Here is a 576,716-nt window from a genome sequence, read left to right as displayed (position 1 = left end):
GAGACCTGGGTCTAAAAGACCCAAAAAAATTTCCTAAATCCCAGTTTAGGTGAACTTCATAGTTTTAAATCATAATCATCCAGGTGATCTGCTCTAACCCCTTTGGGGAACCACCACCAAACCATGACGCTACCCAGAAGGATGTTATGCTGTGGGCAGAGACCCTGATGTTCATTTGGGGAGTGAGGATGGAGGTTTATCACTGCATCTTAGATGTGCTCACAAATCATGCCATCTGAATATGGCATCTAACTGCAGTGCAAATCCAGACTGGGCTGGCTGTTACCATTACGGAGCAGTGGCTTTCATGAAATAAGTTGTGGTGATGTGAGAGCCCCTGGCTCAGTTTTCACCTACATGCATGGCCGCAGCTGGTGGTAGGCAGCATTCCTGCAGACAATTGCAGCAGAAAAGGCTGGGTAGACATGAAGGATTAACTGTTCTCACTCAGCCTTTGACAAGTTCCCTCTGGATCACAGCTTTTGGCACATCTGTGCTTCTACAAGCAGTGGTGAAAGTATTCCTGTAATGTGATATCCATCAGGAGCTGTGCCTGTGATCACACACACACAAACATGTGCACACTCTCCATTTCAAGGTAATCTTCCCTGTAGACAGCAGAACATTTCCAGTAGGGTCTAAAGGGCCACTTGCTCCTACCACATTGTCACTACTGGGGAAATCCTTGCTACTACCCACTGGCTGAAGCATTATGTCACCAGTGTTTCAATGACTGGACACTGTTTACACACAAGGACTCAAACTTTAATATTTTTCAATATTCCTGAGCTAGAGATTCTTTCCTACATAAAGGAGTTTTTGCTCCAGTATCCACTGCATTTCTGAGACTAAAACTAATAATGGTTCAGTTCAGTCTAGGAATATAAGTAATAAAAATTTCAAATTCTCATTACTGAGTTATTTTTTTCTCATTTTGGTTCTGCTGTTCCACTTCTTATTGCCCTTTTCACTTTTTAAAATTTATATTTGAAAAAGGGAAAATATGCTGCTGTGAGCCTATGTTAGTTTCAGAGTCGTACAGATCTCTACTGTAGATATCCACCAGCTTAGTGACCTGACTCAATGGAACTGATGTGAATCTGCAAGAGTGATGTTAAGACAGCATGATTCCTGGTAGTGAAGGCAAGGAAAGACACCACTCTTTCCCTCTTAGCTCAAAAAGAAAATGAAAGATGGAAGTGACAAGTCTAGAAAACATCCTGCTTACCCAGGAAAGAGAGAAGCAGACAGTGGCAGTGGTTTGGGTGGTGACCTGGCCAGACAGGGATAGGAAGAGAAGGAAATTATTCCAGTAGTTCTTGATGTTCTTGGAAAATGAGCGTCTTGGTAAACTGTGGGGTTGAGGTCTCCACTACAGGAAGCATTGCTTCTTGCCTCAAGAGGAAGGTCAGTCAATCATTCTGGAATAGCATAAGTTTGCCCTGAAATCTGCCGGATTATTTTTTTTCATCAACTATTTCATTGGATATGATGTGCATATGAGGAAAAAAAAGGGGGACATCACATAATCAATGTTAGGCCTGACATCACTAAGTGACCTTTAGCAGTCTGGAACAGAAAAGATCTCATATCTTTGCAAACCATTCTAGTCTACAAGAAAACCTTACAGAGATAGGGGGATACAGACTAAATGTCTGGCTCACTGGCCTCCAGAATCTGATAGCAGACAAATGTGTCTGGTATTTCCAGGAAGCTAGACTAGATCCTGGAGGTGTAATCGCTCTATCAGGCACCTTGGCTGTAGGAAAGCTCTGTTCTGCGTATGGCAAAAATGGAAGAGTCACAGCAAGAGTCATCTAGGCACAGGGTCCACATACAATGTCCACTCATGAACCCAACCCAAACAGGAGAAGAGGGAGTGTGTAGCAAGGCCCAGCTGTAGTTGTGTGTAAAGTAGATGTGCTTGCCAGCTTCAAGGAGCACAGAAGAGGGACAACTGGCTCTCTGAGTTGACTGATAAGGGGCCTAGTGAGCTAATTTAGGTTATACAGTGACTGTCTGACAGCTAAAGCTGCATAAATGGGATCCCTCTCAATGCCTACATGGTTAAGGAAAATATGAAAATGGACTCTTTAACATAGCAGATAATGATATAATGAGATCCAGTGGCTGACAGCAGAAACCAGGCAAATTCAGACTAGAAGTGAGGAACATTTTTTAACCACAGAGATAATTAACCATCGGAAACATCTATCCAGGGTTGTGGTTGATTCTTCCATCACTGACAATTTCCAAATCAAGATTAGATTGCTTTTCAGAAAGAGATGCTCTTTGCTTCAAGCAAAAACGGATGAAGGAAGTTCTCTTGCATATCCCTGATACAGTTTAGCCAGAAGTTACAGCGCAGTAGTTAGGACAGGCCTAGAGGCTCAAATAGAATAAGTATTTGTGTTACAGAGATATTCTTATTCTGCATATGCTATGGGAATAGGGAAGATACAATGCCTGGAATCAGCTCTATTGTACATCCCAGCATATAGATCCAGGCACAACTCACTAAGGGCAATTTCCTTCAGAGCTCTTGTCAGAACATCACTGAAATATGATATTAGCTTGAGTTTCTGTTTCTAATGGCAGCTTAAATACTCCCAAACACCAGCTTAGTTTCACTTTAATTGTATAATGATGATCTCCTTATGAACATGCCTTGCAATCATTTTCTTGCATAACAGAGGAACATAATAAAGTCTGATGGTACAGACTGAGTGTCTTCTTTGTTTTCCCATATTGCAGCAGGAATCTAGGGGGACCTGCAGATGGGAATGGATTCAGAACTGTTCTGCTTCCTCTATGCACCTATACTTTAGTGTTTCCTTGTAGCTCATTAACAATATCAAAGAATTTTTCAGGACAAAGTCAGCAAAATGTAATATCTTCCCCTTCTCCCTGTTGTTTTTTAACCCCATGACTTCCAGATGTGTGCTGAAATGCATTGCAAAGAAATAAGCAATGATCAATGTGAGAATTGTTTTAGATGCTATTTTTAAGGGAGGAGGATCAAAAACCTTAGAGCATAAGAGCAAAACAGCCCACAGATAAGGCTGAAATCTTTTTAGTTACTCATTGAAAGGTAGTTCCTAACAGTTGCAGTTAATCATACAGCTAAATCAGTAACTGCTGTTACTGATAGGCTTTAGTTCATTATGAGACTTTCACTATGTTAGCTAACAATCAACTCACTCCAGGATCTGCTTCCCAGTTCAAGATTTAAATTGGCACCAGAGTTAATAATGCAAAATAAAGTTTATTAGTAGAGTTAGTATAGCTGTGATGATCTGAATACACAGACCAAAAATATTTATAGAAAGTGATCACAGTTTTTGTTAAGCCATTTATTTTTTGAAAGATTTCTTTGGCTTAAAATTTTATATTTTGGTCTGAAATGGAGTGAGGTTTAGCTACCTTTAGGGCACTCAGCTTGTGCACTGTAACAGCTTAATTTGGCTCATACTTTATTGAACACATCACCTACAAACACAAGAAAACAAGAGTCATGTTTATGCATTTTTCACTACTGCCACAGTTCTGGAAGTATCAGTCAACAAACCTTCATACTATAAAATAGGAACTGGTGAGCCTACAAACACCTCACATATTCTGCTGTTATTTGTATGGCAAAGAGTCCCTGGTAGGTGAGTCAAAGCTCAGAGCCCATTTATCTGGGAACTGCAAATTACCATACGCTGTACTGAGCAGAGAGCTGTTATTCTAAGAAGAGTCTGAAAAATCCCCAGTTCTTAAAGTAAATAAATCAAAACAGCTATATCAATAAGTGGGGTTAATTATTAAAGCCAAATAACACCATTAAAGAATGACAGATTCCCCAGAAGGAGAGGCTTTGCCTTGCTTGAATGGACACAGTCTATAAACAGCATGACACCCAAGAGTGGATTCGTGCTAAGCTTCAGTCACTCCCCATTATCTCTGGGCTTCTTCACAAAGTTCATTGTTCATATCACTCTGCATAACAGCAAAGTCACCTGAGCATTTCCAGTATCACAACTAAGATCTAGCTCCTGAAAACAGCTAAACCTGTGGGGCACCTTATGCTGCAAGACTCACTGACCTGGATCGGCAGAACGAGAGGACACAACTGATCCATTATGTCAGAAACTGTGCTACGTCTTGTCAGCATACACAGGCTATTGTTGTTTGTAGCAAATTTAAACAACCTCCTACTTTTTCCCCTTGTGTTTCTATTCCCGTGTCACAACACATTTAGCTAAGTCTTTGTTCACTTGGGGGAATTATTCCACAGACAACATTTCTCTTCTCCTGCTGGGAATGGTGCCCGAGAACAAAGCAATCGGAAAGGCTGAAACCTCAGGCACGGAGAGATTAGTCAAGGATTGGTGCCACAGCCAGGACAAGTGTTTAGTCATCCCGACACAGCCCACTGAGCCCTTGACCAATAAGTTCCAGCCTTGCTTGTTGTCCTCACTGAGGAGTACAAAAATATATGAGAAATTCAAGCTCTGTGGTAGACGTCTGAGTCAAGCACTTGCCACATGGCTGTCACACCCACTGGTGTTTGGTTTACTCAAACTTAATAACTCTTCAGCGTATTACGTGGATTACGGAAATGCTGTAACTTTAGACGGGCTGGCAAAGCGATGTATTGCTGTAAAGTACTGTACTGTAATCCCTCCAGCGGACACGGTGGTCTCTTGATCTATCCCTTCATACTGTAGGTTTGTGGGTCTCTGCCCACAGAAGTATTTCTGACGGAATATGTGATGGTGCCCGGCCAGGTCTATATAATAATTTCCTTTCCCATCAGAAAGATTGACTAGTAAGGGATTTACTTTCTATGTGAAATAACCATTCTGGTTTCACTCTTTTTCCTAAGCTTGGAAAAAATCTGTCAGGTTTTTATAGCATGTGTTTAGAGAAAATTACCCTATTTACCAATTTGCCAAGCCTTTTTTATCTGAAAACTTTGACACTTAAAGGGCGTGAAGATGCATCCTTTTAGAAGATCATAAAAGAAGACTTCGTTTTGTTTGGATTTTCAGCAACATGCAATTTCATCCCACCCCTTTCCACGTGAACCAGCATTAATGGATGATGTTGTAACAACCCATGCAGATATTGTTTACAGGAAGAATGGAAAGTCCCCAAGCTTCTCATCTGTTTCATGATCGTTGTTTTGTGAAGGCTACACATTCAGGAGACTGCTTTAGTAATTTAATTTAACAAAAGGTTAGAAGTCATCAGGGTACCTCTAACAGGAATAATTCAAGCAAAAATAAGAACCTGTATTTTGCCTACTATCCTTCACACTGTGTATGTATGTAACTATCTATCTATCTTTATGGTATCATATATATCCCATAATACTGTACCACCATATATTTATTTATTATATTAAGATAACACTGAGTAGTAAACAGATTCTCTGCAGAAAGTACAACCTAATAAAGGCAGGAAAGATAAAGGAGAAGAAAGCATTGTTATGTCTACTGAAATGAAGCATAAAAACATTGACCACTTTTTTCCAAGCCATCTACGAGAACTGCCTGACTTAGATGCCTCAGTGATTGCAATGCTTAAGCTCAAAAGAGGAACGTGTTTCTCAGCAAGCAGGGAGCCAGCTCCCAACTTGTTATGCTGCCAGTGAAGACAGGTAGTAGGGGATCTGAGCAAAGGGTAACATCACTTGCCAAAACAAGAATAAAGAAATGAACACTGATTTCTGTGTCTTCACCGAAAAACTAACTTCATACCTTGGAGGTTATGTTTCTGTGACTGCTGAGCCTGTGAGCTTGGCAGAAAAAAGAAAACAAAGAGCAAGTCGAGTGATCCGTCTCTGGCATGCTGTCAGGAAAGCGTCATGTGCGTGGACTGGGAGCTCTTTCAAACAGATATCAACATATGAGCAATTTTAGCTGGGCTCCTCCAGCCTGACAGAGCGGTTATGGCAAAACAGGAGCTGATCAGAAGGCTGCTACAGCGAGCTCTGAAATGCCATTCACCAGCTGCCTTGTTAGCAATGATGGACAATGAAGATGATGAAGGGACTGGAACATGTCTCATAAAAAGAGTGGCTGAGCTGGGACTGCTCAGCCTGGAGAAGAGAAGGCCCAAGGGGATCTTATCCATGTGGACAAATAGCTGATGGGAGGGAGTAAAGAAGAAGGAGACAAGCTGTTTTCAGAAGTGCCCAGTGACAGGACATGAGATGATGGATACAAACTGAAATACAAGAAATTCCTGTAGATATAATATATATACATATGCATATATGTGTATATATATATGTATATATATATAATCTAAAGGCCCCAGGACAAAGTGAGAAGTGCAGCAGCAATGTCATAACTTCACTCCTGCTTACAGCATTGCCACTGTTGCCTTTTATTTGCTCCCCTGAAATGCGAACAATGTAAATAAGGTGGAAACAAGAAGGGTCAGCACCCTTGGTCAGCTAAATAATGATGTTTTGAATGCAGCGAAGACATCAAAAAGCTGTGGGAGCATGGGAGGAAGGAAGTGGCCTTCCAGAAACTTTACAAACAGCCCTACATGCATACAAATATCCATGTGCTTTAGACTGGTAGAAAACAATTTGTTAGAAACAACTGCTCATCAACAGGGGCATGATGCAAAAAGCGTCTTGCTCATGTTTCCTAAAATGCTGCTTCGATGTAATTTGCTGGCTTTCCTGCTTTGCAGTTTTCCATCCTGCATCTTGTTTAGCTAAGGGGGATTAATGAGAACAGCCTGTAGTCAGCTAAACTACTGCCTTTCTGGCAGTGTCTCGTGAGGAAGCTGTAGAAATCAGTAAACAGAGCTGAAAGTATGGGTGGCCATGAGCTGCCTTTTTTCCCTTTTTTTTTTTTTTTTTGTCTGCTTGTGTAAAGGAAGTAAGAAGTGCAGCAGTCAGCCCCGTCAGACAGGGGAGATATTTCACAGGAAATAACAGATGGTTTCAGGCTCATATTTCTCCTGCAGAAAGCAGTGCCCAGGTATCTTGAAAAATGGATGCTTCAAGCTAATTTGTCTCTCTTTTTGGTACACTGAGGTAAAGTGTAAAGCACAGAGAAAAAAAAAAAAAAAAAAAAGGCCTAGTCCTTGCTTGTTTGTGTTATTACACATGACCTTTATTTTGGAGGACAGTGGATGACAAAGTTTGAGGTCTCTGAAAGAACAGGTATGGGATTAATTTTTGGCCGTAATCACCAAATCCAGGCTGAAGTGGTCCCTGTCTGTATGTTCATCTGGAAGAATACAAAGCAGTAGAGTCCCTAAGGGACTGCCTTGCTGGTGTGTTATCTTTCACTACCAGAGAAGTTGCCTGCCTAGCTTCATTTTCACATTCCTCCCCCCTGTGCACCTCCTTTTGCCCCCTCAGCTCCCACAACCCAGGGCTCAGGCATACCTCCTGCTATGGCCAACCAGAAGAGCTTCCATGGAGGGATGACGTGGTAGCTAAACCGTCACCACTGGCAACTGGGTAGAGCTGTCAATCTGGGCGAAATGAGTGGGAAGAGAGCGTTATCACAGCTTGCCTACTTTGTATGGCTGCAAGCTTCCCAGGAGGCTGGCAGCGCCTGCTGACCAAGGAGGACATGCTCCTTGCCTCAAAGGAGGGTGGCTCTGGTGTCTCAGGAGCTGACCGAGGCCCAAACGCAGCTCCAGAGACAACCATGTAGTTAGAAAGGAATTTCTATTTTGGGTGATGTGTGTCAGAACACGGCCCATGTGAATGGTGAGCAAGAGGAGCTCAGCATGTGAATTGCCATCAGTGGCAGTGGCACGGGGCCAAGCCCAAGGGGCCGAGGTCCGTCCTCGCTGACTTATCGCACATTTTGGGACAGTCAGGAGCAGGTGCAGGTCACTGGTGGCACTGGGATGGTCATTTCCCCACCCATGACCTTAATGCCTGCCTGGTGACCTGTCATTATGCCCTCCCGGTGACAGAGGTGGTGACAAACCCCAGGAAGGCCTGGTGGTGGTCCAGGCCTGCCTGCCCTCCGGCTCCTCCACCCACATGGGGCAGCTCTTGCCACCTCAGAAATAGCTCATACCATGTGATGGGGACAAGGCAGGATGTCCGGGCTGCCACATGGCTTAGGTGTTCAAACCCAAGGAGCTGACAGCCTCTGCTGGGAAAGGGGCAGGAGGGGAGGACAGCCCGTGAGACAGACACACCACCCTATCTCTTGATTGATTGTCTTCCGTGGGGCTTTGCTCACTGATACCAATTTAAAAGCCCTGCTTTCACACTTGGCAGGTTGCAGAGATGCAGCAGCAAGGAAAAAAGCAGCCCTCCAGCATGTCCTGCTGACAGCTGCTATCAGATGACTTTCAGTCATTCCCTCTCCTGCTCGCAGCTCCGCTGGGTGCTTACTCATACAGTGCTGCCTGCTCCCTGCACTTGTCCCATGGACATAACTGGAGAGGTTTGCAGGTGGAGGCACTGGGGAACACCACAGCCCAGTGCTGCATGAACCTCTTCCCCAGCACTATTACTCTTCCCAGATTTCTGCTGTGGTGGTGGCTTTGCTGATGGGCCCATCACTGCCTGTCTGCCCATTCCTAGGAGTAGTTTTCCTTTTCATTGGTCTGACAGGCAACACATATAAATTGTATAGCTTGTTGATAGTTGTATTTATTTATTATTATTATTATTATTATTATTATTATTATTATTATTATTATTATTTGATTCACTGATTTTGTCAAATGCTTTGGGAACCCATCAGTTCAATTTGGATTCCCCTGGGTTTCATGCTGCTTCTTTTAGCCCTTTTACTCAGTCCTGTCTCTTACCTTATGGCCAAAAGCAATAGTACGATGTTACAGTCTATTTCCCTACCTGTTTACATCTACCACACCACCTCCACCCAGTCTAAGAGGTTTTTCACTCTAACTGACTTATTCCCATTTTCTTTTTTGTTCTCTATCTCTTCTGACCTCTCCCAGGATGAAGTTATCCCTAGATCCATGTTAAAATGGGTGGATTCAATAGGACTTTGCAAGGTTCTGTCCTGAATCACATCTACTCAGTACCTTTTTAAATAAAATAGATGAGGGACTAGAAGGGCCATATATTAAATTTGGAGATTGAAGTGAGGGCAAATATTTTTAAAGATAACAAAATTAAAAAAAAAAAAAGAGTTAAAATTTAAAATGACCTTAAAGACTGGTCTGAAGGGAGAAATCCAAATGGCATTCAACAATTGCAGAAGGTACTGCATTCAGGCTAGAATAATCAAGTATGTGACTACATGGCTATATATTTCCCTTGGCTATACAGTGGAAATCTGATCAGTAGCAGTTCTGAAGAGGAAGATATGAGGGTAACGGTGGATCACAAGCTGACCCTCAGTCAAGAATGTTATGTTGCTGCAAAAAAGGTTGGCATCATACTGAGAGGAATGTAGCTTGCAAGGTGCATTAAATAATCCTTTTGAAGCTCATTGGTAAAACATCAGCTGAAATATTTGGACATTATATTTTAAGAAATCCTGGAGAAAAACCAAGGGGAATAGACTAAGTAGTCTTCAAACACTTCTGAGAAGAAGATATAATCAGTATGTTCTTCTCATGCACTTGGGAAAGAAATGGGATGTTCAACACTAGCTCTGAGAGAAATATGATGAACCTCTGAGTGGGAGGTCTACGAAGGTCCAGGAGCATCTGCTGCTGGAGATCTATAAGAACAGGTCAGACATATATCTGTGAGAAATGACCCTGACAGGGAGTGTCCTGCTGCAGGGTGAAGAGTAAGCTTCTTCTTTTCTCAAGGCCCTTTCCATCTCTAAAGTCTGCTTCCTGCCCAGACATGAACCTGCATCCTCTGTCATTACCCCTATCCTGCTTGCCCGCCACTGCCTGACCTCACCCATCCGTTTGCAGGAACACGTTTGCCAGCTTCCAGCAGGTCACTGACATCCAATTTCACTTTTCTGCATCTTATTTTTCTCATTCCCCATTTTTCCCCTTTCCCTGATGCCTTTTCCCCTTGCTTTCCCTCAGCTCTTTCCTTCTTCCTGCCCACATAGATCCTCTGCCATGCTCCAGCACCTGACTCCTTGTCCCTCTCTTCAGAGAGATGAGACAGGAGATGATGAAGGTCACTTTTCATGGTAGTTCTCATGACAAGGAGATGGATGAGAAATCTTCACTCTCAGGTCTCTTTGTTGTTGCTCCAGAGTGTCTGCAGACTTGGGTATTTACCACTGCTTTGGTTATGCTTGGTTAAGACTTGGTAGCTCTTTTTCCAATCTCCTGAGGACATTTCTTTGCTTGCTTTTGAAGAGGGCTTTGCTTCTGCAGCCTTTAAGCTTGATGACTAGGACTGATGGGCTGAATGATTTAACCCAATCTCCACTCTATTTGTCTCATCTTTTATTTTTTTTTCCTGTGCTTTTATTTTTTATTTTTTCTTAAGCTTTCCACATGTGCCTCCAACCCAGCCCAAACCCAGAAGACTTCAATTCTGAGAAGTGTTTTTGAGCACACAATGCTTAAGGACTGGGTTTAAAATTAAGCCAGATGAGCAAACATGCCCATAAAAGGAGTGCTCGGTGGGCCAAGACCATGTGTAGAATTGCAAATCCGCCCTGGGATTTTGATTCCAGTAACAAACCCATCTGAGATTTGCTCTTGCAGTTTACACTCTCCTCCAAAAACAAGCCTATGGAGAGCGTGATGCAGCAGTTACCATAGCAGCCGGTACAAGAAGAGTCCATTAAGTGATCGCAGTCCCGTCTCAAAGTGAATTAACAGGCTGCAGGTGAACTTTTGCACCTCCAAAAATGTCTCTTGGGGCAAATACGTTGTTGTGTGTGGTGGAACAAGAAAATGCCGATGGGTTGCACTGATTTGCTGCTGCATTGTTATCTTTAATTGTGCCTGTGTGCTGATTTTTAAAAAGTACTGCACACGCTTTTCCTTTTTCCTGTCAGGTGGTTTTTCTGTGTGTATGTGTTGTGGTTTTTTATTTTTTTTTTTTAAAGGACGAGACAAAGTACCCCAGTCAATAACTAATGAAATGCGTTTCAGGCCTCCCTGCATTCTGCCACAATTACATTGTCAGCCATCCCAGGAGAGATGCTATTATCTGTGTGGGTGTGGAAAATGATCTATCACTATTAATCATTCCTATTATAGTAGCAGGTAGCGCTCCAAACATATCAACACCTCATTATGATGGCTGTTTTTCACAGATGGGAAGTTGAAGGTCCACTCGTATACTCAGGACATAAGGAATACATAAACAGACCTGGGAGGTAGAAAGAGGATGATTACCTTGAAAGATTTTAAAACACAACATTAGAGATTTATAAATAGAGATTTATAAACATTAGAGATTTATAAATAGAGATTTGAAATCAGTTTTGGTTTCCTCAGCACCCCTTTGCTCCTTCTCTCACAAATTTATACAGAAAAAAATAAAGAACAAAAAAAAAAGTCAACAACAACAACAAAAAAGAAGGTTAAAAGTAAGCTGTGTTACCCAAATAGCAGTGGTGATGGAAAGTGAGGCTCCCTGTTGCACCTGAGTGCTGTCTCATTCTGCTCCCTACCCCAACACTGGAGTACCAGAATTCCTCCATCAGCACTTTGCAAGGAGTACTTAGTGGTTGTGGGAAGCCAGATAAGATTTTCCCAGCCTCCCCACTCCTCCATTACAACCCTGGTGTTGTTTCCATTACTCTGAGTGCTCCTCTTCAGTTCAGCCCTGTGGGGGAGACGAAAGGTGCAGTGACAATGCTGGTGCTGCCTCCTCAGCTGGTGGGGCCGAGGTCGGTTTGGAAGCAAGGATATCCTTCTGTGCCCTGCTGCTGATCGTGTGTGACCTTGGGAACATCCATCCACATCTTGGATCCTACTTCAGATTCCAAAAACAGTGTGCATGATAATATTGATTTATATCCACTGCTATTGGGGAGAGCACGGTGGGACCCTAAGAGCACAGAAAAATAATCTCCTTTCTCAGTGTCCCCTCACCAGTGCAGCTCCTTAGGCATCCAGAGACATGGCAGTAGTCCCTGAATGTGGGAGGGAGGAGCTGGTTCCTGCACACAAGCTCCTGATGCAGACCTTGTGTGATTTCTTCTATTTGTCTCTGTACCATAGAGTTCTGTCCTTTTTATTACTGCAACTTCTGACAAGCGTGAAAGCATCTTTCTCAAAGGCAAGGTACAGCCACGGATATTGATGTCTTGACCCACAAAGGATGAATTTGGGTCAGAAGACCCAGGCTAAAATAGCAGAATGGTTATTTAATCCCATCTTGATGGTCTTCCAGAAAGTCACTTAAAGCCTTTGAATCCCTCCACAATGACAAGCATAAGAGCCACAAGAAGAGCTACTAAAAACTTCCTGTGAAGGAAGCTAATGAAAAAACTATAATGTCTGGGAAAAATAAAGCAAACAAACAAATAAAAAATCTCCCGCCTTCCAGAGAGAGTTCAAATTGAGCTTGACCTCTGCAAGGTATCATTTGGTTCCTGTTTGCTGCCAAAGTACAATGAGGTTTATATTTGGGCCCCACCTTTCAGTGTCTGGGTCTAAAAATATAACAATGAACTTGTGACACAAAGGCCCTGTCTCACGGAGAAGCAGAATTTAGATTTAGCTGCAAAGCACAAATTCTCCGCTGTTTGAGGCAGAACTAATTTTGAGTAGGTGGACGGCCTTTTTTTTTTTTTTTTTTTTTTTTTTTTTTTTTTTTTTTTTTTTTGCCTTTCTATTTTTAGGTTGCCAGACTTGGGAGGATTACATTAGGATTAGGCCAGACTTACGCAGCTGTTTGTTTTAAATGATCATGACTACAACCATTTTAAGGCCCTTGTCACCATGGTTACCTCGATGCTGTTCTCCAAGGTGTCTGAGCCAAGACACGGCTGGGAGGGAGCGTGGGGCTACCCGGGTGGGAACGTGCATGGATGTCTAATCCATAAATCTTTCCCCTTCCTTGAAAGTGCTGAGTCTCAGCTCTGTGGATAGGAAAAGTATGTGAAGGCTTACATTTAGCCCATGCTCAAACACCACCAAATTGACTGCTTAATGATCCTTAGCCAGCTCTTGCTTTCAAATAAGAAAAAAAAAAAACAACTTAGATGGCAGTGGGGAATATGGAGAGGAAGGGCAAAATGACATTTCGAAAGACGATTCAAGGCCTTCCTTTTAATGCCATTTGAAAATTTATTCTTAAACCTAATGCCATTTCTCACCGCACTGTAATTCCTTCTGTGAAACCCACCACCCATGCCTAGTGGGAGTTAGACCAGACGTATTCTCAGTTTCTCAGCAACACACTGACTAATGCTGAGGTCTGCATGACTCTGGCTCACTTGTTTCATCCTCTCTTTCCAGAGTTCACTGCTTTGTTCTCTTCCTGTTTTTTTTTTTTTTTTTTTTTTTTCTTGGAAGCATTTCTGTTTCCCCTTCTCCTTATTTAATTTTTTTTCTTCTATTCCTAATGCATTTATATTCTTAGTGATTTTCTTAAGAGTTGGATATGATCTTGCTGATTCAGTGGAGCCCCTCAGAAAAGGGGAGGAGTAGGCTGGATGTTTTCTTATTACCTTTATCCAAGAACTTGAGTCTCTTTCAAACTCCATCTCACTCCGTGGACCCCATGGAAGATGCCTGAGCACGGATTCTCTTTTTGTGTGCAAAGGAACAGCTCTACATCAGTCGGCTCTTCTAAAAAGATGCCTTGGATGATTTCCCCAGACCACTGCACAGGAGGCTGTGGGAGACAGAGCATTTCCAGCAGGGAGACACGAGGGCTGCTGCATGAAGGAGGGATCACTGGAGTGATGCTGCAAAAAGGTCACACCATGGAAACCTATCTGTGAAATGACACAGCCTCTGATCCACTCTGTCCCTTTCCATCCAGCAGATCCATACAAATCCTGTGGTACTCCTGCGACTTGGTCATCTGAGCTAGCTACCACCAACCTGGCAGTACCTTCTGTTTCCCACTGGCAAAGCTAAGGGTGAGGACCCCATCAAAGACAAGCCCTGGCCCCTCTCACCTTCCCCAAATTACTGGTCACACATGGCAGAAGAGAGCTGACTGGAGAAGGGGAAACTTGGCACTGGGACACGTTGCTGCTGCTTTCTGGGCTTGGTGCCATGAGAGCTGATGGGGAGCACCGGGCAGGCACTGAGGGTGAAGGTGGCCTTTGGTGTGGTTAGGCTGGGGACAGAAAACAGTGGTGCTGCACTAACACAGCTCTCAAATATTTTCACGCATACAAATTTGGAATTATTTCTCTGCTCTGAAGAGCTTTGCACCCTCCACAGTAGTTTTCTTGTGTACCTTTACAAAGCTTTACAATGCTCACTACAAGATCTGTAACGTTGAGCACTGGCACATATATTATGCTCTTATCTGTTTCACTCTTGCCATTCTCCCTCACAGAAACCCCAAGGCTGTTTGAAACAAAAAATGTAGCTGTCTGTAAAATGCAGTATGTGAAGGCAGTGTGAGGGCAACAGGATTTGCTTGTAAATAAAATCCCAATCCAAAAATTCAGTAGATGTTGTATTTTTGTGTAGAGAAGTCCTGCAGCATGTTTGGACAGCTGTTGCTATTAAAACTTTTGCCAAGTAAGTTTAAAAAAGCCACCTTCTGACTGTCATTTTCCCAGCTATATAGGAAAACTTACACATACTTCAACACCAAACTGAAATCTTCTTGGAGCTACCTTTAGAGTTACTTTCAAAATATTCTAAACCTTTGAGTAGCATTTGCAGTCATTTCACTTTACCTTTCCTGTTCATTCTTACTGTATTTATTTACCATAAAGTTATACAGATTGTTAATATATTAGTAATATACAGTCTACATTTCTGTGTATATCCATGTGTGTATCTTGTTTCATTTATTTTTCCTTCCCCATGAAGCTGATATAAAAATCTCACATTTTAGATTTTTGTTTTAAAAGTATTTATTATAAAATTATAAACCTCAGAATTACAAAGGAAAATAAAGAATATTTGCTGCCAAACTGGTCACAGGGTGAGCTTCATTCCCTGTACCTGAACAACAACAGATAGACTGGGTACGTATTCATGGTTAAGAAAGATCTAATCATCAGTATCTTACCAAGGCATGCCCTGATTGTGCAACAGGCAATGCAGGCTTAATTCCATTGGAGACCCAGGGATCTTTGCACTGGTAATGGAGGCAGAGGGTGCAGGAAGACATGTCCCCAGGCTTTTTTCCACTGTGTCACTCAAGTCATTCCCTCAGGGAGCAAAGTTTATTCTTACATTTTCCGAATGCTAATAATATTGCTCTTTCTGTTTTCCTTCAGACTCTTCCATCACTAGTTGCAGTGCAAGAATACAGGGCAGGGACCCAGAGGGAGGAGGTGAGACTGCAGCTGAAGGCATCTGAAAGCATATTGCATTAACTCTTCACATGCTGAATAAGTTAAAAAAAAACTCAGTTTGACTCTAAATTACAATGGCAAAGGCTGCCTGTCTTCATAATGTAAGGTCTTTTCTCTTGGCTCCATCCTGAATATTTATTTCCAGTAAACACTTTTTTTTTTTTTTTTTCCCCACATATCCCTACAGTGTAACTATTCCTTCACAGAGAAAAATAATACAAAATCTCCAGAAGAAACCCCCAAATATCCCATACTGTAATAGAATGCCAGACATAGCAAGATTATTATTATTATTATTTTCTTTTTTTTCCTGTGTTTGAGCTTTGGAGACCATCATTTTGTATTATGTATTTGCTGCTAAAGAGAGTGGAGTACAGGTCAGGTAGCACCCAGCCATACTGGGGCCCTCTCTGGGCTCTGGCAATCATCTTCTATATTTGCTTTGAACAATTTCTTTGCACAGTCTCCCCCAGTTTCCCCAGATGTGGAATTGCATTCATAGTGTGCGCAAACTTCTATCGGTCCTCCATGGAGGGACTGAGATGTTTTGCTCACCCTCCTATGTGGAAAACAGTACGAGCAGGAGGATAAAGGGTTGGAAGGCTTTTCTGAAAGCATATAATCAGTGTAGTTTAGATCTGAATCTGGGGAGAAACTCCTTTTGGCAGCAAATATTCTACTTAATGTATAAATAGCTATTTAGATTGCAAAATATTCTTCATAAGTTATACCCCTGATTTGGCCTGAGTGAGAAACAAAACGTGGTCTTCAGAGTGGAAGAGAAGCACATAAAATGTTCCCTTGATGGAGCTGACATGACCTTGGCCCCAGAGAGGGTTTTCTGCTTTATGACCCACCAAACTAGCTTACCATGTGGTCAAGATTACGCTAAAGATTTCTGCAGTCCTTGTGTGTACAGTAAGACGTTCTTCTTCCAAGGGAAGTAACTCATCCCTCGGAGGTGTTTGTGTTACCATCACCATGGCAGCTAAAAAAGATGAAAGTGTGACACCCCCCAACTCCGTCCCCCACCCCACCCCCAAAAAAACTGTTAGCTGAGGTATGGATGGGCAGTCAGATTGTAAAACCATGCATGGACTGTTAAAGGAAATGACTGTTCTGTATTAAACAAACCTACCAGAACTCCTAGTGCTGTAGCCTAAAAATAGCAGCCCCAACGTCATTAAGTGCAATTTTTATAACCCCTGTTAAGGCATATATCAGGAATAAGGGATCCTCCCTTTGCCTGAGATGAGGATTCACCGTTCTGCTTTCAGAGGATTGTGTCCTGCAGCACAGGCTGTGTCCAAGCAAGGCTATTTGTAGGAAGCTGGTGGCCTCCTCTCCAGCTTTTGACATGGGTTTGATGAAACTTGGCAATGAACAGCTGTGACACTCATCCTGCCTGAGCAGGGCTGTAAAAGTGAGGCTTCAAATGGACCAAAAATCTGAGCCTATGTAAGTTTTCAGACCTGGAGACAGCATTTTGGATCCTATTCCAGTAGACTTGGTTAAGTTCTTTTTTTCTAACTTGGTTTGGAAGAAACGCCTTGGTCTGCCAGGATTATCGTGTCATCCCACATGGGCAGTATCGTTGCTGTGCTGCCTAAAGCGGGAGAGCAAACTAGCAGAATTCCACAGAAATTGCTTTCAGTAGAAGGTATAAGTCTGTATTTTCCATGGATTAGGACAGAAGCCTGATTATTAGCTAGAAAAGCTACAAATTTCCCACACAAATATTCCATTAAGGCATGGTTTGTCCTTAGATTTGAGCTATGAGTCCCCGTCTAAAATTAAATTAACTCTGGCTCAAAATGGTGTGTCCCCTCTTGTTCCCAGCTTTGGCCATAAATGAGTCTGGCAGAAGCAGTAATGTGAAGACAGTTCTCAAATCCAGTTGCAGACCTCAGGACAGACAAATTTTACCTCTTTTGCCATCACGTTTGAGGCAAGAGGATTTGCTTAAATCACTGTGAAATATTGCTTCATCTCATAAATGGAAAGCTGTGTAGAACAGGCTCCTGTATTATTAAGCAGAATAAATATGGCAAGACTCTTCCAGGTCTTCCTCTTTACTTATTTATCATAGGCTAATAGACAGCATTCTATTTCCCTTGGTGAATTTAGGGATTAAACAAATAAAGCTCAACACCACAGAGTCAGATGAGGACTCGCATGTTAAACATTAACAAGCACCCAGCCTTTTCAAGTGTCTGCTCATCGATATCTCTGTGGCAGGCTTCAGGGCTTGCTTTTGCACGTTTTTAGCACACTACATTGAGCAAACACGGCTGTAACTGATTACCAGGATAAGATTCCTCTGGCTTTGTGGGAGCCAACCTTTCTCTCTAGCAAAGGCAGACTGCTGGTTTCATGTCTCGCCATATCTTACAGCCTTCCTGGTACTTTGCCTCCATGTGCTTATAGCCTCTGTTCACCTCAGCTGATCATTTGTGCTTTAAAACTCCAAAGTGCAATTTATCTCTCATTTTCTGTTTGCAGACGACAGTGCAGGACAGCTTTTTAATGAAAATGGAGTAAAGGCAGCAAGGAGCCCAGCTAAATCTGAGGTTCATTAGGGAACCCTGTAGAGGGGAAATAGAAACCCAGTGCTCCTGTGGCTGCAGCTGCCTCCAAATCACTAATATTTTCCTGTCTATGTGATGTAAGGAAAAATGGAAGGAAGAACAGAAAGATCCAAGGAACAGACAAAGCATGGACAAGTGAAGATGGTGACTTGCTCACTCTACTCAATCTGGCCAGTACAAGTCTGCTTCAGGGTGGTGGACAGATACATACACATTAATGTGATAGTAAGATCATGAGGCCCACTATTCCATCCATTTTGGTTTAAGGGAAGAGGAAATGTTCAAAAATCTGCACCATTTTTGTTGACATAACTTGCGACAGTACCCATCCTTAAAGACCTTTTGTCCACAATATGTATTCTTCACATACCTTGGTACCTATGCTGAGTAGAAGCTTCAGTCTTCTTACACAATCCATAAAAAAGACACAGTAAAAAAGAAACAAATTATGTCAGAATAACTGAAAGCTTAATGGGAGCACAAATGAGGCAAAAGTCACTATATTTGCATTTATTTTCACTGGTTCTCAGATTTACAGGAGATCCAGCAATATGTAATTTGATAGTAAGCCCAGCTAGTTACAGTATCCAAGGAGAGTGAAAATCCCCTCAAATTGGATGAAACTTGATGCTGCCAGCATACTGCTGAATCCCCTCCAGTGCATTTCCAAATCACATTCCTCCTTTGGTCTGCTGAGTGCTGCCCAAAGAATCAACAGTAAATCAAGCAACCTGCAATATACTACTTTTTTTTTTATAATGCATCTATAAATTTCATGGAACTATGGATTTCTTTTTATGAAATTTAATTTGAGTCACTTGGGGAAACATTTCCATATCGAAGGGAACTCCTGGCTTTCATTGTACTTATCCGTTGCTTTTACTGAATTGCAAATGCTTTGATTTAAAGGGGCATGGCCGAGGGAAAGCCTGCCTGCTAACAAAAGCTTTAGGATCCATTTCCACTTGGCATGATAACACAGGGCAGCTGCTGAGCTGAGCCATCTCACGTCCACCAGCCACTTAAGGATGGGAATGGTGAACACAGGCTCATGACTGGTGATGCCTTTTCCACCTCCTGGTTTGCTGTGTCATCAAGAGGACAAGGCAAGAGACTGGCCATCATTTCCAGCATGACCGAGTGAGGGACAGAGCTACTGCCAACACCCCTTAAGGTGCACATCTACCCGGTGCCAGCACCAACTTCTGCATTCCCATCCTGGGGTTTCTGTGAACAGGGCTTTTCAAGAGCTTGTGGGTCTAAGCGAAATAATTGGTGGACAGTTTAAAGTGGGCCACACCTTCATGACACCAAAACTGATTGGAAATGACATTAAAAAAGTAAGACTGTTCTGTATGCTTCTTGGATGCCTTGGGCAATTTTGTGAAAAGCTCTGCTCCCATGGTGTTTTGTAACACAATCTGAGGTGCAAATGGGTCACATTTTGCTCTTGGTAAAACAGAGAGAAGAGGCCAGTGCAGCAGCTCATGGCTCATAAACTAATACTAAATGGTCTGTGAAAGGTAGTTAGGAAATGCAGCTGCACTACCAGCAGTCTTCAGATCAGTAAGCATAGATGCAACAGAAAACATTAAGAGGGCAAAAAATAAGAAATGGCTGAAAATATCCAGGTTAGAGAATGAAAAGGGAGTACAAACGAATAAATCAGGCTGAGGCTTACAATTAAAAGCCACCAAAAGAAAATAAATTCAGAAAACAAACAAAAAACTCAGTAGTTAGGCCTAGGTATCAACGTAGTCTTCTTCAAAAGAAAAAAAAAAAAAAAAGAAGGTAGAATTAGATGCTTAAATTATATATACATAGGTTGTGGTTAAAAATAATAAAAAGGGCATCAGAAGTTTGTAAATGCAAAGCAAATAGAATAAAGAAGAGACAGTTGTTAGAAAACATTTGTGTCTGGTTTGAGCAATTGGCTGTGTCTGTTTTCATGGTGACTGGTCCTGTCCTTGTGCATGGATGTGTAGCATATCTCACGGCTGATCATGCTTCCTTCACAGGTAGGACCAGTTCACAGAGCCACCCTTTCCAGTGACAGCACCTAAGTACCATTATCCCATGTGGAAATTGAGGGACCTGTGGAGAACACACTGACATGGGCTGGTTTCCCAGCCTCGAGAAGTTGGCATTGAAGCTGCAGACGTGACTAAAGCAGAGCCCACAGGAGCAGGGGGCAAAGATAAGGCAGATCATGGGAGAGCTGTGACAGGGATGGACTGGAGAACAGCTTTTCTTCCATTGCACAGAGGCCAAACCCACCACACGCAGTTGCTCGCTGGTACATCAGCAGAGCAGGAAAATCAATGCAATCTGGTCAGGCTCTTAAAGGAGAAACCAGTCTGAATGCCCTGTGTCACTCTTTTCTACCTTGAGCTCTAAGCAAGAGGATATCAAACGGAAATATGTTCAAAAGAGAAAGGCTATAGTAATACAGACATCTCCTTCAGTGGGTTTAGCTGGCATCGCAACAATGTCATGAGCAAGAAGAGAGTTGCCTCTGGCTTTTTCTCCCCCTCTTATCACTTACAGTCATCCACTCAATTAAGTTTCCAATGCTATGCTTTCTAGTTTCCCATTATCCTCCCACACTCCCAGCATCTTTAATATCACACATTTATTTCCACGCTACCTAGTGGTTTGTTACAACCACCTACCTGGATGGCCTTATCCCAAGAAATGGGTAAGATGCCCTCATGACCATCCTAGAAACAGTTTGTCTGTTATCGATGACAAATGTCCCATTGTCCAGGAACACTCAGCCCAGAAAACATCTCGAGATCCCTTCCAGTGCTGCATATCCTGGTTTTCATGAAATAATAGCATGTATCCACAGACCTGAAAGTATGTCCAACTACCTATATGGGCTTTTTATTTCCAAGAAAGGCCTGAATATTTTTATTCTACACACTGTTTGCATTTCCAATAGTTTATTATTACTTTTAAAGAATCTAGTTAAAAAGGAGAAATATGGTTCCTATGAAGCAGATACGGAATTGCCAGAACAGCCTCAGTTTGGCGCAGTTTTGGAAATCTGGAATTATTTGCTAAGTAAAAGGGTTTTGCTGTTATATGATACATTAAATATTCCCCTAAGAAATCCTTTAATCAAGGAAATGTTTTGTTTCAGGGTGGAATTGGACTGTGGGCTAAATCATCATTCATGTTAACTAGAGTTTAAAGTGTCAAAGGTCTGAAACACATAGGGCATCATTTACAACTGGTAAAGATGGCTTATAGCTTGCTCTAGGTCATAAATTATCTGTCTGCCCACCTACCATCTGCACATTTATTGCTTGTATGCCATTTAAATGTTTTTTTAAAGTATTTCAGCTTAAATAAAATTAGCAATGGGCAAAAAGAGATGAATTTAAATTGGCTGCTCAATTCCAAACCTTAACAGGAATTTAAAAGGGCTTTGGAAATGGCTCGATACAGCCTTGTTTCTCAGTCTCCTACTGAATGCTGTGTTTTCTCACTGGGGCGGGAGCCACAGGTCATCCTCAAATGACGGAAACCACTTAGCTAATTTGGTGCCTTTCTGACTTAGTACTTACGCCATCAGCAGAACAGGTGATTGAGAACTGCCTCAGTGTTGAATGTGTTAATTAATGCAGCCGTAGGCTGCTGGGCCCTGACAAAGGAGATGGCTCCTTCTGCAAGTTACTGCTGAAGTCCCTGGGAAGCCGGAGGTATAAGGAGGTCAGGAACAAACCCTGAACTCCACAGCAGTTTTCTTTATCTCACAGGAAGCCTGCTTCTAAGCTGTAGGAGAGCAAACCTGAGGCTATTTGTTTCCAGTGCTTTCCCTTCCCCAGAGTGAGTGGCTTCTGCAGGTTTGTTTCTGCTGGCTTTGGAAGCACAGTGATTCCAAGTGCAGCAGTTCCCTCAGCCACTTTTAATTGCTTTGTAGCATGAGTACCACAGCTCACAGTGCCCTCTCAGATTTTTGGCTTGCAGTAAAATCCACACGTAGGTGACTCCAGAGAAGTCCTGCATGTCTTCCCATGGTACAGCAATCTCATGGCTGCAATGGAGGCAGCTCTCCCAGTGCTCAAAGACCTGACCAGAACAAGACACCAGGCAAGATTTCTAGCAGGCTGACAATACTGCCTTCCCCCAAACCAGTTTTTAGGCAGCTGTACCTCTGCCTGTGCTTTCTGTGTGCAAAAAACTGCACGCACATTTTAGGTTAAACCCATAGCTGGATTGCAGATGATTCGTGAAGTGGCTGCTTCACCGTGGGAAGGCTGGTTAGTGGCTCAGGGCTTCCCCTCACAGCATGCGAATCATCCTCTCACGGAAGGATCCCAGTTGGAAGGGATCTCGGGAGATCCTCAAAGCTGGGTCAGCACAGAGTTTAGTCCAGAAATGACATGATGCGATTCTTCTGCCAGTCATGGTGGGAGCAAAACCCTTTTGGCGCTTCCTGCCAAGGAGGTGTGTGGGTGCCTGTGAGAAAGAAGAGGAGGGGAGGAGATATGGTCTGTTTTAGGAACCGAGATAAGAAACTTTACTGGCAGTTGAGCCCAAAAGGCTGTAGGGAAGGAAGGAAGGGAACAGAGAAATTAATCTTGGGTGTTTGAGATAAGAGTCATGGTTTCAGAAAACATATTTTTTTTATTTATTCTTCAGAACCTTGAGGACAGGGAGCAAATTATGATATATGGTCTAACTCCTCTGATCTTTTATGTCATGCAGGCATTTGCACTTAGGGCAAGTGACTGAAGAAAAGCTGTGCTGCTGCTTGTGCTACCTCTGCCCAGGATAAGGACAAATGGAATCACATCAGGTACAAGAAAAAGGAGGAGTCAGCGCATGCTTTATCAGTTCTACATAATGCAAGCTGGTCCTGAGGGAAATCTCTCCCTGTCGTGAGACAGAGTAAACCTGGCAAAGGATAAAATACATCTTTAGCCACTACCCAAAAAAGACTGCATCTTTTCCATGGGCACCTTTCTTCAATCAGAAATTTCTGACTTTTTGGTTCAACCTCCACTGACAGTGGCTTCTTACTGTAGTCAAGCCTGATCTGCCAGGATGCCAACTTCATATTCTCAGGATAATCACAGATTACAAATATATTTGTTTTAGATGTCCGTGGCACTCACAGAAATACAGCTTGCAACTTGTACCTGCCCAGATCCAGTTTAGGGACATCTCTAAAATAGTTGCATCCGCTTTAAGACAGTTTTTCATTCAACAGCATGAGCATATAATATCTTCAAGGTTTGGTTTCCAATGCAATTGTCATAATGATTTGCAACTGGTAGTGCCCCAGTTTGATGTCCCTGTGCTTTTTTGAGTCAGACAGTAAAGATGAGGAACTGGCACCAGAGGTTCACCTCATCACCTTACCAACTCCCATGTAGTCCAATTTCAGTGGGAGTTGTATGTGTCTAAGGACTTCCATGTCCAATGGAATGTCCAAGGACATTCAAGGTCAGGTTTTCAAAGCTCTCTGGCACGTGCAGGGCTCCTTGGGATGCTCATGTTTCTACACTGGTGAAGAACCTCTAAGAGATGCAAAGTGGGATTTGGGTATCTCTAGGAATCCCCTCTGTCTCCTGCATCCCTATAAAGTTTGCTGTAGGGCAGACTCGAAACAGCAAAGGTCCTTGAACTACACCCACTCCCATCAATTCTATAACAAGAAGTTCCTTTTTCCTTCCTGTTGTTTACAACCCCATATGGTTTGCTGTGGTAATTCTCCTGTAACCAAGTTAGGTGGGTGACCAGCAGTACATGCAAAAGATGACGCATATTCAAAATGCAGAAACTTTTGTTTCAGAGGAAGAAAAATCCACTGTTGATGTCACAAACTTTACCCCAGCATAGTGAATAATTTTTGTCCATCTTCATAATTGTAGGCTTTGTGCCACCAGCAAAGAACTATCTGTTCTGCACAATTAAGTTCTTTACTTTATAGAGACTGACAAGGAGCTTTGTGAAGTGCCAGAATAATAACTCCTGGGAGAATCAAAACAGGGGCATGGAAACACTTGTACAGCTTTTGAGAAGTCTCTCGCTGTGAGTTACTTTTGGGTGGATGAATGGGTAGATAAATCAATAGGCACATAAACAACAACAGACGGAGAAGATACACAGTTCACTGAAGTTTATAGTTCTCTGGAAAGGTAAATCTTGCATAGCAGCTCTGGGTTTGCACACAGCAGCATACTGCATTGTTATTTCCTAGGTGTTGTGGCAGGCATATCAATCCTGAACACAGCAGAGCCTCATAGCATGCAATGGAGCCACAAACTCAGAGTCTGCTGTGCTACCCGTACAGGAGCTTCCACAGACCTGTGAAGGTCTAACTGCAAGACAACAGCCTCCCAAGGGATGGCAACTTTTGCAAAAGGCCAAATCTAATTCTGTGATCCTCCTACTGTTGTATGGTGCTGTATTTTCTAATGTTCATTCTATGTGAAACAAGTTTACCAAATAGGTAAAAGTTATCCCTATCAGTTTACATAAAATAGACCAGCTACAAAGAATCCAGTAATGCTACAAGGTCACTCAGAAAGCTTTTTACTTAGCCAGAAGGAAAACCTTGATTTCTTGGTCTGTGTTTACGTTGACCAGTAGGGTGGTGTGTGGTATACGCAGGGATCTTATTCCATTGAAAGTGCAGATGAGGCACTTTTTCAGAATATGCCAGGGCTTCTGTCCAGCTCACATGCCCTCTGGGGACACCAGACCCTGGAGGGGGCAGGTGGCACATGCCTGTGTCTCATTTCAGCACAGCGTGGGAGCACACACCTCAGCACCAGCATAGGCATAGTTTAAACTCCTTTCCAACATTGTTCTTCTTCTCGTTTCTGTCATAAGTGCCATCCCAAAGAGGACGGGAGTATAATTCTTGTTCTGATTCGATTTTCTATTAAACAAAAGAAACGCTGTGGTGCTTGTCCTATTCCTGCAGCTACAGATCCATGGGTTAATATATAACCAGTATATTCCTGAAGCATTTAAGTTGCTATTTCCCCTCACTTTGCCAAGGTAATGAGGTGTTTGATGAAGGGAGTTCAGCTGCAGACCTGCAAATGTACATTCTGTAGGCTAGAGAGAAACCACAACAGGCTCTTGCGTTTAATATTCTGATAAATTGGGCACTTCTGCACCTTACATCAGGCAGTGACACAATGCAGCCTTGTTAATCCAAATAGAAACTGTTCCTTCAGTAATGGAGTCTAGGTCTGTTTCAGCAAAATTAGATTTGCATCGCTAATTCAAAACACCATAAAAATCCAAAGGATGCTCTGGAAGTGGAGGTTATCCACTCATCTGTTCAGATAAGTGAAGCATAAAGCCTCAACCATGTGAGGAGGTAATGGAACAAGTTGATGTCAACATACAGCATTGGTTAGTTAGATTAAAAGAGCATATCTGGTGATGATTGTTTTCTGAGAAACACATCAAGAAGTGTATTAAAACAGCTCAGAATCACTGATGGGTTTTGTTATCTACTGCCCAGTTTTATATTGCTGATAACTCCAAGGCCATCCTTCTTTTTCAAGACTTTGAACAATGTAATTGAGGTTTCTTGGAAATAAATCAATACTTGATACCACTTCTGAATAACGTGCTCACCAGACAATCTGCCTTCCTTATTGAGACACAGCTAGGAGTCACCGGTGTCAGGGTTTAAGCTCTCACCTTTTTGCTTGTGTGTTTATTTTGTCAGGGAGGTTTTCTGGTGGCAGTTAAAGCCTCAGCCCTTTCTTTTCCAAGCCACAGCTGCTGTGCTGCAGCACGCAGGCGCTCCACGCCAGAGGACAACCGTGATCGACTCTTGTTTCATTAACCCCCTCTGCAAATGCGGGTGGAAGGCAGACAGTGGTTGATTGACTGCAGTTTTCAGCTGTCATCTGCAAGAGCAGTTCATCACGCTCTGCCTTTCATTCATCCTCTGCTCCTCGGTAGTGTACACAGAAAATGAGAAAGCAATAGACTCTAAACAGCATTACTCAGTGGGGAGGAGAAAGGTGCTCTGTGGGGTACTGTCCTAAAACAACTGTGCCCCTGCTTTTAGCTGCACATGGTAGCACCTCTCTTGGAGGCACCAGGATGGGAAGTCATTTTAGTAAAAAAAATTATTTACCTTTTTTAAACATGATTAATTCAGGACCTGGCAAAGTTTAGGTAAATTCTCTGGAGTCTTGAAACTGTTTAGTCTAAATTTTAAGGGAAACGAAATTGCACTTTTGAGTGGTTAGGTCATAGGTAAGCCCTAAGACTCTTACTTTTGCTTTGAAATGAAGCTGAAATAGGAGGATTTAGTAAAGCCTCTGAAGGCTGGAGGTTGTGTTAAAAAAAAAAAAAAAAAAAAAAAAAAAAAAACATAAAAAAAAGAAACACGCACGCAAAAAAAAAAAAAAAAAAAAAAAAAAAAAGCCAACCAACCAAAACAAGCACAGAGGTCTTGATATTGAGTTAATACATTTATGATGCCTGACCCTTTCCTCTGCAGTGTGGGACAAAAAGGACCAAAAACATGTTTTCCCTTTGAAGTTTCCTTAGAAAGAGCCCCCAGTAAAGACCATCCACCAGAGAGATGGTGGAGATGGTGTCATTTTGCCATATGTGCAGGCAGAGCCCAGCTCCAAACTAGCTTCATCCATAACAGAGACATAACAGAGGAAAACCAGGGTAAGCAAGACTGGATGGTAATTGCTGATAGACAGAGGTTATCTGTAATCTCTTTTGGTCACATTCACCAGAGTGCTGCAGAGAATCAAGTTCCTGTTCTTTGTACAACCATCTAACAGGGCTAAAGCATCTAGACATTTAGGATTGATCAGTCTGTCTTCTCATATGGATTATCCTAAAATGCTCTCCAAAGAAGCAATTGCTAAGGAATTTTGGTGCAATTTATGGTGTGGAGATGCACTGGGAGCCTAATGCTGTCTCTCTCCATACCCTTGGATGAACCTTACATCTGACACCCAGACAAATTGCCTAAATTTGGCATGCCATTTAAGAGTAAAGTGGCCTAAACTCTCTACAGTGGTTGTGGTGAGAGAGACATCTCCAGATGACATTCTCCTTTGTCATCTCCCACCACTGACCATGGCAAGGGCTGCATGCCACTTGCCACTCCCACTGCAGAATAAGGCTTGAATGGAGAAATCTGCACCTGCATCTCTCCTCATCCTCATCATTTCCATGAAATGAGATGCAGCACATATGTACTACAGTAGATAGAAGTACCTAAAGCAGACAGAAGGGCCTAAATCAGGTTTCAAATCGCTGACTGTGAAAGATGCTATGTGCTCTTGCTGCAGTAGCACCTAACAGAGAATGTAAGAGCCCAACACAGAGGTCTCTCATCCTCCTGAGAAACGCATCTTCCCTCCTGTGGCAAAGGACATTTGAAGAGCTGGTGAGCATGAACTGGAATTTTCTGTCAAAATACAGCATGAAAGCCTTTCTTTAAGAAGCTAAATGGATAAAAACAGTGCATGAAATTGAAGTTGATAATTAGCAAGTCAGTCCCAGTGAGGAGATCACAACTGCTTTGACCTTAGGGCTTTGTGCAAGGGCTGAGAGGCGAAGCACATCTCTGCAGCACAGCAGAGCCCACAAGGTTTTACCTGAGGAAATGGCAATGCAGTGAGTTAAGCCTCACAAAATAAATAAAATAAAGTATAATAAATCATAGATCAAAGGTAATGTAAAGAAGAAATTGGTCCTAAGCTGCCTGCCAGAAAATTAACCTGAAGAGCTAATTCTCCCAGAGCTGCTCACAGTTTTGTCAGCAGTCCCAGCATGCCACCCATCTGTCTGTAATAGATGGGATGTGGTTTTCCAACTCCTTCTTGGTTGGAAAGATAGTATGGACCTGCCTTTCACTTTCTAAATTTCACAGCCATACAATCACAGACACTTTTCAGGCCATTACTGTTTAATACTTCTCTAAGTAGTATTCCCTCTGCATATCACTACAATGCTGTGGCCCTGGCCCACAGCCACTGCTGTCAGTGGAAAGCCTCCCCAGGGACTTTTGCTCTGTCTCCTGGTGAGGGACAGGAACCCTGAATGGAGAAAGATCTTTGCAGCACAACTCAAAGATTCACAGGATTTAGGATCCAGAAGAACTATCAGACCACACAGTCTGTCCACCTCTGCACCACACACACTGGATCACCCATTTACTCTGGCTCCGGGGGCAGGGACCTGCACTTCTCTCAGGCATCAGTTCCAACCTTGTGTCACAGCTAGACAGAAGCACCTCTCACACTCTGGGCTTTTTCCCTCCATGCAATTGCATATTCTAATACACTCATTTCCTAGTCCTTTCTTTGCTAAACTAACCAAACGTGAGCTCTTTCAGACTTTCATTTGCAGGCATTTTTCCCATCCCTTGAGTCACCTTTTATTGCTTTATCATCTCCTCCCTTATGACATCTACTCTGAAATTGTGACTACCGGCACTAGATATACTTTCACAGTGGGAAATCATGTCCCTTACTCATCACTCACCATGCAAGCTAGAATTATGTTTTCAGCTCTCCTTACCACGTACTGGGCAATTGGAGCTCATCAAGGCTTCCAAGAGACAGCTCTCCACCTCTTAGCAGGGGCCTGTGTTCCTTGTAGCTAGACTTTGCCAAGTTTTGCTCTTGGCTTCTATTCTAATGCTTTTTGTTTTGGGAAGCCTGGTGTACCAGGAATCCAGAACTGTGTAGATAAACCTTCTGTGATTCACCTCTACCCAAAACTTTGTGCCTGCCATTAGTTGGTAGCAAAGACTTTAGGATGGTTTTGTGATGATATATCATTACGTCAAACAGACAAGGTGGATTTTTTTTTTTTCCCTGCAGTGTCATATCAGGGTATGATGGGTGAGCAAGAGAAAAAGAGAAGGGCAAAATCCTGAAGAGACAGACAAGCCCAGAGCTGCTAGCGTGCCTCAGTTGTACTGTAATCTGCACTCCCACCCTTGTACTGCAATGAATAAGGGAGGCAGGGACACTTTTAAAATAACTTTCACTGCAGTCACGGTTATGATGTGTACTTGTAGAATCACTCCACAGCTATGATTTGCCATTACACAGTCAGGTCACACTTGGTAAGCAGGATATAAAACTATGCACAATTCACAGGTGGGGCAAAGGTGACCGGCTCTCACAAGGTGGTGCTGGTAGGGAACGTGTGTGCAAAGGGGTGAATTTGAGTCACGTGAAGAAAATTGAGGTGAGTGACACCACCTTTGATTGAGCAAACAAGTTTAATGTTCTCTAAGGCAGCCTGGTAATACTACACTTAAAATTTCACTGATATCTTTTATAATGGCATAATTTCTTTTCTTTTTTTTTTTTTTTTTTTTTTTTTTTTTGACATACCTTTCCAATATTTTTAAGATCACATTTGCCTTTCCATGGCTTCTTCATTTCAGTGGCTTTTAGTCACCTGGTCTATTTCTCAGCCATTCACTTCAGAAAAGCTCTAATCTGATGGCTGAAACCCTTGTTATTAGATCCTAAGTATTCTTGAATTTCATTCCATTTCATTAAGGTATTCTGAGTCCTCTCTGTATTGGCAAAAATTATTTAAATCACCAGCCAAATCAGAGAGAATTTCTTTCTTATAATGCCTCTATTTTCAATATTAACTCCATTTTCATCTTATCTTTAGCCAGTTCTGTATAACTTTTCTTCTGCTCATCCCCTTCTCCAACTCACCTAATAATTGTCCACGTAGCCCTCTCTCAAATACTCCACTAAGTTTATATAGTTATAATTTACTTAATTTCCTTTGTCTCAGAAAATGAATTATCCTGTCAAGGAAAGGTCAGTTTAGTCTGGTAAGATGCATTTCTGTCATTTACATGTTATCCACGTCCTTTTATTGCATTCTAAGACCTGAGGTGTATCAAGATCAAGTTAACAAGCCTATGGCTTCCCATATCACGTTTTTCACATTTCTAAAACATGGGTATTACCTTTGCTATTCTCCATTTCTGTAATATCACCTCTAACTCAAGAATTTTATTGAAAAACTTTACTAACAATCCTGGTGTCATTTGAGAGTTCTTTTAAAGTCCTGTGATGGAGGTTATCTGTTCATCATTTCATACATGTAAGCACCTGGGCTCCATGTAGACGCTCGTTTTCATTAACCATTGCCTTTCTCCCTAAGTTCTTGAAAACAGAGGCAACACATTCACTTAGGTTTTGGAAAGAAAGTTATTTTAATAGCTCTAATGTCCACCCCCGAATGCTCAACTTCCTTATGTTTTCATTTTGACATACCCAGTGAAGCTTTCATCCTTTTCTAACAATCTTTGAAGATTGTTTGAATCTTTTTTTTTGTTTGTTTCTATTTTTCCATTTTTCTTTCTTTGTTCCCTGCTTCTTCTTAGGATCCTTTACCCTTGCATTATTCATGCCTTTATGTTTGTAGTCCTATTCTACCTGTTTTTCTCTCTTCTTTCTTGAAATAGATGTCTAAGATACTTTCCACACCTTTGGTTAAAATTCACCACCAAATCCTGAGATCAGCTGTCTTTGCTAATTACATGTATTTCATACACTTCATCAGTTTCCTCTATTGATTTTTTTGTTTAAATCTTACTTATTAGCTTACCTTTGCCTACACTGTCTTTTAATTGAAACGGATCTGACTTGTAATACATCACCCTCAAATATTTGTCATGACCAGCTGTTTCACAATAACCCAAGGCCCTGTACAACAGTTCCATTCCTGCTTTCTTCTCTGTCTTCCTCCTCTTCCCTTTTACTCCCCCATAGAAATATCATCTCACTGGAGGCATCTGATTTCAGCAGCAGAGATTCCTTACCCACTTAATGGGTGCTCTGAACCACCCCCTCAAAATCCTTTGTCCTAAGCTAAGCACGTACACTGACACTCAGCTCCAGGCACAGGTTATTTAGGTGCCTAAAATATGCACACGTACATGGGAGCTGAATGCTAGAGCTCCTGCTGTCATCAGCGTAACAGTTCCTCTCGCTCATTAAAACGGTGGAGCCTGTGGAGCTGTTCAGAGGCCAGGTGTAGGTGCATTGTGTAAATCACCTGAACATTTCTGAGCTCTCAGTTAAGAAGCTTGAGTTCAGAAGATGTTGTAACTCCCCACTGGATCAAAACAAGTCAAATAGGAACTTTGCTAGATGATATAAAGCAGGGATTTCAAGTACAAAGGATAATAATTTCCAGCAAAAACACACATATATTTACTTGCCAAGCAATCTGGATTCATAGAGTCATTGAATCACTGAAGGGTTTGTATTGGAAGGGATCTTTAAAGGCCATCTAGTCCACCTATCTGCCATGGACAGGGACATCTCTCACTAGATCACAAACAAAGAGATCACCTGGTTCTTTGTCTCTCCTGTCCTGAGTCTAAGGCAAGAAATTTATCAGGAGGGGAGTTCTGGGTGAATCCATTAGCAGAGTATTAACAGCACATTACCAGCTAGGAATGAAAAACTGACTTAAATTCACAGTGGTATAAAAGGATGTGCTGGCCTGTATGGGATCAGCTGTGTGTTGACATTTTAGAAGACATATGGAAAGATCATCTGAGACCTAATGATGCACTTTAATGCAAGCCCCAGGCGTGCTGGCCTCACCCGATGGTAGGACATTTTGTGCTGCATTCATGTAATACTACAGCATTTAGCTAATCTTGCATTGTCTCCAGCCAGCCCTAATATGATGTTCTCAGTCTACACAAGGGCAAGAGGTCCCTTCACATATTCTGACACAGAAAAAGCATAGGAATAAGGTGGTGACCTTTTTCCCCACTCCCTCACAAGCTTTCATCATTGAATTTAGTCAAAGATATTTGATAAAGCTAACAAGTGAGATGAGTGTTTAAATTGTTTTATCTTGTGGTAGAGCTTGTATGAAACTACATGTTAGGCCAACTCATGAGGCTGAGCATCCTTCTTGCCTGGAGATTTAGGGCTGTCATAGTTCAGCCACAGTAAAGAAGAGCTCAAACATCCTCGAGGACCCTGTAGTGGAATTCCTCTGGTGTGCACAGAAAGAGGGAAAAGGAAGCTGAAGAACCGGTGGCTCAAAAAAGCTTGTTCCCTGAAACAGGTCTAGGTTGTACCTAGAAAGTGGTCTTTTCTGCATAAGAAACTTTCTTTCACTCACATTCAGCTGTTTTTGTTTGTTTGTTTTCTGGTAAGAGCTTTAAGCTAAGAAATGAAGGAGCAAGACTGGAAGTGTTTTTCCTACATGCAATTATGAGCAGATTGCAAGAAGAAAGCAAGGCAAAGGAAGATGCATCAGTGGAAAAAACAATGTCAGTGTTAGGAAGAATACCCAGCCAAGAGATGAAGAGTACAAGTATTATGAGAACGGTGGGTAAGGCACTTAGTGAAATGAATCTGCTGAATCCTGCTAGGGAGCTGGGCATGGTGATGAGACATTCTTTTATAAGAAGGGACTAGGAGACCTTGGATTGTTCAATAATAAGTCTTGAAAGGTTACATATCTGATGTACATGCATTTCAAGCCTGTGAGGAGGAGGGGGCAAAAAAGAGGTGGGGGGGGAAGAAGGGAGGGAGGAAAGGAAGAATTAATATAGAGAATCCTGGCACAAGAACAAGTAGGTCAATAAAATGCAGACTGGAAATTAAAGAGATGTCCTTGCTCATTACAGCTGTGAGGTCTCCAGATGAGAACGGTAAACTCCAGAAAAGCCTACTGACTTTGCAAAACAGAACCTGACCAGCTTAGGAAAGGTAATGTAGGATGTGATGACTCGTCTTTGACAACTATTAATTTATACTAGGGTGCGTTTTAAGCCCTCTCATCTGTCCCTACACGGGCAGCATGGAGGTGGAATGAAACTCTTTTCTCATGCCTGCTTTGTACAGAAATGCAGCACAGAGTCTGGCTGGGATGGCAACTAGCACCTTCCCTCTCACTGACAGAGCAAAAAAAAAAAAAAAAAAATCATGAACAGCATCACTGACAACACATCAGGCCATGGACTAATGTTTATTTGCTTTTTCCATTTGTAGTACTCAATAAGGAATGTTAATGGAAAGTTGTTTAAGCTCAACAGGCAAAAGCTAAACTCATGAATAAGAGGTCTTGGAACATTTTTGTTTGAAATTTCCTTCGTGTTCCTCTCACCCCCTCCACCCCTCCCCTTCTTTCCTATTAAACTGAAGTCAATTTCCCTAATAAAGTCCAAGGCTTTTAAATCCAGACTAATGTTCATGATTGCTATCTTTCCCTGAATAAACAAAATATTTTATACCTCCTGCTGGAGGCACAGACTTCTCTTATTTGCAGGGGAGAGTAGGAGCAATATTTTAAACACTGCTTCATGCACAAAGGCAGATGAAAGTTGAAAACTGTGAGAACTGGGCTGCTCGATCCTCATTCTTTACCAGGAACCAGGGTGATACTGAAACCTGACATATCGCACTGCCTTCCTTGATCAGCTCCTGATTTCAGAGCTGCACAAAGAGGAACCCAACAAAGGGGAAACAGGACCTGTCCATAAACCCAGGGACTGATCACGCAAAACCTCAGGCATGTAAAGAGCCTGCAACACCTGTGAGAACTCAGCTACCTCCCGGGGACTTTCTACAGGATCAGACCCTAAGCGCTACTTCCAGTAAGAGATATCCCACTCAGATAGATAGCTGGGAGCCCTGGCCAATGCAGTGAAATTGTCCCATGGGTAGCAATGGGAACGTGACTCTGACAGATGAAATATCCACATGCTGCTGCTAAGAAAGACTGCTGTTTCTCATCATGCATTGCCCTGATGCTAAATGTTCCCCTAAGGATGAACCCCATATTCATGAGCCACCGGAAAATGTTCCTCCCCTGTTCTGAGGCACTGTGTACCTAAGGAAGAGTGCAAGTACTAGAGTGAGAGGATGTCACCCTGGGTTGCAATTTATGGGTGACTTAGCTAGAGCAAAATTTTTCCTTGGACCCATAGCAGCCCAGGCTTGCTCCCTCCCTAATACAAAAGCCTACAGCCTCTTGAAGAACACAGGAAACTCTGAGAGAGCCACAGCTCCTCATTGAAATGTCTCCTATGGCCTATTAAATCAAAACAAAACAAAGCAAAAGAAACTCACACTGAAACGCAGAGGTTTAATGTGCCTTTCTAGCCACACATGTTTCCAATGTGTTTTATAACAGCCACAACAAAATGCAATTACTTGGTGTAGGCAGGCATGCTTCTGGACAGTTCAATAAAAGCCCAGACTTGCCAGGGCTGCACAGACCAAGGCTGAAGCCAGGACCTCCCTCCCCTTCCCATTTGCATGGCCACTCACCACATGTTGTTACTGAGATGGAACCAGACAAAGAAGGCAAGGATCAAAGGTGATGGAGTGGGGACCATCTAGCAGCTCACTTTCCCATCTGGTGCCCTCACTGCAGCACAGATTGGACTTCAGTCCCTTGTGAATCAGAAACTGCTCTGACATAACCTCACCTTGATTTTCCAGTAAACCAGGACCATGGGTCTATACAGGTCTTGACCGCTGCAGTTAAAGCAATGCATTTGTCCAGAGGACTGGAAAAAATGATGGGTTTGAAAAGGAGTTCAGGGAGTACCTGTGAAATCCCCCACCTGTAGCTGAAGAAAGAAAAGGATTTTCCTTTCCCTTTCCCCCACATGTTGTTATCAAATCCTGTTTTCTGGAAAAATCAGAAGCTACCCAGATCGTGCTGACTCTCCAAGTGCTCATGAGTACTAAGAAGTGATGATGTGCAATCATGAATAACAACCCACTTAGAGCTCTCATAAAAACCCAACCCTTCAATGACCCAAAGATCAAAAGCCCCCGTGCCACAGCTAAAAGTTGAATTCAGACAATATCCATGTAGGCAGTCATTTATACTGGTTTCCAAGGCCTCCTTGTTGGAATAAGGCTTATAAGACAGGACCTCCCCAGGATGTGGCTTATTTCCTTGTCTGTACTTGAGGACTTGGGCACTGCCCTTTATTTCAATATGTAAGTACTGCTTTAACCACCCTACTTCCTGAGAAATTCACTAGTCAATAAAATCTCTCACATTTTTTTCTGCTAACTAGGTGCTGAAAAAACATTTGCAGTCATACGTTCCCCCCTGATGAGAGTTGTGCTTTCAAGTGTAAGAGTGTTACGCAGCCGCCGTGCACCTCCGTCTTTTTAAAAATTAATTTGGCCACATCATTTAGCATCCAAATTCTAGTCAGTTCTGGGTAATGATAATCATTCATTTCATCGATTTCTACTGCATTCCACCCAGGGTAAATAATAAGGCAGCTCTGTGCCATGGATTCAGGCTGAGACTCCAGCCCTAACAATGACTGAATGTCCCCATGGGGGTGTATGGTAGTCAGAGACAACAACACACCAATTATGAAGCCCTGCACTTCATCCACGGCTGGCAAAAGAAAAGGTTAATTATCTAAAAATAAAATAACTGTGTTCTAGTGCAGGAGGGCGAGCTGTGAAGCAAGCAAGATAAGGCTGCGAAGTACAATGTTAGAAGGCTGAATGAGGAACCATCTGGTATAATCTGTTACCCACAGGCAAATCAAATTGCACGGCTGAAAACTCTTGACCAAAATAAACGGGCTACGTCACGTCTCTTAATAAGCCTTTTCTGGTTCTGACATTGAAACCAACAGGTGCCCAGGAGCCGCAGACGCTCTCACACCCACTTAGTTACTCCAAGACTGTACGTGTTCAGATGACTTACCACACCATAGAGAGCCTGAGATGTGAGGGCTGAAGTTGGATCTGAACTTCCACAGTATTTCTGTTACCTTTTAAGAAGACAAGGCCAGTTACTCCTTGCAGATGTGGATTTGAAACCTTCTCTCCAAAGTGCTGCCGTGGTTAAGTGCAGGGTTTGAGTCTCCGTGAGCATCCATGAATTGCAACAGGTCTAGGGAGCTGGGGAAGCATCCAAAGGTTTAGGGGGTGAAGTTCACCCCCGCAGACGCATGGGCAGGCAGCTGGCATCTTTCAGCATTTGTGAGGACCACTGTACTGGAGAAAAACTCATTAACCCTCAGTGGTTCTGCTGTAGGAATACAAGCAGGCAAGAGTACATGAGAAGAGCAAGGAAAAAATTACACTTCTCCAGTTTGCCCTCCTTGTTTTGAAGGCCTGTCAAGCACTCAAGGACCTCACTAGCAGGCTCCAGCTACATATTTAAGGAAGAGAGGAATGAGCACCGATTCCTCCAGCCCAGGTTAATGACTAAAGGTGTACAAGGATTATGGAGTCAACCCCACTCAGTGAAAAGAAAAATAACCAATAAGAACTTCACAGAGGCTTTAATATATACTTAAGCATAGCTTAGAGCCTGGAACATGGACTCTAAAGCTTCATTTGTTCCATTGCCTCAAAGTTTCAGAGGTTCATTAATACTTTGAGTTTTATAGCGGCTGAAATCATCAAAGGGCATTGCAGGTGTTCCCTGTATTCTGCACAACCCCCTCTGAGATAGGAAGGGGAAAATACCTCAGAATAAACAAAGTACCTGAGGCACTGAGATGTTAAAATTACTCAGTTAATTGCACATCACCCATCTATAGGAAGGCAGGCAAATTTCTCATCTCCTGTCTCCAAGGTAGGCTTAATCACATAACAATTCAGCTTCTGGGTTAAAGAAGCTGCATTATAAGCAGAAAAAAAAAATAAAATCCAAACCAACCCAGAATGTACTGACAAATGGGGATTAGATTTTCAGGTCACTGTACTAAATATTGACACTAAAATTATTAGATTTACATAGCTTGGGTTGCACTGAGCTAAGAATGGATCCCCTTAAGTTATTCATATTTTTGGTGAGGGTAAATTTCATGAGAACTGTGGCATAGATAGGTGCACAAGAATTCTCATAGGGTCACAAGAAAAGGTCTGTGGGTGGGCATGGCTCTCCCTCATATCGCTTCTCCAGCTGCCTTTTTAGCACCATGAGGAGGAGAAATCAGCGGGTAATACAGTCAGGTGTCACTTTGCTGCAATCATATTTATTAGTAGAGGAGATACAGGAAGTCTTGCTCCATAGAACATACAATGGCACTTCTCTCTCTTTTGTTTTATTTTTTTAAAGAACTGAAATTCAGCTTACTGAACAAGGACTGTTCCCAATCTTTCATCTGGGAACATGATGAACAGAGCACTTGTTCATCCTTCACTACATGTACCAAAGCCAGGATGGGGCAACTGTGTTTTCATGGGTTACATCATGTGGAATAGCTTCAACTGACATGTTTTGATGTGTCCCTGCCAAAAGGTGGAAAGAAACTAGGACTGGGTTAAAGTTTTAGCTGTCTGGGATCACGATGTCAATGTGATACCTTGCCTGTGCACAATACAAGATGACGATACAAGTATGAACAGTTGGATTTTTCATGGACATTTTCCGTGTGAGTTGTATGCATTCCTCATGTCTGCAAATAAGAGTATTTTTATTTAGATACATTCTTACAGACTTAGGAAGTCACGGCTACCTTAAAGATGTTGTCATACACTTGGTGAGCCAACGTGTGGCATCATGCAGAGTTGTTGTCTGTAAAATTGCTATACAGAGAGGAAATCAGCCAATCTTCCACTTTTACATGATTACTCATTTTGTTGGAGTCTTGTTACTTGAGATGTAATATGTTATTTGCTAACATGTGACTATTTTTATGTCCCTGGGGTGGGGGTTTGGACAGCCTCTCTCGTGTCTTGCTGGAGAGCTATTCACTTTCCTGGCCAATTCAGGTCACTGGAAAATTTTCCTTCCAAACAGATCCTCCTCCTTCTCATTCCTAAAGCAGCCTCTGCAGGGAATCCCTCTTTTTCCTTCCAAATGCCCAGAGAAGTGACTTCAGCACACAGCTGTGGCACCAGTGTTTAAGGTTGAGGATTGCAGCAGCTGTGCCTGATGTCTGCCAGGTACCTCAGACATATTCTCATCATCCTTAACAACAGTCTAACACATAATGAGATACTTGTGCTTATTTACAGAACCTAAATAATAATAACAATAACAATAATGATAACAATAATAATAATAAAAACACTGAAGTTACTTAGAAATAGGGGATGAAGACAAAAAACACAAGCACTTGTTTACTTATCTTGCAGTTAGCTCCAGCAAGACTTCTGTCACTCTCACCATTGCCTAATGAGCTGATCAACCATACCTAAGGACCCACTCCTAACCTAAGCTTCATTTTCTTGATGTTCTTTCTTTGAGTCCCCCGGGCTTCTCTTCAAGTTCAAGACACTCTTCACTCCCGGGATTATTGGTATTAATTTATTCAGGAAATATTTTCCACGCTCCTGCCCCAAGGCTAGTGTCTGCCTTTAGCTCTCTAGAGATGCTAAAGGCTTTTTTTTTTTGGTGGTCAGGGACCATTCTCTCCCATCCTGGTAGCAAGCAGATATTGCTGATAATGACTTGGCTGAGCAAGTCATTAGCCTTCATTAGGGTAAAATGCTTTCCCACCTGGTCAAGTCATACTTTAATCTCATTGTGAAGCTATTCTGTTCAATAAATTAGGCATTTCCTACAAAACACATGCTGACAATCATACTTCACACAGAAAATATGAACTACTTCAATGGATGCATTAATAGTGCATTACTAATGTTGCATTACTAGTCCCAAACATGACAATAACAGCTATTTTGGGGTGCTAAAGATGATATCAATCTCTTCCATGATGTGACTGATCTCATCTAGGTCAGGAAATTTAGGAGATTTTTGAATTTGTCCCATCTCACTGCTGGAAGTCATCAACATCTGTTTATGTACTGTCTGGGTATGCTGACACTGGAGTTGATTGTTCCTAGAAGAGTTTCTTTTTCTTTAGAGAAACCATTTTATAAACCGTGGGCAACAGATCAGGAGCTTACCGAGCAATGGGTAACCTTTGTTTATGAGGCATGGGGCTGGTTTCATACTCTGTAGCTGAAGCTGAGAGTAAATCTGAGGCCTCCTGGGTCCATGTAGTTCTGAGACTTGTATGTGGCAGTATCTGTGGTGTTTGCAGTGGTGTTAGAGATGGGCGGTGACATGAGCAAAAAGATCCCGTTTTTGCTCAGTATATTTTAACTAGACTTGCCTTCTTTTATATACGGAGACTACTTAAGTTATAAACACAATGGTACATATGCTTCAGTCCTGTGAGCTAAATTGTTATATAGATGGAGTGTGGGTTCATCTCACCTGAATGTGGACCTCTAAAGTCAGGTGTTTGCCTCTTCCATGTCAGCATCCAAGTCAGCCTTGTAGGGGGTGACCTAGCCTACTCCTAGATACAATTCAAGATGGGGTGAACTGCCTCCAGGAGATCCCCGCAGGAGGTAGAAGCATCCTCATGTGCAAGGTTAGAGAGAGAAATACTCAGAGGCATGTACCTTTTGTCCCCTTTGTGGTGTGTCTCCAGGAGGGATCACAACCCAATATGCCATGCCTGTTAAGGCAGCCAGGAATATTTTATAGACTATTTCATCAACTTTATCCCTTCATTTCTATTATGACTGTTTGGCTGTTGCTTTTGTTTGTTTGTTTTATTTGCTTTTCTTTGTTTGTTTAGTAAGTTCTGAGAGCAGTGGCTTTCACTGTGGTTTTGCCAGGAAAATATCAGGTCCCTGGTACAGCATCTCCACTGCGTGACAAAGCATTTGCAAAGAGAAATGCTCCATAGGCATGCACTGTCCCAGCTGTTCTGGTGCTCATCGGTGACGCTAGCTGCTCAGGTTTACGTGCTGAAGTTACTGAGAGAAGCAAGGCAGGGATTTTCCAAAGAGAGACCAGGGAATTAAATGTCTGGATTCCTTTTGCATTCCACAAGCACTCGACACTGAGTTGTGCCCCCAGGTTCATTTTCCAGTTCAGCTCTGGTACTAGAATATATGCCCACTTGCCAGCTAGCCAGACGCTGCCAAGAGCAACATGAGCAGGGTTTATCGGACAGGAGGCCAGGGCATTAGCACAGAACTATCTCAGGAATCTCAGCATTGTTACCACAATCCTATCTTGAGCCTTGATTTTGAAAACTTGTTTCTTCTTACTCAGGAGAAACATCAGACAAATTATGCAGTCCTGCCTCTCCCAGGAGAGAGCCAACAGCTACAACAGCTAAAAAGTACCTCTTGGCCATATTCTTCACATTTCAGCATGATAATAGCTTAGCTGTGGAATTCAAAGTTGAAAGGAGTTGGGGCATAAAGAAAAAATGCCTCCTGATGGTCTCTCAGGTTAAAAGCCCTATCATTATCATGGTTAAGTAAAGAAAACAGTGGCATCAGGGATTGTGCGTTACACTTTTGTACCTGGAGGCACTTTTGAGAGGCTTCTAAAGCACCATGTTCTCATTTCATGTCTCACCTAGCTTGGTGGGTTAGCATCCAGCAGCAAGCACTAAGCTTAGTGTGCTTGTGGGCTGTTATCCTGCCTGATGCATAAGAGATTGAATCAGATACATAAAAAGACCTTAAATAATATAAAACATCATAGTTTGAGGTATCATCCAAGGCTCTGTAGCTGGGGCTGTACAACCCAACTCTGCTGTTGTGGGGAGGGGTATGTAGTATCCACAATGCCAGGTTTTGCATTTGTTATTCCAGGAAAAAATGCACTGAGAGCAGGGGGATGCAAATGCAAGTGGTGAAGGAGATTGACAACAAGAAGAAAAAAAATAAAAATAATTCAGTTTGTAGAGTGACTGATATAGGGATATGCAAACATTTGGGGGTTGGCATCCCCTCTGGTGTGCTGGTGTTCAAATTCATGCCTCAAGCAAACAAAATCAGAACATTTTAACTGTTTTGCCATTTCCATTAGCTCTCCTTACGGTATTAACAGACACATTTCTTCCTCATACCTCGGTTTAGTGCAAGATCACCAGCACTGCAAAGTTTTTAGAAGTATGTTTTCAGAGGAAGGGAGTGAATTAACATCAGCAGTTTCAATCATAACTGGAATCTACAGTATGCAGGTACACTTGAGATCGTCAGACTTCCTGCATGGTCAGCTGAGAGAAATCAGTCAACCCTGCAGTCCATCTGATGTGCCTTACATCTCCAGGCAAGGATAAGACAAAGTATGACTTTCTCCATCATCTCTAAGAAAACTTCCTGGTGATCCTGAAAATAAATACTTGTATTGCAGACATCAGAAATCAGGTGCAAGAAGTCTCACCCTAGCTATTTGTGGGGAATATTGCATATAGCCAAAAGTCAGCTTGAAGTTTGCCACTGAAAACTGAAGATACAAAATCAATTGCAAGCCAGGAATAAAGAGGAGTCAAATCCCTGGCACTTGATTGAATGTAGGTTTTTTGATATGATTTTACCAAAGTGTTTCTAAGTTTACTGTGTGTATATACAGTCTGCATCTATGTGAATAGAGGCTAAACTCTGCGATTTATATTAGATCTTTTTCCTCCTGAGGGGGGAAGCCTTTTGTATTAGAGAACTGCCATTTCAGAAGGGAGATAAGAAACAAGCATAATCTTTGTGTGTCGGAGTTTAATGTGCTTCAGGGTTGATAATCAACCACAAATATAGAAAAAATAATAATCAATTTAATGAGTGGTGAACTCACCATGTTTTCTAATAGTCGTGTAAATACAATAACCACTACCATCAAATATTTGTTCAAATTTTACCATACCTTTAGTTCATACTCTGTTCTATTTACCATTTCCATGCTCTTCCCTCCTAAAAGCTATGGACCTTCTGTATAATATATATATATATATACATATATATAATTTTTTTTCCTTAGAATTTACCTGAAAAGACTAGGATAAAAATGGCCTAGGAACTTATGACTCTATCTAAGCCATGCAGGTAATGATAGCAAGCAAATATTCAGAAATCGGAAACAGCTGTTACCAGATACACTCACATTATTCATATTCAGGCCCCCAACTCTTATTGTAATTAAATAACAATTTAAACCCCCAAAGAGATTGTGCTCAAAGCTCTTATTTCCCTGAGTATTCAATTAATTGCTTCTTTGCAAATTAACGAGACATTAAAATCTAGAATGTAAAGATTTTTATTCAATCATAATTATTAACCACTCTGAAGATTTCATAATGTTTTGACTTTTATAGAGTAAGGTGTTTGGTGTTTTCTAGACAAGCAGTAGTTTTTCATTCAAGAAGTTAAAAAATTAGAAGTCATGCTAAAACCTCATGAAATAATCCAGAATTAAGTAACTAATGGTAAAATAAAATGAATTTCACTATGAAATCAAGTGAATTGATTAGGGAATTTTTAAATACATTTCAAAGTTTTCCTAAACTATATATTTCTCCAACCAGTGAGAGGGATTTCTTTACTGGAATTTTCTTTTTGTAAGTTTTTTCAAAGAAAGCTGTCTCCAGATCAGAACAAAAATACTGGAACTTTGGAAACTCCCTCAGATTAGAAGTCCTAGAAGGTACACTGAAAAATACTTTGTATGGTTTTAAGTAATATTGTATTATTGAGAGACTATCTTCTATGAAAACTAGTATCTGCTCGCATTTGCCTTTGTTTTGCACTGTGTGTGGTGCACACCTATGTACCTCTACTATTTAGTCTGTAGAAATGCAGATGCAAGCAAGGTCCATGCATCAACTCTGCAGACTCTATATCCTGCTAGTAAATAGCATTCAATCCAACCTCATTTCATTTCCGGAGGGAAAAAAAAAATAAAAAATAAAAATCAGTCTGGCAACTTGATTTGCCTCGAATCAACCATAAAGCATTAAAAAGCACAAGCCTCTTAATTTACACAGTCTCAAAACTGCAGGCATTTCTAATATCATTTCTACCCTTCATTCAGTGGTGACAAGTCCTGAGGGGGTAAAGGAACTGGACGAAGCAGTGACTGTTGGCACATTCTCTAGCCTAATTGTCACTTAATCAACCCTAGTAGTGTCAAAAAAGAAACAGAGAAATGTCAATCCATTTTCAACTCTTTTCTCCCTCATCTCCCAGAAGGTGTCCTTATTTCAAGCATTTTAAAAACAAGTTGTGGGACTCTTGAGCTTTTTCTTCTTATTTTCTTCTTGTACTCCTCCTACTCGTTTTTGCCTTTCAAAACTTCTTGTTCATGGTCCCAGGGAGCATCATGTTAAAGCCTGGTGTAGCTTTTAAGACACTCCACCATGTTTACCTCCTGGCTGGAGCAAATAGGGAAGCCTGAGCACTTTAAGCATTGAATGTAATTGAGCAAAGCAAGCAGGTATTTATTTATATGTCTTTTGAGAGAAACTGAGGAGAATTTGGATCTACTGGATCATGAGAGTGATGAAGAAAACAGAAAGCCATGCTTATCCCAGAGGTGGAGCTCCACCACACGCCCATATCCTCTGGCTTTGAGGCCGTATTTGCTGATGAATCTTGCTTTTATCCTTGACAGCATCAGAAGCTTTTGACTACCTGCCCGACTTTTCCAGGATGCCTCTCCCTGTTCCTAGTGCTCACACTTGTGGCTTTGAGCCATCAACTACCAAACATATAGTGATTTATGGCTCCCTTGCTATAGCTGTGCAGAGGGAAGTCTCAGCAAGAGCAACTGAGTGCAGAGGAAGCTACACCAGTGTTATCTCTTCAACAGTACAGACAGAAATAGAAGGGCAGGAGAGAAACAACTTTTTTTTTTTTTTTTTTAAAATCTTGGATGGAGAACAGGAGTACTAACCCTGATTTGGGTCAAACACCTAAAGGACACCTGGAAGAAAAAGTCTATATGCAGAGGCTGCGAAGGGCAGAAGCCAGGCTAGTGGCTGGCAAGGCATAGCAGAGTTTCCTGGTTGAAAATACAACATTAATACTTCAAACAAAACAAAAAAAGCAGATTTTTTTTTTTTTTTTTGGAATGTGTAACACAAGAAAAGTAATTTGCCTTTCTCAAAAAAAAACCAAAAAACAAAAAACAAAAAAAAACAACAATTTTTGGGTTATCTTCAGACACCTTGAAGTGCAAGAAAACCCACAATTATAATTTTTTTTGCTAGTCATCTCTCACACATACAAGAAGCACACTGCTTTTGTGAAATACACACATGAAGCCTGGAACTTAGTTCTTGGAAAAGCACTAAGTTAGTTCAGTAATTTAACAGGATCAAAAACAGTGGTTTATTGGGAAGACTGGTAGACTTGGCAGATATGAATGTGTTTACTCTTAAGGGCCCTCTGCATGTGGATTCAGGTGATCTTGCCAGGATTCCAAAGCTCCTGCAACGGCAACTTGGTTTTGAGGAATAAATGGGGACTTAGTTTGCTGCTGGGTTCACTGAATGATATTTGTTTGTATTTGTGATTTCAAGATATTCCCCCAACACCACGCTAAGCATCGTGGTTGTTTTTGCTTATAAAAAGTCCTCTTTTCCAGGAAAACCTGCGGTTCTGATTAACTAATCTCTGTTTAGATGGGAAATACAAACTGTTTACTTCAAAATCCTTGGATGGTGGGGCAATTTTGTTTTCCAACTAGCAGTTCTTATTTCTTGAATAAGTAGCACCAAGTTTTTCCACTTCCTAGCTCATCATTCAGAGGAGGGAGACACTTCTGGAGAAAAAGATACATCTATTCTTAAGATTTATAGAAATAAGTTTTAAGATGGTCTTTGGTCACCACTAACTGCAACACTTATTAGCATCTTCTCTCTGTTATCATTTTTCTTCATTGCACAAACATCTCCCAGAACACAGTGATTTCTGGTTTATGAGACTTTCAGAAAGCCCAGCTTCATATAAGAACTGCTCAGGGTCAACTTTAAAATAAGGACACAGATTTTTAAAGTTGGGAAGTTTGTTTCCCTTAAGGTCAAGCAAACAGCTTCAAAAGGATAAAAAAAAACCTACTGATGTTAACAGAATATTTCTGCATTGTCAGATTAAGGAGATCCCCTGTTACATGCTAGGCTTCCATGCTATTTTGCACACAATCTGCTTTCTAAAGAGAACTAAAAATTACACTGTGGTGTGAATCAGTTGTGATCTAACAGAATGGCTACATCATGGTGTGAATTCTGTACAGCAGACGTGAGCAGTGCCAGAGGGAGCTTCTTCAGCTTCTCATCATCCTCCATCGCTGCTCTCCCAGCATCCAGGGTCTTTCACAGCCTCATGCCAAGCCCCCATACATGCAGGTATGCTATGCAAACATTAATGTGAAAGGTTAAAGGGTTATCTAGCCTCGACACAAGATCTTGTTGATGTTTGTTAGGGTAAGGCCAACCGGTCTGGCTGCTACTACCAGGAGACCCCTGGAAGCAACAACAAAAAGACTCAAACGAGGAGTCCATCATCTGTCTGGGATGGAACAGCTCTGGGTAGGTGATGGAGGCAGACCCTCACATGTCAGGCACATCCACAAATATAAGACTTCTTCTCCTTTGTGAGCAGAGCATTCCCCGGTAGGGCATCAGTTCTGGCATGTGCCTGAGGAGCTACACAGCCTGTGTACATCACCAGTGATTTCTAATGCCTACTCCAGCACCTGACACGTCAGCTGTTACTCAGAGCTGGCACTGAGGCACAGGAAGGAAACATCACTGTCATGATGTACCTCCTGCCGCAGAGACGGGTTCTGCCCCTTGGCTGTGTGCGTAGGACCCTCCCCTCCATGTAAGTGCTAAGGTGTGTCATGAACTGACGTGTCATGAACTGGAAAGTCGTAACTTTTGGTGCCTTAGCCTCTGTAGGCATTGCAAACAAGGGTAACTCAAATCCACTGGCTCCCTCCAAACTGCTTTCTCCAGGGCCTGCTGAAGCTGCTGGCTGAAGGGCTGCAGGTGAGCTCATGGATAGGATGTGGAAAGAAGCTTCTCTTAACAAAACTGAACAAAGCGCTACTTTTCCAGCATCTCTGGAGACTGATGTTTTGGAATTGACTGTGCCCTACTCCTTGGGTGGAGTGGAAATGGAAACACTTGTCCAGATGGGTAGGATACAGAGACCTTCAGTGCATCGACTCCAGGCCATCAGATCGGCCTGCTTGAGAAAATGTCTTTCTGCAGATAGTTTCAGTTAGATAGGTACAATTTGGCTTTTCATTGTTTAAGAAAATTGAGAAGTCAAACGGGGGCTGATATGAGGGGGGCATTTCTGGTTTCTATAGGAGTGTCTCTAGGGATGCCTCCATGTGCTACAGAGGCCTGTTGTTGGGGAACCAACAAGATATATCTCGAGGTTATGGTGTGCTCCTGACACTGTGTGATGTAGATGACACCTGTTCTCTCCAGAAAATCTGACTCTTCTTCTGCAAGTTATGGTAGATGGGCATATAGGGAATGCCAGCATGACTGCCTCAGACATGATTATGGAGTTGTAGCAATGTATTTTGCATCTAACACTCACCTGCAACACTGCCCCCAGTGCAGGACATGCATAGCAATGGGCCCTGTAGTTTAAGAGGCTATGAAGATCTTTCCAGCCATAGAAAACAACAGACAAACATGCAATACTGTTAACATATGGTATGGTGCAAGGGTAAATCCAGTGCTGCTAAATGCTTTTTGTTTGTTTGTTTGTTGGAAGCTGACGTCAAATAACACCTTCCAGAGCCTTTGAGTACCAGGAAACGCTGGATTATAACCCCAGAAAGCCTCACATGTGTGCTGCATTGGTCTGCTGCCAGCTCCACAACTGGAACGCAGAATTCACCTTCTTTCTACGAGCATTTGAGTCCCAGACATCCCCAAAAGAGCTGGGAGAACTGAATTTTGCTCTGCCTTCAACTGTTGGGATTGCTGCAGGCTTGAGAAGCGCAGTTGATGTGGGATTTGTGTGTTTGATGTGAGAATTAACAACACCTTCAAGTATTACCCATACAGGAGTCTCCCATTTCCAGGACGTGGGAGTGCTTTCCTTCCACGTCTGCTGCTGAAGCTTAAACACACAGCCATCACTTTAAATCACTAAACAGAAACCTTTGCTCATTGCAGGGTATCTCGCTGCTTGGGACAACATGAAAAAAAAAAAAAAAATTCACTGACACCTTCTATTGTGTCTCTGTGTAACAATTTGCCATGATCTCTTCTGACTGGAATGAAGTAAAGAAGACTGTGAGGACAGATCTCCTTAGATCTTATGAATATGGCAGACTTTTTTCTAGTTCAGACAGATATTGCCATATTTCCAGTGACGTTTTCCACTCTATATACACCGCCTATCTGCACATCTCCATTGCCTGAGTGTGCCAGTGAAATGGCAGCTGTTGCCCAGCCCAAATAAATCTTCATCATCAAGTTCCTTAGAGCCTTAACATCAAGGCACTGTAATTGTGCCTGCACAGGAGAGGGGTGTGGAGAGGGGGGATGATGTGTTGTAACTTGTTTCAGTGGCTGGCAATCACCTCTCTGGAAGTTAATTTCCCTTGATACAATCTCCAATCTCTGCCAGGCAAGATAGACCCGAGGAAAAGAGTTTATTTTTCAGAATTTAATTTGTTTCTTTACAACCGTTAATTGCAACTCTCTGGAGAATTTGCATGGAGGGTGTTGAAACCAGTATTGCAAGGCAGGAAGTTAATGTCACTGTCTTGCACTTTTAAGATGAACTCTCTAACTAAGTGGCATAACCTGGCACGCTGAAAAGTCAAAATGAAGTATGGTCTCTGGCCAGGCACTGGCTTCCCACCCCGGGACATGCATACAGCTGGCCAGGTCTCCTACAAAGCATGGGAGTGGAAGAAGGGACCTTCATGCCTTGCTTTAATCCCGATGTGTCACAAAGAAGCAGTAGAACAGTGGTTGTTGACCCTCTCCAACCTCATTAGGTGCTGAACCAAACACTCCTGAAAACCAATTCGCATGAATAGATGATTAATACGGATTTCAAATAGTAAATACCCAAAAAAAAGGGCAATCGGAGCTTTAGTGAGGTTATTGAAGAGTTAAAGACATGGTCAAATAGAAATAGAAAAACTGTAAAATGAGATGGTAAATCAGAACATAAAACTTACTTTTCACAAAACTCTTTACTGAGCCTGTTCAGTTACTTTCTAGATCTGTCCCAAGAGTATTTGGGTGACCAGAATAGCACCCACCAGGACTATTAATTGCATCAAATCCAGGTGCTTGCTGGAAGCCAACATTTAACCATGCAAATGAACATTTTTGTGTTCAAGGTAAATTCCAGCAGCTACTCACGTGTACCAGCAACTGCTCAGTGTCTGCACCCACTCTTTGCTTTCACCAAAACAAGTTTTCGCATGTGCGTCCATTGTGCGTGTTTATGAAATTTTCATTTGTAAATATTTACTTTATATTTTAATGACTTCTATTAACACACCTTAAGAAGATGCTGCTCTTGCAGCAACTTTCTTAACACCAGCAAAGACTTTGGTCAAGATTTAACAAATATTTCTCTGCAGCGAATGCCAACTTAAACTATTCTTACCCCCTATTTCTTCTTGAAGTAACCGTGTTAATACTATCATCATTTCCTTTTCATCTGCAGCCAAGTAAATATCTTCAATTAGACTCAAATAATGCGGATGGTGCCCTACATGGACGCCTGAAATTGGATCACATCTCAACTACTTCAATTTTCATTTCACTGTATCATAATTATCACTAATTCCCGGATGTGGAAATGGGTGCAGCTAGAGCTTAGCTGACTTCTCAGACTCATGCAGCAAGGTAGCAGCAAAGATAATAAAATCCTTTGTTCCTTCAGACATTTCAAAAGAGAAACCTTTATAAAATTACCTCCAAGGGTAATGGTCTTAGCAGTCAATCCAATGACCCAGAGGCTGTTTTGTTGTACCTGTAGCCAACAAGCCCACAGCTTGTTGATTCATCTTTCCTGATGGATCAAGAAAATACAGAGGGCTCCACATTTTCCTGAGGTTTCCTTTGGAGTAGCGAATGGCTAATACCAACCCCACCTATGCCAGATGGTGATGTACATAGATGTTCATACACTGCTGGTTATCAGCAGGTACCCTGCTGCCCAACACATGTCTGAAGCAGTTACATGTTGATAGTTCATTTGTTGAGAAATGCAACCAGGCATAGCTTTGCCCCACAGGCTAGTGTTTCACTCAGCATTCAGGTGGGAACCATCCGAAGTACTCAGTACTTAATCTGTAGCCATGAAAGACAATGTCAGATGGACTCTGGGTGTGTGCATGCGGGGTTCATATTCATTAGTTAGGGAGAAGTCAGACATTATTGCTCTTCTTCCATAAGAAACTTTGGGTCAAGACTTGCGTGTTTCCCATGAGTTGTCAGTGGTGTTTTGTTAGAGCCGTTGTACTTGGCACATCAACTTGATATGGCCTGCCTTTCAATGGCACGAAAACCTTGGTTAGCAAAGCAGCAGAGGTGGGAAACGTGCACATGCTGTGTAGTTTTATATATTACATCGATACCAACTCCTGTTTGGAGTCCCATCCCATGTGGACGAGTGGGATGATTCATTTCTGTTTGCTGCCCAAAGGTGCATGCAGAAGCTCCTGGGACACAACCCACTGTCATCTCCTCAGAAGCCGACTTGCCCACCACCTTGCTGTGGGTCAAAGGCTTCCCAAATAGATTAATTTCTAGCCTTGGGATACTGTCTCAGCAAGCTCTCCGCAGTGTAGTGGGCACTTTCATCAAATGCTTTTACTGCTGGAAGTAATCAGAGCTTATTGCTTTGGGGGGCATTTTGTGAGGGTGGCTGTCTGCTGAAACAGGCTGATGGATGAGGGTGAAGGTTATTTGCAAGGCTTGAGGTTTACTGTGGTGCTGTTTTTCAGAGGGATGATATCCCTGAAAGTCTGCTCCTGGCTGTGGTTTCATTGTTCTGCTATTTTAAGTAATGCCAACAGCTCCCAGGAGAGAGGATGGACTTAGTTTTCCCTGTTATTCATTGCCGCTAATAAATACCAAATGGCAAATAGCAACAAGACTGGAGGATACCCTGCCCTCCTCCAGACTGCAAGATCCCCCAGAGGGCATCGCCACTGGCCATTAAAGAGGAAATATCAATCATTGCCCAAAAGAGTTTGCTCCAGCCACCCTGGGCTTCCTTGTGTGAATGCAGAGCAGTCGGACAAGCAGCAGTGAGCTGGGGAGGGAGCACAGCCCTGCAAGGAGCTCTGGGATGGCTGATGGAGTGACAGCTACATCGCAGAGCACCAGCTCTGTGTTACGGTTTCACAGCAGGAAGGGAGTGCAGGGATGGGTAAATAGAAATGAGCTGAAACACATGACCATACAGCATGTTTGGTGAGTTGGAGTAATTCCTAGAAGGAAAAAAAAAAAAAAAAGAAAAAAAAAAAAAGGTAAAAATCTACTGAGATAGCTCCTTAATTGGGCTGCTTTTGGTTTCCTCACGCAGAAGGCAATTAAGCCAGCTCTGGGAAAGGCTGTTCTGGCATCTCCAAGAAATCAGAGTGAACAAAGGAAAGCTGCTCTCTCCCCCGTCCCTCTGCAGAGCCTCAGCATCGCTCCCCTGATGTCAGAAATAAAAACAACACTTGCAGGAGCTGAGCTGCCTGGAGACGCCACCGACTCAGCTCGATTTGTTTGCTGGCTCACATGCAATCTGGCACAGCCCATCCACCTGATGTGCTCTGGGGGCTCGGCGTGAGATGTTGCACTGTGGTACCTGCCAGCATCTCCTCCCACTGCCCTGGCAGGACAGATGTCCACAAGGGGTGTGCTCCAGCATGGCCAGGAGCGTGGCTTATCTCTAATGTCCCACTGGTAATCACAAGGCTGGACACTGCCTGACTTGTGAATGGGGAAATAAAAGGACAGGAGGCAGGATCCCTGCCTCACGCTTCCTACCAACCCCCTCTCCATCCTCCCTGTCTCCAGGGCTGGGAACAAGGAGATAACGTCACTCTGGGAGCTGCTGCTCCTGTTGACAGGAGATGACCAGGGGCAGGCGTGCTGGCCCCCGTGCACGTGCCTGGGTTCGTGCTGGCTCTCTGTGCTCCAGGCTCAAGTGTCAAACGTGACAGCTCCAGCTGAGCCTGTGGGAGTCCCCCAGGTGGCTGCTGTGACTTGGAGCATAAAAACATCCAGATCAAATGGTTAATAGAAATATTCTTTCCCCTATTTCAATACATGCTCCCAACCTAACATGTTATACTGAAGGAGCAGCCTCAGTTATATTGCAGCTGCAGCCTGGTTTACCAGTGAAACCAGTGTCCTATGTGGTTTGAGATTTCAGCTCACAGGCCACCAGCCAGTTGCTCTTCCTTGGTGACAAGGGAGGAAGGACAGAAAGAAAACCTCAGGGTGAAAAGGGGGGAAGGACGGAAATTTGATGAAACCTCAGGGATTTCAAACCAAACCAAATTGGATTGATGACTGCCTCAGTCCTCGGGCTCCTCTGCAGAAAAACATCACCTGGAAATCTGACACTGGGGCTACCCGAGCAAAACATTGTGTGCCATGGGATTGATAAGGGATTTGAAGTACTTCAGGGTATTACCTTGGCCTCAGAAAGGCAGGATGTGAAGTTCTGTAGCCTCTTGATAGGAGCTGCAAAATATTTGAGATATTTGAAAGCAGTATAAAACTCACCAGATTTCAGACCAACTGGCAATTCAGGAACTTAATGTTTCTGGCCATACTGCCTCTAGATGGTGGCTCCAGAAGCACAGATTCCTCCTGACCCCCTTGCCATGGTGCAGCTTTGGGGAAGCTGGCTCCCATCTCTCTCTACCCCTCTCCCTATAGCCACATTTTGTCTCATCTCCATTGTCTCTGGGTTGTCCTGAGCAGAGGCCATCTCTTACCCATCTTAATCCAGCCTCCAAAACAGTGCTGACAGCAGCTTTTTGGTGCTACTTATTATAAGTAATAATAATTATGACTCAGAGAAAATAGGGCTAGACAAGACCTTGAGAGGTCACCTGGTCCACCTGCCTGTTCCACAGTCCCTCAGCAGAGTCAGGTACTGATCTAATCTGCTCTGGACCTCTGCCATCTCCTGCTCTGATACTGTGATGGAGGCTATGCAATTCTTTCTGATAGCTTATTTCATGGCTACACCATCTTTACCATAACAAAGCTTCCCACTTAATGAAATTATGATTTCAGCACCTCTTTTGATGATTTAAGCCCTTTCCATCTTCTGTTATCCTCTAAGGTCACGGAAAGCATGTTCTTCATCAGTGTAGCAATCTATTCTGTTTGAAAACTGGTACTACAAGCCCCTTACCCCAACCTCACCACCACCTTGGTCTTTTCTTCCATAAGCTACAAACACAGAAACTTCAGTCCTTCCTCACAGGTATCAGTGCCAAAAGCAGCAAAGTCTTGACAATAATTTTAGTTATACTAAAGCAGGGCCTGGGAACATGTGAATATCTATATGAGTGAACTATCCAACAGTGAAACACCCAAACTGGCAAGCAGAAGTGACCAAAGACACGACTTCCCCATGCTTGCTGATACCCACCGCTGTCTGGCTCCACACACACCTGAAACCCCAAGTGAAACTCCGCCACTCAGACCTCACAGAGAGCTTGCACAGATGTATGCAAATCCGCTGGCTTTGCACTGCTTTGCTTAGCGGCAGTGGGATGTGGGCGTGATGGCTGGCGAGGAAAGACGGGGGAAGAGGGAAGAGCAGAGGCTCTGCACCTGGACGGGGAGAGGCTGTCTGTCCTTGCTGAGCCTGTCCCTGCAGTCACCTGGGGCCAGCTGGCAGGGCTGGGGGGCAAGCTGGCCTGAAGGGCAACAGAGCAGCAAGACAAGGAAGAAAATGCAGCTGGGAAGCAGTGGGAAGAGCCACAAAATGTTTTTGCAGGGCATTAGGCTGTGAAAGGCACTGAGGACTGGTTTCCTAACACAGTTTTATTGCTTGGTAGGATGCAGGGTCCCTCTTTGCTCCATCTCTCAGAGTGCTTGCTGCCCATGCTGCCTTTTTGCTCCTGCTCTGAAGCAGCGATGGAGCCATAGTGCTCCAGGGACTATGACAACTCTCAGTGACTTCCTTCTCCTGCCTTCCTTGACAGCACAGACTCAGTGTCTGCTGCGGACTTGTCTGCTGAGATTGGGAGAAATTAGGAGTGAGGCAACACAGTCCTGCTGCCAAGTCAGGGGAAGCAAAGCCAAAGACCGAGGTAGCACTCAAAGAGTTCATAAATGGCATCGTTAAGATGCCCTTCTTTACCTCATCCCAAGATGGAGGAGCTGCAAGACACTGTGTGGAATTTGAGAAAAGCACCTTCTAAGCAAAAGTGGAAGAGCTTAATAGTCAGCATATTAATTCACAGGTACAGGTAGGCATCAGACCCCATACACAGTGAGCTTTGGAAGGACCCTGTCGTCTCCTGAACACCTACAGCATCCAAAGGGATGCTGGGGCTCCAGACATGCTCCAAACATCGGTAGGAGTGTCTCCCCCTCTCTTAGATGGCTTCAGGATGGTGTCCTTAGCCACTGACCAGTGGTACATAAAACCAAAATGTTCTGAGCTGATGTGCAAAGCACACTCCTTTTAACTGGCATTTACCCTGTCTTGAATACACCAAGTAAGGTCTGAGTTACCCTCAGTGTATCTGCGACAAGTTCAAATAGAAAGTCATTTTACTGCCTGTATTTTGTAAGCCTTATCTAAGCATTATATCTAACACAGCGAGGGCAAAACTGCAAAATCACATGTTAAGCAAAAGCCCTTTTCGATGAGCAGCATAAGAGGGTCTCTGATTCTTCTCAGACCCATGATCATTTCTGACCTTTCCTCCGTGTGACTCCAGCTTACACGGGATTCTCAGGTCAAAAAATCTGTGCTATCAGAGAAACTCCAGATGGAAGGCTGTTTGTTTTCACCTTCCTCCGAATGTCCTGTCAAGCGGTTTGCTGCTACTCAGAACCCAGACAAACAAGATAACCACACGCGCAAATCCTGTTTGTGCTGTTGGGCTTCTTCACTCTAAATATAGCTGGGTGGAGGAGCCCTGGCCGATAACGCAGTGGAGTCCTCTGCTTATCTGCACTGTGGCCTTGGCCCCTGCGGGGGCAATAAGCCATTTTCTTTGAGTTGTTCCACCAGACTTGGATTTTAGGGGTATAAAAGCCGAGCAAACATCTGAAGCTGTTGCTTGTGCTTCCCTCGTGGCCAGCTGAAAGAGGGAGGGACACCACAAGGGTGATTCATCCCACCTCTCCTGGGCACCTTTTGAGGATGGGCTGACTCACTCTTGGAGGTGCTTTCCCTGTTGGTGACGTAGCTGGTGGCTCCTCTAGGGCATGGGCATTTTCCGTCGCTCCTGCTGGCCACCAGCCTGCAAATCTATGGTATTTCACTGCAAATTCTCATCTCACTCACTCCATCTTCAGCCTGGAACTACTCCATGAAAATCAAAGCCTCGTTTTCACCAGGGTGTTCCAGATACTTCACACAAGCCTTCTGTCAACTGGCTGGTGATGCTGGGTTCATAACAACCTGCCTCCAGCCAACAGACCATTCAGTTTGACCCAATAACATGATTCACACTCGTGTAGTTTTGAGCAAATGGGACATATTTTCCATGACATTTTATATTTCATAGCTTTTCTTACATATCATAAAGTGTTCTCAGGAGAAGTTCATTATTCCAGCTTCTCAAGCAGCCTGGCCATGAGTATGTGTTGGCTTGGAAATCTCTCAGGTACTCATCTCCCCAGTAGAGATCAATAGTAAGATATTATTATTATTATTATTATTATTAATTTGTTAAATTGCATTTGCCCTGTATATTATGATTCTGTCCCAGCAAGGGGAAAGACAGCTAGAGGTGGCTGAATTATTGTGTCTCTCTAGGTCTTCTCCAAAGAATATTTCCATGTACGCACAATAGACCAACTGTGCAAGGATCCTGTTTAGGGCTCCAACTAAGCTCTTTCTGTAATGTCCTTTCTGGGAGATTTCAGAGGAGATTGTTACAATGGCCAGATTTTTGTCTTTTGACAAACATGCCATATCTTGGCTCCATTTCCTCCCTTGCTTATCATTATTTTGTTAGCTTGAAGATAACTTCCAGGAGATCTGCTCTCACCTTAAAGACTGATCAAAGCAAATTCCCTGTTTTTAAAGAACTAATGGGGGAAAAGGGTGGGTGTCTTTTTAGTCTGGTAACAGTTTATTTTAATCTGAATGTTTTCTCCTTTTGTAATCCATAAGCTCTCATGTTTTTAGAAGGCTTGCCAGTTATGATAGGTTTCCTTGACGTTGCTGTAACAGACAAGGCTAAACACAGCTGTCTGGTGCCTGCAATCCTTAGGAGTCCTGCAGGACCCAAGTAAGTAAAAATAAACTGAACTTTAGACATACTTAAGGCAAGGACTTCTTCAGCCAAGTCCTTTGTATATAGGCAAAAAGTCAAATTAGATAGAGGGGGGTAAATTAATGTCTGGTCACTCCAGTAGCTTGCTCAGCATTCATTTGCTGTAGTTTGTCCTCTGAAGAAATCCTTGTTGTAGGAATAGGCAAGAAACTAAGTCAGAAGCTAAGGCTCAGCTTCTCTACTTTTATGTTGATGAAAATGAATTGGGAAGAGCTACTAATGGAGATAGCATGCATCTAAGTGTCAATATATTATTGCATTTGATGTGTTTTCATTAACTCCCAGAGCTAAAACAAACATTTTGGGATAATACGTGCCAAAAAACTTTGAAATATTCAGAAAGCATATGAAGATGAATGCTTGTGAGAAAGGGATAGACACCATCCTGCATCTTTGATTTTCAGTCCACATTTTGATTGCTCATCCAATTTTCAGAGTAGGAGGATTCAGCACAGCTGAGTCATAAGCTGGAAGGGCATCCCAGACATTGATTATTATCCCAGCACGACACCAATGGAAAGCACAGCCAAAACTCCAGCAAGTCAAAGTGCCCTACTTCTCTTTATAGCTGGGTTATGGAGGGTTATTATTGTTTATCTCCAGTTTTTAAGCTTTATCTGCAGCGCAGAAGCGGGAGAGACTTTCCTCCAGATGGTAGTCAAAAAAAAAGGAGCTTAACTTAGACTCTCTACAGTTGTGTCTATATTACTGTACCTGGGCACACTTCCAAGTTCTTCATCTGGATGCAAACTCCAGACGTGTCCTAGTCCAGGTGCTCCCCAAACTCTGTGCTTTTCTATCACCCAGCTTTCCACAGAAATGCAACCCAAACCAGATGGTAGCAACAGCGTGCTGTGAAGGGGCCTCGAACGAGGGAAGTGGGTGGATCTGATCAGGGCAGAGCATCCCACACCCCATGGGCATGTCTGGCCTCTGGGCTGGTCTCTAGAAAAACCTCTCCTCCTCTTCTAGCAGGGAAGAGGATTATGAGGACACCATGTCAGGTACTGTGAATACCCACCCAGCGCAGCACCTTGGCACAAGTGTAGATGGCCATCTGAGACCCTGCGAGGGGCCTCAGAACAATCCCAACAAATGTGTCACTTCAGCCCTGCATGAAGGTGGGAGTGACAGCTGCAGAAAAGCATTGCAACAGCATGACATATCGGGGAATGAAGTCAGAGACATTAAAGAAGGACAAATGATGGATTGGGAAAGCTTTAGGAACTCTTCCAAGCACCAAGCTCTTGTTTTATTTTCAAATGTACCACATCATAGAAAAGAAGCATGGTTCTGTAATGTTTCTCCTGGAGGAACTGGAATTAAATGTTATTCTTAGGAATAGCATATGCAGGTGTTCACCAGATATTAACAAATGTTTCACTATTAATTGCATGAGTGGTAGTTTCTATAGCAAGCACTTCATCTTCTGATTCATACAGCGCCTCTCCTGTTGCCTCTCCACCATTTAAAAAATGAATTTGTCGGTAATGCAAAAACCACACTATTCAAAACTTTTACAAATGGATATTCTCCCAAAATAGCAGCATGCATTGTATGTGCATTTCTGAAAGCTCCCCAGTGCCCTGGGGGAATCCCCATCAGGGAGTAGAAATAAAACTACATGATTTAGGTGATTGGTACCGGACCTGATTTGTAAATCACTGAACACTCAGCACAATAATTGCAGCAAAAGCTAGGAGAAATCTGCGGGATGAATTATGTTCCCACACACCAGTCAGTGAGTCACCCTGAACTGCACAAAGAGGGCTGGTTAAATTCATCAGAGAAACTGGTCCCCGTGTACAGCTCTCAGCAACATCTCAGCACAAACAGCAGGACAGGGTGACGCCAGTCACATACATGCACAAAAACACACAGTCGCCCATACACTCCCTTCTCACGAATGGAAGTCACATTCCTCATAAATACTGGAGCTGGGGGGGGCAATGTATACCTGCTTGCATTGCTGTTATGTTACTTTTTAGGGTCAGATGAATCCTGCAGAAAGTACCATGGCAATATTCTGAAGGGCCACACTGTGTTTCTAAAAAGTGTTTCTTCATTAAAAATGTATTACAGAACTCTGAAGTCTGAAGAACATATCAATATTATAGTAGGCACTTGAGGTTTGCTTTCCTAAGATTGATCTTGCTCCTGTGTAAAGTCTGCCTCAGTAAGTGCCAGCTTTTTTTTTTTTTTTTAATTGCTGTGCCCACGTTGAAATAATCTACTTAAGAGTATTGCACTGTAAGCAGTGCTCTTCTTCTGTAGGAACAGATCTATTTTATACTGCAGGGAAAAAAAATCAAAGCTTGACATTATCCTTCCATGTTCAAAGACATATCTTTAATCAGTAGATTTATCTGATTCACTGCTAGTTTGAAAACACTGAATCTAGAGGAGTTGCACCTTCTTGGGTCTGAGTTGAATTTGTTCCTACATATATATGAGTAAATAGAGCATCTGAAACTACTCCAGATACACTGAAATGACAGGGGCTATCAATCCTCACGCTTCAGGGTACATAATCTGATAACCAGCTGAGGTCAGGGAGAAATATCCCCCATCGGTATAATATTGACTAATTGGATTCATTATGAACCTTTTATGTATTTCTCTAAAAGAAATGGGTGTTAGCCACTAGATGGACCAGTGGCCTGTTCTGGCATGGCAATTCCTGTGTATGTAATCCACAAAACAGTTGGTGATGGGTGGTGCAGTGCCTTATAAGTGCCATTGAACCAGCAGCATGCCAGCTGGAAGGGACTCTGCCTCTATCCCCATGGTGGCACCGAACACCCCAGATGAGCCCTTTGTCAGGAGGCAGGGAAGAAGAGACCTACAGATTAAGTGATTTGTGGAGTCCAAAATGGAAGTGCTTGTCATCTGACCTGACATCCTGGCAAGGGTGAGAAAATGAATAGAGTAGGGTAGAGTAGAGTAGAGTAGAGTAGAGTAGAGTAGAGTAGAGTAGAGTAGAGTAGAGTAGAGTAGAGTAGAGTAGAGCAATGTAACATAGCAAAACACAGTGTAACATCAAACAGATCTGAAGACTATGTACAGGAACAAGCATCCTGAGACTGGAGTTAAGTCAGTTCTGGTCGGAGAAGTGCTGGCTCATCAGTTGTTAGCCTACCCCCCTTATTTCTACCTTTGAGGAGAACAGATGGGTGGGTTGGAGTGAAATAAAAAACACAAGCAGACGTCCTTACACAAAGAAAAATAAAAACCCTCATCATATTACAGAAAGCCAAAGTGCCTTAGTACTTCTCAAACGGTGCTTCACACAGAATCAAAAGCTGTATTTGTTTGTTAGCCACAAGGTGGTTGTGTGACTATCAGCGAAAGGGAGCAGAGGGCCCTATGTGATGCAGTTAGGAAGGCTGCTCAGAGAACAATTTCACTGGTGAGATGAGGTCCATGCTATTAGAGGTTCTCATAGACTATAAAAACGAGAAAGGAAAGCGAGACAGTTCTGCTCCCCAGCTTGCTGAGTCACTGTTCAAGGTATATTTTCCATCCAAGGCTGTTCTTGCTAATATGTCACACTTCAATGACACTTGAGGCTCAAAACGGAGCAATCTTGTGTGTCTGGCTGCTTGCCAGGGTAGCTGGATACTTCTGGGCTGCTTGCTGACAACGGTTCACTCGATTAAAAGAAATTGTACTCTCATCCTGTCCCTGTGAGGAGAGAAGGTTGTGAAGCTGCATTGTCACGTCCCTTTATGTGGAAAACACAAGTACTCAGACAGGAATAAAAATAGTGCGCTTGGTTTCCCTTTACCCTTATCGTCCCCAGTGAACGTATTGACTGGAACAAATGTTTTAGCTACTTGAAGTTCCCAGTAGATAAACACATCTGTCATGAATCATATACACAGACTGCCCCAAAACCACCGAAATAAACACTGTTGCCTCAGTTTATCTCTGAGGAGCAACCCTCTTGACAATTACCTCGCCATTGCAATGCATGGCAATGATCAGGTAGTTGAGCTAGCCCCAGGCAGTTGGAGTCCGAGCACATAGTCCTTTCCTCTTTTGAGGTATTTCCTCATGTTTGGGGAGTGCTCAGGGAAGTTTTGGGAAAAGTCTTCTAAAGAAAATTGGACTCTGTTCTTGCTTATGCCAAAGCCCATTTCTCATGTGCCAGAAGATGGCCAACAGGTGAGGGTAACTCTGACAAGCAGGCTCAGACTCCTTCCCAAGCTGCGTGTCCTTTACATAAGAAGTCCCTCCCTGGCTTTCCTGTTGGCCCCCTTTAGGCACTGTAAGGCCACTGTAAGGTCTCCCTGGAGCCTTCTTTTCACCACGCTGAACAAACCCAACTCCCTCAGCCTGTCTTTACAGGAGAGGTGCTCCAGTCCTCTGATCATCCTCATGGCCCTCCTCTGGACTTGTTCTTATATGTCCATGAAATTATTTTTATGTTCATATTCTAATAAAGTGAGGCATCTTGAACAAACAGATTGGGATAAACTGGCATCTGTATATCTGGGACTCACACACTAAGCAGTACTCTTTTTGCTGGCATGGGCTGTGAGCATCAGAAGAGAATCAGAGGGAAAGGAACTGGCCTTCACTCACAACATGCCTCTTGAAATCACCTTTGCAATCTGCTTTCCTTCAGGCCTGCCTCAAGATAACACTAGTGACCCCTGAGCCAACATGCAGTGGGCAAAAGAGACAGCCACGACATTCATCCCCAGAAAAAAAACATGCAGGTAGGTTTTAGAGCATGCATGATGGTAGTAGCCACCAACAACAGAAGTGAACAGGCTGCTCAGCAGGTCTGTAGCCCTACAAAAGGTTCCCCAACCCATGACCTAGGGGCAAAGGAGGTGGCACAGAGTCTGCACCATACATATGGCTAATGTTGATTGGGATGAGTAATTACTGACTCACCAACTGTCATTGCTTTTCAGCTTGTTTCAGGGAGGGAGTTTTACTGACACTCTTAGAGCGTGGCAGATCCAAACCCAGCCTTTCTCCAGAGGGACTGGAAGCCAGCAAGGTGTTGGCTCATTTGGTTTCGCTCCTGAGCTCCTCCACCCGGGCTGCAAGGGACCACCAGGAGAGGGGTAGAGTTCACAGTTGCCATGGTGTCAAAGCCTGCACTGCTGCATTTCACCCAGTTTCTGATTTGAAGGGGGATTCTGTTTCAAAAACCTTGATCCTTAGGCACAGGAAAGTGACATTTGGGACTTTTAAAAAATGTATATGTAGTGAAAATGATGCTGGTGCAATCCAACTCTTAACCCTGGAGAGGACATGGAAGAGGGGGAGGAAGGGAGAGGACAATGAATTTATAATCTAGCCTTTGGTGAGGTGTAAATTTACCACCCAGACTCCCCCCCCATTACACCACAGACAGGAAACCAGCTGGTTGAGGGGGCAGCGAGTTTGTTGTTCCTCCTTGCACAATGACTGTGTGTGTTATTTATTTCACAGGCCTAACCATGACTGGTAGAATTTTTAAATCTGCCTCTTGCCTTTTTTATGTTTTCAGATCAGCTACACATTTCATCAGCCTCCTGCCCACCAGCGATCATAAAATATGAGCCTTTGTGGGAAAGCAGAGACGTAGAAAGAGTTTCTTATGAAACCGTGGCTGGGATTGTTCCAGACACCTCAGGCCAGCTGCTCTCCAGGCAGCAGCTTTGTGATACAAGGGACAGTAAACATCAGCTTCGGAAAGTCAGGCGGTTGGGCCTTTTGGCTCCGGGCCCACTGAACAAGTTCTCCTGACTATTGAGGCATGGCTAGGAAAATAAAAGGGCTCTTTAGTGCTGATATCTTTGGACGCTGCTGTGCAATATGGCTGGAATAGGTCCAGGATATTCCTACCTGCTTTGCATCTCAGGCTATAAAGCAAATCCAAACACATCAGTCCTTTCCTGGTGTTCAGTTTTCATTTAAATATCTGCTGTTATTAATTCTGTCCTGTCCAACCTTGAACAATGCAATGTCACTGGGCTGCTGCATTGCCTGTGGTGACTAGAAATAGCTGATATCACTGGTGAAGTGGCAGAGATGGCAAAATTATCTTTTTTTCCAGTCCGCAATGCAGAATCTGTATGCATTTGCATAAATTGTGCCTACAGAAATTCTGCATCTTGCACTTTCCTTCTGACTGCCTGTAGTCAGAGTGACTGCCCAATGTCACTTGGGTCAGAAGAAGGCAACACTCATGTGCAAGGTGCTTTATATAGGTGAGGCAGGACTTGGTTTTACTCCTGAAGACGTTTCACTCAAGCCACAAAGAAAGTGTAGCTGAAGATGAGGAAGGCGATCATCTTCCGTTTACAGAGAGACTAATGGACCGGGATTCTTCAGTCTGGGAGAGAAAACGAGGTGAAATATAAAATTATGCAGCTTTCCAAAGAGATCAAAAAGTATGTAAATGCCCACTACAGGGGAGTAGCAGGGGACAGAGAATTAAATGATCAGACAGAACAGTTCAAGCAAACTAAGGGGAGCACTCTTTCACACAACACATAACTCAGTGAGGAGAGTAAGTACCATAATTTTTCACTGGTGTAAATTCACTGCCATAAGCTTTTGGAACACCGAAAGTACAAACAGGTTGACAAACTAGACTGAACATTGGTCCTTAAAGGATAAGGAGGACACACCTTGGAGGATATGCTGGGCACTATGGCCAGCTCCATAGTCCCTGAAATACAGATTTTATTAGGGTATTAGGTAGGTTCCCCCTCCTTGTCCCTTTTTTTTTTTTTTTTTTAATTATTAATTCTTTTGTTTATTTATTCAGCAGCTGCTACTGATAACTGTCAAAGACAGGATACTGTCTTGATGGGCTTTTGATTTGACCCAGTGCAGCCATTCTCATGTGATTTACTGGACTGGCTCCTCCTTGGAATGAGTCCAATGTCTTCAATGAATTTGAAGCAGAAATGATTTCCTACATGTTTGACAATTCCTGCTTTGTTTCCATTTCAGCATTTCCTATGGCTTAAAAGCTGCTCTTAGCCTCTGAACTTTCCCTCTGAGTTCATGTCTTGGTTCTCTCAGTTGTGCTTTACATTACATTGAGACAAGCAGGAAAAAAAAACCTCTCTTGCAGTGTTTTATTAAATTGCTATGAAAATAGTGCTAAATTGGGGACAGAGACTCTCAGATATCCTGATGGTGGGAGAAAGGTAAACTACATGGTTATGAGCATTTTTTGGTAACTAGCCAGAGGGGTCAGAAGAGCTGTAAAGGACACATCCCTGCAGCAGGTATGGAAAACCAAGGAAATACCATTAAAAAGCCTGGGTACCACCAAGCATCCCTAAACAGCTGGGTCAGGTCCTTGACCCCAGAGGCTTCCTGTGGGGCAGCTCCCTCAGCCTCTGGATATTTCTATAGAAGAAGGGGGACCTAGGAGTGCTTTTGGCACCCCCTAGCCCACACTGCTTCCAGAAGAGGCACAGGTCTCCTTCTCCATCTCCCCACTCCCCTGTGCAAGTTTCCAGTGAAAGGAAACTTGAGCATGAGTGTCCCACCAGAAGGTTGTGCCTCTGTTCTCCAGGAGCAGGACAGCATGCTTTCTTCCATCCAGCCTCTAACCGTCACAAACACTATAAACTCTTCAGGGCAGGTTCTGTCTTGTCCCTCTGCTCTGATACTGCTTAGCCTACAGGGGCTCAGATTTAATTTGGGTGTCTTATCCAACCTAAAGAACAATAAGCTCCTATCTATATCAAAAATGCCTCCACCCTCTATTATGAGAAGAGATATTATCGTCCTCCATAACCACAAGGAGAAACCATCTGGCTTAGGATGGGGGTGAAATGTGTGCTGCAGACCAGCTCTGGCCCTTGCTGCATGCATCATGCTGAAGGCTGTGCACTCTTGGAGGACTGAGCATTGGTGTGCACAGCAGCATCGGGACCTTCCCGATGGTCAGGGTCCCACTGCCAGCTCTCCCAAGTTTCTGCCCCTCCCGAGGAAGTGATCTAGCAAAACAGAGCAGGGATGCTAAGTACTGTATTATCAGCTGCTGGAAGGAACGATCTGTCAAGGCTAATGCAGTCCACAAACCTGGTGTTAAGCAGTATCCTGTATAATTTATCAGGACTATATTATGAGCCCAGTCCTCCATCTGTTTCCTGAAAATGGGCTGGAGAGTTCTTCCTCTCTGCTACTGTCCTGCTTTAAAAACAAATCTTGCAGTCATTAAGAAGAGTCTTTGCAATGCTGGAGCAGCAATTAAGTCACAGCGCCTGATCTCACCTTGACTTGTTCTTTCACAATAGTCCTTTCTTATAATATTTGGCACTGGGAAAAAGAACTATTTAGTGAGAGCTGCTAATGTGCTGCTCAAAAGAGATGTCATTTTTTTTTTCCTCTTTTTATTTATTTATTTATTTTTTTTCTTTTCCCAAAAGCAGGGCTGTCAAAAGGGCAAAGCAGGTTGATGGAATAATTTGAAATGAAGATGTCAACCAGGGCTGATCTTTTACTGCAAAGGAACTGTGACTGCTCCTTCTCACTTCTGCCCATCCTTAGTCCCATGATAATGGAGCAGCTTGTTGCACAGCTCCAAACCCCAGGATGGAGCTGCATTCATCCGCTAGCATCCACAGAGCTGACCACCTGGGTTATGTGTTAGAAAGCAGCTGTAAGACTGTCCTGTCTTCCATGTAGTTTCATCTTCCTTGGAAACTTGTGAGACATGACTAAATACACCACTGGGATTCTCTCTTCAAAGGACATTTGATGAAATGCAACTCATTTTAAATGGGAGGTAGACCCACTGCAAAGAATAACACTTCTTTTTAGAGAGAAATAATTCTTAGTGTATCTAATTACACATACCTAATTACATCAGTGTAGGTGACTGTACTATCTCTCTACTACTAGTGAAGGCTTGAAGTTTAATTCTTGTCCACATGTAATAATGGCAAGCATGTTCTGAGGCTCATTGTGTCAATAGAAAGCTTTCCATTGAGGTCAATGGACTTTGTCCCATTGTTAAGTAAGGGAGAAAGAGATCATTCCAGATTGCAGCCTTCCAACTCCTATCTACACAGTTACCATAATGACCATCCATCACAGATTCTAGGTCTGTCAATATTTCCTCTCACCTTCTGAGGCTTTCTTTGATTTCTACTCTATAGTTTGAGACTTCTACTGGCTGGCAGTTTTCCTCCAGCTCTAGTCTTTTAAACACACTATTTAGCTTATCCTGCAGCCTAGTTTGTCATGAGAGAAAATCCTCTTTTATTGAATTATTATATCAACCAGACATTCCTACCAATATGTCAATGCTAGCCCAGAATCTGAATGGATCTGAGCCAAGCTGAACGATTCCAAAAGTGAGAGTTCACCCTTACAAGGCAACTCCAGCTGAGAGATTAAATATTAGATAGTTGCTTACAGCTGGGTGATTAATGGCCATGCTTCAAAATGGGTGGCCCTTTTGCCCATCCTGTTCCCACTATAATGTCAGAAAGTACACCACACACCATCAGTAGCTATCAGTAAGAATTTCTGTCACTCCTGCAAGGCCACTTTCAAATGAAAAATACTGCTGTTGTTATCTCCTGTAGTTGCACGGGGAATTTGAGGCTGTTTGTAAGCACCTGTTAATCCTTTGATAGCTCCTGGTTGCATATATGCTCTTGCTGTGTATCCAGTAAAGTGTTGTGACAAAAGGCAAGTTGCTGTTTTAGAGAAGAACTCCCTCAGTTCCTGAAATTCTGTACACTCGGGTGTAAACCATTGCCTGACTACATGTTCTGAAACTCACTGGTAATTTTGCTATCAGCTTCTGATCCAGGTCTGTCCTGTACAATTGAGTAGGCCTCAACACATCTTGACTAATGAGCATGAAGATGGGGCTGTACTTGTAGACCCACTTTCTGATCTTTCTGGACCTCCTCACCCCACATGAGGGAGGACAATGTGAAGAACAGTGAATTTGAGATGTGTTTGAGTCTTTAGAAGGGAGGGAAGTCCCCCAGGCAAGACTGAGATGGCACGGCCAATTGCCTAAAGGTGGCAATACTGAAGGGAGCAGCATTTCTCTTAATGTGGCTTTTGCTTGGCTCTCCCAGCTGTACAGGCACGGTAGAGGACAGACAAAGCACTATGTCTGCTCTGAGTTCCCCACAATTGGTGGTGTAATAGATAGATTTATTGGATGGTACTTTGCTATGCTTTTTGTTTTATGAAAGTGGACGGTTTTAGTATGTGAGTGCATGACTAAGAATGGTGTTACCTTTGCACATTAATTACTGCATACATCAATATTCAAAGTGCTGTTTTGGTAAATACACCATGGTATTTGTCACAGAGTACCAGAGCCAGCATCAGGCCATTGCTCCTGCTTCCAAGCGGGGAGGATCCACCCTTATCTTTTTAATTAACACTGTGTCCTGGAAAATAAGAAAATAGAAAAGCCAACATGGAGAGTAAGAGGAGCTATGTGATTATATACTTGGATTTCATCTACAAGTATGTGCACACACAGTTTTATTTTACTTGATTTAAATTTATAAACATACATGTCAGGACGTACTTGAATCATGTACATTTATGCCTCATGCATATCTTTTCTCTCTCATACACATAGGTATGTCTATGTGTGTAAACGTGTATAAATATGTGCTTATATACATGCATATACACAGTCTCCCAGATAGTATCATGGTTCTGTCCAGATCTGTTACAAAGCAGACAGAGGCAATGTTTCTAATCTTAAACAGTTGCAGATAGATGGCACATCCTACTGTGGAACTAATTATTTCTAAATTGTTCTGTTTTAGCTGTGGGGTGGCTCCGTTTTAGGATTTTAGCTAAAGTAAATTCAACTTTTTATTTTATTTATTTATTTTTTTTTATTTTTTTTATGCCTGTTTTCCTTCTTTTCTCTTTTAATTTCAGACCTTCAGAATATGTTCACCACCTCCTGGGCTCCTGTTGCGGGATGTCAGTTCTGCAATTTGTCTAGGTTACAAATCAGTTTGCTTTGCAGGTTTGTAGCTTGAACCAGAACTGCTAGTGGGAAACTCGAATGAATAAAATGAAAGAGACCCTCCAGGTACCATACAAATTTATTGCACAGATTGCCAGTGCCACCTAGAAAACAGAATGAGATCAAACACTAATCCATCTATGTCTGCAGGATGCTATGAAATCCAGCATGGCCAAAAATGGACACATCAGCCTTTTTTTAAATATGAGTTACAGCTCTCATGCATCAACAGAACAGAAGGATACAGACTGTGGCTGTCTCAAGGCATTGTGAGACTTGCATCTATGCTTCCATATATTTTCTGCATATATGTATATCTTCAGTTAATTTTCTGTAGCCGTATTTTTTCTTAATGCAAGCTGCTTTAAAATGCACTAAGGCTACATTTAATAACACATATTCTTGTACAATGCAATTCTGTGTGTAAGAGCCATTGGTGGCCTTCCTGTGCAAACCAAGATGCAATAAGTGTGGTGAAAGCTGCATGCTTATCTGTAGACCCAGTCAGTAGATTTATGATTTAATAAACAGCACGGGAAAAAAAAAAATCAGCTAAAAAAACCCTCCAGCCCTGCCACTCTGCTGAGAGCACCTAATTGCTCTGGAGCTCAATAAAAAGTCACAGTTTAATAAACTCCACCTCGTACTGCCTCACCAATGCCACTTTGCACATCCCTATTGCTCAGGGTGTATGAGGTTGATTTTATTGTTCAGTCTTTTGATTATGCTCAAACTAAAATGAGGGATTGCAAATTCTAATTTGTGGTGACCCGGTTTTGTGAAAGGGCCTGGGGATGAGCAAAAATAGAAATGAAGCTCATGTTCCTGTGTTTTAAATCATTTAATGTCACTACAGCATATAGTCTATATTCTGCAAAGCTTCTTTACTCGTATATTCAAGTTTAAATGTACCTTTAAGGCTGTTTACTTTGTCCCATGTATTTAAACCTATATCTGCACAGGAGAGTTTGACTAAATGAAGCCATAAAACAATACGAGATAACTGGGTTTTCATAGCAAGTCAAAATGAAGCTGTAACGGTTCTAAACAATATGCACACTCTACCATATGTTACAGCTAATGTTATGGGAGAGAGGAACGTTTCTGGCATGGGGGAAAGATGGAGACTGATAGTTAAAAGAGGGAAAAACACAAAACTCCTAAATCACACCAACAACATGCACACAAAAATTGAAGCTGTCACCCTCCTAAGAGCTCTTGAAAAGAAAACACAGAACTCGCTGTCCAGATAGCTAACACCAGAAAAAGTGTGAAACCAAGGAGGAGGATAAATTCATTCCAATTGCTCACAGATGCCTCATGTAGCAAGCAGGAGATAAAATCAGCTGCACTGGAAGAGAGGGAAGCCAATGCTTCCAAAGTGGGGCAGGACAAAAATAAAACCAAGCCCACTTCAGCGGTACTGAAAAATGGGCAGTCTTTTCTAAAGAGGATCTGAGTGCAAATAGTACAAGTTAGATTTGGTTTAAGAGAAGGAAAAAAAGCCTCATGGATATACCACAGGAACAAGAAGCCCAATTTAATTTTAACAAACAACAAATGCAATGGCAGGAAGGTCTGAGTGGATAAGTTAGAGTAGTCTCCACAAAAAAGAAAAAAAACAACAAAACAAAACAGCCTGAAAAGCCATTTCATGACACCTACCAGAGTTCCTGTGGCTTGCTGAGCCATTTGTGCTCTCCTCTTTGAGTTTCATACTTAGACTAGTTTGATGTTAAGTTATGTGTGCTTAAATGTTACAGGATCTGAAAAGATAAAACTAGGAGCAATGCGACAGAAATCATCGTTTGCTTCTTCAGCCAAACATCTCCCCCAGAAGTGCTGGGTTTTCTATTGTTTCCAATGTTTACTACACCGGACACGGCACAGACAGCTGTGTATGAGCTTGCCCTGGCACAGGAGCAGAGCGGGTAACCTCATCTACCCTCTCAGTCTCTAAGCTTTGATGATTCACATTTTACAAGAGCAGCTTTGCTTATAAATAAGAGCAGGTTTAGCAAGTGAAACCAGTTGGCCTTTAAACACAAACTAAACGCATGCCTCCTAACAAAAGGAAGAGCTTGAAGCCAGAGAGCAAACCCCTCGTGCTGCGAAACGCTTTCCAGAGTTTAATTTCACATGTAGGACCAGTAGCGCTCACAGCAGGAAGGTAGAATGACTCATGTGGGGATGTCGGGAATTGGGATGAGAAAGCATTACAAAAGTACTCATAACATAAATTGCTTATCATCCTGTCCTTTGTTCTTCAAACAGAGATGACTTTGGCACTGTATCCTGTTCCAAGGAAAGAGGAAAATCAGGAGGGTGCTAAACTCAACACTGATCCCACCGGTGTAATACCAGCCAAAAGGCAGCACAATTGTCTTACATGCAACATTGTAATGCAAGATAAAGGAGATAAAATAGTATTTGGGGGAAAGTGGGACTGTTTTGTTGCCCTATCTCTGTGTGGACTTATTTATTTCAGCAAAAGAGGTAAAAAACAAAAACGACCAACCAACCAAACAAACAATTATTCTGGTTTGATAGAGTTCCTACCTGTTTTCAGTCCTTTGCACCATTTGGCATGACAAAGCACAAGACAAAAGATGTTCAAGCCTCTTGATAGTGACAGAAACTAAAACCAACCCCCTGTACTTTATCTCCATCTTGGTCCTGCCTTATCATCCATACATACCACTGCCAGTCCAGCTGAGAGAAAGGGGGTGGCTGAGGAAGAAGGGGTTTTGCCCAACTCGAAGTCAGGGTAAGAGTACAGTCCTCAATACAATCTACATGGGTTCTCATTTCCTAGTTTGTATGTTTGTTGTTGTTGTTGTTGTTGTTGTTTGGTTTGGTTTGGTTTGTTCTTTTTCCATGCACACCACCTGTACATATGAGGCCACTTCACTTACCTCTTGGAGAAAAAGCCTGTAACTACCGCCAGCATGTTTCTCCGGATTGGATTGGATGGCTTGGGCAATAGTTGTATGGTCACAGTTAGGGAAAGTTAGGGAATACGTATGAGGACCAACTCCAGGTGTTGTTGTTCCTAAGGACAAATATTGTCTAATTTTTTTTTTTCTTTCCCCTTCACTCCTACTCATTGATGGGAGTTTCTTGCTGTGTTCAGTAACTCATCTTGCTGTGAATAAGTTAAATCAGGGCAAAGACTATCTATACAAGCATTGGTTAACCTCCTTCAGTTACATGTACTTCTCGTCTGCCTTTTTTTTTTTTTTTTTCCCTTTTCTTTTCACCAGAATCTTCCCTGATTCAGACCAAACAGCCTCCTGCCAAGCTTTGGGAAACACAGAAATGTCTCATCATGGTGGAGGTCAGTGGGTTCATTTTGTCAATATGAGCACAGCCTGGTGTTCTGTTCCTCTGGCAGAGCAGGCTCCACCACAGGAGCAGTGCAGAAGCCCATGGGAACCCCTTCCCTCCCCACCCCATGGCAGCTGGTGAAAAGTGGGGGTGAAATGCGCCCCCATGGATCCCCAGCATGCCCTGGTGTGAATGGGCTGATCTCTCAAGGGCTCGAGAACAGCAGCAACAAGGAACACAACGCAAATGTGGTTTAACAGTCAGTGTCCTGGCTCTCACGTATACAAAGAGCACGACATGTCAGGCACTTGGGCTTTTTTGTTTAGTTTGTGTCTCTTGGAAATGGGTGTCATGAACTCACTTTCCTTGATGCCTTCCCTGACATGGTGAGGAGTAACCTGGTGGCATTTTCCTTTGCTTTTGTGTGTCCACAGCAAGTTCCTGAGGAAAGGAGCAAAGCAAAGGTCCTTCACTTTGTTGGCTTGGGGCCGAGAGAATCACCTGTACAAGAAAATGAATCTACATTTGTAGAGATACCCCACAACACAAGGGGTATCATTTCACTCAGCAGTGGGAGACATGGGAACATGCATATCATAGATTTGAATTTGGTTATTGTACTTTTAGTGTGGGATTCATCTCATTTAACTTCTGACATATCCACGTGAGCTGGTCAGACTAAGCTTAAAGAAGCCAATGGAACTAAATGAGCACTTCCAAGCCATCATTCACTTTACCTATTTTAAAAGATTTCTGCAGACAGAGACAAATGAAGCTTTTAGTGCCTTTCACCTGGGATGATCGTTTTTAGCTTTCATGTGGTAGAACATTTGGTAGACCTACAGTGAATTTCCAATAAACGCAATCTCCTATAAAGTACCCCTGTGAAGATCAGGAGGTTTTCACTTTATAAGTTTCTTTCACTAAGCAACATTTTTTAGATAATCTCTTGAATGTTACCTATCCCACACCACGATTTAGCACTAGAAGAGCCTGCTGGCAGGGTCATGTTTCGATAAATGGGATCTACGCTTGGATGTTGTGTACAAATCTCCATCCACATTGCAGTCGGTGGCCAGAAGCACTGCAAGGGCAAAAAATTCTGCCTGCCAAAGTGGCTGGCTGACTCTGCTTGCCTGCCAGCCCACCATCCCCTCCCACCTTGAAATCTGACTTGTCACATATCCAAATTTCAGAAAGCTGAGATGGCTTTGTAGCCAGTCTCATCTGCCACGCTGCTGGCACACCGGGTCACAGGGCGGTGAGGACCTCCTGATGCTCCTGGTGGATCATCTCCACCCTAAGAGGGCTCCATTGGCAAGGGTGCAGCCGGGACAGCAAAGGAACACCCGGGTGACCTGACTTACCCACCCCAGCTGTCAGAGATCAGATGATCCTTCAACCAGCTATACCTGCAGAGCACATCACAGGGTGTGAAAGGCACCACAGCTCTGCATTGTAAATGCATTAAGCAGAAGTGGAGAGGGAGGGAGCCAGGTGGGATCCTCACGCTCGAACACACAGGACCCAGCAGGTCTGAGGACTGCAGCTGATGGTTTCAGGGAGGAGTCGTGTTTAACGTATCTGAGCTGGAAGGACAGGTTAGTCATGCATATGGCCTAAAGCAAGGAAGAAGCATAAATGAAAGATGGGGAATCCCAAAGAGAAAAGAGACACAGATGTACACACACCCCAATAAAGAAAACCCCATTCTTCAGTTTGGGAAGGGCAGGTTGTTCTGGCGTAAGAAGTACACAAACAACTGAATGTCCAGGGAACTCCATATTCACCTTTTCTTGCTCCTATCAACAATGCACACGTTTTTATCTCCCACTTAACCAGGGGAGCGAGTGCTCAGATCTGATATAGCCTAATGCAGGTGTGAGCATGGCTGTGGTAAAGGAGCCTTCTTCCCTCTATTATCCTCTCTGCTTTTGTACCTGCACATATGCGTTCAGGGCACATCCCACAGATTTTTGTCCTGAAAGGTTAGGGATGCTGGCTCACAAACTGAGCAGGTGGATCATCGCCCATAAGGCATATAAACAATCTGCTGAATGGTGTTCAGCAGTAAGTATGATTGAATTAGTATTATTGAGCAGTAGGTACTATTAATTTTCCTAGTGGATGGACCACAGGCCCATGGCAAGTGTGGAGGCTACTGGTGATCTGCTGGCCCAAATATCTGGAAACCAGGAGTCCTCTCCAGGCAGCTGTGGGAGAAATTGTGTGTTCTTTGTGGGAGAGAGCAAGCAGGGTTAACCATCAACTGGGTGATCTGAAAAGGAGGTGACTTAACTAAGTCAGAGCTCTGGCTCAAACCCATGCCTAGTCACGTAGGTTACTCTTCCACTGCAGACATACAGGCAAGGGGATGGGCACTGTGGTACTTGTCTGGACCCTTTCTCTTACCCTGCACTAAGACTCTCTGAGATTGTGAAATTGCTGAATTTGCCTTGGAGTAAGAGTCTGGCACAGGGTAGTAACTATTAACCAGCTCATATGCAATAATACATCATTTAGGAAAAGCTTATTTGTCAGCCTGTATCGCTGAAGGATCTCCATGCTCCTAGCAAAGTTCTGTTTTTTCTACGTGCCAGGCAGACAGGCGAGCTAAGAAGAGACTGGAAGTCTGGGCTGGTCCTGCAGTGAAGACCTGTGCTGCTCACGCAGAAACATTACTCCAGTCACAGGGGATCAGGGAAACCAGCTACGGGCTCTCTGAATTTCTGTGTGAAGCAATTGCAGTTACACAACACATAATGGAGTTTACTGCGTTTAACTCTCTGTTCTTTATTACAGTGTTGAGTAATGAGGCCTTACTTTAAAATAGAACCCCACTTCTGGTAACATTTGGGTGTTAACATAATTATTCATTGTCTGTGTGTTGTGCTTGTGCCAATGCTAAAGAGCAGATGTTAATAGTGAAATCTGAAGAGTTTATTATACACAAAAATAATTAGCTTCCTGTTCTGTAGGAACAAGTCTGTTGTCCACCAGACTAATTAGAACATCAGTCAGTCTTGTGTTATGCTGTAACCAGATGTCTGAAATGTTATTTTTTAAGGTTTGAAGGCCTGACAATGAGGCAACTCATCTGGATATCATGCAAAAAGCCTGACTTTGCTTTAGTTTATCTCTGTACCACCTTACTCACTGAAGGGCCATTATACAGATAAGATGCTACTATAATTATTTCTTGTTCTTGTTGCTGTCATATGTTATGATTGTAATCATATTTTATTTTTATTTCTGTAGGATCTACAAGCTCCTGTGCACATAGACAGGGTCAAAAAAAGATAGTTTCAATTTAAGGGAAACTTGCAGCTTAAGTCAAAAGCAACAAGCAGATAGAGACCACTTTAGAAAAGGTAGAAGAAATCAATTGTAGAGACAACAAGGAGAACAAGGAGAGTGACCAGGCATCTGAGAAAGGACAAGCTAACTGCTTTAAAGCATATAGAAGATTGCTGAAAATAAAAAGGAATAAATCTTCCTTCCTATATTTGTGCCAGATAGGACCAGACATAAACGGCAGCATTGGAGATGTCATTGAAACATGAGGAGAAAAAACTTTCTAATTGCACAGACAGTGAAGCACTAGAATAGACTTTCCAGGCAGACTGCAGATTTATTTTTTCTTGGCAAGGTAGACATCTGCTGTCACTGTGGATGCTGCCATGGGATAAGAGTGCATAGCCCCTGAAGTTTCCTTCTGCTTTGTGATTGTATGGGATAGCCAGGCAGGCCATCAAGGCAATGAAACAATGAGACAAACCTAAGAGCCAAAACTTATAGAGATGAACAGACAGGACCATATTTTAGAAAAACTATATAAAAAAAAAAAAAAGTGATTTGTTCTATGTGTGAAGACTTAGACACATGTAGATATGATGGGTGAGGCTGAGAAAGGCACTAGAAACATTGAGGATCATTGGGACAGGATCCAACAGGAGGGTCGGTCTAGCCATGACATGTCAGGAAAGCTTAGGTTATTGTTAATACTACAGGACCCGATTTGGGATTTGTGGCAAGGGTGTTCTAAAGTGCAGTTTTAAAGAGTCTGTGTTGTAAAAGAATTTGAGTCCACAGGCTATGTTTAAAACTTAGGTCTTCATCTGACTAGGGGGCCATGCAAACACTCAGAAAGAATCTAGTCTCTACCAGAGATGGGTCCAAATTTCTTCAGTACCAGACTGTTCAAAGCTAATTACTCTCATGCAAATCTTTATCTGGAAAGTGCAATGGCTAATGGATAGTGGTGACTTATTTTTCCAAGCATCAAACTGCTCACACAGGAATTTTTGTTATTGGTATGTAAAATGTCCACCTAAAATACCAAGGCTAGGCTCAAAATATGTCATATGAAGTACGCAGGGGAAGAGTAGAATCAGGCACCCAGATATTTTGACCTGTGCTCCACTCTTCCACAGAACTGCCAGCTTCTTGTCTGAGACATTGCCAAATCTTTTACTACATCTGCTCAAAAAGTCAGGCCAAAAGAGCAGCAACCAGTTCGTACAAATCTCTCCTTGGGTCTGTGTTGTGCAATGCTGGTTTCTGTTTCTCTTCTTGCAACAATAAGCTACAACGGCAGCTGGAGGGATTCTATAAAGGGTGCAGTTTATGTAATATCCATTTAGAAATGACAAAGCTTTCCTTTCTGGGCCTTTCATGTAGTAGTCCACCCACATGCAGGCGGTGCACGCAAATGACGTATCATCCAGAGGCTGAGACTTGCTGCAGAAATTGATAGTAAGCCGTTGTTATTCTAATTATGTGGCCGTCTTCCTTAATTAAAGCTATGCCACAGGTCATTTACCCTGATGCAGAGTCCATGAACATTAATCCAGGCAGTGTCTTGGAATCAGGGAGTTCTCATTAGCATAGGATTGGCTGTGAGGGAAGTATAATCATCTGAAACCCTTTACAAAGGGATGTAAATTAGCATCCATGCTTCCCATGTACTATTGACATAGTGAATTATTTTACTGAGTGGAAATAAAAATGAGCACAGAGAAACAACATTCATATTTGCAGCTCAGGCTATATACTCTGTTTGCTGTGGGGATTTGTGTGTGTGTTTCTATACTCAGCCAGAAACTCCAATTACCATCTCTGATGGCTCACCAGCTCTTGAAGCTCATGCTCCTCCCTATGCAAAGTACTGCAATCTGTTTACACTGAAGTAATGACAGAATAAAAAAAATAGCCTTTATAATGCCTTATTAATCTTTGTGTGCTTCACTCAGAAGCGCAGAGCCCCATATTAGGAGCAGATTTAGGTTTGAGAGTGGCTCCTGAATCCCCTTCTAATAACAGGATTTTACTCTTCAGCTTTAATGTAGCAATGTTAGAACTTTGTTCAGTCACAACCTGACTTAAGGCTGCACTTCAAAACACATATTTGTTTTTGCAGAGGTTGAAACAGGCCTCAAGAAGAGGAAAAATGGCCGATTTTTATCAAGTACTCAGCACTGATTCTACACATTATCCACAGCTCATCTAAAAACATCCCTCCCAGGAGACAAGCTAGCAGTTATCCCCTGTGTTAGAGCTGAAGAAAGGGACACCACACCCAGGAAGAGAAACCAGATGTTCAGACCACTGGTCGCCTATTCTATCTATTCCACACCATCGCGTTTGCATAATGCGAATATGGGGACATGGAAAATGTAGATGAAATTTTACAATAGGAATTGTTCTTTTAAACATTTGAGTTCTCTTTAGTTGGAACAATTAGGCCCCTGGCATAGCTCCCATCCTGTTTGAAAGCCAAGTAATGGTCACAGCTAATAACTAATCATGGCCAACAGTACCCTGGCTATCATCTTGGAAACTCAATTTCAGAACAAAGTCTTATGCTTGTGATAGTAACATGCAGTCAGGGCATTGAGCAGTAATATAAATTATCACAATATTTTGCTGTCATGCATCAAAAGTAGTATTATAGTGGATATAGTCAGAGTACTTCTTCATTACAGTAGAAAAAGTCAGGGAGTGGCAGGATAAATCCTGTTTTCCTCAAACTTAAAGAAGTGTGACCCTTCTGACAATCTTTATTGTAAGAAGGTAAAAACAACTAAAGAATAGGAACTTGTACATTAAAAAAATAAGTAAAAATAGCTATTGATTGTAAGGATCAAATTTAGACTAAGATAAAGTAGTCTGCAGCAAAGCAATTCTAGTTCTATTTAATTTATATTAAGGTATTGATAGGATCACCAGTAACACAGTATCCAAGTAGCTCATGACACAGGGGTTATATTGCCAACATCATCATTTTACAGATGAAGAAACGAAGGTTCAAATTCTCAAGGCTATTAAAATTCATAGATAAAGTATTTCGGCTAAGTGACTTGCACTGTATTTGGTCAGGAAATCAGTAAGGTTTCTCACTCTCAGCAGCACTCAGATAACTGATCCAACATCTCCTTTCAGCGGGATGGTTTTGCTTTTGTTATAGTATAAAATATTTTTAACCAAGCACATATGGTTACCGAGTCCTATCCTGCATGGGTTCAAAAACTGTTCAGTCTCACTTCCACCCTCAGGAAAGTAACGTGTATTCTTTGAACATTCAGAGTGATCTCATGTGTGGTTTGCTAACAGCTTACAATAGATTTGGTTTCCCGAGTATATCTCTGCTTTTAGCAGCCATTTTCTCCCAATCTCATCCCTTCTGTGATTTAAAAACAGTATCTTGGCCTCAGAATTACGTGATCTTCAGGGTGAGAGGAGAATGAAGATTGCAACCATTTCCAAGAACAACTGACCTGACAGAAAACCTGGAGCTGACAATGAGGCTCCTTATTCTGCCAGGGTTTCAATGTCTTTTGCATCCCATGGGCTTATGGGACTTATCTTGTTTTCTGTTTTTGTTGTTGTTTGTTTGTTTCTTTTGGTTTATTTGCACGCTTGTTTGTTTGTTTTCAAAAAAAAAAAAATAAATTGAGACATTAGTTAGCAGAAAAGGAAAGACTGGGTCACAAAGTAGTTTTGGAAGGCAAAAATTCCCATTGTTGTTTATAACGAAACTTTCACTCCTGGTCAGACAAGAGACAAACAAGCAGGGAACAAGGTTTTGTTCAAAGTCCAAACAATGTGAAAACAAAAGCAAGATTCTCATTGATTTTAATGGGCAGCTTGCCAGTTTGGCTGTGGGTTGTGTAGTCAGGAGTTACTGGTTTTAGGCTTGTGGGGTAACAACTAAAGGTGACAAAGGTGTGACAGCGAAGCCTGCAGCAAGGGGGACAGCCTAAGTCAATTGGACATGCACAAGTCCATGAGACAGATGGGCTTCATCACATGGTGCTGAGAGAGCTGCGAGGACACTGTTGGGAAGTCCTGGCAACCAGCAGAGGTTTCTGGTGATGGAGAAAAGGCAAATGTCAGAGTGTTCTTGAGGAAAGGCAAGAAGGAGGATCCAGAGAATTACAAGCTTCTCAGTCTCAACTTTCAGTCCCTGGAAAGGTTATGGAGCAGATCCTCTGGGAAGATGTTTCCAGGCACACAAAGGACAACAGAGTGATTTGGAACTGACAGCAGATATTTACCAAGGTCAAACCATGCTCTACCCACCTGTTTTTCTTCTATGATGCGATGATTGTCTCAGTGGACAAGGGCAGAGCAGCAGGTGTTGACTTCAGGAAGACTTTTGACACAGTGTCCTTACGACCAAATGGGTCAGATATTGACTGCAGAAGTGGACAGTAAGGTGGGCTAAAGTCTGGCTGGACCTTTGGGTTCAAAGGTTTGTGAAAAGCAGTACAAATGGTGTCCCTCTGGGCTAGACACCTGGGAGAGCATTGCTAAATGTCAGTGACCTGAGTAGTAGGACAAAGCGCACTCTCAGCAAGTTCATGGATGGTACCAAGTCAGAGAGAGCAGTTGATAAGCTAGAGGGCAGGACTGCTGTTCAGAAGGAAAACAGCAGGCTGAAGGAATGAGCTGACAAGAACCACAAAGTTCAGCAAAGACAAGAGCGATATCCTGCACCTGGGACAGGAGAATTACTCCCCGCACAAGTATAAGCTGCAGGTTTATTTTATAGAAAGCAACTTTGGGAAAAATGTAAGGGTGATTTGTTGGAGAGTAGGCTGAATATGAGCAACGTGCACTTTCTGCAGGATGGACAGCCAGACACTGGGCTCTATTAGCAGTACAGGAGATGGCAAGTCGAGGGTAGAGTTCACAGCCTGGTGAGACCTGGCAGTCTTCTTTTTTTTTTTTTTTTTTTTTTCTCAGAAAAAGTAAAGAAAAGTAAATAAAAAGAAAAGATGTGACATCAGTTAGCAAAAAAAGATAAAATTCTCACAAGTGTGAGCCCAGAGGAGGACCATCACGATGGTCAACGTGCTAAAGCACATGGCATGTGAGAAGACGCTGGGGTTTGTTGAGGGGAAGTGACTGTTCTGTTGACCCCAGCTACCTAAGGGGAAGGTACAGAGAAGACATCCTTACAGAGCTTCACAAACATAGAAAAGCTGTGGTATTTCCATCTTTGGAGACACTCAGTGCTTCAGTGGACACAGCTCTGAGCAGCCTGACGTATCTGGTGCTGCTTGGAGCAGCAAGTTGGACTAGATGACCTGGTGAGGTCACTTTCAACCTAAATTATCCCATGATTGTGCAATTCCAAATGAGCTGAATGACTTGCATTGGACCAAGGAAGGTCTCTTGAGAAGATAGCTAGTCCTAATCTGAAAATTTAAGAAGACAGAAAATCTATTTCTACTGCTACTATGTGGTTTCAGCCAGCAGTATTAGAAGTGAATTCTTCCTCCCCTCTCAAATTGCCTTCTCAGCTGTGATATGTGAAAAAAACAATGACTGTGCAGAAATCAGAGATAACCAATTTAATTTTATTTACAGTAACCCCCAGCCAAAAAGCAGATGTTCATTTTAGTGTGTTTTATTAGACACTCTCCCTATTCTCTCAACAACTTCCACCGCTTGTCATTGCTTCCTGGGAGGGTCCTCAGGACACGTCCACCTTTTTAAGTGCTGGTACAACTCCTAACACAGCTTCAGCTGGGATCTTCAGTCATGCTAGCAACACAAATACACACACACACACACAAAAAAGTAAAATCCAAAGAAAAATACACACAAAGAGCTTTTCCTCCCCCTGTAATTTTGGGCAGACAGATAGGTCATTCCCTAAGCCTCTATTTTCAGCTAGGAGGAAGTCCCTGAGATGCAGGACATGAGGGCAGAAGGGGCAAATGTGTCATGGACATTGCCAGCGAACTGCTCGGGTGTGGGAGGTGACTCCACACGTTCCCCATGGTGAGCAGGAGTGTGAGGAGGGCAGGGGACACAGCTGGCTGTCACTTCCCAGTGCTTGCACTGGGATCCCCATGCAAGTGAGGCTTTTGCAAGCAATTACTGCTTTTATACCACCACCATGGCATGGAAGCACTTTGGTCCTTGCTTACATGTTGCTCAGACCACACAGGAAAAAAAGAAGGCAGCTGTTTTCCTAAACAAAGCACTATGAGGCTGCAGCTATGCTGTTCATCGAGGCTTTGTGACCTTTCTTCCCCTCCCTGCAAGCCGTGAGAGTGCAGGGGTGCCCATAGGCACAGTGCATTTTGGAGATGGTGTGGTGTGGCACTAGGAAAGTGTCCTAGTTGGGTAGTCACCTCGAGGCTGGTCAACACTTTGGAAGACGTTTTGGTTTGCTTTTCTGACAGTGAAGGAGAAGGAGAGGAGCTGCTGGGTCTTCTTCTGCCACTGAAAGGGGGGGGTGGGGGGCAGGATGCAGAGACCCACAATGGGCTCTGCAGCCTTGGCAAAGTGGTGATGGGCCATTTCGCAGCTCTATCTACTCAGCAGCTGCCTAATTTGCCTGTGCCCTACAATGACTGCAGAAGAAAATGCCCGGGACCGACAGGGAAATCATCCAAACCCGAGCTGACACAGCTCATTTAGGCTTGGCAGGACTACTGTCAAGGAGCAGCTTTTCTGTATTCAATGCCAGTGAAAGGATGGGACTGGCAAAAGGACTCTCTGTTGCCTGTATTTCTTTCAGAAAAAAAAATAATAAATTGTTTGTTGTGCCACCAGTCTTTGAGTAAGGGCTTTTGTGGGAGGAAGGGTAGTGCTATGAGAATTTCACTCTGGTCTGAGGAGGAAAGGAAAAACTTTTTCTTCTTCTTCCTCTTCTTCTTCTTTTTCTTTTTTTTTTTTGTTCTTTTTTTTTTCTTTCTTTCTTTTTCTTTTTTTCTTTTTCTTTTTTTCTTTTTTTTTTTCTTTTTCTTTTTTTTCTTTTTTCTTTTTTCTTTTTCTTAAAACATGTAAGACAGAGAAAACAACACACATTGTTACGCAGCCGCGATATGCAGCCATGGACTGTGGGTGTGGGTTTTCCAACTGGTTGCTGACCTCTTGGGATAGCCTTGCCTGGTCCAGCTTTAGCTTGCTGAAAGAAAAAGCACCAACAATTAAGACATTGCAGCTGATCTTCATGCAAGGTCCCCACTGATTATGTCGGCGTACTGACTCCAGTGAGGTTTAGGTACCCTGAATAGCTTTGGGAAGCTGGGCTTGCGGGTCGCCACAGATGCTGCAGCTCTGGGTGTCTCCTCCAAGCACTGACTTAAGGCTGCTGATTACTGGTGTGCGTGGTGTCATCTGTCAAGTCATCTGGCAACAACAAATACACATTCCTCAGGCTTTCAGCTCTGACTGTCAACCCCTGAACTGTCCTCTTTAAAAATACATAAACTAACCCCATTCTATTACACGAGGAACTGGCGAACTGTCCCCCGTGTTGCTTGAAGATCTTGCAGTCCTTTGTTTAAAAATGCCCCGGCAGTGTGTTGGACTGCAGGAGCAAGTCTGCTCTCCAGCATGGCCAAGCGTCACGCCTGGCTGGCTTCTCCAAAACACACACGGGAATAAGGACAGAAATTGCAGTTCTGGGCCGGGAAAGGTGGAGGGGGGAAGTGGCTCCGCCAGGCAAAGCAGACACAGGGGCCACAGGGAAAGTGGCAAGCCTGGGAGACTTCCAGTTTCTGAAGCCAAACACACACGTCAGGACCAGGGCGGGATGGAGGTGCACCCCCGCAGTCATTCCCTTCCCTGTGGTTTCCTCTGGAAAGGTTTTTACCAGACAGGAGCTGTGCTGTCCTGCTGGCCTGCATGGTGTGGGGACGAGGACACCAGTGTGTGTTCCTCCACAGCCCCACGTGGTCCTGCACCAGCCATGGCCATGAGTCCTCAGACCAGGGCTTTGAGGACATCAGGCACGGTGTGCTGTCAGAAACTGAAGGAACTGGGCTAATGGAAAGTGCAGATCCTGTTTCTGTTTGACAGGACTTGAAACGTTCCCCTTTTTACTTTTAAAGTAAAAGTTTACTTTTGTGTCTTCACTAAGCTTATCAAACCAGGTTAATAAACAAGCTTCCAGATTTCCAGGTCAAAAAACAGTCATAATTGTCAGAAAGTGAAAGTAGACACGAATTAGATATTGACTTACGTGAGGCCATTTACTGGAAATATCATTCACAGCACAGCAAACACCAAAGACTGAGTTATTTTAAAGTCGAAAACTTTTGCTTCTAAGTTTCATCTCAAAAAAGGAAAGAAAATAAAATCTCTGAAAAGACAGTGCTGTGAAGAACATTTTAATCTCAGATCATTTGAACAGCTGGAGGCAATGAATGCAAATTCAAAAAACAAAGACGAGAAAGTAGAGAGGGGGGAACATATATAAATAAATACGAATGCTTCCTACCAAGTCCAAACGCTGGAAATCACAAAAGGTGCTTTGCATTGGGATGCAACGTGGGTGTCGTACGGGTGGTTGGGGTTATCAGCCTAGCTTTCCCCAACCCCTGGCGTTTTATAGGTTCACCCCTCGGCTTTTGGGGGTGCTGCTGAGGCCCCCCCAGGGGTGAGGTGTCCCGGGGGCCACCTGCTCGGGGAGCAGTGCGGGTGCCCTGCAGGACGAGGTGCCTGGATGGACGGTGCCGCTCAGCGGCGCGGCTCCGGCACTGCACGCTCCGGGGGGAGAAACCAGCCCCTCGCCGGCTCCAGACAAAGGGAAACGAGAGCTTGGAACAAGGGTTGGAAGATGAAATGACCCACACGGCTCCGGACAAGAGGGTGTAGCACTGCCAAGATCAAGCTGCAGCCCTGGGGGGGTGGCCAAGGATGCTGCGGGTCTTGTTTTTTAGGTCTCATTTCTCGGGTCTCAGTTCTTCCAACAGCAATCGCAGCACAGTCAGGCCTGAGACTGCAACATCTGAAAATCCAGGCCTCCCCAGGAATCAACCCTAAAAAAACAACCTCCCAGTCAGGGAGGATCCCATGGTACAGAGAATCCCAGTGGGATAAGAACCAGGTGAAATGTAAATTTTATTATTATTATTATTTATTTTTTTTTTTCCCAGATGACGCAAGGCTTCCGAAAGAGGATGTTTATACGAACCCTTGTTTTGTAAATCAGGGACTAGCAGCCCCCTGTGTTACACTGCAGCTGCTATTTACAGCGGATATTTAAGGAGGCATTTCAGTAAGGGATCAATCACGGCCGAGGAGAGACGTGGCGACACAGTTCAAGCTTTCCTACAGGATCTGGGCAGAGCAGCCCCCCCGTCCTGCCCCAGGTGTCCCTTACCTGTCCCTGCTGCTGCTGGCACGCTGGAGCAGTGCTGGGCACGGGGGCCATGCCCCCAGCCCCTGCCATGGCACAGATAAGAGCAGCGATAAGCTAACAGATGGCAGGTCCAAAGGGGAGCCGCTGCCACCGATGCAGGCTGGCGGACAAACATTCCTGCTCTGGCAGCTGGAACAACGGTAGCGCCAATGAAACATGAACAATTTCCTCCCCGCCAGCAAAGAAAATAGCTCTGGGGAGAAGCCAGGGAGGATAATTGTCAGCCTCCTCTAGGTATCATGGGAACAGGGGGCCGTTCAGTGAGCCCGGCGTAAACAACAGCTCCTTATTTTTGATACGGAATGAAGAAAAAAGCTGAATTCAGAGCAATTGCTGAATCAGCTGCCCTGGTGCCCACCTCCTGCCGACCTCTCCTGGGAAATGACTGCAGCGAGGCACGCGGGAGCTTCGCTGCCACCAAAACAGGCTCGTAGCAGAGGGCGACTCTCTCGTCACAGTACGTTGCAGATAGGACAGATGCTTCGCATTCTTGCTGCTCTCTTCTCTGCAGAAGATGCTGATCATTGCTGCAGTGAAATTCCTCCCAGCTCCAGCCCCTCTCCCGGGACTCAGCCAGGTCTCTCCTTCTGTCTTCAGATGGCTCTTTTTTTTTTTTTTTTTTTTCTTTTAGCCATAGTCAAAATCCTCTGCAGCATTACAATGTGTGCCACAGGCCTGGGAGTGTGTCCCCAAAAGCTCTGGTAGCAGCAAGCAGGGCAGACCCTGGCTCTCACAACAATGCACCGGGCATCTCTACTGATGCCCAAAAAGCTAGACCAAAGCAGAAGCCCTGCAAACTTTGGTAAGTCAAAATCCTGTAAGCACTTGGATGCAGTCATGATATAACACATCCAAGAACGGTGCTGTTCAGGTTAGTGTGACTACTCCTCGTGGAGGAACAGTGTCAGGCTGCCAGAGTAGCTGCACTCTGCTAGGGCAGGCCTGTTGCACCCGGGCTTTCCAGCAGCAGCTAATTATGGATGCTAAGGGAATAATAAAAGAATAGGGCAGACATGCCCCCTGATACATTTTCCCAGTTTCCAGTAACATCCTAGTATAGTGCCTTGTTTTTTGGCTTCTGGTATAGGGAAGGTCCTTTTACCTCCAGAGGAATTCAGTGGATGCTCCTGTCCTCGTCCCAGCAGGTACCAAGGCCCTCTCCAATCAGGGACTCGAGCTTTGCTGTGATCGTTTTAAGCCTCATCCTCTACCTTACCCAAACTTGCGGATCAGCCTAGCTAAGAGGTTTCTCTGAAACTAAGGGTTTATGTATGGATGGTATGGATGGTGCAGTAAATACATAGCTACTGGCTTCTCCTATCTGCAGTAACCCACTGGATCTGGTGTAAGAAAATGGATGAATACAAAGCTGACATGAAAACACACATTGTAAAGAGAACAGACGCTGTAAAAAGAAAAAAAAATAAATAATAAAATAAAATAAAATAAAATAAAATAAAATAAAATAAAATAATACATAATGTTTACCTACCCAGGACTCAGAGAGCAATTTCCTTTCATATTCCACTGCCTGGAACATGCACAGCCCAAGAGAAGTTCATAAGAGGCCTGCTTGGCCCTTATCACCCTTGTTTCTTCTCCTTTCTCTTCCTCAGTCCTGCTCACTCCCCCTCAGCCTCTGCTCTCATTTCCTCCATCGCAGACACAGCAGAAACAACACTGATAGGAAGCATGTTTTCCTCCGCCGGGTTGCTCATGCAGCTCCAAAACGAATTCTCTTAGCCATCATCTCTCTTCAAACCTCAGCTGTGGGAAAAGCCCCGTGGGGAGAAAGGAAAGCCAGGTGATCCCTCTAAACCTGTTTTTTTTTCCCCTCATCTGATTCAGGAGGGAGGGGAGGGGGGGAAATATGCACATTCCTGTAACAGTAAACAATAACTGAATGTCTCTGGCATTTCTCAGGGAAAGACCTGAACATATATTGCCAGGGAGGTCGTTTGAATGCTACTGCAGGCCTGTCAGTCTTCATTTCTGTACATAAGGCCTCAAAACCATGCAGGCCTTGAGTGGAGCAGAGGTGGGAAGCGGGGCTGTGGTGCGCCTGGGGATGGGTTTGGTTTCTGCAGCAGCCATGGCACGATCTTTTTCCCCCTCCTCAGAGCCCATATTCCACGACTGCATAGTGCAGTGCTATCCCCTGTGCCCCAAGGCTTCCTTTCATTTTCCCCATGCAGAATTTTGCTGTGCTTGAGCGGCTCTGCCTATTTTGCTCTCCCCAGGAGCTGGTCTGGGAAGCGAGAGGAGCCTGGGGATGCCTCCCTCTCCTGCCTCTCCCTCTCCCACCGCTCCACAAAAGCCGCAGTGTTCCCTGTCCCCAGCTGACTCGTCCTCGCCCAGGTCCCCCCTTTTCCTCGCCTGTCTCCAGCGATCAGCTCACGCATGCCTGGCTTTGCACAACAGAGCTGGGCTGTGTGCGAGCGCCAGGCGCCCGCACAAAGCAGGAGCGCTGCCCGCGGAGGAAATGTCAATACGGGAACACCAGGCTATTTACAAAACCTGTCTTCATCCTGCTCGGGGTCCGTGAAAACAGCCGTACCTGCTTCTCCTCCTGGAGAGTTCTCCTCTTGGTTTTATCTGAACGCGGGGAGTCTCATGTTTCTGTTGTTGCAGAAACCCTTTTTTCTTTCTTTCTCCTTTTTGCCAGCACAAAAGAGAGCACAACATGTTCAGAAATAGTGCGCTGCAGCCACACCAACTATTCTGGGGACTTGTAGGAGGATGTGGAAAGCAAAGCTAATTCATTCTTTCACAGCTGATCAGTCACCAGCGCTCCTTCGGTTTTAGCCATTTGACATTTGTCTGCTTCAGAACCACCGGGTCCGGCTCTGTCCTCATCAATACCATAAAGTGTTTTCTCCCTCAGTGTGGAGTCCACCACAGCAAAGAGGCCAAATCCTCCCTGACACACTGATTTTGGCATGTTTCCCAAAATACGTACGCACAGCACGTTGCATTTGCGCACCAGTGATCCTGGGGACCCCAAAAAACACATCTGGGGCAGATGCACATTTTGGTGCAGGCTAAGTGCGGAGGGAGCAAAGGGTGCAGGGCTCAGCATTTTGCCTCGGCCTCTCCCAGGGGTCTCAGCCCGTCTGCTGGTGGGAAAAGCAAGGTTTGGCATCTGCCCACACCCAAAAACGTGGCAAGAGTATTGTCACTGCTCCTCCCAACTTATTCCATCACTGTGGGCAACTTCTCTTTGCCTAAGAGGCTTCACGTTTTGGCATCAAGATGTTTTTAACCATTCGGAGGTGTTGTTTACAGTCACTGATGTTTCTAAGCACTTTGAGAGAAGCGGTTTTGTCTTTACTTTTAGTAACATTATTGGACTGATGTGGTGGAAGAGCCCCAAAGACTGCTCTTCGTGGCAAGCGATGCTGAGATAAATTTGACCACAAAAATCCCATTAATTTCCACATGTCACTGAGTTCTCAAGTCATCTTGGAAGAGTCTTTCACTGGAGCACAACATCTGTTCTGGCTCGGAAAGATGGCAGTAAACATCACATCTTAATTAAAGCTGTGTATGCAGTCGTGGGAGAGATACCTAGAGAAAGATCTCAGTGGCTCTGCTCCCCGGGGCTGGCACAAAATGCCCCTTACTCTCTCCTTGTCTTGGTGAACGCTGAGCCCGTCACGGGCAAAACAGAGCTGAGAGGACATGCAGTAAAAAGACACTGCCCCCTCTTGGCAGAGTGTCCTTTTGCTGCAGAAAATAGCAATGCCTTCCACCAACAGCTCGGCAAAGCCCCCCTGGACATCACTTCAGGGGTAACAGGTGTGAGTTGCACCTTCAGAATGGTTTCTGTTGTGTGGAGGGATGTGCATTTGACTCTTCTTTTCACTGCAGTGGAAACTTCTCTTTAAATATAATGACTTTTTCCAGCCATGCACAAATCAGAGCAATCGTACATTAACTACTGTCTTCTCAGTCAGGCTCACAAAATTTTCTCCTGTTTCCCTTTCTTTCAGATCTTGCAGGAGAACTAACATAGTGATTATCTCACTTGAATATGAATACAACAGGTTCAAGAAACTGCTTTCATCATTCAACCCTCGATTTGGGTGCTGTTGAATTTCCCCAAAAGTGTAGTACCACGAGAACTCTGTTTTAAAACTTTTTTCATTTGAGTGAGGATGAAACCAAATGGGAAATTCCTCAGAGGATGCAGCAGCTTACCTAAACTGTTAAAACATCAGATTTAGTTGAATTAATTCAGGAAAAGGACCTTTGTAGAGTCCCTCAGGTTCTATCATGACACATATACAAAAAAAAGAACATTCTGATTATTTAAGAGAGCATATGAGTTTCTCTGAGCATCTGCTGAAGGCTCCCATGGTTCCCATGTCCCACCAAGTTCCTCTGAGGCCACACTGCCTGTAAGATCCTCATTGCCAAGACATCTTTTCAGGAGGTAGACTATTATTCTTCTTCTCTAAATGCATTTTTCTGGTGGTTAGATATTCACACCTGAGCCAGACTTAAACTCTGGCTTAGACTCCTTTTGTAGCCTTCCTTTTGTGGGAAGACATAAGCCCTCCTCTGTGCAATTCATCAGACCTCAACAGTTTAGGCTGAAATGAGTGATACCTGCCTTCTCTCCACTGATTAAAAAGGAGGTTGTGTTTGACTAATCAACGAAAATATCAGTATTTCATCTGCCTGAAGTCAAGGAATCGTGGAATAATTTAAGCTAGAAGGTAATTCTGGAGCTTATCTGGTCCAACGTCCCAAAGATGGATCGGGTTGTTCAGACGCTTATCCAGTTGAGTGTTGAAATATCCACTGTTGGACATTTCACTACCCCTTCTAGGCAGCACGTTCACTGGGGAAAAAAAATCTACGTGTACTTGCATGCAATCAGATTTTCACATAATAGAACTGCTCCCTTCTGTCTCTTTTCTCTTTCTGGCGTAGTATGAGATCCTTTCACTCTGGGTTACCCTGGCTGTCTTTATAGTCCTCCTTTAGGAAAGTCTGTAAAGGCAGGAGCAAATCCCATTCTTGGTTCCTTGGTCACATCTTTGTATTGTTTGGAACCTCAGCAGACCCCAAGATGTTTCAGATTAAGTATTCTATAATCAGATGCTGAGATATTCCAGGGAAGCTTTCTTTTCCATCAGAAATTTTATATCCAGCACTAAGGTTGAAGTGGGAAGATTTAGCCTAGGTTACTAATTTATTTTCTATTTTGGGTTCATCCTTCCTTTGGTAGCTGAGCTGGATTTACACCTCTTGGTATAATCTGATGCTGGTACAAGCATGTGTTTTGCTATTGGAGGCATAACAAAAAGCTTGTCCCACAATCCAGGACATAGCTCATTCCTTGTAGAACTTTCAGTCTATATAAAGCCCAGTACAACTGAGTGCAAAACAGATAGAAAGAGCACATAGGTCACAACTGCAAGGCTAAGTGACAATACAATGGACCCTGTGAATGTACTCATTGGTTTTAAGTTACCAATTGTTTTGTTTAGTTCCATTTCTATTTTTCTTTTAGCATATTTGTGATCTGCTTGCTGCTTTAAAGAAAATTAAAAACAAATAAAAACAATGCAAAACTCATCCTGCTTCATTCCTGTTTCTCACAGATAACTTAGAATGAAAGTGTAATAAGTCAGCACTACAAGATAAATATGAAAAAGCAGATGTTCAATCAATTCATTTTGTTATGGACAGTGTTGACATGAATGCTAAGCATAATTAAGAGTTCATTCTGGAGCCATGGTGTTTTTGCTGATGGCAAATGAATGATGGCATAGTAACACACTCAGGAAAGTCCAGAATTGCAAAAATGAAGTGGGTAGAATTAATCAAAAATTCAAAAGCTTGGTGATTTGTGTCCTTGTGAAAGCCTAGGCAGATAATTTCATAAGACTTTATTTTAGAAAGAAAATAGGAGCTGCATAAATATGTAAATGAGACATACAAGAACAAGCACGCAAGAGAAATATTATTGCTATTCCTCTGGCTGGCCTGACATATATATATATATATATATATATATGTATGTATATTAATAAAAACAAGCTTGAAGTTGTACATGGCTCGTGCATTTTTACACACAGATGCATAGCTGCAAGTGTGTGCCTATGCATGTAAATAAGTGATAAAAATATAGATGGAAGCATATGCATTCAAATTAGTTGGCACATCTATTCAAAGAGCAGAGAAATCTGTGTTTTCTGTGATTTTTATTTAAATTGGAAGAAACTTTCTTCTTGGACTTGTCTGCATATTCTTAAGCACAAAACAAATTTTCAACTTCGTTGCTATGTTTCACATTTTCTGCCAATAATTTTATTCTCCCTCTCAAAATATTTCCCATGTGAGACTCTCATATACTGATCTTACCAACATGTTCTTTCCCAACAGTATTAATGCCTGTTTTCATTCAGGATTCATTTATTGTATCAATAAACTATGTTATTCAGTATGTGGTAGAGTTGGGCCTCTTGAAGATGTCCCCTAGCAAACTGATGGAATTCCAGGTTTTCCAGGTCTTGCTCACAACACCTTCAAAATCTGGGTCTCGTTCCCAGTGTCATGGCTTGAATTGCACCATGTACCTGTACCATCTCTGTTTATAACAGGTATGCTGAAAAAATTAGAAAATAATATTAGGTAATAGAGAATGAAGACTGCAATGCACATCATTAAAAAAAAAGAAATAATGAGAGTCTATGGGAGAATTCTTTATGATCACTTCCAGGAAAAAAATTAGAACTTTGAGAATGTTAAGGAACTGGAGTGGGGCGATGTGCTACAGTTTCTGGTAAGAAAAGGTCAGGATCACTGGCAATACTCTATTGTAATTTAAATATAGCAATTGTTACTGGCAATTCTGCTGGCTGAAATGTGAAAACAGGCATTTACAGCGACTTTGAAGGATTCATTGGTCTAATTTGTCTTAACAGATATGACCACCAAGGGCATTGTAAAACTGAAATGGAAGAAACATGAAGTGTACTTTAGTTTCAAGCAAAGAAATACACTGAAGTAGAAGCTGAATATTGATCTAGATGTGCAGGTGATAGGAAAAAAATAATTAATCTCCTTTCATTAAATTAACAGTATGAAACCATTTCCCAGGTATTTCCTACAGCAGTCCTGGACACCCTACAATACAACTGATAAATCAGGGTAAGCGTTCATCAGACATTCATCAGTCTCAGTCTGTGAATCCACCTGGATTACATCTGAAGGCAAAAAGTAGCATTTAAAAGTGATCTTATTTTGCAGGTTTCTAAGTCCTCTCCTTCTCCCACAGGTCACTAACTCATGAGGATAGTATCCAGAAGCTGGCTTTTGTCTTTTAATCCACACTTCATTTTGCAGCTTGCCCTCCTCTCCTCCTTTTACAGGTCTCTAATGGCCATCAATCTAATTAGATTTCCCAAGGGCAGTAATGAAGTCCAATCTTCAACCAATGCACCACAGAACTTCAAAGTATATGTCCTGTATGATAGCTGCAGGACCAGAACCTGGTTGATTTAATTATAAGGCTTTGCAGTCAAGACGAACTGCCAGCTTTTGATCCAGTATAATTCAATTTTCTTAGTTTAGTAGAACTAATGCCATGTTTGTACCATCTACCACAGGCACCTATGGAAAAGATCTCACTGAATCTCTCTTTCTTGTGGAAAGAGGTGGGTTTGAGTGAGATTGGCTGCCTTAACAGAGTGTGTGCTGCCCTCTAAGTTTGAACAGGATACTTTTTGCCCACTACTCTTTTTGGATCAATTGTGGTACCAGTGGTCTCTTATACTTCTTGCATTAAGATGAAGACCCACAGGGAGGGAGAAAGGAAATGGCCTTTTGCATCCCATGGCCTTTGTGGTTTTTGCAAACTTATGGAGAAACAAGGCACAGCATTGCCCTTCTTCTGTGAGGCCCTTATACCACCATTAGGGTTTTGGCCAACAGTACTCCATTCTTCTCCTCTTTTTATGGGAGGTGTTGCACTTTCTAAAACAAAGTGAAGTTTCCTCTCCAAATTATCTGGGATTATTTTTTCACTTTGATTTTTTAAACACACGCACTTTGGTAATGCTTCTGCTCTTTATATTCATGTTTTCACAAGCTTTATTCATTTTTTTCTTGGCATTTTTTCTCTTAAGAGAATTTTGAACTCGTGTCCATAACCACACTTTCGGTTCCCAAGCAGCTATACATGGAGAAAGGTAGTTCATACTCCTCCAGACAAAGAACTAATGTGATCAACCACAGCTGCTCAGTAAATTCAAAACATAAACAATGACCTTCATGAAACATTTGCTTGTGAGCCATCCTTAAGGCTGAAAAGTTTAAACAGTGCCCAGCACTTCTGTGAAAATTGCAATATGCAAACAGAAGAAAAAAACACTACAGCAATTTATAATTGTTCTCCCTATTCACTTGATAAATAAATAAGAATAAAAAATGTTGCTTCCCACAGTGGATAAGGCAGGAAGTAGGAAAGAGTCCAAAATTTCCTGAGATGGTCTGTAGAAACTGCATACTCAGACAGAATTTGAGAATGAAACGGTCAAAGTTGTTTTTGCTTTGTTCGTTAAACCAGATGATTTGTGAAAACAGTAACGCAGAATGTAATTACTGCATTACTGCAACAACACTGATTTTCACTGAAACAAAGGGCCTCACCTGTGGCTGGAAATTTTGACTACTTGGATAGTAAATTTTTATAGCATGCTTTTTGCTAGAACAAAAATGTGTCCTGACATTCCTATCCCTTAAAAAAAAGCATGTACTTCACACAGCGAGCCTTTTAACAGCAGCCAGAACCAGTCTAAAAGCATGAAAGACCATTGTAGTGTCCAGGGGTAGACAGGTATGGCTTTTGAGAGATATGAGGTTCACAAGCTTTTGCACCACAGATCCCAAACCAATTTTGTGTCCCAGAACTCATTGCAAAAGGTTAGTTTGGTTGGTTTCAGTGTTTTTTGTTTTGTTTTTATTTCGATTGCAGGTGTTGCACTGTTGGGGTGCCCTATGGCAGATGCAACTGTAAACTCACCAGCAATGCCAGCCAAACACATCTTATGCAGAGACATGGGATTTCCGTATTTTGGGTGTCTCTTGGAAATTTCCCCCTCTCTTTTTTTCAGCTTTGTGGGTAGTTAGGGTCTGGCGGCCGGAAGATGCCGTGCTGTACGGAAAGGTGGAGCCCCTCCCTTGATGGACAGTCGCGTGTGGCCTGTGATGTAAGCAAGCGGAAGTGACGCTATGGGCCTCAAGTATATAAGCCCATGTGACTCGACAATAAACGCCATTTGCCATCCACCACATTGGTGTCTGTGAGCTGATGGACCGAGCGGCCTGGGGTTGGTCGCCGTGCCGTTCCTGAACCAGGTCGCCACTGCCCCCTGAAGGCAACACAGCTTTGAGCTTTGAAAGCATCTGGAATGTGTCTTAGAGCTCTGAAATGTTGGGATGGGCCTGGAAGTTTGGCACAACCCTACAGGTGTCTTGGTCTGTAAGTCTTACATATCTAGAAGTGAATACGGGAGGAATCCCTCACATCTTTTTGCTGTATCCGAAGAGTTTCCAATCTTCTGAGTTATGCTAATGGCATTACTGCCTCTATTAGCAGCACTGCCCACACAGAAGAATAAAAGCACAGCAAATGTACAGAAGTCAGAAGTTTCTCCATCATGCTTTCTTGAGAGAAGTGGGATAAGAATATATTCAACTGACCACCCTGAATCTTAAAGATCCAGCAGTATCAAAATATTTGAACCTCTCCCCAAAAGAGGTTCAGACAAGAGGTTCCCAGAAGACACAAGACACAATTTCTGTTGCTCCAAAAGAAGTAGAGGTCAAGGTGCTGTGTAACTTTCCATTAATCAAACTAGAACAAAATATACAGCAGGAATTATGAAAACAATCTACTTTGACCTACTGGTTTCTAGCAGAACCTGAGAGAAATGATACATTCCTCTTTATGTTCTGCATCCTCTCAGCACTGCAGCCTTGCCCACAGTCTTAGGCGGCTACCGTGCAATTAAGGAATAAATTCACTATATTTAGCACCCTTCTCCCCTTTGACCAGGTCCTGACTCTACCCTGCCCACTGTAAACCGATTTCTGCCGTAGACACATTAGTTCAGTTGAGAGTAGAAATGTTAACAGTAAGTATTCACAGAGGAGAGCACTTCTCCCTTTTAGTCAAGATGTTCAGATGGGGCCCCATAGCAGCAGGGAGCCTGGACTTCTAAGCAAGAAATTTGGGATTTGCTCCATGACAAACAAGAAAAGATTCTTCAAAAATCTTAAACTCTCAGCTCTTGAGCCAAACATACCTCACGCCATTTATTCTCACAGCTAGCTTCAGAGAAATATTATGATAGAAAATCTTCCAAGTCTGCAGAATTGGGCTGTTAGCCAAGCTGAATGAAATTTCAAAAAGCAGCTTCTCTTTCATATCTTCAGTCCAGAAAGACAGCTGCAGTGGGTGAGGACAGATCTGCCCACCATTGCAATCATTCTGGATCTAGCAAGGTCCCAGAGCCCTGCACACAGATAGTACATGCAGTGGTCATTCTCTGCTTCTCACAATCAGCTGTGGTCCTCCCCCTGCTTGTATACATTGGAAGCTTGTGAGTGCGTGGTATGCCTGTGTAAGGTTTAAATTAGGGGGAAGAGAGAAGAGAACGGGGACTGCCCATAGGCACTGAACAGTCCAACCTTGCCATGTTTGGGGGAAAAATCCTGGCTACAGAAAGATGCCTTGAAAGCTTTAGTACTGTGGCAAATAGTTATGCATAGGAAGAAGCTTGGCAGCACTACTCTCTGCTTATGGTGCTGGTGGGGGCACGCTTCCACATGGATGAACTCTTCTAATGTGCAGGCATAGAAATGTCTTCATGGTCATGATGCTGTCTTTTTCTTCCTCTTCTGTCCAACAGTGTTGCACCATGGACCTCAGTTTCAGGCTAGCTGTATCCCAGGGCAGATTTTTGTTCCCTGCTTCTGTTTGTTTATAACAGCCTCCAAGACTGCTGCAGAGCCAAGGAATGACTGGCTGTTTTCTCAATCTCAAATATTGGCTTGGAAGAAATGGGTTCATCATTAGCTCGAGCACTCTTTAACTCGCTAAAAGGAATGCTGTCCCTGCTCTCTGCTATCAATTGTAATAGCAGGCACAGAATGTCACCCTTTTCTTCCAGCCTTATCCAGCTAGCTGAGGATAAACAAAGGCATCCAGTCCTGATACAAATATAATTCAAGGGATGAGTATTGACTCACACTCTGTTCAGATTTTTTTTTTTTTTCCACTGTAGAAACTGGGAAATTATTTCCGTATCTTAGTTTCTTTGTGTCAGCTTTCCAACATAAGGTTTTAAAAAAGTTTTTCCTAAAGTTAAAAATGTTCTCCTACTATAAATCCTATGTCAGCCTCAAAAACACCAACTATTTTTCACTTGCTGAGTTGAGCCTCCTTCATGAAGATCACTTCTGGAACAATGTGACGGATTATGAGTTATAGCAAGGAAGCCTAAAATAAATTCTAATTAAAGTGCAAGAGGCTATGACTCTTTTGAATAAAAAGGAATAAAGGAGGCTAAGGTTACTTAATTAATGCTACATCAGGCTTTTATTGTACTGAGAAGCACAACTTTGCAAGCCTAAAAGAAAAAGAAAAAGAGAAAAAGAGAAAAAGGAAAAGAAAAAACAAAACAAAACAAAACAAAAAACCTAGTCCCTCGGCAAAGTTCAAATGTCATTCTCCTTCTAAAAGAAAATGCAAGTGAAAACTGATTATCAGTGAGCTGACATTAATAGGGCAGAATTTAGAGAATTAAGAGCTGGAAGGATCATCTTATGAAAGACTAATGGAGTTAAATATCATAGCTAAACATTTACCAAAGGGAACATAACAGTCTGCAATCTACGAAGGAAATGTTTACTGAAGAAATAAGAGGATTGGCTCATACACATAGATCCATATAAATAGTAAGGCAAGCTCTGTTGAAAGCAGCCTCTCTCTGTTCAGCATGAACTGAGATCTCAACATTTGTTTTAATTTGCAATGGCACATCTTCAGCTTTAAATGTTTTATTTCAGCCTGCTCTTAATATTCAAAACAGGAAACGAAGAGTGGTTCTGAAAGACGGATGGAAATGTGTCATTCTGAAGATGATGAAACTGGCCATCGGCTCTGTTTCAACCTTTACCCTTTGTCCTACAAGAGTATTTTAGCCAGAGCAGTGTGACCTTCCCATTTTGTAGGGCCTGCATTTTTTCCTAGAAGGCTTTCATGCTAAATATTAATATTAACTAATGAAAGGACTTCAGCTAAATGTTGCAGTTACTGGCCTATGTACATGTATATGCAGTCAGTCTTCTCTTAGGAAGCCATTCATAAGGGAAATTATAGAAATCCAAATCCTATTTTTAGAATATAATTGTTCACTGGACAAGACACTAAAACCCAAAGGATGTTGCTCTGATGTAGACAAGTACTAGATAAGGAGAGTGCAAAGCTGTCTTTAGCTTTCACAGTCTCACAAAGAACCAAAAGTTGCTACTGATTATAGTCCCTTAAATCTCAACTAAATGTCGGGCTTTTCAGGAGATTTTTCAGGAATATCTCACCATTGTGGCATAACATTTTAATCACTATGTTGTTTATGGTGTCATCATGAAAATCTGAAGAAATTCTACAACATAAATGTCATTATCAAGCCTATGCCTGTGTTCCAGCTGTTGCTAGCACAAGGGTACGTGAGCCAGGATGTTTCAGTGATGGGAGAACTTAATCAAGTCTAATTAAGAGAACTGAGGAAGGTCTAAGCATCAAATATGGCAGGAAACGTCCACATACCTAGAGGAGCCTCTCTAACTCACTCTGTGCTCTGCTCACCTTTCATGTTCTGAAAGCTTTCTTAAGGCAATGATATAAAACAGAAAGCAGAGATCCAGAATAAAATTCTCTGCATAACCCTGTCTTATTTAAATACCAATTTTATGAAGCACGTATTAAAAGGACTGATTAAGACATACTAAAGAGGTCTGAGCCACCTGTCACAATTTTATTTTTATAACTGATTTTTCTGTGATTCATTCTTGTGCAGGAAAATCAAGCTCACAGCTTTCAAACAAAGAAAACCAAAATAGTACAGATACGTTTTGCTTTAGCAGTGACATGCACTTGGATATTCCTTTAGGACAGAGCTCAGTGCTTCAAAGAGAAAGGCAAAGATACTTACATCAGATAGGTATGGCTTTCCTTAGCTGCCATTGATAAAATCACTTTAAACTGAAACATCTGACCAAAACTATGAATCACTGTCCAAAACATTCCATCACATGAGAAAAAGTGAAGTTACACATGTTGAAATGCAAACATTGCTCTTAGCGGCCTTTATAAAATGTTTGTTCAGTTCTATGGTAGGCACCCCACAAATTTTTCTGTTACAGCCAATCTCAGATGTTTAGGTGAAAAGGTGACACCAGAAAAACAAATACAGTTAGAAGTAGTGAAACACATTTACGCAAGAACAGAGGAGATGATCCCTTAGATAAAATTAATTGGGAAAATGAACTCTCATAGTTTAGTGGCACATTGATTTTGTCTCAGATCTCTTTGCTGTTGCAGGAATCAAATGGAAATCCATGCCATGTCCTTGCTCCCATGACTGTCAGAATCCAGGTTGCCCTGGAGACATGATGTCGCATTTGCAGAAGGGGAGCAGAGGGACCTCGGCCCCGCTGTCCTCCAGGGACGGCGCTGCTGAAATTCTTCCACGGGCCTCCTTTGACCCCCGAGAGCTCGCAGACAAAGAGACGCAGGGAAGTATTTGCAACATGAGATGCTACCGTAAATTAAACACTTACTAATGAAAGATCAGAGGGATGACAAAAAAAATAATCTAACTTCCTCTTTCTCCATGTGCCTTTGGGAAACACATAATAATGCTTTTTAGCAGAATGGCCGCAAGGACTGGGTATTTAAAGCAAGCAGATCAGCAAAATCCCTTGGTTTTATGAAAAGGTGAGATACTAAGTGGTGATTACTAGCATCCTGGGCACAAGTGCATACCCAACTAAGACAGTTCTCAAATCCACGTACATTTCTAACAACCATTCATCTGGAAACACTGGCTAGTATCTGCTGGAAATGGAGAGTAGAACAAGTCAGGCTCACAGGCTGAGCTTGCAGTCCGTCCGCGGAGCTATGTAAATCCCTCAGCGGGTCAATACATTATTTCCTCCGTCACATATAGGATTTACTGCTCCCGTCACCGCACTGTCCTGTTAAATTATCGCACAGGAGGTTGGAGTTCAGAGAGGACTTTGGTACTCCGAGAACAAAAGCCTGGCACGCATGACATCAGCTTGCACACACGCACACACACACGCTGAGCCTCGGGACAAACGAGTGCAGCTCATCTCCCTCTTTGCATCGCCCGGCAGCAAATTGAGCATGCAGTGGAAACGAGGACAGCAAAGAGAGAATCTAGGAATACTGACTTCTTCACCACATAGGCTGGAAATTGGGAGATCTTGCGGAAAGATGGAAAATGGGAATGAGTTAGAAAGATGCTGTGCAGAGGAAAAAAGTTTTACACTGCTGTTAAAAGAAAAAAAAAAAAGGCACATGCATCTGAAAGAAAGCAACAATTGTACTGCTCTGCACAACATGGATTCTGCTTCCTCCAGCACGCTGTGGCTAGACCCAGAGATCTCACAGGGCAATTGTGAGTGGTGCTGGGTGTAAAGCAATAGACAAGAAGTAAGCATGAGGAAAACAAGGAGGAAGGTAAAAAAGATGACTTTGCAAACTATGTCATTGCTGGGGAAAGGATAAACCTTCCTTTAATTAAATGCTTGCAATTTGCATATATTCTTCTTTTTTTGATACATTTTTTTCTGAGTTGAGATGTGCCCAGATATTCTGCTGGAAGCCCAGTCCCGTGGCTTTGGAGTTGGCTGCTGCTCACAAGCAAAGCCATCAAACGCAGAACCCAGAGCAAGCAGCTGTCCTTCCCCCTAGCCCATCTCCATGGAGCATCAGTAGGAAGAGACAAGCTGTCACCGATGGACCTAACCCCTATAAATTTATTACAGCCATTTTTAATCTAACTCCCTTGATATTTTTTGCCTTTGCCACACCTGTGGCAGTAAATTCTGCCATTTGGGGAAGCATTTTGCTAATTATCTCAGGCACAGATCTGAGCCTCTGAAGTTGCACGCTGCTTCCCCAGGCACTGGAACCAGAGCTGCGGTGTTGCTGCAACTGTTGTAATGGAACAGAGTTAAAAGCCTGTCTCAAACATAGTTTATACACCTCATTTTGATATATAAATGCAACTGAAGAGACCCATATTCCGAATCGACAATGGCAACAAATGTTAATTGCACAATAATATCTATCAAAACCAATATTCAGTGTGATCGCGTACTTGTGCTCTCCTCAGGGCAAACCACAATCATAATTAATAATGTTATTAAATAACTTAATAATGGGACAGAGGCAGCTCATAAATTCTCGGGTGAGGTTAATGAATGGGATCTGGTCATTAGGTAGGCAGAGCTGAACAATTTATGAAGCATTTTAAGAGCTTCCCCAGAGGTGGTGAATCAGGGCTGATCTGCTCAGGTCCTTTAGTGAGCAGCAGTAATAACAAACGAGTAAATAAAATCTCCACAAAACAGATGCAAAACAGCCTTTTCTCCTTTTTATCATGACCTTCCTCTAAGCTTTTTTTTTTTTTTATACCAGAACTAAAATGTTTTTCTGGCAGTGACTTGTGAAACTCCCTGTATGATACAGAGCCTAACCAGATGGGAACTCAATATTATTATTTTCTTGTTGGTCGTGGAGTTCTCCACCTCAGTAGCCCATATACAAAAGCCTGCTTCTTGTCTTGACAGGTTTACAGTCTAGGTAATTCAGTGTAAAAGAACTAATGAACAATGATTGAGGTAGCAATTTGTCTTCCAAAAGGTAGTGCCTGTGGTGTTTCTGCTCATTCCCACACGCTCTCCAGCTTGCCTAGTCCTACCATGACCTGTAAATAGTATTTTTCTAAACAGAAAAAGTCTGCTGTCGTTCCTGAGCAGGTAGGAACAAGCCAGGTCTCACTATCAGTATCAGGTTACTGTGACGTACTATTACACCGTTTGAGCATTTGGACTGTGGTAAACAGCATGGCTGCAAGGTCTTTTCACTCGCTGCAACGCAAAATGCATTATTTTAAAACCACCTCGGAGGTGAGCTGGGCTGTCAGCAGGCACGTGGGCACCTGTGATGCCTCAGCTGTCAAGCAGTACCTCGCAAAGCCGAGCGACTCAGCTGCTTTTGATGGCACGCTCTTAATCCACCAGGGAAGAGGGTTAAGCGAAGGGCACTCACAAGCTGTGTCAGAGCTTTTGGTGCAGGGACTGAAGGCTGCGTGGTGCTACTGCCCCCACGCCAGCAGCAGCAGAAGGGAAGATGCCTTAGTCACTCCACAGCTACGTCAGTCTGTGTCCATAAGGCGGATCACATGAAGAAACCAGGCAAAGGGACAGAACTGAGAGGGGAAAGTCGGTTGTTATTCTCTGAGCCAGCAAGGCAAGCCTTTCAGTGCCCATATAATTACATTATCCTATATTTGGAACGAGTTGTTAATCCACATGCATATAGACACATTACACATACACACCCTAAGCTACCGTGAAGGAACGTGCTTGGCAGCAGAAAGTTGCAGTGCGTTTCCCCTGTTGGACCTTGAACCTTCAGTCTGAGCCCGGCCATGGGTTTAATCACCACATCACCGCACTGCTGACCCCAAGAATGATGAAAGCAATGGTGAGGTTTTAAAAAGGTAACTGAAAGTGTAAGAATTGTTTTTCTGAAGGACTGTGGGGCTACAGCAGAAGAGGAATGACATTTCTAAAGAAGAAGTAGGAAAGTTGGAAGAAATAGTTTTGGTAGGTGGTTACAGTCTGGGGTAACAGTCGAACCAGGGTCTCCTCTGACAAATACCATTCACAGGTAAAAGGAAGGTTTTAAAAAGTCTGTTCTCCTGGAGGACTTGGAAAGTTTTAGTTTGGTCGCCTCTGAATCACAACCCAACAGAATGAAACATCGATTACTTTTCAAGCACAGGTAGCAGACTAACTTGGCAGAAGGGCTGTGCTGTGCAGTGCTTTGCAGCGTTGTTTGAAAACCCAGACACACAGCGCAGCCAGAGGTGGGTGAGCACCGTGAGCCAGCACTGACCTCTAGTGGACAAAAACAGCCTAGAATCGGTAAAACCCGTTTAAATCAAAATAGAAAATAACGTCTGCAGTCAGTTCTTCCAGGACTCGTGCTTGGGAACTGTGCAAGCTACAGCCAGCACGCTATTAGACTTGGAAACAAAGGACTTAACTATCAGGAAGGTCTGACTGAGTGTCAGCAACTATCATACAGAATGACAGAACCAGAGAATCACAGAATTATTTGGGTTGGAAGGGTTAAAGACCATGGTTCAAGACCATCTAGTCCCAACTCCCCTGCCATGGGCAGGGACACCTTCTGCTGCATGAGGGCAGTCAGAGACCCATCCAGCCTGGCCTTGCAACATCTAGCACAACATCTAGAGGCAAATATCTGTGGCAATAAGAAAGCAGTGCACACTTTGAATTTACTAGCGATACAAACATGTCAGCAATTGGTCAGTAACATTAACTGAGGATAAATTCACTCTCCTTTTCAGGTACTTATTAAATAACTGAGCACTGTGGAAACTGTCTCAATGGACATTAGTACAGCACAAATGACAAAGAAAAAATCCTAGGGAAACATGACCCTACAAACCAAATTATATTCAGTCTTAGTTTTATTTTTTTTACAATCAAAAAATGCTTAAGTTAACATTCAAATGTTTACAATGTCTGCCCCAAAGGACCTTGCTTGCTTCTCACTTTCAAGTTATTTTTGTAAGTGCTTTGAAGTTCTTTTTCAAGCTAATCTAAACAAAAACAATCTGAGGCACATCATTTTTTTTAAGGCTAACCTTCAGCTGAAACATACACTGATGGGCGTACCCAACCTCTTAAAAAAACAGGTTTCCTTTCCTTTATCAGTAGGGTCAGCCTTAACTTCATTCAGAAGACTCATCCAGAAGATAATGAAGGCTTTGGTTTTGTTGTTGTTGTTTGTTTGTTTGTTTGTTTGCTTGCTTTTAGTGTGTGTGTGTGTTTTACTGTTACTGTTGGGAGCTGTCCTTTTTTCCTTTGGAACGTGGCTCACACAAGAATTATTGGATCCATATCTTAGACATCTCTTCTTGCTTCAGAATGACAGGGAATGGAAGAAGCAGAAGAATCTTAAGGCCTGTTTACTCTTTCCATCACAAGTCCATGAAAGAAACAAGGAAAAAAATCTACCAGGAGAGCAGGATAACAGGCAACACACCAGACTTGTTGTCTAAATACTACTCCAGCGTAAGAGATATTATCTCACTCTTTGATTGATATGAAGCCAATCTGTGTGCCGAAGTTAGTGCCATCACGAAAGTGAGAATAAAATTTATCAGGGTGGCATGCAGTACAGAATGTGATATTTTGGTTCTGGTCTGTGACAGAATCATCTTGGATGTTCTCAGGAAGAATCCCACCACTCTCAAGAAGAATCCTTTAAGAAAGACAAACAGAAAACAGGAATTGTTGTACATCTTTACATTCCTATCATTCAGACAGCACCTCAAGTACCAATTGAAGGTTGGTCAAGTGCCAATATTGTAGTTGGGACTTTTTTTTCCCCCAATATTAGATTTAAAAATTGTTTTTCTGCAACCATTAAAATACATAATTTGAGCATTTTTTTATATTTCAGAAACCAGTATAACAATAAAAATAATATCTGAAACCCAGCTCTGCACATTACTTAGAGAGCACTTTAAGATGGTGAGGACCCTCACCATAGTACTGCTGGGTAATACTCTATTTTGATAATTAATGTGGAATTAACACTACAAGTTCTTTTGCTGTCATCTCTAGTGCAACACAAAAACAGTGTATGTCATGGAAACGTGCTCAGTAGACTTACCGTGTGGCTCTTCTAATATCAATATAGGGAGTTGCAGAGTCAAAGTGTCTCACACACTTTGGATCAATTCTGTGAAACTCTTTAGCTGATTCGTGAGGTAGTTTATAGCAGCAAGGCCCTACAGAAGGGCCCAGGACCACGAGGATGTCTTTCACGTTACAGCCATATTCTGATACCATCGCATTTACCGTGGCCATTGAAACTCCTAACAACGTGCCTTTCCATCCTGTGAGAAGTAAGAGGTTGAAAAAAATGTGTAAGTTTTCTCTTGAATTTTATAATAACTAAAAGCATGTTATTATTCAGAGTATAAATGAATAGATACAGCAATTCTCTATATTAAAAAATAACACATCAACAACCGTCATGATTTTATATGGTGATATGATAGGATAATGTGATATGATTATGCTGTCATCATTTTGTAGTTGTAGAGAGGAGAGTTTGGATCAGGATTCCTGAATTCCTTCTTTCATGTGTCTCATTTTTGGCAGCTAGAACATATATTACAGCTCATCTGATCCTGGAACACTTCAGTGAGAATACATCATAATAGAAATATGTTACAGTGAAAAACACATTTTTATAACATGGTAAAAATATTTTTACTGTTATTATACAAAAAAAAGGAGGCTTAAGTCTCTAGCTTTAGACTTCACACTTTGTCACTGTTCAGAACAAGTAGAAGAAAGTTGAGCTTTGAGTTCTTACGTCTCATTTTGAGTCCTAGGAGGTCTTTGCATTGCACAGGGAATGTCTCATTCTGATGGATAGGATATCCTAATAACTTTTATTCTGTTTTTCAACATCCAAAGACTGACTTGACCTTATACCTAATTGTCTGGATTTGTATGCAGAGCAACACGTGTTCAAGTTAAACATGATTTAAGCAGGGCTGGCCAGGAAGAAAAGGATTTAGGCAAGAAAAACTATAAGATAACTGAGAACCTTGGAAGGAATGTGATGTGGGAATGAGGGCCATAACTTGGGAGATGGAATGTGGGAGTTCAGACTGGAGATGGGAGGTATGCTTAGAGAAGGCAGCAGTGTGGGCTGGAAGAACAGCGTGGTGAGTCAGGGAAGGCAGGACGAGATAAATGAAGAGGCAGCAACTACAGAATGAAATATTTGACAGCTATGAGGTTTAATGCACAACAGTGTAAAACTTCAAACCCTTAAAACTTTCAAGAGTGGATAGAATTATTTCCATCCCTTCTCCCCATTAAAAACCACAACATTCCCCTCCCTCCCGGACAGCCATGGTAGAATTCTTGTTCCGTTTAATTTCTCTAACCTAAGTTTACTAGGTTAGAGAAAACTAGAGAGAAAACAACTTTACTGAAGAAAAAATAAAAGTTTTTATCCCCTTATGAAAATTCACAAATATAAAAGTGTGTATATGAAGGTGCGTACTAGCATCAAAGCCATACATTCCCTCTGACCTCATAAATACATCTTTTTTCTTTTAATAAAACAGCCCCAAAACTTAAATTTCACTATAATGTACACATTCTAGCCTAACAGCTTGGGCATAATCTGAAGTCAGGTATTTCCCCAGGTTGTCCTAATCATCCCTAATTCAGTTGTTTTTTCATTGTTTGGGTCAACCAAATATTTCTCCTGATTCAAAATGACTTGGGGGGAGGGCTCTGGTTTTGAGGACATTCTTTACATATGAAGTTTGATGGGGCAAAGAAAGGATTTATTTGGTTTTGGCTACCAGCTCAGAAAAATAAATGTATAAAGACATAAATAATTATTATTATAGCTATAAAATCAAATAATTTCATAGCTTGGGAAACAAATTATTCCCAAGGCTAGTTGCACCTTCAGTTGCTAATTTTTAATTCTTTGTCCCTTAACAGGGGTCTTCTAGTTATTTTTATTTCTGTGATTTAAAATTCCTACCAGAATGAGCAGCACCGCAGGCTTTTCTGACAGGATCAGCAAACAGCACAGGTATGCAATCGGCTCCTGGAGCTGCTATTGTAACACCTTTCTGATCCGTAACTATTCCATCATAGCTGTCAGGCTCTGTCTTCCCCATAATACACACAGCATTAGCGTGATCAGTCTGTCAAAACAAAAACAGAATGTGCACAGTGATGAGACAGTAAAAAACATTCTGACTAATGTAATTTTTTTTCCATAAAACACTCTATTCTGCACCAACTGCTCTGCATGGAAATCAGGCATTCCCTTTTTTAAATGACATGCAGATATATCTGTAGAAAGACACCAAAGAAGTGTTGTTGTTTGTTTCCTTTTAAGAGAAACTGCGCTGATCATTTATCTGACTGTTCCACCCTGTGGTAAGTCAAATGTTAGAATATACTTGGAAGAAACAGTGCTGCTTCTCCATATTGCACCAAATGGCTGATAGCTGGGATGGCTGTTCCCACAGATAAACTGCCAGAGTAAATGTTCTAATTGGCCTGCCTTTCACAAGTTCTTGATGAGAAAGATAAGAATAATGCCTACAGTTTTAGCCAGTGATGCATGAAGGAAGATTTGATCAGTTTATGTAAATCTAGTGTTTGATAAGGTACCTTGACTCTGTGAAAAGTCTCTGGGTTAAATCCTGCAGCATTAGCCAGCCTGCGGAGATTTTCTTTAACAACAACTTGTGGGTCCCTCCTCTTAGAACTGCTGAAGAGATTGCAGGAGCTTAGAGCTGGTATGTAGGAGATCCCACCTGTCCTTGTGGTGAATCCATGGAGGAAGATATCATCTGACAAGGCAAAAAGACAACAAACAATTGCTTTTAACAAAAGACCAGTCCAAATATTATGTGGCTTTATATTGAAGATAATTGGAATTGGTCAAACCAGTTGAATGCTGCTTTACCTCCTATTTAACTCTGACATTTAAACTGAAGGATTTTAAGTTTCCTTCTTGCTCATAATCACAATCCTCTGCAGTCTAGATAGAGGGGTATGAGTGAGATGGAGTTCTGGCAGTTATTGCCTGGCTTTTCATAGAGTTGTAGTGCAAATCCTGGAGAAGAGGCAACTCACAGAGGACAAGGAGAATCTATTTCTAAAGCAACATTCCAAGGTGGCATCTCCCAAGCTTTTGTGGCAAATTAAATATTAGTTCTCAAGACTTCACACAATCTCAAACATCTTTTTGAAGTACACTGAGAGGATCAAGAACTAGTGTTTTTGAAAAATCTTCTGTGTTTACAGTGTAGAGACTTTATTGTGGTCTCGTGCACCAAACAGAATCTCTGTGGGTTGGTTTGTTGTTTTTTTTTTGGTAGGGGGAGGGTCCTGCATGGCAAAGCTGAACAAAGAGACTCTTAGAACTGCTTTTTGCTATCTTAATAGCTGACATGCTCCGTGACATAATCAGAGTTGAGATTCAGAATGTCTTTTATGGAGTGTGATCAAAAGTCACAGATAAAAACTTGAAGGACAATGAAGGTAGACGGCTTTACGTAACTAGAGTGCCTTTCAGGTTCTGGTCATTTCAGACCTGTTTTTAGGGAAAAACAGTTCCAAATTTTTGCAGTAGGAAACCCCTCAGCTTCCCTCTGAATCAGAAGACCCCATAATTAACACTAATTGAGAGACATACTGCAGTAAACTGGGTCATGCCACGGCACGGACTCTGAGACATGAGTCTGATTAACCAGGAGCACATAAGGCTGAAGACCGGGCCAAGCTCTCATCCTGTCTTTCCAGAGATGGTAACTCCCAAAGTGTGTAATCCCCAGACAGAGTGGAACTGATTTTACTGCCTGCAATAATGCTAAACCTAGGCTTCTCTGTCCACTGATCATGCCCCAGGTCTGGAACAGACTTTTGCTCTATCTCCTTTGACGCCTTCCCTCTTACAGACATTATTACAGGACCATATAGAGATATTTGCTGCCTAAAGACATTTCCAGATCTTACCCATTTTGAAATTCCCTTGAAGAAACATGCTTGCGAACAGTCTACATAGAATCTATTAGCTGCTGTCCACTTTACCTGGGATCAGGGAAGATTTGAGGATGGTGAGCTCCCCCTTCAGACTCGGCAGGCTTTCCAGGTATGTCTGAATCTCACTTTGGATGAGCGCCACGTCCTGTGTGGAAAGCGTTTGCTCTTCACTCTGAGGTTCAGTTATCTGTAGGTTATTACAATCTGATGCCACCTGTAAATCCTCAAATTCAAACTGGTAAACTGGAGTAAAGAGATGGTCTATGTATACTTTCATTAATGCTTTCCTTAAGGTAGGGAGAATAATTTTAATGCTGCTTATGTCCTTTTCATCAAGTCTTTGTTTGATGGTGTACAACGCAGCGGCTGTAGTCAGAGCACGTACCACCTCAAGTCTTTTCTTCAGACTCTGGAAGTCTCTCAGAGCTGGAAGCAAGGAATCTTGCTCACCCTTCCCTTCACTGCCCTGCACCTGGTAGCACATGACATAAATAAATGGAGCAGGGATGGAAGAGCACTTCTCAATAGTTTCCAGCGTCCTACATAGCAGTCCTTGGATGTTGTTCTGCAACACGGCTGGGAGGCTGAACAGATCAATCAGTATTGCTTCCACCATAGTCCAGGCAATTTAAAGATTCCTACAAATAGCAAAAAAAAAAAAAAAAAGCCAAGATGACACAGAATCACAACACATAGAGTTGTTATTAAAGCATTTAATAAAGTATTTAGTGATGTTGTGTAGATAAGGTGACATAGCTATAATTATCGTCTTAGGATTTCCTCCACTGCCTTAAAAGAAAACACAGAAAAAGTACTGCAGCAAAAGAAAATTACAGAAAATGCGAAATATTTTACATTTATTTAAATTTCCCTACCAACACACTTACCTCAGTTTTATCCCAGATCAGAAATGAGAAAAGGCTCGTCCCAAATACTAGATTTTTTGATTCAATTACCCCACATTAACATAACGATCTTCTTGACCTCTGAGTGCTCGGACCTCCTGTAAGGCTAATCAGACAGGGAGGTTTTCATGCCATCAGCTTGCGGGGACTGGAAGATTTTCTAGAACATTTTTTTTGAAGTGTTTCACACACGTACTGCTGAGGTGGAGCTCATTTCTGATACCCTTCCTGGCAGTATGGCTGTGGGGCTCAGAGCACAGCCACAACTTTCCCGCTGACCTCTGCAAGATTTTTTACACTTCTCCCTTTTGCATAACCAAAAATATCAATTTGCTCATTTCTGGCTTCTACATCGAGGGGTATGTGTTAGGCACAGTTCTTCTTCTCGGGACACACAGGAACTCAGCACAGGATACTGAAACTTTACCTAGTAACGTAAGAAATGCACACAACCAAATGAAAACAATAAAACACCATGCACAGCCTCTGGTTTCAGTTTCTTCGCTATGCTAGCTGCAGTCTTTGCTCTGAAATCAAGATGCATTGAGATTATTCAAAACCATCCTGTCTTCATGGCTTGTCTTGTGCCTCATGGTGTACTTTCATTTTTCTGTGTTGTTTTTTTCCCCCCTTCTCTTCTGGACTTCCTTCCTGTCTGCTTTGGAAACCTGCCTATCTCTTTCTTCCTTTTTCTGCTATGAGAGCATATTTTACATATTCCCTTAGAAGCATCTAATTTTATTTTCTCTGTGTTTGATGATTTTTCACTGTTCCCAGTGAAAACTTCTAGAGGTCTGGCTCATAAGACTGGATCCCTTTTCTTTGGGAACCTGAGCAGATGGCAATTTCATGACTCAGCACTGTGCCTTATCTGGGACGAATGTGACTCAGCTTTATCACCAGTGGGAAGACTCCATAATTATTTAGATTATTCCTTAATGTTGCCATTTCTCTGCACAGGAATGAATTGTGCATGAACACAAATTCATATCTGATCATAGACCCTTGTTTTATTGGACTGTTTATTCAGAGGAGGTTTTACAGAATGCATTCTTTATTTTCTTCATTGTTCTTTCCTCCAGACTGGAAGAAAAACAATCCTGACTGAAAATGATGTTTTCCTTTCTGCGACTTGAACACTTACAAAGATTAATTAGCAACTATCAAAACAGGTGAACGGAAAGCATCAAAATGGGACAGCAGATAATAGCATCTGCCAAGGAATTTACGACTCTCGATTTTGCTCAGGGTGTTATTTGCACACAACTGATAACAGATTTTAGAGAAGACATCTTGCAAAGGAAACAGTGTTGAAACATACTCATATCAAAGATCATGACTTGGGAAATCCAGAGATTTCTTTCCTTACCCTGACTCTGTGGGAGGTCAGTAAGAATATGACAAGTCCCAACCTAACTATAGCTAAAAGCCTCAGCAAAGGTAGTACAACAGAGGGGTGTAGTGGAAAAACAGATTATTGCTCCACTTCAGATACGTCAACAGAGGAAAGTAAGTGGAGTTCATTGTTGTCCTCACATTTCCCCGTGAGAATACCACCAAAGAAAGGGTGGAAGGAAAGTGTTTGCTGAGGGAGAGGTAGCTGCCTGCATTGCTAATAAGCTGTCTATGCATTGCAAAAAGTCCACAGAAGCAATTATTGAGATGTACACACAGGGAACAATGGGGCTGAGTCACCCTCGTATCCTTCCAGTTTTGCATCACAGTGTTCTACTGAGGTCACTGGTGTCAGAAGTAAATTTGCTCAGACTCGTAATAGAAATTCATGACTGCTTTCTAAGTCCCCCAAACAAAACCCTTCTCAAAATATGGGCTTGCCAAGCAAAGCAACGCTTTGACTTATTAGAAATGCACGCATGGTTATTCAGGTTTTAAGCAACACGCTCTAGGTTCCGTGTTAAATGGAAATTCACGCTGCACATAACTGCATCAGAGAGCATTAAGTGCTCTTATAAAGGAGTTGTGCGTTTCAGTACACAGTGTAAGGCAAATACTTGCACAAACTTGAAGCCAAGGCCACCTGTCAGCCGTCCCACTCACTCCCTGAAACTGCACAAAAATGTGGAGAGTACTAAGATTCTCTAGCACAGGCTTCAAGAAAATAAAATCAAAGAAAATGACAGATGATGAGAAGCGAGGAGAGGTAAGGAGGGGATCAAGAGTGAAAACAAGAAATGCAAAGTGAAAATAAACTATGAAGGATGTCAAACCAGGTGGTAGAGAAGAGACAGCCCAGAAAGACATCTAAAAAGTAACTTTCAGAAAACCCAGATTCAGTTCTGAAAATTCTCTGTTGGTCTAGACGAGATTGCTGGCAATTTCCTGTATCTGTGAGTCCTACAGATCTTCTTATCGTACAGAAACTCAGAGAACTGACATTGTTCTGGGAAATAGAAAAGGAAAGAAATATTTAACATCATGCCAGAGAGAGATGCCCAGAGAAAACATTAAAGCAGTCCAAATCAACGGGCATACGAGCACACTTGCAATAAAATTTCGACAACAAAGCAAAACAAACAAACAAACAAAAACTTTAAAAACCTCTTAACTTGGATTAAAATAAAACATTCTTCCTCTCTTAATTTAAGGGTACTTAGGAAAGGTGGAAGAAACAGAAATCAGCACTTAAAATTAAAAAATTGAAGTACACACAGCTTTTATAAGTCAAGAGTTTCAAACACAGAAATTACTTACAACAGGCAGTCAATCCTTTTAACTTCTTGCAAGATATCATCTGTTACAAACACACATTGCCAGCTTTATATATGTATCTCACTTCGCACTGTCAGCCTTGCAGCTGACTTGTACAAGATGGAAATTCCGATTCTAGGTAAGATTGGAGTGGGAACCTGTATTTCTTCTTCATGATGAGACCCTGCTTTGTTGCTGTCACTGTCCCCAGGAAATAACAAACTGTACCGAAGGCATCACCGTGATTAAGGACTAAACCCGGAAGCAGCATTAACCCTGCCATGTAGCTTACTGCTGTCATCACGCGTGCCAGTGCATTCATTTTGCACAATTGCAGATTCAGAGACGTATGGCACGCCAAAGCAGAACAAGAAGACAGAGAAGTTAAGGGAACACCTGTGCAGACCAGAAGTTTCCTTTTCTGGGGGATCTGTAAGGCAAGACACGCGTGCTGGCACGTTCCAGTGAAGGATTTAGCAGTCAAGCACGAAAAAGCACATTCAGAAGGGCTCCGATAGGGGTTAAGAGATGCCAGTCTTCACTGCCACTGCCTGAAATGGGGAAGGAAACTTCTCTTTGGAGCAGCGAGAAATTTTGCAGCGCTTGGTGAAAAAAGCCAGTGTTTTGACAGGGCAATTCAACAGTCAGAAGGCAAGTAGGGGAACAAGGCATTTGTATCAGGGTTTGTCCATGAATCCTATGATAATAAATACATTTTCTCAACTGTGTTAAAATCATTGTCATAGCAATGATAAGTATATGACAACTGAAGAAACAGACACTAAAAATTAAAATATTTTTTTCCATGAACAGAGGAATTTATAAAGTCAGATTTCTTAGAAATTGTTCTTCTATGACTCTTATCCCTTCCTATCCTTCCTATCCTTTCCCTTCAAACACCTTCGTTTCTGCCAGGCCCAGGACATACCTCTGGAGTCCTTCTTGTTTTTTCTTCCAGCATACACTGGGCAAAGGGTATCTCATTCTCTCATTCAGTCCCAAAGGGAACTGATGTGGCTATCTTGTCCTTCCTCCTCTGCCCAGTGGAGGAAGTTTACATGAAGTACATTTCTAATTTTCATGAGGTTTGCAGAAAGCAGTTATCTTTGAGGCTTTCAGCCCACTGTCAAATGTGGCTGAACTAGGGCATGACATTAAAAATTAACAGCAGGGGCTCGGCAAAGAGAGACCAACAAAGCAGCTTTCCTTTAATCAGACTAAAGAGAAAATAAATAAATAAATAAATAAAAGACCTACAGGGATTATTTTCAGTACAGAGTGCTGTAGAAGGATACAGAAAAGGTCTGAAAATTGTCAGGATACAAAACAATACTGAAAATGACAAATTGGGATTACTTCTCCAGCTGGTGTATTATACTGAGCTTCTGCCATCTCATAAAAGGGATGAAGTAAATGCACCATATGCATAGCTGAGCTGTTAAATTATAAAAATAGTGTAATTTAATGTTAAAATTATTTAGCCTGGAATTGTGAGGAATATCTGTGTAGGCAAGATGGGTCCACAACTGCGCATTAGGACTAGAGGGAATGGCCTCAAGTTGTGCCAGGGGAGGTTCAGGTTGGCAATGAGGAGACATTTCTGCTCAGAAAGAGCAGTCAGGCACTGGGACGGGTTGCCCAGGGAGGTGGGGGAGTCACTGTCCCTGGGGGTGTTCAGGGAAAGGTTGGATGTGGTGCCTGGGGACATGGCTTAGTGGGTGATAGTGGTGGTAGGGGGATGGTTGGACCAGATGATAGTGAAGGGCTTTTCCAACATTTATGATTTTTGTTTTTCTTGGAACTCAACGGCACTCAGAAAAGCTTAGGTCCTCTGCAGTGCACACAGAATACTAACAAATTATGACATAAAACACAGTTTAATACAATGCCGCTCACTAACTCTAGGGACATAAAAGCGCCAAAGAGCTACATAAATCTGCCCCAACCTCGGGGCAAGCCAGCCCACCCTTCCCCTCTGAGCCCCACGGCGCAGCCTCTACTCCGTTTCTGACAGGGCTACATCGTTCCCTCAGCTTCAGCTCCGTCTCCTGCCAGGCACGGCCGCCCTCCCCCGACCCCCTCAGCGCCCTTTGCTCCCCGGCAATGGCTGCCCCCCCTCACACCGCCTTCTTCCCCACCGCCCCATGCCCGGCGGTTTGGGCGGGAAGGCGCGGGGGCGGCCATTACAGCCGCCCTGAGGGGGCGGGAGCGTGTGGGGCGGCCGCCTGGCTCTGCTCATCTCACAGAATCACAGAATCACAGAATTTCTAGGTTGGAAGAGACCTCAAGATCATCGAGTCCAACCTCTGACCTAACTCTCTGCGATTTTTGGTGTTTGGGGCTCTGTGCTACAAGAGGAAGGGTTTCTCCGTGCTGAGGGTGCTGGGGGAACACGGTAGAGGGAAGAAATGAGGGATGGCCGCACGGCAGTAGCGACAGCCCTAAATACGAAATGATAAAGGTGGTTTCCTGGCCAAGCCTACCACCTCGCAGTTCATCTGTGTGCCACCTAACATACCGAAGGTGCACTTTTGTGCCAAGTCACATTTGCATGGTTTCAACACAGTTTAGTTTCACTTTCTATTACAATACAGATTATCTTCATTAATTTATGCTATCTGAAGTGATACCAGGATAGTACTAAATGTTACCTAGTCATCGGGGATTTCTTTGTAGTGAAACTGGTTTGTGGCTTCCAGTGTGACAGCTTTCTCCCTTTGCTTTCTGTCATAAATTAAGGATAGTTTAATAGTTAATACACAGCTGAAGTGTGGTATATTTAATACACAGCTGCAGTATGGTAACTGCAATAATATAAATATTCAGGCTAAGTATGAAGATGTGCTCTAAATTGCATTTAAGATGACTACATTAGCATGCACTATGTGACCCTGCTCGAGTTGAACTAGAGAGCTCTGGAGGTCCCTTCCAGCCTCAACCATTCTGTGATTCCATGTTTCTGTGATTAAAAAAAATAAGGGTCTGTTCTTTGGAGAAGCCAGAAGAACATTCTAGTATTTTATGTTATAGAACTCTGGAAAATATAGCTCTACTTCTCAGTCATTATCTTTGAGCATCTACCCATTGGTATCCTCTTCTTGGTAATAAAAAATGAACCAAACCGAATTGTGTGTATATGATTATGTATATATAGCTGAGCAAAATTTAACATAGGAAGTCCTTAGTATTGTACTCTTATGTTAATGGTTAGCAATTAAATAAAATGTTGATAACACAATTCGCTTCTCTTTCATGTCTTTGTAGGTCAGCTCTTGTATAAAATGGCCAAGCAGAATTATCAGTCACTAACTGAAGTGGTAAAACAAGTTGCAGAGCAGCAGCATTTACAGTCATCAGAGATAGAAAAAAACAAAGCAGTTCTTTTCCAATTACAGGTAATAAGCTTTCTTTAGAAGAGTTTAATTAATTTAATTTATTAATTATTTGAGGAAGTATTCCTGGGAACAAGATAAGGTGATTGTACAATTCTTTTCTGACTGTTTGCATTTAAGTAAGCGTAAGGCAGCTATTCTATTCCTCTGTGTGTTATTTAAGCCTTGCTGAAACTGCATATGCATCATTATTTGGAAGGTTACTCCTTAGCTAAGTCTTCATTAGAGTGTTTTAGCAGAAGTTTTTATTTATTATTATTTTGAGAAAAAATTCTGAAACAGCCAAAACATTAAATAATCAATATAAAGTTAGAGCTTTTTGTATTTTTCATGCTGATTAGCTAAGAAATTAATGAAAAAAAAAAAAAAAGAAAAAAAAAGAAAGCATCCTTTTTGTCAGGTTTTCCAAAACTATCATTTTTTCTTAGTGTAAAGACTACTTTTTTTTTTCTTTGTGCAGAGTATTTTTTCTCTGCATGTTTAGTGCATTTTTATTTTAATTATTTTTATTTTTTAATTATTTTGTTAAACATTAGATTTGTGTAGTATTCCTGAAGACTAAATAATCACTTCTGTTACAATCTCACAGAATTTGCTAAGCCTTCAATTGTCATTTAAACTCTGGGACCAAATGTCTGTCAAGATACATATATTTAAGTATGAGGAAAACCACAATAGTGTTAAGATGATTTTGAGCATGAGAGAATGCAAAAGAAAATCTTATTATAACATCTGCAAATAGCTCTACAACTGAAACAACCGATAACTGAAATAACTGATATTTGAAATTTTGCACAAAGATAACTTCTCTGAAGGAGCAGTGAAGACTTTTATTGGTTAGGAAGGTCTAATAACTGGCCACACCTTGCAAGAAGATTTCTTCTAATAATATACTGTAATATATATATCTAATAATATTATGTAACATAATATGACAATGTTGTAACAATTAACTTGTGATAAAGCAACTAAAACAAGAGTTTCAGTTTTCAAAAACCCACAGAACTTTAGAGTCCTAGATAATTCATGTATTCATATCTTCCTCTCCAACATCTTTCTTTTTCTTAAAGAAAACAGACAAACAACAAAACACAAACATTAGGAAATTCCATACAAACATTATTGTTAGCAGAACAACTAAATAAAACAGTTGGGAACTGAATACAGAACTGCTTGCTCATCTTCCAGTCTATTCCCGTGTGTATGTGTCACAGTAGATATGTAAAACGTAATTTCCAAAATTGAAGGTCTTTTCCCCAGTGAATTGTGGCAGTGATACTGATTCTGCTAAAACTGTAACCCAGGATTTCCAAATTAAAAGTTACGCAGAAACATTTTGTTCTTAACAGTTGATAATGCCTTACTCTGTTCAAAGCATTGAATCGGATACTTCATGGCACACATAATGCTTCCATTAGAGAAAATATAATAGGCAGCATAAGTCACAGTGCACATTCTCTCACTTCATACACAATAGTTGGATGTTAGGGTGGGATTCACCACAGCAAACTTGCATCACCTACAAATCAGATGTTAAACCCATATTAGTCATCTAGGCTACCTCTGTAGTCAACAGAGAGACAAACATTTCTGAGGCAGCAATTCAACCCTCCCGTCTTATGACAGCATGAAGTACTGCTTCCTGGAGCTGTGGGTTTGGTACCATGTGGTTTTAGTCTGATTCAGGCTAAAAGAGATTCTGTTAAACAAACTTTAAGATTGGGTTTGGTCTGTCAAGTACTATGTATCTTGTAAATATGGGGAAATCAAAGTAATTTGAATACTTCATTTCATATTTTAGACTCAGTCTAAGGCGAGAAGTCCAAGATATTCGTCCATTATGTCTCTAAGGTGATGATTTTAGGAAATAATAACTTTAATTCAAACCCCATTAAGAAAGTGAAGATAAGTTTCTGTTAAAGAAATACAAATTACAATGCTTAACTAGATACCTGTCTTCCTCACAAATAAAAATACTCTTAAGTGAATGCTGCAATATTTTACAGGCTAAGTTTCAGGAACTAGAAAAAGAAATGAATTCTATCCTGTTAGAAACAAAAACAACAGAAAGGGAAATACATCTGCAAGACGATGCCATAGAAGTGACAAAGTATCACTGCGAAAACCTGGAGGCCCAAGTCAGAGCCCTATATTTTGAAAATATGAAGCTGAGGTTTGATGCAGAAACAATACAGGAAGAGTATGAGATGATATTTGCAAGAAATACTGAATATCGGGAAAAAATAAAGGCTCATAAAAATCTCTTTTGGGAGATGGAAAGTAAAATGCCAGTTATGATTGAGCTTGCTAACAAGAAAGCCATCGTCACTGAGCTGAAGACAAAGAAAGAGGAGTTAATGAATGATCTCCAGAATCCAGAAGGCTCTCTTATAAAACAAGTGCAGGTACTATATTTCCTCTTTGATTGATTTCATTTTGATTGATTTAATTTTGGCATAGTTTAGTATGATTATTTTGTCTAATAAGTTTACATCCACGATGGATTGACTAGGGGAATAGAGAATCATTTAAAAGGATAAATTAATTGAAGAAATTAAGACATCAGTCTGCAGTAAAAAAATCATCAGCACCAGTTACGTGTATATTATTTTAAAGTCTTCATTCTATGAGATTGAATGAACTCAGCTAAGAAAAAAATTACAGGGTTGTAAATTAAAGTTTATCATTGCCAAGTGATTTGTGGGATTATGTTGGTTGTCGGATAAAGTTACGTGTACACTTTTCAGCATTCACTTTTCAGCAATGGAATATAGCCACGTTTTTATACTTCTTATCTAAGAGCGTAGTACTCGTTTAACTTTGTTGTCAGGTAATGAAATACAGTTGAGCTGTTTGCCTACAGGAGGTAGGTTTGATAAGAAGATTATAAAAAGGAGGAGGCAGAAAGCATTCATTTGTTTTGGTGTTTCAGTCTAACATGGCTGTTCTTATTAGAGCCTAATTGCAAGACTTATTAAATGCTAAAATGTTGGAAGTCCCCACCACAAAATTTTGCCAATCTGTGAGCAAGCACGTATGAATTTGAAATGAAGTCACAAATTGCCACCATGATGCAACTTGTGTTATTGAAAACGTGGTGTTACTTTATTCAAGTATAATGATGAAAACAACTTCAAACTGATAAAAACAACTTTCAACTGATGAAAGCAACTTTTAAAATCTCAATACATGAAGACTATAAACATGGTATTTGCCTGTGAGAAAGAAAACTATCTCAAATATTACAGGAAATATTCACTGATTTTGCAGTAAATTAAATTTAAAACAAAAGTATAAGCACACAAATGAATTCAGATTCCTGTGTTGTTACAGTTGTTTGTATATTTTGGAGCACGAGAGTATCTTTTAAAGTACATAAAACCATATTATTAAGTATTTTAATAATCAATTTTAATTATGATTCTTAAATTATTAATTTAATTCCTAACGATTATTTTAATGTGCAATTGTGTAATAAAGATATTTATCTCACCTTTATTAATGAAGTGAGACTGTTAAAAGGTGACAGTTGTAATAAGATGAGTAGATGTATTTTGCAACCTTTTAAACAAGGGGATTTCTCTATTTTAAACCTGCAGGAAGAAATTACACTTTTAAAAAATGAGATCACATCGGTGAAAGAGTTCATCAATAAAAAAACAGATTTGCTGGAAGAAGAAAAAAAAATGCATGCTAAGCTTAAAAAAGAAATCGAGGTGAGTCATTTCAATAAAATATAATTGCAGTTCTCTGATAAAAGGTGGATAGTGCAGATCAAATTTGGTGTACTTTATACAGGGTTGCTGGCCATACATTATTCAAGTACACATAGTAACTGTGCTTTCTTAAGTTCTTGGTATTGCTAGTCTTTCTGAAGCTCAGAATTTAATTGTTATTGTGAGATAAAATAAAGCTACAGACATTTTTTGTAAAGTCTCCCAAGAAGGAGTTCAGCTTTTAACTTATGGAATGAAGTTCTGAAAAGAAAGGTGTCACTGAATGGTAGTAAAGTAAGATGTCTGTTTTGTTATTTCTGTAATAGTTTTGAAATATTTTAAATCTCACTACTGACTTGATTATTCATGACTTGTCTCATGGTTCCTGATACCACATTAATGGGAGAATCAATTGCACCAAGAAAATGGTTTTCCAATGAATCTCTCTAATTTGAGTTGACATTAAATTAAGGATAACAGAGCAGCTAATATGTAGCTGACAAGATAAAATTCTGATAAATAGTTAAACGCTTCTCTTTTTAGGTAATTGAACTGTATTTTATGTTTTGTTCTATACTAAAATACTTCGCATGTCTGCATGGGTTTTAGTTTGGAAGTTTCACATCATTTATCTTGTTAATTCAAATAAATTCCACAAAATGTAATGATAAAAGCTTGATAATATAAAGATTAACAGAACTGGGGTTAGCTCTATTGCCATTGTAAAATGCAGGAGAAAAAAAGAATTATCATTTGTGTTACGGGAAATGGCAGAGAATTTTTAAACTGAAGAGCAAAGCACAGCCACTTTAGTCTCTGCTATTCAGCGTCTGAAAAAATAATTTATTACCAAGGCAACAGCTTCCTAATAAAGTTCTCTAAATCCATGCTGAAATTAGGCAGCCTAAAAATAATGTTCTGTTCTGTTATCAGAACCAATTAAGTAGTGAAGGTTAATGTATTTTTTCAGTTGTTTGGATTATAAGATCTTTCTGCCTCAGAAGGAAGCAGGATTAAAAATCAAATGTTTCAGGGTATTATTTTCTATTAAGAGTTCTCTAGAAAATAGTCCAACTTTTAATGTATAAACTAACAATGGACAAGCAGAAACATTAATACCCAGCAGCCCTCAGCACAAGCCAGGAAAGAATACTTAGTGCAAGCATGCGAATAAAGGGAGGTATTGGAGATGTGGATGAAGATCCGCTGAGCTGCAAGGTTGGGATTTGGCTCAGGACACCTAAAAGTGGTTGGCTCAGTGTAAGTGGCTGCACAAGTCAGTTCCCATTACAATCAATGGAGGTGTAGTCAGTCCAATTAATAAAGTCAAGAGATCAGTTGGCCAAATGTAGGTGCTCATGGCACCTACAGGTGAGCCACATAATCTAGTCTTTCTGGACTTCTATAGTATGTATAATACTATAGGTCTCTAATGATCAAAACATGATCGTAGACATGTAGGGTAGGTCACACCTCAAAAGCCAGGTATCAATCTACAAACTGACCCCACCTCAAGGCTTCAGAATTTGTCATAGGACTTTTACATCTTGCATGGATTTTCAGCTTCTTGCAGTGCTTGGGCCAGGAGTAACTGGCCTCCCCTCATTAATTTGCAGAGAAGATGTGAGCTTCCAGGTTTCTGAGCCTTCAGATAAAGGAAATCATTATGCCTGGTTAAGAAGTTTGTTGTTGCTGTAATGTTTCTTGGAGCCTTGATTCAGCAATGATTTTAAGCACTCGTCAAAGTTTGCCCCTATACAGCCCTATACTTCAATGCCTACAGAATTCCTGTTGAAGCAATGGTGAGAGGCAGTACTCAAGCTGCATGGACTGAATTCCCGCTTTACCTAAGTGTTATCTCAGGTTTCCCGCAAAGATTTCTCTAGATAAACACATTGTCCAGGAATGTGATTTGGAATGCCTTTCTAAAGCAGATGTTCTGAATCATTTAAAAGGTGAATTTTGGAAATTAAAAAGAAAATCTTTTTTGGAAATTAAAAAGAAACATCTTTCTGCAAGGAAATTTGTCCCTTAAGGTTCCTTTCTTCCAAGGAAACTCTGTGCTCTGATATGTCTAATTCGTATGCCATACACTTAATTTATAACAGGGATGCTTCCCCTATTCATGACAGGGGTAGCAGTGGATGTCTAATTAGCCTGTAGGCCATGTCTCATTCTCTCCTGAATGACAGCCCCAATACCTATCTCTTAAAAAGCCTCGCCAATTCCTAGGTTTGGATAGGGAAAGGTCAATAGATGAGGGTGATTACTTCTGTAGAGATGAGGATTCAGTCATAGTAACTACTACAAGACAACCACAAATAATAGAAAATAGGTTGTTATATTAATTAATTAGAAAAGAAAAGCTCTGAAGAATGTCTATTCTCCTGCTGCTCTCTTTTCCCCACATCATTGTGCACCTTTATTATTCTTGACAGGCGTTTGTCCATCCTATGCTTAAAGGACTCCAGTGGTGGAGATTCCACAAGTGCCCAGACAATGTATTTTCTAATGATTAACTTACACGTACACGATGCCTAATAAAAGAGCAAAGTCCCCTTCTCTGGTTTTCAGTAAGCATGTGAATGCTCCTTGTCTTAGTGGATGTTCCAGACAGTTCCCAGCAAAGAAGCTAGAGACACATTTCTAAGAAGCGTGGATAATATTGGTCATAAATGTTTCAAAGCTGTGTGACGTAGTCCTTGGTAATGTTCAGATCTGGCAAGCACTCATTTGGATGACTGAATCTTACTGCATCCCTAGAAAAATAGTGAAGGATTATAGTGGAGAGCCAGGAAACCCATCAGGGCAAAACAGGGCAGGTAAAAAATCAGGTAAAACAGGGCAGTGTAATTAATGAAACAAAAGTGAAGAAGTTAGTGTGAAATTTAAGCAGTGACTCACAGAAGTCGCTGGCAGTGTAATTCCGTTGCAACTGTATGCCATCATGTGTGGAATTAATAAACCATAATGTTTCAACAAACAGACACAAGAAGAGTTAAATACTACCACTCAAATGTCATTCAAATTAGAGTGAGGTCAGTTTTTCCTTAAGTGAATAGACAATATTTACATTTTATTACAATAAATATCTCACATTTTTACACTTCAGAATGCAAATCTCTACAGGGTTGCCTGTGGGAGCAATACTTCTCAAAATAATGCAGCATTGAGGGCAAAATTGATACGGTACTGCATTGTTAGAGTTTTGCCTTACTAAGCAAAAAATACCTTTCTGAGTGCATTGCAACAGTGAAGGTGCTACTACGTTTAGGTTACCTCGTTTGTATTCCAACTTATATACAAGCACAGCTGTCAAAGAATGAAAATTTCATCCTTTCTCACCTCTTACTCTGGAACCTGAAGTGGTCCATGTACAAAGTCTTGCCACAGCTGTAAGATGCTCACTTACGAATCTTTGGGTGGGATTTATTTTGTTAAACATCTACAAACCAGGTCTCCACACTGAACTCGTCACCTAAGCTCGTAGTGGGAAACAGCCTTTTTTTTTCTTTTCTTTTTATCTATCTATCTATCTATTTATTTATTTATTTCTGGGAGAAAGAGACATGACTGATACTGCTCTAAAGCAGATGACTGATACTATCCTAAAGCAGATAACTGCAATAAATCAGGTGAGTGGCTTCTTAGATGTTTCTGTGTTTCTTCAGTATCTATAAAGTCATCATGAAATGACACAGTCAAATGTCAGAATCTACGCTTACACGGTTAGGTGAGGTGAACCCACCTCTGTAAATACACTTTTACTTGAAAAAACATTTGATGTGTATTTTATTCTATTTTATCAGGTACAGAATAAGAGATATGATGCTATTCTAAAACGTTTGCATTGCCAACTGAACAAACTCCATTCAAATAAAAGACAATGGCACTGGAACATTCAGCAGATGGAGAAAAAGGCAGCAGAACTAAGAAAGTGTCTTGGAGTAGTGGAGTTATAGAGTAACCATAATCATAACATAATGAAGCTACAGTGGGGTACAATAATGTGGGTAATACTTTCCAGACAGATTAGGTTGTTTTTTTTTGTTTTCTTTTCTTTTGGGAATGCTACAACAGTGAAGTAGTCCAATAGCTATCTATTTTTTTTTATTTAAGCTTTTCTCACTTTAACTGTGTGGCCCAGACTAAGCAGAGCTCAATCTGTAATGCTTTGGAATATTTGGAATAACTTATTATTATTTTTTGTTTGTAACTGTGGCCAGAGGCCAGAAGAAGAATATAAATATTATCAATATTATCTTATCAATAATTATATGTTATCAATATTGTCAGGTGTTTACAAAACATGTGCCAATTTTATTTTAAAAATCATTTAAAGTCAAACAAATAACATTTGAAGAGCTCCTTTTTATTTGATTAGATCTCTGAAGATTGAGATCTACTTTTATTTTCCTACAGAAAAAAAAACAGTATCAGCATATATTTGCCTTCTTGGGATATCAAAGCTCTGATGGCCTATATTTTGCTGAGCAGGAAATTCATATAGATGATATTACAGCCCGTTTGCCCTGTGTCTGCCAGAATGTCCTTGTGTGGGGGACAAGGTGGACATAGGCTTTCCTGCTATAAAAGGCTTGGCAACAAGTGTATTCAGATGTGGGGTACAAACAGGCTGATTTCAACTGACAAACATATGTCTCCCAAGTAGTTAGTAAAGAGGAATGAATACATGAGGAGCTTTTAAAAGCTCCAGACAGCTTTTAAAATGGAATTTGCCATCTAGAGACAGTAATGCATTGCAGATCAATGATTTTAGAGGAACTGACAGAGCAGAGGATCTGAACTAATACCAGTCATCTAACACCTAAGTGCTGAATATTAGGTGAGATTATTCTCAACATAAATGACCACATATTAAAAGCTCTTGTTAAAATAGTGAGTAGTGGATATTTTTCTTTGCCTTGTTTTTATTATGTGCTTGGCATTTGAGGAATTTACAGTATTTTGTCTGTTCTTACACTTACGGTAATAGTTCTGTCTGGTTGTAACCTGTAACATTTATCTGTTCTGTGAATGTAGTTAGCTTTTTATTTGAGGTATTGTCTTTAAATTTGTCTTTACACCTGAATAGAAAATGAAGATTTTAGCGAACTGTTTACTATTAAAACTGTTAAACTGCCTATATGTTGTCAGTGTAGGAAAGCAAACATTAAAATGCAATGCTAATATTAATTTCCTTTGGATACTCATATATTCATGTATATTTATATTTTCCTGTGTATTTTACTTAATATAAAGTGATTTGAAGCAACATACTGATTCATGAAGGCTGTCTCTCAACTTTAGTTGTTAGACTCAGGTTAGTTTGGCATAGTCATTTTCCCTCATGACTTTATCAGCCAAATTACTATTGCCATCCTGATAGTCTCTCTGGAGAGGTTTGCTGCCTACCTGGGGCCTGCATTCGTGATATTACAAAGAGGCTTCCAGGCTTGGTGAGGCCAGAATTCTACCACCCATTGCTACACTTACATGTAAAGTCAAATGAGGCTGCAACAAAGGCTCCAAAATACCAGAAGGGACTTTATGTCCCTCAGAAAGATGTTGAAAGGATTGGGAGTGCAAGTTCATGTTCACCTCTGTCTTCCCAGTTGGAAACTGGGACCCAAGAGGAAGGAGACAAATGGATCAAGTGAATTATTGGCTGCGTGGCTGGTGCCATGCTCAGAGTCTTGGGTTCTGTCATCTCAGACACTCTTCAGAGAGACCAGGCTTGCTGACACTGGATGGGGCACACTTAACCAGGTAGGACAAGAGTGTTCTGGGCAGCAAGGTGGCTGAGTGTATTAGCAGGGCTTCAAACTAGATGTGGTGGGGGAAGAGGATGTACTTCTGAGTGATGGAAGTGAACCTGAGAGCATTGTCACTTTAGGAAACAACAGGGAAACACTTGGGAACTGTCCCAAAGCAATTAGCAAGGGTTCCTCTGAAAAGGTGATGCGGCTGATAGCCCAGCTGAAGTGCCTCCACACCAACGCACACAGAATGGGACACAAACAGGAGGAGTTGGAAACCACGGCGCTGTCAAGATGACACAATTAGAAAGCTATGACCTGATTGCTATCACGGAAATACGGTGGGATGAATCACACCACAGGAACAGTGGAATAGAGGGCTATAAGCTTTTCAGAAGAGATTGGCAGGGAAGGAGGGGCAGGGGTGTAGCCTTCTGTGTTAGGGAATGGATTGATTGCAAAGAGATGCCTCTGAGAAGCAGCCACAGATAGGTTGAGAACTTGTGGGTAAAAGTTAAGGACTGGACCAATAAAGGACACCTTGTGGCTGGGGTCTACCACAGGCTGCCTGAGCTGTTGATGAGGCCTTCTAGCTTCAGCTACAAGAAGCATCATGCTCGCATGCTCTCACCCTGACGGGGGACTTCAACTACCTGGCTGTGAGCTGGGGAAGCCCCACAGCAGGCTGTGAGCAATCCAGGAGACTCCCAGAGTGTGTTGAGGATAACTTCATGGTCCAGGTATGAGACAACCCAACTGGAGGAGAAGTGTCACTGGGCCTGGTGCTCACCAGTGCAGATGAGCTCATTAAAGAGGTTAAGACTGGAGGTTAAGACTAAAGAGGTTAAGAATGGATGGAACTGAGCTTAGCAAGGAATGCAAAGAATGACAGGAAGGGATTCTCTTGGTACGTAGGCCAGAAAAGAAGGGACAAGGAGAGTGTGCCCCCTCTGATGGGTGAGAGGGGACAAAAGGTAACAACAGACATGGAGAAAGCTGAGGTATTCAGCAACCTCTTGGCCTCAGTCTGCACTGCCAGTCAGGCTTCCAGCATCTTGAATCACAGAACCTCTGGGCAAGGTTTGGTTGGGGCATCAAAGTCCCTCCCACTGCAAGCAAAGAGCAGCTTTGAGACCACCTGGTGGAACTGAACAGGTACAAGTTTGTGGGGCCTGATGCCCTGCATGGGCTGATGGAGTTGACCTCTTTCCATCTTATTTGAAAAGTCCTGGCAGTCAGGAGAAGTTCCTGGTGACTGGAAAAAAGGAAACATCACTCCCATTTTTAAATCAGGGTCAAAAGGAAGTCCCAGACCTGTGACCTCGGTGCCTGGGAAGATCATGGAACATTTCCTCCTGGAAGCAATGTTAAGGCAGGTGCAGGACAAGGAGGGAATACGAGACAGCCAGCATGGCCTCATCAAGGACAAATCATGTCTGACTGATCTGATGGCCTTCTATGGTGGAGTGACTTCATCATTTGACAAGAGAAGACGAACCAATGTCACCTACCTGGACTTCTGTAAGGCCTTTGACACAGTCCCACATGACATCCTGATCTCCTGAGTGGAGAGAGAAGGATTTAAAGGGTGGACCATTCAGTGGGTAAGGAATTGGCTTGAAGGCTGCACCCAAAGAGTGGTGGCCAATGGCTATATGTCCAGGTGGAGACCAGTGACAAGGTGTTGAAGACCCTGGGTAACCTGGCAGGGGGGCTGGAAGGAACTAGGTAACGTTTAAGGTCCCTTCCAACCCAAGCCATTCTATGATTTTATGGAACAGGCTACTTTCCTTAACACAATACTGGAGAAATAAAACCCTCAATATCCTATGCTATAGTAACTGTAATGTGATAGGAATAATTTGATTGGTTAAAACTTTTAAATCTGATTTATTTTAAACAAAGACAGAGACATCTGAAAATTTACCCCTAATCTTAGTTACCTTTCTGTTCTGATGTGACTCATTCATTCATTGCTTGTAAGTCCATCCAGAAAGCACCAACAGAACTTTATCTGGTCATTTATGCTGCATATTACTGAAACAATAACAACTGTCTTCCCTACACACAGCTAAACAGCTAACATTTGATTCATACATATCTTCCAGAAAGGGCTCTAGAGAATTTGAGAATTTACTGCCTGTTTGTTAGTTTCAGTTATTAACTGTTCTTTTTGTTTATTTGTTTAGCATCATTTCAAATTTGAATTTATTCAGCCATGCAGTCAAGCAAGTGTACTTTATAGCAGGTAGTTTCTCTCCATTAAATTATTAAAGAATAAATAAATCACTGTCTGCTTACTGAATTAAATTGATCAAGCCTGTCAAAGTTACTGACTGTCAAAACTGAATGAAAGCTTTATCTTAATGTATCTCCCCCAAAAAGGTACAATATCCAAAATTCTCACCCAGGGTATTAAGGTGACATTGTCCTGCTGGTATTAAGGTGACATTACATTGTCCTGCTTTCACAGTCAGTTTCTAATGATTTCTGTACCAGAACAACCAGTGCATGAAGATACATTTCTTAGCAGCTACACAAAGTAAATTAACAGAAATTACTTTGATGCTTACTATTGTGTTAACATGGTTATAATGTCACAGTTTGACAGTGTGCTTTACTACCAGTTTAAAACTACTCTAAACAACAATCCAAACCTTCTAACTTAATGAAAATTTCACACCTTATTTTTCTTTTTGACCAAGAAAAATTTTCATTATTATTTCTCTGGGTAATAAGCAATTTCTCTGTATCAACACACTTCCAAGACATTTCATTAATATCAAAATAAATAACTTAGTAAATAACTTAGGCCTACATTTTACCTGTTTGTTGTTGTTGTGTTATTTTTATAACCTGTTCTCAGTAAATTTCAGTATCTCATTGAAACTTCCATGCTTATTTGCACATCTTTTTAACTGGTTTAGAATCATTTAACAAAGGTGAACACGTGAAGTGTATATAATACTCCTGTTAGCTCTATGCAGAGGAAAGGTTTCCTTCTCCTACATAGACTTTCCTATCATCCAAAGCCTAAACGTTATTATACTCCTTTTGACTCTGTTCTTCCCAAGAAAGCTCATGCTCTTGTTTACTGGGGTCCTTAATATTTTTAAGGTATCTCAGCTATCAAATGTGTTTCTCAGCTTTCTTGCCACAAAATATAGATAAAATTCAACCATTTTATTTTGCTGTGTATGTCTATGCTATTTACAACCGTTCTCTCATTTTTGTGTCATTAACAAATTATATTGGAACTAAGTTTATCTTATATTCCGTATCAAATAAAAATACTAGTATTGGTCCTAATGAATATATCTGCAGAGTCCTAGTGTGAATACCCCCTTATATATTGGACCTTCTTTGACAATTGTTTGTGGGAATGTGTTAGTCAGTCCTTAATCCATTTTACTTTTGCCTTTCCAACCATATAGAGTATGAACTCTTACATACAAGTGTTGTGTAGTATGAAGGCCACCGTGTTGCAAAAAATCTGTTCCCTCCCTGAAATAACTTGTTAGAGGATATAAGCTCCAACTGCTAATGTCATCCTGCATCACCATCCCAGTTAAATGCCAGCTGAGGGCTCTTATCCCACATAAACATACTATTTGTGTGTTTAATTCAACTACCTGGACACCTAAGCAAATTTCATTTCTCATCTTTGAGGCTTTGTTGTCTATCTTCACTGAATTTGTAGTTTAGTCACTGAGTACAGCTGAAACGTACATTTGGTTGTTTAGTGTGCTAAGAATAAGTTTTTACAGGATGAAATGCATTTGGCACACTTCTGATTAAACAGAACTTTGTATCGCACAGCATTTACAGATTTTCCCATGTGCAGCATTCCAAATTTAGAATTGTAATATTTAACAGATAGATAATAAAAATAAGAAAGGCACAAACATTTTACTAGTGAATTCTGCTTCACCAGGAGAAAACTCATCAGGGAAAAAATCAACAGAAACAGGGAAATAGAAATTACTGTCTTCTCTAAACTATTAGCATTCTATCCAAGATATGAAAAAGGAAATATATGCAGCTTTCTATAAAAGTGTCTAGTTCCAGCAAATCCTGGAAGCCTGTTGAGGCGGATTTTTCTTGGTACAGTGATGTTGAACAGTAGTAGCTTGATCTCAGGGCATTTTTTCCCCTTAACGAGCAAACACAGACAGTAGGAGAATGATTCATGATTTTCGGGGAATAGCTCAGTGAATGCACTTTGTGCTCTTTACATAAGGCTCTCCCAGCTCCCAGCACAGAAGCATGCTGCCAACCCCATATCAATCATTTCCGAGGATGGGTGTGGGGCTAAGACGGGAACTTTGGGCTTTGGTGCTCTGCAGGCAGAAGGAAGAGGAGTGACTGCCCACTCTGAAGAGCAAAACAAACAGCAAGCAGCAACAAGCATGTTAAGAAGAGTGTGAGAAAACTTACCAACCGGTGAGTCCTACCTGCCACTTAGCAAAAGTTTGAGGAAACTGGTGATCGATTCCAACGATATAATGTAAACGAGTAGGAAAATACCACCGAAACTCCACACAACAGGGAAATAATACAGCCTTCTTTTTTTTTTTGATCATGTCACATGATGCAGGAATGTGTATGGATGGGTGCTAAAGGGAAGGATTTCCCCATGCTGTAAGCTGACACCCCACATGAAACCCTTTCACGTGACCCAGCAACAACCTCTGGTGCTGAAGCAGAGGAAGTGTATTAGAAAATATGAAAAATACCTGCTAAGATCATCGAGTTCCCATCAAGGCTACATTCAGTAAACAACAGAAAAGGGAAGGTGGGCTGGAGACGGTCACCGATGTTATGTTGCTTTGCCTCTGGTGCAGAATTTACTTTGGTCATCAAAACAGAGGACACTTTTTCAGAGAGCCATGTGCGTGAGGCTGTGACAGTATGCAGTGCCTGCTCTTCTGCTGTGGTTCATACGTGAAGCTTCGGGGGAAGAATTGTGGCTGCACCATGCATCAATGTAAGGCTGAAAAAAATCTTTCAGAATTAACCAGTTTTCTAAAATTCACGGATATATCTTTATCAAAGTAATTATTTGATCCTTCATTAAAAGGATCATATTTGCAGCTGCAGCGTGTAGCTTTGAGTCATGTCGAGGCAGTTCAGGGAATTCTTGAGGAATTCCAAGCAGTGCTGAAATAGTTGTCTTTTAATTGTCTGCTTTGCAGGAGGCAGAAAGGTTTTCAGAGGCAGTGCAACACACTTCCCCGGAAATGTGGATGTAGCAAAAACAGTTCACAGCCCACTTAAAAGTGCTAAGCTCAATTCTTTCGCTTTGCTTTTTCTAGCATTTAGAGGAAGCAACGTGTAGCAACCTATCAAAATGAAAACAAGCAAGCAAACAAACAAAACCCACAAACCACAATCTACAAAGGACAAAGCAAGATCAACAAGCAAAATCCCTACTCTCTCTAGCCCTCCAAAGAAGGATACTCCCATTGCGCATTCCACAATCTGGAGGAAAGAAAGAAATAACAGAGGAGACAGTTTTATTGTGTCACTAAATACACTTCTAGTTGAAAATGGGTTTCCAAAATAATGAGCAGAGGACAGTGCTCTGTGTTGAACAGAGGGGTTACCCATGTTAGGAAATGACCTCAGTGCTTCTACATTCTGTAGTATCTTCTCATTGAACATGGTCTGGCTTTACGTATTTCAGTAATATCTCTAAATCTTTCCAAGAGAAACAAGCTTCTCAATCTCTCTTTTTATTTAGATATCATACACCACATATTCAGTGCTTATTGACTAAATGCCACTCAAAAGCTTTTTTGGTTTGCAATCATCTGCACATTACAGTGTATCAACGTAATAAATCACAGCGTTTTCAGTGAAGTTACCAACACTTCTTTGTGGTGGAACCAGCACCATCAATTTGAAATGCAGCCTTTCCCCTCAGCAATCAGGTCTAATAGTTCCCTCTAGTGGAGAAATGTATTTTTACACAGTAAAGGCACCTTTCGTGCTTGTGATTTGAAGATAAATATTTAACGCGGAAGTAAATATTTCTACAGAGCATTATAAATACTCCTAAATGCTATTCTATTTCTCAAAAAATAGGATGAAAGGGAGATGGTGAGTATTCTAACTTGTACTACTGAAAACAACAGACAAAGGATTGGATTTATACTTAATTATTGGTCTGGTTATAAAAGAAGAATTGGCCAAATTTTCCTAGACATTCTGTTCTAATCTGAGTTAAAATGCAAAATACAATAGAAAAAAATGCACTTCATTTTTTTTTCCCCTTAAAAGACATTAATATGTTTTTGTGTGTGTGTGTGTGCTAAAAGCGATCCTCTAAAAACTTTTCCCTAGGTCACTTTTTTTCTTAAAACTGTTCTGTTTGAGGCCATTGGCTCCCTGCTGTTTCTTGAAAAATGCATTTCAAAAAGATTAGGTGCCCTAAAAAAATTTTACAGCTGACTAAAACTGCCTATGGCTGGTAGTTACGGATTTACAACATATTATAAACCCATGTTTCCAGGCTTCTTAAATAACCCTGCCTAATCTTTTGGGCTGAATCTTTTGGCCTGAAACTGCATTTCTGTCTCAAGGTCAGTGTTCTGGAAAGCTTAAACATGAGGTATGAATGTCATCGCTTGAGGCTCCCCATATACTTGACAAGAGAAAGGCATCCCACAGCTGATTCAGTTCTTGTGTGCCCTGTGGCAGGGTCTGGCTTCATTCACTACAAAAGGATGGAGTGCAACTACCCTTAATTTAAAAGATTCAATTAAATGCCTATCTTTTGTGAGATAAGCCCAGAACCAGCACAGGCATTCTGTTGCTTACCCCTATTAAAATGTTTTTATTTTATGGCTATGTGCTTTGGGGCAAAGGATTGAACTTTGGCAGAGGCTTTTTGGTGGGTAGTTTCTTTCAGGCTAACCAGCATCTAGTTATCCATTTTAATCACTTTTCTCTTTTTTAATATTGACACAGAATTCTAATCTATTGAATCCTAACATTGTAGCATTAATACAAAATTTACATCAATAGGCCAGTAGCCACCTCGGTCAACTTGGATAAAAGTTATCTACAATTAACATTTTACCCTCAGGTTTTGTCATATCTGTCACAACTAGTAAAGGATCAGAACATCATGCTCTGGTGAAGTGCAAATACACTACCTACCTTTTGTGCATCTCTACTAAAAATATTACCGTCTCTATCAAATTATGAGTTCATGCCATTGCTTAGACTTCTTTAATTGTTAATGCATCTGTGTTAGGTTAATTAATATATATGGAAAGCCAGGCAATCATTTCAGTGGAGAAGAGCTTGGGTATCTCAAGTTTTTTCTCAATTGTATCTGTTGGTTCTTCCTTTATAGTCACAGAGGGAATAAAAAGCACTTCTAAGAGGGGGTTTCATCTGAAGTGTTTTACATGATTGGATTAGGATGACAAGAATCATGCCACCAAAATTTTAATTTCTTCCAGCTGAGTGTAAAGGGAGTGAAGGGTCACTAGTTCAGATGTAAATAAATAACTATATTCTTTTGATGTCTAAAGTTAGGTAAGATGTATCCAAGCTCCTTAAGCCAATAACAACATTATTAGTAAGTGCTCAATTTTTCTTCTTTTTGCCCTTTGTTGTCTTACTGCTGGCCATATATTTTATTTTGTATTACTCTAGCTTTCCCTATTGATTTCCCGGGCTTTAAGCTTCTCATTTATTTATTGCGTTTGATGGACCTCTTCCATATGTTACGCTGGGGAGCAGTGGGTGGCTGGTTCTAACATCTATTTCCATTTGCCAGTGAACCAGAGTAGGCTTTTAGCTCAAGATTTCATCCTTCTTGGTGGAGTGCTCTTTGCTTTTTCAGCGCCTTTTTAGTTTGTGTTATAGACCTCTCATTTTTCATTTGCCTTTTTCTATCTGCTTTTCCCCAGTCAACTTCTCTCACAATTTTCATCAGCCAAGGGAATTTAGCCATTTTGCAGCATCAATTACCGTAGAGGGGATTCACCTTGCCTCTTTTATACATCTATTGAAGTGTAATAACTCACATTCTGGTGGTGCCTTGCCCCTTGCATTGACTGTGAAGGGAATTTGTATGGGAAGAGATCTAACTTTTGGATAACTAACATGAGATGAGATGAGATGAAACAGCCTCAGGCTCTAAGATAGGTGTCATGACTTGCCTTCTAGCACTGCCTATTTCCCTCTGTTGCCTGCAGAAGGAGTCCAGGGCAACTAGATCTAAACCCCTGGTAGATAATTAAAATTACATGACATAAATCCCATCTATCATCTCCAGTTATCCCTCACCGACTCAAGGCCAGGAATTAATACAGCTCTATCCATCGCAGTGAGACCCATAATTGAGTTACCCTGTATTGAGAGCAGTAATACTTTCTGTGTTAAAGGATCACAAGGCATAATTTTAGAAACTTTAATAAGTTGTGTGACCTCCACGCTACATTTCTGAGATTGAATTCTCCCATGGCAAGACAATCGCTTCCTGCATTCTGCCTCCTACCACAGACAAGCCATAAGAAGTAATTCTGATATGGTTTATAAAGACTCTTCCTTTTTCACTTCTGCTGTAGTCTCTTCTTGTCTTTTGTTTTTTAGCACATTATTAATTAGTTTCTGAATTATTAGGATATACACACCAGGTAGGAGTGTCTTCGTAGTGCTATCGCCGCATCATTCACAACTGTCACCTCTTCCCAAAAGAAATTTTAACTAAATTTCTTTAGCATCCCAGTCGCGTGAGCCATCTCAGCTGCCAATAATACTTGCATCAGAGATAATTTCAAATCTAGTTCTTTTTTTAACTAGACTTTTAAAATTAGTACCTAATGACCAGAAATAAGGTGAGTGGTTCCTCAAAATGAGGATGAAATTGGAAATGTAAGTAAAAAACACAGTTTGCAATGAGTGGAAGTGAAAGAAATTGGGGAAGGGAGAACAGTTAGTACATCGGCCTGTGTTCATTTTATACTACAGAGCCCGTAGTGGAATGTGAGGTTCCTGTCTGAATAAACCTCCACTTTCTGCAGATAATCTCATCTTGCTCCAGGCACTGGGGAATTACAGACAACTGTCACTGTCAGTGTCTTATTACTTGAAGCAATGAGATAAGAGATAAGAGATCTGTGCAAAAGAACTCAAGTATCAATCCTGTTGCTGACCCTATGGATATTAGCAGAATCTCACTAGATAAGTTTTTTGTTTAATTATTTTTTTTTCTTTTTTCTTTTAAATTGTTTTATTTTTTTTTTTTTTTAAACCAAGCTGTGAGATTTATTTGGCTTACATGTTCAATTTCCCATGGAACTTCTCTCTTGTCCTCATGGCACCTGTAATGCTTCTTCACAGCGTGCAGTAGCTGCTTTTTAATGTAATGAGTATGGTAGTTATGGAGGTAGCACCTAGATCCTATTGCAGCTCAACGCTGCAGGTACTCCTTCGTTGTGTGACCTAATGGCATAAGTGTATTCAGCCATCACGGGACTCAACATTTTGCCATCTTCTGCACCAGAAAAGAAATTGCTTGAAAGTCCAAAATGGAAGAGAGTTTCTCATTTACATTACAAGTTTATTCTGCTCTTCAGTGGTGTTCAGACCCTGCTGTTCTTCAGTTCCTACACCCCTAACACACTTGAGATCTCTTTTTTACAGACAGGGAACAGAATTTGAGTTCTGGTGAGTTATCTGTAATAGTAGAGGAATTGTGTAGCAGGACTTTTGAATAATATCAGGATTCTTACAGTAGTATGTGGAGAAGAAAGTCAGCCCTGTGCAATTGTTGTCGTTTCCTCTCCTACCTCTGAGAAAAGCCGAGTGCACAAAAGATTTGATCTAGGTAGGAAGAGAATTTTTTTCAACAGATTGTTTGCATGGCTGTACACACACCCTCACTGAATTGCTGGAAAATCTCATTGCTATAGCCAAACCCATTTTAATGAACTACTCCTTTGTAATTATTCAAGTATCCATCCTGCTGCTAAAAAAAAAAAAAAAAAAACACACAGCATAGCAATGATTTAACACAGCTCTGCAGCAATTAGCACTCATAAAACAACAAAGGAACACCTCACAATTCACAGAGGAATCAAAGTATGACATCAAAAGTAACTCATTACAATCACCATAACACACCTCAGTTTTTATAGTAGCAATCACAATGTTTTGGTGGGTTCAACTCCTTCTGTTCTTAAGAATTATACCTAAAAAGCAGCTACAGAACATACTTATTGCATTTTCAAAAGCATATTAATTATTTCAAAGCTTTTTTTCTTCTTTTATTGATTTATTTGGGGGGGAGGGGAGGAATGTTGAAAAGTGGGACCTAATAGTTCAGTTGCTTATTTGCTGCAGATTTTATTTAGTCTAACTCCACTCACTTTAATAAGCATGAAGTTGAAATAGGAACCATACACTCCCAGTTACACCTGTGGCTAGTTTAGTCATCACTTTTAAAACAGAATCAAACTCACTTTGCCTTCCTCTTGCCCAGACATCTGTAAATAGCTTGTTTTCCATTTGAGTGGCTTTGTGACGTTTGCTTTTTTTCCCCTCAATGCTTACTTTTTTTTTTTTTTTTTTTTTTTTTCTTTCTTGGCGTTATATTATATTAGTAGCGGATGGCACAGGGGACTTTGACTACTTTTCAGGTTATTGCCATCAGAGACATTCTTAACCATGCTTATTAGACCATCAAGAGTGCTAATTTTCTTGTACAAAGGCAGTTTTGAACTTTCATTAGTGTATTTCCCAGATGCTTTAATTTTCTGATACCATTTAGTATAATAATGTTTGCTTTTAATACGTAAGTATGGAAAATAATGTACATTGGGACATGGACAACACAAAAGCTGTCAGAAAAGCATAAAAGAGCAGCAGATAAGAAAAACAGCATTGCAACATTGTTTTTAGAAGCAATGGAATGCATGAAGAGCAGACATATTGTGATGCTAACAACTTTAATTAATGATGTATAAAAGGTTAAGTATAAATGAGAAAGAGAAGATCTGTTAACAGAAAACATGTGCTAGTATACTAAAATTAGAGTTTAGAAATGTGCAATACAAAAGCAGAGAATTCTGATGATATGTTTGATTGGAAATACACTTGTTGAGATTTTTTTTTTCTCTCCTGAATGGAAAATGAAGCATACTTGCTAGAGGTAACAAAAGTGAAATTTTGGCTATTAAGTCCAAATGGTTAGCATGAAATGCGTACTCCCTTTATCTCTTCCTCCCCCATGTATGACAGTCATCTCTAGGACGGAGTTCAGGACATGTTTGTTTAACCTAACAATTAGGCTGAATCAATAGCCAAGTGGGAGCACTTTTTCAGTGGGGTTTTAGTGGTCATGAAAGTGAATGGTCTGTTTCATGGCTGTTAATTCTCTTCCTTTTGCAGATGTGCCTAATAAACACCAACTGGGAATGATGTTCCTTAGTAGATACACTCACGCAGTTCTTCAGTGGTGGAGTTCCAAGTAATTTGTCTGCAAACCATCTCCCTCCACAGCCTGCATTTGGATGTTGTATTAGCTGATCAGTTCCCCTCACCAGAATGGAAAAGAGACTTTTAGTAGAGGAATGCACAGCAAGGCAGGGGACCACTTGCAGAGAAGCTTGCTAAATCGCTGTGTGACTCTTCTTGCCTAACCTTAACCATACCAAACATCTAAACAAGTAGCACAGATTTTCTGTGCAAAAGACAAGTACCTTAAAAAGATGATTTATCCTCTCCACAAATAAGGTTTTGATGAAATGCTCTAGGAAAACAGAATTGTCCCACAGTGATGTCTCTCTGCAGAGATGCTCCAGTTGACTGTGTTGGAATTTGTCTTGTCTAATAATTAACATCTAAATATTAGATGATGTAAGCTAATCATCTAGGCTTCTTGGACTGAGGAAAAAATACTAGTCATGTGCATACTGATACTGATGATGGTCCCAGGTAGCATGAATCACCCTGGGGATGTGACTCATTCTTTTTCCATGCACTGTAGAGGGAACCAACTAATCTACGTTCAGTTGGACTAATGAAATCTAATGAGACTCTTTCAACTAACATAGGGCATGTATGCAAATTCCTAATTTCTAGCCATGTGTGTCTGGTGTAAATAAGACCACTATTTTCACTCAGTATATCTTAGCCACTTATTTTTGGTAACTAAAAGCCACATGGAGGTGGTTGTCTCTTTCCCTCTGTAATGGAGGCCTAAACATTAAATAGGTAAGCTCTGTTGAGCATGTTAATATGTTCAGGGCTTAGAAATTGCATTGATGGTGCAAATTGGATGAGCTGTTGAGGAAGATGTGAAGCTATTAGAGAGGGCCACAGAAAGACTACTTTAGCCAGTGATCTGGAGAAAGTAAAACAAGAAAGTTCTATGGATGCTACAAGGTTCTTGTTTTGGTCTCCTCAGGGTGCTTGTATTTACTCAAAGCTTAGCCTGATGTTAGAGGGTGGAGATGGGTCTTTTGCTTTTAGGCTTTTAGTATTTACTTTTTCTATGTGTATCTGCAAAGAATTCGTCTTAAGTAGGTGGAAAATGCATACAGGAAAGCAATCCATGGAGCAGGTGGCACATGAGAAAGTTTCTGAAAGCTACACCTGCATCTCCTTGTGTTGTTGCTTGTATCTTGTACAGAATACTGAGAACAAATCTCAGGTCACTGTATTTATATTAGGTGGCAGATGTGAACCCGCCCCTCCAAATGTTATCTTATAATGGTGCCATCCTTGAGCATTATAGTGGCAGTGAAGGAATATGTGCAATAGCACCACATTAGTAATAATACCATAGACTGGTCCTTGATGTTTATTTATTTATTATGGATTATATATGATATATTTATTTATTATGGATTTATTTATTATTATGTTTATTTATTTATTTGTTTTATTGAATCTTCTGGTCACTTCAATCACCAGATAGGTGTCTGGTTACCCCTATCTGTCTGGTCACTTGCTATCAAAAATACCACGGAGAGCAGACTTTCTTCAATGTGTTTGTCAGGAATAAAGGTGGTGACATTCAGAAAAGCTAGGGCAAAACAGTTGCTCTTAAATTTTAAATTACCTTTTGTGTTGAGGTACTCTACTGAATTGGCTTCATGACCTCCTGTATGTAGAAATATATGGATCCACCAACAATGACAAATTGGCCTCATGACCTCCCGTACATAGAAATATATGGATCCACCAACAATGACAGACTGAAACTTGGCCCTCTAGAGGGTGACATTTTTCCAATTGAGGTAATTAAACAGATCCAAATAGAGAGCTTTTTAGACACTGGTCACAGAAGACATTTTATGTCCCTTCCATTCAAAATCATTTTGGTTATTTTACTGTATTGTAAATGGATGGCCTGTAGACAGTGTTGCAGTTTAATTTCCTTTAATTTTTATTTAAAATTAAGAAAAAATAAAATCCTTAAAAGACAGAAAACTTAGCAACTATGCTCAAAAGCGAGAGGGACACAGAATCTGTGATACATTTCCTCGCCCAGAACAATATAATAGCTGTCATTTACTGTCCTAGAGCATGTAAAATATGGCAAGAACATTGCAGAAGACAAAGCCACAACTGTTACCACAAAAATACTAAGATTTATAGCCAGTAATCTCTGGAGAAGTGTTAGAGTAGCACTTCTACATAACAAAGGTTGTAATCTGATGCCACTATTTAAACTGGAACAGTTTAATGGAACAGTTCCCAAACTTCTTCACTGGTTCCAATGTGTTCCTGAATTCCCTTCCAGTTGCAACTACAGCCTTTTGTTCCTGCTTCTGGTTGTGAATCCTACTTTTTCAATAAAACTTTTGTCACACGCACAAATACTGATCCCTTGTTTAAGAACCGCTGCTCTCGTATTAGTTTCCCCCCAGTGTATTTCTCCCATGTGCTGTAAGCCATTCTAGTTTTGTTTTGTAATGCTCACCAGGCTTTTGAAGAAAGCAGCAAAAATGCATCAGAAGTGACGGCACTCATGTAACAACAACTTTACCACCTGACACTGTAAGAAGGATGAATCACTTGCATGCATCTGTGAGTTCAAGCTGCCTCGCAAAGTTCTGCAATTAATTTGTTTGGCACGGTGGAGGATAAATGATTGTCTGCTCTGAAGTGATTGCTGTTCTCATTTTCTTTGTTATCATTTCCGTATCTGTAGCTCTTTGACATGGCAAATCATGGCTAAGAGAGAAGTGTGAGGTGTCTGTTAGCGGATGGCCCAGCATCAAAAGAGACCAATTAGCAATGTCCCCATCTGCTGCCTAGACTCGTGCTTGCTTCCTGCCTGTTCCTGGAGCCAAGAATTGAACTGGAAGCCTTGGATTTCATGCACAGCAGCTGCAGTCAATTTCTCCAATGTCACACATTGTCCTGAGAACTTGTTATAAGAGCTGAAGAACGGAAGTCTTGTCAGTGCCTTTCTTATTGAGGCTGGCCCTCTTCTCTTAATACTGTTCAAGAGACCACCACAGACTAGTTGAGATCTATTTAAGATCTTTTAGAGGTGGTGCCAAAAAGAGAGCTCTTACTCTTTCACACCCACACTGTGTCAGAAACAGCCCTGCATGGTTGGAGGGACCAGATGATGATATCATCTTCATTAGGTAAGAATCATTAAGTCTTGAACTGAGACTGGTGAAAGTCTGCTACAAAACTGACCCTTTATCCAGTGGGTTACTAAATCTATAGAACTTCATCTTTGCGCTATCAGCCCACTAACTACTGGGTAAACTAAATGAAACAAGAAGAAAATGTGCACATACACTTCTCCTATCAATATGGAAACAGCCTGTTAGATTGGGTCTGCATGCACAAAGTAAATGCCATTTATTATTGACATAACCTTCTTTGTGGCCCTGTTACATCCTTTTGAAAGCTCTGACTACTTGCGTGGCAATAGAGTTTTCATCTTGTCTTTCACAGGTTCTTGGGGGCCCATGGATCGCTTCTAAAGGATCTATGAAGGTTGCTGAGAAAAGGAAATATCTGCTCTGTTAGCCTAAAAGATCCTCAGATTTGAAAGGACTGAAGGCCATTTCACTGGAGAGAAGTTCTGTACAGCTAAATGAAAAATATCCCAGAAGCTTGGGGAATACAGGGACCCATGGGACCTATTCTGAAAGAATCTTTGTGAAAAACATGTGGCAGAATAAAAATGTAATTTATTCCCCCTTCGAAGCATAATGATTTTACTTTCCAGCTCATTTAAAGGGCTTTCCACAGCAACTCTAGAGCTCCCAGTCTTTTCCAGCACAACTCCAACACTTAACTTAGGTTCTAGGGTTGGAGATGGGCTAGGAGAGCTGCTGACTCTCTTTGCACTTCTCATTCAGGAATGGAGAAATCTACAGGGCATGCTGTCCATGATCTTTCGTACTTTTAAAGACTAAAAGCACTCCACAAGACACAGATAAGTAGGGTCTCCATTAACAGGAGATGAAACTGAAGCCCCAAAAGCTGCAACTTGTTCTGATGTGGGTTACATTTGCAACAATGAAAGCCCTGATAATCTACACTTCCTTCCAGTCCTGCTTATCTGCTTCTTAGCAGGTGAAGACTGTCATGACATGCAAGTATTTTATGAGGAGCTGAACTGAAGGAGAATACTTTCTGTGGATTTGCATCTGGCAGGGTTGTCTGATGCCTGAAAAGAGCTTCCCCTTGTGCTTTTCCCTAAAGTACTAAAAGCCACTATGCTTTTCATGAAGCACTTGACAAAATTGTGCATTTTTGATACTGCTTCCCCTTTGCCAGATGCTGTGATTGCACTAGTCTCTTTTTTTCTTAGGAAATAGGACTAAAATAGCTCTACAGCTGATTTTGCTTTTTTCAAGCAAATTACCTAGATAAATTAAAAGTAACAACAAATAAAGAGTATTCTGTACCAGTTCCCTTACTCAGTGATACCTGTTTAGCCCTGTAAGTGGTGCCAAGATCACTTAGTTTAAGAGTAGAATCATGGAATCACAGAGTGGTTGGGGTTGGAAGGGACCTTAAAGATCACCTAATTCCACCCCCCTGCCATGGGCAGGGACACCTCCCACCAGCCCAGGTTGCCCAAAGCCCCATCCAGCCTGGCCTTGAGCACCTCCGGAGATGGGGCATCCACAGCTTCTCTGGGCAACCTGTGCCAGTGCCTCACCACCCTCTGAGTGAAGAATTTCTTCCTTACATCCAATCTAAACCTACCCTTTTTTAGTTAAAAAGATGACAATGTATGACAGTGTTCATATATCTCTCTGAGGCATAAGTCAGAGAGTCAATTCTCATTCCTGGTGTAAATAGGGAAAAATATTGAGCTCCGAGAAAGAAATTGACCTATAACTTCTATGTCTATGTGTATATTTCTTCTGTCAGGGCTGGTTACATTTTCTTCTTCGCTTAATAGTAGAAACTGGAGTGGGTGGAAGGAAAAAAACAACGTGATCAGCTGTTCTTTTTCCGAAAGAAAATTAATTGGGAGGGATTGGAGAAGCTCTCCTCCTGTCTCTGAGGAGTGTCCTCACTGATTTGTCCAATGGGATGCCTGTGTCTGGTTCAGTTTAGCTCACTCTCAGCTAAATCTGTCTTCAATATCGACCCTTCATCCAGTTTCACGTCTGCTGGAATGCTGCCTTCTCTCCCTTGCTTGCATCTTGTCATTTTTCTTTCTCCTACTGCTCTTATTTCATTTTGGACTTGTTTGCTTTACGGAAACCCCTGTAAATCATTCCAAGATCCATTATCGGGAAGTATGCTAGCTACAGTGATGTTGGCTTGATTTCTTTGGTGTTTTAATGCTACTTGCAGTAGCTGTACCGTACGATCAAACCCTGATACTGATCAAAAGCAAAAGAGAACCAGTAGATGGCACCATTTATTATATTATAGAAGATTCATAACCAAAGCCTGGAGGGTTTTTCCCCCTTAAACCTGGTTGACAGTAAAAGATAAAGCAACCCTCCATTTTTAGAGATGTTACTTAGAAGCTTAGTAGAGACCTCACTTTATATCCTTTCCCAGGCCTTCCTGGGAAGGATGCAGTGGCAATGCCTTAAATGGAAAAACATTTTAGAAACAATAACGGAACCAGAGGTCAATAGGATACAGCCCAAGGGAGCTTTCTTCTGCTTTCCTCTTAAAAATACCGCGATGTTTCTTTACTTTCTCTATTCTGTTAAATAACAGATTTGCTTTGAGGCGTATCTCCAAACCCAATGACTTCGGAAAAGATTCAGGCAATGGTCAATTACGTACATGGTGTAGCTCTTCTGTTGAATATGAATAGTACTGTTTTCTTACAACGTATAGCAGCTGTTATCTAGGGCTCTCAGAGTGCTTCCGAACACTAATGAAGCATGCCTCACAACACCTCTGTCAGATAGGGAATATTAATTCCCCAGGAGTCACACTGACCTCAGTGGGTGTTTGTGTGGTTTGACTTGTCAGAGAAATAGATACTCAGGTGAGTAAAGACTGCAGAACCAGGATTAAACAGGGTAATATATTTTATGCCATTTCAAGCTTTTTTTTTTTTTTTTTTTTTTTTCCTGGAAGACAAAGAAAAAAAAAGAAAGTGGTTTTGCTTTACCGGAGTTAACCTCTGCAACATTTTTGATAGGGGATCAGTCTGCTTGCTTGTCAGTTAGCCACAAGTTTCCAATTGGTAGTATGTGCAGAGTGTGTGCTCCAAAGACAGATTTAGTGGCTTCAGCATCATTTACTATTAAAGGTTAAAAGCAGTTGCTCTTTCTAATCTCCTGCTGCACAGCCAATGTAATTTTAATACTGTGTGCAGTAGAAAAGGAAAGAAATGCAATGCTGAAACATTTAACAGGATATATTTTTCCATCTTTATTTTAAGTTATGAAAACTGTCTGCTAAAAGCTGGTAAGTGTTTCCAGTCAATGATAGTTTCCTGGCATCAAAAGATTAAGAAAATGAAATGAAATATCCAGTGGAAAATACATCAAGAGAAGACAAAGAAAAAGAGAACAATTTGGATTTTCTATATTTATCTACGTGTTATGTGTATCTGCTTCACTGGTCTGTCAATTTTAATTGGTCTGCAACCTACTGTAGTTGGGTTCACACTGGTTCAATTAAAAAATCCTGTTGTTACTTTTTTTTTTTTTTTCCATATTGCCCATAAATAGGAGTATTGTAGGAGTAATAATGTTAACCCCAGTGTCCTGGCAAGATGCCAATTCAGGTAATTATATTCTGCCTATGTAAATTTCAGTTGCCGTTTCAGCTGAATACATTAGTCTTTATTTTCCATTCCCGATCATCATGTTGTATAGCACCATTGGGTATTGTTGAAGAGCCACCCAGATGTGGCTGCATTTTAGTGATCGCTAAACTAAGTAGGACAAAATCAGGATCTCTTCTCCTTCTGGACTATTTACCACACATAATTTCAATGTTGGGGGTAAGAGTTGCTTACTTTAAGGGTTGTTTGATGAAGGTTTGCAGCCTTTTTGGATAGACTGTATCAATAGTCAGTGGCTTGTGGAAACTTTACGTAGTGATATGGTTATGACAAAGAACAGCAGAGGGATTTGCTCGTCTCCCTCAGGAAGGTCTTTACAAACAAGTTAGATCAGATTGCGTCTTTAACTTAAAAAATGGTATAGCTTGGGATAAATATTTATTTAGCAGCCTATCCACTCTCCCTGCACAATGACTACCTAAGGCAAAAAGAAGAGGTGGTTTTGCTGAAACAATGGTAATATTGCCCTCAGAGAAGAGTGTTTGGAAAAGGCAACATCATTTTCTGAGTAGCTGTTGGTTCTGACTGATTACAAAAAATGTCACTCCCCCCACCAAAATAAATAAATAAATAAATAAATAAATGAAATGCACACAGAACACATTAAGACCAGCCTACTGGACTGGGCTCTTTCAGAATACATACCTTTGGCTGTTTTCAAAATTGTATATAGTTGTTGCTGAAAAATCAGACACTTGTATATAAAATGATCATTGGCAGCTTAACTCATCATTTATTGATGTTTACATGGGAAAGGTTGAGCAGCTTGGTGATTTCAGTGCTGTAACCCTCCTCCCCCCCACCAGCAATAATGTCTAGATAGCCCCTGCAAGGGTTAATAACAAAGATTACGTCTGCTTTGGGTGCCTAATCAATGAAGGCCCATGTTACAAAACGAGCACAACAGTGCTGAAGTGTAATGGGTGTTCAGGAAACCAGCAGAAAAGAGACAGTATGATGGCCAGAACACCAATCTTCTCTTTCAGGAGGTCTCTGAAGTGAGGGAGGTGTGCACTGACGACAATGGTGGAGATGTATCTAGTCCTCACAGGCAAATGACAATTTGGCACCTACCTGTCAGTTGTGCCTCGAGGACATCTCCGACTTACAGGTAGTATTAACTTTTGCTTCATTAAGGTGGAAACTGAAATTGCATTTTGGAATTTGTCAAGCTGCTGTTTAGCTTCTGTTATCCACTCTGTCTCTCTAACAGTGTTTAGCGAGCAAAGATAGTGTTGCCTTGTAAATTGCCCTCATATTTTCCCCTTTGGGATTATAAAGGCCTTGTTCAGCAGACTTTCCTCATCTAAGTAACTCTTGTGATAAAGAATTTTAATTCTTTTATTCTTTTGATTATTCTTTTGATGAGCCTCCTTGAGTTAACTGGAGTTTCAGCAGGATTGGGCACGTGGTGGAGAACTCCCTACGTGACCGCGGATGAGAGGGTAGGCCTATATCTGCTGTTTCTGGGTGGGTGGTTGTTTTAAATTTCCCCAAATTAAATTTTCCAGATTATTATTGCTGTTTTCACTTAGTGATGGCGATCGGAAGATGAAAGACAAGCTGGTGACGGTGCCTAACAGGTCTCAGAGCTGACAGCATCCAATCATACAGTAACGATGCAATCCGTTAGCGTACAGTACGTGGGGAACTGTCAGGTCTGTAGCAATCCAATTAAGTTACATGGTTTCTAAAGCTAGATGATTTGAGGAAGCTTAAAAGAGAGTTAACACTGTGCTGGCTCAACGGCTGTGTCAATTATCTGGTTGGATGTGTTTGTAGCTCTGCCCGCTGAAGCATGTGGACCCTTTTTTTTTTTTTCCCCTAGAGCAATACCAGGGAGAGCACAATTAAGAGTTAATTACTAACTAGCTTTATTATTATTTATTAAATGAGGATCCTAATATATATTGGAAAGAAATGGTCATACCACTTGGGAAAGAAAAAAAAAAAAAAAACACTCAGAAAAATAAAAAAAATAATAACAACAAAACACTCAGAAAAATAAATGAATTGCGTTTTACATTTTTCAGGCTTTCTACTGAAACTGAAATATTAAAGTTCCTTTACTGTAGCTGAAGTGCTATTAATTTGTCTGAAGCTTATTGTTTGACCTTTGCAGCTGGAAGCTCAGGCAGAGCCTATGTGGTTCTTGTCAAAACCTTTTCCTTCTAACCTTTAGTTTCAGATACCTGCCTCCATTTCTGCTTATGCTATTCCCATTATCTCTGCATCTGAAATACGTGAGACAGAAAAGGAAAACAGCTCCATGGCATAGAATCATAGAATTATAGAATATCCGAGTTGGAATCGAGTCCAACTCCTGGGTCCTTAATGGACCACACACACACAGAAAAATGAAAAAGAAAAACCAGACCATGTGTCTGAGAGTGTTGTCCAAATGCTACTTGAACTGCAGCAGGCTTGCTATCTATCTTTATATATATGTATACACAACTCCTATTTTCATGGCAAATTAATCAAAAGCCCTGTGGGAAGTCTCCTCTGAGCTGAGCCCGCAGCCCTTTCCCCTTGGCAAAACGCCTGAGGAAAGAGGAGGGTCACGCATTGTACACTAGCAGTAGCTGGCCTTCTGTCTCCTATCTGGAAATTAGAATCAGTGTCCAGTCCTCCAAAAATACTTTGCTGCCAGTCCTGCGAAGCAAAATCAGGGCTGTTACAAAATCAATGACAAAATTTGTTTGGATTTCACTGTGACCGTGATTTCAGTGCAGATACAGAGGTCTGAGAAATTAATAGGTTGATCTCATCTGTCACTTCAGGGAAGGAAGGGGGAGAGCTGGACGCATCTGTACCGCACTGAAGACAATGCAGCCTGTCAGGTGCTATGTGTCAGGAGAGGTGGATTGCAAGAATGAGGGAAGATCTACAAAACAAAAGCAAAGAGGGAGGAACAGTGTGGCTGCAAGTCGGCTTTGGAGATCCCCAAGCCCAATCCCTCTCTGTAAATTCTCAGAATTTACACTACCAGCATCAATGGAAGTGTTTAATTTCTATACTGTATAACAGAGAACAGATCTCACTCTTGTATGCCATACTGGGATATATGCCATATTTTCTGATGGAAAATGAAATGCTGATCTTGACAGTTTGGTTGGCGTGAGTGTTCCTATCAGCTCCTTGTCTTGTAGAAAAGGTTCTTGGTGAAAGGTTTGTGGTTGGCCAAGTCTGGCCTTTTGTGTAACATATGTCTATACAGGTGCTGATACTGGTGGTTGCTTTTTTTGGAATGGATTTTAAAGAGTTGAACTGTAGATTGCCTCTCATTCAATTGCCTCCTCCACCTTTTCAATACCAAGATACACGCCAATGCATAGTGATGTATTTCTTCCTAACATTCTGTGGGCAGGCCAGCAAAGCTGGCCCATGAAGGCAGACACATGAATATCTTCTAGTGCAAAAATTACATTTTTGGTACAAATTAAAGTCTGTTGCTGTGAACCCAAGCACACCCTCATCTGTAAGAGGGAAAAGTTGAAAAAAAAAAAGAACAAAAATGGCCTATCTATAGTAACTGACAAAAGTCCCAAGAGAAAGCTAGAAAGAAGAAAGAGAATCAGGAGTATTTTTAAATGCACAACTCCCCCTTTTATCATGTTTCTAATCCCATTTTCTTTGCTTCTTTTTGTCTTGCTTTGTTGTTGTTTGTCTCTAGCATGTACATTCTCGAGGCTTTATAATGCTTCATCTTAAGGGGGAACCTGGAGAGTGTATTTTGTCTGCCAACTAATAACCTGAATTTTTTCATCACAGAAGCCAATCAGCGGAGGGAGATTACAGTAGACGGAGCAGTGAGATTTGCATATTAACAGCGTCGTTATTGAAGAATAGCTGGCTCGTATTTAGACCAAACGGTGCTCTCCCATTAGCCAATAACAGCTGCCAGCCAATGCAGATGAGGGATTCAAAGGTTGTACGTTGTGTAGTTATTCATTTATTTTTTGCATTTTTTTCTCTCTCTTTTTTCTTTTTTTCTTTTTTTTCTTCGTCTTTAGAGTGCTGATATAAATCAGATACCGAACCCAGCGAGCAGGCTCTGCTCACCCGTTTGGCTATGGCTCTGTAACGGCACGGCAGCACAGCCCTCCCATTGGCTCGGGCTAGTCTATCCCTGCGTAATGGATCATATTGTGTATATTAATGTTTCGGCTTTACAGTTCTATTTCCATTAGGGGAAGATTGCCTGTGAGCCTCTTAGTGGTTAAATAGGAATTTACAGCTTTCAGAAATTCTCTTAAAGCTTGCAGTATCCACAGAAGAAGGAATTACACATGACTATTTTTTGAAGCTTTAAAAGGTCCAGAGGGCCTAATTGTGCTCTCAGATACGTCTGTGCAGCTCCTATTGAAGCCTTTGGTTATAATGCATGCTTACGAGGCAGCTAAAATGTGTCTTTTTAAAATAATAATAATAAAAATCCTTCAGTTATTAAAAAATTAGACTGTAAAGTCTCCAGGGTCAAGCCAGCAACTTCCTGAGAGCTATTGAGAACCAAACACAGTGAAATCTTGGCTGGGACCTGGCAGTGTACTGACCTACAAATAGCAAATACATGAGGCAAGGAGCCTGTGTTGGTAAAAATCGCACAGAGCAGACACCACCTGGCTCTGCAGATTTGTGCATGCACACACACGGGTGGGCGCGTGAGTGTTTGGGTGCCTGCGCTCATCCAGACAGTTCTTGGGGACAGGAGAAGAGAACAAGCCTAAATTGCCTTAATGAAATGACTTTATCAAGTTTTGACACTTCAGTCACGTACATTAAACAGGGCCGCTATTGGCAGAGATATTTTTTACCTCTATTTCAATATCAGCCAAGGCTTACACAATGGTTAAGAGGAGTATACTTAAAATGCTTTATTTTTTTTTCTTTCCATAGTTGTACATGTGTGTGTTTCCAAGTACAACTGCATTCAGTGTTAGAAAGAAGCAAATTCAATGCAGGTAAATGCAACAAACTTAAGAAATATATTCAGACACTGGAAGTGATGTGATTTATTAACTAGTCCTTCATTTCCCAAACCAATTTATGCTAAAAGTGTAAATTGTGTGGGTAAATTGTGCATAAATATGAATTGTGCATGAACTTCTCCAGGAGTTTTCCACAGGCTTTTTAAAAGTACATGGTTGCTTAAGAATGAACAGGATTAATGTCTGTGCTTTAAAGTACTAAATAGATGTGTTTTACTGTAAATAGTATAGAATAGGATGCCCAAGTTATAATTACGTCTGACTTTTGTCAGGGCTACATCTAACAGAAATGCCTCCAGCAATTTTTCCTTTATATAGCTATCTGTATCACAACTGAAAAGCAAAACAAAACAAAACAAAAATCATGAAGAAATAAGTAATCCACATCTTCACAGCTGGGCAAAGAGTGGCTCCTGCTCCTCAGCAGAGGTAGTTAACACTTACCTAAGGTAGTGCATTAGTTCCCATTTTTTGTCCTCTACGTGTATGCCCTTGCATTGCTTGGTATAATTTGTGTCAGTATTATTTGTTGTCACTTCTCAAACTGAAGCTGTGACACTAACCCTGCCAGCCAGGGGAAAAAAGCTACTCATGGAGGCAACACAAGCCAGTGTCATTTAAATCAGATGAGCCCAGTGGTGTGGAAATTGCTTCTGTTGCATAAGCGTGTTTGCTGGTAAACCCAAAATGATGGGCTGGCGAGCATACACAATTAGCCCAATACCTGTGGATGTAATTCAGTGCCACTTTGGTGGAAGAAGTACTGTGAAAAAAGGAGAGGCTGGAGATTTTTCTATCAGATTTTCTTCCTACTACTAGAAATCATAGCTGCCGCGTGCAATATTTAATATCTGATGCTAGTTTCCACCTTTCAGCCACAGCCACTTTTCACTTACCAACTAATCGTCACCCAGAAGTGTGCTGAAACCTGTTATAAATGGGCATACAAAGGCTTTCTCCAGCACTAAATCACGGCCATCTCTCCAGCGCAAAGGGGCCGCTTCCAGCAGCCTCCCATGGCAGCTCAGGCCAGGAGAGGAACAAGCTTTTCCCAAGCAGCACGAAGAGTTCAGACTCACCAACACCCCTTGTCAGGGCTGAAATTCATCCCCAAAGACCTTGGCTAGGTCTTTTCTCCACCGAGGTGTTAGGCGGCACCTCTAGGAGCAGCTCGGATTTTGGGAACTGCTTATTGCCACCAGTGCCCTGAGCAGGGATGCTCTGTCCTCGGCCAGCTGCCCCTTTCCTGAAGGAAAGCTGAGCCCAAGCCCCCTTCCCACCCTGTCCCCATCCCCGTGTCCGACTCCCGGACTTCTCGCAGGGGGCGCACCGGGAGCCCACGGGGTGGGATGCAGCTCCCTAAGCCGCGGCTGGGGCAGTTTGAGCAGAGGCTTGGGGGACAACTTGGGGGACCTCCCCCTGTTGCCCTGGGCTCCCCGGTGCCGCTTCTTCTTCTTCTTCCTCCTCCTCATCCTCCTCCTCATCCTCCTCCCCCTCCTCCTCCTCGGGGCCGCTCCAGCCGCCGGGCTCCGTGCTCCCCGCCCTCCTCACCGCCCACCCCCGGCCGCCTCCCCCCACTCCTTCTCCTCCTCCTCCTTCTTCTTTTTCTTCCTCCTCCTCCTCCTCCTCATCCTCCGGGAGCCTTGCCTCCCCTGCACACCTGCCTTGCCATTTGTCGGCGGCTTCGCTGGGAGGGGAGAATTTTCCCTCGCTCCCTTGCAGCATCCCTCCCCGCCGCTCTCACACACACCACACACACACCCGCACCCAGACAAACAGACAGACAGACAGACAGACACACGGACACACCGCTCGCTCCCTTCCTTCCTTCCCCTGTGCATCGGCAGCGGCCGCCGCCTCCTCCTCCTCCTCCTCCCCGGCCCCCCGCTCCCCGCCGCCGCGGGGCGTCCTCCGCCCGCTGCAGCGCCGCCGGGGAGGGGAAGGGAGAGGAAAAAGGAAAGGAAAAAGGGAAAAAGGGGAGGGGAGGAAAGGAGAGGGGGCGGGCGGCGGCTCCCGCTGCTCCGCGGCCCCGCACCGGCAGCCGGTAGGTACGGGGAGGGCAGGGGGAGGGAGGGAAGGAGGGCGAGGGGAGCGGGGCGAGCCGCGCTGTCCCCCTCCTTCATCCCGGTCCCGATCCCGATCCCGGTCCCGGTCCCGGCTCCGCTTCCCGGGGGCCGTGCACAGCCCCCCCCCCCCCCCGGCACCGGCTCTCCCCGGTGAGTCGGAAAGTTTGCTCTCCTGGGCGCCCGGCTTCGGCTCTTGTTTGGGGGCCGGCTGCTTTTGGGGTGTTCACCCTACCCATACCCCCCCCCCACTCCCCGCGCTCCGCTAGCGGGCCATTTATTTATATTTATATATTTATTTATTTACCCTTTTCTTGCTTGTTTATTTTTTTGTAAATTGCAGTTGCCGCCGCCCCCCCACCGGGCTGGGCTGGGAACCCCCTTTTGTGCCCCCCCCCAAAAAAAAAAAAAAAAAGGGAGCACCCTCCGGGTCCCCCAGCTCTGTCCAGCAGGGACCGGGGACCCTACAAAACCCGTGTCCCCCCTGGCAGAGCCCTGCTGGTGGCTGCGGGGAGCCAGGCGCCCCCAGCTGCGGCAAGGCAGCCCCCCCTGCAGCTCCCGGAGCGGTGGCGGCTCCGGGGGTGGCTGTCCCGTCGCTCTCCTCCTCTGTCCCCCCCCCCGGTGCCCGAGCGAGCGCTTGGGAGGAGGTGTCGGGGTGATGCTGCACGCCCCAGCATCCCGGGGTGGCGGTGGGGTTACCCTAGGAGCTTCCCAGCCGGGGAAAAGCCGTATCCTACCCGGGATTGGCTGCGGGTCGTGTCCATCTCCCGGTGCTTTGATCTAATCTTGCTGTTGTCTGGGCTGCAAAAGAAGCTGCCTTGCCTTTTCCTCTCGCTCTTTCATCCCCAGGGTGGTTTTGGAGAGGGCTGGTGGCCGTGAGGAAGGTTGGGGTCTGAGGGAATCCATCCCTGGGCAGGGGAGGCGAGAAGCCCGGGTGTATTTTCTGTCTTGCCTGTTGTTACTTTTCTCTTTTTATCGCTGGAAGTTCTGCTGTAGCGTGTCAAGAGCTTTGATGCCTTTTGCAACATGCCTCATTCATTATTATTATTATTATTTTCTTTTCCGGAATTTAAAACGGAATGATAAAATGCGTTGACATTAATAAATAAGTTGAAAGGACTTTGAAATAGCGCGTGTTGTGCGTGGTGCGAAACCGTAGATATGCATAAAAGAGTAATAACTACTCTGCAGGTTTTATTTGAAACCTCTTTCTGTAACGCATTGTACAGAAGTCTCTCCATCTCCTTCTCAGCTTTTTAAGAGTGATTGTGTATTTTTTTTGGTGTTGAGGTCTCCGTGTGTGCTGTGGGGATGCTTCATAGAACTAAACAAACGTGGGTGCCTAATAGTGCTTTAATCTCTCCCTTCACAAAGATGCCTTGCTGTAAAAAAGAGGTGAAATGTGCTTTTGTGGCTTTCAATTCTAGATCTCTTTTCCTGATGCTTTCATTTATTTATTTATTTGCATTACAGCCAAGGGGAGGGCGAGGGGGGAATTGTCTTAGACCTCTCTCAGTCCAAATGTGCAAAACCGATTACATAAAGAAATTAAGGCACCAAAACAACCCTCAGCTGAAATCTGGAAAAAATGACTCCAGTGTGTTTGCTCGGCGGCACCAGGCGTTCTGCAGCATGTGGTATTTACAGAACTTGCAGCGTACAGTAGCTCTCCAGTAGTAAGGGAACGTTTTGTGTCCTCGGAGGCAAGAGAGTCTCCGACAAGTCCACAAAACTATAGGTACAGTAAGGGAGCGGTGATGCACGTGCCAGTGTGTATGTACATAAATAGCACCAGGCTACCAGAGCTCATTTTTCCAGGATACTTTGTCTTCTTTCCCCTGAATTTTGAGGCTTTTCTTTTTTTTTTTTTTACCATTCCTCTCATTTCATGCATGTGTTTTAATGTTAGTCTTAATCTCCATGCAATGTAAAATAATCCGGTGATAGCTTCAGAAGACGCTCACGCCAGGCAAACCAGGCAATAGATCATGAAATCAGACAATAGTATTTTGTTTCCTAGCAACCCCCTACTGTGAACAGAAAACAAAACGGTGGTGGATGCTTCCACATCATGAGAGCTGCGTGTCAAAACCCCAAAGTGGGCACAGAACTGCCAGCCGTGTAGTGAGATCCGCTCCTGTGCGTTTCAGCTGCTTTGTTAGGGTTTTCCTTTTGTGAGAAAGGGACTTGCCAGGCTAAATGCAGTTAAATGGTTAAAATTTCACGCTGCTTTCTTAGCTGTGTTAGAATGAGGAGGGCACAAAGTGAGTAGTATTTGTAGATTCTGTTGCCAATGAGAGTGATTTGAAATGCCCTTTTTTATTGCTGGAATATTTCTAAATCTATACTGTCACCAACCCCAGAGAACCAGTTTAATGATCTGCTGTGTCCGGTATGCCGGATCTCATACTTTGTCTTCCTAATCATCTTTTAGCTTTGTGCTTTAAAACCACGTTTGTTAGAATGCATTAAAAAAAAATAAATAAACATCCCCTTTGCCACTCACAGGAATGGGAAATAAAATCCAAAGCGCTGCTTTGCCACTTTTATGTTCTTGGCACCTAGCTCACCCCTTCAAAAGAGCTAAAGATATCCCAGTGCAGCAGGACAGGGTCTGAAGCCATGATCTTTCTAAAAGCGCTTTTGATAATGCGGTAATTCCCTTAGTTAGTGTCTGAGCATTGAAATGGATTCTCGACCCTGGACCAGTCTCAGATGCACTTTGTGCACTGCCATCTATCCGAAAAAATCCATTAGTGCAGGCTGTGGATCTAACCCTGTATCTGTACTTACTGCCTATCGGGTTTCAGCTTTCCAGCAGGTGTTAGTGCTTAGAACCGCAGTGGGAAAAGGAGATGAGCAGTCACAGATGAGTAGTTGTACGCACAGCGGCACAGAGGAGTTTCTACACTTCTGCCTCCTCGCCTCCTGCCCTTCCTTTGTAGTAGAAAGTGGCCAAAAGTTGTTCAGAGTTTTACCTACGGGTCTTGGGTATCCAGCAGCATTTACAGTGGTTGTGCTGTAAATGAACATGGGTGGTTTTCCTATTGGTTGCACCACTGAATCTGTGAAAGCAAAGGTGTCATTTCCATCTTAGAAACCCTAAAATCACAAGATGTATTTGCTGTGGGGAAAACAGCAAACGTAATCCTTTAGTAATCATTAGTAGACAATGCTATTTGTGCTAGGGGTGGGAACTGCATCTCTGAGTGGCTTTTGGGGTTTGTAGTGCTATTTAAGAGGTACGACAGGTGTGATTATATATATTGTCTATAGGATTTTTAGGGCTCATCGTAACTACTGAGGGACAAAAGTGTTACAACAAATGCCGCTTCAGTAACAATGGTGGAAATGCAATGGTCAGGGGATATTAAAATTCTGATAAATATCAATGAGCAGCTACTTTCTTGTATACATTTGAAATTAAGCATTTTATTGCCATAGCATGTGTTGACAGTTTAGTTTAGAACACGTTAATTGAATTTTGGAAGGCTTCATGGTTGGAGAGGAAGTAATAATTTTCCTTTTTTTTCCTTCATCATTTCTTTCTCAAACGGCACTGCTCCCAAAACCAGATCCTTACAGTTAGGTGGTACGCAGAGCACACTTGGTATGGCTGCCTAACTCCATTCCATGTAGCCCCTACCTGTAGTTACCAGGCAGCAGAATGAGGGAAAGCAGAGAAAACAAAAAAGCGCAAATAAAGCAAAACAAAACAAAACAATTAAGAGAAAGGTCATGGAGTAGTCTGCATGTAAACAATGGAAGACATTTGGAAGTGATTTTAAACACTCTCAGTGAAATTCCTGTTATTCCAACTGCATTTGTTGTTTATCGACGTAAAATCATACATCTGCTGTCATGTGGGTTGGAGACCTGTAGAAGTAGTCAACCCATGACCAAAACCAAAGACTGCTATCTTCTTGCCACTTCTCCCCCCTAAATCTTTCTTGGAGCAATGAGTTAAATCCATTTTATTTAAATGTGTTTAGTTAGAAAAGAATTAAGAAATTGACAGCTTTGTTCTCACCATTTAACTATGCAGTGATGGCAGTGGCTAACGAGCTAGCAGGGAACATGCTGCTTATCTTACTGAGATGCACGTGCGGCAAGTCTTTTTTAAACATTTTCACAGGGCTTTTTAATTTTATTTTATCTTTTTCAGAGGGTACTGCAGTAACGAGAATGTAGAGTTACTGTGTGTTTAAATCCTAGAGGCTTAATGATTGTTGTACTGTTGAATATTTGCTTAAGTATTTATTTCCCTTTCTTATTTTAAGAAAGGAACAAAAGCATGATGTCAGTTTTGGACTCTTGTGAAGCCTCATTTTTAAATCCTGTAACATGAAAGCATTGAGCTGTCAATTCTTGCCAAATATGGAAAATAAATCATCCATGTGATTACAAAAACTGAGGATTTTGTTCAGCAAAGCATTGACTTGCATGCCTAACTTTTTTTTTTTTTTTTCTTTTTTAACATATGCTTAAGCTCATCTCTGCTTGCTGAGATCAATTGGATTTAAGCATGTGGTTAAAGTTAGGCATGTAATTAAATGCTTTGTTGAATAGGGGCCTCAAGCAAAACCTGTAACCTTTGAAACTAACAATATCTTTACTTTGGAGTAAACTGAACTTAAGTAGAATTGTTACAGGATAGTAGAGCAAAGGGAACAAAGTTCATGAAAAGGCAGGCTCGTAGGAGAGGAGGTCTCAAATTGGGAATTTACTGATGGATAATAGCAATGCTTGAAGTAATCTAGAATTAAGACCCAGCAGGAAGCAATACACAGGTTCGCAGTGTGACTTGATTACAGAACAGCACAGCTTGTAGTTGAGCTGACAACAAAAAGGTGCTATGCCAGTGAACAAAGAAGTGAGATTCCTCAAATGCGTTGAGCGCTGCCCTGAGGAGAAGGACCTGGAGGTGTTGGCTCACGAGAAGCTCACCATGAGCCAGCAATGTGTGCTTGCAACCCAGAAAAAACCCATATCCTGGGCTGCATCAAAACAGGTGTGGCCAGCAGGGTGAGGGAGGTGATTGTCCCCCTCTGCTCTGCCCTCATGAGGCCCCACCTGGAGCGTTCAGCTCTGGGGCCCTCAGCACAAAGATGTGGGGCTGTTAGAATGGAGGAGGGCCATGAAGATGGTCAAGGGGCTGGAGCACGTCTCCTGTGCAGACAGGCTGAGGGAGTTGGGGTTGTACAGCTTGGAGAAGAGAAGGCTCTAGGGAGACCTTACAGTGGCTTTCCAGTGCCTACAGGAAAGCTGGGGAGGGACTCTTTGTCAGGGGGTAGAGTGATAGGATGAGATGGAATGGTTTAATACTGCAAGAGGGGAGATTTAGATCAGAGGTTTGGAAGGGACCTTAAAGGTTAGAAGTTAGGAGGAAATTCTTCCCTCAGAGGGTGGTGAGGCACCAGCACAGGCTGCCCAGAGAAGCTGTGGATGCCCCATCCCTGGAGGTGTTCAAGGCCAGGCTGGATGGGGCTTTGGGCAACCTGGGCTGGTGGGAGGTGCCTCCGCCCATGGCAGGAGGGTTAGAGTTAGATGATCTTTAAGGTCTCTTCCAAACCAAACCATTCTATGATTCATTTTTGTACACGTCCGCCTCAAACACATCTGAAAACTGAATACCATATCAACAGGATGTTAAAGGCTATTTCAGTAGAGCTCAAAGAAGAGCAACAAAATGCTCAGATGTCCAAAGGAACTAGCTTGAGGGGAAACATTCAGAAATATATATATATTTAGCCTGGCATCAAATGTGAGTAGATTATTAAAATATATTGCGATTTCTGAAATATATTACAGTTGAAGCAATCTAGTTTTATCAGTGCATTATGTGGGAGAAGAGAATCATAGAATGGTTTGGTCACCTAATCCCACCCTGCTAATGTGGTCAGGGGTGTCATCCATTAGACCAGGTTGCTGAAAGCCCCGTACATCCCAACTTTGAAAACTTCCAGTGGTGGCTCATCCACAGCTTTTCCGGGCAACCTGTTCCACTGTCCTGTCATCCTCATCATGAAATAATGGAAGAAAAAGCTTAAGATGAACTCTGGGCTTAATGACAGGAATATGTATTAGGACTTATATTAGCCTAGGTGTAGTGAGAACCTCCCTTTCAAATGTTTAAAATAAGAGTTTTAGGCAAGTCCTTTCTGTAGGCAAGTCACTAAAAATGTACTGGAAGAAGAGATTCTGCATTTTAAAGGTCTAGGAGTACAAGATCTAACAGCTCTTTTTTGTGTCTGTGGCTTGCTCTAGTTTGAGCTGAAGGTTACAGGAGAAACTAGGTCAGATCCTGGGCCAGCCATCCTTGACTTGATTTTTCTCAAGCTGGAGTGTTTGTACCTTGGCAAAGCAATTTCCAGTGCCAAGACAGTTGGGTTTTATGGTTTTAAAAAAGCATCACTCAGAGCAGGGTCATCATATGGGCTCAGGTTGATCTGATGCTGGGATGATGGATATGCAAGGATTAGCTACAGAAGATTTTATAGTAAACAACTCTTTTTTTTTTTTTCTCTCTTTTTTTTTTTTTCTCCCTTTTGAAGACAGTGAGCATCTCAGTGTGGTATAGGGGGCACAGGGGTGACAGCTTCTGCAGTATTTTGCTTCTTCAAATAATGAAGCTCACTGCCATCAGGTATGAATGATGAAGCAGTAGAACTTGCTAATTATCCCTTCGTGTCCCTCCCTGCTTCTGTACCCATTATGATCTCTCACCGGTTGTCTGCTGCGATCTGGTTAGTGCAGTGCAAGTCCAGATGAGTACTGTCAGTGACTTGTTTTCTGGAAGAGGCCGTGAGAGGAGGACAGAAGCATGAATAATGTTTCTCAGGGTGTACTGCTTCAAATAGCTCCCTCATCCACTCAGTCTGGGTGAAAACAGCCAGGCAAGATGCAGGTTCATGGTATACTGGGTGTTTTCTTGAGGAACCCTTGCCTGGAATGATGCTATTACAATGGTTTCTTGTAATTTATTTTACTCTGAAGCAAGAATTCAGGAGAAAAACAAACAAGAAAAACAAACAAACAAACAAACAACAAACATAGTGCAGTCTGGTATCATAGGGGAAAGTTTTCCAAAAGCCATACAAATTGCAGGGGAGGAGGTGGATTTCCCTCTGTCATGTGGTGTGGATACCTGGCAGCCAACTAATTAAACAAGGTCTATTTTAGTAATCATAAGGTAAAAACAGGTGATTTGGAATAACATTTCCATGCTGGACGATGATTAAAACAGCAATTTTGCATGAGTGCCAAACTCAAGTGAAAGCTGTTCTGTGGCAGAGCTGTTTGGTGAGACTGGCTTTTGGTTTAAATAAGTTTTGGTGCGAGAAAGGCATGTGATGAAGTTATAGAAGCCGGGTTTAGGCTTCCTCTAGATTTCCTGTGTGCAGCATAATATGGGGGAAAAAAATTGGTCTGTAAACAATGCACTCCTGGTACACCCCAGGTAACTTTAAAAATAAATCCTTTGTGTAAACGAGGTTCAGCCCTTGCTGGACCTTGTCTCTGGGGGCTGGTTGGTCGCGTTGTTGATGGAGGTCTGAGAAGAGGTTGAATGAAAGTGGAAGAAGGGTTTTTAGCGCAGAGCCTAAGGATTGGGACTGAAGTTGTTGCCTATGCGTTGCTGGTATTAGAAGGGCAGGTTTTTTGATGGATGGATAATTTTTTTGATGGATGGATAAGGTAGACAAAAATAACCCGTACAATTGAGTGGCAAAGCTAGGTAGTTGATGATAGTGAAATTAGGTAGGTTAGTTTACTTAGGATTACTCCTGTATGTTAAGTGCTTTAAGTGCTCTTTGTAAGTGTGTGCAAGCTCAGGCTTGTTGGATGGAATCCTTTCGGATGAAAGATGCTGTCAAAGTGCAAGGTTATTATTCTGTCTGTTGTCCTTGCACAGAGGAGCTAGGTCAACAACTGTCTTAATTACAATTTGTTTACGTTAATAGATCTTTATTTTTGGAAATAATTTAAATGAGACTTTAAAGGCTTTTTTTTTTTTTTTTTTTCCTCTCCCTTCCCCCATAGGTATATTTAAGATGGTATTACTGTTCAGGATGTGACCATTGGTATGCTAGATCTCATCAACAGAACAGTTCCTCTGTGACCAGAGTGGATAACACACAATTATTTTGGTATGACAGGTTGGCTTTATGTGGATTTTAAAGGAGTTTGTGCCCTATACACAGTGTAAAAAAGTTTCAGGACACAACAGGTGTGTCTGGGGTAGAATACAGTGATAGTTTAACACTGTTTTTTACAACTCTGTTTAGACTTATCCATACCTGTTAGCAAGCATTTTGACAGGGAGACAAAGAAATGAAATAGAAGTAGCTGATAAAGGCATGGGGTGCACTTAGGGAGGTGGAATGCAATAACTGGAGTGAGAGCACACTCTTAGAAGAGGTGCTGATACTTGTGCCCTTGTAAGAAGAGTCAAGAGGATTTTCAGTGATGACAAATAAGTTTGTTTCATCTGAAAGTAGCAGATTGCTTCCTAGTGTTTTGCTGGTCTGACATTCTGTGAAATTGTGTTATACCCTAATTTGGTGTCTCCTGTGCATATAGAATAAGAGCTTGCTGTTGCTACCAAGTGAAACAAACAGTTCCCTCACATTCTGCAGTGGTAGAGGCTTAGAGTTTGGTGGCAAAGATCCATGGATTAATCTCTTCTGATGACTTGCGGTGGATGTTGGCATTACTTCAGCACCAGCTCAGAAGAAAGAGCATTTACTGCGTAAGTGATCCACTTAGTCACTTAGCTTATTGAGAATTTTCCATGGAGTTATGACCCTTGCTTAGCAGTGAAGTTTGATGAGATCACAGCTCGGGGTAGTATGGTAATAGATGCACCAAAAAAGTGTATGTTTATGGTCCTCTGCTGGCAGATAAGGATGGCAGGCACCTGGACGTGAACAAGCACTTTGTGCGGATTTACTGGCTGTAAAGGGGTGGTGCCTCATGCCTCCTCTGTGTGCAGGTATCTGGCTTCCACAGTCTTTAAGCAGAGTATAAACAGAGGTATTTCTGGCAGGCTGCTATGTATGAAAACTTAAAGGACTTGGAAAATAAGTTTGATTTCAAATCTTCATTATGTTGCCTTTCTGTCAGTTGGCCCCAAATGAGCATCTCTTAGGTCAATATCATTTTAACAAATGAAAGGGCCCTTGGTCAGTTTTTGGTTCAAGGTTACTCACATCTTAACGCTGAGAGAAAATGCTGTTTATGCTGATGGCTCTTCTTCTGCAGTGTAATCTCCAATTTTGTATGAAGCGGATAGCAATTACCATTTTATTTCACTGACAGCCTGTAAGAGAGCACATGTTTTCAGTTCCTAGAGGGAGCTGGGCTAAACTTGAGCTGATACACTCCAGGTGAAAGGCTCCGTGTACTGTTGCCAATCTACTTAGCTATCCAGCTGCTTGCCAATTCTGTTAAAAGGTTAATGCTATTATAGAAAACATGTGAAACCAGGTGCAGTATGTGTGTCATTAGTTGGGTTTTGCAGTTTTGTTTTCCATGTTGCATTTGTTAAACTTATGTATCATTTTGCAGAACATATGTAATGGGTAGTTAATATTGTTTTCTTTGCAAAATACAAGGCAGCTGCAATTTCTGTTTGAGAAGGAAACTATTAACATTATTTTATTCTTTTTTTTAAGTGAAAGGTTGAAATTTGGAATTTCGTTTTATGTTTCTTGGGAAATACTAAGAGAGATTATGTAACTACATAAAGTCTCTGGGGATAGGGAAAGAGAAGTCTCACTGATAATGAGAACGGAGTAGCTGCTTAGTGTAATCCACTCTCCATGGATAGTGGTGAGAAGGAAGCCAATGGAGTACTGCACAGTCAGAGTGGGTTTCATTAATTAGAATCTGGAAGTAGGCAGCACATCTGACAGTGCAGCTGTTTATAAGATTGCCAGTCTCTCATCTAGGTTTACCTTTTCCATCATAACAAAGTCGATTCTCTTTGGTGCTATATTCTACAGGGAAAATAGAATTGATAAAAGTAATATATATATATATATATATTTTATTTTTTTTTCAGGCTTGTATTGTCCAAGAATATAGGGAGCAGTATGAAGTGGTCAAACAACACTATAATCAAACAATTCTTCTATATCTAAGGTATAAGAGCCGTGAGAGTAGCTAGATGGAAAAGACTAGTGGCCATCTTGAAATCATGCAGAAAATCTATTTCTTTTGGTTCTTCAATGTCAAATGGGTTGCCAGATGGAACTGAAAATTGAATCAAAAGCAGAACATTGAGTTTGATAATCCTGGAGATGAGATGCTCTGACACCCCTGTCGTCACTGAAATATAGCTGTGATGAGCACTGAAGTCACTGCTCTGGCTGTTTCAGTGGCTCTTCAACGTCACTTTGTTCTAGAGGAATCAGTTTGTCTTTGTTACCAGGGAGGACAAAGAGCAATAGCCACTCATGTCTTAAACACTAGGAAAATGAAGACTTAAAACTTGATGAGAAACTTTCTTTTGTGGTAACATTGCTGTCAGCGTAACACAAAATGAGCAATATAGGGTGAGATATAAGCCTCTGAGTATTGCCCGTTTAAAGAGATTTAAATTCACTCGTTCACCGTTCAATGGATAAAGGAAAAAGGAAATGCAGAACTGAAAACCAAAGCCTAAAATAAACAGCACTTACATTAATGCAAGATGGTTCACTGCATATGAGAAATGTTCAGAGAGTAGCTATAAGCATCCATGCAAGGAAAGATGCAGGCCTTTGTAGCGCTATCAGTCATGTCTCTAAGGGATCCCATGGAATGACTGTATGACAAGGTGTTCTCTAAGTGCCTGAGGAGCAAGCATAGCAGCCGCAGAAACAAAATGAAATGAGAACTTCAGAAGTAGGTTTGTCCTAATGCTGAGTTCATTCTCGGTGAGAAAGAACAGTCACCAGAACTAAGAGTTGGCTGGAGAAACGGGTATTTATGCTCTCTTTCTTCACTTTCCCTTGGTTGTTCTCTGAGGAGAAAGATCTTGTCTTTATTTTTGCCTCCACTCTGTGGTCCTCAATAATGCACGTGTATTTAGAATGAAATTGAATATGTTTTTTGTATAAACTTTACAGAGCAAGATAATCCGTAAGGAACCCATGATTTTAGGAGCGCAACTAATGATGGTTTCAGAAGGATTTTGACCAACTGCAGCCTGATGACACTTCAGTTCAAGTGGAAATTTTCTTCCTTCAGCTTGCAAATAAATAACAGTCAATATTTGAGGGAAAAAAAAAATCAGTCCTCATCAGCTGTAGAAACTAGTTGATGAGATTAATGCTTTGAACAACGATGGAGACCAGGATGAAGTCTGACATACAAGAGGGGGAAAAAAGTCTGTTTACAAACCCCACAATAAGTAGACTAAGAGTAATAGGCTGACTATGTTGCAAGAAAGAATGAGTTTATGAAAAATGTTCTAGTGGTAGGATGCCGAGGGGTACTGGAGTAGATTGTGTGAACATTGTGGGGCCTGTATCTGTTGAAGTCTCTTAAGTGTGTTTTAGATGTAACTGTGTTATCTTTGAAGGAGATAACTGACCCTGTCATGTAGCTGTTTCCAGCTCTATTTGTCTGTGATTCTTGCCAAGCCCTAGAGTGAATGGGATAAAAGGAAATGGGACAGTCAGAAGAGGTGTGGTTTACAGCTTAAACTGTAATCCAGATGGTCAGTCTGTTATCCCTCTTTGTGTCAGAATAATAGATAATGTAGCAGGCATGTTATAGGAGATGCTGGAGGTTTAACATGGATATATTTCAGATCTGAAAGCGCTTTCTTTCCTGCCAAGCCCAATGCTGAACATTTTGCCATCCTGCATTCTTAGGCTTGAAACATTATGCTAAGTTCACTTTTTCATGATCCCTTGCTAACACAACTTGAGGTTCAGCCCTGGCTGGTATGGAAGTATCAGGAAGCTTAGGCAGAGAGAAAACTAACCTGTCTTCAAAAGGCTTATGTAGACATATCCCAGATTGCTAAAGCACAACTAAAAATAGACCGAGAGAGTGTTAGGCCAGACTATTTAGAGACTAGTGACTCAGTTACTACATTTTGGTGTATTTTCAGCATTGCACGGTCTCAGTTTTGGACCAATGTGAAGGAATAACCTTGTTACAAAATGAATTGAGTAATGTGTGGCTTGTGTTTTACCTAGTAAAATCTTTATGGACTTCTTGGAGTATTTCCAACAGCTGTCTTTAGTTGGAGGAAGAAAGTTGCCTGAGTTCTGGGAAATGTGTGGGGAAAAGGCTGAGTAATGGAACCCAGTTTCAGCCTTTCTTCCGACTTCCACTCCATACTTAAAAGCAAAAGTAGCATACAGACCAATAAAAATAATAGAAGATGGTAGGACTACCAGAATAAGTAGATTATTTTTTTTTTCCAGAGAATTTTGAACTCTCCTAGGAAGTAAATGGTTTCCTGTGCATTATGTGTTGATGGAAATTACATCCTTTTTATGTGAGTAATAAGTCAAATGTTCTGTTAAGATCGATGGGGGCCAGATTCAAATCTCTGGGGATTTAAATCTCAAGCAATTCAAACTGGAGATATTCATGATTTACACTACAATAACAGATTACAATCTGGTTCTTATTCCTCAGGATTTTAATATGGTTATAAAAGGGCTATTCATCTTCATTTTCTAAATGTCTAGCAAGTTACCTAATTAATCCAATATTGTCTTAATTCTGGAGGAGGTTGTTTAACTTGAATTTTGTTGTCAAATACCATACAGACAAGCTCATGTGGTGGTAACATTAACTAATGACAGAGTTATCCACATATACCGTTCTATCATTATCTTGAATTACAGTGTAACTCTAGTTGTTTTCAGTAGAGAAAAAACACATTGCTGAACGGAAGAAAGCATGCTACTCTGCAGTCGCTATGCAATTAACTCATATAACCTCTGTGCTCGTCATGCTTTGTGTAAGATCCAGGGTGACCAGCTGTAGGTCAGTTGTATGAGAACAAAGACCCTGGGGCTTAGAAACAGTTTATTAGGATAATACTGTGGTGTGAAGATCAACTGTCACAGTAGCTGCTAATGACAGTGTGTCTCTATTTACTGTACACGGGCAGTAAATAAGAGTTGCTAGAATTGGGATGTTTTGAATTCTGAAGGACGGGAAAGCATAACCAGATAAGTGGTGGTGGTGTTAGCTTGGGCCAACCCTACCTAGTTTTCTGCGGGTTCTTCTTCAGCGGTGATTCCTCTGTGCATTTTCTGATAGAAAACTGAGTACCTACCCTTCAAACCTTGGGACATTAGCTATTTTTACCCCTCTGTTCAGCCACTTATTTTCAGAAAAATGAAGGGACTCTGCCCTCTTTCAGTTTTCGTTGATGTCTACCAATGACACCCAAAGTTACTGAGGAAAGGAGAAATAGATTAAGATGCGGGGAAAGATAAAGCCATCCTTTAAGCTTTGTTCTCAGGAAGTAGGGCTAAAAAGATCTTTTTCCTAGGCATTTCTCTTTTGAAATAGAAAAAAATAGAAGAGTTGAACTGAATTCTTTCATCCATGTCAAGGAGTACAAAGTATGTTGTCACTTGCTGGTGTCTCTGTGTATTTGTCACTGGGAAGCCCACAGCTATGTGCTTTCCAAATGGTCTATGAAAAATGTGCATATAATCTGTTTAAAACAAAATATATTTCTTGCTTTTAACCATCAAAGCAAAATACAGCTGCTATGTTTTCTAGACCACTTGTTGCCCTTTGATTACACAATAATGGCAAGTCTGGTGTATTACTACTGGCCATAGCAAAAGAAGTAAGCTCTTCCTCACAGTGACTCTAACTGTTTTCTAGGATTTTTTTTTTCTCCCCCAAAAAACGTAGATAATGCATAAGTAAGATAGAAAGAGTGTCCTATTTCAGCTTTACAAGAACATCACTTTTTTTTTTTCTTTCTCAAAAGCACAAAGAAAACTTCATGCTTAAGATTCAGTTTTGCAAACCCTTCCCCCTTCTTCAAACATTCATATGGAAATACACCATTAACTGTGAAATTCCCTAGCAACCTTAACAGCCTAGAAGAAGGGATCCAAAACCCAGCAATAGTCAATTCTCAAGAGAATTTGTACTATGTATTGTTAATATTCATTATATTATAATAAGTGATTTGAGAAATTCTTTTCAGGGTCTCTCCTTTCTTTTTCTACACTGCAATGGTTGTTCTGCTGGAAAAGCACAAAATTCATTGCTGAAAAGTGGGACCCAAAGCCCAAGCTTCTTTCTCATTAAATCTCTTGAAAATCTTCAGAAACATCGCTTAAAATTTTTCATTTGCTAATTGCTTTAACAGCCTTTAATTTTTTCCTGATAAATTAGTCATTGACAGCTGATAGAATTCTTACTTTGTAACATAAATGGTTTGATAACTTTGCTTAATGAGGGAATTCGTAATTTCGGATACAAACTCATAATTTCAGATAGATGGTGGCAGTAGTATGTGCTGCTATGTATGGAAAGTATTATGACAGTTTTTGCACCTCTTAATCCTCTTACTTAGCAAAAACTAGTCATCCTAAAAAATCCAGAGCTGATGTTGTGTTATGCAGTGTCTCAGGTGTTAAAGCATTGAAAATCATCCAGGCATTGCTTCAGCTCAACCTTACTCCCAAGGGGACAAGAGAAGTTCTGGCCAAAAGTCCTGCTGCTTGACAGAGACAGGACTGCTCCTGGGGCTGTCAGCACTGAAGGGAGCTTCATTAGCTACTGAAATGGTTTGCACTTGCTTTTCTTCCAGCTCTGGCTTCCAGTGTAAATTTATTTTATTTATTTATTTATTTATTTATTTTTGGGGGGAAGGAAGAAGGAATTTAGAGCTGCAGTGTGGTTTCTTTGATTATTTTTTTTCTTTAAGCTGCCCCTTCCATGTCTTCCATGTCTTCCTATCCCTTGCCTTCTCTCCTTTTATGTTTAATCCTTCTTTTTCCTCTTTTTCTGTGTCCCATGTATTTCATTCATTTATTTATTAATTTATTAACTGTGGCCTTCATTTCTTTTATATTTCAAACTTGCTATTTTCTTTTCAGACTACCATCCATTTATTACTTCCCTATTATTTGCTCCCTTCACCCTAATTTTTCCCCACTTTCCTGTTTTACAAGGCTCTGTCAAAAAGATCCTAATCATTTTTTATTTTTTATTTTTTATTTTATTTTATTTTATTGTCCTTCAGGGATAAGATTATAGATCTTATTATTATCAATTTTCACTCCAACTTTTTTTTTTTTTCTTTTCTTTTTTTTTAGTATTCAATGTATGCACTTAATTTCTTGTTAGTCTGAGGCTTAGAAACTTGAGTCTTTCCTTCAGGCTTAGAAGTTGTACTGTCTTGTTACCTGAGTTCCTTGCTCTCAAAAACTTTTTTTTTAAGTACTAATCTTTGTTTTACTCCTTTCATTATATGAGATCAGTAGTATAACAGGCTGCCTGCATCTATTATAATAATTTTGTACAGTTATCAGAATTTTCATGCATTTGCTCAAAGAAAGGTGCTGATTTTTATGCAGGGATCCTTTCTTTGAGGCAGTTGTTCCAAAGAAAGAAATATTTGTACCGTACGGTATCTTTATGTAGCTTATATGTGGGTCAGTCACGTTGAGAAATGCAGTTATGTCATTAAGATCCATAATCTTAAATGTTCAAAAAACATTCTTGCAAGTCTTTAGATTCAGAATTTGAGTGTGAAATAGGTAGTACTATTGGCAAGCTAAATGAGTGGTGAGTCAAAGTAATTAAGGGAAAGTAAATAATCTCTAAGGTTCTCATTCCCCATGAAACTAATTTCGTATCTTAGCCTTCATGTATTTAAAAATAGTTCCCTGCTAATTCAAGATGCTTGTGTACTATGTGTGTGAAGAGCACTTCAGTTCTATTGAAAGGATGGCAGATTAGGGAGTTATTTTCAATGGGCTATTTTATTATTTTTTATTTTTTTAAGAGACCTTTATTTTGGCAGAGCAAGCGAGCAAATCTTGCTGTAACAACAGCTTGATGTGCATGCAAGACAGCAGGTGATCAGCCAATAATCTTCTGATCATTTATGACTGGAAAACCTTTGCTTTCGTCTTTAATGGCATACGGACAGCAGTACTTTCTCTTCAAAGGTGTTTTTTTTCCCCAGTCTAGCAAGCCATTCACTGTTTGGCCATATACGCTTTCCTGTTTTACCTCTAAGAAATCTCAGTGACTCTACTGTTTGGAATACAGCTTATTATTATTATTATTATTTTCTTAAGCTAATAAAACAGACCTTGTAAGATGGATGAAATGTGCTAGAGAAGCTAAACTGCTCTGGAGCTGCTGTCTGCCCCGAATACGACTAGCACGGGTCTGATGGGAGCCTGACAAGATTGCACTGTCAACTCCATCAATATCTCGAGTAGTTATCTTAAGAGGGCTAATAAATGTTCGTGACATGTCTCCAGGTTTACATGCTGAAGAAAATAAATCTCACATTTCTTTATTTCTATGTACATCCTGCCCTTTAACACTTGAGGCTTTTTGCTGCCCTGAAAGGATTATGGCTATATTGCATTTGCAGATTTCTTTCTCTTAGTCAGGTGATGAAATGAGGCAGTAGGGCTGAAACACCAAAGGGACTTAGTTTCATATGCACAGTGTGCATGAAGCATGGTGCTGTGCTGAAATTTGTTGAGGGACTGGTCAGACTCTGAACATGCAACACAGGTGTGCTAATTATGAACTAGCACAGTGTGTGCCATCAGTGCAGCCCCTTGGGCTCTGAATTGCCTGCTCCAGGTGTCTGAATCTCTCCACTGAGTGTACAGCAACTCTACAATTGCAAGTTTAAGTCTCAGCAAAGTTAGACGTGGAAAGTAGACAGCCTGGATGTATCCCCTGTGCATCAGTTGAGGATACCATGTGATGCTCATTAAATAGGGATACTGTTTGATAGTGAGTTTAGAGGAGCTGAAGATGGGGCTTTTTTTTTCCCCGGATCTATGGACTTTCAAGACAAGCTGGGAAAGCTGCTTCTGATGCAAGTTAAGGCTTTCTGTTTATTAATTCATAAACCTGACCCTCATGCTAGTTTAGGAGGATTGAAAATTAGTGCTCATGTCCTGCTGTCATCCTCGTGCTCTCTGAAATCAATGAGGAGTTCTCTGCAGATAAGTACAATGCTTTGCCAGAACCCTACAGACCGGGTAAAAGAAACCAACCACAACTAAACAACAACAACAACAACAACAAATCAGTTAGAGCAGTGTAAGCCTGTTCAATGTTAAAGGGAATTTTGTAACCTGCTATCTGCAGCAGAAAAGCTGCTTTTTATTAATCGATCAAATAAAATGTTGAAAATAATTTGAAAAATGACTTGAGGGAGGGAAAACCAGAATTAGGGAATATTAGTAGGAGGCTTATACTGTTTGTGAAATCAGACTAGTTTTAAAGCTTTCATACGCTGTATATAGTGTATGGAAAAATAACGTTCCTTTTTTATCCAGAGAGAAGCTGTGATTTTTATCTCAGTAATTGAAAATAATCTCTGAAGTTGCTTCTTAACTAAACTTGCATGAACTCCTTTTAAATCAGTTGTTATCTTTCAGTGAATTTCTCAATAAATGTTGCTGCCTGTACTTGGATGGCATGATCGTATATAGCAAATAAGGCTGAGCACATTCTATTCATGACTCAAAATGCAGAGCATTTCTAGCTTAACTGTGGTGGCATTTGTCAGTGGTGCTGTCATTAAAGATGGTGGTTTGTATTTGTTATAAATTGTATGTACTTGAATGGCTTAATTCTTGCCATGCAGAAGTCTGACTAGCTATCTACTCAGGATTTCTTTCCCCTTTATTAATCTTTTTTAAGATAAAAAAAAAAAAAAAAAAGCACAACACTTCTGAGTTCTGAATTTCTTTGTTGATATCTGTTTGTCTATCAGCCTTTTTCTAAGATAAAGGCTGTGCTTTTCCTTCATTTCCAAACTTTTTGTTGTGCAACTTGTGATTACTCTTCAGTGGCTTGCATCATTCCCAGTACTTCGGGTTCCTTAAATAAAGCCATGCCTGTGAAAAGGGGGAAAGGAAACACAAAGACATATGGAATTATCTACATTGAGCAATCTGTGTGCAATGCTGTTTGTGAGCAAAGATGAATTTCAGCTGTCTCAGTAAATGCAACTGGGCAAAATTATTTTACGGACTTCTCACTTACCAGGGTTGTTGCCAGTTGAACTCCTCAGTTTCATGAACACTGAGCAATCCCTACAGATGTAACTAATTGGTGATATCTGTCATACGTGTGTTAACATAGACACAAACTTTTCTTTCATTTCCCACTGCATCATGACAAGAGCTAAGTCCAGGTGTACTTATTCCAAATTTTTAGAAGAGATGAAGAAAAACAAATGGATACAACTGGACTGTGCTGTTGAAAATGCTACTAATCAGTTCTCTCAAAAAATGTACAGTGAGTATTTTTATGGAAATACTGATAGAAATGGATTTTTTTTAAGCATCTCCTATGAAGAATTCTCTTTCTCTCTCTCTCTCTCTCTCTCTCTCTTTTATTTTTATTTATTTATTTATTGGCAAAAGGCCTCATTTGATGTCTTTTGAACATAATGAGAGTTTTCCAAGTGACCTTCCAACGTCTGTTTTAAGGCTGCAGAGGCCTACGAAGTGGTAATGCTGAGAGATGTAATTAGCCCTATAAATCTCAGTGGGTCATTAATTCTAAATTCCAGTAATGGAAAGACCAGGATGCATGTAACTGAAACAGAGTGACAAGCATAGTAGGAATATTTATGCAAGCATTGTCTTGTTTTGGTTTGCGTGGTAGTAGAAATTATTTGTAGTTTTGGCTTGGAAACTTGCTGTCTACCTTAACATCAATTCACATGCATCAATGGTGTGTTTCTAGAAGGTTATACATACTTTTTTTTTTGAGGTGGCTGTGTTTTTATTTTATTTTTATTTTATTTTATTATTATTATTTTTTAATCAGGAGGTAATGTAACATGACTTGGAAAATCTCTCTAATACAAATATAAAAGCTTCATCTTCCATCAGTTATCTGTAGTAAAACATATTTCAGAACATCATTGTACCCAACACTGTTGCACTTAATAAAGACGGCAAACGTGTAAATTTTTGTTTGGTCTGGGCAGACTGGATCCCAAAGTGTGCTGGGTTTGTAGCTCTCACACAGGTACACCCCAAATGGGGATGCGTGCTTTGGGGAATGCTATGAAACCACCACCTCTACATGTACTCGGTGAGGATTGCTGTCTAGTGTAAGCCTTGCCATTACTTGCTGTGAATAGAAAGGCTTTTCAGTGCATTCTCTTGAGAGGAGAAATAAAAATATTACTTGACTTTGGCTTAGTGTGAACTTGAGTCTTGTTTCCCTCAGTCAGAAATTATTGTATATATATATATATATATACATATATATATATATATATATATATATATATATTATTTCATGGTTTGAGGTGGAAGTGGTTGTCAAAAAATGACCCCATGGAATGGCATAGCTTTTTACCGTATGTTATTTGGTTGCCTGTTGTATGTCTGGTCTATCCTTTTGCACTTTCTCATGGTATGAATTTTACCCATCTTTGCTTCAGTCCCCTGCTAGGGATTGTTCAGACAAATGATCTTTGCACTGTAACCCCAAGGCCAAAACTATGAATGTATTGCACCGTAGACAGAACACTGGGAGGAAATAGTTAAGATCTCAAGGGGGGAAGAAACACAAAACCACACAAAATCAGACTTAAAAATGAAACAGGCCATTTATGTGGGAAATCTTGAGTATTGGTATTCTCATGTAATCTGAAGTAGAAAGGGAAATGTTTGGTATCCCATAGTATTGTGCTGTAACAACACATTCAGCTTTCTGAAACATGTATTTGTCATCATATCTGCCTCCACTTGTAACTGAAAAGATAGATTTTAAAAGCTTATTGCTTGGTCTCTGCCCTTTCTTTGCAAAAGTGCATACCGCCTTACTAATTCCGAGAGAATTGTTAGGGACTATCCCGGTTAATGTTTGTTGGGCACTTAGCAGCAACGGGGGCTCAGGTGGAAGGAAGAGAAAAGGCAGATTTTGTGTGTGTGTTTTCCTCCATTCCTTAGGCAAAGAATTCAATTTCAGTGTAATCTGTAATTCTCCAGCAAAGCAATGACTTTAACTGCAACAGTATCTGAGGTTTTTTATTTTATTTATTTATTTATTTATTTTGACCAGTGGATGCCATCAGCCTTCTACTGTATGCGAAATAGTTGTGTTTTTTTTTCTTTTTCTAATCTAACTGTAATCTTGTATTGGGGTCTATAACAAACATCAGTGTTAATGAACAAAATAATAAGTGATTTACACAAATTGCATAAGTTACAGCATGGCCCAAGGGTGGTATAAAGGGATCTGAAGTAGGTTAACTGACCACTTGTGAATTTATGCTGTAGGGAGCTGTATATGTGCTTTGATTACCTTCTGAAAGAAGAAAAAATATGTCAGGACCTGGGCCAGAGAGAATAAAAGTATTGGGATCTTCTCTGTATTAAGTGAACCATCATGCCGTTCTTTGCAAAGAGTGATCAAATTCAGAATAACAGGGGACAACTCCGGTGTGATTGCAAAACAGATTGATCTTTGAGGAGCTCAAAGGAACTCCCAGCTGCTCTGAGAGTTCCACCAAATATTTCTGAATAAAAGGTCTTAAGACATTTGCTCTATGTATCTAACTGGAACAGATTTGTAGTTTGTAGGTAGTACTTAATTTCACATGGTGCCATTTTTTTGTTTGTTTTTGTTTTTGTTTTTGTTTTGTGCAAGTTTGGCTGCTGTCTCAGAATCTAGAATAAATAGGATTTTCCCTGAAAAGAAGCTTGTTTGGGGATAGCGAAGCTGTCTTTGTTTAGCTTTGTTTTTCTGCAACAGGATATGCCACAGAACTCTTTTATTTTTTTCATCTTTGAAAGGTATGGTAGCATGGGAGTTACTGTTGGAAAATATTCTTTATTTTTCTACATTTGAGCTTCCATTTCAGGAAGAACATGATCAGGACAAGAACATTTGCAGTATCACCACACTCCCTTGGGTTGTCGTTACAGTGACAGGAAGGAGATGTATAGTGAAACTTCACTTCAACACGCCGTATGTAGTATCATTCCCTTAAATGATATGAATTGGGGAATTATCCCAGTGGATATCTGTTATGATCCTTTTCTCTGGAAAGGTCATTCTTAATTGCTGTTTATTGTTTTGGTGAGGATTTGTTCAAATATATCATGAGTATTCATTTTCCTCAGCCTTGTGTCTAGGGGGCTTGGGCTTAAAAGTAACGACAAAAAGAGTGCACAGTAGAAAAGAACTGTTTGCACCATGACAATTTTCAGTATTTCAAGCAAAGGAGGGAAAGAAGTCAATTTTCATATTCTTTTTCCCAACTTCAGCTCTTTAATTCATGCTTCAAAATCTCTATTTCCTCCCTTCTATTTGCCCTGTGGAGGTTATGGACAAGAGGAACTTCCACTTAGTGAAAGCTGAGGAAATCTTGATATCATCCATAAGAACTTTGCAGTCCAAATGCTTCCCTCTGTTCTTTTGTTCTGTTTAAAATTTTTGTTGTCAGTTTGTTTGAGTGTTTTGACTGAATCTTCAATGTTCTTTACATCAAAAACGATGGTGTTCCTTTCTGCAAGCTCTTAGAAAAAACATTGGAGGGGACTAAAAAAATACGTTGATGGTATTTTAACACTGCTGCGATGTTGTCATAAGAGTATCATTCTGACTAGGTTTTGATTTCCAATCTCATTTGGTTTCCTGTACAAAGTGGTATGTCATATACATATCACAGACGATTATTGCGCCTCAATGCAGGGAAATTTCATTTCAGAAAGAAGGGTGGCTCTTGCTGTGTCATCTGATAGGAATTTTAGGCCAATTTAAAGTAAGGCGTAAGAAATTCCCTCATAAAGAACAACATACTTGGCTTAATTTTATGTCACAATACTTCAGTGTAATGACATGGGAATTGTATGGAAAATTGAAATTGGCACTAGGTCTCCTTATCTGGGGAGGTTAAGTAAGAACTGAAAGGAAGACATGCCCTGGTTGTATTCGATTTCCAGGTTGGATTAGAACTACTGAATGATGAGTTAGGCAAAATCTTTTTCTGTGTAGAGAAGCTGGAGATCTGTTGATGAAATTACTAGTTCACTCCTGATGTTTCACCAAGTTTCTGTATTTATTTGGCCATTAACTGTTCAATGCATCATCTTTGATGGAAATATCCAAGAATGAATTTTATGTTACAAGAAATGGAGTGGTTGTGCTGGTAGATCACTTTCCTGTTGATATAATCACATGCCAAGAACACAAGCCTTTTTCATTTCAGAGTTGCTGATGTCTGGATTCACTGATGGACTCATTTGATTTTCAAAAGCTCCTTGAGCAAGGAGTCAGAGTTGGTTTGGAAATTGTTGTATTTATGGAATCTCAGTGTGCAGTTTATGAATTCTGGCTCAGTTGCTTTCTCACAGGATGCCTCGGGCGATAACGCTGTTGGGGCTCAGAGCAAGAGTGATAGATGACCATTAGCCTCGATGGCACCCGCTGAAGTGGGAATAACTGGCACTGAAGTCTTAGGAAAAGAGGCTTCAGCCAAGTTACTCTGCAGGGAAAGCAGTGGAAACATTCACTATTTTTCCAGAAGCAGAACAAAGGAAGTTTATAAATGAGACCCTGGGGAGCTTGCTGAGCTTCAGAAGCTTGGCTGACTTTTGTAGGGAATAATGCTTTGCTTGACTGTCTGGCCTAAGAGGAAGGAAGTACTCTAAGTGGGTGATAAGGCAACAGCACGTGATTCAGTAGAGGAGTCCTGTTGGGAGAAAAGGAACCCGTATTCCTGTTAGTGTTCTGGCTTTAGTTGAAACATACTGTAGGAAAAGGAAGCACAGAAGTATAAAGTCTAGGTAAGGTAAAACTGATTGAGTTGGCTCTAGGCTATAAATCATGAGTGCCTGCAGAAGTGTGACCCTGGGAAAGACTGATTTAACTGTCATGGGATCTTTAGTATCCACTTGCATCTGTGATTCATATTTCTTTGAAGAGGTAAAGGAGAGGAGGACTGTCCCAAAACCATGTGCCACACAAACCAGGTGAAGAGCTAACACTGCCTACCAAAGGGTGCTTAGGGACATCCTCACTGAATGTGTTGAGACCTGAGTGCACTCAGTTCCTGACTGTCTAGCTGCGAAACTGCATGAGCTTATTGAAAATGTATGAAAAAAAAATGTGTTGTCCAATTCAGATCAATTCCAATAAGCAAAGGTAGGGAATTTTACTGTAAATTTTGTCTTTAATGACACAGATTGAGAATCAATGCTCGTATTACCTAGTTCTGAATACCTGCTTCACCAAGAATGAGAATAAGCACTTTATGGCTAACCCGAGGATATTTGAACCTCCAAAAATATTTGTGTTTGTCATATACTAAATGTAAATCTCAAACAAGTGGTCTACAGACCCTGTTAGTTTCTGCTGTGGCTTGGAGATCTGTAATCCTTTTTTAAGTGTGCATTTGTCAACAAGTAAGGCTTCCTGTACTGTAGAATCCATCAGTCATCCACTTGTCTATCTGTAGTGTTCAGCAGAGCCAACAGGGCATGAAAACTAGGCTGCCATTTCTTGGAACTAGTGGAGATAGCAAAAGAGACAGTGTATTTACTGAGCCTCTGTATGTGTGTGAGGATGTCATCCTTTCTTCTTTTTATTTTTTTAAAGCTGTCTTGTGTGCCAGTTTCTAAGATGTCTAGTAAACTACATGACCAAAACAGTTATGCGTCCTAGATAATGTTCATCTCTTTGATGTTGCTGAGAAAATAAGGAGGTAGTTTGGATCTTCTGGAAGCATAACCTGAATTCATCCCAGCTAACACGTGAAGTGTTTAAGAAAGATGCATTTTTTTTAGAAGTCACCCTAGTTTCCTTTGTATGGAGAGAGACAGATTCCTTTCTAGGTCTATATCTATAGGCATAGATTTCAATCTTAGCGTGGGTGACATCTTGACTACACAAACAGTCTGGGATAGTTATGTACTCAATTCGTGTCCTTTAGCTGAGATCAACAATTTAAGTGGAATATCTTTTTGATACTGTGAGAATGGCGAACAGCACCTTCTTTTCAGCCTTTCATCACCAACTGTATGCCGTTGTGGAATAATTTGAAAATAGGTGGCATACTTGGACAAATGAGGTAGCAAATGATCAGCATCTAGGAGGTTCAGCTATCTTAACTTAGAGTGCAGAACATTGCCTCTGGGATACATCTTATGTGGATGTTTAGGATTGAATTTGAAGGCAATTTTCACAGAGTCAGAAGTGAGTGAGTGCTCTTTCTACCATGTACTTTGATAGCAGTTTCTGCTGTCCTACTTGCAAGTAGAGGAGAACATTTCTGGAAATGGGGCTCATCTCTTCCATTGATCTGGGAAGAGTGTAGAAATCTGAAAGGGACATTTCAGAGCTGGTGCTGGCAACCTGTCCTGGACTCAGCTCACTCAGGTAAGGTCCAGGCCCCAGGAAGGATGGACTGGGACACCAGTTTTCTCTGGGATCAGAGAGTAACCAGGATCAGGCTTGGATTGTGCCTGAAGGTGGGCGCTAAAGGAGCTTCCTCTTAACTCCAAGAAGGCAGATTATTCCTTAATTGCTTTATCTGTGTAATTTTTTGTTTTGTTTGTTTGTTTCTGTCAGTGGGATATTGGTCTAGTCCCAGACAGCAATTCTCATGAATTTGAAAATCTCTTTAGGAATCAGTATTAAGAAATGAAATGTTAAGCTCTATTCCAAAGTAAAATGATTGCTAGAAAGCTTTTTCTGTTTTCCCCTCCCATAAATCTCACTGTAAAGAAGTCACTATTTTTTAATGGTTGGGGCTTATAATTTTGTTTGATCCACTGTAGATAGCAGGATGATGTCTGGCAGGGATGAGCATCCCAAGATGCTGACACACTGTATTTCCTTGCTGGTTCAGCCCCAGCAAGAGTAGTTGCTGCCTTTAGGTAGGTTCAAGGGGAGCTATTTATATCATTAAGCCCTTTCTATAGGAAATTTAACAGGAACGGTATGAGTCAAAACTAGCATAATACCTTCATAATTCCATAATGGCACTAAGAGGTATATGCATTAGTAGTGTTCTTGCTAGCTCACCTTATTTTCAATGTCTTTATTAGGTCTGAAAACTTTAATGTGTGCTTGTTCCAGTCTGTGTTCTGAGCCCCCCACATCTATCATGTTCCGTGGAGGCTGTTAAAGCTTTACTTAGTTCCCAATATCATTCTCCATGTTATAATAACTTACTTTTTTGGCTGAGGGCACTTCTGAGAACTAATCTGTGATGCGTTTACTTTGGCTAAAGGAGTTGAAATGCTTTAAAGAAAAAAAATTAAAAGCTCCCCAAACATTTCTGCATTTTTCTTTCCTGCTCATATTATGCTAATCTGATTGTTTTTAATGTGAGGGCTTCTTTTGCCCTGGGTCCTATGTAATCTGCAGTGTCATAAAAGGTATAGCACTTTACAGCTAAGTAATGTAGACTGCCTCGTAACTTAGAAAATCTGAGGTTCTCAGTTGGAGTACTGTACTGCATATTCATATAAACATTTTTTCTCTTTCTTGAAATGTAAAAAGTCACCGTATTTGATGTGTAGGAGCTCCTACCAAGATGTCTAACTAAGAGGGTGTTTAAGCAAGCAGAAGCTCAAGAAGCACTACAAAATCTATTTGCATATCCGAAATTTCTTATGTTGGTTACTACCTTCAGGTAAACTAGCTATGTACCATTAGAATTAATTGTCCCATCTCTGCTTTCTCTTTCTGGGACAAATTGATTAAGAAGTGGCAGTGAGATACTGTCAGTATTGGGGAAGATTCATTTCTTTGTTCTGTGTTAGTTGAGTTCACGTGTGTGTGCAGTGCAAGAGTAGATACTGTTCCAGCCTATTTGTGGACTTCTCTTAGAAAAGATGTTCACACTAATTCAAGGCGTGATACAGATCTGGCATTGAATGTGTTTGAAAAATTCCTGCATGGGTACCTGGAACTATATTTAAGTAGCCCTATTTCTCTCTGCTCCCGGGTTCCTTCAGAGGAAATCCTGGTGAGTGAGGCCAGTAATAATACCTTCAGGCTTTGTAGTGAGCAGTTGCCCACGTGCATTTTGTGTGTAGACAAAGGTGGTGAAGGAGAGCACAGCTTGGGATTCATTGATGCTGTGGTGCTGATGATATGCAGGCCTGCTGCCTTAGTGTTGGACCCAGCTGGTAATTTCCTAATGTTTGGCTGCGGCCTGGTCTTGGATGAAAGGGAGCTGGCTGTAGCTCTGGCCAGATAATTTGGAGATGCTAATGGCTCGTTTGTTAAAACAAGTAGAGGGCTTGGCAGAGAGAGAGGGAGTTTCTTTCTATCTCATCTCACCCCCCCTCCAGTTCCCAACTTTGGCACTGATCAGCAAGAGGGCGACCAGTTTAGGGGTGCTTGCTCTGTGGAGTCCTCAAGGACACCACTTGTGAATGCCTGTTTCTGTCAGTGTTTTGCATGACTACAACTGTTTATTGTGGACAAGGATCTTACTACAGTTGTACACATTTCTATTTGTTACAGCCTGGCTTGTTGCAGCGGCTTGCCCACAAGTATATCTTTGCAAACCACTTAAGAAAAGGGAGAGAAATAAATGTCAGCTGTTGTAGGCTGCTGACTGCCAGTTCCTGATTTGGACTGGCTGGCATGTCTGCGATTAAAGGCGAACTCTAGATTTCTCTTCTCTGCTGGCCTAGATTCAAGGGACTTTACATAGACTAGTGTAGCTTTGCACGTGGTTTATGGCCAGAACTCAGGCTACTGCTTCTTTATGTGCATTTGCAACGCTTGAGGTCTGTCTGTATGTTTATCTTTAGCATGTTAGTCTAGACAGCATGCACACCAGTCTCTGCTTTAGAGCCCTTCTCTCTGCACTCCCTGTGCAGAAACCATTGTCCACTCATCCATTGTTTCCTTGCTCAGAGGTCAGCTGGGCAAGGAAGTGAACTTTCTAATTAAGGGATTGTGGCTTCAGGTATGGCAAGGCCTTTGCAAAATCCTGCATTTCCTCTTAAAGAAGGGAATGTTACACTCAGAGTTTCTGGCTGTCTTCAGTAGAAGTGCCACAGTCCAACAGCTTGAGGTTAGGTATTGTAGGCTGTTTTATTAGCCACTTTTTATCGGTTTTAATCGACATTGCTTTTAGTGCTGTGTGAAGACAATTTCTTAGAGGATAGTCAGACCTGAGCTCACTATAGTTATGGAAGAATTTTAAAGCATGCAACACAAATGTGACTTTTTAATATTATATATATATTACCCACTCCATATCCACTAGTTCCCATTTGGAGACATATGGCTGCATGTTTTATGAGCTGTACCTTCCATTGTCAGAGGCAAGTAGGAAACATTACAGCAGTTCAGTGGAGAAGTGACAGTGGAATGGATCTCTGTGATCACACCTGCGTCTGAGTGAAGTAGGTGAAATGCTGCCAGGTAGTAATGACGAAAAGATATTTTTGGCCACCATTCACAAGTGAAGTGTCAAAGAGTAGAAATATGAATTTGAACATGCACTGAGAGGCACAGGAATTCATTTAAAGTGCTGCAAACTTAGGTAAAGTGTGCCCATTGACAGCTCTTGCTGTCTTGGATTCAGCCTGGAATGAACACTTCTGACTGCTAGAAAATATATAGGAAATGGACCTTGAGGAGGTCTTTCATGTTTGTGTACGGAATATACTTACATGGTATTTAATTAGTTTTAGGAGAAGATTATATGATACTCATTGTACTTGATATTTCAAAAGATTCTCTAGTGAAATGCAATTAGATGATGATGATTATTATTATTTTAATGAACGTTTTCTTTTGAATTAACAAAGTGCTGTCTTATAAGCATCATGTGGGTTTGGTCACTTAGTAGGGATGGTAAAATCCTTTGATATATCTTTTAGCTGGCAATTTGCAAGTTTTTTCATTTACAATATATATGCATCATAAAGGGATCAAAATAAACTGTAACTGAAATAATTTTGTTTCCAGAGGGATTCTTTCCTCATTTATTTTTATGCATTTACTATTTCATATGCCCTTAACTAAACTGTTTCATTGTTATAGTTTGTGTGCCTTTTTAGTGGTGCATTTGTTCTTGTTGCTGTTTGGGCTTTGTCATTTCACTTAACACTTTTTCCTGAGATGTCAAAACATTGAATAAATATAGAAGAGATTTGCTGTACATCAATTTTGATTATCCTGAGAATACTACACAGTTTAAGTCTATAAACACATGCATGGATATTTTAAGCACAGAAGCAGTTCAGCTGAACTTGATGAGTCTGTTTTCAAAGTTAGGGGAATGATTCCATCTAGAGCATGGCTTACTAAGGTAGGAGTGTATGTGTATTTTCTTTTAATCAATCTGTGAGGAAAAAAGTCAGAAGGAAGCAAGGTTTTCTTGTGGCATGAAATTGACAGCTTGCTGCGTTGTCCATTTTACAGCAGATGCCCCTTTTATCCATGCATTTTAGCTGATGGAGCAGCAGGACAGCAACAAAATCTTGCTGCTTAAAATTTGATTGCTCATCTTTAGCAATCAACTCTTTTGGTTAGTAAATCACAGTAGCTAATAAGAAGTTTTAATATATGATACTATATTTTAATAGCTCTCTGATATAACTATTAAATTATAATATCGCTCATTAAACTTACTTACTAATTGCTGCAATTTTTTTTTTTTTTGAAACGGTGATTCACCACCTTTGTCCCTAGAGAAGCTTTATTAATTTCAATAGAGAATTGTTAAGTGAAGTTGCTTCCATTTTACAAATGGGTTGGAGATCTTTTTAGTAGGGGTCCTTTTTATTTCTGGAAGCAATGGCATTAAAGAATAGTTGGGTTGATCGTGGAAGGAGGAGAAGAAACAAAATAGTAATGCTGAAAATCAAAGTGAATATGATAGAGGTCAGGGAATTAAAATGTCTATATGTGAGGGGGGGGGTAAGGGAGGGGAAGGCGGGAACACCATGATGAAGAAGGAAGAGAAATAAAATAAAATAAACCAAGCCACTTTGTTTTGTCCTTGTATTTATCCCAAGTCCTAAGTAATGTCTGAAAAAACAATGTTTCCCACTTGCTGGAATTTGGGACACTTTTGTTTTTAAGTCTGATTTTTCTCCCAATTAAAAAACAGACAAACAAACAAAACAACAACAACAACAGTTTATCAAGGATTTTTTTTTCTTCTACAGTATTTCCACTCCTGAACTGCATGCTCATTCAGGGGAAGATCTGTTTCTTGAAATACAATAAGTATCTCTTGCTGGAAAAGTGAAAATGATGCACCTGGCATTATGGATTTAAACTGAGATTAGCCACATTGAGCTGAGCAGAGGTTTTGTACCCCGTTAAAACCCCAAGCACTTACCTTGTTTAGGGGAGATGACAAGCGTTTTAATTAAGGAGGCACTAGTAAAAATCAGTATGTTTTTAGCACTATAAAAGTGCTAAAGATGTTATAGCCTCCAAGCAACATCAACCAGATGAGAAGATCTTCGTGTCTTGGTAAGGCAGAGTTCCTCTGGTTCTGCTTCGAGGAACAGAGTGATCCTGATAGCCAGCAGGAACACAATAAAAAGAGGCACTTCTGAAGTAAGCTTCATGCATGATAATGCATTATGACTATATGGAGAAGACTAACAACATCTAGTTTCATATACACAGTGATAGTGGTTTTTTTGCATGGATAGAAACTACAACACTTCTAATTGTTGTTTCAGTTGGCTTTGTTTCTGGGTCCTTGCTGCTCTTCCCACCCTCTAGGTCCTCAAAGTGACACATCCATGCAAGGTAATTTCAGCATAGTGGCATTTGTTGACTTGCCAGTTTCAGATCCTCTCCATGAAAGAACCATGGTGGCTTTATCTTTTAATCTCATTTTGCATCCCATCCTCTACCTGCTGAGAGACCTGTCCCTCCTATTTTACAAGGTCAGGCTAGTGGTAACACAGTTGCATAATTTCCCTTCAAATTAAACGGAGCGTGATAAAAACATAATTTTGAATCATCAAGTAAGGGGAAAAAGCAGAGCAAATTTGATCATCAGACTTAATATTTTGTGGGGGACATTTTCCAGAATTAGATGTTTAAAAAAATTGCCTTGAGATAATAAGGCATATTGCTAACTAGCAGTAATTATACTTCTGGCATAAATCCAGCACGAATGTAGCAAGGTACAGGAACTTTCTCTAAGAAACCTGCATTCAGCTATAATGCTTTCATAATCTCTGAGGAAGTAAATTGATAGGTACATAACCTGGTCTGTTTGGTAACTTCCTTGAATCAGTTTGTTGTTTCCTCATAGAATGTACTGCCTGAGGACTGTCTTAAAAGTATGCAAGCTATTACCTACCTGTCACTAACAACCTAGTATTAAAATGGACTGTATGCAGCAGAAATGTAGGGTGGGCCATGTGTTAGGATCTCCATGTGTATCCTAACATGGAGACACTGAAAAGTCTTCCAGCGCTGTTTAGAAAAGCAGTGCTTTATCAGTGTTGCCACAAAGCCTGGAATCAGTACAGCAGCTATTTGCCCTTTTCCTCAGCCTTTACACTAAACATCCTGTGTACACAGGGGAAAGAACATTATCAACTGTAAAATGTGTGACATATCTCTGGGACAAGTAGAGAAGCTCCAAAGATTAAATGTTTAGTGGCCTCTTGGTGGCATTACAGGGGGACGATGAAGACAGAGGAAAGGAAAGAAATCCTTCCACGAAGAGGCAGAAGGACAGAGAAGGTGCCCTTGCGGAGACAGCAAATAACAGAGTCAACAAGGAACAGTAACTAAAAGGCAGCAGCGTACAGAATCAGATTTTGGAGTTGTGCAGAGAAGTACTAGTGGTGAGTACATGAGTGCAATGCAGCACCAGGATAATCAAGTCCTGTAGTCTTCACAAAGCAATTTTTATAACAAGTCAATCACTGCTAAGGTTTTCAGCAGATGTGCGCCACTTTCAACATTTGATGCCCTGAGCTGGTAATGATCGTAAATTCAAAGACTTAAACTTCTGCAATTAATAATGATGGCTCCTGACAGTACAGTTCATCACCCGAAGGAAAAGACAGCAATCAAAAATCTCACACTCACAGATACTTGTGATCAAACAGCACAAACATGAGCAACATTTTAAAATGTGGTACTGTATATACGTGGAATAAAGTTTGAACTATTCTGTGATGTGGTTAGTTACTGCAGGAAAAATCTGCACTTATTTACTTGTGTGGTAAGTGGCTCTATTACTCATGCTGTTTCTTCAGTGAGTGTTTCTTCAGTGAGTTATTTTTGACTAAAGTGTCACAGTTTCACAAAATGACCCATCAACTTATAATAAAATGCCCTTTTAGTAAGTTACTGCTGAAAGCATACGGAGAGAAAGTAATGAAAACCCAACAGGCTTCATATTACAAGTTTTCATTTCCATTCTTTCAGTCTGTTGCAAAGTTTATAGACAGCATCCATAATGCTGTGGCCCTGATGATTTGCTTAGGAAGGTGCCTTTGCTGTACTTAACATTTTAATGCAGTATCTTGGATTTCTATATCCTACTTCATTAATAAGCTTGAAAAATACCGCTATTGTAAATTAGTTATGGGTCAGCAGCTGCTAATTTTACAAAGCTGCACCATTTCCTTCTCAGCTTTGCAGACATGCTCATACATCATTCTGTAGCTGCCCAGGATAGATGTAAATATCAGCTAGAATCCTGAACGTTTATTTTCTTGTATCCAGAAGCCTAGTCAATGGTTCCACTAAAAATTGGGAGGATAATTTAAGTATTCTAAAATTGAGGGGTTGTATGTATGTAGTGTGTGCATTGCATGTATTACTCATCTCCATTGTTTACCTCTCAGCCTTCTGCATACCGTCTCCATGTACAGATGCTGAGGGGGAAATGAAATGCAAACTTTATTGTTTTCAACCATCAGCTTTGGTTTCCTCAACCTGCAAACAGCAGCTTCCTGAAAGAGGCTGTGCCAAGGAAAGTTCATCTAGTCCTCTTCTTGTGCTCTTTTGCCTGGAGGAGCTAAAAAACCTTGTGGCTTTTGCCACACTGGTTACAAATGGAATAGGTTAGTGAATTCTGGAGGAGATGAACATAGTATTTCCCATGTGCTAGTTGGGTTAGGTTGGGAAATGTCATTGTGATCCACAAAGAGAAAGAAAAGCTTTCCATGAACAGTTAGGAAAGAATCTGGGGAATTATCTAGTTTGGCCACTATGGGTTCAGTGTGATGTGTGAATCCAGCTACTTAGAAATGGTTCTTCTACCCCAGCTAGAGCATGAGAAGGAAGGATAAGGGGAGAGCAAGCCTAGCTGACCTTGCTAGGTCAGGACCTTGCCTTCTGAATCTGAGATTCCTGAGGCTTACCTGCATGTTGCTTTACTAAAGATATCTCATGCTCTTGCATGTCCTTGTAATGTAGGTAAGGATTTTTTTTTTTTCTTCTGCTATTTTCTGGGAAGATCTGCTTTTATGGGAAGCTAAAGGAATTAATAAGATCATGTTTCTTTTTTATTTATGGGCTTGGTATGACTTGGAGCTCATTTCAGCAAACACATAGGCATATTGCTGGATCTAGACACTCTCAATGAGATACATCAGGCTTCGAAGTACCTCAAGTGTATTTGCCAAGATTCTATTAGAGATTTTAGCCCATTTTTAAACACATAACCTTTTGGTGTGAATGAATTTCACATGCAACTGCACGTTAGCAAATTTCTCAGCCAAGGGCTGACTATTTTCATGATGTCTCAGAAGCGTGGGTTTACTAAAGGCCTTGAGTAGAACAACCTGATGCTTGCGTAGTTTGGCTGGCAGGAGGCACAGACAGTGTTGCTTCCACAAACATTTCTTCCTTCTTATAATGATGATATCTCCAGTCCTCATTGGTAGGCTTTCCGTCCCTTTTTTAGATAATGGTTATTCTGTACAGGAACAGTCCTGTCCTTAAAATGGAGAATAAGGAGTCTTGAGAGTACCAAAACTGAATTGTTGGGTCCCAGAAAAAAGTAACTAGCACTGTAGCTTTGACTAAATTCAGAAAAGGAAAGCAAAGAGTTAAAGTTGAAAACTGGGTCTTATAATTAGCTATTCAGATCATTTTGTTGTTGTCTATTACATTAGTGTCCAAAAATACATGTGATTGTATATATTATGCATGCTATAGTCCTTAGGCACAATAGGGTTAGTTGAGGACAGTGTCAGATGTACTATTTGTCAGTACCTTTGATTTGCCTGGTTGCATGCTGCTGTGAATTTGTGTTGAACTATTAATACTTGAATGTAGATTTTTCTCTGACTCAATTACTTCTTTAAAAAATAGAAATCTTGGCATGCTTTATTTTCCTGTCATTTTCAATAGCTAAAATGTCTGCTGTTAAATGCAGTTTGTCTCCTCTGGTTTTGATTCTTCTTTAAAGAAAACAGTTAGCATGTTGAAATGAATGGTCTAAATTCAAGTATTTGCTACTTTTTTGAAAATGCTGGTAATGTGTGTTATTAATTACATTGCTATTGTATGTTAAATATATATATATATATATATATATATATTTCTGTTCAGTAGCTCTACCTTCTGTTGTGTAGCTGTTTCATAAAGGTCATCTCTTTACCAGACAATAATCTTAAATGTCATGCTTTCCAATATGTTTAACCACTTCATATCTTGATATATACTTGGTGGAGCAGAGCACTTTGCTAAATGAGTTTCGGAGATTGGCAAAGTAATTTAATTCAAAATAAATTGAACTTCAATATTCCTCTTCTTGTGCCTGCACCTTGCTACTTTGATATCATCAACCAATTTTGAGAAGACACATAGTTGATCTCTATTTGTTTTCTGTTTATAAATGTGGCTGGTGTACTTTATACCAAAACTGTGCTTAACACGATGACAATGATTTAACAAAAAGAAACACTTCATGCCTGAAAGCCATTTGCCTTCTGGCATTCTCTTGGGATTAAGCAAGTGAAAAAACTACCTGCATGTTTTTGTGGGTCTGTAAATGCTGAGGATTCACCTATCTGACCAGCGGCACTTATTTGTGGTGGTTGTGTGTTTTTGGAGCAGTATTTTGAATATTTCATTGTAGTTCATTTCAGCATGCACGTGTTATGTGTAGGCATGCAGCACACACCATGACAGAATGTCAGAATGTGGCTTGTAACCTCTACAACATTAAAGGCTTTTAGTGCAAGATTTAGTCTAGCATTTCTAATATTCATGTTTTGCGCTGGATTTTCTCAAGGGAAAACAGAAAACTGCAAGCATTTTGTTCCTATTCTCACTTTTTTTCACTTCCATTATTGTTCCACACTATTTGCATTTCCCTTGGATGTTTGCCATTTTGCAGCCTTCTTCTCCCTTCTCAGAACGTATAGAATAGGGGCTTAGAAGGAACAAGGAGAGATGGGAAACCTTCCTAGTATGCTGTAGAGGGAGAATTTGGTTCATGAAGCAGAGAGTTACACTGTCTTACACAACCAATTAAGTGTATGCTGTCTTTTACTTTGCATGCATGCCCTTGCAGTTCAGTGTAATTTATGTTGGTAGTGTATGCAGTTCTTGCTTAGTGACCTGGGCTCAAACTGTGACACGTTCAGTGCAGCCTGACAGTGAGAGAACATCCACCTATATCCACATGTGTGTAAGACAGGATTGTTAAAATGGAGATGGTAAGGTGAAGTTAAAGATCATATTGTCTGATCATCATTTGTAGGCAGGTAAAAAAATCAGGTCTGGTTATTCTTGCAAGGTCCTTGACCAGTCATTAAACTACTTGCCTTAAAAAAGACCTGCCAAGCTAGCAGCTAACATAATCTGGCTAAGAATGTTTTAAAAGTAATTGTGTATGAAATTGTGATATAAATTTTTTTTTGCCTCCCTGCAATTTCTGTTGGTTCATGAGTGGTGAATCACTGCTAGTCTATCCTTTAGCTGGAACTGAGCTTGTCTGAAATGATACTAAAAGTAGAGATGATTTTGCACTTTCTGAAATTTGAAAAGGTGTTGCCATCTTTGAAAGATATATACTGAAATGTAAAGCAAGAGTATATTTTAAATATATTAGGTTTTGTTTTTCTGACTGAATATATGTGTATAGCCACAAAAATTTATGTATATAAGCGAACATGTGTATACAAGTATATGTATTTTATAAGCAGTATAGCTAATATGAATCTTCCTTGTTCTGGTCTGAATTTCCCAGATGTATTTCTTCTCACATCACCAAGAAGGCTGTTTAGTTGACTTTGAGATTAGGATCAACAAAAACAGCCTCATCTTTTGACACCATTATCATCTTGTTGTTTCTAGGTGTCTCAGACATAGTAATCCTAATTTGTTTATGCACATGCATGAAATCTCACAGACTATTGATAGTATCTATTGGTCTTAGTACCCAGGAACCCAAATCATGAATGAGGGTCCTCTCTGTAACAGTATGTAGATACAAAACAAAGATGTATGTAAGCTGGTTTGGAAAGCAACCAAAGGAATATGAGGTAAGAGGTAACAGATGGCTATAGACAGATGGGGGAGTACAAGGGAATGATGAGACAGTATTGACCAGCATGATAAACAATAGTTTTCAACATGTTGGGAAAAAAAAAAAAGTATTTTGGAGGCATCTCAGCAAAACATTTTTCATGGATTCTGCTTGAAATGTTAAGCTAGTAGACAGTGGAAGCTGGCAATACTGGAAGAGCTGACATCACCGTAAAGAGTGAGAAAATACATTGGGTGTGTGATGGGCATAAAGAGTCTTAAAAGTGAGAACAAATTATGCTGGATGTGCCAAAGGCAGGGATGCAAAGAGGAGATACATGGTTAAAGTGAATGATAAAGGAAAACAACCTTTGCAACACGGTATGATATAGGCAAGATTGTGCGTGTCAAGTACAGTGAGGATGCCTGTGCTGATGGATCTGATGAGAGCTTTGGTCAGGAACATGAGCTGTGTGAATGGTTAGGAAAGGCTCTATCATAGAGAGGTTATGTAGAACTGACACAGAACTGGGATTTGAGAGACTGTCAGAGTTGAAAATGTTATCCTTGTTGTAGGTTGCGTGACAGGCAAGGCAGTGATATTGTCCAGAGTGATTAGAGGAGGATATGGAGAGCTGAGATAGGAGAAGTTATTTGCTTTATTTTACTGGTCTGTATTTGTTCTGGTCTTGAGCAAGACATCTTATGTAGGGGAGGGAGAAGGAATAGAAGAGGGATGTTAGCATTACAGGAAGAGGGTTTAATGGAAACAGTAGAAGGGAGGCCAAGAGCAGAGACAGTAGATTTATGTGTTATCCCCTAGGAATTTTGGTTTGCTGATGCTGTACTGTGATAAGGTATGAATGGAGAATAGGAGATTAAGGACGGAGATGCTTTGAGTTCCCCAGAAGAAGCTGCTGGGGAATGAGGAGGCCACTTGAAATTTGGCATCTGTTTGATTAAGAGAGACTTTCAGCACAAAATGTACATTAAACCTTTGTGTATATTTTATCACGTATCTAGAGTGGAATGTAGGACTGGGGCAATGTTCCTGAAAAAAAGTGATTTGGAGTAGCACGTGTGTTAGGGAACAGCAATGACTGTCAGAAGACTACAAATTTGTTGGGGCACTGTATTTTAGATGAGAATATACACTAACTTTCTGAAGACATCATGAAAACAATAACAACAAAGTTATCTCCAGACCACATTGCAAATAACAATAGATGAGAACTTTTGCATATGTCATACTGACGGTTAAGTAAATATATATATATATATACATATTTTTTATAGAGGTGACAAACACTTCTTTCTTCTCTAGAATGATGATTTCTGTAAGGCAAACTTCAAAGAGTAGTGAAGAAAACACAGCCTCTGTGGGGATTACAGTGGTATTCAGAAAGACAAGGAATTCCCTTTTTTTCAGTCATTTCTAGGATCTAGATCATCAGTTTATATAAACTGGCACAAAGCTGTTGAAATGAAGAGTAGAGAAGAACTGACAATGCACACTATAGAGTGTGTTTGGAGCAGATTTTATTTTAAAAACCAAACCAATTACTGTTTCAGTTGCTGAGAGATTTTCTTGTACTATGTGAGACTAAAATCCAACAGATTCTTTTCTTTGTTGAAGGTCCCAAGTGGCATCTGAAAACAAATACACAAATAATAACTTGGGTCATAAGATCAGCCATTTGCTGTAGTCCTAAACTCTTATGGATAGACTAAGGAAGTAAATTCTATTTGGTACTATAATTTGTAAAATGGCAGCTCAGCATGTTAAGAAATCCTGAGCAATGTCTCTAATGACACTTTAAAAAGAATTTTTGACAATAAAGAAGAATAAAGGCATAAAATACATGGGAAAAAGAAGCATCAGAATTTATGCTAGATCTTAGTAATTTGTGGAAGATAAGTTAACTTTATGAGTTAGCGAGCAGAAAAAAAAAACACGTCTTTGGTCCAGAATAATGGGTTCTGTATTCTTTATGCAGCTATTCATGTATTTGTTTTGATAAGTTCTGTTTTAATAGTGTACTGGTGAATGTATTACCATTTTTTAATTAAAGAAATTAAACAAAGCTGAATAACTGGAGTCTTTCAGGTATTAGTGTCTTACAACATTCAGAAGGGTTATGCGCAGAGATTTATTTTATTGTATGTACTTGCTCCATGTCTCATTTTTAGTGCCTAATATATTATTACCAGGGATTTGGAATTAGCAGTGACTGCTGTGAGGGTTAAGGGCCAGACCCTGGGCAGTACTGCAGAACAGTATGAAAGGACCTTTTGAATATGGTCTGAAAGGGTAGCTGAAAACTTGCGTGCTGCAGGGGAGCATCAGTGGGATAAAGCTGGCATTTTTGGCTTGCTGCCAGACCTTTCCTTCTCTGTGAGTAACCTCGGAGTTGGATAAGTAGGGCTCACCATGTGGCTTGGCCTCCTGTTTTCACTTCTCTCTGCTCAACTGACTGAACTCACCTGCAGTACAGCCAAAATGATTTAATCCTACTCTCAGAGGTTGGGCGACAAATAAAAATAAGGAAACAAAGAACCAACAAACAAAAAGAGAGGAGGAAAGATTAAAATCCATGGATTTTGCTGGCAAAATCAACAGACTGTGAGTTTCCCCATAGCTTCATAGTAATGTTAGCTATAGGGGACCTCTGGAGGTTTCTAGTCCAATTTCCTGTTCAAAGCAGGACTGTTACCAGCACTGCTTCGGGTCTGTCAACTTTCATTGATGGACACTGTCCTGGGTAGCCTGTTGCAGTCCTCCACTACCTTCCTAGTGAGGAATTTTTTTCAAATGAACTCTACGGACCTCAAAACCTGCTATTTGTGGCCTTTGACTCTTATTTTCCCTGCCTTTTCCTACATAACAAAGATGATTTATTCCTAAGTTTTCCATACATTTTCATTTACACATCAACCAGATATCTTGGGCACCTCTCCATCTCATGCCACCCAGGTGACTTCACCAATACTTCCTTACCACCTGCCTCCTGATTAGGTCCCAAGTCCTGACTACAGCTTCCCAGTCTTATTCTGCATCCTGAACTTTCTCACCTTGGCTGAAGCCCAAGCTGCCATCTAAGACCACATTTGCTACCAAATCTTTCCTGTTTGTGAGCAGCAGGTCATGTAAAGCATTATCCCTCACCAGATCTACTAGCATTTGCATTAGGAAGTAGTTATCAACACAGTCTTGAAACTGCCTGGAAAACCTGCATGGTGCTGTTTTCCTCCCAGCAGATGCCTGAAGGAGCTGAAATCCTCCATGAAGAAGAGGGTCTAAAAGCAGAAAACTTCTACAAGTTGCTCACAGGAAAACTTTCCTATTTCATCTCATTGATCATGTGGTCTAAAACAGAAACTCTGCTCTTCACCCAGAGGTTCCTGACAGACACATCTCTAGTTTCATATGCTGGAGCACTGTGCAGTCAAGGAGCTTTTTTAACAGAAAACACAGCACCCTATTCTTTCCCTCTCTGCCTTTTCTTCTCAAACAACCTGCATTTGTGGCAATACTCTGATCACATATGCTGTTCCAGAGCTGTGATTCTGGTGATACTGGAGCCTTGCTTCCACACAGGCTTACAGTTCTTGTTTGTTGGTCAGGCTCTGTGCATTGGGGTACAGATGCTTGAGAAATCTCTGAATGCCCTCTGATTTTTGACCTATTCCAATATGTATTTCCTCTCTATCTGGATTGCTTCTTTGCTTACTTCTGTATTTAGCTTACCATCTGCTCATGAACGTGCTCTAAAACTTTCTTCTCTTGGTAGCAAGCCTTTTTGCAAAGATGTTTTTCCTCTTCCTCTTCATCATGTGAAGCTTGTCTTTTCCTCCTTATTCTCAGGCATTTTATCATTTACCAGGACATTTTTCTGAGATCATCCAACATTCCAAGATCTCTTGTGGAAGAATGGGACTGGGGAAGCAAGAAGAAACTACACAGGATAGTTTCCTGAGATTGAAATGCAACTTCTCATTTGCACAGCCAAACCTTATCGTTACTATAAGGCGACGAAATTTACCTGAACAAAGTGACCTCCTGCTGTGTCCTTAGTGCATGAGTTTCAGGAAACTGGCTAAAAAGGGCCTTTTGCAGCTTGCAGGGGCTTGTGTGAGCTGTTCAGAAGTTAATGAACTGAATTAATTCTAAGAAAACTGAAAATAAAGTCTCAACTATAGATAGATAGATAGATAGAGATATGTATATAGCTGTTGGAGAGAACATTCCTGGGGAGGAAAAAGAGTTAATGAGGCATTTCAATGTCTTTATATGGAGCTGTATAAATTTCAGCCACTTAACTTTAGCAAGAATATCCTGGAGTGTTTGAAGTATGGTGAATAATTTAAAATAAATAAAGATAATGAAAAAGACCTTGCTTACCAGTTTGAAATGTAAATTCTGAAGACCCTTTAAAGTTTTTGCTCCCACAGAAATAAGCAAAGAGCTAGGTTTTGCATTTTATAAACAGTTGGGTGGAGGACAAGTTCAATTATCTCAACAATCTGTTTGATCTAGCATGCATGTGGTCATCTGTCTTTATTGTGTGAAATTTTAACTGATTGCCTTTTTCAAGTGATCGTGAAAGTGCATCCAAGAGGGCTTCTGAGGACCAGATGAGATTTGTTAATGATGGTTTCTTCAGAAGCAGATACAGAATCTCTGGCTAATGGGACTCAGTTCTGAAATCTTAAATGCCCATGCAGACACACTGTGGTCACCTTCACTAAAATTTAAAGTAAATGAAGTGGATACCATAAGAAAGTTTGTTTTACAATACTTGGTGGCATATTTTTTCTATGTAATTATAAAAACACTTAGACAAACTTTGACTTTTCACAGCTTTTGTTTGTCAGAAGGCCTTATTCTTATAGAACTCTGTAAGGGTTTTCTCATTTCTCAGTTTCTCATTTCTCAGTTTTCTCATATATATCACCTGACTTCAGTAGACAAATATGTTTGTGAAAATCATTGAAAAGTGCAGTGCAAGGTACATTGGTGCAAAGCTTGAGTTGGATTTGCTTTTTTGCATATCTCTAGTGAAAGATTTCTCAGAGGTAACCACTGTACTAATAGCAGTGTCTGTCTTAATAAATAAATAAATAAATAAATAAATAAATAAATAAATAAATAAATAAATAAATAAATAAGGGGAAGCTATATTATTTAAGCAGAGGAGCTTTAGTGAATGAGGTGCACCAGCAAAGTATTTGTGCTCTCACAATTTAATAGTTATGGTCTCACTTCAGAGTCATTCGCAAGCAAGACGAAAGGACCTGCAATGTGGCTATGGTTTTGATCAGCTCTCATTTCATTTCTTAAACCTTTGCAAGAAGGCATAAGGAGCTCAGTGGAGCTCCATCTTCTTTGCTGTTGCTAATGGTTCTGGAGGTCTGTACTGGGACACCAAGAGGACATGCTATGTGGAGATGCGAGTGTGTCTGTGTGCCTGCCACAAGTTCTAACCCTTAGGAATTGCTGTGAAAAAAAATCAATCTGACAGATGTTTCTCTATGAACTGGCCCTGAGAATTACTGCATGTCGCTGGCACACATGAATGTGCATCTGACCTAGGACAATTGGATGTCTTACTGAAGGTCAGATGCAGTCTTTTTAGATTCTCCAAACACCAATGACTGTATCGACTAGTTCTCTGTTAACTGTAAACATAATTTGTCTGCAATTTGCACCTGAATCCAATTCCATTTCTCCAATTCACCCATAATATTTTGAATTCTAATCCTGCCCTCCAAGACACTTGAAGTCTCTTGGAGCTCAGTGTCATCAATGAATTTCATAAACATACTTTCTATTCCACTCTTTCAGCTATCGATATAAATATTGAATAGCATTGGATGTGAAGCACAGGCCGGTGGAGTCCTGCTCAATATGCTGCTCTTTTGTGATTGCAGCAATTGTTTTCTGAGTGTTTTTCCAACTAGACAGCACCCACGTTAGTGTTTTAATCATTTATTACGGGCTGCTGTTGAAAAGTACTTCTGGTTTTGCATCTTCAGGATCATGAGCTCAGTTACTTTATGGTGATGTTAGAAGAGCTGTCCTATTCCCCTCTGTCCTTTACTAGCTTCTCTCTTTAGCTTCTGTATCAAAAGCTGACTTTAGTTTATTCTGTCTTTTTTTTTTTTTTTTTTTTTTTCTGAACAAAATGTTCTGATATGTTTCTTTCTCAACTACTCCCAGATGTGAGAGTAGCTAACATACACGTTATCCCAGTCCTGTACTATGGATGATTCTGCCAGTTGTTTCAAAAATTCATTTTTTCCCTAATTTCCCTGCCTTGGTGGTTTGCAATAGATACCCACCATGAGAGTGTTTCTGGTTTTTAATTCTCTAACCCACTTTGTAATCAGTGCATTGAGGTTTCCTCAAGATCCAGATTTTTTTACAGCCTGGAACTCAATCAATTGTATATGTTCTTGATGTACAATGCAGTACCCTTTTTCCACTGCCAGGCCTTTAAAATGAACAGTACCTCGTTATATTTATGTTTTAGATACATGGATTATTATATCTCTCTGATACTTGAGTTTAATACTATTTTATTTAGATATCTGACTCCTTCAGTTTATTTCCAATATTTTATTGTGGACACACAGAACTTCCAGTAGACACATTTGCTATTCTTGCTTGATGCTCTTCTTAATTAGTTTTATGGTAGCTTTTAGACCCTTCTCAATATCATTCTTCTTTGTACATCCCCACAAAAAAATCGTTATTTCTCTATTCTGACTGAAATTATTTTTTCAGTTAATGTAATAAATCAGCGTGTAAAGAGATACGTTCCCCTTTTTCCCTCCACTCCAGTCCATTCAATTGCATGATGCTGCCCACTTGATAAGGAAAACAAATTCCTTGGTGTCTTTAAGATCCAAAATAGAAAAATGTTTAATCACAAATGGGAAGAGTTAAAAGATTTTTTTTATAGATTTAGCAAATAATTTTTCTATTTGCTGCAGCGACAGTGGTGGTTATAATGGTGTGTTGGCATCAGCCACTGTGTTTCTGTTCCTCAGCACTTCTCAGTTGAAGCCTGTGTTGAAGATGAGACTTTCCCAGTCACTTTTGTCTATTGTATAGGACTGGAATGCTCTCTGTCAGATTTCATTATAAGACTTACTACTATGATCTTTCAGTTCCATTTCAGCCACACACAATTTCACTCATGACAGAGCAAATAAGAGCCCTACAGCTCTTAACCCAAACTCCTTGTGCTCGTACTGGTTTCCTCATCAAGGGTTTAGAAATCAGCCACACTTTGATGTAGCAGACTGAGAATTGTGGCTTATTTCAGAATTTTATGATATCATGAGTTTCATAAATATGAGATGTGGCAGCTTAGGATGCTTGATCTCTAAGTACTTATTTTCCATTTGAATAAATTGATTTTACATTGTATTGATGAGGTCACAGTGCCAGACTTGAGATTTTCTTGATCTTAGAAGAAGAGGGTGTTATGCTAAACAAATTCCACTGCACTGGGGTGGTTTGAACCTTGCAAGTTTTGGCAACTATGACTTTTGGCTTCTCAGCAGGCATATGGGAAATGCCACAATGTCTATTGTGAACAGCAGTAAAATAGTTAATGCTGACACTTAAACCAGCTGGAGTTACTTCTCTGATGTTACCTTCAAAAAAGGGGAATAGGGCTTTGAGCATGGACCTCCATAGTGGAAACACGGGACCACAGCCAGACTCAAGGACTTTCATGTCCTTTGTATGTTGCCAAGTTCCTGTATGTGGAGGATGTTTTATCAAAGCCGGATAAAGCAGAATTGAAATTGTAAACTCTGGGTGAATACATACTCCTTGTCCTCCTCTGGACCTGAATCACCAATCACTGTAATCCTTTTTTATCTCCCACCTTATGTGTATGAATTCCTGTCCCTTACACTCGTACCATAACACTCTGTGCTTGTAGCTCCAGAGGCTCCATCTCAGTCTTGAGTGTTGGCATTTGGTTGAGAGTCTCAAGTTGTGAAACTGTGCCATTTTTCTCTTTGAACTGCTTCACTCATCAGTGCTAGGAAAAGATGTGCAAAGTGTGACCTTTCCCTTTTCAAGGCTCAGAGGGCCAGTGTATGCCTGTAACACGTCTAATCAAATGGAATTAGTGGGAGGATGCATACTGCGGCTTCGATTCCTATTAAAAACAGCCCAAAGGATGGCTTTTCTGCATGATCTCTGGTGTTCACTGTGTTATTTAAAGACCTAATGTTCTGTCACGTATGATTTATGCAATAGAAGTGCATTTCTATTACAGTAGATGCAGAAGGATATTAGCAGCAGTACATTGCTGTATTTTACATTAGAATTTTTCCAGTGATAAAAGGAAATATCACAAAAGATCAGGTTTTGCTATTTGAATAGTCTTTATTATTTTTTTTTTCTACAAGTTTATTATTATTATTATTATTTTTTCTGTGCAAAGAATGATAGAGTCAGAACAATTTAGGCTGCAGAGGTTGTCTGGAGGCCATCTAGTCCTACCCCTGCTCGAAGCAAGACCAACTAGATAAAGTTGTTCAGGGAGTTGTTCATTGTCCAGCTGGAGTTTGAGCATTTCCAAGGATGCTGATCCCACAGCTTTAGTGGGCATGCATTCCACTGTCTGACCATCCTTATGCTTGGGATTTGCTTTTTTCCTTACATTTAATCAGAGTGCCCCTTACTGCAAATTGTGTTTTTTTACCTTTTGTGTTATCACTGTACATCTTTGGGAAGAGTTTGGCTTTGTCTTCTCTATACTCTCCTGTTAGGTAGGCATAGATAGCAGTAAAATCTTTCCTTAACATGCTTTTTTTAAAGATGAAAAAAAAAAAGAATTTCTCAGTTTCATATTGTATGCCATTTTCTCCAGAAATTCACTGAAAAAAAAAAAAGAAAAGTATAATATAGTGCTACTTTTAGAATACTTTTTATTAAAAAAAATCAAAAGAAATCCTCAAATATAATTTAATTTGTGGGATAGCCCTTTGTGAAATGGTATGCTTGGGAATTGTAGATTGTTGCTCTGTGTGTTTGTTTTTTATCTAGTACATATATGTTATTCTGTGTTTTTGAAGTTTATCTCTGGATTTCTATACATAGAACTTCAATGCTGCAGATTTTTTTTTAATCTTGTTTTTGTAAATAAACATGAAAATAATGTTAAATAGAAATCCACAGCAATGTGTTATATCCATCTGTCTATATATCTACAACAGTAAGACATGAGAGAGGGAAAAAGAGAGCCCTGTCCTTGAAGTTTTATCTCAAAAAAAAAAGAGTACAGCATTGCCTGTTGATTATTTCTTCTGTTCAGCTTGGAGGACATGATCTTTAGCTAGATTCCTCTGAGAGCTAATCAGTGTCACTGCTACTGTTGGGATTAGTGAAGAGAAATTGCTGTGTGCTTCTTGGCAACTCTTGTGCAACCCTGGAACATTTGTTGTCAACAGAAAGACTGAGTTCTGTCTCCTCCACCAAACCTGGTGTTGAGCTGGAGCCAATTCAACTAGAGGATCATGAAGCTCTACTAGAGCAGGTCAAAGAAATGCTGGCTGAAGTGCATGTTCGAGGAATGTGGAAATCCTGCTGACCAAACTATGTCCCTTTGACACCAAGTTTGCATATTTAAATTAAAAAAATAGTAAGGTCTTGGAATTTTACCTTAAGCACAGATGCCATTGTGCCAGTGATGGCTCCATCACATGCCAGTGATGGAGTTGCAGGCACCTAGAATCTGTAGGGTGCTTTGTGAGAGGTCCTGATAATGGCACGTCATAGAAGAAAATAATTGATGCTGTGCTTGAACCTGCTGCAAGCCCTTAGTTTTGGCACAGAGCTCATTACTCAAATATGGAAAAAGCCAGGAATTAATACACACAGTCACATTTCCCTAATCTTAGCAGATGGCCAACTCCAGAGATCTTTCCTGCCTGCTCTTTGTGAATTCCTGGCAAAGGATATTTCCCTTATTTTTTTTCCTGGTCTTTGCCTTGTCTGTGTTTCCTCTGAGCCCCTAAGTAAGGTCTAGAATACACGTGTTTCCTAAGAAAGATGAATTGGTAGATTGTATCCATACTGTGGGATACCCTCTATATACACACAGCCATGGGACCAGGTACTAGTGCATCAGCCCAGGTTTGGTGTCCTTCATTGGTCACAGACATTTCAGAGATGCCTGACTAGTAACCAAGTTGTACCTTTCTTAGCAAGGAAGTATCTCAGTATCTAGTCTGTCTATTTATTTATTTATTTCAGGAAGACTCCTCATTTACAGATTTTTTTTTCCCTACTTTGAAGAAATTTTGAGCATACTGGATACTCTGTATTCTAATTCCCATAGAAAAAGTACTTCTAATCCTCTCTTGGGTTCTTTTTCTCTTTGGTTCTGAGGGCATACCCTGTCAATGGTATCCAAATGTGAATTCCTTCAATGGGAAGATTTAGGATCCTTTTACTTTTGACACCAAGATTTAAACACAATTCTGGTTAGATGTCTGTTTCCTACATATCATGCCAAACAATCTGTGTTTTTTATGGCAAGTATTATCCTTTAAGTAATTTGAAACTAATTTTTAAAGATAATTTTTATTTTTGGATTCATGTTATTCAAAATATACAGGAATACATCTACAAACGTGTGACCATCTTTCTCTGCTCACTTTCCCTCTTTGCTTGCTGTAGCCAGTAAATTTAGTAAAAACTTTAATGTAGTTTCCTTTCATGTTTCTAACACTGCATGCTGCAAAAAACACACATTTAAAAAAGAACAGCTCCATAAATACCCATCTCCCAGAGCCTTTATTTGCCTTTGCTGTTCTCCTTTTCCTTGGCAATGAACCATCTTCCTCAGTGTCAAACTAGTACTTTTATAATGCTGCCTAGTTCTACCAGGAGCTCATCTACATTTTCCCTTTGATGAGAGTCACAGCACAGGCTCTCTGCAGTTCGCTTGGTGAGTGGGATCCACTCTTCACTTTGTACTGTGAAGGACAGGCACATTGAAAATCTGGCAGCCTTTGAAAGGAGAAGGTGAAAACACCTAGCAGAGAAAAGAAGGCAGCGACACAGCCATAAAGAAAGGCTCACCGTGTGTCATGGGGCCGTGTTGGCCATGGGAAGCATAGTGAAGAGCAGAGCAAAGAGTCGAGCTATCGGAGGAGAGGGACTTTTGAAGTGGCCTCTTTGCTTACTGAAGAGCCCTGTCGTGATGCCCTGCCTGAGTGTAGCAGGGAGGAGACAAGCTGAAGCTGCAGTTGCTTATCTCTGAACTCTTCTCAGTTGCTCTGTTTTTCATGCCTCAAGCCCAGCTGTAAAGCAATAATTAACCTGAACCTTTTAATTTCTCCCAGTTGGCTATAAATTAACTCTGTCATCATGTTGTGTGGAGTAATCCTTCAAGCTTCTGTGGGGTACACTACAATTTAAATGGTTTATGAGTGTATAGGTGTTGACTGTTTGGTCAGTATTTGTAATGGAAATTATTATAATAGTTAATTTTTTTTGGATTTCTCTTTATGGGGGAGCTATAATAATGGGACTTACTGTCTTAGACACTGCACACGCACAGAATAAAAAAGCAAAGCCCCTGCTCTGTTAGTGCTGCAGGCAACTCCAAAGCTCTTTAACAGTACTTATGGCAAAATCTGCTAATCTTAAAATGTGACAAATTAGTTTGGGGAATTTTTGCATCACAATCATGTTATTAATAGAGCTTTGCTTCACAAATAGACTGTTGATGTTAAAATGTATTGAAATGGTATTGTCTCCAGTTGTTTCAGGTGCAATCAGCTCTTCAAGACAGGAACATTTGAGATTTCCTGCAAATGACAATCTTGAAATAGTTTGGATTTAGGAAAGAGTCAAGGATAAGACAGGATCTTTATGTTGGCCAGTTAAATCCTGCATGTAGGGACTCATAAATCTCACAATAGTATCAAAACAGTGAGACAAGTGTTGTTTTTTATCACAGGTTTCTTTGTGCTCTATTTAATCAAAAGCCTAAAACTGCCATTTTATTAGTTGTGCAGTAATATGGTCCATAACTATAGAGCCTATTAAACACTTCATAAAGCCTTCAGGGAAACTTCTTTCAAATGTTACACTATGTTTTTATAAGTTATAACCCTCTGGAAATTGCCTTATTATCAATTTTCCATCAAAATAAAGTGTTCCAGGAGAACGGCGGATGACCTAATGTGATCTAGATGGAAAGCATGAGTGACATTTCATGATTATCAAGTATTCTGGTATTGCATATGTTCACAGTGGATTCTTGTCAAAACACGTGTTGATAGATGCTAGGCAAGCCAGAAAGACATACCTAGAAATTAAGGTTGCTGCTTGCATTACTGTAATAATAATAATTTCAAAAGCAAAGATATAAGTGAAGGTATAAGCCTCTTATTTATTTGTGAATTGAGTGGCAGAAAATCCAGCACAGGACAAGATAATACAGATACATCGAACTTTAAATATTCAGAACATGAACTTGCTTCTTTGCATTTGTAAAATGATGGTATGAAAATCTAGTAGCGTACAAAAACTAATCTAGCAATGTGCCAAAGTAATTAAAGCAAAGTAAATAATCTCCAGTGTTCTTATTCCCCACAGAAATTGTTTAATATCTTATCTTTCCAAACTAGTTTTCTGCTAATTCATGATGTCTTTGTAAGACTCTCCTTATTCAGCTGATGCTGTTGTTTTTCATGGCGAGGAAATATCTCTGTTCTTGTTAAAGGGTGACATGTATTGGCTACTGTCCGTGTTCCCCCCAAAAATAAAAAATAATAATAATACAATTATTTGTTACAGTGGAAATGCCAAGCATAAAGCAAAGAGCTTCAGTCCTCTTTGGTCAGTTATTTACACAGAGGAAGGATTTTACTTGGCTCCGGTGCATGTGGCATGGGATTCTAACTTTCTTTTGGTGCTGTGGGACATTTTGCTGCTGTAAACCAGGGATCTGATGTTGGTCTTGTTTGAGTACAAATCAAAGCTAGCTCTGTTGAAGTAAGGGAAGCATAAAGCTGTTGTGAAGTAGATCAGATTATCTGGCTTTGAGTTGTCCACAAACAGTGACCTGTGGCTCCCAGTTGCTGCAGACAGGAGGCAGGATATTACCCTTGGGGTCAGCTCCAGCCTCTACTTTGAACAGCCCTTGGAGTACTTCATCTCTCTAAACTTGAGGTGCCTCTGGATAGATTTCACAGTAATCCCCAGTCTGCAGTGTTTGTGTATGTATGCCAAGCAATAAGCTGTAAGATTTTGAATGTGAACCTTAGATATTGTCCTCGGGGCTGCTAAGGGGAACTTGCTGGACACTGTCTTCATGCCCAGAAATCTCTTAAATCTCTTATCCTCTTATGCTCTTATGATATTAATATTGCTGATATTGCTGTTTGTTGTTGTCTTGTTTTTGGTTGCCTTTTTTTTTTTTTTTTTTCCCCAGGCATAGGTCTGTCCTATAGAGATTAGTAGTGCAGCACAGGGCAAGGGAATGGTGAGTTTCTTCCAGCACAGGGGCTTGCTCACTCACCCATAATGTGGGAAATGAACCCAACCTGACCTCTGGACAGGTCCCGATATAATCCCTGCCTCTCTAAGGAGAAGGGCCAGACTTCAAGTACAAGCTTGACTGTACAGGGCTGCCACACTACTTCTCTTGAAACTGTTAGGCTGAGCAGAAGTCAAAATTTACTGGACCAGAAGAGAAAACAAGAACGAATGTGGCTTTTTAATATAGTGATTAAGATAGTCAAGATGACAGAGAGAGATGTCCCTAGTATGTGGTCTCTTTTCCAAGGATTACAGTAGTCTTACACAGAAGAGCATATTCCCTTATATATATGCATATCAGGAAGCATAGTTTTAACTGAGCAAAATAACAAAAGTACAAACTGGTGATGTGGTGCACTGGTATGACCAGAAACTTTTCCTTTCCTTTCCTTTTTTGGTGCCGATTAGAAGAATGCACTGTTGTGTGTAGATGAAGTAAATAACACAAGATCACAAGAGCAGACACTAGGCAATTAGCATCCTTTTTTGAAAAGAAAAAAAAAAATCATTCAACTGTTGTAAACAAAAGATCCTTTGGAGATGACTGTGCTGATCCTGCAGTCTGGTCTTTCTGTCTACACCACAGATACTGAGAGAGGATCATGACCACGGCAGTTGGCTGTGAGTTGCCAGTACTGATCACACCGCTTTGTTTCCAACTAAATACTAGTTTGTCCATGATGGATAACACCTCCCTTGAGAACCTGCAGATGCTATGGTGAGGCTGAATCCAGCAGCCCAGCCAAGACAAGGCTACCACAGCCCCACGCCTCCAGGTCTGACCAGCAGTGAGGCTGGGCTGTATTCCTGCAGTACTGTGCCAGTAAGCACACACACAGGCACACATACGCAACGTGTATACACATATTGTATACGTGGTCAGCAACACAGATCAACATGTACAGACCTACTTGGCAAACACAAGCAGCAATGAGCTCATCCTGCTCCCCTCTTGTAGTTTAAAACCATTCTGCCTCGACCTGTCATTGTCTGTCCGAGCAAGAAGTTGCTCTCCATCTTTTCTACAAGCCCCCTTTAAGTATTGATAGGCTGCCATGTGGTCTCCCTGGAACCTTCTGTTCCCCAGGCTGCACACCCCCAGCCCCCTCAGCCTTCCCAGGAGAGCTGCTCCAGCCCCTGCCCACCCTCATGGCCCTCCTCTGGCCCCGCTCTCCCAGCCCCACACCCTCCCTGGACGCAGCACTCCAGGTGGGGCCTCACGAGGGCAGAGCAGAGGGGCACAATCCCCTCTCTGCCCTGCTGCCCACACTGCTGGCTGCTGCCTGGCTTTTTGGCCACCACAACCCCAAGTCCTTCTCCTCACGGCTGCTCTCAGTGAGCTCTTCTCCCAGTCTGTGCTTGTGTCTGGGTTTACCCCAACCCAGGTGCAGCACCTTGCACTTGGCCTTGTTGAGCCTCACTGGGTTCATGTGGGCCCACATACCTAGCTTGCCCAGGTCCCTGAAGGAAGCAGGACAGACTGAGCTGTTCAGGGCAGGGCATGGCCAGACAACAATACTGATCACAGCACCACAGCACAGCTGAAGCTGTCAGGGAGCTCTGGAGGCCCCCATCCCCAAGCCCTGCTCCAGCAGGGCCCCCAGTGCAGGGTGCCCAGGGCCCCGTGCAGGCGCCTTGTGCCGCTCTGCCAGGAGGAGCCCCCCCAGCCTCTCTGGGCAGCCTGGGCCAGTGCTCAGCCGCCCGCCCAGCACAGAAGTGCTGCCTGGTGCTCAGAGGGAGCCTCCTGCCTGCCCCTTGGTGCCCACTGCCCCTGGCCTGGCAGGGGTGCTGGGCACCCCTGAAAAGAGCCTGGCTTCAGCATCTGATCAGCCACTTGTTTATAAACAATCAGACACTTTTGTCCCCGTATCCCTCCGTTTCCCATGGCTGTTTCTCCCTAACAGTGGCTTTGGGCTGCCTGTGGGCATAGAGACGCCCCTTTGATGGGCCATGGGCTGATAGAACCCTTAATGGGTTTAATGGGAGTGGGGCAGATGGTGATTTAGGTTTCCTCTGCCTTGGAATCCCTGCGTTTGTTCCTTTGGGCATGTAGTGCAGAGTGGCATTTTGTCACCAGCTAGCACTGGGATGCTAGCTAGATGGAGCAACTTCAGTAGAGCAGCTTCTTTCTAATGTTTCTTGACATTAACAGCTCCATTTCTCAGTTAGAATGGAAAATAAAGTTGATTATGCGTGTCCACAGGGTGACACTGTACTTTTGATCAGTAACTGTAAAGTAAACTAGAAAGGTCACTGTAAATAGTCTTCTAGTTTAATTATTCCTAGAAGAGTAGTGTGACTCACTGAAAGGTTTTTTGTTGTTGTCATTCCCACATCTAGCAAACAACATTTAGAAGACTTATTCTATATGTTTATAAAGGGGCAGGTTTTGATGCCATGACTCTGTTTGTTTTTTTTCCGGTGACACTTCCTGTAAACATAGAAAAGTTGCACGTTTCTTTAATGGCATTTCCATATGCATAACTCAGAGTGCTTTCTTGTTTTTGTTTGCCGTAAATATTACATGCTTAAGCCTGCCTGCACACAATCTCTGGTGGAAACTGCATTCTGAGATCTACAGATGATATTTGAAGAAAATTGTGGATTTATTTAGATAATATTGACGCTTTTATAGGGTCATTAATATAGATCTGCCAGAGCTAGCAAAAAACTGCCTAGAGGGTATGAAGCAGCAGTCTTTAGAGTGAAGTTTGGTTTTATTTTCACTAGTTAGGCCACGTTAATTTCCTCCAAGGAAAAAAAGGACAGATTATTTGTGCTAATTAGAAATACATCACTGGTCTGAATCACATCTGTAATTAGTAGCAAGATTTTAAGTAGATGTCAGAGATTTTTCTGAGTATGATTTGCATTGTTAATTTGCTATACACACATACGTATGTGTATCTACAGATTTAAGGAACAAAAGGAACAGCTGGTTCATTTTCGAAGCAATCAGTTCAAGGTGTTGCACGGTCTGATATTGCTATTCCTCCTGCTTGTGGCTGAACTGTGGTGAATTTGCTGCTCCTAGACACCTCTAGTTTGTCACAGGAAAGTAAATGGAGTTGGGAAACCAGAAAATAAACCTATGCTTGCTCCTGTCATCCACTCAGCCTGGTAACTCACTCCACAGAAGCGCTGGTGAAAATAGCAGTCCTTAGGTTTGCTCTGTTGGTTTCTGAGACAAATTGAGAAAAATGCTTAAGGGAGGAAATGGTTTGAGGGAAGGCAAGCGACGAGCCAGCCTGGAACATGGAAGAACTGGATTGCAGTGTGGCATGTGTTCCCTGCTGTGTCCAAAATGAACTACTGAATAGGTGCAAATGTAGATGGCAGGATAAAAATGGAAACTATTCAAACCAAAAGCAATTAACTTGTATACAGATGGCTTTCTGGCATTCACAGCTGCATAGATTTTGGTTGTGTAATTTTTTAGATGTGCTGTGGAAGGTTAGAACCTCTATACGTCCATTTCCAGCTGTTCATGCACATAAAATAGATAAGGAAACGAAGCCAAGTGAGCATTGTGTACAACATCAGACTTGCTTGCAGAGATAGCCATCTAAAACATTAGTGCAACATCCTGTTCTGTCAAATGGCCCTTGTATCAGTCTTTTATGAGAAGAAATTACATATTTTACATCAAAAGAGTCTCTTCAATTTCATAAAAATGAAATATGGAGAACTGCTAAGTATACGTCATATCTCTAGGATAAAGCCTAGGGGCTGAGAATCCCAAAGAGAAGCGGATTGCTGAAAGTGTAAAACATGAGTTCTTTACCCAGCCTAGTATATTCTAGAGACTCTGTCTTTGTAAACATTAGGATTTAAGCTGTTTCACATACAAAAAAGTATGCTGTTCATGTGCTCTGATCATTTATAGAAGAATGCAAACAATTAACTTTCCCAAAAAATTGTTAAGCCATGCTTTAAAAATAAAATAAAATAAAATAAAATAAAATAAAATAAAATAAAATAAAATAAAATAAAATAAAATAAAATCATTGGGTTAACATGGAATCTACACTGCATTTTCATGGAGAACATAAAAAATACTTGCTTGGGTCAGTGAAAATCTGCACTTTTGTCTTGCATTTCTTCACTCTTCTAAAAAATCCATTAAGAAAAGTGTTTGAAATGTCTTGGTAAAATGGTCAAAATATTTGGACTGGACTTGGTGGTGGTGTAGGTACCTCTTTGAATATTTAAAGCTGGTACAAGACCACCATTCGAATGGCCAGCTATCACCACCATGTGCATGTGTTGGCTGAGGGTTATCAGTGCTAGAGGAGAAACAGCTCAAGAGGAACAGTTGCAGCCCTGGTGTGCGTATCTGTATATGGATTGCTCTTCATCTCTCCCTGCTCCTGCTGTGTTTGCACAGCAGTGACGCTGCAGTTGTAGGAGCTGTGTGCTTTCCTTTTCTCCTTATTTCTGACAGAGTTCCCTCTCAGCAAGTAGATACCTGGGAAGAGATGTAAGAGTCCATCACTTGTTTTGTTGTGGAAGATGAGATCTAGTCTTTCAGAAAGGAATTCTCTATGGGAAATGAAGGAGCCCATCCTGTTGCTTCTAGAGGAATGTTGCACCTGTTTACTTGTCACTAATAAGACTTCTCTATTTAATGTTCTCTGGGGTATGTGTCTCTCCCTTGATCCACTTGAAGCGCTTTCTCATGGTTAATGATCTGAATTTACCAAGCACACTGACTCATTTCAGTGCTGTTTTTCATTATGTAAGCTATTAACAGGTCACTGCTCAGATGCTGGAAAATCTGTTTCAGGCTAATAGCAAGGTGCACAAGTACCTCTCCGTGGTACATTTGCTACCTGTGCACACGTGTTCTGGCTTGATAGTTGGTAGAAAATCCCACGGCAATACGCGATGAAGCGTCTATGACATTAGCAGTCAATTCCTAATCAGCCTTTCATTAACACATACAGCTCTTCACCTTTTCGAGGATTTTTGCACTGTGTGGCTGAAGGAGGGTGAGAGGAAACACATTGCCATACAGAGGAAGGTGTTGATAAGTAAGGAAGTCAAATCCTTCCCAGGAGAAACAAAGTTCTTGTGCTGGAGGAGGTAATAATGCAGGATAAAAATCAGTGTTGGAGATTGTTTCAAGTGGCTGCATATAAAAAATCTGGCTTTCTGGCATGGAGTATTTGCTCTGAAAGTCAGTAACAAGGCTGTTGAGGGTTGAGAATTTGTGAAGACAATTGAAAAGAGAAGTAGTTGGACACAGGAAAACCTTGAAGGAAACATGGAGAAGGTTATTTTAGGTCCCAAGTTTTGACAACTGACAGTTATGCTGTTAACAGCAGACAGTAATTATTACAGGAGCAGATCCTCCCATTGCTTCTTCTTGGATAATGTCCTTTTGCTTACAGATGGTTGTCTTCACATGCACGCAGTTTTCTATTTTTTTCTTCTGTGTGCAGACAAACTGTTTGAGAATTAATGAATGAAAATTAGAGATGGGTCCAAGCCCGAATTTTATTTCTGAACATCACCCATTTTCCAGGAGGAGAAGAGAAGACTGAGGCAGAACTTCTCGCAGAAAACAGTCCAAAGTTATTTTCTTCTTATTCATAGTTTCTGTGGTTAGAGGCCACTAGTAGGGTGACCTTTTAGTTTCCTGGATTATTTTTTTTTCTGTTTCCCTAAATGTTATGCAAAAATCCTATTGGGAACAAGGCAGGAGAGCAAAGAAATTTAAAACAAAGCAGCAGCAACAACAAAACACCATTCACATGTCATTTGTTTTGGAGGAAAGTCTAAGTTAGACTTCTCTTGACTAGGACAAACCTAGGATGAGAGGAGGAGCTTTCATGCATGCAGAGATTCACAGCCCAGTGGGTAGAGGTGAAGATCTTGAATGTCAATGCCCTTCGTCACCGAGGAGAAAATGAAGAAGACCATCCTTGCATGAGCTTGCACAGGAAGGAAATACTACAGTTAATGCATGTGCTGAGGTCTGAAAAATCTTTTCAGTATAAAGCAGTGCAGAGACAGGTTCTATACAAGGAAAAAGGGACACTAAAGGATTTATTGTGTTGCAGTATTTATTATGTAAGAGGTATTTGCATGGTAAAGAGAGAATGCAGATTTTACTCAGAATAAAGAGGACAGGATGAATGATGTTAATGAAAAGATGATTGATGGAAGCAGGAGTTTGTCTACCATACCACTCTCATATTTTCTGAACCCCTGCAATAATTTTAAGGACATCTGAGTTAAATGATGGGTAGATTAATCCTTTGGCATGCTAAATTTGCATAAAGAGTCTGCTGTGCCAAGATAGAGGTGGGATGAATCCAGATCTGATCCTACAGATGTTAGTTAGGTGCCTATTCTCCCCATGCAGCTGAGAGAACAGCTTCAGGGAGTGATTCAGCCCAGCTATGTTTTGCATTGCCTCTCTCCCCCCACGCTGTACAGAAATGCAATGCAGCAACAGCTTGGATTTGCTCCACTCGTCCTTAACAGGCCACCTCAGTCAGGAGTCCAGTTGTCTTAGGCTCCTTGTTTTGCTCCACTGAATATAGGAGGACCCAAACTAGGTAGCCTTAGATGCCTTTCTGTTTTTCTCCAGATGCAGGAAACCTGGTGATTAATTGGTGGTATCCTGACAGCCGAGATTGTTCTGTTTACGTGTATTTTAGTTCCTGTACTGAGATTAAGACTGCTTGAATGGCTGTGTTAATAAATATGATCCCAAGTAGAGGCATGTTTTACAGGCCTTTTTTTGTTTTTGTTTTTGTTTTTGTTTTTGTTGTTTTTATCTGATCCAGCTTCTCCACATCCTGCTTTTGTGACTAAGTAGAACCCCCAGTCTGCCAAGCGTGTGCCGTGATAAGAACCTACCAGCCAGACATGGTGCCCTTAATCATTTCCATATTTAGTTTATTTCAGCTAATGTTCCTAAACATCATGTAGCAGGTTGTCACAGGAGCTTCTCAGGTGGGTTCAGTGTACTGATTTCTTTTTGACATTTACTGGTGCTGTGTTGGTGACCACAATTTGGTAGGATGCAGCATCTCAGGACATCCTCTGTGCCATTGCTACAACTTGAGATTATTTTGAGCTCTTTTTGTAGCAGATACAAATTTCTTGTAAGATTTTAACTTTGCGTGGATCTGGGGCTTTTAAGCCACGCACTCAGAATGATACCTTGAACTCAGGGACAGAGAAAAGACAAGATAACGTGCCCTCACTTGAAGCCTAGAAATCCAGATGACAGAGGAGATCTTGCCTCATTATTATCGGTGTTATCAATTAACCACCTGTCAGGGGGTTCCAGTGATTCAGAAAGGTTATGGCTGGCTGGCTTCTGCTTTCTAGGTAGTCCCTTGTAATATGGTCCTGTGTCCCTTTGTCTTACGTAGAATTTAATCCTTGACATTGCAAACGATTTGTGTTCATTCTCATTACGTGATGCGTGTCTGTGAGATGAGTCAGCTGCACAACTCATCATGACCAGGACAGTTGAAATTATGCCATACCACGGATAGACCGATTTAGTCACTATTATTGTTTTCTCTAATATATGGGAAGTCAACCATATGTTAATTATTTTTCTTTAGAGCAGCCCCATTAAAAAATAAACTGGTATTATTAGTGCCTAGAAAATATCTGTGAGGAGCATGAAAATGCTGTGTAACCAGTAGATCTCATGATCCTGTGCTTGGCATGGAAACACTTTGAAAGCTGGTTTGCCAGTGCGCCTTTCTTTTCTGAATGAAAGGTGGGACATGCTGCTTTTCAGAAAATCAATCGATTTAGTGAGCATAAGGTTAAAAAAGGTTACTGTAATTAACAGTAATACCAGGATATTTGATAACATATTTGGGTTGCACTTAGTACACGGAGTGTACTCTTTAGTCCTCCATATTTATATATTAGCCTTGATTAGTGAAATGTATTTTAAATTTCTAGTCCAGGGGGACCATAATGTGGTATTCTAAGATTGCAGTGGGAGTGGTGGTTAAAGAACCTGGGCCTTTGGTCTCAAAAAAATTGGGGTTTTGAAGCACAGATTATCAAGTTGTGAGATCTGTGCTTCTAAACCCCAATTTTTTTGATGTATGAAATCTGCACAGTGCTTTCAATATTTACTCCTCTGTGTTTTAGGGAGGCTTATGCTTAAGAATCCAAGCCACCTGGGATATAAAAGGAAGCTGGAAAGATATTTTTTTTTTCTTTTAAATGCTGGATGGCTTCATGCACAGAAAGGGAGTATCATCTAACTGATAGGGATCGTTTTAAAACATGATATGTCTGCACTGCATGAGTAAACTTGACAATTTGGGGCTTAATTAGGTAATGCAATTGCACTCACAGACACTTCAACGTTGTGGCAACAATTAATGCATGTAAACTTGCTGTGTTTTTTTTGTGGGCAGTTAGAGTACGTTTAATTTTTAATGTATTAGGCTCCTTTTCTTCTACTTCAGCATGACAAGCAATTTTTGACATCTTTCTGTAAGTGTTTATAGTTTTAAGAAGCCCTTTAATTTTGATAGTTGCTCAGTGCAGTGTTATGCAGTGATAGAGGACCCTAGGAGCTTTTTAGCTTGTGCAAGAATCAGAGGGTGTCACCCAATAGATGCAGAAAGCCTTACTCCCTAAAAACTCTTAGGACACAATGGAACAATGTACCAATACTTTCTAAAGGTGATCATCTCCTTGTGCTCCCTCCCATCTCCCCGGCCCACAAAACCCTAAACTGTCCAAACAAAACCTTGCAAGTCCTCAGGAGAAATGTGCATATTAAAGCAAAATGACAGAGGTGCCATTGTTAGCAATCTAAGTTTAAAAATCAAGACTCAACCCCCCAAATTACGTGATTTTAAGAATAAAGGAAGCTTTTTTTCCCAAGTCTTCATGCATTTTAATTTCTCACGACTTCTCTCAGTATGTATGTGAGGGGGTGGACAATAATTTGACGTTGAAAAGTGCACCTTTAATTCACAGCCCTCTCTGCTTTCTCAACCTGAACTAGTTTGCTTCTGGTCACCCTGAAACAAGGATGGCTGCTCTGTCACTGTCCTGCTTCTTCATTCCTATTTCACCACCTGAAAATCCCTGCTGAAGTAGGACTATTCAGTGCTAATGTATGAAATCACAAACCCCAAAACACTTTCTTTAACTTTGAGACAATCTATTTCCTTTGGACAAAATCTATTAATTTTGCAGATTCTTTTCATTTTCCATTATCTTTTTAATGATAATCTGAGCTTATGGCAGAATTTCACATCAGGCAGTTTTGGTTTCCCATTTTCCATTATCTTTTCAATGATAATCTGAGTTTATGGCAGAATTTCACATCAGGAAGTTTTGGTTTCCTAAAAATGAGTAAACTGCACCAACGACCACCAAGACTTCTTATTCCTAACTCTGGGTGTTACGGTGCATGATATTAAACTAAAGACAAATTCCTCTTAAGAGAGAAAACTGTGACCTGCTTGAAAGACAGCTGGAAATAATGAGACTGAAAATGGATCTGCCATCTTCAGAGTGAACCCTTGGGATAGAAAGCAGGGTGTTTTCTTTTGGTCATTCTTTCCAGCCTGCAGCTCTCAGGATTAAACACGGATCCTATGAAAGATTTCCATGAGCAAAGCACCTTTCCTTCTGCCACCTCTTGTAGCCTGGCTGTGAGTTTGCTCCCCACTTTTCAGTGCAGGGATGGTCGTCTCTCTCTTCCCTATCACTTTCCTACCCATCCTCAAGAAACCTCCTGTGGCTGAACACACTCAGTCATTAAATCATCCCTCTCTCCAGATATTTCCATATAAGTGCAGAAGCCTGTAGGAGGAAATTATGTAGCTTTCATGCCTGCTGCCTGGCCACAGTTCTTCTGACAGAGCAAAACATGCAGTAAACTGGACAAAGAAATCAAGTATTTACTCTGCTGTGAAGCTGTGAAGGTATTTTCATGTCATAGCATCTTTGCTATGTTGACAGTCCTTACTGCTGGAAAAAGCCATCCTTCATGCTGAGCTTTATGTAGCCTTTATATATGATTATTTTTATGTGGTTGATTCTCACCCATTTAAACGAGAAATATATTTCCTCTCTCTCTCTCTCTCTTTTTTTTTTTTTTTTTTTGGTGTAATTATTTCAACATTGTAAATCAGCGAAAAATTACAGCAAGGTTAGCTTTAGATTAAAATATCACCACTAGAATTAGCTGTCTGAGTTAAAAATTATACAGCTGATTTCCTAGTAATAAATCCTAAAAAATAATTAAAAAATATATATTCTTTCTACTACTTCCTTGATCTTACCCTCTCTGTGGGACTTGGACAGTGCTTTAGTCAGCCTTTCCATTCCTATGGCTCATCATATCCTAGTTTGGGGATGTGACTCTTGTTTTTCCTCTTAGCTAAGGTTTCAAGCAGAAAAGAAACCCAAAGGCAGCAGCAGAGACTTTGTTGCTGGGTTGGGATATGGAGCTCTGCCCAGGTTTCCCAGAACACTGCAGGGTAAGAGGAGTTTAGGACTTTCCTCTAGGCAAAGTCTTCTGCCTCATAGTCCTTTTGGAGGTGCTAGGATGTTGCTTCATCTGGGCCCCTTTCCTATCCTTTGAGACAGCCTTTTCCTCATTTTTCTGCCTCTTGGCCCTGCAGCCTGTGGGTCCCACATGGAGCAGATCTCCATGCTGCAGCCCCCCTATGGGTGGAGGAGCCCCCGGTGGAGCAGGTGGATGTGGCCTGGAGGAGGCTGCGGCCCATGGAGAGCCCCCGCAGGAGCAGGCCCCAGGCCAGAGCTGCAGCCCGTGGAGAGGAGCCCACGCAGGAGCAGGGGGCTGGGGGTGCCAGAATCCCTTGGGAGGGACCCCACGGGGAGCAGGGGCAGAGAGGGACCGTGAAGGAGCAGTGGAGACGAAGCGTCAGGGACTGACTGCAGCCCCCATTCCCTGTTCCTCTGTGCTGCTCAGGGGGAGGACATAGAAGAGGGTGGATGAGGGGAAGGTGTTTTTAGTTTGTTTTCTTAATTTCTGACTGCTACCTTGTTAGTAATAGGCAATAAATTTTACTAATCTCCCCACTCTGAGTCTGTTTTGCCCATCACGATAATTGTTGAGTGATCTCCCTGTCCTTATCTCAACCCTTGAGCTCTTTCCATAACATTTTCTCCCCCTTTTTTTTGAGGAGGGGGAGTAAGAGAGTGGTTGTGGTGGAGTTCAGCTGTGTAGCAGGGTAAAACCACCACAGATGGCATCTCTGACTGCTCTTTGAACACCATCCCGCAGCAGTATATATCCAAACCCTTTGAACTATGATGTGGCAGTCAGTTTTTCTCTTGGCATATTTTCAGACCAATTAAAAGCGGTGAGTCACTTTTACTAAGGCAAGCTCAGTTTCACGTGCAGGTAGACTGCAGGGACACAGCTGCCATTTTATTGCCTCAGCTCTATTGCCAGTAATGGGAATTAGCAGCTGTATCAGTTAAGGGTAATTCATGTTTTATGTCTCTTATTATCTTAGGACAAGAGAGAAGGAAAAATCTCAGATGTATAAGCAATTAAAAGAATGACGTACAGTAAAATTCTAACACTGTATTTCTTTTAACTTCTTTGACAATGGAAAGAAAGTAGGAAAGAAGATGGGTTCTGATTAGGAAAGTTAATTGGAGAGGGGAAAAAATCAGGGAGAAATTAGGTGAATAATTCAGAACCAGGGGTATTAGCTATGAGCTGTTGATCACTGTTGGCTTTTGTGAACAATTTTCAATTAATATTCTTTCTTTAGGAAAACAGAAATCCTGTCTGTGCTGTTGTATGCTTAATTGAGCACTTCAGGGAAAACAAAAAATAAACTAAATGAAAAAAAACAAACAAACAAACAAGAAAAAACAAACAAACAAACAAGCAACAAGCTATGTCATGCAGATCTCTTCTTCAGAGGATGTTCTTTTAAAATCCTTTTTAGAAAAGACATTCATAGCTACACATCCTATAAATGTGCCCTGAAATCTCAGGCCACTCCATGAAGTGGGTAGAAGAGATTTGGTCTGCATTACAGAGTGCGACTGCTGTGGGAAAAGTGGAATTGCAATGGATTGTAGAAAGCTAGTGTTACACTTGAAAGCACTTCAGAAAATATTTTTTATATGTATTGTTAAGACTGTCTAATGTTCCCCAATGAGGAAAACCAAATTCGCAATTGAATTGAATAGTCATTCTTTAGGAAGACTTCTGTTATTTGCTCCTGCAGTGTAACAGACAACAAAGGGTATATTAACACAGACGCTCAGCAAGATTTTTTAGCTATAAATGTCAAAACCTCTTCAAAACTAGAGTAAACTATTGGACGGCCATAAAAATGAGTATCAAAAGTTCATGAAAACACTGTTACCCTACTCCTTGTAGATCAACATGTGGCAAAATTATTTTGTTGGAAATATGTGTCTACAGGCTATTTATTTTTTGTGTTTTGTTTAACAGCAATTGGCATTTGAGATCAAGAAGGCTTAAACAAATTATGAGTAACTCGTGCAGCAAAAATCATGACTGATGCATTTACAACACAGGGTCGATTTTCCTCATTTTATTAGGGAGTGGAACAAGAAAGAAAAGAGGACAGGAAGCATAAGACTTTGTAACACCAAATTAACACGGTACTCTGACCACGTACAGACGTTCTTTTCCTCTTGCAAGGCACACTGATTGCACTATACAGACCTTGGAGAAGAGACAGCTGTGCAGTTGTTGCTAAGCCTATTTCCCTCTCACTTTGGCTTATTGGATTATTTTGTACAGTGGAATGATAGGAATTTAAAAATGAAAAAGTGCTGTTGAGTCATCTAGTCCATCTTGCAGCTAATGCAGGATTGTTCTCTGTGGATCTCTGTCCAGTTGGCTTTAGATGTGATTGGACTTCAGCCAATTTCCTTTGGAAGATTATTCTACAATAGAATACACTTCATTATTAGGATTTTTTTTTTTCCTGTCAGCCTAAATGTTACTTTGCTCAGTATAATCACATTACTCTTAGCTATAGTTTCCTGAAAATCCCTATTTAAAAAATCCTTAGTGTGTGCATCGTTCCAGAGCTTGTAGATAATTATCATATTTCTCTTTCAATCGTGGCTTTAGTCAAGCTATACATATTTAGTTATTTTAATATTTTCTAATAAATCAGTCTTCCTAGATTAATGATGACTTTTATTGCTGCTATCATTGAGCCAAATCTCAAATTATTCTATTTAAAATTCAACAAGAAAAGGCTGGGCTGAATAAAGACTTACAGATTAGATCATGGTGTTATTGAAAACCCATCCTTTGAACCCCTGTTTGTGACTTCAGATCAGTGATTTGTCTGAATGCCAGCTCTCCTGATGCAGGCTTCAGCAGTAAGATTCATCCAAACTACCTTGAGTTATCTAGTGTGAGTGCCTACATCAAAGCTGCTCTCCCTAGATTCCTTTTAAAACCATCGGACCCTATAGTTGGGTGTAATTCATCTGAGCTATTTTAGTTATCCATGTTATGATGAGAAGAATTGAGCCCTTGAGGTACCTATTTCTCTCTTTCAATTAAGGGTAGCCCAAGGTGATGAGCTCATATATTGACATCTGCAGTCAGTGAGACAAATTTCCCCCCTTGGTGCTGACGTTGTGGAGATCAATACAGGATAACTGTGCTGGAGGGCCACCTGACTTGCATTGATCAGTCCCTCTGTCCTGGACCACAGACCTCCTTGGGTATTTAAAGGTTGTGTCCCTGCATGTTCAGACATCGTGCTTTAAGAGAGAAGTCCTGGTGCTCTCCGTGGCAGTGCCACCGTGGCTTGGAGACTGCAGTGGGGTGCTTTAGTACTCAGTGAGGCCTGATGGGTGTGCTGAGGCCATTCCTGAGACATTTGAATGACATTGAAGTCAACAGGGAAGTATGGTGGTTACATTGAGAAACTGGGGGGCAGATGAAACTGCCTTTTGCATAGACATGAAGTAGTTGCAGCATTAACCTAGAGAGTAGGACGCCTGGGTGCCAGATTCTTTGGTTTTCAAGTCTGTCTGGACTGGAGGAAAGCCATGGTCAGTATCTTCCACTTTCCATGTCCTCTAGTAAGATGGTAGATGTATGACAGATGCCTACTGTTCTCCCCTCCCCTATTATGTATTTGTCCTCCGCTGACAGCTCAGTGCTAGTGCTCGGAACCCTAAATGCATTTAAAGTGCAGCCCCCAGCAGCTGACTGCTCAGATGCAGTTCTTGCCTTTTGGCTAGCCATAGGTTATAGCTTGCTCTCCATGCAGGTATAATCATTCCTAGCTTGTAATGGAGCTCATAGAAAAAGAAATCAGCATCTTGTGTTTTGTTCATTAGGTAAAAAATAAATTAAATATGGTTTCCCAGTGGATGGTTCCCTTCTGTCAGACTTTATGGCAAAATATGCTAAGCCTCCATTCGCTGTAATTTGTGTATAATATCCAGGAGGAAACTTTTTTTCTAAATACATTTGGAGGGCAAACACCAGAGAGGGAGGAGAGCTGTTGAAATTGAAGGATAATATCAGCAGAAGTTAATATGTTTATTAATTAGTCCTGAATGAATTTAGACTGAAAATTAAAAGAAATTTTTCAAACATCCCAAGAGGTGAAGTACTGGAATCAACTCCAGACACAGTATTTGAGTAAAAAAAAAACAAAAAACAAAATAATTTGCTAACAGTAAAGTAGAAAAACAGAATACTTGGCTAACAGATGCCAGGAAGACCCATTTTAAGAGGTTAGTGTGCAAAACTCCTTGCTGTTGCCAGACCGTTGGAGTCAGGGATATCAGTTGCTCCCCACCAACACACACACATACAAAAAAAAAAAAAAAAAAAAAAAAAAAAAAGGGAGCTGTTGTTCTTGGTCTTTTCTTATTGGTATTAGGAAGAGATTTTGTGGTTTGTGTGTGTCTCTGTAGAACAGATGCTGTGTGGCCCTCCTGGACAAAACTAGATCAGGAAATGAGACAAGACCCCTTTTTGTCCCCCTGATTTGTGTATTCCTTCAGTACTGCAGCCCAAGCACCATACCCAGACTTTTCCCAGCTGAAGGCCGTGATGAAAACCTGCCAGGCAGCAGGGTTCTGCTCTTAATTCACAGTAACTGGAACAAAATGCAGCTATCTTCATCATTCATACAGACATGCAACCCTCAGAGACTACAAGCCTACCACAGCACACCATGCTTCATCTTGATGCTAGCAGACACAGTACGGAATTGTCTGCTGGGACATTTAACTTTGAAACATCACGACACTGAAGATAAGAAGGTCTTGGAGGAGTGTGTGTTGGGCAGGGGTAGTATTTTTAGCTACCTTTGCTTAGAATTGCTCTGCTATCCTAATACTGTCGTATCATCACTGTAGTGAACTCATTCTGCCACTAGCCTGTCTGCTGATAACCCTTATGAGCTATTCCTCATTATTTCTGATTTTTCAGAGGATAACATGTTGGTACCTGTCCTCCACTTTCAGCAAAATGCATAACTTACTGTTTAGAAAGGTTTCTTAGACTCCTCTCTAGTTTCTTGATCCTGCTCCCCTTCACAGCTCCAGATTTTGTGCTTGCGTCTGAGACCAGAGGGAAAGTTGGCCTTTCTTTTCTGGAACACTAAAAATAATGTGAGCAAACACCTTTGAATTGTAGCTGACTGCTGTTACAATGGCTTTCTATATCAAGGAGGACAGGATGGTCCTCCTTTCAAAGAGGACACAATGTTTCTCCTATGGATTTGTTGATCCACTTTTGATTTCTGAGGCACGACTTCACTAGTGGCTAGTACTGAATGGTTCCTCCTTTTATACAGGTATCTGGTATCATAATCTTCAGATATCGTGAAGCTGACTGTTATTTAAGGGATTTCCAAGGTAACTGAATGTCATGGACATACAAAACTTACCCATGTTGTCCTTCTAGGCCCTAGTCCTGAAAAATGTGATCTCTATTTAACTTCCTGGACCCCCCATTTTACATGTATTGCGATTATTTGAGCAGGGCTTCCTCAATACTTGTCACTGTAGTTAAAGATGGGTCGGGTTAGAGATTTATTTCATCTAAAGCATTGAATTGCTTACCAAGTCTTTCACTAGGCTGAAATCGTGCAGCTTAGTGCATCTGCCTTACTCTTAAAAGAGAAACAAACAAACAAACCAAAACCCCAGTGTATTTCCATAGCAAGTTTCTATTCCAAGCTCTGGACCACTGTGATGGCAGCACGTCTGCTTATCTCAGGCCCTCTACAGGGATGCAGTAGGGGAGCTTAGGCCTTGCACTGCCCAACCCAAAGCAGTGGGCACATTGCCTGCCTGTTGTGCCTGCTTCCCTTTAGAAGGGCCTCCTAAAGTAAAGTTCCTCAGCAATTTTTTTTTTTTTTTTTTTTTCCACCAAAATATTTCATATTGGGAATCTGAGCACCTTGGATGCTGCTTCTGAGACAGACTAGTGCAGCTTTCTCGCTTTTCTCACACAGGTCACTTGGAGAACCCATTCATGCAAAAAGGACATTCTCAGCCCTCTGAAATTAGTTCTCTGAGCTGAGAAAGATCTGCATTCTTTTTAAACTCCTCATTTTTCTTTTTCAACAAGGAACATTGGTTTGTCCTAGCTTGCCAGGGAGATAATCAAAGAAAGGATTTCACTTTCTACTAATCTACTTCACTGTCAGTGTAGGATAGTCCCAGAACCATTTGCTGCTATTGATGAAGCTGCTGTCCAGTACAGTTACCTTGTCCGTAACAGCGATGGGTGAATACCTTCGTTGTGATGGGTGGCAGGAGTCTGTTAATGGCTAGGGATGTAGGACTGGGTGGACACTGACTGACTTCACTTCCCACCTATTCTGTTAGAGCAGGGAACTCAGACTTTAAACACTGATGTTGCCAGTGGATAAAAAGCCTGAAGTAATGGGTGAAAAAAAAATGTTTTATTGCATTATCGTGTAGCACACTCCATTGCACACGGTGTGACTGTAATTTTGTCAATGATGGTGCACAGGTTAATATACTTTATTGAAGCAGTTTTATTAGTCTGAAACAGAAGTCTGTACAGGAGGCTCTTCTCCCCTCCCCACCCCCCCAAGTCTATTAGATGTTGCATCTTAGGGGAGTTGTAAGAAGATCGACTCGCAAGAATAATCTTTTCCTCCTCTTCCAGGGAAAAGTTAAAATGTTTAATTTTACTTAGGATAATTAGTAGAATTTCATATGGGTTCAAGAGATGAGAGAGGAGATGTGAGATAGAGCTTCCTTAATTTCCCTTTATTAACTATACCAACTGTGAACCTGCTGGCCTCAATGTACTGTCAAAAGAGGAGACATTTTTCTGTACGTGTAGATCTATGTTAAAAAGAACGAATTTAAAATGGGGATGGTAATGATGGAATCTGAAAGAGTAATTTTAAAAAATGAGGTATAATAAAGGAAGGCTTGGCATGTCCATTTATTCCCAGATTACAGTCTTTGGTTGAATGTGAAGGGAAACCAGAGAACCCACCACCCACCATCTTGCAAATTTTAATACCAAAAGAAAAAAAAAAAAAAAAAGACAACAGTCTGCTATGTTAAATGTTGCTACCTGGCATCTGAAAGTGATAGAAATTGTTAAGGATATCACCCCTTAATTGTCAGATACAAACCAAATTCTTAAAAAAGTATTACACATAGTCGCTCTAGTATATACATTTTTGCAAGCCTTTTCCATAGTGTCTGATATATACTGAATATTCAGTGTAACAAACTGGAAGGGATTTTACAAGTTAATGCCTCTAAAAGGAGATCACAACACATTTCTGGCATTGTGTTTCAACCTGGACTCTAAGTTACAGCTTGCTTAATTCTTAATGCAGTAACTGCTGTTCTGTGATTCAGAGATTTAAAAATCCTGCACAGAGTGCTGTCCAATTTAGTCATTTTGCCTCAGGCAGTGAGCAAAACTTGAGTCTCTCTTCAATAGTAATAGTAATTATACAGTAATGTGATAGACATAATGAATGATGTAAGAGTTGAAACTGTTTATTTATTGGACAGTTGTTTTGGGCAGGGGAAAAGTCTCCTTGTAAGATAACTAGGGAACATTCTCACCATACTCACATCGTGGACTTTTGTCCTAGCGTAAATTAACAAAGAATCACCCAGTGAAGTGTTACTTAGAGAGTGTTTGTTTGTTTTCGTTTTGCAGTCCCAGCACTAGAGTTCCTTTTATTTCCTATGAAAACTTGAATTCCATAGAATGTGATGGACACCTTCCAGCTGGAAAAAATTTGGGTCTAATAAATAGCATGTAAAAGAACTGGCAAACTGCATCCTGGACCTTTTCCATCACAGGCTCCAGAGAAATGAGACTGAAAGGAAGATGAAGAGGCCAGATAATTTGTGTTCTGTATTTGTAGCCTTTGGATGACTGGGGCTTCTGAAAGTGTAAAAAGGTGGTCAAAAATTAAAAATTAAAGAAAAATAACGAAAAAATCACCCTTTCATCCTCCTCTTTGCCTCCCAGCTCACCTATATAAACTCATTTAGATGCAAATAAGTAGACAGACCATCTGGGATAAAATAATAAACATTCATAGTTTTGTTTAATTTTCATTTGGCTCTGAAGTGGAATCAGTTTTATGTTAGTACACATGATGCTCTGAGTACTTTTTGCAAAGGGTGAATAGTGCCTCTACAAAGAAAAAAGGAGTGCAAAACCCATGATGTAGTCCATTGCAGCCCCAAGGCACCATTACCTGTACCTAAGCTCCTTCTGACAGATGTTTTCGGAGAAAAAAAAAAGGTCTTTAAAGGAGAATCTCACAGTAGATCACAGTGCCATGTGATGCACCATCTCTTCCACACCTTCCTAGGCCTAAATAGTAAAATCAAGATCTAGAAATTCTGATTCTGCATGGTTTTTGATGAGATCACTGTGCCATGTTCTTTTCCACGTATTTTCTTTAATGTAAATATTTAGAGAAGTTCTATTCATTTCTTCTTAAGTTCATAAAGGGTGGGTTTTATTGTGGTTTCCGGCTTCTTTGAAAAAACACCAAAAATGTCTTTTTTGAAAAAGTAACTTGGTAAAAAGAACTTTTAGTTTTCAGGGGAAAAAAAGACTTCTTTTTTTTTTTTTCTCCAACAAAAACCATTTTAGCTCAGAAGCCATTTTTCCCTATCTTGATGAAAAGAAAATTATCTGATCTTGAGATCAATAATGTTGAAAACAGCAACAGCAGTGATCATCCTGTACAGACGTTGTTTTCTGATGTTCTCTCAGATCTGAAAAGTTTTGCATACTGTAAATTTTGGCCTGGCTTAGCTCAGGCTTCAAACTTTCATCAAGCAACTCCAAAAAATAGGGGTTGTTTAAATGCAGCAAGGCAAACTGGAAATGACAGTTTTTTAGATATTCCAGTGTGTTAAAACATCAAAGGAAAATATTGAAGTGTACCAGTGTGCTTCTAGTTTGTCTGGGGCTTTTTCTATGGAATAGTCACATTTTCTAGGGTCTAAAGCGGTGGTGGATCATTGTATGTAACGTATTGTCATGCCACAAGACATTCAAAAAAGGAGATTGAAATTATCTTGAGAAAACCAAATCACTTTATTTCAAAGACAAATTAGATTGATCTATCTTACCATTCTCTATAGATTTCATAAGCACATTACTTGTTGAAGTGGTAGCAGACATTTTATATATTACAGCAATTTGCATACGTTCATTAAGCTGTACTTTGTAAGGCTTTCTGACAGGGGCATTTGATGAATCCTTTTGTGAACTGCATTGTTTCTTTGCACAGAACAATCTGTTAAATCATGCCTTTGTCCTTCAGTTTGTCAGTATCAGTAAATGAAGCAGATGTTAATAACTGTGGGAGGGTTTGGGGCTTTTTTGGTGTTTGCAGAATATGGGATAACTGTGGAGGGCACGATGTGTTTGCAAAAGTGACAGCTGGTGTTATTAAAGATAGAAAGTATGCTAGAAGCAAAAAGTTTCCTTGGCATCTTTTAGCAACCCTCTGAGATTTTTTGGAACAGTCAAATGGGTGGTCACTTCTAAAATAAAAGCTGCTAATGTTATGCACAGCAATTTGCGTGCGTATACTCACATGTAACGATGGTTGCAACAGACCTGTCTCAGCCATGCAATAATTCATACTGCTCGTCTATAAATATGGTACAAGAAATTCTTAGGTCAACAATCCCTTGAGACCTGTCTTTGAATAATATTGTTTCATCCTTTACCACGTTAGGAGACTTTTACATGTGATTCGTGTTTTGAAGGTTACCTTTACAAGAAAAGTTGGGTTGGTCTTCATAGTTCAGCCCTTGAAATCTACTGCCTGCCATGAAGATTACTCAGCCTAAGATGTTTGCAGCCTGGAATCTGTGCATTTAGGTGCCTAATGATGAGTGGTAACTCCTGTTCAGGTGTGGTAGCTTGAGTGCTTACAGTCAACCGCAGAGCATTGCAAGCAAGGATAAATCATGCAGCCATAAAAGTGGGTAAGAGATGAGAGGGATAAATAAGAGGGGAAAACATAGTGTAGGGAATAAATTTATGTGAGAAAAATGCTACAAGGCTAATTGATGGAGAAGGAAATGCAGAAAAGCAGCAGATGTTACTGTAGAGAATAAAGGGTAAACTTTGGCTAGTCTCTGATCTAGCAGTTGTTTCTTGTTGGTATTACCTAGTAAATAGCTCACACTGCTTTTGGAGGTGATATTTGGCTGATTTACACATTAACTATAACAACATTCACTTTCTGATTCCTCTGCTGAGGAAAATCTCTTTGGGGGAATTGAACAGAAATTGCAAAGGGCAGAGAAGTAGTGGCATTACTCGTGCCTCCTTGTGATGGGGCCTGAGCTTCTGTGCCTGGCTTCTCCACAGCTGACATCAACAGCAGGAATGGCAATGTAGCATATAGAATAAATAACCCTCGCTATTGTCATGTTTATAGAGATTGCCTGAAAATATGTAGAGAAGACCAATGAAGGATTTCTGTAGTTGTTGTTCTTACACATGAAAGTAGGCAGCAGCTACAAATCAGTGAACTTTGTAAGAAGAATTGGCAGAATCCAGAATTTCATGCTGGATGAAAATTTCTACTGCTTCTGCTTCTCAGAGACAGCCTTATCTTTATGTCTGATTATCTTGCAAAAAAATGAGCAGCGAAATAATTATCCATGCTGATATTTACATTTTGTCTCTCTGCTTGAAAATTACCAGCTCACAGAAGGGAACAGAGGGAGTCTAAGACTCCTTTGGTGGGTTGAACCTTTGGAGAAGAAAATGCCTGCTGTGCAGCTGGAGCAGATAGGTGCTCCCAGCCAGGTGACCATTGATGCATAGTGGGTATAGGCTGGTCTGTTACTGATTCATCTAACTCTGCTGGGGTGATTCACTTTGCCTACGCTGGGAATCATGTGGTGGGTACCAGTGGTGCAGCTGCAGGCTAAAGCTCAGGAAAAATCGTGGGGAAAGGAAAGACGCAATACTTTTTCTAATGTGCAATCTAATTTCTTTAAGGACGTGGCTGTTTGGCAGCACTGTGTGAAAGAGTTTTTCCTGCTGCAGAATTCAAAGATACTAAAGGAGCAGTAGAAATACTCAGTGCACCATCTACTCATGGTGTTGAAGCTGATGTTGTCATCTCAGAAATCACTGTCTAGAACAAAGATCAGACCAAGTGTATTTGGACACATGAAATTCTTTTCCTCCTATTTTTTTTTTCCACTCCTCTGCATCTTTTCTTGGACTGCTGAGCCTGTTTCTTTCTTCCAGTGCATCTTCTTCAGCTTTTTTATTTTTTTATTACTTTTTTTTTTTTTTTTTGCACATTAGTCTTATCAAACACATTATGCTCTATGTCAACGTGCAAGAATCACTAGGATAAATTACAGATACTCTAGGACTAATTGCAACTAGGTGTTACATATACGCTTACAAAAATGTGCATCTAGAATTTCACATTTGTAGCAGAACTGCCCTATTCAGCATTTTTGGATAGAGACATAATGCATATAATTATGTCCTTGATTTTTTTTTTTTTTTCGCGTGGTTTCCCTGTTCAAGCCACAGTCTTGCTACAAATTAAAGGTAGAATATTGCGTAAATGTACATAGGCATGCTTGTGGTTTCCTAATGTATTTTTATTTTCTGCTATGCTACTGCATTTTTACATATTGAGTATATTGGTTTTGTTCTTTCATTACAGACAGTTGTAGCAAAAGTGCTATTTGGAAATTTGATGTGTTTTCAGAGGTTTATACTAATTTTGAACTCACATGCAGAAGTTGCCTAAGAATCTATGTACTACTATATATGTTAAATTGAATAACCTTTAAATTATCATACTGTCAATTTTATCACCCAGAATGGCTCCTGTGATGCACTACTGTAGAAGAATTGTCTCATTTCCAAATACAATAATATTTTTTTCTTTCTTTGGTAGCCTTAAGCTGTATACATTTAGTGACTTGTATATATTATTTCCTTTTCAGATCTTGGATTCTGAACTTGAAGCAATTCTTGATTATATGCTTCTTGAAAGTTGGAGAATACCTGCAATAAATTGGTATGTGTAATGGATACATTCATATTTTGTGTTGGATGATTTGGAATATGTGTGAGTTTTGTTGACAGTTTAATGCTGAACTTCTTAAAGCTCTTGATAAATCTCAGCTGCCATGAATGGGAGAATATGATGGATCTTTGGAGGCTGAATTTTCAACAGCACGTGGTATTTGTATGGCAGAAACTGGGAAGTGTTTGATGCTCACAGTTACTCAGGGCGAAATGTGTACCCAAACTTACAAATTTAACTTCTAACTGAAGGAAAAAGTGAGTCTCTATGAGCAACTAACAAGTTCTGAACATAAAGCAAGGGAGTTGGAAGAAGAGCTCTACTCTTGATCATCCTGTACTTAAGATTGTGCTATAACTGGCTTTTCGTCTGTGTTTCCTTTGATTTTCCTTGCAACTGCTTAAGGTAGTTAAGGTATGAATGTGAAGAAATGCCTGAAGAAAAGGTCTATAAAGGTAAAAAACTCAGGCATGCTGGAGTTCCTGAAAATTTTCTCAAGTATTTCAGCAAAGCTAGTATCTGACTTGGAACATTTACAGAAAATATTCAGGCAATTTCAGAACTACATTCTTGCATATAACGAAGCAATTTTTAGGTGATTTCTTTTTTAAAACTCAGGTCACACTTTATGATGCTTGAAATGCTGCTAAACTCCTAGTAATGGAGAGGGGGAAACAAGAGAAGATGTAGAAGGTTTTATTCTTTCTAAAGAATTTACAAAACCAGACATTTTTTTCATCTCAGCTCTAAAGAGGAAAAAGGTTCTCAAATGTATGGGTGTAACAACTGAACTGAATTTGATCTGTATGAGAAAATTTTAAGAGATTTATAATGGGGGAGAGGTTGAATTGTTCTTATAGAATAAAATTCATAATTAGATTTTTGTGTAGAGGACCCAAAAGATTGGTTTTCAGAAGAAATTGCATGTTCTCTAAGAACTGGAATGCAAAGTATTTTCATTGAGTGTGTCATTTGTAAGTCCCAGGATGCCTGACGGAAGCTGGAGAACCACTGTCTCCATTTTATGCATAGGGTCAGGCATTTGCCTGAATCACTTAAAGAATAATTGTCCTGCTACTGGATCTCCTGGATGTTCACGCCTGTGTTCAGGCATGTTAGAGGATTCTATGTCTAACAGTGTTTTCAGCTTGTGTGCAGATCTTGCCACTATTTCCTTAATATTTCTCAAATCTAGCAATGTGCCTTTATTTCTCTCTTTTTCCTCTATGCCCTCTTTGTGATAGATTTGTCTCATTTGTTCTGCTTTGTTTTCTCTTTTGCTTCTTTATTTTGCTTTCCCGTGGTTTTTGCTTTTTCCTCCTCTTTCTAATTCATTTTCAGTCTCTGGAGATTGGCAGCAGTGGGATCTTACACAAGGAGGAGCTTAAGAAAAAATGATAGCAGAATGAGCTTCCTTTTTACTGCCTCTCTAGAGAGCCTGCTGTAAAAGGAAACTTGCTGTCATTCCTGTAAATTTTCTTTTGCAGCCAGCTCTGCTGGGTGTCCCCTTTGTGCCCTGCGAACATCTGTGTTGCAGCTTATGTCTGAACCCAAGTGGAGAACAAATGCGTGAACTTGCTCCTTATTTTGAGCAGGAAGCTGCTGCTATTAGTAGGGCAGGTGGCCTTGGTTCACCTGCGACTTCTAATCCCTGTCTGGGAGCGAAGCAGCCACCTCTCCTCTCCCCTCCCTCCACCGGTGCCCTTGTCCATGGGGACACACATTTCCCTGCTTTCCTCAAGACACTGCCCGATGCCTGTCAGTTGTCAGCATTCATTTTCTCCCTCAAGTTTTCCCAAGACGTCATGCGCAAGGAAGAAATCAGTAAGCACTGTGCGACTTCTGTGGCATAGTTTACTTTCTGTTGCTCCTGGAAACTTCTGCCTGTGTCCACACAGGCATTCAGGCACCACCCAATGACCCCACCCTACTGAATCTGTAAGCCCTGAAGTATTCAAGCTCAGGAGATGTTGGGGCAGAAGAAAAGCCTCATTCCCAGGGCTGTGCACATGATTCCAGTGACAACTTTTTTTCTTTTTTTTTTTTTTTTCTGTGCAGCTTTTGGACACAGCATAAGACAGTTCACAGAGCATGAATTGTGAACTTAACTTCAAACAGACTTACATTAGCCATATTTTTTCTCTTTTTAAGTTATAAAAGAAACATCAGTGCTGTCCTGTTTGCAAGTGCTATCCCACTCGAGCGTGCTCAGCAACATTTGTGAAGCGTAGGTGATGAACTGCAATCTTTGTGACATATGTGTGCCTCGGAGAGAAAAACCGAATCTGTTGTGTCAAGTTGGCTTCAGCTTATGCTCGCAGGGCTGTTGTGATGAGCCTGAAGGTTGTGAAAACTTTTGTGGAGGATCAGGTACGATGGCAGAGACCAACTGTATCTGCTGCAGAAGGAAGCTGGAGAATATGAGGTCAGTCTAAATCATCAGCTGGGAAAGGAGTACAGATGATTTAGCAAGACTTCTCACAACAACTTCCCGCAGATATTTCAGTTGGAAAGACTCGGAAATAGCAAATCTTCCTGTCTGATGCTAGCTGAAATGGCTACTAAGCAACTTTGTTTTCCTTCCCTTTCAGTTTCCTTTCCCTTTTGGCAGACAGTTACATTAATTTTAGAGCTTTCCAAGCCAGGTTAGAAGTTGTTGACCCCTTTCCTTCCAAAACTAACTGTCAAGGCAGTCCCAGTGCTCTGCAGATGTCTTTCTGTGTGTGAATCCTGCACAGACAATGGTATCTCGTGTTCATTCATGTATGTGCTTTTTATGGAGGGAAGGATTGGTCTGGCTGATTGTGCGACTGGGAGTGCTAAACAGTGAAAAACTCTAAACAAAAAAATCTGGTCCTCTTTAAACGTTGGCGGACAGATATCTGTCTTCCATCTGTGGCAGCCTATGCAAAACAACAGAAGAGCTGCAAAGTTTGTGTTCTGAAACCTTGGAGAAATAACTGGCACGCTCCGACTTCTTTTTTAACTACACATAAATCTGAAACATTAAACACGGGAACTAATGTTAAAATGTGGCAAACAGGCAAGAAGCGGGGAAGATCAGCCAGAAGGCTTGTGACCCATCCCTTCAGGTGGCAGGGCACGGAGCACGAGGAGCTGTGGCCCTTTGGCACTGCTGCTCAGGCACTGCTGTCACTTAACAGGGGCAGTGGTCACCTACCAGACTGTATCTTACCTCCCCTCATTGTACCTACATCCACTGGCTCCTGGGATGTCCCCTGCAGGTCCCTGACCCTCCACCTGGGTCACACCTTCCTTGACCAGGTGCTGCATGGCCTCATGGCTGGAAGAAGGTGGCTGATAGTCTTGCAGATGTGTATCACCCATGGGGACCCTCTGAAGGTCTGGAGTGACCTTGCTCTTCCCTTTTGCTTTTCTAATCAGAAAGTTTGTAAGCCTCAGCAGACAGTGCCAGATTTGAAGGACTGTTTCCTCAAACAGCTCTGTGCTGGAGCATTTGAGCAAGGAAGCACAGTTCAGAGGAGGGATGGGAATATGGATAAAACATCAGGCTGTAACCAGTGTGTTAAATCCAGGCATGCAAGGGGGAGAGTTAGAGCAGCATGGAGGTTGCTCCATCAAAAACCTGGGGTTGTAACAGCCCCCAGCCAGCCCTAAGCCAGAGGAGATACATACAGATGTTTTGTTCATTCTTGTTCTTACTTGAGGCTTCATTGACTTCAGTGGGCTTTGGATCAGCTTCATGGAGCAGCTGGGAAACAAAGCAAGACTGCATCAGCCAGTATCCCTGGGCAGCAGCAATTTGGTTTGGTTAGAGAAGGTGTCAGCTTTTAGCAGATCCGTGTTCATTTTTAATTTGCCCTGTGCTTCCCCATCTAGGCACTGCCCTGTATTTAGCACCAAGTGTCTCTGCTACATTGTACCTTCTGTTTATCAAAGTTATGCAAAGAAGATTCACGTTAAAACACTTACCTTTTCTGAATTGCCTTGGCATTGCAACTGTTTGTCTCCCTTTGCAGCGCTGGAAAATGTGTGTTTACAATAGGTGATTACACGCACGACACTTTGGTACATGGGAATCTGGAAGCAAAGTCGTCTTTGGATTCGCTGGAACAATTGGGGCTGAGTCACGTTGCTAAACATGCCATATGTTACCAAGTAACACGCCGTGTTATTAATTGAGGATGTCACTAACGTGTTACACAACTGTCAGACTTAAAAATTAAAGCAGTAATAAGGAGCTTTGAAATTGTCTTGTTTCATCTTGGCTACCATTTATAATACCAGTACTTCTAAACATGGATTTTAATACCAAATGCAAGAAAATGAAGGAAAATGAAGGCAAGTCTTTCTGCTTATGTGGCTTAATGACTTTGGGTGTTCTGCTTAGGATGTAAGTGCCCACCTAGGTGGCAGTCACCTATAGGAACTGCTTCTTTAGACCTCCGTTACAGAGATGCTGCATGTTACTACATGCCATGCAGGTGTGAAGATGGTAAATACCCAAGTGAAAGATTTTTTTATTATTTTTTTTTTAACACAAACGCTCAAGAAACCAATGCAATAAAGTGCATACGATCTGCTATTGATTCTGTTATGCCTCTTTTACTGTGCTTGCTTGAAGAAAATGTTTCAGAGTCGTGGAGAGAGGCGTGCACTCGTGTGTTGTGCTTCCTGTATGGATGCTCATCACGCATCCTGCTTCGTGTCCCCGTGTATCCCAGTGATGTGCATCGCTCTTCATTATGCAATGATTGGGTCTGTAATCGTACACATACATAAAGTGCATGGTAGCCAAATGTAGCAACATAGGAGCTAAGTAACGTGGTTTTGTAAAGACAAGATACCCAGCACAGAGTATCATAAATTGATCCCAGGAGGACAGACCTAGAATATAAACTGTAGTGCTTTGAATATATGCATGTTATAATTGTATTAAACGCTTTGCAGCAATTTGTATTGTATTACAGCTGACAAAGTATTTTACCTCCTAGTAACTAAATAATGTAAATAGTGTTGATATTTTTCTTTTCCATATTTATAATTACATTAATTGCTTTGCTTATTAATAACAGACAGTTAAGTGTCAGCGCCCAAGCTGTAGCTGCCAGTAATCCACAAGCGATTTGTTTTCATATTCAAAATATGAATCTGAAGAGTAATTACCCTTTTTGCAAGCACATATCTTCACAGTGTAAATTTTACATAGAAAAGCTTACTGTTTTACCTAAATGCTGTCATTTTCAATATCAAATCTAGTGCTAATAGAATGTGTTTTAGAAATGAAAAGAAACTTTGGGCTAAGAGGTCAGAAGGCATCCAATGAAAAATAAATGAATAGCTCATTCATTTTAGCTAGGAATTGTGACTTGATTCCAAATAAAGCAAAACTTTGAGAAAGGTGTTTCCAGCCTGTGAAAACAGCCTTTTTTTTTTTTTTTTTTCAGAGGCCAAGGTTGGAAGATCCTCATGTAGTGTAATTTTTGCTTTTCTAATGTGGTTTTGTTGGGCTAACAGAGTGTCAGTGGAAAGAAGCATTGTAGAGTTGACCGAAATTTTCAAACAGGAGCTGTGTTTTTTTTTTTTTTTGAAAGTTTCTAGAGACATATTCTTTCTACATTGGTATGTAGGAGACTTGAGTTATTTTTGTTCTTTTGAAATTAAAAGCAACTTGAGATCTTGACATAAACCTTGCTAAAACTTCAGTTAAAGAAAGATTTTTCCTCATTTTTTTTTTTCTTTTCATTTTTTCATTTCTTGTTTTCTTTGTAATTGTGATGCTTTATTATGTTGAACTCCTTGCCTGAGGCCAGCATTTAAAGCAGGTGATGATTCTGAAAGTTTGCGGACCATTGGTATTTGTCAGAGGTGCACAGTGAAGAGTAAGCTCCGAGTTAATATTGCAGATGTATGCTGAACTATCTGGGGAAGAGCAAAGGTTGATTAAATTCACAAAATAAGGTGATTCATAGTTTTCTAAATATGTCACTCAACCTAAAATTAACTCAATTATTTACCAGTCACACACATGCTAATGAATCCTGACAATCTCAATCGACCTGCTGCGAAGAACTTCACTATCACCTAATAGTATTTCCTCTGCGTTTTCCCTAAAAGGAAAGAATGATTGTAGCATTTATCCCATGTAAAGCAAAAACGCTTGAGGACTTTATTTATTTTTTTAATACCTGCCATTTCTGGGCACTAGTAAATTAATTACATTTAATTAGTAAAGCTATAAAAGAGGCGCTTCATTTTTGTGAGAGTGTCTCCTAAAGTTTAATCCCCCAGAGATTTCATGTATGATAGTGATGGAAATGGCAGCTCCTAAATCAGCATCAATTATATTATTTAAGAAATAAATTTGAGGTTATTTTTCATGTAAAATGTGACAAAATTATAAAGCTTTAAGACACTTTTATGTTAAATGTGATTTGTTATTATTTCTATAGTTAGAATCATCTTATGAAGGCATTTTAGGTGTGTGTTACCAGTAGCTATAAGAAGTATGTAAGAAATTTGAAAATTAGCCAGAATCTTGAATGGGTTTATCTACATTCTTGCTAAATACTAAAGTATATTATTTAAATAGCAATGAGGCTATCCTGCATTTATATTTGACTTATTGGTAAATCTCCAAAAGTCTGCCCTGGATTATGGCATAGCATCTGTCTTTCCTTTTCTAAGGTTTTTCCCCCAAAGCTTTACAGAAACCTGGATGAAAATCAACATTGACCCATAAAATAGACATCACTGTAGCATCGACATGGGTAGGGAGAAACAGCTGAAGAGATTTCAGGCCTAAGGTTATTTCTGTCAGGAAAATGGAGCTCGATAAAGATATATATATAATATTTAAAGCTGCTGGGCAATGGCAGGCTATTTGCAGACAGCTGCATGTTCAGCCTTTTTGGATGGAATGGTTAAGTGGCTAATTAAGTGGACAAGGCAGATCTCTGTATGCCCTTAGGGAAAAGTCTGCTGTGCCTCAGCTTCCCATGAAAATTTTGGCAGGGATGTTGGAGCTACAACAATCTCATTGTGAGATGCAGCTCTGGTTATGATATGGGCTTGCTAGAACCCGTTTTACTGGATTTTACTCAGTCACTGCCACCCACAGAGAAACATAAAAAGTTTTCTTTCAAAAAAAGCTGCAATTTTGAAAACTGAAATTAAGTCATCACATTCAATTGAATTTCTTTCCTGGTTGTTCCAAATTATTACTGCATTTGTTTAGAAGTTTTTTCTCTTTCTTTTCTTTTAATGATTTTCATGATTTTCTTATTTGATTTGTTCAGTGACATCAGCTGTACTGACCGAACAGTTGTTTCCGTGGTGACAAATTGCAGTGTTACAAGCATCCTTGAATGAATCAAGTAAAAGAAACAGGTCAACTAAAAATGAAGAAAGTTTACCTACAAAAAATAAGCCAGAAATGTTGGGTAAAAGTTTGCAGGAAAATGGCTTGGGAATCTAAAAATTATTGTAATGTAGTCGAGTCTTCCATACAACCAGAGACATCAGTATGGCTATTGTGACCGTGAAGCACAAAGGAATTTATCTGTCCACAACTGGTAACACCAAACAGCTGGAGAACACTTCAGGTAGGTAGCTAGTTCTATAATAAGACTGACTGAATGAAAAACAAAACAAAACACAAACAAAAAACAAACCAAACCAAAACCCAAACCTCTCCTTACTCATCTTTTAAATTGATAATAAATATTAAAGTTCATTGTGATTAGGGTCTTTCTCCTTAATAAATTCCATCTTAAAAGGTTTTCAGTACTTGCCATATCACAGATTCAATTCTGATGCTGTATTGGCAAGACCCATGAACTTGTCCACTGGAAATGATGGAGTTGCATCAGCCTTATATAAATGCAGGTGAAATCTGACTTTTGTTCAGTATATGTAGCAGAGAATGTAGGTCAAAATTTAGCAGGCCCCACATGGTACTGTTATATGGTATGCTGTATCATCATGGAATTAGTTATTATTTGGGGTGCATGCTAATAAAGGCGAAAGGACCCTCCATGTATACAGCAACAAGAGTTAATTCCATTCCTGTCATGACAGCTCTCAGTGGGAATATTGTGCCTTGCCTTGGCTCAGACGTTATTTCCAATAAATATGGAAATAATGGCTCACAGTGCTGCAAACTGTTAGGAGATCTCATGGGAAATCTCATCAGATTATGTGATAGGTTTGAAATTAATCCATGTCCCCACTGTATTTACACAATATACAATTGTCTCTCAGATGGCTTATAAGGAAAGGTAAACACTACCATCCTAAATCACCAAGGGATGTGCTGCAATACATTCTCTTGGAAGAGACTACATTTCTTTGTATTGATACAAGCAATAGACAAAATGATTGTATAACTTTCTTACACTGCAAACAAACCGCTGTCTGGTTTGTAACCTCAGTATAGAAAATTATCATCTTTCTTGTGAATCTTCTTGCCTCTACTTCAGCAGACATTACTTTTTAAGTTATTCTTTTGAAAATCTGAAAAGGGAAAAAAACGTTGAGAATGTCTTGCTTCTAGTTGGGATATTACCCATGTGGATCCATCCATCCATCTATCTGTCATACTTAGATTGCTCTTTGGTAGAGGCCTCTTTACAGCAGTGCTGTAGCCTCTTCACAGACTGTGTCGTGTGTAGAACTGTGTCATGTTAGGCCAAAAAATGACTTCCTACTGTCTTTCCACAAGGTGCAGGAGGTTATTGCCCATGCAAGTATGTACACTTCACCGTGCTTGTAGGTAGTGTCTATTCAAAGAAACTTATGAGAAACTCTTCAGCCCATGGGTTGAGTTTCCTAAATCCTGAATGTTCTGGAGGGCATGAACTAAAAGCTCAATTATGAATCCTTATAAGATTTTAAACATGCAGGACAGATGTTCACTGGTCAAGAAGTCTTATCTGCATTTCTATATTTCTGCAGCTTCTCTTTCCTCTCAGTGATTTAACTTATTTTGTATCTGGTTTCCCCATTTACCTCATGGACTTCTGTGAAACTTCCTTCCTGTTGTAAAATCTGTCCTTTCTCAAAAAGCATTTTTTTTTGCTCTTCATCCTCAAAGATTCAACAAACAGTGAAGAAACTCTAGGAGTCTTTCGGATGGCTTTTTTCCTTCCCCCAAACCATGTTCTGGTTCTTCTTCTTTGTTGTCTGTGCTTGTCTTTACTCTTAAGAGTTAAGAGCCTCTCCCTTCCAATAGCCAGTAGTTCTTGCAGGCAAAGGATTGATATGCAATCCCCTTTCTACCTTTCTGCCAATTTGGAAGGTTCACACAAGCATTTGGTACAGTGGTTTTGATTTCCTATAAACTGTAGTTCTACTTAGAGCTTCTTTTTTTCCTCTCCATTTTGATAGACTGCTGTATCAGTGTATCAGCAGTCACATCTGACACTAGTGTTAAAATACACTAGATACATGGCTCCCTTTAATTAATCACATAGAAAAGAAAATGAGAGAAAACCCACATAATCATTAATTTCTTCTCATACTAGTGCTTCCTGGATTCCAATCGCCTTTATCAGCTTTTAAAAAATATCTGTGAGTGCAATTTAGAATCTTCGTACATTCTATCTGATGGGTACAAATGCAACCACCTTCTTTCTACTTCTTTTTATTCATGGTAGATGGATTTTATATGTCATTTGTAATTGTATTTTTTCCCTCATGTGGAGTGAGGGAAGAGAAAGCTCTATTAAGCTCTTTATTCTTGTTTACCTTGTTGAGCCAAAGCAGTTTGAATGAGGCATGTACCTTCCAAAGAGCCATACACTAAATTCTGATCAATTAATGACCAAGATTAATCACCAGGAAGAAATTATTCATTGTAAGGGTAGTGAGGCACTGGCACAGGTTGCCTAGAGAAGCTGCCCCAGCTTCTGCCCCATCCCTGCTGCTCCATCCCTGGAGGTGTTCAAGGCCAGGCTGGATGGGGCCTTGGCCAACCTGATCTAGTGGGTGACATCCCTGCCCATGGCAGGAGGTAGGAACCAGATAATCATTAAGGTCTCTTCTAACTCAAACCATTCTATGATTCTATTATAAGATGACCAAAAAGAAAGCATAAATTGGTGATACAGCTGCTGCTGACAGCAGATATACTGCACGGTGAGGTTGCAGCAGGAGGATCTGAAGAATCATTATTTCTGGTAACGATAAGTATCCAGTATTACCACTGATGAATACCATTATTACTGGTATGAGATGGAAATAAACCAGGTTTTATCAGAATCAAGACTGGCTTTGTAAATGGCAGTCGAGGGAAAAAACAATTCTTACTATTTATCAGATGAACTGTTTTTCAAATGGATTGCTTAGGCTTTTTTAACCTTATATCCTGAGAAATTAATAATTTAAGTACATCTCTTCATGCTTTCTGAAGCTTCGAAAAATACAAACCTGAACAGCATATGGTACTTAAAACTGTGTTTAGCATAGAAATATTTATCTATTTGTCATGTGGAAGGAAAATTAATAATATTCTTTGTGCATCAAAACTCCTATGCTGAATGTTTTCAGAAATTTCATTATGTAGAAGTCTTATAGAAGCTGTGCTGTTCAAAACATTTTTGTTTTCATGTACTATAATGTGTATTTGTTCAAACAAAGAAATGCTTATCTGTTGAAAAGATAGCAGTGATAAATTACTTTAGCTTTCGTGCTTACCTACTGTTTTCCATTTGGCATTAAATTTCTGGTTGAATCCAAGAGGTAAATAGATCTGGATTCAAGAAGTTGCCTTGATGCCTTTTTCAGCCAACCTCTGTGACCTGTTGATAAAAAGGAAATTTAGTCATCTAAAGGACCATCCTTCTTATACAGTTTAAACTCCACTAGATAACTGAAAGGATTGCAATTTTTACCATTGTCTTTGAGCTGTATTAATTTTCAGAATATGTTCAAGACCTCTACCTTTAGAGAAACAACACAGCACTTAGGATACTAACAGTGTAACTATCTGTTGAATCTAAACAGCATGCAAATTGTACTTCCCGTACTCATCCTATCTCATTATGGGTAATGCTATATATGCTCTGTTAATCCTTTTGAAAAAATTATTGACTCCCGAATAACTTTCTTTTACTACAATAACTCATACCTTCATGTGTGTGTGCATGGTGATTTTTTTTTTCCCTGTTGTTGACTTTAAAGTTCAAGGGCCTGTTTTATTCCTCATCAGAAAACAGATTTCTCTCTATGCTTAAAATGAGGTATTCTGGGCTTGTGTCTTCCATGTTAATGGCGATTCATCAGACTCCTCTGCTTTCTTCTCACTGAATAAATGATGCTTATGCAATGTGCAGGATGGGAGCATACATAAACAGAAGAGTAACAAAACAGTTTAAAAAAATAAAAGTCCACATTAGCAGTTAGCAGTATTAGCATATATGAATGTGTAAGAAAAAGTAATTAGGAATTCTTCTCTTGCTTGCCAATCTTTACCATGCATCAGTAGAATAATTAATTATTATATAATTATAGAATATATATCTATAAATAAGTATTTACAAAATTAATTATTAATTCATAATTATTTACAAAAAAGGATTATTGACCTTCAGAAAGAAGATGCTGTATATTCTGGTGGTGTCTTGAGGCCTGTATCTTCATCTTTATTTCATCTAGTCCATCTTGGCTGCCCAATGAAGGATTGTAGACATCTGATTGTGAAGGAGATGAAGGATCTCGCAATACTTTAGGAGAAGTATTTGTTGTCTTGGGATGAATAAATATGTGCACTTGACTAAACGCTCAACATCAACATGTGTTTGTTTCTCTCTGATGAGTGTGAAAGGACTCCTGAGCAATCTGGACAGTGATATTTTATCTGATTAACAAAACCCAGCATGTCCAGAGATTCTTGCCTGCTATTTTTTTTTTTTTAAGTAAGTCAAGATCTCTGCAGAACAATTTTGTGTCACACTTTCTGTCACTGCTCTTTACTTTGTAATGCCTTCTGATATGAATTGCAACTTTTGACTCTCATTCAAAGCGTTAGGAGTCCTTTTTTCTGGGTATAAGTGCACGCTGGTCTACTGACCAAAGCACAGAGTTCAAATGTTTGGGCAGTCCTTACTGACCAAATGTTTGGGCAGTTGTAGCTACCACCAGCTCATGCTGTGACTTTCCACTGGATGATGATGGTATTGGCCTGTGCTTCTCATTTTCTCCTCCCTTAATGGGAATGCTGATAATGGTTGCTTATTTTTTGATGTTCTATGCTATATAAGCTGAGATACAGGACATCTTTTTATGTATGGTAAAATTATTCTTAGCTCAATAAACTACTGATTATTAGAATTGTTATTAATATCATTACTATTATTATTTCTAGTTCTGTGCACTCTTAAAGGGATTATTATTTTTTTTTTCCTAGTGTAAAATCCTACCAGGAACAGCGTACCTTACTTAGAGTAATGAAAGTCAAGGACATTGAGTACCTTGCAAGGCTGGCTCTACAACAAAGGCAGTATTACGGTTACTTAAGTTCCGTCAGAATTCAATCCCTGCCTGTGTAGAAAAGGTGTCTGACGAAATGATTTTGAAAATGCCACTTCACATTAAAAGTAGCATGAGAAAATTGTCCCCAGGATGGTATTATCTGTATGTAGCAAGTAGTTTTGCAAGGAGCTCTTCCAGATATACTTCTAGTCTTTTGAAGAAATCTGTATTTTGGAGTACATTAGCTTGCAGAAAGGAAGAAGCAGGGACGGTCTTAATAGATTTTTCCATTTAGACACAAATGCTTTCTCCTATCTCTAACTAATAATAGAGGTAGTTCTTTTTTGGCAAGCAAATGAATGTTAAGGGCACTTTGCTGGACGTGTTTGTGCTATTCTGTAATCTTGCTGTCCATTTATTGGTGGCCTGCACAGATGGGCACAATCCCCAGAAAAATAACAGCAGTAATAAGTTAATTACAGAATCACAGAATCGTCTAGGTTGGAAGAGACCTCAAGATCATCGAGTCCAACCTCTGACCTAACACTAACAAGTCCTCCACTAAACCATATCGCTAAGTTCAACATCTAAATGTCTTTTAAAGACCCCCAGGGATGGTGACTCCACCACTTTCCTGGGCAGCCCATTCCAATGCCTAACAACCCTCTCAGTAAAGAAGTTCTTCCTAATATCCAACCTAAAACTCCCCTGGCGCAACTTTAGCCTGTTCCCCCTTGTCCTGTCACCAGGCACATTGGAGAATAGAGCAACCCTCACCTCACTACAGCCTCCTTTAATGTACTTATAAAGAGCAATAAGGTTGCCCCTGAGCCTCCTTTTCTCCAGGCTGAACAAGCCCAGCTCCCTCAGCTGCTCCTCGTAAGACTTGTTCTTCAGACACCTCACCAGCTTCGTTGCCCTTTTCTGGACTTGCTCAAGTACCTCGACTTCCTTCTTGTAGCAAGGGGCTCAAAACTGAACACAGTACTCGAGGTGTGGCCTCACCAGAGCCGAGTACAGGGGGACAATCACTTCTCTAGAATTAAACAAAATAATATAACAAAATAAACAAAATAATTAAGCAAAAGAACCACAGCTGTGTGTTGGTGGATGAGTAGAGTGAGCAGCTCACCTCCTGCTGATGTTGTGCTTGACTTATTGTGTGAATTGTTTCTGAACCCTATAGTCTTTAGGTGGGGGCAGGTGGTAGGTAGGATTAGGGGGATTTTGCCAGGAAATACCCACCCAGTTGACAGAGCCAGGCTGCTCTGCTTTTTCATGAGGGAAAAAAGAATATATTTGATTTTATTGATAGTGTTTAGACTGGTAATTTGAACTCAAAGCAGAGCAGGCAAGCTATATTTTGTGGAGTCTAAGAGCGTCCTCTTTCTGGAAAATCTTTCTGAAATTATCTCATGGTGAGTAGAATTTGATCCATTCTATAGATAAAAGAGGCTGCTGTTTACAAATATTATGATGAAGCATAGACATTGTCATGTCTAGATGGTATGATAGATTTCATTATATCCTGAATGTAATCCAAGCCTGTTAGAGACAAGTAAATAACCTCAGATTTTTTTTATTTTTTATTTTTTTTTCTGCTTGCCTCTCCTTTTCTTCTTTCTTTCATACAGCCTGAATTTTAACAATGTTTTTTTACAGAAATCTTCAGTGACCCTTCACACGTAACACCGCTCTGTGTGAAATTTTATTACAATGAAATCATCAGGGGAAAACAAGAAATCAATCTAGCCAGATAGCTATTACCGTGTTTTAGAAAGGTAAAAACCTTTGGAGAATAAAGTTGCAGTGGATTGATAATGTGTCACAACAGAGCTGTCTTTTCTCTGTGCCAGTCCTTTTCTAAGATGGTCATGAAGAGATGAAATACTCTGGCACCAGGCTCTTGCCCTCCTCTCCCCCTGCCTCTAATAGTAGTACGATGTTTACTGTTGTCGGTAGCCACCTGCTTCCCTTCAAATCCTCCTCATGCAAAACACGGCCGTTTCAGAACAGTCATTATACGTTTGGAAACAGCAGAGCAATTCTCCAAGTCCCACTGATTATGTTGTATAGCAACCCTACTGTATGCTGTTTCTGCTGCTTGGAAGGCTGGTAGCTGCTTGGCAAGCTAAAGAAGAAGCTTCTTTCCAATAACTGTGTTTTTCTTTTATCCCAGACTGTGGTATTATTTTTCTAGTGGTGTGATTAGAAAAGAAAATATATACAAAGCTAAGGAAATATTCCAACATATTTATAATATAATATTATGATGGGCATTAAATAAAGTCATTCAAGTGCCTGAGTTCATTCAAATATATTTTTGGCTTTTTAAAAGAAATAATTTTTGCACAGAAAGTCTTGCCTGAATAGCAATTATTTGATTAAAAGAATACTGGCCCAGGTCTTGCGCTTGGCTTTCTATAAGCTTAAGCATGCAATCATTTTTTATTGCCATTGTTGAACGCAGATGGATTTAAATAGGGGTTCTCCCACATAGGTTCTTTAATGATACATTTAAGGAAGAGAGTGCCAGTGGAGTGAAATGAAATCCAGAACCCATGGCTCCAGAAGAGTGTAGGATGGGGTCTGAAAGGAGCCCTGGAGCCATCGGGAATGGCAGGAGCAGCATTACACAGCAAGGAGACCAGAGCTGGAATATTCGTGAGGATGGAAAAATATCATTCTTTCTTCTGAGAGCCCTTTGTTTTGGTTGGATATGGGCCCTGTTCTCTCTTAACCTATTGCTGCCTGTAACAATACTTCTAAATGCAATTGGCACCCATTCCATCTGCCTGCATTCATTTATAGAAAGCAAACAGGGTTTCCAGGGTTCCTTAGACCCACCCTACCCAAGAAACAATTTCTTCAAGGTAAATGAGGAGAATAAAAAATAAAAATTAAAAAAATAAATAATAAAAAAACCCACCAACATATGAAATTTGTGCTAAAATCTTTGTAGAACTTCAAACAACCTGCATTCTGTCTATTGCAATCTGAAGTAATGAACTGGAAAAACATACTACATTTCTGCAGATCTCGACAAGGAGTAGATAACTGCCAGAGGTTGAGCTTCTGGAACTCTGGGCAAAGTTTCATGCTGCTGGAAATAGTTTTGTTTTGCAAAGTGAATAGTAGCTGATTGTTAAAGCATGGTCTGTGCTGATGGCAGGAGTGTAGAAAATGGCTAAGACTCTCAAATGAAATATAGCTTAAAATACGTTTTAAAGGGCAAGAACCCTGTGTGCAAAAGCATAAGTGCTGTGAAACTTCTTTTGCCAAGAATGTAACAAGCAGGGACTTGACAGATAAAGAACAAGCAACAAACAAACCCAGCTTTTCCGGAGGTGATGGAAATGTGCTCAGAGCAATGATGCAAGCCCTTGGTGATTCTGGGTGTGTCACCTACATCTTTCCCTTCCAAAGAAGTCCAGAAATACTTGGTGTGTCCTCATAGTCTGGAGAGACTTGGCAGGAGATGTCACCAAGTGTTTATTTGAAATGTAGTTCCAGGGAAGTATGAGACATACGATCTCAAGATTACAAGAAGATTTGAAAATAAAAAAGCAGAAGTGAAATTATTTACCTTAAGGCATCTATTTTTTTTTTCAAGGGTTTATGTAGAAAGTATTATATTTATCAGCAAATAAATATCTTTAAATGGTGCCTAAAGGCCAGCAGACTCTTTAACAGCATTTTAGAGAGCCACCTCAATGATCTGCTCCTGTTAATGTGACTGATATATTCTGAGAAGATCCTACTGTAACTCTCTGTTATAAGAGTCCTGGCAAATATAGGTACTGGGTCACTACTGTATTCTGCATGTGCTAAAGAGATGTTGCAGTGTTTTAGGCCTGAAAAAGAAATGCGTGATTTTTTTTTTTTTTCTCGGTAGCATTGTAGAAAAGAAGGTATATTGTGTGGATCAGAGAAAGAAATAATCGAATCATCATTTTGAGTTTATTCCTTGTGCTTGGAGCTTTGAGGTGGAATGAACAGACATGAAGAAATTCAGTTCTCCAGGAGCATGTCTGTAGATACTGTAAAAGGACATGTTCTTTTTGTTCTACTTTCCAAAACAGACAAAAGTCCGGAGTTAGTCTCCTTTATTGTAATAAACATATATTTCAGAAAAAAAGTAAAGTAAAAATGTGATGGACCATGCATGACTGTTGCCAATGGACTCTTCCAGAAACAGGAAAAAATATAAAAGAAAAGCTAGCATTGAGTAGCATAGCTTCTATAGGAATTTCACTACCATGGGTCTGCATAAAATCAATACGCTTAAGTAATTCAGCTTCAGATGTTCAGGGTTTTATTGAGTCCATTCACTTTGTAGATCTTCTGGGTTAGTATAAACTGTTTCTGTTATACACCTTGCGGGAGCCCAGGAGGTTCAACATCCCTGGAGAAGATGTTGAACAAAGATAGTTTCCAGTAGAGAATCCCTGCTGCTCATCTGTTTTGAACATCAAACAAAAAAGGACTTGGTCATCTTAGATTTCCCATGTTCAGAGTATTAAACAAGGTTAAAATGTGAGTTATTTTTTCATCCAGATGTTGTGACTCAGTGGGAGATGTGTGTGTCTATTTCAGGACACAATCTGACCTAAATTTGCATCTTGGTCAGATTTGCATCCTGACTTCTTATTTTTGGGAACTAGGAATTATCTCTGTACCATGGTCTGAACAAAAATTGCTGACAAATCAGTGCTAGTGATTTGTATTTAAGTTCACCATGTTTCTTAGCTGATCTGTTTTGTTTGTACGTGCCTGTAAGTGGGTTCCCCGGTGATGACTGGTGTCTCAGGAATTTGAGGCTGTTTCTGGAAGGACTCATTATCTGAAGGGAGCAAGCGCTAGGGGCAGGAATAGAGAGGCTGGACCCTATCTTTGTAGACAGTTAAGAAGGGAATCATTTTGCAAATAACTTTCAGATGCAGCAGTTGTTTCATCTTCATCGTCATCATTCTTTGAGTGAAGACTCACAGAAAGGAAAGGAAGGGCAAAATGTCCCTCAAAGGGAAAAAGAAACAGAGGAAAAAGGTAAAAAAACATAAAATGGAGAGAAGTAAAGAGGAAGTGGAAAAAGTCTGCTGAGGGATGGAGAAAAAAGCTGGAGTAAATATGGTAAAGCCCCTGTCAGGCACTGTGCAAGTCTTCCCTGCACTTAGGGATGAGCTTGCTCCATACTAGCAATTACATCTAGCTGGTTTGGGGAGCTCTGGGTAGCAATGAAGATGTAATGGCATAGACTTCAGCCTAGCTGGCCAGGGATCCTAAAAATGTATTTTGGCTGCTGTCACACTGCTATTTGTTTTAAGAATGGTTACCAGCTAGGAAAGATGGATTAAAGTAGCAGCAATGTCTCCAGGCTGCAAGCATACCTTTGTTGCTTCCTTCCTTTCCCTCTTTCCTTTCCCTCACCCAAGGGCTTTTCTCCTTGTTTTTTCCTACTAGATAAGTGTCCCTGACTAAATACGTAGCAAGCAAGACTCGCTGAAGCAAATTCTTGACCTGACTTCAATCCAACTTCAAATTTGTGTATGAAAATGTAATAGGGTAATTTATCACCTTTATTCAGGTAAACAGATAACATTTCGGGCAGCTAACAACCTTCATTTGTATGCAGGAAGTTAAAGGGAAGTTAGGCTTTTAGATAACAGGGCCTTTCCCTGCCTGATGAGGATTACTCAGAAGGGAATAATCATCATTCACAGTTTTCCACTGTCAACTTTACCTGATAATGGCAGGTAAATCATAGAGCAGAGCATGGTGCTGTCCTCTATCTTTGATACTTGTAAATGTAGCAGTTCTTCAGCAAGCACCCAGTTAACCCATACAGGATTTTCTTTCAGTATGGCTTTTAAAATTAAATAAGGAGTTTGAAATAACCATGCTCTATATAAGAGCAAACAATAAAGCACATGTGGAGGAAGCTTCATTAAGATCGCTTGACCTATGAGCAAAATGAAAAGGAGGACAAGACAGGCTTTCCTAGTGATTTACTTTCTATGCCCACGAATCATGTTTTCTTCCTCTGTTATTGTGATTGCATTTTTTTTTTTTTCCTCAGCACTGCTTGCCCTATCATTATGGGTAGAAAAAGTAAAGGGATTGTGATATTTTCTCAGCAGTGATGAAAGGAACAGGACATTTCAAGGACATGCTATAAAAGTTGTTAGGACTGCAAGATGCTGTAGCTTCGTCAAGAGGAGACTACAGTGTATGGTCTGTACTGAATTAAGCAACATGTTGAAGGATGCTAGCTACACCATAAGTGATATTGACCTTGCACATTTACTTTTAAACTTACCAATTTTATTAACTCTACTGTTTTCTTCACCATTTGTGGATGTGTAGACTTTTAAGGCTGTAAGCCCCATGGGAAGGAGCTCTGGGCAGTTCACATTGCTGAAGAACCTGGCAAAAGACACTGTTTAAATATTTACTACCAACAACAGAGGGTTGTTTTAAAAATAACTGTGTGTTTCTGTGTGTTGTCTTCAAGGGCCTTATTGGAAAAAAATAAAATAAAAAATGAGGGAACAAAAATTTGAAAATTTAAAAGAGCTTTCAAAATGTTAAGGAGTATTTTAAGGCGTATATTAAGGAATAGTTTAAGGAGTATATTTTAATATGAATTGATGTGGGTTGTGTTTTTCCATATTTTTGGTAGAGAGGAAGGGAAGAGAAAGCAGGAGGGGCCACAGTCGACTAGAAGCCTTGGGAATGTAAACCACAAAATACGAATAGCAGATGAGAAACAGTGGCTTCTGACTTCCTTCATATGAGCAGAAATGCATCAACTTAATAACATTATTTATAACTCCTCTTTTGGGGCCATGGAAGAAAAGAGCATGGAAGTAATTATTACTAGTGAATAACAAAAAAATCCACAGGACGACATTTGTCCTTGGTAAAACGTTTCTCCATATTGCTTTGTGGTTTCTATTTATCCAGACAAATTATTCCCTAGACATAAAGCAGCACTTCTGACATCATGTGAGATTACTATGCAAGACTGTAATATGGATGTGGTTTTGTCATGAAAGAACAGTGTTCCTCTGACCATGCAGCAGAGCTGTTTGATGGCCAAAGGGAAGGATGTTATTCCCTCACAATATTCCAAACTTCAAGCTGTAGCTCCCTTCAAAAATAATAATGATTAGGAATTTTAATCCAATTATACTAGCAGGTTGGAGAATCGCTGGGCTTTCACTGTGTGAAATATTAGTTGAGCTATGCAGTTGTGAATAACTACAGAGGATTTAATTATGACAGTTACTGATGTTTTTCAGAACATCAAAGACCTAGCTAACAGATTATGCAGCAGATGTATTACATGAAGTAGAAGTTGATGACGATTTTCTGGATATTTGTTTTGTGTACCAAATAAGAGCACAATTACTGAATAAGCTATATTACAGTTTGTACAGCTTTTTCTTTTTTTTATTTGCTTTTTTATTTTTCCCAGTGGTTACATTTATCTGGTAGGAGATGAATTTACCCTGAACAGAAACTGTGGAAAAGGAGCATTGGCCTCTAATTAGCTCAGTACACTGAACATCATACTAGCAAGCATGTAGTTTGCTATGCACCAAGGCTAAAGATAGGTTGGTTTGTCTTAAAGTTAATGTTTTTTTTACTCATGCAACCTCAGTAGTATTTTTCTTCAAAAAGAGTTTAGTCAGTAAGTGTAGTACAAATCTTCTCAAGCTCTGCAGAAATGGCAGGAGACATAGACTGTTATCAGCAGAGTAAACACAGGTCATTCATAGGTGGGCTGAAGGATCTTTTTTTTCAATTTTGTTGTCAAAATATCCACAGGCAGCAAGAAGGCAATCTAATTTTTGTGGGGCTGTTTTATTAACTGGAAGAAGGTTGTGAAATTTTTACATATGAGCTATACTGTGAGGTCTTAGCTCTTCCAAAGAGAGCAGCCACAGTGAATCAAGTTTGTGAGAGGTCGAGGCAAACATTATAGTACTCTTGCCACACGTACCGCATCTGCTGCTTTTCCACAATGTGCAAAGGGTCAATATTATAAAAACTGATCTCATCCTAAACTGGATAAACTCTTGTGCTGGAGCGTGGACGCAGCAGACCAACAAAATGATGACAGTGCAGTTGTTTTGTGCCTCTGCCACATGCCAGGCTCTCTTCTGCTGTGAGAGAGTGAAACCCCACTGATACCACTGGGATCACTCCAGTTTTTACCGGCAGCAGTGTTAGTCCTCTTGGCATTCAAGTGAAACATGACTTGAGAAGACTTGGGGCTGTCATAGTTCCCAGAGAGTCTCTAGCTGAGGGGAGTCTTGTTTATGATGTCCCAAGGAAAAAATAATAAAAAAAAAAATATACAAAAACAAAAGGCATGATCTGAGAGAAAAAGCTTGCTATGTTCAGAGCAGTGTATTTCCTCATGATAGCACTGTGTATGGTAACAGATATTCCTTCTGTTATCTGCCACAGATAGCTTAGATTAAAAGTAGTATTTGAGTGTGAAAACATCCCTTTTTATGGTAGCAGTGTTGGAAGAATTTCTTCTGGGAAGAGTGCTGAACTGGTAGATAATTGCTGGGGTCCTTCTGGCCTAGCAGGCCTTTTCCAATTCTGCAAAGCTGACAACAGTTAAGGGAAAAGATGAACAGCCTTTGCTGGGACATGACATCAATTGTCTGAGAAGTGGAAGCGGGTCATTCTGGACATAAAATTTAATGGAAACATGTTTTATCAACATCAAGACATTTGAGGACCCATCTGCTGAGGGTGTGTCCACTTCTTCTGCCATGACATCTGTTTAGAGGCAGGAGTAAAATTTCCCTCGTGAATCACGCCAGCACTGCAGAGCTGGGAAAATGCTGTTCCTTCTCTTTCTCCCATTATATTTGGTGTCTCACCCTTGAATGGGAAGTACAGGAGTTTAGTAAGGGTCTCAATGGGAAAAAAGGTCTTAAAAAACATTGTGAGGAAACAAATGGTAAATTCTCATATCATAGACACTGAGAAATTTATCTCTCATTGCGGTACTGCCAAAGTAGCTGAAAACTGCTTATTTCCTAAAACACAATAGAAGAGATTTTTGTGAGGAATCCTTTCCAAGAGGGAATAATGAGTAAAAAAAAAGTGGAAGGCAAAACGAAGGATTTTGTTTCCGAATCATAGATACAGTGCATTACACAGATTAGAATGGAAAAACTGTTATTTAAAAATGATGTTCAAAATATGATGGTTGGGGCTAGTTCATTTTCTCTTCTGCTCAGATTTGAACATTTCATGTCCCTTGGAAATTAGATATTGAAACTAATGTTCCCAGTAATAATGCATTAAGCTGGAAAGTGCTGGATCTCAAGCATATTAAGCAGTAAATACTCTGCATTTTTATTGTTGCCACATACCTTTTGATAGTCAGTCCCATAATGATACAATATTATGCCTAGAACTGATGTGTTTATTGTTCTGAAAAGATGAATAGGCAGATGTTGACCCTGGCTGTCAGATAGAAGGGAAGATTTCCAAAGTATTAAATGTGATATTGAAATCGCTGCATTAAATGGTTTATCTTTACTTTGGCTACTTTTTTTATCTGCTAATTGTGATCTGTAAGTCCAGTTACAAATATATTTTTAAAATGCTGTCAGAAAATCAAATTCTCTATCTACATTCATACTGGACAAAGAATCAGCTCAGTGTCTTGTCTTATCATGACATCCTTAGTACTTTAAATTTGCTTCTACATCTGTGCATTTTGAGGTGAATACTGCTGTAAAATCCAGATCACTTTAGCTGCACTAAAGCTGAAACACAGTCTTGGAGGTTTTTGGTAATATATATAACCTCTGAGTTACAAAAATCACTTTCCTGAAGGCAGGCTTTCTTAGCATGGGCACAGTCTTACAGGAAGATATCGAACTGTTCTTTTTTATGGAGTGGAGCTGTCTCAGTCTCACACTTTGCAGCTCAGATAATAGGCAGATGAAGCACAGGACTACTGCTGAGGGCATAAGCATATCCTTAAAGGGATCTATTTTGTGGAATTAGAGAAAATAGAGTCTGTTTGGAATAATCTAACTAAACTATCAAATATTCAAGTTACATTTATTTTCAGTTGACTGTGGAGGTAAGGAGATTAGTGCTTGCCTACAGAGGAATCACATTCTTCCTTTCAAGTTGTTACAGTATGTACAGTTGAGTAGGCACATCTGTACAGCTGAAATGAGAGAACTGTCTCTCGTTTGTTTTCTCCAGCCAAGCATAGATCTCTAATTTTAAGAGCATTCTACTCTTGATTTAGATTTGTTTATTTTAGTTTTATAGGCCCCATTTTAAATCCATTTTAATGAGCTGTTTATGCAGGGATAGTATTTTTAATATATGTTTAGGTTCTGTGCAATGCTAAGTCAGGCAATGATGCATGGAGAGGGCATGAATTAATAATATGGCAAAGGCAACTGAAATATCTATCTCCGATACACCAGCCAAACAAGGTTTTGACGTGGGTGCCTGTCTGACAGTTTGCTTTCCCCTGCCTGAGCCTGACAGCCCTAGCTGCTGCTCTTTCCCTCAGGGGTGGCTGATTTTGCCAGCATCGCTGCGTCCTGGAGCTAGTTAGGACTCCCAGCCTGGTTCATGAATGGTCTCGACGACACCGTGGCTGTGAGCGTGGGATGAACATCAGGGAGCGGAGGAGTGCCAGGAACCAGCATTTCAGCCCGTATGCCATCTGCAGGACAGGCTTTCTGCACTTAGCTCACTCTGTATGGGTGAAGTGAAGTAGAATAGTAGTAAGACTCAAGCCAGCATGTCTAATTAGCACAGTAATCAGCTTCACTCAAGGCCGTAGTTGGCCAGCTTGAGAACCTCTGCAAGTATTTGAGGAGTGTTGCTAGCAAACTTCCCAGACGCAGCTCTGATAGGGAGCACGGCATGTGGATATTAGCTGGGCAGACTTTTTGGCTGCTTGGTTTGCCTGCAGCTTTTCCAAACACGGCAGATCTGCATGGGCCAGTTCGGCAGCCTGACCCAGAACACAGGGTATGACAAGGCCTTTTCGATGGCCTTTTTGTGTGCCCGCTTCCTGACCACTCAGAAGGAGTTTCATAACACGTCTCCAGACATATCTTGAATATAATAACAAGAATAATTAAAACTCAAATACCAATTTGGTGCTTTGACCATCTGGGATCCAGGCTGAGAGATGAGATACAGTACAGACCATAAAGCTGTTAGTAAGGTAAGCTTTCTTACTCCTTTTTGTAATTAATTTAAATGGTTCTTAAATGATTTTTTAAATGAGTTCATGCTCACAACAGCTTTGAAAGTCTGTGTCTTTCCAGTGGGATCTGGCTGCTGCTTCTATTGCTGTGTCTCGGTCTGGTTTGCAGCTGGAAGAACTGAACCTCTGTATCAGCTGAGTGAAACCTCAGCACAGTGATAAAGGAAAGCAAACAGAAAGGAGTCGGAAGCTTTTCTGAACACCATTTAGAGAATCCCTGTTCTAATATATGGACCTCAGAGAGAAAAATAAGATAAAATAGACAGGTAGGAAGAGGATATTATATGTGCTTTATTAGCATAAACGTGATGGCTAAGGTACTTGCTAGTAAAGAGGCTGCTGAGTATGACGAAGTGTATGAAGAAGTTAAAGCTAATGAAAGTGTAATCCACAGCAGTGTTTCATGGAATGTCACATTTTAATAGTGTTTTCTTTTCCCCGGTAGAATATCCCAGAAGGGTTTTTACCTACTAAGGCAGGAGAATACATAAGGGAAGAACTGAAAGAGTGGCAGAGCCAGAAGAGTTAACTGTGGGCTCACCTTTGGACTTGTTCATCCCAAGTATTGCACCAGAGTAAAGGGAAGTAGCAACCAAACCATTTATTCTCCAACCTATGGCAGGGTACCATTCCCAGACCCGTTAGATTCATTGAAAGTCAGAGCTAATGACGTCAGGTGCAGCACTACACCGATGCAACTGAACAACTTTCAGTGCCAGGTTAAGGCAGGGCTGCACTGCTCCCTGTGGCTGTGGTAGCTTTGTTGGGTTTAGGAGGGCTTATGCTGAGGTTGTGTGTCAAGCACTGAAGTGCTTGATAAATCTTATGCCTCCTTAGCTGGGAAAAGCCTCTGGTGGGTGTGGTGGAGTCAGACTTCCAAAAACCTGTACAGAAGGACCAACTAGAATGAATCCCAGATAGGAGCAAAGGGAAGAGGGAATCGGTCCCTCCAGATGCCAGTCTGGGTTCAGCAGGAAAGGTAAGGAAAAAATGCTGGCTGTTTCCCTAGACTTTATTCAAGTTACAGGTAAAGCTGGGGTAGGTGAGAAACTATCTTATTTAAGCACAGGCACAGGGTTTTGTCCAGATGGGTAGTCTATTAAGGACTGTACTATTGTTGTTTCCTGACAAAAGTTGGGTTTCTGCCTCTGTCTTTGTTATGAGAAAGATCATGACAGCAGTCAACCTAATAGCTGCACCACAGAGGACAAAATCAGTTCTTGGCAGCCCTGCTATTAGCAACTTTGCCCCATGCTTTGCCGTAGAAGTGACTGCAGCAGCAGCAGTCTGAGGAGCTGACGCTGCCCCAGGTTGCCAGCCGAGCCCTGATACTGAGTTCTGGCTGCATCTTTTAGAGGGCAGCCAGATGATGTCTCTAAAGTGCCATCAGCTTCAAGGCTGTTGGTCACACGGCTAGAGCTTTTAATCTAAAGAAACAGAAGTCACAGTGAAAAGACGTGTTTTTTTTTTAGGGCCTCCAAAAGATGCATTGTTCTACTGGGGGACCCCAGTTTTTTATTTATTTATTTATTTATCATGTTTGCTGTTGCTCTATGCCTGATGGACACTTGATATCCCCACTTGAAGATCTGCTGCTCGGAGGGAGGTTTGGAGTTAACCTGCGCAAATCTGCCAGCTGTCTTTCAGGCCCGGGTTTACCAGCCTGGTCTCAGCTGGCAGCATTCACAGCCCATGCCGCTGAGAATTACCATCCCCAAGAACAAGCAGCGTCATCAGAAAGTTAGTTCAGCAGTTTGGTTTTCAGTCTGGCCTTTGTAGCTGCCTCTTGGATTGGATATGGACCCTTAAGGAACCATATGAGGTACCCTGGGAAGCTCTGTCGGAGGAAGAATACCAGGTTGCCAGTGGGAATTGCTGTTGAGGCTTTCCACACCAGCTTCCCAGCCCTTTTAAGCTCACTGCCAGGCTGTGAGCCAGGAAAGTTCCTACTCAGTTCAAGCATACCAGAGTGTGATTCCCTGATACGTTAGATGTGTCTGGGGGATGCCTCATGGTAAGAGGATGACTGTACAACTGTGTACAGCTGAGAAGAGTGCAAGGAGAAGGAGGGAATAGGGGCTGGCATGACTAGATGGTTTAGTTGTGAGACACTGGCATCCCTTCCCTTTTCTTTCCCTCACCTGGGGAGCCAGACAGCCCTTCAGATAGTAACTGAGGAGCTTCTCTTCAGCAGCTTTTCAGAGTCCCAACAGGAGAAACTAATACATTTCTTCAGGAGAAATGAATAAATGAATAAATATATAAACTAGCAAATGAAACAAACCAAAGTCACCAGCATAAAAATCAAACCATTGGTGGAGAAGCAGGAGAGCTTGGTTGTAAGTGGGTCACATCTAGGACAGACTGAATATTTCTTGGTCTATAACAGATCATTTCAGCCCTTAGGTGCTGTTCACTACCGAGGAATTGCATTGCATTTGTGCTTAAACAAGAGGAGAGGGTAACATCCTACAAGAGTCTTCCACTACCTGTGAGGGACCTTGGCAGTCACCCCGCTGAGAATTTCAGAGTATCTTCTTTTGATGCGTAGGACCAACTGGCTTGAAGCCTTTGAAAAGCCAAGAACAGGAATGGTTCAGTCCAAATTGTCTTGCAGATATGTGAAAAGGAGGACAACCCATTTGGAGATTACACAGACTGGCAATTTCGTTCACCAAAAATAAAAAGTTACCCTCCAGGAAGGTTCCCGTGTAGGCTTACTTCCTTGCCCCAGTCCAGAAGTCTTTTGGATGGTTAAGGATATTCCCTTGGGATGAGAGGAAGGAAGAAATCTGTTTCCCAAGAGTACCAGCTTGTTGTAGCTGTGGTGTATGTGTGCTGCCCGACCAGGGGGATTGAGCACTGGAGGGATGAGTGTTGCTGGGGGAAAGTCCAGCCCCTCAGCCCTGCAGCATGACGTCTCAGTCCTCTACTCCTGCACTTGCAAATCTTCATTTCTTCCTGCTTTTTATTCCTCTCTGCATCACTCCATTTTTCACTTAATCTGAACTTGGCTTCAGTTGCATCAAAACCCATCACCTGCTGCCCTTCCGCCCATCTCTTTGGTCCCACTTTCCTTAATCTATTCTTACTCCCTACCTTTCTCATATGCTCCCAGGGGAACACAAATTGCTGCTAAATGCTGAAAAACACCCAAACTCCCAAGATAAAACAAAACAAAAAAAAAAGTAACAGTAGTGTGTGAATGCAATGAATGTAATTAGCCACCCAGTCTCATTAGTCTTGTCCTCTCTTCCCCTTCATTCTCCCTTTCACTTTGCTGTTCTCTCTCATTGTTTCACTTCTGAAATAGGAATAAATGCCTCATGGCGGAGGACTGTCTTTTGCTTGTTTAATTTAAGTGTAGAATGCTGAAACACTTATTCACGCTGGTGAAACAGCAGATCATTGTGAGAGGAAATGAAATGACTAATAGCAACTGGCCAGCCCTGCTCTTTTGACAGGCCAACTTGTTGAGACTGGTTTGGTGGCTGATAAGATAACAGAGTGGAAAAGAGACACCGAGAGACCGTTTCATTGAAACTTAAAAAAAAAATCTCATACACTGTAGATTGGTTGATGTTCCACCCTAATATTTCAATTTTATTATTAAACAGAAAAAAATAAAAATAAAATAAAATCAGAGTTCCCAAGGCACAGAAAATGAAATTAAAGTTTCCAAAGCACAACAAAACAAAACAGCCTAAATAAAAATATGCTTGAAGACATGCATAATGTATTAACTGTATTTTGCTTCATTTGTTAAGAGCAAAAGAGAACAAATAACCAGCATTTTGGCCCCTTATGGGCCTTTGTCAGGGACACACTTCTCTGAGCTGTTCAATGGGGGGAAAAAAATTAAAAACATTTTTTCATAAGAGATTTCAAGCTGTCCTACAAATATATATCAACTATTACACATTCTTCTATTCTATTTGGAGTAGAACATTTCCAGCTCTCTGGTTAGCTGGATAAAATTTATGCCACAAATAAAGTAACTGGTTTAAATCTGCAAGCTTGTCTCTAGCAACATATCCTTTGTTCATGAAAGTGAGTGCTACTGAACTGTGCAGTCCAATTTGCGTGCATATGGGCTGTCAGGATAGGGCCTTTAAAGCATAGCTTCTATGATATCAGCCTCAAAATTGCTGGTGAGAATTTAGAAGCTTTTTTCCCCATCTTAGTAAGAAATCCTCTTACAGTAAGACCCTGAGAAAAATAGATTTAAAGACTGCATTTTAAAATAATTTTGTTGTTATTGTTGTTTTTGTAGTTCTGTTTTTCTTCCTTGGGGGGATTGCCCTGAAGATGTGTTAGAAATTAGAGCCTTATTTCCAGTGCACAAACAACCATTCTAGCTTCAGTGTTGTCCTTAACCTGACTCCTGTTCACACACTGTCTAGTCAACATGCAAATGTCTGGTGTTTTGTGCCAGAGCTTGCCAGCCCAGCCATCACTGGAAGTTTGTAGGAAACATCATCAAAATATGTCCTCAATGGAGCAGTGTGGGTTTTCTGAGGGACTTTATATCCTCTTCTGTATTTAAAACACTATAAATATATGCTATAGTGCTGTTGACAGATGGAAACTAGTGTTTTTAACAAGTTGATTGTAAAGGTGGCAGATTCCAGGAAAACAAAACAAAACAGATTTTCTTCTAATTCTAATTCATGTTGGATATACATCTGTATACTTAAAGAAATGGTAGGAATTTCAAACTTTTATCCGAAGTGACATTTGCAGAAATCTGCGTATTTGTCTTTGCAACTGGAGAGCATGTAGAAACATGGAAGTTTATATATCAGAGAAGTGCTCCACTTGTCCATTTGCTTGTATCTGTGGGGTGCAAAAGACATCATATGCTGCCAGACATGCAGACTGTCACTGTTTTGGAAATACTCTATAAGGCATTTATTCTCTCACTAATTTTTTGCTTTTATTATCTTTAACATGTTGTGTGCTTGCAGACACAACAGTTCAGCAGCACAAATGTCTGCTACTCATTGAAAATATAGCTCTTAAGACTAAGCTACAGGAGGCCCTTTCTCTATACTCTCCAGAGGTGACCTCTGTTTGTACTTACACAGCCTTCACTACAAGGCTTGCCTGTGCTTGCAGCTTTGCCACTATTCCATCATTATTTCCATTGTTAGCTCATGGCACAGAAGCCTTAGTGATGGGCACATTACGAATGCACATGCAAGTCACTTGCAGGCACAAGAAAAATCTGTTTTGTACAAAACGTGACCTTAATTTGCGTGACTGTGGTCGCTGGAGTGCAAACATTTTGCAATGCTACTGTATGAGCAGGAACAAGTACTTCAAGGATTACTTCCAAGACAGAATTCTTGCTGCTGTTTTGCGTTCAGTGCATGCAGGCTGGCTTTGCAGAAACTTTGCACGTGCAAGGCTATAGAGATGTGAAAAAATGCCTTTGAGATTTTCCCTCTAAGATACACCCTGATATATGGTTGTTGTGTTTTAGGTGTTTTGGTTGGTTTGTTTTTATTTAATTCAAGCTTTTCTTTGCTGAAAGATTTTTGCCACTAGTTGCAGGCTTCAGAGTCAGTGGTAACATTGCAAAAGCACATCCGAAATGTAACTGTGAATGTTTTAGGATCCTAATTATACTTTTGTTTCTTAAAGTCTCTGTCAGGCTGATTTCTGCCTAAAGAGCAGCTTGTTAAACTGGCAGTGAGCAGGCTGGTGATGTGGGTAGGGAAACCGTTCTGAAAAATAATGACCTTTCCTTCCACCAAGGACATCTGCCCGCTCATTACTGTGATGGTGTGAAGTTGCAGAATCCCTCAGGTGTCCTTGCTCAGTCTTGCTGATAGATAACCAGAAAGCCTCATCTCAAGCAGAACCTCGTATGTGAATGTTGGCACAGTGAGTCACGCATGTATCCCCTCCAGGCTTAATTACACAGCACACAACAACTGGGAGTAAAAGTGAAGGCCTAGTAAGATATAGGCTCTGGGAGCCCTCACAGGCACTGCTCATTCCTCCAGCCCATAGTCCAAAAAAAAGAAAAAAGAAAGAAAGAAAGAAAAAAAAAGTACTTCCTAATCCTGGCTTTGCTCTTCTCTGCTCTGAAATAGTTCAGGACAAGGGTTCTCAACATTGTACTGTTAACCTCCTCCAACCACAAAGACCACTTTGTGGCCCCATTGAAACATTATTTTGAGCAAACACAAACATGGCAACTGCTTATACCCCTGCTGGAAGCATTTTTCAGCTGTGTTTAGGGTCATTGACCTTGGTTTGAGAAAAGGAAGTTCAGTCCAAAAGACCACTCCCCTCTGCATAGAAGTATTGCACTGATAATATCAGTGCATTAATTTTGCTCGGTCAAGGGCAAGACTTCATCTCAAGCAGAGCTCTATAAGAAACCAGTATAAAAAATAAAAATAAAAATCAGAATAAGCATTTTGCAAGGGAGAGTAAAGTTAAATTAAAAAAAAAAAAAAAAACAAAAACAAAAACAAGAGTAAGTTTGTACTAACTCATTGACTTTTCAGTCATTAAACTAACTCATTACATTTCAGTGCCTTCTCTCCAGGAAAATGGAAGAAGTGGAGGTTTTTTCTGATCTAGAAGGGAGTTGTTGGAAGTCTTGTCCGTATAGTAAATCCATGTTGGCAGAAGTTTATTCGTGACAGCGAGTTACTCATCTGAATAATATCTTAATTAAACAGAGTTCATATTTCATGTGCAGATTTCCCAAATAATTGCACTGACCAGGAATCTTTTCCAGATCTTGCAGTGCTTGAAGCACTTTTCCTGACATAAGAGCCTCCTTCATTCTCATGCTTGTCCTACAGTAACAAAGAAGAAATGCAAGTTTAGTTTTCCATTGCTCCTTATGATCAACTCTGGGTACTGACTCAATTTGTGCCTCTGTTCCCACCATAAAAAAACATGATAACGCAAAGTAGCTTTTTGTTAATAGAGCCAGTACTTGCCGTCCTGATAAAAGCATTCTCCTCCAGGCTGTTGTTTTCTCTAGACTTACTGCTGCTACTGTGTCTCAGGCAGGCTTCATGGTCTTAATACTAAAATGGGTTTTTGCTGAGGGAGTTATTCATAAAGGTGGTAGATTCAACGCTAGTTTTCCTCCCACGTGCACGTGTGCATCGTTTCTGGTATCTCTTAGAAATTCTTTCCTCCTGTTACCAGAGGTCTCATTTCCAGGTATATGGAGGATGCAATATTGTGTATTTGAGATGTAATTTGGCAGAACAATGAATGATTTTATTTGCAGGATACTGTTGGTCTGGATAGAAGATGAAAATATGTCATCTCTTGACAAACATTGACTGGATCACAGTCTTTTTTTTTTTTTTTTTGATATTGGGTTACAGAAATGGCTTTGAAGTCAATTGATTTATATCACTTCTGTCCCATTTTATGATCTGTTCATGCTGGTGCACTGCAGCATTTAGCCAGGCTACACCGACATTAAAAAAATCTGTGTTTGTGTGATACAGTGCCTTATTACATTATAATGGGCAAATTACTGCTGTTTTTATTCCTGTTAGGATCAGCAGTAATTTAAGCTCAGTTGTAGCTGCTTCATACTAATATTCAAGTGGTTATGTGCTCTGAAATATTATGGTGTTCCCCACCTGTCTTCCCTCATTTCTGTGCAGTCACTCTCCGCTGTCTTACCTGGGTGCCTGCTAGTGTTTTGGGTTCAGGTGGCCAGCTCTCATCTTGTTTCAGTGCTAGTCCACTCATAGCAAAAATCTTATGTTTAGTTCACATTTGAGCATGCATTTCTGGAGCATTTTTTTTCCAGCTCTGTGCTCTGCAGCCTCCTGGATGCTTTCAGCTGGGCCTAACTTAGCAAGAAGTGATTATTTGCCTCTACTCAGCAGTTGTAAAATGACATCTGAAGGGCTCCCCAAAAGGCAGGGACATACTGAAGAGTATCCCAGAAATATCCCAGAGAGTGCCAACAATATACACAGAGGGCTGGAGCAGAGGATGTATGAGAAGGAGCAGAAGGGCTGTTGAAATGAAGAAAAAGTGGTTGGGGGATCTTGCTGCTGTCTACAGTTAACTAATGGGAGGGGGCAGAGAAGTCAAAGCCAAGCTCTTTTCAAAGGTGCACAGTGAGAGTTCAAGAAGCAGCAGACACAGATTGGAACAAATGAAATTGTGATTATCTATAACTGGGGAAAAAAAAAACACACCATGTGTGTGATCAAACACTGACACAAATTGCCCAGAGTGGCTGTGGCATCTCCATCCTCAAAGATACTCAAAACTTGATTGGAAAAGGACCTGAGCAGGTCCTCTTGAGCAGCAGATTGGACTAGGTGTTCTTAGCAGTCCCTTCTAATGTCAGTTATTAACCTTATTAAATTAACTGTAGCTTTTATGAGCAACTTTGGAGGTCTGGATGGGAATCTTTGAGATTCGGTCTTCAGTGAAATAGGATTTGGGAGGATAGCTAAATGACTGAATTAAATTCCCCTCCAGAGTTTCATATGCAGTGGCACCAAAAGAGAGAAGAAACAGATGATGGCTTACAAGACAGCAGAGAACAGAAACCAGAACCGTAGCCCAGGTTCTGTTTTTAGAGGACTTGGACAGGAATTGGGCACCACATGCCACTGCTGGACCTGCAGTTTGTTTAGGACTCAGCTAAAAGATGAAGAATGCAGAGCCCTGGTAGACTCTTGTCCCCTTCCATGGGTGCGGTGAGCTGGATCCTGAACAAGGTGCTCATGGCTAGGCAGGCTTGCCTGATGTGCTTTGGTCTCTGTCCGCCTGCCTTCAGTCTCAGGGAACCCCCTGGCTGCTGGCAGCACAACAGGGAGGCTGCTGAATATCACCGCATTCACCTGCATTACAGCCTGCTGGCATCATGTGCTGTGGCATGTACCAGCTATTTATTACTTCTTCCCCAAGCTGCATGTTACTGTCTTGGGTGGATGTGAGCCAGATTCCAAATCCTGCCCTTCCTTCTTCCCTTCTGCTTGTTCAAAATCCAGCTGTACCCAGCACATATAGCAGGGCTGACCTACAGAGCCCGTAACAGCCAGCTGCACTCCCTAGCCCCTTTCTTTCCCGTTTCCCTCACTCATTTTTCATCTGAAGCAGTTGTTTCTGGTGCTCAGTATGGGAACCGTGCTCCTCCCGTCCCAGTGTGGAAACTTTCTGCCCTCTGCCATCAGTCATGCAAGGAGTTCATGTGCCAGCTGCACCAGATTAGGAAAAGAATGACTTGGACCATAAGTGTGTGCAGTGAGAGCCAGCTACTCCGTAATTCAGTTTTCAAGTCTCTAACACGTTTTGATCAAACAAGTAATTAATTCAGTTCAACGTTTCAAGTTTGTTATGAGCAGCAGTCTCAGTAAGGCTCTGTTCAGCAATAAAAATCCTAGGAAGTCCTTATTTTTCAGTATATTTATATATATAGTGCAGCATCTTCTGATTGGTAAAACATTTTGTTTTATTTTTGCTTTCTGGTCAGGTGTCCTCTGTGTCACAGCTGCCTGGGGAAGGGCAAACAAAAGCATTAGGCTGCCTTTGTGAATATTCACTTCCCTTCTCCATACAGCAAAGTTTCCCCAAATTACTGTCTGTGGATATCTTTGCCCCATGGCCCCTTTGCTGCATCTGGTCCCTGGATCAAGGAGTCACTGTGGAATCAGCCATACAGAGGAACCACGGTCCAGGCACTGTAGGAGCTGTAGAAGAGCTACAAAGTCCCAAACTTTGTGCTCTGAAGGTCAGGAAGAAAACAAGAGCTAAAAAAACCCACAACCCTATGACATGCAGAAGTGTCCAAAAGTGGAAGTAGAGTGCAGAGTTGTGATATTTTCTGCTATGAAAAGCTGAACAGTGAACAGCATCTGCATTTTCCTTGTCTTTTGGCTAAGATATGTGAAGGGACCCTTCAGTACACCACTGTTTTTGCAGGATTCGGCAAAGCTGTGTGAAGAAGTTTTGACCTTCTGGGAGTCTCTGGAAATTGAGGGAGGCATGAAAATATTTTTCTCTGGGACTCTTTTTCCAGGAAAATAAAAATGACACTAAGGGGACATTCCCTTTATTGTCAGGATAGACTTGGACTAAGAGTCTGGACACAAAACGATTTGCTGTGATGGAGTGTAAGCTTGATGTGTGAATTAAAGGTAGGGAGCAAAGAGCTATGCACAAGAGAGCAGCTCTCTTCCATCAGGCTTCGGGGAATAGCGGTCTGTGGAGTCAAGTGTCCCTGTGTGCCCCAAGCCAAGTGTTGGCTCACTGGGGGCCCAGGAATTGCAGGGGTGGAAAGAACAGGCTGCCAAGCCGGCCACGCTGATTGAGGCAATTTTTGCAACACACCAGGAGTTAAACCTCGTGAACTTCTGTCAGACAATAAACCTTTTGTAGTTGGTGTGGGTTTTATGCATTTGCACCATTAAAAAAAATAATGTATTGTTCTGAAAGCTTTTTAATTTCCCCCCTTTAAGTTCTGTTCCTGCATTATAAAAAGGCATCATCTTCTGGTTTTAAAATGTACTGTAAGCAGTAGGACTTGCATAACAAATGCTACGTTAAGATAATCAGCCTCTTCAGACCAGGAGGTCATGGCACTGAAACTGCCTGTTCATGAATGCAAAAGTTCCCCAGCTTCAGAAATCCTTGAAAGTACACAAATCACTCTAAACAAACCCAGGGAGAAATAATCTCCCCTTCCCCACTGCTCCCCTGCAGTGGGAAAGGCCTTTTGCTATCACTGATTTTCCCCCAGAGTGAAATCACATTCACCATTCAATACAAAATTAATAAAGGTATATAGAGCATGTTGAGCAAACACTGACATATCCCCAATGGTGAATTTACATCCCCCCATTCTGTTTAAAATTAATAAAGGAAGACAGAGCACACAAAAGCAACACCAGAGAGTATAAAAGCCCCACACGTAGAGCCCATCATAGCCTGCCACTTGGAAGGAGTTGCCATACCGCTGGAAGCCACTCCACATGTGAGGCAAAACATGCGTTGAAAATCCTGTTTCCTTTTCTCAGACGGGTTCGGGAGGGCTCCTGATAACGTGCCCTGTGGATTTGTCACTTGGGAGGGGGCATCTCGTGGGTTATTCATTGTGTTCGCAATGTTCCCGCGCCATTAAGTTCCCCTTCCCTTGTTCCTGCAGGTGATGCGCAGGATAAAACATACTGCTGTAATCTGAGGCTTGCTCGGCTGCATCCTGCCTTCCTCTTACCTTCTGCCCTTCGGTCTCCCAAAGGCGCACTCCGCTGTCATTTGCCTGTGTTTATGAGACTGTAAAATTTTCCTGTGATCTGAATAGCCAGCAAAAGGCTTCATCAGCCATGGTAATAGACCATAGACTGCCAGAACAAGAGAATGCAGACACTATTAATGTCCGCCACGCTGGTCCCCTCCAGCGAATTGCCCTATTTTCGTTCAGGAAATAGATGGGAATTTCTGAATGCAAAATGAGAATTTCTACCTGGGTGGTTACCCAGCCCTCAGCAGGTAGGTTCCTCCTTATGCACTGGGAGGCCACGCATGGAGACCGAATACCAGGAGGATGGGGCTGTAGTAGTCACCCAGCAGCAAACGAGGGATAATCCTTTATACTCAAAGCGATCAATAGCCTCTTCTTGACTGGCCACTGTTAGAGCTGTACCCTTGAGAGCTGTGCAGACCTCCTTGGCGAGTACCAGCCATTGATCTGGCTGCAGGCAGCATCCACAACTGATCGGGTGCAGTTGGGAGCTGTCAGTTTTCAAAATGGTTATGGCCACACATTTCTGAAGAGAGGGGAGAGTTGTCTTGTATTGCATGCTGGCTTCAGGTTAAGCTTTTCTTTATCGCTCTGATGTTCTGCAGACACCACCCGTTACCCCCAGGTTCGCAGCGCCAGCTTCTCCCACCAGTTAATGCTTATTTTATGAGCCTAGAAATGATGCTGCACAGAGTGGAGCTGTGCCAAGAAGAGTTGTTCCTGCTTGTCTTCATCCTTGTCTTTTTTTTTTTTTTTTTTTTTTTTTTTTCTGTGCTTGCTGTGGCTGAAGGGGGGGAGCGCTGTAGCTGTGGCAAGGAAAAGCAGCCCAAGCTGCTTTGTAGCATGATGGCTGGCTGGCTGGCATGCAGATTTACAACTGCCTGCAAGAATGTGTCAGTGAGAATGTGTATCTCAGGCTCTTCTCATACCAACTCTTCTCGTTGCTGCTAAGAGAAACAGTGCAGCAGTCTGCGCCGCTCTGGCAGAGGTCTGGAAATGGCACTGAGTGCCCCAGAAGTGGGAAAGTGGGATCCATTTTGGGAATTGGTCACATTCCCAAACATCCTGGAGATGTTTCAAATACGATCTACCCATAGCACGAGGCAGTGTCCCCAGATCTGTCAAGATGCATCCCATTGTCCCCTGTGGGGCAGACCCACAGCGTCCATGGTCTGGCAGCAGCTCAGTGGGCCCTGGGCATATTGCCAGGCTGCTAAGCCATGAATTTCAGAACTGTATTTCATAAGCAATGCCTTGGAGCTAACTTAAAGGTGAGCTGTTTGTTTGGGTGAGGTGCCTGTGCATTAGGTAGGATGAAGCTGTTGCAACAAAACATCTCCCTTCCAAGAAAATCCCTTCCTGTAGGCTAGTCTTTAGTCATCTTTGTAACCTTTGTCATCCTCCCCTCCCTGGGGAGTCTTCTGTGTGACCTTTGCTATTCTACCAAGGCGTGTCATAAATTATAATTCTTTTAAATGGCACTTAGGCTGTCGTAGCGGCTGCTAGCCTTGAAGATTTGCAGTCTACCCTGTAATTTTGAGAGAAAAAAAATGGCTAAGTGACAGAAGAAATATTGTACTTCACGATAAAACTACTTTTGTGTTTGGTTTTCTGCTCAAGTCATTCATATCGCTGTCACTAACCTCATTCAGGTCAAGGGCTTGAGGCAGAGAACGGGCGTAATATTTTTGGTCAGACCGATGCATCTGAATATTACAAACATCTGTAATTTTGAAATTGAAATGAGTGTTGTGTTAACTCCTCAGGCAAATAATATTAAGGCATAATAGATTACTGAAGTTTGCATTTCTTTTGGCAATTTGAAGCAAGGCTCTCTTGGCTCGTTATTCCAGACATTAATGAACCCGCTAACAAAAAGGGAGCTGCTCCTTATGGCTGCAGATTGGATCCCAGATCCTGCAAACTTCATAGGAAATTCTCTGGGCCAAGGAGTTGAACCAATAAAGGAAAAATTAATCAGGCACACATTAAATGTGAAGTGTGGAACAAAACATCTGCAGCACTCAGTGGATGTCTGGGCAACATACTTGCAGTGCTGCTTTGCCAGCTTACATCTGGAGTGGTTCATCAGAACAGAACAGATGCTAGTGTGAAATAGGTCATCATAGCAGCAGGGCATTAGAACAGAGACATTTCTTTCTTTCGTGCAGTAACAGCTATTCCTTTTTATTCACACCAATTACGAAAATGTTAGCCAAGTCTGAAATATGAATGCATGTATTGTGACAAGCCAATGCTCTTAAAAGGCGTCAAGGTAAAAACCAACCTAACAAGGAAGCTTCAGAGAAGCGTGCCTTTCACAGTATGGACTGACTATCCTTTAACAGGCATAGTTACTGGTCTTTGTTGAGCTTATGATTTGTTTTTCTTGCCTCATTTTTGTGTTTCAGTAGAGATGTTGCTGAATGCCTTCTTGGTGGCAAATGCCCAGAAGCAGAGATGCTAATTCACAGGAGTTTCATCAGTCATTTCAAAGGAGAGGTCACACAGATAAGAAAAATGAACAGTACGCAGTATGTGAAGCAGTGACATTCAATGAGTCCTTGTCACTAGCAGCCATTAGCATGCAAGCCTGCTGTTATGTTTCAGTGCTTTATGTGCTTTTCTTGACCAGGCAGGGAGCCTTCGGAGCACTGTAGCAGTTAATACCATACAAGTTATTGTTTCTTTCTTGAATGCCTTATATTTTTAGTACCATTTAGATGCTTCTCAGTCCCCTTGTGCATCTAAAATTTTAAAGAGAATCAAAGAATGCATAATTTATATCTGTCCCAGAGGTAATGGAGTGACTCAATGATATCTGTGAAGGGGATGATTTTAAATTTCATGTCTTATGCAAGAGGTGGTTTTTGTATGAAAACTGCAAAAATTGGCCTCGGGGATACCCAGATAATTATCCTTCTAACAACGGGCGTGGATTCCAGGGGGATTATAGCTGAAAGCTGTTGTGTATTGGATTTACCCTTGTGTATCATAGCTGTCATAATCGAAAACATAGCAACTGATAGATCTTGGGGAACATAACTTGTATTTTGACTTTGAGTAGCACATGCAGGAGGTGTGAAACGACTGGTTTGCCTTGACTCTGTTGAAGAACTCATGCAAGACGTAAGGTATTTGTTTACTGCTGAAATCATTTCCTTCGCTTAAAAGAAAAACAATTGTTTACTGATGTTGGGCAGAACCCATCAGTACATGCTTTATCACACAGCACAGTTCCACTAGACTATTTCTGGTTTCATTTACCAAAAGTCTAGAAGTGCCATGGCTAGAAATAAATGTCTGCTTCTTTGATATGCTATATGTTTGAAAATGCACTTTAAGGTCTGCATTACAGACAGTTCAAAGGGAATATAAATTGGTGCAGTATTCTCTCTTTTTTCTTTTATTTCCAATCTAGTCCCATATATTCATTGCATTTTTATCAGGACTGTTTTCAATAACATGTCTTTAAAAAGAACTTAGCATTTTATATTTTATTTAACTTGGGCTTTGTTATATTTAAATAATTGTTATGATCTTGCTGCTTCCGTAGTTTAAAGTGTTTAACATCCTCTAAACCAATTCTACACTGGCTTTTAGCATTGCGTATCCAAGGAGACAGCTGATCTTATTTTCTTTTCCTTTAGAAACTCTCTAGGTTTAACTATTCTTTCTACTTCTTGCAGGATTGGCCATGAGAATTTGTAACATTTCTTTGGAAATACAGTGATGGGGCCGCTGAGAAGTCACCTGTTTTTGTACAGGTCTGTAACCCCTATTGCATTCTGACTATTTCACCATGTGGATTCCTGTGCTGATTTGTTATCTTTTTTTTCATCTCGAATGCATGCAAGTGAAATGAAAATCTAATTTTAATCTGGAGCAAGTGTTACAAAGAATGATTTTAGTTTCTTGAGAAATGTTTAGGATATAACTCTATTCTGTTACCGTTGTATAAATGTAGAGTAACCCATTCATCTTTCCTTTGAAGTGAATTATTACAGCTTATAGAGTTGAACTGCAGAAAGGAATTGGGCCTGTAAGTCATTTTCACCTCACCACTATGTCTTTCTATGTGTGTTGAAGCTGCAGTACCCTAAAAGGCCCTGCAATCGATGGCTCCCACCCAGGTTGCTAATATGTGAGTAGTTGTCCCACAGCTATTGCTGTGGATATTTCTGGAGGCACAGTCAGCAAAGGGTTAGCAGAATTGCTGGAGCTTTCAGATCAGGAGGAGAGGGTCAGGGAAAGTTTAAGAAAATATATATTAAAAAAAAAAAAAAAGTTGATATTTAAGAAGCTGTAAAAAGAGCATAGTAATAATAGCTTGACTCCTGTAGTGTCAACATGAGAAGGGATGCTGAAGAGGCTCCAGCTAATGTCCTTGTCAGCCAGAATGATAGTGTTATAAGCATAGTGGGCCACGATCACAATGATTTAGAGGGTAGAAAGCACTCCCCTGCATTTCAATATGTTTTTCTATGCAGGTATGTAAGAGAAAAATTTGATTTCTTACTGCTTTCAAAGGTAGTACGGAACAGCATTTTTATAGAAATTTGGTCAGAGAAACCAATGGGAAAAAAACTTCCATCTAGGTAGAAAAGTTGCTATCAGAGCACTCTAATGGCTTATGAGAGTTGTACCTGGCTCTAAATAATCTTCAAAAATGGTCTTGCTTGAGTATGCTCTATTTCGTTCACTTCGTTTACCTAACAGCATTGTGGGTATAATTGCTTTTCTTGTTGCCTCTGCTCAGTCACTTAGCGTTCCATTAGTGTGTATGAATTCTGTAGGGGAAGTGGCTTGTAAATCTTAAACAAAAACAAACTCAGGTGGATTTAGGGTAAGACAGGTATCCAAAATTACTCTTAATTTATTATCAGAAATTATTATCAGTTGGTAATACACTTTAATGCAACGCCAGCTCCAAAATGCTTTACAAACTATTTGAACCTAGATGTAAACCTCACACATGGCTACAGCTTCTGTAATGAGCAAAAGCCCTAGATCAGGCTAGTTGAGACGCTGCAGATACAGATCAGATCGTGATGCCTCAGGCCTCTGTTGAGTGAAAGCTCTGTGCTCAAAAATAAGTAGCTTTTCAGAGTAATTGCACAGCCGTTGAATGATCTGTGTCCTTCTAAAGCTTTATGAATGCACTGTTTCTTTCTTTAATGATGTTGTCCCTTAGGGCAAAATTTGTGTTTTTCTTTGGGGACGGAGGGAGAAAAAAGTACAAGCACTGAAAGGCACTTAGGATAAAGGGAGAAAACTTGTTGCTCATGTTGGCATTTGGGTTGTAAATCCTTTACTAGCAGCAACAGCTTTATAAAATCTTCCTTTCCAGGCTTGTCTATAAGTGCTGTTTGAATCACGGCTCACCAAAAACTTCCAAGAGCTCCTGCTAAGTTTGCCAAAGTAAAGTGTGTTTGGACCTGATGAATTTGATACAAATGCAGTCAACAGCTGCTCTGCAAAGATGGTTTAGGCAAGTTTGTCTAAAACACATTTTAGAAGTTTCCTTATTCACAAGTCTGATTCCTGAAAAATGATGGCTTTGAGATATACATACAAATTGCCATTGTGTCATTTAGAAAGAGGAAAAATAAGTTATTAATTTGATATATGTACATATTAGATTATATATGTACTACATGGCATGAAACATGGTATACTACCATGCTATACCTTTATTATAATTCAGAAGCAAAGGAAAAACCAATTAAATTGAAAGGCAAGACATTGCTACTGAAAAGGAGATACAATGTGTAATTTCTCCCTGGAAACTATTGCCCTGAGATATTATCAAAAGCTGTTGCATTTAACCTGTGCAACAAATAGATATTTACATCAGTAAGATTTCCATTGCAAATACATTTTTCATATTGCACCGTCAGAGAGCAATTACATGGCAGTTGCCTGGCTGAAGGGTGAGCTCACCTGTCCTCCCCCTGGGGTCTGAGTGAAGCTGCTTCTGCAGCTGTGTAGCTATCTATTGTACCACTTCTCTGTAGCATCTGGTCTTGCCATTGAAGGAAAACAGGATACCGGTCTAGCCAAATAATTTCTTTAATCCTGGTCAGCTTTTTCCACTTACCCCGTGTCATCCGCTGCAAACTTTATGTATTTTTTTTCCTCATAAGTATCTTATCTTCTTGTACAGTTCTTGTTTTCTTAAACTTTCTTTTATTTCCTGCCTATGATCCCTCATACATTCTCCAGAGAAGCCTCCTTTTCCCCTACATCGTTGTTACTTATCCTTGCTTTGTTGGAATTTCATTCATTTATTGCTGGAGTTTCTTAGATTTACTTGCTGGGGTCCCTAAATGATACATTTCTCCCAAAGCCTCTCAGGGTCTCCTCAAATCTTTGCCCTTGACACCCCAGTGATGTAAAACGTGTCTTGGTTTTAGGGGAAAGAGAGAAAAACAAAGATAATGAAAACAGTTCAGAGCACGGAAAGGAAATGGGCTGCCATGTGGGATGGAAAATCCCCATCTCCTGGGCTGTGCTCCTTGGCTCTGTCCTCGTGTCACAGTCCCCTGTAGCTGTGGTCAGCTGGGGCTGACTCTCGATGGGGTATGGGTGCACCGAGTGCCACACCATTGTTTTGCTGCTTCTTCAGGTTATTTTCACAACTATGAGAATAGCGAGCTGGCAAATGTCATGGTGGGGGCGGGGAGAAAGGAGGGAAAGAGCCGAGGGAGAGCACTTTTCCATGCGAGCATGTAAGCATGGCAACCATACCTTTGATCTCCCTACCAGCGCTGCACGTGCACCTGAAGAGCCCTGCTGCCACTGTATGAGATATTCATGCCTGCCTTAAAGCCGTGCTGCCAGGGAGGCCAAGCCTTCGATGCCACCAGGCTTTGCTCAAGGGTCATCTCTTCCACCCGAGGCTGCAAGAGCAATGGTGTGGAGGTCTGCAGGGAGGGAGCAGGAGAGGCTGATGCACAAGGCAGAACCACGGAGGGAAGCAGGCATGTGTTATCTCTGTACAACTTATGTGAGAATTGCCTGGCTATGAAAAGGGAGAAAGAAAAGGGGATGTTGCTACCTGTAAATATGCCATATGTGCATTTGATGCATGCATTTGAATTATTGAACAGGTGGAAGCCAAGTAGCCTGTTAGCTGGAGAAAATCTATAAGCTAGATGCTCAGAGAAAATGTGGCAGAATAAAATGAAGAGGATGGGGAAAGTAAATCTCTCAAAGCTGTCATGAAGGGACAGCTGAATTTTATTAGAACAGAAATTAAAACAAGACTGTGAGTTTATAAAGATTAATGTGTTCAAATCTTGGGGTGTATGTACAAGCTGATTTAAATGCAATTATATACTTTGCTTTTTGAATGATGATTCAGAGAGTCTGTGACTATCCAACTTTGTTCTTTTTTGTTGCCTATAGCAAGATAAGGAGCAAGTGACAGTTAGAAAAAAATAAAATGACAATTTGTTCACCTGAGTAAGAGCTGTGGCCAGAGCAGGCTTTCTGCATTTCATATGGATGCCTGGAAAACAAACTAACCAACCTAGAGAACAAATAGATCTTCCACTTTTTTTTTTTTTTTTTTTTTTAATATGTATTTCAAGTTGCTTCCAATGAGTTTTTAGGAATGGTGGCAAGTGCTTCCTCTGTTAGAGGAACAGCCCAGAAGCATCCTGAAATACCTCCCTGTTGTTTAATCACAGCTACATCCCAGAAGGACAGTAAATGGTGGAGAGATTCCTACAAAGTACCCTAAAGAGTAAGTCTCATTACATGTCACACCCCCATGCCCATCATCTTGTTTCCAAGTGGCAATTTGGTAATGATCGTTGCTGATCTTAACTCCTGTAGCATGATGTAAAAAGAAGGGTGATCTTTTATGCTAGCAGTCAAGGATGTCCTATGGACATTGAAAATCATTTGGCTCATTTGCCTGGCTTGCCAGCAAGATGTCTAGATAACCTGAGAGATGTTTGCCTAACCTACATGTATTCTTTAAAAATATGAAAATCTTCCCATCAAGAAAATTTCAGTGCCACCCTATGAAATCTCCGCCAGAACTACACTACACTTAGAGGGCATTCCTAAAATCCAAATTATGATTTCTTTACTCCACTGTAACCCATTTGGTGTTCTATTTCTTGTGAAGAGAGGGAAAAGTTGAACACTTTCTTTATAGTAAGTAGTCTGCTGAGTACTGAGAGAATGCCTGTATATTGGAGTTAATTTTTCTGTTTGTTTTTCAGAATAAGCAATTGCAGAACCTATAGGTCCCAATTCAAAAACTTTTTAAGAATTTATTTCTTCCTCCTGTGTGTGTCTGCAACCCTCTGGGTACTGCAACTTCTTGACTCAGGCACCAATGTTAAGATGAATATTGTCAGTATGACTGCTAAATGGATACAGATTATGTAAAATAAGCTCAACATTTAGAAGCTTGATAACTAATGATGGAGATGTACCCTAAGCTAAAATGACTCCAATCCGTATTTTACCTCAGCTTTGTCTAGGTGGAATCCCTGCCAATGTCTTCTCTCTTTTCTCAGTATGATGCTAGGTAATGAATGACGTTGTTTGAGAGACAATAAGCGTGGAACTGATAGCTCTCAGCATATGGATAACTACACAACTTGCACCTTTTCATTGCCCACATTTTGGCTGCACAGAGATATTTGAACAATAGATGAGGCAAAATGGTGGCCATAGCACATTTCAGAAACAGTAATTGTCCATTCAGGTCCCTTTAAAAGACAGAAGGCAAAGAAATGCTAAGTTTTCTATCACTAGTGTCCTCAGAAGAATCAATCACACGTCATGAATAATAATAATAGAAGAGGGAGGACAGCTGCTCAGCCAAACATCATCAGTATTGACACCTTCCAGGAGGAGTAATCACTAATCCCCTTGACCAAAGCAGGTGTCACAGCAAGATAAAAGTCATAAGCTCCAACTCCAGTGAGAGTCTGTTACCTTAGACGGAAAGATATGAATTGGTTTCACTTCTGAAAGGAAGTTAAAACATCTTCTCCAGTTGAGAGAAGAAAAAATCCACTGTCACTGCTACAGTCCAAGTCTCCAGAAACAGCAGTGTGACCTGCAGAGCTTGTTATATATATATACATGCAATTTTATATATATATAAAAGTGTTAAGGTGGCCAAATGAACAGTTAAAATTGTTAAGGTGGCCGGCTGAAATGAACAGTTACATTTTTTTTTTTTAATTTTTATTATATTTTTTTCCCACCACAGCCCAACCCAATGCTAGCATTTTTATGTCCTTTCCCTCTTGCTTTTTAGCTAAAATATGTGGAAAGGCTACCTGTTCAAACAGTAAACATTACAAGTATTTTTTTTGGATTTGTGCACATGAGGGAGAATGTTGGTGAGCTTGATCTTGCAATTAATATATTTGCAATACTATTGTCATTAGAAGCTGCCTGTGATGATTATTCATCTCCTTCTTTCCAGCCTCATAAAAACTCTGACATCAGGTTAATTCAGGAAAAATTTCTGTTTATCTTCAGAACTCAAAATCCAGCAAAGTTCAATCAATATCATAAATAACAGTAAGGCAAAGCCTTGAATTTGATAAGAAAGTTTCAGCTTTCTTTTTAGGCTAATGCATATCATACACAACACTTTGGGTCTGAAAGTCCTAAGATATAATGCTCCAGATGGACTCAGATTTCTAGAGTCAACCATTGCATCAGAGAAGAGGGAATGCGGAGAAATGGATTATTAGATGCCACAAGTGAAAAACAAGAAGCAAAACTTAAAGCAATCCACACCAGCATTAATATGAGTTGGTTGACTCTATAGAAGAAATGATCCAATAATGGCTGTAGGCAACCGCTCAGGAAATAATGTGTTCCTACTTAATGTCATCGATCCCACATTTCAGAAACAAAAAGACCACTGAATATTGTGTTCAAGAGGCTTTATAAGAATCAGAGGAAAGCAATACCAGGCAGTTTGCTCAAACAGCAAAAATGAAAGTAAAAAGATGAAAGAAAATCTTGGGTCAAAGCACTCTTTAACTTTGAGCTTTCAGAACATTATTAAAAATTAACCAAGAAAAGGGTAAAGCATTCTAGTTCCGCATATATCTTAAAACTTAAAAAAAAAATAATAATAAAAAAAAAATCTCCAGCTAACTAGACACAGTTTTTCCTCAAACTGTAGAAAATTAGCAAATAGCTTGAGGATCCTACAACTACATCAGCTGTACTGATGCTCTTCCCAGCAGAGCTATGGATTCTTTTGAGCTATGGCTATGGGCTGTTTCTCAGGGCCTCCACTGATGGCCAGCATTGTACCTCCACTCTGGACAAGTCATTCCAAGGTCTAATTTTTCTTACCATTAGGAAACTGTTTTTCTTATTTCTTATTTCTTATTTTTCTTATATTTTCTTTTTATATGTTCTTATTTCTTTTCTTATTTCTTAAACAAGAAATGTTTATTCCCATTATTATCTTTTCTTTGTAGCCACCTTGACTATTTTCAGTCTTTTGTTATGTTTCCTACAGGTCTTGTCTTCTTTATATTAAACAGCATTTTGCTCCTTCAATTTTTGTCATGTTTTGTGGAGTAACTCAGTGTCAATTGGTCATGTCCTACTTAAAATGTGGCTTCCAACCCGGGACCTAAGGTTGTGATTGAAGTCTTTTTAAAGTGAAGTAATAAAGCAGAATTCCCCCATGTGTCTTGTAGATAACACTCTTCTCTGTATTTCTAATCTGACATTCATAAATACATGACAGTGACTCTGGTTAAGCCTGAGATCCACTGGATAACCTCAGATCCTTCTTAGCAAGACTAAACCTGTTTGGTTATTTCCCATTTGGTGTTTGCTGAGTTGGCTGTTTCCTCCCCTCTCAGAGATAGTTGTCAACCGTTCTAGATTTCCTCAGCCAGTTATATACATATTCTCATGTGAAATTCTTAAGGCCCAGGCAATCTGAAAAGTTTTAATGTATTTCGGTGCTCTCTAATCTTCTTTTCCCTACTATAACCTGAATTTCTACTCTTTTGTCTCCAGTGTTAACTGTGCTGTCTTTCTGATCACAGCTGATTTTTCAAATAGCGCTTCCTCCCATTGATAAGCAAACCAACTCTTTCTTCTTGCTATTGCTAATAGTGGTATTCTTACTATAGCACTTAATATTTTTCTTATGAAGGTTTTCCACTTTTACCTCTCCCTACCAAAAGTACACTGCAATGTTACACAGACTAGAGAAAGGACTTTGAAAGACAGCATACAATTTTCATAGTATGGGATTCCACAGAAGCACTAGATTTACAAGAGCAATTGAAGACAGTTATGGCAGTACTTGTCAGATAACACAGATGTCACTATTCTTACATTCTCAGTGGAAAATTGAGTTGATCTAATTAATAACTAGGAACTAGCACCAACGAGAATAAAGAAAAAAAAATTCAGAGGGACCAGAGATCTTGAAAGGAAAGGTTATATGCTAAATCCAGGAGAGGGCTGAATCTGAAACATGGCAACTTGTTCATAAAATTGACAAGTCATGTGGTTTTCTCAAAGGAAACTTAATTTCTTCAAAATGTACTTCTTTTAATGTTTCAAGGCCACCAATTCACTTATGTAGTTAATCACATTTTTCTCAGTTTCTTTCACTCCACTGAAAACATCCAAAGTGCCCTTATATTTCATTCTTCCCACTTCATGCAGCCTTTAGGGCTGCTAAAGAAAAAAGGGGAGAAGACAAAGAAGATGATTATAGAGAACCAGGTTAAAGACAAAGCATCTTGAGCCTTGAAGTCTGGAATCACTGTCAAATATATATAAGTATATATATTTCCTGTTTAGCACTCTCAGAAATCCTGGCCAAAGTTCCACAGACCAGTTGCTGTCAGGTTCTCCTGTCAGTCACATCTGAGTGAAATCAATCACATGCACTATCTGAGCCCAATGAACTCTACATTCACAGTTGTCTGAGCATTCTGAACCTCTGAGCTTTCTATAACGCCACTAGGAGCATATCCCTTCACTGCTAGAGACCTTTGCCTCCAGATTTTCTAATGGTCAGTCTTCTAATCCTTCCTTCCTCTGTTAATGCATCTTTGATTTTGCCACCTCTGTTTTTCATTGTAGTTTCTTTCTGTAGGTTCAAATGCATTTATATTTCAGTTGGAAAGTGCCTTTTGAGAGCCATACAGCCAACAGAAAGCTTGCAGTGCCATCAGGCAGGCCTTTGGAAAAAGTCAGTGTTTGATTGCCCAATGCAACATGCTATTTTAAGGTCCTTAAGTTATAACAGAAAAACTTAGTCTATGCGAGTGTGTTTTTTGGCAGTATTTTGTTTGCTTCTATGAAGATATTTCACTGTATGTGCTGACCATTCACTGGACTGCTGACAGTCTAACTACTGAATGAGTAGTAATGATCTTCAGACTATGGAGTCTAAACAAAAACAAATTTTTGATCTGCAATCTCAGGCCTTCCATGCATATGCTCAGACTACAAAGTTTTTGCCTGGCACTCCCAGGAGGGAGCTGTAACTCAGCAGTCTATGGCCTGGGTCCAGAGTCCATTCCTTTCTCCTCTAGTCCTCCTTCTGTATTTCTTTCTGCAAAATTTCCCTCAAAGTTTGAAATGATTGGCTTATACTCAGTTCACTAGGACTCAAGCTGTCAATGAGAGTCCATAGACCTTCAGATAAGGGTTACGTCTACATGGCTCTCTACTCGTAGATAGGAGTTATCTTGGCCCAATTTCCAAGCCAACTAGAAGCTGTGTACCACAGCTAGCATGATGTTGAATACAAACCAATAGATTGCCATGATTGGCAGTGTTTATTAGCTCTGACTCAGTGCAGTTAACTTGGCCTCAGCACCGATAGAAAATATATGTGGCTTCCAGTTGTCTCCAACCTTAAGCAAAAAAATCCTGCATTTGCTCAGGAAAAGCACAGTCATGCACAACAGACCCCTAGAAACAAACAGCTCTGTAAGCAGTGGAGAAGACTCTTTTAATGGATTAATGCCCCATGTCCCTTAAAACTCTCACCTCACTTTCCTAGCTCCTTCTTATATCCCATGTGTTTTCACATGTTGAAAGTGGGTTCAAATTTTTAAACATCCCCTGCTACTGCCCCAGCTCTGCCACCAGAGGTTTAATAGATAGACAGAAACAGATTCAGTTGAAAATAACTACTAAGAATGAAAATCATACCTGCTTTTTGCTCTTAGACTGCATTTTGATACTCCTTTGAGTATCAAAATTTTGACACTCCTTCGAATATCAAAATCCTATACATATCTGATCTCAGAGCATATTGCCTTCAAGCTCTCATTTTCACACTCACCACCAGAGATTACCCTTCCTTCAGCTGTGCTTAGTAGTCTAACAGATTCCTTCTAAATTGGATCCAAGTCTTTTTCTTTTTTTTCAATTTAATTTTATTTATTTATTAAATTACCCCATTTTGGAGCATGGCCAGGCACATGCTTGAACAGAGGCAGCTGAGGGGAAGTGGTAGAAGGGGGAATATGTCAGAAACAAGTCCCTGGTCTGCCCAGCAACATCAAAGGCCTTGTATCCCTCAATGCAGTGCTGTTAGCGAGGCAAATTCCTGCTCCCTACTCCCCTTATTTCTACATGTTTTATCTCATTTTCTAGCTTATAGACCCTGTCCCAAGAGAGAAACTGTACTGTCAGCACAAAGCCGAACAAAAAGAAAGTAAATGTGTAAACTGTGAGAAATAATTTTACTTAAAAATCAAGACTTTTGCATGTTCCTAATGTCACTCTCTATTTGTGGCAGTATGGTTTTCATGGTTGTGTGATCTCCCAAGCACTTTGGTGTTCAGATTCCTTAGTCAGTAAGGGAAATGGCCAAATACTGCCCTTCAGCATTTTCAAGTGTGGGGAAAGGAGCAAAACCATTTGATCCCAGTAAGGTCTAAATGTGCTTTGATCTGTAGCTCAGTCAATGACTTAAGTATCAATAGCACAAGAAAATCTTCAAGGGCATTTAGATATGTCTGTAGGAAATGACCAATACAACAAAGAGCACAAGTCCCCTTACCTTCATGTTTATTTTGTTTTTCTTGGTGGAGGGAGGTGACAAATGTGTCTACAGCTTTTTGTACCTGGGTTTGTTATTAGCTTCCTAATCAAGGAAATCTGAGTAATTTGGCTATACTGCCATGCTCTAGATCTTCCCCGCTACCCCTTCCAACTGAGACACAGTATAGATAGAGCAATGTTTGGAATGACTGATCTTCAAAGCATGGTTTTGTGAGGAAGCAAAGAGCAGTCACTGCTTTAAGAGAATCTGTCACCTTGTCCTCTAGAAGAAAGGCAACAACAATCTTTTCCAATAATGGGCCTGTTATCTCTCTCCTGGAATTTATCAGGCAAGAAACATATTGATCCAATTTGCAGGTTGCAGCCTGTAGTTCTCTAAACATGTCGAAAACCTTAGCACATGATGCCCAGAACTTCTGCATTTAGTTTGCAGGCATGTGCCTCCCCCTCCCATCTCCCTTGTGGGCTGCTGTTCTCTTTATGATCCAAGCAACCTGAAGTGGATGAAAAATTCCTCTGTTTCAAGTAATTCATTTTAACTCTCTTCGTTGGGAAATTCTTTTATGATGTTTTTCCTCCTTCATGTCTCACCAGCTGTGAATTCTGAGCAAAAATACACTGCGTGGAAGTATGTATATCCTAGCAAAATTGGATTAATTGGAGTAAAAAAATATCTTGAACCTCTTTAATATGTATTATTTATTGATTGTTGTCATTTTTTAAAATTCCTTTTGGAGCCAGTATTTTTGTTTGCATACAAGTGGCCCTTCCCTTTTAATCCCTGGGTCTGCTTTTTAAGATGTCTATGGTTTTAAACTGACACTTTATCCTTCTCAGAAGGCCCTATTGTAATGATTCACTATGCTTTACTGTCATAGTGAAACAAAAATGAATGTGAAATCATTTGTTTTTGATCGATTGAGTGTAAGAAAGATAAATCTTCCTTGTTTGTTAGAAACCATTTAAAGAGGCTACTATGGCAACCAAAATTAATGACAAACAAGGAGGCTGTTAATTAATCGTTCAGGCTGACTAGAATAAGAAAATCCTGAGTCTTTGCTGAATCTATTTACTAGCATCCCAATAGCTCTTGGTTATTTGTTTGAAGAGTCAGTGCATCTTTTTACCGCACTGAAATAAAAGATGTTTATGATAATAGAATTGAAAGGGCGCACTTCCTCTATTAGCCTTCCCCCTGTGATCACGCTGAACATGATCACTAAAGTTTGGGTCATGCTCACAATGATCCCATCTGCTGCTTATAATTTGACTAATAAAGTCGATAATGCCTTTAGGCCATTAAACACATAAACAAATAGGAGTAGTCCCTGTCCCAACTGGTTTACAGTCTACAAAGCTGATATATGCCAAGCAAAAGTAATACTTTGGGATTCAGGCAAAAAAGGGTATTTCCAACTGCTTTTTAAACTAGATCGGGGATAGTAGCAGAGATATGTTGATATGTGCTAGTGGGTATCAGATGAGGGGAAGAATGCATAATCTCTACAGGAAAATAGGAAGAACCCTTGGGAGGCCTACAGGCAGTTAAGTATATAAACTACAGGTTTCTTTATTGCTGAAGTTGGCATGTTATGCTCTGTAAAGCAGGATTGATGTGTTTTCTACAACAGAAGGACCAGCCAACAAACTGATTCAAGGCGTAACTTATGGAGAGGCTGATCTGCTTTACTTTTTGGAATAAATTACAGTTTGAGAAAATAAATACATCCATATAGAGAGTTCAGAGCATGAAACATTTGGACATTGTTCATTTCTGTGTATGCATTTAATTCAAAGATGCAGACATATGGTGGAAACGCATATGGCCAGCACCTCTTAAGGTCAATTGCCATATGGCCAAAATTCTGCCTTAGCAGGGAATTTTGACAGGCGAGTAGCATCTCTGCTGTCTGAGAGTGGGGAGAAAAGCTATCACATAGCAACAGGATGCTCCTTCTTCCCTCCTTTGCAGGCATTGTTTACTTTCTCGAGGTGTCAGCTTTCCAGCCAGATGACAGTTGACCTTCTAAAGTGTCAGCTGTATGAAATTAGGAGTGTATGAAATATGAACTAAAGAACCACAGAGTACCCACTTTGACATCCAGAAAGAAATTTTTGCCTCTGAATAAATTAGGAACAAGCTTCCAAGGCTGTGACAGAGATCACGAGTAGTGACTAAATAACCAAGAAGCATGTGCTTTTCTATAATAACTCTACAGTAAAGAGCTAAATCCATAGTAGTCACACAAAAGAATAAACCAGAATACTGGTTGCAACAATAGATTACATTTTGCCCTTAGTGTGAACTCGTCAAGTTATTACTCTAGTGACTCTGTCCCTCATAGGTTTCATCAGTTCTCGATTAGATTGAGAGGTAACACAATAAATCAAAAATGCTGTGAGTAGGTATTTCTGAAAATGGTAGCGGAACGCTACTATGCTCCATAGCAACAAGTAGGTTGGCTACACCAGATGAAGTCATTTGCCATCCCTTATCTTCTTCTCACAGCCATATATGTACCCTGGGCGGGTTACCTACTGTGTAGGACATGTACACGGTCATGGTCTCTCCTTACTTGGACAGAACTCCAATTAGATCCACTTAGAGTTTCTTTCTCTGTCTGTGGCCAAGAGAACCTTATAGCTATGTGTGATTACAGATGTATTGAGTAAGCAGTGATATGCAGTGTCTGCTGAGAATATGTTTCCCTGCTTCAAAACAGCCTGTAGAATATTTCCCTTCCCTCATTCTTATTTTTACAAATATTAGCTTATTCTTATAACCCTACAGCTAACTAAAGAGAAGAGGAGGAAGAAACCTCATTGCAAATAACAGCAATTGGATTCTTTTCAGTACGATAGTAAAGGTACCAAAGGCCATCCTATATTCCAGGTGCTCCTCTGGTTCAGCCACCTGTGATATCTACACCAAATGTGGTGTCATCAGTCAGTTACAGTGTGGTGGGCTCATGCATATTTACAATTTGCAAATTATGCCTGTGTAGCTCTTAGTGTAGCTGTTTCTTTGTCTTTCTCCTTTTCTTCCTTCACTAATGATTCAAAACGCTTACATGCCTAGCATCACAGGGCTGTATTCTATGCTTGCCATTTGCCTTTGTACACCAATTAGGTCTTTGTAATTTAAATGATGTTTTATTTGCTGATTTGGAAGCATCCTCGTTGGTAGAATGAGGTTTTCTTCATCCTGCAACTGTTCTTTGATATAATGATTTATTAAGGTACTAGGAGAAATATTGATCCTGCTAATAGCTTCTGCCTTGCCACATAATGCCTTACATTTTACTTACTGAAAGGGCCATATTCCTTTTCTCATCATCTGATTGACCATAAATGTTTTGGCCTTTCCCCAGCAATTATCACACTTACCAAAGCAGTGGGTAAACGTCAAGTATTTATAGACTAATTAGAGAAGTCAACATGTCCAAATCACGTGCTTTACATAATACAAAGAGCCATTGGACAGCACTTGGAAATTAGGGAGTGGTTCTATACGGGTCAAAAACAAATTAGCAAATTTGGAGGAGTTATGTATGTATTATTGATTAGGACTGTCTTTTGGGGAATTAGTATGTAGAGTTATATGCTGTACCTGTGATTTATTAGTGGCATTTATGTTTACATTTTATCGGTAATTTCCACTGTGTTCTTTGTCTATCCTAACCCCTTCTTTCTTGGGAAAGCTTTCTGATGTTAATGCCTATAAGGTGGTGGTGAAAGCATCAATTTCATAACTCATCTGGAGCTGGTTCCTTTCGTAGTTTTTATTATCCACCTTAAAAAGTGCATTATTCCTATGGTAGCCACAAAAGCTGAAAGGGAATAAAGGACAGCTGCATGAAAAATACAGGACAAGACTTTTAAGGAACACAGTTTAGTTCACCAAACTGCAGCCAAAAGTGAGTGGGGATCCCTGACCAACTGCAGACTAGAACACCTGTATCTCCTAAGGGCTACTTAAGGTTATGGATGCGGCACTAAAGAAAACAGTGTCCCTTACTTCATCCTGTCTTTATTTCCCTTCTTCTAATTCAGTACAGTTTCTCACAATGGGGTATGGCAAACCTAAATCATTTATTTAATGTTAATTTAAAGGAAATTCTCCTTAAGACTGGGGACCTCCATGCCTCAAAGTGTTGCTTAGTCAGTCCCTTAATTATTTAGATTCAAATAAGGTTGAGGTTTCCACACAGCACTGTTCCAGCTTTATAATAGTTAATAAAAACAACTTAGTAGAGTAATATTAAGCTTTATGCTTTATGGTTTCAGCAAATTTGCTTAAATTTAAAAATACAAATTATTTAGGGGTCAGGAAGTCTGCATGAAGATTATCAATAATCATGGATATTTATTTATTTATTTATTTATTTATTTATTTATTGGGGAGGGCAGAGGAATTCCTCTGAAAAACTTCCTCTAGTGAAGATTGTTGAAGACAAGATACGGAGCAAGTTTGGGTTCTGTCTAGAAATGTCTATGCTCATGTGTAACAACATGAGCTCCCAAAACTGTCCAGAAAGTAAAGAGGAAGAAAGTAAGAATTCTGACCTTTATTAAGATATTTATCTCTAATTTTGCAAGTATTAGTTTGTTCAAAATTTATTTGTAGTTAACACTTGGTACTTGTGCTTTATTTTGCTCAGAGTAATCACTGTTGCTAATGAAACTGTCACAATAGTGAGATGACTTTTGTCAACCACATGAGAGCTAGTCATCCTGCAAGGAGAGAAACAGGCTTTTCTAGGGCAGGAATCATCTCAGCTCTGAACAGACATGCAAAATAAATCAGATTGTACCCCAAAAGTGTTTCTCACTGTTAACACTGAAAGGTGCTAGGAATGACCAGCTCAGAGGGGGGTGTCCACATTTCAGTCAAAGGAACCCATGATGATGTGTTACAGGAGAAGAAGCACCCTCTGGAAGAACCCAAAGGGGAAAAGAGGCTGCTGAGGAAGCCTGGATAATGTGCTTAGATTGGATCCCATTTTTTTTAGAGTATCTAAGGGAGCTGGGCAGAGGTCCATGAGTGTACGAGATGGGCCCTCACAGATGTAAATCTGTATGGCTCCATTAATGCCAGCAGAGCTCCGCTAACTACAAAAGCACAGGATCTGGTGGACAGAAAAGTAAATTTCTACCTGAATGGCAGTAGCAGTTAGGTGATGAGATAATATCTTCCTTTAAGCAGGCCTATGTGATGCATGGGCTTGCCTTGTTCCAGCTATCTACCAGGGACCTGTGGGAAGAAGGGATCAGAGCAACCTTTGAAAAGGGAGAAAGAAGACCAATGTGAATGTGGTGGAAAAAAATGAAAATGGTTGGGTTGTGTGGCACATGCTACCCAGGGCAAAACTCTTCCTGGGGTGTTGGGTTTCTATCATGGAGGCCAACAGAGAACAAACAGAAGGAGCCTACTCTATGGTCAGTGTTGTCAATAGATGCCCTAAAATGATTCCTGTAAGGCAAGATCTTCATCTTCGAATGTTAATTAATAATTGATCTTGTTATGTATGTAGAGAACTCTCTATAATTCAATTCTCTGTATTTATGTCTCATAAATGACTCTGCCTTGTCAGATTTTATGGTGAAATAGTAGATCCAAAATTAACATAATGTAACAACCAAATCGTATATATAGCCTTGATCTGCAAACACTTTTGCCCATGAATAATTTGAGTTATTACTACTGAACTCCCTGGGACTCACATATGCTTTTGCAGAATGAGAGCCGCAGCGTTTATTGAATTACTTTCTTTCATACACTACATGTGTTCAAATGAAACTAATTTATCTGCCACGTATCTAGGCATCTCTCAGCATATATTATGTAATTAATTTTTTTTTAAGTGTGGTTCTAATGAATCAGAAGCCTAGACAATGTTTCCAACAGATAGTTAGATAAAACTGAACGTGTTAATGTTATGAGATAGAATCTTACTTTATGTGTGTTAATAGATGTATTGTAGTATTTAGCACGTAGTGTTATTATGTGTTAGCAAAAATGGGTATCTATCCATATAGAGACATATACAGATAGATATGCAGGCATGTAAGATTTCTATCTCTATACATTGCATATACACACATCCTATGCATATGAAAAGACAGACAGCACTTATGTTACTAAATAGAGTAAACCAGCAGTGGTTTGACCAGACATTTCTACCCTGAGAGGCAGTTCTGCTTCCCTGCTCATGCTGGCTGGGGGGTCTGCATGAGCCTGCTGCATCTCCCTGCTGACTGCCCGTGTTGCTCCCCACGAGCCCAAGCCCAGCTGTGAAGAGTTGTGTGCAGGCAAGTGTGGGAAGATGGATAGCTGGTGGGCATCCCCAAGTGAGCCCGACGTGCCGTCATGCTGTGGCCAGCCTCCCTCAGGTGCACCTGTACCAGTTTAACTCCGACCCATCTATCTTTGCTTCCATATAAACAATCGGATTCTATTTCTGGAGTTTAAAGGAGATAATTCAACTCATGGGGACCAGCGCACTGTGTGGCTCTGTGAAGAAGGAAGATTGTAAGATTCTGTTTTAATGCTCGTCCAGTGTCTCAGTGAGGGTGGATGTCACCTGCCTTGTGTCGGGCGGTGTGAATCTGAAGAAACGTTGCACTTGGTAATGACACTGTGCTTACATATTGCTTAGCTGAAAAGAGGGAACGAAGGGAAAGGAAGAACCTGTCAATATCCTGTGAACTGGAAAATACGAAATAAAAAGTCATCTGATATTCTTGTATTTAAATGAAACAATAAGGAAATATACTGAGCTTGCTCTGAGGATTTTGCTTAATGATATACAAATAATCACTGAGATTGCAGTGTTCGAAATGAGTGTGGTTTATGATCTAATGTCTAAAGATCATTAACCAACATCTGCTATTTTCTGGAAACAGTGCTGAAAAAAGCCCCAAATATAAATTCATTCAGTTAAATTGCCCTTTTTATATGCTGTAAGTAATGGGGAGAGAACTACGGGGAAGTCTGGAGGTGCTGCTTGCGTTCAGGTAAGATGAGATTGTTCTCAGTCATTCAGAATTGACCTGGAGAGATTACTTGCTTTCCCTTGTAAAGGAAAAAGTGCTTGTTATGCTTACTTCTTTTATTTTAAATGGTCTTAGGCAGCCATGAAGGCTTTTAGGCAGGACATAGTACATTTGGCCGGAGGGCTGCCGGTGCAGGCTTTAATGCATTACTCGCTGGCCCTAATCTCTGACATGGTGGCTCTCAGGAAGGATGCTTAGTGCTCCCAGGTGGAGCTGATTGCTGATAGCCTTGCTCGGGTGGTGCTGTGCCTTCATTCACAAGCTGTCCTGTTCACATCACAGGGTGGTTCCTCGTGCAAGTCCCAGCTAGCTGTGAGGCAAGCTGTCCAGACTAGGCCTTAGCAGGAGAAAATCTGAGATAAACCGGTGTGTCAGTATCGCTCCCCTCACTTATCTGGTTGTGTTATTTGGCTAGTATTAGTGTAGGAGCTGAGGTAAATCAGATGTCTACTGCTGTGCTTACAGACCAAGCTCATAATATATAAATGCCCTATCTTCCAGCCTCTGCTCATAAGATATCTTTATATTCATGGGCTTTTCCAATGAACTAGTCAGGATGCTTGTAAGAGGAGGGTTTTTTAAGATTGAATCCCTTAAAAAAGATGACTGTAGATAAAAGTGCATCAATGCACATTAGGGATGAAATTTTCAAAGCAAGGACATCCTGTTGAGCTCTGTTTTGCCATTGTTGGCTTATATGTTCTTTCCTTTTTGTGAAATGCAGTACAAACATCTCTGTCAGACGCCTTTTATTTTGGGGTTGATCTGAATTTAAGGTCAATAGCTTAAAAATGGGATTGAATTAAGCTGATAAAATTATGCTAAGGGAGCTGTTTCAATGATTTTTTTTTTTATTATTATTATTTAATATATATATATATTTAAAGAAACAACCTACAGGACTGCATTTACATTGGTATAGTGGCAAACAGTTACTATTGCTGAACATATTTCTACAAACATGTTTAAAGGGTAGGATACGACATGTGTATCTTTACCCCCCATAAATGAAATGAGTTCATGTAAAACTCTGTAAAGTAATATGGGGTAGCTGATTCCTCAGTGAAACAGTGAAATATTTTAGTTTATTTTTGCTCTGGAGCAAGAACACAAAATGGGCTGGTACCATGGCCACCAATGCACAACTAATTCTTACCTTAACTTTTTCTAGTGAGGTCTATATATGTCTCCTCTCCCTGCATGATCACCAATCATTTAAGATTATCATCTAGGAGTAGGTGTTTTTAACACTTTTGTGGAGATAGTGATAACATGTAAGCATGAGTTGGTGGAGCTCAGCAGCATTTAGTTGCATTTTTCAGTTTGTGGTTTTGACATGTTTCCTTGCAAGCAGCATAACATTTCAGTGTATTTCAGTTCTGTAAAATGAGGTAAAATTATTATTGTCCACCATACAAACTAAATGCAGGCATGAGTCTGTTGGTTTTAAGAAGCTCCTGAAGCTCCTGACAATGACGCCGTAGATGGGGAGAACTATTTATTACTAATATTTATTAAAGAGAATCCTTTTAAAGGGAATAATTTTCTAAGCCTCCCTTCCTCCATTCCTTCCTTTTCCTTCCTTTTTCTTCCTTCCTTTCCTGAAATTTAAGAAGAAGAATATAGGTAAAAACCAATGCTTTAATTTTATTAAGACAAACTTGTAATTTATCAGCCCTTGGAACCAAATGCTTCCCTTCAGATATAGTAGATGTCCCTGCATACATCAGGCTGGCCTCAGGTGTCATTTTCTTATAGGCAATTGAGAAATCTGCCTTCTTTTCCCTGTGATTCAGGATCCTGCAATCTAAAGAGAAAAAGGGTTTTCAGAAAGAGAAATGACAGTTCCTGTAAGTTTATGTTAACATTATCACAATGACTGAAAAGGTCAGGAAATCTGAGATTGTCTGTAGTTGTACAGGCTGTAATGTTGGCTGAGGTAAGTTAACAGGCCTATGAAAGGCATTGGATTTGTGCTGAGTTAGCACATACAGCCCTGGAGCTATATATTTAGCCATTCTTAGTTAATTAATACACTAAAAATTTCATTTTTATGTATCTGCACATATACTGCTGGGAAAATAACAACTGTCTTAGATGGACAGAAAGGGTCAGCTGGATGTGCCCAGACTGCATACCCAGACCATCCTTTTTCTCCATAAATCTTTTGTCCTTCCCAAAGAGTAGCTTCTTTAATTGGCCATTGTCCTTCTAGCTGAGCAGGGCTAGATGAATTTCTCCATTAGAGGACTACAGAGCTATGCATTATGAGCTGGAATTTCAAAAACTTGGTGTGCAGGAACAGGAAAAAGTGCTACAATAAATGTGCTTTTAACCTATTTAAATAACTTCTGTTGCTAGTTACTGCACCATAGCATGAATCAAAATTGTTTTTTACTAACAAGCATTTGGACAAACAGTTTCAAATTTGTAGATTACATTGGAAACCACTCCTTGATTAATTTTTTTTCCTGAATTGTTTTTTGAATCCACCTATAAGTCACTGATGCCATAAGCAAAATGTTTTGTTATTGTATTAACAGGAGAAAAGTGCCCTTGGCCCGTGGTCACATTGGCCAAGATTTTATGGCAGAATTTTAAATCCCCTAACCACAGGAATTTATAAATTGAAATATAGATGCAACCTTGAAATGTACAGTTTCAGCATTGTTGGCTGTGATAAATATGAGCCATAAAGTAAACCTGTGCTCTGAACCAGATTGGATCAAGCATCATCGCTGAAGCTCCTTTGCCATTTTCCTGCATTTCTCTTCTCAGTATCTGGTTCTGCAGATCACTTTTCCCCATTTCAAGGTTGTATTTTTTTCTATGCCTGGGGTAAAGGAATTGTCACATCCCAAGGGGGATCTTTGTTTTATTTTTTAATCTATCTTGCTGTAGCTTTATTTCTCCAGCAAGTGGTTTCAGTAATCCATACTGATGAGTTGTCTGCTCTCCAGGTAGGGTTGACAGGTAGATTTATGAACCAAGAGAAGATAATCTGCTTCCACAAGGGGTCACTGGTACCAGCGCACATAGCAACTAGTTTCTGCCATGCTTCTGTAAAGGGCAGGTTTAGACAAGCCTCTCGTCAAAAGGAGGAAAAAAAAAAAAAAAAAAAAAGAATTCTTACTCGTTAAGATACCTGCAAAGAAAAGGAGCAAAGAAGATAAATGAGAATACTTTTCAGAACTTCTTTCCTTTCAGTAGTCAGGTAGTCAGGTGTCAGAAGTCCTTTGTGCCATCCCTGCCTGAGATGAGGCTTTGTCATTCTCTGCTGACATGGGATGTTCGGGTGACGTTTTGTGTCTGTGTTTTAAAGGCCATGAGGATTGCTAGAGCTATGGAAAACATAAAAGGGAAACATTAATTCATCTGTAAAGCAGAATATGTACAAGTAATTAATATAATTTCTCCTGAAATCTGTATGCCTGCCTGCTTATTGTTACAAGAGGTTGCTACCAGTTGTAATTTTAGGATGCTTCTCTCCTGCTTTTTGTGTGTGCAGGCAGCCAAAGGTTTCTGGTGTCAGGGGACAAATCTCCCCTTTAATTTGTCAGTCTGCCCGAAAATCACCTTTGGAGAGAGGCGACTCCATTAACATGAATTAATGGAGCCCTTTCTGTAGGCAGGGCTCTGCAGAGAGTGCTGGTGTTTGTAATAATCAGTACATTTCACGAGCGTGTTACTCCTGTATTCCTAGAGCTTTATTTCAGAGCTGATCATCTCAGGGTGTATGTAGCTCCCCAGCACACTTAAAAATACCTCCAGGTTTTTGTCTTGTTTTGGCATCCTGTCTGTGTGCAGCTCATCGTCCCCCAGGAAAAACAGAGGAAAGCTTTTCTCTGCTATCTGGTGATAATTTTCTAAAGGTCAATGTTGTCATCCCTTTTACAGAAAATCTTACCTGTCAACTGCTGCCCAAAATGGCTAGAAGATATTTCTTTGTATTTCACTTTTCATGTGCAGCTTGGTCTGAGCTGTTTTGCATTCACACGTGCTTCATGCTAATGTTTTTAAAAAATGTACTGCCTTTAAAATAATTTTCAATCTCACTCCTTCCCTGTTCATTCGCACCAATTCCAAAATCCCAGGAATGTGTGGCACAAATTCCTGACAAGATACTTTAAATTACTTACATAGATATTTTTTTTTTTGAATCTTTTTTGTTCTTTTTCCTGCAAGAAGAACAAATTTAAGATTCATGTGAGGTGAAGAGACTGTAGCTCCCAAAGACATTGTTTCATCTCTTAGCATTTAGAGGTCACTGTTAGAACTGGCCAGTGTGCGGGAATGAGTTTCTCATCAGAGAAAATCCTCATTGTCTTCAGTTGTAACATAGATACACTAGACTCCAGAAGGACACTGTCTCTGCATCCCAATCAGTGCTGTCCAGTGAAGGGAAAGGTTTTGAACTGTGCCACATAATCAGAGCTGCCTGGTCCTCTTGGCCAGCATGGAGCTGCATTCACCTCTGCATTTGGTAGAAAAGGATGTTCACCTCAGAGACAAAGAAAAGGGCATGGAAAAACATAGCAGTTGCCATGCAATTTCTACCAGGAAAAGATCTGTCTAATCCAGGATGGACTTTTCTGCTCACAACCTGCAATTAAATGCCTGTACCGGGAACCCTGGCTGATTTGTGCTGAGGTGCTCACTGGATATATGTGATGGCAAATGGCAGGTTGCAGACTTCAGCGCTTATTTTGCCATGTTTTCCCTTGAGTTCCCAAAGCTTGAGACTACCTGCTGTTATTGTGGCAGGGGTAGTTGTTACTGCTTCCTCACAAAAGTCTTCAACAACTGAAATCAGTAATTTCACCCCACTACAGTTTCTTTTGGTTCTCTTTTAATTAGCATTTGTGGGATACGAATACAGCTTCTTGTTCAGCTTTAATCACGTGCCATTGTTTGGGCTGGAAGAAGGAACAAAATTAAAAAAAAAAAAAAAAAAAGGAACATTTTAATTTGGATTAAACAAACATTTATCTCCTTGAACTGGTCAGAGAGAAATTAATTGTTTTATTCTTCTGATCTACTAATTACATGTACAGGGAAGCCCATGTAAGCTTTTTCCGCATGCTCTATCATTAAAGAATGGATTACGTCTGAATTAAATTACTGTATTTCCATCAAAGGTCTCTATGGGTCAGGATAGTTGGCAAGATTTATAGGCTAAAAGGAAGGAGGTCAATGGATGTCAGTGGTTAAGAAATATATTGTTCTGCTGAGGGAGTTATCCTTTCCTGAGAGTCTGAATTGCTCTTTTTCTCATTCTTAGCATCTCTCCACACCCTGGAACTGCGTGGACATTAATTCTAAACTACTGTAGTTCCTTGTCAGTCCTTACCCTTTCAACCACCAAGAAACATTGTGTCAAGAGCATGCTTTCCAAGTCCCTCACTCAGACAAGGAAGCATAAGAGACCATGATGGCAATGCTTAATTTTCCAGGACAAGATCTGTTCTTAATCCTGCTTTGTTGAGTGTGGTGGGGCTTTGTGTTTGCTCCCAGTGACTACAGACACAATTGCTTTCTCACTGCAATAACTGTAATAACTGTCTTCTGTCTCCTCCTCTGGCTATGTCGAAAAGTAGATGAGAGTGGAAAAGTGAGAAAAAAATTGACAAAAAAATTGTTTCTTGAAGGTGAGGTTCATGGGCAGGAAAGACAGTAGATGTCACCTTTGGGTCAACAGCACAGAATAGTGATTTAGGACGGAGGGAACAACTCTATTATTGTTTCTAAGAGTGACAGAAAGACAACTTAGGACATCCAGTTGTTTTTCTACCCTATCATAAGAGGCCTTCTTCCAAATTTTGATTTCATAATTAGAAAATATGTATAATTATGACACAATCTGAAAAGCTGCAGTAAACACAGAAAATTGCAGGTGTCAAATTACCTTATTCCCCTTTTCCAGGTAGAGAAAATTGATCTGTGCAAGAGAGAAAAAATTGCAGACACATGAAATGTAAATGGCCACTTAACAAAAATTAAATACATAAATACCTAAATTTCTGCTGATTTCTAATCAACTGCTTGTTTAGGCAGCATACAAAGGAAAAGCAGGAAATCGTAAGCACCATTTGAGACTTGCTTCTCTAAGCCATATTAGTTGCATTATTACCATAATTAACACATTCTCTAATACAAGCAAATACACCAGAGATTGCCCAAGGCTCTGGGCTTTGGGACAAATGACTGCTCTGTCTGAGAGCAGCAAACAGGCACAGGTTTCTCTCGCCGCCTCTGGGGCGCCAGCATTCCCAGGGATTGGGAGAGATGCTCTGGCAGGTCTGGAGTGGAGCCAAGGTTTGGGGAGAGAAAGCCACACATCCTTCCTGCTGTGCAGCCCTGACCTCTCGTCAGTCCTGGAGATGCAGAACTGGTCTCTGTGTCAGCAACACAGACAAACCAGTCACCTAAAGGGACATAATAATAATAGCGAATAATAATAACGTACATCAAGCAAGCAGACAAATTTGACTTGACCGAAACAGCACTTCTTCAGGAGGACCCACCAGTCTCTCCTCTCCCCACCTACACATGCAGTTTGCCCTTGAGACTCACCGATTTTCCAGCCTGGCGGTTGCATGGAGGAAATCACAGGGAGGCTTTGGTGCCTCGCACGGTTCTATCAGATTTTATTGAATAGTTATTTACAGAGAGAGTGAATGAGTGAGTAGCTGCCAGACAATTTGTAATGTGTGTTGCTGTAAAGCAGAAGATAAGCCAGCATTTCCTATCATAATCTACTCACTCAGGCATGTGCAATCTTGCCCTGATTTTTCCTGGTGCATGAAGCACTTTGTGGGAGAGGATGGAGAGGTGGCTACGAACACTCTCCTGACCTTGAATTTGCAGCTATATGTTTACTTAAACTTACATTCCTCTCCAAAGGCTGTTTTTCTGTGTGAGCACTTGCTGCAGCAGCGAGGGGGAGGCAGGAAGCTACGTGACTGTGAAGGGAAGAAGTGGACCGTGAAAGTTTTTCTGTTATTATGTTGTCCACATCTCTGGGAATCCTGCTGATGGGAAATCTCTCTGGAGCCCAGATGTCAGCCTTCCCAGGCTCAGCCTCACTCTACTTTCTGGAGAAGGGGAAAAATGAAGGAATTTTTGTAGGATCACAGGAACTGACACATAATTTGGGGGTGCATTAGTTCTCTCTTGACCATAAAAGTGTCTGGGAAAGGGGGTGAAGTAAGTCAGAAAAGAACTAAGAAATTTCCTGTAAGAGTTCATAGAGTTCATGCTAGACACAGGAAACATGAGGTCTTATATATTCCTATTTCAAAATTTGTTATAAACATAGAATCTTCACAGTCATGTTGTCTAATATATAAAAATCACAGGAAGGTTGAAGGTAAACACCTCTGGAGACATCGGGTCCAGCCCTTCTCCTCAAAGCAGAGTTAACCAGAAAAGGTTGTTCAGGGCTGTGTCCCATCAGGTTTTGAATATCTCCAAGGATGGAGATGCCACAGCTTCTCTAGGCAACCATGTCAGTGTTCAACGACCCTAACAGTAAAAAAGTGTGGGCTTGTTGTTTTTTGTTTGTTTTTATGTTGAGATAGAATTCCCTGCATTTCAGGCTGTGCTCACTGCCTCTTGTCCTGTTCCTGGGTATCACTGAGAAGAGCCTGGCTCCATTTTCTTTACCTGCCTCAGGTATTTATCCACATGGATAAGATACCCTGAGCTTTCTCCTGTCCAGGTAGAAAAGTCCCACCTCTTTCACCCTCTCCTCATACCAAAGATGCTCCAGTCCCTTAATCATCTTTGTGGCCCCTTGGACTTCCTCCAGTAAGACGTATCTATCTAAAGCTTTTTTGAATCTTTTAATCTTAATTCTGAGAGACCAGAGGTTCATATCGATTTGTCTGTAGAAGTTTTCCAAGTTCAAAAACTCATGGAATAATTGATGTGGAAAGGCTAGTATCTAATTTAGTTGAGGCCCCCAAGGCCTTTGTCCCACTGAGTTTTGAAACTTTATAAGTATGGCAATACTGCAGCCTCTCTGGGCCCTTGTGCCACTGCTGCATCACTCTCATTAGAAAGAAATCATTTTGTGTGTTCAGTTGGAATTTCCAGTGGCAAATCTTGTGATTGATGACTCTTTCACCACACACCCCAAGAAGAGAGTCTGGCTTCACTCTTGCTCCAGTCCATCTCCTTCAACCACTTGTGTGCCATGTTTACTGGGTAATGGTCTCCACTGGGCTCACTCCAGTTTCCAATTGTCTTTCTTGTACTGGGAGGCAAAAAGCTGTCCACGTCATTCTAAACATGGTCTCATGAGGGCTGTATGGAGGGGAAAAATCACCTTGGTCTGAAAACTGAGCCACTTAATGCTGAGCCATATATGCCAATGTATGCTGGCACTTCCACCGTGTCCTCCAGTATGTATTACTTGGCATTTACTAGCATTGACATTTCTGTTTTTATTGTGTTACCTTAGTTTAGGTCTCTCTTAAGCTCTTCACAAGCTTCTCAGATGATAAATGTAAGTTATGTGCCACTTTCATTATCTTACAGTCCTCATCTTACACATGCTTTCCTGTTCTGTAATATATTTTTGGAATGCTATAAGAGAAGAGGAAATCTCAAAGAACTGTAAACTGTTTTTGTTCAAAGATGGAAACTAATGATTAAACAAGGTTCCTGTATCCTGTCTCCTGCCCATTTTTCATCTATGACACTATGCTTCACTCAGCTATGGCTGATTAGTTTCTTTATTAGATTTTTTTTGTGTGTGTATGGCAACTCATCAGAGACCCGTTGGGGGTTTTCTGCTGCATTATTGTAGGGTGTCAGTCAGAGACAAGGAAACGATGTAGGTAGGTGCTGCACAGAGAAGGGAAAGTGGGTATCCACCTGAAAGACCTTACAAGGAGCTCATATTAGACTAAAATTTGTGGGATGGAATACCTCAACTTGTTCTTGGTTGCTTTAGGCAGAGGCTTCGATTGGTGTTTCTGGAAGTTTCTGATGTCATGGCATCTCCTTCTTTATACAATTACCCTTAGCAGAAAGATCCCACAAACAGCCACTGGAGCCCACCTGCAGCATAACCATTGGCAAGACTTTTATTTGATGAATAGGTACTTCTGAAGAGAGTGTTGAGGGGCTGCAAAAAAGCGGTATTGCAATTTTGCAGAGGCTTTCTCACAAATGTGGCGATGAGGCTCAGAAACACTACACAGACACCTCATTGAAAAGCTGGCAAGCGATCAGTGGCAGCAGGGACTATGGCCTATCTGGGTGTGCGAGTTGACCTTTTGATCTGAATGAAATGAGCAGTAAGGTGGAAGAGTCCTTGAAAGTGAAGACCGGTTGCTTGTTTGGTGTAACAGGGAAAAGGAGCTTGAAGATGAACAAAAAGACAGCAGAGTGTGAGACGAGGGAATGATGCCTGCAGCAGCATTGTGGATCAATACACCATCAGGACAAGACTGAGTTTGTCAGTGGCCAGGAAAAGGATGTCGCAGTAATTGAGACATGAGGTGATGAGAGCCCAGATAAGAATTTAAAAGCGTGCCTGAGAGTGAGAGGTGCTCCTGAGAGATGATAATTGGAAGGAATCTGCAAAATCCTGGTTATGTCCACAGGGCAGGCAGGGCTTGGAGTGTATCTCGGGTGGGTCAGCCTGAAGTAGGCTCACTCCAGACAGCTCAGCCATCAGAAGCAGCAAAGCACAGCTTTGATGTGGGCTAGATATGCTCAAATGGGCTATTAGAGTTCAGATACTGACACCTCTGGATTTCACTTTTTCACTTCCTTGCTTGTGCTCTCTAGCTCTAACTCTTTGAGGGGAGGAGATTCTTAAGCTCTGGGAAATTGTTCCTTTCTATTTTATTTTATTTTATTTTATTTTATTTTATTTTATTTTATTTTATTTTATTTATTTTATTTTATTTTATTTTTTTATTATTTGGGCCCTTTGGCCTATGTGCACGTGGATAGTTTGCTTCCAATGCCTATGGTTTGGCAGTTACTCACATCTCATTCAGTTTGCTGCACCTTCCTTTTCTCTCTCTTGTTACTGAAGTCACTGGCATGGCATTTGTAAATACTGAAGAAAACTGAAAGAAATGAGGGATGTTCTCAAATCCTAGAATAAAACAGAATTTGGCTTGTTGACCTGTTGGCCTGTTGACCAATTTGGCCTGTTTGGCCTGTTGAACTGCGTGCAGGAATTTAAGAAGCAAAACCCAAACAACCTCATCTCCCCAAGGCAAACAATAAAATCAACTAAAATCCTTGCCAAAGGTGGAAAAACTGATCACAGTGCTACAGGACATGAATCTGGGAGGTGGGGGGAAGCTGTACAGTATAACACAGCCACTCTTTCCGAGTAGATGCTCACTCTAATTGAGCTCCAAGTATTCTTTCCAAGTCACTTATCTCATTAAAATTTGTCACACACCCTTGCCTGAGGCCCACTCCTTGCTTTTTTGTATGAGTGGCACAGCGCTTTGTGGGGAGGCACAAACCTGCTCGCATGTGACGAGGAAGTTCTGCAAGTGTCTTGAAATCAAGTGACTTCAAGGTGCGCAGGGCTGAGCTTTAACCACCATGCCAGCTGAAAAAGCAGAGATTTGTGATCCCTCCTCTAAGAGGGAAAAAGCTGCACCTGTTAAGGAGCAAGTGCTACCTTGCAGCATAAATACAGCCACGGGGTTAATACTTGTTTTTATTTGCAGCAGAATAGGAATGAGTCTGGTTTACATTCTTTTGCACATACGTGACACACTTGCTGAACATGAGGACTTTTATGAAGGTAGAATCTTTAGAAATGTAAAACAGTGGATTACTCAGAGGAAAAAATCACCAGCCTGCTTGTTTAGAAATTCATAATTACATCTGCCATGAATTATTTTTCACAGAAGTCTGAAAACTCTGATTTAACCTTGCTACTTTAAGTACAGTTTCTATGGAGCCTTAATAAACTTGTGCTCTAATACCTTTCAAAGTGAGCAAGTAGACAAAATCAGTGGGAGCGGAGGGATGCAGCAGTGTGAGAAATGTTGCCCTTGACATTTAAACTTGAATTAATCTGATGTGACACTGGTAACATTTGTTGGTGACTTAGGGAGAAGATGTTTGCAGTGGTGGGTGTGATCGCAGATGTCATCTGGTTTTAAGGCTAGTGCCTTGGATGAACCAGTTTCCCTGATTTCATGTTGCTGACAGATAAGTCCTGGTAACGGAGAGTTTGTTAGGCTGTGTTTCAGTTCACTGCAGGTGATGCAGCATGTGTTTTGTGTTACCGCTCAGCAACATGTTAAAATATTGTGTAGGGCCATTCTGTGTGATAGGAGAGGGTAACTGCATCCCTTGGCTGTTCACTTCTTTAGCCATGATATGTTTCTGTGATACAGGTACGTGTCAGTAAAAAAAAACAGATAGAGGCCACCAAATAGGCATCAAATAGATTTTTTCATTAATATTTACAAGAGTGTTTGTCCTGTAAGAAATACACCATTAAAACTATTTCTAATCCTTGACCTGTTCAGTTTTAAGTGGTAATATACATGTATTATAACGAGATTCCCATGTAGCCAATGCAGGGCTTTCTGCTTTGATAGCAAGGAGACACCCTACTCCAACCCACCCCCAGCTCTTCAGGTGTAGTCTTTCAGGGGGGAGGTGCCAGGGGCTTCTACTTCAAGATATTGTTTCTACATTTCTTTTTACATTTCTTCTTTACCCTGCAGCTCTGAAACCTTTGCAATAGACTTGGACTTCACTTCCAACCTTGACATTTTCATTTTTTAAAGCTAAGACTCAGCAGCATTTGGTTTTGCCCTAAGTCTTAACAGGGAAAAAAAATCCCAAACCAAATGCAGGACGAAGTCTGATGAATTCTTTGCTATATATCGTTCCAAATATGAGAGTCAGATGTCACCAACTGGGATTATTTGTCTTGAAAACACTGGCAGTTTTACATGTCAGGGAAAAATTAAATTTCATTCTGTTAGCCTTGTCCTGTGCCATTCCATTTAGCTTCAAGTTTGAGCAACCTAGAATCATTCTTTGATTCTGTGAAAAGCAAGTGTATGTACTTGGCCTGCACATGCACTCGTTTGGGTGACTGGAATAAGTTATTTATTTGTTCTGCTACTCGGCAAAATGAATGTTTATTGTATTGATTTTGATATTTTTATTTTATTTTATTTTATTTTATTTTATTTTATTTTATTTTATTTTATTTTATTTTATTTTTAACAGGAAAGGATGGAAATAGAGTGTGAAGCTTTTAGGTAGAGTATATCATTCTCAGTCCATTTGGGAGCCTATGCACTGCCTCAGTTCTGAGTTGTTCTAGGAGATGAAGTGGTGTTTCCTGTAACAAAGCCCTGAAATGTCTTTAAAATTGCACCAGTGCATTACCTGTCCTCTGGCAGGGCTTGGCATGGTCGGTCTGTCCATCTTCACCTCGAACACCAACACTGTGTGAGTCCTCTCCATAGCTTCCTTCAGGGCAGCCCTGTGCCTACTCCCTGCTGCATTACCCTGGCACCTTTAGTTAGTGTAGAGAAGTCAGAGATGGAGTAGGAATAAGATGTGGATCCCCTCCGAGAAACAGAAATAGTTTTTCACACCTCTTCCTCCTTTCTCCTACCTCTCTTTCAGGTATCACTCTAAGGGCAGAAATCTGACTTCTCGGAAAAGCCAGCCTCTTTAGAAAAAACGAGCCCACTGCAGACACTCTGAATAAAGCTGACAGTGTGTCCCTAGCTGAGGGCCATTTTCCAGACTGAAGGAAAAAAGTATAAGTATTAAAATCCAAGTGTCATGAAAAAAACCTGCAAACCTCAGAAAACTGCCAGAATCCAAAGAGTCCTTATCTCTTGTGCGCACTCTCATGATCCAGCAAAATACAATAAATTATACTGAATGTTATAGAGCTCAGAAACTTCTCATTAATAATGAAACTGGGTTTTTAGGTATTTATTTAGATCTTGTAGGATATGTAGAAGCATCACAGATCTCTTAAATATCTGGGGATCTCTGGTCTTCAGCTGGTTCAGTACACAAAGCCTGTACTCCTTACTTTCCAAACAGAATTGAAATTAAGGAGTAAAAGTGTAGCTATGTTAACAAGGGCCCTCTAGTCCCATGTAGGCATGTTAAAATCTTTCCATGCAGGGAGTAAGGCTGGCAGAGTGGGACCCTTCCTGTGTATTCAGAAATCTGTAACACTTTGATGCTATTTTTTGAATGAATGAAAAGGTCAATGATAATTGCTGCAGAAAAAGCCATTTATCATCATGGCTGGGCAATACAGGGGGTGTCCTAAGAGTCCAGATTTGCAGCTCCTATACACCAGGCACATTCAAGGCTCACTGCTTGCTTGGAGCCAGGACACACTGCTGTGCTCTGGTTCTTGTAGTGGTTTTAACAAATCACATACAGCAAGCTCTGCTCCCCACTGCTGTCCCCTCTTCCCAGCAAAATCCTGGAGGTTTGGACCCGGATAATACCTCAATCAGTGAGACTTTCAAAGCAGGGAATGGCCATTATACAGCTGATTGCGTAAAGCCTGAAAGTGAAGGCAGGCACAGACCCTGCTGACAGGCTTCAATAATAGGAGGTAACACTTAGCAAAGCCTGTAACCGCGTGGATAAAAAACTGACCAGTTTTTCCACTAAATGCTGAGAGCAGGTGTGTGATTGAGGGTACACAACCAGAGCTAGTGAATACAGAGCTCCCAGTCTCCAAAATAGACTCATGGCTGCGGAGAAAAACCAGTGCTATCTGGTCAATGGAGGGCTGCATTTACCTCCATGGCAGAACATGGCAGGAAAGCAGGTGAATTTGACTCAATTACAAAGAGCAAACCATTATCCCTGCCCAAAAGCACCCCATTCTGCACAAAATGTGCTTCCCCCTCCAGCACATAAGGACGGAGGCTGCTTTTGCTGAACAGCTGGTGTAAGGCAGAGGAGGGCAAGAGAGCAAATGTAACATCTCTCCTGCTTCTGCTGCTCTTCCTCAATGGGGTTTCATCTGTGTTTTCATCTGAGGAGCTGCCCACAAAGCCCCAGCTCTGCTTGTGGTCTTGCATCTTCTAGGAATACAACCACCATCCCCAAGAAATTGTTCTGGATGAAAAAGGTGGCACAGTTTGTCCCCCTTGCAGGCAGTTTGTATTTTAGAAGAATCCTTTTCTTCTTCTTTTATTTTTCTTTTTTTTGTTTTTCTTTCCATTTATTTTTCACTCTCTTCTGTCTCCCTCCTTCCTGCCTAAGCTGAAAGAAGCCAAATTACATCTGACTTCTACTCTGCAAAGCATGGTTTTGAAATTAGCAACGTTAAGTTAGTCCATTCCCAGTTTATTAAAAAAATGTTTTTCTGGGACTGATAAGGAAACCAATTAAAAGGCATGAAGTCTATTTTAATAATAATACTAAATGGGGCACTTCATAAATTGAAGATTTGCCATGCAAAGAAAAAGTGATTTATTGTAGTTTGTTAAAACGAGTCCAGGATCCTTTAAAGAACAGAGTACTTTTATTTTTTTTTCCAGTTGTTTTGAAATTTGTTCTTAATTCTTGCTCCTCATTCAAAGAAACTTCCTGCAAACAGCCAGGAGGCAGTTCAACAGCTGTTCCATGGACTGAAAGCAATGGGATATTCGCTTGAGGACATGGTAGAATAGGGTGAATTATATGCAGTGAACAAATAATTTATTAGGCTGGCCCCATTTCTTTGTCATTTATCTGTGAACAGATCACGATTTCTGCAGTGCTGTTTGTTTTTCAGACTTTGACATGTGAAAGCATAAATAAACAAATGTGACTGCTGAATTTCTTATGGACTTTAATCACATACATCTAGATACTCAAAGCATGTTGGACTTGCTCTTTTAATTGGACATGTGGTACTGGCTTCAGTCTCCTTGCTGAATGGGATTTGGCGACCTCTGGGGTAAATTAATTTACAAAAATCAAAATGTATTTTCTATGAGACTTCTGAGGAGTCCTTTTAGAATGTGCTATTTCAAAAAAACAGCTCCAGCCACAGGATTATTTTTTTGAAGATCTGGGGAATGGGAAGCAGACTGCAAAATATTAGCAAGCCAGTCAAAACAAATGCATTTCTCTTCTTTTGGACAAATGTGTGGAGGAAGTTGGTTATTCTGACAGTTTCTATTAGGGGTGTAGCCATCCTAGTCAGCGCATATGCTCACAAGTGATCATGCTTTGCAGCAGTTGTAAAGGTAAAAGCATGAGAGCTTTATTGATACCATCCGTAAACAGCGTTATACTTTTCACTCATGTCTAAATGTCATGTGCATATTAAGTGCCTATTCTCCTGGCACTAAATATGGCTTAGTAAAATTTATATTTTGATTTGCATGGAAGTCAATCAGTAGAAGATTGGATGATCTGAAATGTGTAAACTTTTCTAGCTGAAGGAACTAAATTACTGAAATGCAAAACTAGTTACCTGCTTCATTAAGAAGCATGAGCACAGACGATTTTTATGAAAAAAATTATGGGAAGCAATTGGCTAGAGAGTGATTGCAGGAGATAGTCTGTGTACTAATTGGCTTGTTCAGGATGTACACAAAATCTGATTTACCATTCATTTGTAGTTTTTGTAAATGATAATATTATGGCAATTAAAACATGAATCATTTTTTCCACAATGTTGCGATATTAACTTGAAGTGATCATCTGGGTTTAATTCAGATCTAAGAAGAAACGATTTATTTTAAAATGTTACCTTTCAAGTCTCATTTCTTCCTCTGCTCTCTGAGCATCTACTCTTTTGTCTGTTGTGTATTAGGAGTTCTCATACTCTGACTAAGGGTGTTCATATAAACAAATGTTCCTCATATCCTGTTTGTTTGTTTGTTTGTTTTCCTTTTCCTCATAGTGGTCGTAATTCCTCTGTAGGTAGTGCTGTAGACATTTTCATGGTTGGAAGCCGCAGGGTCTTTTGTAAACACTGTTTCCCATGATGGACCAAAGACCATGTGCGTCCCACAGTGATGTATGTTTGAGACAGGCTGGGCAGCAAGGGGAGGAAATGAATATTTGAGTTGCTGAGGTGTTGCTGGATGTGGTTAACTTTAGGGGGAAACCAACTAAAAGGTAAAAAGAAACTTATTAAGAAATATTTTACCCTGGAGGTTGGAGAGAAAAGTGGAATTCTCATCTTTAAAGTTTTTTTTTTTTCTTTTTTCCCCTGTGCTTCATCTATTTCACTTTCAATTTGCTGAGATTTCCTCTGCATACACAGCAATTATTTCTCTCATGTCTACATGAGAGGAGGGGTTGTCTAAAAAGGGATCTTCTCCTTGGCTTCAGGCCCTGAGGGTCTGCCATGCAGGCTAGCACTGAAAAACTCTGTAGTTAGCTGGGGGAAGAAGAGGACTGCAAACTTCAAATCATGAGACCACTTATATTAAATAGGAATCACAGAAATTTATCCCTGGAAATGGGCTAAGGACTAATGGATTTTTGATATTATTTTTCTTTATTCTTGGTGCAGGTGGAGGAATGATAGATTTTGTTTTAATCCAGACCTGTAGGATGAGAGAGAATGAAGTTATGTTGAAATGGTTGCAGGAAAAAAAAAAAAAAAGTCTCTGAGTTTGCTACAAATACATAAAATGTTTCTCACAGTTTGTAGAATTTGCAGTGAAAAATGAGCTGAGACATGGAGACTGCTTGACTTTTGTTTATAAATATTTGTATTTCATGCTGAGATTTCTTTCAGCTGTGTACACACATTTAAAAATATTTGAAGATTTAAAAAAATATCTCACTTCAACAAAGTAAATTCAATGGATTAAATGTTAACAGAATTTAATTCCTATTGATGCAGGACAGAGTGGACGTGCCTGCTGGTTCATACACTGCCTCCGTTATTCCTGAGCTGGTCCTGTGCTCACAAGTTGACATTGAATTTTGCTGCAGTCTGAGCAAGTGTTTTTATTAGCCTACTTATTTTAGTAATTCAGGGTTCTTAAATAGAAAAAAAAAATAACACAATGCAATTTTTCTGAATTATTGACCAAACTTTTGTGTTGGTTGTCAGTCATGTGTCTGATGGTGTCTTTGTTACATTTAACAACTTTTCATGCATACTCTCTTTTCTTCCTCCTCATCTCCTTTCCCTGCCAAGCCACCATCAGACATGAAATGTATTCTGCTCCAGCAAGCCCCCAGCGCAGGGTGCGCAGGGCTCCGTGCAGGCGCCTTGTGCCGCTCTGCCAGGAGGAGCCCCCCCAGCCTCTCTGGGCAGCCTGGGCCAGTGCTCAGCTGCCCGCCCAGCACAGAAGTGCTGCCTGGTGCTCAGAGGGAGCCTCCTGCCTGCCCCTTGGTGCCCACTGCCCCTGGCCTGGCGCTGGGCACCCCTGAACAGAGCCTGGCTGCGGCCTCTTTGCGCCCTCCCTACAGGGATTTGTAGAGCTTGGTAAAATCCCCTTAAGTCTTCTCTATAACATATCTAATGCTTTACACTAGATGTCAAAAATGGTTGCAGCTAAGGGTTAAAATACCACAGTTATCTGCTAAAACCAAACTCTTTGGAAAGCAGAATTTATTTCTTTTCATCCCAAACAATCATTACTTTCTGTATCTTACCTCCACTGAAATAGATGGCCGTGCTTTCACTAGCTTCAGCGGGGAGATATCTGATTACCTGACTGTTTTCAAATATGCCTGGAGGTCACAGCAGGAGCCATTTTTCAGAAAGGTTTGGATTCCACCCTGAGCTCTGAGTGCGCACCCAGGGGTTTCAAAAGGATGCGGCAGAGAAGGTTAAGCTATCCAGAAATCCTCTCTATAAATATTGATGAGGAAGCTGTGGGGAGTGCCACGGTGTTGAAAGATGCTACTTTCATTTGAAAAATGCAACAAGGAAGGAACTGAACTCTTTTGAAAACCCAGTCATGTTTGGGGGTGCCAAACACCTGAGGACGTGATGCAGAGTAGTGAAACACTTTATCGATACTGAGACTGCTATGAAACCTTTGTGGAAGGATGTAAGTCTACAGCAGAGGTACATTTGTACCTATATGGCTTAGTTTGGAGCATTTCCAGTAATTCTAACAAGCTCGCCGCTTCCTGGCATCTCTCAGTGCACACTGACAATCTCCTTGCTTTGGCAGGATCAGGCTGTTGGGTCTATAGTTGATCGCTGTTGTAGGCAATGCTTGGTGCAATGCAGTGGGAACCTGGTAAGCATCACTTGCAGTTGTCTCAAGGCAGAGGGAGTTCAGGATCCACAAGGAGCATCATCTGCCGTTGAATATTAAAATGTTTGTGTCTCTGAGAGAGTTTATCTTAACACTGTTGAATTATATCTTCAGCCTGAACTAGAAACATCTACTGCACTGAATATAAGGCTCTTCACTGTGTTGAGCAGCTTATCTGTATTTGTTCTCTTGGAAACATTTTGTCAGACGAGTCACTTATTTCTCAGGGCTGAGCAATACTTGGCAAACTAGCTGGTCTGCACAATTCTGGAGGGATAGTAATCCTCATTCGTACTTCTTATACCTAAAGGGTTTGGTGATTGCTAGCAAATTTGACCAACAGGCTTCCAGAATAGGCATGTGCTGTTGTTCTGGTATCTTGAATGAAGAGGTAGAGAAGCTGGAAATGTCAGTAACTTTCTAAGGCATTGCCTTGGAAATCCAGGGGCACTATTTCATGTGTCATGTTCAGATTTGCATGCCAAATCTGAAGGAGCAACCAAGACCTTCCAGAGCTGAGAAAGTTATATAGATTCATAATACAGAATCATAGAATCATTAAGGTTGGAAAAGACCTCCCAGATCATCTAGTCCAATGCTTGGCTTAAGATTAACATGTAAAAACACAGTATGTATTCCTATTATTTGATACAAAGGAGATGTCATGTGGGGGAAATAAATCTCTGGCAAATTTATACTTTTTCCTTCCATTTTGGATTTTTATTACAACAGACACCTTTCCTTTAATGTTGTAATAAAAATTGTATTTTTGATGTATCATTGGGTTCAACCCAAATTGGTGTTCTCACATTTTTCGATACTTCCAAAGTGAAACTGACTTTTCTGTTTTCTTCATTTTAGATGGAAAATGGAAAAAAAAAATCCTACATAAATAAATATCAAAAATTACACTCTTTTGAAAGACTTTCAGTAATCTGCAGATTTGTGTCACACAATGGCTGTGAAAGTATGCATTCAAAACATTTCTCCAGAGAACCCTCTTAGGTTGTGATACGGTTAAATGCTAAATAAAAATTAGGAACATTTTGAATATCTGCTTCAGAAATTTAATTATATCATGATTCAAAATTCGTAGCCTTCTGTATCTATAAGAATCCTACTTAATTTCCTGCAAATGCTATTGGACTTATGCTCCAATCAGCTGGAATATTTTATGCATAATCATGGGGTGTTCAGTGTCCATAATTAACAATTGTATGTCAATTTGTCAAGCACCATAAAAAAATGGGAACACAAACCATACTTTCATTTTTCTATGGGTCAGCAGATATTTTTCATTACAAATCCCATTTTCCAGCAGAGTTCCTGAAATTACTTTGATATTTCAGTCGTTTAAAAACAAACAGTAGCCAGTATGCAATTACATTTGATCCTGACTGGAAACTCTTCAGGATACAGTATTTTAGTTTAACTTATGGTTTATAAATAAGGGAGAGCAGTATTTTTTATACACTCTCTCTGAAATAGCTGTCGGGTGGCTAAATAGTTCTTTTCATTTGTGTTTAGATCCTGATCTGACAAGCTGGATCAGGACCTGCTCTGTTTATCTCATTGCAACTGCCCAGTCCTCTCTTTTCTCTTTTGTTCCTCAATTCATTCCCAGTGCTGACAACTATATAAGCAAGGGTAGCACATGATCATCCCATTAATTTCTGAGTACTTTGACGTTAAATCACAATCAGGCATCCGAAGGAGGATAATTAAAACAAACAAACAAACAAACAAAATCAATCGATGGCCCCAGCAATCAGTTGTGCATCCCCTGCTATTGGAGTAGGGCTGTTGTAATTACATCAATTTCCTTTTACGAGATGAAAAATCCTTCCTAACCCAGTTCTGTGAAGCAAGGAAACAAATTTCAACAGAGGCAAGTATTGAAATGGTTAAGACATTTAGTATAACGTGCTTCACTGGACTGTCTATGTAAATAAAATTCATATAATATATGAAGGCTCTACAGACTGCTGGGTTTCTATCCTGCCTGCCGAATCTGTCCATCTCAATATAGATCTGTGGCTTCTGTAGGGAGCAGGTTTGTAAGCAGAGTTTAGGAACTTGCTGCATTCATTTTGTACACCCATCATCTTTTTCAGTCAGAAATCCCAGCACGGCACTGCTGCTTTAGAAGCAAGTGTTAGTTTTTCCTTATTTATAGTGAGTAATGCTCGTATTGGACCTATACACAGAACAAATGTAAACAAACAAAAAAATATCTCTTGAAAGCTGTGAAACTGGAATAGCTTGTGCATTTTCTTCTTCTTTTTTTTTTTATTTATTATTTTATTTGTTGGAAAAACAAATCATGCTCATCACTGTTATTCCATTAAACTTCCAGTTACAGCTGTTGAAATTTCTGGACACCAGGCACAGTGTCAGGAGGCAGAGAGACTCACAGATCTGGTTTCCCAGAGGAGGCTAGTATCTTGCTTATCCCAGCTGGTGGCTGCTTTTATATGCCTGTAGACCAAAGAAAATATGGAAGAACCTATTTTGGCTGGGAAAAAAATGTGGAAATTTTTTTGGCTACACTACTGACTTTAAAGTGGGATGATTGAACAGAATTTAACTCATAACAACTGAAAAGCAAGGGATCTGTGTGGCTAGGCTGGGAAGCTCAAGTTTGTTCATGGAGCTTCTGTATCACATTTAAATTTGATGTAAAATTTGTAGCCACCCACTGAACCAGAAAGCAAATGCAACTGAAGAGGGGTGGGGGCAAATTATTCCTTTCTGTGAAATGGTGCACCTCAACCTTGTTTTGAAAGAAAACATTTGCTGAGGTTGGAGAAGCTGCAGTTGCAAGACTGAATGAGTATACGAGCCTTTTGATAATGCTGTCACATAAATGCCACATATTGGCTCATTCTGCGGATTCTTTTCTCACAGGGAACTGTACTAAAACTTCTAAGAGGTTTATGAAACTTCTATTAGACAGAAATACTTTTTCTTTTCTTTCTTTCTTTCTTTTTTTTTTTTTTTTTAATTGGATTAAGTCCAAGTTTCAGTCCTGAAAGAATCCCTACATTCTCAAACTATCACAGTCCTTTTCCTGTGTGTCTATACACATGCTATATTAAATTATTAAATATACGTTAATATATATTACTATAGTTAAATATATGTAAATTCACGTTATATTAAATTATTAGTGAAAACTTTTCTTTTTGATCTTTCTGGTGTATTTTGCCCTTCTAGTCCAAATATCTTTGACTTCTCTTTCTCATGAAGAAGTTAAGTACACAAGAAGACTATTCCAACAGAGCACAGCAAAACTGTATTTTAATGCCATGATATATGCCTGTGCATTTGACCCAATATTCAAAATAAATCCTTGTTTTTTTGTTGGATGACTTGTATCAGGAAAGAACATTTTGTGATGAGCACAGGTTTTGTGTAAAAATTAAATGTCACTTCTGTATTCTAGATATCAGTTGTGTATTTATGACAAAACATTGACCACAATATTATTCAACAGACAAGCTTGTCAGTGCAGTACTACAGTTCAGTTTTAATAAATTTCTTCTTGAAAACTGCATTTGGAGCATCATCCACTGCTGTTGCAATCACCTATCTCTTTTTATGCTTCTGGTGATGGATCCACGTATCTGAAGTGGATTTTAGGAGAACTGTGCTGTTGCAGATATTAAAAATAAGTTTTAGGGCCTACTGGTTCAAACTCAGGTCACGATGGTAACCATGAAATACCATAGCCATCTTAAAACAGGTGAGATTACCACTCAGAGGTCTTCCTCAAGGTCATACTTAAAGTGGACTTTATCATATTAAACATAAATAAGAAACAGTTAACAAAATTCTCTGCTTTCCTCCCTGCATTTAGAAAAGGAAACATTCTGGCATCTTCTTTGCCCCAGATTTGGGAAAGGATGTTAAAAACTAGGGCTTAGCATCTCACCTTAACAGGGAGATCAGATTTGGGAAAAAAGACTTTAATCAACTCTTGGTGTATGGAGTTCAGGAAAATATAGTCTCTTCATACAGGCTTCATCTTAGAAATGTTTGAGGCCTTTTTCTTCCACTTTTCCCATTGGAAAGCTGTTTCCAAACCCAATTAATGGTTAAGAACTTTATTTGCGTTCCTAGCCTAAATATATTCATGAACAACCTTTATCCATTTGTTTTGTGACACCATTACCTTTTATCTTGAATAGTTCTTTATTAATAATTAATAGAGTATTAATTAATAATTAATAGAGAGCAAACATATCCTGCCTTACCTTCCTGCTCAGCTGTTCCTCTCATTTTGCTAGACTAAACAATCTAAGCCCCTCTAATCTCCCTTCGAGAAAAAAAAAAAAAAAAAAAAAAAAGCTCTCTCCAACCTGATTTTTGCAGCCCTTTTCTACACCTGGTCCATTTTCATTTTATGATGACAATGGCCAAACTCCAGCTTGCAAAATGCATGTGGCTCATAAGCTTTTGCAATGTGACTCTCTTGCTGGTTATCCAGTGTTAGTGCTATTGCCCAAAATGCAAGAGAAACATCTTGCTGGCACTACAAAGTAAGAAAATAAAATAAATAGGCACAGGATCAATGTGTGATGCTCTGACATGTGCGGTGCTTCTGACTTGAAGTAGCAGCTTAAAGCTCTGCTGTGTATTCCACAGTGCCTGCAGGAGCTCTGGGCTGAGGACGCAGGAGCAAGGTAGGATATGGTATTTCAGAGGGGAGATGTGCAATAGGAGGAAAGGAGGGAAGCTGATGAGGCTGAAGCACTGTTTTGGGAAGGCTCTAAGTGAAGAGGTGAGGGAGATGCAGCCTTTGGGCTGTGAACATTTTGCAGCGGGCTTGTAGACTGTTGCTTAGATGAAATGTTAATAAACACAGTCTGGAGCTCAGCTGTCCTGCTAGCTTTCGCACCCTAGGATTTGCCTATACGGCAGACTGCAGTAACACCTGAGCAGTGTGAACACATGAGTCTTGGTGCTATGAGGCTGTCTGTTGTAGTGTGATATTCCACCTGGGCTGATTAGCCTTTCTCACATAGCAGGGCTGCTCCCAGTGCCAAGGCTAGCTGCCATGGTCAGCGTGACCTTGGATACGCCAGCCAAGGCTTAGATGATGGGCATATAAACAGCGAAATCTCCCATAGTCTTGAATGTTTGTCAGGTACGTAAATATCTCAGATTATTTTCCTTAAATTATCCCTATGGGGATCATTTATGCAGCAGTTTTATAACTAGTTTCTGCATAAAATATAGTCCTGGTACTCAGGTTATCTTTTATGTAGTCAAACATTTTCTTGTTTGCATGCTAATCTAAACTCTCCATCACTGAATAACTTCAGCAGCCAGAGTGTGGTTTTCTTATGGTGCTTTGCTTGGAAAAGAAAATGAATGTGTCTGCTTTTCCTAATCATAAATTCAGTCTCCTGTTTCTTTGTTATAACTCTTTTGATGTGAACAAAACTCCAAATCCTTTTTTTGTGAAATTTAAATAGCAAGTATATTTAAGAACTCATGTGTATTAACAGTAAATTCGCTGCAACTGGATGGTTAGTAAAAGCTGGGGCAACGTCTGTGTTCAAAGAGTTCTTTCATTTTTCATGCTTCACTTTTGACTGTGCCTGAGATATTGTTTCCAGCCTCAAAATAAGTACAGGATTTGCTATTCCAAAGTGGTGAATTAAGACTTCTAGTTTACTTTCTTCAGGGGCCTCTTTTTGTTGTCTCATAGAAAAGTGTAATCCTGGTAAAGGAGCATGGATGATACAGGATTTCCAGTTTGATGGAATATGTCATGTTTTTTGCAAAGATTAGGGTGTAAGTCCATCTCTCTGAAGAGTACATCAGGTCATGGCAATGAGGAGTAACACTTCTGTATAAGTGTTATACACGTGAGGGCTGTATGTGTGCTGTAATGTGAGGGTGACTGACATGGCGTCATTGCTAGCATTTCTTTAGACCCTGATTGTCTTTCTTTTCACCTAGTCAACGGTAGGAGGAATGCTGAAGGTAAAATAGTAGTAATTTTCTTATGCAGGCAACAATGAAAAGAGAAGGTGCATTCTCCTACTGTGTCTGTGCCAAGGAGTGTCTCAAAGAGTAAGGAAAGGACATCATTGGGGGCAAGGCATCTTTGGGTCCCCAAATGGCTGCTGCAACAGCATTTGTATCCCAGTAGTACTCTCGAAAGTCAAGGGTGGTCAGGGTGTCAACTGAGTGAGGGATTTTGGTATCACAGCACCACAGCACAGCTGAGGCTGGCAGGGAGTTCTGGAGGCCCCCATCCCCAAGCCCTGCTCCAGCAGGGCCCCCAGCGCAGGGTGCCCAGGGCCCCGTGCAGGCGCCTTGTGCCGCTCTGCCAGGAGGAGCCCCCCCAGCCTCTCTGGGCAGCCTGGGCCAGTGCTCAGCCGCCCACCCAGCACAGAAGTGCTGCCTGGTGCTCAGAGGGAGCCTCCTGCCTGCCCCTTGGTGCCCACTGCCCCTGGCCTGGCGCTGGGCATCCCTGGTCTCCCCAAGGTAGGTATAAAACCTGTCTGTCCTCAGGAGCTGGCAAGGCTGAGTGTAGCAATGAGCTGAACTTGGTCTTGTGTGTATTTATCATTAAGCAAGATGTGAGCTCAACTAATTGTTAATTTCACCTGTTTGATGGTATGAATATTTTGCATAGCAGACAATGCTGCTGAGGCCTAGTGTTGCGTGGCAGCCATAATGCTACTTTATGTTCACGTATGTAACTTCTCATAATCCAACACCCCTGTAATTTGTTTTTCCTTTCTTTTCTTTTTTTTATTCATTTATTTTTTATGCAAAGCTTTAATTTCCAGATCTGGGAAAAGAAAAAATGTATATAAATTATCTGTTGTAGCAATATATGGAATAATTGGATCAAATGAATAATGCGCATTTATACTCACAGTCTAAAGAGTCCTAGTTGATATGATGGATTAATCACCTTTTCCTTGTCAGTTATGTCATCACTTCCAAATAATGGCTTAGTTTACATGGAACTGATGAAGCCATAGACAGCTGCCTTATTAACTGCTTGTTCATAACAACTCTATGAAATAAGAATTTTAGCCAGTAGTAATGGTTAAAGTGCAAAAAAAAACAAGAGACCCTGCTGTACTAGAAATGACCACTTTCATCCAGACACTCTGATCATTTTTAAATTATGTTTTCCTTCTTTTTGTATGGGACTTGTTGAATGAAGTAATTATGCTCACAGTTAATCAGGACGTATATGATCAAATTTAGGGAAGCCAAATAGTGGCAGATGCAGATCTTATTTCAGCTGTGTCCTGTATTTAAAGAAAAAAACAGCTGGGAGCAATAGTTATTATCATTAGTGACACCCAGCCAACATATGCTGTCTTTTTGACTCCATTACAAATTCGAAAAAATCGCAGTTTGCAAAATACAGGGACCAAATGTTTTTTATAATAACTCATCCCTGGCACCAAATATCAATATTTTATCTGAAACTCTAAATTAGCACATTATAAAACTGGGTAATTTTAAATTAGGGTAATTACTGTGTGGCTTTCAAAGAATGAGGGAAAAGTGAGACTTCTGCAAACTGTACCCAAAAATCACCTCTGAAAGGAAAAGTGAATAGGGGAAGACTCCAAAAAGGGAAGCCTTCCCAACTCTTCCCAAAAGGCTTTGTAAAGGAAAAAAAAAAAAAAAAAAAAAAAAAAAAGAGTAAATACTATTAAATTACTGCTTTTGTGAAAGTATTTGTTGGTGCTCTCTAAGGTATAATAAATATTGTCCAAAAGGCAAAGTGTGCAATTCTATAAGACAGGCTCAAAACACTACAATCAAATCCTCCAGCCTACTGAGAGCATTCAGTTTACCATAATGTAGAGTGTGTCATTAATAACTGACATGCTTTACTGACATATTTCTTTTTCCATCATGTATAAGAAATTTTAATCAAATTGATCTTAGCATTCTAAATGCATGATCATTTGCTAGGAAATTCATTTGAAAGGAATAAATACATAGAGAAAATGCAATTCTGAATGCTGAAAGACAGCTTTAGACTTCCAAAAGTGTATATTCTGTGACATTTACAGTTCTCCATCATGTTCATGTAGGACTGTGACATGTGAACTCTTTTCCCAACACAAATTTGGGTTATAACTTTAAGTGTCCAATATCATGTTCTGGAGTAAATAAAAAGCAAATTTCTGTTGAGTCAAACTCTTTTTTTTTTTTTTTTTTTTTTTTCTGTTCCAGAGCCAACTTCAAATTTTTATTTAGGAGGCTAGTCTTATTGACTAATATAAGAGAAGCCATGCTGAGTCAGAACAAAAGGCAGTCTAACCCAATAGTCTGTCTTCAGCTCTGAAATTAATGCCTAGGAAAGAGCAGGAAGGTGTGGTTACTTTCCAAAAAACACTTGTTGCAGCAATTCCTTGCTCAAAGGCTAGCTGAGCCAGAGGTGATAACCCTTGACAGGTTATCATTCTTATGAAGTGGTGCAGTCAGCTTTTCAGCATATGTAAACTTTTAGTAGTTACAGCTTCCTGTGGCAAGAACTTACAATTTAACTACGTGTTGTATGAAGAAGCTCATCTTCTTCCTAGCTCTGAATCTACCACATGCTGTTTTCATGTGGTATGCCCCAGTTCTCCATCTGAGAGATACACTGAACAGTTAGTTGTTCTCTTCCAGCTTCTCCATTCCCCTAACAATTAGGCAAATGTCTCTCACATCCCATCCTCAGTTACTTCCCAGGCTGAAAAGCCCACTCCGCATGGTCATATTTTGCCTTGAAGCTGCTCCATGCCTTTTATGGTTACTTGCCACCCTCCTCTCGTTTTATTCAATTTTACCTTGTGGATGGTAAAATCTGCATGGTAAAATCCTTTTAGGGTGGAGAAAGCAACAGATATGTTTTTTTTTTTTACAGTGAGAGAATGATATTTCTATTTGTTTTCTTTTCCTTTCCTGGTAATTTAATTTACTTTCATAAGCACTGAGCTGAGCTGTTCATAGAACTGACTATTGTGACTCAGATTTCATTTGTAACTGATAATTTGAAGTCTGATAGAATGAAGTCTACCCAGACTTCACCACCTTTTGTGTAAAGTCATGATTGTTGGCTTTTTCCACATGTCCAGCAATCTAAATTTATCTATTTTCATTTTCACCTGCTATTCTATTGCTTGGCCCTTGAGCCTCATGAGTGCTCCTATATCAGGAGTGTGGGAGCAAGAGAGTGCTTTTGAAGCAAATCTCCTGGTCATCTCCACTTACTGTGCATTTGTTCACATTGAAGAGGTTCTGAGAGCCCACAGACTGGACTGCTTTCAGACAAAATTGAACCAAAAGATAAGCTCCAGAAATGCAATTTCAGTGCCCTGTACACAGACAGGCATTCAATCCATGGAAGCAGACTAAAACTAGTTGAAGTTTAATAATAATAATAATAATAAAACCAGTGCTGAAGTGTAGGTCATATGTGATCTTCAGCAACAACTGCTTCAGTGTACAGATCTGTTCCTGCTGGTCTTTGTTTCTTCCTGGTCTTGACATAGAGTCACGTCCTGTTGCAGTACTTCTCCAGTTGCCTTCATTTTTACTATCTGGAGCAAATTAGTGTCATCATCAGGTTTATTATCATACTGGTAACTACTGCCTTTCAGCTTCACTACTGTGTTCAACATGTGGGGTCCCTATAACACTCCCCTCTAAATACTATTAGTGACCTGTGTTAGTGACCCTGAAAACTGATATATACCTTCTCTTTCCTATCTTTAAATCAAATTTGTATACATTTGAGGACTTACCTCTTATCCTATGGGTGTTTAGATTTTATTGAATGAGAGATTTTGCTGAAAATCCTGATTATATTAGCCAAATTTGCCTTATCTGTATGCATATTAGGTCTTTCAAGGACTGCCAGTGTGACTTGGTCTTTACAGAAACTGTATTGACTCTGTTCATGTGCCCACTAAGTCAATTCTTTATAATAGTCATTATTATTTGTCACCTTTGGACATTGAGATCTCTGGTACATTGTTCCCAAGATTCTTTGTCAAACAGTTTTTTAAAAATTGGCCTTATGTTTTACACAGCTCAGTCCTCTGGTAACAGAGCTGTCTTTAGCTAAGACTTAACATGCTGCAATTAATAGTTGTGCTACATTACCTTTCATTGCCTTTTGAACTCATGGTTGAATACCACCTTACATTTACTGATCTTTCAGCCTATTTGCTTTATAATACCTTTTAATGGCATATCATTTATAAGCAGATCCTTTGTGTGTGGCAGTTGAAAATTTCCACCATGAGAACTTCCCTAAACCCTCCCAAAGTGAGTGTAGATGAATAAAATATGTATTAGTTATAAATGCCTGTTATGGCATTATCTTTTCTGAATGTTCCTCTTACAGCCTATTTGTCCATTGGCCCATCATCAGGGAATTACTTTATTTTCATACATTTCCAGTTCTCTGGCAATTAAACCAATAAATTTTAATTCCATTATCAGAGCATATGGCAGAAGACCTTCAGTTGTTAATTTCTGAGAGATACCTTCAACAGCTTGGATGTGATCCTCAGAGCACAGCACGGAAGAGGATATCAGATAGCAAAGTGTGGTTTTGGTTCCCTATGTCCTATTGTGTGACAGCGTTCATCTTTTGGCTCACGTTAGACCAACATGAGAGTTATTATGGTTTGTGCTAAACATCAGTGGACCCCATGAGCCTTTGAAGCAGCTAAGCAGCTGAGAATACAAGGTACACAAGGAAATTCCTCCTTCCTACCTCCTTCCCCTAAACAGGTTAGTAACTAACAGTAGGAACAAGGATGTTAAAAAAGCCACGTTTTAACGGCACATATTTTGCAGTTTTGACATCAAGATATCAGACCAATGTCAGAGTAGGGATGTATTTTCCTTGTACCTCTTCTTGTTTGCGCCATTTCTTACCACCCCTCTTCTACTATGTGATTGATACTTCGAGTCTTTCTTTAAACAAAGAAAAACAATAAAAATACAATGGCTGTTTCCTGTTGTTCTTCTATAAATTTTAATACACATGAAGAAGTTCACAGAAGAGGGAAGTTTCAGTATCTGCTTTGTATTATTCTTTTTCAATGAAAGAGAAGTTGCCAGAAGTAAGGAGGCACATAAGTTTGAGAGAATGGTATATCCTTGAAAACTGCTATAGTCAATAACTGTTTTTTGACTTTTGATTTAGTGGAAAAGAAAAGCAGGGGTTGGTCTTGAATGAATACAGTGTTGAGGAGTGATGAACAAGTTGATGTAGTTAATGTAAATTATCTTGTTAACCTTTTAGTGATAGCAGTGATTATGATATAAAATCTTTCCACTGTGCAGGATTATCACATTTCTCAGTTGTCTGTTTTTATGTTTCAATACGCAAAATTTCTCTTATTGAAACATTTGATTGGGGATCTGAAGAAACCAATTTTCAAGTCTTTTTGAGATGGAAACTAATCTTGGTGGACTTTTATTTAAGAACTCTTGACAATGCTTGTATTTTATTTTAGGAAATTGTTTTCATTACTTCAGTCTTCTCAACCAAAAATCTTCAAGCTCTTTATTCAACCTTAGACACTCAGAGTACGATAAATACATATTGATGGTATATAATGTTTTATTATTAGTTTAACCTTTTTTTGTTTTGAAACCTAGTTTTTCATATCTATCACAATTAGAATAGAAATAGCCACAGTGAAGGAATAAAAATAAAAAAATAATTAAAAAAAAATGGAAAATAAAGTGCCCAAGTCATCATGCTATCTAACTGGGGTCTGAAAACTCCTCCCTCTTTCATAAAACTGATTACTGTGAAGCAAAAGCACTCATAGTCCTCACTCTTAGTGTGCAGGAACAGTTCATTCTACCCATTTATCCAGTTACCAACAATGCTGTTCATTCCCATTTTAATCTCTAACCTCCTAGACAGTTCTAAAATTTTCTTCTTTCCTGTATCTGTCCTAATGAATATAGCAGGGTCTATGATACACTGCACCTTGATGTCTGGTCTTTTAAAATCTTTTAACTAATGACTTGAAATCTACCTTGAGATTAGAGATAAACATTCTAATATGGAGGATATTTCAGACATTTTTTTTTTTTTAATACTTAAAATGAAACTAGTATTGTTTCTGTATTGAGTAACAGTCTCTCTTTTGTCAAATAACCTACGTGCTTCACAACCGCAATCTTCTTTGCAGTCATTCTGCCAAAACTGCTAATAAGTTAAATCCGTATTGTTAGGCTTATTTATGACACATTTTGCTTCGTTCCTTGAGCTACGTGCCATTTTTTAACAGAGTTACAAAATTAACATACGTCTGTTACATATTTATAAATCCTAAATGCTATTAGCTTTGAATCACAGAATTAGGAGCTAATTCTGATTATTATTTTATTGTGAGAATGGAATAAGCATTTGTGCATTTCGTTTGCAAGATAACATCTGGTGCAGAGGGTGCCAAACAGCCAGCTATTCTGCAAATTGAGTGCCAGAAGATGACTTTTAAACCAAAGTCTGTGCTCTAAAGACAATGCAGCAATGCTTGGACAGAATTCAGGGGATGTGCGCTGCAACAGGAACACAGCCATGCTGTCAGTGGGCACGAGACATAATCTCCCCAAATCTCTCTGGCTGTACAAACAGTCCCCCACTATGCTTATCATGTAGATAATAATGGAGTTGTTGAGACTTCAAGCACACCGTCCCTATTGCCTGCTAGTGTGGGGCAGGATTTGTGCACTGCTTTCGTGGTTCCTGGCACAGAGGTGCAGGAGCAGTCTGGAGAGAATTGGGCTTCCAAACCCATTTGCAGATTGGCTGTTTCTGCTAGCCTCTAGGAGCCCACAGTGCCTTCTGAGCAAGCAGTGTTCAGAACACAAGCATTATTCAGCAGCTCTCCCAAGATTAAATATCAGCATTTTTCCTGTTTTTTTAAGAAGACAGGTCCAGAGGAGTGTTACTCAACCTGAAAGCAACTGCTGCTGGTTTTCTGCAGCAATGAACCTAGAAAGACAAAGACTCTTGGCTGGACACTACCCAATGTTTTAGAGAAGAGACAGGCTAAGAACCAACAAATCAGTAAAACCTCAGATGTGAATTTGAGGTTTTGGAGATACAAAAGTCTCTAAATGAATTTGTGTTTTTAGACTTTAGTGACTTTCCTTTCTTTCCAAGAAAGCTTATACTTCAGCTCCTAGATTCCCTTGGTACACCAGTTGATGTTTTCTGTCATCAAACTGAATCTGAAGTTTGTCTTTTTAGCAATACAAAAGGATTGGAGTGTATCCTATCTGAACAGTTCTAGTATCATAAAGCAGCATACATCATTTAAATGTACTTCTGTAATTATTAAAAAAGAATTTGCATGAAGAAATAGCAAAACTGTATCATCTGCTGAGAAGCAGTTTGCTTATAGTTGTGTGTATACAGCGTACTGAAAAATGTGTAAGAATTGAAGCAATGGTAAATTAAGTAGCGTTTACATGCAATTAGACAAGGGGCCAGTTAAAAGCCTACAGAAAATGAAACAATATTATACTAGACACTCTGGATGGGACATAGTGAAGACTTGCTCTTAGCAATATCATAGCCCCATCAATACTAATATCAAATTTAATATACTCTTTTTTTAATCAAATTGTTTAAAAGATATTTTTTTTCTTTCCACATACTTTCCCCTTTCTCCTGCTGCATCCTTTCTCTTTCCTTACCTAGTTATGCTTTTCAGGAAAGACAGATTTTTATTTCTTTTAATGATCTGGATCAGAATTCCTGAGTTCATACTGTTCGTTCTTCAAGCACTTCGTTCTGGCCCAGGGAGGATTAGTATAATTCATGTTACCACAGTGTTGGAAAATATTTTTGGGAAGGGAAAGAGAAATTTCAGCTGAAGAACGTTGTAACATTGCCTTCACACCACATCTTTGTGGAAATAATATATTTCAAACTACTCTGCACAGAATCTCAGCTGCAGTTGACTGTATAGCACAGTATGTACCTCATGTTAGATCTAAATTTAACCTGACTGTAGTCAACCAGAAGCAGATGCAACATTAGACATATAAGTGGGATATAAATAATAAAGGCAGTCACTTTGCTGGGACAATCTTTAACAAAACACTTCTTTCCTATTCAATTTTCAGATTGTTATGTTGTTCAAAGGGACTGATGGCAAATGATAGGACATTTTGATGAGAGTTTCTGATTGACATCAGATTTCGTTAGAGACATTCGTATTGAAGGGAAAAGGCACAGATTGGTCATGGTTCATTCCACCTGCCTATCTCACTCAGCAACAACCAGGAAATGTCCAGTAATTTTCTGTTTTTATGCTCCTTTTAACGTTTTAATATTTCAGATGGGTAAAGTGCAAGTTAATCATGTTTATGCATTAATAAAAGGTACATAAAACGTTTCAGTTATTCGGTTGAATGAAATGATTTCAGAGATGTGGTAATAACCTTAAGTGATGTTTTGAATACACTTCATATAAATTAGATCCATTAAACGGGACAAAAGTGATGTTTTGTAGGCATCCACTACTAATTGGTGTGTTCACCAGTTCCTGCAGCAACTCTGAGCACTAGCTAGTAGCTCTTGTTCATTTTCCAAACCATGGACCTTGTATGACGAATAGCACACACCTACCCAAATTCTTCCTTCCAAGGCAAAAGCTTCCATATATTGGAAAACTGCTTTCAAAACCCTAAGGCTTACTGAGCTGCTTTCTGAGGACTTATTTTTTATTTTTTATTGCTTCCGTGAATGGGCTGCCAGGGAAGTGGTGGAGTACCCATTCCTGGAAGTACATAAGTGATGCTTGTACATGGCAAGATGGGTCATCATTTAGAATCACAGAATCATTTATGTTGAAAAGACCTTCCCACCAACCTGACCTTCCAAGTCCCATCACTAAACCATGTTCCTAAATGATTCTGTGATTCTATGGATTTCTAACCAGACCTCTTCAGGTTTCCAGAGATAAAAGTGCACCGTTCCCATTGCAGTTCCTGGTTGATCTATCTCAATGTAGAGCAGTTTTCAGGTTCACAGGCAGTGGGGGGAATGATCTGAATATTGTGATTCTGCCCTTTTGGCATGCCTCTTCTGATAACACAGGAGAAAGAATTTATTAAACTGACATATGGGTCAGAATGACACAAGTTGGACGGTGGACCACTCACTCAAAAATTTTACCCACAAATAAAACAGGCAGAAGAACAAAAATAAAAGAGCTGACTCAGAGGAAGAGCTGTTTAATTTTGTGGTATCCTTCGAAATACACCTTTGTGGAACAGTAGGGCATGACCAGTTCAAATAATATAAACTGATCTTTATCTGATTTAGTAGCCTTCCCCAAAATTAGTGCTAAACCACATCTATAGTAAGTAATACTACACTTTGTTGTAAATATTTGAACTTTTCTTATTCATCTTCTTCTATTTCTTCCTCAATAAAAGATGATTGCATTAAGTAAATATTTAGCAATTAGATAACCATATCAGTTTTTGCATTTCTCTTTTCCACTTGTGGCTTTAGGCACACTACAAAAAAGACTCAAAGCTGTATTTGGCTCTCCCATGCTTTCCACATTTTTCTATGCAAATATGCAGTTGAAATTTCCTGTTGTATACTTCTGAATTTGGCAGTGAAAAGGCAATTTTAGAGTCAGTCTGTGCAGCTTACCAGAGGATAAAGGAAATGAGGAACAAGAGCAGCCTATAGCTCTAGTATAGATGTGGTTACACAGCAAAACAGGATATTACACTTTGCAAGTCAGATTTTCAGCAAACCAAGGGGGAAAAGAAAAATTCTGGTGATTGGAGATCTTAATATGCTGGAATTTTAGATGGTCATTAAAGGCTTCAGCATCTGTTTTAAGAGGTGAGAACTGCCCCAGCTCTCATTGATTAAATCCTTTGGTGCAGAACTCCTTGCAGAATTGAACACAGAAATAACATTCCGTTTGGCATATACATCTTCAGCTTGCCTACTATTGTAGGCAGAAAAAAAAAATAATAACAACAAAAAACACCTTCCTGCATTTTATAACTTTCAGGCATAAGGGGAAATAAATATGTACTTGAATGCACAGTACAAAAGATCAGAAATTCAGTTTTAAATGTAAAAAAAAAAAAAAAAAGATATTCCCTTTTGTCAGCTGAAGGTAACAAAGCTTACATGCATAGTCATTGTTTTCTCTAATTCTAGACTAGCAGCAGCACTGTACTATTTTAGCCTCCACCCTCAACAATATATCTTGTTCTCTAAAAGGTATTTTCTCTCTCTAGTGAGAACTCTTTTTGTTCCTAAACAAAACCCTGAAAAGGTCACATTGGAAATTTGAGTTCCAGGTAATTCAAATGTAAGCCTAAGTTAAAAAATGATGTGTCTGCAGCTTGCCAAGTGCTATTAGAATCCACAGTGTTAATTTAGATTCAAGTCAAATAGAGTGGTATCCATTGGGAAATTATGCTTTCCTGAGAAGCATGTATGGATTTTTTCTTCCTGTATACCTTTCCAATAAATATTATGATAGCAAGATTCTGTTTCCCATGAATTCTTTATTTAGGTTAAGTATTATGTGTGAACTCTGATTTCATGGTTTAATCCTGATGAAAGTAGTTGATTTTTTAGTTTGTAAGTTACTGGTAGAAATTGCATTAAAACGTGCAGAAGAATCACATACCAATCCCAGTAATGGTGTGTAATAGCACAAGTCCAGTTACACGGTAAGGAATAAACATGAAAATATTTGAAAGTGAAGTGTAGGAAAATTTTTGTTTTTACTATTTAGAGCCGTGGTGATTTCTGCCAGACTCTGAACACAGAAAAAGGCTTTCATTTGTTCTACCTCCCTGATTCCTTTTCAGTATGCACCTAATCTCTGATGCTAACATTCAGCACCTACTTTTAAATCAGAAGAATTGTAGGTGAAAATAGGGTGTGATCAGAGTTTTGGCCATTCACACCCCATAATAGAGCTCCAGAATAAGAAGCAGTGGCTCAAAGTTTATTTTATCTACTAACAGTTCTATTTTATTTTATGCTAAGACTATATTTTGAAGTGCAGAGCTCTCTCCATTTTTAAGGACAAGTGCATTAGCTGAATATGGTTGTATTTTTTCAAGATTAATCCTCATATTCCTTTTTGGGTTACTGAAATCCAGTGAGTACAAATTCAGTCCTAAGAGGTTTTGATCAGCTCAATGTTCTACTTCTGTGGGATATGTGGATGTAGAACATCTCATAAACTATAGCTTTAACTATAAACTATAAAGCCTGGTCTTTGAAAGCTGGTTGCCAATCCTGCTGTCCTACAGCCATATATTTCTCAATAAAGCGTAAACTAACTGTACTGAAATGCACATCCATGTAAAGATGGCTGACAACTGTGGGGTAGGGAAGCCTTGTTTTTTTTTTTTTTTGTTGGTTGTGGGGAGATCCAGACAGACTTTGAATGTAACATCAGAATTACAGAAGGGCTCTCTGTGCCTAGTGCTATCCGAACATGCCGGCATTCCAACTATGAATGTTTTTTTTTTTTTCTCCCGTGTATTTTGCACTCAAAACGAAAGGTAAACATGAAAAGTGTTAAAACTAATAGACAGAATAGAATGGAGGATGCGTGTTGCTAAGCATCACTTAAAATGCCATTCTTCTCTGAAAAGTGTTGGTAAATACAGCACTATTTGACTCGGGAGATCTAATCCCAGAGTGTATTCAGTACGCTATCTTCAAATGCTAGCGATAAAAGTAAAGCTTTTTTTTTTTTCTTTTTTTTTTCCCCTTGTATTTTATTTGTGTTAGCACAGCAGAGTCAACATAGCTAAATGCAAGCTCTCTATTCCTTTTCACCTGTCAATAGAGTAGTTGTGCATGTTCTGTTTACAAAGCCAAAATCATTCTCAGCAGTGTATGCCAGTGCATTGGCCATTGCACAACCAAGACGGGTTGAAGTAACAGCTGAAAAGAACATGAGCAGGAATATCAGTATCACACGATTACTATCTAATACCAGAAACAGGCAGAAGTTTTTCAGCAGATGTGGAAAATGCCAGTGTGACGAACTGGAAATATTTCACCTGGAATGTGTGGGATTTGATTAGCTATAAGAACAAGGGGAAGCAATGATCTCGGTCTGCTGAGAACATCAGTTCTCTTGTGGCTTCTGGCTATGGTGCCATCAGCTATTGCAGGATTTCAAGGTTTACTGGCCAAGAAGTGGAGAATCAAAGAATTTGGAAATATGGCACGGTTTCTGACTCCATTATAGAGACATGGGGACCAAGCAAACCTCATCTTGTTGCAGAGCTGTTGAGCTCAACTTTGAATCTGCATGGATCTGGAGTCAAGTATATGTATCAAGTCATGCAGTGAATGTGTCTGAGAACAACTAATGGGTATCATCCACTAAATTAAGCATAATTCCAGAGATTTTATTAATCCCTTTGCCTTGGACTTAGCTGGGAGACAAATAATGAAGATGCAGAACTTGGTGTGCTGAATATGAAGCCTCCTATCCCTGAGAAATGGGAAAATAAGGAAGGCTTATTGACATTTCCCAAGTTGTAGAATAAATGTTCAGTTGAAACCAACAAAAGATAATGACATTAACGCTGTTTAAATTATGTTTTCTTGTTATGAGATAAGGGAACAAAATAAAAGAATGTACAGAACCCATTTGTGCTGCTTCTCCCTCACCTGATAAGGCTAGAGTCAATCATACCCATCCCAGACACTTGAAGAAGCTTTCTAGGACCAGGCAAGGAGAGAAATCCTTTTTCAAGACACAACTATAAAAATTCTTGGATCATCCTGGGATGGTGACCTAGCAAAAGCATGGTACATGCTACCACCCCTACAAGAGACACAGAAGTTTTTAAACCCAGAATGCTTTAATGGGGTAGAATGAGGGCATTCTTCAAGAAGAAGAGAGATCAATAGATCAATAGAAAAGGTAAAAAGACTTGAGACCAAAAACTGGAGACCATTAGGAGGGTAAAACAATTGCAGTAGAATCTGTAAATAAAGATATTTAATCAGCCTTACTGGTGAAACACAATTTTATTAATTGAGACTCCCTGTCAGAACCCACTGAAAAATTGCCAAAGGACTGAGGGAAGAGCTCATGCCCATTGTTGCCAAGGGTCACTTTGTAGCAAGAACATCCCCATGGGCATCCTGGAATGCAGGAGCACAGCCCCCAGGCCTGAGTGCCATCCGTTGCAAAGAACAGATCACAGAAAGGTTGAGGTTGGAAGGGACCTCTGGAGGTCACCTAGTCCAAACTCCGTGCCAAGTAAGGTCACCTAGAGCACATTGCACAGGATCACATCCAGGTGGGTTTTGAATATTCCTCTATTCTCCATGACCTTTCAAAGGTGATTGAGAGTGGCCTAGCGAGATTGTCTTGGCTTTACTCCTCTGAAATGCCTAAAGACGTTTTAGGCAACTTTAGGCCTTCCAGACTGTTCAGTGGTAGGCTGGAGAGTTACTGAAATGCAGCTCACATATCTTGGTGCAGCTTTCATGGTTATGAGGATGTATATGCCTGCTCTCTTACACAAACATTATACACCAGAGCCTCATCAAGGGCAAAAACTTCACTATCATTTTTACAAGGCAGCAACCCTGATGTTGTCATCTGTCCCCTATGGCTTCAGAGCATAAGATTTGATGGCTCACCTAAATGCAAAGATGAGTTATGACATTTTATATTTATCCTTTTCCAAACCTGTATTGCTCTTTTTCTCCTTATGTCAAGTCTTTCATGAAAATATGTCTGTTATGATGTGCAGTTGATTTCTGTTCTTAGGCTTTCCAGCCACCTGGATGTTTTGCAATGTCCCAAACCTCCATTAATACATGGGTAAATATTCAACTGGAAACATATACAAGGAGGCTTTCTTAGTGATTCCAAGTGTGCTATGAGTGGGCTGGTAAGATCCCAGCATCAAGAAGAAAGTTTGATAAGGATCCAGGCTGCTTGAGTAGCCTCTCCCAGAAACGTGCTTCTCAGCAACAAATGTGTTGAAGTAGATTTGCTCCATTTACCTATTACTATGTTATTGCATCAAAGAGAGAAGTGAATTGGGGCACAATTGCAGTGCACACACCATTTAAAGAGTGTTTTTAGCAAGGATTTACTGCTGGGAAGTTAGAAGCTCTCATGTATCTGTATCTGCGTGGGTATATACACACAGACATGCAGAGGACTGGCTTGTTTGCAAAGCAGATGAAGTTCTTTGACCACTCTAGGCATATACAGCTTCCGTGGCCTCTTAGCCCAATCCTGCACTTCAATGGAGCTGGATGACATTAAGACTTTGCGTAGATAGGTTTGTTGGTCCAGCATTGAGCACAAGCTGTTTAGAAACATGAGAGCAGTAAGGACACCATTGCAGTGGTCAGTGCTCATCCCAGGCTTCGTACTGAGAGCTTCAGCACAGCAACCCAGGAGTTCACAAAGCAGTTCTTTAGAAACTGCAGCCACTGCACAAATAGCTATCTTTCACTATCAGCTGTGTTATGGAAATTAATTTCCTCATATTTTAATTCTTGCCTCCCAGCTTTTCCACTGCTCTTTCGAAGAACTGCAGTCCTCTTCAATTGTTGTAGCTTGTCCAGGTATCTGTTAGCAGAAGGACAACTACTGAACAAATTTCTAGGATGAGTTTTATGCTTCAGCTATTTTTCAGAAAGAACCTGTAAACCAGATAAATTTAGTCTGCAAACAAAGAAACTATAAAACAGCCACAGACGTTTCTTTTTAAGCACAGTGTAAATAAGAGTATTCATAAAACTTTTGTGTACTGTCTGCTATGTACCTTTTTTTTTTTTTTCTGCAACCTTACAGAAAAGAAATTAATAACCTCTTTCCATTATTGAATAAAATACAAGATTTTGCCCTACTTTCATGGTGAAAGAAATGAATTCCAGGTGTTTCTCTCATGTTCCCTTATACGTGCATCAGTATACAACTCCTGGAAACCTGTAAAAATAAATGTGACTTTTGCATCATATGTGATTGTTTAGACTAGTCTCACATAAAATATGAAAACCTTAACCACACAGTTGCATCCCACGTATGGCTGCCTTTCCCTGTCCCTGAAATTGCATTCAGGGATAACAGAAGATTCTCCCTTTGAGCATCTTTTATGTATGTGCATCATGTTTGCATAGTCATAAATTAGCACAATGAAGCCTTATGGTACTGAGTAAGATTTATTTTTTTTTTACCCAGGGGACTAACATTTTTACATTTTTGAAGGATTTCAGCTTTCATTACAAAATATTTTACAGATTCTCACTCAGTCTTTTGTAGTTAAGACATTGACAGTGGTTAGATTAGAAAACCAACATCTGCAAATTTGTAACAATTTATATACATGTAATAGCATATCAGTTACTTGAAATTACTGCTTCAAATATGCGTGTCTTGCACAGAAGTAAGAGTGAATGTAAGTTAAATACTTCTCTCAGAATTTAAAAAAAAAAAAAGAAAAAAAAAGCAAACTGGAGAAAGCTGTTTTCTGCAGCCTGTTGGGGTTTCCTTTAGAAAATTAAGACCCTCAGTATTCACTAGTGATTGATGAGCATGAAATTGTCTTTAGTACCTGATTCATCTGCTGAGTAGCAGATCTGCTGTGGACTAAAATGGAAGATACAGTATCAGAAAGTTTAGAGCAGTTCTACTGCTGGAGAAGCTATCAGGATGCTGTTCAGCAGAAACAAAGGAACATCTCTTCTTTGTTTTGAATTGTATGGTATTTTCTGTTTGAAATTATAACGCTCAGTAAAAAGTAAAAGGCATGAAATGGTATATGAAGAAATGCTTTGTAAGTTTGGCCTGAAGAAGCTCACCTGCTTGCTCTCTCAACAGATAACTGGTGACTGAACAAAGAAGTGAGAGACCTTTCTCATACAGAAGGTAAAGTGAAATTCTGGGAGTATTGAGTGTTTTTGTGTCCTTGGATATTTTATTAAACTTTATTAAATTGCATTACTGCAAAATCAGAACTCTTGGTTCTTACTAAAAATCAGAATTCTTGGTTCTTACTAAAGGAAAACAATATTTTTCTTTTCAAGCTCTGTCTCATGAGTAGGCTTTTATAAAATACAGTCATGAATTTGTTTTGTTTTCTTTGTTAAAAACTCAAGTGATTAAAAAAAAAGGCTTAATTGCCTTTTCTGAGTACTGAAAATACATAGTTTCTTTAAAGATGTTACTTAAAATCTCCTCAAGATAATCTCTCTGAATACGTGAAAGGTCCCCAGTTTGTGGCACTGAAGGACATGGTTTAGTGATGGGACTCAGTAGGTCAGGTTGAAAGTTGGACTTGAAGATCTTGAAGGTCTTTTCTAATGTAAATGATTCTACGATTATATGATTCTAATAATTTCAGTGACAGTTCAATTACTCAATTAGAAAACTGGAGAGAAAAAATTAAATATTTCTTAACATTTCATTCTCTAGGTTACATAATCCTTTTCATGATATACAAAAAAAAATAATAATAATAATGAAAAGTTCAAGGGATTGCATTTAAGAAGAAAAATGAGAAAAAAAAAAAGAAAAAAGAAATTAGAGTAGAAAAAGAAAATACAATTATAGAAATTATAGGTGTGTATTAATAATAATTACACTGGGAATTTTGTGGCCATACTCCCATGCTTTATTTCTTACTTTTGGCATTAAATTAATGTTGAGCTTTTGTATTTATATCCCCTTTCTTTCTTCCTTTCTTCCTTTCTTCCTTCTTACCCCTTACCTCATAAGAAGTAGAAAAAATAATAAATACTTTAATGATGCCTTTGTGGTAGTAAACCACTTCTGAAGCACCTTTAAAGCCATTCCTAAATACCTCAACCTTGCTAAATCTCTTTAACAGTACATTCTTATCTATGTATCTGTCAAAGCAGGTAGTCATGGAGGCTTATCTGTGCATGTTCAATATCCTAAATCTGTCTAAGATAAGGACAACAGGGCAAAAGGAGTAGAACATTTTAAGGTGTATGAAAATGTTAAAAATCCTGAGATAAATTTACCGCTGTGTAAAACTATTTCATTGCAATGAATCTGGTCTCTCTATTTATAAGGGCAAGCAACCGATGGGTTTCATTTTGCCCACATTTGGACCTCTCCAATGCAGATGTCTGTGATGGATGTACTTGCCCAAAGTCCTCTGCATAGCTAGAGGAGAGAAATAGGCACGTCTCAGATGCTGTTTGTCTCATATCACGAGAGCTATCTAAAATAGGTCAGATGAATTGACTGCCAAAACCCACTTATTTCTCTCGTCTCTGTAAAAAGAGCCTCAGACAAGTGCCTTAAATGTAAATATCTGCTTTGCAAATGTCCATCGTTCAGCAAGATGAACCACACTTATACTGCCTTACAGATATTGATTAGCAAAGCATATTAAGCAATAAGAGAGGTGTTAAGTGCTGCTCAGATACAAAGTTCCTGGTTAAAAATAAATAAATAAATAAATAAATAAAATCAGTCAGATCAGACAAAGCAGAAAAAGAGTGGAACAAAGACAAGATTTTATCTGTCTTATGCAGATGGGAAATAGAAGCTTGCTTAACAGAGGTTAAACCAGTTTCAGTCATCTGGAAATCAACCACCTCTGAGGTTAACAGGAGGGCTGAAACACTGAAATTCCCAGCACACATCTCTCCCAGTTGAGCTTTACCAAATACATTGACCTACTTTTGGTGTCCAGGCTGGGATATTGATTTTTCAAGATATTTTTGGTACTTCAGAGTACAGCACATTCTCATAGCATTTTGTATGTTCAAAACACAATATGTGATTATTTCAGTCTACAGCTATGCTCCTGCCATATCACCCCAAACTCAAAATGACCTCATGCAACACCCAAGAGAGAACTTCTAATTGCCAAATGTAGAAAAAAATGTCTCTCCCTCACTGCCTTCATATAAATTCTTTTTGCTGTGGTTCAACCCCTTATTCCTGAAATAATTTTGGTCTTCTTCAAGTAAGTAGCTTTGGGTCCTGCTGGAAATAAGTCATCTTCACTTTGCAGAGTAAACCTAGTCAATAAAAGCAACCTGTATTGGACTGCTGAATGCAGCAGACATTAACATACAATCCCATGGATAATCTATATCATAACTATAGAAGATCTAGAAAAAATGCCTATACCGGGATATGGCTTACATCCTGGGGGGAGCTTGACTTAAGATTCTTTAAAGGTATCTTCTTTTCACATACAAACTAAGAAAAGGTGTTTTACAAACTGCCCTCACAGGCTAACCATAGACTGAAATGTCTGATTCACAGTTCATATCTCTTCCATTTGAGTTAGTCAAGAAGCTGATGGTAATAATAAGCTGTCTGCCCTTCATGGACACCAGACGTTAAAGAAAGACTAAGACAGTCATTTTCCTTGTGAGTTTCAGAGGTATTTTGTAAAAACAGAGGAATGTGAGAACTCAAGCTGTCTAAGATCAGTTCAAGGCTCTGGAGAGAGATACATAACTACTACTTACAGAGTTGGGTGATTTTTATATCTTTCAAAATGTTGGTTCTGCCACTCAACATTTCCTTGCTTTTTTTTCTTTTCCTTTTTCTTTTTCTTTTTCTTTTTCTTTTTCTTTTTCTTTTTCTTTTTCTTTTTCTTTTTCTTTTTCTTTTTCTTTTTCTTTTTCTTTTTCTTTTTCTTTTTCTTTTTCTTTTTCTTTTTCTTTTTCTTTTTCTTTTTCTTTTTCTTTTTCTTTTTCTTTTTCTTTTTCTTTTTCTTCCTTTCTGAGTCTGGACTGTCCTTACATCTTCGATTCACCTTAGTCTCTCTTCCATCTGCTATTTATTTCTTTGCACTCAGTCAGGATATGTAGGCTTACTCTGCTCTACTGCAGTCACCTAAAACATTGACACTCATATTTGAGCAAGCCTTTCAGAGCTTCCTCTATATTCTTTGAAGAGAATTTAGCATTTTTAGGGACAACTCGTACCATCTTAAAATAAACAGCTGAGATCAAATAAATCTAAGACAATCACCTGAGATCAGGTATTCCACAGGAGGAACCTCTTCTCTCCGTTGACTGAAAAGGGTTTATTCCAAATCTGAATGTCTCCTGTTTTAGGCAGCAAAAGCTAGGACACATGAATACTATCTAGGGTTTCCTTTTCTCCTGTGTTGACTGGACATTAATACAGAGATGAGTTGGCACAAAGGAAAAAAAAATCATGGTCAAAGAAGAATCCATGATGAATGAATAGGAGAGGTCTAGAAGCAAGTTTCATTTGGTACATGAAGATGCAGTTGGAGGACTGCAACTTCATGGGCTGCAACACACTCAGGTGCAGACATCAGGGAGAAGAATTTGGTGTAACCAGAAGTCTCACATGTATGAATTCTCTGCTGAGGACACACAAAGAACAGTTGTGTTCATAGACCTCAGCTCTATGGAGACAAATTTGAATAGATTTTCAGAAACTTAGCAAATGCAACCTTGCTTGATCCTGCTCAGTATGCTTGTCTTTCTGGAGACAGTGGAACATTTTAACAAAAGAAAATATACATTTAAAAAAAAAAGTCTCCATCAACCTTGTTCTGAGCAATAACACAATTGTTTAGATGAACTAGCACAAGTTGTTTTTAATTTTTGATCTGCTGAGAACAGGGAGGATTGACAGAGAACAGAACATGGAGAATAGCCTGAGGCAGACACGTAACATGGAAAACTTCAACCTTCATGGTTAGTAAAGTTCTAAGCCACAAATACAGTTTTATTTTATACGTACCACTAGAATGTTTTGAATAGAATGTTTTATGTATGTTTCCTTTCACTGAAGTTCAAGATGCAAAAATAGAATCTGTACTTTCAGATGGGAGGTTTTTTAGCAGTTTACCCAGCCCTCTGCCATAGCTTGCTTTCTGGTGTTCTTCACATCTTGATGTTGGAAGTTGTTTCTAAGGGGAGGCAGAAATATCAGGCTTTTACTTGCTTCCATTTTCAATCCAGCCTGGCTCAGTTTTACAATATCAGACCTTCTGGGAGCCTCTCAACATGACAATAACTATAAAAGTTATCAATAACAACAGGGGTTCCTGCTGTGGAAGGGTACTGTAATTGCAATTGCCTAGGATCTGGAGATTCATTATGGAGAAGGCATATGTTCTGCAGTTTGATTCTCTTGGGTATATTCTGTCTCTCCCTAGAAAATCACTGCTTCTAGGGTGAGTTTTCTTTTATTTATTTCCTTATTTATTTACTTTAAAAAATAACTGAAATCAAAGCAGTGCACTGCCACAAGTGGCAGAAAATCAAAAGTGGGGAAAAAAAAAAGGGAAAAAATGCTACTGACAAATATTTTAAGAAATAATAATAGAAAATGAAATATTTTACATACATTCTCATGTTAACCTGTGATTTACAGCGTGATGACCACACACTTGGACTGCATCCCCAGGAAGTATTGAGAAGACATATTTCTTCCTGTGTACATGAAATAAGATGTCTTTGTATAGCAATAAGTCCTGTTTGTTGCAGTGTAGCTTGGTAGTCATAATAGAAGAATAAATAATAATTTTATGGTAGATAATTTAAAAAATAGGACATAATAAAACATAAGCATAATATTTAAAATACCGGTATGTATTTTCTTTACTTGCAGGCATTTATTTCACCTTTATATACAATGACAGCTTTCTAAGGAAAAGCACATTCGCAACATAACTTGCCTTCAATCATTAATTTCTTTCTACTTTTTTTTACTGTTCCTTTTAAATGACTGCGAAGTAAACTCACCAGAAAAATATTTCTGTGTCATTGGTTTTGGCACTATGCTGTATTAAGAATTTTTAATTGTCTATTCTCATTCTGCAGTTCATATGGATATGTGAACACCAAAACAAACTGCTCCAAGCACTCCTCCCTGCCTTCTGCAGGTCTTTAATTTCCACAGCTCAACACCGAGGTTTATGAGAGTTGCAAGTAATGGGCACCCCTTTAAAGATCAGGCTAGTAACTCACTAGTTCATAAATATACATGTAAATCAATTATTCCCACTAATGAATGCATCTGTGAACCAAAACACACATTAATGGTATAAGCACTATGTAAATATAAACTAATTTTAAAAAAAAAAAAAGACACAGAGACACAGTAACTAAAGAAATAGCTGTAGTCTCAAAACTTTGTAAAGTCTTGATATGACTATTTAAGTGAAGATCTCTGTTATTCCATGCATTCCATGTGATTCTTTGCATGTTTCTACCACTTGTCACAGCAAAATAAAATATTCCTTAATGAGCCATTTCAGTTTAAATACAAGTATTAAATAAAGCTCAATACAGCCTAGAGATAGAATGTACATTTAAATGCTGTTATTTTACATACATTAAAAAATATATTTTTCCTAATGCCGAGGAAAAAATGTCACTGAAGTATTTTATTTTTTATTTTTTTGTGATAACACAAACCCAGAAGGCTGTTGGAGCTCCTGAATATCTGGGCATTTTAATTCATTTCAGTATAGCTGTGCTCCAATTTATTCCAGTCTTGGCACTGGTTGCTAAAACACTCCTGCCAGCCCTGAACAAACCACCTAATCCAGCCCAACCTCACCAGAAAGAATAATCCTCCATATGACACTGAAAAGCAGTCAGCCACAGCCACCCTCTGAGAAGCCTGCATTTTCCAAAGAGCATGCCCACTAGCTCTTCAGAAATACTTCTCAGGTATCCCCTTTCTGTACTGAGAAAACCCTTTTCCAGTAGTCTTAACAATTCAAATTCTTAAAGGCATTGACTAAATACACCATGACTAGTCACCAGAAAATCTGCTTGGCGCTGCTAACGCCTTTTGTCCGTCTTCCAGATGCACTATGTGTATCTGCCCTAGCCACCAGAGACATCATCTTACAAAGCTCTCCATCCATCCATTCATCCATCCATCCATCCATCCATCCATCCATCCATCCATCCATCCATCCATCCATCCATCCATCCATCCATCCATCCATCCATCCATCCATCCTATAGAGTCGCAGATATTTTGCAGGTGTCTGGTGGTGGATGTGGGGCTGCCAAGCTGCCAGAACTCTCTGATATCACATTTTTCCCATTGACGACAAGCTGTTTGGCACACTCCCATCCACTTAAATGCAAGCACAGCTGCATCTGGATACTCTTCCCATAGCTGCAGGCTCTCTCCATCACAGGAGAATGACTATACTCTCTTAAAAGGTGTCTTTACAAAATGCTCCAGAGTTCAGGCCTCACAGACAGGTGAGCTCTGGTAGGTTTAATTTGTAGAGGTTTAATTCCTTGCAATATTGAATTATTTCTTGGTAGTTCAACAATAATTCTCTGAGGTCATTGTCCTTGAAGTAAAGAGTGGCAGAAGAGGGATTGTGTGCTTATACCTGATTAGCCCCAACACAGAACCTGGCATTTTAGCTTGCACTGGCAGAGGAGGTGGTTATATGTTATTATTGGTAGGACAAGGATTGAGTAAATGTCATATATGCACATGTCCCTTTCTGCTGCCTGTACCACAGAGGCAGGCAGAAAAAAAAAAAAAAAAAAAAAAAAAAGCCTACCTTTTTTTTTTTTTGGCGTGCGTGTGTGTGTATGTGTGTGTGCAGGAGCTTGAGGTTTGGATACCTATTTGTGTTTTACACTCTGACAGGTAAAATGTCGTGTCTTACAAGCTGTCCTTTCCCTCTTTCTGTAGACTCACATCCACTCACTTCAGTGTCTACAGTAAGTTCAGGCTTTCTGTTATTATTGAGTGCATAGAAGGAATGCAACAAAGGGAGGAAACTGTTTTCTTTTGCCTTTTCTGCAGCAGCAACAGAGTTGTTTATTACATTTTAATCATTTTCACCTATGCAAATATGCTGAAGCCAAAAAGTCTGCACAGCTGTCAGAAAGACTACAGGCTTAGAAATCAGCAGGGTAGCTGGAATATAAATAATGGCTTATTTTGTTTGCCAGGCCTTTGACACTTGTTAGGATGCAGGTAGAGAAATGTCCACCTGCTTTTCAGATCCCATTTGATTACTCAGAGCTGGGATTTTTTTGCAAAAACACTTTTTTTTTTTTTTTACATTTTACATTTTACATGAGATAACTCATGTGAAGTCACAGTTGGACAGCAAGGGCGTGTCTGAACATAGACGTTAAAGTGTCCATTTCTTATAACAATACTAAAAACACACTGAAACTGAGTTTGGCAATGCAGATTAGCCAAGTGATGGTCTGAGATTGTGAGGGTCATTTTTCTCCGGTGTCATCACTTCAAAGCACATTTACAACCACTGTAAGTCTAAACGACTGTATGCTAAGAGGAGTGCTAAAACATGCTTTAAATCTCCTTTGGAGAACTGGGATAACTTTAAAAATATTCACATATAAAAAGAACAGTAACTATTGTGAAAAAAATATATAAAGTGGCTAAGTCAAACTCTTTATTTATTTTTAGCCACGTTTTCCTTCAGAATGCCCCAAATGATTAGATTTTGCAGTTCTGTATCACTTGCCAAGTTTCATGTTTTTTAAAAGTAAAAGCCATTGTTTTGAAGGCCACTATCAAAGATGCAAAATGTCTTTTGCACAGTTAACCACGTAAAAATGGTTTGTATTTGTTTTCAAAATTTATTTGTGGCAACAAAATACTCCTGGGCTGAAGTGTTCTGTGCCAACTGTAGTTTACAGTGAGAGTTTGCAGGCCAAATTCTGAAAACAGTGAAAAACAGAGCCTGTGAAGGGAAATACTGACATTACCTTTGCCTGCCTACACGTTCATGGGCTTTGTAATGTGTTCACTATTTCACTGCATTCAAAATCAATGCATTTGCTTAGTAGATCCATCATTTTATTAGTTTAAAAAATTCTTCATTAAACCCACTTTATGCCTCTCCAAATCCATATTTTTTATTAATAGTGAAAATAAGATAGAGTCATTGCAAGTAGACAATAAAACCTATGTGCATAGGGTAATTTACTTGCTGTTTATGCTAAGAGACTCTATGAGTATTATAGTTTTGATGAACTGTCCCGGCACTGTTTATACAGTGGATTTTTTATCCTGCAGCATTCATACATTTCACTGAATGCTTCTTATCAGAGCCCTGGGGTACTCTATAATTCCTGAATCTAAAAGTAGAGGCATGTCAGACATAAAATAGGAAATGTGGAACGTGAGGTTTTGAGGAGTGTTTCAGGTGATTTTGAAAAATATATCATAGTTAATAACATGAAGTGCTCCTCTAGGGTAAAGGAAAAATTTAAGAAGGGAAGATATTCTTTAAAAGAAGCTTTAGCTAGGATAGGAGAAACAGAACATGTGCAAAATGAAGTCAGTAATATGCTTCTGAATAATGAGAAAGTTACATTTGGGAAATGAATGTTAAGAAATTTAAGTTTCAGCAACTATGGATGGAAAGAGGTGACAGGATTCGAATTGGATAATGGAAATCAGACTATCTAGATTGCAGTATCTGTGTGGGAGAAGAATGTCTTTCTGTAAGTCTTATCCTATGACTACGGAAGCAAAGAGGGCAGAGGGAGTACCGCAGAATAATGGAAGAAGAGACTATCAAGCGACTATTCAGAGCTTTATAACTTATTGCTTGTTTTTGCACTTTGAGTAGGATATCAGAGCACCAATGATGTAAGCTTCAAGATCAGTTTTCAGGGAAAACTTTTTCCTTTTCTCTGATGAGATTTTTATTCATGTGCTACTTAATAAAAACCAAGTGGTGATGATGGCTGGTAGGTTATGACTCTGTACTTGAGAAAGTATCCATTTTTTCAGAGCTTTAAAATGTAAATATATATATCTATTTTTTCAAACTTTGCTTATCATGGGTTTGTGGCTCTGGCACTTTTGACATGCCTTACAAAATTGTACCTCAGGATACCTAACTCTTTGGGATGAGGATGCTCTAAAAAGAGTGTTATGAAAGCCAACCAATTTTTCCTTTCCTTATAGTTTTCTTTAAGAGGAACAGATGTCAAGTGCATGTTGTACCTTTGAGTGTGCTTTTTCTGTGTTTTTCCCTCCATGTCTGTCATAACTATGTCCTCTTTTTTACCCCTCTTCTGTCACTTTTTGATCCTTTTTTTCCCCAACTCAGTCTTTTCTGTGTTTCACATATATACTGCGCTGTATAATTGCACAAAATCCATGAGAAATTCAGCTGCTCCCTGACCACTACTTTAATTTTTCAGACTGGGCAGAGGTGAAAGCCTTGTGGCTTCTCCTTCCTATTCCCAGTCAGAAGAGGTCCAGGTAAGCAGTAAAATTCACTGATTTCCCTGCTCCCAAACAATCCAGGCAAAGGAGGAAGCTAGACTCTTTTCCTACCATGTAAAGAAAAACAAAAACAAACAAAAAAACCACTATGGTCCCTCTCCAACTACCTCAACCATGCAAGGAAAAGAAGAGGGGATGGGGCTTCTATCAGACTTCTTTCAGACCACAAGACTAATATATTCGAAAGGATGGGAGACCTTCTGCCATTTTTAGTTGCCTTGAAAGAAAAGGTGTAGTCAAAGTAATGACAGGCACGAAATGTGGGGAGAAGATGTATATATGTTGGAACTGTGTAATCTCTCGTAGTCTAACAGGTACACTCAAGTTTACTAAGTGTGAGTATACAATCTGAAGTCCTTTGGACCTCATTTCCAGAAATTTTGGCTGGCCGCAGAACCTCACAGAATCACAGAAATTGTGAGGCTGGCAGGCATCTTGGATAGCATCTGGTCCAACCCCTTGTTGAGATGTTGAGAGTAAGTTCAGTTACAGCAGGTTGTCCATGTCCTATTGAATGTTAAATATCTTCAAGGATGGAAATGCCACAGCCTGTCTGGGTAACTTTTGCCCAGTGCTTGATCACACTTATATAAAAATAAAAATAAAAGTAAAAAACAAAAAAAAAGTCTTTCTCATGTTTAAGTGGAATCTCCTGTATTTCATTTTGTGCCTTTTGTGTCTTGTCCTGTCACTGAGAACCACTGGCAAGAGTTTTGTTCAGTCTTTTTTATTCTTCCCCATCAGGTATTTATCCACCTGGATAAGATCCCCTTGAGACTTTGCTTCGGGCAGAATAGTCCCAGCTCACTCAGCCTCTCCTCTTATCAAAGATGTTTCACTCCCTTCATCATCTTTATGGTGTTTTTCTGATCTCTACTTGTCCATGTCTGTCTCATTTTGGGACACCAAATGCCAGATCCAGCATTCCAGGTGTGTCTCACTAGTGCTGAGCAGAGGAGGGGGATCACCTCCCTCGGTCTGCTGGTGATCCTCTGCCTTATGCAGCCCAGGAGGCTGTTGGCCTTTGTTTCAAAGGGACATGGTTGGCTCATGGTAAACCTGTCCCCCAGGTGCCCCAGGTCTTTTGCTGCAGAGCTGCTTTCCAGACAGTCATTCTGCTGTATGCACTGGTGTCTGAGGTTATTCCTCTCCAGGGGCAGGACTTGATGTATTCATCCGTTGACATTTTTCTTTGTCGAACTCCATGAGGTTCCTGTTGGCCCATTTGTTGGCCATTCTTCTGAGGTTCCTCTGAATGGCATTACAAGCATTTGGTGTATCATCCACTCCCCCCAGATTTGCATCCTCTACAAGTTTGCTGAGGGTGCCCCCTGTCCCTTCAGCTGGGCTTTGTGGCACTGTTCATAACCCTCTGGGCCTGGCCATTCAGCCAGTTCTCAATGCACCAAACGCTCCTAAATTCTGATCTCAGCATCTCTGGAAGTCCTGTGCAAAGTTTCTTACAGTCGCTCAAGCTTTCCCCCTCCCTCCCCCATATATGATGGCATCCAAATCCAGAAGGAAGTTTGTCTGGTTTTTGTCAGGAATTTTCCAATGTCATGCAAGAAATTTCTTGTAGAACTACAGAATAAAGGCAGATTTCCTATGCTTTAGATGTTAAACTACAGTTGCCATCTCTGCCACCTTTATTACCCAGAATTATAAAGTAGACCTCTATGAGCACAGAGACATTTCTTTGTTATAGTCTCTCTTTCACAACTGTACTTTAAATATATGTGTGATTTTTTTTTAATAATCCTTTGTATTTTTTCCATTGTGTGTAACTGAAAAGGATAGAAAATGCAATGTGTGAGAACATCCTGCTTTCAGACAGCTGCATCATCACAAGTCCATTTTTATCCAAAACAGTACTTCTAATGGAAATAGAAATAAACAAACGTGAAGAAATTCTGCTTGTCTGCTGCAAATCATTTTTATTACTTTTGCTAAAAGTCTTGCCTGACTTCAAACAGATTGAGCACAACCTTCCTAAGAAAAGGCAGTGGAAAGCATGTGCAGAGAGGGTATAGAAATGGACACAGCTTCGTGGATAGCATGGCTGCATGTATTTGTGGACAATAAAGGCATGGCGGTTAGTTGCATTCCCTACCCTCTGAATATATGTGTAATTGCATAGTCATGGCAAGTTCTGAATACAGGACTTTTCATTTGTTTTAGATTGCCTTCAGAATGGTGAGGCCTTTCTTTTTCTCCAACCCCCACTGATACTCCTTGCCTGTAGTGCTAATTTTCTTTCCAATGTGACACCCAAGCATCTGACATGCTTTGACATAACAGATACTGTGAAAGCCTTGCCTGCCTTGGGAGTCCGGATCCTCTCACAGTACAGTAAGTTCCCTTTAAAAATAGATATTGTCTCATCTTTTCTGCTTGGGACTTAATTGACGTTGATTATATACATGTGCAATTTACTCTTTAAGAGAGCTTGTTTAATACCACTCCATCTCCTGAGCTTCCCCCTTGCATGGTTCAGGGCCACGGCTGCAGCCCCAACCGTGATGGTGCATGTTAGGACAGCCTGCTCGAGCAAGTGAACTGCCCGTGTCACTGATGGATGTAGTGGGAACACTAGAGAAGAAAGGCACATTTTGAAACCATACTGCTGTGAATGGCTTTCTTAAGAGGTCTGTTGAGCACTGCCGTCATATATTAGTTGAGTCACTTGACTTTTACAGGTCACCTTAGCGTTTTTGGGTGAAGGGCCTGATGTCAAATACCACTGTGGTGACTGATGTCTTCTGTAACACAGTTGACACAGGTTGTGCTTATAGTAGGTGCAAGAGAGGATCTATTTTTTCCACATCTCTGAGTTAAAGGAGCTTCCAATTAGAACTCTTTGTGACTAGTGATTGCTTACAGGTTTCCTAACGGGAGATCTGTGGAAGGGGGCGAGCTTCAGAGGAAAATAAATGAGAACTATAGTGTTATTCTTTTAGTCTGCAATTGTCTGAAGCTGTTGTCAATAGAAATAGTTGCATACATTTGTCTTCATTAATCATTTCAAGGTGTTGCTTTTTGATGCAGCCAGCCCTAGCAATTCACGGGCGCTTTAATTTTCCAATTATTGTACCTGTGGCTCAGAACAGATACTGATTAGTTTCACATTTTGCTCTGTGGGCAGCTTAATGTTCTTGTCACCTTACATTGAGTTTTAAATGTGCAGAGTGTAAGAGAATGTCAGATGTGCTCCCAAGTCTTCTGGGTCAGGCTCAGTAAGTTATGATATTTCCGGGAACTGTACTGATAGGTTTCTGAAAGATTGATGAAAGAACAAGGTATGGTTTTAGGATCCTATCACAAAAGTAATGATTCCTCTTGTAAAGCAAGTGTGAGTGGGTTTGCTTTTTTTTTCACACAAATTTTTAGCTGAAGATAAAGGTGATAACTGAAAGCTGCCATAACAGCAATACAAAAGGAAGTTATGATAACAGCAAGCCAAGAGCAATACTTTTCAATATTTGCACACAATTGCAAGACCTTTTCAAACTCTAGTAGTGGAAGCGAAGGAGAAAATAAGTTTTGAAAAGCCCTAAACACAAAGATTAATTTTATAACAAATAGAAATGTTGCCTGTCTGCTCTTTATCAATTGTGTACCAGCTATGACTCACTCGTGCATGCTCTTTTCTTTCTGAAAATTGCCATGGAAGAAATCCCCTCCAAAACACAAAACCACGCTGAACATCTGCTGTCTAGGTATTCATTAGTTCTGTCTGCTCTGCTTTTGGCTAATTGCCTGGGAGTGAAGTCGAATCATTTATGGGGACTTAACCTGGTGCCGGTTATAGTAGTAAAGATCATGTAACATTTTGATAAAAACTTTGAAATGTCAAACATGCAGCCTCCCAAACATAAAGTTTATTTACTGGTTTCTCATACATTTTGTTTGCCTACAATATTGCCTGCACAACTGATAACAGAAAATGTATTTAATAACTACTCAGTGCTAATATGCTGTAGTATGCATGACTGACTAATTTAATTTATCTCTGATTAAGCCTATTATGTTTGAGATCACTTTACAGAAGAGACTTTTTTTTTGCCAGCTGTAAGCTTATTTGAATTGTAATATAAGTTAATAATGTGTGAAATAACTACTGGTGCCTGCTTCTAAATGCTAATTTTACCAAATGACTTCCTGAGTTAACGCATACACAGCTCATCTATTGCAATGTAGTTAGTATGTTGTTGGGACGTAAGATTGTGTACGTAAAAAGGCAGGTTGTGGCAATGGGATTAAGTGGCAGTGGTTTCTGCGGACAAAGAGCATGGAGCCATGATCACTGCACACTTGGTGGTGGCACACAGTCTACATGTTGACAGCAACAGCTGAGAAGAGGCCCTGGTGATGGGCTTTCACTTGAAGCATTCATTCCCTGTGAGGTGCAAAGGGCAATGAGAACTCCTCAGGACAACACAGAGAGAAGAATGTGAAACAAAAAGTTGTGAATAAAAGCAATCCAGGATCTGAATATGTTTCAATAGGAAAATAGCCATTTGGGTGAAAATCATCTAGATTTTTCTCAGGCTGAGGTTAGAGCTGCAAAAGAAGTGGAAAAAGATGGGAAAACAACAACAACAACAACAAAAACAAACAGTTAAGTGATTAAAAATTAAAAAGGAGGGGAAAAAAGAAGAATCAAAAATTAAACTCTGCCAAGGAAAACTAAATTATTATTATTTTTTTTTTTTCTATAGGGAAAAGTAAGACTCTTTCCTCTTCCCCCTCCACTGTTTTCTGTCGTCTAATTGCTAGAGTAAGCAAGCACATAATGGAGAGGGAAGCAAAGCTTTTTCTGTGCATAAGCCATATCCCAGGGCTATTGATCACTGGCAAATGGGACTTTGCAATGTCTGTGATTTAGCCACTTGTTTCTCTTGATTGAGAGGCTGCAAAGTGCTATCAGTTGGTGATCTGGAAATAGCTCTGTGTTTATCAATTGTTACTCTTACAAGAAACCATAATCATACGCATTCTTGCTCTACTTCTCGTTTATTTTAAATCTGATGAGAAAATTTAGGTGAAGGGAATGAAGTCTTACACCTTTGAAGAAACAAGTGTGATAGTCTCGAGTTTAGTGTATGAGATCATTTATAAGTGAACACACACAAATTATGTGTACTTTGAATTTAAATGCATGCGACTCCAACAGAAATAAAAGAAGCCAATAGTTTTCTCTGTCAGTTTGGCATATCTCTTCAAATTAGAAAATACATATGATACTGTACTTACTGTGTCAGACTGAGCTGCCAAAACAATGTCACTTGCCTCACACAGAAAGAAAAGTATGCTCTGCATAATTTCTTTTCATGTCATTCTGCTCCACCATCCAAACATAGCCGGCATGTGATAACATGTGGGATGTCAAGCACTATTGTTCACATTTTGTCATGCTATCTCATATAGATCAGTTATCAGTGAGCTGAGCTATACAGCGGCTCTGATTTCAAGGTCTCTCTTCAAAGAGTGTCACCCGCTAGCTGATGCGACAGGAGTTTGACAGGTCCAGCACTGGCTATTGGGTTTCAGCTGAATATGTGATGGTTGTACTGTGAAGACTAAGTTTCCAGTGGTATGTAATTGAAAAAAATTGTATTTTTTATACCAGTTTCAAATACAGAGGCTTCAAGATTTGTCCTGTAGTACTGGTGTCAGTAAGACGTTTCCTCCTGGTGTTTTCCCAGAGCAGGCAATACATGAATGTAGGAGGGAAAGGCATGTGAGAGTAACTTCTTCCCATTAGAGATGGGACTGATAAACCACCAGTCTTATAAACCACCAGTTGACAAAGCTCACTGTTGTATTCCCATGCTCTGAACAGCTCTCCAGCTTGTATCTGGGTATAATCCAGGGCTGAACACAATCCACAAAGATCTGAAAATATGGTACTGTAGCTATTTTAGAGGTTGCCTCTCTTCCCTTACATGGTAGTACAGTGAAAAAGATGAGCAGGCTCTTGCTAGCAGGTCCAAGATCTGGACAACTCACTCCTGCAAATTGTTACTGGGGAGGACTTTTGGCTTTGAGAATTGCATCTTTACTGCCCAGAGAGAGCTCAGGTACACTCTGGGTGTAAAAGCTTCTTTTGTGGCCTCTAACTTCTGCCAGAGCAGCTATGAGTAGGGAGGTCATTCAGCTTATTTTATTTCCTTCTACACAGAGCAGGATTCTTTTAAAAATGGTACACCATTTATTTATTTATTTATTTATTTATTTTTATGAATGAATGAAATGCTAAGAACAGAGATTTGAGCTTATTCACCTGATAGAGAAGTTGATTATATAAAGTTTATAAGTGTATAAACCAGTCAATACCGATTTTTTTTTTTCTGTTCCTACAAATTATATACATTCAGTGACAGGCAGGTAGAATTTGATGCTTCATATTTCTTTTTTTGAAGGAGTGGACTTTTGAAGAATAATTAAAGAATGTAAAATATTTGATCATAAGTAACCTGAATTTTAAATGACTTCCACAGTTATAGGGCAGTTCTCTGAAGTATATGAACTGTAAATATATTGAACATCTCTGCAGCCCAGTTAAACACAGAGCACATCGGTATGTCAGGAGATTGCTGTGCTTTACAGAGGATCGAGAGAAGATTAGGGCCTTCTTTTCTCCATCCTCTTTCATCTTTCTTTTTCCCCCAATACCTAAATTGAGATTGATCATTTACCAGAAAAAAAAAACAAAACAAAACAAAAAAAAACACTATGAGCAATGAAGCGTAACTCAATACAATACTGAGAGTTGCTTAGCTGTCGTATTGGACTCATCTTACTCTTAAGCAAAGATTAGCAAGGATAACTTATGTACAAGGCTGTAAATCTGCTTAGCATTCTGTGACTCTTACAGGCAAATAATGCTTCCAAAACACTGCCTTTGAACACTGTGAGAGTCACCTTTTTGAATGACTGATAAATAAGTCTGATGATTTCAGCTAAGAAAGTGAATAATTTTCAACATTCTGAAACATGGAAAGCAGAAACATAACTCATCATGTGCATTAGTTTTCTGTGTTATGGTCTGTCTTAATATAGATATATGTTGCAAAAATTTATTATAATGAGTAATGATCCATGAAGTATTTGATGTTATGAAGCTTGCATTCTTGCAACTGATTAAGTTTTGCCTTTTGCTTAAAAACCCCAAACAAATAATGACACTATATACCCAAATTTTCCCCAAAACATGCTCTTTGAAAGTTTGACATTTTTGTTTGCCTTCATGACTTTGATATTTTCATAGCTCAATAGATGAATCCACAACAAAAGTGTACAACAAAAACATAAAAGTAGTCCACAAAAATGTTCTTTTTGTTCCCTACACCTAGAACATTTGGGCTTTGTGAAGAAGTAAGGTTGAGTGTAAAATAAAGTTTTTTTTTAATACATTTTTTTCAATAGTACTTGTTAATCTAAAAAAAAAAAAAAAAAAAAAAAAGAAAAGACAAACCAAAGATATACTAAGGATCCATTTTTAAAAAGTGAAAATATAGTGTTCTAGAAGACATCTTAATACCTCAAATCTATGTGTTTGCTTTTTTTTTTTTTTACTACGTGATTGTCCTTAATTCATAGAATAGAATAGAGTATCCAGAGCTGGAAGGAACCCACAGGGATCATCAAGTCTAATTCCTGTCTATAACTTTGTTGTCTATTCTTTATTATTATTTACTTCATTGTTTTAGTCTACTAAAATATAAGTTGAAGGCACTGTAATGATGAAAAAAAATCCTACAAAGCAATTACTAAGGATAAGACTGTATTTAAAAATATATATATTTTGGCATATCTGATGGTTGTGTTCTCTCTTTTTTCAAAATGAATCGAGTTTCAGGATGATTTTTCTTAGACCAAATCCATTAGTAATTCTGTAGTCCTGTTCAGGAAATTCCTGTCATCAGTGAAAATTATCTGGCCAAGATTACCAATAGTTTTATGGCATTAAATCTTATAGCTAGCACTATGCTTTTTTGTTTGGGATTGATGATGGGCTGATAGACCTGTGTAGACCTTGGTCATCCTCTTTGCCTTTTATAAGAATTGACTTAGTTTCAACTTTCTTCGAGTGCTCTAGAATTTCTCTGGTATTCTGAGATTAATTGAAAATCAATGCTGGTGGTTCAAAATGTCCTAAGCCAGCTTTTTGTATAAAACCGCTGATACAGCTGCTGTTTAATATGTTTCCAAGCTACTGACAGCAAAGAAAGTATTTGTCATAGCTGAGCATGATTTAAAACATCAAAGACGCTAAGTGAACTGCACCTACATAGCATGGCAGGAGTAGGTCATGGACAACAATGGAGGGATTTAAGGCATCTCCTAAGAATGCCACTGACTAACTTGGCTTCTCTGTGGAGTGACTTCAACCTCACTCAGTGAACATAATGGTAACACGGAGAAGAAAAACTCAGTCTACAGAAACACTGCACACACCACACAGAAAAATAAAGAAGAAAATGCTGTCAATCAAAGCAATACTTGAAAATCCAAATAGACCAGCACAAAAGTAGAATAAGGAAGTGCATTTGGCAAGGTACATACTTGATGTAGAAGAGTAAACTTCAGGAGAGCTTCTTCTTACCCTCAAAGACAAAACAGATCTGTTTATTGAACGTTAATAGCGTTCTTGCATCTTTATTGGCAGTTCTATCATTTCTTTCCAGCAAAAGACCAAAGTCATTGCAGAGATTCCTCTTCTGCCAGCCATACTGAGAAAGTTACTATTATCTTTTACTCTGCAGAATATTGATTTCTCCCCCCTTTCTTCTACTGTTTTCTTCATAATCATCTAATGTGTATTAATTGCAATCCATTTCCCTTTGTCTCCTGCTGTAGTTTATTTTTATAGTTTTAACTTCAGTAAGCCTATGTGACAATTAAGACAAGTTTTCCTTTTTCTCATTGATAATGTTTTTTAGTCCTAGAAAAATGTTCTTGAATGGGTCCCAGCTTTCATCTTTTTCCCAAATAAACTGTTTCTACCAACTGAATTTGCTCCTTATTGTTCTCAGGATTGCAAAATGAGTCCTTTTAAGGCACCAGGTATATTTGTTTTCATTTTATCCTGTTTGAGAGTAAGAAACATAATGAGCAAATGGTGTCATTCATAAAGAAGCAACTGCTAATTTTTAATTCTGTGGTAAATTTTATGTTATCTTCCAAGATAAGGTGTAATATAAAATTCCTGCAAGCTAAATGCAACTCTTACTGAGTTCAAAATGTGTCCTTATGTAGAATTTTGTTGTTATTTCAAGGCAGCACAAAGCCTCCAGCACATGCTATTGAAATTGAAGTTTTCCATGGTAATTCAGATTTCTCCCCAGCACAGTATAAACAGACACTTAAGGAATCCCTCATCAGCATTTTCCGCGGTGCATTTGTGGTCTGGAACAGATATCATCCTATTTATCCTGTACAACTTCACTCAGCCAGATAGTCTTTTCCAAAATTACACAGATTCTGGCTTCTTCCTTTTGTCTCACCAGAACAGGTTGGAAGGACTTTACCATTTCTTTTCATGAAACACCTCTCCAGCCTGAGGGCCATGAACACATCCTGGCGCAAAGGCTAATCTTCCCTAGAAGATCAAAGATTTCACTGGATTTTGATCAGAATGCAAAACTGCTTAATTCCAGGGATACGCTCCTATGAAGAAAGTTGGGGTTGTTCAGCCTGGAGAAGGCTCCAGGGAGACCTATATATATAGGTCTTTCAATATATAAAGGGGAGCTTATAAGAAAGAATAGGACAAGGGGTAGTAGTTTTATACTGAAAGAGGGTAGATTTAGATTGGATATAAGGAAGAAAGAAATTATTTATTCAGAGGGTGGTGAGGCACTGGCACAGGCTTCCCATAGAAGCTGTGTCTGCCCCATCCCTGGAGATGTTCAAGGCCAGGCTGGATGGGGCTTCAGGCAACCTGGTCTAGTGGGAGGTGTCGCTGACCATGGTAGGGGGTTGGAATTAGATGATCTTGAAGATGTCTTCCAACCCAAGCCATTCTGTGATTCTATGATTTCATATTTTTTTAGTTCTGGCATACATAAAATGTTACTCTAATTAAGTGCTGGCCTTCACCAAGGTGTGAAAAAAGAGGCAAGTAGTAGAGCCTTTCTAAGACGTTACAGAAATTTGGACATCTCCACGTGCCCCTGTGCCAGGACTGCTCCATGGGGAAGCAGAGCATGCAGGGATGGTGTCCCCTGCAAGTTCCATGGTGCCCCAGCCAGGCCAGCAGAGCAGGACCCCGGTCAGAAGTCAAGCTGGTGGGTCTGGGCAGTGTAATGCATGCAGGGAGTGAGAGAACGGCTGAGCACAAATACAGCTGACAAGACATGGGGGAAGAAGGTCCCAGCGAGGCTGCTCACGGTGCCAGTTCACACTAGCTTTTCCACAAAAAGTTCAGTTGGCATTGATTGAGGAGGACTAAAATGACTGCTGATCATTGCCAAGGGGTTATTGCTTCTCATTATATCAATAAAATGAAAGCAAGGCTCCAGGTTACCCGGGCAGTGTGTGCTGATATGAAACGCAGCATAAAAATTTCCTGCCTGTGGTGAGTTTAAAAAGACCATAATCTGAATTTAGTGAGCCTTTCGCTTGCATTTCAGACTAGGCCTATATGCAAATTCTGTAAGAATATATTTTAATGTCATTTCTAACATGGCAAAAGACCCTCAGTACAGCCCTCAAGATCCCAAAGTAGAAAAAGCTATTAGGTATGTTATTATTTTAAATTTTAATCTATTCTGATGTTCACGAAATGCTCTATCTGTAATGCCTTCTGTATTAATCATAATAAATATTTTATCCTTCCTGGAGAGGGCAAGCTGACGTAATGTCTAAATGACAGGGAACTTGTCTCAGCTTCTTTATAATACTTGCTAGACTTAAAATGAATATCAAAAAGTTCCAACAGAGCTGTTGTGCAGATAATAAAGGCAAAAACTTGTCTAGAGATATAAAATAATAACCGCATGCAGCTATTTGCTTGCTTGCTGTTTTCTAATTTACAGAAAATGTAGGTCACTTACTTATAGGGCAGCCGTACAAATACATTAAGTGCTGCAGTAGTCCCTGTTACAAAAGTAGTGGCATGGAGGGAAGAGGAAGAAGCATCAACAACAACAACAACAAAAGTGTTATAAAGGCTTCAGAAGCAAAAATTTGTTCGCTAATTGTATATATATATATCTCTCTCTCTATATATATACAATTATAAAAATAAAATATATATATATTTTTTTTTTTTCTCAATATTGTTCTGCAAAGAATGGTCAACAACAGGACGGAGCCAGTAGTTCCATGTCTGTGCCTGGCCTCTGAAATAAAGGCAAGCACATGTGTGCAGAGATTGAAGCACTGGCCTGAGGGACATTGACATCTCCTTTCTCATCACTGCTCATCTGGTGATGGGTATGAGCTTGGGTATATGGCTCATTCCTCACCCACACGTGCAACTGGGTCTTGTCTTTCATCAATCTCTATCCTGTCATATTCAGGTTTTGTCAACATGCTTGCATTGGAATGAGATCTTGGTTAAGACTGTACTAGGTAATGGATCTTTTCAGTGGATGAACAGGAGGTGCTTGAGAAGGACTGAATCAGCTGGGTGTCCAATAAGGCAAGGCACGACATTTTTATTGCCCTCCAAAATCCCCAGACCAAGCTTCTCTGCTATAGCACAGATATGCCTGTGTTCAAAGCTTAACAAAGACTATCAATGCTGTGGGTTTTTTGTTTTGTTTTGTTTTGTTTGTTTGTTTGTTTTTAATTGCAGCCTGAAAGGAGTTTTTCTTGGCTTATTTTTTTGGCAGAGAGTAGAGTGGTCAGAACAAGGTAGCCAGGGAAGTGCAGATTTTAGAGCACTGAATAGGTTAAAACAAAGTGGTGCTCCTCCTCCTGATAGATAAAAGCCATTCCTGTCTACAACCTGTGGGCATGCTTCTTTCTCATTATTAGCTGTCATTTGAAGGTGATGAAGAAAATGAGCAAGGGAGCTAAACATTTGAAGAGAGCATTATTAAAAAGACACCCTACCAGAGCTCTAGGGTAGGAGAGGGTGGACTTAGTTAAAGTGATGGTTGTGAGAGCATTTTGTACAGCTGGTTCAGTTCAGTGGCTGGCTCTGTTTGTGGAGGGGAGCCTTGGCTATCATTGTTTGGTCCCTCTGTCTTATTTTAGCTTCACATTACTCAATGTCTGATTATGTTGGACAATATTCACTGGTGCTCTTGAGAACATTTTGGACAGTGATGAAAACATGACAAAGATTATGTCCATATCATTCTATCACTGTTTAGGAAAGCTGTGAGCATGAGCCAAGGCAGGCACAGGATGGTTTGCAGAAGAAGGGGTGCCAGCCTAGAATAAATAAGTTAATCAGTCTCCACTCTCTCCTGCCACCCTGACTGCCTATATGACAAGCAGATGAGCTGGGAGTCCTCCAGCCCCTTGAGTCTAAAAATCCCTGGCTCTGAGTCTAAAAAAAATTTAAAAAAAAATGTGAGGGAAAAATAAACCTACTTTGTTGCTATAGTCAGATGGGGCTAAGGAGAAGTTAAATTTGCAGACAGCTTAATAAATGTGTGGTAGATAGATCCTGCTGGCAGAGCCAGGTGCAATGCCTTGACAAGAACTCCTCTGGCTAGTGGTGGTGGTGGTCATGGTGGTGTGGGAATTTTGCATACCCTATGGATTTTGGCAGCATATGTTAGAGCTGAGAGCATTACTGGGCATGCTGTTCAGCAAAGCAGTATTTCTGTTCATGTTTTCTTTTCAACTACATCCAGCCTGTTTTGCAGCCATGATAACTTGTGGCACAGTTTGGTCCAAAAGATGTTGTGGCAGGCTTTGTATGTCACTCTTGTTTACAGTGCAGACATTACAGTCTCTTTCAGGTCTGGTAATGGGAAGTTTTCATGTGGTGCTTCCTCACAGACAAAGAACTTGCAAGACACAGTGGAAAGTTGTTGTTGCCTCACAACATGTTCCCAAATGAACTGTGATAATGCAAGTTATGTATGGGTATAATATCAGTTATTTGTGCTGACTATCTGCAATTGTTAGGTGCCGCTGTGAGAAAAATGGCTACTTGAGTTTTTGGGGTTGTTGTGTGAACCTAACAAAACCAGGCAGCATATTTAGCACATAAGGAGGTTTTATATTGTCATTTCATTGTAATGCTTTCAATGCATCCAAAAATCTCGAAGTATTCCAAATTCATACAGTGTCTTCAGTGCTACATATCATCTTTTTATCTTAGGTTTATCTGGAAGAAGTATCTCCATTAACCAAACCAAAGGTGATTCAGGAATACTGATGATTTCACTGAGGTTAATATTACCTTATAATAAAACCTGTTCTTTATGGATTCACTTACTTAGGGCGATAGTGCTCAACTGTATAGTGGATGATATTAAAATCTTTACAAATGTTTTTGTAAGTAACTAAAATTACTGTGACATTTATTGTATTCCCTTCTCTTAGATTAGGGAATAAAGCTGTTACTTAAATTACCTTCAAAGTAAAACTATAAAGATTTCCATTCAGGATTAACATTGAAAAAAATGAAAATACCAAGTGCCATTTGGGGCAGTGTGATTGTATTTTAATACCTCCCACACCCAATGCTGCATCACTGTAAAGGTCTGCAAACTGATAGCAGAGGACACATCCTGTCTTCTCCTCCTTGTGCCTCTTGGCCCACCTGAAGAGATGTGCCACCCATGTGAGGGACAGTAGCAGGGTGGCCTCCAGATGCAGAGGCGGGAAAAAGGGGTTGGAAGCAACTGATGGGCTCCAGGAGATGTCCTATCCTGCTGAGAGGTGAGCTCTGGGTTGAGGAAGGAATGAGTATGGTGTCTAAGAGTGGCTGGGGAAAGGGGGAGAGGAGCTTTGGAAAGGCTGCAGGACTAGGGAAAAAATGTAGGAGGCAGTAGTGGGCTATTAGTGGGGGCTTGAGGCTTTTCGTCTCTCCACCCTAGAGAACCCCTCTCCTTCCACACCCTCTGTGTGTGGGATATGCATCTCTGAGCTCACATCTCCTGGAACTTAAAGACCATCCAGTATCTTACATTCATTCTAGCTTGTAACAGGCATCTCCTCCCAATTCATTTCCAATGATGCCTCCTCAACACTCTTGGTCCTCCAAGAAGAAGAAAAAAGATTTAGAAAGAGGAAATGTAGAGAGACCTCCTAGAGGAGAAGCTGCAGTTGCTGCTAAAATTGGGTGAGAAGGTGGCAGCTATTGAAATGCAAGGAGATGTCTACCCTCCTCCACCTGCTTTGCAGCACCAACGTGCAGATGAGACTAGCCAGGTCAGAGCAGCCCATCTCCATCTTTTTAGGCATTGATAGTGCTTATCAACAAAGTAGGCAGGGGCCATCCCTGCACAATGCCCACCTGCATATATTTGGAGGTCTACCTTAATGATGTTGCACGGATCTCAGGAAAAATTGGTTCCTGGTAGACCTATTGACTCCATTCTGGTTCTGTCAGCCTTTTTTTCTGCTTGCCTTATGGTGCTATGATGAGTTTTAAAGAAAGAAAGCAAACATCTCTGGTACTTAACTCAGCAGCAGAACAAAAGTACTGCAAAAGTACTCAAATAGGTCTGTTGAGTAAAAATGTCTGTCATGGTAACTATTCTGAGTATAGCTGCTCTTTCGTGACAACTTCTTTGAATTATTTCCATGTGGAACACAGCAGCTCTGACAGGAGCTCTTTTTTAGAGGGAGGCAATTTTCCTCATATATGACTTGTCAGCTGCTAACTGTGGGTGTGTAAATATAGCTGAAGTTTGGAAATAGTGCCGATCTGGCAGTGGCTTGGGCAGTTATTTATGGCCGAATGGATGAGATTCACCAACCTGGGTTTGATGGTAAGCACTGGAGGGTGAGTACATTAGCCAAGCTGGTGTTTGTGGAGCACCTCGGCAGTTTTATATTGATTCCAAAAATGCAGTTGTTCCTGAAATGAGTGGTAAATAATGTATGTAATTTATATAATAACCATAACAACATTCAGAAGCACCTCACTTTCATTTTACTCCAGTCTCATTGACCCTTTCTCCTCCCTTTGCTTTTATGGCTGTGTCCTCCCTTTCTCATCATTCTTACATCTCATTTGGGGTTTCTCCTCCTCCCACTCCATCTTTCAGCTGAACTCCCACAGATCATGGGATCTTGCCTCCACACCTCCGATGTGGGTGACCTCATTTGTTTGGAAACCTTCAGCTCTAATCTCTGCACTGTTAATTTACAAATTTATTTCTGCGTGCTTGTTTTGTCTTGTCATCTAGTGCCAAGGTTCTGGTTTGTGTTCTCTCTCTGATAAGCAATCTTTCCTGGTGCACTCCCTGCTGTGACTTACCATGGCACACTCTCTTTGTGCCAGCTTGTACTTTCTGTATACACACATGGTCTTTCCCATAAAGCCAGTTGTTTCAAAAAAACCTTAAAGTTTATGGAGCAATAGCCAAGGAAGGTCCTAAGAGCTTTTAAAGAGATAAGGATATGCCTGTCTTTGCAAGCCTACCAAAGATGATACTATAACTGCATTTCTCAGCCTTCTGAGACCTTTTGATGTGACTGGAAGCCCTTTTCCTGAGAAATCATGGTAAGATTTTTCTTGTGTACTTTCAAGGTCATATATCCCTTTTTGATCCAGATGATCTCATTCACATCCTCCAGAAAGAGTGCTAGAGAGCTCAAAAAACATTTATACATTGTAATATTCCATGTCTCAAGTGCCAGACTTTTTATGTCCTAAAAGTCAAATAAATGCACTTTTATCCCTCATTCTACCTATGTGTATGAAAATTATCTATGGAAGAACCCCCTTCTTTTTACAGGAGACCTTCAGATCCTTTTAATAGTCAAATTTGCTCTCCATCACAGTATTGCAGAAGGTGCAGCAAACTCAAGGAATAATAAGTAAAAGAAATACAGAAGTCAGCAGAGGAGAACTTCCTTCTTCAGCAGTAGCTTGTCTTAGTTCTGTCTTCTAGGATGTCTAGGAGAGAGGATTGTCTTTGTGCTTTCTTTGCTGCATACAGCAGCAAGCTTATATTGAAACCTAAAGGTAGTAATTTAGCTGGAGTTGTCAGAAAGCTGGAATTTTGTATGCGCTCGCATTTCTTGCAGATGTCTGTCATGCAGCAAATGTTGCTGGCTGACTGCCCTTAAAATGCTAGGGAAAAAAGGGTTCTTGAAAAAGGGAAATACTAATGACTTCGATCCACTTCATATCTAATAGCTAGTGCACTTCCTGCTTCAAGGGAATGAGAACAATGAAATGTGGAGTTTGTGGAAAGCTTTGTGCTATTTCTGAAGAGATACTTGTAAAAAAAACAAAAAACAAACAAACACATGGTCAAATCACTAAGTGGTGATGAAAGAAGTGATCATATTATTCTAAGTTTTACTCAAAACATATATTGTGTTGGACAAAAAAAGTAAGAAACTATACAGAAAATGTGCTCTAATATACTCTGCTGGGTTTTGGTCTCTCTAGGGAGCTTCATTTTACGACTTTATCAGCTTGCCTTAAAGCCACAGAATATGTGATTCACAATTTCACCATCCTATTAGTCCATGCTTCTGTTGGGAAAGTGAATCAATTTCTGGATCTGATATATGTACGGACAGCTTCCTTTTCCCTATATTCTCAAGGGGAATCATGACATGCCCAAAGTATAAAGGTACATGGAGAGATAGATGAATTCCAGTGCTGAAAGCTGGAAGTTAAGACATATCTAAATGTTACAACTTTAATAAGAATTCAATAATCAGTGTTTTGCCAGCAATGTGGCAATGTACTTTCTCACAGTGCTATTTGTACACAGTGTACTTTGGTCACTGGATGCCACAACCAGGAAAGAACAAAAGACTTAGCAAATTAAATCTAAAGATTTCCACTCCTGGTGTAGAACAGATAGGTATAATGTACCAGTTCATTTTAAACCAAATTATGTGTCAGGACATTCAGATACTTCTCTCTGAAGCCAGCAGTTTGCAATGTCTGATATAACAAGAACTGAGATGCTTAAGGTCCAATTATGAATTTTGATGAAAAATCTTTAAACAGAAAAAAAGACATCCAAACTAAATAGCTCTGTGACATAATTAGTCTTTCTCCTCCTCCTGCCATCCTCATTATTCATTCAAGTGCACATGTAAAATAAGGACTTGATCAAAAGTCCTTTGAAATAGATGATAATCTGCCAGCCAGCTTGGCTGGGGTTTGGACAGCGACTGTATGTTTGTGTTGTGCCTTTATAATAGGCAGTTTTCAAATTTCTTGAGTGTTGATGGAGCACATGACATACAAGAAGAAACTGAGACAACTGAGCATCCTTTTTGCCTTAGGAAAACATGTCTAAGGGAAGATCTAAATGATATCTTCAGCTGTCTAATGGGGGTATTGGAAGATGAAACTAGACATTTCTTGGAAGGAGAAATGATGAGAGAGGGAAAGGGAATGGACACATCTTGCAACATGGGAAATCCCATCTCGATAGGGAAAAACAAATTACAGTGAATCAAGTGCAGGAGCAGATTGCACAAAGATACTGTGAACTTTGTTCTTGGAAGTATTCAAAACCCCATAGATTTGAGCAACCAGGTCTAAGTTGACCAAGCTTTGAGCAAGGGATTGTATCAGATGACTGCCAGAGGTGCCTTTGTTCTGTGCTTCTGTGCTTCTATAAATGCTGTTCATTTTATATACTTCGCAGTTTTCTAAGTCTCAAACAAAGTTGAAGTGTTCTGTGTGTATTCAGAAACTGCTAGGTTTGCTCTCATTTGCTTACACAAATGAAAAATGGAAAGGTTGTTAAAGAAAGGGTTCGGTAAACTGCAATATCATGTACTTTTCTCTGCATCTATGCATTTTACACATTTAGTTTATAATACAGGTAAAAAATATGTGTTGAGAGCTTCCTGTTTTTATAACCTGAGATATCCGTGAATAATATATATATGTGGTGTTTTCTTCTTCTTTTTTTTCTCTCTCTCTTTTATTTATTTATTTATTATATATATATATATATATATATATATATATATATATATATATATATTTACGAGCAAAGCAAGAAGAAGCATTATGTGGTTGTTTGGAATATTAAAACATGCCTGCACTCACACTGAAAATAAGCCCAAATCTAATAAATGTTATTATGGCCACAGATGGATCCGCCTTCCCGTATAAATATAAGCGTATCTTCTAGCTGCTTCCATTAATCTGTATCTTCATGCAGATGTGTGTGTTGCAAAGCATGCTGTTTCAATACCTTAGCCACAGAAAATTGTCTTTGAAAATCTCTTAAAGTTAAGACTTTTTACAATTATTTTGTAAAAAGCTGACAATCAAAACTGATACTGTTTGAAATATAACAATGTTTTAACCGTTTTTAGTAAAATATCCCAGTTTTACTTTTTCCAGTTAAAAAGGTATACATTTCCTTTTGAAATCTTTTTAAACTTTAAACTAGACAATTTACAAACTTTAAAACAATGTTGACATGAAATACCTAATGAATGGAAATTTTCTTTGCAGTTCAACAAAATTTTTAAGACTTTGATCACTATCTTTGGACCAGTTTAGGCTGGTGAAACAAACTTGAGAATTTCATACGGTGTAGAAGAACTTTTTATCCAACACGTAACATGTTTTATAGCATATTACAACAAAAGGTGGAATATGGACTATGTACAAATGCATTATGAACACTGTGTTTTTTATATGGACTGTAGTCCATATGCTCTGTGGTAGAAATCTGGAACTAGGACAAACATGCCTGACCAAGGAAAGGAAAAGAAAGCTGAAAGAAACCCTATGTTTTTTTCTAAGGCTACAGCCATCTGAATAAATGTTTGTGCCCTTCTCTGAAAAACAGAGTAGAAACTAGCACAGAATCAGAATAGTTTACCATGAATTCTTCACATGGTTATTTCTTCCTGCCGCATCATCCTTCAGTTACTATTGGGACAGCTGTTTTTATAACTAGTAATTTTTTATTTATTTATTTGGGACAGGTCTTGCACAGTTCTGCCTTCCTGGGGAGACAGAAAAAAAAAAAAAAATCATGTGAAAACTCATGTTTCTTGCAAGATACATGCACAATAAAGGCCAAATGGGATTCATCAGTATTATTTACTTAGCCAGCAGAGCTGTTTATCAGAACCATATACAGATCATTCTAAGCTTATAAAGGACAATGAAATAATTGTGACCAGACTGGCTAAGTTTCACTCTTACTTTCTTTCTGAGCATTGGCTTTCTTGGCTATGGAATAAAGCTTTTGAGGAATAAAGCTTTGGCTTAGCTAAACAAAATGTTTTGTGTAGCTTAACTGTAAGCAGCCAAGATTGTAATTTTTGAGACTGGAACAATTTGTCTTCCATGAAGCATTTCTGAAGCATTTTCATGACAAAAAGTGTTGATGTTTGACACATGCAGTTTACCAAGGACTGCTTTAAATCATTTTTAATTTTCAATAGCTTTTCATCTACCTGCTTGTTGAGCAAAAGTTGGCAACTAATTATTTTGTTTAGAAATGTCCATCATACTTGGTACCTATATGCCTTAATGTCTCTGTAATTATTGCATAGAATTGTAATGTCCATAACAACTTGCAGGTTATAACTGATGAAGGTTGGTACTTATTCAGAATTATGAGATGAGGAATTTTCAAAAGCAGTGGATTTAGGTCCCCTTTGAAATATTTTGTCCCCGTCCTACCTCCCCATATTATTGAATAGCAAACTTCAGATGAGATGCAGGCGCACCTGCTTTTGCTTGCATATAAACATATACAATGGCTGCTTAATAAAACATGCATATGTGTGTGCCTTCCTCAGAGGCTAGGATTATCCAAAAGTCCACAGGGAGAATCTTTACATGTGAAGAGCAGATACAAAACAATGCTGAGAAAAAAGAAAAGGTCTAATTTGATGCACAGGACAGAGAGCATAGGAGAAGCTCCAGCAGCAGTAGTAGTCTTAGTCTTGCTGTGCAGCAATGAAATTCCTGCCACCTGGTGTGTTGAGTAAGCAGAGAGCAACACAGAGCTAAGCCTTATAGTCATGTAGGAAGAACAGTAGCATACAGAATTGAGTTAAAAATATCACTTCTATCCATGGCTTCCTTGACAGGAAGGTCCCACTTTCCCTTTTCTTTCCAACATTTTACAAGAAGTGTCCTTTTAAAAGGTAGACAGTTTTGTTTTTGTTAGTGGTGGTTTCTTTGGTTAGTTTGTTTTGTTTTTCCAGCTGCGGTAGGAGTCTTTTTTCCCCCCCTTTTTCAATTTGCTAACCCTGTGGATTTGATAATCATCTGTGCACTGTCCAGTCATTGCTTTTCTATAGAGTTAAATCATTTCCACAGCTTGTTCACTACTACCACTAGTAGTTCCACTACTAGTCTTTAGTAATACCCTTCTGAGACTATATGTATATAATATATTTCTATGCCTTCTCTTGCATGTCATGGGATTCCATCTGGGTTACAACACCAGGGCTTTCAGGAGGTGGATGGTTCATTCTGGGGCCACAGTTTCACCCTGACAGCTCATCTCTGCAGGGCTGGTAACACTTGGCACACCTTGGCTTGTTAGAGATGAATACTTTGTAGCAAAAAATTCCATTGCCAGGCAGCAAATTAGTGATTGATGTTAGATGGAGAGTTAGAGATTATAATTGTGCTAGCAAGATACGAGATGATACTTAAGTATAATTTTAGCAGTATTTTATTAAGTGTAACCATAGATTAATCACCACTACCTTAACTAAACACGTAGAGAAGAACTGTAAAATGTAAATGCTCATTATTTCTATGTTGCCTCTGCTGTCAGTGACTGACCTGGAGGTAGGGTGATTGACTTGGGGCTGATATAAAACTGTTTCATGCACAGACTGGGTTTTACACCTTCTCCAGTTGTTCTCCTTTAATGCAGACAGGGGATGTCAACACATCTGCTCAGTGCTGCATGGTTCACCAGGAGAGGAGAAGGTGACATATTTTATCCGGTCACTAAGATATCACTGTGCCATTTCACTCTGCGCATCACAATTAAAGCAAAGTGAATCATTTACTTGACAAATTCAGTCTCTTGTTCTTTCTATGGAAGTATTATCTCTAGTTTATTTTTTCTTTGAATTGCCTGATGGCAGATTGCTCTCATCACCTCAGTTGCTGACAAACTGTAATTAGGTATCCGTGTGCATGGTGCTAGCTAAGGAAGGTGCAGAGAGCCAGTTCCTTCACTGGTTTGTTTAATTACCTTTGTGTGCTGGTTCCAAAGGATTTTGGGAGCCCAGCTTCCCTTGCTTTGTCAAGCTGTGTAAATCCCATATCAATTATACCTCCTATTCTGGAAGCAAACCATGGAGTATACAAGCTTCACATTTGCTTTGCATGACTATTTGTAGGAAACAAACATAAAAGGAGCTTGTGTTCAGCCACAATAAATTCATTGTTAATTTGAAGTGAATATTTATATCTTTCTTTTTTGCTATTTGCCTGATGCTACTAGCAATTAATTTGGTATTCAACTGATTCTGCCCAGCCTATGCCAGATCAGAATTTTCTATCCCTGGGTTTCCAATACATTTCTTACCCAGTGTTTTGTCCTTAATGCCTTTATAGTTTGTTTATTGAAAACAGGTTTTTAATTATTTTTCAGCAGTGTTGGAGACCTGATGAGCAATTGTTAGACATACTGGGGAGAGACATTCACCTGATTAATGTGAAAGTTAACTGAGCAACAAAATTGCCTTGTGAAGAAGCAGCTATGAACAGAGTTGAAGTGGTAAGAAAGTTTGAGGGAATCCAAAGAAAATATTTAAAGAAAGGTTATTTAAAATAAGGTGTCCAGCAAGTTGAATGTTGTTAAGTGTAAACATACAGTGTTTGCTGGCCAGCAGGTTGATTGCTCTGTTATTTATCTGCAAGAGCAAACACACACATGTACTTATGAGGAGACAGTTTGTATAGGCTTGACTGAAAACTACTGCATTGGAGTGACAGGATATTCAAGGACGGTTTTTAAATAATAAAAAAGAGAGAGAGAGATGGATGGGTCCTTCAGGTGTGTGCCAAAGATGAAGTTGTGCTGCAGCCAGCACTTTTAATTGCATTCAGTGTTGGCGTCCAGCTTCAACGCTAATGTGTGCTTTTGGAAACAGATCCATCCTTTGGGAAACAGGTCTTTTCACAGAGAGAGGAAAGGAGGAGAGAAAAAGTTTGACACTCTCTCGTTGGCAGAACTCACATGGAGAATATTTCAAGTGTTACCAACTTGTGCCTATCAGCAGCAATTAGGTTCTCAGTTTGCAAGCTTGTGGTCAGCTTAAAGGATCATAGCAGTACGATCCCCACAGGGCTTTAGTACAAGATACTTCTACTCACTCGTTTGGAGTTTGTTTCCCTCCTTGGTGTTTCAAAGAGAGATATCTCAGTAGGACCCCAGCAGAAACTCATGCCTAGGTCACCAAGTTTCATTCCTGTGGAGGGTTGCAGCATCCACGGAGAGAAGAACTACAAGGAGATTGGTGGGGACGTGGCACACTAAGGCTGAAAAGTGACACAACCAGAGATGCAACTAGAAGAGGAGATTTGAGGCTTGAGTGCTAGAGGAACCACAACTCAGTTGTTGTCTAGTCGTACAACTTCCAGCTTTGCATAGATGATGGATGTCTCCTCACAAGAGCGAAAAATGCAGAATGTTTCAAAGGCATGGCATGATGTAAACCATTCCACCCACAAACTTATTGCAACAGTTACAGCCCAAGACAAACCCTCTGCCTTGAAAGGGGAAACCCTCTGCCTTTGTGTTCCTGCTCACTCATGTACCAGTGAGGGTAAAAGCTTTTCTTTTCAAAAAGAAAGGTGGGCTAACTTTTTGTATACCGGGTTGCATTCTTGCTTGCCTGCTTTCAAGAGATGAGCACTGCTCAGATTACAAAGGATTTAGAAAACCAGATGGTTTTCTGTGCCATGAAATCACTTTGCATGGAGTAAAAGGTAGGGAGAAGACTTACAAGTCTTAAAGGTCAAGAAAATTAAGTGAAACCAGGCTGGATCCATTACTGGGGTTTTAAAAGATTTTGAAGAAAATAGAAAGAAATGAGAAGGAAATTAACTAACACCTATTTGGAAGAGGAAAATACTCCCGTGGTTGACAACAACCCTGCGGCACCTTCACTGTTTCATCTCACTTCCACTGTGACAAGAAACTTGGACAATTCTTTGCAAAATGCTTTAAATTCCTTTCCCAGATAGCATGATGGACATATAAATTACTTTAATCTTGCCTTGTATGCTTATTTCTAAACCAGGAGGTCAGGTGGTTAAGGTTTCAGACTAGAATTCAGAGATCTGAATTTATTTCTAATTTCTGTCACAGCTTTGCTTTAGCAGGGCTTCAGCAGGTAACTTCCCCTGTCTGTGCCTCATTTTATTGTCTGCAAAAAGGAAATAGTGATGCTTATGTTCCATCCAGGGTGTCCTGCTTTATCAATTTAGCTGATAGGATTTTCGAAGCTGTGTGTGCCTGTGTCTTGGGTCAGCAGTGTTTCAGCCTTCCTGGGCCACATCAGCCCTGTCTGTATCAAAGGCTTTTGTCTTGCCTGGCTTGGAGGGAAAGTTCCTAGTGATGTTTGGATGTGTCGCTAGTTGCCATTTGTTATCTTTCACACAGCACCTTTCTTAGACCTCCCTTGTAGAGCAGCCAGGGCACTTGAGCCAGCTTGGTGACTGTGCAGGACAGCTCCGTGACAATACAGAGCATTTTGGATTGCCTTGTGGGAGCCTGTTGCCGACGGAAGGAAGACCCAGCACATCAATATGAGTGAACAGTGAACTTCAACTTTAATGGATAGCTCAGTCGTCTTTTATCTAGTTCGAACATAATCAACTCATACATATTGCAGAAACTAAGCTCAGGATTGGTTAACACTTCCCGGGCTTTTCAGTCTGGTCCTCCTTCTTTTGGCTACTTGTCCCACCTTAGGGACTTTCCCGATGGCCCAAGGGCATCGTGTCCTTGAGCCTGATTGGCTCTCAGCCAGCGGTGTACGTGCCAAGGCTCATGTGAGTTGAGTACGGTGCTTCACCAGCCCATTGTCTCCCAACTGCTCAACATTCACATGTCCTGCCTCACTTAACGATTCCTCCACAATTCCCCCGTTTTTATTTTGCAGCAACTATAATCAATATAACTATAAGTAGAAAACGAAGTTCCTCTTTGACGAAGAAAAAACCATCCACCCATGTTCCCAAAAACAGATTTAAACCAACCTTCAAACCAACTATCTTGTACTACAATTTTTTGCGTATGATCCCTTAACCATTTCAAACATAATCAACTCATCAACAAAAGGATCAGACGCAGCCAGCCGTCATTGTCAAAGATAACGCAACCAGAATCCCTTGTGCCGTTAGATCAGCCATGGTTGCTGTTATTTGTACTTGATGACTTTTCTTCAATGGCTGGTTTAACACATCGACTAGGAACCCAGGTTGGCCCTGTAGGGGAAGAGATACACACATAACCTCGCCCCATATAATTCACATCAGCAGGCCGCAGCCATTGTCCCGTTTTCATATCTCGGTACAGTACTCTCATAATACATTTATTATCATTTTCAGACTTAATGTAATGACGTGTCGCGGGTGGTTCATCATCATCACCAAATACACACAAATGATTGAGAACAAATAAGGTTTTATCCACCCTCTCTCTAATATCTGTAATGTCTTTATCTTGGGCTTGTAAAATTTGATGTTTCCAACCATACTCATCCTTCCAAGTCACTGCAGCAGTTCGAGAACGTTTTCCTGCGTCAGTGAAAACTGTCACTGCATTCTTAAGTGGGACAGAGGATCGTTTTGGCTTAGTTATCCATCCCTGGTTTTCCATCCATGTCAGAGCTGTTGATTGTAATGTTTTTGCTACTATAGTAGCGCCATCCTGTAGTAGTGCAGCTTGTAACTCTTCAGAGTTTTGTATATACCATTCCAAATCGCCTGGCTTCATGGGTAACCAGATAATATTTGGAGGAACCCCATCCACTTGCAGTATTCGATTCCTCCCCTTCTTTACTAATTCTGCTAATGTTGCAATTTTTTCTTGAATTTTTCGTCGAGGTTGTAACGGAGGAGCTATCCATTCTAATACCACAGTTTCTCCTCCGTTCTCCCCCGTTTTTATTTTTTGCTGTGTTATGGCACCCATCAGGCATTTTGAGCCACATAGAACGGTAAGATCGAGTGGCTTATCAGATATACGTCGATGCGTGACACTCGTTGTGATCAAAGATGCGATTTGTTGTAGTATTTCTTGTTGTTTTTCTGATAGTGTCGCTTTTGAAGCAGGATCAGTTCCTTTTAATAACGGCCGAAGGGGATTTAACAGTTCATTCGGAATCCCAACTACTGGCCTGATCCATTGTAAATCTCCCAGCAGTTTTTGAGCATCATTAAGAGTTTTGATATCTGATTGGATTGTAAGTTTTTGAGGCTGAATGGTGGAATCTGTAATTTTCCAACCCAAAAACTTCCAGGGACTTGTCTCCTGAACCTTTTCCGGTGCAAGTATGAGTCCCATTTGTTTTAAGGTCAGTGTTAAGTCATTTTTCTGTTGTAGACTTGATTCGAATGTAGGCCAATGCGGTGGCCAACTTTGCGCAATGATTATTGTCACATCTGCGCCAGTGTCCAACAATGCCTCAATTTGCAGTTTCTCATCCTTTAAACATACTGTGATTTTTTGTCGTGGTCTCTGCTGCATGCCAAGCGTTAATAACGCTATTTTTCCTGCGGAGCCAAATGCTCCGAGTCCTTGGTCCTTATTGACCATCGGTGGTAGAGATGCTGCAAGGTGTGGCAACGGAATTAATTGAGCTATCTTTGTATTCCGCGGCACATGCATTGGAGGAAACATTGCAGAAACTATAATCTGTATTTCCCCACAATAGTCTTTATCTGTAAGTCCAACCAATATTTGTAATCCATTCAAGGTAGCAGACGATCTTCCGATCAATAAAGCTCCTACAGGATCACCATTGACAGTAACTGGTCCCATAACTCCTGTTCCTACCCTGGTGGGTTTAGAGTCCAATAACGTTACATCTACTGCTGTTGCCAAATCCAAGCCGAGACTCCCTCTGGTGACTGGTCGGAGGTAAACGGTGTCGTTCCGGCCGCTGTGGTAAATGCCGCTTTTTGTGTCGTCGCGGGGCGGTCCTTCCCGCTGCTCTGGCCGTTTCCCGACGCACCATACCGACAGATGACACCACACTGATCTCGTTTTGCACTCTTGTTTCCTATGTCTGGTGATCCCACAGCGAAAACAACGCGGTGGCAGTGAAGTCCCTCGGCCAGTAGGACGGCCTCCGGGCGTTTGCAAAGGAGCAAGGGCAGCGAATACTTGATTCTGCGATTGCTGTGCAGTCTCTCTGAATACCTGTGCCTGTTCTTTCATGCTATTCCCTAGTTGTTTTATTACATCTACCAGCATAGCCTGCGGACCCACGGGTACCTGAGCCGTCCTTTCTAAACCCTCCTCAATTGTCCAAGTTCCCGGTAACGTAGCTAATATACTACGAGTTGAAGGGTTGCAGTTTTGAATTGCACACTGCTTTAGAATAGTGCCCTTTAGATCATCAGGTACCCCAGCCGCTTGTATTGCGTTTGCTACTCGATCAATAAACAACCCAAATGGTTCCTCCCTTCCTTGCCTGATGCCCATATAGGATGGTATCCCCCCTGGCTCTCTAATTTGGTCCAAGGCTCTTCGAGCCAATCTCATTGATTCTTTAGCTTTGTCTGGACCCAGCAATGCTTGTGTCTCTAATCTATAATATGGTCCGAGTCCCATCAATTCCTCCAACGTGACACCATACAACGGATCTCCAGGTGCCCTTATTACAGCTACTGCCTCTTGACAAGCACTTTGCCAATGCGCATTAAAAAGAAGCTGTTGATGTTGTGTTAGGATCAGCTTCATTATACCACGTATGTCCCCGGGGAGCAATATATTAGTTCCCCAAATATAATCTAACATTTGCCGAGTAGGTTCCCCCTTTAAACCAGAATCATTTACTGTAGATCGTAATTGAGTTAATAGTTTCCAGTATAAATTTGTCGTATTAATGGTCACATTCCCCTGTGCATCTGGTGGCGAGTATACTACCGGAAAACCTTGTGTTAACTGTGCTGCCGTTTTATAATTCCCTTCACGCAGTGCCTCATTTGCTATTTGCCTCCATCGCTCCTTTCCAAGGCCAATAGGGCCTGGGTCAAAAGGCACGTTCAGGTCAACAGGGGGCGTAACAGCAAAGGCCTTCGATGGCTGCAGACCTTCTCCTCCCTGCGCCCCCGTTGTGAAGGGATTTATATTTGATGGAAATGAGTTAGCACTGGTCCTTTCACTTGCTCCTTTCCCACTTTCTATTGGAGCAGTTGGAGCTGTTGGTAGTGAAAGCTCCTCCTCTGCTACAGAGGACATTGTCACAGGCACCCCCGAAATTCCCGAGGCCCCCTGTGTAATAGTAGAAGTTCTAACGGAAGGTGGCAACGGGCAATCTGTTCCTTCCATATTTATTTGCTGTGGATTAACATTACTAACCCTTCTTGGTGGTCCTGACCACTCTGTTGCAGCAGCGGCAACTCTTTGTTCATCTTTATGTGTGGCTAATGCATTAGCCACTATTCTCCATGGCCTCATCAAATCTCCCAGTAAACTTAACATCGTTCCTAACATCATCAAACAATTTATTTCCAAATTTACGTCACTCTGTTTGTTCAAAAACTGTATCAGGACTTGTAAAACAACCTTTAGCTAGCCCATATACTAATAACCCTGGCAAATCTTTTTCTACAATCTGTATCTAAAATGCTCCGCTTTTCTAAAAAGCATTTGAGCAAATAATACGCCGCTTATCTTTTCATACCTTTATATACGTCGATTGCAGCCTTTGCAAAGACCTCGGCGGCGCTTTTCCGGCGGGACCCTAAATAGGCTCATCCCGGGTGCGGGGACTCCCTTTCACCTTCGCGCGCACCTTCCCGGCGCGGGTGCGGGGATTCTTGTCCCTTCCACCTCCTGGGCTGCGTTGCAGGACCGGCTTCTCCTTTATTCCGTCCAACCGTGGCCCTGGATCACTGCCAGCAGTGTCCAAATCCTGTTCAGACTTGTCCCTGTTCGGGCGCCAATTTGTTGCCGACGGAAGGAAGACCCAGCACATCAATATGAGTGAACAGTGAACTTCAACTTTAATGGATAGCTCAGTCGTCTTTTATCTAGTTCGAACATAATCAACTCATACATATTGCAGAAACTAAGCTCAGGATTGGTTAACACTTCCCGGGCTTTTCAGTCTGGTCCTCCTTCTTTTGGCTACTTGTCCCACCTTAGGGACTTTCCCGATGGCCCAAGGGCATCGTGTCCTTGAGCCTGATTGGCTCTCAGCCAGCGGTGTACGTGCCAAGGCTCATGTGAGTTGAGTACGGTGCTTCACCAGCCCATTGTCTCCCAACTGCTCAACATTCACATGTCCTGCCTCACTTAACGATTCCTCCACAGGAGCCTAAGACAGGATCCAGCTCAACAGACTGACCAGACACATGCTTAATCTCTGCCTATTCAACAAATGCTTTAAACATAAACACGCTCCAAAGTGTTGTGCTATACATGGGTGAGCTCCAAAATGTGCTGCTCTGCTTTGCTAGATAAGGATCGGTATTTCTCTCCGAAAGAACTCGTTATAGGACAGACATATGAGCACTGCCTGCATTTCTAGGTGAGAGGCTTGACGCTTTGCTGTCTACGTGGCAGCTAAAGTAGACAAAAACAGAAAATATTTTTTTAAATTGCTTCCTGACATGTAAATAGAGATTATCCAGTATGGCAATTTGCACATGTATTATAAATTAGTGCTATCAAGCTAAACTATGTGATAGCAACCACTGACATGAATTGTGTGTTTTTTATTGTTCAAAAAGAACAAAATTAATTTGTTTTAAATGTGCTTTTTGTTCTTTGAAGTACCTACTGCTTAATGCAAGCTGCTTTCATGAAGGATATGCTGAATTGTTGAGTCCAAGCTTTTCTTTTCCTACGTACAATTTAAAAAGCACATAATAAAGATGAAAGAGTTGAAATAGTATAGGTTATGTGTTCGAATGCCAAGAGTTCTCCTGTTTTTATCAAGATTTTAAAAATTGCTGAGTGTGATCACAAATAATGTGTTAGAGTATCACCTTTGAAAACTTTGGGAGCTTAACGTAATTTAAGAGCCAGCCTTTCTGATGGGATTGCAACTTGCTGTAAAGCTAACGCTGTGCAGCTGATAAACAGTGACAGAAGAAGTAGGCGATCCAAAGCACATCCAAAGCACCCAGGCCTGTGTGCATCGACTTCTGTTTAAATCACATATGGAAAACTATCAAGCCTGCGTGTTTAAAATGCCTGAGACTGAATAGAGTGTGAAGCAGAAGCAGCAGCCAAAATCTGTAAAAGCAACTCATGTCTAATACCCATATATGTGTGCACGTGTGTATATACATAGACACATATATGCACTCAAACAGTGTATGATATGCGTTCAGACCTGATCCAAAAGTGTGAATGGCAAACACACTTGTACATTTCTCTTCTGGAAATTTGTCCCCAAATTACCAGTCTTGTTTGCAGCGCTTGGCCCTTCGCTGTCATTGTACTGGCTGGAAAAGCTAACATCATTTCCTTCTTTGTAACCGGGGCCCTTTTCCTAATTTGCTTGACATAGATACAGTCCCCAGTGGTCCCTGAAAGGGATCATAATCCATCCTTGCCATCTTCATCTCTTGCATTTTTTTCCAGGTGGACACTCCACAACTCCCCCAACAAAGTGGATATTTTTTCTTTCCAGAACCCAAGCATGACTATTTCTGGTAGGAGGCACGTAACAGAAGCACATTTGCCAAGTGCTGCTGCCTCTTTCCTTGGATATGGGAAAGCATTTTGTTGAAATGGGAAAACCAAATGAATAGAGCCCGCCAGCCCCGCACGCCTCCCGTCTGCGAGCATCCCCACCCCGGGGACGTGGGCTGTGCTGCAGACTCAGGGGGCCGGGTTTAGAGGAGCCCTTTGTTGAAATATTGGCAGCACATCACTGGACTCGTCGTCGTTACAGATGGAGCGCTTTGCCGAACAGATGGATTCTCAGCTTTCGGAAAGAAAGGGAAGGTACTTGATGTACCACGGTGGGAAAGGAGGGGGGGGTCTTCCAGGCATATGGGAAGGCAGGGAAGAAGGCACGTTCTGCACTTTTTGGTGCACTTGGAGCCTAGCAACCTCTCTCTGGCAAACTTGCCGAGAATTTGTGAGCACAGCACTCTGCGAGAGGGTGAAGTTACTGTAACAGACGTGGAGGAAGCAATTTGCGCAGAAGCAATGGAAATGCAGGCAGAGTCTAGAAAAGCCAGCTCTCCTGAGTGCACAGCTAAGTATGACAGCGAGGGATCGGGCAGTGCTGCTGCCCGGGAGCAGAAGCACACTCTGTTGAGGCACAGGATTAGTGCCAGAGCAGCATAGGACCAGGTATTTTTTTAAAATCTGTTGTGCTGAGAAAAGAGTCCAGAAATAGATGTTACTTGCCACTGTGAAGGCAGGCATCCCCATTTTCCAGCAGTGCTTGCATCAGTTTCTAGCTGTGATAGGATGGTTTGCACAGTGGCATCGTTCAGGGACTGTATTGCTTTTTCTTGTCTTTTTTTCTCCCCTCTCCACCTCCCCATCTCGTTCATACTTCGCCTCCATCTTAATTGTGAGTGCAGGATCATTTCCGTGCAGCACCCAGGAGCCTGCAACCCTGACTGGAAGTGATGCTATCTGCTCCAATATTTACTGCTAAAATCTTCGTGAAATTGCCAAGTGGACTGTGATAAGGAAGCCGCATGAACTGAAAAGAGCTATCATATTTTGGTGTTGTGTGCTAACTCTCTACAACTTTTCAGTCACTTTACCCATGTACACACCCATATACTGAGTTAGCACAAATATTGTACTTTATTGTGGTACAGTTTAAGAGATGATGACCTTGGACTTCAATCTTTATTTTATCTTCTTAGCTTAATTAGACAATCTAAACACCTCTTGAATGCAGGCATAAAACCTATCTAGCCATTTTAAGGATGCCAAAGACCTTGGAAATCCAGGTTTTCTGAGGGGAGAAAAAAAAAAAAAAGAACGTAATAAAGGGCAAAAATGTCAAGGTTCTTGTAAAGTGTGATTCTCTGCTGAAAGCAGCTATGCAAAAACATTGTTTTCTTAAATGATGGTTCTGGCTTTTGTTCATAGTCAGGGCTGTGTCTGTAGCAACTGAAATGTCAGAAGCCTTTTTTTTTTTCCCTAAAAAAATAAAGTAAACTGGATTACATGCCCACTTGTGCATCAACTGTGCTCCGTTTCGTAGGACCGAATTCTCAGGGAGGCTCTGAGATAAAATAAACCAGGAAACCCATCATTGAATTTTAGTATGAACATTTTTCAGATTGTTGTGTCTGGATCTCTGCCAAGTTTCAGCCCTATAATAAATTAATTCCAACCCACACAAAAGAGAAGAGGAAAAAAAAAAAAAGACTCCTGCAAGACAAAAACATTGGGCAATTTTTATGGGGAAACAAGTGGCCAAGAATAATTAATTGGAAAAGTAATTATCCAAAGAGAGAGTGAGCTCTCTTCTCTAATTGGAAGCTATAACAGTTTGCAGACTTACTAAACACAGTACAGGAGGAGCATCAGCATTTTGCTTCATGAACCTGATTGTATTGAATATAAAGTTAAGATGTTACTTCCTCTTGTTTTATTTCTCCTTACACTCACTCACTGTGATTGAGGCCACTTCCCTCTCTCTGTGGATAAATCTAATCTGGCTGCCGCAGGACTGGAGAAATTCATGGAGGTGATGAGCCAGGGTCTGCTTTCTGCATTGTACGTCTGGCTTTATTGAATCTCTAGTCACCCTCAGATAATAAATATTTCATATGTTGGACAGGTGAAAGGTTTCATTCAGCTGCAGATCTGCTTCCAAGGCAACCAATTCCTGTCATTTGAACAGTTTAAACATGTTGAAAACAAAGCTTTCTTTCTGGTTTTCTCCTCTATGATTTTATGTGTAAAGCATTATCCGTCTCCCTCCTGTCCCTCCTACAAGCAGATACAGAAAAGCCAATAGCATTAACAAGTAATTCTAAACAATTTATAACCCAAATGTATTCTCTCTTCCAGTCAAAATGGGATGAAAAATGCCATTTTATTTTACAAGAATAGAATAAATATCTAGAGATATGGAATTGCCTGGGTTAGCATCTATAAATACTCTGCATGCAAATGTATGCAACTGTAACGTGATGTTATGCTTTACATTATGATTCCCCATTATGATGTGTGTTTCCCCAGTACAGTTCTCCAGTAATTCTGTTACAGGGTGGAGTTTTTGGCGGACAATACCCCAGCTCTCTTCTCTGAGGAAACTGAGAAAATTGCTAGCAAATTGTCTCCAACCACATCTGATTTCTGCCAGTGTCAGAACTTAGGACACATCTTCTAGAAACTGTCTGCTGCCTTCTTTTACATCTTGCAGCTGAACAAGCTCTTTTAAAGAATAACTTTGCTCCTTCTTCCTCTGCACATCTCCAGGCATAATGGTAAACTGCCCTCCCTCCTCCCCTCAGGCTCTCCCCACATCAGGACTTGGTGGCTTGTTGGCTTGTGCTCTTCTCCATGTCCCCTCTGCTCCACCTTCTGCTGCTGGCTACAAGCAGCATTTCTCTTCCTTTGTGTCTGGGTGACTATGAAGAAAGGGGAAATTTTGGTAGGCAGACCACTGGTAAAGGAATTTTTCTACCATCTCATGTCAGGCTTAGCCTGAGATATTTGTATTTGAGTGTACCTGACCTCCTGCGTTTATGTTCTCTTAATGTAATTATGGCAGAGCAGTAGTATTTCTCCAGGAGACTCAGGAAATCTTTTGGAAAATACAGCATCTTGGGGTGAGATTGAAGGGTTTTAGCTATTCTGGTGGAAAACCGTGCATATGGGGCTTATTTTTTCTCTCTGCCCTGTCCTTCTGCTTACTGTATAGGTGCTGGCATTGTATTCAGGGTGTGGGAGGATGTTCTAGATCAGTTCAGAAAGGCTGACACAAAATGCACAACTGCTGGTTTGGGTTTATGGGGGAGATACAAGGTGGCTACAGGTTGTGATAGCCATCTTTGTGCCTGGTAGCTTCATGGCTGATTCCCGCATTAGAAACAATTAAACTATGCCTGACCTTGCAGCCCTCCTCCTACTGCTTCCAGGCATATAGATTTTAGCCAGCAGGTCTCTGGTTAACCCCTCCTCATTGCTGTTTATTTCCTGCCACTCTGCAGACACACCACTGAGTGTTAAGTATGTGAACTCAAAGACGTTCCCTCTCTACCGTACAGTCTTAATAGCGAACAGTCACGAGCTGGCTTTCTCCAGGCAGAATTATTTCTACCTAAGAAATATAGGCTTCGGGAGTATGCCCTTTCTCTCACCCTTTTCATATTGCATTAAAAGCATCCACTTCGGGAAACTACAACTGTGTTTATTCGAGTGCTGAATTTGGATATAGTACCGGGATCCCTGCCACTGCACGCTTGAACCATGAAGCCCAGGTCAGTTCCATTTTTTGGTTTTCGTGTACTGGCGCAGCGCTGCAGTGTTTTGAGCTTCCAGGTCTCCGTGGGAGCAATTCTCCTTTTAACATGCAGAAAACATCATGTTTGATTTTATAACCTTACTTTTTGCTTTTTGTTTTTGTTTTTGGTTGGTTGGTTGGTGTTTCTTTTTTTTTTTTTTTTTTTTTTTTGTACTACTAAACCAGAACGTCAGGGTGGCATGTCAGTAAACACAATGTGTTCAAAAGGGATCATGCTGACAGGCTTGAAAACTAAACACTCCGTTCTCAACAGGCAGGAGCAGCTCCGATTTTCCTTACTGCCAACCAGGCTATCCCTGGACCTTATGGGACAGCTGTGCTTAATCTGCCTTTTGCTCCGTCGCTGTGCCTGCCAGCTATTGCGCTAAATAACGCGGTCTCAGGCTGTGGGAGGATAGCAAGTTTCAATCACTGTTCACTGAGGTTGGCTTCGTGACTTGAAGGCTGCTGACTCAGTACCCCCTTAGTTTTGTCAGTGAATCAAGCCGTTTCCCATTTTCCAACCTTCTGCAACATTAGGAACATTGTGGTTTTGTTATTCTGCTAGACAGAAAGGCACTGGGGTAGTTCTTATTGCACTGTCTGCAACTGATGGGTGTTACTACTATTTCATGGGGTACTTTCTAAGGAAGTGGGTTTTTGTAGTAAGTCTACACTACACCTCAGACTCCAAATTTCACCCAAACTGAGTTTTCATTTCTGAAATTTCATGTGTGTAGTCTCTCACTGTAAGATGGATTTGCAAAGGGATGATCAGAGGTAGCAAGATTTGGTACCTGCAGTGTTTGTTCCCCCAAATGTATGTTGGATGCCTCTATCTGAAGCCATAGGACTGATAGTTTGTTTATAGGGAAGACACTGTGAGTTTTTCCAAGAAAATAACAATGCCTTTTGCAGGGCAATATGTTGGTGTTTTACTGTGTTGCATCTTGGGATATTGTTTCCCTTTAATTTCTTTAATGCTTTGACATTGCTAGGAATGCTCTTGGAGTAGAGTTCCTCTTGATGGAAGTTATGTCACTATCATTTTTGTCATGTTTGATCCAATGGATGAAGGATAATCTGGAGCATATCCAAACACGGTCTTTTCAAGACCAAGAATACATGTATAGCAGCTGTTGTCTCCTTCAGTCACTAAAGAGCAGTCTGCAGAGCAAAATGCAGTGTCCAGCCCCAAGTCTTCTCTGACTTTTCTCTGGAGCATTGAGTTACACTGCTTACGTGTTTTCCTTCTTTTAAACTCTTCTTTCTCTGTGTATTTGTTCCTTGTCTAATTATTTTAAGTCAAGCCTACAACAGCTGCATAGATTACAGCAAAGGTAACACTCTGTGATCTTCCTGCAGCAGGAAAATTTGCATGGAAAGATAAATATCTTCTTTAGGTATTATATTTATGGAAGACAATGGAGGGGAGAAGTTTTGAGTGACTGAAAAATTTGTAACTGCACCATTAATGTTTAATTACTATTGGCAGCCAAGAAATGCCTTTCTGGATTAACCAGACACTCTGCTTCAGGGATATGCATAGGTGGCAGAAAGTGATAAAGCTGGTGAAACCGCACCTCTGGGAACATGTAATGGGATCTTTCCTGTGATATGCAAATTATGCTGCCAAGTTGCTGTATAAACAATTCATGGGAGAAGTGGTGAGAGGTAGTTAAATAGCTGGATCGTGTATCAAAGATAAAATCCATCACTGGGAATGGAAAAATGCATTAAAAGAGTGGTTTTTCTTTTCTTTTTTTTTTTTTTTTTAAATAATATTCTTTGCCCAAAGCATTTAGTTGCACTAAAGAGTAAATAGCAAATGATTTATCAAATTGTTGCAGTTCAGAGTAAAGGAGTGTTTAGGAATCCAGCATGCATGCAGTTTATGGCAGAAAAGACTTTTTCTCCTAAATGTAATCTAGCCAATAAAGTAACTCTTTTTTCTTTTTCTTTTTTCTTTGACAACAAATAAATAAATAAATAAATAAATTGCTTCATAAATGTTAATTTGGATACTTTTCAGGAAGAAGATATGCACTGCTTACTTTTCAGTTATAAATACAATCCTGACAGTTCCAAGCATGAGCAATGATCATAGGCAGCCCAGCAAAACATATTTCAGGGTCACATACAGTCAGAGATCGATGAGTGTGCATAAACCTTATTGACACTAGCAGAAGTTGAACTTGTGGCTTCAGAGTGGATTTCCACCTTTTGTGTTTTATACAAGGAGAGGATTCTGGCTAATCACATTCCTCCAACAAATCAAAGATTGCTCTTTCACAAATGGCATCAAAACCCTCATTAACATTGCATCTAACCACATTGTTTTTCCTCAGAGGTCCATTCCTATAGCAATTTTCCCACAGCCCTCTCCTCTACCTGCTGTTCATTTAGGATCCGATGTGGCTCAGCTGAAGGCAACTGAGAAGTCTCTGATTAACTTCAGGGGGAGTTGGATCACGCACTAGAGTCCTAAGAGGCCAGCAGCAGAAAATTTAAGAAGCCAGTGGGGAATTTTAAAGCATCATGAGGCAAGGGAAATATTTTTGGCCTGTGACTTTCTTTTGTTTTGCTATGCAACAGGAATGATACTCTAGATAGAGTTGTACAGTCATAATAAACAGATCCTGCATTCAACAAATGCATCCGATTCTGTTCAGTGTTTAATCACCCACAAAAGCTGCCTCAGATGCTCTTCCACCAGGAACAATATCTCCTAATTAACTGTAATTAAGGTATATTATAACAACAGGATGTGAAACTAGATGGATCTGTCTCTTGACATTTCAAATTTGGATAATTTTTTTTTTCTGCCAAGTCTCTTAATATGCTTCAATTAATGATAGCAGAGGCCAGGCCATTCTCAGTGATGGATCTGCATACGTGATTCTTAGTATAACTGAGATGAGATGGAGCAGGAATCTTTTCACCATTAAAGCCCCCTTAGAAAAATACGTAGTCCCCAATTAAGCCTAATTTACTGGCCCAGATGTTGATTACTAGGAAGGCAAGGGTAAAAGCTTCATCACCTTATCCTGGAAAGTGTAAGGTGAGAGCCCAAGATGAGAGGAAAATCTGGCACCTTGTCTGCAGGCTCTTCAGAGAATTCATAGCCACTTGTAGCAGATATGGCATCTCTTCACTCACTGAGAAGCCATGTGAATCTGTTTTATTCATGCACTTATCAAGTACATTTTTAATTTGAGTGGCCCAAGGAAGTGCTTCAATAAACATCTAGAAAATTATTGCTTCTCCTCTGGGCTGTAGTCTTCACAAACTAGTAAGTATTTGGAGGATTAATCAGAAGTAAAGCTGATACATATAGTATGGGTCTAGATAGCTTAACAATGAAGACTTTTTAAACTATTCCTGAAAAAAAAAAAAGGGAAATTTCCAACTTAAAGAGAATTTCCTAGCTCAGGTGTTCCTGGGTGCATAATTAAACTGAATTTGCTGGCCCCTTGCCACTAGCCACAGCTGTCCTAAAGAAGAGTAACAACATTGTATTTCTACTAGTTAACAGCTTTGCATTTCTACGAAGACTGAAATCTTGCTTGTACCCTGAAATATACATTAACACATCAATGTGCTACAGCTCCATCTGGTGACTCTTTGCAAACCTGGTGATGATGCTTCACTGTGTGTCATTGATGCGTTTCACAATGTCGTTAGCTTATGGGACCTGGGGAGGAAATCACCATTTCAAAGAGGAGCACAAATGAAATTGGGTTTCTGCAGAGTTTAGTATGGTGTATAGGTATTTGCCTGCAATTATCTATTAGGTGTCATCAAGTGTATGCAATCAGAAGGTTTCGTGTAAAAACAGTGGGGAAAAAAATATGAAAAGCATATCTCATGCTACTCCACTGAGCAGCTCTATTATGATAAGGACTTAATTTAAGTGATCTACTATATCTGTGATTACAGAATATAATCATGTTCTTAGGATATATATTTTTTCTTCATCTCTTTTTAGCTACCTCTGTTCCCTGTAACTTCCTAAAGAAAATATTTGTATAATTTATTTGAATTGTGTTCCTAAGCATCTTTACTGTAAATCAGTTCCCTGATTGAGAAATGACATGATTACAAACTTTCAGTTTTCTTTTAAGATACCAGTAAACAATTTTTTTAAAAACTCTCATATTTTGTTTGCATCTTATGTGCCCATACTCGCTTGATCACACTCAGGAAATATTTTTGTACACTGCCGCTATGCATGACTAAGAAAGGAGCTGTAGATAGAACAAGATGAGATACAGGCTGTAATTTACACCTGACAGAGTGTGAATTTCATTGCAAGTCCTTTTAAAGGAAACTTGCCATTTTCTCCACATTAAGATAGACAGTGATTCCCTGAAAAAAATATGATCATTGTCTTTTTTTTTTGTTTGTTTGTTCTACTCTGCTTTGGTAAAATTATATATATATATAATACTATATATAATATATTATATAATATTATATATATATATATTTCTTGACCTAATGCAAGCTTGCTTTATCTGCAGGCACAGGTCATGGTCCTGTCATGCTGAACATACCCTATAAGCAGAGAACAGCCTGACTAGGCAAGATTAATGAAGTGCAGGATAAAAAAAAAAATATTATCACCCCATTTCATGGGTGGGGATCAAGGTACAGGCAGTTTAAATGACTTGCCCAAGGTCTATTGCAGAGCTATTTGAGGAACAGGAATCTCCTGGATCCCCATCCAGTTGCTTTTCTATTTCTAATGGACAGAAGACCCCTTATTTGTTTTGGTTGAACTGCAATTTCAGGTAGTTTAGAAGACATTTAGAGATAGAAGGGTCTATTAGTCTTTCCCACTGAAAGAAATATTAGCAGGCAATTAAAAGAATAATAAATGGGACCCGTTTAAACTGCTCTACTTGCCGTTCCTCTGAGCTTCAAGCAAGAAGGTACACAGAGGTCATTTCACCTGACTGCTTATATATCAGAGGCCACTAGTGTCACCCAGGCACTACTAAATTAAACTATATATTTCAGACAGAAATTCACTCGTCTCACCAAACATTGTCTATCAAGACTGTAAATTCAAAGGACTGGGTCTTGTCTCTGCATGCTTCTGTTTTGCACTCCTGCAGTGTCACCTGGACAAACAAGGGCAGTTCATACTTCTATTGGTTTAATCCCCTACATCATCACAATTTTTTTGAATAATTTGATGCCTTCTAGCTTAAACCAAACTAAACCAAGTGAGCAGAGATTGTGTCAAAAAGGTGTGGACAGTGACCCTGGTACCTCCTGTGTGCCAGAAAAGCTCATTTCCCAAGCAGCAAGTGATAGAACAAGAAGAAATGGCTTCAAATTGCACCAGGGGAGGTTTAGATCGGATATTAGGAAAAATTTCTTTACTGAACGGCTTGTGGAGCATTGTAACAGGCTGCCCAAGGAAGCGGTTGAGTCACCATCCCTGGAGGTATTCAGAAGACATGTAGATGTGATGCTTAGGGACATGGTTTAGTGGTAGACAGTTGTATGTGACGATCTTACAGGTCTTTCCCAACGCAAACGATTCTGTGATTCTATAATTGGTGCTGTAGTTATGATACCAAGTGATGGCTATCCAGCTGTGCTGGGGGAGCTGGGGAAGACTGCTGCACCTCTGGGTCTTCTGGGCTAGTACCTCTGTCCTCTGAATGTTCAAGGGGTGAAGTCAAGACTTGGTCCCGGGAGAACATAGTACAGAAGTTTGCTGGATGACAATATAAGCAAACAAGTCCAAAGCTATCAGTAACTATATTCATAGCTACAGGCCAAATGCTTTATTCATAATGTTGCAGTGAAAGTATTAACATTACATTTGTTTAAAAAGTAACTAGTAGGCCATTTGTGACCCTCATAATACATGTTAAGCAGTGCTCTGCTGGTTTACACTGGTTGCATTCTGCTTTATGTTTTCCAGAGGGTCAGTGTGCAATGATTTTTACAGCAGTAACAAATGCTATTTATGAATATAAGTAACTAATTTACCAAAGTTTCACACAGTGACTTCACGGCTTCTGCTTCACAGTTAAAGGTTCTGGAAACCTTTTGGTCCTGTTGTTGACTTTGGGTTGTTCCTGTTTGTATCTTGAAGCCTGAAAATACTTTATTACAGTAAAGTAAATACATTATTCTTGTTATTGCCCCTGTTATTAGAAAATATTTATGTAGTGCAGTAAATTTACATTGTACTCTGCCAACGTAGATAAAGGCAAATTCTCTGCCCTGAAGAGCTCATAATTCAAATAAGACAAGACAAACAAATGCACAATACTCCAGGAAAGGATGGTTGAAAGCATTGTTAGCTATGTGAAAGGGGTGAAGGACCTGCATGAGAAGAGAGGGGGATGCTGTCGTTACTAGTGTTCCTAATATTATGTCACAGTAGCATCTTAAAAGTCTCAAAGGGCAGAAGATCCAGCTGTATGAGTGCAAAAGCCTGGCAGGAGGGTGGACCTGCCCATGATTCTTGGAGCATCACTGGCTCGCTGACATCCCTGCCCGGGGAGCTCCTGGATGAAGCAAGCACCAGCCCAATTACAGCACAAGGAGCACTGGATCTCCAGTTGGTTTTAGCCCTCCTGGGGTGGATGAGGTGTTAGCCAGTAATTGTACAGCAGGACAAGATGGAGAGAGTGAAGGCTTTTAGCACCATCATAACCACCACGAACTGCAGCTGGAACACCATTTGTTCCAGCCCCGGGGCAGCCAGTTATAAAGCAGTAGACCCAAAGTGTTTTTTGTTGCCTGATAACAGATGATGCACAGTCTCTGATGGTCTCCTGATAAGGCCTCATATTAAATATGGGATTGCCTCTCCCTCTGTGGAGGTGAATCATAGAATCATAGACTATCCTGAGTTCGAAGGACACACCAGGATCATCAAGTCCAACTCCAATGAAAGAGAAAGAAGGTGTACAAGTGAACTGTGGAGAAGAGCACACATGCAGAGTATGTGATATTCCTGTTTGCAGTCCTACAGTAACTGCTTCATGATCCCACATGCAACTATTTAGAAAACAGGTAGAAAATTCTTGGCTCCACTTCACAATGTAATTCAGCCTCTGCTGAAAGCCATCGGGTATGAGGGAGAACAAAGAGCCTGGAAGCTCTGCTCCGTTTTCTAAAAAATGTAAAACCTCCTCAGTTCCCCCCATTTACCCACAACAACCAGACCGGGAGAAGCAAAAGAACAGAGGGAAACTCCATGTAGCTCTCCTCACCTTCTAATCAAAGAAGGTACTGCCTTCAAGCATGGCACAAAGGATAAAGAGAGCCATTTACTACCTGGTCAAAGCTGATGGGAAGAAAGAGGGAAACCATGGTGGCTGAGTGGGGTTTGTAGCTGAGTGGTTCACTAATCTTTAAGAAGGGAGCTGCAAGGAGCAAAGGAGTTAAGTTTTCTGGGAAAGAAACAGGGCTGAGGAGAAACGATTCATTTGGAAGTGAGAAGAAAAGGGCCAGAACGAGTTTCCTCTCCAAAGAACAGGCAGATGTAGGGCAATACAGTTGTAGGAAATGTGTGTGAGTGGGCAGCTCCCGTTGTCAAACACTAATAGTCATATGTTGGCATATTCACTGGGGATGGGCAGGAAAAAAAAAATCAGAAAACAAGCCATCTCTCTAAATATACATTTGTGTCTATATCTGGGGACAGTCTCTTGCGTTACAGAAAGCTGTAGTCATTTCTGTTCTGAGCTTTGCTGTGCTGGAGTTTCCAGGCAGGCAAAGGACAGGACTGGGAGCCGAGTCCCTTGGGATAGAGCGGTGTATTGGGATTCATACAGCAGGTAGCTTAGTGGTGGCTGGGCTCAAGAGGCACAATTTGCTTGACCCAGCTCATCTCTGAGTCTTGTTTCATTGCCTTATCAGGTAGGTGTCTGAAACAGGCCATCTGAAGTACCTCATTCTCCCCATTGGCAGTTTTGGCAGTGGGAAAGCTCAGGCCTAAGCCTGAGGCATAGGTCTCGCACTGGATGAGATGAATCCTTTCTTCTCTTAATGAAACAGCACAGTGTACCAGAGTACTGATTCTTGGTAGTGAAGAGATATTTGGATGAGGGAATGGCCTGTGGCAGAGTCAGGCAAGAGATGCGCCTTTACTGTAAGGGGAAGCATGTAGTCAATGGATGGAAAACAAACAAACAAACAAACAAAAAATCGAAAAGCACAGAGCAAAATTGTGAGGTAAATGGAGAAGAAGAGGCAATACACTAAGAGGAATGGAAGGAATACAAGATAAATGAGACCAGAGAGTACAGTACCAATTCAGAGCTTATAGTTGGGAAAAAAAGATCCTGAGTGTAATGAGCTAAGAGGTGATGGCAGCTTTTGGAGAGAGAAGAGATGCAGGTTGATAGAAGAGATATTGATTTTTTCTCATAAGAAGAATTTTTCACCAGAAACCTTGAATTAAAACAAAACAAATGTAAATCTCTCTTCAGGTTTTTCACCTGAACTCTCACTGAGAAAATACGTGGTGGTCTTGCGTAAAATTTTGTTCTATATGATTTTAGATCACTTCATTACCCCACGAAATAGTGTTCTGCAGGTCACCTGGGAACTTAAGCAAGGACACTTAGATGTCATCTATTGTCCCAATTTTGTCCAATGATAAAAGTGTATTTTAAAAATATGAAAATAGTTTGATTGACAAGTGTTTTTTTTTCCCATGAAACTGCCTGAAAAGACAGGCTGCTTTAACTCCAGGAGTTCAATTATACAGGCTGTGAAGGAAAAGAAAATGATAATGAATGCATTTTAGAAACTTCTAAAAAGTTACTTAAAATAGATTTTCCATACATAATGTTGCAATGTGAAACTCAACTGTCTCCTGGTCTTCTGGGCCTTGAAGAATGCAGTGTGTGTTCGTTTGGAAATTCAGTAATGAGGCTCCCCCCTCTCGTTCTGATGGACTGCATGATACTGTCCCTAGGGGTCTGCCACAGGCAGGGCTTACCCATCAAACCGCATTTTTTCAGGTGGTGGCATGGGAGTGATTTTGCTTCAGGTTAGCCAGGAAGCTAAAATGCTTTTTCTGGGAGTGTGTCCCAGCTTGCTTTGGTCTTTTTTTTCTTTTTTTTTTTTCTCTTTTGTCTGTATTTCTCTTTTAGAAAAACAACCCCCTTTGTATTTCAGTTGCCTGAAGTAGCTCTAGTAAACACAAGGTATGGGGTGTTGCGCAGCAGAGTAGGAGAGGGTGTGATGTGTGATGCATTTATGTAGGTGTTCCCTCAAGCCAGCAGAGATAAGAAATAGCATGTATAGCTCGCATATAATGACTGCCCCAGGTGACGTATGGCATCAAGGAGGCATTCCAGCACCTCTCGTGGGAGCATTTCAGTATTCAGCCTTCCAGTGAAGTTGCTGAAGTCTGTTTGCTCAAGACGTGCTTTGGGTGCCTTCTCTTCTGTCTGAAATGCACTGATGTGGGAATGTCACATTTCTAAAGTAGCCGGTGGCTTTCAGCAGAAAAGAGCATGACACAAGGACTAGTCTTAAAATACTGCTGTTAGTAATTAAAAGGTTTTAGAATCGTTCTTTATTTGCCCCATATAAATTCTTAATAAGCAGAAATGTGAAGAAAGGGTTGGTTTAAGAGACTACAGGCTCCTTAAATGGGAAGCAAGTGATTCAAAATTTCAAGTCATCTTGAAAGAGGGAAAAATGGAGACGCAATCACCATACACAATGGTGTTTTTTGTTCAAGTAATAATCAGGGTTGTTTTTATCATGACTACACTGCATCGCAAACTGGCAAAGTTGCTTTTTTTTTTTTTTTTTTTTTGTCTTCCAGATGATTTTGGTACTGCATATGCTTTTTTTATCACTAAGCTGGACTTCTGTAATGTTTTGCTTAATGTGCCTCCAGATTCTGTTATTTATAGACTTCAGCATAGTCAGACTGCAGCTGCTAAAATACACACAAAAGAAAAGGCACATTTGTAACCTGTTAAGTCTTTACTCTTCAATGCCAGAGGAGATCGGGATTTAGCATGAAATATTATGGGGTGACCTTACAAAGAGCATCGCAAGCACACCTGTTTATCTTGAAGACTTTTGTTTTATTTTTTTTTTCACACTGAAATCTCCCAATGTTCTGCTTTTGGAGGGAAATCTGGTCTTTGTGTGTTCTCCGTATTATCTTCAAAAATTGCTGGGGCAGAGGATTTTAGTAATGCAGCATCTCAAATGAACTGTTCTTCCAGAAAATGTATTTTGTGCAAATTGGCTTTGTTAAATTTAAAAGGAAACTGTAAATATATTGTGGTTTTCTCTAAGTTGTCTTAGTCCTATCAGTACGGCCGTGATTTACTCGTTAACTGTTTTTCAGCAAAAATTGGTGGAGAGGATCCTTTGTAAATATGTAGAAACATACTTTTCTGTGTGCGTAGTGAAAAATTAAATCTCTTAATGCTACAGCCTATGTTTTATGAGTTTATAAGATGACAATGTTGTTTTTCTACACACATTCTAGGCACAGTCTAGAATGAGCATAAGTGTTATAATTAATTCAAAATACAAAAAATCAGAATAATTATGAAAGTGAACACATAACCAGAGCACTAAGGGTAAGACCCTTCTTATTTTCACTGTATATTTGCCTAATAAAGCTGTTTTGTTAAGGAAAGTGCCAATTCCTTCAAAATCAATCTTTTCTTTCAAAGGCATCTGGTAAGCGGGAGTCTGACAGACAGAGCCAGACAAATAGGGTGACTCTCTGAAGACCCTGGAAAGCATCTAACCTCTCTCCAGTAGAGCTGCAAAAGACCAACGCATATGATAGATACCTAACCTAGGGTCCCATCCCAGAAAATAAGATGTTTTCTAAAATGCTTTGGTACCTCCTGTATTTTATTTATTGAATTTGTAAACATTTTTTTTTCCAAATTGTTTTTTGAAAAGTTCAATTTCTTCAATTTCTTCAATTTCTTTTGAATTTCATAATTTAGGTGATTTTTTTTTTAGCTGTTAACATGCCGTTAACCATGCAAAAATATGACAATGCCTCATTTTCATACGCTGCATATGCAACATTAGTAGGTAAAAGCCATCTTCAGTGTTACATTGGAGGTGTTCTTTCATTTTACATGCTCCAGGCAGGATGGCCATGGTAAAAACACATCATGTTCATTGTTACTACCCACAGCTTTCTTCTTTATCCAGAGATGGTCAGGAAGACATGGGTAGTGATTCTCATAAAATCTTTATTCTCTCTCTCCTTTCTTTTTCTTCTTTCTTTATTGAGAGTCCTGTCAACATCTCTAAAAATAGAAACACTGGGAAGACCCAGTACAAAACACTTGATGCATTTTAGAAGACAGCAGGAGGTAGCCTGGTAAATGACCTGTGCTTTGGCAGGTCAGGTGGAGTGTGACCAACCTAATGACCGCCATCCTATGAATCACAGTGAGCAATAACAAATGCTTCACACATGCTGTTCCAGTAAGAACTGAAAAACTCTCCTAGGTGTAACACGATGCCACATCGCTCCAGCCACCTGCATTGTCGTGAGAATTGACACCAATACTATCTAATGGCTTTGCAACTTTTAGACCCAGGTTTCAAAAGATTGATGGCATCAGTCTTTTCCTTGAAGGATTTAGTGGTCACTAAAATGAGACAGAGAGGTGAAATGACTTGAGGTCACGGAGCAGGTCAGTGTCAGAGCCAGGCAGAGAACCTCCTCCACTCATCCTGGGGCTGGCTGCTGACCCAGCACTCCACAGAGCCTCATTACCATGGTGCATTTAATCAGCTTCACTCCATGTCGTAATTCACTGTCTGTGGTGTTATAGATATCTAAAGGGTAGGATTTTAACTTAGCAATCTGCTGTGTTATTGAATTAGTTTTATGTTGTGTTAATTTCTTTGTCTCACAGCATTCATTGCCTGTGATAATTGATGCACAATATATAACCGACTTCTGTATTCATTTGGGTAACTGCATTTAATTGCCTGGTATAAAATATGCGTGCTAAGTGCAATCTGCTATGACTGCTTTGACTGAGAAGTGCTCATTGGTATGGACTTGAGGGTGCTTTATCTTTCTGACAACCTGTCTGAGGGAAGTCTAAATGTCTCGCACAATCTACCATGCAAGGATTGGTACTTGCATTGTGTCTGCAGAAAGTGAGGCCACAAAAATGTCCCGGGGAATTGCTTTACAGTGTTTCGTGTTAGAAATTTGTTAATCAGCAGCTCTAAAGAAATGAAGTTTTTATTAATACCCCTGCTCCCCCAAATCCTCCAGAACCATCAGCACCCAGAAGACTTTACACATTTTCTCCCGTAGATCAGGATTATGGCTTTATCTGCTTCTCAAGTTACTCCCCCCCCCCCCCCCCCCCCCCAGAGTAAAGCTACTCCCACGCACAAGTGTTTATGTACGCAGATTTCTTTTACATATATCTTCAGGTCATTAATGCCCAGAGGAGTACTAATGATTTATAGATCAGAAGAGCTATCTAAAGGTGTGATGTCAGTGAGATGGTGTTGATTAATACCTGCTCATTATGCACAGGGTGCCTGCATACGCTTTCACTCTCTTGGACATTTAACGAGTATCACAGTGATTCCTTTTATTTTTAAGAAAGCAAGAATCTTTACTATCAGACATATTTCTCATCACACATCACTTGTCTTTTATATGACCTAGAGTGAGGGTTTATTTGTTTCTCTAGCTTGTTTTGTTTCCAGTGTCATGAAGAATATAATAGTGCAGTATCTGAGCTATACAAAGAAATGCTGAAATTTGCCCAAAGCTGATTTTATTTTAAGAATTAATGAAACCTCCCCGTTTGAATTTTCAGAAGTTTCTTGATGAAAACTAAAGGTTGAGTCTCAATTATGTGTAAAGTTCCTGTGAGATTATTTTAGCCACATTATGCTGCTCTCTATCAATGTAATCTTTGAGTTGTCAGCAGAAGGGATCTTCACAATTAGTATTTTTCTTTTTAAGAGAGCTAGTTTCTACAGTCTGTGTCCTTCAGGAGGTAGCATTAGTTCTGCCTGCAGCTTGCTGCAAATTATTCAGTGTTCATAGGTGCCTTTATGCTTGTTATTCAGCTCTCTTCCACTGACAAAATAGCCTGCAGCAGTTCTTGGTTAGATAGGACTAGTTCCACTTTAGGCTCCTTGCGTGCTCTTTGTGCTTTTTCCCTTGGTTCAGCCTGCACTGCATCCAGGTCCTGCTGATCAAGCAGCAGCCTTGATGGCTAGAGAGAAAGCAAAACTGCCAAGAGCCAGTGTGGGTTAATGAGAGTGTGTTTTCAGCAAAACTTTCGTGGCACACTGGGCAGCAATGGTGGCATAGTCCAATAGGGGATTCACAAATAATCCTATATTCATGGTGGTATTTTCTTTCGTCCTCTGCAAGGACTTTAACAAATGCTTGTGGCTAATTTATGGAAATATACTAAAATTTGAAATAGATGGAAAACCTGGTAAAAAGCAAATGCAAAAGAGGTCACATATTAGTTCTCAGTAGACTGAGGTGTGTTTGTTTAGCCTAAGGTCTGAGTCTTTATGGACCAATTCCCATTTCTGGCAGAGCTAATACAGCTGCAGTTTGGGCTGGGGGGAAGAGAGCATGAAGTTTGGCAGCAGACCTTGTAATATCACCCAACACACACATCATGCAGCAGTTAAATATCCAGAAACAATCCAGCATCCCATTTTTTGCCCCTTATCCCATAATCCATGCTGGTCCAAGATATCTGTGCAGGTCTTCTGACACCATGGGGAAGTACCTGCTCTATTCCCAGCAGTCGGGGGTTACATGATGGAAATAAGCAACTAGCCCACAACAAGGTGTGGGGAGGATTTTCATCACTATTTCACTGCAGTTTTGAGATGTTCCTTCCTGCACCAAGGCAAGAAGGCTCCTGGTCACAGGAGAAAGGCAATAGGACACCCAGATCCATGCCAGAGGGGGATATGGATCTATGGGTGGCAGGTGAACCACCCTCATCTGGTTTGTTCAGCATGTGTATGTGAATCAGATTGATTTGCAAATGATTCATAAAGAGGAAAGAGGATGTACAGAGTGAGAAATATCTTATTGACAAGCAATTATTCAGTCAGCCTTAACCTCAAAGTAGATGTTTGTGGTCAAAAGTTTATAGCTTGAGTAGAAAGAGCTAAGTATCAATTTAAGGAGCTGAATAAGAGACACCCAGTTTTAAAAACATGACATAAATCTCGGGTGGCTTGCCAAGATTAACATAAGTTAATCGTGTTCCCTGCAGAGGACTTTTGTTCAATGTTTTTTGGTATTTATAGATGTTATTTAGCAGCTAATTTTATCATAAAATTATTTTATGTTTTGTATAATGAATAGTGGAGATCAAATAGGAATTGGAATTGCAAATTTGAATATTAAGAGTTGATAAATATTGACTTTTAAATAGACCCACTGTAGATATGAGCAAAATACTTTTTAACCTAGTGTGCTGGTTATTTGAGAATTACAACATACAAAAAAAAAAAAAAAAAAGTAAAGTAATGTCTGATCCCAACTCTTTCTTTGCTTTTACAGCTATTAATTTGATCATGTCCCTATGAAGTGATCTGTACAGTGTCAAAGAACTATAAAACTTTTTAGCTTGTACTTTATGCACATCATATGTAAAAAGAAAAGTGTGGGAGGTGCTCAAATACAGCTAAAATACAGCATAATCACTTTAATTGTTTCTTTTCTAAAGATGAATTCTTAGGGTTTGCATGTTGGAAACCTGATAATTAAGATCTTTCAAGTACTTTTTAAAAAGACAGTGAAAGTGTCTTTAGGGCTGAGCGAGTCACCAACAGGCACCTGCTTGGCATTCATGACTCCCCCATAAAGCTTGGAAGCACACTGTCAGAGGTTGGGTTATCTCCCTACTGGTACCAAAGACTGCAGATCAGACCCCTTTGGTTCTTCTGGACAGCCAGAAAAAAAAAAAAAAAAAAAAAAAAAAAAAAGTATGCAGCCCTAATTTTGCCAACAGTTACATGTAGCTAATGCACATATCTAACATGGGTATATGTTTGTGTTCATCTCAGCCTCTCCTAGCCTACAGGAAAGATGGGGAGGGACTCTTCCTCAGGGAGAGTAGTGACTGGACAAGGGGTAATGGCTTTAAACTAAAAGAGGATAGGTTTAGATTAGATACAGGGAAGAAATTCTTCACTCAGAGGGTGATGAGGCACTGGCACAGGTTGCCCACAGAAGCTGTGGATGCCCCATCCCTGGAGGTGTTCAAGGCCAGGCTGGATGGGGCTTGGAGTAACCTGGTTTGGTGGAGGTGTCCCTGCCTACAGAGGGGGGGATGGAATTAGATGGTCTTTAGGGTCATTTCCAACCCAAACCATTCAGTGATTCACATGATTCTCAGTGTTTTCTCCCTCTGCTGTGGGTGCTGTCAGCTCACAGCTTTTGGTCACACCTCATCCTCTCTTCAGCCTCCTTTACCATAAGCAATGCACTGACACAGTGAACTTCTCTAACAACAACAGCAAAAAGTTACTGTTATGTAAAAATCATGGTCTGACAGATATCTGATGAAAGCAGTGCATTTTAGCTGGAAGCAGATGCTCCACGTTCACTTCGAGCTACCTAACCTTTCTCAGGCAAAGACAGCATGTTGGTTAAGGAGCAGGCATCATCCTCAGCTCTGTTAGGTTTTCTTACATTTTCACACCTCTGCGCATTCCTTTCTAAAATTCATTGCTTTTTTTTTTCTTATTTTTTTTTCTTTTCATTTCATAACGGGAGACTATTTCCTGAAACTTGCAACATCAGTTAATTGTTAACAGTTTAAAAAAAAATCATATTCAGCCCTTAGAATGAGCTTTCTCAGCCAATGCCTTCATACTGAGGAGGCTGTGTAGCTACTGATAAGGCCTAATTTGTGAGGCTTTTCAGTCGGAGGCAAGCTGTCTGACAGTTCCTACATGGCAATGTTTGTTTAGTGGGCTAGGATGAGTGTTCATTGAAAATCTTCACTGAAATGGTGCTAGGAGGCTGTGGATGGTGGTCCAGTGTGAGTGGACACAAGTATCATTCAAGTGGCTTCCCAGAGTGGTCCATCGTTTTGCAACTATATTCTGACTGTGGTACGAGATGGATGATTTCATTTTTTTTCTCTTTCAGAGCCTAATGAGCTGTGTGTGGGCCCTGCGTTCAGTGACATCCCATCTCAAGATGCTGCTAATACAGTAGCTAATTATTTCTTGCTGAAGAAGTCTAACAGAAGCAAAAGGAACTGGTGAAAAAGCAATGGCTGCCGGTAAATATCTCAGGTCTGCACAGGTTGCAAGGAAATAGCTAGGAGATGGTTTCGGCTGTGATGGGATGGATGCACAAATAAGCAATCACACCTTGTGTTTTGGGATTCAGCATCAGGAGGGTACCATCCCTTAGCTATCTAACATACTCTTCCTTCCCCAATCCAGGAATCCATACCTGGGCTCAGTCATTTTTGACCATATTAATCATAACTCTCTTTTGTTTTCAGAACAAAACTTGGTGTTTTGCATAGCAAAAACAACTGGTTTTGACCTCTTTTTAGTTAGGAGCTAACATATTTTAAATCCTCTATAAAAAATTGCATGTCATGGGAAGCGGGTTTTTGCTTTGGATGTGTTTGGTTCTCACAGCTTTCTTACAGTCCATCATAGATTATATACAATTAAATTATATCAGAGGACTACAAGATGATTCAATCAGGTTGGCAGGGATCTCAGGAGGTCTTCAGTCCAATCTCCTGCTCAAAGCAGTGCCAGACATAGGGTCAGACCAGTTGCTCAGGACTTTATCAAGTTCAGTCTTGAAAACTGCCACGGTTGGTGACTGTACAGCCTGTTCCACTGCTCAACTCCTCCTCGTGGTGAAAAAGTTCACCATATAATCAGCTTGAATTGTTCATGTTTCATTTTATGTCTGCTGAATATTTCCAATATCTTCATCTTTGCTATACAGTACCAACCACTATTACCAGTTGTCTGAAAGGTGAAACATAATTAAGAAACAGAACAGTGGTTGTGATACCTCATTTTCACTGACAGTTCTAGTTAATAAAGCTGGGAAGTTAACTTTCCTACTTAAAATGTATTTCTTCTCCTGCAGCAGCTGATGGTTTGGGAAGTATAGCTATAGATACCACGCAACTGAACATGTCAGTCACTGATCCAACAGCTTGGGCCACAGCTATGAATAACCTGGGGATGGTTCCAGTAGGACTAGCTGGACAACAGCTTGTGACAGGTAAGACTTTTCTTTTAAATGAGTTCTGTTTTACCAGTCCATGGAATTCCTTGCAACCTTTTAGAAATATCTGGAATGATTTCTGAGGATATATTTATTTTTTATGTTCTGAAAACACCACCTGTAATTAATATTACATACTGCATAGTAGTCTCTTCTTGTACTAGGTGTATAATCTACATTATATTTTAGCCTTGTGGAAAGCCAAAACTCTGGGGAAAATGGACAACTAAACCATCGATCTTCATGCTGAGTCAAGACCAGGGGCCAGGTCATTTGAGAAGAATGTTTGTTTTTGTTTCTCCGTTCAAGCAGGATATCTTGAGGTTCTGCCAAAGAACACCATGGACTAGGACCTTCTGACTGAAGAAAGATTTTGAAGTTACGTTAATTAGGCAGAAAATCATGTAGTCTGTTCAGTTCATACGCTCAGCTAATATTAGTGAAGTGAAGCTTTCCCATCAGGTATTTGCTTATTTACACTCTGCCTGACTCCATAAATTGATTTCTAGAGGTTGTTCTTGTTTGATTTTGTTATTTCACTTTTAGTTTGGGAGAACGTGTCAGGAAATCACTCACTCTAACAATAAGAAAAATAATATTTTGAAACCAGCATTGTTTCACAGACTAGTCCAGAAGTTATGAGACCTCACTGTCAGCAGCAGAACTCCAGTTAGGTGGGATAAATTAAACTGTATTGTTCCTGTGAGGTAGAAAAAGATCATTTTTATGTGTGTGGGTGCCCCACGGATGCAAGCCATGAGCCAGACATACAACAGGTCCCTTCTGGAATATGTATCTTTAGCTTGAGAAGAGCAGTGCTACATGTAGATCAGAGCTGCCTCCTGTCTTGTCTGTGCCTGTCTGTACACTTGGATGCAGTAAGCCAGGTCAGGATGTAAATCACTTTGTCTGCCTCACCAGGGATGCGTGACACTTAATTTTGGCCAAATATGTCCGTTTCTGGGACTGGGAACTGAGTGGCCCTGTGCCAGTTCACAGATGATGGTCTGGCTCTGAATTACCTATTTTACAGGCGGGTAAACTAAGCTGCATGAAAGTTGATTTATGGTGAATCAGCCTCAAGCAGAGAGTTTAGCTGGTAGAGGCCATCAGCTGGTTCTTTAACCCCATGCTTCTGATTAAAGGAAACAAGCAGAACTATCGGTGCCTGCCTCCCATGCTGTGCTGGTCCTGTGTCCAGAAGAGGAACCCTAGTGGTCCTCAACCCAATGGCCTACAGCAGAGCCCCAGGAAGACTGGCTGGTGTTGATGGGCACATGGCAGGGTACATCACCAGAAGGTCCTCTCCCAGCAGCACCAAGGACTTGGCTGGCCCTGGTGTGCCTCTCCCATGGGCTTGTGGGGAAATGGCATTTCCAATTATCTGGTGGAGCTTTGCCCCTAGAAGCTGAGGTTGTTGCTGGAGACTGTGGTCCCACCACAGGGAGAGGAGAGGAGAAATCCAACCAAACTGGAGCAGGACCTAATGAACCCATTGTCCTTGTGAACAGATTTATTGAGTTATGCTCATGTCCTGAATGTGTGTTGAACTCAAATTCAATTACCTGAAAATGTCCAAATGTCAAAATCAGCTTCTCTGTGTTGATTTACAAGCATCTCAGTTGTATATCCCGTGGAGATTTGCCCACTTTTTGTCTTCTCCTCTTCCTCCGACTCCCCAGTTCTGGTGTAAGTTGTGTGAGGTGTGCTATGCAATCCCTACAAGGCAGACTCCTTTCCTTTGCAATGCCTTTCCTTACAGGGAGGATCTCATGGATTTTATTTCATTGCCAGCTCCCTGCTGTAATTTCCATAATCATGTGTATCACGTATTGTAGGAGTGTTGTACAGGTCAGTTGGTATTTGTTCAGCATTTTCAATGTATGAAAGGTGCCATAAGTAATAAATATTAATTACTGAAGTGCTGCCTGCTTTCTCTACAGGTGTAGAATGACTTCTTTGTTTTCCCTTTCCTTTCCTTTCTTTGAGACTCTCTTGTATTTTTCAAGGTAAATAGGTGCTTTGACACTTCATTATATTTCCTTATGATTCATAAGTTTTTGACACATTTTCATCATGGCAAACCCATAATTTTTACCACAATATACCATGAAAAGACTTATAGACTTATTTGCAGTGATATATTTATAAGTATTTTTACTGTGTCTGCTTTCAACAACAGTTTCCATCACCATGTTAGACCAAATATCTAACCAGTCTATAGCCCTTTCTGACTTTTTTTTTTTTTTTTTGGTATTAATCCTATCAATGAAATAATCTCCCTCAGTAGTCACATATTGCTTTTTTTTACTGTCATTTATGACATTTATTGGAGATGAAAATAAAACACCAGTGTTTTTTGTGTCCCTTTAAAAATAAATATTTTTATTTTATTCTTTAATTTTTCTGCCTTGGTGACAGCTAGGAAAGCAATGATTAGTTTGAAATTATCTTGGAGAGAGTGTGATCTTTCCTGCGTGTGCTTTTACAACCTGTGATAGTCTGAAATTCGGTGTGTGATACTCATCTATACCCTGACATATCTCCTACTTCTGTGATACTTCAGTTTCCAAAGGACTTATTCTGTCATAGCCTTTTCTTCTCCTAACCTGCTGGCTCTGAATTCCCAAATTTCAGGGTATTTTTTTTTCCCATAGGTATGGCCTCTGTATGATCTACTACATCTCTTTACAGTGTTCTGCTGTTTTTTTCAACTGACGTTATCTTTGCTGCTGTGTAACATGCGGGGATTCCTGCCTCATAACAGAGTTATGCTACCCACTTTGCAAGCTGTGAACTTCTTGCCTAGCCTGAGAGTTTGTTAAAATCACTACTAAAGCTTCTGGAACATCTGGCCAATTCTCTTCTCACAGTCTGGAATATAGCCTGTCTGGTCTGGGTAACTAATCAATTTTAAGCACTGCTAACCTTTTAATACCAGGTTAGATGATATCTGTACTCTATTTAATTCCTTATCTCCAAGTACTGCAAAATTGGATTTTTGATCTGGGCAAATGTCAGAGTCCTTCATTTGTCAAGATGAATTCTTGTTAATAGGTGTATAATATCTCTTCAGGTTCTTCATATATATTCTGCTTACGCTCCTTGTTATTCAGAAAGCTCATATTTTTTTCCATAATATTTAGGTATTGTATTACATATACACTAATATATGCATTTATATGTTATATATACATAATTCATACAACAAACTGTAGTTTAATATAGTTTAATAATGCATTAGCTAAAGTGTTAAAAACTGATGTGGAATAGCCTTGTCTGAAAAACACTTTCGTTCTAAACCTCCTCTTTCAGCAGGTTATAATTTTTTCCAAAAAATTGCCTTTTGGACTGAAATTTTTTGGTCTCAGCCCAGAGGTAAAAATTTTCTGGAAAGGTTGGAGAAAATCTGCTAAACTGCTTTTGAATTATCCAGACCTTAAAACTGCAATTTTCTATGCTTTGATACTTTGAGAAATATGGCCAGGTGAGAGGAAAGGAAAGTTTTTACTCCAAATTTCTGAGATCTGAATCCTCCTTGTGCACTCAGCAGCTCTGATTCAAGCACATTTTTCAATTATGTTCAAGTTCACTGTTTTGTTACATTTTAGGGATAGCAAAAAATCTTAGAGACCTGTGTCTAACTTAGAATGTTTTATTTTTGCTTTTACATCAGGATTTTTTTCAAGGAAAATTTGGCATTGCTGAATTTAGTGTCCTCGTGATCCCTTTTGTTTCAGCAAATGGCAGCAGGTCACCTGTATTCTAAAGCACAACATCCTGCCAGAAAAATTGTTTAGTTCTTCTTACACTAATGAGTCATTACTCCAGAAAACATGAAGCAATTTTGAGATGCTTTCCTCCACAATGACTTAGATGACCTAAACATTCATTAGTCAAAGGTGGTGTATGTCAAAAAATTCAGCAATACAAATGAGTATGAAGAGTGGTACATTAGTGATAATTCTTCTAGACTTGCTTAAGACCATGCCCTATGTTTCTTATTTGTACTCTTACAGAGCAAAACAAACAAACAAACAAACAAACAAAAAAAAACAAACGTAAGTGCAGACATCCAGGATGAAATTTATATGTCTGTTTACAAGTCAAGGGTATGCCTCAAAAAAAGATGCCTTCTTGCCTTCTACTTATTTATGGGATAATTATTAATGCAAGTTCACCTATGTGAACCCAGCCAACATGCCTCAGCCTCAGGATATTAAAATTTCTGTGGCCTCCAGTACTGTTTTTGCTGAAGTTAGACTGACTACTTCTACAAAATCCTAGTGAAAACAGAGGCTAGTAAGCTTTGAAGCCTAACATCTTGGTTACCAAAAAGTATAGAAAAACTATACACCATTTTTGTGGCCTCAGGCATATGTTTTTTAGACACTGGAGGTTGTGAAATATTAGACACTTACATCAGCCTTTCTGTTTTTCCATTTGTCTTTGCTTTCCCCACACACTTGTCTTTTGACCTGATTTCAGTGGAACATAGAAACTGTCAGCTTCAATCAGATCACCTCGTTCAGGATTGTGCTTTTGACAGTGTTGAGTATCAGATACTTCACAGGGAGATGTAAAAGGCAAGTCAGCACTGAAGTGCTTCTCCCTCCAATGGGCTCTTCTCTTGATCATTAATACATAGAGCAGGATTCGCCAAACTAGAAGTTGTATTTCTAAATCAAGCCATAACTCAGCAAAACTTCACTTATGGAAGCAACGCCTGTGACATTAAGTGGTTGCAGTCCTGAAACTGTAACCCCAGAAGTACTTTTTGATAAAAGACAAAATTGGGAAATTTCAATCTAGAGACTCTTAAATCGCAAAACATGAGGTTAAATATCCCTCCCATAATTTTATTAGCTCAAGACCTCCAAGTCTTTGGAGACATAACATTCAGACTGTATCTTTCTTGAGAATGAAGTTTGTAACCAAAGGCAAACACTATATCTAGATTACAATTAATTTTCCATGTGATTTCCAAGCAATTTTCCATGTGATGAGTGCATTGTGGAAGACTAGCATAATGGCTTTCTGCTAATGGCTTCTACTCACTCCACTGGCTTAAGAAGTCACTGACTCCCATGAAGAGGAGAGGAGAGAAGAAAAAAACAAGGATTATATTAGAAAAATACAGGGTGGTCTGAGGCTTCAAAATTCCTTCACCAGTCTGCCTCAGCTATGGAAAAGTCCATTGAGCTTCCTTGTATTTCTACCACAAAATAGATGAGGCATTCTCAATGAATTATTGTCTACTGCAGACCGTTGTATTCTGATTGAATTGTCCCTAATTGTTCTGGTTTAGTACTATTTTTGTAACGTTAATGAAGAACAATCAAATCTTGTAGGAAATCAAGGTATATTTGATTATATTCAGCAGTTCCCTGAAGAGAGGCTGTGCATTAAACAGTGCCGAAGACTTTAAGGAATCAGCTGGCCAGATGATTCTGCCAGTCTTGTGCATCTTCTGTGGCATCTCCATTCCTGGCAGCCTGGAGACACTGATATTCATCTGATCAGTCTCTTCATTTTACCTGTGCTGTGCTATTACCTAGTAAAGCTTCCTTTTTCTGCACATCATTGCTAAGCCACTGAACCAATGTGCTAACAAGCATGTAACTTGAATCTTCTAAGACATGCTTAAGAAAACACAGTATCCTTTTTTTTTTTTTTTCTTAGACAGTATTGAACTCCTGTTTTTTGATTACAGCTCATACACATTTTTTTAAGTATTCCAATTGTACTATGGCCTGAAGAAAGTACCTTTCCTAGGAAAAAATACTTGTGCATCTATTATATGTTAATAATGTTTATCACACTGCAGATTTAAGCTTTTAAGCTGACAGCATCTGGTAAAGGCACTCCCTGCACTCTTGTTCCCCTGCCTTTATAAGCTGTAGACCACAACTAGCTGCTGAAAGAATTCATCAGGCCAGTGGCAGAATAATGTACAGCATACTTATCCTTGCTCTGAACACTGCATTGGTTTGACATTGGTAGCAAAAGAAGATATAAGAAGTCTTAATCTAAGTCTTCAAAGTGTTCCACAGACTTCATAAAACCTTTGAGGTTACAAGATCTTCAGAAGACATCTTTTCAGATATTATAACATCCAAGCATGTTTTATGCATTGTGTTTCATTAATAAGCAAGCCTATAGAGCAAGAGAAATGTAAGGCATCCTCTGAAGAAAATCATATAATTTTTCTAATTTTATTCTAGTTCCTTCCTATACTTTACTTTTATAGATTTCACTACGGAGACACTACATTTCAGTCAAGAGGAAGAAAAAAGATTTACTATTTGAATTATCTGAGTAACCAATCAGAATAACTAAATAACTGTGAAATCTACTCTAGAGAATTAGAATAGAGTCTGTACCCAGACAAAACTATGTATTTCTATTGACAAGATACAGGCGAACAGCAACGGTGAGAGAGAACAGGCACTGTGGGAATCCCAATATGCAGATTCACTGGGAACATCTCTAAAGAAATATTATATATTAGCGTAACAAGTAGGTTTTTATCATTGACCTGAAAAGCGCCCGTGGAGTTAATCACACTTTCTGTCGTGTGAGTGTTACTCAAGGAGACTTCACACCAGGGGACATTAAAGTGCTAGGAACAAACACAGTCAGGTTACAACAGAAAAAGGAGAGAGAGATTCAATGGCCAGAGGAAATGTGGCAGAAACTCTAAGTGCCTTTGACACACTATTCAGGGTTAAGTGTGCCTCTTAGGTCATTCAAGTGCCTACTCTATATTAGACCTTAATTGAGGCCAAGGATGAAGATAATGATTAAAATCTACTTGGTGCTTAAAGATAAATAGTGCTTTTTTAATGTCAGATGAAGGGTAACTGTCCCAAATAAAGACTCAGGAAATGAACAGGGGCCTATACAGGTGCATGCTAAGGGCAAAGTTTGTGCTGTATGTGGGATTAGGTATTTATTTATTTATTTATTTATTTATTTATTATGTCCTCTGTTTCTATATTTTTGTCAGGGCCAGTTAGCAGTTCAGGAAAACAGACTGATTACTATTTGGCATAACTCCTCTTAACTCTCTCAAAATCCCAAAATACATTAATGATGCATGCTATATTGTTTGGATAATTTGTTTTTTTAATCCCTTGCTGCTGTTAATTGTTATTTTTTGTAACCACCAGAAAATATGTTCTGCCTGTTTTTATTTGAAGCTCCAGTGGAATAACACAGACATACTCAATTTCTGTAAAAGTTTTCACCATCTTTTTTTTTTTTTTTTCCACTTTGGAAAGCCTCCATTCCCACTATTTTCCATGTGTTTATTTATTCTAGGCAAGAAAACCCATGAGTAATTATGAGCATCCCAAAGCATAAAGTAAGCCAGGAGACTGTTGGGAACCATTTGCTGTTGACTGTTCACTTCTGCTAGAGCACAGTTTATTTACAGCACTTCCCTTTCACACATCACGTCCCATCCAAAGATCTAAGTGTCTGCAGCCAATGTCAGGCATTCAGTGTAACTCCTGCGTGATATAAAATTTGCTAATGGGAAAATTGAGACATTGTAGATAAGAATCAACAGGAAAAAAAAGGAAATTGACCTTTTAAACTAATCAAAGATGAGGTATGAATAGTAACTCATCTATTTACATCAAAACCAAGGCTTGCAGACTGTTCAAAGGTGGTTTGCTGAGCACATTTGTATGTTGAGACGGCTAGGTGAAGGTGATGCTACCTGAAGTCCTGGACCCAAATCTGTGAATTTTTCACCAATGGGTCGTGGGGATGGTCTGCAGGAGATGGGCACAGCCATCCCAAGAGGACTGTTAGTACCTGCAGAGTGCTCTCAGGAGAGTGCAGTGATCAGGATGACACAGATGTCACTGCTTGGGGCAGTTGCAGAGCAAGACTTCCTTGGGAGAACAAGACTTGACAGTGAATGAACTCACACCAAGTCAAGAGCCATAAAATCTCTCATGCTTCCCTAGTCAGGATCTCTCTTTGCCTGCATGGGCTAGGTGGGTGCTTAGGGCTTGGCCCCTGGGTAGCAAGCAGGAAAGGATTGCTTTCTACATTTTGTCTGGGGATAAAGGACAGAAACATGGTTTTCTTTCCTTTCTGCCATCTATCCTTCAAACGCTCCTTGCTTTGGGATGAGCAAAAGAATTAGCTTTCACAAACCACCTCGTTGCAGGAGTCTGTCTGGGAAATATCAGAAGAGGTGATCAGCATGGAAAAATGTCTTTTGATAGTCCATGCTGAAGAAGCCACTTAGGCTTCAGGAAGCCTAACCCCAGAACACGCAAGGGAGCTTGTAACATAATACTTTGCTAATGTTGACTTGGTTCAGATAAACAGTGGATTTACTGCACCTTCCCATGCTCCAGTGGTGACAAATGAAGTGCGTGACATCACCAGCACTGAGTAATGCCTCTGTAATGGGAAGCAGCTGGTCACCAGAGTGGTTCTGTTAGTGGACCTGGAGGTGAAGCATAATTAAACTTAATACATAAAATATGCTGTAAGACTCTCCAGCATGTATTTAGGTTGTGTTCTGTCTCCGTATTAGAGATATTCTCTTAGTGTGGCTTCAGGAATTTAATACATCTGTTCATGTAACAGGGACAACTTTATCTGCTGTTCCTATATGTGCACATTTCTCAATTGGATTTTATTAAAATAAAAAAAAAGTTTGCATGACCGTACATGATTTTCCTTTATAAATAATCTCCTCCTCCTGACCATAGTGCTTACATTATTTAGTAATTATTTGTTATTTGTATTCAGGAAAGGCTTACAGATGGGGAGCTCCAGTAAGTTAAACACTGTCTGAGCACTTATGAGTCAATCCCAACCCAAATTGTGCACGGTCTGTTTTCTTTCACTTAGATAAACCAGGTAGGTAAGGGATTGCATGGAAACAATGGGATAATACTGATTGGCATGAAAAGCAGCAGTGATTACAAAGTTGGCAGCCTATTGTGTGGCTTTTTTTCTAGGTACCTTGGCACCACAGTGATATGGTGGTAACTGAAAAAGCAGGTTAACTCTTATCTGATATTCTGAGTCAGGCGGTGAGAAACAGGCAAACTATTGAGCAAAATAGGAACAAGCAGACAATTCCTACCTACTCTTCCTCTTTGACTGTGCTGCTGTAATTTTGTAGAGCAAGATTGCAAAAAGGGAAGTGAGAAGATAGGAAAGAGCTTTGCTAGCATTTACAGGAGAAAGACAGCACAGCAGGAGAAGGAGCAAGTGTAACCTTTTTATACAGATTCGGCAGCACGAGCTGTGTTTTGGAAGAGAAATGTCCAGACTGCATTGGATAGAGAGGGCAAGTTATAGGCTTCTCTGGCTCATTTTCTTCTCTCCGATACAACTGTATTTCAAATGGTTTATTTTACTAGAATTAAATGCGGAATATTAGAACCAACTCTGTTGTTGAGGTTTTTCCTTGTTCTGATCTGCATCCATCAAATCTATGTAACCTTTCCATTGGGAACCCCCTGTTTTGGGACCTGAACTGTACTTGGACTTACAGGACTGAGCCCTTTCCAAGAACAATCACTGAAACCTTCTTTTCTGGGGCATTTTGAAAGCAATTTTGGCACTTCAAGCATTCTTTTGTACAAGTATTTTTAAGACATTTCATGATGTCCTAAAGCTTTATCTACCAGAATAGCCAATACCAAAAATAAGATAAATATTCCTTAAAAATAGTAATAAGCTCACCAAAACTAAGAGGACAGAGAAAAGTGAACAGATTTTATTTTATTTTAAATATTCTGACCTTTACTGTCTTTATACCTAAATGCAATGCCATTGTCATGAAATGTAGTAAATACCATAGCATCATCCTTTATTTTTTTTCTTTACTATGCTTTTAATAATTTCATAACTGCTTAGAGACTCAGAGAAGGATCATGGGTTGTGAGAAAAGAGAGCTTGGATGCTGTTGCTGGATACCAGGGTTGCACACAGGCAGCAGGGACTGGGAATGGCAGCGGAGCAGCTCCAAGAGTAGTTGATTTAATAAATTGCTTATTATAAATACTGGGGGTGGGGTGGGGGTGGGGGGTGTCCCTTCATGTTAGTAGCCAGAATTCATCATATGAAAAAAAAAAGCTCAAGTACATTCTTGTTATTCACTAGCCTGTGTAAAGTAAAATATCTCTTCCAGTTCTTCCTACATATGTTGCTTTTTAACTTTGTGTCCCTTTGTTCTGGTCTGTCTAATTACCTCAAGCAGATAATCAAGCCTGATTTTATAATAAACTATAGCCAGTTCAGGCTTGTCATGGCTGATTTATCAGCTCCAAAGACTTAGGACTTTTCAGCCTCAAGACTAAGATCTTTTCTGGCTGCAATTCAAGGTGTTAATTCTGAGCTTTATATCTAAATGTGGTTTGGAACATGTGTCCTATGTTTTCTGTTCAAAAAGAGCAAACAGCCCACATTTCTGTTGTTTGTTGTTGTTGTTGTCTGAGTGGAATTTATAATCTGGAATTAAGATAAAACAAACCCAAACCATCCAATTCTACAAGAAAAGTCTTGTATGTAATCATCATGGCATAGCTTGTCCCCTTGAAGGCAACAGGGCTCCTTAAGTGAATGGAAGTTATTAACACTGGACCTCAAAAGAGAAGCTATTTCTCCATAAAGTATTCCAGCATATATTTCCCTGTAACAAACCGATTCAGCACTGCCTGATGGGGTGGTGTGTGTCTCTACATGTGTGCATGTCTTAGAAATGGAAAGGTGCAGCACTAAGGAAACAAAACGATGATAGCTAATGACTCACGTAGACCATTTGGTGTCCCTTAGGGACTGCCTTTCTTCCAGTGTTTTGCCTCAGCAGTTGATCCCATCGGGGACATGAGAGCTAACCACCCTTCAAACGCTTCACCCAGGGATTTGAGGCCTCAAATTCTCACTGGAGGGCTTTCTTACAACATCCCCCTTAATAGACAGTTGTATTCCTACCTCCCTTCTTCCTCTTCCCCCTGATCTTCTGTCTTTCATAAACAAAACTTTTGCATATTGCATTGAATACAATACTGTACTGTACTGAATAAAGTCTCTGTAATGCAACAAATATTTCCTGAGGGGCATTGACATCTCTTGGCTACCTCAAGTAGTAACAGAGGGATTACATTATTCTAAGGACTGTATGACGGAAACATTATCACACATCTGCATACTCTAGGCACTTTGTTTATTGTAATTCTCCCATCTTAATGCTTAGGTATCATGTTGTTGATCCAGTGGTATTTTATAAGTGTTTTCTTGTTCAAATTCCAAGACTTTTTTTTTTTTTTTTTTTTTTTTTTTTTCCTAGATTGTTTGGCATATCCTAGCTCAATTATTTCACTTTCTCTGATGCATAATGGCATCTGACCGCTGTGGGCCATGTTGCATAAGAGCCACATCTCACTAGACTTGATTACATGACCTGTTATTTGTTGTGCTTCCAAGTTTTGTTTTTTTTTCATCTGTAGCTTTGAGATACTGTATTTAATGCCTCATCCACATATGTATATAGTAAGCTTGAACTACAGAAGTCCTCCAGAGGACTTTTTTATTGCTTACCATGCTTTTATGTTCGAAAGATGACAACCTGTCATAGTTTTCTTTTACAGTTGTGTTATAGATTGAAAATATCAGGAAACTCCATGTTGCTTAATGGCTGCATATAAATAGAGTTTACAAGTTTGCCAGTACTGCCTGTTCTGAAAACTCATTTGGGGATTTAAAGGGTAACAAACCTGTTTTTGCTCAGGCATCAGTAAAATCCAGTAGTAAAATGTCACTGGCCAAATATCATGGTTTGAGCTGTGATTGTCCCCCCTGGAGTTCCAGAGATGAACATAGGGGGAGAGAGTGATCTCAGGGTTATGTAGAAAGAGCCCTCCTACCAATAATGCAGATCAGAATATGACCCAGCTTCACTCTTTTCCACTCGTGCACTCATGCAGAACCTGCAGGAATTAGAGGTTGTGATTTTTTTTTAACTTGTGTGAGTAAAATAAAGAAAAAATAATTTGGCTGTAAAAGGCTAGGCTTCTTCTGCTTCTTAGATTAGAAAAAAAAAATGTTTCTTAGATTAGAAAAACAACAGCAACAACAACAACAACAACAAAACAATCAAAGTCTTTTCCATCACATATAATTAACCCTCTCAGTTAATGCCCAGGCTCACATGCAGCCCATGCTGTCTTGACCTAAGGAATAGTTTGCTGATAACAAATCAAGCTTCAGGGAGTGTAAAGAGGAGGACAAGAGGCAGGGTCACAGCAGGGTCCTCTGATATGCTTGTGCTCATTGTGCAAGAAAGCAAATTTTTCTATTTCTCGGAGCAGTCTGTATGCCTGTGTGCCTTCTACGTAGGGCAAGATTTGTGGGTAAAAGTTATATTGCTTCAACTCATGTAGCTGGAAAAAAATACATCAGCCCTTCAGTGGTCTGAGGCATCCAGGAGACTAAAATTTTAATTATAGCAGATGGTAAAAAAGGTGAATTTCAGAGGAGGGAGTAGTTTTGCAACACATTATAATTTTCCTCCCTTTATTAATCTTTTCATCTTCCAAAGTCTTAACTATATATTCCTTTAGTCTTCAGAATAACCCCTTTGTCACCACTTCCGTTTTAATATTCTCTTCTCTTTTACAGGTGACAACCTGCTTTTTGGTCTACTTGACTTAACATATCTAATTAAAGTCAAAGAAAGTGTCCTCTACTTCTATTTAGGTTGGAAGTTCACTGCTACTACTTCAGACCTGGGCATGAGGTTGTCTTTTTTTTCTGACTCTACTGTTTGGCCCATAAACGTTGTCTTGCCCTAGACCTTAGACCATCACAGCTCCAGCAATACAATTACAGCTGTGTGACCCTATTCCTAAAGTAGCTTTTAAAATCCAGACCCACAGGATAATGGCCAGTAAGGAAAAGATCTCTTGTGTAGGAGGTGTAGTGTCCTAAGAGCAAAACAATTTGAGCTAGTTTTTATATGCAGAAGACTCTTTTATTTCTCTATTCTTGTTTTGTGCATCTTAGCCATTGATCTCTCCTATGGGAACTTGTCAAATAATTTTTGAAATTGAAACAAATGTGCTGCTTCCAGGCTTATTTTTCGTATCGTTTTTAACCACAATGTCTTTTAAAAGCTCTAGTTTCTCTTCCTGTGCTCCCTATCTCCTAAACCATTGAATCACAGAATTGTAATATGGTTTGGTTTGGTTTGGAAGGGACCTTCAAGATCTTCTAATTCCAACCTCCCTGCCAACTAGATCAGGTTGCTCCAAGCCCCATCCAGCTTGGTCCTGAACACCTCCAGAGATGGGGCATCCACAGCTTCACTGGGCAACCTGTGCCAGTACCTCAGCACCCTCTGAGTGAATAATTTTCTCTTAACATATGGTCTAAATCTCCCCTCTTCTAGTTTGAAGCCATTCTCCCCGTTACCACACTCCCCGATAAAGAGTCCCTCTCCAGTTTTCTTGTAGGTTCCCTTTAGGTTCTGGAAGGCCACTGTAAGCTTAAGAAATACTGTCAGTTGCTCTTTCCTTATCTACCAATGCTGCAACCCCATCCCAGAAGACCACCAAATTTTTCAGGCACTATTTGCCCTTAGTGTAGCCATGCTTGCTGTCACCAATCACCTCCTTATTTTCCATATGTTTCCAGGAGGATCAGCTCCATGACCCTGCAAGGCACAAAGGGGAGACTGACTGGCCTGTAGTTCCCGGGGTCTTCCTTTTTTCCCTTTTTAAAAATGGGGGTCATGTTTGTCCTCTTCCAGTCAGTGGAAACTTCACTGGACAGCCACGTTTTTTCAAACATGATTTATAGTGGCTTAGCAACTTAATCTGCCAGTTCCCTCAGGACCCTCAGATGCATCTCATCAGGTCCCATGGACTTGTGCACATCCCTTGCCTCATTCAGAATGGACTACTGTTCCATTTAAGTCTGACACATTTTTCATCATGTCCCTTGCAACGGATTTATGGTCAATGGCTTTGTGAAGTTTTTGTGTGATGGAACTCTTCAATGTTTTAAGCATGTCTGAACATCCCATCCTTGTCAGTAAATGTCTTGGCAGCTGCTTGTATGCACAGCCACTCAGTAAGACAACAGTTTTCCTCTAATGTGACTTAACCAAAACAAGACTGATCTTTCTAAGTCACTTCCCAGTAATCTTTCCACCAAGGAAAGTTTAATTCCTATTTGTTGTTGCTGTTGGTTTAATGAGGTTCTACAAAAATTTCCCAGTTTTTTCTTTATAACAAAGAACTACATACAAGGTTCTGCCTCCTTGCTTTTGGATGTGTAACAGGAGTGCCAAAGAAAGAAATTTGAGGACAGAGGGTTCCTTGTTAATTTCTGGAAAGAGATAGTAATCTACTTGGGAGGTGCAGAAATTACTGTTGGTGGGCTGAATCACTCTACTGAATCATCCACCTTTTTCACAGACCTTGTATCAAAGGATGAAAATATTCTTGTCTGAGGTGTCATGGTTAAATATTCTGGTGTGGGTAATGAGTCTCTCTCTGTCTAAAGTGAGGTCCTGGATTGTCATTATCTGCATTTTAGCTGAGGTTGAAAATGAATTTCTACAAGAAAGCTGTACTTTCTCAGTGAACAAAGAAATTCCTAAATATATATATATATACAAAATAATCTACCATCATTCTCGATATTAGATTAGACCTGGGATGAAAATAGACTTTTGCTTCAGAACTAGAATTGAATTACAGAAAGTGTTCCTGGATTGTGTCATCTCAGAGTTGTCGTTTTATTGCAAAACAGGGGAAGAAGGAGAGAAAAATTTGATTTGCCTGGGCTCAGCCTTGCTTTGTAGATTTTAAATGATATCAGCCCTTGAATTAGGAATGTTGCTGTGGCATTTAGGCCCTTGCAAGCTGTTGTGTTCATGGGAAACTGTAGAAACTCTGCTAAGAAGCAGATGGAAGTGGGTAGTGGATGGGTGAGGTTCCTTACTCCCAGAATCTCCTACTGGACCTTTGTGACAAAGCTGTAGAAAACAGGTACGGGGGTGTGGGTGAAAGCTGGGTGGCCAAATCTGGGCTGTGGTGGTTGCTGAGAAGTTGTCAGGGGGGCGCATGGAGTTTTTTGAAGAGCAGCAACAGAGACAGCCTCGTGTTTGCTTGTGTGGCTTGTAGGGAAAACAGCTTTCAGGTTTTGAACCTGTTTGTCCCGTGTATTCTGTTAATTAAGAAGTTGCAAGAGATTACACGTTATGCATTAGCGATGCTGTAGAATGAATGTTTTGTGTGCATGGATAAGCTGAACGTGATTTTAGACATACACTCCTATGCCATTTCTCCACTAATTACATTTAGAATTTAGAGCTGCCTGAGACGATAACTAGAAGAGCTTACTATGCTGATATTTACTGATACAAAAACTTTTTAAATCACCTTCCCAGCCAGATGTTCATAAACAAGGGTTTGACAGTTGGTCCATAAATCAAGTCAAGCATTTCATCATTGTTCTCTTAGGTGGCTCTTTCGTTTAAACATGTTTAACTAAACACATACATTTACTTAAGATGAACTGTAAAAATAACATCTGGAGATCTTTTCGCTGAAAGAAAATGCCAAAGGGTTTTACACAAGGATCAAGTGCGTTTTCTAAACTGTAACTGGGTTTTTGGAATTCAAGCTGAACAAATGTGCTCTTAGCTTTTGAGAGGATCAAGGGCCAGTATTATTTAAATGTTCTTTTTACTTGCATGGCACTCTATGGGGAATGTGCTCTCACCAAAGCATTCTTACATTTCTCATTCCATAATGAGTTTCTGTTTTCATCCTTGCCATCTGGGACCCTGACACAGTCCTACTAGTAGTGCTGGTGGAACTGGATGCAGAGCTCTCAGTCCAAAATATTTATTTTAGAATATTCTGTTCTGTAGTAGATTCTGTTCAAAGAAGAATGTCAAAGAAGGAGTTGCTGGGTGTTTTACATTTTAATCTGTGCTTGTATCAGTCATCTCTCTTTTATCCTTCTTTTTCCTTTTCAAGATATGTGAGATTCTTTCTTTCTCTCCTTAAGCAGCATTTCCTTTTATTATTTTTTTTCCATCGCTTTTTCTTAGAAAATCATGCTAACAAGCTCTGGTTTGTTCACCTTTCGAATCACTGTTACTATGCATTTTAGCTTTGCTGAGTATCAGTTAGGTTGCTTTGCTTTTTCATATTCAGTTCACAACACGAATGAAAATTCTGTTGAAATTTAACAAGCCCTAGGGAAAAAGATTCAGACAAGTGCAGTCAGATTTATAAAGTGGCAGATAAAGTGGGAAAGGTTTTGCATTACTTCAGCCACTTTGGGTGTTTTTTTGATGGATGGGCTGTCTCTCATCTGTGATTCAGAATGACGTTGGTTCATGTTTTGAGGGGTACCGTGACTTTGGCTGTTCATGATAACAGAAAACTGATAAACTGGAAATGCTGGAAAAGATACCAGCAAAAATAATGCACATGAATTCCTGGTCTAAGACCATAGTTATTTTATAATTTAATTCTCAGGAACACAACCTCTTTCATAATGTGAGACTGGCATTTAATCTGAGCAACCTGACTGTTCTGAGAATTATGCAAGGCAGCATGGAGCTGTTTAATGCTTAAATGACAACAAAACATAAAGATGCTGGCCATAATTCTATCTGAAGTAGTATACTTCCCCGTGAAGCTCGGACGAGTACGTTCTTGATTTAAATATCTGGAACTACAGTACATGGTAAGAAACATAAATCCTGTTTGTGCTGGCACCCAGAGACCGAAGGAGCTTGCTGGAAACCTGTTTCAGCCAAAAATTTATCATTTGGTTTTAGGGTATGCATTCTAGAATTTGAATGGACCTTTCCTAAACTGGTCTTTTTGTCCCATTTCAGCAGTGTCCCTAACTGTCCCGTTTCAGCAGTGCAAAAAAGCTATAACGCTGCCTAAATGTGAAAGGCTGAAAATTCACCCATCTTGCAAAGGGTATTAAGAGCAGGCCTGTGGCCTCTGAGCAGCCCTTGTTAAACCTCTGGCCCCTTCAAACTCAAAATTGTCCACTTCAGAATAAAGTGAAGGACAAAGCCATCAGTGGCACTTCTCTGTGTTTCCCTGAATACAGCACCCAAAAAAGTACACAAATCTACTAACCCTAGGGAATTCAGTCACCCCAGCTGCATTGGCAAATCCAGATTTATCTGCCCCGTGCCACCTATACTGATGGCAACAGCACTAGTCACCATTCCTTGTCTCCTTTCCCACCAGCAACCTCTCTTCTCAAGCCTTCTCCTGTGCCCATCATAGAGCAAAACAAAGAGGTGAGCTGCTCTTCCCAGAGAGGAGGACAGTGTTATCCCTGACCTGCTCTTTCTTTGGCACCAGTGTGCATGCAAGGAATTGCCATCATCTCCTTGGTCCATACTGCTTGAAAAGCTCTTTTTTATATCTCCCTGGAGGAATTGGTGGTGGGCAGTGAGCTGGCAGCATCCTGGTTGTGAAGTGTCCTCCTGTAGATCATAGTCTTAAAAGTTTGTTTCCTTTCAAAATTTGTGCAGAGAGGAGATGTTTCAAATGAAAACAAGTGATAAAAGCCAACATTTCAGAACTTTGCAAACCTCTCCTAGGACTGGCATAAAAGATATTTTGCTCATAAATGAGGAGAGAGAAAAGAGCAGCAAAACTTTAGAAAAATCTGCTAGCTGGCTCTGATGCTCTTCGTGTTCAGTTGCTGGAAAATCACAGGCAGAACATATGGGGCAAGACCCAATTAGCTGCTCCAGACCTGAGAGGCTTTTAGGAGAATCAAGCTGCTCAGACAATGTTCTGATTTAACCACTCTGATCTCAGCAAGTGTCACAAGGTTAGATTTGTCCTCTCTGGCTAAGCTGGAAACTTTGCAGACAGAAGGCAAAAAGAGCACCGAAGTGGAAGGCAACTTGAGGTTTCAAGTTTTAAAAAAAGCTGGAACAAATCATTTCAAACGTTAACAATAGCTGAGATCTTTCTGCTTTAACTCTTCCCTTGGTTGCAGAGAGGAGGCTCAAATATAATCCAACATATGCACAGAAGATATAATCCTTTGTGATTTCAGCTGTTAAAGACAAAAATAGATCTATTTTTCAGAGTGAGTGAATATCATGTTATTCAAAGGCATAATTTGCCTCAATTTTGGGGTAGAGCTTAAAGAGAATGGCAAATCTTACTGCTTTAATGCAAAGACTGAAAAATGGTACCCTCCTTCAAAAACTGAGGGGCTACAACTGCTGAGACAGAGCACCACATTTTTAAGCATGAAATTAAAAAACAAAATAATAATAATAATTTTTGCTGGCTCCATTTGTGCTGCAGTTGAATTCTTTGGAATAAAATTTACCAGAGTATTTCAGCCTCAGGCAGATATTTGGTGTGTAAAATTACAGTACAAACTGTTAATGATTGGCAAAAACTAAAAGCGTCTGACAACCAGGGTGTTGTAATAGGAAGTGTCAGACAATTTTAATAATAGATGACCTTAGCAACACTGCCTCCTGTTTTATGATTTCGAATGCTTTTGTTGTGCAAGGTCTGTTATGTGTTTGTGTGTATGCTTTAGTGTGTATTTACTTATTTAGTTATTTATATTTTAATTCTGGGAAGGTCTTGCTTCAGTTAAGTTCTAGGTAACATAGAGTTCCATGGGAGTAATTGCTTGATGCAATTAAGAAGTGCTTCCTCCTACCTGTTCTTCATTTACAGCCTCATTATTAAATTCACTCAATGTCTCCCTGTTTTGTGTTATGGAGCAGAGCCCACAGAACCTGTCCATCTACCCCCTCTGTAAAATTCATGAGCTTTGTAATGCTCCTACCTAACTGCCTCTTCTCCTGAGTGAGCAATCCGTGGGTTTTTCAGTGGTGTTTCCTATGAGTTTGCTTCATAATGTTCCTGATGATACCCATTGTCCTATTTTTACTGGGCTTTTATTTTGCTTGGGGAGGATGGGATGATTAATTTTGAACATGGTATGTCAGGTGAGAGAGTGGTTTCTCTAAGAGGCCTGCTGTATCTTTTCCCATACTTTTTCTCCCTTGTCTTATTCAAGTGAACATTTAATAATCAGGGCATTTGTGTTAGGGTTTATCTCTCAGGTTGGAAACAGTTGTTAAAAATATGTTTAAAATAATACTGCCATGTATTCTTGAACTGAGAACCAACACTCTTCCAATATTCAGCCTAGAGCATATTTTTTGTGACTGAGTTACAAACCTCAGAAAAAAAATAAATTATTTATTTTAAAACTGCTGACATAACCCTAGATTTGTAATGTGCATGGTGAGGCAAAAGAAGCATCTTAAAGCGTATAGCATCTTCTAGCCCATAAATGTTACAAAGCAATGCATTTTTCTTAAAAGTGGGAGAAAGAATTATTATAATTTCATACAAAGTATGTCTGATATCATTTGGCTTTATCTTTGATTTACAAAAAATGGATACTTCTTAAAATAATGAATGTCTGTTCTGTTCTTGGTCTTCATAAACCTGCATCTTTCTTGAAAGCATCGTCAAAGAGAGTCACATTTAAAGTGTTCTGATAATAAATTGCAAATAGCAAAAAGGCTAATTTCATTTCTGAATGGTGGGGTTGGTTCTGTGTGTGAGTGTGTGTGAAATTGCCTTGCCTTTAGTTCACTGCTCTGAAATATTAGCAGAAGAGTCCTTGGTGCAGGCTGCCAGAAATTACAGATTAAATTCTCTAGCAGCAGGAATTTTAAGTTACAAGTTTTGCACACAATCACTAATATAATCTAAATTAAAATGTATTATGCACAAGTGTTACAAAGCCTGGATTCTTCCTTAATCGGAATACAAGTTGAACTAATTTTGTGCACACAGTGTCTCACTCTGCTTCCTAAAGTATGCTGTTCATTTATAAAGACTTCCAATTTCTTTTCAAACAAGATCTCTCCTCTGTTAAACTGGATAATGAAATATGACATTGTAAGAATGTTGTCAAGATTGCTGCTTTCGAAGGAAAAATATGCACCTTTTTTTCCCATGCTGAAAGACAGCCAAGAGCAATTCCTGTATTTGGAGTTAGAGAGATGCAAGTGTTTTTGGAGAGATTCCCTTTGCCTCCTGTAAACATTTCTCATCTTTTTAGTCCCCCTCCTTTTTTTTTTTTTGGTGAAAAAATGATGAGAGGGATTTTTTATTTTTTTTTAGAAAATAAAAGCTATGTCATAATAAACTAATTGACAAAACACAAGAGCTTTATACAAATGTTCTGGGGGAATTGTTGGTGGGGTGTTTATTATTATTATTATTATTATTTGTTATTATTATTTCAGTTGATTTTGAAGTTGTTGGTTTTTTATCCACCTTTATTTCACTTCCTCAGCCGAAGACTTGAGGCGATGCTGTGTATGGGCTAGCTAATGGCTGACCAGAGAGCCCCAGCTGTTTGATATTTGGCACGGTGTTCTCCACATGCTCAGCGCTGGTTTATTATTAGTTGAGGATTGTGTTTCCCCTTGCTGTGAGAGACAGGAGAGTTGGAAGGAGTCACTGGGGGCTGAACGCATTAACCTAGTTCTGTGCACTGCCCTGCACAGCTTCCAGAGTAGCTTGAGAGGACCTCAGGACGTTTTAACCCATCTCAGCTGGCTGCCCCTGGGCTATTGGCCAAAATCAAGGATTATTAGTTTGCACCGTTCCATTGATAATGGCTCCCGTGCTGAGGCCCTGGGGAAGGAGGCCTGCGGAGCAGCTGGCTACTCTGGCATCTCTAGCTGCTGATGACCTTCCTTGTACTAGAGAGATGCCCAGATGGTAGGGAGAAGGGTTTTCTGCTCTGTGGGAGATGCAAAGGGAGGGGAGATGAGCTGAGAAAGCTAGTCATAATGTTATAATTATTGCACTTGTGCTGGAAAACTTTATGGTGGTGACCCAGATGTCAAAGGATGCAGAAATGTCTGTCTAAGTCTGCTGAAAATGGAAATAACAGCTTCCAGACATATGGGCTATACTTATTTACCTTAGCCTAACACACACTCTCCTGACACTGTTTTAATGTCAAACCCCTCTTCTAAATTGGTCAATGGAATAATTATGGTACTCAGACAGCATGTTGAAGAAAGGGAATTGTTTTATTGTGAAGTTAGAGGTATCCCATTTGGGACTTCTCTGCTCACCATGAAGAGTACTCCAGTTACCATCGTTTCTGCCTGTTTGACTATTTAGTCTGGCTGCCTAAAATAGGCACTTCAGAGAGCTGAGAGGGTCCTTGTGCTTGTGTTGTCAAGATCTAAAAACAATCGGATTTGTAGATGTGGAGGAATTAAAGCATATCATTGTGAACAGTAACAACGGCATCACAAATTTTTCAATTTGTGAGAAGTTTGAGAAAGGGAAAGGTATTTAAAAGAAGCCTTAGACAACAAAGAGGTGTTCCAAAAACATCATTCTAAATACCTGTAGCTCAAGCAGAGTATTACAGTCATGATCTGAAGCTTCAGATCAAGAAAACACTGATGTGAAAGCTTATGTTTATTTAATGTTTTCCATCTATTTGTTTTTGAGATTGAGTACAAAGGTCAAAACACAGATGTACCAGTGGAAAGTTTAAAACAAAAACAATCTTCTTTTTAGTAAGCAACTTACTCCATTTTTCTCTAGAACATTTCATTGCCCTCTGGCACTTGTCTAACAAAAAAAAAAATAAATGAGGGTGTTGCAAGTAGTCCAAAGCCAAAGGTGTTGCAGGTTGTCCAAAGCTGAAGAGATGTTTGTCTGAGCCAAAGTGCTGGGAATCTTCAATAACATAGTTGTTTTTTTGTTGTTGTTGTTGCTGTTTTGTTTTGTGTTTGTCCATTTTTCCATTCTTCTTCTTTTCAGTGTAGGACGAATCAAACATTGGGTGGTAGTTTCCATTCTCTGTTCATACAACTTTCATCCTATACTACTCAATGCAAAAAAGACCTCTTCTTTAAGTCATTTACTGCACTGATTTTGCCTCCTTTGTCATCTGTGTCTATGTGCAAACCCTCTCATCATCAGAGCTCACTCTCTTCCTCTCCACATGGCTACCCAGTCCTCAAGCAACATCTGGCTGAGACCCCTGTGAACTGACAAGTCCTTCTGTTTTGGATGGAGATAGTCCCATGGACTGAGCCTGCCATTAGATAAGATTCCTGCTTCTGTAATGCAACTTAATGTTTTCTCATGGTCCCGAAGATCTGTAGTAACACAACATTTGTAATGAGAGCTAAGCACGTAGGAATGGTTTTAATTTGCTGAGGTGCAAGATAGCTTCTAAAGCCAAAATCTAACAAAATAGCTTTGTCATAGTGCATTGCAGTTTAATTAAGGCAGCTGGTTTTATAGATACTCAGGAGCATTACTTGCTGCTATCAACTCTGACTTCTTTTTAAATCATGTTTTATGTTGCATAGTATTTCTCAAGATAGGATTCTTAGTTAATTCTTAACCAATAAACAGTTTATTAATTCACCAGAAGTACCACTTCATTACTTACTTAACAGTTAGTTAATCAAATTCAAATCCAACAGGTATTCTGCCCCTGCATAGAGCATTTAAATTTTGTCCTACAAGTTGCTGCCATAAACTGTATGGAGATCAAACAGTTCTAGTAGATGAAAATTCAAAATATCAGGATTTATTACTGCATTAATTTATAGTCAGCAAATCTTTATTATGTCTAGTAATCCTCCTTCCAGTATGCTTAGGGTTAAAGATACAACAGTATTAGGAATTTGGACCCTATTATTTGAAGAATTTAACATGAAAGAAACTAAGAAAATAGTACCAGGAACAATAATTTAACACTACAGTTTAAGACTCTTTTATGCCTCTTTGCTCAGGGTTTTAAAGGAGAAGCATGCACGTAGGATAACCTGCTTAAAAGTTTGAAATATCGTCACTAAAGATTTTCCAGCTGATTTCTCAGAACAACTTCCTGTCATTTCCAGTAATGACACCAAGAGAAATACATCCCAAGCAATAAAGCTCATTGGTATTTTTATCCATGTCTTGATAACACTGAAGGACATACAGTATTTCCTGTGGTTTAAGAAGTCCCTGAGCTACAGAATATTGAGAGCTTGGAGATACAGAAGTTTTAACTTCAGGACTGTCCTGTTCTGGTATCAAATAAAATTAGGGATTTGCTGTTAGAGACAGATTTGTGGACTAGGAGGATCCTTCATTCTGGCAGAGCACAGTTTTTCTTGCATTTCTATGAGAATTTGTGAGAAGTTGCTTGTGCAGGTGATAGGTGTTTCTGGACTGTACAGCTTCTTTCCAGTTTCAGCAAAGCTTCTGTTACTCCTGTGACCCTGGGGATGTAAGGAGAGCATTTATATGCATTCCACAGATCCAAGAATCCACATGGTAACTCCAGTTTAATAGCTAGAATTTGTTTCATGATTCATGAGAAAAATTAGTCCTTCTTTTTTCAGTTGGGGTATGTGCAATGATATGTCTGAATTTCATTTCTTCCCCATTTTCTTTGAGGTCACATGATATCTAGGAGATGGTATTTTACTCTTTTTTTAAACGTTACAGGCTTTTTATGTTTCATCTGTTACAAGGGCTATATTTTAGTATTAGCCTAGCTCAGGAATTCATTATTTTTTCTATTTGTCCAATTTCTTTTCAATATTCATTTACATTAGTTGCTGATATCTTCTAATAACCCTTTTCCTTCTTGTGCTATCCAAATGCTTCCCAGACTTCTGTAATACAGTGCTTTCCTAAATAACAAATAAAGAAAAACCCATTAACCGTACCTGGGCCATATAATCATGTTTTATTTATTTCTCCTCTCATCTTCAAGAGCTTTGAGGGGAAAAGTAATGTCATTTTGAAGGAACATGACAAAGTTCGACCTTACAAAAAGAGGTTCATTGAGCAATCACATCGAACAACTTTGAGTGGAGGGAGTTTAGAGAGCCTACTTCTTTTGCCTAAAGCTAGCCTTACCTGACACCTTGATGAGGCCAAAACTGGAAAAATGGAATGAAAAGATGCAGACCTAGAGATGATAAACCCAAGCAGCATATATAGTGAGCACACAAAGACATTTGGAAGTCAAGAAATACAGCTGCACATACATTACATCATAAAAGCACTATATTGCATCTTGCATATTAGCCAGCCACTTATTTTAACAATCCGTCTTTGGAGCTATTAACTGGAGATCAGGTGGCAGTGTACAGAATTTGCAGTTTTGCTATTCTCTCCACAGTGAACTTGTGACTGACTTCATAATAGAAAGTGATTTATTATTGAGGAGATGGAAGAAGCCCATTGTTCCTACTGCACGGAGTGATTCTTAAGTAACGGTGACTTTGGGAAGGTCATCATTCTGGACATTGCGAATTGCTATAAAGTCATAAATCCTTCAAAACCCTGACACTGGTCAAATCAGCATGTAGATAGAGCATACACCCATACCACACGTGTTCCAGGTGACACAGAAGTCTGTTCATCTTTCCCTATCCTTCACCTCCTTCCCCGTGTGTTTTTTTTTGTTTGTTTGTTTGTTTTGTTTTGATTTTTTTTTTATTATTATTCTCTATCTTTTCCTGTCTTTCCTATTTTGCTCCTCCTCCTTTTCCCCTTTTTGTTTTCACCCCCACAAGTTTCCACTACAATGACAATGGAGTTTTATACATGGAAGAGCAGCTGATTGTGGATGGAGGCTAAGATTAGTTCATTTTTTTCTGGCTCTTGCTTCTTACGTACACAGCTGTCAGCTGTGAAAAACTGACAAACTGTCATCAGACTCCTTCAACATGAAGTCCTGAGTTTTCCATCTTATTCTTAGGCTTGTCTGTCAGGTACATCTTGCAGAGCTGCTCAAAGGGGAAACTAAATAGTTTCACGATTGGCAGATAGTGTCCATGGCCTCTTTGAGGTCAGAATGGCACTGATGGCAACATATAAGCAAAAAGAGCAATAGAAATAGCATTACAGTGACGGGAAAGATTTCTTTACACAGCAATGATGAAATTGTATCTTAGGAGGTGAGTGGCATCTATTGTGGCAATATTTTGTTGTATTATTATTATTTGCTATTCTCACCTATTATTTGCATTGCATTAGATGCTCTAAACAAGATTGGGGTCCTGTTGTGCCAAGCACTGCAGCAATAAAAGATGAACCAGGAGTGATTCACCCCATTATTTGCTTGTAAAAAGAGAAGGTGGTTTTCTTTAATTTACTCTTTGTCATGTATATTGCTCTAAATATAGTGTTTGTTGTGTGATTTTGTGGGCAGGGATCAAGAGGAGGCCAGATTTCCTTTATTATTTATTTTTTTTTAGTATTTTTTTTTTAGTATTTTCAGCTACAGCATAGCCAGCTCTGAGGAGCAGCATCTAAAGTTTCTGGATTTTCTGCTGTAAACTAATCCTCTCTACAGACCCAGGGCTTCTTGCAAAAAAAAAAAAAAAGCAAAAGTGCAATATTGCAGCCCTAAAGCTTTGTCAGTGATATATATCTCGTAGAAGTAATTTTCAAGTGGCAAGTGTTTTGATGATGCTATGAGGGCTTTGTTTATGGAGTGGGTCTGGCAGAAACTGTAGAGTTCATGTAAATTATTGCTTGGTTGATTATTAATGAGAAACATTCATCTCAATTCCCCTACACCCCCCAAATTTTTGCCAAAACGCCCTTAGAGACTTGCCTTTGCTACAATCCAGGCTCTGTTTCACAGAATATAGCTCCTGCTGAATGCTGTTAGCATGGATTCTGTGGCAACCTGAGACAGATGAAAGTCAAGGAGGTGATTTTCTGCCCCTCCCATCCCATCCTCCAAATACACATACACATGCATGCACAATACACACACACACAGACATTACCTATATGTGCCTTACTTCTGTTCTTACAGGATTCCTTTACCGACATGTTGCTTCATCGATTGGGTTCATGCAGAACTTATTTAAGGGCACCTGCTCATTTCTTTTATATTTAGTTCTTCAAAAATTCAGGGCTAGGTGAGCACCTACAAAGGCATCTCTGCCCTTGCAGTTAACCTTCTCAATTTTTTTAAAGGGGTCCTCAAGCAGAGGTACCATATCCATATTCCTTTGTAGCAGCTTTACAGAGACAAAGGTCGCATGCCAAACAGATGGCAAAATATAAAAGCAGAAATAAAATCTGTAATCTTGTGGGTAAGGTGAATAAGGAACAGCTATTCGTGATTTCTCAGGATGAAAGAAGTGGAAGGAGCACAGAACTGTCAAATGTTTTGTTTAAGCAAAGCAGAAGGTGCATGTTTCCCCACTCAGTTACCACCATAATATCAGGACACTAAAAGCCAGGGATATAAACAGGTTCCAGTGGATTCAAAATATAAATTGGCGTATAGTAGGATTTTGAGAAAAGGGATAAATCAGATCATGCAGGATAGGTGCCTGTTGGAAAAGATTGTTTGGTTGTCATCTGTAGCACTGGAAATACAAAAACACTCAATGTATGGGAGCTGAAAAATAGCTTGTTTTTTTCCTGCCTATTTCTTATTGATTCCTGAATATGTACAACTGGTCACAGTCCTTTTTCCGAGGCAGAACAATAGTGATCATGCTGGTCAAATGCAAGAGTTGTCAGACTTTTTTCACCCATTTTTATTGGAATATCTTTGGACAATCCAGCATCTATATTAGAAATACGGAAGTCTAGAAGTTTAATAATGTCTAAAGCGAGCAAGAAAATGTACTGGAAGATCTTGGACTGGGTGGTCTTGAAGGTCTTTTCCAGCCTAGATGATTCTATGCCAGTGCTGCGTTCCAGGGTCTCACTCTCTGGGGCTGATGGTGGCACTCCAAAGCTGGGATAGCAATAGGATCAACAGGATCAACACCTGACTAAATTGGGATACCTCCTTGGGGCATCAGAAACCTTGTCACCCCCCACATTTTTTATTTTATTTTATTTATTTATTTATTTGTTTTTATGATGAGGGAATCTTGTTACATTGAGAAAAGCAGTATAATACTGACTGAATAGTTACATCCATCAAAAGCTTTCTGAAGCCCTGAAGATGGAAGGGTTTGAATGATCAGGAAAGACAGTAATGCTATCTGCATATCTAGCTTGAAGATGAATAGAGATTCTTAACTGTTAATAAAGAAAAAAGAAGAGTCACATAAGGATAAAGACACTAGCAAACTGTAAAGTTTTGAATAATTTTAGATAAAAACACAAGAACTTTTTAGAATAACGATGTTTTTCTTATTCTGATAAGACTCTTTTTAGGAAAAAAAAAGCTACTCCTTCTTTGTTACTGCCAAGTAATATATAATCTCACTGATATATTGTTTTGTTTTGTTTTATGACAGGGAAATACAGTATTAGATTTGCACTTTTTCAGGAAAACTTAAAGCTTTTAGAAATCAACTCTATGTTCAGTCTCAAAATACTCAGCACTTGTGTTCCTGAAGTACGTGATCAAATCTCTAGGCTCCAGAGGCTTTTCTTTTTTTCCCCACAGAAAACAAAGTGTAACAAACATCTCACTACATTTATTACCAGCTGCTGCCTGGACAGTCCTAATCCTTGCACTGTGTGTTGGCAGGCAACTCCTGTCCTGGAACCAGAGCTTTTTTTTTTTTTTTTAATCTTTTGATACCAGTAAAAAAATAGACTGCTTTTTCTAAGGTATAAAATGATCATTCCCAAGCTATGGAGACCCTTTCATTGTTTGTTATTTTGGTTTACTGTTGTGCATTTGCATCACTGTCTTCACCAGTGTGTTAGACTAGCACGTCTGAGCACTGCATCCACTGCTGAGCTGCTGGTGTCCCAGGTGGAAACCTCCTGTGCATGTGTGTACAGGCACACAACCAAATCGGTGTTTGCACACGTGGGTGTTCTTATGCATCCAACAGAAACACAGCTTGGCAGCTGTCATAAAACACCACAGAAACAATTGGCAGTGTCAGGCAAAACAAATGACACATCCTGGTGCAAACACTGAGAATCATATAGGGGATTATACCCCTCAAAAGTAATATTGAGCAGATAAATAACTTGTGGTAGGGGCTGGCAGAAGCGGGATGGGAACTTAACATTGGTGATGGAGTGCAATCCCCGAAAGCACAGTGGGCAGGCGTATGCGTCCCTGTTATTTGTGCAAAGCAATAACGTGGTAAAAACAGAAGGTGATTCAGACAGCAACTGTTGCCAAAGAAGGAAAGGAGGATGGTTTTCCAAGATCTTGTGGCTATTTTTATGGATGACAGAGTTGCTTTACCCTTCCAAAATGCAGACTAATTAAAGGAGTTGTTTTACGCTATGTACTGCATTATAAAATAGTTATCCTTAAAGGGATTTTATTCTTCTTCTTTTTCCAGACCCAAAAATTTCATGTGAAAGGCTTTTTCCTTCCTATATTCTGCTTGAAGGAAAAGAAATTTTAAAAACCACACTGAGTATTCAAGCAGATTTTTCTTTTTACCTCTCTGCCAATTCTATATATTAGTTCTTCAAAAGTTTTCATTACTCTCCACTATACCAATTTCTTACCATGAATTAACTGTTGGTTTGCTAAATTTAGGCAGAACATGGACTTGAAAATATTAATGTTCAGTGCTTTTACATTCTTGTAATATGTGAATGTGTGACTTCAGTCCTTAACGCACAATATTCACAGGAGCTCTAACTTGAGCTTTTCCATTCTTAAAGTGCTTCATCATCTCTGATTGCTTTCCATTTTAATTATTTCATTTAGTAATTATTTATTAACATTTTTTCAAATATAAACTTTCTATCTTCTGCCAAGCTAGTTTTTATAATTCCAAGAGATCAGAAACCTTTAGCTGTCTGCATAAACTTCTGTATATAGACTTTTAAAAGAGAATACTATGACCACCGAAAGCAAGTATTTTGAGTATTCAGATATGTGGTATATACATTTTGTGCATATATATCTGTGTTTATTGTAGCACAATGATGTCCACAATATTTTAATAATCATATATCTAAATGTATCTGACAACAAAACTTATATGGTTTTGTATTGGATTTCATTGTTGTTGTTGTTTTGTTTTGTTTTGTTTTGTAATCCTGCATAACTCTATCAGTATCCTTGTTTCTGAAGAACAACAAACTTACCAGTAAGTTCAACAGGAGATGTCTCCAGCTCTAACTCTGGTATCCTGGTCCTGATCCAAATGGGCACTATGCCAGGACATGAAGCAGACTGCTGTGGTAGCACTGATTGATGATCGTCTCCTGTCCCTAGACAAGAGCTATATATCCAACTTCTATTAATGCACCACTCTGCAGCATTAATATAGTTAAACTTGGGATTTTTCTGGATCCTCTCAGAGATGTGGCAAATTTATTGTCTTTCCTTTCCAGTGACTTTATCAGTTCCTTTTTCTCTGCACCTCAGAGTCCAGACCAGTACTTTCCTTGGATGTATCATCCATAGACTATGGTGTGTCAGCAATATACAGGTGGGGCATGCATCAACTTCTCTGAAAGCACCAACACTCTTTTCAAGGGGCCTGAATAACGTCTTCCACGTTCAGAAATCCAGCTGAATTTTCCATCACTGCAATGCACAGTAATATCTTTTACAGGATAGCTCTACATGTGTTACTCATACATTCAGTCAGTGCTTGTGTGTTGTATGAAAGCATTTCATTCTCAGTTTAGCACATTAGGGAAATGAAACAACTAAGACCACAAAGAAAGTAAATGTGGTCCTGGTTAAAAGCTGTCCATGTCACCAGTAGTCGTCCTATTGACCTTAGGCATTTTTGGATTAGTGCCCGTAAATATGGAATTAGATTTCAAGAACTATTGACTCAGTCCTTTTCAGTATAACTAAGAACAGTCATATTCTGGAGGCAAAGAGTCCCAGTGCACCTAGAAGGACGTATCAGGAGTGTTGGCTCCTTGCACTCTGTATGTGCTCTTGTAGATTGATCCCCATGGAAGAAATTGATGACAAAGCCATGTACTTATTTAACACAAGCACTGTTACTTATGAAGTCACATTTTCTTGAAAATGGCAGGAATTAGTGGGAAATATATGTATATATTTTCTGCTGCAATACCAAATCATCACACAATCCAAAAGCACCCTTTCTCAGATCCCTTTTGAGGCCATGGTATCTGCATTTGTGGACATGAGTTTCCAAGGTGCCATCTCCCTTAGATATGTTTTTCTTTGTATATGTACCACTGTCAATGGACTATTCAAAAAAAAGTACCTTTCAAAATGAACCATCTTTGCTTTGGGTAATAGCAAGTAGTTTGCTGTTGTTTCTGTTCTCTATTCTTGTAGAGAAGTTGAAACATCAGTACATCTAGTAACTGTCCTATAGAGAGAACAGCAATGATTAAATACAGCTGGTAACATTCACTGGCTAAGGATGTTTCTTCTTGGCTTTCTCATGGAATGTGAAAGATGCTTAAGAACAGGGAGAACTTGACCTTCTCTGTGTCTTCTTTTATGATCCCCTCCACGTGGTCCATCATTGTCTCAGAATGCTGTGGGTCTACTATGAATATTCCATTTCATGTGAAATTTCAAATCTGATTACGACTGTAGCTGATCCTACATCTGTCCAGATAGAGGGTCAAGATGCTTTCCTTGGCTTCTTTCCAGTCCCAGTTCTCCCTGATGCTAGGAGAGGATCGGTATGACACAGTGCATGGAGAGCTATCACGCTGTTCCACCTGGCATGCCATGGAGCTCTGCAGGCCACCTTAGCTGGGAGTGGTAATGATGGACTTTCACCTGCACCAGGAGAGTGCTGCACAGGGTGGCCTACTGGGACTGTCAGAAGTCTGGCTTGTAAAAAACAAGATCAAGCAAATTACAGAATCACAGAATTGTAGAGGTTGGAAGGGACCTCAAGAACTCATCGGGTCTAACCCCCCTGACAAAGAAGGTTCCCTAGGGCAAATTGCACAGATAGGCATCCAGACAGGTCTTGAATATCTCCAGAGAAGGAAACTCCACAACCTCCCTGGGCAGCCTGTTCCAGTTCTCCGTCATCCTTACTGCGAAGAAGAAATTAGAATAGCCTAAGGACTTCTTTGAATTGTATAGTGCCCTTTCACCTCTGACATTCTGTCTCGGCATTCACTAACCATGAATATTTAATATGGCCACCACGGCATCCTGTGGAATAAATGACAGACTCTGAGTTTCAAAGCTTAATCTGAAAAGTAATGCATACACATCAATATTGAAAAAAGCGTAACACCCAGAGCAAATCCTTTTTCATAAGCCCACTTATTAAAAAAAAGTAATGTAATATCATGAGTTTTCATTAATACTAGTCTTCAATAAGCCTAAAGCAAATCCTCGCTCACTGTGCACTTGCCATGGTTGTTGTACAGAACTACCTGAAAGTGATGAAGGCTCACAGTCAGTGCGTGGAGAGCAGGGAGTGTGCGGCTGAGACAGATATGAGTTCTATTGGAGTAGAGGATCTGAGTCTGCAGCTGTCTTTCCAGAGAAGATGGTTATGGACATTTCACAGAAATAACAATGCTGATTTTCAGCCCCTGCAGAGTGCTTTACACCTGCAAAGTGCTATAAATGTTTGAGTTAATCCTCACCAGTAATTGAGTATGATTGTATTTGTGTTGCAGACACAGAAATTAAGATATGGAAATGTCAGCAGGCTAACTCAGGGCCACGTAGCTTTTCAGAAGCAGATTTAGGATGAAGAAACAGACCTCTCTGGTCATATTTGGTTGATTGTGCTGCCTTGTAGCAAAATGTATCTCAAATTTCCTAAACATTTAAAAAAAAAAATAATCCTAGAGAAGGAGTCATTTCCATCTTTGCTTCTTCAAAACAAACAAGCTCCCAAGCTATCAAACCCCGTGTTTACATGTATCATTAAATACTTTCCAGTTGCTAGCCAGAAAACTCAGCAGAAAACCTGTAGAACACCAAAGTAACTATCTTCTTTTAAATAATTGATGATGCCAAATAGCAGCAGTGTTATGCCAACAAAGAGATTGGTCTCTTAAAATATTTTATTCATTATGCCTCAAGAAACCCAAAGCCTTGTTTTTAAGAAAAGCAAATTTCAGAAGTTGGCTCTCAGCTCATCTAAAACATCTGCTTATTACACGTCTTTTTGTTAATGTACTGGTGTTCCCCCGTAAATCTTTCAGCTTTAAATAGTATGTATGGAAGTCTTGGCAAGGAGATCAGGAAGGAGAAAGAATAATATTTGCCAAATATGCATTTTATTTGATGGGGCTGTGGTGGTGCATTTTAGTGATATGTGTGTTGAAGAGAATCTGTTGATTCAATTAAATAACAGGACAAGAAGGACTTAATTCCAAGGTTCAGAAAGACCCCATCCTATGCTGCTGAAACTTTATGTTCCAGGATAAAAAGGTTAGAAGTCTTGGCTAACTACACTCATATAAAACAGCCAAAAATGGTGTTTGTAAATCAAGGTCACTTATGTCAGAAAGCTACAATGTGATAAATCTGTCTGACAATTAGACGGAGAGGGCATATCGATGTTAAATGATATTCTTTGTACATTCTGGTTAGAAGGCAATGGAAACACTACAGTAGCATTACAAAACAGAAAATTGCATTCCAGATAATAACAGATATTCATGGTGCATGATTTTACACTTTAATGTGCTGTATTTTACTCAGTCATGTTAATATTTTGAATTATGTAACATTCTCTTCCTTATGCATAGTTTAATTTTTTTCATTGGAATGGATCACTGAAAATGCACCCTCTCCCTCCCAATCCTTCTCTCTTTTTCCCCCTCTCCCTCCCTCTCCTCCTCCCACTCTCCCTCCCTTTTCCCTTCTTCCCTTTTCTCTTTTTCCTTCTCCCATTTTTAACAGTGATGCTTAAAAAAAAAAAAAAAAAAAAGCCTAAAGCAAAACTGTCTGTGCAAAAAAATAGTAATAAGTAGTTTCAAGATTTAAAAGCCGGGATTTTATGTTATATATTTACAGATTCAATCTGTGTACCAGGCTTTGATCCAAGCCTTAGCATGATGACTGGAATCACTCCGATTAACCCAATGATACCAGGCATGGGGTTAGTGCCGCCACCACCACCAACAGATGTGCCTGTAGTCAAAGAAATAATCCACTGCAAAAGCTGCACTCTCTTCCCTCCAAACCCAAGTAAGTGGGCCTGATGAAAGAATGTTATTTTCCTGAACTTATTGCCTGAGATGTTTTTATCTAATAAAAACTATGGTTTTAAAATAAATTGTAGGCAAGTCTAATGTTTCCTTATAAGTTCTGCTCTGTGTGTAGATCATGGTGGAGTATCAGAGCATGTTTATTCATCCCTGCAAGGTCACATAAAAACTCACGCAGCTTGTACAAAAAACAAAATGAATTACTTAAAGCTAACAGAGACTGAAAATCTACACTACTCATAGTAGAAATCTGTCTTTCCCTTACATCAGTGTCACAAAACATAACCCCATGCAAACTAGCAGTGGCTGAAGCTGCTGTGTGTTGTTGGTTGCTCATTGACCTGTTCGCGCTGATCTGGCCTCATGTAGGCTGTGCACAGGTGTCTGATGGTGAAAGCATTGCTGTGAAGAACAATCTCTGGGGATGTCCTTCAAAGAAGTTCAAGTCAGAAGTGTCTCCCGAGTGCTGTAGATTTCTCCCAGCCATGCCAGTTTTGGGGAGGCAGCATGCAGATGAGTTGCTTCTCCTCTTTGGGGACCAGGCTTTCTTCTGCCCCTTCTGGGGACTTCATGCAAATGGCAAACTTCCCACTGAGCCACTACTGTCAGGACAAAGCACAGAGCCTAATTTTGAGTGTGTTAGCCCCAGGAATCTGGTTTCATAGCCATCAGACCAGCTGCTTGCAGCATCACTATGAAGACAAAAGAGAAATTTAAGCAAATAGTCTGGTGCTGTGGATTTGCAGTGTACCCAGATCATGGTTTAATCAAACTGGCTGTGTGTGCGAATATATATATGTGGATATTTTAAGGTTGTAACCCCCTTTAGTGTGCTAAAGGGCCAAAAAACTAATTCATATCAATCAGAGATTCCTGCTCAGAGAATTACTGTTGGAGGAGTGCTCTAGCAATCTGCATATAAACAAGGTAAAATGTTATGACAGAGCATATTTTTCATACAGCCCTCAAAAATTTAATAGTTTTCTGATTTGTGTGTATACATATATATATATATACATAAAAATAAAATTTCTAGCCACTCCATCTCATGAGCACTTGTAAACAGTGAGTTTATCCTTCCTGCATGCTGGCGTCCACTCCATTATCTGGCACAAAGACAGAACAGATAACCGGCAGAGCGCTTTCATCATGTTGTCACTTCATCGTGTTTCCCGCTTTGTTTTTCTGTTTGCTGTGCTTCTGTGCTCTGAGAAAGAAATTAAATTATGCTAAGACCAGGGAAGGTTATCCAGTCTGGCTTCCTAAACTATATGCAGCATGGGTTTGTTTTCAGGGGGCTTAAACTGGCGCACTGGTGAGTGTGGCGAGTGCTGGTTATGAGCCAGAGATGATGAAGGTACGGAAGTTTGCCTGCTTTGAAACAGAGTATTTTCTATTTTTGTTTATTTTCTAACAGGAGACTGTGCAGGGAAAAGAAAGATCCTTTTAGACCTTCCCGCCTGGAGAATGACCCGCAGTGGCAGGAATTAGACTCTGAAAAACCACCTAAAACTTGAAAAGGTTTAGATTCAAGTAGCCAGTTTTGGACAATCTCTGCACTATTCAATTATTTTGCTTCTCCCTCTCTCCTGCCTCAATGCTATGTCAAATAACTGTTGCTGCCCAGAACTGATTAGGGGAATGAATAGAACCAGTGGAACAAAAGACAAATTTTGTATTCCAATGTGATTTCTGTTTTGACTTAGATCTTCCACCACCTTCAACAAGAGAGAGACCTCCTGGGTGTAAAACAGTGTTTGTTGGAGGATTACCAGAAAACGCAACGGAGGAAATTATTCAGGAAGTCTTTGAGCAGTGTGGAGATATAACAGCAATTCGGAAAAGCAAGAAGAATTTTTGTCACATTCGTTTTGCAGAGGAGTTCATGGTTGATAAAGCCATTTACCTTTCTGGTACTTCACATTCTTTAATGGATTTTCCTTGCTTCTCATTTGTATTTTGTGATGCTAATGTTTGCTTATTTTCTTAGCTTTTATCCCAGCAAGTCCTTTTTTTAACTCAGTGGCTCTAGCATGGACTGGCAAGGGGCAATTCTGTATATCCCTGTGTTTGCCAAGACTTGTGCTCTGTTTTGTAGGTTGCATACCCAAGAGCAATTTCCTGCCATCCCACGACAATGCAACAGACCCTGAAATTCACTACAGAGCAATCTTATTTTCGATTTACACAGGTTTATGTAGTTTTGCTCACAGGTTGTAGAAAGAGGAGGGCACCAGGCCAGGAACGCTGCTGGTTTCCAATGCCAATTTCTGTGATAGCCTGGCAATTTCATTGGCATATTTTTATAGATTTGCAGTGCAGTCTGAATAAAGTCTACCTTTATGTGTGCATGTATTCAGCAGTCACCTGGGTTGGATTCTGAGACCCAAAAGGCTGTGCCTTTTGCCTCCCAGGACAATGAGCACCACAGAACTTCAGGTGTAAAATTTCAGATTCTCTTTTGTTTTCCAGCAAAGGAACAGACTAAAAAATCTAACTCATATGAAAAAGAAAAAAAAATATATATATAAAAAAGAAGAAAACTCTCTCTGCTTTCTCAAATCAGTCTTCAGTGACTGTTAAAGCCCTTGTAAGGTTATAGCCTCCTTTACATGAGGATTGGCTTCCCACCTGAGCCCTCCTTCACCACCCTGAGCTGGACCCCATCCCTTGTGTGTATCTCCACAGGCTGGTTCATCACTCCTTTCAGGTTCTGGAGGATCCCCTGTCTTTGTTTTGCCCCACAACACCTTCACCCCTCATGCAAGGTATTCATAAATGAACAGTGCCAGAGACTACTCCTTGGCCAAGACCAATTGACACAGATTTGCTTACCACCTTGTGTAGGGTAACCTCGAGGACTCCTCCTGGGACCACCCAAAAGGGCACTAGGGAGATAACAATTCGGCATACCTTGTCTGAGCTCCCATCCTAACCATCTTTTGTTTAGCAGCAAGGACATAGTTTCAATGTCCCTTAGGTGGCCATAGCAAGCTCACACAGTTAGAAACCAGTGGTTTCTCAAATCATCATTGGCTACATCTTAAATGAAAGAAAGGGAAATAAAAATAAAAAGTAAAAGAAAAAGAACATAAGAACTTTTGAAATGTATTGTCAGGAAAAAGCTTGCTCTTTTGTTTCTTTTTTTTTTTTTTCTTTTTCATAACTTGACTGCATGCTTTAAATATCTGTTCAATGAGCTCCACAAAATCACGAGTTTTATGAGACCTATGTAAAGATTTCTTTAGAATATATCTGAATTTTAATGCTTCTTCCAGATCTCCATTCCATTATGTATTTTTCTTCTTTTTTTTTTTTGATTTTTTTTTTTAATTATTATTATTATTATTTTTACCACATTTCTTCCTTCCTCTTCATCCTCTCTTCCCATTTTCCATCCTTTCTCTCATGTGCTTATTCACTTATTACTTCTATAACACTGGAGTTTAAAGAGAGGGCTTACAGACCTCTCAGTAGTAAGAAGAGGCAGCACATTTCCCAGTTTCCAGCTTCTGTCCTGTGGAGGCTCCAGCTCCAGCAGTAACAGAGCACTTGTGGAGGAGGTGAGAAGAAACTCACAAATTCAGTAGGAGCTGGGATTGCTGTATATAATAAAAGAAACAGTAGCAAAAAAGAGGCCAGAGAAAACTGCAGAAATGTACAGACTGCCATCCTGGGGCAGCGTCAGCATCCTGATAGCTCAGTTTCCTGCTTCTCTGCAGTTGAGTGCAACCTTTGTTTCATTCCAAATGAAGTTTAATTTTAACTTTCTACAGAAAAATCCTAGAGCACCAGATCTGATGATTAGAAAATTCCCTGTGCTGCTGTGTGTCCTCACTTAAGTGTGCACCCATAACAAAAGAATCGAGCAGAGACGGAGGAGGCAGATTACCTTCCTTATCCTTCCTCTCTGATTTTTCTGCCAGCTTATTTCCAAGTTCCCAATCCTTTTCTCTGTGTTGTTCTCACATCCTTCCTTTTCCTTTCATCAGTCACACTACTGCCTTCACTGCCTGTTCCACTCTCTCTCCCATTTTCATTTCTTCCAGTCATTTCCTTGCTTCTAAAACTTTTAGCGTTTCTGACCAGATCAGGGAAAATAAATAAATAAATAAATAAAAAGGAAAAAACAAAAGAAGAAAAAAAAAGAAAAAAAAGAAAACAAAAACAACAGTGGAGCTGAGAAGAAGGAAGGAGAAAAGCAGGGGCACATAGCAGCCAGCTATCTTTTTGCCACCAGCAGTGATTTCTGCAGACCTCTGCAGATGAAACAAGGAGCACTGAATCTCCCCCAGCACTGCAAAGCAGGGAGGTCAGGCATTAGACAATGGCACGTTTTATTTGATCTGAAATTTTGAGTTTTTCTAACAAATCTTTCAAACATAATGTATTCTGAAATGATGGGGGGAAAGCGTATTGTTAAGGCCTTTTCCCCATAAGAGACAAAAAATAAACAGAATTTGTGGTAAATACAGTATGCGTGTTATATTAGGGAGGAATCATGCCTTTGATATCTGTAATATAATGACAGTTTTGTCTACCTAATCAGTTTTATCTGTCTACCTCATCTAATCTCATCAAACTTAATATTTATCCTGTGCTTATCATCAGAGTATTGCAAGTGATTAGAAAATTCATTAAGTAGATTATTCACTGAGTTTTTTCATTTCTATTCCCAACTAAAAGTGTATAAAAGGAGACTGCGAGATTGGTAGAAGCTAATGTTAAAGAAAGTTGAGCTGATATGTTCTCATTTAGCCCTGAAAGTTTCATTTTGATCTCCCAAGGAAAAGGCTTTCTAAAATCAATATGCCACCCCATGAGAAAGCTCTTTCTTCAAACTCTGTGTACTTTAGTCTTGTGGCTGACAATTCATGACAATTCAGTAACTCCTGCAAACATTGATGGCCCTGGATTGGAAGTAAGGAACAAACAGACCTGCTCGTACCCCAAAAAGCCCAAGGATACATTTTTCCTATGCTGATATTTTCCCATGTGGATTTCCATTTAGTACTGTGTACTGGCTTTTATTTCATGTTCTCACTGATCACCAGCACTCTGATCTACATCCCCAGTTAGCAGCTATTGCCTGGTCCCCAATATAGCAACACTCAAAGGTAAGTCAAGCCACAGAGTTTTTACAAGATCTGTGATATGGAAATACTGTGTTTGATTTTTATTTAGCACCCTCATTAATTTTTCCTGCTGCTGCTCCTTTAAAGTGAGGATCTTGGCATGTTCCCAGACTTTTTTTCCCCTGCCATTGTGTGCACAAAACTGAAATTAAAAATGACACGCTAGGCACGCTGTTAGTGCTAGCTGCAGTCCTGAGCGAAGAACTGGGAAAAAGGTTTTGTGAGGGCAATTCCTTGCCCATGCTTGAAGGGGGAAAAGGCAGGTGATTTTCTCATGCATTTAAATACCTTTGAACATCAATAAGGATACATGGCATTGAAAAGGAGCGAGCCTTTCAGCTGCCGTACAGCTCAGACCTGCTGTTACAGATGGGTGCCTGAGCATCCCATAAATAAAACTGGTCCTGCAAGTCATGCACCCTACCCTACACAGTGCCTTTCTGGCTATTGGCCTGTCAAGGACTCTGATCTTCACCAGGGATTCCTTTGGTCCTGTAGTGTCCCCCATTCCTGATTTAGGAGGATGCAAGAAGCCATGCCAAAAAGGCATTTACTTTTTTTTTTTTTTTTTTTTTTTTTTTTTTGTGAAGGGAAAGATGCCAAGCTCTGAGCAGCCTGATATAATTTTGAAACCAACCCTGCTCTGAGGAGGGGATTGGACTAGATGATGCCCAAGGTCCCTTCTGACTAAGGTCAGTCTAGGTTTCTGTGCCTGGGGAAACCACTGTCTGACTGGCCATCTTCAGTCTTAGCAGTTAAACAAGCAATGCAATTTTCTCAATGTGGTTCACTGCCAATTTCAAAACTCTATTAATTTGGAGGCACTTAAACTGGTTACCTGAGGGAGCCATTTGTTCAGTGCTACAGAGGATACTGTGTTTTGGACTTCAATTTACACCATTTTTGTTTTTTTCCCACTATCCCCATTTACTTCAAAAATAAGGTAAGACTTCAGTAAGACTCAACTTTGCAGGTGCACGCACAAGGTGTAGATAGAGTGTCCTTTCCAGTAGATCTTTGTTCAGAATAAGTAGGGCTTTGAGGACCACAAGGGTCGTGCTTCCTACAGGACTGCATTTCTCAGTGTGTCCATACCCAGTGTGCTCCAGCCAAGGGAGGCAAAAGACAAGGGAGAGGAAGAGAGACTGTGTCTTCCTGGAAAGTGCAGCCCAGATGGGAGATCTAATTTTAGGTTCACGAGACCTGACACCCTGGCAGTGTCCTTTCACATTGCTGATAATGCTGTTTTGGCACAGAACAGTCACTATTTGAGGAATGCATCTTGGGGAGAAACATTTGTCATGGTTATCAGAGTAACTGCACCAATGACCCCTTCATGCCTACACCCCTGCGAATAAAACCACAAAATTACCTTCTTATTAGTTCAGATCTCCAGGTCTGACAGGTCACCCACACTCTTCTTCTGTTATGTTTCAATGGATAAAGTGTACGGCTATGTTTAAGACCACAAGTACCCTTATTGTGGAGAAAGTAGCGTGTATTCCGCTGAGCAAGAGAAAGCTATGCAAGTAGAGGACATGTTAAAGTGACAGACAAATCCCTTGTTAACCTCTCTGCACCATAAGCTTGTGCACCTTGGAGACCAGTCTTGGTCTGGTCCATAGAAGTTTTTGTCACCTTCAGGCTTTGAGGGACCTCTGAGATGCTTAACTTGAGCTTTCCATCTAGAGTTCTTGATGGAACATGAAAGACATACCTCTTCCTCACTGAACGACTACTTAGCTGAACTCCATAAGATGCCTGAAAGGAAAATGTCAAGCAAAAGGCACACAGATTGTTATTTGTTTGTTTGTTTTTCTCTTTTTGTTTTGTTTTGAAAGGGTCATTACATATGTGGATATCTTTGAAGCTGTGGTTTCATGTGTGCTGTAGTACAGCCAGTCCCTTGTATTCACACATCAAGATGTTTTTACAGCAGTAAAACAAACAGAGCATGCCTAGATACACATTTTTACGAAGATGCTCCTACTCTATTACACAAGCCTTAACTTTGCTGTCCCTGGAGAGAATTTGAAAGGGAGTTTTAACTGTAGTGGTGAGGTGCTGAAGCTCTTCAAACCACAGGCAAATCATAAGACTGAAAGGTAGGTTCTTTTGGATTGATGTTCAAATGGAAGAAACACCAGTTTTTCTGCCATTTTTAACAGCAGCTTCCTGTCCCTGGGGCTATTTCACAATGGTTATAGTAGTGCATGTTTCTGAAGAGCCTCTGATGTACCAGCTCAGCACAGAGTTCATTTCCATAGCATCCCATGATTTGAGAATGCTGCTGGGATGTTCTCCTCCTGTGGCCACTACAGCATGTTGACATGGGAAAATTTGAGCTAGTCCTGTGCAGACTAATTAGTTTTACCTGTATCTGAAGGCTCTGTTTACAGCTTTGTATTGGGGTTCTCTCATCTTCCCTGCATCAGCATTTTAAAAGTTAGAGAAACTGCTCTGTGAGTAACTCTCAGCCTTCAAAATAAAACTAGAAAAAAGCTTGGTGCCCAGCATATGCTCTTCCACAGTACGGTCATGAAAGTCTAAGGAGACTATAGCTTTGGTGTGATTTGTTCATCCTTTGAATGCAGTCAAGGGCTTCAATACATGGCAGGGCCCTGTTGTGCTGTTATATAGGCTCTGACTTAAACAAAGCCTTTGTAGTCTGGTAGCTTTAGCATATGACACATCGACCAAATTATGAATATGTAGAAGATTGCTAAAGATGAGATGTGACAGATTTCATTATTAGTTTTGAAAAAGGTCTTGCAAATGTCTAATAAATCCCTCCATGCTCTTAAAATTAGTTTAAAGAATGCTCAACTTAATGTTTTTTTGAATTGTTATTGACTTTATATCAGATTAACTTGTAGGTGGTTTATGTTTGCTGCCAGATTATTGAGATGTGGTATTTTCAATTGGGAGGCTTCAAAATTTGAGATCTAGCATCAACACAGGTATGACATCACCCTCTCTGTGACCCAGAAATTTACATAGCACACTTTTCTCATTCATTTATGGTCATAGTGTTATAAATTTCAGACTTTTCCCACACTTCCAATTCCATTGGCAGGCTGGAAAGTAATGCTAAACTGTACATGACCTAAACAGGATCAGGAGAAGGACTTTACATTCAAACAAACATAGTTTGTTTAGTATTTGTTTTTGTTTAACTGGCCTTTGCTTTTAGAAACGTTGGGAGTATCAGCTAGAAAATTAATATATTTGGAGTGACTCCTAAGCAGGAATGTAGATTCTGTACCTTTGGGGTTACTTTTTCATCTCATCTATTATGTTGATAGGTGATGCAGAAAATTACAAGGAGGGAAAAAAAGAAAAAAAAAAAAAAAAAAGAAAAAAGTGGATGAATGTTTATCTTCCTGTAAAAGCATAATGATTGATAGACCCTGCATAGATAAGGGGGAATACGTGAATGTACATTTTAACTGCACTTGAGGGGAAAAAAATAAAGAAAAAAATGAGCAAAGAAGTCCTGCAACAGTTAGTTCTGCTTGTTGGTTTCAGGTTACCGCATGAGATTAGGATCTAGCACAGACAAAAAGGATTCAGGTCGCCTTCATGTTGATTTTGCTCAGGCAAGAGATGACTTTTATGAATGGGAATGCAAACAAAGAATGCTGGCCCGAGAAGAACGCCACAGACGCAAAATGGAAGAAGACAGACTGCGCCCTCCTTCTCCTCCGGCAATAATGCATTATTCCGAACACGAAGCTGCTTTGCTGGCTGAAAAATTGAAAGGTAAGCAGCATTTGATACTTTGCAGTGCATTATGCCTTAAAAGCAGGAGCCATCCAGAAGTCAGAACAGGGGAGGTGATTTCTCTCCGATGTATTTCATTACCTGACCTGTTAGCCTTTCCCCATTCCTCTGCCATTTTTATGTCAGTGGTAATGATACTCACCCACCTGCTAGGAATGTATAGCATCTGTCCATCTAGCTGTGCTTTAACAGCCAAAACACAACTTTTAGAAAACTATAGAGTGGGATTTTTTTTACTCAGTTGATATCATCATCTGCTTTGGAAATCATCTCATAATAAGACAGGTTGTTACACACATCCTTCATATTAAAACCCTGATTCTTAAAATGCTTTTATTTAACTGGGAGATATTTTATTATATTACATGCATGTGAGTGTCCTAACTCCTGTTATTTAAATTGCCTTCATGAACCATATTTTAACATTGCCCTCAGTTGCAGTGGCACAATTTATCTCTGGCACACACCATCCATTCTTTCATTCCCTCTTTAGGGTTAGAAGTACATGCGCAAGATAACATATTGTTTTCTTCATGGTTTGCTTGCTTGTTTGTTTTTGTCTGGGAACACTCGCCAAGTTAGTATTTTACAAAGTTGAAGCTTAATGATTTCTGTCTTTTAAAGTTAACAAACAAAGCAAGAAGCAAAGAAATAAAAATATTCATAGTAAAGAAATAATAAAAAGTCACATAAACAACGCCTCATACCTCTTAGAGTTGTGTTTGTTTTCATTAAGCATTTAGCAACTGTGTTTGGCATTCTTTCCCCATGTGGTAGCCAAGCACATTACTTTACTGTGTGCCAGGTCACAAGAAACTGATTCTTGCCACTGTTTCGGAATTACCCAGATTAGACATAGGGTATCTAGCTGTCAACACGTTGGCCTCTGTTCTAACTATGAAACGTGTTTGGGAAGCTGCAGGAGGACATTGCAAAGTGTTGCATCCTTGGAGCATGGAGCAGAGATGCACCCTACTGTCTCGTTGAGTACTGCATTGGTCGCTGTTACATCAGCTGCTTGCTAGTTTGGCTTACTGATATTCTGACCACATATGCTTCACTATTAAATAACACTTTAAATAACTGAGAGATTGGTAAAATAACCCAGAGGGACTGATAGACCAGGAGGAAAGGAAGAATGAAGTCCATGTATAAGAATTTTTATTTCTTACCTAGCTTCCAGTCCAGCTTCTCTAGAGGTTATGCAATACAATACAGCTTTAGATCCATCTGTTCCCAGAATCTGTTTTCAATTGAATATTTTAGAAGTTAATCTTTTTTAGGGAAGTTTTTCTTTATGTAGCAAGGCCTAGAGGTTTCCTGAACTAAGCCAGAAAATGCAAGAAGTCTGGGCAATTTCTTCCATATGGCTGGCCATTGCTTAGGGCAAGTGAATGTGGGTTTTTGCAAGATGTTTCAGACGCTTATATTTAGAATAGTTTTTCTTTTCAATCTGGGAAGTTTCCATGCTTAATTAAAGCTTATTCCAAGTTTTTAGAGCTTTGGTTCTCTTGAAGGACATTTGACCAGAGCTTGTCATATATGCACAAGTTTAATATAGCAATGTTTTAATCATGATAGAGGCCAACTACTTCTCTGGAAATTAAAATAAACTTTCAGAAACATACAGAACTAAATATAAGCAATTAAGAAACCAAAATGTTAAGATTATTTTTAAAGGGTTAAAAATCACTATAATCCAGCAGCAAAACGTATTGCAGTTTTAAAAATGGTTTTAATTAACCATTGACTTTTAGTGAGATTAACAGCACCAGTTCTGCGTCTATATAGACTGTTGGAGATGGAGAATGCAAAGAAGCCCCCTCCATTCTCACTGGGTTGTCTCCTGTACTAGGTACTCTAGAAAGAAGAAATGCAATCCAGTAGTTTTACTGGTGCATGCTGCTGCATTTCCAATAGCATCTTGGCCGGTACCTATGAGGGAGAGTGTAGAATATTAAAACCTCCCTTGGGCAACACAGATTCACCATGAGCCCCTGTGTGACATCCTAAAACTAGAGGTAAATCTACAGTCTCTTACTCTGACAAGGGTCAGTTCATGTCAACACACACTCAGAATTTAAATGTGGGCTTCAGTGAAGCTAACAGAAGATATATATATATGCATATATTTATACATACGTATATTTATAAACTTGGGGTCAAAATATCATTTCTCTGGGTAGCACCAGATTTGCATTGCTTCAAAATCCTGGACAATCCATCCATCAAAATATATCTGCTCTTGGAAGGATTTACCTTGAGAGACTGGTTGTTGAGCAGATGCCTTGCAGTTATTTTCTTAAGGAAAGTCATGACCTTCCCATGGTACCCACTTCAAAAGTGTTCTGAGCTCTGTTGCTAACTCATGAGGTAGAGTTGCAGGTGCCCAACATGCAGGTTTCAGCACCTGCAGTGCCTCCAGAACTTCACTGAGCAACACTAGCTGAAAAGCAAGCCAAGATAGCTAAACATCTGTCATCCCAAGATACTGCTCTGCAATCACAGATGTAGACAACTTGGTCTGAGTCCAAGGAACTTTTGTTGTCAAAATAACCTTGGAAATTCCTGACAGCAAGGAAATCTGTTGGTGAGCAGAGATGAACTAGGCTCATCAGATAGTTCTCTGTTATGGTCTTTAGATATTTATTGTGTCTATAATAGAGGTGACAATATCTTTTTTCACCTCCCACAAACTGCAGCATAAGACTTAAAGAAATCATTGTTTTTGTGTACCAGACTTGGCTGCAAACTCTCCTACCAGTATTGCCAGCTTATTCCTATTTACCTCATGTGCTAAAGACACCTGATGTGGCAGTAACTGGCAGATAATTTTTAATTTTGTATAGAGAGTTATTTTTTCCCTTTTTTGACCTTTCAAACCACTAAAGTTGACTTGAAGGGAGAATAATTAATTAATTAATTAAAAAATAAGGTGTTGTTTTTTTTTTTTTTTAATAGTAAAGCAAAATTTCACTTTTTCAAAAGGTGTTTTTCAAACCTAATTTTTGACTCAATTATTCCAAAGTTGGATGTAAATGTGCAAATAGTTTCAAAAACCATTGTCTGATCACCAAGGAGTAAGATAAAAGCTAAGCCCAACTTGTGTTAGTTAAACTTCTAGCTTGCTTTCTGAGATCCTCTTGCCTTAGTTAAAAGTCTGTGTTTCCTCAAAAAATGTCTCAATAATTTCATAGATATGATTTCTGAAAAATCAGGATCTCTTACAGTGAAATGTTACCGTCAACGTGAACTGTCCTCCTTAAAGAACTTTGAGAATAGTCTTTGAATTCTTATGCAAACAAACACATCAAAATATTATGCCTTTTGCTATTATATTATAAAATGTGACCTTCTTTTCTTCTGGTTCATTGCAGCTTTCTTGTTTCATGCATGTATTTCAGATTTTGATTCCTCGGTATTAAATCAGATGTGTTATTACTGCGCAGTGAGATGTGTCGGTAGATATTTGGGATCAAATTTGCATATTCTTACATCTGTTTTCCTGGGTGCTGTATAAATGGTTGAGTAACGTGGTGCCCAGAACATCACACAACTAGAGATGAACTGAACCTTTCATCTTTAAGTGGAATGCTGCTCTGTCAGGTGTATTGGAACAAATCATTTTAATCTGTGTGCTTATGACATTTGTGTTTCAAAGCAGAGTTTCAAACGTTATGGTATTCTTAATTCGAGCATATCTGTACCTAATGGTATCATCTTCAGAAATCACTTCTTGCAAATAAGCTCCTTTAAAATGTTACGTCTGTCTTATTTGCTGCAAATAGTTACATAGTTCCACCATTTAACAAAGACATCTCTTCATATCTGACTATCTGATTTTTAAATATTTTGCGAAAAAGAGACATAAACATCTGCAAGTCATATGCAATACCCTGATATTTACCTCCCTTTTAAATACAGTGTCTCTTTATGAGCACAGGAAAGTTTTTCTTGTGGTATTCCATTTAAAAAAATATATAATAATTTGAAAAATTGAGAAGCTGCTGCTTTGCCAGGCACTGTATTATCCCCTGAAGAGAGAACAGATTGGAAATTTAAATAAATAGATGGCAGTTACAGTAGAGTGAACTAACTGGGGATGCATCTTGTGCAAGATTCAGGTAACATCAAGCCTGACAATCTCAACCCTTGCACATCGTTTGAAATATAAACAACGTTTAATTGCTTGGGAAATGGGATATTTCACCGAGAAGAAAACTGCGCTGCTGTCGGTCTTGCTCTGCACTTGAGAGCCAGATTTGGGGAGTGCTGCAGATGCAGCACAGTTATCCAGAGAGGCAGGTCTCACACTGACGGGATAGAGCTCAGCACCAGTCTGTGTCGAAGAGGGAGGCAAAGCTGAGATCCTCCTAACAGATCTAATGTGTGCCAGGTTTAATTGTCGCTGAAAGACTCCAGACCTTTTTTTAGCACAGTCTTTTTTTATTAGTAGTATATCAAGGCACAGACCTACAATAGACATGCTTTGAGGCTTTAGCATCAAATCTGTTCGCTCACCCTCCCTGTTCCTTAAGATTATCATCTTCTCCTTCCCTCTTCCATATGCTGCTGACATCTGCTGTGGCACTATACATCTGGCTCAGAGTGCATCAGTCAGGGGCTACGAGCAGGCACATTGCAAGGGTGGTTTTGTCTCCTGGCAAAAGAGTGGAAGGTGGGTTCAGCTATCAGTGGCCTGATAACCCACTTCCCTTGGCACCTCATTCTGTAAACCTGCAAGAAATACATTTGCTGTTAAGTGTGTTACCAAAAGTGCCCTCCCTCACCTAATCTGTATTATATCAATGCAATTTTTAAGGTTTTATTATAAACCCACTTGATTAAATGTGCAGCACTGCAAAACGACTCGAGTTAATTACTATGAACTGGGAAATTGCAGCTCACTGATCTGAAAGTTTGTGGTGTGATTTTTGAGAAATAGGGAGGAAACGCAGTACCTTCATAATTACTTTTTATTGGCAATAATGGCATCAGCAGGATAAGATAATGGATTTCTCTGTCTCACACAAAACACCCACCCCTAGAAGAATCTTGCATGACTGAATTTGGAAGGAGTTTGGTGATACAGGGAGGAGAGATTTCCTTTTAAGATATCTTTCAGTAAACATATATATATATGTATAATCTAGTTTCACTTACTCATTTATTACATAACTGAAAAAGTTTCTCTAGGGTAGCATATAGTTAAGAAAGAGTAAGGTGGATGATTAATCTTTCTTTAAAGTAACTCTTTGGCAGTAAGAATATTTATTCCCAGATTCTCACTTATTATGCAGTACCATTGGGTTAAAATTGCTATTAATCCCCAAAGCACCAGACTGATGTGTGTGGTGTGTGGCACAGTTATATAAAGTATTTGAGCAGGGAAAAAAGAAGGTGAGGGTAGCAGACTGAAGAGTTGTGTTTCTAGGTCAGTGCCAGACACTCTGTGCAGGAGAAGCTCTTAAGCCAAGAGAAAAATAGGTCATCATTGTGGCACCAAGAGTAGCGTGTGCTGGAAAGCAAATTGTTCCTGATGCACAGGGGAGCTGGGTTGAACTTGCTGATGAGTGATGTTACTACACCTTTTCTCTGACCCGATTCACCCACATCAGTCATGCACTGGGGTTTGTCATTTTTTGTTTTGAATTCAGTGCTTGCAGCTTAGAAATCTTAGTTACAGTCTAACAAATTATCAGATCAGAAGTCAGATTAACAGTAACCTTGCTCAAACATCCTCACTGCTGCAGTTATATGGAGTGAAGCATTCTGCAACCTGAGTTGGCTTCTGCCCCTTTCCTGTGATAATTGGGCTCGGTTTGACAAACTGGCTGTGGGATGTGATCAGATGGGCAGCTGCAGGCAGACCTGAGGGTGTGTAACCGCCAGCAAGTGGACGGTGCTGAGCTGGTGGGCATGAGGCAGGGGACACATCTTCCTGTGGTACAGCTACAGCTGGCAGAGGACAAGCTGTCAGTCAGAGGCAGATGGATGGGATGCAGCCCATGGCTCTTGTCCCCTCTCAATGTACCCTGTGGCACAGACATTCTCAGATGCAGTGATACCTTCAAGAGTTGTTTGTTAACTGGATTTCTTCTGGTCCAGGCGGAGCTTAAAGGCATACCTAGCTCTTCCTATTTCACAGAAGGGCCAGAGAAAAATGAGATCATTAATGCAAACTAAAGCATATGCAATGAGCATATGCTCTCTAGGTGCAGGCATTAAGATAACAAACAACAGCTCTGTCCTTAACCATCTCCTTGCAAGCCTAAGAGACTGCATTAGGGGAGCAAGATTAGGATCAAGAGATAGTATGCACTGACTTTGGACAACAGCATGTCCAATAGGACAACACAGAATAGCTATACTTTAGACAGGCTCCCAGGGTTGTGTGAATTATCTCAGGTATTTTTCAAGTGTTTGAAAAAGCCTAGCTTTGGGAAGATACTGACAAAGCTAAAAGCAGCTATAGTTGCAACGTATGATCTTGCCCTGGCTGAAAGTCCAGCATACAATGTCATTCTTGAAATACAGAAATATAAAGTTGGCTATATTTGGAATATATACACAAATATAAAAATGATAATAATAAGAGTGTTTGAATACCTGGCTTTAGAATGATGGATTAATCTATCTTATTTGTAAAAGCTAAGGCCTTAGAAACCATCACCCCAGTTGTGAAAGCACCTTATGAAGGTGCTTAACATTGAGAAACAAATAGTCACAAAATTTTAGATTCCTCTGAGCTGAATTCTGCTAGGTGTTATACCAGGGAAACTTCATAAACTGAGAATAAAATCTTTGTTTCCAATGCTTTTTCCCAGTTTGACATTTGCTAGTCATTCTTGTCATAGCTTTTTCTATTAAGAAGTTAGTGCCTGTTGGGGTTGCTTGGAGGTCGTCAAATTACACGCAGAATAAATGCAAAACATTTGTCAACAATTGTTCCTTTTTTTCATAGAAATATCCCTGATGACAATTTCCCAGACAGCTGTAAGGATGCATTTTCTTTTCTTTATATTTCATTTCATCTAAGTTGTGAGCTAGGATTTGAGTTCCAAATATCTTCAGTTCATATAAGAAGTATCGTACCTCTAGAGGCACTGAGTCTAGCAGCACCTGGAAATCTCCAGCAACAGACACCCAACAATAGGTGGGTATATGAAAAAGTCACAGTGTGCATCACAGCTTGCTGTGTAACTTGAAAACCCGACACATGTACACAAAAGCTGGCTGTTCTGCAACTGGTGGACTTGTGTAATAGCTGGGATTCCTCAGACCAAATGCTGATGTCTCTTGCAGAGATGTCAATATGAGCAGGGTACCTCAGGCTTCCTTTACAGCTGGTTGAGGGAAGCAGGCACTTTTGAGGCACGTTTTGCTTCACCTTGAAGTAGACAGCTAAAACAGGACCAACAAAACATATCGAGGTAGTGTCCAACTCTTTCCATTGACTGTACCAAGAGTGTACAAACTCAGGTTGACATGAAGGAGATGAATCCTACCCTACTTACTTAAAAAGTGCTGCAACTTGGAGGAGAAATGATTTAAGTGCAAGAAATAAATTGCTGTGTGCTTATTTTTAAGGAACAATTACATATGAGAGCATTTCTTATATAAAGGAATTTATTTTAAGAGTATGTTTTTAAACAGTGTATATTTATGTGCATCCTACCGCAAGGGAATTATTTTGAACAGAATTAGGAGTTTTGTTTTATTTTTTTAATGAATGGTTGCAATCATAAGATAGTTCATGCTCTGCTTAAATTAGATTCCATCGCTGCATTTCTTCTGCTATTTATCTACTAAATAAAAAATAAATGAACAATCTGGTATAAAAATCTGATTTTCCAAGTGAACCTCTGATTGCTCAGAAAGAGTCCCCGCATTCTGGATGAAGAAAATTAATTCACAGTGAGTTACCTTGTGCCAGTCACTGAGCAGTTGATTTAGGCATAGAAAAATATTTCTATTTTTTCTATTTCTAGAAGGTGAAATAAGGAAATTTTAGAACTGTAGATAAAAGATTTTATTAACTAATGTGCTCCTGTTGTGAATATATTACCCTCTAGCATTTTTTAATGTATCTTCTAATTATGTAATCAATGAAGATTCTGATGTTTACCAATGAAACTTTTTTTCCTGCTAGTACAGAGCTATGAATTAACTATAGCAAGCCCACAGTCCTCTGCAGTTCCTTGGCATTATAGTAAGTCGAAAACAAGTTTTCAGCATGTCCTTTTAAATGGGTTGAATCCATCTGGCAGATGGATGACATGTTTATGTACATCCCTTATACACACCAACTGTGCCTGATAAAAGCAAAACAAAAGAAGGGGTGTTTTCATTTCGTGTAGATTCTGAAGCAAAACAACACATAGCTATGTATTGTGGAGAGACTGAAGTAGGAAAAAGGGAAAATGGCTCTGTGCAAAGAATTTTCCTGATACATCTCCATTAAATGTTATTGCCCAGTTCTGCACACTTTTTCTTCACAGGTCATGGTGTATCTCTTCAGAGGTGTTTCTGTGCACCATTTCTCCCAACTTTGAGGTTCATGTCTTGGCCCACATTGAATGGGATAATTTACTCAAAATGGTGCTTGATAAATTGGTGGGATGATAAATTATGTGGGATGATACAGATAATGATGTCTACAAAGAAAAAGAACATTCAGCTGCAGTTACTCTCTACTCACAGTCTATTACATCATTGGAGTTAACGGGTTGATGTCATCCTCAGGGTGACCTGACTCTACAGATTGTTGGAAATTGCATGCTAACATTCCCTAAAGCACTTACAGGTTATTCTTATTGACTACTGTAATTATAATAAACATTATGTTCCAGGAGTGAGTTCTTGGCTGTATTGGATTTGTGACATCCAGCTCCCATGTATTTCAGGAGGCTGAAGCTTGGAGAGTGATTTGGTTTATCAGTGAAGAGGTTTTGCACAAGTTTTGCTTACATGTATTTTTTCTAAGGCCCATATTCAGACAACTTCACTCATCGGAGCCACTTAATGCATACCTGCTTTGTATACATCCAGGGAAGCTAAAATGTGGAGACAAATCCAAGGGGACAATACAGAAAATGAAGATCCCCACCTACCTCTTCCTCTTCAGAGACAATTACTTAATGAATGATGATGACGATAAATCACATGTAATGTAAAGTCACAACAAATGCATCGTCATACAGAGAAAGAATGTTATGATGCTCTTATTTTGCATTTTTTTTCCAGAGATATTGAGTGAATGTGCGTTCACAGAGAGCAGAGAGCAAATCCCATTGCTATAGCTGAAAGCATGTTTCAGTTACTAAGATGCTAAAGATAACGTGAAGTAAGATCTACTCCTCACAGGCTGTGGGCACAGAGCATGGCACTTTTCCTCTCTGCACTATAAGCTCTTCACCTCTTAGGGAAGTGATTACTGATTGGGAATAAGAGCCCAAATCATCACTTGAGTATTAGTATTTCTTTATTCTTTGCACATGGAGTGCAGAGTCTTAGAAGCGATGTCCACATTTTTGTATTCTCCAGCACAGTTGGTTAGTTTTAAGATTTTCCAATTTTTGTTTTAAATGTCTTTTGGCTACAACTATACTACCTCTCTGTACCTTAATGACATACCTTCTACAGTAAGTTGTACCTATCATATAAAATATATGATGAAATCTAAGCAGCAAGGACCAGATGAACTGTTTAAAATGATTTGTTGGGAAATTGAAGTTTTATAGAATAAAAACCTGAAAAAAAAAAAGAGATAGAATTGCATAAAAAAAATGGTTCCACCGGAAGACACTGTTGTACTAACGTTTTCTTGCAGTTTGCTCTAAATGGGACTTAAAAAGGAATGTGTCCTCTTAATCCTGATGAAGCCAGAAGTGCAATGGATGCTGTGTTAAGAGTCTTCTGAGGAAGCAGAGAGCACTGTAAGAGGAAATAAGATTACCTGGGGAAGAAGTATACAAAATTTAGCCACCAGGTTTTGTTGATCTTTCTGCAGAGAAATATAACTTCAGTTACGTGAATGCTAATCAAAAAGCAGTAATCCAGGTATTTGCCTGAATTCATTTGGACTCCTTTAAGAAAAATGTTGAAAATAAAACACAGACAAATTGAAAACACAAAATAAATACAGACACATCATCTGTTCAAAGCAGTTCCTTGTAATTAATCAGTGCTTCAAGCAGAAGTTGTTCAGCCTAGTCATTGTTCATTAATTAAGAATGTGATGGTAGTGAAATCTGTTGACAGAAGTAGGGCTGAGTCCAAGCTCCAAGACTGAGCTTTCGGCCAAAAAGATTAACAAGGACAAATTTCATTTCTTTGGTGATTCTTGTAACATAAAGTTCTCCTCACTCCTCTCTAAGGTCATTTCATATTGCTGAACAGCTTAAGGGAGCTGTTGCAAAAGAGAGGAGTCAGCCCATGGATGTATGTGGGCTGCTTTTTATTGTGAGAAAGCTATTAGAATAAGCAGAAGGCAAGTCTTGAAGGAAGATTTATGAAGCTTCACATGGTAGCATTGGCTTCCTACATCTGATAGAACAAAGGACCCCAAAATTGCCCCAAGTGATATACTGTGAGCATGATTTACAGTGATTTTAATGTGACACAGAGCAGAAAATCTGTTCTTGACAGGATATTTATGTCTGCAATTTAAAACCCAATGTTTTGATTGTTCTAGATGATAGCAAGTTTTCGGAGGCCATCACAGTGCTGCTTACCTGGATTGAGCGAGGCGAGGTGAATCGTCGCTCTGCAAACCAGTTTTATTCGATGGTACAGTCCGCAAACAGCCACGTTCGCCGGCTCATGAATGAAAAGGCAGCTCATGAGCAAGAGATGGAGCAAGCCAAGGAGAGTTTTAAAAATGCCTTAACAGGGATCTTGACACAATGTAAGTAACTCCTTTTTGTCCGGTGGTGTTGTAGTGATGGTGGTGGTGGTGGTAGTGGTTGTTTTTTTTATCATTTTATTTGTTTATTTGGGGGTAAGTAGTTGCAATGCAGTCATATTCTACTTCATGTCCTATTTCATACTCTATGGCAATTGGAGGAACAAGGACCATTCCTAAGAGCTTATTTCTCAAGGTGAGCAAAGTTTCAGTAGTTTTTATTTATTATTATTATTATTATTAGATGAAGACATGCTCTATGCATAATGTCTACAATTACATAGGCGAAACACTTCAGGAACGAACCAGACAGAAGCCTCCCTGCTCTGAAAAAAGATCATGCTTTTGTGGAGAGAAGTGATTTTTAACCTTTGAGTTACAGCTTGGGCCAATTACAGAATAGAGGACAATTAGGTTATATTTTTAACCTGGGTTTAGGCAAAGGCAGTAGGATTCAGAAACTTAGGGATATATTCACAGCATACCAGGCCACCCCCACAGTCGGAGAATATGCTGTACCACTGCTGGCATCAGGACTGCTCAGCTGATGCAATGCCAATATTAATTTGGCAGATAAACTGCCTTAAATATTTAGTGCTGGCAGCTATTTCCTTAGTACAGAAATATAATCAATGAAGTTACCTTAATGGGTTTCCCTCATAAAACAGCAATCATGAAATTTCCCTAGAAGTGTTTTTCAAAGGAAAGAGAGGAGGAAAGAGAAAGAGAAAGAGAAAGAGAAAGAGAAAGAGAAAGAGAAAGAGAAAGAGAAAGAGAAAGAGAAAGAGAAAGAGAAAGAGAAAGAGAAAGAGAAAGAGAAAGAGAAAGAGAAAGAGAAAGAGAAAGAGAAGAGAAGAGAGAGAAGAGAAGAGAAGAGAAGAGAAGAGAAGAGAAGAGAAGAGAAGAGAAGAGAAGAGAAGAGAAGAGAAGAGAAGAGAAGAGAAGAGAAGAGAAGAGAAGAGAAGAGAAGAGAAGAGAAGAGAAGAGAAGAGAAGAGAAGAGAAGAGAAGAGAAGAGAAGAGAAGAGAAGAGAAGAGAAGAGAAGAGAAGAGAAGAGAAGAGAAGAGAAGAGAAGAGAAGAGAAGAGAAGAGAAGAGAAGAGAAGAGAAGAGAAGAGAAGAGAAGAGAAGAGAAGAGAAGAGAAGAGAAGAGAGAAGAGCAGAGAAGAGCAGAGAAGAGCAGAGAAGAGCAGAGAAGAGCAGAGAAGAGCAGAGAAGAGAAGAGAAGAGAAGAGAAGAGAAGAGAAGAGAAGAGAAGAGAAGAGAAGAGAAGAGAAGAGAAGAGAAGAGAAGAGAAGAGAAGAGAAGAGAAGAGAAGAGAAGAGAAGAGAAGAGAAGAGAAGAGAAGAGAAGAGAAGAGAAGAGAAGAGAAGAGAAGAGAAGAGAAGAGAGAAGAGCAGAGAAGAGCAGAGAAGAGCAGAGAAGAGCAGAGAAGAGCAGAGAAGAGAAGAGCAGAGAAGAGAAGAGAAGAGAAGAGAAGAGAAGAGAAGAGAAGAGAAGAGAAGAGAAGAGAAGAGAAGAGAAGAGAAGAGAAGAGAAGAGAAGAGAAGAGAAGAGAAGAGAAGAGAAGAGAAGAGAAGAGAAGAGAAGAGCAGAGAAGAGCAGAGAAGAGCAGAGAAGAGCAGAGAAGAGCAGAGAAGAGCAGAGAAGAGCAGAGAAGAGAAGAGAAGAGAAGAGAAGAGAAGAGAAGAGAAGAGAAGAGAAGAGAAGAGAAGAGAAGAGAAGAGAAGAGAAGAGAAGAGAAGAGAAGAGAAGAGAAGAGAAGAGAAGAGAAGAGAAGAGAAGAGAGAAGAGAAGAGCAGAGAAGAGCAGAGAAGAGCAGAGCAGAGAAGAGAAGAGCAGAGCAGAGAAGAGAAGAGAAGAGAAGAGAAGAGAAGAGAAGAGAAGAGAAGAGAAGAGAAGAGAAGAGAGAAGAGAAGAGAAGAGAAGAGAAGAGAAGAGAAGAGAAGAGAAGAGAAGAGAAGAGAAGAGAAGAGAAGAGAAGAGAAGAGAAGAGAAGAGAAGAGAAGAGAAGAGAAGAGAAGAGAAGAGAAGAGAAGAGAAGAGAAGAGAAGAGAAGAGAAGAGAAGAGAAGAGAAGAGAAGAGAAGAGAAGAGAAGAGAAGAGAAGAGAAGAGAAGAGGATTTCATTGTTGCTAGTTTTATCATGTCTATGTAATATCTTTGGGCCCATTTACTTCATCTAACCCCCAAATTGTGAAATAATGTCATGCTCAAGCAAGAAGCTTTATGATACTCAGAAACATGGAGCATGGAACTAGCTTTAATATGCAAGTTAAAAACAAAAACGGACAATTTAACAGATGGTGGGCAATGCAGTTGTTGCATTGCAATTTCTGAATCACACCCCTAATCTTTACATAAAATCTTGAACCCTAAAGACTCTTCTGCACTATTTTTCTGGCCCAGAAGTTCCTGAAAGCTTCCTGAATAGCTGATGGAGAGCCCAGCACCTCAGAATATCAGTTCAGCCCTAGGAAAACTGTCCTAATTTAAGAGTTTAGACACCTGAACCTAGTAAGAAAGAATAGTAAGTAAATTTCTTACTATTCATTAGTAAGAAAGAATCTGGGCCATGAGCATTTGGTTTCTGAGGACATATGTTCAGTGAGTAAATTTTAAAAGTCAGCTAATTCCCCTGGTAATTTGCTAGGCAATGTCATCTCCTGTCTCAGCAACTAGAAAACAGTGTGAGGAGCAGAGACATGGGCACCACACAGGCTGTTCAATTTTTGTATGCAACAGCCAGCCCCAGTATTCAGAAATACCTTCTTCAGCTGCATTAAAAAAAAAAAATAAAAAAAAAAATCCCCCATTGTAAGCAGGCTGAACTTTAGTTAAATCTGTCTAAATTAGCCCGTTTGTCACCAACTGTTGTGGAACATCTGTCACTTGGAAATAGAGATCCCTGTAGTTTCAGGTGGAAACTTGCAGTTTGGCTATCTGGTTTGTTCCTGTAATGTGCTGAATGTTGAACTTACAGAAATGACAATAGGTCTGGCTTCAAAACATGAGTCTCAGAGTGATAAAGTCACAGCAATGGCCTGGAAGAAGAGAGTTTCTGGCACGTCTGGCCATTGAGGACAAGGTCAGCAAAAACACAGGCTCAGGGAAAGGTGTTACACGCTGTGGATTTTATAAGAACAAATTTTATGAGCTTTGCAGCTGCTCCACATTGGTTATTTTATAAACATCATAAACATTGGCCATTATTAGCATTAATGTCTTATTAAAATTCTCTGCAAACTTGCTATGAACAGATGGATGATGTTTTGCTTTACACGTGTATATGCCTAAGATTACTAAACATGGAGAATGTGAAATAAGCTTCCTCTTTTCAAGAATTTTCTTCTATTTGAGTTGATCCACAGAATGTTTTATGCCTCCTCTTCCATTGTTTTCTCACAACCCTATTTAATGAACTACAATATGTCAATTTATGAAGAAGAATCTGAAAATGCTAGGTGTCCAAAATAGGAATGTGGTCTATTAAATACCACAAAGTGACAAAAAGCACTTCTGCTGTTCTGCAGTAAGGATCCAAAAGTCCAGTGTAATGCTGCAGCTCTGTGGCCATTTGACGTATATATTAAAATATTTTTAAAATACTATATATATTGCTCCTCTGTTGTGACTTGTGTCAGATGTCCAAGTCTGAGCTGACCACTCTGGGCCTTCTTTGCAGTGAGCAGAGAAAAATAAGCATTTCCAGAGGAAAAGTCATCAGACCCACCTTGTAGTGCTCTTCCAGCAAGATGAATCATCCCTTGGAGATGCTGCTTTGTTTTTCTCTGCTGCCCATAGAGGACTCTTAGAGGGCCTAGCTCAGAACCAGATGTCCAACTTTCACATGCATAGTCTGGGGTCAATTAATCCCACTTACTGTGTGCAATCTTAACACAGAAGGACATTGCATAAGGGAAGAACTTGGAGTTAGATAAAAATGCCAGTGTTGTAGCAGTGAATAGTATGGGGAGTGAAGAAGAAATAAGTTAAGCAAATGGGCTTGAAGTGCACTCACCTGGAACACATATGCCGTCTATGTGGGTCTCAGTATAAAATGCTTTCTTATTAATGAGGATTAGTGTGGCCAGAACATTTCAGCTTATTGGCCTAGACACTAAAGAAGTACAGGTATTGAAATTCCTGCTACCTATTTCTGCCTTCAGGTATTTAGAAGATTACCAAGCGGATTACCCCTAAAAAATCGGGTCAAGTGTTCAGGACGTGAATTAATTACCTAACCAAGATACTTGTGCCAGGATAATCAGCAAAATAAAGTTTAATACTGCTGTCATACCACCAACTTACAGTCCCTGATTTAAGTTCTACAGGGATTCTTAGTCTCCTTATGGTGTTTCTTCAGTTATTTAAAGGATAACAAGAGAAAAATGTCCATTTTCTTCTTTGTATTAAGTTAGTTAGTTTTCCTAGATTTAAATCTATGGTTAAAATATGGATTGTTCCATCTTTGTGGTTTGATTTCTAAATTTTTCCTCTTTACTTGCATTGCACCATTACATGTGACACTGCTCCTTGCCTTTCCATGCGTCTCCTTTTAATTTCCTCCCAAACCACCTTTTCAGCCTAAGGCTTATACATGTTGATCCTCATGTTTAAGAAAAATGAAAGCCCTAGAGACATCTGTGTTGGGTTGTTTTTTAGACTACAGCAAAGCTGCAATTCTTTCCTTTGACTTTCTCATCCATACACTGGACTTTCTCATCCATACACTGTAAATTTCATCTGCTTCTTATTGAGGTTTCAAACTACTTTGTGCAGTGTCCCTAGATGTTTTCAAAAGTACCTATAGGTGAATGAAGAGCTAAAATCCCATATTCAAATGTAAACTTTTTATCTCAAGGGCCAGAGTTACAGTGGGATGGAAGTGCCACCAAACACAGACACACAGTATGATTAACAGAAGTGCCCTGTAATTGGGTACTAAGCGTTTATTACACTCAGTTGGTCTTTTTTGTCACCCTTACTAATGGATGAATATTGAAGGGGCTTAGACATCAAGTTCATATCAGGGGCTATGAATCAGTCTCTCACATGCTATGGGGCATAGTGGGACTGTGTTTTTTGTCCAAGAGCATTGTGGACAGATTACTTCCTTGACACATGGTAGTTTTCACTATAATTCTGTCCATGGTCTTCAGCAAATTTCATGCCTAATGCCTGGAACGATCTTTTAGGCAAGTATGTTTAAGCACCCTGAGTGCTAGGGAAGGAACTGAAGCTAAGCCTCTCTCTTTCCAAGGGTGTGCTAAATGGTGTGGTTGGATGCTCTGAAAGGAAGTGTTCATCACCATAGGGTGAAGGTGTTCAGGCACCTCATCCAGAACAATCCCAGCTGGAGGAAAGTGTCTCCCTGTTTCCTATTATATGGCAAAATGAGAACGTCTATGGCACATCTCCATCCAGGGGATGTGCATAGTCTATCAGCTAGTCACAGCAGTGACCTTATATGCCCTCCCAAGTGTGAAACCCTTCCCCTGTACATTGTAGAAAGACTGAGCTTTAACCCACCACAGTTAATTATAGATAATCACTAGGGACTTATAACCTGTGTAAAAATCCTGAAAGTGTAGATAGACACAGGTTCATCCTATAGGGCAAGCTGTAGTAGAAACCTGAAGTCATTTATTCTACTGTAACTAATAGCAGAAATGTCCTTACCTCATGGTGGACATGAGGTTACTCAAAAGGGAAGCCACTTCCCAGCAACCTTGAGATCCCTCTGTGCATTGATTGGCATTAAGGAGAAGAGATATGCTGCAGGTTCTCACCCTACTTGACAAGCAGTAGTTAGTTCATTGGCTTTCAGTAAGCAATTTTTAAAACTAGGATGTAGACCTCTAAATCACTTACACCTATCTAAAAATGGTCATCTTAAATTTTATTCACAATGGCTAACCTTACTGCTGGCATTAGGCAAGCCACTGGCAATCCAAGGTAGCAATTCGCAGTACTCAAACTGGGCCAGCAGTCCATCCTGATATTTCCAGGGGACCTCATGGACAAGCTACACTTTTTTTTTTTTTTTTTTTTTCCATTTCAGCTACTAAATATCATGCCATCACAATAAGCAGTAAAAGCAGAGCTGTTAAAAAGTTTAGTACATTTTCTAAGTGACAGGATGCAATCTTCACTAGAACTTACAGGGTATTTGTACTGAAAATAGATTTTGCCACTAGCTGAAACCAAAATGTCAGTATCTTTTTCTTGGTACAGCTCTAATTCTGATCAGGGATTAAAACCTTGTAGTTTGGGGAAGCTTATGAAGTCTTAAAATGTGAGAATTCATATCTGTGGTTAAAAATGACATTATTAATTCTTTTTTAAAAAATAAAAGACACAGCATCTAAACGATTGCCTACTTTTTCCTGGACAGCAAGCTGGCTTCTGAGAAGAAAAAAACACAGCAATTTTCATTATGTCACCGGTGCACCTTTGTCACAAAAGCCATGGTGATGGCAAAAGAAAACAAAAACAAAAACAAAAACAAAAACAAAAACAAAAACAAAAACAAAACCAAAACAAAACAAAACACGTGTATGAATGGTATCCCAGCTTTTCAAGGAGTTTTGATCAGAGTGATATTCTGTGGTTCTCTGAATCTGCTCCTGTGTAGGTGTACTCCTGCACTGGTAGGGTGAAGAAGGATGTGGGAAGGCATCCAAGGTAACTGGAGTATAGACAACAAGTAAGTAAGCAAGTACACAGCATCATCAACAAGAAGTTCATGACAACAATATGTGCCATTGTCTACTTTTATTTTTTTGAAAATGATCTTAAGATCTGAACTGTGTAGTCCAAATTCATTCTTCTTGTAGATCTTCTTTCCATCTTGCTACTGAGAAAGAATAATTTTCGCTCCACAGTTCAATATATAGGGTGCCTGTCACTTCTTTCTGATGCTAGCAAGCTTGTTTGCTTTCTTGTGTTCTTGGTTTTTATCTAAAATGTACCTGGAAGAGAGATATACATCTTTCAAGAAGTCCTGGAACCAAAGAACTTCAAACTGGGAAATTATGCAATTCATCAATTTAACTCGTTGCTAAGCATCCTTAGTAGTTTTATTCATGATACAGGATCTGAGGCTAAATACACCTTTGAGTTTGCTCAGTATGGCTATTTATAAAGAAGAATCAAAGCTCTGGGGAGAAAACTGTTTTTCCCCCCTTGGAAAAGTCAGGATTGTCTCCTCAAGTTTCCCCTCTCTCCCTGATGAAGGACCTTAGTGGCAAATTGCTGTTTTCTGACCTTTTGTCAAATGGCAGAGATGTATCCAACACATTTCCCTCTCTTCTTGGTCCCCCCATAACTGAAGAGAAATAATTCTGAAGGGAAATACATTCTAAACAGACTGAATAAAATTATCCTTTCTTCTGGATTGTTCATTTTCATTCTCTGATCTCTCCCAGATATTATTTAATCTGCTTTAACATTATCAGTGCTTTCACAGACAGAATCTGAATTTTAACACACACCAAAAAAAAAAAAAAAAAAAAAAGTTAAAAAATCCTTTTTGAGCTGTCTTCAAAAATGGACTGGAATAAGTTTTGTTTTTCTTGTTATAGGTTTACTTCAAAAGTTCCTCTATTACTTTAAAAGAGGTAGGGTTTTCATTGATATGTTGGTGATTGTTAAAATCACCATCTTACTAGATTTTCCTCAAATACCATACTGACATCTTTTTTCCCAATAATCCTTCAACTTTTTAGCATATCCTCATAGCCCTGTAAATGCAGCTGGCTTCATTATTTGGGTGCTAGTTAAAATTCTCTTAGCGGTCAGACTTTTTATATGCATTCATGCTTTCTTAGTATTCTTTCAATTGCTTTGCATTAATAACAACTTTTAAAAGGATTTTCCTGCTCTTTAGCTGTCCGGTCTTACAGTCTTTCTTTCTTTTGCCAGTGACTAATTCAAAAATAGGAGCTTACTTTATGTGCAATTTTTAGGTCATCATTAAGCTCTTTGTGATAGAGATTGAGTCATATAATGTGTTTTTACAGTGCAGCCCAGATCTCAGTTGGTGTCATAGAGCACCACTATAATACAAACAAAAACATTAATCATTCATGTCATTAGTTGCCACTATTGCTTTCTACCTTGATGTATTTCTAAAAAACAAAAACAACAAAAAAATAACATCCACAATCCATCCAGTCCCTTTTGATTAGCTCATTTAGTAGGCATGCTGTTTGCTTGCTTCTATACTGATAATTTGTCCAGTAAAGCTCAGCTGGGTATCTCTATTCTTCTTTACTTGTCCTCCCATTTCCCATCTCATGTACACATGTTCTGAAAAGCATATCTATCCCGGATGCGTCTGCTGTGGCAGAGAATAGAGATGAAAGACTCCATTTCTATTTTGTTTCACATTCTTATAATTCCTCCCTGTTTTCTGGCAGTATAAGCCTTTGTGGTTGCAACCTGTAGTGTTTCAGATAGCTTCTTCCTTTGTACTTCATATTCTTTGGATTGCTTTGTTCCTCCCATTGTCTGTAGCTTTCACTCCACCTGAAGTCAATAGGAATCTTGGTATTGATTTAAGTGTGGCCAGAATTTCAGCAGAAGCTCTTGTCCTGTTATTTTTAAGACTTTTCTTTTTCTTTATGTAGGCCATTAAATATACATAGTGCTTTACAGCAGAATAAAAGAACTCTCTCCCAAGAGATTTCTGTCTAAGACCCCATTTTCACAATTCATCCCACTCACCTGAATCCTGCAGGATCTCCTAGGTTATGTAGCAAGGTTCAAAGAAAAGAGGCATGTGCTTGAATCACATGGAAATCTGTGCTTGTGCTTAAGCAGCCTTGCTGAGCAGGGTTAGAAGGAAGGGTTTGATGAGAGGTGAACTGTAAAAGTCATGTGGAAATGAATAATAAGAGATAAGAATGAGGCATTGGAGCAAGGATGGAAAGATGGAGGTTTCACCCAAGAGGTTTTCTGAATTGCCACAGACACATGTAAAACTGTTCAGGCTGTTTCTAAGTGAATGAATATACCTTGTAAATATGAATATGAATAACCTTATGCAACTATGGTTGGTTGTAATGTTTACTCCATTCAGTAAGCACGACTCTTGCTTCATGTCAAATCATTGGATTTATCCCAAATGGTGTAGTTCATGGTGATGACGGAGATGTTATGGGGGCAGAAAAAGATGGGAGTCTGGGAAAGGTATAGAATAAGTGGGAGGGGAAGATGAAGTCATACAACAAAAGGCATCAAAAATCCTTAAGTAAGAAGAAAGGAGGCAATAAGCAAAAAGATAAGGGGACAATTCATGGTGGGCCGGGAAACATAAGGTATGGTAACAAATGAAGAAGTAAATGTTCCCACACAAACATGTGTGAGACAACTTTTTTTTCTTTTTCTGTTTTGCTTGCTTTCTTCAGCAAAAGAAAACATATATGTCTAAATCAGTTATAGCCCCCCTGATCTCCACAGAACTTCCTAAGCTGCAAGATCCCTGACCAGTTATCACTTAGAGAGAGTCACCCCACTTAGTGGGACCTGCCAGAGCTCAGTCATCTCAGTTCTTCACCAGTTTCAGTTCTTCATCTCAGGGTTCCCTTGTTTGTTTGTTTGCTTTGTGTTTTGTTTTGTGTTTTGTTGTTATTGTTGTTTGTTTGTTTTTTGTTGTTTTGCTTTTTTGATTTGTTTGTTTTGTTTTGGGTTTCTTTTTTTTTTCTTTGCCTTTTTTTTTTTTATGGGTTTACCAAAATAGTTGTTCCTACTCTTGCTATTTTAAAACTGAGAACCAAAACAAAGGTTCACCAAACAGTAAATAATAATAAGAACAGCAAATTAAATGCAGTGCACTGGAGATGGCTTAGAATCTCATCAAATTGGCAAAGAAAGAGAAAATGACATTAATTTAAGCATCCTCTGAGTTAGTGAGCTTTTTTGTTGTTGTTTTTGGTCTTGTCAGTGGTGGTGGTGTTTTGGTTTGCTTTTTCTTTTTTTTTTTTTTTTTTGCTTTTATTTTCTGGATGTCAAGACAAGGTCCATAAAATGTTATGTAATATAAGAAGGTGGCATTAAAAGAGCAGGTACAGAACATTTGTACCTGCCCTACTGAGTTGTGCTGCCCTGATGTCAGGTTCTTGTTTGTTGAGAAATGACATGGAGGTGAAGTGGTCTTGTTGAGTCCAAGTGATTTATCACATGGCACAGTGCCAGCACTTGCTGTTACACCAAGCTGTCAGTTTCTTTGTTGTAAATTAAACCACGTTTCACAACCTAAAAGATTTTCAAAGCTTATTTTGTAGACAGATTTTCTAGCAATACCTTGCAGGGCAAACTGTGCTATATTTAATCAGTGTGTATTTTTATTTCCAAGTATAACAAGGTATATTCTCCCATTTCTGGAACCATTAATTGTTGATATTCATACCTCAGGCAAGTAGCAGTGCAATTTCTATTATAAATCCTGCAAATGGGGAGTTTTCAGTATCCCTATAATGCCCCTTCTTTCACTTTTCTTCACTGTTTCTTAACTGAAAAAAAAAAAGAAAGGAAAAGAGCAGCTGCTAACACTGAGGTTGGATCTTTTTACAAGGCAAAGAATTATCACTTGTGCTGTGGAACAAGCATTTGGGGGATTGTCCTTCATCTAAGTGAGAAAATCTGCTTATTATATTATGAAAAGTGATTTCTTCCTGCATCACTCCAGTGTAGACCACTGATACCCACTCAGCCTCTTAATAACCCCCAACAGCATGTTGAATAATACTAGTCTGAGTCAGATGGATGAGCAAAGGGAATGGGGACAGCAAAATACACAGTGCATTTTATTTTATCTAATTATTGTTAGGTGTGAATATGTGTAGGCTAAAGCTAAATAGGTAGATATACATAATGTTATGTAATTACAACTCGTAGTACTCACATTTTCTTAGAGCCTTTTAAACAATGAGGTATACCAGCAGAGAGGAGCATTGACAGCTTTTTGTGTGAGAAGCACAGCAATGTTCAGGTAGCAAATAGGAGAGCCACATCCATGAAGCTAAAAAAAAAAGAACAGGAAATGGGACGCTGTCATCAACCCAGGTAACCTCCTCCTGGTCTTCAACACTCTAGACCTAATGAAAGAGAAGTCTAGAAATAATATAGCAATTCAGAAAGAGAAAACTTAGACTGTTTCTCATTCTTTCTAGTGTTGACAGGTGACATTGGGTAGACAGAATACGAAAACCTCCTTTTTCTGCTTCTGGTAAGCATTTTCCCGCACAATTTCCATACAGTTTTAGGTTTCGTGTTGGCAAAGTAGTTTCCCTAAAAGTATCTCTTTGTGGAAAAGAGGGTTTTCTGCTCTGAGGACACTCAGCACATTGTGCCAGTTAGCCTCAGTGAATGAGAACAGTCCCTGAGTGGTTTTGATCTTTCGTATAGATGTTGGCAGTAGGGCAAGTAAAGGGATGGCAGCTTTGCAAACTCACTCCCCGCACAGCAGAACAATCTGGGAGGTAAATCACTGGAGGCACCAATACCTTGGCCTGTCCAGAAAGGTAGAAATTGGAGATAAAATAGAGAAGCCCTGTGGTTTTCTCCTTTACCGTGCCCTGTCTTAAGACTATTCTGTTTTAAGGAACCTACACCCACACAGACAGCAAGGAGACCAAACAATAGCCTGCTATTTTCTTATGGAACTGCAGCCACTATTCACCTTCTTTTTGATGTGCTTTCAACTTTTTCTGCTTGTTTTGCTTTTTTTTGTTTTGTTCAAAAAACCAAACAAACAAACAATAAAAAAACAAAAACAACAACAACAAAAAAAAAAACAGGCTGGCATTTAATCGTGGAAGATAAGTGATTTTGCATTGCTTTTAAAATCTCTGCCTTCGTTATAAAAACCTATAATGGCATTTGCTTAACTACCCAGCTGATGACCATTGGTTCATTTTAATTTAGGCTCCATCCCTTGTACTATCTGCAGTCTTTACCAGGGTGACATTTCCAGTTTTGATGGTTCCCTCCTCTGCCAGTCAGAGGCAGTCATATCTGTTCGTCCCTCTGTGGCATGCGAATTGGTTAGAAGGGAGGGGCTGCAGGCTCTCAGCTGTAAATATGTGGAAAAAAATATCTTTTGTGAAAGTAAGCAATATCATAACCAAGAGGCTGAGGATTTGGCCCAGAATAATTAAAAATATTTCTTTCATTAATCTGCAATTTATCTACAATTTCTCTTGTTGATGTCATATATCATTTGCCTACGTGCATTTTTAGCTTTGGACTTTGTGCTAAGGTCTGTTCAGCATTTTACCAAATGCCTTTCAGGACTGTTGCCAGAAATATGTTGGTTTTTTTTTTTCTATCCAAAATTGACCTGGAGACTCTAATTCATTCACTTATAGCATCTAGCCTTGACTACTGTAATTCCTTGGTTTGCTGGGCTTGGAGCCAAATCGATTGGCAGACTCCTACTAATTCAGAATTCAGCAACGAGGCTTCTGACCCAAACCATGCCAACTCTATATCCTCCCTGTGCAGCGAATCTGTATTTGAAAAGCATGTTATACATTTACTATAACAGTTTCCTTTACACTGTAATTTTATGGGTGGGATTTTTCTTTTATCCTGCGTGTCAACTGTTGTGCTCATACAGATTTTTTCTGAGCTAAATTGCCATATATTCTACTCTTGCACTTACAGTAATTTAGTGCAAAGTCCTTTTCATCCTGTATCCTAAATTGGTGGAATTTTGAGTGAAATTCTATATGAAATCTGATTATTTTATCTGTCAGTGAAGACCTTTTGTTTTTATTTTAACACGTTGTATTTCAGTTTCTATTTTGTTTCATTTTTATTGTGGTGTCATAAAGCATTTGGTTGCTGATGTTGCTTATTATTCCATAAAAGAAATTAAAAATTATCGTGCATGCATGGCAGCTGATAACACAATTGGCAAAGGAAAAATTGGTTACCTCTTGTCTCCTGAACACAAGGAAGAATTCCATCCTTCACTCAATTGTATTTAAAATAGCCTGCCTGATAAATGTAAGGGAGAGTAAAACTGTTCTCTCTGCCCCTTATTCTGCAGATATGGCTATATGTTGGTTCTCATTTATTTCTCTTCTCTAATAGTATCATTTTCAAATAACCTGTATCAAATTGTCTCTTCCCATGGAGATATTCTAGTTTTCTCTTTAATCCAATCTTCTGTGAATATCCTACCGGCATAACTTAGGGATTCTTGTTGGCGTTGCTTCTAGTTTTTCTGGTTTTTACATTTACACTTGATAACAATATTCTATTCCAGTGGCATGTTTTATGGCAATAAAAAATGCGATTTAAACTTACATTTAATATGCTTATACCTCTAATAAAGTGTTTCTAGTTACACTGCAGTTGTTAAACATTGACACCTCCGTATCTTTCTAGGCTTAGATTTTTTTTTTTTTTCATTATTTATAAATCATCAGAAAAACAATTACATAAAATCCCTTGTCTTGAAACATGCCACATAAATTACCAGCCACAGAATAAGTCATCAGGAAAGATGCAATTATTTATACACTGTAAGTTATATTCATAGGAAAAAAACAATGACATGGCATGGACCCTTCCAGAACAATGTGTTTTTTTAAAAACCTAATTTAGTAAGGAAACAGCTTTGCATATGGTCAATGAAAATTTGATATAGCATGGAACTTACCAGCAGATGTTTGACAATGAATATTTCATGCTACTTAATAATTCTACTTACTAGTCACAGTTGATAGTGCAGTGCATCCTAGATCTCAAGGTGCCTTAGAGAGATAGGCACGACCTATTATTTCATTTTGGAAGTTTCCGTCTGGAGGTCAGGCAACAGTCTGAAAATCATGCTCAGCAGCTAGGCTGGGAAAAACTGCTTCACTTAGATTCTGCAGATACCAGCCCCAAATGTGGGGACTCTCTTTGGCCAAATCTTACCAAGGCAAGGAAGAAAAATAAGTTAACTGGAGAGCTTCTCAGACTATGTAAGCTCTCCTGGCCTCCCCTTTTGGGCTCATGCTGCCAGTGTACTTACCCATACAAATTTGTTCCTGGTCAAGGGTGAGTACGTCGTCTTGTCTACCAATTAGCCAGAGCACAGGAGTTATTCCATATCTGGGCTTTCAGGTTGTCTGTGAGAGAACAAATGAATCCTGATACAATGTAAATTAACCTAAAAACAACCTAATTAACCTAACCTGTGAACTTGCAGAATGCGTGTATACCAGGTTGGTAGCTCATAAAACAGTAATGTGGGATTTTGGTACAGTACAAGGAGACATGAAGCTGCTTTCCTGTACTGTCAAACCATGGTCTAACAATGGTCTTGACTGCTCTTTAGCTTTAATGTCATGCTTGGAGATCTTTTAGGTTGGGCATTCCTAACTGTTGTTTGTAACACTTTGTAGCCTAAGATGTTGTTTATATTTAAATTGCTGTATACGTGTTGATAATTTCTTTGAATACAAAGCAGTGGACACTGTTTTTTGACATATATAATTTATTTTTTTTTCCTTAAGGCCTAAGAGATCTTTTCCCTTAAGGCTCTGAGTCAAGACTTCGGTCAGCCTGAGGACTCTTGGCTGAGCTCAGAGTATAACTTTGCTTTCACACACATCATTATAGAGCACAATATGCACTATGTGTGAGAAAATGAGAAGGGCAACTCAACCTAACTGTAGGCATAAAGAACTTTCTAAATCTTAGTTACTGTTAACTAACATGAGTCACAATGGGCATTTAATATTCTCCCCTATGTTTGCCTTATTATCTTTTGCTTCCTTGTTGGACAATATTTCTTTACACTACTTGATTTTTAGTACTTCCAGTATTCACACTATTCTACTATTCTACATCATTTTATTTTATTTTATTTTATTTTATTTTATTTTATTTTATTTTATTTTATTTTATTTTATTTTATTTTATTTTATTTTATTTTATTTTATTTTTTAAATACTAGACAGTTATGTAAGGGAGGGAGATCCTTTTTCTGCTTTTCATTTTGTCTATTGCAGTTATGTCAAAAAAACTCTTTGACATCTTCCTATCTTGTATTTTCACTGAGGGTAGTTTCTGAAATGATCAGATAATGACTTTTGATAAATATTAACACCCGTTCACAGAATGGAAATTAAACACTTCAAAGTTCAAATGTGTTTCAAAATTCAGATGATCTTATTAATGTCCATTAGTACAAAATGGAAAACCAGCTCTTTCTCATATCTTTGTGATTCTTTGTGAATCTTTTCTACTTGAATTTCCACTTGCAAACTAAAAACAGGTTGTTAATTAAGCACAATTTTCTGAGCACCTGGGTCATCAACACAATGATAGTAATTAAAATCTAGCCTCAGTTTCTATACACATAATAATAGAGTGCTTTAGCATTTTCATTCTTCTCAAATTAATTGAATAAATACACACCTCATAACTTCCTTGATACATCCCCCTTCATTCCAAGCAAGTTCTAATATGCTGAAATTATAGTATCTCCTATTAAAACCTGAATGAATCACAAATGGATCAAATCATCACACAGTAGTTTTAAGTCAACTTCTTTAGTATAAACAACATATAAGATTTAATTTAAAAATTTTTATTTCTTTATGAGTTAATTAAGTAGCCATGATGGTTGCAAATAAAATATTCCATATACAGAATCATAGAATAATTTAGGTTGGACAAGACCCTTAAGATCATCAAGTCCAACCATCATCCTAACTCTACCAAGTCCACCATTAAACCATGTCCCTAAGTGCCACATCCACACATCTCTTAAGTATCTCCAGGGATGGTGACTTCACCACTTTCCTGGGCAGCTTGTTCCAATGCCTTACCACACTTTCCATGAAGAGAATCTTCCTAATACCCAATCTATACTTCTCCTGGTGCAAACTGAGACCATTTCATCATGTTCTATCACTTGCCACCTGAGAAAAGGAGTGAACACCCATCTCAATGCAGCTGAGTCTGTCAGTAGTTTGCAAAAAAGAGAATAAAAGTGTTCCTGTTCAATTTGAGTGAGATTATTTTTTCAGATTTAAAGGTGAAAAATCTACAACTGACTTACTAGGTGACCTCACCATTTTAAGCAAGCATATATAGCAAGATCCTTCACATCTGTGAGTAGAGAAGAGAAAGAGAGAAGCTGTCAAGCAGCTCAATGAGAGACCAGATCAGAGGCCATTACAGCACTTCTACTGCCTTCTCCTTCAATGAAAGAGGAAAGGAGAAGGTGTTGCAAGCACAGCTTTACAAACATTGAACTTTATTTTGGCCCAAGAATCTAAAGTGGTCAATATCCAATAAACTTGTCACAGACGTGAAACTTTTTAGAGTTTCACTTCATAGGTCAGCACAGCTGTTCACTCAGGAACGCAGCCCAGATCATTTGTAAAAATCTGGATTTCATAATGGTCTTGTAGTCAACAGTGCCAGGGTGAAAGCAAATTACATCTTGGCCCAATCATTTGTAGGGAGGTCACTGCTGTGGAAGGACAATATTGCTCGTAACTAGAATGAAGAGACAGAAAATAGGGTTGGGAGAAAAGGTTCTGGTTTAGGATGAACAAATAGTTAAAAACTTAAGTATCTTAATTTCCCCAGATAATTGTCCTAAACAATGATGTCTGGCTTCAGAATGAATTCATTAGAGTTGAATGATGGAAGCCCATTTCACATCTCTTCCTCACTTGCACAAAAATGTAACTGTTCATATACATAAAAATACATAGGCCATGGACTCAGGACAAAATGATCTGCAACAGGTGAGCTTCTATATATTAAATAAAGGAGAAGAAGCAGCTGCAGTTACAGTGTGCAGCATTTAAATATGGTTTAGTGCTTCCTATCTGCTGGCAAATTCCCCCTGTTAGTTACCTACCCTTGCAAGCAGATCCTGCTTTTCTTTCATGCTTTCGTTTTTTCAGTCAGCTCATCTGTACACAGCTGCTGCAGGGGAACACACGTCAGGTTTCTGCCTTGAGTGTCATGCCTATACCACAAACACAAAGGCACGTGGCTGCACAGAAGGTTATAGCAGGCATCACTGGGAAGCAGCTGCATGCATGTTCTTTGGTACATAGTTATAAGATATGTAGACTAAAGTTATGGAGACAGACTTGAAGGCAGACATCTCCAACATTGATAAAATGTAAGTACAAAAGACACATAATTGGATGGATATTGATGATGTTGTTTCAGTAATGACATCATCCATAGACTCCTAGTGTCTTTGCTTTGCTTCTCTATAGTGATCACAACATAAATTGCTTGTCTTGTTTGACTTCCTTGTTCACCAAAGTTGAGCAGATTGTCGCCGTTTTCAACGCTTCTACCAGACAAAAAGCTTGGGACCATTTCTCGAAAGCCCAGCGAAAGAACATAGACATTTGGCGAAAGCATTCTGAGGTTGGTGATTTTATTATTACTTTCTATCCATCATCTCACAGCTGGATTGACACAGAATGAGTGTGATTTTAGCTGGACATAGAGTATTCAACAATATTTATGGCTACCATTTTAGCTGTTAATCAACTGGCCATTATACAAGCTCATCTACAGTATGAATTGCTCCCATTGCTCTCATTATGATAATAGTCATTAAATAACACTAAGATAGAGAGCAATGTGTTTTTATTTTTCATGCAAGATTTGGGAAATCGTTGGAGGAATATGTTTACTAACTAAAATAATGAACTGAAGTAGTGAAATTAATAAAACTATTTTCAACCAAGGATAGAATTAAGAATTATTTAAGAAAAACATCTTTGTAAGAGTCAGCATGACCTGGTCCTAAAAGAAGGATTCTATGGCACCATTTTTTTCTGGTTGTACCATCATATGGTCATTGTAAGATATTTTGCCTGAAAATAACATAAGAAAATTTCTTTCCTAAAAAATGACTTAAGCATACTCAGTCCAGAATTATGGCATACATCTTCCCATTTGTTTTATGTTTGTCTTTAAAAAAAATAGAAAAATAAATAAATCATTTGCATTGATTCTAAGTATATTGCTTGCGAAGAAAAGAGTATAAATGTAATCATAATACCACAAGGATTAGCATACATGTGTGACTGTCATAAGCATGAACAGAGGAAATAGGATTCTAACTCTCTTTGCTGCAAGTGGCAGCAAAGGAAGTGATAGACCTCATCTTGTGTTTTGGTCATCCAGCTTTGGTTTTTAATTCAGTATATACGCTATGAGCCTGTATGTTAAAAAGTAAGTACCACTGTCTTTGTTTTCTCTCTCTCCTTTTCCTTTTTTTTTTAATTTATTTTTTTTTTAAATATGAGCAACTTACATACACTTGGCTTACCTTCATGTAGTACAGTTTGTTGATTGTTAGTATGAAGGTCCTTTAAATGATTTTTCTCTGTCTCAAAATAAAAACTTTAGAAGGTAAGGTGCACTTATTTAATTATTTTGTAGTACACTTGTAAAATAAGTGTTGTACACTTAGTTTGAGAAACACTAAAGTGCTGTGATATAAATCATTTGGATAACATTTTAAGTGCCCATTAACTAATGCTAAATTACAGTTGAATACCAATGGCACTAAATGTAACATCCACATGAATACCAAATGAATTCTTTATTATCAGTGCTATTATGGTGAATACCAAATGACTTCAAAATAATGGGACACTTAAAATAAAATGTTAGCATAATTTATTTCTACAAACTGTATTTTGCATTTTGTTCACAAATATTTCATAAAAGTAGTGGATAAAGCCTGGGTTTAATTCAAAATTGGGAAGTTGGGGGTTGATATTTGTCTTATCACTCAGTAAGGTATAGAAGTATGATTTGTTGGTAGTTTATTTCAATTACTTTAAGACGATCCTGTCTTAAACCAACTTTCCGTAAAGGGATGTGGTATATCATTGATTTGCTGGCTTCTAAATCTTTAATAAAATGAAATGTTTAAGGGTTGAACTTTACAGAAATGTTAATTCACTACTTGCTTTTTCAAGTATTATTGCCTTTTGTTTTTCTAAAAGGAGGATATTAAAAGTGATTCAAAAACATGTGAACCCTCTCACTGAAACAACAGATTTTAGAAATGCCTGTTTTTCAGATGTAAAACATGACAGAAATGTACCAAATGGTATCTTTGATTTAAATCATACTGTCTAACCATGACATTATCTGCTGATTTCTTTAATTATCCGATCACCTACCCTTGTGTTCTGACTTTAGGAGAGCTTTGCTAGAAACCCAAGCCCAGAGCAAACACTCATACACATTGATGTTCTCTGTGGAAGATTATTGGCTTTGCTGATAGCATAGAAATTGATGCACCAAGGACATTTATCCCCTAAAGAGGGAATAAATGTAAGCTTATGTCTGCTCCTGTATGCAGTCAATATTCCCCAGTAAAAAGTGCAGGTGGCATTTTCCAATAAGGAAATAAGCTTGTTAATTTCTTCCAGAGATGCCACTTATTACATGAGACACTAGTTGAGAATTTACCATTTTAATCACTTCCTTTTTTTTTTTTTTTTTAATTTGAAATTATTGTATAAAAGCCCACTAATTAGCTTCCTTGCCTTTGCTGTGATTAACGGACATGTATACATCTATCAGAGTATTTGAGATCTCCTGATGAACCAAGGGTACAGCTAAAGGGAAACGCCTTTCCTTTTTTCATCCAGTCCCTCTTTGATAGCTTATTGTTAATTGCATGGAGCTGTGGTTGGGCTCTTCAATAACGTTCATCCTTCCATGCACCTCTTTCTTGTTTCAAAGATTTCAAACCACCTCTTTGGGAATTAGACTCTTTGTCGTCAGAAAAATTAGCTGTCTGCAGGCTGAAAAGGCCTACACTAATCACGGTGCAGCATCCCTGTGTTACACCTGACAGGATTATTAGGACAAAATAGAGTTCTCTCAATCTTCTCAGCACTGCCTTTAGAAAGCCAGCCGCTACACCAGCGCCAGCCTTTCTGCCGAGAACAAAGACTGTCTAGGTTCCCACAAAGCCCCCATGCCTGATCATTTCCCCAATGAAACGTGCACAGGTTTCCTACACCCTGCCCTTGCAGTGGTCACTCAGAGACCAGTCAGTAGTTTCCCACCAAGACTCAGACATTTTCAGGACAGAATAAGGCACTTTTAGGGTGAAGTTAATCTAACTTCATTTTGATAATTACCTTATGGATATGAATTGCTTAAAGGTGCTAGGGTTTTTTATTTTTTCTATGAAAGGTGCCTGTAGGAACTAATTTTATTGGATAAACCTATATTATACCAGAAGAATCCTACCCCAAGTAACAGTGAGAAACAATAATTCTTTATACCTTAAACAGGCTAGCAAGTTATCAGTCTGCTTTATATACAGTTTTAAGCATTATCATTACTGCTAAAACCTTCTATGTTTAGTAGAACTAAAGATCACTTGAAATGGAGACCCAATTTTTCTCGTTTCCTCTTTTACCATTGATAAATTCAGTTCTTCCACGTGAAGAATTCCCTGTACTACTGTTCTTATAAATATTCATAGCCAAATAAATATAATTACAATGGTAAATTATGTATAATTAAAAATAAGAGCAGTTTTAAAAACAGATACTATTGATAAAGCAGTGACTTTATGTAAGTTAATACTGACAAAAGGTTGTTTTGGATTTTAGGAGCTCCGAAATGCTCACAGTGAACAGCTCATGGGAATCCGCCGGGAAGAAGAGATGGAAATGTCAGATGATGACAGTGGTGACAATCCTAGTAAAAAGCTGCGAGTAGATGATTCAGGTAAAGCCAAATCCTCTCTAATGTACCCAAGTATATATAGCTGTTGTTTTTTTTTAAAAGCAAACAAAAATTCACATATGAGAAGTGACATATTAATAGCTGATTATATAAAACTATCTTATTTTAAATCCTCATAAACTAGTTATCTGAATGATACGAGCTGTGTCTAGGAGGTTTCTGTCACCTGCTATGATGATAATGATGAAAACTCTCCAATTCTGCCCATGGCTGGAAGCATTATGTTTCTTTAACATGCTGTCTGCAGTCTTGCATAGTACTATTTAATTCCACAGTAGTAACAACATCTTACTATGAGAGCAATCGCAATTCTGGTTCAGTCAGTATTTTCTAAGACTTACCTTTCTTAACAGCAAATCCACAGTAATGTTTAACAAATACACTATACCATTTTAACTGTGTGTTTTGTGGAACGAACTTGTAAGGGTACATTTTTCACAATATGGTACTGCATGCTGCATTAATTTGATGCACATTAGATGGCTGTCATGAAAAAAAGAACAAGGGTGATTGTAACGTTTGGAAAGGAAAGCAGCTTTTTTCAGCATCCTCCAAGTACATCCAAGGTCCAGAGCGGACGTTCAAGGGCATGGCTTGAAAACTACTAATTTACTGGTAAAACAATCTGGATAGAACCTTTGATTGATTTCTTGACATTAGCTAACAAAGTTGTGAGAAGTTAACAAGAGTTTGCCTGTTCAGAAACTCATCTTCGGAGAAAATTTACAGAAGCTGAAGCCAAAGCATGACTGCAAACAGCCAGAGAGCAGTGAGCTTTACAGAAGGTAAAGAAGGAAAAAGTAGTACAGAAAGAAACAGTCTGATGATTAGGATAATTTTGGTCTAGGCACCATGTAGGCACCATATTAAGAAAGGAAATAATATCCATTCAATGGGTTCCAGTGCTCATAGAGAAGTGTTCTTTGACTCCTCTTGTGACAAAATGCTGTGTGAGGTCAAATTAATCCAGAATTAAAGACCAAAGGAAGGAGTGTCATTCTGGAAAGGAAATTTTTACTATGGTATTTCTCATTAGGGGAGGATTAATGTTTTTCCTGCAAGAAAAATGCATCAATACAATATGTAAAGGGTGGCCTTAATTTTTACATGTCTAATTGCATGAGTTGGAATTTTCTAGAGACTATTAGCAGAATGCTTGGGGCTGAGACATTGGGTCTCTGCAGGCAAAGTACTGTTAGCAATCAGAGATTTTTATGAGTGTCTAATCATTTTACCTTGACTGTGTCCAGTCAAAGTCAGCAGAATTAACAATGGGAAGGTAGAGCCAGAAATACCCACAGCCTGCACTCCAGAAAAGGAGTAATGATGTTTTAAACTGCCATATTCATTGGTTCAGCTGGATTTAACGTATGCGTGTGTAGGGCTGAGCTGTGCAGGTCATTCTTTTTGCCTCTGGTTAGCAACATCACAAATAGGAAAGCATATTTGGTTTTCTTCCATAAAAAGGGACATTTCTATCAAATGATTTGATATCTGAGATTTCTACCGCATTCCAAAGTACTTCAGTTTATTTGTATTGTTACAACGTGGGCACTTGACTCCCCTCAATGATGAGAGTAGCAAGCCCTGTACTTTGTTGCATACTAAATCAAAATTTAGCAATATGAATCCACTTGAGTACTTGTCCATCATTGTCCATTGTACCATTCATCATCCTCTTGATCTTAGTGGAGATGATCCAGCCTGCTGCACAGAGTCATCCAGTTCTAAAATTACTTTTTATAGGTTTCTTCTTCTAACATTACACTGTCAAGTAAAGCAAGTGAATTTTATTCATCTGTCATTGACAATAGGGGGAACTTGTTATACCATAAAAAGTATTGTGTATAAAATATGGACAAATAAAAATAAAGTAAGAGAAAAACATATTTTTCATTTTTATGTACAGTATTTTTTTAAATTGTTATTGGTGTTAGCCACCTTCTCTTTTTCTCTTTTTCTTTTTTTTTTTTTTTCCTTTCTTTTTGAGTATGAACCACCAGAACCACCTCTTTATCTCACTGGCGTGGCTATTTGTATTCAAGTAGTTATTTGTATTCATGGTCACCTTTGTTTTACAAAGAATATCTTTTAAAGAGTCTTTCATCACAAAGAAACAATTCTGCACAGTAAGAAAACATTGGCATTTTCCTTATTTTTAACCCCTTCTCTTAAAATATTTGCCTAAATGCTTAACCATGGGGAGGACAAGGCTTGAATAACACAAGTAAGACGTTTCACTTCAATTCAAAGACTCTTCAATTCAAAGACAGCATACACATGTAAAGGCTTAAAAGTCCGCCTCCAAAAATGTCAGAAGCAACCAGACATGATGAATTGATTTGTATAGTTCCAGAGTTTTGGATTGCCTCTCCTACCATCCTAAGGACTTTCTTGAGGACTTTGTTTTTCAGCCTGGCAAATGAATTTCACCATCTACTCAAAGGTGGGAACAACACTGATGTAAGGTTACCATCCCCAAACCTACAGCAGGTAACAGATTTCCCCAGTCCCTAACACCTGTGCGAGCTCTTTTTTATTAATTCACCCATTTAAATCATCCCTGGTGCAAGAAGGCATAATTTCTAATTAATACAACAAATTTGGTTGGTTTCTAAGTCTTGATTCCATCTCACTAAAGTGTGCAGTTTCAGCAGTCTTCCAGTGTAATTTCTTCTGTTACTCAAGCCTTTTTCATTCAGAAATAACACCACATCTGAAAGCATTTAGATAGTGTGGTGCTGAGTGTGTCACATCTCCTCACAGCTAGACTGAATTAGAATGAAAACTCTTTTCTACAATATCTGAAAACTATCACCGTGAAAAGGAGAGGGTGGATTCCAGCCCCAACATTTGAAAACACAGAGCAGCACATCTAAGTCCTGAGACTGTGTGAGGACCTCAGTGCCTGACTATTAATCCAGGCTTGCTGGACGTCAGTTTTCAGAGCAATGTTACAGTGAGCCAAGCCCTTGTACACAATAAATTCTGTGGATTTGGAGTAGATGATGAAAAATCAGTTAGCAAGAATGGTTTGCATTCTTCCTTCAAGCCATGAAAGATATTAAGTCATGCAGGAGAACAATTTGTGTTCTGTATTAGAAATCTGCTAATGGCTGTTTGTTTGGGAAAATTCATGATTGTTTCTTGAGGCAATACAGAACTGCTCAAGAGGGACTCATTGCAAAGTGCATCGCTCTATTCTAGACTCAAATCCTCTTCTTTCACCTGCCAATTGCTCTTCTCCTGCTTGTTGATGAACCTGATTTACTGATATCATTGACTCAGTGGAAGAGCTGGGATGAGTATTGGGACCTTTGGTCTCCTGGACCTGTCTTCCATTCTGTAGCTCATGTTGTAGGGCTGGGGTACTGTCTCCTGTACAAAGAACTTCTGATCCTCCGGTTGTTTTACGAGTTATTCTCCTATGTATAACTTAGTACTCCCCCTTTTTTAGAATGTGCAAGCAATGTTCAAGGAAAGGGGAGGCATCACTGCCTGCTTGTTTTGTTGGAGAGCATCTCAAATTGCTGCCAGGACCTCCTAAACAGCACCCCAGGGGAAAAATTAAGTTAGCTGAACCAGCATATATGCCTAATTTATAGGAATTCTTCCTGGTTTCACAGACCAAAGATTGTTTGCTTTATGGGGAAAGCTGGCAAAAGGCTGACCTGAGACTGAGTGAATCTGGCCTGTGGGCAGAGCTGTTCCTCCAGAATTATGTTTTCTTCAAAATTCAGCCTTTAAACAGTGATTTTTCTGTGTTGTGGATTTTGGAGTTTGAAAGGGACAAGAGGATTGTTAAAGTAAAGCTGGGAGATTGCTAAGAAAAAAAAATGATAATGATGATTGGCAACTCAGTTAATACATTTGAAAGTCAGGGTGCAGTTACTGAAGCATTAGCACAGGGGAAAAAATGAGATTCTGTGCTGGAGTCTAGAGGATATAGGAAAATCTTCAGAATGATCAGGATTTATGGATGCTTCATCTCCCACCTGCTGGCACTGGGAGTAAGGATCCACATGTAAAAGCCTCCAAAGTAATTTTAAGAATTAGTGAAGTGAAGCTGTGTGTTGTAGAAAAGAGCTGAAGTTTGGTTTATGCCTAGAAGGCACCTGTAATTTTACTTTTAAGGGGAGGTGGGTTAATCTCTCGCTTTTGCAGTTCTCCGCGACATGCCATTAATTCCAGCTCTAACTTCAGTGAGAGACAGCGGTCGGCACTGCGGGAAAGAGAAAATGCACAGTGCTTGCAGAGGGACACAGGAAGGATAGGGCTGGGATCGCAGAGCCCTGGGCCAAATCTACATACCTCACCACAGGACAAATCAACGAACCTGGGGTATTTCAGTATCAAAGGGAGGCAATGATACTTCTGTTCATTCATCCACTGCCTGTCCTGTCCATGCGGATGATAAACACCTTGGAACAGGGCAGTCTCAGATAAATATATTTGGAACAGCCCACTCTTTGGGCCCTGGAGTATTTCACCACCATCATTTTACCCGTGATGACATGTCTTAATAACATCCTGGGGACAGTATGCAACTAATAAATTGCACGTTAAGCAGTGCATGCCCAGTCTGAACACACAAGACCTCCTTGGCAGGATACCATAACATGCCCAAATTTAAATACTTCAGCTCGTGTCTTGAACAGCAGCCTGTATCTTTAAGCACTCTTCTGAATCGATGTGTCCTCTTTGCAGCATCAGCAGAGTTAGTTGCCATAGGAGACAGTCCGAACAGTGGGCAGTCCATCTGACAGAAGAGCATAAGTCCTTGTGAAAGTCAGGATTTGACAATCACACCCCTGTGCACACAGCATAAAACAGGCTTTGTGGTATTGTCCGTAAGTCTATCCTGAAACTTGCAAGCCTGGCAAGTCTTCAAGGAAAGTCTGAAACAACACCAAAGTGATCTGCGTGATGCTTATTCATCTTTTCTCTGCAATTCAATCTTCTTTTGCTTTCTTTAAAGCTCGTGTGAATGCAGAGATGCACACATGTAATGGAAACTGTGCTTTATAGCTGGATTAAACTAGTAGGAAATCTTTCTACAGCTTGTTACAACTTTGAATGGAAATCACTCTGCTCCAGCTGTGTGGAGCTGAGCTTTGCTCTTCTTTTTCCTCTGGCTGGCCTGGTGTCAAGCCACATATCATGTCAGGTCTTCCTTTTCCTACGATTCCTTGGACCAGATATTTCTCCCTTCCTTTCTTGTAAACCCAGTCTTATTTTTCTGTAATTACTTCTCCATTTCATAGCTTTTTAACATTGGACTTTGTGAACGTAATACCGATATTTAACAAGCCCATAATTTGCCCATCTTCCTCTTAAACACTTGTTGGTAAAGATAATGTAAAATAGCAAGATGTATTTACTTCAAAAATTAATGGGCTGGCATTGGTTTATTCCTCAGATAAATCAATACTCTTTCAAAGCCATTAGCAGCTGGTGCCTTAATCAGCCCTGTGGCAATAAACATATAAACACGTATGCTGAGGAAAATAAAACTTGTTAGCAAAATCTGCTAATCAGGTTTTATAAACCGTCTCAAAAGGAACATATTTTAAATCTGAAGAACTGAACTGTCACTGTACTGACACAGTCCCCTCTCTAGCTGGAGAAGACAGCTGAATAACCCTTTTTGAGCTCTGTGAGTGGCGTAACTTGCCTTCAAATGGAGATGCTCTGGACACAGCAGAGACAATCAGCTTTGCTCCCAGGGACCATCAGAGATGATCACTAGAAAGCAGCACAAGATGATTACTCCCTCTACGCAGGGAAAAGTCTGCTGTAGTGTCTTTCACAGCATGCCAGTTCAGAGCTGTTATCATCAGGCAGACTCCAATTTTCTGCCTTAAAATGCATTCCGTTTTTCCCACCACTTTTACAAATATAGGCTGAAATCCAGGAAGCATGTAGGCAAGGGCCTAATTTTATGCCCTCAGTTTTAAGTCCATTTGGCTTTAATAATGCTACTTGTGTAGCTGAATTTAGCAGAAATGCCTTGATGAATCAGGGCTGGAGATAGGTGCTGTCTGTCTGCCCTGGGGAAAAAAAGGCAGCCTCATCCTGTCCCAAGTACTGGGTCTTTTCTCTGGGCCAGCACACTGGCTTTGGGATGAAGGTCTATACAGGTCCTGTGGACATAGCAGTGAAGGGGTTAAAAACCTAACTTTCAATTTTTAGAGGAAATAGACACTTCAAAGACACTCCCCTGATACGGGTTTTAGGAGGATGTCCCGTTAACTACAAAACAAGTCTGCTGTGCTTTGATGCTTTGCAACTGCCAGAAATACTATTATCTAGATTACATTTTATTATGTTTTCTGGGTATTTCATACTGATAAGGTTTTATGCAGGATCATTACATATGAGAATAGATTTAATCCTGTTTTTAGTAAGCTTTAAGGACACTGAGGGATTATTTATGTAATAAGATGCAAAGTTGCTATGGAAAATGCTATAGCAACCTAACATCTTCACAAAACCAAGCAGCCACTTGTGACAGCAATCTAAATTTACATTTATTTTAGTGTCATTTTATTGACATTCTTAGTATCTCATTTTGACAGCATGTTAAAATATGTTTTGCATTCATGCTAGAACAAAATTAACAGCATGTTGTTGGAATGAAGATGATGCTTATAATTTTTGAGATAATTTTAGCATATTTCATTTTGTGTAAAAAGCATTAAAACAGTAGTGAAAAGAAGTTTAGGTACATCCCCTCTGTTTGTAATACAGCAAACAATGTGCATTGAAAGTAACATTTTATGAGTCAGTGAAAGCTAAACCATTTTTATTTATTTGCTTGATATCTGAATGAAAATATTTGTAAGGAAAAAATGATTTTGTTATCAGAATTTATTTCAAATCCTATATCTTTTATTATAACTTTCCCTGTTCAGGATACAGGCTATAATTTTTCATTAGGTTTCATAAAGCTGAGCATCATTTCTGAATGCATAGACTTGCAGTTTGGTAGGGAATTGCCCTGCTTAAATGGGACTTTTCGAAAACACAGAGTAACAATATATGTTGCCCCGTAGGAGGTTAAATAAAAAGGGAAGGAAAAAAAAACAAACACAAAGCACCAAAACAGCCTGAACTCTGTCCTGTGCTCATTGCAGTTAATAATGAAACTCACATTGACTTCAATGGGAGCAGAAGCGAGCTCTATGTATTGATTTTCTCCATCCCCCTCCATTAAGAATCTTGAAGTGCGGCTGTAACATTGTTGAAGTGGGATGTTGGCAGCAAAATCAATAAAAGACAATATTAGAACATATGCTGTTTTCAGCTTCCTCACAATTTGATATAGCTGGTATTAGCATCCTTCTCCAAATTACACTTCATGCTTTCTATAAAGTGACCTTCCTTATAGTGCCCTCTCCAATATACAGCATTTGTGCTCTTCCTCCTGCATTTAGCCTTCAAGAGAATGAGCCCTTTTTATAACAGTGAAGGTGGTTGATTCTGAACAGAGCACAAATAAATTTCTTCAAGAGTGGCTTCATGGTGCTCACAGCCTAAGCCCTATTTCTGACCTCTTATGGAAGATCATTTCTATTATTATTTGAACTAAGCTTTTGGTTAGGATTTTCTTAATTATGCTGCCTTCCATGTCCTGTTGTTTTAAGGAACCCTTTTTGCTCCAACGTATTATAGAAGCTTGCAGATACTGCTTGAAGTGGAGATGTTGGTACCTTCTTATCCACTTAGCTTCTTAATCCATGAAACATCAGACATTGCTAAGGTAGCAGAGGAGATAATGGTCAGAAATCAGTCTTTTACAGCATTAATGCAAACTTCTAAGCTCAGAATTACAGGTTTGGGGAGCATCCTTATGTCATGCGACATGAAAGGCTGGCTGAAGTTTCCAAAGCATTAAAAGCTTCCGTTTTCAAAGTGTGCAGTTCCTCAGTCCCTATGGACCCAGCAGACTGGCAGCTTGTGATGTGGTCACATGCCAGGGGTTCAAAACCCAGCCATCAGGGCTCAGGCTTCAAGCTAGATGGCCACAGAAATTCCCCAAACTACTACAGGTTAGTGTTGATGTTTTACTTTGATGAATGAATAAATCTTAGATTCAGAGGAGTTTCATTATGTCCTTCTCTTTCATTTTAACTTAAAGACTATCTCAAGAAAATAAGCTTCTTACTAATGTCACATATCCACAGTGTAGTATTTTTGTGAGCAATATGTTGAAGATTCAATTATGCTTAGGGGTGAGTGATTTTCTTTTAGTCTTATTTGGTTTTACATTCATGGCAAAGGAAAGAGAAATCAAATAAAAGCCATCTTGTACGTAAAATGACTGAGTCAAGAACTAGATAACATACCATTTTATTCCACTTCTCTACTAATTCAAACATGTGATTCCTTGAACACCAGCATATAGAACTCCAAAGGAGGAAAAATTGTTCTTCTTTGTTACAAAGGAAGTGTTTTGTTTTGTTTTGTTTTTTGCCCTGCCCTTCTGTCCCTGCCTTGCCCTGCCCTGCCTTGTTTGTTTGTTGTTGTGTCTTTTTTTTTTTTTTAATTAGGAGTTCTAATTGCTATATTTTTTTTTTCCTTTCCATAGGTAAAAGGTTGCTGTCTTTTTGCTTATTTATTCAATCCTCCATGTATTCAATTCATAGTAAGTTGTAACTCAGGCACAGGAAAAGTGCCAAGCATGCAGTTACAGCACTTCTGTACCCAGTTATTGTTCAACTGTTTCTACAATTACCAAGTGTCCACCTCACATGTCAGCTAGGGATCTATCTGGAAAGACTTATGTGAATACTAGTCCAGAACACCAGTTTCTACATTGCTTCTTTTTCATGTGTCAGCTATAGACAGTCTTCCCTCTTAAATATGTCTGAGACAAGTGTGTACTTTTAACAGTCGAGGAAGAACACGAGAGAAAGTAATGCCTCTCCCCATATTGCTCTATTATCAGATATTCATCTGTCTCATCATGTTTTGATGATAGGTTTTGAGATGCCTGTGCTATTAGACCTTGATCTCAGAAGGCATTGCCTGTTGCTCAGAGAGTTTGCACTCACCTTCTGCTCAACACCCACAGATACAAAGTCCTAAGTAATGACTTATCCAGAAAGTCTGGCACAAGGAGTATTTTACTGTTCTTTCTTCAAAGTTACATACTTTTTGCAAGTTTCAATAAATAGTCTGTTTCTGGAAGGACTGGAAGTACAACCAATTTCTCTAGAAACCTGCCATCTGCAAGTTCACAACACTTTTATTTTTTCTCAGTACCTGAGAAATTACCTACTAAACATGTTAAATTGCAGAGAAGCACAGTGACCTTAGTTTGCAGATAATGTGAATGCTAAAGGTAGGAAGTAGGAGAGAAAAGAGGTTTTGACTTGCAGATTCAACTCTTCTGTGTACTTTTCTATTACCATAAGGGATTAAATGGCTTAAGAAAACTTACCTTTGAATGTGACAATCAAGAAACTCAAAGCTTCTTGTGATCATTTGCTGATGCCTTCCAAAAAGGTGAAAAACAATATTCCTATATTTAAGATACATTTTTACCTAAGACAAAAGCAACTGAGAAAGTATTTCAGTACTATGCACAATTTTAAAGAAAAATTAGCTCAGCACTCCAATCCATTACAAGGTCAGAGAAGTAGCTGGATAAATGCTGTCCTGCAATTTAAGGTGCAATAGAATTTTGTACAAAGGTTGTTTATCCTCATATTTATAGAAAGCACTTTGCATTTACAATCAGAATTTGTCTACTATAAATCAGAACAATTCAAAACAGCGCAGGCACCTAGAGCAGTCAGATCAGCCCTTTCTTCCCCTAATGAATGTGACAAATTGAGGGATACACATGCACACTGTCAGGTTTGTTTCCAAACAGGTTTGTTTCCAGCAATGACAGTCTCTTCATATTTATGCATCCTACAGATTTCTTTTTGAAGCTGTAGTGGTGCTGGGCCTCAGTGCAATTCCTAGTTTAAATGTCAGGAGTAGCAGTGCAGCCATGCATGTTGTAAAGGCCATTGTTTATTGTTTACATCAGAATGAAATGATGACAATTACTTTCACTCCTAAGAAATAACCATCAGTAGTCCACCTATACAGAGATTTACCTATATGTAATAATGCTTGAATATCCTAGGTAATTTGTGTATCACATGTACACACACATAGAATCTGTTTATACAATACACATAAGATTAATGTAACATCTAGGAAGCACTGAGCATCCATTAGCATACCTTCTGTGGTGCAGAGTTCTAAAGTCTGCACCTCCAATTGAAAAGCACCATTAACACAAACAACATTTTTTTATATTATTATTACTGACGTAGGAGTAGGTCATCAATGCCACTTGGCACCTTCCCAGTAACCAGCACTTCTCTTATTTGAGTGACATACCCCCTTCTCTCTTGAGACTAAAATCTTCTCTGTTCATTTTTAGTGTTACAGGAAAACAGTCATTTCTTGAGAATCATTGATTAGAGGAAAAAGTCGCTTCTTTGCTGGCATCTTTAAAGCACAGTCTCTGTAGAATTGTCTTAATGGTTTAATTTCTCAATTATTAAAAAAAAATAAAAAGGCAGAACCTCTAAAAGAGATTCAGTGCTTGATTAATTATGTTTGACTGAGGCAGCAGTTTTTCAAGCAGTTATTGGTAAACACATAAAGAATAAGTATCTGAAAAATTCATCTCATCATAGACCAAATAGTCTAAGAAAGAGGAGTGAATTACTGGTTTTTGAAAATTTCTGAGAAATGCTACTCTTTTTGATCAAAATTATACCTCTAAATATTCTTATGATGGTTGGCTTGCTATGCCTCTAGTTCAAGAGGAGAGCCAAGCAGAAAAGTGCAACAGCCAGCCCAGCTAACAGTCCAGCCACAGCAGTAGTCTGTGCAGAGGCAAATTCTTCCCTCTTCTGTCTCCTACGCACATGCCAAGTCCATTGAGCTTCATACATATTATGGGCAGTAATAGAAGAAATGTGACCCAAAAAAGAGAGGAAACAAGATCCCTTTGGTTTGAAGAGGTGACCTGGAGAAACTGGTCTCAACAGGACAGGCTAACTAGTGACTGTCAAAATATCATTTGTAAGTTATGTAGATGCCAGTTCTCCAAAGAGATGCTGTCAAGTAAAACAGACCTAAAATGTGACAGGCTTTGATATTTTTTGTAACAAGGGGGTCTCTTCCAAATTCTAAATATGCATTTCAGTAATGTGATGTGACATCTTTGTAGGAAAAGAACAAAGCACTTAATGCTGCAATTTACCTGGGACCGAACTGGGTAAGAGGGAGCTGGAGCATGTACTGCAAAACAAGTGAGAGCAGAGACAAACACCTGGAAATGACAGACAAGTGGGAATTGCAAGTGGACAAAGAGATGGATGTTTGGAGCTGGAGAAGGAAATGAACTGTACAGAACCAGTAAAGGAAAAAAAAAAAAAAAAAAAAGAGGAAGGTATGAAGAGTGGGGAAGAAAGATTGGCTTAAGTAGGATATTAGCCTTCTGTGTTGGAGCCCTTTAGAGACGGTTCACGCTTCAAGTGTTTATTCTGAAGCCATGAGGTCTAGCCCAGTGATCCTGAGCTGATGTACTGAGCCACTGATCATCTGTAATACTGCAATAAGTAATCTGCATCTTATTCCTAGGACTGGATAAAATGGTGAGATCGACTTCCCTTGTGTTTTTAACTAAAAGTTCAAATGAAACATTTGCATGGTGAAATACAGAGAGCCAGTAGTAATCCACAGTCTAGAAAGTCTGGAAGCTACTAATCCAGAAGCTTAAAGCTGAGGTTTCCAGTTAATGATCTCTCTAGGGCTTTCAATAAAATGTCAGATATCATGAGACTCATCATAACATCACAGGAGCTGGCAGCACCTCTCTCTGGGGCATTCTTAGCCCACTGCAGAACCAGCATTTGCATGCTACTTTTTGTATGCTGCTTTGCTAGTTGTGTTATTAGGCCCAGCTGGACTGTAATCTGCCCTCCTCCCCACACCTTCTTTGCTATTTGCAAAGCGATATGCTTCATTACACAAGAAATAATAAGCCTTCATAAATTACTTGGTGAGCCACACGTATTGTAAACCTGGAAGAGAACAGTGCTATTGCTGAAGTCTGCTAAGCACGATGAAGTTTTGTAAACTGAGAAAATCTCTCTTCAGAGAAATGCTTCGGTTTCTCAAATCTTACATCTGTGTGTCTTGGATGGGATGGATAAAATTGCCGTTAAATGGTGGTGGAATTTTTCTTTCTTTCTCCTTCTCTCTCTCTTTTTTTTTTTTTTTTTTGGCAACATCCTACCATCTACTAATTGTTCACTAGCAAGTTTTATGTGAATAGGGAGTCTGAAAATAATTCTCATGAGTATTCAATTTGAACATCTGGCATCATCATGAATGTAACTGGTATAATGAGTTTCTCTGCATTGAACATAAGCAGCATGGTGAGGAAAGGACTTTGAAGCAACTGCACCTGAATAAAACAGGTTTTGTAAAAAAGTAAATCTCCCTCCCAGTGTGCAGGCCTTAACTCCTACTAACATTAATGACAATAACCCCTCCACACATAGGATAATTAGTGCCCTTGGAGTTTAAATTTGCAGGTACTGAGACATTCAAATGAAGTGTGCCTAACATTAGAAAAAATGTGGAAATTGCTTCATTGTTTGGTTACATTATGTCTGAAGGGGAAAGAAAAAAACTGTTCATGGCAAGGTTAGCTTATAATTGCCCCAAATTATTTATTTTTATACAATTCTAATTCTGTTTTCAGAGTTTATTCAAGCTAATTTACTAGCTGCTTTCAAGTTTTAACCAAATTTGTGGTTTTTTTTTTGTTTTTTTTTTTTTTTTAAATAAAAAAAAAAAAATAAAAGCCAAGTGCCATGGTCTGTTGGTGTAGAAACATGGGAGAACAAAGAAAGAGGCCTGTATTAAAGAATGTGGTATAGTAATAATGTTGCTTTTATCAGGTAATATTAAACACATTTCTATGCACTCATCATTGATATTTGAATGTTATTTATGCTGTTGATCAGGTACTTGGTAACCATCCATAAACAAAAGTGTCCTCCAGGAACTCAAAGCAATAGGTCAAAGCTACCTGAAACACTGTAGAAATCTGGAGCTTGTCATTGTTAAAAAGCTGGGCTGAGAAGATGCCTCAAAGCAACTGGGGTGTAGCTTAGCCTTATTCTTCCAGAAAGCTTCTTGGAAATACCACCAAAGTGTTGCTTTCCCAAATGCCTTTTAGCTACACACAAAGTGTAACTAACACTTGTTCTCCGTGTTCTGTTTGTGGTAGGTTTTAAGACAGTCAGCTATGAGACAGGGGCATCTATATCTAGGCAGTTATAGGCAATAAGGGTTTCAAATTCCCTTCTTCCAGGAGCTGAGAATTAATGGAGATTATAGAGAAGGAGTTTGCAGAGCAGATGTAGATTAAAGCTTCTTCATTGCTCATTGTGCTCCCCTTGCCTCAGAAACTATCGTTTTCCATCTGCAGTAGGGCCACGCCTTCCTTTCCACCACCTCACAAATCTCTTGCAAACCCAATGTTTCCACCCCTCTCAAGTTGAGGGTCAGATTCACCCTTTCCTGGCACACACCTGTGCCCATTACTGACTTTTGAGCTATTTCTTCATACACTCAGTCACTGTCAAAAACCCCACCTTCTTTCTTGTGCCACCACTATGAGCCCTACCATGCTTCCTTTTCTCTTCACATATTGAGCTCCAGTCCAAATTTTCTTCTTTCACCTAACTCTTTCTGGATTCTGACCCCCACCTTTATCCTGCCAAAATTCATACCCAAATCATGTGACCTTGTGTTTGAATTCCAGGAGTAACTTTTCTTTGGCCCTTTCTTGTGCACTTTCTCAAGTTAATATGCAATGTGTCATAAAATTATTTAGGTTGGAACTGACCTCTAAGATCACCAAGTCCAACTACAAATTTGTTTCCTAGGTAGAAAGATTTGGCCTCAAATACTGCTTGAACAGACAGGACTCATTAGCATTTCAGTTTCTTAATGTTTGGGCTACACAAGACTAGTTGGTGCTTTCTGAAAGAGCCTGAAATCCTGAAGACAGCTAAAGAGGCACTAAAAGTTGTCTTGCTAAGATAGTTATTTAATTTTTAAGGGTTGTTTTTTGTTGTTTATTTGGTTTTTGTTCTTGCTTTTTGTTTGAGCATAACATCTGCTTCACATGTAATAATTTATTATTTAATAAAAAAAAAAGGATGAAATTATGGCTAACTTCAGAAGGTGATACAAACAGACACATCCCATTAGTGAAATGGAACTGGTGCATAGATCATAGAATCATAGAATCACGTAATGGTTTGGGTTGGAAGGGACCTTAAAGATCTAGTTCCAATCCCACTGCCATGGATAAGGATGTCGCCCACCAGACCAGGTTGCCCAGGGCTTTATCCAACCTGGTGCTGAACACCTCCAGGGATGGGGCATCCACAGCTTCTCTAGGCAGCCTGTGCCAGTGCCTCACCACTCTCTGAGTATAGAATTTTCTCCTAACATTTAATCTAAATTTCCACACTTTTAGTTTATTCACCCTTGTCCTATCAATGTCTGCCTACTGAAAAGGTCTCTCTCCATCTTTTTAATAAGCTCCCTTTACTGAAAGGTCACAATGAGGTCTTCCCAAAGCCTTCTCTTCTCCAGATCTCTTAGATGTCTAGATTCAGTGGTGTCTTCCTTTGAGAGAGTATGATGATCTACATTGACATTCATTCTATTTCAAGGTTTCCTCTAGTATATTACTGGAAAGAATAAGATTTTTTTTAATATATTTTAGTTATCTGTAGAGTAAGTTTGATATAAGAATTGACTATTACCTTCAAATCTTGAAATGCTGTTTTATCACAGAATCATGGAATATCAACTAAGACCTTCAAAGCTCTACATCGGCTAAGACTATCTTTCTTACTAATGACAACTGTCATTATTGTATAATTTATCCTGTTTTCTACAGCATAAAGTCATATCTTATGCCCTCCCAGATCTTCCACAAACATTCCTTACTGACATTCCCCTGGCTGTATTGCTTCACAGTTCACTTATTTGAAAAACAAGCAAGTTCGATGGAGGCCAAGGATAACTTTTATTGTTTATATTTATAGTTGTGAACTTTATGTCCTTATTTCTCTTTTCTTGCATTTTTTTTTCGGTACCTCAAACTGGAAACACTTTGAAGTAGTAGCTGTTTATTGCAATCTTTTTTTTTTTTTGGTGGTGGTGGTTTTTATTTATTTATTTACTTTTTAGACATTGTAAATGCTTTGCAATGGAATTGATGCAGACAAAAAAATTACAGTAATAACAGCCATCATTTTTGACAGTTTTTGATGCTTTTCTCGTTGATTTTATAAAAAAAAAAAAAAAAAAGAACATTATATAATGTTAAACATTATTTTCAAGACAGAAAATTAGGATAATGGCATTGGTAGAACTCAGGTGTAAGGAAGGCTTGGTAATATGTTCTTCATTTGTTTTTATCCATGTCACTATATCAATACATTGGCTAAAGTTCCAAAACCCTGAGAAATTCTACTAAGTAGGATAGACCGAAAGTACGAAGATAAACAAATAAGCAAGGAAGTTGTCAGTTTTATGATCCATTTCTTTAAAAGTACAGAAAAATCTATAGGGAAAAAGAAAACAACAATATGTAGAAAAACTTTCACTAGCAGGATGTGAGGGAAGTCTATGCTCTTGAATTTATAAGAGGGTTTTCTATTATTGCCGTTGTTTGCTCATTTGTTTTTCATATATTATTTCCAGATCGAGGCAGATTCTTAAAATAAGCTGCCGTCTATGTATTTCAACCAGGAGTGTCACCCATCCATGAATTAGTACTCTGTCATTTATATTAAATGTGATGTTATTAATATTATTAATGCCCAGGTGTGCTTTGATAAAAGTTTTAGAATTTTTTAATTCCAAAAAATTTATAAATATAAATTCAGGGTATTTCCTGGCTCCTGTGACATGATGTGTTACAAAATATTACAATTACATTTTATCACCTGTGTAGACTTACCCTATATTGGCTTCAGTCGGTAACTATTATGCATTAAGTTAAATGCAATCACAGAGTACCGCTAAAAGTAAATGTTCATAAAGAAAGCACTCACCTCACAGTATCTGAAATATATGCCCTAGAAAAGTAATTTTTTTTTATTATTTTTTTTTTTTTTCTGAGACATCAAGAGTACATCCTTAGACTCAGCGGATCCTTCAGTCAATTTCTGATCAGCCAGTCACTTCTTGTTTTAAACAGATTGCATTTTTGCCTTGGGTCTAATCCAGATCCACTACATGGAGCCAGTGTTGGCCACTGAGGCAGTTGCTGAACTCTGCATAGCACCCCTGCCTCTACACAAGCAGATCACACTAACCTCTTGCATGTCTTCAAAATATCAATGAGAAGGCTTCCCCTGCCTACATATGTCTGATCTTTCTCTAGCTGCTTCTCTGGGACTGGCAGGTATCATTTGGCATCCCTCAGTGAAAATGTTATAAAGCATATATTGGGCTGGTTGCCAGCTGTGTTTGTTCAGGTACAAATATCCTCTTCTGCTTGCAGCACAGCAGCTATTTGGGATTCTTGTTTGAGTTTTATTTTGATCTAGATTCCTTGTATATAGTTCTTCTGTAAAGGCTTTCAGCTTTCATTGTCTTTTTATCCTAAGAAGATTTTTAGCATGTCTCAGAGAGGGATTCTGTAGATGTATATCTAAACTATCAAACTTAAAATGCAATCAGAATTTGTAAAGAGATAAGCTGAGTAAACTTTTTCAGCAAAAAATAAAAAATACACTCAACAGTTTTATCAACGAAGTCATAAAAAAAGAAAATCTGAACAAATTTGAAAAATATTTACTTTTTAAAATGCAGATTACCCTCTCTGCAAAAACTCTATCAATTTTAATTTAGTATTAAATGAAGTGCTTTTCTATATGCACAAAACTTAAACAAACTGTTTTATTAGGGATCAAAAGCAACATTGAACACAGAATGATTTTAATTCACTAAAATATAAGTAACTTAAAATTACAGTCATGTTAGGTCAACACAAAGACTCTTTTTGATTTTGTTTCACATTTACCCAGTAAATAAAATGGAGCCCCTGGGGCCCACCAGATGCCTTTCTTTGACTTATTCTCCATTTAATGACTTCTTTACTAACTGCTTTGTCCACACATTAGGAACAGAGTATTTGTAGTTTAAATAACAAAAGAACTATGTATATGAACACCATATCATTTGTGGACTCATCTTTAATTAATTCATCTGAAAGCTTGTGACAGTTTAGTATTCTACTGTATTTCTGTATGTGGTGCATCCTCCCTATTTAAGGACATATTTCTACCTTGGACTCTGTCTTTAATTGCTTACTGTGAATGGCTAGGAAGATCACCAGAGTGTATAATGATGTTGATAAGATCTTGCACACCTTTGGGAATCCTGCCTAATATCACAAACTTATCTCTGTTGTACTCTTATTTCCACAATACAGGTTGTTTGAGATATTTTCCTTTTGCCTTAACATAGTTTGTAACCTCTTCCAAACACAGCCTTTGTCTTTGAGTATCTGGAATCTAGATTGATGGGGCACCCATCCTCAGATGGGACTTCATGGTAGTACTGCAATGTAATTATTATCACATGGATCTTAATATGGTATGCTAAAAATAATTTAAAATAATAAAATAATGACATTTATAGATGCAACTCTGTTTATTTTTTTAAACAGTAAAGAAGATGTATTTTATTTCTAAAGGAAAAATGGGTTGTTGCCTTAGAATGTGATTTGCTACATTTGGATGTTTTTTTGTTTGTTTGTTTGTTTGTTTGTTTCGTTTTTAATCCCTAACAGGTTCACCACCTATAGGTTGATTATTTACACAATATGTAGGATCCCTTTCCATTTCTCCTAATTTGCTGCCTGTGTAGCAGATTTCTTGTGCTGTCCCTAGTTCCACTCAATAGCCTGAATTTTTGTAGGAAGAAAGAAGGAGAAGGAGTTTTCCAGTTGGGCCATGAAGTGGCCAAGAAAGTGCACAGTGGCTTTTCAGGTAGGGCAGCCTGAACCTTGGCTGAATCTGGGTCCTAAACCTCATTTCAGCAGTGATGGTAATTAACAAGTACGTACACCTCACTCCTACTTATGCAACAACTTTCAGAAATTTTTCAAGAGCTGGATTAAATGATGGACAGCAGATGAATTACTGCTCCCAAACCACTGTAAAAAATTGAGTACACCTATGACACCTTGTGCTCAGAGAACACAAGGATAGGCAATTTCTGGCTGGAATTGAGTATTGTGTAAAAAATGTAATTTTTTTGACTGGGAAGAGTCTAATTGGTAAGAGGAAGAGAATACAAACAACTGTGCCATTTTATCTAATTATTTACCTCTACATAGTGCAAAGAAGACCCAAATTTTCATGTTAAAAAATCTGGTTCAAATCCATTTCAGAAATTGAAGAGCAAAATTTTGATTTGAGTTTTTGTTAGTCTTAAGGTTTTTATTTGCTCAGCCTATTTATTTATTTATTTATTTATTTATTTATTTATTTATTAACTTTAGCGTAATTTGCTGGCTCTTACAAAATTAAAAAAAAAAATAAAATCATCCTCTTATTTGTTTGCCCATTGGACTCATCATTGCAATTTCTTGAGGGTAAATTTTGTCATGGGAAGATGATTACATGCTTTTCAGAACAATTTAATTTGATGTAACAATACTGTAACTCTTATTAAATCTTCCAGAGAGATTCTGTAGCATATCCAAATTAAACACAATAACTAATCCACATCTATATTTTAATACCAGATAACTATACTTTATTTTGGATAATGCTCTTGTATTATTTTAAAATTAATAAAAATATCTCAGATAAAAATAAATTTGTCCCACCAAAGATGAAACATTTTTATTGGTAATGAAATACTGTGACATCTAAAGCTGTAATAATTTCACAAAAATGCTGAATTGTGTTATCATAGGGAACAGAGGACTCTATCTGTGAAAGGTCTAGTCAAGAGAAGCCTAACATTAGGTGGAGTTAATACACAATTTCTGATAATTTGGAGTTTAACCATACTGCTATTGTAGGTGGGCAAGAAAGAATTCTGTAATATCAAGCCTGAAATCATTTAATCAGGAATGTAAATCAGTTATGTGCTTCAGTTACCAAATGTTGATAGAATTGGCTATGGTAGATTGTTGTTTTTTAATTACAGCTGCTCTGTAATGTTGTTGTGTTATCAGGTTCCAAGAAAGAAAATAGTATAGTATGGCACTTTGCTATGCCAAATGACCACTGATACTGCCAAGTATAAATACTACCAGGGTGGGTTCTTCTATAGGATGATAACCACACTTCTAAAGCAGTGAATGCCACACTTCCCTATATGTATTTACGTTCAGATAATTTATTTAAATAATGTTCCTACTACATGCTTTATAGCCCTCTGCCTTTTGCTACACAAATTTTAGCTTATATTGCAGACTGTGCAAGTCATTTGGCAAATGTAATTTCCATCCCTGCATACTAATCGATTTCTTCACAAACACCTGCTATCAGTTATGATAATAAAAATGCCATTCTAAATTGAAAAGGGGCCAAATGGAGCTTCCTAAGGAAATGACTTAAGTGTCTTTCAATGCCTTTAATGTAGTAATGTTCTTGTAGTGCCAACACTTTTTCTGATCATTTGCATTTTATATAATTTTACTCTATTACATCATTTTTCTGTCTAAATGGATCCTTATAACCATTGCTATGAAGTAGTTCATGGGGAGATCGGAGAGGAATTTCTGTGTTTCTTCTCTCATGGGATTAAATCCAGACAACTTTACATAGTCTAAATTCCTTAGCAGAGATCTGATTGGATCTGCACTATCCTAGTATAAATATTAAATGATTGTATCAGATTCTATAACATCACTGGGAAAATATTGCAAAGCTGGGGGGTGATTTGCTCCTGGATTACATGCCAGTTTCTTCCTAAACTATAAGTCTAAATTTAGCAGCCAGATTGCATGTAGGATTTGAATTATCCAGGGTCACTTTATAGCTCCTTCCATCCCATGAAATAACTTCCCAGTGACAGTCTTTGCCAGAACCTAATCGTTTTCAGCTCTACTAGGTCTTGTCTCAACTCTGAAATGTCTCACTGGCTTTCAGCTCTATTGTCATCTCCCCTGACAATGTCTTCTGCATTATTTGTAAGGAAACAATCCGTTTTACTGATTTCTTTGCATTTTCATTTTCTCTTAGCACTAGCTGCCCAAGCGTATGCACTTAAAGAAGAGAATGATAGTCTTCGATGGCAACTGGACGCTTACAGGAATGAAGTGGAGCTTCTGAAACAAGAAAAAGGGCAGCTTTTTCGAACAGAAGAAAGCCTTACAAAAGACCAGCAATTGCAGTTTCTACAGCAGACAATGCAAGGCATGCAGCAGGTATTGCTATAGAAGAAAAACATGGGTTTTCTTTTTTAGGAAAGTGGTGCCAAGGAGCTGTGCTATATTCAAGGCTATTAGCCATGAATTTTTAGTCTGATTTCTTTTCAAAGTCAAAATGATGCAGATTTTAGCTGGGGGGGACTGAGGGGGGGAAAGAGAAGGAGAAATGGGACATTTGTAGGGACAGTCATTTTAGTAATCACTAAATGCATTGATCACTCAAGGAAAATCCTCATGTTTGTTGTAGTTATGAGAAAATTGCTTTTGTACATCCCCTATTTCTCTTCTCATTTAATCCAATTAGCCTTAATCCTGCATAGAAGTTCAAAAAAAGTTTTTCCAGTGCTCTGTGGCACCTTCATCTGCATTCATCTGCATCTTTAGATGCATCTTCACTTCTCAGCTTTCTTTTCCTCTTCTGCCTCTTGTTTGAGGATTTCAGACATCTCCAGCTTGTCCAGACAGTCCTTCTGCTATCTTACAAATGGATAGTAACATTGGTGTTATCTCCCAATATCTTTTTTATGTATGCTGAACCATGCATGTAATGTTTCCATTCAGGCAATATTTAAGTGGTTCAGTGCAGCAACAAAGTTTTCTTCTGATGCCAGTCAGCCATAAACTGCAATGTGTCCCTGTTGGGGGTGCTCAGTTTATCCCTTATCTGTCAGTGAGCTCTTGACATGGTGCAGGGAAAGACTTGGCAAGCACATCCAGACTGTTCCCACTGCTTCACCTCACGTGTCCATTTACACATAAGCACTTCTCTTTCAACTTGAATGTGTAATAGTTCTTTCCTGCCCAAGCACCTACATTCAGCAAGGGCAAAAAAAAATAATAATAATAATAATAACAAAAGGCAAGGGCAGTGGCTCACCATGACACTGTTCTGATCTTTCACCTATGATGAACGCCTCCCTGCAAAGAAAAGCTGAGAGAATCAGAGTTGTTCAGTCTGGACAAGAGAAAACTCCAAGGAGCCCTGACTCTGGCCTTTCAATACTTAAAGGGGCCTTGTAAGAAATACGGAGAGAGACTTTTTATGAGGTCCTGTAGTGATAGGAAAAAGGAGAATGGCTGTTAACTAAAAGAGGGGAGATTTAGATTAGAAATAAGGAAGAAATTATTTACTCAGACGGTGATGAGTCACTGGAAGAGGTTGCCCAGAGAAGCCGTGGATGTCCCATCTCTGGAGGTGTTCAAGGCCAGGTTGGATGGGGTTTGGGGCAACATGATCTACTGAGTTGCATCCCTGCCCATGGCAGTGGGGTTGGAACTAGGTGATCTTTAAGGTACCTTCCAACCCAAACCATTCTATGACTCTGATTTAGAACAGAGCTGCAGAGCTATGTTACTGAAGAGGTTAATTTTGCCTTGTTCATGAGTGCCCTGAAGCAACACATGTCCTCCTCAATCATTCCTGGTAATTAGATTCCAGAAGAGGACAAGTCGTACCCACTTCCAGATTGTACTAAGCTGCTTTTTATGACAAAACTCCTCAGCCAGAAGATATTAATTTACGTATGAGCTGCCTGCCTGGCTGGATTAGGAATTGCATTGCTATCACACTACCTATCAAATCCAACCAGTCTACAAATCCTTCTTAACACCAAATAACAGGGTACAAGACAAGTTTAAGTACTACACATGTGTTTGTATGAACATAAGCCCCGTGTAAGCCCTTATAGTTTTACAAAATCAGTGAGAATTAATATCTAGTGGAGTAATTCTGAAATATATATATATATATTGAAAAATAGAAAAAAAAAGTCATTGATCATTTGGGAATGAGTCTCTAATCAGAAATACTCAAGGTTTCAGTGTACTTTAAATATGCTTGAGGTCTGTTCATGATGTTATCCTTATATAAATGAATACTTAAATATCACTGGCTTCATTAAATTTAACTGCATATATAAATATTGTGCTAAATTTCAGCCTGGTGCTAATTCTCCATTAAAATTAGTGAAAAGTAGACGCAAAATACTACTAAATCAAAATACTAGAGCCCTAATGCTCATTTTGCATTATTATAATTTCCTACCTGGGGTCTGGATGAAGGATAATCAAGTCTGGAGAATATAAATAGATCGCTATTGTATCTTCAAGCAAAAGTTAATAATGCAAGCCAATAACACAGAGTGACTTACTTATCTCTTTGTTCAGCTGAGCAATGGCCACTGTAGTCCCCGTTCCTCTGAGAGTTTTTATGTTTGTGACAATTTTGCTGTGAGGATCTGAATTTTTCTATTTTGCTATCTGGGGGATCAAACCTACCAACTCCCAATGGGATATAATTAGAGATGGCCCAAGGAGCTGGAGAAGACACTACAGATAATCCAGTCTGACAATATGCTGAGGAGGGCAGCAACACGGAGACACAAGAGGTGGAGTTCAGAATATCTGGTGGGGAATTATCAGTCAATTAAGCAGCTGGATGATGGCTTTGGATTTCAATGATTAGCCGTAGTCATGATATCTCAAGACCTTTGTGCTTTTCATGCAGTTCATCCATGAATATTTAGAACTAAACCTTTGATTTAGGTAGGCTTTGTTTTATCTCAGCTTGGTTTTGTAAATGTTGAGAGATGACAACCTTCGCTGAAATCCATCAGTATAGCAGGTGCTCTGCATCTATGGAAATCAGTCTCTCTATGAAATATTAAACATATACCCAGGACTTGAGTGGTAATAATTTAACAAGAAGACCTGTATTCTCTTTTATCCTTTTGTATATATTAAAATTAATTTCAGACAAGGTAAACTGAATGCCACTGAATTCCCAGAGCCTACATATATGTCAGCATTAAAAAAAAAATGTATTTCACCTCTCTCTTTCCTCTCCATTCTCCCCCACTCTTTCACAAAACTCTTTTTTCTTCTGGTTTCTAGAATGAGAGAACAATTGATTTGAGCTGCAGTCTGAAAAGTAGATTTATCTGAGAAAAAGTGGATGCATTTTCAGAATCAAGATTTTTTTTGTAAACATATTTGGTGCCAAACAATAGCAAATAACACAACATCAATGTATTTTTAATGTACTTCTACCATCTGGACATTTTTCAGGATTATTTCCCACATTTGAAGGACTGATGAAATGAATGTTTATTTTCTCTTCCATCAATCCTACTGCTCCAAAGTAGCATCAGCAAAATCACATAGATGTTTGTTTATAAGGTGTACCTTATGGGCAGTAGTAGCAACCTGCCTATTTATTGTGTCTGAAAAAGAAAATCCTTTGGACTAATGACGTTGAACTTATGGGGTTTTGAGTCAACTTCCTCCATAAAACCGTGTCACAGTTTAATTTCATACCCACTGTGAGATCTCAAACAAATGGAAATAATGTCTTGTATCCATGGTAACAAATGAGATACACTTTACCTGATTTTGAGATGGAAATTGAATTAACTTGTCACTGCCGCATAGGTGGTATTGCCTTCAATTTATTTCTATATGAGAACACACATACCAAGCAGATCACTTTTCAAATGGCTCCGTTTTTCAGCAGTGTTTGGTATTCTGTAATAAAGTCTGTGATCATAAGGAGGGATGTTTTAGTTATAACTATTTTTACAATACTTCACAACACAGCTGTAAGATTTTTTAAAAAATCTTTTCTCTTTTTCTGAAATGTTTTACCAGATACATGACTATAGGTAATGCAGAAAATAGCACCTAGTAGTGTTGCTTAATGCTTGCCATTATGAAGACTCAGATTTCAGTGGGTAAATAACTTGTCCAAATTTTAACCATTTGGGTTTATGTGTTCCATGTGAATTAGCAAGTAGAGTTTCGAAAAATTCTCATCAAAATCTGTCAGCCCTTCTAAGAACAAAGTGAAAAGAAAAAAAAAATTTTTTTTTTGTTTGTTGTCCACCGAATACAATTCTTGAGGAAATGCACTTGTCACCTGCATGCTTTGAAAAACTGATTCAGAATTTGACAGTGAGTCACTATGGATTCAGTGATGTAGTTTTCACATCCTTTATAAAATCTGCCTGAAACTGATAATATTGCAAGCCTTTGAAAAATCTCAGTGTGCCACATAGGCAATGTCAGTCATTAGCACATATCCAAACCAATTTTACATCTTTACTGGGCAGCCAGGTTTGTTTATGAACCATCTCCACAGCACAACCAGCAATGCAAAGTTTTAAGCCTCAAGTTAGTCCTAAATCTGCAAAGCATGGTTCAGTTCCTGGAAATAATCTAGTTCCTTTAGCATGGGTCTCTACTTGAACTAGTTAATTCCACCATTCTGTCAGGCTTAGTTGGCCAATGTATGTTACCATACTTGCATAGCCGTACTAAACTGGTTGATTTTCCAATAGGCTGGTAATTCAGTGGGGTGCTTCACTGCATCATGAAAATATGCCTTGCTAATGTTCTGTCCTCTCACAACTCCCTAAGCATGATTGAATATAGACTGAATGTAAGCTCCTGCAAGCAATGGCATGATCCAGAAATCCCCATTTAAACCGTGCTTCCACTTATTTTTTCTCCAGGAATGCACCCAAGTGCCTACAGTCCTTCTGTTGCACATGCTGGGTTTATCTGGGACATTTAAGAGGCACCTCATTGCCCAGGTCCCCCAAGGGGCCTGATTCATTATCTGGGCTTAGATCCATATTCCTAACATACCATGACAGCATACGCTCCTCTTCGTTGGTGGTGAAGCATTAAAGCCTAGCCACGGGGTTATTGCATGAGCAGGGGATGTGCGGAGGTGCCTCACTTAAAATCAGTGCTTGGAGTAAAAAGCAAAAACAATAAGAAAAGTCGTGGGTGGTAGGCATAGGGCTGACATACAGGCTGATATGCTGCTGCCATTGTCATTGATTCTGGTAGCTCTGGGTGTCTCCACAGGAATCTGAACACATTTTGACCCTGTTAATGATCCATGTGGGTGTCAGTCTGATGCAGCACAATGAAAGCACTCTTTTGTCTCTCTCTTTTTTTTTTTTTTTCCCAAAACAGTATCAGTTTTCCTCCAACAGCAATGCAGATTGCAAACCTGAGTGCTCAGAAGGCAGGAACTGCCAGAACTACTGACTGCGTATTTTGCTCTGTATACCTCAGGGACCCTTCCCTGTTCAGTGCTGCAAACAGGGAGTGCACAGTTAATCATCACCTATTCAATACATCCCTGGTCTTGTTGTTCAATATTCAACACAAGGTCTTTCTGCGAAGGCCACATTACTCATGACATTTCCCATTGAGAACTAGCTTTTGCAGTTTACTAATCAGTTAGCATGTAAAATAAATAGTACATGCATCTGAAAATTATATGTCTGATCTCAAAGGGCTCTGATAAATGCTAGATGACTAGAAGTCATTTCAGGCTTTCTGTGTTCATCCACAGGAAAAGAGTTTTCTCTGTGATATGCCTCATGGTTGTGGTCAGGAGAGCTGCTGAAGCACATTGCAGCTCCTTCCTTTTATTCACTGCTTGCTCATCCTGGAGTATGGCCGGAGTACACCTTCAGTGACAAGGACTGTGGGGTACACACAGCGTCCACTGTATGGACAGTCACTGTGAACTGGATTGGGTCCCTTTTATCTAAGTGAGTTGGCATAAGGGTCATGTCTCTGTCAGCTTTTTAAGCAAGACAATATATCAAACATATAGTAACAATTTCAAGTAGTAACAATTTCAAGTAAAAAGGCCAAAATTAGCTATTGCTCTATTGTTGGCTTCACTGTGCTGCTATGAAATTAATTAGATTTCTACCATTACCAGCCACTGGAGCAGAGTTAGTCCATTTTCAGATCCCCTCACTGACCTAGCAGCAGACTAGTTTTTTTTTGTTGTTGTTGTTTTTTTTCCTTTTTTCCCTACAAAAGGTGATGTTACTTAGGACCTTTCTAGCCTATACTATATCATAAGAAGATTCTTCTCATCCAAGTAATGGAAGAATTTATTCTTCCCATGGTCCACTCTCATTCACTAGGAGTAGAAAAGCACGTTTCTGTCCAAGAAGGTTCAATAGTAAGTAGGATGGGGCATCATGAGACCTTCTTTCCACATCACTTTTCCACCATCTTTCCATCACTTATCCTCCTTCAGTATGCCTCAGGTGACATTTAGGTCCGCATCTCTCAGATTCTTCACAGGTGTTTGGTTGTTAACTGTCACTGTCATTCCTTTCTCTCACCTGGAAACTTTGTGAAATGTCAGAAGTCACAGAGATATTTTTTGTTGGCTGAAAATTGCTGAATACAGTGCCTTGCGAGTGCTGTGATCATTGTAATGACCATTTACCTTTAAATATAGGTAGGTTTTATATTAGTTTAGAGCTGAAAATAGCATCATTGTTGAATAGATGGAGCATGTTATGGCTATATTTATTAATATACCCTAAATGCTTTGCAGTCTTTTTTATCTAACTACCTCTTGCACACCAAACATCTATTCAGCACACAACCCAGACAATGTACTTATGCACAACTATAAACTGATTCTTCTGCAAATGCAGTATTAAAGAGAAGAGTAAATAATAGAGATAAAAACATTACCCCTTGTATTTGCTTTTTACCTGCTGAATAAATAGACCAGAATAATTAAGTTGGAAATGTTTTTATTACTCTTCCAGTATGAATTCTAATTAGATCTTTCTGTTTTCCTAGAAAAGCAGCACTGGGGTAATAATGACAATACCGTTCATTAGATCATTACTAATAATTTAATGTGATACAAGATAAAAGCAAGAGACTGGACCCAACGTCCAGATGTTTGCTTCTAGGTCCAACTCTTCTTCTTTTACCCTATGGTTGATATTTAGAAGCCGGTAAGAAATCTGTCTGCTTCCAGGACAGAGACAAATGTTCCCATAAGTATTCTTTTTGTTTTCTTCTGCTTTTCAAGGCTCTGTACAGTACTGTGCACATCCCAACTTCCAGAAAATACTGCTAGGAAAAATGTAAATAAGGGCCTATAGATACTTTAAACATCATAATCTTAATAGATCTTGTAGTGGTGAAATGGTGGAAGGTAGCATCTTTTTGCTTGCTACCATGGTAAAACTGAAGTGAGATTGACAGGAAGAATAAACACTTCAGAGAGAAATAATCTGGTGCATACATTCAATTAAAAATATGAAATAAATCAACTAGTATCTTCATTATTAGCACACTAGCATAGTCTAGTGAAAAACAAGTCATGTCAGTTGTACCATCTAGCAATCTTACGTGAATTCTTTAAAATATTCTAAATATTAAATACTAGTATTGGCTTGCTGATTAAATAGGTTCCAAAAGCATTTGATGCTTTCATTACAAGGAGCCCTGCTTCCTCAGCAAGGAACTAAATTTCAATGGGAATAACAGAAGGCAAATTGACTCATGTAAATTGTTCTCCTAGTTAAATGTGTCAGGTCTTTTTATTCTCCTTTAAAGTGAAGAAAATATTTCTTCTTGAATAGGATAAATCAAAATTAAAAATAATAATAATTTGATTTGCTGAAAGAGCGTGCTGTAACATATTTGTTTGCAGTCCCACGAAAGAATAGTTGTGGTCATAAAGTTCAAGTGCTGTTGCCTGGTGAGGAGGTACCTGTAATGGACAGGTACAGGTGAAAGGCTGGAGAAGAGGAGGTTGCTAAGAATGAATGACCATGTCTTCTCTTGAGTGTCCATCATGCCAGGTGCCAGGTGGTTGCCTTGTAGGTTATGAGAGCAGAGGGAATCTGACACTCATCTGGGATCAGCCCTCTTCATTTGATCTGAATCAGAGCAAACTGTAAGCCCATCTGCTCACTCACCCATTGCCAGTAAAAGGCAAGGGCTATATAACATGCCAGTGACCTCATTTAGCAAAGGTAGGAGGGAGCTTTCCTGATGAGGTGTAATTGCTTTGTCCAAACTTCTCCCCTCTGTAAGACTCCATCAAAATCAAAGCCCTTCAGTAATCTGCTGTGAAAATCAGATCCCGGAGAGAATTCCTTATGCTAGCAGTAAAAATCTATTTGTAAATTGTGAGGATTTCAGTTCTAGGAGGAGGGGCTGATCCTGTAAGAACCCTAATGACTTCAGCCTTTTCTTCATTTAGTGTAACAATACATATTGTTACATTAGACTAAGACTGTTTTTCTTTCTTTATTAGAGTAACAGTAATGCTTAAAAATTACTTGACAAAGAAAAGTGCAGACTTCAGACATTCATTGCACCATCCAAGTTCTCCTTTCATCTGCTCTCCAATCCCAAATGCTGCCTCTTGTGTGTCTGAATCACTATGCCTTATGGAAACAAAAGAAACTGAGACCTATTTATCTTATATCTATTAGGTATTCTTTAGCATCGTAGAATTATGTAAGTCAAAAGGGACCTCTGGAGATCATGTACAGCATTCCCCAGCTCAAAGCAGGGTCAGCTCTGGAGCTCTCTGTTTTGCTCAGGGCCCCATCCAGCTGTATTTGCATTTCCTCCGAGGATGGAGTCCACAGCTTCTTTGAGCTCTTGCTCTCATGGCTGGCCATACTAACCATGTAATGTTTTCTTTATATGTAATCGAGATGTTCCTTCTTGTGTCTATTAGCCCTCAACCCTTACCTGAGAAAAGCATGACCACATCTTCTCTGTATCCTTCCTTTAAGTAGTTTCTGTGTGTTCATCCATCTGTTGTTTGTTTTTTTCTTATTTCTGTGGGTCACTCCTGCCCACTCCTGTTTTGAGTGCTGCAGAGCTGTTGGACCTCTGTAGTCAAACTCTTTCTAAGGAGGTGGCAGGACAATGTTGTACAGTATTGCCTTGATACACACTCACACAACACGTGCATGTCCAGCTCCCCAGCCCCTTTGGAGGTGGCTAACCTGTGGAGCTAACATGTTCACCATGTTCTTTTTCTCTGCTCAGAACTATAATAGCTTATTTTACAGGTAGCTTCCCAAAGCAAGCAGGAGCTGGGCTGTTGATCAACATGCAGCTTTTCACCAGCTCTGGCCCATGGCACAGGGGGGTCAGGGTTGGGACTCTTTTATCATTGCAAACCCCGTGAGCAATCCAAACAATGTCATCCCTATAATTTCTATAACACAAGTGGTCCCTGAGAGATGGAAGGGGTGAGAAGCGCTGATCTATTACACTGCACTTCCCTTTACTCCCTTAAAAAATCCACAGTCATGCTCTTTATTTTAATAATGCCTTGTCATACATTAGGATGGCACATACGTTGCCCTTACTGCTGCAAGATGGCTAACTTCCTCGAGGGCTCATTTCTAAAGCTTCTTTGACTTGTCTTTCACATTCTTCTGTTTCCTTGGTGATTTGTCTGGCCTCATCAGCGTCTTGTTACTAATGCATATTTGCGCAGCTGGGAAGTCACTTTCTCATTATTCAAGCCTGCCATGTGCTGGCCATTTGTGATATGAAATCTTGTCTGTCTTAGAAATAGACACAAACACCCTTCCAGCCTGTCCACAGAAGTACTGAGAGAACAATCTGTGTTTTTGTTTTGCAATTGATTGTGTGCCTGAGATTTCATTTTGATTTATTATTTCTTTTCCTTCTACTTAAGGAGGACTCTACCAAGAAATATTTACCATTATTCCCCTCGTTATTTGTGATCAGCCTCTAACACTTTTGAAACACTTTTTTTCCATGCTGATTTTTATCCTTTTTCCGTCTAGTCAACTCTTTTTATTTTTATTTTTTATGAGATAAAGTTCAAACTGACACCACAAAACTTGCTTTAGGAAGAAAAAGGAGAAAGAATAACACTTCAGAAACGGTCAGTGTAAATTGGTGCTTTAATTTTAGATGATCTCTGCAGTCCTTCCAATGCCTATGACTGCAAAAATTTTAGATCTCGAGTTCTAGTGTACTTTTAGGGGAAATTGTTGCCCTTTTGCACAAATGAGAACTGCTTCCCCAGGTTTCTTTATATTGTGAAGCCTTAGTTTCTTCAGGATTGAAGAAAGTAAACCCTGAGGGGAAATCAGCCTACCTATTTGAGGCGCGTGGGCTTTGCTTTCATTTTAGACACCTAGTGAACTAGATCTTCCCATTTTTCCTGTATAAGGGAGTAAATATACTCCCCATAAATAGTATGTGAAAAATAATATGCTACCCCCTAATATGATATAGGTAGGAGAATTTAGTTTACCTAAGTTCACTGGTTGTCCAAGAAGTCTATTCAAACAAGTTGGCTTGGTTAGGCTGTGTAACACCATCCCACTTTGACTGATATTCTCATTTCAAAACAGTTTGCCACAAATATTTTCCGGACACTCTGCAGCTACTCCAGAAGCTGGAGAGAGTCCACCTGTGGCCAAATTGACTTGGTTTGCTGAAACTGCCTGTTATCTGTGATCAAAGTCAGTGCTCCAACCTCAGACACATCCTTTTGTCTTATCTTCTTCACTTCCATTTCTTCCTTCTCCTATTTCTTTTCAAGCAGCTGTGGAAAATAAAAATAATAATTATAACAACAACAAAAAGCAGGAATGGGACCATTCAGCAATGTAACTGTTAAACTTGTGGCAAATGTTGGTTTTCCTTTTTCATTGTTCTGTCAGTCTTACATTATCCTAAGTACTGCCTCAGGTCTTGTGGACTCTTCTGAGCTGCCTCCCTTTTCTTAGTGTGCTAAGTTGATGGTTTCACGCTGGCAACCATGCTTTCCTTTTGAGATCCTTCTCTGTTTTGCTAGGCTGTGCATGTGCCTTCCCTTCTGGATATGTCCATAATTTATATTTAAATGTACAGATGTAACACTGCCTTTTGGGGACAAAAGAAGAAATGTGGGCAGGGAGGTGAAGAGGAAAGAGAAGGAATGTTTCATGATACACAACAACCAGCTATTACTTTCCCTTTAGGACTTCTCATATATTTCAAGGCACTGTTTGTTGTTCAGTCGTTAGCATTCTTGGCCACGCTGGCACCGCATTGTACACAGTCTGAGTAATTCATCTGGCTTCAATAATGCCATCTATATTTAATGTTTCAGAAGCTGTGAGGATTGGTTTAAGATAGTAATTTTCTGTCTGCACTTTCAAGATCTATGCAACATGGGCGGCACTGAACTGTTGCTGACAGAGATTCAGCATTGGAAGTTGGAATGTGTGGAAAAAAATAAATAAAATAAAACACACACATGTCCCTCCCATTTAAAGAAATTAGCTACCCACTTATGAATGGGGAGGAATTTTGTCCTCATGAATGAAGCAAGCTTAACATTGGAGAGGGATCTTTTCCGTTTATAAACAGAGCAGCTCCAGAACTGCCAATGGAAACAGGAAAGCTGTCTTGCATGGTTTTGCATAAAATGCATTTCTTGGCATCTGGAGAGACAACTACTAAGTTAATTCTTTTTGCTTTCTTGTCTCCTCTCTGGAAATGCCAATGAAGGGATATTAGTGATGTTTACCCATCTGATGTTGACCTACTTCAGGGCTTCATCTCTTGTGGATAACCCAGCAGCCACAGTGACAAATACCTTTGTTTGCATGGATACCAGCTGAGCTTCCAGAGCAGTGCTGGTGGAACGCTGGGCTGTGCATGTGCCTCTCTCCAGAAACCTCAGAGTTCCAGACTCCTTCATTTTAACAGTCAGTCCTGGAAAATTTTTTCCTGCTGATTTCAGAAGCAGACTTCTTCCCTTCTCCTTACCTTTACCTTCTTACCACAGCATGATGTTGGACATTCCCCAACCTTCCTCAAAGATCTTCTTGCATCAACACTCACTAAATCAAGCTTTCTCTGTGTCAGGTTGGGTGTGAGTTGTACACTCTTGCCTCTGGTAGCCTATCCCTTGCCTTTGGCAGAAGGCTGCAGCCAGTCTCTCCCCTCCCCAGTAACAGCAGAGGGCGTGCACTAGAGCAAGGATAATATATCTCTCCACCATGAGATGCTTTTCTGCCTCCTAACATTATGATTTTGGCTCAGGGAAGAGATCCTTGCACAAGTGGCAGGGGACGCCCAGACACCCAAAGAGTTGTATGTTGAGAACTGCTGCTTTAGAAGAGAATAAACAAACGAACCAGGAATTTCCTGGCTGTATAGCCAACAAGTCACTCCTTTGTCTGAGAAAACTGGGGACTTATTGACTGAATGCCATGGCTGTGCCACAAAATTAGGGGCATCAGGGCTTAAAGGAAATGGCCAGAAAGGTGAGACAAGACTGGAGGAAGGAACATTTTGATAGCTGTGCTGGCAGAATCTCTGAGACAAACCAGCAGGACACAACAGGTGGGAAGCGGGGTAGCAAATGTTGTGTGGGTGGGTGGGCACGGGGGGGGAAGCTCTGGCAGAAAAGCTCGATGAGATGGTGAAGTAGGTGGAACAGGATCAGACAGCACAACGAGTAAAACCAAGGAGAACAATTTTTTATTTTAATTGATTGTAGTATGCACTTGCATGCAATCTGAAGGGCAGAAGAAATATCTATAGGATCAATTTTTAATAAGCACATTTATGTGAGAAACAAAATAATTCTGAATAATTAAATACCATCATCTTGGCATCATTCATTAGAATCATTATGGAGTGGCTGTCTGTTTATAAGTAGGCATGACAGCAGTTACTGTTATGAAACTTGCCTCATTCCTGCCAGTGTAAAATCTTTCCATTTGCTTCTAATTTTGCCAAACATCACGTGTTTGTGCTGAAATTTTTCAAGCTGATTGTCTGTCTCAGTCTGATACTTTTTTCAGTCAAAGCTATTTTGTCATTTCCCAAATTAAGACTAGAAGGAAAAAATATGTTGTTTGGCAGGTATAAGTCCTTGTTACTAGTTCTTGTTGATGGCATCAACCACACAGGAAAAAGAAAGCTCTGAACCTGACCCATGCAAAATGAGCGGATTCTGCAGCTTTTAGAGGTAAATGTCAGGGAGAGAAAAAGAAAGAAGGTTAAAGCCCCAGGGAATGACTGCAAATTTTAAACGATTCTGGCATCTCTGGGGGCTGGATTGGAAGGTCCCAGTTCTGTGAATGAAAAACCTTATGTGTGACTGGGAATGCGGTACACTAGTTACAGATGCTCTGTTTTCCATCCCCGTGAAAATGGGGCCCATTGGCTGTCTTGAAAATATGAGCCTAGGGACAAACAGAGAGCCTGCAGTAGTTTACAGTTTAACTATTAAGACTCCCAGAAAGTTTTATCTCATGTCAAATGCTTTGCAGATCATGTTGCAACCAGTATGAGCTGCAAATCCATGCAAACTGAGAAAATTGGATGTTTTCCTGGGATTCTTGTTCCTGGCTGGTCTGGAGCCAAATACAATGATGCAGAACAGGGAGCATCTCTGCTTGTGCTCTCACATTGCATCTGCCACACCACTTCCTCCCATGCTCAGCCAGCTCTGAAAAAATTGCCTCGAACACAAAACCTAAAGTCAAGATCAAAGGAAGAGGGATATAATTAGACTAAAGCACAGCTGGAGATATAAGTGGGAGATATGAAGATAAAGCTGTAGTGGTTTGTGAGCTGGTCCATGGTGTGTAAGACTTGACTATGGAAGAACCATGAGGGGTTAGGATGAGGAAGGTGATTTTAATTCTTCTGGTGAAAGTATAACAAGTTCAACCTCTAAGTGAAAGGGCTTTCCAGTGGCAGAGATTAACTTAAGACTCACCAGGGGTCTTCTAAATAGGAATTTCCAGTGTTCAGAAGGATGAGCTCCAGGGTTTCTCCCAGAATCTGGAGTAAAGTCTCTGAAACAGGATGAAGGTTTGGTCTGGAAGGTAGTGATGTTCTTCTTGGACTTAAATGTCTATCCACTTCCTTCAGGGGCTGTGGAGCAGACAGGATCTCTTGTGTAGTTTTCTCTGGACTCCACAGTACTTGTAGCACTGCACTGACAATGATGGCAATAAAACTTCATAATTCAGGATTTCAGCTTGTTGCCTAGAGAGGCAAATAAGTTCCCTTCCCCAGTACATAATTGGCTAAATGCATTCCTGGCTTTATGTGAGGATCATTTAATTCATTTTGGATCCTCACTTTGAATTGTCAGAAACTGGTTGAGATATAACTACTCAGAGAAGACATTGAGGTGGAGAGCAAAGACTCTTTTTTCTTAAAAAGCCCTTGCCCTGTCCAGGTGTGTAAGGTCAAGCAGGTTGCAGTTGTGAAGGAGAGGAATTTCACCAGCCCCATTCAGGTGACACATCTCCTTGCCAAAACTCTGGTGTCTCTGCTAGTGATCCTTGAAAGAGCTTCTGGTATCCTTCTGGTGCCTTGTATGATTTGTTTCCCTCCTGGGGATTGGAGTCCCTTCTTTCTAAAGTACAGGCATCAGCTAAAACTATCCTGAGTGAAGATTAATGGTCTGTTATAAACATGAGGTTACATGAGGTGACTAAATTGTCCCTTTGTGGTTAGAAGGTTATGAAATGTCTGGAAATCTGTAACTGTGCTAAGAAGCTGTAACAGTGTGTGACACATGACAGTACACATAAATTCATTTTATCTTCTGAGAATGTAGAGAGTGATACCCAGCAGGCAAGATGAAGACAAGTCTGAGGTGGCAATCCAGTCCCCATCAGGAATTGCCAGAAGTAGAGATTTCCGCGCAGAAGTTGGTGGGGCCTCACTGGAACAGAACTCGCTATTCATGTAAAATCATGAGATTTGAAATGCTTTTGTGCTGTGGTAGAGTGGATACACATACCTGAAGGCCCTCAGTGTCTTGTAGGCCCTCAGGGAGCAGTCCAGGTGGCAAGATCCATCAAAGAGCACACCCAGCTGAATAGCAGAGTACAAGAGGGTGCAAGATATAATCATACATATACCCACATGGATTTTTACATTTGTGGCAGACAGAATTCATCAAACTGGTATTCACTTACATGAGAAATGCACTGCCAATAACTCTGTCAGGCCCCAAAATATCAAGTGTTTCATAGCAGCTCTGAAAACAATACTGGCCCTGAGTCCCTTCGTGCCTGGGACTTCCAGTGTTGTGGAACAAGGCCAGGGGCTATTTCTACTTTTGTTGTGTCCAACTAATCAAGACAGTGAACACCTACAACATCCGTTTGAGTCAGAGTTATCAGTCCTAAACAAAAGTGCAAACTAAGTCTTAGATGCTTAGACACATAGTTAGATCAATAATCCATGTTATTAAAGCACTTGCTTGCTCAAGTAGTCCTTGGAAAGGAGTGTATGCAGAGCAATAAGTTGTGCAAGAAAACCAGAGTTTCCCTTCTTGGTCACCAAGGGAAAGCACTGTAAACTCCTTTTTAATCTCTTAGTTGTCTTCTCTTGCTCTTCAGCAATGTATATTACACATAAAAATAAAAATATATCATTATTACAGATTAATTAAATCTATTGACCTGCTCTTAACAGTTACAATAAATCTATGTGGAACCTGAACCTAGCCAAGACCAGGGGATGTGGGCTTTTCAAGATGTCCCTGCATCCCAGAATTGTCTTCATAAAAAATGTTTTTGGACATAGTTTTTTTGTTTTGACGGTTCAGATCAGCCATCTTCCTGGCTGATATATTGATTGTAGGGCATCAATCTTCCTGGGCTAATAAAATATCACAGCATGGTTGAAAATAAATAAATAAATAAATAAAGCTTTGTCTTCTTGGCAACTCAATGTGAAAGCTCTCCAGAATATTGCTTTGCATAGAATGAAAATGGCTTTGGGCCAATGACTAATTATATTAAAAGGCTGTGCTTTTTAATTATTTATGTACCATAGTGTTTACCCTAGTATTATTGAAACCACCGCATACACTTCTACAAATAAGATTTTGGTTCAGATGAATGTGACAGTCCCTCCGTGGATGATATACTGTACCAGGAGTTTCTACTTTAATGTAACAAATAGCTTAACACACATTAACAGATGCATTACTCGTGGAGCCCTGCTGCAGAAGGAGATGCAGATGAAAATAATTTACCTCTGGTCCATTTAGACACAGCAGATTATGCAACAATAATAAATGTAGGAGCAGGCTGCAAAGCATTGTTTGAAACAAAGATTTATCAAACTGAGGGTTTAAAACCGATTTTGATCCAGACGTTGCTAACCAGAACCTTCTTTTGTTTGTGCAGCAATTGCTGAGCATACAGGAAGAATTAAATAACAAAAAATCTGAGCTGGAGCAAGCCAAGGAAGAACAAACACATACACAAGCGATGCTTAAAGTCCTTCAGGAACAGGTGAGTGCTTCTCATGGGAGAAAAGTGCTGTCTTAGGCATGCTAAGGGGATGGAGGATGCATGGCTTTGCCTACAAAATACATAGGATTCTGACCACTGACTGTGTTGTGAGCAAGACATAACATTATATAGGCTATGTGTCTGCTCTGATTAGCATTTGTGCATGCAGCTGGGGCTAACAGTTTAAGAAAACAGTGAAAGTGGACCCTTATTTTACACTATCCAGTAGTGAATTTCACATCTTGAGTAACATTTCCACTTATGTTATTCACATAGATATCAGGGAAATGTGTTGTCACTCTGAATAATTAAAAAAAAAAAAAAAAATGGGGGGAAGTTAAACATGCCTGAAAAGCAAACATATTGGAAGCAACAACAACAAATACACTTTCTTTTGACAAGCAACAACAACAAATGCACTTTCTTTTAAGACTAATATTGAAGAAAAAGAGCTTGCCATCTCCTGTGTAATATGTGAAGATATGAGTATACAAAAAAGCTTATCATGATGGCATTAAAAGTAGTAGTTCACCAATGCACTTATTGCAAACAACTGTAAATCTGATTCTTTAATGTCAGCCTTCTTTGATACTTAGGCATTCTATGACACTGAAAAGTGTATTTGATAGTACTGTTTTATAAGCAAGGTAAGATGGATAGTTAGCAGAAAAAGAAAATCTGGAGCTAGATCTGTAAATCTGGAAATGAAGCAGTACACACTGTGTGCAAGCACGGTGTGCGCAAATATATGCGTTGTGTATAAACCACATGGCTTGGACACACTGAAATCTCAAATCCCCACCTGTGCTGCATAGGCACAGTCTCTGTTGTGAGACGTATTTTTTGTCCTTTATATATAAACTTTGAGCTAAAATATTTAGCAAGTTGGTTAGTATCTGTAGATTAAAGACTGCAGGTTCTGAACTGCTTTGATGGCAGAGATTCAAAATGATGATAGTTCTTATGTTCAGGAGTTTTCAGCATGTATGTCTGAATATGTCTGCAAACAGATTTAAACATTTAATATGCGTAATGGGAAAAGTAAATGCTATATGTTCTTAACATTTATGGCTACAAAGAAAACCTTCTAAATGAGAACTGATGCAGGACTGCATTACACAAAAATGCCATAAGAAAGAGTGGATTAGGTAACAGCATATTTATAAAGACAGAAACTACTAGATCTCTTGAGTTAACTGCATCTCATTTACATTTTCACATGGCATTCAAAGTATATCATCATAGAATAGTCAAAAAAAAAAAAAAAGAAATTGCATGGTGTTATTTTATATCGTGGTAGCAATTAAATTCTGCAAAAACATATAGGAATATCTTATGATATGAGGCCTCAGTAGAGACCACGGGGGTGACTTCCGAATCTCTGCAGACTCCTACTAATTGCAAATCAAATGTGCACTCATGCTAGGCAGACAGACGAAACAGTAGCTGGAAGAAGGGCACAATGGATCTGCATTTGTCTTGAGCATTAACTGAAACATGCCTAGAGCTAAGGCTCTAAGTGGCCAGAATTCCTAAAGAGAGCTACACAACCAGTGGGCTTCTCCAATAACCCTGAACCATTTCCAATGTAATGACCCCCAGTAATGGGGGTCATTTCCAGCAGTAATGACCCCCAACTTGCCAAGGCTCACAGCTTTCTTTTACAAGCACCACAGCTCATCTGTGTGTTTTTCCAACCATGGATATTGAAAATCATATGGGAGAGTCAAGTAAATATGAACATTTCTTTAAAAAATAAACAGCGCTGGGCTCCCATCTTTATTGCTTTTTTTTTTTTTTTTTTTTTTGATACTTTTGCTAAAGTCTGCCTATTCATCCTGTATATCCTGCTGGGAGAGATCCTGTTTGCTTGTTTACCATGTTACACAATGGTGGCAAAAAGGCTTCTGGATCGTATCTGGTCCACAGCCACCAGCTGCAGTTGTCAGAGGACTTTGAGCCCACTGGTTTATACCTTACCTGCCCCACCACGTCATGAGATGTATGAGAACCTTCCAGCTCCTTACCTCTTCTCCCTTCCTTTCAGGTAGTCCCTTGGTTGTTACTGGCACTAGTTCAGTGTTTAGCCTCAGTATGCTCCCTGCTGGTAACACCAGTCTCACCACCAACCTGTAATGGAGCCTGCCTTGGGGGTAAGGCAAGGCCTGTTTTTCCAAGATTGTATGTTTTTCCAAGGTTTCTATTCCAACATTTCACAATTTATGATGTGAGAGAGGAGTATAAAGTATATTTGAATTAAAACAAAAAAAAATAATATTGGAAAAAAAGGGACTTCACCCCTTTAGCCTGTGGGAATCCAGCAGCATATTTTCTACCCACAAGTTTTCTCCCATTATCTCCACTGGTTCACCTCCACCTCCTGCTGCAGTGGGTCTAGTGTACTTGTGGATGCTAGCAGCTTCTTGCCTGAGCTCTGACATCTTCTTCAGGGCACTGCAGGACATAAAAGAAAGAAAAAGGCTCAAGCATCCTGCCTGCACTAGTTGGATTAACACTGTGCTGCTGGATTAAGACGCAGCAGTACTGGGGAGCTGATGGTGGGAATCAGTGGTGGGGTGAAAGCCTGGCAGACCAATGCAGGCTGGAGGCTGAGCCCATTCTCCCATCAAACATACATGAGGTGGATTGGAGAGCTGCGTGTCACCAGCAAAAGGCACACGGAGCATTGCCCAAGAAGCCAGCAGCCACCAAAGGGTGATGGCACATGATGCACCTGAAAAAGGAAAGGAGAAAGGTAAGTAATGAACAACACTCCCAGAGCGCTCAGGACATGGGCGTAGCACGCAGAGCAGTTTTATATACCTGAGCACACTCCTAACTTCATATTCAGATGAGTAATTCAGCTGAACTCAACGGGACAGCCCACATGAGGTGAATATTTAAAATGAAAAATTGGCAGAATCAGGAAACAGCTCACAGCACAATGCAGAAATACCTAACTTTTCTTGGCTGGAAGTAGCCTTCTTGTCTCGTTCTTACCAGCATCCTCACAGCAAGATGTTTTCACAGGATGGTTGTATTTCAGTGGAAGGAAAACACGCAGCATTCATTGGAAATGCATCACACTGCTTTTAGTATGAGTTGCAGGCTTTTCAAGGGCATTGAAAGATGAGTGTCAGTGAAGTGACAGGACACCTGATGAGTTTGCAGTCCCCAGCTCTTCTTTGTACTGCTTTCTCAGGGATTGTTGCCCTCTTCCCTCTTTCAGGACCTCTTTAGTGGCTCACACAGGCCTGCATCATGAGGTATAGAGAGATCATGGCCCACTTACCTTAATTGTCAGATTGGCAGCTGTGAGAAGCCAAGAACTGATTCACAGGCAGTTTAGCTGTTGCTGCTGCACAGCAAAAAGATGATAGAGGTAATCTGACCAGTCATCCAACAGTGGTAGTCAGACAAGGCTTCTGTGCCAGACACCCAATCAAAACATAATAACATCCATATTCACCTGGATTTTAGGGCTGTTGTCAGTCAGTGTCACAGTTGTATCATCAGTTGTTAAACAGACCCCAGCTTCTTTGGCAAAAACAGATAGAGACCAAGGTACATAGAGGAAAGTTCTGTTGATTGTTTCCCATCTCTACCCTCCCCAAATATTAACTTTGAATTAAGTTAGAATAAACACATCACTTTTCAGAAATGTACATAAAGATTAAATGCTTTTGAGTGCTTCCACTAAATGTACAAACCTCCATGGTTTGCAGGCTCCAGAGAGCTGTGGTGTGTCCTCCTTTCCTTGTTTGTTCAATCGCAGTATGAACAACAGCATATTTCACTGTGGCTCAAGACATGAGCTAGGGCACTCCTTAAATCTCTCTGGAAAGACTTTTAGAATCCCCTGTGTAATCCTGGATTTCCCCAAAAAAGCTAAATCAGGAGGAAAAAAATGTTTTGGTTTAGATCATATATTTGAAATTGGCAGCGTCTCATCAGTCCTTCCTGCCAGTGGTTAAGTAAAAGAGCTGTTCTCTTCACCTCCTTTTCCATCATACCCAAGAGCCATGTCAGTTATTTAGATGCTTCCTCGGGAAGGAAACACACAGTAGCACTTTGGTGTTTTAGAAAGCTCAAAATACATCATTCAAAAGTAATCATTAGCAAAACACTGTTTAGCTAGTGGCAACTTGCGAATATTGTAAAGTTTACATTAATAGCAAGAAGAAGGGGAAATTAAATCATTTATTATTCTTGAGAGCCAATTCTGCACACTTTTTATGCCTTGAAACTACTTTCTTATTATTTAAAAAATAATGACCCAGTCTTATTATTTTCCTTTTTTTTTCTTTTTTCTTTTTTTTTACCAACCTATCAAGCCTTAAGTATGTTGGTTTCAAAATGGTTTGAGCAAAAACTCATTAGAATTATATGCTCCATCTGTTTTTCTCATTGGAAGCTTTATAAAATGCTCCTTCAAATAAATCAAAGATAACTGTGTGAAATACTCAAGTAATGTGATTGTTTTGTTCTGGTTTTTTGTTTGTTTGTTTTGTTTATTTGTTTTGTTTACTCTTTGCAGTTAAAAAGCGCCAAGGAATTAGCAGAAATCAATGGGCATGATGAATCTCAGGCAAATGTAGGTACAGCTATATACGCACAGATTTAGAGATATATATGCATGCTTATGGTCTCAATTTTTTTCTGTTTATGTCTTAAACCTGATAGAATGGCTGAATGATTTGCACATCAGGTTTGAAGTGGCTGTTTTTTTCCTGAAGCCACAGGTTCAAATCCCAGCAAACTTCATTTCAAGGTAGATAAATTGAGTTCCGTGCAATTTACTTTGTCGGATTTATTTGGATGAGACTTTCACAACCAATGTCCTAGTTGCTGTATGTGGGTGTTAAAGATACCATGGAAACGACTGCAAGAGAAATGCTTTGCCTTAGTGTCCTGTCCAGGATTACTCAACCTACAAAGTTATATTGTTGTCTCCGTGGCTGCCACCTTGCAGCTGAGCAAGTCTGGCCATAATTCAGTTCTAAGTGAGGTCATTCATGTACGTGTATAATTTGGAAACAGCTAATTTGCACAGAAAGGACTAAATTAATTAATTGAGTCATTATTTTGCCCAAAATTGTTAAAGGACTTGTTAAGGTCGTGTTTTTTATAACCTACTGCCAAAAAAAACGCTTCTATTATTCCCTTAATGATTGCAGTCAAAACAGCAATTTGGATAAGGGGAAAGGAAATAAAGAAAAATTTTCCTGCTATGTTTGTAATGCAAACCATGCAGCTTTCTGATTTGTCATAAACATAAGAAAATTAAAACTGATTATACATGATATCTTCAACCCGGCTTAAAGAGCCAGTAACAGTCTGAACACTAATATATTTTAAATCTGTTTTTGTCAATATGCTATCTAATGACATAGCCAGGAAAGCAGTTTTATTTTCAACCTGAATGGAACTCTCAAATTTTGTGAACTGCTTTGTGATAAGAAAATGTCCTTTCTTTTTAATCCGTCCCTGAATCTCATTCATTGTGGTCTGTTTCCGCAGAGAAGTCGATAGGGCCTCATAGCTCTCAGCATTTGGACAGGAGACATTCAATATTGTCTGATAGCTCCAACAAATCTGCAATTGCAGTCTGTCTGCACGGCATCTCATTGCCCCTTTGAAAGATTCTGTTTGCAAACCCAAATAAAAACATTAATCCACCGATGATCTTGAAATGCTCACATTTGCTACTTACAAACTTTTTGCCTGCACAACAGCTGGTTCCAAGTTTCCTAAGGGAATATAGGAACTTAAGATTTAGAAACTTTCCAAAAGAAACTTGCTTTCTCTCCAAAAAATGTGGATGAAACAATGTTTTGCAGGATCAAAATGTTTTAAAGGAAAATTTCCAAAATGCTTCAACTTTTATCATTCTGACTCATATGAAACAGGATAAAGCAGAAGAGCCTGGAAGTTTCATTTTTATTTAATATACAGGTTTAAATAACATTAAAATAAAATATTTCAATTGCCTAAAGAAAGTGTTTCAGTACATCATTTCCAGAATCTGAAAGAAAATATTTCAGAATATTTGGTTAATGGTAAATTTTTCAAAATGTAATATTTTATTCTGGCTTTTAATTGTAGGAGTTGTTCAAATGCCTGAGCTTTCCACAGGACAAAACTCTATTTTATGCCCCTCTTTTCTTTGAGCTCTTCTCATGATGACCTCACTGCAATATTAGACTAATAGGAAAAGAAGTCAATATATAAATTAATGGCGAAGAGGGAAACTAGATAGCTGTAATCACTGAGTGATAGTTACAGCCATGTACGTGTTCAACAGTTATGCCACGAAGAGGTCTGAGAAGGCACAGCAGCACAAATGGAAATGGAGAACTAAAGGAAAAGAATAGATGTTAAAGCATTTGCTACAACAGTGAACTTTGTAATGTGGAAGTTGAGGCACCTTTTAAACAAGTGTCCTTTATACTGAACGTGTAGAGCTCAGGTGTTGTGCCTTGCAGGTTGTCTCTCCACATCTATTCTCAGCAGACTTCATAGCTCTTGCCCTTGGCCAGTGTGTAAATCTGGGATGATCAAAGAGAAAAAGGCTCGGTGGCTCCTATGTGGCTGTTAGTGAACTGTGATGCATATAATGGGATTAGGGCATATCTGTTACACTTGACAGGTTGAATTCAGCAAATGAAATACCTTTACATGAAGAGCAATAGTGGGAGGTGTTGGTGAGGAAAAATGGCAACATATGCCTATACATGGAATACAATCTAATCTCCACACTGTGCAATATTTAGATTATTTACTCTGCAGAAAATCAGGGTCCTAAAAATGACAGTAGGAATCTTGAGGCATGTTGTGTGCACATCAAGAAAGTTCCTATTGTAGTCTTAAAAGATTATCTCCTGCAGTCCTGAAGCTTTCTGTTGATTGCACTGGTCTGCATTGCATTTTACATTAAAAATATGTTGTTTCGTAAAAGAAAGACTTGATTTTTTTTTTCCTAGCAAAAGCAGATATAGATGAAAATATATACTTAGAACTATCTTTTTTCTAGGTGTCAATTATGTCAGACCATCCTGAAAGAGAAGCAAGGAGCTGGATACCATTGGAAACATTAAAATATCCCTCCTGAAATGCACCCCATTTGTAAAGCATATAACTCTTGTCTTTTTCTCTTGCTATTGTCAGGAGAATTGAGTGCAGTTAATTAAGAGGCTGGAGCAATGGCAATGCTACCCTCCCTGCCATGGCAGTTCATACACAAAGCTGGGGGATGAAAACAAGGAATTTTAGTGTCTTGTACACACAGATACAGCAGTTATTTCTAGAAAGCAAAACCATCTTACAAGGCTCTATAAACAGTCAGAAGGGTGTTTCACAAGTGACTTGCCAGGTACATGTGGTAATATTTGTTATGGCTGTTTACATTTCCTAGCGAGACCCTATAGGGAAGGCCAGATGCCAGTCTTGGATGGTACATGGAACCCGAGTGCTGACAGAGACTTCAGCACCCAGCACTGCCAGAGGTGCTGTCACAAAGTGTTCATTCCCTTCAGCCTTGCAGTTAGGAAAAGATTGCTAAAATATTGCTTCTTTCTTCTAATTTCTACCCCCTTTAATTTTCTCTTTGTTGCTGAATATAATTCTGTTTAATTCACGTATCTGTCTTAAGTGAAGAGAAAATAATGGCCAATGTACAATTACAATTTCAGATATAATCCTCTTCCAGGATGTGCCCATACTCCTGAGACCTGATTAGTCACAGTGTGAAAAAAAAAAATAAAAAGAAAAAAATCTTGCTTTGGAGATGTGCTCAAGTAGAGAACATTTTGGAAATTCAAAATACTCATCTCATGTTTTGCAGTTCACTCTGTAAACATAATTTATTCCTCCACTTTTTCTGTGAGCTCACTGGCTTTCTATGGAGCCTCTTCTGTAAATGGTAGTGCTACGTTTTGACTAAAGACCTCCTTTGCTCACTGCTGAGTCCAGCATACATAATGCATAGCTTTGGTGAATATATCCCTATTTTGGGTGTGGGAAGATTAACCTCTATGGTATCCCTCTCTTCTTAGTAGTGAAGGGGAGAATTTTGAACATGAACCTAATTTTAGAAGTACCCCATGATTATTTTTCCAGGAATTTGTCTTTCTCCCTTGACAGCCACATGGCTCCCTTTTCCTCCTGTTAACAGGTGAATAGCTCCTGTTAATAATTCTTACCTTTTGTAAAAGGGTCACAAAATGGTGGTCAAGAGTACCAGCCCTTCATGATTAGACCAAGACGAGGTGATTCTCGGTTGTAGAAGAATTTTGAATGCCCAGATCTCACTTGCATGGTAAAATCCTGATTCCATTGAAGTCAGTAATTAAATACCCATCAGATTTAATAAGCCAGCATTTCACCAAAAGGTATTCAGAGTTACCTTGTTATCACCAGGTCATGACACAACAGATATATTTCAGAGGGCAAAACTGATCTCACCACAAGCTTTTTTTACCAGCCTTTTTTCCAGCTTGAGTTTCACTGCTTGAAAAAAGTAATGACTTTGACCTCATTCATCTATCTCCCTCCTGTTAGCATCTCCAGCAACTTGGACGCAATATTCTGTGGTTTTGTCTCCAGACATGGAATCAATAATATTAAGTAGGGATGCATTTTTCCATTTGAATGCTTGCAACTATTATCAGAGCATTTCTCAAGTTCAACCAGGCATCTTACTTTTGATGTTGATTCTTCCTTTAATTTTCCCCCCTATATCTGCTTTTCAAGCAATTACCAGACAATCCTTGACTCTGAGGAGGAGTATATCCAGGGTGAAATGTTTCAACCATTTTACTAAATTGCTCACTTTGTGCTATGCTGGAAGTGATGTTATTTCTAAGTACACCCTAGTCTTCTTCTTTCACATATAATGGGTTAATCACTGATGATCTTTCTCCAAGACAAGACAGCTCTTAAGTAAGGCTCGGATTTGCAGTCATCTGGGCAAGGATTTAGAAATCAAACTCCCTTCAGTTTTTGGAGAAGTCTGTAATTCCATCAAACTCATTAGAGTTCAATCCTTGTGCTTCACTGTGCAGACTTTTAATGTAAGCACTCAAGGGCATGTGCTGTGAACGTCTCATGTCAGTATATGTGTTTGGCCATGGGATGGGGCACATCCCATGTAACTGCCTCACATTGAGCCAGGTGAGAAGAAAAGGGTTCTTGAACACAGGTAAAGGAGCAGGAGCTAGAAGAGAGCAAGGTCTGCTTGGATTGTCTCAGCAGTTCAAGAATATGGGACAAAAGTTGGTCATCTTTATTGATGAAGATCCCAGGAAAGTGGTTGCTGATGCTTTTGCTTCACTTCTTTGTGAGTGCAATGATCATCTCCCAGTTAACTCACTTTTCAAAAGGCTTGCTATTCACACAGCATAGATTTGAGATGAAAAATGTACTCTATATGGCTAAGAGCTCTCTGGTCCTACAGTTACAGGCCAGAAAACCTTAGTGAAGTGGTTACATATGGCAGGAAATTGTGTGCATTTGTTTTCTCTCTGAGCTTCCCAGAAGCCTGGGGTTTGTATGCTGTGGACCTCAGCTTCAGCAAGCTGAGGTGGGTCAGTGAGTAGCTGCCTCAGCTCTGCTGGGACCCTCTGTCCTTGCAGTAGGCGTTTCTGGAGCACGTGGGAATGCGTGGGCACTGCAAAATGTGAAGCAATGACAGCTGGGTGAATTAAAGGAGGGTAGGAAAGGTGTCAGCAGACTTTCTATGCTACAGAGGCCACATCCCCTGCAGAGGATGCCAAAAGTTGTGTTTTGTTTTTCTGTCCTCCACCTAAGAAGGTTAAAAGCTGCATTTCCTCTGCTGAAGAGAGCATGTGCTACCTGTACTCTCCAGCCACACTGTCACAACTGCTCCCCTTTGCAAGATTGCGTTCAGTCAACTGATTCATTTAGCAAATGCAATTAATTGTCTGAAGAGAGCAACCAAGAGTAACTGTGCAGCACAGGAATGAGGATAGCCCCCTGAGGGGAGGGAGATTTAGTTTCTGATCATGGGTGTGCTATGTTGTTGGATGGTGCAAGGACTCAGGTATCCTGACTGGAGGGAGGTGTAAAGGAGGTGTAAACTGTTCCCAGGCATTAGAGACCCTAATTGCTCCCTGTATTCAGGTTCTTCTGTCATGATGGGGCCAGGATCAGGGAGTGAGGAGTAGCTATGTCTCTCGTTTGCCCTTGCTCATTTTTTTCCATTCCAGGCACTTATTTGTAGCCTTTCCATCACTCATTTCCTCTCATTTCCTTCAATTTAAGGCACGTAGAGTATGATAAATTCAAGCAGCTATGACCATTTGCAGATCAGCAGCTTTCCTACTTACTATGGCATGAATGAGGAATGATCACCTTGTGAATTCAATACCATGAGGGCTGAAAAATAACAGGAGTTTAACTGGCTGTTAGGACCATGTTACCCAAGACCCTGCTCAGCCATCAGAAGTTCTCACATACTTATAAATAAATGCCCTCTGAGTTCCCCTCTTCACTGCCCCAGCCCTGATTTGATATGTTAGAGTATGGCAATTCAGTTTCATTAGCACAGTGGTGATCTCTCTGCTGGCAGAATTACAGTCTCTACAGCTTCAGACATGATCTAACCCTACGGGGAGAAAACTGCTACAGCAGACCAGTGTATTCTGACACAGACTGTGCTACCTGAAGCAGATCAGGGCTTTCACAAATATCCCCTCTGTTAATGTGCAGCAAGAAATCACACCATCTCCCTTGTCCCTGATTGAAAGTGTCAGAGTGGCGTCATAATTTGGCTTTTTATTAGAGTGAATACCCATCATCAGAGGGAGGAGAAAAGAGGACTCAATGAGACAATGTCAAAGAGACACAATGATAAAAAACATTTGGCCACCCACTCAGCAAACCACAAAAGTTTTTTGACTTCATATTTCGTATGAGCTCCACAAGGAGACAGTTATTCAATCCCTGGAGCCACCTGACATTTTAATAATATCTGATCATTAAGTACCACCTTTCATCCCAAAGTATTTTCCCCAAGTACTTATAGAGTCACCCCATAATTTCTAGTGAGGAATAACATTCAGCCTTATACATATGCAGCTGTGTACTTAACCCACACTGCAGACAAGGCAGGTTGGCTTATTATCACAGCACCCAAGACCCCAACAGCCACCCTAAGGACAACAAGACACATGCTTCAACCACAAGCCTCCTGCTGTGGTCCTGAGGTTGCACACCCCATTCACATTCCTTCCAGCCTGATGAAGTCCTTCAGAGAATGGACAGTAAAAAGTGACTGAGCTGAGAAAGGAAGTTCAATATCCCAAGAAGACACTCTTGGAGACACATCTTCCCAATCAGGACTCAATCCAGAGAAACAAGAGCTTTAAAATATTTGTTTCAAGTACTTCGCATAGATTTACATATGGACATTCCTGTGAATATGGGGGCTGCCCTGAGTTTTCACATAACTAAAATTTAAGTCTTTCAAGTCCAGAAACTTGCTGAAAACACATTCACTCTCATAAAATATGTATGTAATTTTTTTTGTTTTCCCCAAATTATTTATTTTTATTTTAGCAAAGACATTTTCAAAACAATTCTACACATCCCAGAAGTGAATTGCCTTTTTATTTTCCTTTCTAGATTATTTTTAATAAGTTCATCAATCTAGAGGTGATTGCTGGAATTATATTTGTGTTAAAGAACTATTGCAAGGGCTTTGACAAGTCCTCAGGCTCAAGTAAACATGAAGTCTCCCCTCCTACAATGATTTCAGTAGTGCTGGTGGGTAGGCAATGTTTTCATTCAGGCAGCCATTGGTCTGCTGCAATTCCCTATCATAAAATGTGCAAAATGACAATTACCTTTCCCTTGCAAAACAACCACCTTCAGATCACATAAAACATCTGTGTTAAGTCATCAGGAACCTACACATAAATCCAGCTTTAGAAAATGAAGCAACCTGATCATACTTTTAGAAATAAGCATGAAGTAACTTTCATATTAGTCATCCGTATTTTGCATATGTACATTCTCATAAAATAGATGTGCTCAAATACAAGGAGAACAATATAAAGAGATAGTTTCAGTGAGAAAAGCATTTTCACATTATCGCTAGTTGCCTAAACTCAGCAGGTGAAAGTTATAATAGTAAAAGCTTTGTAATGAAAAAGTTAAAAGCATCTCTCTGGCAAATGGGTCGGAAAAATAGGATGTCAAGAGCACCATAATACAATTAATCTTCACTCCTGAAAACATTTCTATCATGTAGGATAAATCAGACAAACTAATCTTAGATGCATAGGGCTGTGTCTGAAGTGCTTCGTTTGCAAGGCCTTATGTTTGCTGTTCTACTTTTTCTTCACTGTTGTTCTTTATAATTTTAATTCCAGATAATTTTTCAAACCAGTCATCAATGGTTTATTTGTAACTACCAGTATACTCTTAAATTTTTTGTCATGGTATGATTTTCTATATTAGTGTACTTTAAGAGTAATTACAATTTGCTGTGGCTGACAAACTCAGCACTGGTTTCCTGCATAGCACAAGATAAGTTATAAAGTTGAGGCTTGATCTGAGTGAAAAGGTGACATCTGGTCTCTATCATTTCTAATGATAAACCAGTCACAAGCAAAAACTGTTACAATATTTACCAGCCGTGTAGCATATGGCAAATACATACTTCTGCATCACTGGTTAGATAGTAGTAGGATAAGGATCCTTTGAGAGTCAGTCTCAGGGGGGCGGAAAAAGAAAAGAAAAACAAGAACTTGCCAGCTTGGAGTGGTGGTCTTTGAACTGGTGGTGACTAGGGAGGGTGGAGACAGCTTGCAGATCACTGAGGAAACAGAGGTCAGGCTGGTGAGAAAATGGATCAGGATAGCGAGAGAAAGAGAGCCCTTGGTAAGGATAAAGCAGAGCAGATGGAGACCCATCTCAGGTGCCCATAGACAAATGTACCTGGGAAACAAACAGGATATGGAGCAACATGTGCTGGTATAGGGCTGTGACATTGCAGGGATAACTGAGCCCTTTGGGATAGTGGGTGGGTGCACAGGCTCTTTAGGGAGGGGAAATGAGGCAAACTTTTACCTGCTCCTTACATGAAGTTTGAATGTATGGAGCTTGTCAGTGTAATGAAAAAGGCAGTGGAAGCTGGCAGGTCCAGGTCAGAGGAAGCTACCATTACCACATTCCCTGGGAAAAGGACAGACCAAAAAATCTTGGGAGCCTTTTATTTATTTATTTATTTATTTTTTATTCTGGGCAAATGAGGGAGAAGGTAATTAAGAGTTGACAATACAGATTTACCAAGAGTAATCATGCTTGACCAACATGATTGCCTCTGATGAAATTACTAACTCCTTGCCTGAGGGGAAAGCAATGAATTAGAGTCCACCCTGATTTTTGCAGGGGTTTTAAGAAGGTATCCAACAACAACTTTCTACCCAGTATGGAATATAACACACTGTCTGGGTGGACTTCCAGATGAATAAAAAACTGGCTGGAAAAAAGTTCAGAAAATGAAAAAAGATAGGCTCAGACCGGGTATACAGAGAAACCTTCATACCTAGGACAGTTCAGCAGTGAAACAGGCTGCCTAGAAAGGTTCTACAGTCTCCATCCATCTTGGGAGGTTTTCAAGGCTAGTATGGGTAAATTCCTGAGCAACATGCTCTAAGCCTACAGCTGACCTTGCCTTGAGCAGCAGGTTGGGCTAGAGACCTGCCAAAGTCACCTGAGTGATTTTGTGAGTCTGTGATCATCTGAGTCATGATTGCTGACTGTGATTGTACTCCTACATTTCTGCATTTGCAAGAAAATTACATTTAAATAGGTTCTTTCAGTGTGGTTTAGCTCAAGGTGAGCTGGATAATTTCGTATTCACCATGGATAAGAACATCCACAACACAGTAGCCCATTCTCAACTGACAGCATGTTAAGCTGCCAGAAGTTGTCCTGCACCCCAACCTTGTGGTTACCCATAAATTTAAGGTGCATGGCTTGATGTGCATTAAAACTACTGCAAGCTTCCATTCGCTTGATTGGGAATCAAGTTAGGCTCCACTCAGGTTAAAGCAGCAAGATAAAATTTTCAGATATGGATCTGAAATACATTTAATAAAATTTGAAAAAGAAACAGCAAAGCAATCACAACTGTTCCACCCTTTAAGAGATCCCCAGGTAAATGAAAGTAAATGAAAATCACATGCTCTTTGTGTCGTAAGCCAGTTTCTACTTCTCTTTGTAGTGGGATCATCAAACCTGCATGTCCATCAATAAGCAGGATTTGGGCGAATAGTTCTGAAATCTAAGCTTGAGTTCTGTGTACTCAGAACAAGTGCACATATACCTTTCAAGAGCTTAAGGATTGTAGATTTGGTATCATGTGTGTATGGGTTTTTCTTCCATCAAAACCCATAAAATTGCATTTCATTTTCAAGTTTACAACATCTCCCTGGCCTGCTGTTAATAGCCTGCAAGATTTTTGCTTATATAGCTGATAAATAGCTTTTTCTCCTCCTACTCATTTTCTCTAAGAAATCCCCTGACTGATAAGAAAGCGTGGTGTATCCTATACATCTGACAACATTCACTGTGTGCCTGTTGTGTCCGACATCTATTATTTCCTTCTCCTGCCTCTGTTCTAAATGCAATTTGCTTTGTATGAACATCAACATGACCTGCAAACTCTTCCAGACTTTTTTAACATGTCCTTCAGAAAGCATAATGTTATTCTTACCCCCTCAACACAAAATTCTGTAAAATCTCATATACCACAGCAAAGAGAACGAGATTTGTGAAGACAACTGCAGTCATCATTCCCCCTAGGTTTAATGGTAATTATAAAACTTTTGGATTACCCAGATAGTTGAGGCAGTATCTCAGCTCTCTGGATATTTGTCATTTGCAACCTGATCACATGGCAGTTGTCTTCAATGTCACATGCATTCAGTCCTGTTCACACAGAGTCCTGAGCAACAGGTGAAGTAGAAGTAGCTTTCAGGTAGGACAGCTGCTATTCAAACTCTGCTCAGCTCTTCGTCAGTTTTTATGGGGAATGGCAAGTCCACGCTCCCCCCATTTTTAGGATGTTTAGCAGATGTTTTCAGAATCACACATTTTTAAGCTAAAGAGAACGATTTTTGCTAAAGAAGGAAACCCTAGGCAAGAGTGGACATTCTGTATTCTGTTTGCCCTTTTTGCACTGATACAAAACTGGGTTATAGAAGATGTGTGAAGTCTGGTATGAGAATGTTGTTTGTGATACCATACATTCCCCTAGTGGGGAAAAAGAAACCGATGAAGGACTGAAAGACTTGTTTCATCCAGGTGAAATATCTGGGGCTTTCTAACCTGCTAGTCCCCTGGACTGCAGAGCTAGCCTCTCATTCTCACAGTACCTGCCACTGTCCTCTGCAGAGACCCATCTCTTCTACTCCTCAGGACTTCTATGTCTCTGTCTGGCAATGCAGCTGTATCAGGAATCTCTCTCTCATTTGCTGTATCAACTTCATGGGACCCAGCTGCTCTGTGGTGGACTTTGGTGGACAGTGAGATCAGACAGTACTGATCCTGGAGTACTCCACTTGGCCATTCCTCTGTAATTACTTCCAAAAGAAGCCAGGGTACACGAGAGGATGATGCAAACTCAACATCTGTCCCGCCTTATGGCCAGGACACATCTAAGGTAGACATCCATGTACCATGACTGCCCTGCACACTTCTCCATGGTGCAAGCACAGACATCAGCTCCATGTCAGTGGTTGTGCCAGAGGTCTGCCTGTGGAAACGAGTAGTCCATGTGAGAAAAGTATAATTATGCCATCCTCAGCAAGTTCTTCTGAAAGTTTGCCAGAAAGACTCCCTCTCTGTCTTTCCCTCCCTGGTTCAAAGGCAGGGAACCCCGAATCAAAACGCTGACCCTGAGGGGTGTCTGTAAGATCAAAGGATGTGTGGGGCTCCCGAGGGGAATTCATGGCCTTTCATCATCTGCTGAAGGATGAAAGTGTCATTTGTAGGGAAAAGCTCCGAGCTGGCAGTAGCAAGAGCATCACACAGAATGATTGCATTCATGCTGAGCAGCTACGGAGCTGTCATCATCAAGTCATGCCTCCATGTTCTACGATACCTGACATAATTTGTGAATAATGAATAGGACCAGGTCTCTAATGGTCTCCAGGTGTGATTTAACCTGGATTAAGCCTTTCACATGCTGTATTTAGTTCCTGCAAGGTCATTTCACTTCTAATAAGTATTGTTTTTGCACATGCTCAGCTGTGTTCTCCTTTAATGCAGTAACTGACAGATGGTAGCAAAATATTCCTTTTATAATGAAACCTGCTGAAGGAGACTGCTTAGGGCCTCAGAAAATATCATTTGCCAAATAAAGGATGGTCTGCAGGAAAGAAAGGAAATACTGTAATGTAGTATATGTAGAATAATTTTCCTCAGGCATCTGCTGATCAGTAGCTTTTTCTCATGTCAGAGAGGTGACCTAGCTGTTTGTTCCCAGTTAGTTATTGCCTCATTCACCTTTGTACTCTTTAAACTCTTGTTTCTTGTGTTGGCATAAGTAGAGCCTCTAAAAATGTACAAATTAACTGTGTGAGGATAAGTTGTAGAGGCTTCTTGGGTACCAGATTTGTACCTCCAGTGTGTTGTCTGATACTTAAAGGTTTTCATTTGTACTATAATTAGCCTCGTTTCTGGGTAAACTACACACCATTTTTTTTAGACACAACTATGCCAATTTCTCTTAAGTTGCAATTAATTCCTAGCAGTATTACTATTACATCTTTTGTCCAACCATGCGCACCCTGGATTTTCTCATGGCCTGTGAAAGCTTATCTTGGCAGCTGAATACCTCAGAGTTGCCTAATTTATCATATTTCTCTGAGGCAGGCAGTTTTGGATGGTAGAAGCCTACCCTTCCCAAGCCTTCAGGAACCTGCAACCTTTTTCTAATGTCAGTCTTTTGCTGAGTAGCTATCTTTGCCATTCTCAGTTTCCTCAGGCTCCCACATAACCAATTTTTTACTCTTTTATCCTCCATACCAACATACAGTTAAGAAAGACTTGATGTGACTTCCTTTTGCATCCATTTACCCTGTCCTATAAATCATACAAAATGTTCTGCACAGGCTCAAATCTAGAGATTAAATGAGAATCCATCTGTTCATTGCTCCCAATGGGAATATAGTTTCTTTCTCTGCCTCGCTGCTTGACAAAACTCCTAATCCCATCTGAAACTGCTAGTGTGTTGTGTTTGGGGCCTGTTGTATCAAATACACATCTCTCTGCTCTCTCATTCCCCTCTCAGGAATTGTTATTTTTAGACTGCTTTTCTGTCTCTGATGGAGTCAGAAGTTACATCTTAACCTATACAAGCTCTGGTGGCATATGTTGTTCTGCTCTTTTGCTGCAGTATCAGGAAATCTGCCATCCAGCTCGGCTCTTCTGATCCGTAACCCCCTTGTCATTGCTGCCCTTATGGAGAAATGCATATGAACACTTCCCTTATTTCTGCTTCTTGCCTGGGTTTTCTTTCACTGTTCTCGGATGTCATGGCTGGCAGCAGATGAGTATTTGCATTAGCCTTTGCCTGTGGCTGGAGGGGAATCAACAGCGCTGGACAACTTAGGGCATATTCCTGCTGCTATAATGTGCCCTGTGCATTGCAGCACTACAGGAGCATTGGTGTCAAGGTGATGTAGCTGTCAGAGCACTCAAGCGCACCATTATTTTAAGAAAGTATCACTGCAACTCTTGAACTGCTGACTCTCCTACCTGTAGGTGTCTAAATCTGTACCACAAGATTCCCTTTGCAGTCAATGAGGAAAATAAAATAGACATCTCTAAGGTCCAATTTAGCTCAACATAAAGTATATAACCAAAATATATGACTAAAGAGTTTCATTTCTATTGACTAGAAAGGCAGCGCAAGTGCACTACCTCACATGCACACAACTATACATAGATACCTGGCCAGGAGACTTGCCTGAGTTGGCTGCTACAACTGCAGAAAACCAAAGGTCCCTCAATGCATCCCACACCTCTGTCACTGTGGGCTGAGGTGGACCAGAGTCCCTTGTCACTGGGGGCTAAGGATACACATTCAGTCACTAAGATGCTCACACGGTTCCTTAGCTGGCACATGGCAGCATATTCTACTTCACAGCTTGAGGAACATTTGAACCCATGACACATCTGAGCCATCAGGCACTGCGTATCGGGCAGCTGCTCCTTGGTGCCAGCCTATGAAGAACACAGAATACATCATGGCTTCTTTTGTATGTGTACGTGTTTGGGGATTTTTTGAGAATGAGGAAGTGCCTGACTCTTTTTACCCGTTTCACAGATTGCAGAGCCTTTACTCATCTAGAGAAAGGCACATTTGACACTATTTATTTATTTATTTATTTATTTTAACTGTGGATTATGCACACCTCCAGAAATGCCCTGATGCCACCCTTTTATTGGCAAAAATGCTATCCAAGAATTTTGGAGCAAGGCACCACTAAAATGCCTGTTTTAGATGGGCCACATCACTACACCAAATAGCTAAAATTTGATTACATTTAAGGCTTCCCAGTCCTGTGGCACCTCCAGCTGCTAGCAGCACCCCTTGACTCCCTCAACCAGAACAAGAGCACTGTTCCTGAACAGTCCCACCTCAGACCACCGTGTCTGCAGCCCCAGTTCTCTGCTTCTGTGGTTTTGCAAAGAACTGCTGAGCATTTCACAGAGCAGATGCAGGAGTGTGAGTCACCACCTCACCAAGGAACAAGCTACTGCATATCAGTCACTCCATGGAAACAGCCCATGTATATGCTCGAATACTGCACAAGGCACTTTGAGGCCACTTACATGCCTCTGAAGTAGAGATAATTTGTTTACTTCACATATGCCCAGGAGAAGAGCAATCTGTGTCACACAACTGCCTGTGTACTTCTGATGGAGCATCTCACATGTGATAGCTTGGCTGAGATTTGGCTGGTTCAGGCCACCTGACTGCAGAAAATGGAGCTCAAAACAGGAGCCTTAACCAGTTTGCCCTTAAGGCTGGCTCTCTTTCAGTCCTCAAAACAAGGTGGTTGCATAGGAACGGTTCCTGAAATGTGCTGACCCCCAAAATGTGCCTGGGAATTGTCTGGGACAGCGGCCAACACCATGCCAGGCATTGGCTGAAGAGTATAGCAGGGTAGATGCTTGTGCTCTAGTAGCTAGAAACATTGCTAGTGACTGCTGAATTTACTCTTATAGCTATAGTTGAATGTTTCCAGCCATGTTCCCTAGAGGCGGTCATTGTTTACAGCTTTAATAGCTAGAAAATGTGAATTTTCTGACCATCTCCACGCTTTATGGCACATCTTTCAAGCTGTTCTAATGAAGAAGCACTAGCAACAAAGTTATTACTGACTCCATAAGCAAAATTTGTCTTCTGGGCAGCTCTTGGTGTAAAGGTACTTCAAAAAGTGTCTTAATATTCTGCAAACGAATCAATTTTTTATAATTGTGTTGTCTTTAGATGTGAATTAAAGTAATGATCTTTCTTATAGAGTTGAAAAGAAAGCAGACAGATTTAATTGAAGTAAATGGAATCTACATGACCACCTGTTTTGTTTTTTAAACTTATAGGAAATCAATGTATTGACAGTAGCATTGGTCAACCAAGACAGAGAAAAAAATTCGGAGAAACGAAGTCCAGGTCTAAAATCAGAGAAAGAGGCACTATTAATAGGTAAGATAACCCAAAATAAGTTTTTTTGAGAACTGCCTTTTAATAATTTTTTTGATTGCATATGCATTTGCATGCACCTTTGCATTAAAAAATAGTTAAAAAAAAAAAAGATTCTTGTCTTTCATCTGGATTCAGATTGGCTTTTAGTAAGAGAAATCCTAGCATACAAGTGAACTTTTGCTTTCTGAAAAAATCTGCAGTTTAATAAAAGAGTGGTCTGCATTTAGAATTGTAGCATGGGTGAAGATATTAAGATTTCCTTTACATCTAAATTTAGCAGGTTAGAACTGTATAACTCATTAGCAGTTTATTAGACAAAATGCTGAAGGAGAAAGGGATGGAAAAAAATATTAGCAAACCACCAGGCAAAAATATGTGTACTGGATGTATTAAGCAAGCCAGATTTATGCTTTTGACATTAGGTGAGGGAATTAGCCATATGAATATTTATAAAGAATACTACAAGGACTGTTGTATCCTTCACCTAGAATAAAATCATAGAAATAAACTATTTAAAAATACCTAAAAACTAAAACTCAGAGGCGGTGATCCAGGTAACTAGTACCTAGCATTTAGGGACATAAAAATGTTAGTGGTGCCCATGCTGCCCTTGGAGAGTATATGGAGGAAAAGACTATAAAAGAAAAACAAAATTACTACAAAAGTTGTGATGGAACTCCACTCAGTAACTACAAAAGGTTTTCAGGTGATGTTTTCTTTACTTTGCATGGAAGAGCTAGCTTCCTGCAATTAGAAAGTCTTGGGCACACATCTTACCAATGCAATACCACTGGTAAAACATGATTTTAATACAACAGAATTTCCAGTCAACCCACCGAAATGTGTGGGTCTTGATTTTTGCTTCAAGAACTCTTGCGTGTGTGCTTATGGTCACACATAATACAAGGAAGACAACTGCTACGAGGACATGCCATAGCATACAAATTAAATACATGTCCTTCCTTTTGCAGGATCAGAACTCTGTAAATGCTATTGGAAAAACGAGGGAGGGGAAAAGGTGCTCTTTACAAATCCAGTCTAAAATGAGTTAAATTGTACTTATCATTTTCAACCATGGCCAGTATTTGGGGAAAACTGAAATCCAAGATTATCCTAATTCATTCAGCATCAAGAAAGCAGTATGGCCTGCAGTACACAAGATACAGTGACCCATTTTTGTCAATTGTAAGCATTTTTAATCCTGGTGTTTATGCTTTAAATATAAGGAACTTCCCCTAGGGTGGTTCAGCTAAGAAACCCATCCAAACAGAGCTGAAAATATTTGCTCTGATTCTTACAGTTCAACTCTCCCCAAACAGTAAGTAACACACATGACATTCTGTATTTTCACTGTTTGTTTAGAAGAGGAGAAATTGGATAGTGCTTTTAATAGCATTTCTGATGCCCCAAATCTTGTTTTCTCCGGTCATCATTGTGCTGTCACTTGATTTTCAGTGCAGGAAAAAATCACTAGACTTAGATCCTGACTCCTCCTAAACCACTTTTATTCCTATACCTTTTACAGTGATCCTGTAAACAACAATGAAGACAGACAGAACTGGCTTTCTTTTAAGAGAAAATAAATGAGTAAATATGTCAAAAAGGATTTGTGTTTTCTTCAGCAGTAGTTAGGGGTAATATGGATTAAACACTTTTCATAACCAGCATCAGCGTAATTACTAGAAAAAAATGGAGGGAGTGTGGTTTGTGACACAATTATATGAAACGTTTTCACAACAGAGCACCCAGTGAAGGGGAAAAAAGCAATAATTTTACCATTACAATATCCACAATTTTATATTGGTAAATCAAGCATAAAATTGGTAGTTGAAATGCTTCCAGCAAGTCTTTGTTTAGAAATTCCTTTATTCATCAGTATATTATCTTGGTCACTTACTTGCTAACTGCTGTCATTCCTGAAGATGAGCTATTGTGTTTACCATGTTATTATGACTGTATTAAAAATGTGCCATTTTCTTATGTTTATTGGGTTGTGCAAGAAAAATAGGAATCATAATTCATACTGAAAAACCTGCAAGAACAGACTATTCAGAATTATTTTGCTTATTTTAATGATATACTGTCTAAAGTAATTTCAATATTGTGTGCGTTTGTTTTTAATACAGGTATCATATCCACATTTCTTCACGTCCACCCTTTTGGAGCCAATATAGAATATCTTTGGTCTTATATGCAGCAGTTGGACTCTAGGGTAAAAAAATTTAATCAAAATCTGTTTTCTCTATTGAAATACTGTATTATTCTTTACTGCAGGTTAAACTCTTCGTGTATTTCCATTAGAAAGATAATGGGATATGGGGCTTGGGGGTTTGCGGTCTTTATTCATTTGCAAATTACAATACACCTACTTCTGTTGAGGTCCTATGCCTTGCTCTGGTTAGCTATTCTTTGTGGAAAAGAAGAGCAGAGCTTTAAATGACAAAGACTAGCAGCTGATTTCATGATACTGATCCTGAAATACAGCTGAAGAGAAAGAAAACAGAACAAGAGGCAGATGTAGCTGTGGCCATTAAACCGTACAGAATTTTAGGAGATAATTCCCTATTCTTCTAAAAGTTGTTAGTCTAGGGTCACATTGAACATGAACTTTTATGAACACATAAGTGGACTGTGAAACATACATATCCTTTGACTCAACATAAAAGCAAAAGGGCCTCAAAAAGGAATTTTCTGGCCCTGTTGCTAAATTCAGAGTGCTGTGGCCAACACAAATGTGATATCAACATACTACAGCATGAAAAAGTGTTTCTTAACGCATCAGTTTCTACAGTCCATAGCCAATACACACCCACAGAATAAGACTGACTTTTAAGCAAATACTGTAGGATGAGATGAATCAAGCCCTGTATGTGCTTATTTCTTTCTGCTGAATGGTAAGCAAGTCAAGGGTGAGAAGCTCAGCTGTAAAATAGCCAGCTTTGATCAGGTTAATGCTACTCTCAGATCCAAACAAGGGCTCTGCAAGACACTAGACTGCATGAGATACTTGGTAGATGCAGGGGTCATCCCCGGATTAGCCGCAGCTCTGGTCCAGATCTGCCAATATCTCTTCTGAACATGGGGGTTATGCTGCTTGCCCAGACCTTCTTGCAACATGGAGTCAGGAGGCAGCCATGAGGTGCACCTGGGCTCAGAATATGAGCAGCACTCCTTGTGTGGTGCTTGTTAGAGATGACCCCATTGATCCTGGTAATGTTCTGTTCCTGACCACTTCCTCCAGCAATGTGACCCACAACCAATATCACCTTCCAACTGCTCTGATGGGCTGCTTCATGCCTTTGTCGGATCCTTCTGTTTCTATGAAGCAGAGGAGATCCTCTAAAAGCAGAAGAGATTCTGAGCTAGAAGCCCACTGGAAATAAGTGAGCTTGCCTGAAGAAGTGAGGAAGGATGATGAAGTTTGTCTGCATTACCTTCAGGCCATGACAGCTCAAATCTGGTAGTGCTTTGAAATCCATTGTTAGCCATAAAAACAAAGGAGTAGTGGAAGAGGATGGTAGTAAAAGGTGAGGACTTACTGCATTTCAAATTTTAAAAAATCTGATTTTACCAAGCCCTGATATAAACAGAGCTTCACAGCTGTATTTGCAGCCCTTCCTCTTCTGCCACAGTTCCTGCAGCACCCAGTCTGCCCAAGTTCTTCAGTTGTTCAAATCACTCCTTAGCACATTGTATTTGGCTAAGTTTTAACAGCTTTTCCCCCTCGCTGACCACTCCAGCTCTCTCTGTCTTGACTAACAACAATCAACTGGAACACGAGTTCCTTGGGCTCCAGCACCACTGCTCATTGCTTCTGCCTGCAGAGCCCTTCAGCTGCCTCCCCCTCTGCTGCTGCAGCCCCTCCTTCTGTGTGTTTGTGGGCTCTTTTTTTTTTTGTAAATTTCTAGTCATGTGAGTAGCCTGTTGGCTTCTGCAAGGCTGCCAGGATCAGGTAGCTTTTAACTTGCAATGGATGAGGCATTGTCTTGGTCCCTCCAAGGCACCAAATTGCCAGCCCCTGCAGCTACCACTCGACCTCCCTGCTGCATAATAAACACAAGCTGCAGAATTTGACCTCACTGGTTTATTTTGGAAGTAACTGCTTGTAGCAACAAATTACTTTTTAATAGCACAATCCTGAGATGTAATCTCAGAGATTAATTTCAATTACTTTCCATGGTTAGCCTGTCATTCCTCACCTGAACAGCAATGATAAGGTCAGCATACCCATGTGGGCTGAGGGCTCAGTATAGAGCTCAGACGCATTACCCAAAGGTAACCAGCTATCCATTACTGCCATAAGAGTACGTAAAAGATGGACCTGATTACTTTGGGGCCGTAGACTGACTGCCTCCAACACAGATTTTTCAGCACCACCTTAACAAATCATTTAATCTTTCTGTCTCGCTAAGCTCTTCAGGAAAAATAAAAGGTGATAGATATTTTCTCACTTCCTTTGGGTGTAATAAGGTGTAATTAGTGTGTTCTGTGTTTATACACTGCTTTGAAAATGAAACTTTCCATCATGGGAGTGTCCTACAAATGTGAATAAGCAGAAATATCATCATTGCTAGAGAAGTCTATTAAACCATGGAGATACCTGTAGACAACAGGCAGAACCAATACATTTCTTCACTTTTCCTTGCATGACCATCACTTTCCAAAAAAAAAAAAAAAAAAGGTAGCTACAAAATAGAAAGTTTCATTTTCCATGGCCACTCATTTCTTGACTTCTCTACTGAATGTATGAGAAAGGTTGCTTTTGTGGAAGTATTTTCTGCAGTGAGAACATTTTTCCCTTTAGGATTGTGACCAGTTATTAGGGTTTCAAGACCGTAGAAATATCCTGAGCCATGCTGAGTCAGGAACTTCACTACTCATTTATCTGGGACTGCTGAACTGGGCCAGACTGGGAGAGAATGGCTCCAGAGATCCAGAGATGGTCAACTCTAAGTAAAAACAAAACAAAACAAAACAAAAGTGAGCAGATTAAAAATAATGTCTCTGTGCTAGTTTTTTGTTGCAAGAGAAAACTGATGGAGCTGAGTGGAGAAGGAAGTGTTTTCACCTGCCCTGGATTTTTATATTTTATTTTATTTTATTTTATTTTATTTTTATTTTATTTTATTTTATTATTTTATTTTATTTTATTTTTAGCTTATTTCCTCTTTCCAGTCCAAAGGGCAGTTTTCTCACTTTAATTTTACCTTTCTGTCTTTCCCAGATCTCTGCAAATGAGATAGAAATGCTTTTAATGAGACTGCCACGCATGTTTAAACAAGAATTCACTGGTGTAGGAGCAACACTGGAAAAGAGGTGGAAGTTTTGTGCCTTTGAAGGAATTAAAACTATCTGACTGTGACTAGTAATGAAGCTATGCAGAAGAAGAATTCCTAGAGCATGGCAGGGTTATAAAGTATTAAAGTAAGAAATTTGGGTTTTGGCACATAGTAGTATGTTTTCAAAGTTATCCAAGCCTAATTTTAGTTACATTTGTGACGTTCTCTTGTGAGTGGAAATTGTAGTTGTGCACCAGTTCCTAAAATAAAATTAAAAAATAAATAAAAAAAAAAAAGACTTTCAAAATGTGACAGATCTGTTTCCTATGAAAACTGAAGAAAGATACCACAGTCATAATGATTTCAAAATACTACATGTCCTACATCTAAGAAAAGCTCATTGAGCAAACAGTTAAAGAGAAAGATTGCCCGGTTGTGGTCGCTAAGCCTCAGCGATGTGTATGTAATATGTAGTAGAGCTCATTAAGTTTTGTTATTGAAAGTTCTTTCTGTTTAGTAAGAAAACTGAGTAATTTTACAGTGAGGGAAAGCATACCAAAAGAAAACTTGAAGATGTGTCTGAAGTTATTGTATTTTGTAAATTAAGTTATATGCTGTACCAGGGATTTTTGCCTTATTGAAAGAGGCCTGAAAATGTGATTGGAGTCCTCGAGAATGCTTTATCAAGAATATTATTTTTCTAATGTAACTATTCTCCATTACAAGTTCTTTTAACATGGATTGCATATCAATTTTCATAAACATGTAAATAAGGAGGAAACCAGTGTTACTGTATTGTATTTGGTATGTAACATTCAGGTTTATGCATCAAAATAAATATTCAGTTGCATTACTGTTACAAATTTTATAGCAGATATATTAATTTTTATCAATAAATATGACTTCTACCTTACTGTTTGTACAAGTTTTTCTTCTGATGTTTTTTGAATAATTATCAACCCAGTATGAGTCTGCTGGCATTTGTCCTTTTCTAAACTATTAGCCGTAGATAACTTGGATAAATTAACTTGGAATAAAAAAAGAGCTTGCAAGATTAGCTATAATTAAAATAGCTAAAGTTATTGCTAGAAGAAACACCAGCATGGAGTTTTGTTTATCTGAACAGATTTCATTTGTTTTTCAGAAGGGCAGCCTGGTTAAAAACAAACCTCATTTTCAGTGTGGTGTTGGGTAGTGGCAATGCATCCAATTAGTTGCTCCTTCTAACTCCCAGCTAAAGCTTCTGGCCTTTGGCCAGGCAAGGAATGGAATAACTTCTGGTGGTGTTCCTAAGTAGGGACATTGACCTGAATCATTATTTACTATTTACTGTCAAACATACAGTACTCCAGCACTCCTATAACAGCCAGTAAAAGCTGAAGAAGTAAGTGTGTGCATAAAACAAGCCAGGTGAGTATGGAAGGAGTGGCTCCTCCCAGAGCCCTACTTTGAAGAACTGCATCAGTACAGCATTTAGCACGGTGCTAAATAAGAAACAGCAACCCTCTCCAAATCACACCTCTGTGTAGGCAGAGGAGCTGGCCACAAGAGAGCCAACCCTATAAACTGGGGCACCAACAGCAGGAAATGTGGCAAATTGCAACAGATGCAGAGAGTATCCAGACACATGTCAGAGTGATGTTTCACTCAGGTTCTTCAATAAACAGCAATTAGTGTCAAATGTAATTAGTCATGAAGGAACTCTCTTATATGGCTGTTAGTGATTACTGCTTTAGGTCCTATTTCTCTTCTGGCATCTACCTGAAATATAGAAATATTATAAATGTTAGTTGTGTACAAAAGGGAAAAAGAAAGAGGCTTAGCGGGTCTATTATGGAAGAAAATTATGCTTTCAGCCTTTACACACCAAAAATGTTTTAAAGAACATACACCTCTATTATGGCTGCTGCAGGAGCTGTATTAAGGTAAGTTACTTAGGTGAAACTAGTAATTATATGCCAGTTATGTTAATGAAAATTAACTAGTTTAATCCAAATAGCTACTCTTTCTTCTCTTGTGATCATACAGACCTATGAATAATTCAAGAAAAAATGTGTTAGGTCTGACAGCTCTTATTTAAGTACTGTAACATAAATGTGTATGGATGGCACTTAGACTGGGGAAAAGAGATGTGAGAAAACTTTCACCTCACCTTTTTTTTCATGCTATATTTATTCATTATATTATGTCATCTTCCCTTTTCTCGTGCTCTCCTTTTTGTCCTTTTAGCTCATCTCCCCTCCCACAAAATTCTTATCCCAGATAGCCCCAAAATATTTAAAGCTGATAGGACTGTTGTAACCCTTGTAATCCTCGTAACCCTCGTGCTTTCTATTCCTTCCTTTCTTTCCTTCTTTCCTTCTTTCCTTCTTTCTTTCCTTCTTTCTTTCCTTCTTTCTTTCCTTCTTTCCTTCTTTCCTTCTTTCTTTCCTTCTTTCCTTCTTTCTTTTTCCTTCCTTCCTTCCTTCCTTCCTTCCTTCTTTCCTTCCTTCCTTCCTTCCTTCCTTCCTTCCTTCCTTCCTTCCTTCCTTCCTTCCTTCCTTCCTTCCTTCCTTCCTTCCTTCCTTCCTTCCTTCCTTCTTTTCCTTCTTTCTTTTTGTTCTGTTTTTCCTAGACTGTAAGTGCTTTAAGAGTAGATTTTTAGTCATTGTGTTGTACCAGCTAAAATTGAACCTCATTGACTGGCCTTTAGATATCATCATGAAAGTTCTAAACTTTAGGTTGAGATAGAATGCAATGTCTTGCCATATTGTAATGTATCAGCTGAGACCCCAAAATCAATGGATCACTTGTTGTCATCAAGTTGGGCCCCCAAATTGGCTTTAAAGTCATGTGCTTAATGGCTTTGGGAGAAAATGGATGAAAATGCTCAGCTCCATTGCTTATCTGCTGAAATATTCTGGTGCTGACTCTTAGGGGTTCTACCTGAGAGTCTTGAAAACAGCACCATGGGATGAATATCAAGCAAGCCACCTTTGAACAACATCTCTTGCAGATATGTTATTGATATACGGAGAAGACAGTGATGTTCTGGAAGCCAGTGTTAAATTTTAGTGATGCACTCTTTGGCTGGCTAATCTGAGCAGTACTGTCAGTCAATCTGATGCCATCACAGCCCGGAGAATTGCTCTAAATAGCCCAGAGAGTGGCTAAATTGTACCCAGTGAGATGAGGCAGTGCAAGACCATAGCAGGTTTCCCCAGTTGAGTAAAGTTGAAAGGGGCCACTCATTTGACAAAGACTCAATGTAATTTACAGTTAACAGGAGCCTCACAACAGTAGTTGGAAGAAAAACAAGGGAAGGAGAGGCCAAAGACACCACACCATCAGGCTAAACACGAGCTCATTAGGTAAGACTATGCAATGGCCTGGCATGAAACTGCAAATTATGGCAGAAGGTTGTAGCAGTGTCCCCTCTTCTCAAGTAGGGACTAATGATGCAGGAGAAGATTTGGTTTCCTGTTGAGCAAACATGCTTAGGGTATTTTGCTGAGAGCTGTGAGCCAGATTGTCCTGAACTCCAGTTGTTCTGTGAGAGCTTTTTAGATCACCCTTGGCTTTAAATTGTCTTAGAGTAGTAGCAGAGTTGACTTTTATCAGTTTAGAGGGACAGCCTTGTGCTGGACTGTGTTTGTTTCCCACCTGAAGGATTAAGAAACAGCGTTCAAAACCTCCTGGGCTAATGTGCATTTCACTCTGCACATTCAAGGGACATGAGTGTACCCTCTCTGATAAACAGCACTTTATTCACACTGTTTGATGAAGACTGCATTATCCAAATTAGTAAAAAATAAATTTCTAATACCAGCTTGTGCTACTGCAGATAGTGAAGATTAATTTTTATTTATTTATTTATTTATTTATTTATTTTGAAGTTTGTATGTTTCAGGCAAAACTTGCAAGTTCACAACTGCCAGACCATCACATGCACTTATGGAGTAGCAATATTGAGGTTTACAGAAAATCCTGTATCAAGCAGTATGTAACTACATATTCTGGGTGGTTTGTTCAAGTTAAAATTCTTGTCTTGCAAGCATGGTTTGATTTAAAATCAGAATGGTTTTGACAGTCAACATCAGTATAACACAAATGATTTGCTCTGATATGAGTTGACTTGAGAAGGGAGAGGTTTGAGTAGAGGAAGGGGGAAAGGAATTGGTTGGTTTGGGAGATACGTTGTTTCTGTGCCTCCAGGAGTACCCAGATCTGATCTAGGACTGATGTTCACTTTGCACCATAGACTGCCCATCTCCCTGAATCTGCCATCTTCCTACATTTATTGGCATTAAGTGCCAATAAAGCAGGACAAGATCTGCAGGAATCTGCTGCTTCTCCCAGACTCTCTGAGAGCACAGTCAATGTGACTGCTTGGTCTTATTTAATAAATTAAAATCGAGTGTTTCTAAAACAAGTCTACTGAAAAAGCAGCCAAATCAGGAAATTATGTTTAGAAGGTACAGATATTCTGAACACAGAAACTCATTGAATACATGGAAATCCTCATTTGTAAACAAAATCAAACAGGTGTGCTCAGGAACAACAGATTTAAGAGTTGTGACTCACACTGGGTAATAAATATTGTGTCTGTTCAGACTTAATGGGCTGGCCCAATGTCATACTCCCTCTCAACAGGGATATTTGAGGGGCAGAAAGAGGAAAAATAATATGTATTCCTTTAAACCTAGTAGATAGCATTCATGCAACTCTAGCAATGCAGTATTATAATCAATTCTCAGACTTATGGCTGGTGAGTACTTCTCGCCAATTCATGTGCAGCTAAAGACGTTCTATTGAAGGCCAAAAGAAATCATCTGCTTGGACTGTTTGTATCATAACCATGTTACAGTTAATTCTGTAGTGATTCCAAAAGCATACAGTGAATTAAAATACATCTCCCATATAAATATCTAGCTGTAATCAAAGTTATCAAGTGATATGAAAGATACTTTTTTGACTGGTAGATTGTTAGAAGAGGTCAATATTGTCAAAATTCTGTCCCTGCTTCCTAACTTGATTTTTTTTCTCTGGCTTCATCTAGACAGTTTTGCTTTTCTCTGCAAGATTTAATAATCCTTTAGTACTGCATATTTTCTCCCTGTGAAGATATTTATATATTGTAGTCTACTTACTTCTCAGTATTCTTTCTCATAAACTAAACAGATTGAGCTTTTAAGTGTTTTGCTATAAAGTATTTTTCTTCCCTTCTGCAAATCTTTTTTTTTTTTTTTTTTTTTTAATATCCTTTCCAATTTTTCAGCACCTGTTTTAAAATGTGCCCAGCAAAGCAGTTAGGAGTGTTAGCCTGATCAATGCTGTACACAGACGTGAAGTCATGTCTCTGCTCCTGCTCACCTCTCCACCTCCTGTTCCGATCAGGCTGTTAGCTAATCACAAATGTCAAAGCAGCAGTACAAGTAAATCACTGTTAGGTCATCTTATTCATCCTCCTGGTGTAACAGATTCCCCTGCGTTGGTGTATTTCTGTAAGCCAAGCTTGGTTTTTCAAACCCTACTGATAGGCTTGTTTGTACAAGGGCAAAGGTCCCGCCCCTTGAGGGCATTTTGGGGTTTAGCTCCCATGCACGGCCTTCGGGATTTGTTCTTTACCAGGAGGAAAGGCTGAATAATTTCATGATGTTTATAGCCTTATGTGATTAAAATGGGGTAATCAGATCTGCTGTCAGGATGTTAGCTGATCGCATCAAGCATTCAGAGGGCAATCGCACAGGCTTTGTCTAGACTAGGGTTTAAATGCGTGTCATTAGCACATATTAGCTGATACATTTTAAAAGTCTGAGGCAGACAAGGCATAATGCCTTTAATGTGAAAAGCTGGCTGAGTTAGGCCCTTGGGCATTGGCATCTACATGGGTTTGTCTATTTCAGAGTTTTAGAATAAGTTAGCCAAGGGCTTGTCTGCAAAGACCAGTTAATTTGGAAGAAGGTAGGCTATGAATTTAAAGGACTTCTAATACTCCAGGTCTCTAAGACCAGAAAGGGATTCATTCTCAAGTAGTTACTGTGAAATAGCTCTGTATAGTAGCATAATACACTTATCTAGGTAAGTTTTCTCTTTAAAACCTACCCCCCAAAAAACAATTCCCATATGAGAGGTGCGGTATTTATAAATTAACCCTCCGATGCATTTTTGCTTTCATCACTGCTCCTCACTGAATACAGCTGATTAGTCTGTACTTTATCAGGGGAGAAGGGTGGAAAACTTGTACACTCTGCAGATCTGTGTGCTGACGTTAAAAGCTGACTTGCATTTCACAGGGGGGAGACATGGTGTGCTTGTGAGAGGAATGGGAGTGGAGGAACAGAACACCATAAAATTGGATTAAAAGTAGAGGAGACTGGAGGAATTTTATTTGAACATGGCATTCCATCAAAAAAATAAAAATAAAATTAAAAAATCCCAGGACATCTCAGAATCCTCTTATAAACCAGAAGGAGGAGCAGGAAAAAAAAATAATACAATTTGATAGTACAAATCATTTTAAAGTATGGTGGCATTGAATGAATTGTGGTTTCTTGAGTTTTCTTAGTTGGTTTTGTCCATGGGGTCAGGTCAGGTGAGTGTTATGTCTGAGTCTCTCTCTAAGGAGGAACCTTCCAAAATCACTCCGCAGACAGCTCTATCCCATAAATGAGCTACTCAAATCATACAAATTTCCAACAGCAGAGGAGCCCTCATGCAAGAAAAACCTGCAGCTCCAGCTCTGCAGTTCACGGGTTGAAAAAGCATGGTGACGTTAACAGAAAACTTTCCTTGTCCTTGAAGGCCAGCGAGGACATTTGCTCGTGGAAAGCAAACATTTACCAGGCAGTCAGAACTGATTTCAGAATGCCATTTCTGCCCTATACCCCTCTGTTCTGACTGACTGTCACCCTTGCTGGGATTTGTCACTTGGTTAGATGGAGACGACAAAGCTAAAATCTCATCAGAGCTGAACCTACACTTTTATCTTCAGAAGATGAACCACCATGGGTGACATCATGCCATCGATCCAAAACTAACTGAGTTGATACAGAATTACCAGGCAGGAACTGCTTTATGGGAGGATAGTAGGAGCCTGTTTTGCACAATGAAACATATCAACAGAGAAGCAAGCCAGATGGTGGCTCAACAGCAGAAGATTTCTGAAATTAATTTCCTACCCTGAGAAGTTCTTGATTGGCAGCTCTGGAAACAGACTTTCTGTTTGTCCACAGGGCAGGACAGGAAAAATGTCTAATATTGTCCCAGCAGAGATGTACAGAAATCGCTCACTGTTTCATTTCCATCCTTATGAAATCCTTGCCTCATACGTGCAAACTGCAGATGAATGAGACATCTGCAGAATGCACATTTGACCCTGATTTGAGGCCACAGAACTTTTGCTCATTAAAAGTTTAGTTTCAGGGCTGGATTGGAACCTCTGATCTACAAAATGGATCTCCTACTGTCCAAGTACAAAGTTATCCAGTGACTGAGGAGGGGAAGCTAGCCTTCCTTGAGGCACAGTGAAGAAGCATGCCCTGGTGACCCCATTCTTCCCCTTTAACACTGACTATAAGCACAGAAGGGTTGGAATTGCATAGCTTGCAAAGTGGTTCATCTTGTTAGAGAGAAGGAAAAAGATCTCACATAGTTTAGTTCACGCATAGTGCTCTGAGATGATTTTTAAGTCTAAACCAGACCCTTTAGTTGGCAGCTGTGACTTAATCTTAAAACAGAGGTTAGTATGGGGAACTGGAACAGCAATGAAATAAAAAGTCTTACCATTTATGAGAACTTCACTATTCTTTCTCTGAAGGGATTTCAGAGTGGAGGCTGAAATCCCTTTTGTTTTAAAGATTTACAGTCAAGAGCTGGAATAACATGGGATTTAGAACCTTTCTTTGATTTTTTTTTTTTTCTGGGCTGTGCAGTTCAAACATCCAAAGAAAAACATGGAGGTGTGTATCTGGGTGAAATGGAAGTGGGCGATGGTTTATGCAGCACAAAACAGCTGCTTTTCTGCAGTGCAGAGCTTTTACTTACAGCAGTAAGACGCAGGTTGATGGTCAAAAGTTCACTGGTGTGTATCAGTCATGCAACCAGCGAGGAATTTAGACATGTTCAGGATTCAGGATTCAACTTTCCCTTTGTCTCTCAAGAGTGGTGAGAACAAATTTTCCGTTATACATTGCCACGATAAAGATGGTGGAGGGTAAACTGAGTGGATCTGGTCAAAGATTTCTTGTCATAGGCTAACTAGTGATGCCACACAGTACCTTGCAGAGATAACCATGCTAATAATGAACAGGCCAGTTTGGTCACAGAAAACATCATAGCTGTATTTGCAGAGCCTCTCTGCAGCTCAGTACCCTCCTCTTACTACTTCCAGGGCACATTATATGGTAACACTGGGTGTCTTCTTCTGGACATCTTTCTCCATGGTGTCTTCTCCTGAGAAGTTTACTTTGAAATAGTTCATGTCAGTAGTTCATGGCTGTCCATGGCTGTAGTTCATGGCTGACTGTTCAATAGTTCATGGCTGACTGTTCCAGTCAGCCAGGAAGGTGTAGTATCAACAGGAGATTGTGAATTACCTGCAGCAATAGTGGGTGGATCCTAACTATAAATAAATAAATAAATGAATAAATAAATAAATAAATAAATAAATAAATAAGAGAGAAAACCTGGACACCTTTTCACCTTTTAGGTTGGATATTAGGAAAAATTTCTTTTCCGAAAGGGTTGTTAGGCATTGGAATGGGCTGCCCAGGGAAGTGGTTGAGTCACCATCCCTGGAGATCTTTAAAAGATGTTTAGATGTAGAGCTTAGTTTATATGGTTTAGTGGAGGACTGGTTAGTGTTAGGTCAGAGGTTGGACTCGGTGATCATGGAGGTCTCTTCCAGCCTAGATGATTCTGTGATTCTGTAATTCTTTTTCCTAAATTCACTAAAAGCCTTGAGATAGCTTCAACTGCTGATTTCTAAAGGAGATGGAACAGCAAAAAGGTTTCCAGAAACAGGGTTTCAGCTGATGGTCCAGAACTATTTGACTCATACCTGTCCCAAGTTCCCCAATCCAAGCACACAGCAATGCTCAGAAGAAAGCAAAAACTATTCCAGAGTTTCAGTCATGTGAGTAATTCAAAGCTTTGTGAAGGTTACAAAAAGGTCCCTTGCGGGCAATCCCAAGATCAATGCTACTGTTCTTCTGTGTAACTAATCTAAAATAAGGTTTTCATTAACTCTCTTTATTTGATGCATTGTGAAACAAACTGAATGAGAATGTTTGGGCTGGCAAAGAAAGCTACACAAAATCCCACAAGAGCCCAGCTAAACAACACACATCAAGATCTGAGTAACAGAGAAAATAACTCTTGATATGTGAAGTCTCAGTTCTGCAGCTCAGCATAAGATTGACAAGTTTCACGGAATCACAGAATTTAAGGCTATACATGAGTACCAGGGCTTTTTTTTTCCCATTACAGATGTCAGGAAATTACCACTTTGGGTCATGTCATAGAAGTATAACTTACTACTAAAAAGTTCTTGTTAATCACTGATGTATTACATGACAACATACAGACTTGGGCTAGGTCATAGCCCCCCAGCTTTCTGAACCATTGAGCATATGAGATCTGTCACCAAAAAAAAAATACAGGAGAACAAGAGAATCTGTGACTGAGCCTGATATTAACACTACTCAGAAACACTCCTAAACCCAGACAGATGGTGTGTGTTCCTACCAAGAATTCACTTTTAAAGTCTAAACCACTAATACCAGGATTTTAACTGGAATGGGGACAGAGAGAGATAAAGATGTAAAAGACTTTAGCCATTAGACTAAGTTCACGGAATATCCTGTGACTGGAGGCACTCATCACTTCATGCTATAGCTCGGAGAACAGAGCCTGATTTTACTTGTGCAGATGATTACTTTATCTCCTGAACTCTTGGATAAGCAAGATGTCACAGTGCTCCATTTCCATCACTTTGTGTAAGGTTTTGTCCAGCTTTAATCCAGACCTTGAAGTATAGCACATAGATGAGTAGGATGTTCCATGTTTCTAAAACTATCTCCTCTACAGGTTGGTGTGTGTCTGTGTGAGCTCAAGACCATTCACCGAAAGCTTCTCATCTCCTCAGCAAATCACACCTCTGTTTGTTCATTACATAATTTCTGTTTATTTTACCAGAAGTCATATGGGTAGAGGGGAATTGCAAAGTAAAAAATATCTATCAATCCATGTAATATAATAATGACAGTCTCATACACAGGGCAAATTTACATGTAAATAGCAACCCATACAATTTACAAAGAAGTAAGGAATGAGAAATTGCAACTGACAACCCATAAAGGTTTAAATAAATTTGTAATATGAATTAGTTTTGAAAGAAGAAAGGCTGCCTTTTCAGAGTCATTTTGTCCTAACAGACAAAAAACTACCAGCTATTTAAATTTTAGTTCAGCTATGAGAAAGAGGAAACCTGAACTATCATGCCTTACTAAGACCATGGATTACCAGTACCTAACTTCAGGCACTGACCTTACCACAACATCTAAATTCAAGACAGCAAGGTAGGACTCAAGGCTCCTGCCTTATGGCTGGTCATGGGAAGGGCTACAAAGCTGGCATTCAGGCAGGTAATGGCAGAATCCATCCTTCCCTCAGCAGCTTCTGTATAAAGAGGAATGGACCTTCCCTTCACAGTCCAACCATGCTCGAAGAGGGGCAATAGCTTCCATCTTTCACTAAGGACATTGTTTTTGAGGCATCATGACAAGGTGTGTGATACTGCCGTTAGCTGAGGGGAAGCAAGTGTGGGGAAAGAGCACTTGGTCTTCATCACAGGTAGCTGCAAGGAGATTAAGGGTTACAATATCCATAGGGATGACTTTATTCAAAACACAGAGGGCAGGAATGTGTCTGTGGCAGTGACTTTGTCTCATCCCAGTTTAGGCTCTTGAGCAGATAGATCTAGTGCTCAGACCAGTCCCAGATCCTGCACTAGCACCCGGTTCAGCAAATGCTGAGTTTGGGGAGCCTTCTTCAGATGTGTCTCAGTGAAATGCTAGACCACTGCTCAGCCTCCCCAGGCCTTCCAACTTTAGTGAAACAAGGGAACATCTGGTAAGCGTTGCCACTTTTAGCAAGGTTTTCAGTGGTAGGGACCATGATTGCTATTGCCCAGGTGCTCCTAAATCTGCAGAGAATCCTCTTACTGTTGCTTCTCCCCCAAACCAACACACTCACTGAAGGTGTCTGTCAGCACAGAACGCTGCCACAACCAACACACGTACGCAGTGATTTATTCCTGACACTTCCAGAAGAGGCAGGTCACACAAAGGTTGTGGTGCTGCAGACAAAGCAAATAGCTTGCTCTAACGTATGTAGTGAATAATAATTATAGAATAGAGGAGAGGAAAAGAAAATGCACATTTCCCATTGCTTTAAATTTATTGAATAACCAAAACCTGGGGAAGCGCAGTTGAAAGATGTGGATAGGAGATCCCTCTCGCAAAGGAAATATGTCTATCAATCCACGTAATGTGACAATCTCATACATAGGGCAAATTCACATGTAAATGGCAACCATCCAATTTGCCAAAGAAGTAAGGAACAAGCTAATAAAAAATAAACTTTTTTTTTCTCTTTCCCTATCCCTGCCTAAAATACAAAGTGCACCATATGTAATGGATGTAGTAGTGCATACCAATCCAGCAATCCATTAATTTGTATTTGAATGTTTTAGCAAAAACTGACTGTGTCTACAAACATTACAGACTAATTTTCAGATACATGAGTTTTTGCTTGGTTTGCCTACAGGTTTTCTGAGCTCTATGCCAAAAAGAAATTCCATTATTGCACTGAAACATAACATTGACACATGTCAAACTGCTTGTTTTGTATGGGCTTAAGCATACTTTCTCTTTGTGCTTTTTGTAGTTTCATACATATTAGACACACATCTTTGGGTTTTAATTATAAAATTAATGTAGACAGCAACCAGAAAGAAAGCTGACAAATCTAATTTCCCAAGTAACTCAATATCATCTCAGAATCTCTGAGGAGGAAAAGAAAAAATTATGTCCAAGAGGTTACAAAAAAAAAATCTGAAGGGACAAATTAAAAAAGCAAGCAAACAAAAAAGCTCATCAGATTAATACAGGAGTATTTCCCTAGCGTCAAATTCAATATTTATCACCAGCCAGGAGAATGTGATGGTATTTTAAACATGAAATGACTTTTCATACTGCTTCCAGTCCCAGACACTTAGGGGGAAAAGCTATATAGATATACATCGTAAATGCATCTTAAAAGAAAATAGTTTCTAAAAATAGTCCTTTAATGACCCTATACAGTGCTGTGCTAGCTCAAACCATGTAAACTCCCTCCCATTCCTTAGATTTAATCTAAAATATTTTTTTTTTCAAAGTGATTGACCTGTCCCAAGTATTGATATAAAGAGAGGATTTCTATAACATAAGCAAAGAAAGCTGTTAAGTGGCACAAACAGGCTGAGACCTGCACTGCTGTGGAAGGGGCACAGGGAGCTTTTATGCTCCATGACAAAATGTCACAGAAACACAAGGGTTATCTTGACCGTATAAAAAATAAATAAACTTACAAATTAAAATACATTCCCAGCCAGCAGTTGGTTATTCTGCCAGCAGGAAGGTCAAGAAATACAAAGAAACAAAGAGAATAACATCATTTACTAAACAAATCTGATCTCAAACTTAGATCTAGGGAAGTTTATTTATTTATTTATACTTTATTTAATCCAGTTGTTGAATTTTTCTACTCCTGAGTGTTCCTAGGGAAGAGTATAGGACTAGGATCTGCACATTCATACATGTCTCTAAGATCCTGTTGCATCCATTGAAGAGAAGCTTGCTGATGATGTGCTGCTGGAAGTAATCACACCTTCATTAGGTAGGCTGAAGATAAATTAAGAGACATGTCCTGGAAGTGAATTTTGCCACAAGCTCATCAGCTTCAGAGAGGCTTCAGTTACTTTGAGAAACAGTTTCTGTTCCATCATGGTGAAAGGTTGTAGGCTTTTCCCATCAGCACATGTGCACCAGAGATGCCCCATACCTGTGAGGATAAGGAGGCCTTCCACCCAACATCAGTGGTGTCATCCCAGCAAATGCCAGTCAGATCGATGACTGTGATTGTAATGACAAGTCTGGATGTAGCTAGACATGGATAAGTATAAAAAATTGTTTTGGGGCTGATTGCACTAACTTCAGTGCCAAGTTACTGCCTCCTAAGGAGGTTGATTACAAGCTAACCATTACTAATACACTTGTTTGAACTAGTCCCCAAGTACACAATCGCTTGTTTCCTCTCTCAAAATACCAGTAATCAATCTATTGTGAAACAAACAGCTCTGTAAGGATTCAATATATCCAAATACGAGGGCCAGATTTTCAGTGAGTCCAGTACCCATCCCCACTGGCCTCAATAGAGAAGCCTTTACAGTCTGTGGAAAAGTGAGTTAATGGCCCAAGCTGAGATAGTCTACGAGGCTCTTCAGTTATCCAGAAGTAGGTGCCTGCTTTAAGGTCAGGTGTGCACTTCTGTATCCAGCCAGTTCAAGACACAGAATTCCCATTTAGTTCTGCAGTCTATAAAAATACTACTTTTAATCCATAGCCAAAAAGTGCTTTGAGGTTCTTCTAGCTTGTGGCCAATGAGCCTTGATTTTCAATCACTTCTGTGTCTTAAACAGTATCACTTTGAGTTGTGCACATACTTGGACTCTAACATGCAAAACTTTTAGGAATCTTGTAAAAGCTTTCATTTGAAAGTTGAATTTATGCAAGTGTGTGTTAATGACTTGGCATCTTTAAGGGGGTTATTTTGAGTTCTATCTTTAACTTCATTACCGTTAAATTATTCCAAAGAGATGTTGGCAGCTTGTGGCCTAATGCTTTGAACCAATTTAAAAATTCATATGTAGAGTTTGTGATAGTCCACAGTCAAGAGGACATTTCAGCAGTGGGAAGCAATTAAGCAGTCTTTGAGAGATCAAGAGGTGATTACCTTAGATGTACAATGTTGATCCTTGTTCTATATATTTTCTGCATAAAGTGAATTGGCAGGCAAAACATGAAGAGCTGAAAATCTATCGCAAATACTAAAACCATGTGGTGAAATACAAACCACATAGTCTTTATTTTGCAAGAAATTATTGAAGGCTGAACCCTTCAGTTTATTGTCTTGCCACATGCACATAGTAAAGTTGTAAAGCTTCCAGAAATCAGGTGCCATCTGAACAATCAAACCCATATGTTTTTCACTCCTAAAGAAGATCCTAAGAGAAAGCAGAATCTTGAAAGAAATATTAATCTCCAACAATTTGTCAGTGCCCTGTAAAGTCAGCATGCAGCCAGCCCAAATATCAATAATGTATTCCATTTCCCTTATAGAAGTAATATAAAAGGTTAAAATCAGGGACTATTGGGCTTTCTTAATTCTTTATGTTATCCTAACATGGCTGTTGGGACTGCTGGTGCTAGAAGTTTCTAACTGTGCAAAAAAATAGGGAATATAGCTATTCCACACAAACTCCACAAATAAAAACTGATCTTCCTCAGCCAATGCTGCACTAAGTGACTGCAAGGAAAAAGAAAGTACAGACAACTTAATGTAGAGTTAGATTCATCCACAGGTTAATGTGGTCAGCATAACGTCTTTTAGTTACCGACCAAAGAGATCGATGACATGCTACAGTCAATGACCACAGAATATATTTGCCTCACTCTAAGATGCTTTTAGAAATGGGGATAAATAGATAAATAAACGAATAAATAAATAAATAAATAAATCTTTAAAATCCTTGCCTTGTGCAGGGTTTTTTTTGATTAGAAGAAACCTTGTATTTTCTAACGATGATTTTGGGGGTAAAAGGAAATGTAAAGGGCAATTCTGATACATGAACACTTTATTTTCCTGTCATACATTCCCATACCTCCCGAGGTTTTTGCTAAGCACTGTAAAGTTATTGTGGGATAGGGGACAATTGGTATTACCACTATAAAAGCTTCCCCTCAGTTGTCCCCAGCATGAATCAGAAGTATAAATTGCTGCGCCTAAGTGGGAGAGGTAAGAAATAGACTGTTCCCACTGGAAAGATAAGTGACTGGAAATGAGCCCAAAAATTTGTGTTTAGGAGTCTCAAAGCTGGAATACTGCTACAGTGGATTACCAGGGAAACCAGAAATGTGCAAGAACCAGAGCCTAAACATCTGACAGTTTTTGCCAGGCATATATTTTGGAGAGAGATTCAGTGTGCATAAAGAGCTCGGATTTACTTCACTGCACATCTCAATAAAGAGATATTTTCTACTAAATTGCTGTAGGACATCATTTCTCTCTGTTTGAACCTTTGGTTTCTTAGAAGTAGTGTGCTCCTGTGTAAATCCAGTGACCCTGAGTTATAGCAAACAGCATCTTATTTTTGCCTACCTGAATGCTCTAGTATGGTGAAGGAGAGAGGAAGGAAGCTTCTGTGCCAATTTAACTCCTACTCCGTATTCGCTGCGATACAGGACCCTCTATATGTCTTTTGCCCGGTGATGGAGCTGGAACACCCACCCTAAATATTTCCTCTTTTGAAAATATTGGCAATGCGACAGCCTCCTTCCAGCAGGCAATTATAGGAACAGAGTCACCTTGCCATCTCTCCCTCTCCATCTTTCTACTCTCAAAAGAAGAAGAAAAAAAAATAAGAAAGAACGGAGAAGGAGAAGGAGAAGGAGAAGGAGAAGGAGAAGGAGAAGGAGAAGGAGAAGGAGAAGGAGAAGGAGAAGGAGAAAGAAAAATGAAAAATATTGCTACATCTTGCTTAAAATCCCTGCTACACCTTCTGGGTTTTGATTCTTCAGCTAGCCTTCAATTCCACCTTCAAGTTTTTCTTCCCCTGCACTTACAAGAACTGGAAATTTGTTTAATTGACAGGTCTCAAAAAACACCAAGGACCCTGAGACCCTGGGAGACCTAGCCCAAACGTGTGCAAATGCATACAGTTGTGCACACACAGCTTCTCTGCAAGGTCTACCATCAATGCAAATTTGACCTAATTCCGAGAAGCTCACTTCTAACCCTCCTCCACACTCACACATACTCTAATGCACTCCCTCTTGTACAAATCCACCCTCTCCCACACTGACATATATATTCTCGCTCTTCTTCACCACTCTCTTTGCCACTGAGCTAAATTACTCTACTGTAGAAATTGCCATCAGCTTTTTTCACCCTTTGCTGCTCTTTCAAGGAGATTATGCAGTGATGCAGTCATGATATTCAATTATCTACTTGACATCTTTTAAGACTTTTTCCAACTATTTGCACCCATGTGTTACAGGACAGCATTGTTTCTCATGAGTTCCGTGTACTTAGGGCATGGGCTCGGTGAATGAGGTTGCACTTTTGTGTTGATTGGGCACAAATGGATGTTTTGGGAACTAGATTGGTCCCATTATAAGGTTTCCACTAGCTTTAAGCACTAAGCTTGGAAGCTTCCAAGCACTTTTCAAGTCATGCATGGTGCACACTTGCATTTTATAGGGAGAAGGTTAGTTCAGAGGCTGAAGAAGTGTCCTAAGAACTGGAGGTAGTCTCAGGTCCTGGTGCATCATGAAGAGAACAGATGTCCTTCTGGGCTTTTTGCTAAAGTCTGTAACATCACCCAGCTGCTTCTTCCCATCCTCACAGTTCATGGTGAACAATGTGATAAATGAGGTGAACACTCTGAGGGTTGTCTTAATGCTAGATATATCCCATAAAGACACTGCAATATTCCCAGGTCAGAGATATGGAAGTTGCTGTTACCCATTTTTCTTAAAAGTAAGCTTGAGAAGAAGTGAAGAGGTCCCAGCTGAAGGCATGGCTCAAATACTTTACCACTTATTGACTTTCTCAGGCCACTAGAAGAGTCTTCTAACTTTTCTGCACTTCAGTTTCTCAGTTATAACAACAGCATTTTACAACATGGAGAAATTTTGTGGAAAACACTTTAAAGACTGTGGGCGCTATCACACTAGAGGATCAAAGAACATACAAGTGCCCAATAATTTTGTTCATTTGTTTTTCATATGTGAGAGTAAAACAAGTTAACATGCTTACATTTGGGATGGAGGCAAGAGTGCTGCAAGTTTTACTTATTACTTATCTCTGAAGCTCTGAGACACTATAGAATGAGTTGGTGTAAGAAGTACACTGTGATCTACAGAGTCTGATAAGCAGAACCAGCCCTGGAATATGATTTTTATTTATTCATTTAAAGCCATTGCTTTACATTTATTCTTTGTGAATCACTAAAAATGTATATTTACATTTGAAGGCTGCAGAACCTCTCTTATGAAGACAGGCTGAGGGAGTTGGGGTTGTTCAGCCTGGAGAAGAGAAGGCTCCAGGGAGACCCTATAGCGGCCTTCAAGTGCCTGAAGGGGGCCTACAGGAAAGCTGGGGAGGGACTCTTTGTCAGGGGGTATATTGATAGGACAAGGGGAATGGTTTTAAACTAAAAGCAGGTAGGTTTGGTTTAAATATAAGGAAGAAATTCTTCATTCAGAGGGTGGTGAGGCAGGGCACAAGGTGCCCAGAGAAGCTGTGGATGCCCCATCCCTGGAGGTGTTCGAGGCCAAGCTGGATGGGGCTTTGGGCAACCTGGTCGGGTAGGAGGTGTCCCTGCCCATGGCAAGTGTTGGTCCCTTCCAACCAAAACCATTTGATAATTCTACACAGGTGTATTTAAAGGAGAAAAAGTGCTGTGGGTTGAGGAAATAGATTAATCTTTATTTCACATCAAAATGGTGGCTCCTTCATATTGATAATTCCCTGTCGTTATCACTGGTGATTATGTCTAAGAAGCTGAGCCTAAGCATTCAGTGGCTGAAGGACAAAGAGCAGTGATAATTCATTTCTCAACTAAAGGCATGTCAAAGAAGCAGGAGTTTAGGTAAAGTGTAGCCCTTGAATATCTAGATTAGTATCTAGAGATATCCTTGAAATGTTTCCACTGACAATACCTGTTCCTCCATAGCCCAAGTGAAAAGGTCAGGTTCCAAGAACAGCTTTCTGTTCATGAGAAATGCTGATTTTGTGTGAAGTGAAGGAAACCTTCACTCAGCTGTTCTGATCTTTTAAGTAAATATTTATTTATTTTCTGTATGAAGTTATAAAGTTTCTTGGGAATACAGATAATGTAGCAGGAGGAAAAGTAATTACCGTAATTTTGCCTGTGCTTTTGGAAAATAATCCATCTGATATGCGCTCCATTTACATTTTGTGAATTGCACAGCTCAGCATATGAGCATCCTAACTAGGTGCATGCAGTCCCTGTTTATCAAACACTATCATTCTCATGCTAACAGAAGCACTTGTCTTGGCCTCTGCTCTTCAAAGAACATGTGACTAAGATGTCATTGACTTTAAGCGTGCTTTGCATCCGTTTTTTTGAGAAATGGCCTGGTTGCTGCTCAGAGATGCTCCCCGAGGGTTAGCAGTGCTTTGAAATGGGAAAGAGGAACCTCAGCCTGTGAAGGCAGCCAGGCACTAAGAAGTTGCCTGTTCTTTTCTGCACGGCTCTTCCCAGCATTCTGGGAAGGGGGTGGTGCAAGCATAAAACCAGCTCGCTTTCTTCTTCTTCCTAGATGTTTATTTTCTAACAGAGGGAAATATTTATCACTCTGATTTTCTGGGGACAAACAAAAAGACTCTGAAAGAAAACCTCATGAATTTCCTGTGCTATAGATGACATCAAAAAAGACGTGCTTTAGGAAGAGAAGCGACAGCCTGCAGGGGAGAAGGGAATGAGAACTGACCTAGCATCCATGCCTGCCAGATAGCTGGAGGATTGTCTGTTCCCATCCACATGAATGAGGACTGAAGGCACTCAGCACCTTGCATGATTAAACCCAAAGTGAGAGCAACCTTTCTCATCAAAATTGCACTCCCTTCCTCCCTCCCAAAAGGCACATCGATCTGTATGACTGCTATCCTTGGTAATTGTTTCCAACTGAGCTCTTTTGACCTCCCTTCCCATCATTTGGTGGGAGAGCAAGACCTTCACACACACCAGCTAAGAGCTTCGGGAAGCTTCAAAGGCAGCCCACAGCTACTTCCATTGCCCACACTGCCTTTTTCTCCCAAGAAAAGTGCTTTTGGGGCAACTACAGGGCAGAGTTGGGTGGCTATTTTCTCACAGCAAGATAGGATGTAGGAGATAGGCCTCCTTCCCCACCTCCATCATGGAATCTATGCAACAGGAGGAGGGAATGGAGGAAAAAGAGCATCCCACCTTAGCTCAGCATCATCTGTGCCTGCAGAACAGCACTTCCAAGCAAAGCCTGGGGAGGCTGGGGAATCTCCATCACAGCTTGCTGCTTCATTCAGCATGGGTTCAGGGTCTGGAAGGATATCCAAGTCACCCAATGTCCAAGCACGTGAAGAAAGCAGGCAGGATGCCCTCTGCTTGGAAGAGTCTGAGGGCTTCTCTTCTCCCTGTCCCTTTCCTACCAACCCTCACGTCAGCTGAGCTGTGGCTTCCCATTAGGCTGCTAGCAGCAAAGTTGTTTTTTATATTCTACTATGTTTTGCACAGGAATCTGTAACTCTGCAACAGCATTAATGTGACATACAACAATACATATTTTTTTTTCTGCTGAATATTTTCCCCTTAAAAACACTTTCTTTCCTTTGCAGAGCAACACACACAATATTTCTAAGGCATCGAGCTTGTTACACAGATTTTTCCTCACTGCCTATATGCCAAAGCATTGCACAGCAGTAAAAATTATGAGGCTGCATACAGTGAAATGTAAGGAAAGCTGTTGCAGAGCAGCACTGCACAGCGTGTGTGGGAGAGGGAAGGAGGAGTCAGTCATGAGACCAACAACTGAAGGAGAAATAAATTAAGAGTCATAAAACAAACTGCCATTCAAAGCTCCCCTTCCGCAGCAAGGCCATTACTGTGCTTTCTGACAGCTTTACAAAATGAGGATAATTTGGGAACGGTCGTAAGGATACATCTCTGCTCCTGTCCTGTGGCACACGTCAGACCTCTTCCACAGCCATGCTCTGAAATCCAGCAGAGCGCAGGAATGGGGCATTCATAAAGATAATGAGAACAGCCATAGTTAGAGCAAACGAATGAAAAAGGGAAAGGGAAGTAAGGTTTGGCTTCCAAAGCAAAACCCTTTGCCGACTGCTCTCCCACTGGAAGCCCATTGCCTGTTGCCTCCTTGCCCAGCATGTAGTTGTGTTATTATCAGTACATACGTGTCCCACAGCAGTATCCTGCAGGCCAGGTAGGCAGATCACTGGCTCAGTTTGGTGGGACACCCACCCTCTGATCATACTGTGTTTCTGCATTCAGGAGCCCTGCGTGGATGCACGAGTTTCCCAGGGTACCCACCTACCTCAGACGGGCATAGAAAGATGAAATAACATCTGGATGAGCTGCGTGGAATGGCACTGCCACAGCACGGAGCATCCTTGCATATATTGAGGACAGAGAGCTCTAAAGGAGGAAAGCAAACTGGACAGTAAAAATGCTAACATGTGGTGGGAAACACACATGCCCCAGCCAATGCTGTTTATTGTCGACTTGCAGATACAGAGGAAAATGTAGCTGGCTCAAGGACTCCCTGTATTTGTCTGCTTCAAGGAGTATGAAGAAAATAGGAGTCACAAAATGCTATGGTGTTAACACCTATCCCGGTGCTTTGCTCCTGAAGAGATCCCGCTTGCTACTGCCTGTGTTGCAGAACAATGTAATGGTAAGATATTTTTTTTTAATCTTGATTGAACCTACATTAAAAACAAAACAAAACAAAACAAAAAAATGCTCAGGGTACTGATTGTTTTGTATGTATAAACTGTCAGTGTGAAATATAGAAGAAACTGGTGGTGCAAAATATTAAATAAATAAATAAATAAATGTGCCACTAAGTGCTTTCAAAATGAAAGGAGCATGAATTTTTGTTTACTGACCTCTCACCTTAGTCTTAGAACATCTCTTGAGACACTGAGCAAACAAAACATTGCATGTGTCTCTCATCAAAGCTCATCTCTTCTCATTTTCACCATGAATCTCTACTCTGGCATGCTCAGCGAGAAGGAAAACAACCAAAAGGAAAACTCTGTGTAATGGAGGTTGGATAATCTTCTGCCTTTGGAAGAAATCTCTGCATAAAAATAAATAAATAAATAAAAATTATATATAGAGAGATACACACACACATATATATATATCACTTGGTACTGCTTACTTTTTACACATTCTCCTCTGCTTCCCACACACTCTCCCTACCTGTTGCTGGTTTTGTGGACTAGCCATCTTACTTGGAATACAAACAATTACTTGTTCTTGTCCAAAAACACTGCAGATGCCAGTAGGGCTGTGAAAATAATAGTCAGCTTAAAGCCTCATCAGTAACTGTGCCAGATACAAATTGAGTTCAAAATTAAATGGTTAGTGGAAATGAATACACAAACCACAGTGTCACAAAGGAAAAAATTATGACTTTGGGAGAGATGAGTTTGGGATCATTGGATGCAATGGGTGTGCTTCCCCCCGTACACAATTACCACTTTTTTTGTGGGTGTGACAAATTCGTACGGACACTTACATAGCTCTTGTGCCTTCCACCAGTTCTGGTGCTTGCCTGCACAACTGCTGCCCCTACAACTGCATGGAGTGAAGATGAGGAATGGGAAAAGGCAGGTCGCTGAATCCCGTGGTACTTTTTAATCCTTTTTCACCTCCTCTGGGTGGCACATAATAGAAAAGATTTAGGAATGCCTTTTCTTCTAAACACGTCCATAACAGCAAGCTGTTCCTGAGCAATCAAGATCCTTACACACCTTCTGGCTCAGTATCCAGACTCTTATCCATTTCTCCAACAGATTGAAATACAAAATCACTTGGGTCTTGAAGCAAATAACTCACAAAGTCAGATGCTTTTTCCAGTAAGCTTTGATGCCTCTGTTGCAGATGTCAGCAAGATGGTAATTTACTTAATTTTAAGTGTGCAGCATGTTAGAAGCTGTTTGTGCTTGCATTGGTGTCAAAGCAGATGAGGTCTCTTGTTTCTTGTGAACTGTATTTAGCCAACCTCATTGAATGCACACCAACCTCTGCACTGCGAATTGCTAGGGTTTGCTATTGCTACTTAACCAAAGCCAATTTCACAAAATTATTTGTGTATTGCTACAGTCAAGCACCTCACAGATGCACAGTATGTATAGCAGAACCACAACCTATGTGGAGAACATCCATCATACATGGTGGGTCAAACAGTGCTTCCCAGTAGGTCTGTGCAAAGCAGAGAGACACCAGTATGTTGTGCAGATAACAAACACAAAAAAAGAGAGGCCAATCTTTCCTAGAGTGGTGGAATCTGAATTCCACATTCTTGTTTCAAGGGTTGTTGTGTTTTAAGCAAACAGAACAAATCCCAGGATTTTCCATCTCTTTCCTTATCATGGGACATGTTCTTTGGGTTCTTCAAAGCCGTACAGGAGCTACACACTACAAGATCAAGGGCACACTTCCCATTTTGGTTTGAAAGACACCTACACATGCCAAAATGTGTTGTGTACCACCCAGTCCATTAGGCACTAGACATCCTCAAAGAACAGCTAGCAGTGACACCCTTGGTATTACTGAATGCCTAATGTGTATTCAGGGTTTGGCCAGGAACTTTCAGCACCATGTCTGGATTTTTTAGAGGATTCTCCCTTTCCTCACAGGTGACAGAGCACTGAGGAGGTCTCAGATCACTTCTAGAGGGGGCAGGCTGACAGCAGGTGCAAGGTTGGAGGCTTTGCTCAAGGATCCCTTGCTCTTTTTGTTGTCAAGTTGATGCTGGCTCGTGAGATTGCAGATGATTCTGGTTGCACCTGGGTGCAGCATCCCAGGACTGGAGACCTTCAGTGATCGAAACCCACTGTGTGCAGCCTTCTTGTGCCTGTTGTAGAGCAGGGTAGTAGCAGAGCAGAAGTTTCTAGGATCTCCACTTTGGGTTGTCGCAATGCCATTCAAAACATCTATTGTAGGGACAGACCTTCATTCACATTTAAACCAGCAGCAGTAACCTTCTGGGATCCTCAGCAGTTACATGGACTATAATGTCCTTCTAAATCATTCTATGAACCATCTACCTTATCTGGGAAGGAAGAGCTTTCCCTTTGAATGTGATATAACCTGATCTTTCCCAACAGGTATTGATTACATTTTTGTCTTCCATCAAACATTCACAGGTCAGCTGATGCCTGTGGTCTTTTAATTAAGTAACAACAGGCTCTGTTGTAATGACTGGTGACCTGAGAATTTTAAAATACATACTGGCAAAGGGTAGGCTGAAATATTTTGCCACCAAGAGTTTTATGATATATATTTCCAGAGAGTAACTAGGTCTCCCACAGTCTTTATCAATACAATCATACCTGTTCTTTACACACCTAAAGCTGTGCTAACACATACTCACAACCCACCTCTTAGGAGATGATGATGATGCAGAACATGAAGGACTGTCTCAAAGTCAAAGAAGGTGTATATCAGGCTGGTGTTACTGTTTCCGAGTGCCACAATAGTTCTACCTGTCGCTTTTTTTTTCCCAAAACTTACAATTATCTTTGCAAGATAACATATCTAGAAGTCACGCCACACAAGGTAATTAGAAGCTTACCACACATATTTCAGCCTGTTTCTAATTGGAGACAGGCTGTAGTACTTCAGTCACTAACCATGAAACTTTTTTTTCCCTTTGTCTTTAGCTTTCCAGCTACATTGAGTTTTTGAATTTGGAAAGCCTCTTCCTTTTCCCCTAGTGCTCTGTTTCTCTAAATCCTGCAAATGAAAAGCTACAGATTTATCCTGCATGCAAACAGCTCTGTACAAAAGGATAATGAGATTAAAATACATAAATTGACCATTTCATATCTGAAGCCCTGAAAGAACTACAGGATAGGATTTGGGGAGCAGGAGACGGAAGGCTCTGAAGGGTGATATTTCCTAAGGATTCATTTTAGCAGTTGCAATTAGCTTCCTCAATACCCTTTTGGATAAAAGTTATCAGATAAGAGATCAAGAGAGAGAACGTGATTTAGCTTTAGCACATCTCAATTTACAGTCTGTCTACCCTGATCTGAGTTCATTTTGTGCAACTCCCGTGTCATGTTCTTCTCTTGCAGAGATGTAAGAAAGAGTTTAAGTCAAAATAGATAAGTGTAGAGTCTCTGGAAGCCAAAATGAAATGTCTCTTAATGGCATCTTTATGGCACTCCCAGGATATCTCCGTATCCTACAGGGCTATTACAATGGGAATTTCATCAGCTTTACTCAAAAAAAGAGCTTTGGTGACATTCTGAAAAAAAAAAAAATTGTCTAATGCAGCAGTTTAAAATAGCTTAAATATTTGGTTCAGATTTCCTGGATTTCAGCTCTGTCTGAGAAAAACTGGTGGCAGGATGCAAAAGAGAAAGGAAGAAATTAGAAATAACCTTCTTTCTTCTCTTTTTGTTCATTTTTTTGGGGAAAAAAAAAAAATCCCAACTACTCTCTTACGTTCAAAATCATCCCAGCGATGGAAACAGAGGATGCTCCTATTCAAGAGCACTGGCTAGCAGGCTTCACTGCAGAGAGGTCTGACTTTCATGAGTGCAAATGGGAGGCCTCTCCCTGATCATGCTTCCAGGCCAGGATTATTAATGGTTGTAGTTTCATCCCCTTAATTGCTTCCCCTTCTAGTAATGCCTTTTTTAGTCTTTCTTCAGCTAATAAGTGCTCTGTGCGTATTAAGTGATGAAAATGCACAATCAAGGCACACACGCCTTGCCACTGCTGTTTGTACTTGAGGATTTAAAACTGGTAACAGGGGAGGTTAATGTTATTCTTGGGAGATAAGGCTCGTTGCCATGGTGAAGACATCTTCTGTCATTCACTGTTGGGAAGATGGCGCCTGTGTTGTGAACGCTTGACAGTATTTTTGCTTTCAAGATTAGCAATAGTAATTATTTCATTGCAGATTCCCATACAGATGCTGTGTATCAAAATAGGCTTGTCTCTGCCTTCTCGGTGGGCTCCACATACCGGTAGTGACAGCAGTTTTTGACACCTGAAGAAACAATGGATAACAGCAAGAGCTTGAAGATAACAACAGTCTTGCAACAAATAAAGTAGTAGAGAATTTAATTTTTCTTTGTCTAAAGTACCTTGCTGTTTGCATCGTCTCATGGAGATCCTTCAGCTTTCTGAAATATATAACATTTCACTAGGCCTGATCTGCTGCTCAAAACTTCATGATCTGCACTTCCTGCTGAAATTTATTCAGGCAATAATCCACAAGAAATTGGTTGTTTTCAGCAGTTTATGACTTGTTATTTAACATTTAACAGAATGGCAGTTTATTTTGGTAACAACCAATACTGAGAGGTTTATTGCCATTGTAAACCATAATCAACTGTTTGTATCATTACTAGTTTTTCAAGATATAAAAATGGCCAGCTGCATTAGAAAATTGTTTAGCAGCCATAAAACATTTGCATTGAAGACTATGTGTGAGGCTATTTCACCTTAAAGGTCAAAAGTAGTTAGAGAAACCACTCACTTCAGTGTAAATTATTCAGCAGATTGGTAAAGCCCAATCCCTGAAAGATAATACTGAAGCAATTTCAGTAATTTTTTAAATTATGGTCATGAAAAAGGAATCTGTCAGAGATGGACAATGCAGAAGATTGCAGTTTCTTCATTACAGCATCAGGCCAGAGACTAAGGCTTGGTGCCTTTATAGACGCTGCAACTGTTTTGCTGAATAATTTATTGTACTGTACTCAGAAATAGCTTAATCATCAAGGTTTTCTGTTTCTCTCTTGGCAGCGGGCAACTGGCCACAGAATTCATAATTGACATGTTTAGAAAAATTAAAAATACTTGCATGTTGATTGGAATAGGTTTCAAATGACAGCACGTTTTCTAACAGTGCATCAGTTCTTCATCTTAGACCATTACTGTGGGCCAAATCCCCAGCAGAAATAAGAGAATAATTCATGGTGAATAATTCAAGTGTTCAAATTAGTTCCTATTTCTGCTCTCAAAATATATCTACAAGCAGACTGCAATTTCCTTTCTTCTATTTATTTCACTACTGTTTCTTTTTACTCTGTAGTTGTACAAGTAGTTATAGCAGAATATTTGAGCTGAGTTTAATCACAATAGCTCTTCTGTTGCCAGTATCTCTGTGGATATATATTCGCACAATTCTTGCAAATGCTGTTTTGAATAATAATAAAAAAAATGTTTCTTTTAACACTTGTGCCTGGCTATAAAGTTCATTTATACAGACTGTTTGTGCTAGTAAAACTTTCACACAGAACAACTGTACGCAGAGGAAAAACGGATAAAAAATATTAAGCCTTTGAGCACTTAAAAGGAAGTTTTGTGTTGTTGTTGTCATTGTTGTTAATTTATGTTTAATAGTATCCATTTGCCTCTTCTCTTCAGAGCTGATTGGAATTTCTGGCAGGAAGCTTTAACTCATTTTTTTCCTCCAGTCTTCAAACATTATGAAGCAAATTAATCCCTACTATAACTCTGGTGAATTTGAGGATATTATATAACAGAGATGACTTTGGCACTATATTTCCTATTTAAAGTGCTTACCTGCTCATGCACACTTTTTATACAGTCAAGAATGATGGTTGCTGGGTTTCATTATTCACATTCAAATGACATAAAATATGAGAGATGCCCTGGCTTTAAATCTCACCTAATTTTTGTGAGTTTCACCTTCTGTAACTTGAAATGGGTTCTTCGGATTTCCAGGTATATGCAGCTGTTGTCACAGTACTTAACTAGAAACAGATTTTCTGCATCTTGACAAAGGTGCCTAGCACTGTGGTGAAGAAAAGAAAAATGAAGAGACATCCCCACAGAAGCATGGTCCACCATGTCAATCCCTTTTGAAGGGAGGAGAGAATTTCTCTTAAAAAAAAATATCAAAAGAACAACAAACACTTATTTTTCCCTCCCTCTCAAGCCCAGAAATAATATGTGAGATGAAAGGAAGTGAAACAAAGTCCTCAGGAAAAAGAAATCCAAACACAAACCCTGTGCCTAGTCATGTTCAGTTTGCCTTTCATGCTCTTAAAAATTCTCTTCAGCCCTGGGCATTGGTGGCAGAAGCACGGCAATGAGGATCAGGCAATCTTTCCTGTCAGTCAGAGGCATTAGCTTTTTGCTGGTTGCAGAAAAAATAGAAAATAAAAATAAAAGCCAAGTATTTCATAAAGCAACAAAAGTAAGGCATCTTGCTTTCTAGTGGGCTCTATCAGTATAGCTGTAGGCTACCAGGCATTGGAGATGAAGAGCATTTAGAGCTGTTTGATGCTTTTTTCACAAATGCAAGCAGGGATACAAAAGGAAGACTCAGAGGTTGACAGAACAGCTGCATTCTTCCATTTACTTGTATTTACTGAAGTGAAACTAGATATTTGCAATCAGAATCACTATCATCCTTTGCTAGTTTGATGCAGTAGAGGAACATGTGAATCGAAGGGTAGCTTTTCCAGGCATGGATGAGTTATTTAGTTGAAAAGGTACTTTTTGTCCTTTGTGAAGTCATTCCACCTCCGTATTTTTATGAAACATTGAGTCATTCAAAAAAAAAAAAAAAAAAAGAAAGTATTTATCTTTACACTTTTTGCTGAATTTCAGGTAACATTGTAAATTAATGATATTGCATTTTTCCCCTTTCTGTATGTGAATCACAGAATATTCCAAGTTGGAAGGGACCCACAAGGATCCCTAAATCCAATTCCTGGCTCTACATTGTACAATCCAAACATCAGACCAACATATCTGAGAGCATTCTCCAAATGCTTCTTGAACTTCAGACCTGGTGCCATGACCACTGCCTTGGGGAGCTTGTTCCAGTGCACAGCAAGTGTTCATTTACTGTTTCTTTTCTTCTTTGGTCTGGAATCATGTGGGCCAGCAGTTGCATCATTAACTTTTGAGTCATTGTGTTTCAGCTTATAAATTGGAATTTAAAAGACTAGGCTTGCATGTTTATTAGGGGCTACTGCTAACACCAGCTTGTATCAGAAGATTCATTTTCAGGGCTGTAAAGTCATTTGCTAATGAGTTCGGCATCCTCACCTTGGGGGCATCCTGAAACCTGAAGTCCATCAGGGATCAAGAACACCTCAACAAACTTTGCTTCTTCTGTTTCCTTGTTATCCATGGACAGGTTTTTGAAATTAGACTTCAGTCAAAGTCATTTTGTTCTTTTCAGAACAAAATCCCTGCCTCTACTCCCAATCCAACAAAAAATGTGTGTTTGCAGCTAAGCTTCAAGTCAACCTGAATAAACAGGTTACACTTCCAAAGCACCGTCTGCTCGGCAGCTAGTACTGAAGTAGCATAAGCTAATTTAAATTCTGTAGGGTCATTTAAACTCTCAAGTGTTAAGCTAAAGTGTCAGCCAGGTCCCAGCGGAGCAAGTCTCTGCAGCTCTTGGAGCACTTATTAGGAGGGCAGTTTCATCCCTCATCCAAATTAATTTTACATCTTTCCTTCCTTCCTTTACTGGAAGGAGTAATTAGGAATAGTTATCACTGTGATGCTTAAAGCGTTAATAGAATTGAAGCCCACTGAAACAAGCAGGGAATTTGTGTCTTTTCTATGAACTCCTGAAAATGCAGTCATTGTTAGACTGCAGGAGGGTCACCTTAAAGCTTTCCTCAGCTTCAGCTCCAGCAACCTGGCTTTTATTACAAACCAAGAAGACAAGAGTACAGCAGCTGCTGCCTGAACCTCTGGCTTGGCCTTTCTTTCTCCAGATTTCGGAGGAAGCTGTTCAAAAGAGTAAAAAAAGCCCAGGCAAACTTCTCTGTTTTGAAGTCTGACACCTCCTTCTTGTGCTCATTTTTGCTACTACATTGACCTCTGCAGAGGCTATTCATTAGCTTTGGCTAAATAACTTTTGTAAGGTGCTGTCTGTGGGTTTTGTCACTTCAAAATTTCAGCTGAGCATAAAGAGGCAAGCATCCATTGCTTTGGTGGGGGGAACGAAAGCCGAGGAGAGCTAGTACAGCCAAATAGTGGTAAATCACTGACCTGAAGAAGCAAGCTTGAGAAGTGGGCCCACGTGAACCTAATGAGGCTCAACAAGGCCAAGTGCAGGTGCTGCACCTGGGTTGGGGCAATCCCAGACACGAGCACAGCCTGGGAGAAGAGCTCACAGGGAGCAGCCCTGTGGAGAGGGATTTGGGGTTGTGGTGGCCAAAAAGCCGGGCAGCAGCCAGCAGTGTGTGCCTGCAGCCCAGCAGGCCAACTGCGTCCTGGGCTGCACCCCCAGAGGGGTGGGCAGCAGGGCAGGGAGGGGATTGTGCCCCTCTGCTCTGCCCTCCTGAGGCCCCACCTGGAGTGCTGCGTCCAGGGAGGGTGTGGGGCTGGGAGAGCGGGGCCAGAGGAGGGCCATGAGGGTGGGCAGGGGCTGGAGCAGCTCTCCTGGGAAGGCTGAGGGGGCTGGGGGTGTGCAGCCTGGGGAAGAGACAGCTCCAGGGAGACCTCATTTTGGCCTTTCAGTACTCACTGCCAGGTCAGGCACTGGAACAGATTGCCCAGAGAAGCTGCAGATGCTGTAGTGTTCAATGGGGCTTTGAGCAACTTGATCTAGTGGGCGACATCCCTGCCCATGGCAGGGGGGTGGAATTAATCACAGAACCACAGAATTGAATGGGGTGGAAGGGGCCTCGAAAGATTATTGGGTCCAACCTCCCTGCCAAAGCAGGTTCCTTAGAGCAGGCTGCCCAGGGAAGCATCCAGACGGGCCTTGAATAGCTCCAGAGAAGGAGACTCCACAACCTTCCTGGGCAGCCTGTCCCAGTGTTCAGTCACCCTCACCGTGAATAAGTTCTTTTGCATGTTGGTGCGGAACTTCCTGGGCTCCATCTTGTGGCCATTGCCCCTTGTCCTGTCCCTGCAAACCACTGAAGAAATGTTGGCCAAATTCCTCCATCTCCCACACCTCAGGTATTTATACGCATTGATGAGATCCCCTCTCATTCTTTTCTTCTCCAGGCTGAACAGACCCAGGTCTCTCAGCCTTTCCTCACAAGGAAGATACTCCAGGCCCCGCATCATCTTTGTGGCCCTCCACTGGACTCTGGGCACACTGCTGGCTCATGGTCAACCTGTCGTCCACCAGGACCCCCAGCTCCTTCTCCTCAGAGCTCCTCTCCAGCAGGTCATCCCCCCAAATTAGGTGATCTTTAAGGTCCCTTCCAACCTAAGCTGTTCTATAATTCTTTGATAAATGGATCTAAGGCATGCCACAGTCAAAGGCTATTCCTCTCCAGCACCTGTGCGTGTGTGCCTCTATTCATTAATGTCAGTGCAAGCCAGAGACCGTGCAGTCATAAGATTTGTTGAAATTACAGCCCCATCACAAGCCCTAATGCAACGGGGAACTATGAGTAAACCAAGGGTGCTTTCAGGAGCTGCAATGATATTTTAACTTGGTATAAGCAGGTCATGCTACTACACCCTCTGTCCACAGAAAATCTGATAGAGATTCCTAGACACTCAGGAAGAGGTATGCCATTTTCATTCCAACTTCAGCTTCTGATAAAGCCATAAGAATCTTCTAAGATTCTTATCTTAGAAGATTCACATCTTCTAAGCCTTATCACTAGGCAGAGAAAGTGGAGTGGGAAAGAGAGCCCTTTCCCATTTAGTTCTCAGCAGTTGGTACTCTAATCAACTTGCTAACCAGCTTTACATATGCAACTTCAATGCTTAGCAGTAGATAGATTCACACGTGTAAGGAAAGGAAAAAAAAATACCAAAAATAGATCACATTTATAAATTCCAGGCAGATTCCAGTACCAAAATGGAAGCATGGATAAAGTGTCCAGAAACTTAGGAGAAAAAAAATATCCCTCTAAGTGCTGCTGAAAAAAAAAAAAAAAGCCTTATAAAGTCTACAGAAGACTTCATTATAGTGTAATCCTTCCATCCCCCAAAACATTTTTAAGCAATCTTCTCTGTTCCTGATTGCCTTTATATTGTCATTGACATTGTGTTGCATTAAGTCAGTCTCTAATATTAGATGCAATTATGATACATGACATTGAAATTGTGCTTAAAGTAAGATTCCACTTGAAGAAGTCACCTTAAGATCTATGCCTCTGTAAGGCTGTTTATTGCTTTTGTGATTGTGCTATCAAGTATTCTTTCTATACAAATACCAAGGTGCTAACAGCCAGATCCAAAACCGGTAAAAAGAGCCAAACTTTTGAGTAACTTGAATTCCAATGTCTGTGGTCAAATTTGTACTCTAGAAACCCTTTCACAGCTGCTTCCTCACCTCAGCTTTGAAATGCACTGCAGCTATTTATTTGCTTGTTTTAACCTCTGTTTTCCCAAAACTATGTTTTGCCTGTGCACGTTAAAAGAAACAAGCACATTAGTGCTAAACACCCTGATGCCCAACAGATGCAAATAAAACTAGAAAATTAGATGAGCTATGATTTTTGTTGGAACTAAAGTGACTCTGGACCCACAACTGGACATACTGGCATCTCTACAGTTAAGTCCTGTGGAAATTAAGACTTGAAAACATTTAGTAGATTTATCTCTGGATTCTCTGTTAACAGTTTTTTTCCCCAGACTTACAAATCTGGACCTGCTCCTTCCATCACCCTCACTGAATAATGCTTCTGCAGTCAGACTGCGCCATGGGTAACACTGACTTGCGCTTTCTGTCTTGAGCAAATGCCTGTAGCACCGTCTGCCTCATCAGTGGCAACTCACACAACTGTAACTCACTGGCAATTAATCCCACAAGGACCAAGACCTGCCCAATTCAGGGTTAAAACCATGACAGCAATACAGCTAACAGGAGAAAACAAATTTAGAAGGAGAAAAAAAGATCAACAAAAATAGGATGTGACAAGTGCTTATTTATGTAGGCATTTTTTCAGGAGTTGAGCTGCACTTTAATACATAAATGCATTGTAACTTCAGTGAAACCTTCCTCTTGAATAGCTAATAAGTTATATTTAAGTGCTTTCACCAACGAACTGACTTACTTTAGTTACCGTGAAATCATTTTTATTATCCTTCTGTCCAAAAAAGTTGGAGGTAGCTAAAATCACTTCGGTGCACCTCCTGCAAGCTTATGAATTTTTGAAGACAGAAGGTAAAAGTGGCTGCACCAAGAAAAAAACTGATAGCAAGTGCATTTGCACCATTACTACGATTGCTTGAAGGGACAACAGGAGTCCCGGAAACATCTGCAGGATTGTATGCTTAATGAAGGGGGTGGTGGAAAAAAACCTAAGCTGACTCACCAAAGGTTGAAATCCTTCGTTGTGCAGCATCAGCATATGGAGATGCCAACTACACACGTAAGCACGTTGCAGATGTTGCTCTGTAGCACAGCACCTGGCTCTCTCTCAGGTATTTCAGGCCCCATGGTATCTTTGTTCTGTTCAGAGCGATGTTGGCTGGTGGTTAAATCATGTACTCAGATCAGCAGAAACATAAATTCTCAAATGGGAATCCTGCTGCTTCTTCCCTGGCTGCGGCTAAAGAAAGCCTAACTGGGAATCTTGTCTCCCTCTACTTAATTCAGGCAACCTGTGCTGCTGTCAGTAACCTCAGCACTCAGATCTTTAAGCCTCTCTTAGCTGATCAATTTGTCCCCTACAGCAATGCATACTGCAGTAATTCCCACTGACACCAGCCAGAGAAGCACTGAACAATTACGGGCTGGCCGGTTGCTGAACCCCCTAACAAGGTACTCATGATTTGAAGAGAGATTTCTGTCTGTTTAGGCTACTGGCAGTTTTACGAGGCCGAATGTGTTGCTCTCAGCCCAGTGGAGACTGGAAGGTTTTCCCCCTCCTGGTATTAAGAACAAAGGACTGACCTGACCAGCCACACCAACACTGGAGTCTGTCTTTACCAGCACCACCAAGGAGCTGGATCACAGTACCAAGCTTCAGCTCCTCTGAAGCTCTCCAAACATTCAAGGCTTTTAACTATGGTTCTTAGCTCACACTAGGTCACAAATGCTGTATTTTGGACTTCACAAAAAGCAAGCGGGCAAAACCTATCCACAGACATTGTTGCAGGGTATTTCCCAGATAAGATAGTTGTGCAGTTATACCTTTGCCATAGAATAAGGCAACAGAGGTTGAGAGGGACCTAAGAAGATCTCTAGTCTGTCTGTTGCTCAAAACAAGGTCCAAAACAGGGGTGCAGCTTCTGGATGTGCTTGGCTGAGTAGAGGGGAACAGCTGCTTCTGGCAACCAAGTGACCACGCTACTGTCCATACTGCCAGGAGGCTGCTGTCCTCCTTTGCTTCTGGCTCATGACCTTGTTGTCATCCAGGTGTTGTCCTTTCAGCATAGCTTCTCCCCAGCCTGGCCAGGCACTGCCCATAGCGCTGTGAGGGGCTCTTCCTCCCCAGGTGCCGGGCTCTGCATCTGTGTCCTTGCCAAAATGCATGAGGGGTTCCTGGTAGCCCCTTCTTGCAGCCTAACCATGGCCCTTGAAGGTCAGCCCTGCCTTTGAGTACTGACTGGTTCCTGCAGTTTGGTGTCATCTGCAAACTCGATGCTTACCAGCTTTTTACCCATGGAATTGCTCAGTGGATTTTTGTTGAGGTTTCTCGCATCATGTATCATTCACCACAGTGTTTGGGAACTCCACCATTCTTTGCCAAACAAACTTCTCACTCACCAACCAGCACGTAATGAACACTCAAGGTGCCCACATCAATTCCGAAGGGCAGGAGAAACCACTATATCCAGAAACAGGCTTTATGTGACGTTTAAATCATACATCCATTTCAGAGAGGAATCATTCTGGAGAGGAACTTCTCAACTATTTAAAACTGGAGTTTATTACATGTAATATCTGCTATATTTAAAAAACTAATTAACCTCTCCTTGTATAAGTTAGTATACAAATAAGGAAACCGTAATGGCACAGTAGGTGGTTTTTAATGTCATATCAAGCTGTACAGCAATTATTCTGTGTACTATGACTACCTCCTGAAGAATCTTAAGAATATTAATGTGATGGGGTTACTATTGTCAAAGTGATATTCTTTATTCTAAATAAAGTTTGGTTACTTCTTAGTATTAAATGAAGTATGCTTATTGCTAGCTTGGCTAATAATTCAAGTTGCTCATTAGAGAGGAGTTTTTCACCTCATGGTCCCTGGATCACCAACAGTCAGTAAAACTGATCTAAAATCCCCTCCCTAGTAGTATTCAGTGTCCTGAGCAAGTGAACAAACCTGTAAAATGAGAAAGTACAAATAATATATTTACATGAAGTTTTAATTATTTGCAAATTGAAATTTTTATTTGGGCAACAAAGCTCTAGTTTTTTGCCTTTTTTGTTTGTTTGTTTGTTTTGTGTTTTGTTTTTTTTTGGGGGGGGGGTCTGGAAACTTTGTTATTCTCTTTATTTAAAAAGGGTTGGGAACATGCATCTGAAAAGGAGAAAGAAAAAAAAAAAGCTTACAGAAGTAAAATACTGGGGGGGGGGGAAGGCAGAAACAGTGCCACAATTTCACTTAATCACTTTAAGTATGTGCTAATATCAGAGCAAAATGGGGTAGAAACTGAATGAAAGAATATAAATTGGATATGTTTTGGGTGGCATCATTATTTTTTTAGATTCACTTCCTCTTTATGTAACAATTAAATTTTTAAAATAAATTGATTTGCAACTTATTATGGCATTATTTTTTGTGATACGTGTGCGAGGAATTGCATGTACCCAGGAAGATGAAAGTTCTTCTCACTCTCAAATAACATTAACCTGATTTGGAAAATGAGTATAGTCAAATATATATATATATATATATATTTTAAAGTGATCTGCACTATTGGTGCACAATTCCTTAGAGGATCTTGAGAAGCAGTATGTGTATATACACACATGTTTATACACATTCAGTTGCTTGACAGCAGTTGTTGAAACGACAAAGTTTGAAGTTTCAAGATTGTGCTGGCATCACTGATTCACAAATAAGTATGTCTTGGCAACCTCCATGCCAAAAGCTGTGTTGATGACCCAAGGAAAACGTTAATTTTATCACCATTCAACTAAAAAGTTCTGGAAGCTACAGATGGAAATTTACTGCTGGTCTACTGTGCTGCTTGTCAAGGATGGAAATTAAAGAAAATATCCTAAAGCCCAGTATGTAGAAAGTGATGCTCCTGAAGAAATTAACAATACTTTCGGTCATGAACATCTTTGGTAAGAAGTGAGGACTGGAGTTCAGTACTCTGTTCCTTGGATCTTGCAGGCTTTATGCTTTTTTTTGGTTCTGCAGGGAGACACAACTTCATCAATAAGTGGGACAAGCACCGTCACCTCCTCTGCCCAGCCTAATCACCAGCCTCATCTGAGTACCAGGACAGACATGAGGATTTTCACACCAGGGCTGAAGGCACATTATCCTTTGTAATGCCCTAACCACAGCTAGGACCAGGATTTTCAGGGAACTTAGACAACGGACACATCTGTGGATTAAAGTGTGAGAAGAGCATTAAGATGAACAAAGACCTGGCAAGATGGAAGCAGTCTTACATCTGTGCAGAAGCAAAAATTTAAGCATACAAGAACACAAGTTTTTACTTCTAAAATTCCAGAGATCAAGCAAAGGTTTTGTGAATTGTTTCCTTGTGCTTGTATGCCTCAATTCTACCCAAGTCCCAGTTTAGGCCAGTAAAGGTTTGCAATTTGCACTCTTGCAGTCAGATGACCAGATTTCACCAAGTCTTTCTGTAAACTTACGTCTGCTGTGGCAAGGGCAAAGGAAAGAATGATATTTCAGATTAAACTCACATGGATTAAGAGCAAAAACCAGGCAGATGAGCAATCGGTTCATTAAGTAAAATGGGAATCACCTGCAACAATGATAAATGAACTCACTCAGTCCTGTCTGGCTTCTGAAGTGATTATCATGTGAGGAGAAAACTTCCTGGGAATTCCCAAGCTAAGAATTGATAGATACATACCTTCTGAGCATTAAAACACACGCTAAAATTATTTTACTTGTTGCTGGAGTTACAGATGGAGACAAATTGCATCAGAATAAGTCAAATTCTATGCAGTTTTGTTACACAGATAACTTCTGGTTCTGACAAATAAAGTAGTCTCGAGAGGCTGAATATTTTTAAGGTTAAATTCATGTAAGGCTATGCTACTAAAGAAGTAGTGTTCTTCCTAGTCCAGCTGAGGATGAAAATACCAAGCACAGGTGCTGTTCTGCATGGCAGTCTGTGTTAGCATCCTCCGAGGACATTCCTTAGCCTGCACAATTTACAGTCAGTGACAAGAAATTGAACAGTATTTACATGATTTGCTTGACTACATCTTTCCTTTCACTGTCCTATCTTCATCCTCCCAAACACCATTTGGTAGGTAAAACATAAGCTTTGGCAGTGACCCGACAAGGAAAAAATTAGTTGCCATTAGTATCCATTAGTTCATGGATATTTATGCTATTGCATGTGTGATGTTACAGTACTGGGCATACAACTATTATGCTTTTACCACTACTGTTCATTAGCTTCACTCATTTTATGGCATCTTCCAGAGACACTACTGGCCAAAGTTAATATGTCAAATTTGTCATTAGTCTGCCCTGAAAAGAGGGAGAAAGCAGAACTAGAACTTGGATCTTTTCTTTTTAAATCAAGGAAGACAATCTCTCTCATAACCAAATACCAGAAAAAAAAAAAAAAGAAAAAAAAAAAAAGCTGCTGCTTCCAAAATAATCAGATATGAATAATGAGATCAGGAAGAAAAGAATCAACACCACCATCTGACAAAAATAAACACTGTACTTCCTACAAAGATATGGGATGTTAATTTTTAAGAACAGAACTAGATTAGCCATCCTCAGTGAGTTTGTTTAAATTGATACTTTAGCTATTTATACCTCATTTTACTCAGCAACAAGAAAAGGCAATCATATGAAAACAGCAGCTAGTCAGTTCAAAATCATTAGGAGGAACATTTTTGCTACCTACCATACTTAGCAACTTTGGTTTGGGGCAATGACTCAGATCACCTAAACTCATTCAGAAAATTACGGACAATCCCACCTCTTTCTTTCCCAAAACCTGCAAGAACCCTCTTCTCCCTCTCACCCACCCCACCAATATACCAATGAAAGGAGCAATTAATCTTAAATAAGCAATGAGTGGCTACTCCTTCAAGAAAAAATCAGTTAGGGATACTGCATGGGAGTAAAACAGTTTCTTGTATTAGAGCATTAGTTAAGTGACACAAATGTAGTACACAGCTTATGTCCTTTACCAGGCTGGATTCTCCCTGCAGCTTTTTTTTGCTTTATCCATTCAAGACACAATATGCATGTCCACTCCAATCGTTAAAAAGTCTCTAAATCACCTCAATTTAGCATTCGCTGTCTGAGTCAACTTAAACTTTTTCATCTCCCCTTAATAAAAGGAAAGGGAATTGTGATAAAATGGGAGGAACATGATATACTAAAAACAAAACAAAACAACAAAAGAAAATAATCTTTCTTTCATCCTTTCAAGGAAATATCCAAGTAATATGGCCATCCACCACTGGGTGGGCAGGCATATTTATGTTCTGGTGTATAATATGTAGCTGTATGCTTTAATTATTTAACTGCTCTTATCCACTTTCCTCTGGCTAAATATCAGAGGGAATGGGAGTATCTAAATTTTATATCTGTAGCATTTCAGTGAGTTGTTTGTTGTACCTAAAATAACAAGTATGAATGGATACTAGGAAGTTTTTCAGTTTTACACTGAATCCACTAGACTGCTGTCTCATCTCATTTTTGTCCTATTAAGAGAGCTAATTCATCTGCAGCCAACTTACTGGTAGGAATTTGCAGCAGCCGATAGTGTCTCAAATAGCATCTTCTCACAGCTGTCAATTAAAAATTGTTCTCTTTAGTCAGAGATTCTTTGGATTCAGTATTCCCAGAAACCAGCACTAAGTTGCTGCATAAGGAAGGATGTACAATACTTCGAGAAATGGAGCATAGTGGAGAGATGTGAGGATTACTGGAGACCTAACCCAGAAAGTCTACACAAAGCAATAAGCAAAGCAACTGCCATCAGGCATCCAGCCCTGTTTGTTCCCTGCTGTATCAATCCTGCTCCAGGCTGATATGACTGGACTGACCTACACAACAAAGAGTAAAAATCCATCTGACTCCACACCATGCAGACCTACCTCCTTCACTTCCACTGCTATGTAAACACCCATAGTACGCCAGCTCCTACAGACTGCATGCCCCCTGCAAATTCAAATAAAACTATGTTCCAGTAATTATTTGACATTTTCAAGGATTTTTTTCTTAATATGCAAAAGAACTAACCAAAACATAGAGTCTTCCTTCTTATCTAAGCCCCATATATAAAGCTAATGGAAAGTACAGTCTGTACTCCCATTGAATCACAGAATCATTAGGGTTGGACAAGACCTCCAAGGTCGTCTGGTCCAACCATCAACCTATCACCAGTGTCACCCACTAAACCATGTCCATAAGCACCAGGTCCAACCTTTCCTTGAACACCCCAGGGATGGTAACTCCACCACCTCCCTGGGCAACCCGTCCCAGTGCCTGACTGCTCTTTCTGAGCAGAAATGTCTCCTCATTGCCAACCTGAACCTCCCCGGCACAGCTTGATGGCATTCCCTCTAGTCCTGTCACTGGTTACCTGCAAGAAAAGGCCGACCCCCAGCTCCGCATACCTTCCTTTCGGGTAGCTGTAGAGAGAAATAAGATCTCCCCTAAGCCTCCTCTTCTCCAGACTAAACCACCCCAGCTCCATTACTCATCCCCTCCCTCTGAGTTACACCTCTGAAACTGCACTCATCAATAAACCCTACCACTTCACAGAGGAATGGATTCAGTTGTCAGGTAATGATGAAAACTTGCTGTATGGGGTCTGTCACGCTTCCAGTGACTAAACACATTGTCATGGATTTTCTCACAATAGTTGTCTTCAACAATGAAGGAAAAGTCTATATTTAAGACCTTTTTCAATTTTAAGAAGGTCCAAGAGTTTCATATAAGTAACTACTTCAGAAGAAAAACACACTAAGAGAATTTTCAAAGCTTGTAATGTATCATAATTCAATAAAAAATACACTAAATCTTAAACGTAACTGTAATAGAATTCTTTGCTTTTAAATAGTCTTACACCTTTAATTTTGACAATAAATATAAACATTCAGTGCAGTGTTAAGAAACCATGCAGAACAAGTAGATGTACTTGTAGCTGCGCACAATGAATCTATTGAATCTTCCACAGAAAGACATGTAAAAGTTGATTTTTTCTTTTTCTTTTTTTTTTTTTTGGATCTCCTTTGATGCAAGGCTTAGGATTTCAATTTTTGGCACTGGATTCCAGCAAGTCTTTTGCTTCATTTATTTTTGCTGCTAAGTAAGGTGATCCACCTGAGAAGAAAAAAGGTAAAGGGTTACCATTTACACATCAGTATCAACTGCTTCACTTACAGAATCCCCTTATTACTTGCTTCTGTTAGCTCCCCTTCCTAAGTAGATCCTTCTCATACAACTGATTAAAAAAATGACACTGATATGAAGAAAACTAATTGATAAGGGAACATGAAGAATGTAATCAAAACTGAAGTCACTGAAGAATAAAGCTAAACAATTTGTCTCGGAAAGAAGTCTGAAATCTAAAACCATTTCACACTGGTGTGATTTAGACTTGCAGTGCAGTTTTGCTGCAAATGTATGCAAGGTCAGCTGTCTCAAACATTCATCTAAAGCTAATAGCTATTATGCCAACCCACCCCAAAAACTAAGAGGCAAAATTTTATAAATAATTTTGACAAAATCATTAAGCATGTGCACATACACACACACACCAAGCCTCTGCTATTCTAGATGCCCAGAATTACCAGGCAGAAACTGTCACATTAAAGCTATTTAAACATGGTACGCCTTCTAACTTCTAGTCCTGAACACTGTCATTGCTTTACGCTCCATCTAACAATTTGATTACAGTTCAGCAGTCTTTTTGTGTTTGTTTTTTTACTCTCCCCCTGAGTGCCAACCATCTGCCTACAGTCACTGAAAACAGCATTACAAGGTCTGTATCAGTAACTTACGATTTACTAGAATACACCTATATTATTTTTTTTAATGTAAAAATATGATTCCAGCAGTACTATTCAGCACATTGAACAGCCTTTTCCAAGGCATCTGTTCAATCATAATTTTTCATTCATCATAAAAGACAGCGACAGAAGAAACAGAGAAGAAGCAGCAGTAAACATGTATAAACAAAACAACAAAAAAAGCCATTCCTGCAGCAATCCAGATCATTATAAAGTCAGTTCATGGCCTAATAAAACAAGTGGAAAAAATAATATAGTTCAAGTCTCTTGTTCACGTTTTGGTTTTGTTTGAATGTAGTCCTAATAGCTAAAACACATTTGAGCAAAGTGAGGCAGGGAAGGGTAGAGAATTGAAATATAAAAACTAAAACTAAAAATAATAATAATAAAAGAATTGTCTTTCTACCCAGGATTTGCTACATTGGTTGAGTATTGCTTCTTTCAAAGAGTAGACAAGAAGATAAAACAGTAAAGGCTATAAACTGCAATAAACAAGGTATCCAAAATAATTTTTAACTTTGCCTTTTATCTTTGTCTTTGGTTTACTACATATCTACAGTGTAGGATCTTAAATTCCAATCTGTTAGAAGTGTTTTCACTACATTTACATCCTTGAGTGCCATATTAATTTTGTAGCCCTCCAATGAGAGAAAATTCAATCTCATGATTGCCTAAGTGTTTGTTTATAATTAAGGCAAGTCCAAAAGACTTATCTCTTCCTCTGTTTCTGTCAGCAAGTATTCTTTCATAAAATTATTAACTGATAAAAAATAACATACAATATATAAACATAAAAACACTTTTAAACTGAACTAAGTAAAGGTTAATAAGCAACCATTTCAGTACTGCTCACTGGGGATGTTATTATGCAAACTTCTATATATTTCTTACTTATTTCTAATCATGTTCTCTTCAACGTTTTGAGTCTCAGATAACATGCAACTTTTAAAATCTGTATTTACTGCCCTTTCTTCAAACAACTCCAGCTGGTAAAACATTATTTTGGAATAACACTCTAATGCTGCATATTATTTTTAAAAGCACATCTGTGCTACCAGAGCCAGAAGAAATCAAGATACATACATGCACAAACAAAATCTCTTTGTGATGCCATACGTTCAAAATCACTCCAGGCCTTAGCTCTGCAGCTGAAGACATTAGACAACGTTTTTCTTTTTGGCCATGCCAGAAGAACTGCAGGGGCAGCAAGGAGGCACAAATCCCTTCAACTGGTGCTCCTACTGTGAAAATGCTCCATCCTAATAGCGCACAGGAGGCCTCACTACATCCATCGAAACCTGCATTGTGCCCAGCTGCAGTTGCATTACAGCTCTAAGAGCCATCGGTTAAAATGTATGATCTTCGTAACGGGAACTGCCTCCTTAGGGCTACTCATCATCTGCATGGAGATTCATGGTTCTGGCTCAAGTCTCTGAATACTACTACAATAAAACTTTGAAACTTATTATTAAAACTTTTTGACCTCCTGGGTACTCTAGCGGTTAAGAGGCCTTTGACCATCATGATGTATTAAAAATGCAAAAGATTAACTAGAAAATAAATTATATTTATGCAGCTTGTACGTTAAAAAAAGAAAGTGTAAAAAATGAAAGCATGACATCGAATAAACAGGACAACTTCAGAATTAAATTGAGGGATGAAGACATTAAAGAAAAGCATTGACTAAATGCTTCATGTCGTCAGTGGTCAGTTATTTTTCCCATTTTCTTAAAATGGGGTACAGGCAGGGATCCCTGTAATTCTGTCAAGAAGATATAAAAAAAAACCCTCTGATTTCCCCTTTTGACTTCTGAAATACAGTGCAACTCTTCACCATCTGTTATTTTAAAGTCGAAACAGCAATGAACATATGGGCTTTCTTTCTCAACCAGCTGTAGTGTAGTTAAAGTTATAATAATAGCCTTTCTGTAAGATAAATTTACATTAAAAACCTGGCCAGTAAAGCAACAGTGCCCAGCTTTACGTATTTTCCAAGTGAATTCAAGGAAGTCTGAAATTCAAAAATGATATACTTAGTGCCTGCAGAACATTTCCCCACAGCAAGTTACTTTTGTACATGTGACTGGTCCATTCCATTTCAAAACAGGAACAGGTGTTTAATATAAAAATGTTGTAGCTCATTTTTTCTTATTTTGCAGAAGGGTTCTTGTTTTTTTTTTTTTTCTTCTTGTAAACCAGTGTGGAGCACTGGTACACAAGCTCATAATTTTATCTGAAACAGCACAAGGCTAGAAAACCTTAAAGAAAGCTGAGCAACTTACTAAAGATGTAGTTCATAAAGTCTGGAAATCAGTCTAGTTTATCTGAGATAAAATGCACAGAAGCTTAAGTCTATAAATAAACTTCATACAGTGTGGTTGTTTATACAATCAGTAAACTGAAGAGAACTCATTTAAGCCTATTCCTTTCCAGCTTTGATTAAAAAAGGAAAAAGAAAAAGAAAGAAGAATTACTTACCTTTATCAGGATGATTCAAAATCATGATTCTCCTATGGGCTGTTCTGATTTTGGCCTTGCCAGCAGATGGACTGCAAAAATAAATTGAAGTGCTTACTATAAATGCCACTGCATTCAGGCTATAAATTAACAGTTTATACTGGCTTCAAAAATAATTAAAACTTGAGATTTTCACCATCTTGTGGACGAAACATAAAATTGCATCTTTGAGGAAGCAATATTAACAAAAGACGTGCAAGTTAGGACATACAAGAGAAGGACATTTAAAAAAAAAGCCTGTGTATTTGACACATACAAACATCCTTCATCCTTTTTTTTTTTTTTCTTTTTAACCCAATACACCCACAGTGATTTAAAATACATAATTCAGGGGGAATAAAAAGCTGCTTTAGGTGTATCTAGTTGGTATTCTTATCATCAGTTGCAGAAAAAAATATTTTTTCCTCCTAGAAAAGAGGTATTTATATGACCAATGACAAAACAACAAATATTAAATATTATCATATTTTTTCTACTGTAAATATTTTTATAGTTGCTATAAATACTCTCTGTTGGAGCCTGGTTAAAAAAAAGTATTTGTTATTTTTGCAAAGCTGTTCAATTCGTTGCATTTAGGGACATGTTGATTTACAAGAGCTACATAATGTTGTTTCCTTCAATGACAGATACATAAAATATGTACTTCAACTAAATTAAATATGTACCTTGCCAGACAAATAACCACTTACGGATGCAGTATGCCGGCACCGTAGACTCTGGTATGCAAAAGGACAGTTTAAATGGTTTAGTTTTTTGTAATTTGTTAGCATGCAGAAACGAAGCAATATTTTCCACTTCAGGTAGCTTCTTAATCAGTGATGATTCAATTAATCTTTTTGTAGATACAGTCTGAACGCAAGGTATCAGCCTAACTACGCTCCCGAGGTAAACAACCTCAAATTATTACTCTGTCACAGGGAAATTAGTATATGTTACAAAAATAGTTCACAGAACTGTGTAAGAAAAGAACATTTCAGTGGAACAAAGTAATCCAGAAAGTAAGAATTAACCAGAGGGTGGAGCGCCTGGAACTACAAAAAATGATTTATTATCAGATAGCTAAAAATAAGATGCCCATATTTTTATTTGTGCATCTGTTGCTTAATACTGTAATAACATTTTTATATCATAATAATATAAAGGGAAGTTGATATAGCACATTTAGAAATTCACATGGCTAACTGGAAAAGTTGCTGCTGCATATTATGGGAAATCACACAGTTTTGTTCTAACAAGCAACTGAAAATATGGTGTTTGTATCTCATAAACTAATGAAATTTGACATCGCCTTATCTGGCTATAAAGACTTATATGTAAAGGACTAATCGCCATTAAAAAAAAAAATGTCAAAAACCTCATTTTGACAAAAACCTCAAAAACCTCAACTGGTACAACCTCACGACCTGAGCCGACCGAACACCACCTCCTAACCTCAGTGACTTTCTCCGGCTGGAAAGTCTAACCCCAGGAATACCGGGAACACTTTTAAGGTCAGGGCTGACCTTCAGGGGCCATGGATAGGCTGCAGGAAGGGGCTACCAGGAACCCTTCACGCAATTCAGCAAGGACACAGATGCAGAGCCCGGCACCTGGGGAGGAAGAGCCCCTCACAGCACTACGGGCAGCACACAGCCAGGCTGAGGAGCAGCTCTGCTGCAAGGACAACACCTGGATGACAACAAGGTCACGAGCCAGAAGCAAAGGAGGACAGCAGCCTCCTGGCTGCACTGACAGGAGTGTGGTCACTTGGTTGCCAGAAGCAGCTGTTCCCATCTACTCAGCCAAGCACATGAAGCATCCAAGAAGGCCAACAGCATCCTGGCCTGTATTAGAAATAGTGTAGCCAGCAGGAGTAGGGAGGTGATTGTCACCCTGTACTCAGCTCTGGTTTTGGGTCCCTCAGTACAAGAAGGACATCAAGGCCCTGCACCATGTCCAGAGAAGGGCTACAAAGCTGCTGAAGAGCCTGGAGCACAAGCTGTATGAGGAGCGGCTGAGGGAGCTGGGGTTGTTTAATCTGGAGAAGAGGAGGCTCAGGGGAGACCTCATTGCTCTCTGCAGCTACCTGAAAGGAAGGGGTGGGGAGCTGGGGGTAGGCCTCTGCTCACAGGTAACCAGTGACAGAACTAGAGGGAATGGCCTCAAATTGTGCCAGAGGAGGTTTAGGTTGGCAATGAGGAGACATTTCTGCTCAGAAAGAGCCGTCAGGCACTGGGATGGGTTGCCCAGGGAGGTGGTGGAGTCACCATCCCTTATGGCATTCAAGAAGCGTTTGGATGAGGTGCTACGAGATACATTTTAGTAGCTTAGTGGGTAGTATTGGTCAGAGGAGGACAGTTGGACTAGATGATCCTGTAGGTCGTTTCTAACACGTGTTTCTATGATTCTGTCACATCCAGATGCTGCACCCCTGCACAAAGCAGACTTGGAGCAACCACAGCAGGTTCAGGAAAGGCCCCACCTTGTTCAGGGGCGGAAGCATTTGCCTTGTGAGAAGGGGCTGAGGGAACAGGGCTTGTTCAGCCTGGAAGAAGCAGCCCCTCAGTGCCTACACAGAGATAGGGAAGAGTTCGGGTCCAGGCCCTCCACAGGGACTCGTGGTGGGAGGGTGAGAGAAAATGGGCAAAAAGTGAGATGAGAGGTTTGGACTGGACACAATACTTTCTGCTCAACCAGGGCAGCCCAACACAGGTTGTCCAGAGCATCTTTGAAGATCCTCTGGGTAAAGAGCTGAGCAACCTTGTTTTGAGCAACAGAGAGGACTAGAGACCTCCTGAGGTCTCTCCCAACTTGAATGGCCTTACAATCATACAACATACCTGTGTTTATAATGGAAAATAAAATACAAGGAAAAAAAAGGAATCGTAACTACCAAACCTTAAATATACTAAATTGTTTATGTAAAGTATGTTCATTTATGTAACAGCTTTTTTTTTTTTTTAAAGGTTAAACCATTCATGTTTTAAACTGTTGGAGAGTGTCCAGAGGAGGGCTACGAAGATGGTGAAAGGCCTGGAGGGGAAGACGTACGAGGAACGGCTGAGGGCACTGGGCCTGTTCAGCCTGGAGAAGAGGAGGCTGAGGGGAGACCTCATCGCAGTCTACAACTTCCTCGTAAGGGGGTGTCGAGAGGCAGGAGACCTTTTCTCCATTAACACCAGCGACAGGACCCGCGGGAACGGGGTTAAGCTGAGGCAGGGGAAATTTAGGCTTGACATAAGGAGGGGGTTCTTCACAGAGAGGGTGGTTGCACACTGGAACAGGCTCCCCAGGGAAGTGGTCACTGCACCGAGCCTGTCTGAATTTAAGAAGAGATTGGACTGTGCACTTAGTCACATGGTCTGAACTTTTGGGTAGACCTGTGCGGTGTCAAGAGTTGGACTTGATGATCCTTAAGGGTCCCTTCCAACTCAGGATATTCTATGATTCTATGATTCTATACATTTTCAACTAATGCATAATTATTATAATTCAATTTGTACATTAACAAACACTTTGGAAAGAAATATTTTGCATCTCATTCTGTGGCAGAAATGGTATGATATAGATAATTTTATTAATTTTTATCTAGAATTTTAACTTACAGTTTTCATAAGACATTTTCTGACTTCAGAAATTCAGCAGCAGGGATGTGATAGCAGTAAGCCGTTATACTAAAGACATCCATAGGCAAAATTATTTTATACTGGCAAATCTAATGTTTGGATAACACTCCTAACATTTTCACTTTCTATCTCATCTCAGACATTTCCCCATCTCTCCCACCAGCATTTCCTCCTAGAGGGTAAATAGCTGTTAAAAATTATTGCCATGTTGTACTGAATTTCAGTAATTGGTGCTGCTTCAGAACAATAAAATTTGAAAATAGTTGGTATTTTTAGTACAGTGCTCTGTAGCTTTGGATACGTTTTACATAGTTTAAATACATACAATGCACATACATATTTCTGTCGAAAACCTTGCAATCTTAGAAAATGGCTATTGGAGTATAATATCTGGAATGCGTAAAGAGTCTATGTATTTGAAATGTAAAAGCTGCCATTTTATGTTCACCTTTATCATGCTTCTTTATTTACAGAGTGCCCACATACATATTGAGCACTTAAAATAATGAACAAATCTGCTCCCAAATTTAACATGAGTTGGAAGTGAAGACACAGAAGACAAAAACTACAAAAATAAGATCAATGCCCAGACAAAATCTAGTTTATGCATAACTTGGCAGTTTCCATAATACTTTAAAACATACTTTTTTTTTTTTAAATGGCACCTTTATACATGTAATACAGTAAACTGAGTTAAAACTGGTCTATGAAGGTGTATTCAAACAATGTGCAAGCTTCCTGTAAAGGTATTAGCCATGCAGCTACACAATTAAAGGGTCAATTCTTTAAACATTAAGAACATTCCTTATATCTGATTAAGAATGGTATTTGCAAGCCTGAGCCCTAACACATCAAGCAGTGTCACTGTTCCTGGTGCAGACTCAACCTATTAAAATAAAAAATTAACAAGGGACTGACTTCAGACGTGAAGAAACTTCAGGCATGTACATGAGCAGTGTTCAGACTAAGCATTACCACTGTAAACAGACTTTAATGAGCTGCAGTGTGCTACTCTGCAACATGACCGAATCTGCCCTTATAAAGTAAGTGAAAATGTAAATACATTATCAAACATAAAGGTCAAAGGAACTATTTCTGAATAGCATTCATATAAATCTCCCGTTCAGTGTTCAAGCACAAAATATTTCCATGTAATTTTTTATTTTACAAATTCTTGAAATGAATGCTATATCTCCATAATTTCCATTATGTTAGAAGTAAACACAAATAGCACACCAACAAGATTTTAAGTCTCGATTTTCACCACCTGAAATAATTTCTTCTGGAGATAATTACAACCATCCTCGTTATTTTTCCTAATCTTAAAATTCAGAACTAATCTAAACTAGAAATAGGATATCTACTACCTAAAGGTCAGATCTGTGCCTCTCATCTAGAAGGCCTTTAAACCCACCATTTGCTTTATAGAAAATGCTAAAGCACGTGCTACCATTGGCCATCCATGTTTCTGAAAAAAAAAAAATCCACTTGAAAATCCATTGATTCCTCAGCCTGGAAATGACTTGCTATACCCACTTTAAATGACAAGTCTCTCAATGTATTTTTTGTTTGGAGTATGCTGTAACTCTTAATCCATACAAATTGAAGAGTAGGGAGAAGAAAAAAAAAATAATGACAAAAAAATGAGCAAAATTGATTTGTTTTCCTTGTTTATCAATATAATCTACAATATTGCTCATATCAGGGTTTTTATTGGAAACCAAGCCATGTGATCACACTAATTAGCGCAGTATGTGCTATTCTGATATTTTAAGAGCACTAATTCTCCAATGCAGTATGTTGCCATACCTTCAAGCCAAACGCAAGTCGCATGTTCCATTACTATTTTGTTGCTTGCTTTCCAGCTTAAGCAGAATATTAGAATGGTTTAAGCCATTAGATGTCTTTAAAAAAAAAAAAAAAAAAAAAAAAAAAAAGGATCTTGGCCTGAGTATTCCACATTCTTGCAATACGTATTTTCTTTATTCAATACTCACCAAACAAAAACACATTAATGCAACACACCTACCTGACACCTAAAATAAGACTTGCTTCTCGCCTACTCATTTTCTGTTCAAATCCTCCTTTATAGTAGGATGAAAGACTCTAAGAAGAAAAAAGGCAAAACAAGCAATAATTAGTTTCATATACAAGGTGCCAGGACCTAAATCCTATTTATTTGACCCCAGTCACAGCTTAACATTCATCTATAATTTATTTTGAAGGCATGGAACGCATAGAAACCAGATAATATGAAAGGACTTCTCCTGGGTGTTAACACATACAAAAGCCAACTTAAAAATAGCTATCTGTGTTTTTACAATCTTCTACTACTAATAGAAGATATTAATAGCTACAACCATTAAAATCCTGCCTTCAGGCAAAACAGCCCAGAATCAAAGTACATGCTAGTATAAAGTGGTACACTGCCTGCGTTTGGGGAAGCAGGGAAGGGAAAGGAGGAAAGTTGTTTAGAATAGCACTGGTTGCACTGAAGTGGAAAATGGCAAGAGTCATGACATTCTGGCATCCAAAGAATTATGGATGATCACTCTGAATTCCACATATTTCTACAAAGAAAGTAGGTATAAGCTATAAAACGATGAGAATGATAAATATAATAAACTGATGAAGAGTCATTTTTTTCTATATGAACCAATGTTACTTAAAGGAATATATCAAAGAATTCTTTGAAGGAACCCTGGAAACAAAAATGATAACAACAACAACAACAAAAAAAAAAAGAGAACAGGTTTAGCATAAAACTTCAAGTTCTATTTCAGGAAATCAGTGTGCTGGAGAACACTGGAAAGGCAGAGTACATGGGGAAACCCTAGCCAGGTTTTGCCTTTATATCCTTCCCTAGACATTGATGACTGATGAAGACTAGAAACAGGATTTGGGGTTAGTTTTTCATTAAAAACTCACTGGCATGTGCAACTTTAGCCACTGTTTTAAGACAAAAATAAGAAAAAAATAAAGAAAAAAACAATAAAGAAGAGAGAGAGATGTGAGTAAATCATCGCAACAATTAATTGTCATAGGGAATAGGTTGAAAGTATACTTGTCAACTGTAAATACATTTTAAAATAATTTTTTAAACAGTAACTGAACTGCAAGGGTGGTTACCAATGATTTCCTCAATGCAAATGTTTCTTACAGAAGAATTAGGGATAGCCCACTGCTATACAAATAACAGTCCCAGAGGCAACAGACATAGCTCCAAGACAGCCTGCCTTTGGGAATTGGCACACAGTGCCAATTGAATCTGCACTCAACAAGACTGAAGGTTTTTTTCCTCAGTGCAAAAACCTATCAACTAGGGAAAAATAAGCTTCTTTTGCTGCTATCAAAGGGAAGACCGGCCTGAGAGCTGAGATTATTTTTAAATGTTCCTTTTACCCCCAAGTAAACGTGTGCCTGGCCCTTAATAAAACACTTTCCTCACTAGCTACACTAAATATATCCATTCATATCCGGCGAGAATTTTGCCTTACATTTATACATACTCTCTCTCAAGTAATTTCAAATGCATTAAAGCATTTATAAGGCTCTGTCTATGATATCTAAATAAAGCCTTTAATTAAGGTTAGGAACAACATTCACCCAAAAGCATGGTTCAGAAATAATCACCTATAGCTACCGGTACAGAACGTCTCTGAAGGCAGCAATTCCCTCGTGGAGCCAGGAAGTTTCACACAGCCACAGAAAAAATATATGTGTGGTTTTGTTTTTTTTTTTCTGGTCAACTTTTTTTGTGCTGCTATGATCTGTAGCAAAACTTACTTTTCTTCTTCCCACCCCACTCAAAACATACATGAAACTACCACCACTGTAACACTTCAGTTACCAAAACCAAAGCAATTGCAGACATGTCATGCCTACAACAAAAATCTGTTGAGGACCCACTGCTATAGCTATAGGGTAACACAAAGCAGGTCTGTCATGGTGCACAGCAACATCAGAGGTTACACTACATAATACACAGAGAACACAAATGGCTTCTCCAGTCCAAGAGGAAATTATTCTAATGATTTAATGACCACCAGGTAACATCCTTGAAGAGGTAAAAATGCCCAGAAATTTGCAAGGACATCGAAGAATTACTACAGCCAGGAGAAAAGAAAAAAGCATGCTTTAATGCCCTGTGAAATATTTTCCAGAACTTCTTCCAAAGAAACTTAAATACAGATGGATTTCTGAAAAGGTTAATTCTTCAACCCTAGCATACAGCTCAAATACAATTGGACACTGATTCATGTACAGAAAAGCAATATTTGAATTCTCTCTAATAAAGCTCCTCTCTGTTCTTGGTAGATTTCATCTAAAATAGCTCATTTGAAAACAGGGAATAAGGAGAAAGATGGCTATAGGCTTAAATTCAGAAATACTTTTTCATGTTTTTAAAGCACTTTTCCTTGACACTGTTCTAACCTCAGAAAGCCTTGATTTGGTTCACTTCCAAGAGAAATCAAAAAAGAAATTCTGTTGTCTATGTCCTTTGGCACATAAACAAATAGGAACCCTCAAAAACAGCATGTGCAAGTGGGTATCAAGAAAAAGCATTTTCTTCTCAGAAATGAAGCACAGGGCAAGAATAATCATTTTCTTAAATTAAAATATTGAACCTAAACAGAATGTAAAGCAAACGGAAATTAGGCATTGAAGCCGCTGTTCCTCTTGGTTAGAATATGGGGAAGAAATATAAAGTATTCATTTTTGTTCTAGTTCCCAAATTAAACAACTTTTCCATGCTATTCAAATTAAAACTAAGAAAAAATTCTTTCTTTTCTAAGTAATGACTGCAGAGAATGAAAAAATATTCAGATATTTTTCTGTTATGAGAACTTTCTCATCTGTAGACAGCTCCAGACACTTCATTATTTATTAACTCTGGCTATTGCAGAAAAATTTTGTACTGGAAGAATCACTAAAATGAGCTCTCCGTTTCTTCATCCTATTGGAGAGGGGCTGGCGAACTTCCATTTAATTTACTTTACTTCCTTGCATATTGTTACTGTTTAGCAACTTATATAAGCAAATTCTGCTTACTAAACAAATGCTATTAATAGGTTGAGGGTGAAATAGAAGATGGCTGGACTTCTGCAAACATGCATTCACTCTTGCAATTTTTCACAAAATCCAATTCAGTTGGACTGTGACATCTTCAAGACACTTTTCCTGGAATAGCACAGAGAAAGCATAATGACTATTTCCATGTAAGATAAATGATATTCAAAACTCCATAACTGAATCCAGACATCACATCGAATTATATGAGGCAGTGTTTTTTTCTGATAACTTTGTGTGTTGGTCCACCACCAATACAGTCCCCCACAGAAAAAGGTAATAAACACTGTGTGCATGTGCTATTTAGAAGCTGTGTTTATAAAGTAACCTAAAATTTGCTGAGATCATCATAGAGATTAATATAAAATGGGCTGCAAATTGTATTAGTCTCTGGAAGCTTTATTTTCAATGAAAGACAAGATGGATGGTTGCTGCTCTTACTTCTTAATTCAGGAGTCTGTACATCTGAGCAGAAATTGATCAAATACGGGAAACTGAGTGCAAAAATTGCCTATGAGGTGCTGTAGAAGGGACCATTGTTTTCTGGAACACAATTTTCAGGATTAGGGAATTTGAGGATTTTAACAGATTTGCCTAGAATTGCCACTCCTATAGTTGAATATTAAATATCATTGATTAAAAAAAGGAAAAGTAGTGCTCTTGAAATATTTTTTATTTACTCTAATAAGAAAATATTAATATTATGATTAATAGCATTAAGGTCTTTCTGAGGAAGAAAAAAGAAATGACTACATAGCGCCAAGAACCTTATACTTGCAATAGATCCAAGACACTACCCGGAGAAACAAAACAGTGTCACTGGCACTGGTGATAACAGTAGCAAAATAAGGTTCAAGCTAAAAATAAATAAATTCATAAACAAAGTATTTCTCTGGAAACCATTGTGAGGGACTTGTTATAGAGGAGAAATAAAAGTGTTCCCTCTTACGTCGTCTTCCCCTGAAAAAAGATAGTAAAAAATTTCAGTGATAAATTATATCAGCATTTACTCTTTATACTTAAAAAGTCTATATACTTAATTGGGATAAGTTAAAGCTAAACAAGAGGTAGGAATTCAGAATAAAATGTAACACTTTTTACTAGCTTTTACTTGCTCCTTCTGGCTAGAAGATGAGTGGAATTGTTGATTCCACACGTTAGTTATTTAGGTAAGTAAATAGTGTCAGACACTCAAGATCCAACAAGCAAGCATTTTAAATGATCACTTTGTAACTGCTCAACTTGACCTCACGTAAGTAATTTATTAGCGAGCAGGAAGAAAGGATAACACTGCAACTACAGCTAACAAGAGCTGCAATTTCTATTGCGAACAGGAGAAAAAAAAGTAACTACAAACGTGGGGAGAAGAAGAGTCGGTGCTTACAGAAAGAACCAGCTAGCATTTCAACAGGCAGCTGCTTCACTCTTCCCCCAAAAACAAAGGCTATGAGGGACAGGGTCTGATTCTAGAAAACTAGAGTAACCACTGAAAACTACAGTGACCAAGTTAGGTGCCTCTTAACACTACAGGAAACCAGCAAAGTAGCACTAAGCCTAGACACAAAATGAATTCCAGGTGCTTTTTCCAGTAAACACAGGCAGAAGTACTAACTGCTTGATTTCCATTGTCAGCACAGTTTAGAGAGCAATACGCTGTAAAGAGACATGATGAAAGTCCTAACCCATAGATTATATTCAGCAGCTTCAAATTCCCCAAAACGAAATCATCTGAAGCAACTAAAATAAGAAGTTTGGACAACAAACACTTACCTAGAATCTTTTTATGTAGTATTTTCTCTTTCTATTGTTTTACAGACAAATTACAAATAGGAAATGATTGTTAAGGGGAAAAAAAAAAATAAATCAGAAAATATACAATCCAATAAAGTTGTACCTGCAGAGTAATAGAGAACAGATAACCTTTGCTTTGGAATTAGACAAGGGACTTAAATTTGGACTATGATTGTAGAAAAAAAATGCCATTACCCTCACAAGTATACAGTTAACAAATACATGCAGTTAATGGCAAAACAGATGAGTTTTAGTGTATCCAGCAGATCTCATGTTATACTGAAAACCTCTATTTTTATTATTAGCAATAGAAGAGAAGCACCCTACTAGAGATCAACGTATAACTCTGGGCTTTAAGGCAGGATGTGAAGGCAGAAACAGGACTCAACTCCAGGAACACTGGGAATTCAGAAGGCACTCTGGGTTGTTGGTGAATTCTGCAGGACTGTGGAAGTCATTAAGGTAAAAATGAAATAGACCTCTGGTGAGCCAGGCTCAGCCAACTTACTGGTTCTGAGGGGTACAGTTTCCTAGGAACAGACACCTCTCTGTGCAGTAGCATGTCATATTTCAATGTATTAAAAAGTCACCACCTGCATTCTTGCATGCAAATGTCTGAATTTAGATTCTCTAGTCCGTAGCTACAAGTGGATAGATGAAGTGCTGGACTAAAACTTCTGGAGAAGGAGGATGAAGACAGAAACACTCCTTACTTTGAAACCATGTCCTTACTGCTTGCTAGTTCTAGTCATACTGTATCTGCTTCACATGAAAGCAATTTAATTCAGAGTACCTGAAGTCCCCTCTGCCGTTTTGGCAGGCAACATGGGAACCTCTCCAAAAATGACTTTAGAAAGGAAAAATGAAATTGGTGTTGGTCTCACAACAGCAATGCAATAGAGGGACAGAGAGCAAAAATTGATCCTGGCACACCATTTCTGGCTGATACACATCACAATTAGGAACAAGTATGGAACTGCCCTAAGAGGACAGCCCATGTTTTGAGTGTCTTTCCTTCCCCTGGAAGCTTGCACTGATGATCCCTGCACCTTCAGCACATCAACACAAAGTAGAGAAGGCAAACAGATCTGGCCCCTACCTTCTGCCCATTCTTGGCACGCAGTATATAGACAAGCTCCACGTTGCAACTGGCTTCACAAATACATGCAACGTTAAAGAACACTTTTCAAGAATCCTGCCTGTTTTTTTTTTTTATTTTTTTTTCCAGTAAATAACCATCTGCAATAATTATTCACTCACACATCAAAAGGGGAATGGTGGAATTATCCACTTCCATCTGTGAACAAGTGTTCACAAACTGAACTTTGAAAGAATCAATTGCTATAAGCATACACCTACCTCCGTAGGAATTACTTTAAACAAACTGGAATGGAACATATTTATTTATTTACCAGAGGACAGTGTAGTCATTGAAGCCAAAAACAAAGTGCTCTGGAATATTTCTTGTATTTGCTCCTCTCACAACAGCCTGCCTTTTGATTTGCCTTCTTCATTATTTTATTTTAAAACAAGTGGAGGAATAAAGAAAACAGGATCTTAGTTAAGAACTCAAATGTTACAGCTGGGGAACAACAACAACAAAAAAGACAATTCATGTGCAAAGAGATAGAGGACCTTGTTTTCTTGTTCACACGTGAGTTGCAAAGAAAGAAAACAAGCTCCTCCATCTCTTTGGCAACCGTTCCTGGAAGTTTATCTGTAAGAAAAATGACTGAATTTGTTCCTTTTTAGCTTCTTAAAATGAAACTGCAGGTCATTGCTTTGTAATTGCTAGGATTTAGCTATCTTCCTACAACCCACTTCAACAATTTCTTGTAAGACTTACAAGTAAAAACTTCTGAAAAACAGAATGTCACCAGGAAAATTAGAAATGCTTATGAAATCTCACAAACATTTTTTGATACAGTTTCATTTACAGAGACTTATAATATACTAAATAAAATGCTAGAACATACAGAGTAAGGAGCACCCTTACCCCAGGGAGAAAAAAAAAAAATCTAGCTGGCACTTACTATTTTCAAACATAAAATGGCTCCTTTCAAAATACTTAGAATTTAAAAAATGATTTAGCTAGTACAAAGTAACCTCTAAACTTACAGACGTTGAAATCTTCCTTGCTGTCTCTGTAATTGCTTGCTCCAATGGCTTCCAAAGGTGAAATGCATAACGGCCTGGAAAAGATTGAAGTTAGATGAACTTATAATCAACATCCACACGTACACAAACAAATAGCCTCTGACATCTGCTCCACAGCTTACAGAAGAATTTTAATTGAAAAAAATAAATAAATCAAAGTCATTCTTCATTGTTAGTCTTTTCATTTCATTTATTTGCTGTACAGCACTGTTGCATTTTGCTGTTTTTCAAGATATTTCCTCACCAGCTGGTTCTAGATCCTGCCCAGGAGAAGTCCCATGATAAACCTGCAGTGGTTTACATTTTTCGGTCTTCATACTGGGAGTGGGGGGCAGGAGAATTTTAATACACTGAATATAGAAACCCAGTCGCAGACGGCAAAGATCCTTTGTGCTTGCGCACAAAATAAATAGATTTAAATGCATTTCAATATGACAAATGAAGTTATCTGCCTTGTGAACTTTAAGTAAAAGCGAAATATGAAACATTAGCTTTCAATAAACATTATTTATTAAATACTGCTCAAAGGTTATGTTTTCCAAACAAATCTATATACTACATGTTTCTTGATCTGATGTTGTACGCTTAATCACATATTGTAAGCACTGCATTTTTTATTTTGTTAAAAAGAGAAGGCCTTTTGGGATTCATAGCCTTTCAACTCCCAAATGGCAGTGAGCATCTAGAGCTAAGAAAGGCACTAAATCAGGCTGTATTCTCTGAAGCACGAAGAGGGTCTACCAACTAAAGAATCAAAATTTGTATTGCATTACTGGCAGGTTTTCCCTGTAGGTCCCCTTCCCTCAATTTGTGTTTTGATTAATTATTCATTAGCAACATAACATACTATTATACACAATGGAAAAGCATTGTATCAGACGTGTCCCTGCTTTACTCTCATAACATCTTGCTTTCATTCTTAAAATACAGGATGTCTCCATAGGTTATTTTAGCCATTTAAGTCTGTAGCTGCACTAACATCAAAGTTAAAATCACTGTTGGAGTATCACTGCTGAAACGCTGTCATGTACAAATAACATACTACCTCACCTTCTTCTTAAAGCTTACTGTTACCACTTCATTGCTAGCTGTCACTACTACTTCTGCTCAACCAGCAAAAGAAATTCTGAAAGTACTCCTCTTCTGCTTCTACAGAAGCACATGTAACAACCAACTTAACAGCTGTACATCACCAAAGATCCTGACTTTCCTTCCCCTAATTAAAATAAAACAGCTGTACCCACAAAACACCAGCTGAATTTTAGTGTAACTTGTTCATCTATTTGCATCTATTCTTGGTGTACGCATTTGCACATGTCTGAGCATGGCTGATTTTACATCCTGGAAGTAATGGATATTAATTTGTGTATTTCAACACCAGAACAGACCAGTTATCCTACATGAAAAAAACAGCACGTAAATCACACTAAGCCCATGGCCCATATTCACACTAGAATATATTTTTCAGAAATACAAAGTCTAAATACAAATAGTTCAGGTAACAAACACGCTATTATAGGAACAGTTTAAACTGATAAACCATTGTAGCCACTAAAGCCTTTTATTTTCCTCTATTTGAATTTGTCTAGCATCACCTTCACACCACAAGGTTCTGCTGCGCACTTTTGTACTAAAGAACCTCTTCCTTGCAATATCCTTCTGTGTGTGCGCATGTATAATGTCATCATTTTACATTACATGTGCAGACAGAGAATATGCAGAACCTTTTCACTGCTGCCCATAAAAATGTTTTTCTAGCAGCGACTTTTTCAAGGAGAATTTTGGAAAAAGTATCAGGGAATTTTGAAGGGACAGGAGCTACAACTGGACACGATTCTCCATAGCACTCTCAGGCAACTTCCACTTCCCAAAATAAATATTCATAGAAACTCCATTAACCTGTTTGGAAACGTAGCAGTTCCACAGCCTGCTAGAAATTCAGCTTACCTGCAAATGCAACGGTTGCAATGCCAAGTCCGACTGCTATCATAGATCTGGCCTAAAGCAGAAAAAACAGGAAACAAAATAAACTGCAAATTCAATTTGAAATACAGGCATCTTTAACAGCAAGTATTTCTTATGCCTGCCATATATAATTTATATGAAATATAAAAGAAGGTTCTGTATTCCACAGGCTACATCAGGTTTTATACTTCAGCCCCACAAACCCAATGCTTCAGGTTTAACTTGCAACTATCCATTAGCATATCAGTGAATAAACACGAACAGCTTACTATATGCAATAATAAAAACATAAGGCAGACGCTGCTCAGGATTACCTGATTTTTTTTTGTGCAGGCTAGTTCAACACAGTCTGAAATCATGTTTGCCATAACAGAAGGTATTAGTTTATTACAAAAACGGGGGAGAGAAAAAAAAAAAAAAAAAAAAAGTCGCATCCCACATCTGTAGCCACAAATATTAATGTCTTACATCTCTCACTCTGTGACTCATGGAAGCCCCACAGTCAACACATAGAGCCTGGACATCTCATTATTTACTGTCAACCACTGTCTGAACTTATAGTAAAAGTATTTGTAAAGAGACTTACGACAGTTTTCATTTTCAGCTTAACTTTGCTTCAAGTCTAACTGGATTCTTGGAACCAAACTCACCACAAGACTTGACCATCTGATTCACTAGCAACTCCTACCTTTTCCTAACTAAAAGACCTCAAATAAGGTGTGTATGCTTTTCTACACAGTGTTTGAAGAAAGCCAAGCATCCTATAAAGGATATTGAACAAGAAGCTACTACACAATACTTAGTAAACCTTGAAGAAGAAGGGACTGACTCCTCAACCTTTTCCAGAACCCAGGAAGGGTAATGAGCATCACAAGCACACGTCTGGTGTATCTGTCCACATCTGAAAAGCCTACGTTTAACCTTTGAAAAAAAATGAAATAATGTTATCTGTGGCATTACCTGTTTTATGATAGTTTAATAATGCCTTGAAGTTTATGCCAGAAATCATGAGAAATCAGATTAAGCCTGTTTAGTTGGAATTCAAAACATAAGTACAATGAAAATGCTTTTATCACCAGATTGATTCTTCTGTGTATGCCTTTCTGCTCCTATTACTTCTGCATTTAAAAACTGGTTTATAAGATTTCTACCAACAAAGCTGAGAGCAGGACTGGAAGCCCAATTTTCAACATTAGGGTCCCAGTAACATGATCTGGAACCATGTAGCCTTCACTACTAAGACCCCCGGGGCTAAAATTCTTTGTAGTAAATCTTATTTCTAGACAGAGATGGAGAAGAGTTAGGAAATACAGCTTTTAAAGCCTTCTAGAATTGGATTATCAGCGGCTAGAACCCAGCTGGAGCTCCAAAGTTAAGGCTGGGGGAGTTTTGTACAGAAGTACTTAAAATCCACCTGTCTATCCCATTTTATTTGTCTAACTCTCCATTTCATTGTAGCCTCAAGTCTTGGTATTACCAATCATTTCTGAACGATAAGCATGTAAAAATAACGTAGTAGTTTAATGTCTGTTGTTCCTTTCAGTTGCACAAAATTTCCCTTCATCTTCAGACCATGAAAAAAATCTAAGTATGCTGCCTTAAATGGTAGATGAAATAAAACAGTGAAGCACACAGTTCATCTCCTCGCTAAACTCAAATTCGTTTCATTTCTTCTCACAAATCGGTTTTCCCAGGCTCTCAATACACAAAAAACTTCCACTAAATTCTTGTGATCTCTGTTTAGAGACTAAGCAGCAGTTGCCACGTTTCTGGAAATATCAAGACCCTATAGAAATCCTATATTATTCTGTGCTCTGTGATCATGGATTTATATGCAGTACAGACTTTCCAGAACTCATTCAGAGTGACAGCAAGAATCTTTCACTAAGTGGTTACAGCCAATTAAGAGCCCAACAATGTGTGAAATAGATCATATTGGAAAAAAAAAATATATATTTATTAGCCTGCGCTTGTCAAAATTAAGTTATACTTGCTTTGCCACCAACAAGGTGGCTTATGTCAGCAATTTACAGCAAGGTACACTGGTAAGGACACCTCCTCGCAGGTTAAGGCAGAGCAGAAACCAGGCTAATAAATAAACCCTGGGCCATGTCAGCTCAGCACAGACGTTGCTTAAGTGTTTTTGCAGAGTGGTTTGGGAACACAGGGCAGAGATCCCTGAGGGCCTTTGATAGAGTCAGTCATGTCCACTGGTGTATATTATTGCAATCTCAGTGGAAAGCACTCGCAGTTACTGGAAAGCTAGTGGAAAGCAGATTTAAAATAAAAAAGTGAAAAAAAAAAAAATAAGTGTGCCAGCAGCTCTAGGTTAAAAACTGTAAGGAAGATCAGCAGGAATCTGAAGACGAGCCAGAAAAGTAGCTAAAAGACATGGGAAGATCAAGCCAAAGAGGCATGAAAGATTGCCCACTTTTACAGGTGAGGTACAGCTACCCAAAAAGTTGAGAAACATTGGTTTAAGAACTGAATTTAAATCAATGGAAGAAAGATTGCACGGTTCATCTTTTACTGTCACAGCCTCTCTCATAAAATCAGAGGTAACTTCAAGTACTAACCAGTAAATCCTTTAAGTCCAGTCTGCTTCAGATTCCTTTTCCATGCCCACTTAACTCAGATGATTATTTAGAAGCATAAATCAAGGCTACTCTGAAACACAAGGCTTTGAAACACAGCGCACAGAATTTTATTCTTATAATGAGTGCAAAGCTTTAATTAAATGCACTCTTTTCTTGTCAATATTAAAGAAAACAATTCATTCTCACTGCGGAAGGGATCAGCTTATTTATGGCATGCTAAGACAACTAGGACCATGACCGTTTTGGATCACACTGCTTGAAAATGCCTGCTATTTCAGATGAAAAGGCAGTAAAAAAAAAAATAATAATAATAATAATAAAAAAAACTATGACGGAATTGGCTTTTTTCCCTAAAAAAAAAAACAAGTTTAAGAAATTTAAAATATGTGGGTTTTTTAAGAAAGCATTCTTTTAAGATCCAAGAGGGAAAAATAAAGAACTAAAAGATTAAAAAGTAAAATCTGTCCCTTTCTTGATTCAATGAATCAGCTCCCAAAGGTTAGTCATCAACTCTGTGCTATTCTGCTGATCTCAGTATTTTAATTTTACTATGTAGTTCAGTTTTCGGTAACAAACCCTCTTCGATACAGACAATAAAACAAAGTTTTGCTAATACTGCAAAACCTGATTTTTTTATTATTTTTTTGAGCATTATGTATTAGGAAATACACACATTAGAAAGGCAACTGCAATACCTGACTTACCAGAGCATTTGGCAAACAAAAAAGGATAAGGCATATTAACTAACATACAGTATATATGTGGAGGTATACATTATATGCTGTTAGCATAGAGATATGGCCTAATTTTTTAATTTGTAATTTTCCAGAAACCTTATTTTTTTTAGAAGAAACTGGGAAGAGTAAGTTACCATTCTGCAAATTCCTAATCCACAGTGCCCTGCTAACTTAACTGTGCTCAAAAAGGTAACTTCTGTGACTCCTACCATTACAGCTTTTCCTTCCACAGAAATAAAAATAGTAGAAAAAAGTTAAACTAACAAACATAAAGAGAATTGCAAATGCATGCTTTTAAAATTTCAGGATTATACTATTACATCTGACTACAGGCTACCAGAACCGACTTCACAAATGTCAAAACATACCTGCTTAAACAGGGTTTGGATTTTATTCTCTGGTTCTTCTACTGCCATCAGTGAAAACACCTTTCTTGGTTAAATGAAAAATATTTTGCTTTTCCCACAATCAGCTTTCAAATACACAGCAAGAGCTGTATTCTTTTTTGGGCCACAGAAAGCTACAGTCTAATGCAATAAAAAGCACAGAGAAAAATAATAATTTGTTCTGATGGGCTGGGCAGCAGTTTATTAGTCCTTTTTTCTCTTTAAACAGCTGCATGCTGCTAAGAAATAGGATTCACAAGTATATTAACCAAGCATACAAAAATATTTCTGAATAGTTTAATATTCAGAATAAATAAAAATGCCTGAAATAAATGATTGTATTTGGCATGGAAGGTAGAAGGTTTCTTCTACGCCTCAGAAGAGTAGCTACAGCTTATTAGAAGCCTGTTTCAGAGCAAACCACCTAATCAGCTCTATATGGAGCCGGATACGTTGGAATTATATCATAAACTATCTGCAACAGACTTGATTTCATAACCTAATGCCTTGCATCCACTCTTACCTTCCTATGTAATTTAATTTCTTTTCCAATAGTAAATTAAAAGTAATTTCAGCTGGATACTCCTCTCCATACTCACCCAATTTTCATGTAATTTTTTTATCATCTATTTTACAGCATTTTTTCTCTTTTCTGTTTAAAAAGAAAACGCTTGCATACTGTCAGCTGATGGGGGACTTCAACCACCTGGCTGTGAGCTGGGGAAGCCCCACAGCAGGCTGTGAGCAATCCAGGAGACTCCCAGAGTGTGTTGAGGATAACTTCATGGTCCAGGTATGAGACAACCCAACTGGAGGAGAAGTGTCACTGGGCCTGGTGTTCACCAGTGGGGGTGAGCTTATTAAAGAGGTTTAGACTGAAGGCAGTCTGAGCTGCAGTGACCATGTCCTGCATGGTCTTTTTGTGGTCTTGGGGAATACAAGCCTGGTGAAGAGCAAAGGCAGGACTCTGAACTTCCAAAGAGCAAACTTCCAGCTGTTTAAAGACCTAGTGGATGAATACTGTCCTTAGGGACAAAGGAGCTGAGCAGAGTTGGAAGCTCTTCAAGGATGTTTTCCTTACAGGACAAGAACTTTCCGTCTCCTGTGTAAGAAAGTGGGCAGGGAGGGCAGACAACCAGGATGGGTGAGGCAGGACCTGCTGGTCAGACTGAGGCACAGGAAATAAATGCACAGGCAGGGGAAGCAGGGACACGTGGCCTGGGAAGAGCACGGGGATGGTGTCTCGGTGTGCAGGGATGGGGGCAGGAAAGCCAAGGCACAGCTGGAACTGAGCTTGATGAGGAATGCAAAAAATAACAAGGAGAGATTCCCTCAGTACATTGACCAGAAAAGAAAGGCCAAAGAGAGCGTGCCCCCTCTGATAAATGAGAACTGGTAATGACAGATGTGGAGAAGGCTGAGGTACTCAGCAACTTGTTGGCCTCAGTCTCTGCTGCCAGTCAGGCTTCCCACATCTCTCAAGTCCCTGAACCTCTGGACAAGGTTTGGCTGGGGAAGCAAAGTGCCTGCCACTGCAAGCAAAGAGCAGGTTCGAGACCACCTGGTGGAAATGAACAGGTACAAGTCTGTGGGGCCTGACACCATACGTCCCAGGGTCCTGAGGGAATGGGCTGATAGAGTTGCCAAGTCTTTCTCCATCATATTTGAAAAATCCTCTCAGTCAGGTGGAGTCCCTGGTGACTAGAAAAAGTGAAACATCACTCCCATTTTTAAAAAGGGTAGAAAGGAAGACCTGAGGAACTACAGACCTGTGAGCCTCACTTCGGTGCCTGGGAAGATCATGGAACAGATCCTCCTGGAAGCAGTGTCAAGGCACATGCAGGAGGACAAAGAGGGGATCCGAGACAGCCAGCATGGCCTCACCAAGAGCAAATTGTGCCCGACCAACCTGGTGGCTTCTATGATGGAGTGGGTGCATCAGTTGACTAGGGAAGACCAACCAATTTCATCCACCTGGACTTCTGTAAGGCCTTTGACACAGTCCCATGTGACATCCTGATCTCCAAATTGGAGAGAGATGGATTTGAAGGGTGGACCATTCAGTGCAGAAGGAATTGGCTTGAAGGTCGCACCCAGCAAGTGGCAGCCAACGGCTCCATGTCCAGGTGGAGGCCAGTGACAAGCAGTGTCCCTCAGGGGTCTGTCCTGGGAATGGTCCTGTTTAATATCTTAATTAATGACGAGGTAGAAGAGGGTGCACAGGGAGGAGAGAAGGGGAAGGTGTTTTTAGTTTGCTTGTAGTTTCTCACTGTTCTAATCCGTCAGTAATAGGGAATAAATTATATTAATCTTCCTATGTTGAATCTGTTTTGCCTGTGATGGGAATTGGTGAGTGATCTGCTTGCCTTTATCTCAAACCTAAATTTCTTTTTCATCATATTTTCTCCCCCTGTCCAGTTGAGGAAGGGGAAGTGACAGCGCAGTGTGATGGAGTTTATGTAGCCATCAGTGTGAAACTGTCACAAGACATTGTTAACCCCAGATGTTGTAAGGAATAGACGCACAATGCTATAGTTGATCTTGATACAACTTTGAATTGAGTAAAGAAAATATATATATAATTTCTTTGTCTTTTAACACCTTTGCATTTAATTATATACAACTTGACCTCCTGAATTCCCTAGTTAGGAATCCAACAAGCACGTACCCTGTCTCTTCCACTGCTTACATGAGGCCATGACGTAGGTTCTAATCAAACTACAAATTAGCCTCCATTGCCAACCATTTGTTAACAGTTCACAACAAATATGGTTAGAAATGTGTTTTATAAGACATTGACAAGTTAAAGATGAGCTTCATGAAGAAGCATTTTAGGGTGAATCTAGTCGTGACTGAGAGAACATTAGTTAGAGATGAAGACATTTTAATTAATTTATATTGGTTGGACTCCATCTTGAGGTCTCTTCTGACCTAGACAATTCTGTGATTTTGTGATATTCCCGTCTTTTAATGAACAGTAGCCTCTAACTATCACAGAAATTACGTGCCTTTACCCATGCTATTCCTCAAAAAGTATGGGTTATCAATTATAGTTAAATGTAAAAACATATCTTAGCACCTGGAAACTCAAGGGCGAGCTTTTTTCCTTTTTTTTTTTTTTTTTTTTCCTTCAAGGCTCTGACCACGGTACTGCATGGATTTTCATTTAGAGTTACAATTTGTAGCCTCTGAACCTGAATGTGTGACCACCACAGCTGGTCCGTTTGGTTCCTACCAAGCTGGCTGAATACTGGGACACGTCTTAGACTACACCAAAGCCCGCTCTGAAATACTTCCCACTTCTTCTTCTGTAACGTCAGCTTAAGATCCTTACCTTCCGAGCAGTTAGTGATCCCTCTCCAGCTCCCACTAACACCCAAGCGTTAATCCCACAAATCCCCGTGACAGCAGCACAAAGACCTCAGCCCCAGAGCAAACACTTGAAAACTGAAAATACCGAAAATACCGCTTTCTCCACCAAAACGCCTGTCTGAAGAACAAACCCCAAGGAGAAAGTGGTGACAGCCCAGAGCCTGGTAATGTAAAACCCTTCCACCTAACACCGAGACCACGACAAAACAACCCCGCTGCACCCCTGTGACTGGACCCTAGGCTGCTGGGACAAGGAACAGACGGGTTACAGAACCTATGCATCATACAGAGAGAAATATGGTGTAAAAATGGCATTAAAAACTAAACTCGCAGAGTCAGACGCACGGACACCAGCGTGTATTTACAGGCATTTAATAAAAGTGAAGCCCAAGCCCCCCTGTGCGGGCAGAGCCCGTCCTTGTCGTGCCCCCCCCACCCCCCAGTGCCTGCCCCGCAGCGCGCTCACCAGCCCCCGCTCTGGCTCGGCTTGGCCCTTGCCGGCACCCGTAGCGGCCCCGGTGTACTCGGCATAGCGCAGGGCCTCGGAGGAGGCCCCGGCTCCCTCCATAATGGCGGCGGTGGCGGCACGCTACGGGCCGCCCGGAGGGACAAACCAGTTGGAAGGCGAAGCTCCGCCTCGCGTCACTCTGCCCTGACGGGGGGAGGGGCCCCCTTGGCGGGGAGCGGGGCGGGCGGTACCACAGCGGCTTGGGGGGGGGGGGAGATGGAGTCTCGCCCTTCACCTTCTCGTCCCCGCTTTGTGGCCGCCCTCACGTAGACTGCAGATCCTGCTAAAAGAGGTTGAGGGCTCGGCTTTATAGCTGAGGTTCCCGTGAGGGTGCTCATAGCTAAAGTAGAAGTGGAGCTCCCCCCCGCCTCACCGCTGGTGGTACGCGCCGCGCTGAGGAGGGGCGGTTGGGCGCGGCGCTGTGCTTCGCCCCCTGAGGGGGCCCTGAGGGAGGGGGGACTCTGTCCCTGTCCCTGTCCCTGTCCCTGTCCCTGTCCCTGTCCCTGTCCCTGTCCCTGTCCCTGTCCCTTTCTGTTGTCCTCCAGCCGCCCTGAGGAGCTGGGGGGCTGCCAGACGGGTGGCTCCTTGTTCTAAACCCAGAGAAAGAACGGGGAAAGGGGGGGGGGAGGGGTGAGAAAGGGATGCGGGACAATTTATGCGTTAAAAATTAGGGTAAGAAGCACAAGAAGGAAAACACTTGAAAGGAGGAAAAGCCAGGCAGAAATTATTTGTGTCGGCCTTCAGAAAGTAGAGGATTTTATTAGGGGGAAGACAGCTACAAAGGAAAGGATAAAGGAAGTTAGATCTGGAGGAAAAATAAATAAATGAATAAATAAATTCTTCTTTAATATTTCTATTTTTTGCACCTTGGTTGATGTCTGTATCTATCAATATATTTTGATGTCCTGAAAATCCTGGCAGCTGGGGGTCATAGTTCACCCTGCTGAAAACCTTCAAGTGATACTTCAAATGC

The 576,716-nt window shown here is 40.0% G+C and overlaps 4 protein-coding genes, 2 long non-coding RNA genes and 1 other non-coding gene across 26 annotated transcripts; 3 read left to right on the top strand and 4 right to left on the bottom strand.

Annotated features, from left to right (window-relative positions):
- Positions 1 to 78,385: 78,385 nt before the first annotated feature.
- Positions 78,386 to 85,026, bottom strand: LOC101800207 (uncharacterized). Of its 2 annotated transcripts, XR_011806408.1 has the most exons (4): positions 84,767 to 85,026; positions 83,702 to 83,976; positions 82,171 to 83,614; positions 78,386 to 80,192 (listed from the first exon to the last, which is right to left on the bottom strand). It is a non-coding gene; the product is annotated as an uncharacterized lncRNA (long non-coding RNA). The 2 variants fall into 2 exon arrangements; XR_216505.6 differs by lacking the exon at positions 78,386 to 80,192 and having other exon boundaries at positions 81,554 to 83,614; positions 84,767 to 85,018.
- A 14,999-nt stretch (positions 85,027 to 100,025) lies between these two features.
- On the bottom strand, positions 100,026 to 126,301 carry LACC1 (laccase domain containing 1). Of its 8 annotated transcripts, none has more exons than XM_021275567.3 (7): positions 126,116 to 126,301; positions 115,680 to 115,779; positions 105,229 to 105,818; positions 103,804 to 103,985; positions 103,163 to 103,328; positions 101,255 to 101,480; positions 100,026 to 100,840 (listed from the first exon to the last, which is right to left on the bottom strand). In XM_021275567.3, the coding sequence occupies exons 3-7, from the start codon at positions 105,794 to 105,796 to the stop codon at positions 100,666 to 100,668; spliced, it is 1,317 nt and encodes a 438-aa protein (XP_021131242.3). In that variant the 5' UTR covers positions 105,797 to 105,818; positions 115,680 to 115,779; positions 126,116 to 126,301; the 3' UTR covers positions 100,026 to 100,665. The 8 variants fall into 8 exon arrangements, with proteins under 8 accessions (XP_021131242.3, XP_071888636.1, XP_021131216.3 ...); XM_072032535.1 differs by lacking the exons at positions 115,680 to 115,779; positions 126,116 to 126,301 and adding exons at positions 106,068 to 106,512; positions 110,761 to 110,894; XM_021275541.3 differs by lacking the exon at positions 115,680 to 115,779 and having other exon boundaries at positions 126,099 to 126,301.
- On the top strand, positions 110,937 to 122,431 carry CCDC122 (coiled-coil domain containing 122). Of its 5 annotated transcripts, none has more exons than XM_072032537.1 (5): positions 110,937 to 111,065; positions 112,059 to 112,189; positions 114,193 to 114,591; positions 115,786 to 115,902; positions 119,712 to 122,431. In XM_072032537.1, the coding sequence occupies exons 2-5, from the start codon at positions 112,076 to 112,078 to the stop codon at positions 119,862 to 119,864; spliced, it is 783 nt and encodes a 260-aa protein (XP_071888638.1). In that variant the 5' UTR covers positions 110,937 to 111,065; positions 112,059 to 112,075; the 3' UTR covers positions 119,865 to 122,431. The 5 variants fall into 5 exon arrangements, with proteins under 5 accessions (XP_071888638.1, XP_071888639.1, XP_071888640.1 ...); XM_072032538.1 differs by having other exon boundaries at positions 111,054 to 111,189; XM_072032539.1 differs by lacking the exon at positions 110,937 to 111,065 and adding an exon at positions 111,143 to 111,255.
- A 5,661-nt stretch (positions 126,302 to 131,962) lies between the features above and the next one.
- LOC101802779 (uncharacterized) lies at positions 131,963 to 136,843 on the top strand. The gene is made up of 3 exons (XR_005262755.2): positions 131,963 to 132,319; positions 133,071 to 136,285; positions 136,605 to 136,843. It is a non-coding gene; the product is annotated as an uncharacterized protein (transcript).
- Positions 136,844 to 146,526: 9,683 nt separating this feature from the next.
- Positions 146,527 to 511,761, top strand: ENOX1 (ecto-NOX disulfide-thiol exchanger 1). Of its 8 annotated transcripts, XM_027472187.3 has the most exons (19): positions 146,528 to 146,967; positions 177,829 to 177,996; positions 218,715 to 218,788; positions 257,469 to 257,546; positions 314,999 to 315,046; positions 374,313 to 374,448; positions 375,288 to 375,425; positions 408,408 to 408,581; positions 410,308 to 410,514; positions 417,265 to 417,498; positions 428,216 to 428,428; positions 445,726 to 445,832; positions 449,063 to 449,180; positions 469,520 to 469,704; positions 485,718 to 485,825; positions 490,363 to 490,419; positions 505,467 to 505,569; positions 507,696 to 507,781; positions 510,794 to 511,761. In XM_027472187.3, the coding sequence occupies exons 6-19, from the start codon at positions 374,439 to 374,441 to the stop codon at positions 510,923 to 510,925; spliced, it is 1,872 nt and encodes a 623-aa protein (XP_027327988.1). In that variant the 5' UTR covers positions 146,528 to 146,967; positions 177,829 to 177,996; positions 218,715 to 218,788; positions 257,469 to 257,546; positions 314,999 to 315,046; positions 374,313 to 374,438; the 3' UTR covers positions 510,926 to 511,761. The 8 variants fall into 8 exon arrangements, with proteins under 8 accessions (XP_038029088.1, XP_027328021.1, XP_027327988.1 ...); XM_038173160.2 differs by lacking the exon at positions 177,829 to 177,996 and having other exon boundaries at positions 146,527 to 146,967; positions 375,291 to 375,425; XM_027472199.3 differs by lacking the exon at positions 177,829 to 177,996.
- LOC119715554 (uncharacterized) lies at positions 276,396 to 281,795 on the bottom strand. The gene is made up of 5 exons (XR_005262742.2): positions 281,461 to 281,795; positions 280,793 to 280,825; positions 278,795 to 279,803; positions 278,033 to 278,228; positions 276,396 to 276,694 (listed from the first exon to the last, which is right to left on the bottom strand). It is a non-coding gene; the product is annotated as an uncharacterized lncRNA (long non-coding RNA).
- Positions 511,762 to 549,995: 38,234 nt separating the features above from the next.
- Positions 549,996 to 575,880, bottom strand: DNAJC15 (DnaJ heat shock protein family (Hsp40) member C15). Its single transcript, XM_027472244.3, has 6 exons — positions 575,702 to 575,880; positions 568,126 to 568,177; positions 566,140 to 566,213; positions 559,190 to 559,266; positions 553,517 to 553,587; positions 549,996 to 550,349 (listed from the first exon to the last, which is right to left on the bottom strand). The coding sequence occupies exons 1-6, from the start codon at positions 575,801 to 575,803 to the stop codon at positions 550,279 to 550,281; spliced, it is 447 nt and encodes a 148-aa protein (XP_027328045.1). The 5' UTR covers positions 575,804 to 575,880; the 3' UTR covers positions 549,996 to 550,278.
- Between the last annotated feature and the right edge of the window lie 836 nt (positions 575,881 to 576,716).

The sequence above is a fragment of the Anas platyrhynchos genome, chromosome 1, assembly GCF_047663525.1.
Source record: "Anas platyrhynchos isolate ZD024472 breed Pekin duck chromosome 1, IASCAAS_PekinDuck_T2T, whole genome shotgun sequence".
In the NCBI taxonomy this organism is placed as follows: Eukaryota; Metazoa; Chordata; class Aves; order Anseriformes; family Anatidae; genus Anas; species Anas platyrhynchos.
Note: the sequence above shows the minus strand (reverse complement) of the source record. Positions and strands in the feature narration are given on the sequence as shown.

Coding starts and splice junctions, on each gene's coding strand:
- LACC1 (XM_021275541.3), bottom strand. CDS start 105,796: ATGGTGGAAGCAATACTGATTGATCTGTTCAGCCTCCCAGCCGTGTTG. Junction 103,329..103,803: donor AGACTTTTCACAGAGTCAAG/GTACCTTATCAA, acceptor TTGTTTTGACAG/ACTGATCACGCTAATGCTGT. Junction 100,841..101,254: donor GATATTAGAAGAGCCACACG/GTAAGTCTACTG, acceptor TCTTTCTTAAAG/GATTCTTCTTGAGAGTGGTG.
- CCDC122 (XM_072032537.1), top strand. CDS start 112,076: ATGGCCAAGCAGAATTATCAGTCACTAACTGAAGTGGTAAAACAAGTT. Junction 112,190..114,192: donor CAGTTCTTTTCCAATTACAG/GTAATAAGCTTT, acceptor AATATTTTACAG/GCTAAGTTTCAGGAACTAGA. Junction 115,903..119,711: donor AGCTTAAAAAAGAAATCGAG/GTGAGTCATTTC, acceptor CTATTTTATCAG/GTACAGAATAAGAGATATGA.
- ENOX1 (XM_027472192.3), top strand. Junction 417,499..428,215: donor GCTGGCTGAAAAATTGAAAG/GTAAGCAGCATT, acceptor TGATTGTTCTAG/ATGATAGCAAGTTTTCGGAG. Junction 507,782..510,793: donor TGCAGCAGTTGGACTCTAGG/GTAAAAAAATTT, acceptor TGTCTTTCCCAG/ATCTCTGCAAATGAGATAGA.
- DNAJC15 (XM_027472244.3), bottom strand. CDS start 575,803: ATGGAGGGAGCCGGGGCCTCCTCCGAGGCCCTGCGCTATGCCGAGTAC. Junction 559,267..566,139: donor CAAGGAAGATTTCAACGTCT/GTAAGTTTAGAG, acceptor TTTTCTTCTTAG/AGTCTTTCATCCTACTATAA. Junction 550,350..553,516: donor TTTGAATCATCCTGATAAAG/GTAAGTAATTCT, acceptor TTTTCTTCTCAG/GTGGATCACCTTACTTAGCA.